The 487587-nt window shown below is 42.0% G+C and overlaps 3 protein-coding genes and 1 non-coding gene across 15 annotated transcripts; all 4 read left to right on the top strand.

The window, feature by feature from the left end:
• Nucleotides 1-10452: 10452 nt before the first annotated feature.
• On the top strand, nucleotides 10453-18644 carry rps13 (ribosomal protein S13). The gene is made up of 6 exons (XM_067993876.1): nucleotides 10453-10538; nucleotides 11202-11250; nucleotides 12425-12503; nucleotides 16569-16738; nucleotides 17819-17919; nucleotides 18551-18644. Exons 1-6 carry the CDS (start codon nucleotides 10516-10518, stop codon nucleotides 18582-18584), a joined length of 456 nt encoding a protein of 151 aa, XP_067849977.1. The 5' UTR covers nucleotides 10453-10515; the 3' UTR covers nucleotides 18585-18644.
• LOC137330627 (small nucleolar RNA SNORD14) lies at nucleotides 17587-17682 on the top strand. Its single transcript, XR_010965061.1, has one exon. It is a non-coding gene; the product is annotated as a small nucleolar RNA SNORD14 (small nucleolar RNA).
• A 4006-nt stretch (nucleotides 18645-22650) lies between the features above and the next one.
• On the top strand, nucleotides 22651-34455 carry ppp1r15b (protein phosphatase 1, regulatory subunit 15B). Its single transcript, XM_067993502.1, has 3 exons — nucleotides 22651-23446; nucleotides 27980-28872; nucleotides 31826-34455. Exons 1-3 carry the CDS (start codon nucleotides 23299-23301, stop codon nucleotides 32051-32053), a joined length of 1269 nt encoding a protein of 422 aa, XP_067849603.1. The 5' UTR covers nucleotides 22651-23298; the 3' UTR covers nucleotides 32054-34455.
• A 26241-nt stretch (nucleotides 34456-60696) lies between these two features.
• plekha7b (pleckstrin homology domain containing, family A member 7b) lies at nucleotides 60697-487316 on the top strand. Of its 12 annotated transcripts, XM_067993877.1 has the most exons (28): nucleotides 60697-60896; nucleotides 61029-61105; nucleotides 61282-61339; nucleotides 334982-335065; nucleotides 346859-346970; nucleotides 355100-355204; nucleotides 366886-366958; nucleotides 368460-368560; nucleotides 393282-393457; nucleotides 403286-403765; nucleotides 418589-419108; nucleotides 420427-420513; nucleotides 423837-423890; nucleotides 431612-431677; nucleotides 433427-433507; nucleotides 436367-436516; nucleotides 438297-438398; nucleotides 440478-440586; nucleotides 442721-442932; nucleotides 444535-444726; nucleotides 446482-446599; nucleotides 448159-448250; nucleotides 451352-451549; nucleotides 468435-468584; nucleotides 472529-472662; nucleotides 473321-473463; nucleotides 479759-479854; nucleotides 486377-487316. In XM_067993877.1, exons 1-27 carry the CDS (start codon nucleotides 60814-60816, stop codon nucleotides 479839-479841), a joined length of 3840 nt encoding a protein of 1279 aa, XP_067849978.1. In that variant the 5' UTR covers nucleotides 60697-60813; the 3' UTR covers nucleotides 479842-479854; nucleotides 486377-487316. The 12 variants fall into 12 exon arrangements, with proteins under 12 accessions (XP_067849978.1, XP_067849980.1, XP_067849981.1 ...); XM_067993879.1 differs by lacking the exon at nucleotides 423837-423890; XM_067993880.1 differs by lacking the exon at nucleotides 479759-479854 and having other exon boundaries at nucleotides 60698-60896.
• Nucleotides 487317-487587: the final 271 nt, after the last annotated feature.

The following is a 487587-nucleotide window of genomic DNA, read 5'->3' on the forward strand; positions in this document are numbered from 1 at the left end:
GGAGCAGCTGCTGCTGTTTTAAACTGAAGGCAGCTGAAACACCAGAAGAAATTGCCGGGTGCAGTGGCGCGCGCTTGTAATCCAAGCGTCAGGGAGGGTGAGGCTGCAGGATTGTTTGAGGTCAGGAGTTCTGGGCTGTGGTCGGTCTGTGTCGATCGGGTGTCCGTACTAAGATCAGCATCGACGTGGTGCTCCTGGGAGAATCTGGGGTCACCAGGTCTGATAAAGAGGGGTGAACCGGCCCAGGTCGGAAACGGAGCAGGTCAAATCCCCCGTGCTGCTCAGTGGTGGGATCGCACCTGTGAATAGATGCCACAGTGCAGCCTGACCAACAGAGTGGGACGCAGCCTTTTCCAATTCTTTGCTTGACACCAAACAAAAATACACCTCCACAAACATGCACTTTACCTTTTCTCTCCATCCCTCCACACTCATTCACCACACAAATCTTAATTGCTGCACTGCTTTTCCCTCCAACGTCCAATACCGCCGCCTCGACCAGCCACATGATTCAGTCTTTACAATAAAATCGAGAACGAAACTCCCAATTCTCACCAGGCAAATCTTCACATACTGACACACACACACTCTCCTCATCCTTGCTACTGCATTCAATGACACATTCCACATCGCCTCTCCTTTGAATCCTCCACATTCACCTCACCCTTACTGCTCCCTGCTGCTCACTGCAGCTACTGCACTTAAAAAATCTCTGCCTAAATCTATTATGCACGCCACAGCCACAAGAGAGCGCAAACTTTATGTTCTCCTCCTCCGCCCACACTTGACCCACATCGAAATTGCAGAACTTCGCTTCGCAACAACTCACGTTCAATCTGGCTCCATGCTCTTTTCATTCTTTCACTTCTGCCATTAGCTGTACTTCCAATCTAGCAACTCCCGTAGCTTTTGACTCCCTTATTCCCACTAAAAATACAACACAAAGAGACACAGTAAAAGTTTCATTTTAATTTCCAATTCATCTCCAGGCTGCATTGCAAGGTCCCCGCATCTCCATTTTTCAAATTCGTCACTATTTAGCCCATCCTCAAACAGGAGGCCAGGAGAGTTGATGGGGAGGAGGGGAAGTACGTGGTATCTCTGGATATATTAGTAATTTTATAGCTGGCCAAAAAATTGCATTTGCTCGAGTGCTGCTGATGCTCTCGCTGATTGCCACAAGAGAGGATGAGCTTGCGCAATAATTGTCACCAGGTGAGCAAATGAAGCACGGCATCATATTTGTAGTATTTACTGCAGTGGAGCAGCTGCTGCTGTTTTAAACTGAAGGCAGCTGAAACACCAGCAGGAATTACCGGGTGCAGTGGCACGCACTTGTAATCCAAGCGTCGGGGAGGCTGAGGCTGCAGGATTGTTTGAGGTCAGGAGTTCTGGGCTGTGGTCGGTCTGTGTCGATCGGGTGTCCGTATTAAGATCAGCATCGATATGGTGCTCCTGGGAGAATCTGGGGTCACCAGGTCTGATAAAGAGGGGTGAACCGGCCCAGGTCGGAAACGGAGCAGGTCAAATCCCCCATGCTGCTCAGTGGTGGGATCGCACTTGTGAATAGATGCAACAGTGCAGCCTGACCAACAGAGTGCGACACAGCCTTTTCCAATTCTTTGCTTGACGCCAAACAAAAATGCACCTCCACAAACATGCACTTTGCCTTTTCTCTCCATCCCTCCACACTCACTCACCACACAAATCTTAATTGCTGCACTGCTTTTCCCTCCAACGTCCAAGACCGCCGCCTCGACCACATGTGCAAAGTTTCAGTCTTTACAATAAAATCGAGAACGAACCTCCCACTTCTCACCAGGCAAATCTTCACATACTGACACGCACACTCTCCTCATCCTGACTACTGCATTCAATGACACATTCCACATCGCCTCTCCTTTGAATCCTCCACATTCACCTCACCCTTACTGCTCCCTGCTGCTCACTGCAGCCACTGATCTTACACAATCTCCACCTAAATCAATTATGCTCGCCACAGCCACAAATGAACAAAAATTCACGTCCCCATCCTCCTCCAATGCTTTTACAGCTACTAAATTGCACACATTTCTGTGATGCTGTGAATAAACAATGGCAGTGCCACACGGCTTAAGCAGTCCATTGCACATTTAGTAGGGCAACACTGTGTGGCCCATCGAGACCATTTGGGAATAGTTGATGTCTGGAAAAAAGTACCAATGATAAAGGAAATCGAGTCATTGCTGAGAGCCATTTTTCCAGTCTTCTGCAGATCTTCAGTTCAAAAAGGACAATTTGAGGAAATTGCAAATGTCACAGAATGTGAAGCTGTGTCCTTTCAATCGCTCAATGAAGTGAGGTGGCTATCGAAATGTTTTGCTGTTGGTGCTCTGATGCGCAATTACGATGCTCTTCTTCAATACTTTGAACATGAAAAAACAGAGAACAATGACCCAGTTGCCAAGTATTGCCTGAAGAAGCTCTCAGACTCTACTTACCGTATCACCATAGTGGCATTGAATGATATTCTGTTTGAGCTAGCAGAATTGTGCAAATGCTTACAGAAGAACTGTTTAACAACAATCGAAGCTGTACATTTAACGAGGGCCAAGATCCGCAGGATCAGAGGACAGTATCTCGCTGAGACAGTCTTCTGGTGCAACACAGTGAAAAATCTCATTGCATCATGTACAAGAGATGAACCATTCAAGGGAGACTCCATTCTGACATTCGTATCCCTGCTGTGTGATCATCTGGAAAAAAGGTTCCCAGAAAATGAACTCAATGAACGGTCCGCTTTCAACTTTGCTTCACTTGCTCCACAACAAATCAGCTATGAATTTGGCACTGAGAATGTTGAAAAGTTGGTTCACAAATACAGACAAATCCTGATCCTTGCTCAAGTAAGTCCTTCTGGGCAAAACATCATGGATGAGAAGGAGCTCATTGTGAGCCAATACAATGACTACAAGTACTTAATTGCAGCAAAGATTGAAACAAAGTCATTGAAAACATTTCAGGACACGGTGACTTTCACTCTAAAAAATGCAGAATGGTACAATTTTTGTGGTTTCTCAACTAGTGGATATATGTGCAAAGTTTCAAGCTTCAAGTGCTGATTGTGAGCGTGACTTCATCCTTAAGAATAATAGAAAACAAAAATCACAAAACGGTTTGAAAGAAAATCACCTTGATATGCTTATGCAGATCAAATTTCATCTGTCAAGTGGTGGAGAAGTAAAGAAGTAAACTTGGACAAAATATATAAACACTGAAAGGCAGGAAGAGACAGAAGAGAAAAACATCTGAACCAGAGACAGCCACCCTCTTCTCCATTATCTGGCCTTTCATCGACAGACTCTGGGTCTCAATCAGGATGTCCCCATTCCTCCGGTAACAGTGTTTACTTCTGAGATTTCTATAACCAGTTTTGTTTAATTAAAAATTCTTGACAGTTCGTCTTGTTACAATTATCCATTATTTTGTCCATTAGTTCTGTTTGTTATGTATCCTGAATAATGTTTTCTATAAAGATCTTCTATTCAAAGTTGTGATTTTTTATTTACGGTAGCGCACACACCCTTTATATCAGTGCACAAACCCAAATTCATTCCGCACATGGCCGATCAAAGTTCGAGGGAACATTGAATGGGACCTCTATTATTTCTTAACTCGAGCCAAATAGATTCTGTCCTTGACCCCTCCAAGGTATCCTCTCTCTCTCGCACTGCAATATTCTCCTTAATCTTAATCAAGACTGCCAACGCCCCCTCCTTTTTTACCTTCCCTGAAAATGGACGTGGGGATCGCAATACACAATTAACCCACATCCGTTCATAGCAATGCAGGAAGCACGTTACATTCGTGCTGCCTGCTGTTTTAAATGATTGCTGTGTGCTGCCAGAGCTCCCTGCGCTGTTGATTGGCTGCACGCGTCAGCAGGGGGCCCGATATCGCGATTGCCTCACACACTTAGCATTGTTGCAAGTCTTGCACCCACAACTCACAGTTCACACAGACTGGTAGCTATTGAACCAGGATCACCACATCACACAAACATCTTGCAGGACTCTCACTGACACACGTCCCTCTTCCTTGCAGGAAAAGCTGGCGCCTAACAGGAGGCAGCAAGTGGCAGTGACATCATGGAACATGAACCTGCTGTCCTCTCTCAGGATGACGGCATTGCTGCTCCCATCCCTGCCACTCTGCCAGTGCCCCTGTTGTTGCCTGTCAGCCAGCCAGCCCACTCCCTGTAGAGCATTGAAACTTTATCCAAATATAGGAAACCTCCAATAACACGTACAAATGCACCAGCAGACAGAAGAAATAATGCAACAATTAACTTGTAACTACTTTGTTATTCCTTTAAATAATGGGGGGTCCTTCATGCCATTTAAGTCGTGTTCAGCTGTGCGAAGTTAAGATAGTGCGTTGGATAGAGTGTGGAGTTCCAAAATGGCAGCATTACCTTAAAATCAGAGTTGCACACTGATTCGCATCGTCTTCTCCCTTCTCTGCATGATTTCGCCGGTCGTTGGGTCGAGTGAGCAAACCCCTTTACTAAGATCATGTCCTGCGCTCTTCCCGTTGGAAGTATGGACGCGTATCTTGGACCCCATTTTCGAGGCTTAGTTGTCTGCGTAGCGCCTAATGAACGGATGCAACAACTCTACCCAAAAATTTGCATTTGCTCAAGTTGTGTTGATGCTCTTGCTGTGTGTCACAAGACCATACAATGTGCCAGCTTGTGCAACAATTTTCACCAGATGAGCAAATGAAGAACAGCATCATATTTGCAGGCTTGCATAGTCTGTTACCTCCCTGGTGCCGGGATAATGGATATCACAGAACGGGTGCAGAACATTCTGCGGGGGGAAGGGGAACAGCCAGAAGTCGTGGTCCATGTTGGAACCAACGACATCGGAAGGAAAATGGTCATGGTAGTCAGACTTTCAGCAGCTATGGAGGAAGTTGAAGAGCAGACCCTCTAAAGTGGTAATCTGTGGATTACTCCCAGTGCCATGTGCTGGTGAGTATAGGAGCAGGAAGATAAGGCATGTTAATGCATTGCTGGAGAAGTGGTGCAGGAGGGAGGGCTTCAGATTCCTGGTGCATTCGGACCAGTTCTGGGCAGGAGGAATCTGTACAAATTGGATGGGTTGCACCTCAACACGGTTGGGATCAATGTCCTTGCCCGGAGGGTAACTAGTGCTGTGGGGGAGGGTTCAAATTAATTTAGCAGGGGGAGAGGCACCAGGACAAAGCAGTAGAGAGGAGAAACAAGGTGCACAGAGGACTGGGAGAGACAAACAGCATTAGACTAAAGATTAGTTCAGAAATAGGTGGGATCAGACAAGGCAGTGGGGGGTGGCGGGGATGCAACGCAGACTATGATGAGTTTGGAGCGCATGTGCACAAGTGCACGGTGCATGGTAAATAAGATTGGTGAGCTGCAGGCACAAATTGCAACATGGGATTATTATATAGTGGCAATAATGGAGACCTGGGTCAAATAAGGGGAGGATTGTGAAATTCCAAGCTGTAATGTATTCAGGAAAGATAGGGAAGGAAAGTAAGTGGGGGCAAGGCAGTATTGATCAAAGGTACTGTTACAGCACTGGAAAGGGATGATGTACTTGGGGTTCAAAGACAGAATCTATTTGGTTAGAATTATGAACATTGGAGGAGCTGTTACGCTGCTGGGTGTATGTTATAGGCCACCAAATAGCAGGAAGGAGATAAAAGTGCAAATCTGCAGGCAAATTTCAGAAAGATGCACAGACTATAGAATAGTGACAATGGGGGACTTCAATTATCCCAATACAGACTGGGACAGTAACTGTGTTAAGGGCAAAGAGGGGAAGGAATTCCTGAAATTTGTACAAGAGACCTTTCTTGATCGGTATGTTTCCAGCGCAACAAGGAAGGAAACAGTGCTGGATCTGGTTCTAGGGAATGAAATGGAGCAAGTGGAGCGTGTTTCAGTGGGGGAGCATTTGGAAAACAGTGATCACAATATCATTAGGTTTAGAGTAGTTATGGAAGAGAATAAGAAAAAAATCGAATGTCAAAATACTCAACTGGAGGAGGGCTAATTTCAGTGAGTTGAAAGGGGATCTGGCCCAGGTGGATTGGAATCAAAGATTGGCAGTTGAAACAATAAATGATCAATGGGAGACCTTCAAAGAGGATATAGTTCAGACACATTCCCATGAGGTGGAAAGGAAAGGCATCCAAAGGTCGAGCTCCCTGGATGACTAAAGATATAGAGATTAAAATGAAACAGTAAAAAAAGAGGCTTATGATAAATGTCAGGCTCATAATATAGTCGAGAACCAAGCTGAATACAAAAAGTACTGAAAAGGGAAATAAGTAGGGCAAAGAGAGTTTATGAGAATAGATTAGCAGGTAACAGAAAAGGGAACCCAAAAGTCTTTCATAAACATAAAGTAGTAAAAGAGTCGTCAAAGGAAGGGTAGGGTGAATTAGAAACCAAAAAGGAGATCTTCTTGAGTGGACAGAGGGCACGGCTGAGGTACTAAATGAGTGTTTTGCACCTGCCTTCACTGAAGAAGAGGATGCTGCCAATGTCACAGTAAAGGTGGAGGCAGTAGGGAAATTGTGTGGATAATAATACATAAAGAGGAGGGACTTAAAAGGCTGGCAGTGCTCAAAGTAGGAAAGTCACCCGGTCTGGATGGGATGCATCCTGGATTGCTGAGGGAAGTGAGGATGGAGAGATCAGAGGCACTGGCCACAATCTTCCAATCCTCTTTAGACATGGGGACGGTGCCAGAGAACTGGAGGATTTCAAATATTACACACCTGTTCAAAAAAGAGGAGAGCAATAAACCCAGCCAGCCGAACATCGGTGGTGGGGAAACTTTTAGAGACAATAATCTGAGACAAAATTAATTGTCACTTGGAAAAAAATGGGTTAATAAATGATACCCATCACGAATTTGTTTAAGGCAACTACCTATCCTATCCTCAAGGAGAAGGCCAGGACAAAAGATAGGGGCCAGGGGGAAACACATTGTGCCCATGGATTGTGCCTTGCCAAATTTACTTTGTAAGAATTGTGCATCAAAGTGAGAGATTTTAAGAAGGAATCACTCTGCTCTTTTTGCACTGGAATCCTTTTAATAAACGTGAAGCTGAACAACACTCACTGAAAGTTCCGCAGCCAACCGACATACAGCTTGCCATTCTAATAGGTGGCAGCCCTGCTGCGACAGCCACAAGAGAGCGCAAACCTCACAGCCTGATCCTCCAGAATAGACCCACAACTAAATTGATTACACTTCACTTCACATAACTTACCCTTGATCTGGCTCTCTGCTCCTTTCTTCGGTTTGCTTACATCATTGATTATAATACGTTGCTTCTCACGGGATCAAGCCCACAAATTGATGGACTCTTTATTATAGAAGTTACTATCTGTCATTCTGCCAAGCAGGTTCTAGTTTTTGGTCCTGTGGTGTTATAAACTGGATAGCCAGTTGGTGAAGTATAGAATACTAGAGCCTGGTCTTCAGTTGCTTCCAAGCCTTTAGTCACAGAGTTTCACATTTGCACCCACTTTACACCCTCGATCAGCTCTCTTATCAATGGATACAAGAGAGTTCCCAATTATTACGCACCACCTGAATACAATTAACATTAATTGCTATAAATCACATGGATACAATTAACATGTGGGAAGATGGCCCATGAAGGGAAAGATCCAGGCATCTTTAATCAGGTGGCCTTGGCACTGAGTGTCACCTCCAGCAATCCCTGGATGGTTACTCGGTGCAGTACAAAGTTCTGTGACCTCTTCAGGGTAGCCAAAGTAACATGAGGCAGTCACTGCTTGCTGGAGTGCACTACAATAGGCATGTTTCTCAGTTGCAGTCACCTTGCCCTTACTGTGTCAAATGGCATCTGTAAATTATCGCATGTACACTGGAGGTACTTCAGTAGTGGATGCTAGATTTCTACATCATCTGGTCTGTGTATGTATTTATGTATACATTTTACTTAGTGCAGCTGCACGAGTTTTTAATCCCAGGCATGGGACCCAGAGCTATTTACTTCACTTGAGTAGTGGTTATGGCCACTTACTTTACTGCTGCACTCTGCACCACCCCTACAATTGCACATTCCAGTATTTGTGGACAGTGAGATCCCTAGCAGTCAAACTCTGAACCTCCCAATCCTCCAAAATACAGATGTTGAGACCATCCAATGCTGTAAGTTCATGAGTCCCCCACAATCCTGCCAGACCGAGTTCCCCCCAGTGCTGCCTGTTGCTACGGCCCTCTTTCCAGTCCTGCCTTACTACTTGATCACTTTCCCTCTTAGTGGTGCCAAATCCCAAATCACCCCTTAGTTCCAGACCCCAGTAGCATGCTCACTACGATTACACCCCAGAACCTTCTCCTTACTGGTCCCACACCCTGGAACATTCTCTTCAGTAATCCCAGATCCCAAGGCCCTCTTTTGGCCGACCACTCTCTCGGCCACCCCGCCCCCTATATTGTCACACCTTGGAAATCTCCAGGAGTCCCAAACATTATATCCCACTATCCAGTGCAAGCAAACCCCACAACCCTTCCCAAATAATGTGAAAATCCAGTACCACCCACCAGTACTCCCAAATCCCAGGAATGCTATGAATTCCCAGCAACCCCCTTGTTAATAAACACAATGACCATTCTTATTGCTACCAAACCTTAACACCCGACCCGAGTCCTTCCACATCCTGCAACCATGCCTTTGGTGCTCTTAAATCCCATGATACAGTGGGTGCTGCAAAATCCCGACCCCTCAAAACCCGAAAGCCCCACCCAATGCTACCAAATTGCAGGACCACTGCCTCACTCCTCCTGATGACAGAGGTCCATCCATTGCTGCTAAACCCCATGAATTCCCTCCCCTAATTCTCCTAAATCTGAAGTACCTCTTACACTTTGCCACACTGTCTGACGAAGGGTCATCGACCTGAAACTTCAACTCTGTTTCTTTCCCCACAGATGCTGCTTGACTTGCTGAGTATTTCCAGCTTTTTCTGTTTTTACTACAGATTTTAATATAATTTTGTGGCAAGGGCAGGTTGGAAATTGAACTCTCTTGTGGTGATAGCAAGCAAAAAATTTAATAGGAACAAAATTCTAAGTACAATGTCAAGCAGTGGGCAGCAGTGAGCAGTGACAGTGCCCAAAAGGGCAAAACCAGTGTTCGTCTTTGGAAATGTTTTATTAGTATCACAGGTGATTGCATGGAAAGTGAACATTTAATTTGCAAGTACAGTGGTGAGAAATTAGGTAAGTGAAGCTAATTTAAGGCTGTGAAATGCATCAACCAGAGACTATGTCAACATTTAATAGGTGGTTAAAGGAAACAGGGATAAATGTGTATGGGAACAGAGAGGGCATTGGATGATAAATACCAATACGAAGTGAAATTAGCAATCTCTTCTGGCAATAGCAGGTATAAATGTACATAGGAGCAAAATTCAAAGTGCAATGTCAAGCAGTGGGCAGCAGGGAGCGGTCACAGTGCCCAAACGGACAGAAACAGTATTCGTCTTTGCAAATGAATTATTAGCATCGCATGGAGAGGCGAACATTTAATTTGCAAGTACTAGTACATGGAAAAGCGAACATTTAATTTGCAAGTTCCAGTCCATGGAAAAGCGAACATTTAATTTGCAAGTTCTAGTCCATGGAAAAGCGAACATTTAATTTGCAAGTTCTAGTCCATGGAAAAGCGAACATTTAATTTGCAAGTACTCGTACATGGAAAAGCGAACATTTAATTTGCAAGTTCTAGTCCATGGAAAAGCGAACATTTAATTTGCAAGTACTCGTACATGGAAAAGCGAACATTTAATTTGCAAGTACAGTAGTGGGAAATTAAACTAACTCTAAAGCTGTGAAATGCATCAACCAGAGATCATGTCAACATTTAATCGGCCGTTCGTTTTATAGCCTGTTTCAATGCAATGCAGTTCAATGCAAAACGCTGATTTTTCACTTCTATTCAGTGACTATTTCAATATAAAAAAGGCTGCGTCCCACTGTATTGGCCAGGCTGCGCTGCAGCGTCTATTCACAGGCACGATCCCACTCCAGATCAGCACGGGGGCTTTGACCTGCTCCGTTTCACCCCTACTTTATCACACCTGGTGATCCTCAGATTCCTCCGGGAGCACCATATCGATACTGAACTTAATGCGGATGCCTGATCGGCACAGAAACTCCCACGGCAGCCCAGAACCACCTGGACTCAAGCAGTCCTCGAAGACCTCAGCCTCCGGAGCAGCAGCGGCGGATCACAGGCGCGCGCCACCAGCGCCGGGCCGCCTTCAGCCCGCTGGAGCGAGTGAGCTCACAATCGCTCCCGCCCCAACGCACACGCACGTTGGAGGGCGGGGCTTCGGTTGACGGACGGCGCGCTGACGTTGCATCCGGCCGAGCGACCTGAAGTGGCGCAGGCGCAGTGGGGGTCGTTCCTTTTTTCCTTTCTGTCGTCGCCGCCGCCGCCATGGGTCGTATGCACGCTCCCGGGTAAGAGGAGAGGGAGGGCCGGGGATCGAGGATCGGGGATCGGCCCCCTCCCCGTGTAACCGAGCAGCGGGGTGGGTGGGGAGTGGATCTCAAAGTCTCCCCGCGCCTTGACTCGGCCGTTGCTGCGGTTTAAATCGGAGCGGTTGATGGCGGACGGTCGGGGGGAGGGGGGTGTGCTCCTGGGCCCCGCGCTGTCGCATCATCCAGAACCGGGCGAGCGCCGAGCCTGCACCCGGGGATTACCGGCACCGCCCTGAACACTAGGCCGAGCTTTACAGCCACGTTGGCGGCCTGGGGGCCCCTCGGGGCGGGCGGAGAGCCGCCGAGTCGAGTCGAGGCCTGTGCCGGTTATAACACGAGGCCCCGCGGCTCGGGGTGAAGGGGGGGGGGGGGAGGAGCTGCTGTCCCCTCCCCCCCCCCCCCCCCATTGTCTCTCAGCACGTGTTCCGCCGCCTGGCCGGAGCCGCACGGGCGGGAGCGGCGCTTCAGTCAGGAATATCGGGCGGCGACTCCGCTTTTGATGCCCGAGCTCCGTTACAGTTAAACAGGTTCTTTATAATTAATCGAGCGAAACACGGCGCTGGTCACTGACGGACAGGCTTCAGGCGCTGGCCACTGACGGACAGGCTTCAGGCGCTGATGGCGTTTAATTCTTTCTTACAGCAAGGGCTTGTCCCAGTCAGCGCTACCATACAGACGCAGTGTGCCCACAGTAAGTGAATCATCTTTCTTATTTAGTAAAACGGCATCTCTTCTCTCCCCCCCCCCACCAATCCCTGTGTGTTTTTGAAATCCTGGGTGTGGGAGACGTATGGAAATAGAGCTAGTTAAATATAGAAAGATCAGCAGTTCGATCAAAAAAAACCAGCTTGCATTTATATAGCGCCTGGTAGAGGAGAAAGCACATCCCCAGGTTCTTCAGGGAATTGCGTTCTGGCGAGAATGAACACTTGAGTCGAAGTAGGAGATACTAACGGTAACTGATAGCTCGGTCGTAGAGGGAGGTTTTGGGAGGGAGTTCCAGACCTTAGGGCCTAGATGGCTGAATACGTAGCGACTGATGGTGCGGTGAAGGGAGTGGGGCAGGCACAGGCGGTCATTGTTGGAGGAATGCAAAGAGTTGTGGGGTTCGCAAAGGTGATAGATGCAGATGAAAGTAGGAGGTCTTTGATGGAAAGGATATTGGGTTGGAATTGCAACTCTGTTTCAAATAGGATGCTGAGGTTGCTAACTATCTTGTTCGATCCAAGACAGCGGTTAGTGAGGGCATGGAATCTTGTGGGCTAAGGACAGTGGCTTGGGTCTTCCCAATGTTTAGCTGGTTGCAAAAGTAAGAGTGGATTCTTATGAGGGCAGTTCCACTGAGCTGCCCACCACAAGAGAGGTGTTCGAGGAGGGTGGTGTAGTCGACTTTCAGGCTGCAGAGGTCCAGGCGAATGAGGGGGGATAGTTTACCACAGTAACAGGATGTCATTTGTGACTGAGTAGGGCTGTTTCAGTACGATGACAGGGTGGAAGCTTGAGGGAAGCGAGGTTGGAGATGAGGCAATCGTTTGCAAGGTTAGAGGGTTCGATGGGTTTTTTGGGGTGATGGCAGTCCTTGAGGAGAGGGTACCAATTACAATGCCAGTCAGTGTCTGTGTGGATGGTTGTGAAGTGTCCTGGTAAAGGCTGTATGCCTGGAACATTGCCAAATCTGTTCTATGCCTGCTGACTGACAGTGCTCTTTTTTTCAAATGGGTTTGGCGTCGTTAAGCTCACAATTGTTGCACTTTGAGGTGATTTGTGTTTTCAGTGTTTTGTGCAAGTGAAATGTAAGATTAGCTTAAATAGGAGGGTTAGTAGCCTTTATTTCTACATTTGATATAACTTTTTTTCCCTCCTAGTGGCTCAAACTCACATCTGATGATGTAAAAGAACAGATTTACAAGCTGGCAAAGAAGGGCCTGACCCCTTCACAGATTGGTGAGTGCACAATTTTAGAAAGTTATTTAGAATTTACAACACGGGCCATTCTTTTCTCCTTGTTAAAGTATTAGATGGCTGCTGGATCCAAGCTTTTAAATACTAAATAATGATTACAGTGGGGCCCAATTACATGTAAAAACCAATGATTTTGATGTGGTTCCACATGGTTTTCTCCATCCCTTGCCTCCTCATCCTCCCTGATGTATGATTGTTCTTTCTTGATTTTCCTGCTCCCACCACCCCTTCCTAGTTTGTTCATTCTCACTGGAGCTCCTCTGTTTTCTGACCCTTTTTACTTCATGATATCTTGGAGTATGGGTGGGAGTAACAGCAGAAGCAACATGCTATAGACAGAGCTAAGCAATTCCACAACCAACATATCAGATCAAAGATCTGCAGTCATGCCACATCCAGTCGTGAATGGTGGTGGGCAATTAAACAACTAACAGGAGGAGGTGGCTCTGTAAACATCCCCGTTCTCAATGATGCCAGAGTCCAGCACGTGAGTGCAAAAGACAAGGCTGAAGCGTTTGCAACCATCTTCAGCCGGAAGTGTCGAGTGGATGATCCATCTCTGCCTCCTCCTGATATCCCCACCATCACAGAAGCCAGTCTTCAGTCAATTCGATTCACTCCATGTGATATCCAGAAACGGCTGAGTGCACTGGATACAGCAAAGGCTGTGAGCTCAGAACTAGCTGCGCCTCTAGCCAAGCTGTTCCAGTACAGCTCCAACACTGGCATCTACCCAACAATGTGGAAAATTGCCCAGGTATGTCCTGTCCACAAAAAGCAGGACAAATCCAATCCGGCCAATTACCACCCCATCAGCCCACTCTCAATCATCAGCAAAGTGATGGAAGGTGTCGTCAACAGTGCTATCAAGCGGCACTTACTCAACAATAACCTGCTCACCGATGCTCAGTTTGGGTTCTGCCAGGTCCACTTGGCTCCAGACCTCATTACAACCTTGGTCCAAACGTGGACAAAAGAGCTGAATTCCAGAGGTGAGGTGAGAGTGACTGCCCTTGACATCAAGGCAGCATTTGGCCGAGTGTGGCACCAAGGTGCCCTAGTAAAATTGAAGTCAATGGGAATCGGGGAATACTCTTCAGTGGCTGGAGTCATACCTAGCACAAAGGAAGATGGTCGTGGTTGTTGGAGGCCAATCATCTCAGCCCCAAGACATTGCTGCAGGAGTTCCTCGGGGCAGTGTCCTCGGCCCAACCATCTTCAGCTGCTTCATCAATGACCTTCCCTCCATCATAAGGTCAGAAATGGGGATGTTCGCTGATGATTGCAGTGTTCAGTTCCATTCGCAACCCCTCAGATAATGAAGCAGTCCGTGCCCATATGCAGCAAGACCTGGACAATATCCAGGCTTGGGCTGATAAGCGGTAAGTAACATTCGCGCTAGACAAGTGCCAGGAAATGACTATCTCCAACAAGAGTGTGTCTAACCACCTCCCCATGACATTCAACTGCATTACCATCGCCGAATCCCCCACCATCAACATCTTGGGGTCACCATTGACCAGAAACTTAACTGGACCAGCCACATAAATACTGTGGCTACAAGAGCAGGTCAGAGGCTGGGTATTCTGTGGCGAGTGACTCACCTGACTCCCCAAAGCCTTTCCACCATCTACAAGGCACAAGTCAGGAGTGTGATGGAATACTCTGCACTTGCCTGGATGAGTGCAGCTCCAACAACACTCAAGAAGCTCGACACCATCCAGGACAAAGCAGCCCGCTTGATTGGTACCTCACCCACCACCCTAAACATTCATTCCCTTGATCACCAGCGCACTGTGGCTGCAGTGTGTACCATCCACAGGATGCACTGCAGCAACTCGCCAAGGCTTCTTCGACATCACCTCCCAAACCCGTGATCTCTCCCACCTAGAAGGACAAGAGCAGGAGGCACATGGGAACAGCACCTGCACGTTCCCCCTCCAAGTCACACACCACCCCGACTTTGAAATATATCACCGTTCCTTCATCGGTGTTGGGTCAAAATCCTGGAACTCCCTTCCTAACAGCACTGTGGGAGAACCTTCACCACACGGACTGCAGCGGTTCAAGAAGGCGGCTCACCACCACCTTCTCGAGGGCAATTAGGGATGGGCAATAAATGCTGGCCTCGCCAGCGACGCCTACATCCCATGAACGAATTAAAAAAAAAAGTAATCTGGCTGAAGCTAATAAAACAGCATCTGGACTAGGAGATGGTGCTTTGGCTGTTTAAAGTTGCTGGACCTGGAGGACTGGTTAAGCCTCTGTTTTGGATGTTGGGCCAATAGATTTGCAGATAGTGCTGACAAACATGCATGTTTTTTTTTTAAAATGGTGTAATTCCCAGGCAGTAAGCTATTTCCAGGTTGAATTTATTTTGGGAGTGCATGTCAGTGCTGCTTGCTTTGTAGATTTAAATACATTTACGTTTGGGTTTCTCCTCCATGTCCAGAAGGCCATTGACTTGTGCTTAGCTGCGGTACCAAAAGCATAAGCACCCAAATGGCCAGCTGCTGCCATCAGGCTATTTGATTTGCCACAGTGAAACATGATGACATTCAAATAAGCATTTTCTGTTGGTGGATAGTTACATGCTTATGTGCTGTTATCTTTTCCAAAAAAAGCACCCTGAGAAGTGGGATTAGTAATAATGCTGTTGCCTGACTGGGAATTGAGCTTCAGACCTTCTTGTTCTGACTGCCTGTGGATCCAGTGCACTAAACCATTCAACTCCTAGCTACATACTGTGTCAATTCTGCCAAAATGGGTAATCTGCAAATTATGTTCATTTATTATTTGAAATAAGATATCCTTTTTTTTTTGTTTCGGTGGTACTCCCAATACTGCATGTCAGCCACCATCTCTGTTGAGGACTGGAACTGTCATATTTCCCCCTTTTTGTGCTCGCTGACCTACAATTGCTCCCGATCCGGAAACGCCTCGATTTTTAAAATTCTCATCCTTTTCAAATCCCTCCCTATCTTTGTCACCTCCTCCAGCCCTTCAAGATCTGTGCACTTCTCCAATTCTTGCCTCTTGCGCATCCCTGATTTTTAATCGCTCCACCGTTGGCGACCGTGCTTTCAGCTGCCTGGGCCTTAAGCTCTGCAATTCCCTCCCGAAACCTCTCCACCTCTACCTCAACACCTTTAAGACCCTTCTTAAAACCTACATCTTTGACCAAGCTTTTGGTCATCTGTCCTAATACCTCCTTATGTGGCTCAGTGTGAAATTTTGTTTGATAACGCTCCTCTGAAGTGCCTTGGGACATTTTACTACGTTGAAGGCACTATATAAATGCAAGTTGTTGGTTTTGCCAATTTTCTCAGCAAGTCCCTTGGAGGTCTTGATTCCTAGCTGGGCTGTTGGTTTCTCAGGTTTCCTCTGATGGCTAGCCTACTGTGTGAGCTTGTACTGTTGGCAGGGTGTTGAGTAGGCTGTTGAATCAGCTCATTGACCAATTGGCAGAGCCAGTATTTTTTTAATTTAACAAGCAGTTTTGCAGCTCGTCGCTTTTTAGGGAACTGCAAGTTGCATCACTTAAAACCTGATTTGAGATTTTAACTTATCGAAGTAGCATAGCAATCTTGAATTTTATATCCTAATCATATATATAAACGCTTTCTTAACCGCCCCCCCCCCCCCCATCTGGTTTCACTGCACATCATGGTACCCTTTCACATTATAAAACAAAGTAATGGGAACAGCGTTTTATTTGGCTGTGACCGAGTGGGATAATTATCATTCAGCTAAGTGATTGCTCACAGTGATTGTTTATCCAACCATTCGCGCAGCTTCCCGTGGAAAAGACTGTTCCACATGTTGGTTCAACCTTCCTTGGATGTCTGAGTGAGCATTTCAAAGTAACTGGTCAGGCTTTGGTGTTGGGAAACCAATGGTATAGTCTACATTTTAAAAATTGGTGTTGTAAAAGCACAATTTAGGAAAGATTGATTATTATGGTCTTTCAACTGAGATTGGTTGAGATTCGATACATTAAGGAAGAACTTTTTTAAAAAAAAACTTACACTTACGCCTGTCTTTCAGGTGTGATCCTAAGGGATTCCCATGGTGTTGCCCAGGTACGTTTTGTTACTGGGAACAAGATCCTCAGGATCCTGAAGTCCAAGGGTCTTGCTCCAGACCTACCAGAGGATTTGTACCACTTGATCAAGACTGCTGTGGCTGTCCGCAAACATTTGGAGAGGAACAGGAAGGTAACAGTTTGCATTAAATGTGTTTGACTTTTTTTTCTTGTATGAAGATACTGGTTGCATGGTATAGATCTGCTGGTGCCAGTAGTCCTTTGCCTGTGTTTGTTTTCTTGTCACAACATAACAGGAGCAGGAGTAGGCCGTCGGGCCCCTCGAGCCTGCTCTGCCATTCGATAAGATGATAGCTGATCTTCAACCTCAACTCCACTTTCCCTTCCGAGCCCCATATTCTTTGATTCCCTTAAAGTGGTATTTTTGAAGGAGTTGTCCAGGTGGCTTCCCTCCCTCAAACCATGGACAGTTAAAACCAATTGTAGCATCCTGCTGTTGCTCTTCTTGCTGAGGTCAACTGGCCTGGTGTATGTCATCAGTTGGAGCCTCTGTATAACTTCAGCTGAATGTGTATTTGCCCATTTAAAAACCGGTTTGACTAAAAAATTATTTTCTATTTTTGACATACAGTAGGGAAGTGTGACAGGCTGCTAAATTATGACCTGTTTTCAGGTGCATCTGTGAAGTTGTGCTAGTCTCCTGTTGCGGTGAGCAGCCACTTTATGCAATCATTTACTCTATAGTGCACATAATTTCAATGTTGGCAGTATATTACCTTTAGCATTATCACTGTACATAACAGTATGGAACTTGCCAGAATTTAAACTGAAGCATGGACGTGTATAGGAAGTCTCTGTTTGCCAAGCTCTGTTTGAGCCTGCTTGATAAGTTGAACTTTGTTGCCTCCCTGCTTCTCCATGACCAGTTCAATCATGCTTAAGTATCTTGAACACCCAGTTTTGGTGTTAACAGTTAGCTTTCATTTTCTTATTCAAAAGGTGATTTGCATATATTTTAGCTCACAATGATGAATGTTTTATCCACCATTCGCAGTTTCCTCCAGAAAGGGGTTTCTCCCTAATGTTTGGCAAATACTTCCTTGGATGTCTGAGTGAGCTATACAGTTATTCCTAACATCAGTACCTATGGTAACATAAAGCAACCAATAATAGATGGTTATGGGGTTGCTGGTTAAACAGGACATGTAAATAATTAAAATTTGGTCTGAACAGTGTGACCTCTGCATTGCAGGATAAAGATGCCAAGTTCCGATTGATTCTTATTGAGAGCCGAATCCACAGACTGGCTCGTTATTACAAGTCCAAGAGGGTACTTCCACCCAACTGGAAGTAGTGAGTATTTAATACGTACTGTATTACAATGGGATTTTACTGGACAAATTTGCTTTGAGTACTTTAAAATAGACCAGCTTGCAATGTAGATTGAAATTTGTGCTTGTGTGTGTTCAGCTCACAATGATTATGGTTTCATCCAACCATTCGCAGTTTCTTCCAGAAAGACGTTTTCTCTTTATGTTGGCATATCCTTCCTTGGATGTCTGAGTGAGCTAATGCAAGTTCAACAGCCATAAGAATAATTGAGCAAATGAATTAAAATTAGAGAATTTTAATAGTTCAATTCAGAATCAGTCCATTCCCTTCCAAAGGTTGGGTATCGGATATTAGGACTTTGGATAATTGGCAATCCTTTGTGCAAGTCTCGACAGTGACCATTAGTCCAATCCTCACCCCAGTTAATGTCCTTTCTTAATTGAAGACAGGGCTTCTGGCCTGGTTTTTTTTCATCTTTGCCCAACTCCTTGGAATGGGGGTGGCGGGGCTCCATGTGGTTAAATAGTCTGTCACTGTTTTCTCTCCAAGCTCCTATAAAGAATGAGGAGGGAGAGAACATTGCCTCCTTTGGTTGAGTTTTGTTAGTTTGCTTTTGATGCAGTGGGCTAATTCTGTTTTTTTTTCTTCACAGTGAATCCTCCACAGCTTCAGCACTTGTAGCCTAAGGAGTTTCTTCATTGGTTTATTAAATCTGGAAATAAAATGCTTACATCTTGTTAAACTAAGTCAGTCTTGTCTGATTTTTATGATTAATTGAGTGAAATTACAACATGAACATGTGGAATCACTTTGACAGAATTTATAAATAAACTTCTGGTTGCACTACAGATTTAGAAATTTGAAAGACTTTAGATTGGTATATTGTAGGTGATGATATACCTCATAGATCACAGATGCAGTTCAATACAGAAAAATGTGAAATGGTACAGCTTTGGGGAGGGGTCATGAAAGGAAGTATATCCCAAATAGTAAAAATGTATATCACTTTTTGATTTAGATGTGTCAATGAATAGAATTGTTGCTGCTTAAGGGAGAAGTCCAAAGTTTTCCCATTACTACTTGGGAATTTACCAGTGCTATCCAGTTATGCCCACTGTCGTCTTTCCCTCTGGCCCTGCGCATTTTTCCTATTATAGAGATGAGTTTTGATAAATTGTTCTTTATATGTGCACATGCTGAAGTCAATGCCAGCTGGTGCATGGTCCCCTTGTTTTGCAGTCCCCACCACTTATCCTGTCCCTGTTAACCCCAGACAGCTGCCCTTATTTAATGGGCAAATTACATTAGCCGGTTACCATCGGTGTCAATTACAACAGTGTTGCTTAAACCATTTTAGGCGGGCTGGCTATTTTGGGCAGTTACTTAGAGAGACCAAAGAAACTAGGGTTGTTTTCCTTAGAGCAGAGAAGGTTAAGGAGAGATTTAATAGAGGTGTTCAAAATTATGAGGGGTTCTGATGGAGTAAATAGGGAGAAACTGTTTCTACTGGCAGGAGAGTCAGTAACCAGAGGAAACAAACAGATTTAAGGTGATTGGCAGAAGAACCACAGGGGTATGGGGAAAGAGCAGGGGAGTGGGACTCATTGGATAGCTCTTTCAAAGAGCCAGCATAGGCACAATGGGTTGAATGGTCTGCTGTATGATTCTATGATTTATTGAACATAAATAACCCATTGGAGAGACAGTCTTCAAGACGTCACTTCCTGGCTGCTACTTTGGAGAATCAGCTCTGAGAAATAGGAGGTGAAGATCTTAACTCAAAAACCAGAGCTGACAGTACTTAAATAACGAGTTAAGTTTTAATTTCTGAAGCTGTCAAAATTCTTCTAATTGATCTAACCGGATACACTGGCCACTGTGTATTGTGGGCAAATCACATTTACATGAATGTGCCTGCTATAAATGGAGACTAAAGTTTTTTGAGTGCTTTCAGTGCATGGAAAGGGGTGAATGAATGCTGTTCATATTTCTTGGGATGGTGGGAGGATAGTCTCTCATCCAAGTGTACATAATTGTGGAGCACCAGGAAAGATGCTTATTCTGGCTCCTGAAGCTTTGTTTTATTTGAGTCATTGGTGCTTTCTGCAAACTGTGTTAAACTATTAACAAAAAGCAAAATACTGTGGATGTTGGAAATCTGAAATAAAGACAGAAAATGTTGGAAAATCCCACCAGGTCAGGTAGCATCTGAGGAGAGAAAAACAGATAATGTTTCAGGTCTATGACCTTACATCAGAAGTGGAAGTTGTTGGAGATAAACAGCTTTTCAGCAAGTACAAAGCCAGGAAAAGAATCAAATGGGGGAGGGCAGGAGTAATAGAATGATAAAAGTGATAATGCAAGGCAAAAGAACATATCAAAACAAATGTTGGGTCCAGAGGAGATATAAATTATAGCAGAGGGAAAAATTAAACTATACCTAAGAATTTTGAGAGGAGATTTGATAGAGGTATTCAAAAGCTGATGGGTCGAGACAGAGTGGATGGAGAGAAACTTCCCATTGACGGAAGGGTCAAGAACTCGAGGATCCAGAGCAGTCTGAGCCTGCGTGCAGCAAGACCTGGACAACATCCAGGCTTGGGCTCATAAGTGGCAAGTAACATTCGGGCCAGACAATGACCATCTCCAACAAGAGAGGGTCAAACCACCTGCCCTTGACAGTCAATAGCATTACCATCGCCGAATTCCCCCACCATCAACAACCTGGGGGTCACCATTGACCAGAAACTTAACTGGACCAGCCATACAAATACTGTGGCTGCAAGAGCAGGTCAGAGGCTGGGTATTCAGTGGCGAGTGACTCACCTGACTCCTCAGAGCCTTTCCACCATCTACAAGGCACAAGTCAGGAGTGTGATCGAATACTCTGCACTTGCCTGGATGAGTGCAGCTCCAACAACACTCAAGAAGCTCAACACGATCCAGGACAAAACAGCCCGCTTAATTGGCACCCCATCCACCACCCTAAACATTCACTGCCTTCACCACTGGTGCACAGTGGCTGCAGTATGTACCATCCACAGGATGCACTGCAGCAACTTGCCAAGGCTTCTTTGACATCACCTCCCAAACCCACGACCTCTACCACCTAGAAGGACAAGAGCAGCAGGCACGTGGGAACACCACTTGCACGTTCCCCTCCCAAGTCTCACCATCTCGATTTGGAAATATATCGCCGTTCCTTCATCGTCGCTTGGTCAAAATCTTGGAACTCCCTAACAGCGCTGCGGGAGAACCTTCACCATATGGACTGCAGCGGTTCAAGAAGGTGGCTCACCACCACCCTCTCAAGGGCAATTAGGGATGGGCAATAAATGCCAGCCTCGCCAGTGATGCCCACATCCCATGAACAAATAAAAAAACATAAATTTACAGTGATTGGCAAAAGAACCAAAGGCGACATGAGAAACCTTTTTACATCGCTCATGGTTATGATCTGCGATGCACTGCCTGAGGAGATGGTGGAGATTCAATCGTGGCTTTTAGAAGGGAATTGGATAAGTACTTCAAGGGGAAAAAAATTTGTAGTGCTGCAGGGAATGGGATTAACTGGATTGCTCTTGCAGAGAGCTGGCATGAACTTGACGGGCCAAATGGCCTCCTTCTGTGCTGTAACCATTCTATGATTCTACTGAGAATTAAAATCCTTTTGCACAAAGTGATTCAAACAAATATCTCTAATGCTGAATTGGTACAAGATATGAGTTCACTGACTGACTTGTTTAGGAATTATTTTTAATTGAAGCCAGCATTTGACAAGTTATGCTTTTGTAAAATGGAAATTTACATCGAAATTACAACAGGCTATTTGGCCCAACGAGTCTGTTGCTGGTTATCTTTCACATATGGAAATAGGTAGTTCAAAGATTTTTTTAATTGCATTTGGTTCAGGTGCAGTTACTTGAAACTCAAGTACCCTTTGAAATCTTTAATTTTCTCACCAGTAACACAATCTGTAATCATGTCTGAACCAATTGAGGCTCTAAATTTCTTTCTTTTCAGCTCATGTTCTTGTCCCCACTTTCATGGAAATGTTGACTTTTTGCAGGGGAAGAGTTCCATTGTATGTCAAACAAATAACCATTCTTAGCATTGAGTTTAGGCAGTGAATGTTCACAACCTGGTGTTGTAAGATTCCTTACATTTGTCCACCCCGGTCCATCACCGGCATCTCCACATCATTTTCAGAGAGGGGGAAGATTACACCCAAAAAGGTTCATGTGCTTACAATTATGTATGCCTCTCGCAGGGGTCATCGGCCACTGTCCGATTTTTTCCCTCCTTCCTATCTGTGGGATATTGATTGAGGCCAATTATGGTTCTCCTTTTTTGGCTGCTCAGCGAACTCAGCACATTTGAGGAATTGAAACTTACGTGACTTGATCAGCTACTCACTGGTTTAACCAGTTGAGCCCTGGGCGGGGGGGGGTAAGATTTCAACACCCCTTGAAATTTGTGCTTTTTTTTTCAAACCACTCCTTTCCAAAGAATGCGCCTTACATCACTTCATAGAACACAGAAACATCCGCTGTTCTTACGCAATTCAACCAGTGAAAATCCATTAGTTGGGCTTGTGCATCTAATGTTGCAGTGAATGGTAGCAAAGTTATTGATAGACTAGTAACACATAACCAGGGCGTGCACTTCCTGGTTTAAAGTTTTTGTCCGATAAGACTTTTTTTTCCCTTTTTGTTTGCTTTATTTGAATTGTTAAGTTAATGAAAGTAATGTTTATGTTTCAATCATGTTGTGCAATTCCAATTTGAAAAATAGATAGTTTGAAGTAGTTTTGAATGATCTGGCAAGCTCATAACCAAACACGGGGTGGGGGGAATCCTACCGAGGCGAACTTCAATCTCAGATTAAGTATTGTCTTCCACAACCGAATCTCCTCGCTGGTTGGACGTGTTGTAAGGTTATATTTTATGGCCGTTTCATCCTATGCAGCTCCTGGCAGGATGTTCGTGACTCATTTGGTGTGACTGGCCACGTTTGCGGGGGTGGGCCGGGGTTTCCTATCTGACGTTTTGGAAACCCCGCTCAGAGTGGGGGAACTGCAGCGTTGGAGTGACGGCTGGGGATCTCAGCTATTTCAACCTGCTAATTTAAGAGAAGAGGAACTGTCTGGTAATAGCAGCTTCGCCGCGCACGAGCAGCATTTTTTTTTTCGGTTTTGATAACCAGTCAGCGAGGACAGAATATATAATTGAGAAGTAACGAAAAGGCAGAGACCGGGATTAATGAGGATACATTTAATCGGCTGATTAAAATGCCTTTTTTGTGACTATTTGGTGTGAAAAGAGAGCGAGCTCCAGACTACTTTCCGTTGGTTTATCTTTTAACTGGTGGTCGGGCTGCTGCCCTCGGGTGTTGCCTGACATGGCTCTTGTAAAGCACGTTTACACTGAAGACTCGACCGCCTTCACGGCCAGCGTTACCGGCTCATTCTCCGCGCTGTGGCACCTCGGGGTTACTCTGATGGCACAGTTCAGGGACTTCCTTGGGCTGTTGATCAAGTTCCACACAGGTAAGTGGACACAGGGATGGGTCAGCGAGTGCGGCGTCCAAACATTAAAAGTGTGTGTCTACTGGGACTGGTCCTGGGTGGGAATGTAATGTCTTGTAATGTAACTCACTCTCTCTCTCTTTCTACTTTCCTAAAACACGTTTTACATTGTCGGGCTGGTGAACCTTTCTGTTCTATATGAACTGATACACGGAGTGTAAGTGCTTTCTGATTTGATGTCGGATTTGATATTCACCCACACTTGGCAAAAGGAGGGCAGCCCGGCCAGGTAAATCGTGCTCTCTCCTATGTCCATATTCGACTCCAGTGCCCGTCACTGATGCTCTCCAATGTGCCTTATTTTCTTTTGTATTTTTAATTTATTTGAATTTTGACTGCTCCTTTCTGTATTTCCGCCCCCCCCCCCCAAAACCGAGACAGTTGCCCGGACCGCTCACCTCCAGCAAGCCCCGAGCCGGCTGCTTCTTGCGTGAGTCCGGGTCCAGCATCCTGTCTGCTATCTATATGTGTGTTTCGTAAAAGATATATTACATTCTTGCAGTATGAGACTCTACATGCGGGCAGACACCTCACTAACAGGCTGGTGAATTGTGTGTATTGAATGCTACCTGTATTTGCAGCATTGTCACCAGCTGCTTTTGGGGATACCTATAACCATCAGTTGAAGTATTTTTTTTCCTGGCGCCTACATAGTTAGTTATGCAGAGAGCCACATTTAACATAAGAAATAGGAGCAGGAGCAGACCATACGGTCCATCGAGCCTGCTCCGCCATTCAATAAGATCATGGCTGATCTTCTACCTCAACTCTACTTTCCTGCCCATCCCCATATCCTTTGATTCTCCTCGAGTCAAAAAATCTACCCATTTCAGCCCTGTGTATACTCAATGACTGAGCATCCACAGCCCTCTGGGGTAGAGAATTCCAAAGATTCACAACCCTCTGAGTGAAGAAATTCCTCCTCATCTCAGTCCTAAATGGCTGACCCCATACCCTGAGACGGTGCTCCCTAGTTCTGGACACTCTCTAGCCAGGGGAAACAGCCTCTCACCCATCTGCCCTGTCAAGCCCTCTAAGAATGTTATATATTTCAATGAGATCACCCCTCATTCTTCTAAACTCCTCATAGGACAACCCTCTCATCCCAGGAATCAATCTAGTGAACCTTCATTCACCACTTCTAAGGCAAGGATATCCTTCCTTGAGTAAGGAGAACAAAACTGTACACAATATTCCACCAAAGCCCTGTATAATTGTAGCAAGACTTCCTTACTCTGGTACTCCAAAACTCTTGCTTGCTGTCCTTGCATGTTAACTTTCTTTGTTTTCTGTACAAGGACACCCAAATCTCACTGAACACCATTTTAAAAAATATTCTGTTTTTCAATTCTTCCTCCCAAAGTGAATAACCTCACATACCACCCACATTATACACTATCAGCCATCTTTTTGCCCACTCACTTAACCTGTCTATATCCCTTTGCAGACTGTGTCCTCCTCACAGCTTACTTTCCCATCTAGCATTGTATCGTCAGCAAACTTGGATACATTACACTTAGTCCCTTCATCTAAGTCATTCATATAGATTGTAAATAACTGAGCCCAAACACTGATCCTTGCAGCACCCCACTAGTTACAGTCTGTCACCGTGAAAATGTTCTGTTTATTCCTACTGTATGTTTTCTGTTTGTTAACCAATCCTCTATCCATGCTAATATATTACCCACAAGCCCTTGTGTAACAACCTTTTATGTGGTATCTTTATCGAATGCCTTTTTGAAAATCCAAAAATGCTACATCCACTGGTTCCCCTTTATCTACCCTGCTAGTTATATCTTCAAAAAAAACTCTAATAAATTTGTCAAACACAATTTCCCTTTCATAAAACCATGTTGACTCTGCCTAATCATACTATGATTTTCTAAGTGCCCTGTTGCCACTTTCTTAATAATGGATTCCAGCATTTTCCCGATGACTGATGCTAGGCTAACTGGCCTGTGGTTCCTGTTCTCTCTCTCCCTCCCTTCTTGAATAACAGTGTTACATTTCCTATCCATTGGGACTGTTCTAGAATCTAGGGAATTTTGGAAGATCACAACCAATGCATCCACTGTCTCTGCAGCCACCTCTTTTAGAATCCTAGGATGTCGGCCATCAGGTCCAGGGATTTGTTGGCTTTTGGTCCCATTAATTTCTCCAGTACTTTTACTTTAATATTAATTACTTTAAGTTCCTCACTCTCATTAGACCCTTGGTACCCCACTATTTCTGGTATGTTTTTTGTATCTTCTACTGTGAAGACAGATACAAAATATTTGTTTAATATCTCTGCCATTTCCTTATTCCCCATTACAATTTCTCCTGTCTCAGCCTTAATGGACCAATGTTTACTTTCACTACACTCTTCCTTTTACATACTTGTAGAAGCTCTTACAATCTGTTTTTATATTTCTTGCTAGTTAACTCTCATATATTCTACTTTCTCCCTCTTAACAATTTTTTGGTCATTCTTTGCTGGTTTCTAAAATTGTCTCAATCCTCAGGCTTACGATTCTTGGCAACATTATAAGCCTCTTCTTTTAATCTAATACTATCTTTAACTTCTTTAGTTAGCCATGGATGGATCAATTTTCCCGTGGGGTTTTTATTTCTCAATGGAATGTATATTCGTTGAGAATTAAGAAATATTTCTTTAAATTTCCATTACTGCCTTGGTAATGCTGGCAGCCACGTAGTTAATTTGCACGCAGAGACCTCCCGAGCCATCCAAAATGAAATTGCGAGTACCTAACTTCAAAAGTACTGCTCACGGTGCACTTGTTGCCGGTGCTGTGGAATTGGTCCCACAGAATAAACAAAACAGATTCTAGAGAACCGAGAACCCAGGCTAAACTTAACATAGATATCCTTATACCATTCCAGAGAGCAGTTGGATTTAGTGTGAACAAACATAAAAGTTGGTTTGTGCACAATTCAGTGGTCATTAAGTGCAATTCCACTCCCCCAATGGTGGTAATTGTGATTGTGTGGTACTATACCACGTAGACTATAAGGTCCCAAATTTGATCTCAATGTCTGCTGAGTTCACTACTGTCAGCGGGAGCAGCATTTGAGATGGGATACTGACCTCAAGCACTCCTGGGATAGGGAAAGGGTTGGGGGCTTGGAAATCAGCCAGGGTTCCTGGATAATATGCTTATGTGAACATTAGTCGAAGACAAAATTGGTCTTGATTGTAATGCCCTGAATGGTTGTGTATTCTGTGATCTATTTTGTCTCGGCATACATGTGAACAATGCTTGCATGGGCAAGCGATTGGAGGGCTGGCAGTGCCCATAGTACCATATTGTAGCATGAGTCATACCTTTTTAAGAGAGTGGTGGTGAGGAGAGGACTGCAGGCCAAGTGGTCTGGATTTATGTTACAAAGACATTATACACCAAGATATTTGGGCAATGTGGTTAACATTTCTGTACATCTCTTGTCTTAATAATGGCAGTATATATAGCAGCCATGTGATTTTGCAGAATCACCCCAGCACAAGTATAGCTGCATGACTGGCCCTTCCTTTCAGATAATGTATTATATCTGTGAGGTTTTTATTTTGTTCTCCATCATCCAATCGTGGAAGGTTAATGACCACCAATTGAAGTAAATAATTGAAGCTTTTACTGCTCGTTTCAAAGTAGTGACAGTGTTAAAATATAAAAATAGCCTTGACTGGCAACCTGCTAACTTTTTCAAAATAATTGAATTGCGATGGAGAGATTTAGATGTTATGTGTTTGAATGTTGCATAGTTGGTCTACAACCATTGTTTCTGTTGGTAGAGGTAGCACGTAATGGAACTATTCAAATCCAAAGGTCCCCGGATTTGATTCAGCATCAGCTGAAGGGATGTTATAATTTACCTTAACCCCCTTGTGCTGAGTGGGGGGGAGGAGGAAAGAAGTGACCGCACTGGAAAGTGCATTATTTTGGATGTTGGATAAGGTTTAAGTCAGGTGACACCAGGATTAGGCTTGGCCCATGGTTGGATAACCTGCTAATACTGACTGTCTGGGCTCACACATGTTCAGAATGGTAATTTAGTTGAAGCACAGGAGGAGGTACTGGAATGTATGGATGTGCACCACCACAAATTGATGACTTTAGGAAAGGAGAGTGAAAGTTGTGAGGGGTGGGTGGAAATTGCATGGTTATATGCTGCAACCACAATTGTACCAGGCATGTGGGGAGAATACCAGTAGTGCATCACACCAGCTGGTGCTATTTGCAAAGGCCATCTCCCTGGTGAAAAGAGATGGAATTTGTTTTCCTTTCTAATTTTTTCACCACCTTTCTTTTTGGAGAAGGGAGCAAAATATATGTAAAAATAACGATGGAGAGACCCATGTTTGTCTTGCTGTTCAGTGTCCCCATCCTAATCTTTACATTAATCAACACTTTTTAGTAATCAAAGTGTCTTATTTTTGATCAGCAGAAGGTATACCATCCTAGTCAAATTGATCACCTTGAATTTGATATTTTGCAGTTCTTCAGCTGTGCAGAACAATGCTTCTCAAGTTTACCGACAAGGCACCATCAAGTAGTGAGCAGGCTGATGAAGTTAAAATAAGTGACAAAGAATTCCTGATCTTCCCCTGGTTTGGAAGAGTGGGCAGTACTATTGATAACAGTGGTCTGCAGTGTGGGCCGACACAGCAAGCAAACCTAATTGATTTGCAGTGTAACTCGTCCAAATACAATTTAAACAGCAACAAAGGAACACTCGAGCCTCTGTTTACATCAAAAGATAATATTCGTCTAAGTCCTGAGGGGTACTGCAGTCAAGATTATCTGAGCAAGAAGTCCAACCAAGATCATTTGATGGATGACTGTACCTGTACTACTGATAGCGAATGTGTAGCTGTCAATCACTCAAGTAGTCATTGCACAATTCCAAAAAATTCAATATGTCCAACAGAATGGAACAACATGGTAACTACTAAGGAAGACTATGACTCTATTGATAGTGAAGAATGGGATGACTCAGATGAAGAATCTGACACTCTGTACAGCAGTGATGATTCATTTACTGATGAGGATGATCAGGAACAGAGAGAAATGCCCTGGAAATCTTTCTTGACTGCAGACCCTTACAATCCTCTGAACTTCACAGCTTATCTTACCAGCTCTTCCACAATAAGAAAAATGCCTGTGGATTTGAATGAACAGGGTTTGGGAGAACGTGAGAAAGGAAGAAACAACCTAGCCAAATTAAAATCATCAATCTCACAGAAACCAATATTACCACAGAGACATTTCAGACACTTCTGCAATCTCAGCGATGTAGGAAATGTCAAATATTATACGTGGAAGAAGCCCAAAAAATCCATAAAACTTGAAGGAGAGAATAAGGAAGTGGAGAAAGCAGCTGTTAAAAAGGTATGTCCATCATAGTAATCTCTTTCTTTCTCTTTCCCTCCCCCCTACCCCCCCCCCCCAAACCCGCTACTCACGTGTAACCGTTTGCACCTCCTGGATACACCTTTTGTTTCTATACTTATTATCACCTCATTTTGCCTTGTAACATCATCACCATTGTCATCTAATCACTCCTGCCTTCCACCCTAATCAGAATTCTGATAAAAGGTCATTGACCTGAAATGTTATGTCTGTCTCTCTCTCTCTCTGATGTTGCCTGACCTGCTGAGTGTTTGCCGAATTTTTTGTTTTTATTTCAGATTTCCAGTATCTGCAGTATTTTGCTTTTGTTTTACAATAAGCTCCATCAGTCTTGTTTTAATTATCTTTTTTTCTCCACACATCGTATTCTGAAGGCACTAACTTTTAATCGGCCACTCTTCATCTGTGAGCCGAGAGGATGGAGGAGGTATTAGAGGGAGCATTACACTGCAGCCTAATTCTATCCTCAATTTGAGTTCTAAACACTATGGAGTAGAGTTTCTGCTTTGGGTGCAATCGGTAAATTGTGCTTGAAATTGCACTGTTCAATGCATTTGTATAATCACAAAGCTAAAACCTTCCATGAACCAGCGCTTTCGGTTAGCGTAATAGAAGATAATTGTTTTTTTTCTTTGCATTAAAAATATTAATTGTATTTAAGAATGGTGCAGTTTTATTAATACAACTGAAAATGGGTTTATCACAAAAAATATGCATTTTTAATAGTGTCTATGCCCTCACCTGTGAGTAACCTGATTTTAAATAATTGAAAATGACTCTAAAACAAACTGTACTGAACCACTAGTTTCATTGGTGTACACTAGTCAGTTTCTTAGTGAGTTAATTATTTTTTAATATGTATAAACATTTAAAACGTGCCTACTAGCACCTGTACACCTAAGAAAATTAGCTTAATTTGAAGACCCTTCTTGAACGGGTGCAATCGGCGGAAACTTGCCATTCTCATTATTTCCATCGGGATTGGGGGGACAGTTTTGTGGGTGCAACTGGCTTCGGGTGCAATGATTTTTGAACCAGTGTTAAAGATCGGGGAAACTCAATTTATACTTGACATAACCTACACTTGATTTTCGTGACCTTTTGCGCTGGTTCGGGCAGATTGCACTGACAAAACCAGCAGATACTCTAGCCCCATGTTTACTGGATAATGATTAGCTAATTTGGCACAGACAAGAGATTTAACCTGGGACCTTCTTGGTCTGTTACGGTTCATTACTATACCTGAATGTATTTAATCACTAAGCCATGTTGCATATGAAAATACTGAAATCCTTTTGTATCTGTCTGTATCCCTTTTTCTGTCTAGTTTCTTCAATGTCACTTTTTTGTTTTTCTTCTCTTAAAGAAGTGTGTATATGGCACTCAAAAGAGATGGGGGGTTTCCACAATCTGACCAACAGATTAACAGCTCAGTGCTGTTGATGGCTGCTGCATTTGCCTCCATCTTCAGGGTCTGCTCTAACGGTGTATGAAGTGCTTTGAGACATTTCATCGTGGTGATAAATTGTTGCAATTTTATTACACTGATGTTCAGCTAATGTGACATTTGCTGTTTATTTATTTGGGCACAATAACCTGCCTTTCAGCTCTGCTGAAAATCAGGGACTTGTTTCTTTTTTTCTGGGCCAAAACAGTAACTCTCAAATCAAAACTAGAGATTCTGATTTTCAAAGCACAATATATTTTTCGTGGCATAAAATTTGCTTTTCCAAAGTTTTTGCAAATATTGTGGGAACGTACTATAAGTGGACTGAAGAGGAACTATTACTTTTAATTCCCCCCACCACCACCAATTCCACTGATATAGACAGGAATGTAATTTTTAAACTGCAAAACCTTTTATCTTCAGTTAATCTCAACTAAATATTTAGGAAGCCAAAAACTAAGCTGCTGCATTCTGAAATTGGATGTTGCTGATAGTGTATCATGATAGCAACACTATACAGTGCTGTTTTTTTCATATTTTCCCCCAACCCATGCTGGGGTACTGTTCCATCGGTACTGGCAGCCTTCCACTAAGTCATGTAAGGGCATAGTCGCAGGATAAGGGGTTGGCCATTTAAAACAGAGATGAGGAGGCTTGTGAATCTCTGGAATTATGTACTTCAGAGGGCTTTGGATGCTGAGTCATTGATTATGTTCAAGGCTGAGATAAATTTTTGGACTCTAGGGGAATCAAGGGATATGGGAATCGGGCAGGAAAATGGAATTGAGGTTGAAGATCAGCCATGATCTGATTGAATGGCGGAGCAGGCTCGAGGGACCGTATGGTCTACTCCTGTTCCTATTTCTTATGTTCTTGAGTGTTGCAGGTTATTCATCCACGGCTTAGCTAAGCTTGATCCTGTCCTTACTCGACATCCAGGAACAAGAAATTTCCAGCAGAATTTACTGGATCATGACCAGGAGCATGGACCCTGCTTTTTTTTTTTAACCTTCCCATCCTAGTGTTTTGTGTTGAGGCCAATTTATAGCATTGCACTGGAGCAACGTCTTTTTAATCTCCCCAGTTTCGCTTTCTGTGAATTACTACAATTAGGAAAAAAAATCCTGCTTTTTAGTGTCTTTTTACAGTGGCAATCTGGAACACTCTTTTACCCCCCCCCCCCCCCCCCCCACCAAAAAAAAAAGCTGCTGAGGCTAGGCCAATTGAAAATTTAAAAACTGAGGTTGATAGATTTTTGTTTGGCAAAGTATTAAGGGTTATGGAATTAAGATACAGATCAACCATGTTCTAACTGAATGGCCTACTCCTGTTCCGACATCGATTATAGCTGGACTACCGTTCTGCAAGTTCCACAATGGGCAGTACAATTGCCCAATAAGTCATCGAAGGGAGCTAGTTTGTGAAATTTACTTCATTTTTGGTTCTTAAATAATGTTTGTTTATTTTGATCATTTTCTTTTCCAGCTCCGATTTTCTCCCCTTGTTGAAGTTCACAAAATGATAACGTGGCCCTTTGCATCACGGGCAGCTCGCAGAGGTCAGTGGGTGCAGATGGCTCATGACCGGGCCAGATTTCTGCACAGGATTTGGGACACGGAGCAGCAAATTGGTTACTGCCTACAGAGAAATCACAGGAAGAAAATATGGGAAAAAATTCATGGGCAAACCAGAATTGAGGAATGTGTGCCCTAAATCATGCTTAGTCCAGAAAGCACTTCATGGATATACCACAAATCATAGTTAAGCAAATATACTTTGCTGGTTTGCAGTTTTGCACACGAGTGGCTAGGATAATTCAAAACAGTTTGAGAGATTTGCATAGATCTCTGTATTTCTAGGTGGTTTTTTTTTGTCATATAGACAGTGATATTAACTCTTTGTTGAGGGCCACATTCCTGAGCAGTCTTACTCAGGTCTTGGAAGGTATGTTTCTGCACCTGATTTCAAATGTGTCAGCTTGGGCAGATGCTTCACCGCAAGAAGTAGGTGGGGGAGGTAATGATCACTAGTTCTATAAAGTTACAAGTCTTGTAATTTAATAGAGCCATTTAATATGCTGTATGGAAGCGGGGACAGTTCCATCTCTGACAACATTGCCGTACTTTCTCTTGTTGAATAGCAAGGGGAAATCACAGTGAATCCTGGATCATCCGACAACTGTGAGCAGAGGCATACAAAGGAGAAGATCTGCCGAGCACCACAGGTGAAGGGGATATGGTATTCAAGTGGCTTTGGGCCACTCGTGATTAGCACTGATGTAGAGCAATTGGCATTCTGTCTAAATGGCTGCCTGTCTAATCTACTGAAGCTTTATGATCAAGCAGTTTATGCCATTGATATTGGTAAGTGATTCACAGTCATTGACAAAAAAAAAGCAGAATCAACAAACTTACTATTCTGTAAATGAGGCTAAAACAAATTGCCTGCGGAGGAACAAATCAAGTATCTGTGACACTTAATGAATCCTCACTGTTCCAGAAATACCAGCCTTGTGATGTGTTTACATTACAGCTGGTGCCAATGATAGTGTAACCATACAGTAAATGCGGTGATGCTGTTGCTGCCTCCTGAGGCACAGAGATCTGAATTAGAGGTTGTTTTCCCTTGTGCCTCGAGTTGTGGTAGTGTTGCAGCAGCAATTCAATCACTGCCTGTAGCAGCTGGCCTCTCCAGATACTTCCCGCTGGCCTGCCGGAGGTAGTGCTTGAATTACTGCTGTAACATTGCTGACTGAAGGCACTTGGTTCCACATGTGCAGGCCATCTATCGTTGGCCTCTACAGATCTTTCCCAGCCATTGAGGAAGTTCTAGCAATCAGAAAATTATGTCTTTCAAACTTCTGTATGCAGAAGCTTGTACAGTTGTTTCTGTTGCTGCATTGTAAATAAGGCAGATTCCACAGCACCAGGAGCTAAGGCTAGTGCAGAACTGCTTCTTGGTGAAATGGTTTTGTCACGCAAATGCAGCATTGGAATCTTCTGATTAGAATAATTCACGGAGCTTTTTTAATTCTTACTCAAATCTAAGCCAGAAAAAGCTTATTCTCAGCGGTACTGAAAGTGTAATAGTTACATTGCAAATGTGTAAATTGTAACAAAATATTGTATAGTGTTTTGCATAATTTAATGTTGAGAAAAACAAATGTTCATTTGCAACATTTTTGTATCAAATATGTTGGTTTATTTGCTGCTTTTGTTGCGATTAACAATTTTCATGTACATTTGCAAAGACATATTTTGAATATACTGTACTCAATGTAATGCACCACTTGGATTTTTTTAAAAATAAGGTTTGTGGGCCAGATGGTATGTTTTGCTCCGGGTACTGATGTTAACGAAAAAGTGGATGTGATTCAACTAAGGAATCAACTTCTTCTGTTGCTACCGCTAGTCTGTTTTTTTTTGTTTGCAACCTAGGATGATTGCAACAGAGTAAGAAAAAAAAATTGAGTGCTATTAACTGAAATCCCTGTTAAAGGCAAAGGTTATGGTTTTGGATTTTTCTGCTAGATATTTCTTTGGATTCAGAATCCCTGGTCACACCTGCAAGAAAACCTGCTGTCCCCTCCAACCTGGAGATAACATTAAACTGTGCTGTAAAACACGGTTCCTTTACCTTGTGTGTGTCTGTTTGCTACTGTAGATTCCTTGACTCACTCTGTCTTCTGGCCTCAGACAGACTGGTCTTTGTGTAATGCTGTCCAAAATATAGCTCTAAATTCCTTGACCCAAGACGTTAAAACGGGTTTCTTATCACATTCAGGTCGTCAGATATTCACAGGATTTACCCATACAAATATATGTTACTCATATACCACTCAGTACATTCCTCTCTCTCTGTTTTTTTTTTCTCTTTTTTTTCTCTGTTTTTTTTCCCTGTTTGTTTTTTTGTTGAATGTGTATTCGGGGGTTCTGCAGATGACACCTCTCTGTCTGAACACGGTGATTGCCTTGGCAACGGGCAGTTGCAGAGGCAGTCTGTAAACACCATGTATTATTCAATATGTATAAATGCGTAGGCTTCAAGGAGATCTTGAAACATTTACCTGAGGAAGGAGAAAATCTCCGAAAGCTTGTGAATTTAAAATAAAATTGCTGGACTATAACTTGGTGTTGTAAAATTGTTTACAATTGTCAACCCCAGTCCATCACCGGCATCTCCACATCATACATTCCTCCTGTTATGCAGTCTGCATTATGCAGCCCTCCTCCAATACATCCCTCTTACTAAGAGGTCTCTATTATTCATCCTCCAACTCATTCCTTGTAATAAGGAATTTCTATTGCTTATGTATAAACTCCTCCCCAGTATAGCCAGTGTAGTGCAGTGTTCACACTCTCCACCAATACATCTCCTGTATGGAAAGTCCAGAGGGGAAGTGAAAAAGGAAATAAGAGTGTCAAAGAGAGAGTATAAGAACCGACTGGCGGCCAATATAAAAGGGAATCCAAAAATCTTCAATAGGTATGTAAACAGGTCGGAAGGGAAGGAGTCGGGCTGATCAGGGACCAAAAAGGAGATCTACTCGTGCAGGTAGAGGGCATAGCTGAAGTACTAAATGAGTACTTTGCATCTGTCTTTACCAAGGAAGAAGATGCTACCAGAGCCTCAGTAAAGGAAAGTGTAGTTGAGAAACTGGATGGGTTAAAAACTGATAATGGCAATACTGGAAAGGCTAGCTGTACTTAAAGTAGATAAGTCACCCAGTCCAGATAGGATGCATCCTAGGTTGCTGAGGGAAGTCAGGGTGGAAATTGCAGAGATACTAGTAATCATCTTCCAAACGTCCTTAGATATTGGTGTAGTACCAGAGGACTTGAGAATTGCAAATGTTACAGTCTTCTTCAAAAAAGGGTGTAAGGATGAACCCAGCAACTACAGGCCAGTCAGTGGTGGTGGGGAAACTTTTAGAAACGATAATCTGGGACAGAATTAGCAGTCGCTTCAACAAGTGTGGATTGATTAGGGAAAGCCAGCACGGATTTGTTAAAAGGCAAATCGTGTTTAACTAACTTGATTGAGTTTTTTGATGAGGTAACAGAGAGGGTAGATGAGGGCAATACGGTTGATGTGTATATGGACTTTGAAAAGGCATTTGATGAAGTGCCATATAATAGGCTCGTCATCAAGATTGAAGCCCATGGAATAAAGGGGGAAGTAGCAGCATAGATACAAAATTGGCTAGGTAACAGGAAGCAGAGAGTCGTGGTGAACGGTTGTTTCTCGGACCAGAGGGACGTGTACAATGGTGTTCCCCAGGGGTCGGTACTAGGATCACTGCTTTTCTTGATATATGTTAATGACTTGGACTTGGGTGTACAGGGCACAATTTCAAAATTTGCAGATGACACAAAACTTGGAAGTGTAGTGAACAGTGAAGAGGCTAGTGAAAGACTTCAAGAGGATATAGACAAGCTGGTGGAATGGGCGGACACGTGACAGATGAAATTTAACGCAGAAAAATGCAAAGTGATACATTTTGGTAGAAAGAACGAGGAGAGGTAATATAAACGAGAGGGCACAATTCTAAAATGGAACAGAGAGATCTGGGGGTATGTGTGCACAAATTGTTGAAAGGTGGCAGGGCAGGTTGAGAAAGTGGTTAAAAAAGCATACGGGATCCTGGGCTTTATAAATAGAGGCATAGAGTACAAAAGCAAGGAAATTATGATGAACCTTTATAAAACACTGGTTCGACCACAACTGGAGTATTGTGTCCCGTTCTGGGCACCACACTTTAGGAAAATTGTAACGGCCTTAGAGAGGGTGCAGGAAAGATTTACAAGAATGATTCTAGGGCTGAAGGACTTTAGTTACGTGGATAGACTGGAGAAGCTGGGGTTGCTCTCCTTGGAACAGAGAAGATTTGCTAGAGGTATTTAAAATCAAGAAGGGTCTAGACAGAATAGATAGAGAGAAACTGTTCCCATTGGTGAAAGGGTTAAGAACCAATGGACATAGATTTAAAGTGATTGGCAAAAGAACCAAAGGTGACATGAGGAAAAACTTTTTTACGCAGCAAGTGGTTATGATCTGGAGTGCACTGCCCAGGGGTGGAGGCAGATTCAATCGTGGCTTTCAAAAGGGAACTGGATAAGTACTTGAAAGGAAAAAAATTGCAGGGCTACGGGGATAGGGCAGGGGAATGGGACTAGCTGGATTGCTCTTGCGTAGAACCGGCACAGATTCAATGGGCCGAATGGCCTCCTTCCGTGCTGTAACCTTTCTATGATTCTATGATATTAAAGGATCTCCATTACCTCAAGTACATCTAAACTGTTACTCGACAACCCAAATGCCAGCTTGATGGAGACCCTGGTTCATTGTTGTATTTACATAACATAAGGAATGTACTGAATGGTGTATGATTAGTAGGGTCCCCAATATAAGGGATATATTGAAGGATTTGAGTAACGGATGCCTTGTAACATGAGTGTGCGATTGATGGAACACCCCAAAACAGGAGATTTACTGAGAAAGGTGAGTGATGGAGCACCCCAATACAAGGGAGATGGTGCATGGAATAAGTAATAGATCCTGCAGTACAAAGGATTGTACTATTGGGGGCATGAGATGGTATACAAGGATATAGCTGCCTGGACAAGCAAGTTGAGCTGATCGGTCTGTTTTCTCATTGCTATCTTGTACTCACATGGGAGCAATACTGAATTATTAAACAGCTGATCGCTGCAGCTGACATCTGAACAAGAAGGATGCTTCTGCCCATTGTTTCCGTGGAAGTACTAGTTTGTTTTAACAATTCTGGCCCCATCCCAACCTGGAATATCAGGTTAACCCAGGGGTCTGGGCAACACTGAACAAAAAATGACTTGCCAGGCAGAATTTTAAAAAACGCTTTGGTGTTATATCTAAAGTAGAGAGGATACCTCTGCCCTGCCTCCTCCCTCGTAAAGAAATGTTCTCCATTGAAAAATTCTGAAGGACAAAATTAGTCTCCACTTGGAGAAGCAAGGATTAATCAGGGATAGTCAACATGGCTTTGTCAAGGGAAGATCATGTTTGACTAATTTGATTGAATTTTTTAAGGGGGTGACTAGGCGTGTGGATGAGGGTAACGCAGTGGATGTGGTATACATGGATTTCAGTAAGGCCTTCGATAAAGTCCCGCACAGGAGACTGGTCAAGAAGGTACGAGCCCATGGAATCCAGGGTGCCTTGGCACTTTGGATACAAAACTGGCTTAGTTGCAGAAGGCAGAGGGTGATGGTCGAAGGTTGTTTTTGTGACTGGAAGCCTGTGGCCAGTGGGGTACCACAGGGATCTGTGCTGGGGCCCTTGCTGTTTGTGGTCTACATTAACGACTTGGATATGAATGTAAAAGGTATGATCAGTAAGTTCGCTGATGATACAAAAATTGGTAGGGTGGTAAATAGCGAGGAGGATAGCCTCAGTCTGCAGGACGATATAGATGGGTTGGTCAGATGGGCGGAACAGTGGCAAATGGAATTTAACCCGGAAAAGTGCGAGGTGATGCACTTTGGAGGGACTAACAAGGCAAGGGACTACACAATGAATGGGAGGACCCTAGGCAAGACAGAGGGTCAGAGGGATCTTGGTGTGCAAGTTCACAGATCCCTGAAGGCGGCGGAACAGGTAGATAAGGTGGTAAAGAAGGCATATGGGATACTTGCCTTTATTAGCCGAGGCATAGAATATAAGAGCAAGGAGGTTATGATGGAGTTGTATAAAACACTGGTTAGGCCACAGCTGGAGTACTGTGTGCAGATCTGGTCGCCGCACTACAGGAAGGATGTGATCGCTTTGGAGAGGGTGCAGAGGAGATTCACCAGGATGTTACCAGGGCTGGAGCGCTTCAGCTATGAAGAGAGACTGGGAAGATTGGGTTTGTTTTCCTTGGAGCTGAGGGGGGACATGATTGAGGCGTGCAAAATTATGAGGGGCACAGATAGGATGGATACTCAGGAGCTTTTTCCCTTCGTTGAGGGTTCTATAACAAGGGGGCATAGATTCAAGGTAAAAGGCGGGAGGTTTAGAGGGGATTTGAGAAAGAACTTTTTCACCCAGAGGGTGGTTGGAGTCTGGAACTCACTGCCTGAGAGGGTTGTGGAGGCAGGAACCCTCACAACATTCAAGAAGCATTTGGATGAGCACTTGAAATGCCATAGCATACAAGGCTACGGACCAAATGCTGGAATATGGGATTAGATTAGACAGGGCTTGATGGCCGGCGCGGACACGATGGGCCAAAGGGCTTCTATCCGTGCTGTATAACTCTATGACTCTATTAGGGAAGATTTCAGTGTACTGTACAAAGGCAAATGAAGAAAATATAATAGCCTTTTAGTGAGCCACAAGGTGGTGCTGTAGTGCAGCATTAACGGTACATTCACAGGTTAGATTTTTACACAAGTGTTGGTGTGAAATTTCCTCTATTGTGAATTCTCGTCTGTGTAAGATAATAAAGGACGAGGAAGGCCATTCGACCTATCTTGATTCACCCACCCAGAGAGATCCTAATCCCCCCCATCACCACCAATTGTAGCATCCAATTGTTTCATAAATGATTCTAGGGGTTTTGCCTTTGGTACTCCGTTTGGAATATTGATTCCATATGTTGGTCACCCTGTGTATGAAGAATTTCCTGATATCTGTCCTAAAAATACTTTTCTCTAGTTTGAACCTGTGCCCCCTATTTCTACTCCCACTGAATATTATTTAATTTAAATAATATTCTGAGCTAATTTTTTCTCTACCCTTAACAATCTTAAAAACCTCGATCAAATCACCTCTCAGAAACTTACTTTCCAGGTTGGAAAGCCCAAGTTTCTCCAGTCTTTCCTCATAACTCAGACCCCTGTCGCTGGGGATTAGCTTTGTGGCTCTTCTCTGCATTGGCTTCAGCACTTAATGTCTTTCTTGTTTCTTGGCAATGGGAACTGAATGCAGTATTCATTATGCAGTCTGAACCGAGCATTATAAAGTCGATCATTACCTCTTCTGATTTATATTCTACTGTTTTGGCAATGTAGTTAAACATTGGACATGTTTAGCATTGAGACCACTCAGACTCCTAGACATCGTTCAGCTTCATGCCAAGCTATTTCAACACCACTCATGGCGGATGCATGTCATCTATTCTTTCTACCTATGTGTGGGACTTTATATTTGTTTGCATTGAATCTCATCTGCCTTTGTTCTGCCCACTTACACATTTTATTTCTTCCAACTCATTTTGTAATTGCTGAGCTGCCTCTTCCAATTCCACTGCCTGTCCTAGTTTGGTATCATCTGCAAATTTGACCACTTTGTACTGAGTTTCTGAATGCAGGTCATTTATGTAAATTAGCCGCAACCCACTCTGTACTCCTCCACCACCCCCCCCCTCCACCCTTTCTGACAAACTTCTCTAACAAGTACTCATTCTTTCCTACTCTTCAACCAGTTTCTTATCTGTTCCCAGGATTTACCCTGAATCCTCACAGTTTTGAGGTTAACTCATTGCCTTTTGGAACTTTGTCAAAAGCATTTTTGGAAGTCGAATCCCATTTTAAGGATGGTCAGGCATTATCTTCCCATCTGAATCCACATTGACTACTTTTACTAGATTATATTATTATAGAAGGCTGAAGGGTGATCTAATAGAGGTCTTTAAAATTATGAAGGGTTTGGGTAAGGTAGACGTAGAGAAGATGTTTCCACGTGTGGGGGAGACAAAAACTAGGGGCCATATATAAAAGATAGTCACCAATAAATCCAATAGGGAATTCAGGAGAAACTTCTTTCCCCAAAGAGTGGTACCACAAGGAGTATTTGAAGCGACTAGCATTGATGCATTTAAAGGGAGGCTGGATGAGCACATGAGGGAGAAAGGAATAGAAGAATATGCTAATAGGGTTAGATGAAGAGAGCTGGGAGGAGGCTCATGTGGAGCATAAATGCCAGCATAGACCAGTTGGGCCGAATGGCCCTTTTCTGTGCTGTAGACTCTATGTAATATGTAATTGTTATTTTATAGATGATCCTCAAGTTTACTCCATATTAAATATAATTCTGATTTTCCTCATATAGAATCGTAGAAGTTTACAACATGGAAACAGGCCCTTCGGCCCAACATGTCCATGTCGCCCAGTTTATACCACTAAGCTAGTCCCAATTGCCTGCACTTGGCCCATGTAACTGTCCAAATGCTTTTTAAAAGACAAAATTGTACCCGCCTCTACTACTGCCTCTGGCAGCTCGTTCCAGACACTCACCACCCTTTGAGTGAAAAAACTGCCCCTCTGGACCGTTTTGTATCTCTCCCCTCTCACCTTAAATCTATGTCCCCTCGTTATAGACTCCCCTACCTTTGGGAAAAGATTTTGACTATCTACCTTATCTATGCCCCTCATTATTTTATAGACTTCTATAAGATCACCCCTAAACCTCCTACTCTCCAGGGAAAAAAGCATATAATAAGCATATCTTACATGTTGAGTCATAGAGTAAAATTCTCAAGTCCAATTTGTCAACCAAAATATGTGATGAGCTTATTTAAAAGTAAAATGATAAAGGAAATGAAGCAAGTTACTGTAGGGAGATAAAATAAAGCACTGTTTCCAAGAAGGACGATGGAGACATAGAAATACGGCAGGGGGACTGTGATATACTCGATCACATTAACATCGAGCGGGAGGAGGTATTGGCGGTTTTAGCAGGCCTAAAAATGGATAAATCCCCAGGCCCGGACGAAATGTATCCCAGGCTACTGTGTGAGGCAAAGGAGGAGATTGCGGGGGCTCTGACACATATATTCAGAACTTCTCTGGCCACAGGGGATGTGCCAGAGGACTTTTTTTTTTTAAATTTGTTCACGGGATGTGGGCTTCGCTGGCAAGGCCGGCATTTATTGCCCATCCCAAATTGCCCTTGAGAAGGTGGTGGTGAGGAGCCTTCTTGAACCGCTGCAGTCCGTGTGGTGACGGTTCTCCCACAGTGCTGTTAGGAAGGAAGTTCCAGGATTTTGACCCAGCGACAAGGAAGGAACGGCGATATATTTCCAAGTAGGGATGGTGTGTGACTTGGAGGGGAACGTGCAGGTGGTGTTGTTCCCATGCGCCTGCTGCCCTTGTCCTTCTAGGTGGTAGAGGTCGCGGGTTTGGGAGGTGCTGTCGAAGAAGCCTTGGCGAGTTGCTGCAGTGCATCCTGTGGATGGTGCACACTGCAGCCACAGTGCGCCGGTGGTGAAGGGAGTGAATGTTTAGGGTGGTGGATGGGGTGCCAATCAATCGGGCTGCTTTATCTTGGATGGTGTCGAGCTTCTTGAGTGTTGTTGGAGCTGCACTCATCCAGGCAAGTGGAGAGTATTCCATCACACTCCTGACTTGTGCCTTGTAGATGGTGGAAAGGCTTTGGGGAGTCAGGAGGTGAGTCACGCGCCGCAGAATACCCAGCCTCTGACCTGCTCTCGTAGCCACAGTATTTATATGGCTGGTCCAGTTAAGTTTCTGGTCAATGGTGACCCCCAGGATGTTGATGGTGGGGGATTCGGCGATGGTAATGCCGTTGAATGTCAAGGGGAGGTGGTTAGACTCTCTCTTGTTGGAGATGGTCATTGCCTGGCACTTATCTGGCGCGAATGTTACTTGCCACTTATGAGCCCAAGCCTGGATGTTGTCCAGGTCTTGCTGCATGCGGGCTCGGACTGCTTCATTATCTGAGGGGTTGCGAATGGAACTGAACACTGTGCAGTCATCAGCGAACATCCCCATTTCTGACCTTATGATGGAGGGAAGGTCATTGATGAAGCAGCTGAAGATGGTTGGGCCTAGGACACTGCCCTGAGGAACTCCTGCAGCAATGCCCTGGGGCTGAGATGCTTGGCCTCCAACAACCACTACCATCTTCCTTTGTGCTAGGTATGACTCCAGCCACTGGAGAGTTTTCCCCCTGATTCCCATTGACTTCAATTTTACTAGGGCTCCTTGGTGCCACACTCGGTCAAATGCTGCCTTGATGTCAAGGGCAGTCACTCTCACCTCACCTCTGGAATTCAGCTCTTTTGTCCATGTTTGGACCAAGGCTGTAATGAGGTCTGGAGCCGAGTGGTCCTGGCGGAACCCAAACTGAGCATCAGTGAGCAGGTTATTGGTGAGTAAGTGCCGCTTGATAGCACTGTCGACGACACCTTCCATCACTTTGCTGATGATTGAGAGTAGACTGATGGGGCGGTAATTGGCCGGATTGGATTTGTCCTGCTTTTTGTGGACAGGACATACCTGGGCAATTTTCCACATTGTCGGGTGGATGCCAGTGTTGTAGCTGTACTGGAACAGCTTGGCTAGAGGCGCAGCTAGTTCTGGAGCACAAGTCTTCAGCACTACAGCTAGGATGTTGTCGGGGCCTATAGCCTTTGCTGTATCCAGTGCACTCAGCCGCTAATGTAATACCATTATTCAAGAAGGGGAGTAGGGAAAAACCGGGGAACTACAGGCCAGTGAGCCTAACATCAGTGGTAGGAAAATTATTGGAAAAAATTCTGAAGGACAAAATTAGTCTCCACTTGGAGAAGCAAGGATTAATCAGGGATAGTCAACATGGCTTTGTCAAGGGAAGATCATGTCTGACTAATTTGATTGAATTTTTTGAGGGGGTGACTCGGCGTGTGGATGAGAGTAACGCAGTGGATGTGGTATACATGGATTTCAGTAAGGCCTTCGATAAAGTCCCCCACAGGAGACTGGTCAAGAAGGTACGAGCCCATGGAATCCAGGGTGCCTTGGCACTTTGGATACAAAACTGGCTTAGTGGCAGAAGGCAGAGGGTGATGGTCGAAGGTTGTTTTTGTGACTGGAAGCCTGTGGCCAGTGGGGTACCACAGGGATCGGTGCTGGGTCCCTTGCTGTTTGTGGTCTACATTAATGACTTGGATATGAATGTAAAAGGTATGATCAGTAAGTTCGCTGATGATACAAAGATTGGTAGGGTGGTAAATAGCGAGGAGGATAGCCTCAGTCTGCAGGACGATATAGATGGGTTGGTCAGATGGGCGGAACAGTGGCAAATGGAATTTAACCCGGAAAAGTGCGAGGTGATGCACTTTGGAGGGACTAACAAGGCAAGGGACTACACAATGAATGGGAGGACCCTAGGCAAGACAGAGGGTCAGAGGGATCTTGGTGTGCAAGTTCACAGATCCCTGAAGGCGGCGGAACAGGTAGATAAGGTGGTAAAGAAGGCATATGGGATACTTGCCTTTATTAGCCGAGGCATAGAATATAAGAGCAAGGAGGTTATGATGGAGCTGTATAAAACACTGGTTAGGCCACAGCTGGAGTACTGTGTGCAGTTCTGGTCGCCGCACTACAGGAAGGATGTGATCGCTTTGGAGAGGGTGCAGAGGAGATTCACCAGGATGTTACCAGGGCTGGAGCGCTTCAGCTATGAAGAGAGACTGGGAAGATTGGGTTTGTTTTCCTTGGAGCAGAGGAGGCTGAGGGGGGACATGATTGAGGTGTACAAAATTATGAGGGGCACAGATAGGATGGATACTAAGGAGCTTTTTCCCTTCGTTGAGGGTTCTATAACAAGGGGACATAGATTCAAGGTAAAAGGCGGGAGGTTTAGAGGGGATTTTAGAAAGAACTTTTTCACCCAGAGGGTGGCTGGAGTCTGGAACTCACTGTCTGAAAGGGTTGTGGAGGCAGGAACCCTCACAACATTCAAGAAGCATTTGGATGAGCACTTGAAATGCCATAGCATACAAGGCTACGGACCAAATGCTGGAATATGGGATTAGAGTAGACAGGGCTGATGGCCGGCGCGGACACGATGGGCCGAAGGGCCTCTATCCGTGCTGTATAACTCTATGACTCTATGACTCTATGACTCACGATTTCATTAACCATTTATTAATTTTGAATCATTGTTTTATTTTATATAAATAGGAGGGAGAGAGGAGTTATTTTTCCTTCTCCTATTCAAATAAATCATATGTAATAAATAATAGTGCAAAATCAAGAAATCATTAATGAGCATTGACAATAGTGATAATGCTATAATTACATTACAGCCCATCTCCAGCACCACTGCTTCTGGTGGTTTCACCTGGCCACTGGGGGCAATATACCACTGATGGCAAACAAAATGACTGGCAGCAGTGCCGCTGGACAGTGCAGTCTCCATTTTGTTTGTGCCCTCCTTTACAGGCCAGGATTGTGTTTTTTTTACATTGTTTTCCTTTATGGACTGGTTCCCTAAACCGGTGAAGTTCTGTGGTCAAGAACTTTTCCAAATTTGCAGATTGTTTTCGACAGCTCACCAATTGCAGACAGAAGATTGTGTCTCCCCTCCGCCACAAATGCCTCCCCTCCCTCTTGAAGGCACTGACTCTTGCTGGGGCATCAGTTGCAGTGCAGCCCTCCCTCTACTTCACCCAAGTGACCATTCTTCACATATGAGCAACACAGTGAGTGTTGGCAGGTAACTTATTTGTGGGGGATATCACAGCCAATCTGATACTGTCCGTACACAATATCTGCACACGTGCATCCTTTCCAATAGGAGTCAATGGAGAGTAATCAGGAGTGGGAACCCTGCTTAATGCTTTCCCCTTCCTAGCAGAGCCTCCTACTTCACCCCCCTCCCTGTTGCTGCCCCAGATGCAACGTGTTAACTCTGTACACAATGGGTTAATCAAACGGGGAAATTTCCCGCTCTATATGGCTGAAACAGTACGTTTGCCCACTAGCCCATTGGGGAGAGCCACAAGTTCCTAATCGTGACTTTGAACGCCCTGTGCATTTGTCTCATTTTTGCTGCTGGTGCTCTGCATTCTGCCTCACAATACAGGCTGAACACTGCAGCTATAAATTGGAGGGGTTTGCAGAAATGTTGGAAAGTAAGTGTAGGAAGTTTCAAGGATACTGAGTAGAGCTGTTCAAATGCTACTGTGACATGGAGTTGGTAGCAGTGCCATTCCCTCTGCTTTAACAGGCTTTCTTACATTTAATATGTGGTAAGAGTAGAGCAGCACTCAAATGACAACCCACAACCTCTGCGTGCCAGTCTACGTTGTTGAATGGTATTGCAGTTCCTTGAAAAAAACTTACCCTTGGGAGGTAAGTAAGGCCTGACAGCACTTTTTGGAACCCATGGAGATGCCATCAAGTCTCTGGAGATCACCAACTTTGTAATAGAGGGTGCCTTTAATATAGCAGAACTAAGCCTCACCCATCAAGGGCAGCTATTTATGTAAAAGGATCTAGTCTTACGGCCCATTGAACTGGTATCAATTTTTAAAAATCACATAACAGCTGTAATTGGAAGCAGTTAATTAATTCTGCAGATTCCCATGTTGTTGAATCTGTTTGTTTAAAAAGAGCTGAGAGCTCAGCTCGCTGCTGACCCCCAGAATGGCTTACCAGATGCAAGTGCCAGTAGCAGCTATTTTTAAAAATTCGTTCATGGGATGTGGGCGTCGCTGGCAAGGTCGGCATTTATTGCCCATCCCTAATTGCCCTTGAGAAGGTGGTGGTGAGCCGCCTTCTTGAACCGCTGCAGTCCGTGTGGTGAAGGTTCTCCCACAGTGCTGTTAGGAAGGGAGTTCCAGGAATTTGACCCTGTCGCTGGCTGTGCTTTTGCCGTCGGTTGCCTTTGTTATATGAATGGGGTATCGTACTGTTTTAGAGTGCTGCTGCAGGAGGCAGCCTTCCACTATATGAGACAGTACACATGTCCAATGGCAGCCCTGTTATATAAACAAGGCAGTGTACATGTCATCCTGAGTCTCCTTTTGAGTTATGTGACAAATATTTGCCTTCAACATGTGCATGGACCTACAGATACAGCTTGCGTTACGCCAGCCACCTTGCTGTTCTAAGTCAGGTGAAATTTAACACTGAGAAGCATGAAGTGATATATTTTGGTAGGAAGAATGCGGAGAAGCAATATAAACTAAATGGTACAATTTTAAAGGGGGTACAGGAACAGAGAGACTTGGGAGTGTATGTACACAAATCTTTGACAGTGGCAGGATGCGTTGAGAAGGCTGTTAAAACAGCTTATGGGATCTTAGGTTTTATTAATAGAGGCATAGAGTACAAAACAAGGAAGTTATGCTAAACCTTTATAAAACACTGGTCAGGCTGCAGCTGCAGAATTGTGTCTAATTCTGGGCACCTCACTTTAGGAAGAATGTCAAGGCCTTAGAGAGGGCGCAGAAGAGATTTACTAGACTGGTACCAAGGATGAGGGACTTCAGTTACGTGGAGAGACTGGAGAAGCTGGGGTTGTTCTCCTTAGAGCAGAGAAGGTTGGGAGGAGATTTGATAGAGGTGTTCAAAATTATGAACGGTTTTGATAGAATAAGTAAGGGGAAACTGTTTCCAGTGGCAGAAGGGTCGGTAACCAGAGGACACAGATTTAAGGTGATTGGCAAAAGAACCAGAGGCGACATAAGGAAATATTTTTTTACACAGCGAGTTGTTAGGATCTGGAATGCACTGCCTGAAAGGGTGGTGGAAGCAGATTCAGTAGTAGCTTTCAAAAGGGAATTGGATAAATACTTGAAGGGAAAAAATTGACAGAGCAATGGGGAAAAGCAGGTGAGTGGGACTAATTGGAAAGCTTTTTCAAAGCGCCGGCACAGGCACGATGGGCCGAATGGTCTCCTCTGTGCTGTAACATGTACTATGATACTGTGATAAGTCCAAGTCCAGTGCACCATGACTGGGTTTACCCATCACTAATTTAATGCAGCTTTTTATATGAGGTGACTTTGGCAAAGGTGTATGGCGACCATGACGCTGATTCCCCCTCCAGGTTTCTCAGTGACAGGATGGTGTAGGCCAGAGCCCTCCCTCTCTGAAGCGACTCCCCCTTTTTGCAATAAATCTCCGTCACAGCTTAGTCCTGTATCTCACAGATAAGGTGGAAGAAGTCCTCTTATTGCATGCCTCGGAGTTCTGAACTGTTTGCACATATACCTTAACTCAGTGCTACCGACTCAGACTGCTTTCAAAATCATACCTGTATAAAAATGATTGTTGTATCATGACGGCAGCATTAAACATCCAGCTGTATACTAGGGAGAATGAGTGACCTAAAACAATATAGAAACATCGCAACATAATAAATGGATGAATATTACTCACTCTTATCGGCATATGTACCTTAGATTTTTTATTCCATGGGGTTCTGACTGGAAAGTGTCTGTATGGACATTGGGTAAGGCTTTGCTAAGATGCTTCCCATGGTTTAATAGCCTCATAACATTTACTATTTCGGTTCACACCTGCAGAATAGCCGTTTGAACAGGATTCTGGAGGGTGACTGTTGCCTATGGAGCCTGGGAGAGAAGGGGAAAATTTGGAGGGATTGGACAAAAAAAATGTATAAAATAGAAAAGACATTTATAATCTTACTTCAGTTTTAATAGATTCTAACCTGACTTGCTGGAATGCTACATTCTCAGAATGTGCTAGGATGTTTGAAACAGCAGATTATTGCCTCCCAGTAATCTCCCACAGAAGAAATAATGCAGCATTTGGTAAATTCTTCTTGTGTTTAATGCTGAGTCTGACAGAAGAGACCGTTTATTCAGTTGTTCCAATGAATTGTTCTGCATAAATCTGAATTACTTTCTCATTTCTTTTTCTTTTCTGAAAAAAAGAGCTCTTTGATTTAAATACTTGATGCTCAGTGGTGCAATGTGTTAGAACTGAGAGCTGCCTTGTACTAGGGAACGGCAGATGCAGTTTGCGGTGGCAATTCCCCATGTGGAGAGGTAGTGCGGTGGGGGAAGTTGTTGCACAACCATACCAGTGAGGTGGCACTGTTATTTCTGACAGAATACAGTGCTACCTGAAGAGACAGCTCACTCTCCCAGAAGCAGCAGATAATAGCGGCTACCACCAATAGTGCAGACTGCTGTTTTGGCTGTCCTTCGGCAGAGGTGCAGAGCAGTAATCAGAGAAAATCAGGCAGACAGAAATTAAAAGTCACTGTCTGTTGTCACTGGTGCTGTATACAAATGGGTCAGGTTCCACAGGGCCAGCAACCTCAGCGCATCATAGAATTGATGTGCTTCTATGATATGAAAAGGGCATAAACCTTTTCTACAGCACTGTCTTTGGGAGCAATGTAAAAAGTATAATATGGAGAGGGTGATATATGAAGCTTGTCTGTGAGTGAGGGAATCTTGAACGATGCCTGTTCGATGATAAAAGCCTGTAAATAGAAACGTCTGTAGCAAATCAATCTGCTCCATTCTTCCTGTGTTGTTCTGTTAACACAATGCATTACTCATTGATCTTCATTATGCCAATAATAACTCAACATGTTGGCACGTCTCCAGCTGATGGTTCACATTAGCTGATAAGAGAATTCTTTCCTTGTAATTTTTTTTCCTTCCTCCACTTTTCCCACCAATTTTTCCATTTTTCTGATGGCATTGACTCCTTGCTGAAGTAAAGTTCTGTGGAAGTCCTCTGGCATCCTTCCTAAGTAGTCAATTTTCCATTGTGAGCCTGGTCAGTATTCCACCATCTAGGACATCATAATCAGTAAGAGTCACTGAATAGCGATCAAGAGCAGGATCCCGGTCAATTTGTTTTTTCTCTCTCCCAAACCTAGGCTCCTGAGGCTAATTGCAGTACCCAACCACCACCCCAGCTGACATCGGCTGACTGAGCACAGACCAGGGATAAGAGCCTGGAGCTATTTGGTCTGTGTGTCTCAGTACCATACCACGTGGCGCAATTACCAACTGAGCCATCAGAGGGACTTCCACATTCTACTTTTTCACAACGAGTCAGAAAAAAAAAGCAGCCTGCTCTCAACCAATATAATGTAAAATTCCTAAACATTTCCTGAGTGAAAAAATTAAAATTTTTGGGATCTCCACTGAGCCTTTAATATACGAATCTTCTGGTTTATCTCTGAGAGTGAAAGGCCTGTTTGAAATTGTCCAGTTGTATTTAATTGCAGATGCCTTACCTGACACCATTGTTCTTTGCCCTTGTGTTATCAGTTGATCTCAGATCAGAAATTGTAGCAAGGAAAAGCAGAGAGGAACAGGAACCTGAATACAATTTGCCTTGGATTTCCCACTGAATACTGCATGTTACACCAGATCCCCACCTGTTCTAACGTCCACTGGATTTTCCGCCATCATATCTGGCAGATAGTGGAAGTGCCTGTACTCTTTATATTATACTCTTGGGAGTTTAGAAGAATGAGGGGTGATCTAATTGAAACATATAAGATTCCAAGAGGGCTTGACAGGGTAGAAGCTGAGAGGATGTTTCGCCTGGCTGGAGAGTCTAGAACGAGGGGACATAGTCTCAGGATAAGGGGTCGGACATTTAGGACTGAGATGAGGAGGAATTTCTTCACGCAGAGGGTAACGAATATTTGGAATTCTTTACCCCAGATGGCTGTGGATGCTCAGTCATTGAGTATATTCAAGACTGAGATCGATTGATTTTTGGACTCTAAGGGAATCCAGGGCAGGAAACTGGAGTTGAGGTTGAAGATCAGCCATGATTTGATTGAATGGCGGAGCAGGCTCGAGGGGCCGTATGGCCGACTCTTGCTCCTATTTCTTACGTTCTTATGCCTGCCCTAAAATTGTCGGCTGAGGTGATGATGACCTGGTGATATCATGCATCCCAATTTCCATCACTTCCTCCTCATTTGTGCTTAGTGGTATGTGCTGTAAGATAGTGTCCAGGGTTGCTAGCTTTAAGGGAAAAAGCTGAAGTAAATGTAAAGAGGCAAGGACAGGTAACTGAAAACTTTGCAGAATCTCTCTTTCTCCACCCATTTCTGAGTTTTATTTGGCCCAGCCAACTACTTTTCCACCTGCCTTTGTGTCATTTGTTGTGGAGCTGCTATTCCATTCTCCTCCCTCCCCCTTCAGACAGGCACAATGGGAGAAGCTCCTCTATTTTTGGTTCTTAGAGGAGGAGCAAAGGAGGGAGGCTGCATCACAGTTGTTCGACACTCACCCCTGCCAACTGGTATTCCCACAGCAAAGTAAATAGGCATGTGCATTTGACTGAGGAACAATGGGTCTGGAGACTTTGTTTTACAAAGGAGGCTATCGCAGAGTTATGCTGCAAGCAGATCTGCTGCCCGCCTCCATCGTATGCGCTGCTCTCCCACTGGCTGTTAAGGTTGTCACTACCCTTAACATTTATACCATGGGGTCATTCCAGGCTGCCGCAAGGGCATCTGTAGCAGAAGCCAAACATATGAAGCAAGTCATGGAAGCATTATTCTGCAGAGCTAGAAATTTTATCTCCATCCCCCTGGATAACATGACAGAGGCTGCAATTTTACTGAATGGCAGGTTTCCCCAAGATGCAAGGAGTCAAAAAAGGTACCCAAATGTCCATACAGATTCCCTTCATCAATGGCCAGATGTACATGAACAGGAAAGTCTACCAGACTCTCGATGTGCAGCTTGTTTGCGATCAGCAGCACTGCACCATGAAACAGAATGATCATTTCCCTGGCAGTTACAATATCATTTTAAGGAACCCCACAGTGCTGGTACTCTACCACAGAAAGTCAAGTCTCTGGATGGATCCTCAGTGATCAACACTATCCTTCATAACCATGGCTGATGACACCTGTGTGCTTTCCCCAGGACCCCAGCTGAGCAGCAATACAATGTGGCCACCAGAGTCTCAAAGAGCATACCATTGGCATGTTGAAGCTTGAGTAAATGCCTGCAGGAGAGGTGGAAATCAAAGGGAAGATTAGGAAATAAGGAAAAAAAAAGTGTGAATTTCTTGTGGAAAGACAAGATAAATAAATCTTTTTCTAGTGATCTATCAGCTGATCTCCTGTGGTGTTACTTAAGAGTGGTCCAGGGGCTGGAGTACTGTAGTGATGTTTAACTGTTAAAATGGAGTTGCCTTAAACTTGGCCTATTCGATTAAGACTACTACTCGGGTACTTCTTTTGGAGAAGCGGTCTAAACAAGCTAATTGCTGATGGAGGTTTCTGCAGAATGGCAGCTTCTTGTGGCAGAGAGGTCCAGTCAAAGAGGGGTGGAGGCAGCAGCAGTGAGAGAGAGGCAGCAGCAGTAGTGGAATGTGCAGTAGTAGGCAGCAGGGAGGGGGCAGGCTATATTGGGTCACAGGCCTGATATTAGTAGCTCTCAGATGGGTGGCACTGTGCAGCACCTATCTTGCCACTGCAGCTGGGGATACCGGAGCAACTTCGCATCCAAGTTTGAAGGGCTCAATTAGAGTTTAGTAAAATGAATAGGTAACTTTGATTGTGACATAAAGATGTGATAGACATGTGTGGAAATAGTGTGATTGACATAGCAATGACAGGAGGAAGTAATCAAATATTACTTGATGGGGAGTGCATGGATAGGCAAGACTTTTAATACATTATATTATAGCTAGATACGTACTTAATCACAAATATCGGCACTGAAATTACAAATCTGCAAAACTGCCAGCAGCCTCTTGGTCCAACAAAGGCCCTTAACAGGAATCAATTGTAGAAGCCTACATTAAATTTATCTTGTCAAGATTCACCCGCTTCAGTTAATCAACAAACTTCAGTTTCCCCAAGCTCCACATCGATAAAGTGTGCTGAAATAAAACCTATCTAAACATTCATGTTGATGCCTGGATACTTCATAGAATCATAGAACGTTACGGCACTGAAGGAGGCCATTCAGCCCATTGTGTCGGTGCCGGCTGAAAAAGAACTATCCAGCTTAATCCCACTTTCCAGAACTTTGTCCATACCCTGTAGGTTACGGCACTTCAAGTGTATATCCAAGTACTTTTTATATGAGTTGAGGGTTTCTGCCTCTACCACCCTTTCAGGCAGTGAGCTCCAGACCCCCACCACCCTCTGGGCGAAAAAAGTTCTCCCCAGCTCCCATCTAATCTTTCCACCAATTACTTTAAAACTATGCCCCCTGGTCACTGACCCCTCTGCTAAGGGAAATAGGTCCTCCCTATCCACTCTATCTAGTCCCGTCATAATTTTATATACCTCGAATAAACCTCCCCACAGCCTTCTTTGTTCCAAAGAAAACAACCCCAGCCTATCCAATCTTTTCTCATGGCTAAAATTCTCCATCCCTGGCAACATCCTTGTAAATCTCCTCTGTACCCTCTCTAGTGCAATCACATTTTTCCTGTAATGTGGTGACCAGAACTGTATGCAGTACTCAAGCTGTGGCTTAACCAATGTTTTATACAGTTCTAGCATAGCCTCCCTGCTGTTATATTCTATGCCTCGGCTAATAAAGAAAAGTATCCCGTATGCCTTTTTAACCACCTTATCTACCTGTCCTGCTACCTTCAGGGATCTGTGGACATGCACTCCAAGGTTCCTTTGTTCCTCTACACCTCTAAGTACCCTCCCATTTATTGTGTACTCCCTTGTCTTGTTTGCCCTCCCCAAATGCATTACCTCACACTTCTCTGGATTGAATTCCATTTGCCACTTTTCTGCCCACCTGACCAGTCCATTGATATCTTCCTGCAGTCTACAGCTTTCCTCCTCACTATCAACCACATGGCCAATTTTTGTATCATCTGCAAACTTCTTGATCAAGCTCCCCACATTCAAGTCTAAATCACTAATATACACCACAAAAAGGACCTAGTACTGAAGCTTGCGGGACCCCACTGGAAACAGCCATCCAGTCGCAAAAACACCCATCAACCATTACCCTTTGCTTCCTGCCACTGAGCCAATTTTAGATCCAACTAGCCACTTTCCCTTGGATCCCATAGGCTTTTACTTTTTTGACCAGTCTGCCATGTGGGACCTTGTCAAAAGCCTTGCTAAAATCCATGTGCACTACATCAAATGTACTACCCTCATCGACCCTCCTTAGTTACCTGTTAAAAAAATTCAAACAAGTTAGTCAAACATGACCTTCCCTTAACAAATCCATACTGACTGTCCTTGATTAACCCGTGCCTTTCTAAATGACGATTTATGCTGTTCCTCAGAATCGATTCCAATAATTTGCCCACCACCAAGGTTAGACTGATTAGCCTGTAATTACTCGGTCTATCCTTTTCTCCCTTTTTAAACAACGGTACAACGTTAGCAGTCCTCCAATCCTCCGGCACCACGCCTGGAGCCAGGGAGGATTGGAAAATGATGGTCAGAGCCATCCTCTCTTGCTTCTCTTATCAGCCTGGGATACATTTCATCCAGGCCTGGCAATTTATCTACTTTCAAAGATGCAAAACCCCTTAATACTTCCTCTCTCACTATGTTTATCCCATCCAATATTTCACACTCCTCCTCCTTAACTACAATATCTGCATCATCCCCCTCTTTTGTGAAGACAAACGCAAAGTATTCATTAAGAACCATATCTACATCTTCCGCTTCCACATATAGGTTACCTTTTTGGTCTCTAATAGGCCCTACTCTTTCCTTAGTTATCCCCTTGCTCTTTATGTATTTATAAAGCATCTTTGGGTTTTCCTTAATTTTACTTGCCAGTATTTTTTCATGCCCTCTCTTTGCTTTCCTAATTTCCTTTTTAATTTCACCCCTGCACTTTCTATACTCCTCTAGGCTTTCTGCAGTATTGAGCTCTTGGTGTCTGACATAAATTTCCCTTTTTTGCCTTATCTTACCTTGTAAGCTCCTTGTCATCCAGGGGGCTCTAGATTTGGCAGTCCCAATCTTTTTCTTTGTGGGAACATGTTTATTCTGAACCCCTTAATCTCCCCCTTGAATACCTCTCAGTGCTCTGACACTGATTTACCTTCAAGTAGCTGTTTCCAGTCCACTTTTGCTAAATCACTTCTCAGCTTAGTAAAATTGGCCTTTCCCCAAGTTAGAACTTTTACTCCGATTCTATCTTTGTCCTTTTCCATAACTATGCTAAATCTAATTGAATTATGATCACTACCAGCAAAATGCTCTCCTACTGATACCCCTTCCACCTGCCCAGCTTCATTCCCTAAAACTAAATCCAGAACTGTCTCCCCTCTTGTTGGGTTTGCTACGTACAGGCTAAAAAAAGTTCTCCTGAATGCAATTTAAGAATTGTGCGCCCTCTATACCTTTTGCACTGATTGTATTCCAGTTAATATTAGGGTAGCTAGTAAGGTAGCTTGTCTCATATGCTGTTCTATGAAGGATTCTCAATAGCCCGTTATTAAATTCAGCATAATGTAATTTTATGCAGGGAATGAAATACTTCAAACGCGAGTTCCAGTCCCATTTTCAGTTTCAGCAGACCATGAAACAAGCAGCAACAGAGGTCCCTGGGTATATATATTTAATGAAGGCAGGATGTATATACCATTGAAACTAATGTTACTGAATTTTACATCTAGTCTGAAATGACAGGTGAGCAGATGCTGGTAACAATCTTGGGAACAACAGCTTCACAATTGCTGTTCACTGTGCACTGCCAAGTGTAATGGTTATTTCAGAGTACAATGCACAGTATAGAAACAAGAGAACAGTTCTCGTGTTGCATTGTATAATTAGCATGTCCTAAAATTAACATTCTATTGCTACCTTGGTGGCTTAGTAAGCAAATGCATCTTCTGCGCAGTCCTGAGCTTTAAAGACCTGGATGGTTTTTTGACAATTTTGTTTGACAAATACCTTCGTTATTAAAGGGAGGCATTTACAACTGCAGATATGGATAGAATTGTACTCATATGTGTACTAAGAAAAGTCTTAGTGTTTGAAGAAGAGCTCCAATTAAACATAGTCTTCTGCTGAAACGATTTCTTGGTAAACACAGATTTGCATTTTCCTGTTTTATTTTTCTGATGGGTTTTTTGTTTTTAGTCATGCATTATATCCCCACTCATCTGCCACTAGTTTCCATGCTTTTATTGTTCAGGTGGGAGAGCAGAGTGGACTGCTACCTGTGTGGATTTTGAATGGCTGTCTCAAGAATAATGCATTGCTATATAAATGGAGTGAGCTCCACAGTATCAGCAGCCAAGGATGTTACAGATCCGTTCCGTAGCCCTTTGAATTACTAAAGCTCAGTTGGTTCCTTTAAACACATCTGTATTTAGAACAATATTTCAGTTTGACAATGACAAACTTCTATAGGAACAACAAATAACTTGGTTTTATTTAGCTTATCGTCATGAGATATGACAATTCTGTGTTGAAAGTAAATGCAAAAAGCACGTGGCACGTGGTGTTCCACAAATAATAGCGATGCCCATATCCCCAGAGTGAATTTAAAAAAAAATCTCTTGAGATAAGGTTGTGACATGTATCTCCTTGTTACCTACAGTAAATCAAGGAAAACTCCAAAAAAAACGATCTAACCCACCTTACATATTATATTATTCATCTCAGACTGGTTGAAATCCATGATCCCTGCAGATCATATGATATTCCACATATGATTCAGCAATCTCCATCTGTGCTTATCATAATAGTCCTCAGTCTTGCTCCTAACTAGATATTTATCCAACTCTTTCAAAAGCTGTTAACTAACACAACATTAACTTCTTTTCTGGGAGCATATTCCATATATCCACCACTCTTTGGGAGGAGAACTTTCTAATCTCAAGTCTTGGTTCAGACTTGCTAATTCTATACTCATCCTCAAGTTCTGTGCCGACAGTCCAAGTTAAAAAAACTTGTTGCGTCAATATTGTGCATTCCTCTCAAACATTTTATAGCCTGGATATGTCCCATCTCAATCTCCTTTTCTTTAATTAAATAAGTTTAGTTCTGTGAATTTCTCTACATAACTGAACTGCAATCCCCCAAATCATCTTTGTCGCTCTCTTTTGAACTGTTTCCAACGCACCCAGACCTTTTGAAGCTAAGGAGCTAAAATTGCACACAATATTGCTAATGTAGCATCACTAATGATCGCTGCGAGGTTAAAATAATTAATTTTGACTTGTACAAAGGAATTTGTAGTGAGCCTTGCCTGCTCGGGCTGCATATCCGGAATCTGGGAGCGCAGAGCCCACATTTTTTTCAACCTTTCATTTTAATCTCAAAATTATTGATTAGGCATTCTTAGCATAACTGAATACTTTCAGTGACTCATCAATAATCACAATTTGCTAATGGCCAACCATTCATCATATTTACATGTTTCATGTTTTCTGTTCCAAACTGTAGAACCTTGCTACAAATTTGGATTCAGTGATGTTGGCTGCTCCCTTAAGTAGTCTGAGCATCTTACTTTTATGGGTTTCCACGCACAGTCCCCTGTATTTGTATGTATGGTGGCATAATTCAGGGACATAACAATAGCTTCCTGTTGTGAATTGGACAGATACTCATGTCTTTTGCATGTGAAAATCTTCAATTTCTCCAAAGGCAGACCAAATTAAATTAGATACGGTGAAGCATTGTTTGAATCATGGTACAGCATGGCTTTTCTGGTGTAGACTACAATTTGTATGGACAGATGGGGCCCAATTTCTTTTTCAAAGAATAAGTAATGTTCGGTGGGAAAAGGGGCAGTTGGCCTTTGTAAGTTGTTGACATGCTTTGATGCCACCTTTATTAGATGCAATCCTATAATTTCTTATGTGTTGTAAAGACTTTATTTTTCCCCATATTCTTTTCTTACCCCATCTCTGCTCAAGGCACTAACCCATGCCGTGATATCATGCCATTGTGCCAACAGCCCTCTGCTACCTCACCCAAGTTACAGTTCTTCACTATCCAACAAAGACCAAGAGAATCTTTGTAAGTTAAAATAAATTCTTATCATTTTTTCCCTTCCTATCCTCAAGGCATTGACTCCTTGCTGATGTATGGTTCACAGGTACTTGCTGCCCTTTGATACCTCTTCCAAGTGGCCATTATTCATGCTTTTATAATAATTGTTGACAGGTTACTTGACCACACATTGGGTCGATTGCATGTACTATGAATGTAACAAAATGTTACATTGATGTCCTACAACAAAAGGACAATCACAATATTTATAAAAAGTAATCATTAACTACATTGATGGATGGTTGATGCTCCATTTCCTCCCCTCCCTTCCTTTTCTGACTATTTGCTGGGTACAGTTCCACAAACGCAAGCACTGGTTACCCTCTTGTACCTTGTCCCAGTTGTCATTATTCATGAATCTTAATAGTGAGCACCAGCAGGCCACTTGGCAATGTAAATGGGAGAACAGCATACCCGGCCTGATCCTGTCCTCAGCTGAAATTCACACAGACACACACTTTCCAGCATGGGTCATAATGGGCATCCAGGGGTCTTGGCTGAGATCAGCTAATTCTGCACTGACAGATGATTGAACTTGGGACCGTGCCGCTGTGTATGGCTCAGCTACTCACTGGATAAACTCACCAAACTGTGGGCCGCCATTGGTTAGTTTATATAAAATTTTCTGTGACCTCATGACAAGTGAATGAAGTTGTGTAACATTGTATTATATTGATTTTTTTTAACTGGCTCCAGGAAAAATACTTTTGTTTTCCTTTATTCCTTCTTTGTATTCATCTTTGTTTGTCCACAAATGCAAAAGCAATTCACAAAAGAAACACACTTGTCTTCTGAGTGTGTTGGTCCTGGAACATTATTATTACTTGTAAACAGTACAATGGAAACACCATCAATCATGACGTTTACAAGTGTAAGACATGTTGATGTGTGCTTACTAGATCCAGCTCTCAGCCAATCTGCTTAGCATTAGGGGAACAGGCCAGCCGCTGGGACTTAGCTTAAGTGACCATTCTTCATGTATGAGCTCAACCAGTTTGCAAATCTGCTCAGAAAAGTCATGGCCAGTTCTTATGGGCATATTTGTGTCACCAGGTTTGAATATCATGGCAACACTGTTTACTGGGGGGAAGGAGGGAGAGGTAGAGATGAACTATGAAGTACTGACTGGATAGAGGGATGTTTCATACAGCTGCAGGACAAGGAATATTCAACTATAACCTTTACTGTATTTAAATAGTCCAAGCTCCTGGTCAGTACTGCCTGATGTAATATCGAGCTATACAAATCCAGAAGGTCCCAGGTTTGATTCCAGATATGTGCTGAATTTGCTAATCTCAGGCAGGATGGCATCAATATCCCCATGTTAGGGAGGGGAAAGAAATTCAACCAGGACTCCCACTCCTGCTCATTATCCAATGACCCCAGTTGGAAAGTGTACCACATGAGGATAGGGTTGGCTGTGATCCTCTCATGGGAGAATGCTGCCAGCTCTCACTGCTGAGGCTCACACACTGAGGCTAAGTAGCAGAGGGCAGCCAGGCCCCAGCAAGAGTCAGCGCCTCCAGAGGAAAGGGGAAGAAAAAGATTGAAGCTCTCAAGTGATTTCTAAAATCATTACCTCATGATTATAAATATGTGGAAGCATTGAACAAGAAAATGCCATTCAGCCCATTCCCTCCATATACCATGCACAATATACCCAACTGAGGACTCTACTCCACTCACGTAATTTTCTGAAGGAAAGTTCAACAGAATTCCTCTCTGACCTCCAAAGGTAATTGAGCAAATGTGCATAACATTCACCATTCCTAACATCCCCGCTTTCAATCTTGACTTGCTGTCCTCCATAGATAGAATCATAGAAAGATTACAGCACGGGAGGAGGCCATTCGGCCCGTCGAGTCCACGCCAGCTCTATGCACGAGCAATCCAGCTAGTCCCACTCCCCCACCCTGCAAATAACAAATACCCTTCCCTTGTTTCCAGCATCACAGGAATCAATGCAAAGTATGAGTATGTCAGGTTAGATTTATTGATATAACCTTCAACTCTATTCCCATTAGTTTTGAAACCACCACTTTGTATCGTTTAATACCGTTTAAATTTTTGTCCCAATTGTGTTTGGTTTTGTCCCAAAAGTGGCGTCAGAGCAGGCACTGGCTCAGGGCAAGTAATTTTGTGATTTTGGAATAAAAGATCTTGAAAGCAGTGACAGTCCAGTTTCTGAGTGGTTCTTACCAATACCAAATCACTTGCCCTAATGTGCTGTACACTTTTGATATATGAAGATGTTGTAGCAGGCTCTACAGGGGGCTGGGACACTGCTCTGACCATTATTACACTGGGGGCTTGATTTTCTCATGAGATTTTTCCAGTTTTCCTTTTTCATTAGATTCGGGGGAATGGGACTAACTGGATTGCACTTACAAAGAGCCAGCACAGGCTCGACGGGCTGAATGGTCTTCTTCTTTGCTGTAACAATTCTATGATTCTATGATTAGCTACTTGATCTTCTGAAATTAAGAAAAGGCTTGCCTACTTCATTCCAGCTTCTTCAGATGAGCTCCCAGACCAGTGATTTCATGTTGCGAGGGCAGATAAATCTACCTCTTATTAGGTTTGTTCCTGTCCACCTTGTTGCCATCCTTGCTAAATAAATCTGTCCCTGGTATAGTTAGCAACTGGGTTGAGGGTGAGGGTCGATTACTCACAGTTGGGCTCTGAGATAGGGTTAAATTATACATGGACTCGGGAAAATTATTTTAGGTAGTGACTTTATTTTATTAAATTGGATAATTTAATTTTACTAGCTGGATTTGTCAGGATCTGTTATGGGAACCAATATATTTTGTGACACTGGCCCTGCTGCTGCTACTACAGTTTCTCTCTGCGTTATGCTGACTGTGCTGGCATCTCGCACACTTTCTGCTGGCCACAGTGCCGCTCCTCTTCATGAGCAAAGGGTGTGGGGGCAGGTTCATAAGTTTTGGGTGTGTCAACCACTGTAGGAGCTTGGTGAAAGGTGTAGGTAGGGGGTGTAGGGTTGCCAACTCATTCCTGGACGTTTCATCAAATGATCTCCCACCTCTAACTGCCTTGTCCAGTCAAATAGCCATTTCCTCCCATCTCCAATAATGTATAACTAATAACCAAAATTTTTAAAGAAAATAAATTAAAAAGAAATATTTTAATACCCCTATGATTTTTTCTCCTGGGTTGCTCGCAGCAGCGCCCAGGAGATTAAACCTCAATTCCTGGAGACTCCAGGACAATCCTGGAGGGTTGGCAACCCTGGGGTGGGTGCCCCTTCTGAACAAATGTCATTTAAAACAGTTTGGACATTGTACTACAAGCTCCTCGACAAATAACGTTCAGCTGGATAACAAGGGAATTCAATATCCATCCTGTTGATAAAGGAATTTTGTATGTAATCTGACTACAGAGCAATATTATTTATTGAATGCAAATTTATCCAGTAACAGGTATGCATTGCAATACTAAAGATTGCAGGACGGACGTATAACGAGTGACTGTTCCTTAGCTGCTTGTTAGCAGAACATTATCCCACCTCCTTATTTTCCCCCTGGCAGCTGACGAGTTAATCGGCGCTTGTTGCTCTTTTAAAGGGATTGATTTTTTTTTGCAGGGGGGTGGAATTGTTATTTTCCGTCGGCGGACACAAACCCGAGCTGTTCCTTTAACCCCGGCGCGTCCTTGATCGAGAGGGCTGGTTATCCGGGAGACCATTGAGAGACTGACTGAGTGAGTGGGTTTTTTTTTCCCGTGCCAGGATCATGGCGGCTGAATTGAGGCGGGAGACGCTACCTGCCCACTGGTCTTACGGGGTCTACAAGGATGGTCGGATATTTTTCATTGAGTACGTTTACCCAGAGCAACTTTCACACAGTCTTTGCCGCTTTCAAACGCTCAATGAAAAAAAAAATCTATTTTATTTTATTTTTTGTGTGTGTATCTCTCTCTCTTTCTTTCTTTGTTTTGTTTCCCGCAGCGATCAAACACGAACCACCACTTGGTTACATCCACGAACTGGCGAACCTGTCAACTCCGGCCATATGATCCGATCAGGTGGGGTCGAGCAAGACTTTTTACTAACTTTTTTAAAAAAAAGTTGCCAGTTCCTGTTTTATATGTTTTTTTTTTGCTACTGTTGCAATTGAGACTTTTTTGTTAGAAAAAACCCCACAAAGTTTCAACCAGGTTTTCTCTCCCTGTCTCCCACTCCTCCATCTCCTTATTTCCAGATCTACCTCGAGGATGGGAGGAAGGGTTCAGTGAAGAAGGAGCCAGCTACTTCATCAAGTGAGTTGCTTTCTGTTTTCTTGTGTTTGCAAACTTGTAGCATTCCGAGCAGGTGAATCAGACACAACATATTTAGTTACCAGATTCGCTTTGCCTCAGACCCACCTGTCTTGCTTCCAGCGGGTGTGCTGTTGGGTAAAACATTGCAGTTGTTTTTCTTTTTTTTAAAAAAAGAGGCCTTCATTTAATAGCTCAAGTGAAAGCACAAAGGTTAATCAGAAGGTGGAATTTACTACTGGTTGCGTTTACTATTGGGTGCTTTCTTGCTGGTGCAAATATTTAATGACTGCTGAGTCGATCATATGATCGTGGAATGTAAGCAACAGGTAGTCACGTGAAGTTTTACAACCTGTGAGATTGATAGTCGCAGTGTTTAAACTTGGGGCAGCATCTTCTCAAAACTGTGCACATTTTGTTTGTGGCGTTAGTATTTTTTTTATATACAGCACCAGAGAAAAAGGAAAGCATATAAATCAATTTATTATCCTTTCTGTTCCAATGCAAATCAGACTGACTGTGTTCCCCGGCTGGGTGAAACTGCAAATAATACAATGCACAACCCTTGTCTCTGGGTGTTTTGAATGGGGTTGGTATGGTGGGTAAAAGGGGAATTTATGAATTGTGTGGACTATTCGAGTAACCCATTAGTTATGCAGGAGATGTTAATCTTTGCTTTGTCGTTTTACAAAAAAAGAGTTGTAATGACAAAATATTTTTGCATTTTTTTCCACATTGCAATTTGAGAATTTGTATGGTTGCTATGGTGAATTATTCAGTGTCTAATTCCAATCTGAAATGCTTTCTTTCCACTCTGTTAAAAATAAATGGTGCTGATTTTTAAAATATATTATTCCTGGTATTCTATGTGAAGTGGCTTCTTGATTTTATATTTGTATGCGTGAAACCTGCTGTAATGTGTAGGAGTGTATTATGAGATGGTTTCACAGATGAGAGGAGTCTGATGGTATCATAACCTACTAGAGCATTTACAACTCTAATTTGAAGTACAAATGAGATTTTTGTCCTGCACCTCATGATTGCCTGTCCACTAGTTTTGCAATGTACAAAAAATTATAGTTGCCTGTTTTTAAAAAAAAATCATCTGGTGATTTATCTGACTATATGGATTCTTGTATTGTGTTCACGAATGTAAAATACAAGCCTTTTGTGATTGGTAGCTTTTTTTTGCTGCTCAGTAAACTACCAGGATATTAGTAGTGTTACTGTTTTCCTATTGATGCTGATTGGAGCCATGTGTTTATATGCCATAACTCACTGGATGTGTCTGTACCTTTCCTAAGATTTTGTGTAGCTCACCACATCCTGTTTTCAACTGCATGAATTAGCAAAAGGCTTAAATTTAGTAGTTGAGGCAATTGTTACTGACTGCAACCATTTAAAATGACCATTCTGTGAAATTCTTCAGTATTATTACATGGTTTAGTTAAGGTCAGAATGTTACTTTAAAATAAGGCTGAACAGTAGGACCATAGGTCATATGTGTAAACCAGTGAAAAGTGAACATAAATCAGATAACTAACCATCAGGAAGAATTACTTCATTTAAATGTCTGAAATGATCTGCGCAAGGCAGTAGAAACACCAACTTTAAAACTGTTCAAAACACAGTTGGATGGGTATTGGGTTAGAATTCTAGAAGGATATACTTCAGTGGGACAAATGCCCTTTTCTTGTCCTTGACTTTCCTTATGTTGTAAAACTTGTGGTTCGTTTAGTAGTCACAACTGATTCAAATGCAGACGTTGAAAGAATTGTTATAAAATTTTAAGTAATTTTTAAAGTGTGTTTTGTGGTTATTGTACTATCTGAATACAGAACCACTGAAATACAGTAAATCTAGTTGCTGTTTGAGCAGACAGCCAGCTTTGTCGCTGCTGTGTGTGGTGCCAACTAAAATAGTTTTTCTGCCTCTGGGTGACTCTCTCAGACTGGTTACAGGGGATTGTGGGTAGCATAAGCTGCCACTGGTCTTTGTTTTAAAATGACAAACATTGATTGGCAGTTAGAATCCTCCAAACCCTTGAAGCTTTTGGCTCAGGTTATGGATGTGCATGGTCAATCGATGGAGAGAGTAGGGCAGGTGAGGGCTGCTGGTGGAGCAAACTCAGTCTCTGCAGTTAGAGAAAGCATGGAACTGTGAGTGTACAAGGCCCTAGAGACATGGATAAGAAGATGACTGTCCTGTCTCTGTGCCTTAGGGCTAGGTACACTCAATCGCCTGTCCTGATTCTAACTGCGTCTGAGGGCTTGGTTCACCTGATCCTTCCACAGTGGCTCTGATAATCCATCCCCCGTCAACCTTCCCTGTCTCGCTCTCCATTAATCGGTGGTGCACATCCATGATCTGGGCCAAACGGCCACATCCCTGCCTCGTGGGATTGGAGAATTCCAGCTGCCAGTCAATATTTGTCATTTTTAAAATGGTAAATAATGTTGCCTCACGTTACCTACAATCACCCACCTGCCAGAAACCCCTCTACCCACAAGAGTCAGCCAGAGCCAGAAGATCTATTTTAGATGCCACATGATCAGTGTGAATGGGTGGGAGTGAAAAAGCTGGCCATTCACCCAAAAACTGGACAGTTTGCAATGTGCATTTTTGTGGACTTTAGTTTTTTCCCCCTATGATGCAACTGATCGAATATTGGGTACAGATGCAGCTCAATTCATGACCAGTTCATGTCCCACTGTAAATACTTTTCGTATGACATGTGAGGCAACTGTGTTTGTTTTCACAGGTACACAAATTGAATTGGAAAATGTGATTCCAAATCATTAATACAAATCCTGATCTCTAATATAATACGAAGAATTATAATCTGTTCACTTTTCTTGAAACAGTGGTCTTGGTCACACATTGCTTTTAAGCAAGACTGTTTATTTCAGTTGTTTGTTTTTTGAGTTGTCAGTTATTCAGAAGCTGTTGATCAGTTTTACAGGTTGGCATATACAAATATATCGTTAACTTTTTCATAAGCTAATTGTGATTAAATTCTGAAAGTTATCAAATCTTCATAATTATTTTACAATTTCTAAAAAAAACTTATTTGATTTCCTGTGTTTAATGAATTTGCAGAATGTAAGAGATTTAATTAAAAAAAATTGTGCTGAGACTAATCAGCAGGATTGACCAGGCTGAATTTTATTCAAACCTAAGTGAATTTACACTTGGCTGTGGATTTATTTTTTTAGGTAAGACCTCCTCATTCGATTCTTGCATAGCTTCCCTTGCGTTTTCATATTCTGTTGTATGATGGTGCTACAGTGCCCTGCAGTTACTGTATATTTTCCCCCTTTGATATAGTGTCCATTACGAATGCCATTCTTCGACAAGACATATTTTCTCCACAGCAGCCATTTTCACCAATGTACAGGTTCTGCACTCATACACTTGCTGTTACTGTTTGTCTTTGACCTTGTCTAACCCAGAACAAAATATGCAAGACACGTGAGTAAACACAATTTTTCCAGTGGAACATGTATTCATACCCTTCCCAATTATTTTCTTTCCAGAGGTCATTTTTGTTAATTTTGGATCAAAGTATGGGCACCAATTCCCAGGCCTTACCTGTGCAGCAGAGGTGTGTGTGTGTGTTTTCCTACCTCCCAAATTTCCTCTTTTCTCCTTCTTGATGGCGCTTGAGAATAATCATGTTAGCATCATGAAGACTTCAAGTGTGAGCTCCTCTTTCTATGCTCCATAGCTCGATATGCCAGAACGTCAGCATACTATCTCCCATGCCTCCTCGACCATATCTTGCAGAAATTCATTCCCCTTGCAAACCTTACATTTTTTCATTGTTCTATCTAAAACCAAGCAAATTTACCACAGCTCCTACCCAGATATTGGACAAAGATTCATTGTAGGTTCCTGTAGCTCTAATATATTGTGACCTCTCCGTAACTTGTTTTTTCAAATAGGAACCAAAATACAGTTTTGCAATGGTTTCAGCCTTCCTGGTAATGTAGTTTGCATTGGTAAGCTTTTGGTAAGAAGGTGAGCTCTGAGTAGCCCGAAATAATATAATATGGAAAAAAAGACAGCTAAACTTCAGTAGTTTTTCAACAGAGATTGTGTTGTAACAGAGTGCTCTTATAAATGTGTACTTCGTATAGATTTCAAAAACTTACCCGACCTTGGATTTCAAAACCTGTTTCTTGTTTAGTGTGTAATTCTTTCAATAAACCTAAAGCTTTGTACCACAAGTAGGATATTGTAAAATTATTTTTATGAAGCAGTTATAATCACCAGTGAACAAATCATTGCCAGATGTGTCAAGTTATCTCGCTGTTACCGTAAACCTGTGGGAAAGGTACATAGGCCTTTTCTGTCGCTTCATAAAAGTTTAATTGGGGATTTTAAGTTGAGAGAAGTGAAAACCAAGGATGTTTCCACACAGTAAATATATAGAAGATCGCTCCACAGGGGATCTATGTGCCTGATTTTCTTTCTTTTCCTCCTGCCTCCATGGAAAAAATGAGTAAGACAAAAACAAAATAATAACGCCAACAACTTGTATGTATCTAGCACCTCCAGTGGCTCAGAACTAAAGATAAAGGCCTAGAAATAAGCTGATGCTGTACCCATTTTATGCTTGTAAAACTGGCACAAAAGTGTCCAATATGGCGGGCGGTGCGTGCATTCTGAGCCAGAAGTGCATTGCCTGCTATATTAGTACAGGCATTAAAAGAGACATCCAAGGCCCTTGCTTGAAATGGGCATTAGTCCTTTGCATATGTAAATAAGGGACCTAATGCCTATTTGATGCCCCCTTTACCAAATTGGTTTGCCATGAATGTAGCTGGTGCTAGGGCCTTGCAGGGACAGCTGAAGGCTACACCAAAAAGATAATTTAAAAAAAAAAAAATTTGGGTGGGAAATTCTTCATTTGTATCTTTTAATTCTTCGCACAATTTATACTAAAATGCAGTGGGTGAAAAATCAGTTAAGAACGTGCAGCCAAATGAAGTAGGAAATTTGACTACCAAATGGTTCTACTTGCAACATCTAAACCGTAATGATTTATATGGTTGGTCTTGAGAGATTTAATTAGTAGCATGTGGGCTGCTAGCAATAAAAGGATTTAAAAGTTTTTTAATGTGGTTATGTTGCTTCATGTACTTCACTGATGGCTCAGTAGCTAAGTGCACCTCAGTCTAGTACTGAGACATGGAAAATCCCAGGTTCGATACTCTATCTCAACTGAGTGAGTAATCAGCACAACCTGCTCGTACAAACAAGTGAAGTAGTTTCGTTGGAAACTGGGTGACCTGCATGAACGGTCCGCAGCATTGCACAATTTTATATTGCCCCGTTATGATAGAAAAAATTTGTGTGTGTTATGAAGACTCACAAGGTACAATTGATATTTTGTAAGTTGGCTTGTAAGTGCTAAAGTCACAATGCCTTTAAAATAGGTTCTGTTTGTACAATTTTTTTTCCCCTCACTGCTCTTAGCTTCTAATTGTTCTCCCTTCCTTTCCTGGCATCAAGACATTGACTCCTTGATGAGGTACCTTGCCCGATTGGCTACTGTTGGTCTTGAAATTGAATATTGGCAGGCTTTTTGACCACTGGGGCATCACATCTGAGCTCTAGCCTGCCTTAACCATGCCTTCTCTCAGGCTCCTTTCAAGTAGGGGGTATCAAATTGTGATCTGAAGCAGGAACATTGGCTGTTTTTTTTTCATTTTGTAACCTAAGCATACTAAGTGCCCCTACTGCTGCCTCAGCTCAGCACTGACTAGGGATCAAATTTGTGCCATTCTTCAGTCCTAATTTGGTAGAGAATTGGATGAAGTTAATTGAATTATATAAGCACACAGGCTTCGTTCTTCACTATATTCCTGTGCAGTTTGGTTCAAGTGTAGCTGGAGACAGTGCAAGTGTGAATTGTGATTATTGTTATGAGGAGTGGGTGTCAAATATTTATACTTTGAACATTAACTGAAAATTAATTTTCAAAGGAAATATATTTCCAGTGCTAACCAATTCCCGAATATTATGATGTCATGAGCTTTAAAAAAAATTGAGAAGTTGTGTTCTTCTCTGGTAAAATCACTATCTGTTTTGGTTTACAATAATAGTCATTTGTATTACTGTCTTTCTGCTTAGTTATCTGGCTTTGGTTAAAAATATATATATTTTTTAAAAAACCTGAATCGCAAGTGTTGGCAACATTGAAAATCACACATGTGACTGGTGATGTAATCATGTCCTCTCCTGTATTTTAACTTGGTAAACTCTTTACCTTGGTGATAGCACCCCTTTAACTGTGAATGTGAACTGGTCAGAAGGAATGAGTCAGTGATGGCCTGAGTGTTGGGCTGACAGTGACATTATTTGACTTCAGTTATGATGTTGCATTGTATAACACATACAAGACTGTTTTCCATTTCAATGAAGTTAAAGTTAGTGTTTTTCAACATTGTATATTTTGTTAAAATCCAGGTTTCTGCCCAAGGATGCCACTTATGCTGCATTTTCCTTAATAGCCCTGGTGTTAGCTGCATCTTCCTCTTTGGCATCAGTGCTGCTGCTGCTTCTGAATGCCCTTTACACTCCACAAAAAAAAGGGCCACAGACCACTATATTTTCTGTTCACTGTTGGCTTTGCATTCACTACACCTGAACAAATCAACTTTTTTTTCCCACTTTCCCCAAACTTTGAAAATAAGTCACTATTAAGTGAAGTTGATTCCAAGTACCAGTAACCTTGGGCTACATAAAGAATGGGTTCTGTAATTAAAAAAAACACTAGAGGTTACCATAATGGTAGTATCATCAGTGCACATATATAATCCTAACATATTTCTAAACCCCCCTCTTTTCCTGAAGGTACTGACTCTTGCAGTGGGTTTGTTTTCAGAGGCATCAGCAGCCCTTCAGTATCACAACCCTTCAGTATCTCACCCCAGTAGCCATTCTTCACGCATGGGCCCAGATGGTAAAATTGGCAGGTTGTTCTACCATGGAGTATATCAGAGGCAAGCTGAATCCCGTACACTTTTGACATCCTTGATCGTTTTTCGGTAGGGCTCACTGGATATTAATCAGGAATGGGACTCCTGTTTGATTTCTCCTCCTCTTTTCTGCGCCCCCCCCCCCCCCCCACCTTCCAGCCTGTGGATGCCGTTCCGGCTGAGAAGATCAAACCTGGGACCTGCTGGTCCGTGTGGCTCAGTCTGAGGTACATTTGTTAATTTAAACCATCAGGGGACACCTATAATCCTAATTTCAATGAAATATTTCTGTAAATGTTTTAATTGGTGAATGGAATTCTGCAATGAAATAAACCTGATGGACAACATCCCACTCCATGCCTTCTGCTGCTCCCCTGGCAGGCTTTCCTGATCCACACAGACCTATATGTTTTTTTGAAGTTGAAGCATGTGTCTGCTGGACATGAGTAATTTATTGTCTATAATTACACAGTTCCCTAGATTTTGTAGTTGGTAATTCTTCATTTATGTGCTGAGCCTCCCGACTGCTGCTGTTGCAGAAGTTCACAAAAACTTGATCTCACTTTTCAAGTTTGAGATTGTTTGCAGTATGAGTTTCTTCTGGGTTTGTTTTGTTGGCAATAATATGCCTATGATTATACCTTTTTTAAGTATGAAATTGACGTAGAGTTTGTGTACAGAATTGATCAGTTCTGGCACTATTTCACGGGAACAATAAAGGCCTCTGTAGTTGTTGTCGAACATCACTTCTGATATTGGGCTCTGGTTGTATTATAAACACACACTTTAGCCATTGTTCCGAGATTCTTTGCAACTGAAGTAGAATTTTCTCGGCATTGCACTTGGGTTTTGGCAGTTTTGGAGCATTCCTGATGGCTCAGTGAGTCAAGGCACAGTCTGCTGTGTTATTGAGCTGTACAGATCAAGAAGGTCGCAGGTTCCATTGCCTGATCTGAGTTGCCTTATCTCTGCCTAGGAGGCAGTAGAAGCACGACAACCAGTCTCTTTGTTCCTAGACTAGATAGAAACAAATTCAGCCACAGTTCTCGTTCCTGATTGCTATCCAGTGATCTTTGCTGTTGGGTACATGTGTGCTGGCATGGAGCGAGGGTAAGATCTGTATCTACTCTACAGTCACAGTGTGCCAAGCTCACTGTCGAGGTTTGAAATATGGCTACTTGTGTGAGATACTCGGGGCTTTTAGTGTCTGCAGAATTGTATGCTGAAGGGATAAAATTTGAAAGGAAAAAGAAATTGTCTTTCAGTTATCTCAATTGCTTCTTAAGTCAAACATTTTTTTCCCTCTAATTTGTTTGGTTCTGCACAGTTGAAAATTCAACGTATTGGAGAAATAGTACCAAAAGCTTAACCCTATTGATGGGAGCTGTTGGGTCCTCCGTCCATGTGAGGATCTAATCTGTGCTGTACAGGCATGAATGGGCTCATGATACTTCCTTATGTGTCCCAGTTACATAAGCCAACCATCAGTTTGTCTGTAATCTCTAATGACTTCCTGGCATGAAGCAAGCCTCTGTGATATGCAGAATGAAAAGAGAAAATGTTTAAATTCAATACTTGCAGTGTTGCAGAAGAGCAACTTGATTGTGCTTTGTCACATCAGTATGAATGGAGCTGATCAACTTCTCTTCGAGAGTACACATTCTGAATGGAAAATGCAATACTGGAATCAGCACCTGAACTGTAGAAGTTTACAGCACAGGAGGCCATTCAGCCCATTGTGTCTATGTAGGCTCTTTACTGGAGCAATCCAGAACTAATCCCGCTGTCCTGTATCTTCCTCTGCTTGGAAATATTTATCCATTGCAATGGTCTCTGCTTCAATCACTCACTGTGACAATGATGTGGAGATGCCGGTGATGGACTGGGGTTGACAATTGTAAACAATTTTACAACACCAAGTTATAGTCCAGCAATTTTATTTTAAATTCACAAGCTTTCGGAGGCTACCTCCTTCCTCAGGTGAACGATGTGGAAAACGATGTGAAAACTCACTGTGACAAAGCAATCCATGCACCAATAAACCTCAAGAAATTTCTCCTGACCCAGGGCTCTGCTTTGATGCTCCCCAAGTTGAATAGCCTGCTAACAAATGTCAAGACTTGCACCTAAATAAAGCCTACTTAATTGAAGTACCTGAGGGCTGGTGGTCACCTTTACAACCGTATCCCAGCAAGGAGGCACCTCTCACTACACATTTCCACCTGTAGGTGTTGTTCTTGCCCACACATGCATGCTATCACAGTAGAAGCAGTGCCAAATACTTTGTACACTGATTAAACATTTAAAAACAAAAAGCACTAAACACTTTTTTGTTTCTGATGGACCTTTTTAGGAGGGCAGTCCTGAAGTGGAAACCGGTGCATGCATAAAATAGTGAACAGTACAGAAAAGCTAAATCTAGAACATATTACTGGTTTAAACTGGCCAAAAGCAAATTTAGGATTGACAGCTGGAAGTTCTTCAAACAAAGAGTGACTGAAATATGGAGTGAACTCCTTGGTAGAGTGGTGGAGACAAAAACTTGTCATTGAAGAGATGGTTGGCTGCAGTGATGGGGGAGTGGGAAACTGTGGTATTCTTTAAATGAATGAGTGAAGATGGGCTGAATGCTCTCCCTAATCTCTCTATCTGTAACCTCCAAGTGCTGCTATCCCCATTGTGCAGCTTGCTACTGGTGATCATGGAGCCCGCTGTTGCTACAGTGACGGGGGACAGGGATGCGCTTATTTCCCACACATCTGCTCTTAAGACTCAATGAGGCTATTGGGGGTGCAGAACCTGTCTCCTTTACATTAAAGTGTGGTGCAGTTGGGGCAGGAGTGCCTTGCTGATGCTGCAGGTAGCATGTTGTTGGTGTAAAAGTACTCTTTGTATTAAACCTCTTGGGATTCCATTAAACATAATTACAAAAAATCTTTGGAAACTGAGTTGCTGAAAGTTACATCTTTGTTTGAAAAGTGCAACCACTCAAGACAAAATATTCTGTTACCAGTTAATAAAGTGTTAGTTGAAAGGAAGACAAAAACCTAAAGCAACTTTCATTGCTGCTGGAGATCATAGAAACAATAAATATTTAGTGTGTTTCTGTGAGCTGTGTGCCACACGTCATTGAGGGGAAAAATCAATTAGGGCTCTTGCTCCTGATTGCTATCCAGCAGCCCCCCCTTCCCCTCAATCTGGAAATGCTGTGGGTGTTGGGTGCGAACAGGATATAGCTCTGCTGGGATGAAGAGCTGTGAAATGGCCTGCTGATACTCCTCAAGGCTTACCCGTGAAGAATAACTAGTTAGACGAGGTACTGGAAAGAGCCTGTTGCCCATGGAATAAAAAAACCCATCAAAGGGTCGATACCTTCAGGAGAAGGGAGAAATGGGGAGGGGGGAGAAAAGAGCAGGTAACTGGTGAACTAGGTTGTGTGTATTAATGTGCTATTGTTAGATTCAGATCAAGTGACTTTTTCTTTAAGAAGCTAATGGAACAGGAATCTGAATTTATACAGCATCTTTAACGTTGTAAAATATCCCAAGGTGCTTCATTTAAAAAAAATGGAGTGAGACTCTGTGGGATTGGTAACTGGTAGCATGTGGATCATTGCAATTGCCAAGAATGGCAGGGAGGCATGTTTTGGTGAACTATTTAAGGATTCTGGGAGAAAGCTGAGAAAGAATTCAACGTCACATAGTGGCCAATTACACACACCCAAAGCTCAGCTTTCTTCTGCTTTAGAATTCTTATCATTTCACAGGCAATTAGGGGCAGTCTGAGGAAGAAAGATGCATTATAGCAGAATGAAATTCAATCCAGTTTCTTTGTGAATATGTTTGCTACACTATGAACGGAATGTTAGAATGGATTAACATTTCAGTCATCTTGAGGATGAAGGGAGAAATGTCTTTCATGAAGAGCATTGCTTTCAGAGAAGTTAAACTTTCCAAACATGAATGGGATCAAAATATAATATGTAATATTTACACACTTATAATCTTTTTTTTTCCTTTGAAACATTTTCTATGTTCACTGTGATAAACCTTTATTGTAGCTTCTAACTGTTTTGAGTTTTTTTTTCTTAAAGACAACACTCACTAGTCTGTATAACTGGTTATTTTCACAGCACAAATTTTTTAAAAATTAGCTATTTGGTCCATGACAATATTACTGCAAAAATACTTGTTGGCGGTTGATCCTGCAATTTTAAATTTTTAGTGTGTTAGACTATAGGGTGTGTAATTCAAACCCCATCAGGTCTACCAGCCTGACATAAATTTTTGGGAAGATGCTCAAAGGGATTGTAAGAGGTGCCCTTTATGATCACTGGTAAAGGGAAGGGGCCATTAGAAATATACAATGTGGCTTCCGAAAAAATAGGTTGTGCCGAACAAATTTGATAGTTTTTTTGAGGACGTCACTAGGGTAGTGATTAAGGGTAATCAGATAGACATTGTTTACCTGGACTTTCAGAAAGCCTTTGATAAGGTAACTCACACTAGGTTACTTTACAAGATAGAATCTTGTGCTATCAGTAGAAATTTGACAAGCTGGATCAGTAACTGGTTCCAATCCCGCAGCCATAAAGTTGTAGTTAACGAAGTGGTTCAGCTTGGAGAAATGTTACTATTGGTGTTCCCAGGGATCGGTCCTAGGCCCACTACTGTTCAGCCTTTATTAATGACCTGGACAGTGGTATTGGGAGTGTGGTAAGTAAGTTTGACGATGATACCAAAATCTGTGCAAGGGTTAAGATGGTAGAGGAGTGTAAAAAAGATTTAGATGCACTAGAGGAGTGGGCCATACATTGGCAAACGGCATTTAATTTGGATAAATGTAGGGCCAACAGAAAAGGAAGGCTTATGACGAATGTAAGGTTCATAATACAGTAAGTAAATAGGAGATCTAGAAAAGGGAATAAGAAGGGCAGAGAGAGAGAGTATGAGAATAGATTAGCAGCTAACATAAAAGGGAACCCAAAAGTCTTTTATAAACATATAAATAGTAAAAGGGTGGGAGTGATTAGGGATAAAAAAGGAGATTTTGTTGAGGCAGAGGGCATGGCTGAGGTACTAAAGGAATACTTTGCATCCGTCTGCCATTTGTAGCAGTAAAGGAGGAGGTAGATAAAGAGGTGCTTAAAAGATTGGCAGTACTCAAAATGGAAAAGTCACCTGGTCCAGATAGGTTGAATCCTAGTTTACTGAGGGATGTAAGGGTGGAGGCTGTGGAGGCTGTGGCCACAATCTTCCTTGGATATGGGGATGATGCTAGAGGACTGGAGGATTGCACATGTTGCACCCCTGTTCAAAAAAGGGGAGGGGGATAAACCCGGCAATTACAGGCCAGTCAGCCTAACATCGGTGGTGGGGAAACTTTGAGATGATAATCCAGGACAAAATTAATCGGCACTTAGAAAACTATGGGCTAATAAATGAAAGTCAGCACTGATTTGTCAAAGGAAAATTATGTTTGACTAACTTTTGAAGTAACTTTGGAGAGGGTCGATGTGTATATGGACTTTTGAAAGGCGTTTTGATAAAGTACCACAAAATGGACTTGTTGGCAAAATTAAAGCCTATGGGATTAAAGGGACAGTGGCAGTGTGGATACAAAATTGGCTAAGGGATGGAAAGTATAGAGTAGTTGTGAACCGTTGTTTTTCAGACTGGAGGGAAGTGTACAGTGGTATTCCCTAGAGGTCATTATTAGGACCACTGCTTTTCTGATATAGTAATGACCTGGACTTGGGAATAGAGGGTATAATTTCAAAGTTTGCAGATGACACGAAACTTGGAAATGTAGTAAACAATGTGGAGGATAGTAACAGATTTCAGGAGGACGTAGACTGGTGAAATGGGCGGACAGGTGGCAGATGAAATTTAACGCTGTATTAGGGACGCAGATAAGTGTGAAGTGATGCAATTTGGTAGGAAGAACGAGGAGAGGCAATATAAAACACATGGTTCAATTTTAAAGAGGGTGCAGGAACAGAGACCTGGAGGTGCACATACACAAATCTTTGAAGGTGGTAGGACAAGTTGAGAAGGCTTTTTTTAAAAAAAAAAGCACTTGGGATTCTGGGCTTTATTAATACAGGCGTAGAGTACAAAAGCAAGGAAGTTATGCTAAAACTTTATAAAACACTGGTTAGGCCTCAGCTGGAGTATTTTGTTCGATTGTGGACGGCACACTTTAGGAAGGATGTGAAGGCCTTAGAGAGGGTGCAGAAAAGATTTACTGGAATGGTACCAGGAATGAGGGACTTCAGTTATGTGGAGAGATTGGAGAAGCTGGGGTTGTTCTCTTTTAAAGCAGGGACAGTTAAGAGGAGATTTGCTAGAGGTGTTCAAGATAACAAATGGTTTTGACAGAGTAAATAAGGAGGAACTGTGTCCAGTGGCAGAAGGGTCAGTAACCAGAGGACACAGATTTAAGGTGATCGGCAAAAGAGCCAGAGGCGATATGAAGGGGAAAAAAATTACAGGGCTGTTGGTTAAGAAAGCCAGGATGCTGGGACACTCAATGTATCTGTGTCCTGGCCCAGTTTCCAACCGATGCTGAAATTATGGTGGGAATACAGATCTGGTCACAGATTTTCTGGGCCTTTGAATTTTGACATGCTACTTGAACATTTTTTGAGCATTTACAAGAACTGAACAAATATATGTTGCTTAGTTTAAAGCAGAATTTATTTCCACTTTTCTTATTTGGGGAGGAAAAACCTGCAAGGAGATGTGTTGTGATATAAATAAAAGGGTCGTTAAGGCAATAGTTTTCAAAATTTTATGTATGAATGACCCCCTGAAATATTGGCCCTGCTCTAACTTCGAAAGCAAGTGTCAGCTATACAAAAGAAAAACTGTGCATCATTGAATTTTTTTTATTGGTATAAAAAACAACGGAAATAATATGCTAATAAGTCAAGATATACAAACAAGAACAGAAATCTGAAGAGCTGGGGAATGGGACTAATTGGATAGAGCGCTTTCGAAGAGCCGGCACAGGCACGATGGGCCGACTGGCCTCCTCTTTGATACTGACGATACGTATCACTTGCAAGAGACAATATTAAAAGAAGCTGAGCGACAAAAAGATCTTGGTGTTACTGTACACAGATCACTAAAGGTTCTTGTCCAATGTAGAGAAACTGTAGCTAAAGCTAACAAGGTATTGGGTTGTATTAACAGAACCCTTCAGTATAAATCAAAGGACACCATTTTGACACTTTACAGGTCGCTGGTCAGACTGCATCCAGAGTACTGTGCCCAGTTTTGGTCCTCAAACATGGTGGGGGATATGGCAGCTTTGGAAAATGTCCAGAGCAGAGCTACAAGAAGGATTCCTCACTTAAAGAACCTCTGCTACTCAGGCTCAAGATCCTTGAGCCTATTTACTTTGGACCAGCGGAGACTCAGAGCTGACCTGAAAGAAGTCAATAAAATAATTAAAGGGCTGGATCGTGTCCCTATTGATTAGATTGTTCTAGTTTAACAGGTTGGGGAGAGACAGGGGACACAAGTTTAAACTTATGGAAGCGTAGGAATAGACTGGATGTTAGGTGGTTCTTTTCCCAGAGAATTATGATCCTGTGGAATATATTGCTGGCTGGTGCGATGGTGCTGACTCTCTTTGTGCCTTCAAGGGGGAGCTGAACTGGTTCCTGACTGGGGCAGAGATTACACCATAGAGAAGAAACATTTCTTTATAGATAACACTTGATCCATGTGATCGCCTGGACTTGTTTTGATTGCCTGAGGAATTTTACACAGTATTTTTTTCCTTTAGTGGCCCTGGTTTTTTTTGTGTTTTGCTTCTCCCGGGAGATTACATGGCTGCCGGGGTGGTTGCGAGGGTGGGAGGTCAGGGGAGGGAAGAAGTGATTATCCATGATCGTCTGACCATCGTGGTGTGGGGCAGGCTTGATGGACCAGCTGGTCTTTTCGTGCCCATCAATTTTGTGTGTTGGTAATTGATTCTTGTGGTCCCCTCCTTGGTAGGGAATTAAATGTTATTTAAAGTATAGGCAATGTGTGCCTAATCGAGATTTTAACTAAAACCACGCTCAAAAGTTGCGCATTAACCCACAGTTCCTGCCGAAAATAACATGGCAAACAGGTAGTGCTTTTTAAAAATGGACTGCCATGACCAAGTAATGTTAAACAGTATTAATTGTATTTTCTTGTATTTTAGCTGATAACAATATTCAACTGCTACTGATGATTGGAATTTGAGTCAGTTTATTGTATTAAAGTATAGTGGTTCCAGTTGATCTCCTGTCTGTTCTTGTCTTGTGAGGAAGCGCATGTAAGATCTATGGCAGCTGGCATAGTAGCAAACTTCTATTGCTACACAATCTTGGTTCTCTGTGTGGCAGCTTGAGATGGGCAGCTTCAAGTAATTGCCCACTCGCATTGCACCAGAATTTCAGGATGTCTCTTAGTTAGTTTGTGCTATACTTTGAGCCACGGCAGATGATGCAGACTTTGGGGAGAATGTGAGAAGATCGTACTGCTTGGTCAAGTCCAGAACAAGAATGCAGTACCCTTGTTTGCTTCTTTGCAGGCTCTGATGCCTCTCCACTCTCTGTGCATGGACTTGTATCAGCTGCTGAAAATAGAGAGAAAGGGAAAACTCATTAAGAACATTGAATATAAAGAACAAGTCATCGAGCACTATAACATTATATAAACCAAAAGATGAGCAAGTGGAAAGTGAGACTTCATTTTTAAAACTGCAAGAAATTGTAAGCTTATTCATTCTCCTGAGTTTGTTTTCATAATAAAAGTATCAGATAAATTTAAACATTCTGCCTACCTGCAATGGAAGCAGCTTCATGTTTCGTCTTGGCGACTAAACCCTGTTTCTGTTTTGATGAATCAGTGAAATACTGGTAGCGTTTTTCGATGGCAACCAGCGTTTTCGGGCATAGGAATATTCTGTAGATTATGATCTTGCACAAAGCACTTTGCTATTTCAGCCTGATTTTTCGACCAAATCTGCCTGAATCTCTACACTACGTCAGAATGTTGTCTATGTTGATTCCGTAGAAATGTGGGCATAACACCTTTTTAATCGAAAAATTTATCGCTACCAAATCAGCCATAATATTACGGAATTTTTTTTAATTCTGAAGGATCACTTAGATTCTGAAAGCTTATTCTTAAACAGCAGATCTGTTTATAGGTTCTGCTGTTCTTTGTACCACATGACCTTTTTTTGCTGTCAGTGCCGTAACATTCTAAAACAGCACTTCTCATTGGTTGATACGATTCTGATTTACTTCACGTAATTTGATTGATTGGACGAACGGGTTGGCAACATTATGCATTTTATTAACCTAAAACTATTTCTTCCACTGAAAATTATTCAAAAATGTGTAAACCAGATCGTGGGATTGGTCGGAAGGGTAAATCTTACAATATTATCGTGGTTTTCAAGTTCTGCCATGGAGGGGACCACAAGACTAACAGCTACAATCGGACACTTGACTATCTAGTATGCAGGCAAGCTCGACTCTTGAGGTGTATTTCTCACAATTTAAAAAAAAATCTGCTGTATTTCTTATGATTAAAAAAAATCTAGGTTTCTTGCTGTAATCTCTAATGACACATTTTTTGGATGAAGCGTTAAACCAAGGCCATGTCCGCCTGTTCAGGTGGATGTAAGAGATCCCATAGCACTATTGGAAGAAGAGCAAGGCGTTGTCCTGGTGTCCAGGCCAACATATCCTCCACTAACACCACCAAAAACAAATTTCCTAATAATTTATCTTATTGCTTTTTGTGGGCTCATTGCTGTGCACAATTTGACCGCTGCATTTACCTACGTAACAGTGATTACACTTCACAGCCAAAAAATTGCTTTTGAAGTGCTTTGGCATGTCACGCCAAGTACTACACAAATGCAAGCTCAGTTTTTATTTTAGATGAGAATTTTGCTGGTTCTGCTGGATATAGGGATAGGGCACGGTCTAGTTTGGAGGAGGAGCGGGGTAGAAAACAAGCCTGGTTAGTCACTTGGAGCCATGTCCTTTGTCACTGAAAGCTGTTACAAATGGGGTTTCTCCAACCAGGCATTTCAGGGGAATCTAGATAAGTACATGAGAGAGAAAGGAATAGAAGAATATGCTGATAGAATTAGATGAAGTAAGGAGGGAGCAGTCTCTTGTGGGGCATAAATGTCTGCATAGACCAGTTGGGCCGAATGGCCTGTTTCTATGCTGTCGACTCAATGTAACATTCCTAACTGTGGGTAGGTAAGGTGTAAGCCGCAATCTCTTGGTTGTCTGTCTTATTTGCTCTTGATACCTGGCCACAACAGAAACTATTATTGCTGTATAAGTTTGTGTGCATTAACATTTCAATAACACACAGGACTGACCCATCAAATTTGACCTGATTACTTTCTCAGCAGATAGTAAGACCAAAACAATGGCGGCAGCTCCCCTGATGAAACTAGCGAGCGAGCTTTGTGTATTTTTTTCTCTGACAGCGAGACGACGAAAACAACTACTTGCATTTATGTAGCGCCATTTAACGTAGTAAAACATCCTAAGGTGCTTCATAACGTGTGGATTTTGGATGAGGACTGGAGCACTTATTGCAAAGGCTCACGCATGAATAATGGCCACTTGGGTGAGATTCTGGAGAGTGATAGCTGGTTCTGAAACCAGACACCAGTGAAGGATTAAACACCTCCTGGAGGGGAGAAGGTTTATGAAGAAAATTGTACAAAGAATAATTGAAGAATGTTGCTCTCCTGAAACGCTTTGAAACAGGATCAAAAACCCTATAAAAGATAGAATACCTCAAGTGTGAGCAATAAAGAATGGGTGAGCATGTACAGCACTGCTCATTTGCAATGCATGACATAATGGTCATGATGTGGAGATGCCGGTGATGGACTGGGGTTGACAATTGTGAACAATTTTACAACACCAAGTTATAGTCCAGCAATTTTATTTTAAATTCACAAGCTTTCGGAGGCTACCTCCTTCGTCAGGTAGCCTCCGAAAGCTTGTGAATTTAAAATAAAATTGCTGGACTATAACTTGGTGTTGTAAAATTGTTTACAATTGACATAATGGTAGTACACTATTATCCTATATCATCCTGTGCTCCTGTTGGAGTCGGATTTCAGATGGGCACAAAACTCTGGGTGATACTTTCATTGTGTGTGTGTTTTTCATGACCATCTGGTCTGGCAAGATATCAACAATGGATAAAATAGAATTAACTTCAGCTTTAACTCCCTCGAGACCTTTTTTGCTTTTAAATCCAATGTATTATTCTTATGTGAAACTGTATTCAAATACTCTTCAAATAAAAGTAGAAAGTAGCCTTTCCCTGCTTCTATGGGCAATTATTTTAAAAACTATAATTACAATGGTATTTTTTGATTTTTTTTTTTATTATTGCTTCTCCACATTACAATATCTTTACCTGATTCCAATAGCAGTGGAAAGAAAAACTATCCTCAACTTAATGGAAAGTTGAAGAGAGAGTCAGAAAAGAACAAATTTGCATTTATATAGGATAAAGTTAAAATAAAAACCTGAAAAACTGTAATGTCCTTAGGACATCCTATAGCACTTGAGAGCCAAAGAATTGTTTTTGAACTGTAGTCACTGTTGTTTAGATAAGTGGGGCCACTAATTTGCACACAGCAGGATCCCCAGCGGTGAGGTAATTGACCAGTTAATCTATTTTTGGTGGTAGCTGAGGGATAAATGTTGGTCCGGATAGCAGGTTCTCTCTCCTGCTCTCCGAATAGAGCCATGGAATCTTCTATGTTACCTGAACAGGCAGATTAACGTCTCATCTGAAAGATGGCACTTCCAACAATGCAGTATTCCCTCAGTGCTGCACTGGAGTGTCAGCCTAGATTATGTGCTCGGGTATCTGGAGTGGGATTTGAACCCACAACCATCTGACTTAAAAGTGAGAGCGCTCCCACTGAGCGAAGCAGACACATGTGTTTTAATAATACAGATCAGGAAGCCCTCGGGCTTGATTTCTGGTCCGTGCTGATTTGATTGATTTTAGCCAGGCGTTCCAGTTTGGAAAGGAGAAATTGCCCAGGATTTCTGCTCCTGCTGTACCACTGGCGGTATACATGTGAGCAATGTTGTAAATGCAAGTTGTTGAAGAATATCTTGCTGCCACTCAATGTTAAGCCTGGCACCTGAAGAATGGGCAAGTTCCTAGAGGTGGCCCGTGGAACTATACCTTGGCGAGGAAGTCAATACCTGCAGAAGAGAAGGGAGAAATTTGAAAAGAGGAACAAGAATGACTGAGAAGTCATGAAGATTTAGATGAGGAATTGCAAACGAGGAAAGAAAAAAGACAATCCACTTGGATTCTCAATAAAATGAAAGTTGGTTTGATACAATTTAACAAACCCTCTCTGAAATGAGGTAGGGACACTCGTGAAACTTTTTATATGCAGTTAAAATATACTAGCGAATAGTTATATTCATCACTAACTTTTGTGGAGGTGGAATTTGCACATTTCCATGGGAAATTTAAAATGTAGAAATATTCCTCCTCAGACACCCAATTGCATTTCTGCAATAATCAGAGTAAGATTATTTTTGCAGAACTCCTAAAGTTATTCTTACCACAATTATAAACAGTTCTACGTTTAAGGAAACCCAAAAAAATGATTTGGTCTTGTATCTGTGCATTAATCTGTCCCTGCCAGTGGGTATCAGTCCTCTGTGATGTGCACTGAAGGTTTCATGATTCTTGTGTAATTACTGCAAGCTTATTGAATGAAGCAGTTGATTATCAGAAAAAATACTTCACTTTATAAATGGAGGGTTGAAGCCTTTAACGGAGTGTTAGATGATGATCCAGTCTGTTGTTTCATATCTCTTGTACCATCTCAATTGGATTACAGCCTTGCAATTCACTTAGACTCCTTTTTTATATTGTCTGTGGTGTCACTTTGGCCCATTAAAACTGTGGTGCAGATTCATTGACAACAGGGATCTATGCACGTGCTTTAAAATTGTAAATGTGGCTTTAATGCGACTGTGCATGTGTGAATCTTGTGTGTGCAGCTTTACCATTTGGATCAGGACCATACCGAATGTTTGTGGAACAACTGTACAGGCCATCAATGGGGGAGACCCAAATTGGTGACCTGACATGAAATGCCACTACAACTGTTGATCAGAAGATATTGAGTGAAACTCCCATTCCAGAAATGTTTTCACTGTCTTCAAATGGTAAGCAAATTGAGTTGTCTATATTTTAATGTTTCATTAAATTGAGTTCTTAATGTATATTTGCATTTTATGCAGCTATTAAACATACACCCGTGTACAGTCATACACTTGTGTATTAAAACCCGTAGGTGAGTCGTTGAATTCTATGCAATGCCTGTTAAGCCTGTAGGTGGTGCTGTGACAAGTATTTACAGTAGAAGTCAGGTAACATTACAAACCAAAGTATCATCTGTTACTCCATACATGGATATTACAACTCCACAGTTTCAAGACTGGGTGGCGCTGCAGCAATTGATCCAATCTTTAACGAAAAGGCTGAGTATTACCCTGAATCTTAAGTGTCTCCTTAAAGAATAGTCGGTGTAGTATAGTATGCTGCATAATTATTGCTGTCTTGCGTACACGCATCATGCTATGTGAAGAGGAAAAAAAATCTGTAATCAGTGGATTCTTGAGTGCACCACCGACTGTATCCTGGCTGGATTGACCATGGGCCCGTCAACTGGACTCAAACCGTGGTGTTTTCTTGCAGTCCAGACGTTGTTTCCTGGTGGCATCCTGGGTGTGTTTTGTGCCTCCTCCACCTGCTGAGCATGTTTCCCAAGCCCCTCGAACATATTTTATTTCCTGCCCACCACCCAAGAGCATGTTTCTGCCCACCATCTCCCCCTGTCCTCCTTCGCTAACCTTTGTCTTGCCATTTCCTCCCCCCACAAGTTGTCATACATGTAGGTGTACGTTGACATATCTTTTATGAAGCCATTGCATGATTAATGGTACATCCATATTTAAATTTTCAAATATAAAATGTGTGTGATTGTAAACCTAAATATAAGAATATACCTTCCATATATTTACATAGTTTATGAAGTCATTGTGCATCTTGATTGCCTATGGGAGTACTGTTTCGCCACACAAGTTGGTTTGCAATGGAAGCCATGCAGGATAGAGGGCTGGTCCAGTTTGTTTGGGCCAGGATTCTGGAATTAGTTAGGGTTGGGGATGGAAGGGAGATGTCCCTGATTGTTAGTGGTCATTTTGGTTTGCGTTGGTTCCCCACATTGCCAGTTGTTGGATTGTTGTGCTGAGAATGTAGTTTGAGTTGGCCTCCAAGACCAGGCCCCGGATTGCCTAGTATTTTCCCACTTCTATGCCGAGACTAAACATCATTGGATCTGATGGGCAGATGCCCTGCAGGTGGTTCAGGTAAGTATTTGTTGTGGGCGTGGCTGCACTCTGCCATAGAGGGAGTGATGCACCATCTTGCAGCTACTGGTGATAGTCATGGCCTGCTCATTATTGCGGGCCCTTTCTCTACAGTGGGCAGGCCCAGCAAGCACCAAGAGCGCACGGTCAGTCATGTTCCTAGTGATCTCCTGGACAGCTGTCCAGAATGGCTAAATGCGGGGGCATGAACACCAGAATATGTGGAGGAGGGTACTCTTCTGGCTTCAGCCCTTCTAGCAATTATCTGTTACAGGGGTGCAATTTGGAACATGGGCTGCAGTACGCGCGATGTATGATTTTTCAATTGGCCTACCTGCATTTTGCTATAGGTGGTGTCTGCTCCTCTGGCACAGTGCAAATGCAAGCTTTTTATCTGAATGGCATGTACTTCTGCAAGGCTCAATTGGATGCATCTTTAAACATGAAGTTTAAATCAATATTCTTATTAATTTGCATATATCTCAAGTTGCGGACACTAAGACTTCTTGATAGGGTTAGATGAAGAAGGGTGGGATAACATAAGAACATAAGAAATAGGAGCAGGAGTAGGCCATACGACCCCTTGAGCCTGCTCCACCATTCAATAAGATCATGGCTGATCATCTACCTCAACTTCGCTTGCCCGCATATCCCTTCATTCCCTTAACAGTCCAAAAATCTATCAATCTCAGTCTGTGGATGCTTAGTTTTTGAATATACTCAACGACTGAGCATCCACAGCCCTCTGGGGTAGAGAATTCCAAAGATTCTACAACCCTCTGAGTGAAGAAATTCCTCCTCATCTCAGCCTTAAACGTTCGACCCCTAGTTCTAGACTCTCCAGCCAGGGGAAGCAACCTCTCAGTATCTACCCTGTCAAGCCCCCTTGGAATCTTGTATGTTTCAATGAGATCACCTCTCAATTTTCTAAACTCCAGAGAATATAGACCCATTCTTCTCGATCTCTCCTCATAGGACAACCCTTTCGTCCCAGGAATCAATTAGTGAACCTTTGTTGGACTGCCTCTAAGGCACGTATATCCTCCCTTAGGTAAGGAGACCAGAACTGAACACAGTACTCCAAGTGTAGTCTCACCAAAGCCCTGTACAATTGTAGCAAGACTTCCTTACTCTTGTAATCCAACCCCTTTGCAATAAAGGCCAACATATCATTTGCCTTCCTAAATACTTGCTGTACCTGCATGTTAACTTCCTGTGTTTCGTGGACAAGGACACCCAAATCTCTGAACACAAACATTTAATAATTTATCACCATTTTAAAAATATTCTGTTTTTCTATTCTCCCCTTCCAAAGTGAATAACCTTACCTTTCCCCACATTATACTCCATCTGCCACCTTCTTGCCACTCACTTAACTTGTCCCATTGCAGACTCTGTGTCCTCCTCACAGCTTACTTTCCCATCCAGATTTGTATCGTCAGCAAACCTGGATACATTACACTTGGTCCCTTCATTTAAGTCATTAATATAGATTGTAAATAGCTGAGGCCCAGGCACTGATCCTTGCAGCACCCCACTAGTTACAGCCTGCCAATCTGAGAATGACCCGTTTATCCCGACTCTCTTCTGTCCATTAACCAATCCTAGATCCATGCTAACATATTACCCCCAACCGTATGAGCCCTTGTGTAACAGCCTTTCGTGTGGCACCTTATCGAATGCCTTGTTAAAATCCAAATATACTACATCCACTGGTTCCCCTTTATCCACCCTGCTAGTTACATCCTCAAAAAAACTCTAATCGATTTGTGAAACATGATTTCCCTTTCATAAAACAATGTTGACTTTGACTAATCATATTATAATTTTGGAAGTGCCCCGTTTCCACATCCTTAATGGATTCCAGCATTTTCTTGACTACTGATGTCAGGCTAACTGGCCTGTAGTTCCCTGTTTTCTCTCTCCCTCTTGAATAGTGGTGTTACATTTGCTACCTTCCAATCCACTGGAACCGTTGTAGAATCTAGGGAGTCTTGGAAGATCACAACCAATGCATCCACGATCTCTGCAGCCACCTCTTTCAGAACCCTTGGATTCAGGCCATTAGGTTGAGGGGATTTGTTGACTATTGGTCCCATTTAATTTCTCCAGTACTTTTTCTTTACTAATATTAATGACTTTAAGTTCCTCACTCTCGTATTAGCCCTTTGTTCCCCACTATTTCTGGTATGTTTTTTGTGTCTTCTACTGTGAAGTCAGATGCAAAATACTTGTTTTAATGTCTGAGGCATTTCCTTATTCCCCATTATAATTTCTCCTGCCTCAGCCTCTAGGGGACCCATGTTTACTTTCATTACTCTCTTCCTTTTTACATACTTGTAGGAGCTCTTACAATCTATTTTCATATTTCTTGCTAATTTACTCTCCTCCCTCTTAATCAATTTTTTGGTCATCCTTTCCTGGTTTCTAAAGCTCTCCCAATCCTCAGACTTACTACTCTTATTGGCAACATTTATAAATCTCTTTTAATCTAATAATTTCCTTAACTTCTTTAGTTAGCCACGGATGGATCACTTTTCCTATGGGGTTTTTATTTCTCAATGGAATGCATATTCGTTGAGAATTATAAAATATTTCTTCAAATGTTTGCCATTGCTTATCTACCATCATATCTTGTAATCTAATTTCCCAATCAATTTTAGCCAACTCACCCCTGATACCTATGTAATTAGCTTTGTTTAACTTTAAGACTCTAGTTTTGGTCTTAAGTACATCACTCTCGAACTCAATATGAAACTCATCATATTATGATCACTCTGCCCCAGAGGATCCCTTACTATGAGATTACTAATTAACCCTGTCTCATTACACAAGACAAGATCCAAAATGGCCTGGTCCCTGATTGGTTCCACGACATATTGTTCTAGGATCTCTCTCAAATGCATTCCATGAACTCCTCCTCCAAACTACTTTTTCCAATTTGATTTGCCCAGTCTATATGAAGATGAAAGTCCCCCATGATTATTGCATTACCTTTGTTGCAAGCTCCCCTTATTTCTTGACTAATACTCTGTCCAACAGTATAACTACTGTTAGGGGGCCTATTAACTACTTCCCACCAGTGTTTTCTGCCCCTTGTTACTCCTAATCTCTACCCATACTGATTGTATTTCCTGATCTTCTGAGCCAAGATCTCTTCTCACCACTTTTTATGTCATCCTTTATTATCAGGGCTACCCCCGTGCGCCCCCCCCCCCCCCCCCCCCCCCCCCCAACCGTTTTTCATTTTGTCTGTCCTTTCAAAATGTCAAGTACCTTGGAATATTTAGTTCCCAACCTTGGTGATCTTACAGCCACATCTCATTCATGGCTACGAGATCCAACTCATTTATCTCTATTTGTGCCATTAATTCATCTATCTTGTTATGAATGCTTTGTGCATTGAGATAAAGCGCATTTAATTTTAACTCAGTACTATTTTTCCCTGATTTAACCTTAGTTAGTGATGCACTATTACCATTAAGCTCTGCTTATCTTTACCCAAATCGTTAGACTGCTCTACTGCCTTGACTTTTTTCTTTAGATTTAAAAATTTACCCTTACCTGAGCCCTTCCCACCCCCCCCCCCTTTTTAGTTTAAAGCCCTATCTACTACCCTAGTTATTTGATTCGCCAGGACACTGGTCCCAGCTCGGTTTAAGTGGAGCCTGTCCCAGTGGAACAGCTCCCTCTTTTCCTGGAACTGGTGCCATGAATTGAAACCCCTGTCTCCCACACCACTCTTCGAGCCACACATTTAACACTTCGATCTGTTTGACCTGATGCCAATTTGTGCGTGGCCCAGGTGGTAATCCAGAGATTATTACCTTTTTTGACGTTCTGCTTATTAACTTGGACCCTAACTCCTTGAACTCCCTCAGCAGAACCTCATTCCTAGTTCTACCTATGGCGTTGGTTCCTTCCCCTCATGCTCCAAGTTTTTTTCCAGCTGCGAGGAGATACCCCCAACCCTGGCGCTGGGCAGGCAACACAGCCTTTGGGACTCCTGGTCGTGGCTGCGGAGAACGGTATCTATCCCCCTGGCTATACTATCCCCTGCCACTACCAAATTCCTTTTTACTCCCCCATTTGAACGGCCTCCTATACCCCGGTGCCATGGTCAAGTTGCCCATCCTCCCTGCAGTCTTTGTTATCATCCACACAGGTAGCAAGTATCTCCTTACCTGTTGGACAAGGTCAAAGGCTGAGGTTCCTCTATTACTGCATCCTGGGTCCCCATACCTGCCAGTCTCGCAGTCACAGCCTGCTGTCCCTGACCACAGACCAAATCTAAACTACCACTAAACCTTAGGGGTCTGATTGCTTCTTGGGTCTAAGTGTCCGGATAACTCTTCCGCTTCCTGATGCATCGCAATGTCTGCAGCTCGGACTCCAGCTCAGCAACTCTGAGCCGAAGTTCCTCGAGTTGCAGACACTTACTGCAGATGTGGTTGCTTGGGATCTCGCTGGTCTCCACCAACTCCCACATGGTGCAGTTACGACACACCACCTGCACTGCCTTCCCGATCTGACCTTGTTTTATATATTTAATTAGTTACAGTTTTTATTCACCTAATATTTTTATTTTTACTAACTAATTAGTTTATCTAGTTTGTTAATTTAAAAAGTATTAATTATGGTTTCCCAGCTTTTAGTCTCAGCCACTGCCCTAGCTTACAGAACAAAAAAAAGCTGTAATACTCACCAACCAATCTACTATCTGCTGTCCTGTGGTGCTGCGCACGGCCGCCGCTTTTTAAATCTTCTCGGCCTCTTCCGCGGTGCTCCGTGCTGCTGATTCTGCTGCCACTACTTTTGAAATCTGGAAATAGTGCCATGGAATCTTTTACGTACTCCTGGGAGGGCAGAAGGAACCTCTGCGTTTAATGTTTCCTCCGAAAGACAGCACCTCCGATAGTGCAGCACTCCCTCAGTACTGCGCTGGAGTGTCAGCCTAGATTTTGTGCTTGATTCTCTGGAGTGGGACTATGAGCCCACACCCTTCTGATTTAAAGGCAGGAATGTTACCACTGAGCCATGGCTGACACCTAAAGGTGGAGGAGGCTCGTTTGGAGAATAAACACCAGCATGCACCTGTTGGGCTGAATGGCTTGTTTCTGTGCTGTCATCTTGGTATTCTGATTTGGATTTATCAGTGGGGTAACAGCCCTGAGAACTCTCTTTTCCAACATTCCAGGTCCACAATACTCAATCAGGAAAAGCCAGTGAGTTTAAAAAGAGATGGGAGCAGAAAGTTGTGAAGGAACATTGAGAGATTAAGTGAGTGGACAAAACTGTGGCAAATGGACTTCAACGTGGGGAAGTGCGAAGTCATCCACTTTGGACCTAAGAAAGATAGATCAGAGTATTTTCTAAATGATGAGAAGCTAGGAACTGTTGGTGGAGCGGAGAGATTTCGGGGTCCAGGTACAAAAATCACAAAACTTGTGGTCGGGTACAAAAAATAATCAAAAAGGCTAATGGAATGTTAGCCTTCATCTCAAGGGAGCTGGAATACAAACGGGTGGAAGTTATGCCACAGTTGTATAAAGCTCTGGTTAGTCTGCATCTGGAGTACTGTGTTCAGTTCTGGGCACTGCACATCAGGAAGGATATATTGGCCCTGAAGGGGATGCAGTGCAGATTCACCAGAATGATACTGGGGCTAAAAGGGTTAAATTATGAGGACAGGTTGCAGAGACTGGGCTTGTATTCCCTCAAGTATAGAAGATTAAAGGGTGATATAATTGAGGTGTTTAAGATTATTCAAAGATGTTATAGGGTAGATAGAGATAAACTATTTCCTCTGGTGTGGTAGTCCAGAACAAGCGGGCATAACTTTAAAATTAGAGCTAGGCTGTTTAGGGGTGATGTCAGGAAGCATTTCAAAGGATATTGGAAATCTGAAACTCTCTATCCCATAAAAGCTGTTGAGGCTAGGTGAATTGAAAATTACAAAGCTGAGATTGATACATTTTTGTTAGGCAATGGTATTAAGGGATTATGGAACCAAGGCAGGTAATTGAAGTTACGATACAGAACAGCCATGATCTAACTGAATGATGTTACAGGCTCGAGGGGCTGAATGGCCTACTCCTGTTCCTATGTTCATAAGTGCAAATAGAGCTAGGTGGGCCGGATTATCAGGGTTCAAGGCCTGATAATTTTTGTTGCAGTGACTTGTCACTTGGACTCGTCTGTTTTATTTGGTCATGTGTGCATTGTAGACCCATGGTGCTTATTGTAGAGTGCAGCGATAATAAGGTGCTTTTACGTTGCAATGGCAGTTGGCGAGAATGCTGTTAGACTGGTCTCCTGACACTGCTCTCCTTATTAACACTACTGTCAGGCACTGGACAGAAGAAGGCAAGTAAGACCCATGGGGAAATGGATCTCCATTGCCACTGGGACATGGAATGTCAGCAAGTTTATATTTGTAACTGCAGCCGATGGCAAGATAAATGCGTGTTTGAAGTTGGCTGCAGTTTGCAGATGTAAAACCACCCAGAGAACCTCTAGTCCCATCCATCTGATAGTGCTAGTAGTGGCAGCCCACATCCTGCATTACAGGTGACAATATGTAAGGGATGGAAAATGAGGTGAAAGCCTGTAACTATAAAATTTACTTGCCTTTGTAATTAATTTTTGCCAATTATTGGTTCCTTTTGGAAAATGTTAATTTCCACATTTTGTGCTCCTGAAGTGTTCTTGTGATAACATGAAATAGCCAATCAAGTATTGAAGTGAACAATTAACTTATAATATCTAATTGGTGATAATAGGTGAAGGCAGGGTGAATGGAGCTTTGTTTTAATGAATTTAATATGCACTTCAATGGATTAATTTCATCTTTAATTCACATGTTACCCAGTGTAGGTTCTTCAACATTAACACACTTTTTTGAAGATTTTGTCTGGCTTTTTCTGACATCTAAACTGGCTGTGGCCCTCCTCCAAGCAGTGTTTCCCATGGTAACTGACTGTGAGCTTAATGGCCTGTTTCTGTGCTGCAGACGAGATGTAACCTTCTACAAAGTGTCTCTGAGCAACAGAGGTGGCAGGCAATACGTACCAGTAGGCTTCGGAAGAAGTGGATTGAATCCATGTGATACACTTACCTTTCAGTGCTGTCTCAGTCAGACCCGCTCTTTAATGTAAATGTGGTGGTGCCACTGTCTTCAGAGGAGCCGAGGCCCATTGCAAGAGATGTTTTACATAGATCCCTCTGAAGGCACTAGCATTGGAGGAACATTGTAAAAGGCCACAATTTAAAAACAATGTGACTGGTTTTCCACTTGTTGGCAAATATGAACCTCGTCAAGCTGGAAATGAAGGTTGTGATTTATGCCTTTTTAAGTAACTGCATATGTGCAAAGTTTGTTCATTTGCTGCAGTATAAACGAGGTGGTTTCCTCAGCACCAAAGATTATTATCGAACTGTGTCAGGTTTAAGTGGTTCTGTCCTGTAATTACTGCATTAGTATTTTGCTTTTTGATCATTAGAAGAAAGAATATCCACATATATTCACATTTAAATTTTAAAAACTTTCGTCCCCCATCTCAAGTGCTTAAGTGACATTCCCAGACTGAGAGAATAAGCCAGTTACCTTAGTCCAGGTCTCTCCCTTTGCTCTCCCTGATATTGGCTGCTAGAACATGCAGAGAGCAGCAACACACCTCACCTTGTCCTCTCTCTGCCCACTTCTCTGTCAGAAAGGAGTTTGCTGCTCAGTGCTTTGATTGATTGTTCATTTAGAACTGTGAATTCTCCAAGTGGGAATTGCAAATTAGAGGTTGAGTTGTATGACACGGTGAATTTTAATCTGTGGTTCAGCCTGTTGGTGTACTTTTTTGTTGACTAGCAGTTTTTTGTGTTTTTTTTTTCAGCCCACCCACCCTGTGCTCCTCCTCACATTGGCACCATTCCTTGTAGTAGAGGACAAGCAGTCTGCTCTCTGCCACAGCTTTTGCTCCCTGTTGAGAGGTGTCGGAGAATAGCCCAAGGTGACTTCCACCCCCACCATCTCCCTCCAACCGCCCCCCCACAAACAAGAAGTGCTTTCACAAGAATAAGAATGATCCTGAGTAAATGGAGAGAGTAAAGTGCTTAGCTTAAAAGATTTCAGTGCATTTTTCTTGCCAATTTTCTTGGTACCTTCTTGCCAGAGGCATTAACTTAGGCTGGGGTAGTGTTCCATCAGTAGCAGTTACCTTCTGGTTCCTTGTCCAAGTGGCCATTCTTCATGAGCACAGACGTTGAATGGTGGGAGGCTATTCAACATTGGTGGCATCACCCAACATCCAAACACGCGTTACCCTGCTATTCAAGAAGGGAGGGAGAGAGAAAACAGGGAACTACAGGCCAGTTAGCCTGACATCAGTTGTTGGGGGGGAAAAAGCTGGAATCCATTATTAAGGAAGTGGTAACAGGGCACTTAGAAAATCATAATCTGATTAGGCAGAGTCAACGTGGTTTTATGAAAGGGAAAGTGGGTACGGTAGCATAGTGGTTATCTTACTGGACTAGTAATCCAGAGGCCCGGACTAATAATCCGGAGTCATGAGTTCAAATCCCGCCACGGCAGCTGGGGAATTTAATTAAATAAAATCTGGAATTAAAAATACTAGTATTGGTAATGGTGGCCATGAAACTACCGGATTATCATTAAAAACCCATCTGGTTCACTAATGTCCTTTTTAGGGAAGGAAACCTGCTGTCCTTGCCCTGTCTGGCCGATATGTGACTCCAGACCCACAGCAATGTGGTTAATTCTTAATTGCCCTCTGAAATGGCCGAGCAAGCCACTCAGTTGTACAATCTTGCTTAAAAAAAGTCATAATAAGAATAAAACCGGACGGACCACCCGGCATCGGACCACTAGGCACTGGACACGACCAAGGCAAACCAAGCCAGTCGACCCTGCAAATTCCTCCTCGCTAACATCTGTGCCAAAATTGGGAGAGCTGTCCCGCCGACTAGTCAAGCAACAGCCTGACCTAGCCATACTCACAGAATCATACCTTTTCAGCCAACGTCCCAGACTCTTCCATCACCATCCCTGGGTATGTCCTGTCCCATCTCTGCCTCCTCCCGATATCCCCACCATCACAGAAGCCAGTCTTCAGCCAATTCGATTCACTCCACGTGATATCAAGAAACGGCTGAGTGCACTGGATACAGCAAAGGCTATGGGCTCGGACAACATCCCGGCTGTAGTGCTGAAGACTTGTGCTCCAGAACTAGCTGCGCCTCTAGCCAAGATTTTCCAGTACAGCGACAACACTGGCATCTACCCAACCATGTGGAAAATTGCCCAGGTATGTCCTGTCCACAAAAAGCAGGACAAATCCAATCCGGCCAATTACCACCCCATCAATCTACTCTCAATCATCAGCAAAGTGATGGAAGGTGTCATCGACAGCGCTATCAAGCGGCACTTACTCACCAATAACCTGCTCACCGATGCTCAGCTTGGGTTCGGCCAGGACCACTCGGCTCCAGACCTCATTACAGCCTTGGTCCAAACATGGACAAAAGAGCTGAATTCCAGAGGTGAGGTGAGAGTGACCGCCCTTGACATCAAGGCAGCATTTGACCGAGTGTGGCACCAAGGAGCCCGAGTAAAATTGAAGTCAATGGGAATCAGGGGGAAAACTCTCCAGTGGCTGGAGTCATACCTAGCACAAAGGAAGATGGTATTGGTTGTTGGAGGCCAATCATCTCAGCCCCAGGACATTGCTGCAGGAGTTCCTCAGGGCAGTGTCCTAGGCCCAACCATCTTCAGCTGCTTCATCAATGACCTTCCCTCCATCATAAGGTCAGAAGTGGGGATGTTCGCTGATGATTGCACAGTGTTCAGTTCCATTCGCAACCCCTCAGATAATGAAGCAGTCCGTGTCTGCATGTAGCAAGACCTGGACAACATCCAGGCTTGGGCTGATGTCTGGCACAAATGTTACTTGCCAATAAAGTGCCAGGCAATGACCATCTCCAACAAGAGAGTGTCTAACCACCTCCCCTTGACATTCAACAGCATTACCATCACCGAATCCCCCACCATCAACATCCTGGGGGTCACCATTGACCAGAAACTTAACTGGACCAGCCATATAAATACTGTGGCTACGAGAGCAGGTCAGAGGCTGGGTATTCTGCGGCGAGTGACTCACCTCTTGACTCACCAAAGCCTTTCCACCATCTCCAAGGCACAAGTCAGGAGTGTGATGGAATCTCTCCACTTGCCTGGATGAGTGCAGCTCCAACAACACTCAAGAAGCTCGACACCATCCAGGACAAAGCAGCCCGCTTGATAGGCACCCCATCCACCACCCTAAACATTGACTCCCTTCACCACCGGCGCACAGTGGATGTAGTGTGTACCATCCACAGGATGCACTGCAGCAACTCGCCAAGGCTTCTTCGACAGCACCTCCCAAACCCGCGACCTCTACCACCTAGAAGGACAATGGCAGCAGGCATATGGGAACGACACCACCTGCATGTTCCCCTCCAAGTCACAGACCATCCCGACTTGGAAATATATCGCCGTTCTTTCATCGTCGCTGGGTCAAAATCCTGGAACTCCCTTCCTAACAACACTGTGGGAGAACCTTCACCACACGGACTGCAGTGGTTCAAGAAGGTAGGTCACCACCACCTTCTCAAGGGCAATTAGGGATGGGCATTAAATGCCGGCCTCGCCAGCGACGCCCACATCCCATGAACGAATATATAAAAAAAAATTATTAGTTTTTTTTGAGGATGTAGATAATGGGGAACCAGTGGATATCGCATATTTGGATTTTCAAAAGTCATTCGATAAGGTGCCACATAAAAGGTTGTTATACAAGGTAAGGGCTCATGGGGTTGGGGGTATTACATTAGCATGGATAGAGGATTGGTTAAAGGACAGAAAACAAAGAGTAGGGATAAACGGGTCATTCTCAGGTTGGCAGGCTGTAATTAGTGGGGTGCCACAAGGATTGGTGCTTGGGCCTCAGCTATTTGCAATCTATGTTAATGACTTAGATGAAGGGACCAAGTGTAATGTATCCAAGTTTGCTGATGATACAAAGCTAGGTAGGAAAGTAAGCTGTGAGGAGGACACAGAGTCTGCAAAGGGATTTAGACAGATTAAGGGAATGGGCAAAAAGGTGGCAGATGGATTATAATATGGGGAATTGTGAGGTTATTCACATTGGTAGGGTGAATAGAAAAACAGAGTATTTATTGAATGGTGAGAAACTATTAAATTTTGGTGTTCAGAGAGACTTGGGTGTCCTCATACAAGAAACACAAAAAGCTAGCATGCAGGTACAGCAGGCAATTAGCAAAGCAAATGGCATGTTGGCCTTTATTGCAAGGGGGTTGGAGTACACGAATAAGTCTTACTGCAGTTGTACAGGGCTTTAGTGAGACCTCACCTGGAGTATTGCATACAGTTTTGGTCTCCTTATCTAAGGAAGGATATACTTGGCTTGGAGGTGATACAATGAAGGTTCACTAGATTAATTCCTGGGATGAGCAGGTTGTCCTATGAGAGGTTGAGTAGAATGGGCCTATTCTCTGAAGTTTAGAAGAATGAGAGGTGATCTCATTGAAACGTATAAGATTATTAGGGGGCTTGACAGGGTGGATGCTAAGAGATTGTTTCCCCTGGCTGGAGTGTCCATAACTAGGGGGCATAGTCACAGGATCAGGGGCTAGCCATTCAAGACTGAGATGAGGAGGAATTTCTTCATTCAAGTTTGTGAATCTTTAGAATTCTCTACCCCAGAAGGCTGTGGATGCTGATTCATTGAATATACTGAAGCCTGAGATGGATAGACTTTTGGACTCTCGGGAAATTAAGGGATATGGGGATCGGGCAGGAAAGTGGAGTTGAGGTCGAAGATCAGCCATGATCTGTTTGAATGGCAGAGCAGGCTCGAGGGGCCGTATGGCCTCCTCCTGCTCCTATTCCTTATGTTCTCATGTTTGCACATTTTCCAGCAGATGTTGCTGGATACCAATGAGGAGTGTGAACACTGATTTAATTTTGCCCCCTCCCCAACCAGGGATGCTGAGCTCAATTTTAGCACCCAACTGTTGCTCTAGGTATTTTTTGCCACACTGGCAGTGACAAACATAAACAGGTGCTGTTAGTGGCACTGGATTTTCCCCCCCACCCCACCCCATCCTATCATTTCACCCCCCCCCCGCCCCCCAACTTACATCTGACCATTTTGTTTTGGCTTTGAGCAGGCTGAGCTCAGTTCACCTATACAGATCACCAATGCAAAGATCACTGCTGACATTTCTTCATCTATCAGAAACTCAACAGTGAAGAATGTGGTTTGAAAGTAACTGACTTGTGCTTGTGTGGTTTGGCATGTGTGCTGTTGCCTCAGTGTTATCACTGGCGCTCTGAATTCGGCCTTGTGCAAGCAGAAAAAATTCAGAGCAGTAGCAGCATAAACACTGCAGAGCTACTTCAATATAATCAAATGTAAGGAATCTTACAACACCGAATCTTACAACGACACCTTTGATTGGTGTGATGGTGTCCCAGACTAATATAAGATATGTGATTTGAGAACCTTTCACTCACTCACCTGATGAAGGAGATAATCTCCAAAAGCTTGTGATTTTAAAATAAAATTGTTGGACGATAAGGTGTTGTAAGATTCCTTACATTTGTCCACCCCAGTCCATCACCGGCATCTCCACATCATCAATATAATCAGTTGATGAAGCATCCAGGATTTCTATGGTAGAGGTTTTTCAAATGCCATTTCTTTCTCAATGGTTGAACCAGTCAGCTGTTGATCAGGTAGTATATATCTGGTTGCAAGGCCCAGGCCTGACAAAGACCCCGTTTAGGAGTAATGTTGTGCTCTGGAATACATGTTGTATTCTTACTACATCTCCTGTCAATTGAGGAAATGGAAAATATCAAACTCTTGAGCCAATTTGTACAACTAAAAATACTTAAATTTACAGAAGTCAAGCTGCTTTACACAAAATAGTATAAAGGACTTAACAATAGATCGGACACATGAGGTGAATTTACCCTTTTCAAGCTTCAGACATTCTCCAGGTAAAAATAAACAGTCTAGTGTCACCAATTCAACCTTTTTTCTTTCAGTTTCTTAAAATTAAGCAAGTTAGCCTTCTCTTGTCTCTTAGTAAACAACCTGCAATTTCAAGATGCACCTGTCAACGAGAGGCATTTCATGTGGAACATGTGAACCCTCCCCCAGTGCTCAGTTGAGTTCTTGCATCAGAATGGATGCTGTGCCACAACTGCCAAACACAGAAAGACCTGATGTTTTATATCATTAAGCCACTGAAGAAAGGGCTCTTAATCAATTATAATTTTAAAAATGAACATTAGCATAGGTTGTAATAATGTTAAATCATCAATGATGAAAAAGATGCCACAGAGTGCTAATGAGAAGATGAACCACATGGCCTGCAATCTTGGCTGTTTTCACAATTCTGTATCACCTGGCTACTTTCATGTATGCATGCCTGCCTTTATTGATGAGAAAATACAGCAAAGACATACTTATGTCTGATGTCAATCCAATAACATTCTTCTAAGCAAAATTGTGTACACCATCTTGTTGGCTGTAGTATAATCCAAAACTTTGCACTGTTCAGGACAAAATGTTTTCTTCAAAAGGACACAGCTGATTATATTGTGGTGGATGAGCCCCTTTGAAGCATGGACCAAAAATGATGACTACTTACTCTTGTATAGCACTTGGTCATCCTCTGGACGTTCCAATGTACCTCATAACCAATTAATTACTTTTGAAATGTAGTTACGATTACGCAGGCTACTTCTACATATTTCCAGGTGTTGAGAACTATTAAAAAAGGAGCTTTGTTGCCAATCAGTCACCTTTTGAGTGAACAATACATATTTCAGACCCATGTTTGCACTAAAGCTCACTGATTCCTGGAGATTTTAACTTGCTGTAGAATGCCTTGTACCTTATCTCTTCTATGCATGTACGGTGTTTGAGCACATAGGCAGAAGAAATAGCGTGCAAAGCATTGTGGAGCAAGTTTGTCAGTGCCTTAAACATATTCGGCCCAGCCTCTTCTCTTTGCTCCTACTTCGGATGCAATTAATATTGCATGTCCTCAGGCTCCCCATCCAGTCCCACTGCAGCCCACACTTGCCTCACTGCATCTGGCAGATTTTTTCACCCAGTAGCACCTCCTGTGAGCTCTGTCAAAAGGTGATTGGGATGACCCCCTGGGCAGTTTGTAGGTAGTTTGTTTGATATTTGGGGAGCACTGGTGGTTTGTTTTTTATATTTATTTATTGCGAAGCTATGGTTTTGATGACTTTTCCTGCTTTGAATTCTTGTTTCCCAGAATAATGAATGAATCAACGTCTGTGCTTTCTTTCTCTTAGTGCCTCCAGCGCAAAGTGAAATGAATTGGATTTGGATCAAGATAGTGCAGCCATTCCCGAAGCATTCAGCACTCTTTTGTCTGTCTTGGAACCAGTTTAGGAAAAAATAAGTCAAAATGAAAACAGGGGTATTTTAACAAGTCATGTTTTAGGAATTTTAGTGAGCCATCTTTTTAACCTCTTGTCCAAAAAGATTTATTTTGTGTTGTAATCTGACCAAAGTGAAGAGTTAAGGATAAGTTACAGAATTAATTTCCTTTTGCTTAATTATCTCATAACTTCGTTTCAGCATCGGTGGTAAACTAGTGTTCAAAATGTCATGTAGTACAATTGATATAGACAAGCTATTAATAAGAGGACACTGTGTCTAGAAGAATGTGCTTGAGAATATGCTGCGCAACTGCAGACTTAGAGAATTGTGATTTAAGTATCACCCTGAAAATTGTTAAAATGACGACAAAAGAAATTACTGCTGAGTAAGTCCACAATTTGAACTCCTAATTTTTTGATGAACACATACAGTAGAGCTGGAATTTACAAAGATCAGTACCAGAGCTGGAGAAACTATTTTTATAATTATTTACCAGCTTGTCAAATGGCAGCTTTCTTTTTTTCCAGGTTGTCTTAAATTAAATTTTCACTTGCCAAAAAACGCTGGCTACTTCAATCCCAAAAAGGAATAAAATATGTCTTTTTGTGTGAATGGATCATTGGTTAATACAGAAGAGCTGCTACAGGCTAGCCAGGATCGTAATCCTTAGCCCTACTATCCACATTGAAAATTGTAGACTTGGTGAGCAATACTCTGCATTTTGTAGAAGAAAAAGTAGTTTTTATTGTTATTAGTGATTGTATTGCCAACAATTCCAAGTGAAGCAGTTACTCTATTATACCTACACAAAATTCACTCATCCTGGCTGGTCCAAGAACAAAATTAACACATTAGCCCTGTATTTTCTGTGGCAAAGATCAAACATGGGGTGGAACTCGGTCTTAGTTCCATTGCCTAAAGTGTTCTTCGTGACATTAACAAGCACCACAGTATTGATGCATCTAGCTTTAATCAATTTCTGGTCCTTCTATATTTGCAATATTTATTTTGCCCAGCACAGCATAGGATGATAAAAACCACATGTGAAACAGTATTCTCACTTAAACGTTTAACTACAAAATCCCTGACTACACTTGAACTTTCTTTGCTTACTCTGGAAGGTATCGATTTTTACATCAGGAAATAGTTACTCAAAAAAAACAAAACACAGTCCAAGAACTCGCACACAATCACAATGAGGAACTGTTGCAATTGCCTAATGCAGTGTATAATCCATAACGCATGTCTTTATAAATATAAAATGAATAATCTAAGGGGAATATCACTTCAGAGATGGCTGTCATTTTATGTTGCATGCCAGCGATGCATTAATTGGTTTTTAACAGATATAAACTGTGATATATGATTGCAAAATAGTATAAATAAGTTGGATAGCAACTTTTTATCACTGATGGTGACTTCTTAATGAAGTTACATTGAAAATTGTTGATATAAAGTAAGAAAAGAATAAATTCACCAGTAATGGCAGTCAGCTTTATTCTAAAAAATTTTGAACAACCTTTAATTCAAAGAGGTAAAAGAGGGTTAACTGAGGTAATGGATTCGGCAGGGAAAAATGTGAGGTATTGTATATATTTTTACATGAATGATGGGCTGATTGAGCCCCTCAGTGTCTTTCTCATTGATATGGTGTGCTTTTCTTTTAAAGCTTGCCTTTGCAGGCTTTGATATCACTTCTACAAATAGTAAATTAGAATAGACTGCCTTTCTCCAGATCATATCAAATGAAGTGTTGCAACCACTGATAGCTGCAGTTTTGGTTACATTTCTGAAACAATAAACAAATGAAGCCTTTTTCTCTAATGTAACGTTTACAAACCACTGCAAGAGCCAAGTATTGAATTGTGTGTCAGTCTGACTTTGGAACATAAGACAAACAACCTGCCGTATTTAGTTTTTAGTCGCTTCAATGGTTTAGGTGATCTTGATCATTATCTTCTGACAGTGCAAATATCAAGAGTTGATTTCTACTCATAACAACTACTTTGTCTCTTAATGGTTTGCTACATTTTTAAATATTTAGAATAAATTATTATTGACTTCAAATGCTGAATCACTATAGGCTTAAAAAATGTTGTAAAATGCATTGAAGTGTCAAAAATCAAAATTTCCTGAGGCAGGCAGCATGTTCCCAGATTCCCTTTAGGAAACAGATTTTACACCAGAGTTTTTTTTTCAAAAATGTCTAAATCTGCAACAGAAAAACTTTAATATGTACTTCAGTTTGTTTTCCTCTCTAATACAACTGATGTGTAGCTGCAATTTAAGTCATGACAAGTTCATTATATTACACACTGCCATTGTAACTTTCTTTTCATATATTACGTGAGGCCATTGGGTTTCAGCTTTCATGGAAAAATATTCAGAAATCCAATGTAATAAAGAGGAATTTAACTTATTCAATGGTCTTCATCACAGGCGCTTTATTCAAGGCTGTTGTTCGGTTGCTTTTTGAGTTGTCAGATTTTTTTTGAGGTTGGGGGGGGAAAGGGAGGTGCTGTGAGAACTTTTTTTGAAGCTGTTCATCGCGTTTTTCCCATTTTATAGGTTGGCATGTTATGTAGGAGGGTCGTGGGGGTTTGAGCTCTGTTTTTCATGTCCAGTAACTTTTCACAGCAATCATCTGTCTTCACTGATAACTAGCTCACAGGGACTAATTACCGCCTATTGTTATCAATGTATTGGGTTGGTGTCAGTAGGACAGTGTTACTTACCCGCTGATTTTCCCCGTATATGCTTTATGCAGCAAAGAATTATTCAGAGCGACCTATTCTGTCGGGACAAAGAGTTGCTTGTGGATAATCTGTCTCATGTTCTGATGTTAAGACGTGTTTCTTTCATAGTTTGGTTCACGTAATTCCTTTAGACGACAGAGTTTGGATTGTTAGCTTGTGCGATTAATGATTCTAGGAAAAAAAAATGCCCAAGTAATTTTGCAAGTTTGTTTATCCATTTTTCAAATGTGTTTTAAGTAGTTTTTCTTTTAACTGTTCATTGATTCTGCTGGCGATTTTGTTCTCAACACAGCTCATGGTGCCAAGTTATGGGGAGGTGGGGTGGTGGAGGGGAAAGAGGCGAGAGGGAGGGAGTGGAAGTCTGGTAACTGCTGAACATACAGATGCAGAGACTTAACAGACCTCTCGGATTTTATACTTTTTTTTTAAAAGAGTAATTTAATTTGTCCCAATGGTAATATTTTGGAGAGACTTGTGTGGCTGTTGACCAGCGGTTTAAACGGAGTCCACTCAATGAAACAAAATGTAATTTGGTGTCACAATCACTGTGGTGATCAGTCATTTGAAATCTTGCTGATGGTTGGAGTCTGTTGTGCTTTGATTATAGTTCAAGTCTGGTCTGTGAACACCTTATCTCTGTAAATAAATAGGTCAACTAAGGGTACACACACAGTGCTGTCTAGAATGTTGAGTAGAGAAATGACAGAATGAGAACAAATTGATCTAACCTTGAACTTATCTACCTCCCGTGTTCAATTTTTTTTCCCCATGAATGTTAAAGGAACAACTCCAGGCTACAATAATCAATATACAGAAGATCAATTAATTTTTTTTCTACATTTACATTATAACTACTTTCAAATGTTGGTTTTCCTTTAAATTTAAAGGCCGATTCTATCAGGCAGTTTGCTTTGATGCAAAGTGGTTATGGCACCATACCTTCCCTGCAGCCGTCACAGGTGTGGATATTTTGAATTTGTGAAGATGGAAAATGACGAATTGAGTTAGAGATTGGAGAATGTATTTGGAGGAATGCTGTGGACAAGGAATTTTTGCCCTTTTATTTGTTTCTTTTGTCTGACTTGTACTAAGATATGGCTTACAGGAGCTGACAAGCCTCCAAGACATCACCGACCCAGCTGGCTACAGTGAATGTTGGCAAACTATTTTACCTAGTATTATGTGGGATCAGACTAAGAGATAATACGAGAAGGCCTAAGATAGGTTTAGAGTGCATGTGTGTAAACGCGTGGAACGTGGTAAATAAGCTTGGTGAGCTGCAGGCGCAAATAGCTACATAGGAATATGATTTAGCGGTGATAACGGTGATATGGCTCAAAAAAGGGCAGGATTGGGTACTAAATATCCCTGGATACAAGGTGTTCAGGGAAGGAGAAAAGAAGTGTGTGGGGTGGGGTGGTGGCAGTATTGATTAAGGAGAATATTGCAGTGCTGGAGAGAGAGGATGTCCTTGAGGGGTCAAGGACAGTATCTATTTGGTTAGAGTTAAGAAACAATAGAGGTGCCATTACACCATTGGGGGTATTCTATAGGCCAACTAGTGGGAAAGACATATTGGAGCAAATTTGCAGGGAAATTAGAGGTGCAAGAGCCATAGAGTGGTGATAATGGAGGACTTTTACTATCCCAGTTGAATATAGGATACAAGATAGTTGTAGTGTAAAGGGCCAAGAGGGGGAAGAATTTCTGAAGTGTTCATGAGAACTTTCTTGATCAGTATGTTTCCAGCTCATGAGGAAGGATGTAGTTCTGGGGAATGAAGTGAGTCAAGTGGAGCAAGTGTCAGTGGGGGAACATTTAGGGAATAGTGATCGTAGTATCATAAGGTGTAGATTAATTATGGGAAAAGGACAAGGAGCAATCTAGAGTAAAAATACTTAATTGAAGGAGGGCCCATTTCAGTGGGTTGAGAATGGATTTGGCCCGGGTAAATTGGATTCAAAGATTGACAGGTAAAATTGTAATGAAACAATGGGCAGCCTTTGAAGAGGAGATGGTTCGAGTACAGTCTAGGTACATTCCCACGAGGGGGACAGGTAGGGCAGCCAAAACCAGAGCTCCCTGAATGATGAAACAGATAGAGTAAGATGAAGCAGAAAAAGGAGGCGTATGACCAATGTCAGGTTGTTAATACAAGTGAGAACTAGGCTGAATATAGGAAGTACAGAGGAGAAGTGAAACCGGAAATAAGAGGGGCAAAGAGAGAGTATGAGAATAGACTGGCAGCTAACATAAAAGGGAATCAAAGTCTTCTATAGGCATATAAATAGTAAACGGGTAGTAAGAGGAGCGGCAGGGCCGATTAGGAACCAAAAAGGAGATCTACGCATGGAGGCAGAGGGCATGGCTGAGGTACTAAATGAGTACTTTGCATCTGTCTTTACCAAGGAAGAAGATGCTGCCAAAGCCACAGTAAATCAGGAGGTAGTTGATATAGTGGATGGGCTAAAAATTGATAGAGGAGGTATTAGAAAGGCTGGCTGTACTTGAAGTAGATAACTCACAGGGTCCAGATGGGATGCATCCTAGGTTGCTGAGGTAAGGAAGGATGGAAATTGCGGAGGTACTGGCCATAATCTTCCAATCCTCCTTGGATACGGGGGTGGTGCCAGAGGACTGGAGAATTGCAAATGCTACACCCTTGTTCAAAAAAGGGTGTAAGGATAAACCCAGCAACTACAGACCAGTCGGTTTAACTTTGGTGGTGGGGAAGGTTTTAGAATCGATAATCTGGGACAAAATTAACAGTCACTTGAACAAGTGTGGATTAATTAAGGAAAGCCAGCAAGGATTTGTTACAGGCAAATCGTGTTGAACTAACTTGAATTTTTTGATGCGGTAACAGAGGGTCAATGAGGGCAATGCAGTTGATGTGGTGTTTTTGGACTTTCAAAAGGAGTTTCATGAAGTGCCACGTAATAGGCTTGTCAGCAAAATTGAAGCCCATGGAATGAAAGGGGCAGTGGCAGCATGGATACAAAATTGGCTAAGTGACAGGAAGCAGAGAGTAGTGGTGAACAGTTGTTTTTCAGACTGGAGGAAGGTATACAGCGGTGTTCCCCAGGGGTCAGTACAGGGCACAATTTCAAAATTTGCAGATGAGACAAAACTTGGAAGTGTAGTGAACATTCAAGAGGACATAGACAGGCTGGTGGAATGGGTGGACACATGGCAGATGAAATTTAACCCAGAGAAGTGCGAAGTGATACATTTTGGCAGGAAGAACAATGAGAGGCAATATAAACTAAATGGCACAATTCTTAAGGGGGTGCAGGAACAGAGAGACCTGGGGGTAAATGTGCAAAAATCTTTGAAGGTGGCAGGACAGGTTGAGAAAGTGGTTTTTAAAAAAAAAAGCATACCAGATCCTGGGCTTTATAAATAGAGGTATAGAGTACAAAAGCAAGAAAGTTATGTTGAACCTTTATAAAACACTGGTTTGGCTACAATTGGAGCATTGTGACCAGTTCTGGGCACTGTATTTTAGGAAGGATGTGAAGGCCTTCGAGAGGGTGCAGAAGAGATTTACTGGACTGGTTCCAGGGATGAGGGACTTCAGTTATGTGGATAGACTGGAGAAGCTGGAGTTGTTCTCCTTGGAGCAGAGAAGGTTACGAGGCGATTTGATAGAAGTGTTCAAAATCATGAAGGGTTTAGATAAAGTAAATAAAGAGAAACTGTTCCCATTGACTGAAGGGTTGAGAACCAGAAGGGACAGATTTAAGGTGATTGGTTCTTTTGCCAAAGGTCACATGGGGGAACACTTTTTACGCAGCGAGTTGTTATGATCTGGAATGTGCTGCCTGAAAGGGTGGTGGAAGCAGATTCAATTGTGGCTTTCAGAAGGGAATTGGATAAATACTTGATGTGAAAACATTTGCAGGGCTACAGGGACAGAGAGGGGGAATGGGACTAACTCGATTCCTCTTACAAAGAGCCAGCACGGGCTCAATGGGCTGAAAGGCCTCCTTCTGTGCTGTAACCGTTCTGATTCTACCATGAGGGACATCACATTCAAGTCTGATTCTGCTCTTCACCCCTCCCCCTCCCCACCCCCCAACATCCACACACGCTCACTACTACGTTGCAAGTAGCAACAGCCAGAAACTCTGCCTGAAATTTACCCCCTCCTGAGCCCAAGGATGTAGCACCTTTATCACCTCACTGAGATCAGCCAGCTCAACAAAGACCAGAGATTGAACCTGGGAACTCCCTGGTCTCATGACTCAATACCAATGGAGTGGTTTTTAAAATAAATTTTAGGTTTAATATTTTTGGATACAATAAGGCATAGTTGTCTGCACCAGGTCCAACAATAACTGATGGAGTACTTAGTGTAAATGTTCTCTCACCTTGATTTTGTCTAACTTTCCAATCAGCTGTAAATTAAAATGGTAACAATGGATTTTAAATAGTCAGATTTGTTTACATGTCAGGAACTAATGTTGCAGGCAATGTAGCATTCTGGACTTTATCTCTGTCTTATCCTTGACTCCATTATAAAATGCAGTCTTTCTAGTTCAGGCGAACTGTGTGTAAAATGCTGGCCAAGTGGACACTGTTAATATTTATCCATTTTTGGAGTGTAAATACCATTTGTTTGCTGCTCCCTGTTGCATTTTGGGTTTTCTCCAATATCTTTACCATGTCCACAGTTCCCAGAAGCTAAACAAGTCTCTTCTGAACCAAAATCTGCATCTTTTATTCTCTGCTGGGTATGGGTTAGTGTAGCCCAGTTCTAACAATTGTGGTAAACTGTTTACCAGGGCATACATGGTATGCCATCTGCTCAAAAGGCAGATAAATACCACCCACTAGACCACAGTTTACAGGCTAAAATTGCTATTTAGATTTTTTTTTAAACCAGTAAATTTATATACAAAAGTCAAACATGCACTAATATAAAGTGGGTTGACTTTTAAAATAAAAAACAGCACCTGTAGTTTTTTCAGCTCCTTTTAGCGATTTCTTCAAAACATAGTCTTTGATGAACTATGTGAAATTATTTCCTGAGTTTCTATGGGCCCTGATATGCATAGCGGCACAGCAAGTGACAACCACGAGAGAATCCTTGGATTATAAAGGTTCTTATCAGCACAGCTTTTGAGAGTGGCATAACTTGTCAGTTTTTTGATTGGAATTATGCATCAAAACAAAAATTGTGTCTTACAAGTGATAATTACACCAATCCTAAATTACATTTTACAGTAGATTCTCAAATTATTTAGTCATCATGGAACACCAAGCCATCTGCTTCCAGTAGTTAATTCTCACCCAGGATAGTACCACAAAAATTATATTTCCATCTGTCCAGCTGTAAACAGCAACTCCTTTTAAAACTGTTACCCTAGTCCCAAAAATAATCCATTCATCAGCTAAATGCTTTCCATATTGAAATTTAGTAGAGAAAGAGTAATGTCCATTTTAAATCTCTCCATTTCAACAGAAAAAATGTATACATACTCCTGTTCATTGCATTTCCCTCTCCCTTTAAAAAGAACTGCATCAAGCATTTACCTCATATACTCTTTTTTTAAAAATAGCCCCACTTTCAATTTTTCCCCCTTCTCTCAAAGAAGCTGTTTTGTGTTGGAGTCTGGTTCCTGAGATGCTAGTAGTATTGCCCCAATTGACATTCTGGCCCAGATTTTGCAGAAAAAATAACGATGTCTGAACGACACACGTCTTTATTAATATGCAAGTCGGGCAGCAACTTGTGAGGAAGAGGCACACTGTGAATTGCGAATCACCTCAAATTGCTGGCTGATTTGTGTCTCTCCACCTTTATCTTCGTGAAAACAGCATCTCGCACTTTGCCTTCGTGAGTTTCGTGAAGTTGCTGTATTTGCACATTAATTATCCATTAAACTTGCCATGGAAAGTTTTCAAGTAATTAGCAGTGTAAGTACCCTTTTAATGATGTGATAATTGTTAATGACTACCAATCAACCACTTTTGCCCAGAAAGAGAACAATTAAGTGTCGCGTCTCATTCCTTCAGGTTGTGAATTGTTTTTCGAGATTTTAAAAATGTCAAATTTTACATTTTTTTCTTTTTCGTTAACTCTCTCTCTTAATCCAATCTGTCTTTCCCTCTCTTTATTTCTCTTTCTGTATTTGAATTGACATTGAATTTACCCACTCTAATTCACCCTCCTTCTCAGTCCTTTCTCTGCTTATTTCTCAATCCTTTGATGTCATTGGCTAAGGAGATACACTGTTTGGGTCTAATGAGAGGGAGGAATTTAAAGTAATTAAGTTTAATGAAGAAAAAGTACTGGAGAAATTAATGGACCTAAAAGCCAACAAATCCCCTGGACCTGATGGCCTACATTCTAGGGTTTTAAAAGTGGTGGCTGCAGAGATAGTGGATGCATTAATTGCGATCTTCCAAAATTCCCTCGATTCTAGAACGGTCCCCCATTGATTGGAAGGTAGCAAATGTAACCCTGCTATTTGAGAAGAGGGAGAGAGAAAATGGGCAACTGTAGGCCAGTTAGCCTGACATCAGTAGGAGAGAAAATGCTAGAATCTATTATTAAGGATGTAGTGACAAGGCACTTAGAAAATCATAATATGATTAGGCAGAGTCAACACGGTTTTATGAAAGGGAAATCGTGTTTGACAAATCTATTAGAGCTTTTTGAGGATGTAACTAGCAGGGTAGATAAAGGTAAACCAGTGGCTGAAGTATATTTGGACTTTCAAAAGGCATTCGATAAGGTGCTGCACAAGAGGTTATTACACAAAATAGGGGCTCATGGGATTGAGGGTAATATATCAGCATGGATTGAGGATTGTTTAGTGGACAGAAGACGGAAAGTAGGAATAAACTGGTCATTTTCAGGTTGGCAGGTTGTAACTAGTGGGCTGCTGCAAGGATTAGTGCTTGGGCCCCAGTTGTTTCCAATCTATATCAATGATTTAAATGAGGGGACCGAGTGTAATGTATCCAAGTTTGCTGATGATACAAAGCTAGGTGGGAAAGTAAGCTGTGACAATGATGCAAAGAGGTTGCAAAGGGATATAGACAGATTAAGTGAGTGGGCGAGAAGGTGGCAGATGGAGTATAATGTGGAGAAATGTGAAATTATCCACTTAGGTAGGAAGAATGGAAAAGCAGAATATTTTTTAAAAGATGAGACACTAAGAAATGTTAGTAGACAGAGGGATTTGGGTGGTCTTGTACATGAATCACAAAGTTAACATGCAGGTACAGCAAGCAATTAGGAAGGCAACTGGTCTGTTAGCCTTTATTGCGAGGGGGTTGGAGTATAAGAGTAAGGAGGTCTTGTTGCAATTATATAGAAACATAGAAACATAGAAAATAGGAGCAAGAGTAGGCCATTAGGCCCTTCGGGCCTGCTCCGCCATTCAAAATGATCATGGCTGATCATCTGACTCAATACCCTGTTCCTGCTTTTTCCCCATCTCCCTTGATCCCTTTATCCCTTTAGCATTAAGAAACATATCTATCTCCTTCTTGAATACATCTAATGACTTGGTCCACTGCCTTCTATGGTTGAGCATTCCACAGGTTCACCACCCTCTGAGTGAAGACATTTCTCCTCATCTTGGTTCTGAATGGCATACCCCGTATCCTGAGACTGTGACCACTGGTTCTGGACTCCCCAGCCATCGGGAACATCCTCCCTGCATCTAGTCTGTCTAGTCCTGTTAGAATTTTATATGTTTTGATGAGATTACCTCTCATTCTTCTAAACTCTAGTGAATATAGGCCTAGTTGACCCAATCTCTGCTCATATGTCAGACCTGCCATCCCAGGAATCAGTCTGGTAAACCTTCGTTGCACTCCCTCCATGGCAAGGACATCCTTCCTCAGATAAGGGGACCAAAACTGCACATAATACTCCAGATGTGGTCTCACCAAGGCCCTGTATAACTGCCGTAAGACATCCTTGCTCCTGTACTCAAATCCTCTTGCAACGAAGGCCAACATACCATTCGCCTTCCTAACTGCTTGCTGCACCTGAATGCTCGCTTTCAGCAACTGGTGCACAAGGACACCCAGGTCTCGTTGCAACTCCCCTTTTCCCAATTCAGATAATCTGTCTTTCTGTTTTTACGATCAAAGTGGATAACCTCACATCTATCCACTTTTTACTGCATCTGCCATGTTCTTGCCCACTCACCCAACTTGTCTAAATCACATTGGAGCCTCTTTGCATCCTCCTCACAGCTCACATTCCACCCCAGCTTTGTGTCATCTGCAAACTTGGAAAGGTTACATTTAGTTCCCTCATCCAAATCGTTGATATATATATTGTGAATAGCTGGGGCCCAAGCGCTGATCCCTGTGCTACCCCACTAGTCACTGCCTGCCACCCAGAAAAAGACCCATTTATTCCTACTGTCTGTCAACCAATCCATGCCAGTGTATTCCCCCACTCCCATGTGCTTTAATTTTGCACACTAATCTCTTATGTGGGACCTTATCAAAAGCCTTCTGAAAATCCAAATACACCACATCCACTAGTTCTCCCCTATCTATTCTACTAGTTACATTCTCAAAAAACTCCAGTAGATTTCTTAAGCATGATTTCCCTTTCACGTAACCATGCTGACTTTGTCCAATTCCGTTAATGCCTTCCAAGTGTTCTGTTATATCTTTTATAGCATTTTCCCCACTACTGATGTTAGGTTAACTGGTCTGTAATTCCCTGTTTTTCCTCTCCCTCTTTTTAAATAGTGGGGTTATATTTGCCACCCTCCAATCTGTAGGAACTGTTCCAGAGTCTACAGAATTTTGGAAGATGATCACCAATGCATCCACTATTTCCAGGGCCACTTCCTTTAGTACTCCGGGATGTAGATTATCAGGCCCTGGGGATCTGTCAGCCCCATTAATTTCCCTAGCACTTTTTTTTTTACTAATACTGGTTTCCTTCAGTTCCTCCCTCTCACTAGACCCTTGGTTCCCTAACATTTCCGGGAGGCTATTTGTGTCCTCTTCTGTGAAGACAGAACCAAAGTATGTGTTTAATTGTTTTGCCATTTCTTTGTTCCCCATTATAATTTCCCCCATTTCTGACTGTAAGGGACCTACATTTGTCTTCACTAATCTTTTTCTCTTGACATATTTATCGAAGCTTTTACAGTCAGTTTTTATGTTCCCTGCTAGTTTACTCTCATACTCTATTTTTCCCCTCTTAATCAATCTCTTTGTCCTCCTGGCTCTGGTGAGACCACACCTGGAGTAGTGTGTACAGTTTTGGTTCCCTTATCTAAAGAAGGATGCCTTCGAGGGGATGCAATGAGTAAAGAGTAGTTCAGAAATAGGAGGGATCAGACAGATGGGAAATGCAAGGCAGACTAACGTGGGTTTAAGAGTGCATGTGTGTAAATGCACGGAGCAATGGTAAAGAAGGTTGGTGAGCTGCAGGCACAAGTAGCTACATGGGATTATGATATAGTGGCATTAATGGTGCCCTGGCCCAAAAAAAGAGTATGAATGGGCACTTAATATTCCTGGCTACAATATATTCAGGAAAGATAGGGAAGGAAATAAAGGAGGGGGGTGGGTGACAGTATTGATCAAAGGTACTGTTGCAGCACTAGAAAGGGATGATGTAGTTGAGGGTTCAAAGAATCTATTTGGTTAGAATTATGAACATTGGAGGAGCTAATACTCTGCTGGGTATATATAATAGGCCACTTAATAGTGGGAAGGAGATAGAGGAGCAGATCTGCAGGTAAATTTCAGAAAGATGCAAGAACTATAGAGTCGTGATAATGGACTTCAATTATCCTAATATAGACTGGGAAAATAACAGTGTAAAGGGCAAAGAGGGGGAGGAATTTGTAAATCAGTATGTTTCCAACCCAATGAGGAAGGAAGCAGTGCTCGATCGAGTTCTGGGGAATGAAGTGGGGCAACTGGAGCATGTTTTAGTGGGAGATCATTTGGGAAACAGTGATCATAATATCATTAGGTTTAGAGTAATTATGGAAAAGGACAAGAAAAAATCAAATATCAAAATATTCAACTGGAGGAGGGCTAATTTCAGTGAGTTGAAAAGGGATCTGGCCTAAGTGGATTGAAATCAAAGATTGGCAGGTGAAAGAAGTAAATGATCAATGGGAGACCTTCAAAGAGGAGATAGTTCGGGTACAGACTAGACATTCCCAGGAGGGGGAGAGGAAGGGCATCCAATGATTGAGCTTCTTGGAGGACTAAAGATATAGAGATTAAAATGAAGCAGAAAAAGGAAACTTATGATAAATGTTGGGTTTGTAATTCAGTAGAGAACCAAGCTGAATACAAAAACTACAGGGGAGAACTGAAAAAGGAAATGAGGGGCAAAGAGAGCGTATGACAATAGATTAGCAGGTAACATAAAAGAGAACCCAAAAGTCTTTTATAAACATATAAATAGTAAAAGGATAGGGCCGATTGGGGACCAAAAAGGAGATCATCTTGTGGAGGCAGAAGGCATGGCTGAGGTACTAAATGACTGTTTTGTACCTGCCTTCACTAAAGAAGAGGATGCTGCCAATGTGACAGTAAAAGAGGAGGTAGTAGAGAAATTGGCTAGGATAAGAATAGATCAATAGGAGGCATTAAAAAGATGGGCAGTGCTCAAAATAGAAAAGTCACCCAGTCCAGATGGGATGCATCCTAGGTTGCTAAGGAAAGTAAGGGTGGAAATTGCAAAGGCTCTGGTCGCAATCTTCCAATCCTCACTAGATACGAGAGTGGTGCCAGAGGACGGGAGTATTGCAAATGTTACAACCCGGTTCAAAAAAGGGGAGAGGGTTAAACCCGGCAACTGCAGGCCAATCAGTCAATGGTGGGGAAACTTTTAGGAACAATAATCCGGGACAAAATCAATTGGTGCTTGGAAAAGTATGGGTTAATAAATGAAAGCCAGCATGGATTTTTTTAAAGGCAAATTGTATTTGACTAACTTGATTGAGTTCTTTGATGAAGTAACGGAGAGGGTTGATGATGGCAGTGCAGTTGATGTGTATATGGACTTTCAAAAGGCGTTTGATGAAGTACCACATGATCGACTTGTTGGCAAAACTGAAGCCCATAGGAGTGCAGCGGGCAAGAAGTGAGCAACTTGAGAGTTTGGTCAGTGTGGGAGTTTCATGGTTAATCTCTAAAAATCTACTGTTCATTGCTATTAACTTAAGTAAGATCAACGGTTTAAGTTTCTGTCAGGCTTAAGCAGAGACAAACAAGCAAGCTCTCCTACTGGAGAGCTGCTGTAGTTAGTTAATTGGTTAGTTAGATTAAACTGGTTCCTGAAACAATAGCAGCGCAGGGCTGACTCATCTGAGTCACAAACAGTAGAAATACAGGGGCCTGTGAGTGCAGCGGGCACAGAGTGAGCAACTTGAGAGTTCGGTGAAGTGGGGGAAGGAGGTGCTGCTTTGCCTTGCTTTTCCTAACTTTTTCTGCAGACCGGCGGCGGACTTGAGCAGCAGAAGACCGAGAACGGGGATAAAAGCAGCAACAGACCTGCAACAAGAGAAAACTGCAGTGTGACGTCACAGGTGAGACAGCTAAGTGATTGGTAGTGACTGTGGGCTAAGTTTTAAGTTAACACATAGCATATAACTAAATTTTAAAAATTAAACTTAATTTAATTAATCTAATAAATAATTTGATTAACACTTAATTAATTAAATAAACAAAAATAATGGAGAACAGGAGATGTGTTGCTGCTGCAAAATGTGGGAGCTTGTGGTCGCCCACATTTGCAGTAAGTGTCTGCGGCTCGAGGAAATTCAGCTCCGAGTTGAGGAGCTGGAGTCCAAGCTGCGGACATTGGGAGACATCAGGGAGGGAGAAAACTACCTGGGTCTTCAGCTCCAGGAGGCAGGCAGCCACACCCCTTAGATTAAATACTTCAGAATTGACGTGGTCAGGAGGGTGTGACTGCGGGTGAGGCAGGTACGGGGATCCAAGAGGTGGTACTGCAGGAGCCTCAGTCCCTGCGCTTGTCCAATAGATTTGAGGTTCTTGCAACCCTTGTGGACAATGCGGAGACTGTGAGGAGGGCAAACAAACCGAAAATGGCATCATGGTACAGGAAACTGTTCAAGTGGGGGGAGTAAAAAGGAAGGTGGTTGTAGTAGGCGACAGTATAGTTAGGGGATAGACACTATCCTCTGCAGCCAGGAGCATGAGTCTCGAAGGCCATGTTGCCTCCCCGGTGCCAGGTTTAAGGACATCTCCTCCAGGCTGGAGAAGAACTTGGAGTGGGAGGGGGAGGATCCAGTTGTTGTGGTCCACATAGGTACCAACGACATAGGTAGGACAACGAAAAAGATTCTGTTGAGAGAGTTTGAGCAGCTAGGGACTAAATTAAAAAGCAGAACCACAAAGGGTAATAATCTCGAGGTTATTACCTGAGCCACGAGCAAATTGGCAAAGGGTCAGTAGAATCAGAGAAATGAATGTGTGGCTGAGATTGGTGTGGGAGAAGTGGGTTTTGATTCGTGTGGCACTGGCAGCAGTACTGGGGAAAGAGAGCTGTTCCGCTGGAACGACTACACCTGAACCATGCTGGGACCAAATGTAATATTTCCAAGTTTGCTAACGACACAAAACTAGGTGGGATTGAGAGTTGTGAGGAGGATGCAAAGAGGCTTCAAGGTGACTTAGACAAGTTGAGTGAGTGGGCAAATACATGGCAGATGCAGTATAATGTGGATAAATGTGAAGTTATCCACTTCGAAAGGAAAAACAGAAAGGCAGAGTATTATTTATAGATTGGGGAATGTTGATGTACAAAGGGACCTGGGTGTCCTTGCACACCAATCACTGAAAGCAAACTGCAGGTGCAGCAAGCATTGACCTTCATTGCATGAGGATTTGAGTCCAGGAGCAAGGATGTCTTACTGCAGTTATACAGGACCTTGGTGAGACCACACCTGGCGTATTGTGTGCAGTTTTGGTCCCCTTACCTAAGAAAGGATATACATGCCATAGGAGTGCAGCGAAGGTTCACCAGATTGATTCCTGGGATGGCAGGACTGTCGTATGAGGAGAGATTGGGTCGACTTGGCCTGTATTCACTCGAGTTTAGAAGAACGAGAGGGGATCTCATTGAAACGTATAAAATTCTGATCGGGCTAGACAGACTGGATGTGGAGGGGATGTTTCCCCTGGCTGGGGGGTCCAGAACGAGGGGTCACAGTCTCAGGATACGGGATAGGACATTTTAGGACTGAGATGAGGAGAAATTTCTTCACTCAGAGGGTGATGAACCTGTGGAATTCTCCACCACAGAAGTCATTGAATAGATTTAAGAAGGAGCTAGATAGATTTCCAGACACAAAAGGCATCAAGGGGTAGGGGGAGAGAGCAGGAATATGGTATTGAGATATGATCATATTGAATGGCGGAGCAGGCTCGAAGGGCCGAATGGCCTACTCCTGCTCCTATTGTCTGTGTTTCTAAAGGGACAGTGGCAGTGTGGATATGAAATTGGCTAAGGGACAGAAAGCAGAGAGTAGTGGTGCATAGTTCTTTTTCAGACTGGAGAGAGAGATATACAGTGGTGTTCCCCAGGGGTCGGTATTAGGACCACTGCTCTTTTTGATTTCTATTAATGACCTGGACTTGGGTATACAGGACATAATTCCAAAGTTTGCAGATGACCTAAAACTTGTAATGTAGTAAACAATGAGGGTAGTAATAGATTTCAGGAGGATGCAGACAGATTGATGAAATGGGCTGACACATGGCAGATGAAATTTAATGCAGAGAAGTGTGAAACGATACATTTTGGTTGTAAGAATGAGGAGAGACAATATAAACTAAATGGTACAATTTTAAAGGGGTTGCAGGAGCAGAGACACCTGGGGGTGTACGTACACAAGTCTTTGAAGGTGGCAGGACAAGATGAAATGTCTGTTTAAAAAGGCATACAGGTTCATTTAGCTTTATTAATAGAGCCAGAGAGTACAAAAGCAAGGAAGTTATGCTAAACCTTTATGATGTGGAGATGCCGGTGATGGACTGGGGTTGACAATTGTAAACAATTTTACAACACCAAGTTATAGTCCAACAATTTTATTTTAAAATCCACAAGCTTTCGGAGGCTTCCTCCTTCCTCAGATGAATGTGGAAAACCTTTATGAAACATTAGTTAGGCCCCAACTGGAGTAATGTGTCCAATTCTGGGCACCACACTTTAGGAAGGATGTCAAGACCATAGAGGGCGCAGATGAGATTTACTAGAATGATACCAGGGATGAGGGACTTTATGTGGAGAGTGTAGAGAAACTGGGATTGTTCTCTTTAGAACAGAGAAGGTTAAGGGGTGATTTGATAGAGGTGTTCAAAATCATGAAGGGTTTTGATAAAGTGAATAAGGAGAAACTGTTTCCAGTGGCAGAAGGGTCGGTGACCATAGGACTCAGATTTAAGGTAATTGGCAGAAGAACCTGAGGCGACGTGAGGCAAAATAATTTACGCAGCGAGTTATGGTCTGGAATGCACTGCCTGAAAGGGTGGTGGAAACAGATTCAGTAGCAACTTTCAAAGGGAATTGGATGAATACTTGAAGGGGAAAAATTTTCACGACTATCGGGAAAGAGCAGGGGTGTTGGACTAATTGAATAGCTCTTCCAAAGAGCTGGCACAGGCACGATGGGCCGAATGGCCTCTTTTCATGTTGTCATTCTATGATTGTATAAATTGTATGTTCGGATGGGAGATGATTGTAATGCCATGTATCTGAAAATAATGTTGTACGCAGGGATCCGTGAGATGACTGGTACACCCTGTACCAAGTAACTGTGCTGCTATGCACAGGTGCCAAGGTACCAGGCACATCCCTACAGAAGGAAGATAAAATCATATGCTTTGGGTGTTTCCTCCAGGGTGCTCTTACACGCTGAGCCACTGGCTCAGAGCTGATTGTCAGAGGCCTAGCAGGTGGTTGCTTGCTATTTTTGTTGCAATAAGTTCATGGTTTGGGGAGGTCAAGGAGAGGGGAGTGATGGATGGACTTGTATCATCATTATAAAACAAAATGCAAGTAGCATGTCACTTTGAAACATGAATTCTCTGGCTGTTTTAAAAGAGACTGCAGGCTCAGTGGCTTGATCATGCATTGTATTGTGGCCTGATGTGGTGGTGTGTTGACAGTGATGGAAACTTGCCGGTGCCATTTAAGAAAACTAGTCTTTCTTTGCATGCCAATGCCATGACAACAGCTTGTCTCTTACTTGTGGCCCTGTGGGCGAGTCACTTAAGTTTGTGAACAATACTGGCCCTTGTTGAAATGCCACAGCTGCAGAATGACAGATTCCATTGTAATTAATTTAATCTGGAGCAAAGTTGCAAATTACTTTTCAGCAGTTCAGCACAACACTTAAGTCAAAAGAACTTAAAATCATCTCTCAGTTCTATTTAATATTCAGAATGCGTGAAACGCTCTGATTTACTTGTAGGTTTTCCTGGATAGATGACCTAAGATGGGCTGAATTTTACTACATTAAAATCTCTGTATAAATGCAAGTAGTTGTTTGTTGTTGAAGTATAGTCTTTCTCATCAATGTCTATCTGTGATCTTCTAACAGCTTGGAACTGATTTGCTAAGTTTATTTCTCAATAATAGCATCATTTAATTTCTCGTTTGAAAAATAGTTGTGATTAGAGAAGTAATGAAGAGAAAAATGTGATGCAATTCTGATACAAAGACAAAAAATGCTGGAAATCAATAGCATCTGAAAAGAAAAAAGACAGGTTAACATTTCAAAATATTGATCTGTCTTTTCTCCTTTAGACGCTGGTAGATTTGGTGTGTATTTCCAGCATTTCTATCGTCCAGAGAAGTTAGTTAAGTTTGATCCGAATTGACTCCTACAGAAATGAGTGGAATTTTATCACATCTCATAACTGATGGTGCTTAAGGCTGTTGAGGAGGCAGCAGATTTGATTCAATATAAATACATGGTCAGTAATGTGAAATTGAATTCCTTTCCACCTTGCCTCCTAAATTAAACTTCTAAATAGTTTTTCAGGTTTTTTTTCTCCCCTGGGATATAGTTTCACTGCCCATCCTCGACTTCTAGTAACTCGCTAGTGGTTATTCCTCCTGTGTAAGCCTAGACAATAAGCGTCAACAGACTAATCCGGTCATGCGGAACATTACAGCCGAGCCCAATCCTGCCCTGATCTAATGATCATGCGCACTTTTCAGCAGAAATCATTGGATAGCGAGCAGAAAGTTTGTAGCGTCCTGTTTTACTCCGAAACCCAGGGACACTGAACCCAATTGTTGTGCCCCACTGTTGTCCAGGCTGAAATAAGGCAGACCAGGGATCAAACTTTTGTCACACCACACAGTGTATTTATGCACTGAGCTATTGGGAGAGGAATTGCTTTTTTTAATGCACTTATTATAATAAGAACATAAGAACATAAGAAATTGGAGCAGGAGTAGGCCAATCGGCCCCTCGAGCCTGCTCCGCCATTCAATAAGATCATGGCTGATCTGATCCCAACCACAAATCTAAAGAACACAAGAAGTTGGAGCAGGACCCGGCCACATAGCCCCTGGGCCCTCTCCGCCACCCACAGGGCATTGACCGATCCGAACTCAGCTTCATGTCCAATTTCCTGCCCGCTCCCCATAACCCCTAATTCCCTTTACTTCTAGGAAACTGTCTATTTCTGTTTTAAATTTATCTAATGATGTAGCTTCCACAGCTTCCTGGGGCAGCAAATTCCACAGACCTACCACCCTCTGAGTGAAGAAGTTTCTCCTCGTCTCAGTTTTGAAAGAGCAGCCCCTTATTCTAAGATTATGCCCCCTAGTTCTAGTTTCACCCATCTTTGGGAACATCCTTACTGCATCCACCCGATCAAGACCCTTCACAATCTTATATGTTTCAATAAGATCGCCTCTCATTCTTCTGAACTCCAATGAGTAGAGTCCCAATCTACTCAACCTCTCCTCATATGTCCGCCCCCTCATCCCCGGGATTAACCGAGTGAACCTTCTTTGTACTGCCTCGAGAGCAAGTATGTCTTTTCTTAAGTATGGAGACCAAAACTGTATGCAGTATTCCAGGTGCGGTCTCACCAATACCTTATATAACTGCAGCAATACCTCCTTGTTTTTATATTCTATCCCCCGAGCAATAAAAGCCAACATTCCGTTGGCTTTCTTGATCACCTGCTGCACCTGCATACCAACTTTTTGATTTTCTTGCACTAGGACCCCCAGATCCCTTTTGTACTGCAGTACTTTCCAGTCTCTCGCCATTAAGAAAATAACTTGCTCTCTGATTTTTCCTGCCAAAGTGCATAACCTCACATTTTCCAATATTATATTGCATCTGCCAAATCTCCGCCCACTCACCCAGCCTGTCTATATCCCCTTGCAGGTTTTTTATGTCCTCCTCACTCTCCACTTTCCCTCCCATCTTTGTATCATCTGCAAATTTTGATATGTTGCACTCGGTCCCCTCCTCCAAATCGTTAATATAGATTGTAAAGAGTTGGGGACCCAGCACCGACCCCTGTGGAACACCACTGGTTACTGGTTGCCAGTCCGAAAATGAACCATTTATCCCAACTCTCTGCTTCCTGTTCGATAACCAATCCTCCACCCATGCCAGAATATTACCCCCAATCCCGTGATTTTTTATCTTAAGTAATAATCTTTTATGTGGCACCTTGTCGAATGCCTTCTGGAAGTCTAAATACACTACGTCCACTGGTTCCCCTTTATCCACCCTATACGTTATATCCTCGAAGAACTCAAGCAAATTTGTCAGACATGACTTCCCCTTCATAAAGCCATGCTGACTTTGTCCTATTAAATTATGCTTATCTAAATGTTCCGTTACTGTCTCCTTAATAATAGACTCCAAAATTTTACCCACCACAGATGTTAAGCTAACTGGCCTATAATTTCCAGCCTTCTGCCTACTACCCTTTTTAAATAACGGTGTTACATTAGCAGTTTTCCAATCTGCCGGGACCTCTCCTGAGTCCAGGGAATTTTGGAAAACTATCACCAAAGCATCCACAATCCCTACTGCCACTTCCCTCAAGACCCTAGGATGGAAGCCATCAGGTCCAGGGGATTTATCCGCCTTGAGTCCCATTATTTTACTGAGTACCATCTCCTGAGTGATTTTAATCGTATTTAGCTCCTCCCCCCCGAGAGTCCCCTGTTTGTCCAGTGTTGGGATATTCTTAGTGTCCTCTACTGTAAAGACTGAAACAAAATATTTGTTCAGCATTTTTGCCATCTCCATGTTTCCCACCATTAATTTCCCGGTCTCATCCTCTAAGGGACCTATGTTTGCCTTAGCCATCCTTTTTCTTTTTATATAACTATAGAAACTCTTGCTATCTGTTTTTATATTTTTTGCTAATTTCTTTTCATAATCTAACTTCCCTTTCTTAATCAATCCTTTAGTTACTTTTTGCTGTCTTTTGAAGAATTCCCAATCTTCTATCCTCCCACTAAGTTTGGCTACCTTATATGTCCTTGTTTTTAGTCGGATACTATCCTTGATTTCTTTACTTAGCCACGGATGGCTGTCATTTCTTTAACACCCTTTTTTCCTCAGTGGAATATATTTATTTTGAAAGTTGTAAAATAACTCCCTAAATGAACACCACTGCTCATGTACCGTCTTACCCTTTAATCTATTTTCCCAGTCCACTTTAATCAATTCCGCTCTCATACCATCATAGTCTCCTTTATTCAAGGTCAGTACGCTTGTTTGAGAATCAACCTTCTCACCCTCTAATTGGATATGGAATTCAACCATGTTGTGGTCGCTCGTTCCAAGGGGATCCTTAACTAGGACATTATTAATTAATCCTGACTCATTACACAGGACCAGGTCCAAGGTTGCCTGCCCCCTTGTAGGATCAGTTCCATACTGCTCAAGAAATCCATCCCTGATGCACTCAATGAACTCGTCCTCAAGGCTGCTCTGCCCAATTTGATTTGTCCAGTTAATATGATAATTAAAATCCCCCATAATTATGGCTGTTCCCTTATTACATGCCCCGACTATCTCCTGATTAATACTTCTTCCAGCAGAGTTGCAACTATTAGGAGGCCTATATACTACGCCCACTAATGTTTTTTTTCCCTTATTATTCCTTATCTCCACCCAAACTGTTTCATTATCTTGATGCTTTGTCCCAATATCATTTCTCTGTATTACAGTGATTCCTTCCTTTATTAACATAGCCACCCCACCTCCCCTTCCTTCCTGCCCTGTCCTTCCTGATTGTTAAATACCCTGGCATATTTAATTCCCAGTCGTTGTCACCCTGCAGCCATGTTTCTGTAATGGCCACAAGATCATACCCATACGTAGTTATTTGTGCCGTTAACTCGTCCATTTTATTACGAATGCTACGTGCATTCAGATAAAGAACTTTCAAATCTGTTTTGTGACGCTTAGTTCCTGCTTTTTCCTTTTTTAACACTTTACCTATTACTCCATACCTTCTGTCCCTTCCTGTTACGCTTTCCTCTCTCTCCCTGCTCAGGTTCCCAACCCCCTGCCACTTTAGTTTAAACCCTCCCCAACAGCACTAGCAAACACTCCTCCTGGGACAGCAGTCCCGGCCCTGCCCAGGTGCAGACCATCCGGTTTGTACTGGTCCCACCTCCCCCAGAACCGTTTCCAGTGTCCCAGGAATTTGAATCCCTCCCCCTTGCACCATTCCTCTAGCCACGTATTCATTTGAAATATCCTCCTATTTCTACTCTGACTAGCACGTGGCACTGGCAGCAATCCTGAGATTACTACCTTTGAGGTCCTATTTTTTAATTTACCTCCTAACTCCCTATATTCTGCTTTTAGGACCTCATCCCCTTTTTTACCTATATCGTTGGTGCCTATGTGCACCACGACAGCTGGCTGTTCGCCCTCCCCCTCCAAAATGTTCTGTAGCCGCTCCGAGACATCCTTGATCCTTGCACCAGGGAAGCAACACACCATCCTGGAGTCTCGGTTGCGGCCGCAGAAACGCCTGTCTATTCCCCTTACAATTGAGTCCCCTATCACTATAGCTCTGCCACTCTTTTTCCTCCCAGCCTGTGCAGCAGAGCTACCCGTGGTGCCAGGAAGTTGGCTGCTGCTGCCTTCCCCTGATAAGTCATCCCCCCCAACAGCATCCAAAGTGGCATATCTGTTTGAGAGGGGGATGGCCACAGGGGACCCCTGCACTACCTGCCTGCATCTCTTACTCTTCCTGGTGGTCACCCATTCACTTCCTGCCTGTATACCCTTTACCTGCGGTGTGACCAACTCGCTAAACGTGCTATCCACGAGTTTCTCTGCATCGCGAATGCTCCACAGTGAGTCCACCCGCAGCTCCAGCTCCGAGATACGATCGGTCAGTAGCTGCAGGTGGACACACTTCCCGCACACATGGTCGGCAGGGACCATGTGTGCGGGAAGTGTGTCCACCTGCATCTGGGAGTTGTAAGATTAATTGAGGCACTGCAGCTTGAAGTGCAGAGAAGGGAGACAGTGGTGCTAGCCTAGGTCTGAGTGGTGTTTCCCTGCAGAGATTTCTTACATTGTTAGCTCACGACTGGGAGAAGTTAAGTGTGATCGTTGACCCACTACGAACATTAATTCTGTATCCGGACTGCAGCACAACCCAAAGGCAAACTGCCTGTTCTTTATAACACTAATTTCTTTTCTTACTAATCAGCATGTTCTATTTTAATAAGCTTGTCGGAATGCTGCAGTTCCACTGCATTGGGTCTTGTTCCTGCTTTCATGAATATAGTTCAGAATTAACAGGCCTCAAGAGATACAAGATTCAAAAGAATTCCTTTTTTCGCTACCGAGTAATGGATATGTGGAACAGCTTTTATACTGTGTCAATTAACCTGATTGGAAGCAGGACTTGAAATCATTAGGATAAGCAGACCGAACTTATCATATGCTGTGTGAAATATGATGGTATCTAACTGTTCAGGCCGACAAGCAATCAAGGATGAATAATATTGGCCCAGATTTTGCTGTCAAAATAACAGCGAGGCTAATACTGCTCTCCGATATTTATGTGCAAAAGGTTCAGCAACTTCAGGCGAGGGGCAAATGTGCGGTTAAACTCAAATAACCAAAAGTTGCTGTCCAAGTTGTTACTTCGCCATTAGCTTCACAAAACCGGCATCTCACTGTCTGCCTCACTGTTGAAATGTATTAAATGATGTGAAGTTGCTGTATTTGCGCGGTAGACACAAACTAAACTCACCACAGAAAGTTAGGGCTGGTCCGAATTGACGCATGGAGCCTGTTTTGGATCCATTTAAGGTTTGTGCATATTTAATTAAGCCTAGATTGAGACAATGGGAGCTTTTCAGCTGTTGGAGATTCTAACTATGTGCTAATTGTTAATTACTGCCAATCATCATCCTGGCACTGAAAATTAACTATTACATGTGTGGAGTCTCATTCCTTCCATCGTGTTTTAATTGTTGGAGATTTTAAAAATGTATTTTTTTTTACTTTCGTCTCTTTTCTTTCCCTCTTAATCCAATCTTGCTTTCCCTCACTTCTTTTCTTTCTGTACCTGATTTGACATTGAATTCACCCACTCCAATTTTCACTTCCTTCTCTGTCTTTGCGCTGTTAATTTTGCAGTCATTCAGTCTGATTGGTTAAGGAGCTACACAGTTGCTTGCGCTGTTCACTCGGGTCCCAGATGCCCTGTTTCCCTCACTGCAACATTATCAGCTCACACTTTCAACAACTTGCCAAGCAAAAAAATTTAAAAACCTAAACCGACAAGGGCAAGCCTAACTAACAGCAGATAGAGATAGATGCCCTGTGACAGCAAAATCAGGGCCAATGTAAGCAAGGTTAGACAGGTATTCTGTAGTTTTCATTGATTTAATCTTTAGGGTGGAGAGAGAAACTCTGAACCTTTCTCAAAAGAGTCCAAGATGGAATGGTTAGAAAGCTAAGTTCTGATTTTATGCTTTCTTAATTACTTAAGTAAAGTCTGGCGGGATATCTCCTATAAGTGCTTTGGAATTTGGAACTGAATTAATGGACACAATTTTGTGGTCATCAAGTGCATTGGCACCACTGGTAAGAGAGATTTGTAACATCATAGTGTTGCAACATTTGTTTTCTTCAATGCTGATGTGCTGACACATGAGAATATTTAAATCTGCTTCTATCACACTGATCCTGCATTTATTACTCTGAAGAGCCATGGAGAAATGTCTTGTATAGAAAACTAGTTGCCCAAATGGCTGTTCCCTAGATATGACCATTTGAGGAAGTAAGAGAAACTAACGATGCTAATGTTTTTATTTACAGTTGGCTAGCTGAACTCTGAAACGGTGGCATTGCATTGCTGTGAAGCTGAGTATCGTTGGGTATATGCATTGCTAAAAAGTACACTGTCCCCTGTCTCTCTCAAGTTGGGACAGGGGGTCCCTGGGAGTTTGTCAATATGTGCAGGGGATTCCCTATACAGAAGATTTTGAAAACCATTAACTTAAACTATTCCAAAAATAGTTGAATGCTGTGATTGGGGGGGCGGGTGGGGGGACTATAAGTTTGTTCTTTCTCGATGAGCTAGGATGGCCCAAAGGTCATCTTCATCTTATTTTTCTTGTGAAAGGTATTAGAAACAACCAAGTGAAAATTTATTCTGCAGAGCAGTTTCAAGTTAACACTTAAACTGGCCTGGAACAATGTGAGAAATGTGATTGCCTCTAAGGTACTATGAAACACTTGCTTCAAGGGCAATTTGATCTTCACTCCTCTATTTTTGAAGATATTGGCTCTTTCTAAGTGCTAATTAATGACATATGTGAGAGCCCTTGCTGATGTGCAGACATGTCTGTTGAAAATTGAACTGAGATTGCTCAAACTTGTTTCATTAAGGATTCTAACAAATGTTTGGCAGAATGGAGACCTTCATTACTTGTGTCTAGATTGGATTCCAACCCTGGTGCTTGATTGTGTCAAACACGCACTGTGTATCGTTTTGTCCCTATTGGTTTAAAAGCAAAATGGTGAATAGGCCCCCCTTTCCTCTGTGCCAATCCCAGAAAATGACATTAAAAGCTTGCCCGTGTATCAGTATGTTGTATGCAAAGTTGGAAGTACGAGTAAACCAGAAGATTTTAAACTTTTCTATGTGGGAGACCCTCTGCAAATATTAACACACTCCCAGGGACCCCTGTCCAAATTCAGAAAGACCATATTAGCTGCCCAAAGGAACTGTGCTAACATTGCAACATTTTAAAAATAAAGCAACAAATACAGAAAGGGGAGAATACAGAATTCTTACCGCATGTCATGAGCACTGTTTTATGTCCAGCACCAGACGAACAGAAATCTGATGATCTTGAAGACTTTTTGGGATCCTCAGTTTGAAAATCTATGCTTTAAACGATTCTTTAAAAATGACCCCACCTGGCTACAGTGGCTGCCGACTATTTCTGTAACAAAGGTAAGTACAGATTAGGGAGCCATTCAGACCATCTACCTCCTTCTTCCATAGAAACCTCCAGTCCCCCTTCCAAAACATAGTCATGAATGCCTCCAGAGTTAGAAAGTTAGGGAAGAAAAACAGTACAGATTTTAGATACCACCTACATGTAATACCTCCCCTATATTCCAATAGAAGTGATCTGTAATATACTTGGGCACCCAGTACTGTGGAACATGCTTCATTTACACTGTGAAGCAGATTCCACTGCACCAATTGCAACAGATATTTGCCCAATATTGCAGGTCGGTAGTAATTTGAACATTGCAAATCACGCTTCAACTTCTGGCGATAGACTTACTCTGATGGTTGGAGAAGGTGCATGCACACCAGTGGGCAGAAAACTGGATTACTGGTATGGCATATGGCATATGGCTGTCTAGCCAGAAAAAAATGGCCAGTAGTGCTGGTGGGTGCAACTGTCTCTGGAGGAGCCCATGAAAACACTGTTGAGGTGCCTCTTTACACCTCGGCAGAGAGCGACGTCACCTTATTTATATTGCAGCACTGCTGCTGTATCCGGGGGTGGTGTCAATGGCGGCATTGGAAGTGCCCAAAATTAGTTTGAAAGGTAAATCTTGTTACAAGTTTCGGTATAAAAATCGAAGGTGAAGTGTTTGTACATAAGGAGGGAATTTCAGATTTTGTGATTTTGTTTTCTGTAAATATTTTTATTTCAACTATGTATTTGATTATCTGGGAACTGGTTCAAGGAGTTACTCAGTGTCAGGGAGCATTTATACTGCCCACAGTATAAATTACAAATGACTGACAAATAATTAACCCAAAATGCTTCAATGTTAATTTAGCCCCCTCATTGTCTGATTCAATTGGTTTCTCTCAAAAGGTTTATCTGATTGTGTCCTTGCAACTCTGTTTAAACTGAAATAATTTTCTTCCCTCCCTTTTTAAATATACAAGAAAAATAGAATGATCTATTGGAACTTGTTTCTTTTTTTCTTTTTTTTTATGGGCCCTGATAGTGAGACTTCTACTTTAAGGATTTTTGTCCACCAATTTCCTCATTTTCACTCCTGAAGGTTTTGACTCCTTGCTGGTGGTGTATTCCTATTTTAGTATCCTCTGCAAATCTGGACACCATTCATTTTACTTTTATGTTCAAATCAGAAGTGGTCCCAGAACAGAACCCTATGGGACACCATTACCCACTACTCTTGAGATACTGCCCTTAGCTCCTACTCTCAGTTTTCTTCTATCTAACCAGTTTGTAATCCGATTTTCTACCTGCCCTCTCGTTCAATATGCCTTAATCTTCTCCAATAAACTCTTATGTGGTACTTTGTCCAAGATTTTTGAAGATCCATGCGACACACATCCACTGCATTTTCCCCATTCACCAAATGTGTCACCACCTCATTGGACTCTGGGTTTCTCAAGCACAGTCTTTCTTTCTGAAATTTGTGTTGGCTTCTTTTAATTATTTTCTCTTCATCTGTGTATTTAGTACTTCATCCTTAATTGAAGATTGCAGAATTTTCCCTACCACAGATGTTAAACTAACTGGCCTGTCGTTACCTGCCGATCGCTCTGTCTCCCTTCTTAGAAAACGGGTATTACATTGGTCATTCTCCAGTTCTTTAGCAAACATCCACTGTCAGATAATGTCTTGGGCCTCTGTTATTTCTTCTATTTCCCTCAAGGTCCTTATATGGATCCCGTCAAGTCTTGACACTGGTGTTGTAAGATTCCTTACATTTGTCCACCCCAGTCCATCATCGGCATCTCCACATCATGGCTCCTTTATCTTAACTAACTTCTCTGATGCTTTTCTTTTATTTATTATAATGTATCTCATTTCACTTTTAACCAATTCAGGATTTATCCCTTTCCCCTCATATCCTTCTCTTTTGTAAACACTGAAGCAAAGGGCTTGTTAAGTATTCCAGCCAATTTCTGCTTATTTTATAACTCACTATCTCCTTCTCTTTAACAGTTCTCTTTATACTGCTATATTTGTAGAATACTTTTTAAAAAAAAAAAATATTTCTTGAGATTCTCTCCTCATAGTCCTTCCTGCTTTCCTTATCCCTCTCTCAACTGCTTTCCTTATTTTCTCGTATGCTCTTATTTTTTAAAAAGCATAGCTATTAGCCCCATATGCCTCCTTCTTCAATTTAAGTTTGTTTCTAATTGCTAGTTGTCCGTGACATTCTGAAACTTGAAGTAGTCTTTTTTTTAATAATGTGCATTCATTCTGCAACTTTGCAGTCTCCTTTTTCAAAATATCCCATTGTTGACCTCTCGTCCTGTGTGCCAATTTTTCTTTCCATCTCACCTCAGCTAGCTCACTCCTTATCTTTCTAAAATCTGGATGTAATATACAGGAAGCACTGCTTCTCCATCCAGTTCTTCTGGATCTAAACTGCATTCCCAAAAGCTTGTGTATTTTGTGGACTTAACCTCGTGCTGAATTTAACTTAATTGCAACATCTTGATATAAATCACCCAAAATTTCTCCTAGTCAAAAATCCCAAAATGTGACATCCACCAATAGCTGATTTTAGTGACCCTATGCTTGCCTCAGCTGAGATCAGTTAACTCAGCACAGACAAAGGATTGAACTGAAAACTCTCTTGTTTGTTTCTCACCCATTTGCACTTGGCTTCAGTGCTCTGAGATAGGGAAGAGAGGGGAAAAAAAAGGCAGGTCTGTTGCTCCTGACCATATCCAGTGGTCCCTAATTGTGAAATGTGTACACGTATGGATGTTAGGCAAGGGCAGGATTGGAAAAGAAAACTACCTGGGAGAAATCTTGACCATGGAAGACCAACAGGAATTAAGTTGAAGTGGGGTGCGGGCTGGAGTGGAAGGAAAGCAGTTCCCTTTTTTTAAAAAAAAACTTACTTTGTTTAGTAAAGGACTTTTTATATGCTTGAGCAAAATAGCTTCAAGAAACTCCCTCACAATAAAGTGCACTTTCCTGTGTATCGCTAAAGGCTAGCGCTCCCATCATGCCTTAAACTACAGCTCCTATATCACTATTACTTTTCACTGTCACCCTGTAAAACACACCAGCTGTATAAATGTATTGTTTCTAAAATAAACATAAGCTTTAGGCATTACATTATGGGAAAGACCATTGCCCAGCAGGGGGTTGAAGGCAGTAATTCAATCTCTGGCTTTAGATTCACTGTTTGTTTATGATCTTTTACAGACTGAAATGATTGTCTGCAGTTGATCACCTTACTGTCTTGAAGGTGGTTTGCTTCACTGCTGTGTTCTCAGGATTAAAATTGCCCCTTTGCCATTCAGTTATGTTGGGTAAACCTTTTTTTGTTTGGATTTGCCAAACATTTGACGAGGTTCTTGAATTTGAGTTGAATCTCATCAACTGCCATCTCTCTTTCCTCCAATAGATAAGGAAAACTTTCTATATTTAGTGTTTTTTCCCTTTTTTTTTCTCCCCATTCCTGAAGGCACTGACTCCGCTGGGTTACAGTATCACAAGTACCAGCAGTCCTCCAGAAAGCGTAGTGGGCCGTTTTACAATGTTAAAGGCACCATATAAATGCATCATGTTGTTGTATCTTGCCCAGTTGGCTCCTGCGTGAGTCTACACCGTGAGTAGCCACCAATTCAATTATGGGAGGGGAATCAGAACAGAGTCCCATCCTGCTCTCACTTTAATCACTGTCCAGTGAAATAAACATTAAGATTTGGATCTGATATTTTTCTTTCCTCAGCACTCTGTGGACAATTCTATACCCATTCCCATCATCTAGCTGAGCTCTGCTGGTTCAGCACAGCCCAGGATTGAATCTGATAGTATCCTGGTCTGTATGCTTCACAACCATGCCAAGTATTGCATGTGTCTCCTGAGCTGTTATCGGGTTAATGATGTTTTTAAAAAGCCATAACATAACTTTGCAAGAGCCGATGTAAAAATTTCTGAGAACAACTTGGGGTGTTTGTTTTCAAAAACAAGGATGTGAAAATCTTGTGATTTTCTGCACCTTGATGCATTGAGCTTGTTTGTATAATTCTAGAATTTATTCCTCTGCAGGCAGAGCTAATTTTCAGAATCAACAGGTTTTTTTACAATCTGCTTATTTTCTTGCAATGAAACAGGTCATCAGTGATAACTTGACTAATCTTTTAGAATACAAGAAAATAGTATCCTCATTCACAGCACTGTGCGTGCGCACATAATGTAATCCAACCACAATTAAAAGCCAGAGGGCGTCCTAATCTGTTATTATAAATGGTAAAAATAATTTAACGGTTGCTTTGTCAAGTGGAAGCCTTTTTAACCCTGACAAGATTTAAGGTAATTAGCAAAAGAACCAGAGGTGAGATGGGGAGAATTTTTTTACGCTGCGAGTTATGATCTGGAAAGCACTGCCTGAAAGGGTGGTGGAAGCAGATTCAATAATAACTTTCCAAAGGGAATTGGAACAATTTACAGGGTTATGGGGAAAGGGCAGGGGAATGGGACTTTTTGGACAGTTCTTTCAAAGAGCCGCCGCAGACACGATGGGCCAAATGGCCGCCTTCTGTGCTGTATTGTTCTGTCATACGGTAAGGTGGTACCTCCTATGGTGGTTTGTTGCTGGTTTTAAAAAAAATAAGAGCTGGAATGAGCTCTTTTATGTCAGGAGCACTGCTGAATTCCAAAAGCACTAATATTAAAGGATGGTAGGACATTTGGTAATCTCGCCTGCTCCACCATTTTGTTGTTTAAGGTGACTTTTTTTTAATCCCCATCCTTGCCCTTCCTCCACATCCTTTAATACCCCTAGTTCTCAGGTGAGTATCTCCGTCCCTTTTAAACCTCCCAGTTGAATTTGCACATGGCTGTGGGCAGTGCATTTCACCTTCTCGCAACATTTATGTGAAGAATTTATTAACTGGCTTAGTTATAATTTAGAATGAAGTCCCCTTCAAAATTCTTGTACCAGAAGGAATAATTGTTTCCAATTTACTCTATCTAGTCCCTTCATTATTTAAACAATTTGAACAGATCACTTCTTTACTTAATCTCCAGAAAATATAACCCAGTCTCTTATCGTACCTAAATCCCTTCGTCCCCAGTGTCATCCTAATGAATTGTCACTGGAACTTTCCATGGGGAGTGTATCCTTCCGAAGGGTATTTGGGGCAACTAAACTGAAGACAGTATTCCAAATGAGGTCTGACCAGATCAAAGGCAAAATACTGTGGATGTTGGAAATCTGAAATAAAAATAGAAAATTATAGAAATTCTCAGCAAGTCAGGCAGTATCTGTAGAGAAAGAAATAGAATTAATGTTTCAGGTCAATGACCTGTCTTCAGAACTGGAAGAAGTATAAGATTAAACAGTTTTTTAAGTAAGTACGGAGGAAGAGGAGGGGAGGCAAGAACAAAAGGGAAGGTCTCTGATAGGGTGGAGGACAGGAGTGATTAAATGACAAAAGGGATGATGGTGCAAGGCAAGGAAGGTGATAATTGGACAAGCAAAGAAATAAAAGATGGGTCTGGAGGAGCTGTAAATGGCAACACGAGAACCATTAACAAAACTTGCTGTCAGAAAAAATGTGAACCGTGGTTATGGTCTGAAGTTATTGAAATCATTGAGTCTGGAAGGTTACAAAGTACCTAAATGAAAGATGAGGTGCTGTTCCTCGAGCTTACTTTGAGCTTCATTGGAACAGTGAGAGAGACCCAGGAAACAGAAGTCAGAGTGGGAGTGGGATAGAGAATTAAAATGGCAAGCGACCGGCAGGTCAGGGTCACGCTTGTGGACTGAGCGAAGGTATTTAGCAAAGCGATCACCCAGTCTGCATTTGGCCTGCCCAGTGCAGAGGAGGTCGCATTGTGTGCAGCGGATACAGTATACTAAATTGAAAGAAATACAAGTAAATCGCTGTTTCACCTGGAGGGGAGTGTTTGGGGCCCTGGACAGTGGGAAGGGAGGAGGTGAAAGGACAGGCGTTGCATCTCCTGCGCTTGCACGGGAAGGTGCCGTGGGGAGGAGAGTGGGTGTTGGGGGTGACGGAAGAGTGGACCGGGGTGACGGAAGAGTGGACCAGGGTGCCGCAGAGGGAATGGTCCCTTCGGAATTCTGAGAGGGGAGGGGAAGATGTATTTGGTGGTGGGATCGCACTGGAGGTGGCGGAAATGGTGGAGGATGATATGTTGAACGTGAAGGCTGGTGGGGTGGAAGGTGAGGACAAGGGGGACCCTATCATGGTTCTGGGAGGGCTGATAAGAGCTCTTTGTAATTACAGCCGTACTTCCTTGCTTTTGTATACTGTGCCTTTTATGATTAAGCCCAACATCCCATTCGCCTTTGATTTTTTTTTGCACCTGCAAGCTAGCAGTTAATGATTTATTTCATTTATGCACTTGGACTCTTTGTTCATTCCCCTTCCCCCTGTGATTCCTTATTTAGATTGTATTTGCATTTCCATTCTTCTGTCCAATGTGTGTGACCTCACATCTTATGTTAAATGGTAAGGGCTATTGTTCCATGCACTTGCTTTATGGGCTATTGTTCCATGCACTTGCTTAATCTATTTTCTGGTCCCTTCACAATTAACTGTACTTTTGTAACAGTGTAATTGGCTCAATGTTCTCAAATCCAGGCCATTCATAAACAAAGTGAAAAGCTGGGGCCTGAGCACTGATCCCTGAGGGCGGGGGGAGAGGCATGACTTGGTGAATGTATCCTGTTACCGATATAAGGCACTTTTAAATTTTAATGTTAGTCAGAAATGGATCCTGAGAGCAATACTCAAACTGCCTTCATGCACCTCCTGTTTCTATATTACAAAGAACCATGTCCTTGTAGGCAATTGGAGGCTAATTGGTAAAATGGAGGATGAGAAGCGTGCTGCTAGATGTCATAATGGTGGTACACTTGAGAGTCTCCAATTTACCAATTAGCTTCCATTGGATCTACAGTTACAGTGATTGTGGTGAAGAGGCTATGACAGTGGTGGCCATTCATCATAGTGTGAGCCACTCTAATCCTCTGTGGCTGAAGGGTGGCTCTTTGGATCTTATGTTGAGGTATGCTTAAAAAAAAAAAATTCAGTCCCAGTGTGAGAGGTGCAAAATAACAAAGGATGCAATCAGTCACAGCAAATCAGGCACTCATGATTCCATTTTGACCCACCTAACCTGTATCGATATATTATTGATATATTAAAGATCTTCCATTGAGCACAAGCTTACTCTTCATTACACTTATTTCCTGTATCGCGATGTTGCCATGCCAGGTGGGTGTCATGCCTAGAATAGCTTTTAAACTGTAAGCTTTGTAGGTTTCTATACTGAAAATATGACACTGCTGCTGCTCCAAACTCCATCTCCCAGGTTTTTATCTTCTATTTAAGTTTTATTTTTTTCAACTCTCTTCAGGTAGGTTTTTTTTATTTTGAATTTATTTATGTAATTATAATTACCTGCCAATTTCCTCCCTTCCAGACCTACCCATCTTGAGGCAGCCCCATCCATGCCTTTGGCTGCTTGCTTGCGTGGTCCCACTACCACTCTGATCTAAACCATCCCGGTCCTATTTTCCTCCTGCTCAGGCCAAGGTTGCTTGCCCTGAGCTCATCACCGTTCCATTCCTTTCCTGCTCGGGCTAGGGTTACCGGCCCTCCCGGATTGTCCTGAAGTGTCCTGGAATTTAAGATTAATCTCCTGGACACTCCTGCGAGCAACTGGGAGAAAAATCATAGGGGCATTTCCTTCTCCCGTTTCACTTCGGCCAGACTCGCAATAAACAGCGGGGTTGCAATATGCGGTGGGTGCAATGCGACCCTGGTACATGTGCGCTCAAATCAATAAACCAACCCAATGAATAGAGTGGTTTCTTGACCGCAGAGAATTGTGTGTACTTAAGCCAAGATTCTTGATTGATTGCCGTGAGGATTGACATGGTGGGAGCGGGGCAGTTGGTGGTGAGAGATCATGTGATGAAACCTCTGGGAATACAGTCCAACCAGAGTTGGCAAACGTTGCTTGGGCCGAAGCCGACCACCTTCACTCTCCATCAGCTCACCCCACTCCTGGCCCTGCTTAAGTCCCACTCAGGCATAGGCCAACTTCACTTGGTCCCCTCCTGGTCTGATCTGAAGCTGGGAAACTAAGATTTTTTTTGTAGTGTTTAGTGCTAAGAAACCAGCTTTCTAATTGGATTCCTGTGGGGGAATGGAGTGTTGGGGAATGGAGTTGTCCATGAAAGCTGTGTGAGATCGGGGAGTATAAAGGGGAGTGGAGGTCGTAGGATAGGGTAAGGGGTAGAATAGGTTGGAGGAGGGAATAGGGTATGGGTGTGAGGGGCCTGAATCCTTTAGCCACCTGCCCTTGGGTGAGGCGGGCCAGAATGAGTGGTAAGGGGAAGGGGAGATATGAAGGTGGTTGTGGGGCGGGGGGACTATGATCAGTTAGTTCAAACGGGGCAGTGAGGCAATGGGGAAAAAAGGTGGTGTTAAGGGGAAAGGTTACTGGGAGATTGAAAGGGGAGGGAACATGATATGACTGAGGTATGGGGAAAGGGAACGGCTGACTGCTGCAGGCTGCATTTTCCCTCCACCTGCCACCGGAAAATGTGGCTTGTGGCCTTCGCCAGCTCCCTTCACCACCACCTCACTCAATGCTTGCAGAGTGCAGGAAAGGGGAGATACAAAGTGAAACAATACCACCAACAATATAGTGACAGGTAAAAGAGAAACCATATCCTGTGTTAAACATCATAGGAGATCCACTAGTATATTGAATTAATTGTCATATATTAACTCTACACTTCAGGGTGCTCAATGAGAATTAGTGCCATTGTCAGCTATTTTGCAACATGCTAACTGGTGAGCATAGAGGCCCTAAACTCTGATTTCACCTTTCTATAAGGTTTTTTTCGTCTATGATGAAGTATATTGCTTCTTATTACTCCCTGAAAGTTGATGTTGAATAAGGCAGTTTTAAATAGCAGGATCATTTGTGGGACCTCAATTATTGTATTAGAAATGTTTCAGTTCATAGAAACTGAGAGTTAGAGGATGTTCCGTTTATTCCTTGTATTTCAATGATAGTTGATGGAAGAGGAACTATTTTATCAAGCATCATGGAGAGCTGAAATTTCAAATTTTTAGCAGTTGAAACTAATTTTACTGCAAACAATTATCTATTCGGAAAACATCATAGATCATAGTTTTTCATCTTCCTAATGGTGATTCTGGAATGGTGCTGCCACAAATGAAACTAGTTTATTTGCTCCTATGCTTGTGGAATCATTTTTGGTTGCTCGAATTTTAGCTTGAATACACCATTAAATCCAGTGGGGAGCTGCTGTGCACACTTAAAGAATCAACCAGTCTGCAATGAGAGATGAAAGATGGAATGAAAAGGGCAGTGTGGAAAAGGTGGGGGAAGAAAGAATGATGGAGGAAATGAGAGAGACAGTGAGGAAGGAAGACAATATAATCGGGGAAAAGAGAGAATATAATCGGGGAGAGCAGGAACGAGTGAGACAGGGAGTGGTAACGAGTTGGGGAAAGGTAATGAGGTAAAGAATGACAGAATATAATCCAGATTTTAAGAAAATACTTAGAAGCAAAGCATGTTAAACGTCACCTTGATGGGCTTGGTTTGGAAATACCTTTCATGAAGTACTTCCCTTATTATCTCTACCACTGAGAGTGATGAGCAGCAAAGATGCGGGAAAAGCAGTGCTGTAATTTCAAGTTCCCCTCCAAGTCGCATACCATCCTGATTTGGGCATAAATTGCCATTCCTACATTGTCACTGGGTCAATATCTTTGAATTCCCAACCTAATACCATTATGGGAGCACCATCACCACAAGGACTGCAGTGGTTCAAGGAAAAAGCCAACCATCAACTTCTCGGGGCAACGAGGAATGGGTACTAAATGTGGCCGTGCCGTTGTTACCCAAATCCCGAGAACAGATTTAAAAAAAAAACTTGTTATAGTAATATAAGTATGCAATATTAAATTTGTGGCTCTTTTCTCTGCCTTCAATTTATTTTTAAGCTTTGAAAGGTTGCCCACTCTAGGAATTGACCAGCCCTAGGAATTGATGCCGGCATGGTTCTGTGCACTTCAGCTGAACGCACATTGCAAGACCTGCCATTAGGTCTGGAGGCTGCGCTGTCTACGCTGGGGTGTGTCATTGATAGAGAGAAGTGCTTGTCAGCAGTGAGCGGCATTCATGTAAGGTAAAAATCACCTATAGTTTGGTTGAGAAACTAGCAAGCCCACTGCAGGTTAATTTGTGGATGCTGTTGCATGTAAAGTTTAAAGTGAAACAGAATTGGTTTGTGATTTTACTTTTCCATCTGACTCTAAGAATGAATAACATGATGTTGTCAGCCATACTTCATTTAATCAGTGATGGTAAGAATGTGAAAGTTTTGTACTATGATCTATGAAGTATTCTATTTCCCACATTAGCCATTCTTACAATTTCTTTGACTGCAATTGCCTATAAGGGGCAATTTTGTGTGCGCCTGCCCAAACTCATTCAGTGTAACCTGTCATCAGGAGATTAAATGGATTGGGTGAAGTGTACAACAGAATGGATTGTACATCATGTGGAAGGAGTGGTCTTTTCTTCCAGACTTTCTTATATATTTAAAATACATTGCTCCTCCAATTTTCTCCCCTCAATTCCTGATGTGCTGTCAGATGTTTGTGAGGAAAAAGGATAAGGTGCTATATAAATAGGAATTGTTTGTGACTAAGAGCTGGAGCTTAGCTTATTTATATTCTCCTTCACAAGATACTTATATAGATGAGGAAGGCCATTTAGCCCATCTTAATTCACCCATCCAGAACAACTCTACATTCCACCATTGCTGCCTCTGGTTGTTTCTTAAATGAATCCAGGGTTTTTGCCTCCACTGCATTTCAAGTGCTGATCACTCTCTGCATGAATAAGAACCTCCTGATCTCAGTCCTAAGGTTACCTTTTACTAGTTTGAACCTGTGTCCCCTTGTCAGATTCCCATTGTTTAATTAAAAAGTTATTTTTACCCTTCGCCTTCCCACCCTGAGGAAATTGAGGCCCCACTACTATGCTGCCTGAGCACAGCAAACTTGGCACAAACCAGGCACTAAACCAGGGAGCTTCCTGGTATGTAGTTGTACAATCTCGCTACAAAAAGTCATAAAAAGAATAAAACCGGACGGACCAACTGGCAGAGGACCACTAGGCACCGGACACGACAAAGGCAAACCAAGTCCAGTCGACCTTGCAAAGTCCTCCTCACGAACATCTGGGGACTTGTGCCAAAATTGGGCGAGCAGTACCATAGACTAGTCAAGCAACAGCCTGACATAGCTATACTCACAGAATAATACCTTTTAGCCAACATCCCAGACTCTTCCATTACCACACCTGGGAATGTCCTGTCCCACCAGCAGGACAGACCCATCAGAGGTGGCGGTATTGTGATATGCAGTCAGGAGGAAGTGGCCCTCTGAGTCCTCAACATTGACTCCGGACCCCATGAAATCTCATGGCATCCGGTGAAACATGGGCAAGGAAACCTCCTGCTGATTACCACCTACCGCCCTCCCTCAGCTGATGAATCAGTCCTCCTCCATGTTGAGCACCACTTGGAGGAAGCACTGAGGGTAGCAAGGGCACAGAATGTACTCTGGGTGGGGGACAACAATGTCCATCATCAAGAGTGGCTCGGTAGCACCACTACCGACCGAACCGGCCGAGTCCTGAAGGACATAGCTGCCAGACTGGGCCTGTGGCAGGTGGTGAGCGAACCAACACGAGGGAAAAACTGACTTGACCTCATCCTCACCAATCTATCTGTTATAGATGCATCTGTCCATGACAGTATTGGTAGGAGTGACCACTGCACAGTCCTTGTGGAGACAAAGTGCCGTCTTCACACTGAGGACACCATCCAACGTGGTACTACCACCGTGTTAAATGGGATAGATGCAGACCAGAGCTAGCAGCTCAAAACTGGGTATCCATGAGGCACTGTGGGCCATCAGCAGCAGAATTGTATTCCAGCACAATCTGTAACCTCATGGCCCAGCACATTCCTCACTCTGCCATTACCAACAAGCCAGGGGATCAGCCCTGGTTCAATGAGGAGTGCAGAAGAGCATGCCAGGAGCAGCACCAGGTGTACCTAGAAATGAGTTGCCAACCTGGTGAAGCTACAACTCAGGACTACATGCATGCTAAACAGCGGAAGCAACATGCTATAGACAGAGCTAAGCGATTCCACAACCAACAGATCAGATCAAAGCTCTGCAGTCCTGCCACATTCCAGTCGTGCATGGTGGTGGACAATTAAACAACTAATGGGGGGAGGAGGAGGCTCTGTAAAATCCCCATCCTCAGTGATTGCACATGAGTGCAAAAGACAAGGCTGAAGCATTTGCAACCATCTTCAGCCTAAAGTGCCGAGTGGATGATCCATCTCTGCCTCCTCCCAATATCCCCACCATCACAGAAACCATTCTTCAGCCAATTTGATTCACTCCACGTGATATCAAGAAATGGCTGAGTGCACTGGAACTGGATCCAGCAAAGGCTATGGGCCCCGACAACATCCCGGCTGTAGTGCTGAAGAATTGTGCTCCAGAACTAGCTGCGCCTCTAGCCAAACTGTTCCAGTACAGCTACAACACTGGCATCTACCCAACGATGTGGAAAATTGCCCAGGTATGTCCTGTCCACAAAAAGCAGGACAAATCCAATCCGGCCAATTACCGCCCCATCAGTCTACTCTCAATCATCAGCAAAGTGATGGAAGGTGTCGTCGACAGTGCTATCAAGCGGCACTTACTCACCAATAACCTGCTCACCGATGCTCAGTTTGGGTTCCGCCAGGACCATTCTGCTCCAGACCTCATCACAGCCTTGGTCCAAACATGGACAAAAGAGCTAAATTCCAGAGGTGAGGTGAGAGTGACTGCCCTTGACATCAAGGCAGCATTTGACCGAATGTGGCACCAAGCAGCCCTACTGAAATTGAAGTCAATGGGAATCGGGGAAAACTGTCCAGTGGCTGGAGTCACACCTAGCACAAAGGAAGATGGTAGTGGTTGTTGGAGGCCAATCATCTCAGCCCCAGGACATTGCTGCAGGAGTTCCTCAGGGCAGTGTCCTAGGCCCAATCATCTTCAGCTGCTTCATCAATGACCTTCCCTCCATCGTAAGGTCAGAAATGGGGATGTTCGCTGATTATTGCAGTGTTCAATTCCATTCGCAACCCTCAGATAATGAAGCAGTCCGTGCCCGCATGCAGCAAGACCTGGACAACATCCAGGCTTGGGCTGATCAGTGGCAAGTAACATTTGTGCCAGGCACTGACAATCTCCAACCAGAGAGTGTCTAACCACCTCCCCTTGACATTCAACGGCATTACCATCGCCGAATCCCCCACCATCAACGTTCTGGGGGTCACCATTGATCAGAAACTTAATTGGACCAGCCATATAAATACTTTGACGACAAGAGCAGGTCAGAGGCTGGGTATTCTGTGGCAAGTGACTCACCTCCTGACTTCCCGAAGCCTTTCCACCATCTACAAGGCATAAGTCAGGAGCGTGATGGAATACTCTCCACTTGCCTGGATGAGTGCAGCTCCAACAACATTCCAGAAACTCGACACCATCCAGGACAAAGCAGCCCACTTGATTGGCCCATCCACCACTCGAAACATTCACTCCCTTCACCACCGGCACATAGTGGCTGCAGTGTGTACCATCCACAGGATGCACTGCAGCAACTCGCCAAGGCTTTTTCAACAGCACCTCTCAAGCCCGCGACCTCTACCACCGAGAAGGACAGGGGCAGCAGGAACATGGGAACAGTACCACCTGCACGTTCCCCTCCAAGTCACACACCATCCCGACTTGGAAATATTTCGCCGTTCCTTCATCGTCGCTGGGTCAAAATCCTGGAACTCCCTTCCTAACAGCTCTGTGGGAGAACCTTCACCACACGGACTGCAGCGGTTCAAGAAGGCGGCTCACCACGACCTTCTCAAGGGCAATTTGGGATGGGCAATATATGCTGGCCTTGCCAGCGACGCCCACATCCCATGAATGAATTTTTAAAAAAATGTACAGCTAAGTAACAAACCTGGCAGTGCATTTATCCATTGAATCTCCAGGAGAGCCCAATTTCAGTTTTGTAAGAACCATCACTTATTGTGCAGAACAAATGCTGTGAACGTCAGGCTTCCTGAATCTATGTTTCAAAGTGTCAAGTTCACTCACGTTTCCTGAAGTGTCACTTTCCACTTTCTGCAATGCTCTGCCCGCAGAGACATCTCTGTACAACTCAACAATATAGATGTGTTCATTATCTAACAAAACTCATCTCTTGTAACGTCCTGGAAATCCTGCTTTTCTGTACTGTGTATTTCAATCATTATCAGACACAGCTTGCAAACGTGTTTAGTAGAATAACTGAATGCTCCCAGCAAACATTGTTTTCTTGTAAATGTGAAAGTTAGAATATAATTTTTACATATATTTCATTGTTAAATATGCTAACTGTGGAAATACTGAATGCAGGTTTTATGGCCCTTGGTATTAACGGTAAAGTGATGGTATAATTGGGGGAGGGGGGGCTGCTCAAGGATTGAAAATGGAGCAGGAATAAAGGGATGTTCTTCAGATTGGAGAGATGCCGGTAGTGCCGTGCCCTGTGTTGGTAACTTTCTTGTTCTCCATATAGATAAATGATGTAGACATGGGCTTGGAAGGAACAATAGCAAAATTTGCTGATACCCAAGTAGAGGGTATGGCAAACTGCGAAACAATACAGAAAGACATAGACAGATTAGGGAGTGGACAGATATGCAGCAAATACAGTTCAAGAAAGGTAAATTATATGGTACATTTTGGGGAAAAAGAACCGTAGAATGTACATTTATACAAATTGGTGAAATTATCGATCAAGTGGAGGAACAGAAATCTCGAGGTGCCAGTATGCATGATTGCAGGTGCAGAAAAACTATAAAACCCAGATGCTCATTTCCTTTTTATGAAGAGGGAATTGAATGCAAAAGTGAAGAGGTGATGATGAATCTGTACAAGGCATTGGTTAGGGTATAGTTGAAGTACTGTGTGCAGTTTTGGCCACCCTATAATGGAAAGGATATTGGAGCCATGGGAAAGATGGAACTCAGATTTATGACACCAGGGATAAGGAGATAAAATTATCATGAGAGATTTGGAAAAACTAGGGCGATGTTCACTCTAGCAGTGAAGCTTAAGGGGAAATCTAATAGAAATATTGGAAATGATGAATGGGATTGAGAGAATAAATAGTGCAAGATTATTTCCACTGGTTGTTGAATTGGTAATGAAGAGGCAGAGAACTAGGTTTAGTACTGGAAACATGAAGGGGAAGGTTCGAAGATTTATTTGTGTATAGGATTTTAGAATATAGAATATAATTCTTTACAAGTCGCTATTGAAGATGATTGAATCACCATGTTTGAAAGAATTATAAACATTTGAAGAAAAATATTAATGGGAACAGTGTAAGTGTCGGAAAATGGGATGGGTGGATATCTCTGGTCTTAGCACTGGCATGGGCACGATGGGCTGAAATGTATACAATTTGTATAATTACATGGTCATAAACTGAGGTGCTTTTGTGTGTTGTTAGCATGCAGCTTAGCAATAGGCTTTTAGAATCATAGAATCATAGAATCATAGAAGTTACAACATGCAAACAGGCCCTTCGGCCCAACATGTCCATGTCGCCCAGTTTATACCACTAAGCTAGTCCCAATTGCCTGCACTTGGCCCAATAGAATCTGCAAAGTAATGATTATTCTTCCACTGTGAATGCACCATATATAGAGGATCGAGCCATTCTTTACCAGTTATATTGAATTAAACAATATCAGTTCATTAACTAATGGTTTTGCTATGTCTGTCAACATGTAAGCATCACATTGGGATTGTTTGAATTTCCTGCAGGTCAAGATAATGCAATGATTGTTAATTCATTAATTGGATAGAAGCTGTCATTCTGCTTAACGTAACATCTTCTAAAATGCTATCCTACAATAATGAATCCCTAATTGTTAAATAAAAGTATAATGTAGGGAGGCAATTGGATCAAATTTTGAATGTGTTGTGTAATACTTCTAACTTGCCCCAGTTTCTTCCCCCTCCTCGGCTGCTTGCTCAAGCTGAACCAGATTTTGCACTCATCCCAAATGCTGCTGAAACGTTTGTCCACACTTTCATTGCTTCCGTACTTGACTTTTCAATGCCCTCTTTGCCGCATTGTAAACTCCACCTTACACCAACTCCAACTTGTTCCATACTCAGCGGCTTCCATCTTGACCAGCTTGCTCAATGCCACTTCTCACTGAGCTCCCTGTCCCCCAGCAAATTCAAAATCCTTCTTGTCATTCTAAGTATCTATGACTTCAATCCCATCCTCTGCTACCTCCTCCAGTCCAATGCTGCTGAAACCCGCATCTATGCCTTTGTTACCTCTAGACTTGACTATGCCAATGCTCTCCTGGCTGGCCTCCCATCTTCCACCCTCCTATAAACTTGAGTTCATCCAAAACGCTGCTGTCCCACCAAGTGTCGTTTGTCCATCACGCTGTGCTCGTTGACCTACATTGGCTCCTGGACCAGCGACGCCTCAATTAAAAAAATTCTCATCCTTGTTTTCAAATCCCTCCATGCCCTCGCCCCTCCCTATCTCTGTAACCTCCTCCAGTCCTACAAAACTTCAGAGATTGAATTACATTGAATCTACAGCACAGAAACAGGCCATTCGGCCCAACTGGTGTTTATGCTCCACACGAACCTCCTCCCTCCTACTTCATCTAACCCTATTAGGGTACCCTTCTATTCCTTTCTCCCTCATGTGCCTATCCAGCTTCCCCTTAAATGCATCTATGCTATTTGTGTCAACTACTCCTTGTGGTAGCATGTTCCACATTCTTACGCTCTTTCGGTTTATTAGCGACTATTTTATATTTGTGACCTCTAGCTTTGGACTCCCCGACAAGTGGAAACATTTTCTCTATGTCTACTCTAACAAACCCTATCAGAATCTTGAAGAAAACATCAGGTCACCTCGGCCTTCTCTTTTCCAGAGAGAAGAGCCCCAGCCTGTTCAGCCTTCCCTGAAACATATATCCTCTCAGTGCTGGTATCATCCTTGTGAATCGTTTCTGTGCCCTCTCCAATGCCTCTATATCCTTTCTATAATATGGCAACCAGAACTGTGCACAATACTCCCAAGTGTGGTCTAACTAAGGTTCTATACAAGTTTAACATAACTTCTTTGCTTTTCAATTCTATCCCTCTAGAAATTAACCCTGGTGCTTGATTTGCCTTTTTTTGGCCTTTTTAACCTGCATCGCTACTTTGTGATTTGTGTATCTGTACCCCGAGATCCCTTTGCTCCTCTATCCCATTTGGAATCTTATTATCCAAGCAGTATGTGGCATCCTTATTCTTCCGAACAAAATATACCAGCTCACACTTATCTACATTGAAATTCACTTGCCAATTACATGCCCATTCTGTGAGTTTATTAATGTCCTCTTGCATTTTGACGCGTTCTTCCTTTGTATTAACAACACCCCCCAGTTTGGTGATGTCCGCAAAGAGGATCTGTGTGCTCTTGCGCGTCCCCGATTTTAATCGTTAGCGGCCGTGCCTTCAGCCTGAAGCTCTGGAATTCCCCCCCTAAACCTCTCTGCCTCTCTACCCCTCTCTCCTCCTTTAAGACGCTCCTTAAAACCTACCTCTTTGACCATCACCTGTCCTAATATCTCCTTATGCGGCTCAGTATCAAATTTTGTTTGATAATGCTCCTGTGAAGCACCTTGGGACGTTTTACTACGTTAAAGGCGCTATATAAATGCAAGTTGTTGTATGTCCTAGTTAGTGATCTTTAGCCCCCCTGTGAATTCATCCCACATCCTTTCAGCTATTTCAACACTACTCTGGAACTCTCCCTAATTTACTTCTCTCTCCTCCTTCAAAAGATCTTCTCCTGAATCTCTCTTTTCAATCATGCTTGCGGTCATCTCTCCTGAATATTGTACCATTGCTTCTTTTCTGTGAAGCGATTGGGGCTTTTTCGACATTAAGCGATATGAATGCAAATTGCTGCTACGTGTCCCTTTTGAGTGCGCTGCTTGGCTTGTGGCATATAGATCAAAAACAGAGAATGTTGGAAACATGCAGCGTATCAATTAGCATATGAGGAAAAAGTACTGAAAGACAAGAAAGCATTTTAATAGAATCCTTAAAAATAAAGGAAGAAAAACAAGGAAACATTAGGTACTGAAATCACAAGAGGGGAAGCTAACGAGTGAATGCCCTGCAAACTGCTTAAAATAAAATTAGGAGAGTGTTCGATTTTTTTTTAATGAGTGATCCTCTATGATATGCAATAGACAGATGTTAAAGAAATAATAAATGTGCAAAGGGCTAAGAGGGCGAGAGGTCCAACCTTGGATGAAGGAGAGAAAATGGTGGAAAAATTCAGGAGGGAGGGATAAAGCCTGCAAATGCAGGCATGGACTTAAAACTGAAATGCTGGAAAAGGAATAGCTACGGTGCGAAGTTCCTAAAGTCATTGTTCAAAACAGAGGGCTGTGGAGTGCCCAGAAAAAGAGAAGATACTGTGTCTTGAGCTTGCGTTATGCTTGACCATGTGTGCATAGAAGGGTAAATTGCCTGATTCCATACTCTCAACAGGCAATTGCCCTCAAAAGGCTGAAGCCCTGATTCTCAGACCCACACACATTCAGGCGCAGCTCCCTGCTGGGAGCATAGGAGTGAGAAATTTACTCTCCAGGACGGTATTATATCTTTTGGGACCTTTAAACCTTGCCCTAAATTGTTTGGGCTCTCAACTCTCCGAACCTTTCAAAATGTCTATCCTTGCCTTGAGATGTAGGTAAGATAATGTGCCCAGGTAAATGAGCTTGATACTTTTCGCTACTGGATTATAACATCCCTTTATCTTGTGTTTCCAGTTCAGTCTTTGAAAGTGGTTGTATAATCACACCAAACCTCATTTAACATACATAGCACATATATTGCACAAATAATAAGCAAAAAATCTCAGTGATGTATTTACTTCTTTGATTTAACTCCTTGGGTAGATAAAATTAATAAGAATGATAATTCTAAGAATTAAGCTAAGCCTTTCTAGATAATCTTTAAATAGACACAGTATTTCTCTCTTTCATGAAAATCAACATTTAATTTCTTTTCGATGTCTGCTGGCCACTTTTCGGAGTGTTTTAAATTGTCTGAGATTTTCCAATTTCCTCTTCCCATGTGATTTTTCCAATGGCCAAACTGCTCCTTTTGAACAGAACGTTGAGTTTTTTAGTTCTGTTCCATTATGGGCCGAACACTAGTTGCTCGGATTAATGTATTTCAGACCTTAGGATGCTTGTGATATAGATTGGATGCAATGCTGCAAGTATTCTCAGGTTTGCTGTTGCTGCTTATTAACAATGTTGGTTTCAATTGAGAACCAAATTCCTTGTCTCATGGATGTATGATCTGCAATACTTGAAGTAAACTATTAATAAATTACAATGAAAATGAATGATTTGACTTCGAGAAAACAATACAGCAGGTTTGCCCAGAAAAGCTCACTACAGCGCTGAAGCAAAAATCTGAATGATTTAAATCCAATGATTTTGCATTTGTAATTAACTGGAATCAGTGGTTATGCACTTTCCCTTTTTTGCCCTTAATGAGTGCTTCACCTCATTTGTTTTTGAGAGTTTTATTTCCTATCAAACTGTGCCCACTTTGAGAAACTAGCTCATTAATCTGTTCCATTTATATTGTTTTTTCAAGGGATAGCCACCCTGTGCACCTGTGTTCTTCAGTTCTCCAGTATCTCATAGCAGTGTGTACTGAGTGTTGCATAAAGATTGTTGGAACTTGGAATTAATGGTGGGATATAGCTATAAAAGCAATTGAATCCTCTGTTAATTGAGTAACTGAACGCAGGCACTTCATCTGCTGGATCCCTTAATTATAGACTTGACTCACTGAGCTTCTGGTTCCACTACATAAAATTCTATTCTGTATGTTTTAAATTTCACAATGTCCAGTAGCATTCCTGTGACATATTGCTAAAACTGGCTTGGCACTGACCTGTTTAAACTAACTGGAAATTTACTTCATTTTTTTCCCCCTCGTGTGATTTGAAATGTTGGGATTCTAAGCAAAAAGTCTAGAGTCCCAAAAAAATCTGGTGAGGTCAAATATTTGAATCGATTACTCACTGATTCATTTTAAGTGTGCCTGCTGTGAAAAACCTTTGTATGGGGTTGTCAGGTAAGTGTGAAGACCCTTGTTAGCATTGTTGAGCTGAAGGTACTGAGGATTTACACAAGATCCTGTGGAGTGGTATGTTTTGGGAAATGAAGCCAGTCATTTCAATGAATATAGACTTGTAAAATGAAGCTAGGCAGATGTTACTAAGTTTGTGTGATTTTATTATTTCTTATGCTATAAGGAGCAATTGGAATTATATTGAATTTCACTCAAAAAAAAATTCATATATTACAGATTTAAAAAATCTCAGTTTGCAAGTGGTCTTGTCTCACTCAAGTATTTATCAATTTGTCTTCCGTGAGACATGAGGGCGTACGTATGGAATCAGGTGTTTTGTTGTTGTGGCCCGCTGGTTGTACTGTCACGTGACTGGATATTAAGCGATAACGGTTGTTGGGAATGTGGGGTCCACTTACAGGAGAGAACAGTGATGCTGAATATCTAGTGCAGGTCCAAAATTTGTAATTTGTGTGCAAAACTGGACACCGGGTTCTAATTTAGGGCCGGCTAATGATTTGAACAGATTTAGCATGATCCCCCTGCTTTTGTATTCTGTGCCCCTATTTATAAAGCCTACAATCCCATCTGTTTATCTTCAATATGGTCATATTTGTCCTTTCACCTTTTTTATATATCTGAACCCCCAAGTCTTTCTGCTGTTCTGTCAGGAATGGAGACACACTTTTCCATGGGTCTCTCGATCTGCTATTGGGACTACCTCCTTTGTGGATCCGTTCGGTCTGTTTGAGACTGATGACTGACTTCAAATATAAAAACTGGAGATTGATTCAGGGAGGTCATTTTGGACCTGGACTGCACTGAGCCACAACATGAAAACCTATAATAGGCACTGTACCATATAGATCAGTTTGCATTGCAGTATAGGGGTGCTTGGGGAGAAAGTAGATTGGGTGTAGAGTGTGAAAGAATCGATTTCAGGAGCGGAGGATCCTTATGGCAGGGTCCAGAAAGAAAACTTGATGACTGGATCACTTAAGCTTGCTACTGGTCTGTCTTTCCTAACTTGCGATATTCCTAACTGGCTTTGGGCTGTGTAGATGTTAGCTTTCATTAACTACCTTGGATGCATGTAAAACGAAGCTTGCATTCATGTCACCCCAGAGTGGTCTGTTAATATCACATTCTGACTGCTATAATGGAATATTTTTTAATAGCAATAAATTTCCACAGGAATGACCTTTTTTATACAGATGACCTAAATCAAGATATAGTGCTGAGCTTACATTAAACTTGGAGTTTAAAAGCTTGTGGCTTGTTGGAGGGATCACTCTGGTGGGTAAGGAGTTCTGCAGTTACAGAACCTGAGGAAAGAATAAGTTAGAGTAGGAGACAGGGCAGTAAAATTTTTAATTTCAACTATGTGGGAATGCAGGAAGGAGGTAGAATGTGTACGATGGCATAATAGGAGTCCAGAAGGAACAAGAAAGGAAAGTTCATAGGAGCAATGACCATAGAAGTATTGATTTCAAAATCGAGACAAGGTTGCAACAGTTAGAGAGAACTCGTATAACACCCTCAATTGTAAGTCAACTGTAACAGTTCTTTGACACTTGGGTTGCTTTGCGAGTTCTTTTCTCTCATTTTTTCTGACTATTATCTCTCCTTTCCTCTCCTGAATGTGTTGATCCCTTACTCGTTTGATTCCACGAGCACCAGTCATTCTCTGCTTTGTGACCAAGTGGCCATTTTTCTTGAGTGAGATTTTATAGTATCAGCAGGCTATTTTAATGAATGCTCGGAGGATCATTTTCCAATCCTCACTAGATACAGAGGAGGTACTGGAAGACTGCAAACGTAGTACCATTGTTTAAAAAGGGTACGAGGGAAAGGCCGAATGATTATAGGCCGGTCAGTCTTACCTCGGTGGTGGGCAAACTATTAGAATCAATACTGAGAGATACGGTAGCATAGTGGTTATGTTACTGGACTAGTAATCCAGAGGCCTGGACTAATAATCCAAGTCGTGAGTTCAAATCCCACCACAGCAGATGGGGAATTTAAATTCAATTAATTAAACAAAATCTGGAATTAAAATACCAGTATCAGTAATGGTGGCCATGAAACTACCAGATTGTTGTAAAAACCCATCTGGTTCAATAATGTCCTTCAGGGAAGGAAACCTGCCGTCCTTACCCAGTCTGGCTTACATGTGACTCCAGACCCACAGCAATGTGGCTGATTCTTAATTGCCCTCTGAAATGGGCTAACAAGCCACACAGTTGTAAAATCTCGCTTAAAAAAAGTCACAATAAGAATAAAACCGGACGGACCACTAGGCACCGGACACGACAAAGGCAAACCAAGCCCAGTCGACTCTGCAAAGTCCTCCTCACTAACATTTGGGGACTTGTGCCAAAATTGGGAGAGCTGTCCCACAGACTAGTCAAGCAACAGCCTGACATAGCCATACTCACAGAATCATACCTTTCAGCCAACGTCCCAGACTCTTCCATCACCATCCCAGGGTATGTCCTGACCCACCGGCAGGACAGACCCACCAGAGGTGGCGGTACAGTGATATACAGTCAGGAGGGACTCTGGACCCCATGAAATCTCATGGCATCAGGTGAAACATGGGCAAGGAAACCTCCTGCTGATTACCACCTACTGCCCTCCCTCAGCTGATTAATCAGTCCTCCCCCATGTTGAACACCACTTGGAGGAAGCACTGAGGGTAGCAAGGGCACAGAATATACTCTGGGTGGGGGACTTGAATGTCCATCACCAAGAGTGGCTCGGTAGCGCCACTGCTGGCCGAGTCCTGAAGGATATAGCTGCCAGACTGTGCCTGCGCCAGGTGGTGAGTGAACCAACACGAGGGAAAAACTGACTTGACCTCATCCTCACCAATCTATCTCTCGCAGATGCATCTGTCCATGACAGTATTGGTAGGAGTGACCACCGCACAGTCCTCGTGGAGATGAAGTCCCATCTTCGCACTGAGGACACCATCCAACGTGTTGTGTGGCACTACCACCGTGCTAAATGGGATATATTCAGAACAGATCTAGCAGCTCAAAACTGGGCATCCATGAGGCACTGTGGGCCAGCAGCAGCAGAATTGTCTTCCAGCCCAATCTGTAACCTCATGGCCCGGCATATTCCTCACTCTACCATTACCAACAAGCTAGGGGATCAACCCTGGTTCAATGAGGAGTGTAGAAGAGCATGCCAGGAGCAGCACCAGGCGTACCGAAAAATGAGGTGCCAACCTGGTGAAGCTACGACTCAGGACTACATTCATGCTAAACAGCGGAAGCAACATGCTATAGACAGAGCTAAGCGATTCCACAACCAACGGATCAGATCAAAGCTCTGCAGTCCTGCCATACCCTGTCGTGAATGGTGGTGGACAATTAAACAACTAACGGGAGGAGGCTCTGTAAACATCCCCATCCTCAACGATGGCGAAGTCCAGCACGTGAGTGCAAAAGACAAGGCTGAAGCGTTAGCAACCATCTTCAGCCAGAAGTGCCGAGTGGATGATCCATCTCAGCCTCCTCCCGATATCCCCACCATCACAGAAGCCAGTCTTCAGCCAATTCGATTCACTCCACGTGATATCAAGAAAAGGCTGAGTGCACTGGATACAGCAAAGGATATGGGCCCCAACAACATCCTGGCTGTGGTGCTGAAGACTTGTGCTCCAGAACTAGCTGCGCCTCTAGCCAAACTGTTCCAGTACAGCTACAACACTGGCATCTACCCGACAATGTGGATAATTGCCCAGGTATGTCCTGTCCACAAAAAGCAGGACAAATCCAATCCGGCCAATTACCGCCCCATCAGTCTGCTCTCAATCATCAGCAAAGTGATGGAAGGTGTCGTCGACGGTGCTATCAAGTGGCACTTACTCACCAATAACCTGCTCACCGATGCTCAGTTTGGGTTCCGCCAGGTCCACTCTGCTCCAGACCTCATTACAGCCTTGGTCCAAACATGGACAAAAGAGCTGAATTCCAGAGATGAGGTGAGAGTGACTGCCCTTGACATCAAGGCAGCATTTGACCGAGTGTGGCACCAAGGAGCCCTCGTAAAATTGAAGTCAATGGGAATCAGGGGGAAAACTCTCCAGTGGTTGGAATCATACCTCGCACAAAGGAAGGTGGTAGTGGTTGTTGGAGGCCAATCATCTCAGCCCCAGGATATTGCTGCAGGAGTTCCTCAAGGCAGTGTCTTCGGCCCAACCATCTTCAGCTGCTTCATCAATGACCTTCCCTCCATCGTAAGGTCAGAAATGGGGATGTTCACTGATTGCACAGTGTTCAGTTCCATTCGCAACCCCTCGGATAATGAAGCAGTTCTGGACAACATCCAGGCTTGGGCTGATAAGTGGTAAGTAACATTCGCACCAGACAAGTGCCAGGCAATGACCATCTCCTACAAGAGTGAGTCTAACCACCTCCCCTTGACATTCAACGGCATTACCATCACCGAATCCCCCACCATCAACATCCTGGGGGTCACCATTGACCAGCCATATCAATACTGTGGCTACAAGAGCAGGCCAGAGGCTGGGTATTCTGCGGCGAGTGACTCACCACCTGACTCCCCGAAGCCTTTCCGCCATCTACAAGGCACAAGTCAGGAGTGTGATGGAATACTCTCCACTTGCCTGGATGAGTGCAGCTCCAACAACACTCAAGAAGCTCGACACCATCCAGGACAAAGCAACCCGCTTGATTGGCACCCCATCCACCACCCTAAACATTCACTCCCTTCACCACCGGCGCACTGTGGCTGCAGTGTGTACTATCCTCAGGATGCACTGCAACAACTCGCCAAGGCTTCTTCGACAGCACCTCCCAAACCCGCGACCTCTACTACCTAGAAGGACAAGAGCAGCAGGTACATGGGAACAACACCATCTGCACGTTCCCCTCCAAGTCACACACTATCCCGACTTGGAAATATATCGCCGTTTCTTCATCGTCGCTGGGTCAAAATCCTGGAACTCCCTTCCTGACAGCACTGTGGGAGAACCTTCACCACACTGAGTGCAGCGGCTCACCACCACCTTCTCAAGGGCAATTAGGGATGGGCAATAAATGCTGGCCTCGCCAGCGACGCCCACATCCCATGAACGAATTAAAAAAAAAAGTTTAAACTGTCACTTGGAAAGGCATGGTTTAATCCGGGATAGTCAGCATGGATTTGTTCAGGGAAGGTTATGCCTTACAAATCTGATTGAATTCTTTGAGGAAGTGACAAGGAGGATTGATGAGGGTAGTGCAGTGGATGTTGTCTACATGCATTTTAGATTTTAGTAAGGCATTTAACAAGGTCCCACATGGCAGACTGGTCAGAAAGGTAAAAGCTCATGGGATACAGGGAAGTGTGGTGAATTGGATCCAAAATTGGCTCAGTAACAGGAAACAAGGGGTAAAAGTCTATGTGTGTCTTTGCAAATGGAAATGTGTTTCCAGTGGTGTGCCACAGGGCTCAGTGTTGGGTCCCTTGCTGTTTGTGGTCTATATTAATGATTTGGACTTGAATGTCGGGGGCATGATTGGCAAATTTGCAGACGACACAAGAATTGGCCGTGTAGTTGATAGTGAAGAGGATAGCTGTAGACTCCAAAAAGATATCAGTGGGTTGGTGGAGTGGGTGGAAAAGTGGCAAATGGTGTTCAACCAGGAGAAGTGTGAGGTAATGCACTTTGGGAGGGCAAACGTGAAAGAGAATACGCAGTAAACAGGAATACATTGAGGGGTGGAGGAAGTGAGAGACCTTGAAGTGTATGTGCACAGGTCCCTGAAGGTGGCAGTACAGGTAGACAAAGTTGTGAAGAAGGCATACGGAATGCTCTCCGTTATTAGCCGAGGTATAGAATACAAAAGCAGGGATGTAATGATGGAACTGTATAAAATGCTGGTAAGGCCACAGCTGGAGTATTGTGCGCAGTGCTGATCTCCACATTACAGGAAGGACATAATTGCTCTGGAGAGAGTGCAGAGAAGATTTAAATGAATGTTGCCAGGGTTTGAAAATTGCAGCTACGAGGAGAGATTGGAAAGGCTGGGGTTGTTTTCCTTGGAGCAGAGGAGGCTGAGGGGAGAATTGATGGAGGTGTACAAAATTGAGGGGCCTCGATAGCGTAGATAGGAAGTACCTGTTTCCCCAGCAGAGAGTTCAAGAACTAGAGGACATAGATTTAAGCTGATTGGCGGAGGGATTAGAGGGGACACGAGGAAAAGCTGTTTTACCCAGAGGGTGGTGGGTGTATGGAATTCGCTGCCCGAATTGATGGTAGAGGCAGGGACCCTCAGCTCTTTTTAAAAAGTACCTGGACCTGCACCTAAAGTGCCGTAAGCTGCAGGGCTACGGACCAGGTGCTGGAAGGTGGGATTAGAATGGGCACCTGGTTGTTCTTAGAGCCGGCGCGGACGTGATGGGCCGAATGGCCCCCTTCTGTGCTGTATCTATGGTTCCATGGAGAGAGGCGGCACAGCTGAGACCAGTCCTGCCCTCGCTTACACACTTTCAGCAGGGTCCATCCGGATAGCGATCGGGAGGGGAACCTGGCGGAACCTGACCCAACCTTTACCCCCTTGGCTGAGAGTGGCTAACTCGATACAGATGGGGGATTGAACCTCGCTATTTTCTGGTCTGTGACGCTCAACTACTTGTGCAACAATTCACTGAACCATTGGGAAGCTCGTTTTAAGTGTTTCTGAAAATGACTCTGCCGAGGCTGTTTGAAATATATATGGGCAATCTGCCTGTATTCAGTTTCCTTCACAATGAAACGTGATGTAATATAAATTATTCAGTACAATGGGAAGTTCATGTTTAAATCACGATGCACATAAATTCTGTGCTTGAGGCTGATGTTTATCACACTGACACTATGGTTTAGAACATTACAGTGAAAATGATTGAAATGTATACTGATGGGATCCCTAGTGGTTTCAGGTGTTTTCTTAACGATTTAATTAAACATACCATTTGTACACATCCATACATTTTGCCTTTAATTACATGCAGTGACTTTATTCATGGACTCATAGTGCTGGTCTGCTGTATCTGTGAAATTAGTTTCCTGTTGTATTTAATGAAGGAACTATTTTGGCAAATTAGTTTTATAATGAGCTAATTATTTTTAAAATGAAGCGTAGTTGATTGAAATTTGAATAGAATCGACCCTTGGAAACTGGCACCATCCCAGATCCTTTCATTTTATCTGCCCGATTTTCTCCCTTCCTCAGCGAGAGCTGGGCCATTTAGGAGTGAAGTCAGGAACCACTTTTTCACACAAAGGGTAGTGGAAATCTGGAACTCTCTTCCCCCAAAAGGCTGTGGATGCTGGGTCAATTGAAATTTTCAAGACTGAGATCGATAGATTTTTGTTAGGTGAAGTTTTAAGGGATATGGAACAAAGGTGGGTAAATGGGGTTGAGGTGCAGATCAGCCGTCATCTAATAGAATGGTAGATCATGCTCGTGGGGCTGAATGGCCTACTTCTGTTCCTACAAGATGCTGATTCATGCTATGGTATGGTTCCACAAGTGCCTTCCAGCACCTTCTGATGTGTCTGCTCACCACTACTGTGAACCTAGATTGAGTGTCAGGGGAATTTTTCAACCACAGTTGAGCCTGACCTTATCCTCCCTCAATGGCCACACATACACAGTATTTCTAGCACAAGTCACTGGATAGCTGATCGATTTATTTTCTTCTTTCCTATCCTAATCCAGGGTTGTTGTGGCAAATTCTAGCATCACTATTGCTGGCTGAGATTAACTAACTCATCACAGACTGGGGATACAAAGCTGGGACCTTCTCACTTTAGCACTGGGTACTGCACCAGGCTTTCGGGGAAGCTCCCGATTTAAAAAAAAATGCTACATCTTGTTAATTTGATCTTAGCTAGTAGCACTGCACATCTGTGGTAAAATTATCTGAAAGCAATGATCATTCAAAACTCCAAGGGCTGCTTCACATTTGTGAAATGTCTTGGCTCACTTGGAGATGGTAACACAAGGATTTAAAATAGTTAAAGTGGTTGAATTTATGGGCAGACTTGTAAACTATTTATGGCTTGTAAGTGAAGATTATAATGTGAGAGAACAGTTGCAACGTGATCAAGAAAGGTTTCAAAATTGAGATAAACCAGTTATATCTGTAAGTATATTCAGTCTTGCCGTGATCATATTCAGAGTTGGTAAGGTTTGGGTGGTCGTTGTCCATTGGTTAGAAATGCCGACCTTTGCACAAAGCTGTTTTATCTTTTCGTTTTAACTTTGAACTCTGGCTTTGTAATGCCCGACACAGTAAGGGGAGAGTACAGTGAACTTGTGTGTTTACCTCAGTGAATGGGATATTGTTACCCAGACTTATGAATTATTGATGAAAGCAGTAGAAGTAAAATTCTCTCTGTTAATGATGCAGAAGGGAGCTAATGAAATGTTACTATTTACATTGAAAGAATGATTGATAAACTGACATTGGAATTGAGAGGCAAATATTACATGAACTTCATCACTTGGTAGCAGGTTTGTAGAAACATCATTACTTTAATCAGTTACACTGTTGAGGTTGCATTTTTTTTGTTGTAAAATATTTTCTGTGTTGTCTAGAAAGTAACTTTATCGGTCATTGTTACTAACTGTCTTACTGTCAGTAATCCTCATAACACGAAGTGTTGTAAAGTTGAACTTTGCGAGTAGCACTGTACATCTGTGGTAAAATTATCTGAAAGCAATGATCATTCAAAACTCCAAGGGCTTCTTTACATTTGTGAAATGTCTTGGCTCACTTGGAGATGCTAACACAAGGATTTAAAATGTAAAGTGGTTGAATTTATGAGACAGTGCTTGTGATTCCCCACCCATTGATTTCAAAGTGTTACTTTTGGTAGTTGAGTGGAGTGCGGCTCCATTTTATTTTGCAGACAGTGGAACAGAAGTACAGAGGTGCCATCATGAAAGAGGAGATTGGAGGAAGCATACCTCCTTGTGATTTAATCCTGTTCATAATGATAATGTGATGATTGGCTTCTAGCAGATTTCTTCTTGGCTGGCTGTGCAAATAGTGGGCATCAGTGGAGGATCAAACATTTCAGAATGGGCACCACTGAGCTACAGGTTGCCACTTAGCATTAATAATAAAATTACCGACTCCTTCATTTTTATTTGCACTTGTATTGATAAAATCTTTGTGAATTCATAAACTGCTATGTGTGTGAGGAACCATTCAATAGCAGAAATGGATGCAACGTAATAAATTGTTTCGAATTTAACCAAAAGTCAACAACTACATTTATAGAAAGGTTACAGCATGGAAGGAGGCCACTCGGCCCATTGAGTCCGTGCCAGCTCTGTGCAAGAGCAATCCAACTAGTCCCACTCGCCCACGCTGTCCCCATGGCCCTGCAAATTTTTTTCCTTTCAAGTACTTATCCAGTTCTCTTTTGAAGGCCATGATTGAATCTGCCTCCACTGCCCCCTCTGGCAGTGCATTCCAGATCCTAACCACTCACTATGTTTTTTTAAAAAAAAGTTTTTCCTCATGTTACCTTTTTGGTTCTTTTGCCAATCACCTTAAATCCATGTCCTCTGGTTCTTGACCCTACCACCAATGAGAACAGTTTCTCTCTATTCTGACCAGACCCTTCATGATTTTGAATACTTCCATCACTTGAAATAGCAGTAAATGTCATACATTATATTGGAGTTTCAAGATCTGGGACTTTGTTTGAGATTTCATACTCTTAACAGTTCCACGACATGCTCTGCTCTAGTTTGGAAGAGTAGTTTGGTCTTCTAATTTATGTTTTAGGTTTCCAGTGGGGTGGGGGAAAAAAAAAAAATCTTTTTTTTTCGTATTCTGTATCGATACTGATGCACTAAAGAAGCCTCATTCTGAGGCTGGACCATATCTGTTTTTCAACTCCAGCCTCCTTTTCTCCTTCCCACTTTTCCCCCTGCAACTCCTCCAAATGCGATTGAACATGCTTGAATTGCTGCCGTCCACAACCTATCTCCGGTGAACTAAGTGGGAACCAGTGAAACGTCCCTTCACCCAAATATAGCTCTGCTGGGTGAGGCAATGAGCAGGTCTGTGACCAGTATTGGTGTTAGGAGCTCAGTACTTAAACAGTTGAGCTCATGGACCAACTTTGTTCATTTGCTGGCCCCACGAAGATTGAATAGTGTTTCGAATCCTCCTGTCTACAATGTATAATAGTTGTCAAAGGAAAGCCATTTTGACTATATTTGCTTTTTATAACCTAGCACATTTAGAGAATTTATTGACATATTTTACTTCCTGGGATGTGAGAATCATTTATAATGTCTGTGTGTATCACATTGGCTCAGTTGATCACATACCTGCCTCTGAGTCAAATGATTGTGGGTTTGTGCCCTACACCAAGATTTCAGTTCACAATGCAAGCTGTGCTTTAGTGCAGTACTGACAGAATGCTACATTGCCAGGGATGCTGAGATGTTAAACCAGGGCTCCATCTGCTTGTTCTTCCAGTTCAGATGGATATTAAAGATCTTGTTGCATTATTGAAAGGCATTTTTACACTGATGCCAATTTAGTTCAGATCACCAGAAGAGTGGTGCTTGTCTGCTGGCTCCTTGCCTTTAGACTGCTAAAACCGGTGCAAAAACTGGCAGCATAATTGTGGACCCACAATTTCAAAGGCCTACCATTTTCCCATTGAGATAGGGGAGCTGTTTCTATTAATCTTTCTACTTGTCTGTCTTCACAAAAGAGGACGACGATGCAGACATTGTAGTTGAGGAGGCATGTGAAATATTGGATGGGATAAACATAGCGAGAGAGGAAATATTAAGGGGCTTCGCATCTTTGAAAGCAGATAAATTGCCAGGCCCAGATGAAATATATCCCAGGCTGTTAAGAGAAGCAAGGGAGGAAATAGTAGAGGCTCCAACCATCATTTTCCAAGCCTCCCTGCCGACAGGCATGGTACTGGAGGACTGCTAACGTTGTACCAGTGTTTAAGAAGGGAGAAAGGGATAGACCAAGTAATTACAGGCGAGTCAGCCTAACCTCGGAGGTGGGCAAATTATTGGAAACAATTCTGAGGGATAGTATTAATCATCATTTAGAAAGGCACAGATTAATCAAGGACAGTCAGCATGGATTTGTTAAGGGAAGGTTGTGTCTGACAAACTTGATTGAATTTTTTGAGGAGGCAACAAGGAGTCGATGAGGGTAAAGCGTTTGATGTAGCGTATGTGGATTTTAGCAAGGCTTTTGACAAGGCAGACTGGTCAAAAAAAGTACAAGCCCATGGGACCAAAGGGCAAGTGGCAAGTTGGATCCAAAATTGGCTCAGTGGCGGGAAGCAAAGGGTAAAGGTTGACGGGTGTTTTTGTGAATGGAAGGCTGATTCCAGTGGGATTCTGCAGGGCTTGGTACTGGGTTCTTTTGCAATTTGTGGTTTATATCAATGATATAGACTTAATCACGCCCCCTACATTTAAGAAATTTGCAGATGATACGAAAATTGGCCGTGTGGTTGATAGTGAGGATGAAAGCTGTAGTCTGCAGGAAGAGGTCAGGTGGGCAGAAAAGTGGCAAATGGAATTCAATCTGGAGGAGTGTGAGGTAATGCATTTGGGGAGGGAAAACAAGGCAAGAGAACACACAATAATTTGTAGGATACTGAGAAGTGTCGAGGAACAGAGGGATCTTGGAATGCATGTCCATAGATCCCTGAAGGTAGCAGGACAGGTAGATAAGATGGTTAAGAAGGCAGACGGGATACTTTCCTTTTATTAGCCGAGGCATGGAATATAAGAGCAGGGAGGTTGTGCTCGAACTGTATCAAACACTAGTTAGACCACGCTAGGGTACTGTGTACAGTTCTGGTGGTCACATTACAGGAAAGATGTAATTGCACTTGAGAGGGTACAGAGGAGATTTATGAGGATGTTGCCAGGACTGGAGAATTTTAGCTGTGAGGAAAAATTGGATAGGCTGTGGTTGATTTCTTTGAAACAGAGTAGACTGAGGGGAGATTCAATTGAGGTATATAAAATTATGAGGGGCCTAGATAGTGGATAGGCAGGACCTATTTTTCTTAGCAGAGAGGTCAGTAACCAGGGGCATAGATTTGAAGTGATTGGTAGAAGGGTTAGAGGGGAGTTGAGGAGAAATTTTTTCACCTAGAGGGTGGTGGGGATCTGGAACTCACTGTCTGAAAGGGTAGCGGAGGCAAAAACCTTCATTGCATTTAAAGGGTACTTGGATGTGCACTTGAGGTGCCATAACCTACAAGGCTATGGACCAAGAGCTGGAAAGTAGGATTAGGCTGGATAGCTCTTTTTCAGCCTGCACAGACTCGGACCGAATGGCCCCCTTCTGTGCCGTAAATTCCTATGATTCTAATGTAAATCGGGGAAGCTAGCATATGGATGCCTCTCTCCTGCACTAAAAAAAGATCAGGGAGTTCTCACTGTGTTCTGACCAACATTCCTCCCTGGAAAATTTTCGGAATGATTGCATTTTCTGCTCTTTTTAAATGTTCAGAAAATTGAACCTTTTCAGTCAATGGATTTCAAATTCCACAGTGCGATATGAATTGGTACGCATGGGCAGAACATTGACATGACACGTGGGAGATCCTGTGATTGAATGGTAGAACACTGCTGCATATGGGTCATGCTCTGCACTCTGCGATTGTGGGGAAGTACTGTGTGAAGGCTCAGCACTGCATGGGGAAAGGGGCTTAACCCAGTCTGAAAACAAAGACTTGCATTTAAATAGTGCCTTTCGTGACCTTGGGACACCCCAAAGCACTTTACAACCATTCAAGCACTTTTCGAAGTGTAGCTTCTGTTGTAATGTAGGAAATGCGGCAGCCAATAGACTCGCAGCAAGGTCCCACAAACAGCAATGTGATGACCACATAATCTGTTTTTAGTTTTTTTATTTATTCATGGGATGTGGGCGTCGCTGGCAAGGCCAGCATTTATTGCCCATCCCTAATTGCCTTTGAGAAGGTGGTGGTGAGCTGCCTTCTTGAACTGCAGCAGTCCGTGTGGTGAAGGTTCTCCCACAGTGCTATTAGGAAGGGAGTCCTAGGATTTTGAGCCAGTGACTATGAAGGAACGGCGATATATTTCCAAGTCAGGATGGCGTGTGACTTGGAGGGGAACGTGCAGGTGGTGTGTTCTGCCCTTGTCCTTCTAGGTGGTAGAGGTCACGGGTTTGGGAGGTGGTGTCGAAGAAGCCTTGGCGAGTTGCTGCAGTGCATCCTGCAGGTGGTATGCCGGTGGTGGAGGGAGTGAATGTTTAGGGTGGTGGATGGGGTGCCAATCAAGTGGACTGCTTTGTTCTGGATGGTGTCTAGCTTCTGGAGTGTTGTTGGAGCTGCACTCCTTCAGGCAAGTGGAGAATAATCCATCACACTCCTGACTTGTGCCTTGTTGATGGTGGAAGGGCTTTGGGGAGTCAGGAGGTGAGTCACTCGCTGTGGAATACCCAACCCCTGACCTGCTCTTGTAGCCACAGCATTAATGTGGCTGGTCCAGTTAAGTTTCTTGTCAATGGTGACCCTCAGGATGTTGATGGTGGGGGATTCAGCGATGGTAATGCCATTGAATGTCAAGGGGAGGTGGTTATCCTCTTGTTGGAGATGGTCATTGCTTGGCACTTGTCTAGCCCGAATTTTACTTGCCATTTATGACCCCAAGCCTGGATTTTGTCCAGGTCTTGCTGCATGTGGGCACAGACTGCTTCATTATCTGAGGGGTTGCGAATGGAACTGTACACTGTGCAATCATCAGCGAACATCCCCATTTCTGACCATATGATGGAGGGAAAGTCATTGATGAAGCAGCTGAAGATGATTGGGCCGAGGGCACTGCCCTGAGGAACTCCTGAAGCAATGTCCTGGGGCTGAGATGATTGGCCTCCAACAACCACTACCACCTTCCTTTGTGCGAGGTATGACTCCAGCCACTGGGGAGTTTCCCCCCTGATTCCCATTGACTTCAATTTTACTAGGGCTCCTTGATGCCACACTCGGTCAAATGCTGCCTTGATGTCAGGGCAATCACTCACCTCATCTCTTTTGTGCTTGTTTGGACCAAGGCTGTAATGAGGTCTGGAGCCGAGTGGTCTTGGTGGAACCCAAACTGAGCATTGGTGAGCAGGTTATTGGTGAGTAAGTGCCGCTTGATAGCACTGTCGACAACACCTTCCATCGCTTTGCTGATGATTGAGAGTAGACTGATGGGGCGGTAATTGGCCGGATTGGATTTGTCCTGCTTTTTGTGGACAGGACATACCTGGGCAATTTTCCACATTGTCGGGTGGATGCCAGTGTTGCAGCTGTACTGGAAAATCTTGGCTAGAGGCGCAGCTAGTTCTGGAGCACAAGTCTTCAGCACTACAGCTGGGATGTTTTTGGGGCCCATAGCCTTTGCTGTATCCAGTGCACTCAGCTGTTTCTTGATATCACGTGGAGTGAATCGAATTGGCTGAAGACTGGCTTCTGTGATGGTGGGGATCTCCGGAGGAGGCTGAGATGGATCATCCACTTCGCACTTCTGGCTGAAGATGGTTGTAAATGATTTAGTGATGTTGGTTGAGGGGTAAATATTGACCAGGACACCCAGGAAGAACTCCCCTGCTCTTCTTCGAAATAGTGCCATGGGATCTTTTACACCCACCCGAGAGGGCAGATGGGCCTCAGTTTAATGTCTCATCCAAAAAATGATACCTCCAACAGTGCAGCAATCCCTCAGAACTGCACTGCAGAGTCAGCCTAGATTTGTATGCTCAAGTCGCTGGAGTAGGACTTGATCCCACAGCCTTCTGATTTGGCTCATTGGTAGAAGTCTAGCCTCCCAAGACTGACACCATTTCTGTTATGTGCCGTCCAGTGGACTGTTAGCTGAATTATCAGAGAGCCAGGTAGGCTGCTCTCTTCCTTGGCTCAGAATAGTACAGGAAGCTTGCACTGGGGGAAAGGAGAAAACTAAATGCTATTCAGAAGAACGCTATTTGAATATAGATTTGCAGATCAAAACATTTCGGTGCAATCCTGGTAAAATACTGAAGCATTTGCTGACCAGGAAGGTCTGGGCTTTGAACTGTTTTCTGCTGAGGTGGCTGATCTCAGCTGGGGAAGTGCGAGCGAGTCTGTGGTTACGTCACCCTGGTTTAGGGAGGGGGCAATTTACTAGCGACTACGATGACAAAAGCAGCCTCCATATGAAAACAAATTTCTTTCCAAACTTAAATCCTGCACTGGAGAGTGCATGTGTATGAACATTGATGGAAGACATTAATGCACTCATGGAAAAATAGCCCACAGTCACTCACATATTAAGAGTGGTCACCAAAGCAAAACAGCCGATGGCTGCTATTGCTTGTAGAATTGTACTGCAGGACGAATCAGAAAATTGAGAAAAATACAAGTTGCGTCCTCATTTTTTTCTTTGAATTCACAAAAATAAATTGATGATAAGAGTATGTGGGTATACGATGACTGTGTTGTAAAGTATTGATGCTGATTATGTTTGGTGTGCTTAGTCCTGCAGTGGGTATAATTCCATTGTGCAGTCCTATCTGTTAATTAGAGGGGTGATGAATGGTGATTTGTAACCTCCTGGGGCACATGCAGGATACCTTTTTTGTCGAGGTTTTAATACAGCTGAGATGGTGCCATATACATTTATCTTGTGGAATTATGTGCATAATCTCATGCAAAAAAATTCTAATGTATGTACGCATCCTCTGCCTAACAATACATGACAATCATTGTCACCTTCAGTTTTCTAATGGAGTTGTCACTGAAGAGTTGCTTACACTCCAAATGTTCCCCTCCTTTCACATCAATTGTGGTTCCAGTACTTCTTCCAACTGGCTGTTCGCTGAGGTAGGTTTTAAGGAGGGTTTTAAAGAAGGAGAGAGTGGTGGAAAGGCAGAGGGAGGTTTAGGGAGGAAATGCCAGAGAAAAGGGCCTAGATGGCTGAAGGCACAGCTGCCATTTGTGGAGCAAAGAGAGTGGGTGATGCAGAAGAGGCCAGAGTTGGAGGAATGCAGTCTTGTCGGATTGGAGCAGGTTACAGAGGTAGGGAAGGACGAGGCCATGGAGGGATCATGAGGATGAGTATTTAAATTCAAGTAGTTGGTAGACTGTCAGCTTGCACAGGGGTAATCGGTGTGCGGGACTTGGTGTGGGTTAGGGTATGGGCAGAAGAGTTTTGGTTGAGCTGAGGTTTAGAGGGTGGAGGATGGGAGACCAGCCAGGAGAGCATTGGAACGGTTGGGTCTGGCATGGATGAGTGTTTCAGCAGCAGGTGGGCTGAGGCAGGGGTAGAGATGGGCAATTGTTAGAGGTGGAACTCGGTGGTCTCTGTGATGGTGAGGTTATGGGATCAGAAACTGTACTGAGTGAAGTGTTATAATTGGATAGCCATATGGTGAAGGATAGAATACTGGAGCCTGCTCTTTAGTTGTTTCCAAGCCTTTATTGGTTGACATTATACAGAGACATAAAGACACACCCAATTGATATCACCTGAATACAGTTAACATTCATTGGTATAAATCATACAATTAACATAAAGTAGTGCGCCAAGGTTGCGAGCAGTCCGTTTTGGCCTGAGACAGTAGCCAGTGAAGGGGATGGAATTGGTGGTGAGAGTACAGAGTTCGTGGCGGGGAATGAAGATGATGGCTTTGGTTTTCCCCATGTTCAATTGGAGGAAACTGCGGCTCATCCAGGACTGGATGTTGGATAAGGAGGTTGACAACGCAGAGGCAGTGGAGGGGTCGAGAGACGTGGTGTTGAGGTCGAGCTGGGTGTCATCAGCGTACATGTGGAATCTGATGCCATGTCTTTGGATGATGTCATTGAAGGGCTGCATGTAAATGAGGAAGAGGTGGGGGCTAAGGATAGATACTAGGGTGACTCCAGAAGTAATGGTGTGTGGGTGGGAAGAGAAGCCATTGCTGGAGATGTTCTGGCTTTAATTGGATAGATAAGAGTGACCCAAGCAACACGAGTCTCACTCAGCTGGACAACAGGAGATGCGTTGGAGGAGGATGGTGTGGTCGACCATGTCAAAGGCTGCAAAGAGATCCAGAAGGATGAGGAGGGATAGTGCATCATGGTCACAGTCAGAGAGGATGTCATTTGTGACTTGGAATAGAGTTGTTTTAGTGCTATGGCAGGGGTGGAAACCTGTTTTGAGAGTTTCAAACATGGAGTTGCAGAACTAATTATGAACAATACAAAAGAAAGGATTATTGAGTTTTCCTGCTGATTTAAAAACCATGTATTTTAATTGTATTTCAAATAAAAATATAGGTTTTTTTTTGTCACCCCATTTTGTTCTTCAATTTTTCTCTTTCTCACCATGTTCTGTCTTTTTTCTGCTTCCTCCCTCCCATAAAAACATCAGCTCCTCACTTGGTTACTATTCATCAAATGCCAGTTGCTCTTCTCCCCCCACCACCCCCTCTGAGTACCTCACTTGCGTCTATTGGCTATTCTTCATGTGTGTGCTGCAGTGAATGTTGCCAGATTATTCAAACATAGGTGGAGGCTATTTCATTATCACATCCTTGGTCAGTGTCCCTACATGTGCACTTACAGTAGTTGTCGCTGGATTACAACCAGGAGAGGGAACCCTGGAGGATTTTCCACTTCCTGGTCCAGAGATGATGTGCTGCCCCCAACCTGAGATCAGCTAGCCCCCCCCCCCCCCCCCCCCACAGATCATGGATTGAACCTGTGCTTTTGCTGGTCTGTATGTCTTAACTACTCACTGGATAAACTCACTGGGCATTTGCTGTAAGAAATACAACATATTCGTAGATGAAAGCATTGGTGGGTTGATGCGAGTGAGTGAATTCTAGATGATGGTTGACTGCATTATATTCGAATAATTTTCAATACTTTTGTGTTACTTTATTGTGTATATATGTAAGGGCACAAGCCTTGCTCTTTTCCCATTAGGTTGACAGGTACTGCAGATACCACACAATACATCCTACAGATGTTTTCCTTCAGTATGCTGTTTGCTTTCATTATATGTCAGCTGACAGATTGTCAGCAGGTGACTTCAGTCTCAGTGAAAGCTTAGTCAGATCTGACAAGAGGTGAAAGTTAATTAAAATCTAAGCCCTTCACTGGTCCCATCTGCTCGGTGAAAAGCTCTGAGTGCACCATTCACCTTTTGTCTCCGATGAAACTGTAAAACTGTGCTGTTACTTATTAAATATCTCACAGTCCAATTATAGCAGTCATCTGATGTGCTGCAAATTTGAAAAGGTTTAAGCCACGCTGATGTAATTTTATTTAAACTGCTGGTGAAGTGGTTTTTATTGAGAACGCCATCTTGTCCCAGATTATTCCTGTGTTCCTTCCGTTTCTGAAGTCTGCGACTTGTGCAGGTTACTGAAGAACAAAGGTGTTTGGAAATAATGTTATGGGAAGGGAAGGGTAATTATTTTTTCTAAAGTAGCTACTTCTCTATCCACAATAACATTTTCACAAAGTATATTGATTTGTGATCCTTCAAAACTATTACCATGCTGATCTCTAGTCATCAGAGGGACCAAGATGTTAACCTGAGGCTATGTTGTGAAGCGTGGACAATTGCCTATCTCCTTGCTTTTTCCGAAAGAATGAGGCATTGGTGCGAACCTATAAGGCAATCAACATCATCAAAGAGAGGAATTTTGATTCATGTGCCCATCTGACTACTCGAGACCAAGGCTAGTGAGAGCAATTTTTAAAAAAACTTACATTTTCTATCGCGCTTTACCAAGTCAAAATATGTAAGTGCTTCACACAATGAATTATTTTCGGCTGCAGTGACTGCTGTTTTGTCGGCAAATGTAAGAGTCAATCTGGGCCCACAGTGTCCCAAAAACTATATGAATGGCCACTTTTTTTTGGTGATGTAGTTTGAAGGAGGGATGTTGGCCAGGATACATGGATGCTCTTTTGAACAGTACCACAGGCACGATGGGCCAAATGGTCTCCTCCTGTGCTTTACCATGCTATGATACCCGAGATGGCAGATGGGACTTCAGTTTAATGCCTCATCTGAAGGACAGCACCTCCAACAGTGCAGCACTCCCTTAGTACAGCACACATAACAGTCACTGCACTACAAAAGTAATTCATTGATTGTAAAGGGCATGATAAATGTAAGTTCTTTTCTAAAATGTTGGCATGGGTGAAACCTTCATTATTGGACTCTCAAACTCATTTTGTTCCAGAGATGAGAGTGCTACCAACTGAGCCAAATTGATGGTGACCATATCCTACCTCTGCAAAAACAGTATTGATAGAAAAGGTTGCATAAATCCTTTCAGAATATAATTTGAAATGTTAGCAGAATAGTACCTGCAGATACTTGCACCGTAAAATCCTATATATACCAGATTTTGCAGCACTTGAGAATTTTCTGGAAAGCTTATCTTTCATTTTATTTGAGAATGAATTGTAAAATGTGAAACCTTTTGGCCATAAGTTGCTTTGACAAGGAAATAATTCTGGTTCTTTTCTAGATGCAATAGTGATGTGAGAGGCTTTGAGTATAAATTGTGAGGAAGTGCTTTTCTGTCTGTCTTAAGTTTTAGCCTATTTTCTAAGCTGTTGGATACAGTGCTTATTAAATTATGTTAGATTACCGCCAGAGAGCTTGTTCAGAGAGCTGCTTTCATGTCATGTTGACCAGATAGCTCCAAGCGCTCAGCTAATTTTAAGGACTCTTGTCTGCACTTTCAGACAATTCAGTGCAGATTTAGACTCCAGTGGCTAGACTTTCATAACCCACAATCGCACATTTCAGTGCAAATCCATTCTTACAGCCTCCTTCTTGGGGCACTGAGGCCAGTTGTAGCGATTTCGGCAACTTAGCACAGACTGGAAATCAATCCGGAGATCAATCTTTTCTGTAATAGATTTTTATGTTGGTCCTTTTAAGTCGGATTCCAAAAGCTGAGCATCCGTGACCTAACTCCTGTTGTTCATGCTTCTCAATCTGGTTTCTGTGGACTAGTGGCAGACCCAGATTTAACTGGCAACAGACCTGTAAATCCAATCAATTGAAACTGGAATTCATGGCATTGAGGGTGGGCACTTGGAATCTGACTGAAAAGAAGATTAATATACAAGCAACAGAAGGCCCACTATCATTACTATGCCACTAGCTACCCATTCAATTAGTTTTCAAAGTTAACTTGGTCCATCACAATCAACATTAGGCTTCTCAACCTGACCAATGCTCAGCCCCAAACTCATGCATTATTCACTACCAAAAGCAGAACATGGGTAACACTTTCCTGTACATTCAGATTCAGCAGGTCCTGACTGGAGGTGGTGTCAGTGCTCTGAATAACCAGCACTGTCTCTGCTTTTTTCCCCCACTGGCAGATCAGTTTGCATTGGTGGGCTCTTGGGCATCAATGTTTCTTTGTTTTGATGCCCCATTAGTCGATCACCACCTATTTCTGCCAGTGGGTTTTTCAGAGTTGAACACTTCTTATCCATTAATATAGCTCATCTGTGTCTCTACATGTGCTGGAAAGTGGGTTAATGTCAGGCATTGATGAGTCCACCCTACGAAACAATGTACTTTTGGACTGGGAATGACACTATATGGAAGATTTGTTAACCCTTTTTTAAAAAAAAAACCTGCCTGATTACTATCCTCGTGGCTCAGTGAATAAATACACTGCCTGGTGTGTTACCGAATCATAGAAAGGTTACAGCAGGGAAGGAGGCCATTCAGCCCGTAGTCCGTGCCGGCTCTGTGCATGAGCAATCCAGCTAGTCCTACGCCCCTGCCCTATCCCCGTAGCCCTGCAGTTTTTTTCCGTTCATGTACTTATCCACTTCCCTTTTGAAAGCCATGATTGAATCTGCCTCCACCACCCCCTATGGCAGTGCATTCCAGATCCCAACCACTCGCTGCGTTAAAAAAAAGTTTTTCCTCGTGTCACCTTTGCTAATCACCTTAAATCTATGTCCTCTGGCTCTTGACCCTACCACCAATGGGAATAGTTTTTCTCTATCTCCTCTGTCCAGACCCTTCATGATTTTAAATACCTCTATCAAATCTCCTTTCAACCTTCCCTGTTCCAAGGAGAACATCCCCAGCTTCTCCAGTCTATCCATGTAGCTAAAGTCCCTCATCCTTGGAATCATTCTAGTAAATCTTTTCTGCACCCTCTCTGAGGCCTTCACATCTTTCCTAAAGTGCGGTGCCCAGAACTGGACACAATACTCCAGTTGTGGTCGAACCAGTGTTTTATTAAGGTTCATCATGACTTCCCCGCTTTTGTACTCTATGCCTTTATTTATAAAGCCCAGGATCCCGTATGCTTTTTAACTGCTTTCTCAACCTGCCCTGCCACCTTCAACGATTTGTGCACATGGACTGAACTACACAAAAGAGCCGGGAGTCTCTGGTCCAATTCCTAGTTTGTGCTGAGTTAGCAAAACAGTGGACCTCAGCATCCCTGAGGGAGAGGAAGAATCATTCACGGTTCTCACAAGCAGGTGTTTAATTTCCTGTGAGCTATTTTCAGTGTTCTGCTTGACAAGTTCACATTAATTTCCCGCTGTTAAATTAACATGTTTGTTTGATTATTTTGAATTCTTTAATGACTGCTTTGAAATAATGCAGAAAGGAACATGTTTGTGAGGGGAAGGTTGACTTGAAAGGCTATAGTTTAAAAGAAAATCAAAATTTTGAAACTCTTCTGTAGCACTGATTATACCCCATATATAGGTCAACATAAAGGGCACTAGTGCTGATGCTTCAGCATTCTAAATATGTCACCAGTGCAGTGTGATTTATCAAATCGTGGCACCAGGAGTTCTTTTTCTGAACACTGCTGTGTTCACATTGTGATTTCAAGCCAGGTTCTGTCTCCAACCTTGTAAAGCATGTAGAAAAAAAAACTGTTTGTGTTCTTCAGAAGGTCTATTTTGCTTTAACGTCTGCAAATTTGTGCTGTTGCGATTAGAAATTCTTGACAGGTGCAAAAACACGAGCACGTTTTCTGGTGCTGGCACTGAAGTGATGGGTCTGGTGCACTGTGAGCCACGTGCTTGCAGAAATTGAGGATAGCTGACTATGCTGGATCTTCTGGGGACAGCCCTCATTTAGTGCATAAGGTGCACTCCCAGCCTGGATTGAGCTTGCCAACATGAGCTTGTAAAAGCGGATGTGGGAGGACGAGGTGGGGGTGGTGGTTGCGGCAGCGGTGGTAGCTAAGTAATAGTGTGGATCAACAGCCTTTTGAAGGAGCCCTTACAGGACTGCAAGCCAGAATTAAAGGGATGTCGCTGCTTAAAGAAGAGACAAAATTACTTTTTAGTCTTTCTATAGGCTATACTGGGCAAAAAAGTAATTGGCAATGGATGTGGAGGCAGGAAACTGAGTTTGTGGGCAAGTGATGAAGCGGTGCTGCATTCAATCATCTGAATGGGTGGCTAAGTGAAGATGCTGCTGCAGGAGGTGAGTGCGAGGAAGGGTTATCTTGTTTGGCTCTCCAGGGTACTGTCCCTGAGGACAGCAATACTGCTTGCCTGGCATGAGCTAGGGTCAACTACTTATATGCCATCCACAGGACCTGCGAACAAATGCAGAAGAGGTGAGGTGAGAGTGACTGCCCTTGACATCAAGGCAGCATTTGACTGAGTGTGGCACCAAGGAGCCCTAGTAAAATTGAAGTCAATGGGAATCAGGTGGAAAACTCTCCAGTGGCTGGAGTCATACTAAGCACAAAGGAAGATGATAGTGGTTGTTGGAGGCCAATCATCTCAGTCCCAGGACATTGCTGCAGGAGTTCCTCAAGGCAGTGACCTCGGCCCAACCATCTTCAGCTGCTTCATCAATGACCTTCCCTCCATCATAAGGTCAGAAATGGGGATGTTCGCTCATGATTGCACAGTGTTCAGTTCCATTCACAACCCCTCAGATAATGAAGCAGTCCGAGCCCGCATGCAGCAAGACCTGGACAACATCCAGGCTTGGGTTGATAAGTGGCAAGTAACATTCATGCCAGGCAATGACCATCTCCAACAAGAGAGTGTCAAACCACCTCCCCTTGACATTCAATGGCATTACAATCGCCGAATCCCCCACCATCAACATCCTGGGGGTCACCATTGACCAGAAACTTAACTGGACCAGCCATATAAACACTGTGGCTACAAGAGCAGGCCAGAGGCTGGGTATTCTGCGGCGAGTGACTCACCTCCTGACTCCCAAAAGCCTTTCTACCATCTACAAGGCACAATTCAGGAGTGTGATGGAATACTCTGCACTTGCCTGGATGAGTGCAGCTCCAACAACACTGAAGAAGCTCAACACCATCCAGGACAAAGCAACCCGCTTGATTGGCACCCCATCCACCACCCTAAACATTCACTCCCTTCACGATCGGTGCACAGTGGCTGCAGTGTGTACCATCCACAGGATACACTGCAGCAACTCGCCAAGGCTTCTTCGACAGCACCTCCCAAACCCACGACCTCTGCCACATAGAAGGACATGGGAACAACACCACTTGCATGTTCCCCTCCAAGTAACACACCATCCTGACTTGGAAACATATCGCCGTTCCTTCATCGTCACTGGGTCAAAATCCTGGAACTCCCCTCCTAACAGCACTGTGGGAGAACCTTCACCACACGGACTGCAGCGGTTCAAGAAGGCGGCTCACCACCACCACCTTCTCCAGGGCAATTAGGGATGGGCATTAAATGCCGGCCTCGCCAGCGACGCCCACATCCCATGAACGAATTTTTAAAAAAGCAAACAGTACCATTTATTGGGTAGGTTGGCCAAGTATGTATGTCACAAAAGTGTTGCTTCACTTTCACTGCTAGCCCATGCCAAGCCTTCAAACAAGCTTATAGCTCTTTCATGCAAACTCTGGAGTTTAGTGTTGAATGGAATAGAGAGGTCAGTTTGAAATTGCTTCATCTTGGTTTGCTGGAGACCCATGACAACTGCTAATCCATGTAATAAAAAAAAGCCTTTTCATCTATTATTTCATTGTGACGGTCAGGTGATGCTTTTCTATCCTAGCTCCCATATGGGGAATATCATGAGGTATGTGTGTGTAAGTGTGATAAATACATGCGTACTTATGTGTGTAATCATGAGAAAAGCAAACAATTACTCTGACTTCAGCTGAAATGAATGAGCTGGGTCAATGAAATCTTGTTGCATGCTTGTAATGAAGGTAAAAGATTTATTTTTAGCTGTGGTCTGGGGGCATTTTCTCTTTTTCCACCCGCTGCTCCTGATTTTTTTTTTCTCTCATTCTGTTCCCCTTATCCTCCCCTGCTCCCAAATGCTGCTAGATTCTATTCTCTCCCCTTGCCCCCACCTTCAGATGGTGGTCCTGGCATCTCCCCTCTTTTTGTTCACCCCTCACTTGGCTGCTGTGTCCCTCTTTTCCGCAAGCAGCACTGCTGAAGTATTACCTGCTGGCACTCCCACTCAGACTGTGTTGCACACTGTGGGCAGGAATTCCCAATCTCGTGACAACTGACACCTACAAGTGCATAGTGCTGGGCATGCATAGGACCGCCAGCAAGTAGCACCTCCGAATTGATGCTTGGGGAAGGTGCCTTGTCTACACTGATTTTTGTCTTGTGCCCCCAGAATATGGTCAGTCAAAGGTGGACAGTTTACAAGTATTTTGTTGCAAGATGGCCATGATCCTTATATGTGCTATGATATCATAGAATGGTTACAGCACAGAAAGAGGCCATTCGGCTCATCGAGCCCGTGCTAGCTCTTTGCAAGAGCAATCCAGTTAGTCCCATTCCCCCGATCTTTCTCCGACGCCCTGCAAATTTTTTCCCTTCAAGTATTTATCCAATTCCTATTTTGAAAGCCATGATTGAATCTGCTTCCACCACCCTTTCAGGCAGCATATTCCAGATCATAACTACTCGCTGTGTAAAAAAGTTTTTCCTTATGTCGCCTTTGGTTGTTTTTGCCAATCACCTTAAATCTGTGAGAACAGTTTCTCTTTGTTTACTTTATCTGAACCCTTCATAATTTTATCAAATCTCTTCTTAAACTTCTCTGTTCTAAGGAGAGCAACTCCAGCTTCTCCAGTCTACCAATGTAACTGAAGTCATCTATAAAGAAATACAAAATGCAGATTGCCTTGCAAGCATTTATAAATTTTTAACTGTCGTAAAAAATCCGTGATTGTGAGGGCTTTGTGATGCATTTGTGTTTTTACAAAAAAGTCGTAGAGCTATGTCGCAATGGAACATAATGTGTAGAAGTGGCATGACTGTCTTATCTGTGGAGCTGCTTGAAGTGTGTTCCAGGCAATGGAGAGTTGATTGCACCTGTTTGTGTTCACATGTCAATCAAAGATGACAGGACAAACGGTAATTCCACCTGTCCAGAGAAAGGAAAAGCTAGTGGAAGAAGCAGTTTTTGTCAATCAGTGTGATCGTAAGGCTTAAAACATAAGGCATGGAAAAGAAAGAAGGCCATTTGGCCCACACAGCCTTTTCCTTCCACAGTCCATGTGGAATACACCCAATAGTGGAACCTACCCAACTCATTTAATCTGCTGAGGAAACATTCCGTCAAGTTTCTCTTTCTTCCACCTTAAAGTAAAAACCAGAACATTCCAGAATATCTTTCTGATCTTGTATCTTATTCAGGTACCTGCAAGAATCATCACATTCCACATTACTATCATAGAATGATATAGCACAGAAGGAGGCCATTCAGCCCATTATGCCTGTGCTGGCTCTTTGAAAGAGCTATCCAGTTAGTCCTCTTTCCCCTGAGCCTTGCAAAATTTTCCACTTCAAGTATTTATCCAATTCCCTTTGGAAAGTTACTATTGAATCTGCTTCCACCACCCGTTCAGACAGTGCATTCCAGACCATTACAACTTGTTGCATAAGTTTTTTTTCCCCCTCATGTTGCCTCTACCTGTGCTTTTTATTCAATCCGATCACTAGCCAGATTTTCATTCAACTCTCCTCTTTTCAAAAGGTGTTAGTTGGCACAGTTTTAGCTGGGAATCTGTAGAAACTTGTTGTTATTATTATGTCTTTGTAAAAGTGCAGATGATGGCACATGCTCAGGTGGTTGCATTTGGAAATATCTTGTTCTGGGGACAGCGGAGACTCATATTTTCATGGGTCTTGTGAACTGTCCTATCTTGGACCTTCCCGTTTGTTCTTCCCTCCCTGCCCCCCCACCCCTTTTCTTGGATTTGCACTTGCCTTAAAAACTATTAACTCTTTAACATCTTCCAGTTCTGACGAAAGGTCATCGACCTGAAACGTTAACTCTGTTTCTTGACCCACAGATGCTGTCTGACTTGCTGAGTATTTTCCAGCATTTTCTGTTTTTATGTCCCTTTCTGTTTTTGTTTGACACTGGATTTGCCAAAATCCATTTTTCACAGCCATATTTCTTTCCAATATCTCTTCAAATGCCTGATTGAGATGACCTTTGTATGGTGTACAGTACTTCATACCTGACTCCAGCATTTTTAAATGAATGTACAGATTATCAAATCCATGAGCTGCCTCTTTTGCTATGTAGTAGCATATTTGTGTTCTTCAACTCCACCTGTTGTCCTTCTCTCCCTCCCTTTCTTCCTTCTGGTTAGCCCCATAAAGACTCTTCAGTTTGCCCGATCGCACCAATTCTGATGGAGGTCGTTACCCTATGTTTCTCTCTTAACTTGCTGACTGATCTGTTGTGCATTTCCAGTCTTTTAATTTCCCAATTCGGATCAGCTTATTTCTAACAGTAGTTCAGTAAGGTTTGTTTATTTAAAGAAAACCCTCAGAGTGAAACCAGCTTTAATTCTGGATCACCAAAAAATGCTGGTGAATACTGTAGGTTTGGTATGCTACATTCCTACTTCATTGCTTGATCAGTCTGCATCCTACACTAATTGGATCGTAACCCATTCTACTGCTTTGCTACTCAATTTATTTTAATAGTTCTCCAAAATCAAGCTTCAGTTTGGCTCCAAACAAATATATTCTATGATAATGTGACACTCAAAAGATTCACAGCTCTAACCTTACCTTGGACTTCAAATCTGAATCTACTGCTTCCCATTACAAGGCTGCCTTGGATTTCTGTCGTGCTGTGATTTTTGATTTTCCTTAGCAGGTGGAACCAAAATGTAGCTACTAAACGTTTCTTTCCCCCTCCAAAAAAAACTGAAACATCACTCTATTGTAAAAACCCAGGACTGCACCTATGACATTCTCATTGAAGTCGTTCATGTCTAGAATATTTTGTACCTATCGCCAACTTGTACGCTGAACTGTGAACTTTTCAGAACGCTTGATTTTCCTGCTTGATATTGAGTCCAGTTTCAAATCAAATTGTCAAATGCCACACATACAATGAATAAAGTGTAAGCACCTGAGGCATGTTTCGTTGAAAATAAGGCACATAGGCAGGAAGAATTTTATTATTCAGCTGTAGTGTGCTGGGTTTCTCGGTGCACAATAAGGATGTGGTCTCAGATTTGGGGCTGCCATTTGTAGGCCAATAAAAGAATGAAATATTCAATCAAGACAAAGGGTAGTAAATCTTATTGATTGATTTTAATAGGATGTGCTATAGTGATGTGGTATTGCTGCCGGTTGATAATGCCTTTTTGTCCCTAAATAAATGTGCATTCAGAAACGCACTTCTGAAGCCAACACTTCAGGACACCAAAAGGCTGTTTGTGTATGAATAAACATTCAGTTGCACAAAGCTAGTATTGAGTATTATTGTACCAGTGGGTGTTGCTCCAAGAATATGGAGTCATTTTTCTTTGAGTTGGAGTATGGCTTTTGTGGGTTCCGACATTGAATAAATAAGGCCAATAAAAAAAAAATTGGCTTAGTCCGAAGATGTACATCGTGCAAGATGGAACAGTCTTCCGAGAGACAGCAAAAAAGAAAAGGCAGAGTAGAATTTAGTAGAAAATACTATAGGAGGTACAGAATGGGATCTTACTGCAGCTGTCTACCAATAAGACGCTTGAGAAGAACCAAGACTGCCATCAGACGAGGCATTTTTGGTACAAACAAACGGCTGAAGAATTGTTTTACCTCAAAATATTTAAGGTAAGACATCAGACTATGTGAAGTATAATGTTGGGCGTGTAAAATTTTCAAATCATACCCATTTGAACCATGAAAATCAACCAGCAGTACATTTCTGGATCTTGTCCTTCCAAACTTGGGTTGTATCTAGATTGTTGTGAACTTAGGTGAAGCACTGGTGGAAGTAACCTGAGGTGATGAAATAAGAGTATCATACAAGAAACTCATTGGCACAACATTAAAGCATATTGGCTTCAATGTTTTTTTTGCCAATTGTGTATATGCTAAATAAGCACAGTGAAAACTGTTTTTAATTAAAAGTTAATTGCATAAGAAAACTATATTGTAGTGGGAAGCAGTAGATTCAGATTTGAAGTCTATGGTAAGGTCAGAGCTGTGAATCTTTTGAGTGTCATATTATCATTGAATATATTTGGAGCCAAACTGAAGCTTGATTTTGGAGAACTATTAAAATAAATTGAATAACAAAGCAGTAGACTGGGTTACAATCCAATTAGTGTTTGTCATCCTTGCACAGAAAGTTGTATGTTGGCTAATGTTCTATTAATTTTATTTTTGTGTATTGCACATTTGAGATTGATAACATGGTTTTATGTCTGAAATAAAGCTGATGTCCTTGAACTCCAGAATAAATGGTAAGGCTGGAACTGCCACTGTTCAAAACTGGGGAATAAAACCAAATTATTGGTATGTTACATTTTCATCACTTTTTTTGAAAAGTATATTATGTTGTGAAGAGATCTAAACCAAAGCCAATCAGTATAATGAATCAGCTGAAGGTTATTATGAATTACAACCATTAATCTCTTGCAAAATTTATTTCGAATAATTTGTGTAATATAAGTGAGTTCATCATCAAATTATCCCTAGTGAAATGGGTGGAGAAACTGAGCTGAAGACTGATACTGCGGCATTTGTTCAATTAATTCATTTTACTCAGTGTATCAGCCTCGGCACAACAATACAGTGGAATCCATTTGTATGCGATGCCTTGGATAGATTTTTAAAAAAAGTTGAATGTGTAACCTAAAAGACTACACCAACAGACGAAATTAACAAGCAGGAAAAGACCAATTAGTCCATCAAACCTGCCCCACACCACAATGGCCGGACCATCATGGCAAAACACTTCTTCCCTCCCTTGACTTCCCACCCTCGTACCCCCGCCCACCCCCGCAGTCGTGTAATCTCCCGGGAGAAGCAAAAAACAGACAAAACCCAGGGCCAAAAAGGAAAAAAATAGTGTGTAAAATTCCTGTCTGACCTCCTCAGGCAATCAAAACCATTCCAGAAGATGACATGGATCAAGTGTTATCTATAAAGACACTTACCTTCTATATGCTGCGATCTCTGCCCCAGTCAGGAACCAGTCCAGCTCTCTCTTGAAGGAATGCAGAGTCAGCACCCATAACACCAGCCGGCAATTTATTCCAGAGACACTCAATTCTCTGGGAAAGGAAGAACCGCCCAACATCCAGTCTATTCCAACTCTTCCATAGTTTAAACTTGTGTCCCCTGGTCCTCCCCAACCTGTTAAACTGGAATGATCTATCAATAGAGACGCTATCCAGCCTTTAATTATTTTATAGACCTCTTTCAGGTCACCTCTAAGTCTACGCTGCTCTGAAGTAAATAGACCAAGGTCCTTGAGCCTATCTGAGTAGCTGAGGTTCTTTAAGTGAGGAATCATTCTTGTAGCTCTCCTCTGAACCTTATTCCAAACCCATTATATCACCAACCATGTGGGGGGACCAAAACTGGGCACAGTACTCTGGATGCGGTCTGACCAGTGACCTGTATAGTGTCAAAATGGTGTCCTTTTGATTTATACTGTGTGATTCTATTAATACAACCCAATACCTTGTTAACTTTAACTACAGTTTCTCCACATTGGTCATGAACCTTTTAGTGATCTGTGCACAATAACACCAAGATCTCTTGGTCACTCAACCTCTTTCAGTATTGTTCCCTGCAAACAATACCGTATTCTGTGTTGGCCCTACCAACAGGCATAACATTACATTTATCCAAATTAAACGCTATTTGCCAATGTATGGCCCACTCCTCTAGCACATCTAAATCTTTTTGGATTTGATTGCACTCCTCTACCGTCTTAACCCTTGCACAGATTTTGGTGTCATCTGCAAACTTACTTACCACACTCCCAACACCACTGTCCAGGTCATTAATAAAGACTGAACAGTAGTGGGCCTAGGACCGATCCCTGGGGACACCAATAGTAACACGTCTCCAAGCTGAACCACTTTGTTAACTACAACTTTTTTGGCTGCGGGATTGGAGCCAGTTACTGATCCAGCTTGTCAAATTTCTACTGATAGCACAAGATTCTGTCTTGTAAAGTAACCTAGTGTGAGATACCTTATCAAAGGCTTTCTGAAAGTCCAGCTAGACAATGTCTACCTGATTACCCTCATCTACGACAGTCGTGACTTCCTTTTTAAAAAAAACTCTATCAAATTTGTGAGGCATGACCTATTTTTTCGGAAGTCGTATTCCGAATGGCCCCTTTCCTTTCCCAGTGATCAGAAAGGGCATCTCTTACGATTCCTTCTAACATCTTCCCGATAATTGATGACTGGCTGATTGGCCTATAGCTCCCTGGCTATGATTTAGTCCCCTTTTTTTTGAAAAAAGTAACTACATGAGCTAACTTCCAGTCTAAGGGAACTGTCTCTGACTCTATTGAACTATTGAAGATACAGGTAAGGGGCTTACATAGAAATATAGAAAATAGGAGCAAGAGTAGGCCCTTTGGGCCTGTTCCGCCATTCAAAATGATCATGGCTGATCGTCTGACTCATTACCCTGTTTCTGCTTTTTCCCTGTATCCCTTGATCCCTTTAGCATTAAGAAATATATCTATCTCCTTCTTGAATACATCTGATGACTTGGCCTCCACTGCCTTCGGTGGTAGAGAATTCCACAGGTTCACCACCCTCTGAGTGAAGAAATTTCTCCTCATCTCGGTTCTAAATGGCATACCCCATATCCTGAGACTGTGACCACTGGTTATGGATTCTCCATCCATTGGGAACATCCTCCCTGCATCTCGTCTGTCTCGTCCTGTTAGAATTTTATATGTTTCGATGTGATCACCTCTCATTCTTCTAAACTCTAGTGAATAGAGGCCTAGTCGACCTAATCTCTCCTCATACGTCAGTCCTGCCATCCCAGGAATCAATCAGATAAACCTTCGTTGCGCTCCCTCCATGGTAAGGACATCCTTCCTCAGATAAGGAGACCAAAACTGCACACAATACTCCACATGTGGTCTCACTAAGGCCCTGTATAACTGCAGTAAGACATCCCTGCTCCTGTACTCAAATCCTCTTGCAATGAAGGCCAACATACCATTCGCCTTCCTAACTGCTTGCTGCACCTGAATGCTCGCTTTCAATGACTGGTGTACAAGGACACCCAGGTCTCGTTGCACCTCCCCGTTTCCCAATCTATCACCATTCAGATAATCTGTTTTTCTGTTTTTACAACCAAAGTGGATAACCTCATGTTTATCCACGTTATACTGCATCTGCCATGTTCTTGCCCACTCACCCAACTTGTCTAAACCATATTGGAGCCTCTTTGCATCCTCCTCACAGCTCACATTCCACCCCAGCTTTGTGTCGTCTGCAAACTTGGAAATGTTACATTTAGTTCCCTCTTCCAAATCATTGATATATATTGTGAATAGCTGGGGCCCAAGCACTGATCCCTGCGGTACCCCACTAGTCACTGCCTGCCACCCGGAAAAAGACCTGTTTATTCCTACTCTCTGTTTCCTGTCTGTCAACCAATTCTCAATCCATGCCAGTATATTCCCCCCAATCCCATGTGCTTTAATTTTGCACACTAAGCTCTTATGTGGGACCTTATCAAAAGCCTTCTGAAAATCCAAATACACCATATCCACTGGTACTCCCCTATCTATTCTACTAGTTACATCCTCAAAAAACTCCAGTAGATTTGTTAAGCATGATTTCCCTTTCATAAACCCATGCTGACTTTGTCCAATCCCGTTAATGCCCTCCAAGTGTTCTGTAATCACATCTTTTTTAATAGACTCCAGCATTTTCCCCACTACTGATGTTAGGCTAACTGGTCTGTCATTCCCTGTTTTTTCTCCCTCTTTTTAAATAGTGGGGTTACATTTGCCACCCTCCGATCTGTAGGAACTGTTCCAGAGTCTATTGAATTTTGGAAAGTAATGACCAATGCATCCACTATTTCCAGGGCCACTTCCTTTAGTACTCCGGGATGTAGATTATCAGGCCCTGGGGATTTGTCAGTCTTTTGCCCTATTAATTTCCCTTGTACTTTTTTTACTAATACTGGTTTCCTTCAGTTTCTCCCTGTCACTAGACCCTTGGTTCCCTAACATTTCTGGGAGGTTATTTGTGTCCTCCTTTGTGAAGACAGAACCAAAGTATGTGTTTAATTGTTCTGCCATTTCTTTGTTCCCCATTATAATTTGCCCCATTTCTGACTAAGGGACCTAGATTTGTCTTCACCAATCTCTTTCTCTTGACATATTTATAGAAGCTTTTATAGTCAGTTTTTATGTTCCCTGCTAGTTTACTCTCATACTCTTAATCAATCTCTTTGTCCTCCTTTGCTGAATTCTGAACTGCTCCCAATCCTCAGGCTAGCTGCTTTTTCTGGCAATTTTATATGTCTTCCCCCTTGGATCTAATACTCCCCCTTGGATCTAATACTCCCCCTTGGATCTAATACTCCCCCTTGGATCTAATACTCCCCCTTGGATCTAATACTCCCCCTTGGATCTAATACTCCCCCTTGGATCTAATACTCCCCCTTGGATCTAATACTCCCCCTTGGATCTAATACTCCCCCTTGGATCTAATACTCCCCCTTGGATCTAATACTCCCCCTGCCCCATCTCTTTAATCAACCTTGGATGGATATTATCCGGACCTGGAACCATATTAATTTTAAGCTTTCCTAATCTATCCAAGATGACATTACTATCTATTTTAATAATAATGCTGTTCAATACTAAGCACCCCTCATCTGGAACATAAGCATCATCTACAGGAGTATAGACTTCAAAAGTCATTTAGCAACTCTGCCATAACCTGAGAATCAGTTTGAATCTGTCCTACAGTATCCTTCATTGGCCCTATACAGTCCTTTATGGTCTTCTGACTACGGACATAGGAAAAACCTTTTTTTTTAAAGCTATTACTGCCACAGTCACTCACCATCTTCTCGTTCAAGAATCCCTTAGCTAATTGTATCGCTGTTTCGGATCGGTCAATGCCCTGTGGGTGGCGGAGAGGGCCCAGGGGCTATGTGGCCGGGTCCTGCTCCGACTTCTTGTGTTCTTTAGATTTGTGGTTGGGATCAGATCAGCCATGATCTTATTGAATGGCGGAGCAGGCTCGAGGGGCCGATTGGCCTACTCCTGCTCCAATTTCTTATGTTCTTATGTTCTTATGTTCTGTCTTCCTTAATTGCTTGCAATGCTTTTCCCTGTTCTCCTGCGGGTTAATTGCCATGAGAGCGAAGAATGCCTTCTGTTTCATTCGAATTTGCCGCCGTACATTCCTCGTCAACCATAATGATTTTGTTTTGCCACCTGCCCTTTTAAGCACTGGGACATATATGGCTTCATTCTGTTTGAGTGGTTGCAATTAGAACCCATTTGTCCTTGGTACTTGCCTATCTAATAGGGTTGCCCAATCAACTTCTGCCAGTTCTTCAGCCATTTTTGTAAATTTAATCCCCTGGGTTAAACTCTCCAGTGGCTGGAGTCATACCTAGCACAAAGGAAGATGGTAGTGGTTGTTGGAGGCCAATCATCTCGGCCCCAGGACATTGCTGCAGGAGTTCCTCAGGGCAGTGTCCTAGGCCCAACCATCTTCAGCTGCTTCATCAATGACCTTCCCTCCATCATAAGGTCAGAAATGGGGATGTTCGCTGATGACTGCACAGTGTTGAGTTCCATTCGCAACCCCTCAAATAATGAAGCAGTCCGAGCCCGCATGCAGCAAGACCGAGACAACAGCCAGGCTTGGGCTCATAAGTGGCAAGTAACATTCGCGCCAGACAAGTGCCAGGCAATGACCATCTCCAACAAGAGAGTGTCTAACCACCTCCCCTTGACATTCAACGGCATTACCATCGCTGAATCCCCCACCATCAACATCCTGGGGGTAACCATTGACCAGAAACTTAACTGGACCAGCCATATAAATATTGTGGCTACGAGAGCATGTCAGAGGCTGGGTATTCTGCGGTGAGTGACTCACCTCCTCACTCCCCAAAGCCTTTCCACCATCTACAAGGCACAAATCAGGAGTGTGATGGAATACTCTCCACTTGCTTGGATGAGTGCAGCTCCAACAACACTCAAGAAGCTCGACACCATCCAAGATAAAGCAGCCCGCTTGAATGGCACCCCATCCACCACCCTAAACTTTCACTCCCTTCACTGGCGCACTGTGGCTGCAGTGTGTACCATCTACAGGATGCACTGCAGCAACTCGCCAAGGCTTCTTCGACAGCACCTCCCAAACCCGCGACCTCTACTACCTCGAAGGACAAGAGCAGCAGGCACATGAGAACAACACCATCTGCACGTTCCCCTCCAAGTCACACACCATCCCGACTTGGAAATATATCGCCGTTCCTTCATCGTCGCTGGGTCAAAATCCTGGAACTCCCTTCCTAACAGCACTGTGGGAGAACCGTCACCACACGGACTGCAGCGGTTCAAGAAGACGGCTCACCACCACCTTCTCAAGGGCAATTAGGGATGGGCAATAAATGCTGGCCTTGCCAGCGACGCCCACATCCCGTGAATGAATTAAAAAAAAGTATTAGAGTGGCTGCAGCCATCGATGGGCCAATAAGATTAAACCTAATTATATTATGATCAGAGCTGGCCAGGTGTTCCCCCACATGGAGGTTTGATACAGCACTAGGGTCACTGCTTAAAAACCAGACCTGGAATATGTTTATCCCTGGTTGCCTCACCTAACATGCTGTGTAAGGAAGCAATCATTTATGGTGTCTACAAAAGACTCAGCTACTTTCCCCACTACACTTGATGCTTCACCATCTAATACAAGGAAAATTTAAGTCTTCCATAATGCAAATTTGGCCCAGGCTAGAAGCGGTAGCAATTTGTGAACCAAGTTCCTCATCCGCTAGGAATGCCTGACCTGGAGATCTATAATAGGTGCCAATTATAAACACTACCATTAGTCACTATGTAAGGGGCAAATTTGGGACTTCAAGCTATTTGTGTACCTCCAGAACTTTTCCAGGAGCTTCTCGACCTTTCCTGTTCCAGCCCCATGTCCTTGTGTATTGTGCCCTCCATTGCATCAGTTGTGCTCGCTCCTTGGGCCATTTTGTCCCTTCTCACTATCTATGCCTTGCCATCTCCCTCCCTCCCCTCATCGTTCTTTATGGTTCTCCTCTTTAACTGTTTTTGCTCCGTCTAGACCCTTCTCCACTTCCTCCCCCGCCCACTTGCTGTCCACCCCCTGAGAGTGCTGTGGGATGCCTTTCTTTGCAATCAGAACTATGGAAACATAAGTTGTTGCTTGTATGGGGTTTGCTGTATGTGGATTGAACTGGTACATGAATGGAGGCTGCTGGCCAGTGTCGAGATCTATGATTGTGAACAATTTTACAACACCAAGTTATAGTCCAGCAATTTTATTTTAAATTCACAAGCTTTCGGAGGCTTCCTCCTTCCTCAGGTGAATGTTTCCACAACATTCACCTGAGGAAGGAGGAAGCCTCCGAAAGCTTGTGAATTGAAAATAAAATTGCTGGACTATAACTTGGTGTTGTAAAATTGTTTACAGTTGTCAACCCCAGTCCATCACCGGCATCTCCACATCATGGCTACCATCGAGATCTATGATCACTGTATCACTGTTATGTTCTGTGTTTTCCCTGGCTGGGAAAACAAAGGGCTACTTGAGCAGACAGGTTTTAAGCAAGGTACTGTGAAACACAGCCATTGATCTGGAGCTGGAGCCGAAAAATGCAGCTCAGTTTTTGTAGTTAGAAGCGTTCTGAAAGAAAGGTAATGCCGAGAAAACAAGTCAGCCTGTCCATGAAATAGACGGGGCATATGGTTTATTATTTTTTTCTCCAGATTTTTGAGAAATTTAGATTGAGCTAAATAAATAAAATCTGCTTTGCCTGTTACTCGGTATGTTCAGTTGCTGTCCGTGAAATAATGCAGCTTTACGATTTGTATCTGGCCTCGTCTCAGTTCACCTTTGAAAATAGGAGAGGCACATGTGCAGATATTTGTGAAAGATACAGTGTCAATTCAAATCACAATGGGGTGGAGCTATTGCATATTTGGTAGTATAGTCACATCCTATATGCAAGATATGCAGACTGCTTGTGGGAGTGACCAGCACTGTTGTATCCAAGAACATATCTGTGTGATATGTGTGAAACCCTGAAGCTTATAACATGCCCCTAGTGTCTGATTCCTGGGATGAGAGGGTTGTCCTATGAGGAGAGATTGAGTAGAATGGGCCTATACTCTGGAGTTTCGAAGAATGAGAGGTGATCTCATTGACACATGTAAGATTCTGAGAGGGCTTGATAGGGTTGATGCAGAGAGGCTGTTTCCGCTGGCTGGAGAGTCTAGAACTAGGGGGTGTAGTCTCAGGATAAGCGGTGGGTGTTTTAGGACTGGGATGAGGAGGAATTTCTTCTGAGGTTGGTGAATCTGTGCATGCTCAGTCGTTGAGTATATTGAAGGCTGAAATCAATAGATTTTTGGACTTTAGGGGTATCAAGGGATATGGGGATCGGGCAGGAAAGTGGAGTTGAGATCGAAGATCAGCCATGATCTTAGTGAGTGGCGGAGCAGACTCGAGGGGCCTACTCCTGCTCCTATTTCTTATGTTCTTATGGTAGGTACAAACTGAGAGAAAATTACACTAAGGTTTGGAAAAATGCTTCAAATAATTACTCCTGAGCAAAGGTACACCTGTTAATTGTCTGTCTTTGCTAATTGTCCCTTTTTTAACAATAAAGTCAATAAACCATCAGTGCTCATCGCACAACAACCATAGTACCATATCTCTAGGATGGCAATCTGTGCTAACTGGCATCAACTAATCAGTAATTCAAAGTAACAAGCTCACTTCAAAGTGGAAGAGCTTGGCTATATTAAATTGGAAAGGGCAATCAGGAGAAAAATTCCAATTACAGGGTTGGTGCATGTGATGGAAGCAGAGTTCCATTTGGCTTCAAACTTTAAAATCTCTATTGTATTATCTGAAACTTTAGGTGGACCAAAATACAGTGAACATAAAATGAATTTCTGTTTAATTTTGTTCTTAAGTGTTCCTTAGTCTGTAAGGGGGAAAATCTCATATCTGTCAGTAGATAGCTTTTAGTTTCAGGGGGAGGGGCTAGCTGGTTTTATGGAGGGAAGCCATCAGCTCACAGGTTAATTGTATCAGAACGTCCCTCGTGTTCAAAATATTAAATGCATGTGAAACATGCAGATACCTAATGGACACTCTGGGATTGTTCTCAGAATCATGTTGTTTGACCTGTAAGTCAGGTGTGAGAGGAAAACAAGACTTTTTAAGCCAAGGGGTGGTTGTTCACACTCCATCAAAATGGTAAAATTGATTCATAGCATGTTTACATACTTAGTGGATAAAGATTGCTATCATCTGGAGTATTCTGCAAAAAACCTAGCCAACAGTCTTGGGGTGTTAAGTTTTTTTTTGTCCATCTGCCTGTATCCACATTGTGGTATTGGAGATGCTTTATGGAGCTTAAGCACCCACGTAACATTTGTCAAAGACTCTGATAAAATATTCTGAAAAGGACACTTGAGTTTGGACTTAGTAATTTTGTGACATTTTAGAGCATTGTATTCCTTATTATTTGGTTGTTGATTACTGTATTCTTGTGCTTCTGTATAAATGTAATTCTTCGAAATAAATGTGATCGTCAGTTTTAGCCTGAGTGGTACGGTTTGACAGTGCAGTGATTTCTGCCTTTTCAGAGTAATTGAGAGCAGGTTGAGCACCCCACACAATCTTCAGTGAAAAAGAGTAATTGTTCGTCCTGTGGCATGTTATTTCCTTCATATCATAGATAAAGTTGCAAGTTTAGAAGATGAGGGTCTGCTGATTGAAAATGCTTTTTGTTATAAACACCAGTGAAGAGGGTTTATAGAGAGCCTGAAATGTAACCATGCAATTCAATTTATAAACACTAACTTATGCTTTTTGTTGCTGTTGATAAATATCACAAAATATATCTAACCACAAAGGTCCAAAATGTCAGAGTGTACACAATATTTTCAGATGTAAATGTTTAACACTGTAACCATCTAACAGTTCGAGTGGAAAAACCCATATTTTATTTTAAGTACACTTACATTCATTTCGAGCCTAATGGATAATTTTTTCCCACTTTAAAAGTATATAAATGTTGGTTTTATTTTGTTGATCTTAAGCTATTTCTCCTCTTTACCCCTGCCCCATCTATGTTGTGGTCTGTGACTCATATAGGGCACAGTTATACTTGCACAAACAACTCTGTGGTACTTCATTCAAGTGGTTAATCTTAATGCATGAGTTGAACGGTATGTATTGACTGGCTATTTAGCTGTGTTGGACATCACAACTGGACTGTTCATGCAAGCAAAGGTTTTCCGCAGGTATTGCTAGATCGTGATCAGGAGTGGAGATGCCTGGCTGATTTCTTTCTAAATCATCTGCCGAGCTCAGAGGCACTGAGGTCTGTTGTCAAATCCCCACTGTTGCTCTAGTTCAAATTTCTGATCTGTCAACAGACCAGGGGCGTTCCAGGTATGGTCTATATGGGTCTATTGGTTTACTTACCCACTGAGCTAGTGAGGTATACCTTTTTAATTTTTTTATGAAGATGAACAAGTAGGGAATGTGTTTAAAATTCGACGGAAGACAGTGACGATTATTGGATTTGAATGCCTGTGTTTGGTCAGCTTAAGCCATTATTCACATTCTGACTGAGTCTTTCTGTGGTTCATTGGTGTTGAAGCGGTGGAGCTGGTGAGTGTACTGTGTTAAGTGTGTTGATATTAAGCTGCTGTCAAGTTTGACACAGGTAAATTAAACAGCAGCAGGCATGGAAACCTTGTGCTTTGTTCAATACATGTGTGGTAACACAGTTAATGTGACACAATGCACTCAGTCAGTGTCATGTTGATGCAATTATACTGGAAACGGGAACATTTGAGTCTGTGCCTTATGCGTGAAATGCATTTGCAATGCTGATTATATGATGGAGTAATTTAAACTGCTATACACCACAACATTCTTTAAACAAACTGGACATTGTTCACCTTGTTCAAATTTCTCATCCGGTCTAAATGTTGCTCGAAAGAAAATGTTTGTTCTACAAATAAATTAGTGTATCATGTTACAAGATTTTGTGACCATTTCTCCCCAGAAAGGATTTAGAAAAAAAGTGACTTTTGAGTGTTGGGCCTGTAAAAAACCAAGTGGATTTGCACAGATTTACATAAAGACCACAGCACAGAAACAGGCCATTCGACCCAACCGGTCAGTACCGGCATTGATGCTCCACAAGTGCTTCCTCCCTCCCTACTTCGTCCAACCCTATCAGGATACCCATCTATTCCTTTCTCCCTCATGTGCATGTCTAGCTTCCCCTTAAATGTATCCATGCTATTTGCCTCGACTACTCCTTGTGGGAGCGTGTTCCACATTCTTATCACTCTGGGTAAAGGCGTTTCTCTGGAACATAGGAACAGGAGCAGACCATTTAGCCCCTCCAGCCTGTTCTGCCATTCAATGAGATTATGGCTGATCTGTGACCTGAATTCCCTATCTGATTTATTTGTGACTATTTCCTATTTATGAATCTCGTTTTGGACTCGCCCACAAGTGGAAACATTTTCTCTATGCGTACCCTATCATTATCTTAAAGAGCTCTGTCAGGTCACCCCTCAGCCCAGAGCCCCAGCCTGTTCAGCCTTTCCTGATATCCTCTCAGTTCTGGCATCATCCTTGTGAATCTTTTTTGCACCCACTCCAGTGCTTCTATATCCTTTCTATAATATGGAGACCAGAACTTTGCACAATACTCCCAAGTGTGGTCTAACCAGGGTTCTATACAAGTTTAACATGACTTTGCTTTTCAATATTATCCCTCTGGAAATGAGCCCTAGTGCTTGATTTGCCTTTTTTATGGTCTTATTAACCCGCGTCACTATTTTTAATGATTTGCGTATCTGCACACCGAGATCCCTTTGCTTCTCTATCCTATTTAGACTCTTGTTATCCAAGCAGTATGTGGCCTCCTTATACTTCATACCAAAATGCACAAGCTCACACTTACCTATATTGAAATTCATTTGCCAATTACACGCCCATTCTGCAAGTTTATTAATGTCTTCTTGCATTTTGATGCATTCTTCCTTTGTATTAACTACGCCCCTTCAATGTTAGTCATCCGCAACTTTTGAAATTGTACTTCCAATTCCCGATTTTAGAAAGGAAGGCATTTGCTGAATATGCATTAAAGCCAGACGTTGATACTATTACCCAGTCTAGCATCTGCAGTATTTTGCTTTTTGATTAACAAGCTCTTCCAATTAACCCCTGGGCAGAGGGAAGAGATCAGGAACCGAACCTCAGCTTCTTGTGGGGGCTGGAATGAGGTGAACAAAGCGACATTTGGCGAGTTGGACAGCAAAGGGTTGTGAGAAGGATTTAAAAAAAAAATGAAGTCTGTAGGAAAAGGAGGCTCTGCAATGGGATTCAGGAAATAATGCAGAACGGTTATTCTGTTTAAATTTACATAAGACGGCCCACTGAAGTGGGGTAGTATAGCGTATTTATTGTTATATTATGTGAAGGTAAGCTTTACCGATTATGAATTAACTCAATCTTACCATAACTGTTTCTCTCTGTTTACTTTGTTGTGAAATAAAGCAACTTAAAGATTTGCATTTCTCCTTACCTAGTGGTAACTTGGTAAGCCATTGGAGAGATTGAAGAAATAAACATACAAAAGATCCGGCCCAAATCATAAGGGGATGCCATTGTTACGTTCCTGAATAATGCTATTGTACAAGTAGATATAGGGCAGCGTGAGTCAACTCCCATAAAACTAACATACTGAAACCACTTTGCAGGAATGACTGATGCCACTGAACCCACGAATGTATCTGCAGCAGACCCGAATTTGTAAGTCAGTGACTAATGCAGGGATTTTCATGGGTGTGTCCTGCAATATGTCCAACGAGTTTGGGCTTACTTGCATATTGAAGTATTTATGGAGCTTTCCTGATAGCTCAGTTGGTAAATGCATTGTCTAGTTTTGAACTAAGTCACAGAGACCTGGAAGATCCCAGGTTTGATCCCTGGTCTATGGTAAATTGGCTGATCCCAACTGGATGGCAGGATTGGTCCCTGAATTGAACTTAGGGCATGGAGGAATCTGCTTGGGCTTCTGCATCTACTAAGTTACAGTGATATCCCCCCTCAATCCATATAATCAAATAACCTGCTGTATGTGAAGTAATGTTGTACAAGATCACAGCACAGAAGGAGGCCATTTGGCCCATTTTGTTGGTGGCAGCTCTTTACTAGAGCAATCCAAAGTTAATTCCACTGTCCTACAATCTCCCATTGCCCTTTTATCTTCCTCTGTTCCAAATAATTATCTCTTAAAAGATGTAATAATCACTGCCTCAACCACTCCCTGTGGCAAAGCTCCACATGCTCCAACACATATGGCCACTTCGGTGAGATACCAGAGAAAATATTTAGAGGGGAAGGAATTACCAGTTGGCTAGCGCAAGAACAAAGTTGTTAAAATGTTGTAAAGGCAGTCTCTTGTCCTGTCTCCCCCTCTTTCAAGAAACTGAATATATATGGGGATGGCAGGCATTGCTCCTCAATCATTTGATGCGAGAGGTTTGAGAGGATTTTTGTTTCACAGACTTTGAAGAGAGCTTTCGTTAATGGCAGCTTCAATGAACAGTTAAAGCTGGGTTTATGCAGAATACAAACAGAAACTAACCTCAAATGTGAGGACAAGATATTGGTCATTTACCAAGCAACATGATCTTGTAATCTAAACATTCAAGTCAATTTGAAACCTAAAGAATGAGATTTCGTCATATTTAATTCTTCCAAACCAGTTTAGGCATTACTGTGATTGGTAGCTTTCTTTTGCTGAAGTTGATAAAATAACATCAGAGGACTGAAGTCGAATGGATGTTTCAGTCGTGATTAAAAATGTTCTTTTTAGTTATTCAAGAAAGGGCACTGCTACTCTGGCTCTATTTTGTCTATAATTGAGAGTGGCAGTACTAGCCATGTTGTACCTGGCTGCATGAAACTTAACAAGTTGGTCAAAAAAAATCAGTATTGAATTCAGTGTCATTGAGATCAGAATGTTTAAAAAAAATTATCATTGGAAAAAGTCTGAATTTTGATCTTATACATGAGGTTCTTCAATTAATCACTCAAGTATATAATTAAGATATCCATTTAAACCAATAAAACTTTAATTAAATCCCAATTAGCACTCCATTGGAAAAAAAGGTTGCAGTGTGCTACTTAAAATTGATTTTTTTTTTCTGAGCTTCATCCAAAGTAATGAATGGAGAAAACTGCTGCATGGGACTGTTAGTTGCACAGAATGAATGCTTTACTACTAATGTGTTTGGACAAAACACAGCCAGTTTAGTGTGATGAGTGCTGTTAAAACATTTACTCTTTTTTTTGATAGAAAGCATTGAAAAAAAAATACAATTTGGCAATTGGGAATTTATAATCTGGTCTCTAGGTTAAGATATTCATGATGTTGCCATCCAAATCCCTTGATTGGATTTACAACCATCCAGGGGTCCAGCTGAAATTTTCACAGTGAATGATTCTTGGGATTTTTTTGACTCCCTTTTTTGTTTTACATTTGGACTCTGGTAATATTTTTTACCTCCTTCCTCACCAAATCCTACCTTTTTAAATAATACGTAAAATCCACACAGGAAGTTAGGCAGCAATCATGCAGCTATCATTTAAAAAGTAGATCGGGAAAATGGGCCAGGGATCATGCTCCTGATACCCAGTAATCCCTGTTGGAAAGCGTAATCTGTAGGTACTAGATAAGGACAGAATCGGGCTCAAATGTGATACCCCCTTGGGTCAAAAAGCCTGCCAATACTTCTGTCTAAACTCACGCATGAGGAATGCTACTCCAGCAGGAATCAACACGTTGAGAAGGGGAGAGTATTGTGGGGCACAGGGTTGGAGGGGGGCAAGATTTAATAGCTCAGCCTGAGTTCTATGAAATAATTTAACCGTAACGTTTTAAGATTGACTGTCTCTTTTTCCCCCTCATTGGTACATTGTATCAGTGCTCAATAAATTCAGTGAAAGGTTGAATTTTATATCTACAGTTCATCCACTTCTACTAATAAGGGTTTTCTATACAGTTACTAGTATCCGGCTGAGAGTTTGAGCAACATTCTCATGAAAAATGTTCTCTTGATTAGGTGTTCTCAGTGTATTAGAATTATTCAATTGTGCTGTCAGTTAACTGGAATCACATTGAGCTGTAATGACACCATCAACGACATGGCTTCTGGTTGTTCGTTAGCAGAATCTAGGTCAGGTGCATTCCTTGGCAAGGCTGCACAGGTTTCTCTGTGTTCACAATGCCGGCTGAAATGGATTTCAGATTTTAATTAATGTGTCCGAGGGATTTTCGATCTCTGGGCCTGGTCACGCTGTGTTGTGCTGCAGTTGGAATAACTGGAGAGTCTCATGGGACATGACATGAGCAGCTCCCACAGGTCACAATTTAAGAAATGTTCATTTCCTGAGGCTAGCTGCAGTGGTAATCATGAAGTATGTGAGTGACTGCCAGCACACAGTTCACCAGTAAGGATGTATTTGTTTGTTTACTACTGTAAGCCTCAGAAATCAAAATGATTTCCCCATCCCATATGGCTTAGTGGGTATGTGTACTGTATGATATGTCATTGAGCTAATAGACCAAGAAGGGTCCCAGGTTGGATCATTGGTTCTGTGCTGTGTCAGCTGGCCTCAGCCAGGGCAGTGGTTGGAGCATGACAATTGAGAGGGGTGGAAAACAGCTAGAATTCTTGCTGATCGCTATCCAGTGACTCTTGTATTGAATATTAGCTGAGGACAGGATCAGGTTTGGGCGTGACATCCCCCACAGTTGAATTGCTTGCCGACACCTATAATCTTGATTTGCATACGATGAATGCCTACCAGGGTGATGCAGTAGTAATCTGCCAACCCTGGTCAAACTGTACCCCAGTAAAACTCAACACCTCTGTGAAAGGAGGGATGAAAATGGCCAAAAAGAAGTTTGCTATTGCTGTAGAATTCCTGAGCTGCTGCAATGTATGGCTACTGCCACATCTTGTAAAATTTGATTAATACTGAGTGTATTCACTTGGACGCCTGCCACTCAGTGTTACCAGTTTCCTTGGGAAAGGTTAGCTATGGATTGATAGACCAATTAAGATGTCATGGTTTGAAAACTGGGATAACATGAATTCCACTCTTTTCTAATGGTGCAGTATAACACAGAACCTCTTTTTTTAAATTACTCCTTCCGGATTGAAAAACTCTGACACCTATATGTTGAAATGAATATGCATTATAGTTTTAAAAAAAAATCTCATTACTAATCGTTGTATTGGTTATGAAATGGCTGTGATGTGTGTGACCAAGTACAGAATGGAATACAAACATAAAAAGGTTAAAACTGAAAACTGTGGATTTTTTTTTTAAAACTTAGTTCAGTGGGATTCCTGGTCTGTGCTGATTTTAGTGAATCTCAGCTGGGACAGAGCTGAGATTGCAATGAATGGCCTCCGTGCCCCTGGGATTGAGAGGAGAAAAATCAGCCAAAGTTCCTGCTTCAGATCTCTCTCCGGTGATTCCTGCTGGGGGGTCTTATACAATTGAATACGCTGCAGACACTCATTGTCTGAGGTCACTCATGAGGAATGGCTGCTTGCATGAGGTCTTGGAGAGCTTCTGCCATTTCTGAAACTGCATCACAGCAGGGGTTGGTGTGCTTGCCGACATAAAGGTGACTACACTTAAATAGTAACCCATTGGTTGTGAAGTAATTTGGGATGTCCGGAGGTACAGATACGGTGCTATATAAACGCTAATTTTATTTTTTTTTCTTATTCCCTTCTTCCCTCCTTTTTCATAACAATGACAACACTCCAAAAAGTAATTCATTGGCTATAAAGAATTTAGGGATGTCCTGAGGATTTGAAAGGTGCTATATAAAGGCAAGTTCATTTTCTTTCAGGAATGGAGGGGAGAAAACTAGTCAAACACAAGATGAAACACATTCGCTGAGCAAAGCCAAAAGCTGCTTTTTCTTTTGCAAATTAAAGTGAAGCTTTGAGATCTGGAATGGTTAATTACAAATTGAATTTGAAAAATTGAATGTTTTGTTTCAAGCTGCCATGATTTCTTTATCCATTGCTAAAGATCAGTTGACATTGAGTCTGCAGGGAAACTGGTATGTCATGGGTTTGTAGTAGGCAGCGGTTCAGAATAATTAAAATTGATGTCCGAGACCAGCAGGATTTGATAAATTCTGCAAGTAAAATGGTCACTGTGCAAATGACCAGATGAAATCAACAGGAAGTAAGTTTTTTTTAATCAGGCTGATGAGGATTGTTTCAAAGTTAACTTTCGAGACACCCAATTGGCTGAGTATTGATACACTGCCTCTACTGATTGGACTCATTTTCTTAACAGTGCAAGTGGACATTGTGGTGTCACACCTCCTCACCGCAGCACTGAGTTATACTGCCTGCTGCAGTTTGTTCAAATAGGACAGTGCCAAGTTACACTGTCTGCTTGTAGTGCTCTCGTCTCTGCTCACAGGCCTCCTGAATTTTAGAGAAAGGTTGACTATTGCCATCAGCTCTTTTCTGGTGTTAAAAATATTTACTGGGAAATTACTGTAGTTGAATATCTCTCCTTGTTATGGTGTGACCTGAAAACCACTTTACTCCACTACAGGATATGCAGTATAACTGCCAAAAGGCATGATTCTGGAGTGGTTGTATTGGACTGTGATATTGAGAGAGTTGTATTTTCAGTTCTGATCTTTAAACTGTAGAAGTTACTGATTTTAATGAGTTGTGTCACTCGGTGTGTAAATCCAGCATGCCCTTGATTATTGTTGTACTAATAACTGGAAAATTGAAAACTTGGCTATTTCTGTTTTTCAGCAAGCAATTTGTACTGATTAACTGCTATTGGTGGCTCTCAAACATTGGTCTGTGCTGATATGCGCCATTTGTTTTGTTCTGTCGGTAAATAGAGGGAAGCCACTTCAAGTCTTACATTCAGACTACACACGCACACATCCTACTTTACTATTTATTTCATAAAGAAGTCCATGTGGTCTCATGTCCCTTTTCAGGATGTGAGTTTGCACCCACTGGTACACCAATTGCAAAATATTTTCCCTCTTCTGGCTGAAATATAAAATGCAATTTCTGTGGAAACATAGAGCTGCATTAGACGTTTTGTACACACCAGAGACTAATGTAAATCAGTTATGAAAGTCTTGGATTGTACAGAACTTCTGTACCAAAGAGAGTAATCCACACTGGTTCAGAGGTGCTGCTATTTCATTCTTGTCACAGTATGTGGCAAGCCATCAACATTATGTCCAGTAACACTCTATTGCAGGACAGCTGCTACCTGTACAACTGAAAATGTTGTATGTAACAGAAGAGATGTTGATCTGTATAAAGGTTACCCAGTCCATTCTGAGATTAGATCTTTTTCAAAAATATATATATATATATTTGCCAACTTTTTCTTTTTCCCCTATTCCTCAAGTCGGTGCTGACTGAGCTTGGTCTGATGCAACAGTCACTGGGCAGCCTCTGGTACCTTCATCTGTGACTCGAAGCAATGACTCTCAATAGGCTAGTTGATAATATCGACACATGAACTTTCTAGTTAATGGATAGCAATCAGGAGTGGGAAAGCTGGTTCCTCACCCTTCTCTCTTATACACGCGCACACATGTTTGTGTCCGTTTCCTGAGCGGCCAGCTGCGGTCCCTTTTAAGGTCACTCAGTGTCAGTATGCATGAGTGGAGTGTGCATGCTGCACGCTCTTTCTGTGTGTCCCTTTAAAATTGCATTCGGGGTCCTAACTACTCATTAGGCAGGTGCAGTAATCCTCTTTCAAAATGCAGTGGCTGGAATGTCAGTGTTCATGGAGCAGTCTGTCTACTGACCCAATTTTGATGCCCTTATCTCATTATTAATGCTGGTTTTGATGAGTTAAAATTGACCTCTCACACAGCCCCAGAAGTGCTGATGCCAATATTAGTGCTCGACTGTGGCCCCACCTAAGACCAACTAAGTTGGCTTGGACTGCAATTGAACCTGGCACCTTCTGTATGGTTCAGTTACATGCCTTTGTTAACTGAGTCGTTGGGGAAGCTTTGGAATTAGGGCCTTCAATGGTATGTAAAAGTTTTTATATTCTTGATCACTTTTATTCATGCAAGATACACCTGTTAATCCTCTTTGGCTTGTCAATATTTCCTTCTCTCATGTTAATTGTAAATCCCTGCCTTGTCAGTGAGCCACACTTTTTGTAGTAATTGGAAACACTCAAATTTACAGCAGATCTCAGGGGTGTTAATTATGTGCAGCAAGCATGCAACAACCAGCAGATGCAGACTGCCAAACTAGCTATATTCTTCTGTGTTCAACCGTTCACATAATATTTAGTGTAGTTTAAAAATTGTCTCTTGCAATGTAACACAGTCAAAATTTCTTGGAAGCAACGAAGCAGTCTTTTGGATCTAAATGCATGAAATCTTGTTGAATGTATCTGGCAATCTAAATAAGTTTTCGTCCGCCTTGCCCCACACCATTGTGTAACTTTTTCTTCCAGCTTTTATGGTCCTTTATGTGCAACTAAAGCTTCCTTTTGCCTTAAACTCTGAACTATTGTAAGGCCCAATCTGTAAATTGGACCTTCATGTAGGTTTTATGACCCTTAGCCTGTGTCTATTTGATTGTTTGGCTGGCCATTCTAAATGTTAAGGTGTAACTTTTATACCAGAATGACTAGAATACCAGCTCCGACTGTGGTGGTTCAGTGTCAATAATTTGTTTTGAGGGGCACTCTCACTGGAACACTGCAGCATGGAGCAATGTAATGAGTTCTTATTTGTGACTCCCACGTGGTGAGCTCCTAATTTCAATCGTGCCGCTAGGAGCAGTTGCCGAGGGCAGACCTATTGGAAGAGGAAGAAAAAAGACATGATGGTTCCATTCTAATAGAATAGAAATCTACTCTTTCACTTGCTCTGTGGACACTGGGATAATCTTGATTATCATGTCATCTTTTGCTGGAGAGCAAGAAAAGGCACTAACTCCTGGTTTGGTTAATGTTCCATGGCTAAGTAGACTTTGAATGGAGGCCCACAGGTATATGGAGCAGCAGGTTTGCTGAGGAACAGGAGAGGGAGAGGCAGTATGCAAATGGACCCGGGGCTGTGTTATTTGACAATGTTGACGCACCTTTTGACATCCTCCTTTAGAGAGGGCAGTGGAATACTTCATGTGTGCGTACAATTTCCTCTAGGTTGCAGAGCTGAGATTGTGAACGTACCATTCAGGTAATCATCAGAAGAATGAATCCAAGTTCATTTTCTCTGAGCAGTGTATTGTTCAGCATGGAATGTTAAACACCTCCCATTTCGAGGGCAAGAATGAAACTGAAGAGCAAGACCCATCCCCGACATTGGCCTATCTTACTGAATACAATAACAAGTTTAAATAGCGTCCTCTTCTCTAACAAAATCTTCATATGATCAGCCACCTTGCACAGTGCAGATCAGTAATAAATCAGCTAAGGGAAAGGCTTCTGGCCTCTCCCTCTCCCACACAGTGAAGAATGAAATGAAAAATTCACGTTTCATAAAGCATACCCTGATATTAATATCATGGTGCCATTCATTTAGGATGTAATTCTTGCTTTAGGCTGGAGTATTAAACAAAATTGATGTACAGATTGCCTCCTTCATTTTCAACTCTTCTCAATTTGTTTTTGATGCACCCTCCAATTCAACAAATCGTGAATAGTTCAGTCCTCTTGCATTTGTTGCATATTTAAGCTACCTTTTAAGGCTTTGACCATTAATTCATTCTGCTTCATAATAAAAGATAATAAATCATCATCTGAAAAGGATGGAGGGCACTTTGCAATTATTTTTCTCTTCACCTCTGCCAATTATCTCCGTTTTCTGGAAGGCACTGTTTGATGTTGAGGTATGGTTCCACAGGTGCCAGTGGCTGTCTGGCCCTTCTTCATTTGTTTCATCAAGCTTTTTGACGACATGAGCATCATACCAAGCTCCAGTCTAATTTCATTTGATATCCACACGTGCAATTTTCCATCAGGAGCCACTGGATATTAATCAGAATGGGTACCGTGGCTAGAGATTACCCCTTCCCTTACCTGGGACACTTAGCCACTGCTGCATTGTTCAATGCTACACTCATCCATAAAATATTGGAAGTTCAATATAACGAACATATCAAGGGATATATATTTTACTACAATGACATAGAAGACCATTGCTTATTTGCAATTCTTGGATCTATTTAAATTGAGACAATTAATATTTATGCAGAGCAATGTCTGACTTGACACTGCTGAAATATGGATGTATTTGTGCTGGTGCACTGTAAAAGAACAGAATCTGGCGTTTGGAGCACAGATTTAAAAAAGGTGCTTTTAGCATCGTACTCCATAGATGCCTGTTGCCATGCTGCTTTGTGCTGTTGTGGTAGTACTCAGAGGGCTTAGCAATTGCTGTTTGTGAGTGCTTTTATATAAACTGTTTCATAATGTTTACGTGAGTTTTTCTTTGCCCTTTCTCCGATGAGGCATCTATTGCTGGTCTGACAGGTATGACACACTCTGGGGTCAAAACTTTGAAGATCTTGGTCTATTAATTTTAATTTAAGAAGAGCCTTTTTGTGATTAGCTCTACATTGGCTGCCAAGAACAAAACGTGAATTGAATGCAGAAAGAGAGAGAATGCTGTGATACCTCACCATAAATCATAGTGCTTTCTTAGCAACTATGCTTCGGAGGGGTGAAAGAGCAGTCATTTCTTCAGTACACACTGCAATTGAACAAGTGAATCAGACGGATTATATTTAGCGCTGGTATGTAACTAATTCCCTGTTGTCCATCATTCATTTTTGGGAGGGGGTGGGGAAGACATGGGTGAGTGTGATGTGGGTTAGAGAATTTTACTTCATCCATGGCATTTGAGAGCTTGACAAGAGAGAGAGAATCTATGTACTTCACACTCTGTGTTGTAGTGTGCTAATTTAAAACCAGTATTACTTAGTGAAGCACTGAAAGTCACACAGATTCTTTGCTTTCATTCCTGTTTGCCATCTTCTAAAGAAATAGAAATCAGAATGAAATCAAACTGTAAATAACTTTTCGATTGGTTTACCACAGAGAGTTAACTGATGGAGCAGCCTATAGTTTTTAAACTTTTGACATGTGCTACCAAAAAAAAAGTTTTTCTTGCATTCTTTAATGCATCAGAGAGTCTCCACCAGCCTGTAATTTTTGTTACTTTGTGTTTTGTCAATCTTTGTTTTTAACTACAAAGTAGTTCATATGAATATACTTTAAATCAAATGTAGGGTAGAGTCATAGTTGAAATGTGCAATAGACATTTATATTTATGTTTTATGTAGGTCCCGGCAAAGCATGGGATCTTGTGTGGTTTTACCAATTCTCCTGCATTAAGTGTGAGAATTTCTCTTGCTTTCTTGTTACTGGAGTATGCTGAAGAGGAAAGCATTCTATTCTTTAAATTGTTGAGCATGGTAAGAAAAGAAGGAAGATGTTGCATTTATAAAGCACCTTACTAGTTACTGTTGTTATGTAGGCAATTGCATGCAGCAAGGTCCCACAAACAGCAAATGAGATGAATTACGCAGTTAATTTTTTTTTAGTGGTGTTGATTTAAGGGAAGGATGTTGGCCAGAATACCAGGAGAACTTTCTGCTCTTATTTGAAGAGTGCCCTGGAATTATTTACATCAGTCAGACAGGGCTTTGTTTTAACCTCTTGTCCAAAAAATGGCACCTCTGACAATGCTGCACTCCCTCAGTTCTGGACTGAAGTGTCAGTTTAGATAATTTAGAAACCACGTGTTGAAGTCACTCGGCAAGAAGGGACCTTGTGATACCATGTTCTGTTTCATTAAAAACTCAGTTTAATGCACTCTGAAAAGGAGCAAGAATCTCAAAATGATTTGATGGGATGCTCTTGGAAAATGGTTTCATGTACTGGTGAAAGTTGAGTGTGTATATTCCTTACTTTCATCTGCTGTTTTAAATTGATTCTGTGTGTATTTCTTGTAATAAACCATTCATAGGCTGAAATGTGTGCTCGGTCAGAATAGTGGTTTTCTGTCTAACAGAGAAATCAGGTGTGTATGGTGGGCAATCTGTCCCACATTCGGCATGACCCAACAGTAAAAAGATAGATTCTTAGCCCTTAGGCACACTACGCCCCATACCCCACACATACATACTCTGGGTTGTTTCAGTTCGTGTGCCTTTGGAAGCTGCTTTGTGTAGTGGACATGAATAGAGTGTTGGGAGACTGCTGAATTTACCATAGATTGGGCTTCAGCACAGGGAAGGGGAAAAACAATTCCATGAATCTCCCAGTTAGAAAGTCATTAGGTAAGTTCTCTGAGTAAATTAAATCTTGACTGGGAATGGCATGGTTGGATCTAAAAGGAAGTTGGGAAGAGGCGAAGGAGGACGTTTTTTTTTGTTTTTGAATTACTTTGTACTTTTTTGAAAATTTCTATATTTAACCAGAAACACTTTTTTCATTGCATTTAAGTTTAAATATATAATTTACATATTTTGATTCTTATTGGCGTGTATTCACATTTAATAGGTAATAGGCCTTTTATTTGCACAGAAGTTTTGTAATATGAATTTGGGAAGGATTGTCTGCAATTCAGTAGTAGGCAGCAGTGAAGATTTTTGAGTGGTGCTTTTTGGATATTTCAGTACAGTGAAGCAGTGGTAATGCAGGACTAATTAGTTGTGGTTGGATCAATGGAGTAGCTGAGATTCCAGACGTCAAAAGCTTGAAAAACTTCCAGTGGAGAAAACAAAACAGAATATTGTCAATTAATAGTTCTTTTCCTGCCAAATCCAGATTAGTCTGTGGCCTGGGTTCAGCTGACATGTGATTGTTACAACACCATGCCCAGTACAACTGGGTTTATTCCATGTAGTTGTGTCTGTCCACTTCCATCCTGGAGTGTGTGCTGCTGCTGCATTGCCAGTAGAACCCAATATATCGACAACAGTTCTTCGGACATTTTTCGTAACTGTGTTTGGTCCTTTTATCCCTCTAATCACGAAGTGGGTGATTCATGTTGGGGTTACAATTCTCTGGGCATCCTTATCTCTATGGCACTGTTACAATTGACAATTTTTAATGTGTGAATCTAGACAGTGAAATTCGTTTGTGAGGTTTGGAGCTCAGTCCATACCTGTCTCCCACCCTCTTTCTCTCTTCCCCCTCCACCACCACATGGGTGTGCACACATACACCCAGATACACACTTAGTTCCCAGCTTGGGTGATGAGATGCATTAGAAGCCGGAATCAGGCTGGTTTTAAATCTCCCCCTCCCCCCAGAGGACAATTGAAGCACCCAGACTGCAGAATTTAGCTGGTTCGTGAACTAGCAGAGTCTGAATTTGAGACCCCTCTAGTCTATATAGTTAAACAACAACTTTCTATATGTGTTATACTCACTATTAATGTAGAAAAACATCCCGAGGTGCTGCATCGAGGTGTGATTAAAAAAAAACAGATGCCAAGCTCAGTACAGCACCTTGTAATTAATTCACTGAGCTGGTGTGGGGGGTAGGGCAGGAAGAGGGGGACTGTGGAAATTCACATTTGTTGTTTTCCACACAATTCCATAGGAATAAAATCAAGTAATACAAAAAGAGCTATCAATTTCAATAAGATTGCATTATATTTAAACACCGCAAATAATGTGTGTAAACTATTCTAGCTTCAACCCAAATCCCTCCTAAACATCTATTGACCAGAATCTGCCATGCAAGCAGTCCAACATAGAGTTCACTCTGATCAACTATAGAATGGGCTCAAAATTGGAAGCCTTCTGGTCAACAAATTACCATATCAATAGGACCCCAAGACTTCTGTGGTATTCTCACTGGACTTTCCATATAGCACATTGATGCACATCTGGTATTTTCATATTTTATCTACTTGAACTGTTAAAACACCCCAGCAATAGAATAATAGATTTTGTCTTGCCAAACTTGGGTTGTGTGTGGAGAGGGCATTTGAGCTATGTGACACTCAGGTGATGTACTAGTAGTTACAGATCTGTCACTGTGGTGGTAGTCGTGGGAAGAATTTGAAGTGATGAATTACAAGAATAATATTGTACAACATTAACATTTATTGACTTAGCTGCAAATTTCCAATAGTATATTGGTACCAATTCATCAGCTAAAAATTGTTTTTAATGTATTGACACTAGTCATTAATATCAATGGTACGTCCATTAGCAATGGACCGCAATCTATAATTTACCATAACTACATCAGATAGTTATATTGCATAAATAATGCCTCAGCTGGTAACTTTTCTTTACCAATTCACTGTAATCAGATATATCATTTGACAAAATAATGTAAACCACTGAATATAGGCCAGTGATTGATTGATTGTTATAACGAGGTGGAGTTCATGCCATCAATAGACTGGTCTGCGAGGAAATAGCTCTCCAGTTACATTGCTTGCCATAAGGCTCGAAACTAAGTGACCCTCAAGGATCGGAGGCTCGGCTGTGATGTATCCCTAGTCAGTAACCTGTGGACATTCACTGTCTGTGAATAATATCATCCAGCATCAGTGGGTGCCCATCACCTGTGAAACTGTATCCTTCGATAAGGAGACAGCAACTTAGGGAGAGGAGGGGAAACTTTTTTTTAAAAAGTACTGGTCCTGACTAGTAGCACAATGCTTAATTACTCCTTGCAAAAATGTGTGATGTCAAACTATGCATCCGGCTTCTGCCAGTAATTCCCAGCTCAGGAAAGCTGGAAGCTAAGCTTCGATCGCATTCAAAATGTCTAAATTTGAGGCCTCACTGCAGCATAAAATGGGCCAGAAAGGAACTGGACATGCTCAGTATGTGTCGAATTGAGGCTTGGCTGAGACAGGTCAACATTAATGAGCATTTTCTCCAGCTGTGTGTATTTCAAATTGTACACAGGTCATATTGCCTGTGTCTCTATATTTTGGGACCCGATCTAAATAACAGGGATTTTTCTTGTATTGGAACAAAAGTTATTGGAAACAGGGTGACTGGATTTTTCTTAAAATCTCTCCAGTAGTTTGAGTGTTTACCGTGGTAAAAGCTGAAACTCTGAAGGGTGCCCAATGGCTCAGTGGATAAATGCACCACCAAGTATGATGCTAAGAAATGCAGACCAGAAAATCTCTGGTTTGATTCTCAGTCTGTGCAATGTTAGATGATCTCCAAAAGAGTGAGTGCTCATCAGGTAGGGGATGGAGGAGGGAGGGGAATTCAGCCAGGGGTCCTCTTCAGATCATTGTCCAATGACCTCTGCTGGAAAATGCACATGATTATTTGGCGAGGTTTAGATCTGACTGATCTAAAGTACAATTTAGCAGCCTGCCGAGACACTGTCTAGACTCCAGCTCGAAGAATGGGCTCTTAGTTGAGGCTCGTGAGGGCTTCTGGTATCGGGAACTAAATCCCAGCAATGCTCGGGAGAGGAGAAAATTGGCGGTGAGTGGGAGGAAGCCAAACAATAACGACACAAGCTCCCATCACCAGCTTTCCAGTCAGTCAAGCAATAAAGACTCTCTCTTTTTCAGACTTTTCCCGAATCCCTTTTTACTTTAAGGGAAAGTAATTGATCTCTTTCTGTCTCACCTTTTATAATATCCCATACATAAAGATGTATTTCATTCACCTTCTAAGGTATGGGTTTATGCCAGCAGGTCTCTGAAGTTGAGTGCCATGTCAATGTGGGCAGCTTGGTGATTCCCTGGATAGTGATAAATCCAAGTGCAAGCTTCCTAGATTGGTCTGACACCTCTTACAAGTCAGTCTGAGAACATGAGTGGCAGAATCCCATCTGTTTGGAGTTTGTGATTTGTGCGTGGAGGCCTGAATACTAAATGGTACGATACTAAATACCAGAAGAGTAAATCCATAGTAATGTGTTTGACATTAACTTGAAACTGAATCTATTTATTGGATTCTAAGTTTTTATTTTGCTTGTCTTGGGCTTCCAGCCTGCGTGTTGCTTGCATTTTCAACTGTTTTCAATGGATTTGAAAGTGTTCCATGTTTTGCTAGTTGTTTGGGACAGGCATTCCTTTGACGAGCCATTGATACGTTCTCAAGAAGTGTGTATATTCAAAAACCTCAGTGACCCTTTTGTTCAGTGGTGGTCTATCTTCATGCAGAATAGTCTTCCAGACAGAAACAAACAGCCATTGACACTATCCTCCATGTCCCCAGCTGTTGCCCAGTACTGTACACCAGAAACGAATTCTGCAGCATTCTGGTAAATGCAATGTTTTGGAGTTAGAAATCCTGTTGTTCGGAGGCATATTTTTTTTTATTATTCGTTCATGAGATGTGGGCATCGCTGGCGAGGCCGGCATTTATTGCCCATCCCTAATTGCCCTTGAGAAGGTGGTGGTGAGCCGCCTTCTTGAACCGCTGCAGTCCGTGTGGTGACGGTTCTCCCACAGTGCTGTTAGGAAGGGAGTTCCAGGATTTTGACCCAGCGACTATGAAGGAACGGCGATATATTTCTAAGTCGGAATGGTGAGAGACTTGGAGGGGAACGTGCAGGTGGTGTTGTTCCCATGTGCCTGCTGCTCTTGTCCTTCTAGGTGGTAGAGGTCGCGGGTTTGGGAGATGCTGTCGAAGAAGCCTTGGCGGGTTGCTGCAGTGCATCCTGTGGATGGTGCACACTGCAGCCACGGTGCGCCGGTGGTGAAGGCAGTGAATGTTTAGGGTGGTGGATGGGGTGCCAATCAAGCGGGCTGCTTTATCTTCGATGGTGTCGAGCTTCTAGAGTGTTGTTGGAACTGCACACATCCAAGCAAGTGGAGAGTATTCCATCACACTCCTGACTTGTGCCTTGTAGATGGTGGAAAGGCTTTGGGGAGTCAAGAGGTGAGTCACTCGCCGCAGAATACCCAGCCTCTGACGTGCTCTTGTAGCCACAGTATTTAGATGGCTGGTCCAGTTAAGTTTCTGGTCAACGGTGACCCCCAGGATGTTGATGGGGGATTCGGCGATGGTAATGCCGTTGAATGTCAATGGGAGGTGGTTAGACGCTCGCTTGTTGGAGATGGTCATTGCCTGGCACTTGTCTGGCGCGAATGTTACTTGCCACTTATGAGCCCAAGCCTGGATATTGTCCAGGTCTTGCTGCATGCAGGCTCGGACTGCTTCATTATCTGAGGGGTTGCGAATGGAATTGAACACTGTGCAATCATCAGCGAACATCCCCATTTCTGACCTTATGATGGAGGGAAGGTCATTGATGGAGCAGCTGAAGATGGTTGGGCCGAAGACACTGCCCTGAGGAACTCCTGCAGCAATGCTCTGGGGCTGAGATGATTGGCCTCCAACAACCACTAACATCTTCCTTTGTGCTCGGTATGACTCCAGCCACTGGAGAGTTTTCCCCCTGATTCCCATTGACTTCAATTTTACTAGGGCTCCTTGGTGCCATACCTCTGACACTGTTTATTGCTCTCCTAAACTCCATTTTTTTCCTCCTTCTGAAGGACTCCTGTTGTAGCATAGTTCCATATGTGCTGGTCAATCTTCATCACCTCACTGAAGTGAGCTTAGTCGGGTGACATCATCACCTGGTCCTTTCAACCAATGTTCTCACACTTTCAGTTTCTATTCAGGTGTCAATGGGATAGCAGCTAAGAGTGGGAAGCCTGATTGTATTTTTTGGTAAATTGGGAAAAATAGATTGGCTATAGCCATTGAGATAGGAACAGCTTGTAAGTATTGTTTGCTGTTATTTTTCAAGATTAACATTACATAGAATTTAAAGCAGAGAAACAGGCCAATGGCAGTATTTATGCTCCATGAGCCTCCTCCCACCTACTTCATCTAACCCTGTATGCATATCCTACTATTCCTTTCTCTCTCACGTACTTTTTATTGCTGATAATCATGAATAGTACAGCAGATTAATTTATATTTTATTTAACGCTTGGAGTGCTGTGGATGAGTTATCTTGTCCAGTGGTGGTATTTTAAAATGCCAGACGTTGATCTGAACACATCAATCTTTAGACTGAGAGGCCCAGAAATTCGATCGCATCCGAAAACGGGTGTGCAGGGGAAGGGGCGCAGGCTAGTTCACGTGGTCAGAGACCATGTGAAATTGGTTCTGTCAGCTCATTATCATTAATCAGGCATGCAACTGGCACTACATATTGGCAGCGTGTCTGGTTGGGGGGTGATGGCGGGAAATTAGGCTTGACTGACGCCACTGAAAGCCAGCCAGCACTTCTTAAAAGGGGAAGTGCACTCTGGCTGCAGACAGCAGGGAAACACTCTCAAAGGGTTAAAATGGCTGGAAGAGGTGCAGAGAGGGCACCCAGGTTCTTGGATGCAACTCATGAGGCCCTTCTCTAGGCTGTCAACAGGAGGAGGGAGATGCAACACTACCGCCGTCCGTGGGAAGAGATTGCAGAGGAGGTTAATGCCAGGAGCTTAGCTGAAGTGCAGAAAAAAATTCAGTGACTGCGCCAGAGTTGTCAAGGTAAGAATCTTACCTCTCTCCTAACACCTGTGGCCACAATACTCTCAATATCACCACCTCCCCTCCCCTCCCCTCCCCTCCACCTCTTCCCTTCTGGTTAGCTTTTCTGAAGATGCTGCATTACTTGATCTGACTCCAGCAAGCACCAGCTCAGAGAATGGCACCACACGTACTTTAGAAAGTAGGTTAGAGGAGAGGCCATCTTCCTGGTGAATCACCAAGCATGTATGCAGGAGCTAGGGCAGTGGGGATAAGATGCCACAGGTGCTACTCGCTGGAGGGTGAGATCACATCCGAGCTCTGCTGCAGAGGACTCCGATGCTAATTTTGAGGGCCCAGCCTACCCAAGAAGGCTAATGGGAAACTCCCAGCAAATGCTAGGCACACTGGGCAGTCTGCCAGCGAGCTTGCACGCAATGGCTCAGAGCATAGGGGAGTCCAGCTCCACCTTGTGTCTTTGAGCAGAGCATGGAGACCACCTTGTGGAACATGGAGCATGTGATCAGCTCCACGAATATGACTGCGGGCCGACCAGAATGGAGCCTCTGGTGGCAGCGCTGACCGCTCCCATGGCATCTCGCACCGTTACCATGCAAGGTTGGATGGCTGCCATCGTGGCTGTAAGGACCAGTGTTGATGGGGGCTTTCAGAGCGCCACATCTGTTCTTGTGCAGAGCCGTGGTAGCGCCGTGGCTGCATGGGGGCAGCTGCTGTGTTGATTGAAGATGACAGCATGCCTGCCACCCATTGCATCGGTGCCCTGCTCCGGTCCACGCTGAGATGCTGCAGTTTGCAGCCAGGCCCTCAAGGCCGAGAGCTGCTCGAGGTCACCCACCACAGCCTTCTGAGGCACAGCAGCATTTCACCTCCCAAGCTGTAGCCTCTTTGTCGGAGCACGAGACAGGTAAACGAGAACACAAGACAGTCACTATGGGGTTGCACAAGAGTGATTCTTAACTATTCCAGTTAAATATTATACAGGTACGGTAGGATAGTGGTTATGTTACTGGACTAATAATCCGGAGTTGAGAGTTCAAATCCAGCCGCGGCAGCTGGGGAATTTAAATTCAATTAATTAAATAAAATCTGGAATTAAAATACTAGTATCAGTAATGGTGGCCATGAAACTACCGGATTGTCGTAAAAACCCATCTGGTTCACTAATGTCCTTCAGGGAAGGAAACCTGCCGTCCTTACCTGGTCTGGTCTATATGTGACTCCAGACCCACAGCAATGTGGTTGATTCTGAATTGCCCTCTGAAATGGCCTAGCAAGCCACTCGGTTGTAAAATCTCGCTTTAAAAAAAAAAGTCATAATAAGAATAAAACCGGACGGACCACCCGGCATCGGACCACTAGGCACCGGACACGGCAAACCAAGCCCAGTCGACCCTGCAAAGTCCTCCTCACTAACATCTGGGGACTTGTGCCAAAATTGGGAGAGCTGTCCCACAGACCAGTCAAGCAACAGCCTGACATGGCCATACTCACAGAATCATACCTTTCAGCCAATGTCCCAGACTCTTCAATCACCATCCCAGGGTATGTCCTGTCCCACCGGCAGGACAGACCCACCAGAGGTGGCGGTACAGTGATATACAGTCAGGAGGGAGTGACCCTGGGAGTCCTCAACATTGATTCTGGACCCCATGAAATCTCATGGCATCAGGTCAAACATGGGCAAGGAAACTTCCTGCTGATGACCACCTGCCGTCCTCCCTCAGCTGATGAATGAGTCCTCCTCCATGTTGAACACCACTTGGAGGAAGCACTGAGGGTAGCAAGGGCACAGAATGTACTCTGGGTGGGGGACTTCAATGTCCATCACCAAGAGCGGCTTGGTAGCACCACTACTGATCGAGCTGGCCGAGTCCTGAAGGACATAGCTGCCAGACTGGTAGGAGTGACCACCGCACAGTCCTCGTGGAGACGAAATCCCGTCTTCGCACTGAGGATACCATCCAACGTGGTACTACCACCATGCTAAATGGAATAGATTCAGAACAGATCCAGCAGCTCAAAACTGGGCATCCATGAGGTGCTGTGGGCCATCAGCAGCAGCAGAATTGTATTCCACCACAATCTGTAACCTCATGGCCCGGCATATTCCTCACTCTACCATTAACAACAAGCCAGGGGATCAACCCTGGTTCAATGAGGAGTGTAGAAGAGCATGCCAGGGGCAGCAAAAGGGGTACCGAAAAATGAGGTGCCAATCTGGTGAAGCTACAACTCAGGACTACATGCATGCTAAACAGTGGAAGCAACATGCTATAGACAGAGCTAAGCAATTCCACAACCAACGGATCAGATCAAAGCTCTGCAGTCCTGCCACATCCAGTCATGAATGGTGGTGGACAATTTAACAACTAACTGGAGGAGGAGGCTCTGTAAACATCCCCATCCTCAACGATGGCGGAGTCCAGCACGTGAGTGCAAAAGACAAGGCTGAAGCGTTTGCAACCATCTTCAGCCAGAAGTGCCGAGTGGATGATCGATCTCTGCCTCCTCCCAATATCTCCACCATCACAGAAGCCAGTCTTCAGCCAATTCGATTCACTCCATGTGATATCAAGAAACAGCTGAGCACACTGGATACAGCAAAGGCTATGGGCCCCGACAACATCCCAGCTGTAGTGCTGAAGACTTGTGCTCCAGAACTAGCTGCGCCTCTAGCCAAGCTGTTCCAGTACAGCAACAACACTGGCATCTGCCTGACAATGTGGAAAATTGCCCAGGTGTGTCCTGTCCACAAAAAGCAGGACAAATCCAATCCGGCCAATTACTGCCCCATCAGTCTATTCCCAATCATCAGCAAAGTGATGGAAGGTGTCGTCGACAGTGCTATCAAGCGGCACTTACTCACCAATAACCTGCTCACCGATGCTCAGTTTGTGTTCCGCCAGGACCACTCTGCTCCAGACCTCATTATAGCCTTGGTCCAAACGTGGACAAAAGAGCTGAATTCCAGAGGTGAGGTGAGAGTGATAGCCCTTGACGTCAAGACAGCTTTTGACCGAGAGTGGCACCAAGGAGCCCTAGTAAAATTGAAGTCAATGGGAATCGGGGAAAACTCTCCAGTGGCTGGAGTCATACCTAGCACAAAGGAAGATGGTAGTGGTTGTTGGTGGCCAATCATCTCAGCCCCAGGGCATTGCTGCAGGAGTTCAAGGCAGTGTCTTCGGCCCAACCATCTTCAGCTGCTTCATCAATGACCTTCCCTCCATCATAAGGTCAGAAGTGGGGATGTTCGCTGATGATTGCAGTATTCAGTTCCATTCGCAACCCCTCAAATAATGAAGCAGTCCGAGCCCGCATGCAGCAAGACCTGGACAACATCCAGGGTTGGGCTGATAAATGGCAAGTAATATTCGCGCCAGGCAATGACCATCTCCAACAAGAGAGAGTCCAACCACCTCCCTTTGACATTCAACGGCATTACCAAGCCGAATCCCCCACCATCAACATCCTGGCGATCATCATTGATCAGAAACTTAACTGGACCAGCCGTATAAATACTGTGGCTACAAGAGCAGGTCAGAGGCTGGGTATTCTGTGGCGAGTGACTCCCCTCCTGACTCCCCAAACCCTTTCCTCCACCTACAAGGCACAATTCAGGAGTGTGATGGAATACTCTCCACTTGCCTGGATGAGTGCAGCTCCAACAACACTCAAGAAGCTCGACACCATCCAGGACAAAGCAGCCTGCTTGATTGGCACCCTATCCACCACCCTAAACATTCATTTGCCTTCACCACCGGTGCACAGTGGCTGCAGTGTGTACCATCCATCGGATGCACTGCAGCAACTCGCCAAGGCTTCTTCGACAGCACCTCCCAAACCCGCGACCTCTACCACCTAGAAGGACAAGAGCAGCAGGTACATGGGAACAACACCACCTGCACGTTCCCCTCCAAGTCACACACCATCCCGATTTGGAAATATATCGCCGTTTCTTCATAGTCGCTGGGTCAAAATCCTGGAACTCCCCTCCTAACAGCACCGTGGGAGAACCTTCACCACACGGACTGCAGCGGTTCAAGAATGCGGCTCACCACCACCTTCTCCAGGGCAATTAGGGATAGGCAATAAATGCCGGCCTCGCCAGCGACGCCCACATCCCATGAACAAATTTTAAAAAAAAAATGATACACAGGTGGAATTGAGATGTCTGATTTCATTTCTTCCAGATTTGGTGTTGGTGTTAATATTTGTAGTGAAGTGAGGGCAAGACCCAGAAGGATGAACTGAAGGAACAAAATCAGATGGTGGTCGTAAGGACAGTGGTGATAAGGATTGTGGGATTTTTAGTATATTGAGGATAGGAGTGATTGCTGTTGGATGAGTTGCTCTGAGGTCCAGCAGCTAGGGGCACTGGTGGTCGATGCTGCAACTGCTTTTTCCCACCTCTTCACAGCTGATCTCGCTCCTCCTCTACTTCCTGCTGACAGGTGGTGGTAAGAGCTGGTCCCTCACTATCACCCCCAAAGTTATACAGCACACCACCACAAATCTGGATACACAGTCTGGGCTGTCCTGCAAAGGTCCTCCTTAATGGTCCAGGTAGTGGTCGCATTGCTTAAGAATGCCTACGGTCTGCTCGATGTCATTTCTGGCGACAGCATAGCTCATGTTGTAGGCCAGCTCTGCCCGGGTTCCTAACTGGAAAACATCTCCATGCACTAAATATAAAATGACTCAGTTTGAAGTATAGTCACTGTTCTCTTGTTGGCAAATGTGGTCATCATTGTGTATACAGTAAGATCCCAGGAGCAGCAATGAGATGGTGTTAATATGGTGGTGCTGGTTGAGAGTAGAATGTTGGTCAGAACACCGGGAGAATTCCTTGCTGTTGTTCAGATAGTATGATGGGATCTTTGGTGTCCATCTGAACCAACAGAACAGAAAGATGGGGCCTTGATTTAACATCTCATCTGATCCAAGGTGAGGTAGCCAATTGGATACAAAATTGGCTTGACGACAGAAGACAGAGGGTGGTTGTAGAGGGTTGTTTTTCAAACTGGATGCCTGTGTCCAGCGGTGTGCCTCAGGGATCGGTGCTGGGTCCGCTGTTGTTTGTTATTTATATTAATGATTTGGATGAGAATTTAGGAGGCATGGTTAGTAAGTTTGCAGATGACACCAAGATTGGTGGCATTGTGGACAGTGAAGAAGGTTATCTGGGATTGCAACGGGATCTTGATCAATTGGGCCAGTGGGCCGATGAATGGCAGATGGAGTTTAATTTAGATAAATGTGAGGTGATGCATTTTGGTAGATCGAATCGGGCCAGGACCTACTCCATTAATGGTAGGGCGTTGGGGAGAGTTATAGAACAAAGAGATCTAGGAGTACAGGTTCATAGCTCCTTGAAAGTGGAGTCACAGGTGGATAGGGTGGTGAAGAAGGCATTCGGCATGCTTGCTTTCATTGGTCAGAACATTGAATGCAGGAGTTGGGATGTCTTGTTGAAGTTGTACAGGGCATTGGTGAGGCCACACTTGGAATACTGTGTACAGTTCTGGTCACCCTATTATAGAAAGGATATTATTAAACTAGAAAGAGTGCAGAAAAGATTTACTAGGATGCTACCGGGACTTGATGGTTTGACTTATAGGGAGAGGTTAGATAGACTGGGACTTTTTTCCCTGGAGAGTAGGAGGTTAAGGGGTGATCTTATAGAAGTCTATAAAATAATGAGGGGCATAGATAAGGTCGATAGTCAAAATCTTTTCCCAAAGGTAGGGGAGTCTATAACGAGGGGGCATAGATTTAAGGTGAGAGGGGAGAGATACAAAAGGGTCCAGAGGGGCAATTTTTTCACTCAAAGGGTGGTGAGTGTCTGGAACGAGCTGCCAGAGGCAGTAGTAGAGGCGGGTACAATTTTGTCTTTTAAAAAGCATTTGGACAGTTACATGGGTAAGATGGGTATAGAGGGATATGGGCCAAGTGCAGGCAATTGGGACTAGCTTAGTGGTATAAACTGGGCGACATGGACATGTTGGGCCGAAGGGCCTGTTTCCATGTTGTAACTTCTATGATTCTATAAGAACAATGCAGTCGTCCACTGGATTGCCAGCCAAAATTGTGGGCTCAAGTCCTGGGCTCGTATTCCCTGCATCTGCTGGCAGTTTAAGGGTTAAAGTAAAATTTGTATTTACTGATTAAATGTGTTGTGTTTTTCAAAAGGAAACGGAGTGTAATAATAGTAGACTCGGACTAGTACCCAAGTTGCCACCATTATTGTCCAACAAAGTATCCAGTCTGCTCTGCACATTGTAGCATGCAGCTCTTGTTATGTACTTAACAAGTCTGTATTTAGAGATCAACAATAGCTATTGCTACCAAGTACCAACTGGTAACCATGGCACAGTCAAGGCAAATGGGTGTGTGTGTGTGTCTATTTCATATCGATAGTACTATCTATTGTGCATAGTTGATTGGCTGTCTCAGTAAAGCTTTGTGTGTGTTTATCGATTAATTAAATGAAGATTTGCATATGAAAATTGTTTATAGGACAAAGTTCTTGGCATCTGTGTATCATGAAGCATGCTGATTGGCTCAAATTCCACATAAAAAAATACAACCACTCCAACCTGTACAGTGCACTTCACAATCTCAAAAAAAGCAATTCACTGAAAAAGGAACCATTAATATCTGCAGGAGATAGAGTAATAATAAACACCTGGACATGTAATAAATCTTGTATCCATTGTGGCCATCACACTTCAAAGCAGCACATTTGTAACTTGAGAGTATCACCCATGCAAAATGTGTGACGTGCATACTCCTGATTGTCTGATATATTCATAAAACAGCAACAAATCACAATAGAACAGTTTTTAAAAAGAAAAACTCTCCTGATCTTTACTCCCATGGTCTTCATCACAGTAAAGTCCATCTCTGACCACTTGTATCCCTTGCTACCCCCATCCCCATCCCCATCCCAATCCCAATCCCACTTCCTTCTGCATCGACTCTGGGAAAAACTCTGCTTGAAGTCAATGACAATTGCACTTTCAAGCTGCCAACTGCATAATCGTTGGCCTTTAATTTGCCACAACACTTCTGCAGCTGTCTATGTTGGTCAGCCACTCCCTCCTTTACCTTTGATGTTCTGATCCCCAGCAAAATGTTTACTCTCTTCTGCCTCCTCATCCACTACCATGCACCTCCTTCAGCACCTCTCCCCTCACCCCCTCCACACTCCCCTCCAATAACAAGTGTTCAGGGATTTCTTTATCATTAGGATTAAGACCATCCCTTCAGCTGTCTCCCTCTATTCCCCCTGGCCACCAAACCCCCCCCCCCACCCCCAGGCTTCCCCCACACTAGCTCTGATCCTGTATCTTCCTCCAGTTTCTCTCCTCTTGTGCCCTCTCCGAGCTTATCTTCTCCATGAGACCCACCTTCCGATCCTTTGACCTCATTCTTACTAAACTTCCCTTATTGGCCCTATGCTAGCTGACATTGTAAATGGTTCCCTATCCTGAGCTACAGTTCACCTACCTTTTTTAAAACCGCCGTCATCAACCCCCTGCTGAAAAAATACATCTTCGACCCTTCTGTCCTTGCAAAGTATTGCACCATCTCCAATGACTCTCTGCTCTCAAGTCCTGAAACGTATTGTCCTCCCTCAAATCTATGCCCATCTGTCCCACAACTCCACGTTTGAATCTCTACAATCAGGTTGTCACCCACACAATATTGAAATGACCCTAATCAAAATCATAAATGACATCCTCAGTGATTGTATACGTGGTGCATTTCCATCCTTGTCCTACTCAACCTCACTGCATCCTTTGACTTGTTCGATCACATTATCCTCCTCCAACACCTCTCCTCTGTCCAGCTCAGTGCGACTGTCCTCGCTGGGTACTCTTCAGCAATGACTTCTTTTCCTGCCGATGCACTGTTACCTCAGGAGTCCACCAAGGATACATCCTAAGCAACCCCCTCTTCGTTTATATGGTGCTCTTTGGCAACATCATCTGTGGACATAAGGTCAGCTTCCACTTGTATACTGGTAACACCCAGCTCTAACTTTCCACCATCTCTCTCAACCACGGCACTGCTTCTGTGCTGTCACACAGCTTGTCTGATATCCAGTCTGAATGAACCGCAATTTCCTCCAGTTAAACAATGGGAAGAATGAAGACGTCATTCCTGTCCTCACTAACTTACAATATTTCCGTCTCCCAACACTTCCAAAATAAAATCCTTATTTTTGTGTTGACATCCATTCATGCTTCACCCTTCCCTATCTCTGTTGCCGTCTCCAGCGTTACAACTTCCATAGAACTCTCCATTCCTCTGGCCTCTTGTGCACTCCATCCCACCATACCTTTAACTGTCTAAGCCCTGCATTCTGCAATTCCCTCCCTAAATCTTTCTGCCTCTCCTCTTTTCAGATCCTTCTTAAAGCCCATCTTTTTGACAAAGCTTTTGGTTACCCCTCCTAATAGCTTCTTCTTTGGCATGGTGTCCATTTTTTGTCTAATTATGTGTCTAAAGCACCTTGGGATATTTTACCACATTAAAGCCATTATATAAAGGCAAATTGTTGTTGATAACCTTTCCACTCCCCACAGAGAGGAGTTAGGGTTTCACAAGCAGCTGCAAATCTAGAGAGGAACTTCTTTGAGGAGCAGCAATTAGCCTCTAATTTATCTAAACATGTGCCTGATCAGAGCACTTTCCCACAGACAATTGAGCACTTTCTTTAAAGGGACAGGACAGGCCAGGTTAAGCACAGCTCATCTTTGTATGTGAACAGCACAACCATGCTTAGGAACCTGGACTACCCCTGAGCAGTGCCATAGGAGAGTAGTTAGTAATTTATATATTATTAAAGATCTTACAGACTTCCTGTCTACAAACTTTGTTTCCTGTAACACATTTTAAAATTTAGTGTAGAAATAGTCCATGTAAACATTTCTGATGGATTTGTGTGTGTAAACAATTTCTAATGGAAGAAATGTATGCAAACATGATGGTTTTGTTGTTGAATCAAATGAATCACTCAATGCTTTTTGGGGGGAAAAAAACTGCATTTTTTTGTTTAAAATCTTATTTTGGACTGAGGTTGAACAAAAATTACATATTTCACAATCGCATGATTACATTTACCCACTGAATTGTCTTTTGTATCTGAAGTTTAATTGAAGTTTTTACTTTAGGCCGCAGCCTCTCCCAGAAGCTTGAGCTTGGACTTGATATTTTTGCCCAGAGTGGTGACTTTTGTTTGAAGCCAGAACGTACAGTCTGAGCATATGCAGAACGGTTTCTGTAATATAAATGTTAAGTTAAACTGTGAAATAACTATAAGCACATTGCATAATATGAAGGCTGAATTGTGGCCTTTAACTCATTGTTAAATTGTCAGGACAAGCTGTTTCTGTTCTGTATCAGCCATGTCGTGGTGCCATATGCTAAGAAGCATGAAAACAACCTATTGAGATGTTCCAACAGAAGTTTGTTGAAGATTTTTAAAAAATAAGACATGTATATATTATATTGATTTTTATTATGAACTAACAGCAATCGAGACCAAATAAACCCAAGGTAATAATAGATGGACAGCAGTCAAGTAAAAAGCTGTAATTTAATCAAGCAGTCCTGATGGTCTCCACTACTAGAGTGAAGCCCGAGTGACCTATAAATGTCAGTTGGACCCTTGGATTGAATTACTGTTGCAAACTCTCTGCCAGCCATTTGTTACTCATTATAATAGTGTCTTAAATAAAAAGTGTTTACTTAGTTATATAGCAACCATGGTCAAATTGTTGTAACTAACATTAATAAATAGTAAGCAAAGAATATTGTAAGACTTGAAGGTCTATGGCAACCTGGAACTTACAATATCCTTTCAGTAGTTACTGGAAAATGAACAACATATATATAAAATATTTCTGTATTGTTTTCTGTTTGCAATAACCATGGGTAAAGGAAGGCAAACACAATTTATACAATTGTGTCCAAATTTATTTGCATTGCCAGTGACTGGTCCATCAATCTGACGGATTTAGAGCATCCCATTTGTTTTTTGAACTGTTTCAGGGAATAAGATGTAATTGAAAACAGTGATGTTTACTCGATTGGTATGTGGCTTGGTCTGTCAGATAGTGGGCCACGCGAGGAATGAATTAGCTGGTGTATATATGAACTTCACCTCAAAGGCAATAACATTTCTGAACAAAATTCAGCACCTTTTTTAAAAATGAATATTTTTAGTCATAGAAACCTAACCAGTCTCATCAGGTTTTACCATTATTGTGCATATTTTTGTAAGAAATCTTAACCTTATGTATTAGCTGCAAAATTTTCAGGAATGTTATATTTTATATTTAGTGCGATTCATCCGGTTCATTTGCGCAGAAGAAACTAAGTCCAGGGGAGATTTTTTTTTACTTTGAAGGCTTTGCTGGAGGCACATGACATCAGCTGCACAAAGTGCAGAAGGAAGTGTTTAGAATAAGGGAGGGGACGGGTAATGGATTGAATGCAGTGGACTCTAAACACAGCCCGGAGATACAGCCCAGTAAAAGTGAATATCCCGTTGAAGTGCCTTTGCTTTCATTTTTCAATCTAACAACAACTAAACCTCTGGCATTGTCTAAGGGAATGCAGAAAGCTGAAAGAAATCAAAAGAAATCCAATCTGGTTACAGAGTGAGTTGATTCATCATGCCTTGTGGTCTTCAGGTAGGGGCAGTAAACTTAAACCGTAGGCATGTCGCTGAAAACTATTAGCTTGTTGAACTATCGCTGTATAGTTTCAATTCACATTTTCACATCGTTCACCTGAGGAAGGAGGTAGCCTCCGAAAGCTTGTGAATTTAAAATAAAATTGCTGGACTATAACTTGGTGTTGTAAAATTGTTTACACTAGTTTCAATTCACCAGCTCAGTTCTTTTTAACTACTCTTTATTAACAGTCTCTGAGGAATTACAATTGCTAGTAAGTCATCTGTATTGATATACGTTTATTTACATTCATGCTCTGCTCTTGACTGAGGTGGTTGTTTTTCAACAAAAAGTGTAAATACTTTTAAAAGTCTTGCAACTATGTGATTTTTATCTTTTTGTTTCTTATTCAAGCTGTGAGTCACTGCAGCTGAATGTGACTTTGCTGATGTACCTTGCCATTGCTTTCCTTGCTGCCGGAGAGTTTTTTTGTTTTAGTAGCCTTGTGCATGTTACTGTAAAACGCCCTTTGACCAAGAAAGTACTCGAGACGTTTTTTAAATATTCAAGTTTGTCATCGATGCATTTCTTTCTTTTAAAAAGAAAAGTGAGTTGAATTGAATTTTTGCTATCATTTGTTATGTTTAGTTTTACAATGCAATGAGATGCATTCACTAATAAAAGTGATCTTGTCGGCCTGTTTATCTACCATGTATTGCCCATTTATTCATACTTGTGCTGGTCATGATCATCAGTAGTGTCCATCTGAAGAAATGAGACATGTAACTTATAGAATGTTTGTTACAAGTTTAGGATCTACTGTAGATACCTTGTTGGTTTCAGTAGTGTGAGCTAGTCATATAAGTGGATCCCCTGCCCTTTTGTGTGCCAGAGTTGACTCTCACTGCCCAAGATCTACTTATTCAACTGTGTAATTCCTGGGTGTGACAACAGTATCTCTTTGTGATGTGAAAGGCACAAATGTCCAGTTAAGATGTGACTTTGCATGCCTCTCCAATCTTTTCAAATGCGGACTGAGAAAACACCTGGTAAGAGGAAGCCTGATACAAAACAGTAAGTTGCTATATTTCATTGCAAGGGAACTTGCAGAGTAACAGTTATGATTGGACTCAATTAAATCAGTCCAACTTGTCTTTACGTAATAATTCAAGATAATTAACACACAATGCATAATTGTAAACAATTTTACAACACCAAGTTATAGTCCAGCAATTTTATTTTAAATTCACAAGCTTTCGGAGACTTCCTCCTTCCTCAGGTAAATGTTCAAGAGCTCCTTGAAGCCTACGCATTTATACATATAGAACAATATATGGTGTTTACAGAATGCCCCTGCAACTGCCCGTTGCCAAGGCAATCACCGTGTTCAGACAGAGAGGTGTCACCTGCAGAACCCCCGAATACACATTCAACAAAAAAACAAACAGGAAAAAAAACAGAGAGAGGCAGAAACATCCGGAAGGCAGAGAAAGCCAGCAAATGACCCATTATATTAAAAACAGATAACATTTGTTCGCTGGTGGGGTAACGTGTAGCGTGACATGAACCCAAGATCCCGGTTGAGGCCGTCCTCATGGGTGCGGAACTTGGCTATCAATTTCTGCTCGACGATTTTGCGTTGTCGTGTGTCTCGAAGGCCGCCTTGGAGTACGCTTACCCGAAGGTCGGTGGATGAATGTCCATGACTGCTGAAGTGTTCCCCGACTGGGAGGGAACCCTCCTGTTTGGCGATTGTTGCGCGGTGTCCATTCATCCGTTGTCGCAGCGTCTGCATGGTCTCGCCAATGTACCATGCTCTGGGGCATCCTTTCCTGCAACGTATGAGGTAGACAACGTTGGCCGAGTCACAGGAGTATGAACCATGCACCTGGTGGGTGGTGTCATCTCCTGTGATGGTGGTATCTGTGTCGATGATCTGGCATGTCTTGCAGAGGTTACCGCGGCAGGGTTGTGTGGTGTCGTGGACGCTGTTCTCTTGAAAGCTAGGTAATTTGCTGCGAACGATGGTCTGTTTGAGGTTGGGTGGCTGTTTAAAGGCGAGTAGTGGAGGTGTGGGGATGGCCATAGCGAGGTGTTTGTCCTCATTGATGACATGTTGAAGGCTGCGGAGAACATGGCGTAGTTTCTCCGCTCCGGGGAAGTACTGGACGACAAAGGGTACTCTGTTGGTTGCGTCCCGTGTTAGTCTCCTGAGGAGGTCTATGCGATTTTTTGCTGTGGCCCGTCGGAACTGTCGATCGATGAGTCGAGCGTCATATCCCGTTCTTACTAGGGCGTCTTTCAACGTCTGTAGGTGTCCATCGCGTTCCTCCTCGTCTGAGCAGACCCTGTGTATTCGCAGGGCCTGTCCATAGGGGATGGCCTCTTTGACGTGGTTAGGGTGGAAGCTGGAAAAGTGGAGCATCGTGAGGTTGTCCGTGGGCTTGCGGTAGAGTGAGGTGCTGAGGTGCCCGTCTTTGATGGAGATTCGTGTGTCCAAGAAAGAAACTGATTCTGAGGAGTAGTCCATGGTGAGCTTGATGGTGGGATGGAACTTGTTGATGTTATCGTGTAGTCTCTTTAGTGATTCCTTGCCGTGGGTCCATAGAAAGAAAATGTCGTCGATGTATCTGGTGTATAGTGTTGGTTGGAGGTCTTGTGCAGTGAAGAAGTCCTGCTCGAACTTGTGCATGAAAATGTTGGCGTATTGGGGTGCGAATTTGGTCCCCATGGCTGTTCCGTGTGTTTGGGTAAAGAACTGATTATCGAAGGTGAAGACATTGTGATCCAGGATGAAGCGGATGAGTTGTAGGATGGCTTCCGGAGATTGGCTGTTGTTGGTGTTGAGTATTGATGCTGTCGCAGCGATGCCGTCATCGTGGGGGATACTGGTGTATAGTGCCGAGACGTCCATCGTGGTGAGAAGTGTTCCTGGTTCAACTGGTCCGTGGGTACTGAGTTTTTGTAGGAAGTCTGTAGTGTCGCGACAGAAGCTGGGGGTTCCCTGTACGATGGGTTTCAGGATGCCCTCGATGTATCCAGAGAGGTTCTCACACAGGGTTCCGTTGCCTGATACGATGGGACGTCCGGGTGTGTTGGCTTTGTGTATCTTTGGGAGGCAGTAGAAGTCTCCCATGCGGGGATTACGTGGGATGAGAGTGCGTAGGATGCTTTGAAGGTCTGGATCGAAGGTCTTGATCAGTTTGTTGAGCTGGTGGGTGTGTTCTTTGGTCGGATCTGCGGGTAACCGTCTGTAGTGTTCCTGGTTGTCCAGTTGTCGGTATGCTTCTTTGCAATAGTCTGTTCTGTTCTGTATGACTATGGCTCCTCCTTTGTCCGCTGGTTTGATGACGATGTTGCGGTTGGTCTTGAGAGCGTTGATGGCGTTGCGTTGTGCTCGGGTGACATTCTGGACTGTCTTCTGAGTGCGGCTGATGAATCTGGCATTGACGCATTTCCTGACAGCTTGAGCATACATGTCCAGCTGAGGGCAGCGACCCTCCGGAGGAGTCCAGTTTGACTCTTTCCTCTTCGGTTGCTGTAATGCATAGTCAGTACATTGTCTTGCTTGACTTCCAGCTACAATTCTACATCCTAGCCTTCTGGTCCTGGTGAAAGCTTGCACTCGCAACTTTCTATTTTAAAAACCTCTCTGACAGCCTGTATCTCTTTTTTAAATTTGGCCCGTGTTTGCAACTTGAGAGGAAGGCAATCATTCCAGAGTGCCCAGGAGCATAGACCTCCCAATGCGATGGGTGCGATGTGTTTATGCATTACATAGATAGGCTAACTAATTCCTTTAATGTTCACATTGGGGGAAACCACATCAAAGCCTGATGAGCATTATTTCATTAGCATTTTAGCCACCTTTCATCACCTTTAAACTTGTATGAATATACTTTGCTTTAAAGCAATAACACTTAAATATAACTAAAACAGAAAACGCTGGAGATACTCAACAGGTCAGGAAGTACTCGTTGAGAAAACATGAGTCAGTTGACGTCTTGGGTATAATCTCTTCCTCAGTACTGAAAGATATTACAGATGAACAGCAATTAATAAGGAAAAGAACGAGAGAAAGGATGGGGTGGGGGAAGACATGCACATAATGACCATACACAGGAAAAGTGCTAAGGTGGGTATGAGGAAATGGTTAAAGGGCAGATGTGATATGTGCAGAAGACAAAACTCTCATTATGCCTCCTTATTGCTGAGTGTCTCCAGAGAATTCTGTTTTTGTTTCAGATTTCCAGCATACATTTTGGCCTTGATGTAACTTTTATTTTCCAAATTCTTTTTGTGCAAAAATGGTTACTACTGAAACATGACTGTTCATTTAGAAAGGTTTACTTTACATTTCTTGCAATAGATTGCATCCTCCTGAACTTTTGAAAGAAGTTTTAAAAATGCCCCTATTGACTTGGTGGGTAAATGCATTACCCAGTGTGAAACTTAGTTGTACGTTCCAGGAGAGTTTTCGGTTCCATCTTGATCTGTGCTGAGTTACTGGATGTTAGCTGTGACAGTGATAGGAGTGCAACAATTAATTTTAGGTTCCTGGTCCTCCGTTTCTATCCAGTGACTCTTGCTGGACTGTACTTGTTGACGAGGATAGATTGGGCTCCATTTTGCAGCTCCTCACTGATGAATAACTTGATGACACTCGCTGTCTAGGCTGAAGAACAGAATGGCCATTTGGGTAGGGTACTTGAGGTTGACCAGCATGAGTTGGCACCTTTTTTAGGAGAGGAGAAAATTAGGAGGACCAGTACGATTGAAAGATTACCTCAGAGTTAAAGTATATTTGATTATGAGGAGCCTAAAGCTTCATTTTTCTAGCATACCTGGATTTTGCCGTTAAGTCTGCTGAAATACTTATATTGCTACGTTTTCCTCTCCATAAATCCTTGTTCTCAGTTTTGGAGCTAAATTGCTGCAGTCTAAAAATAACTGCAGTTCACTGAGCTGTAAAGAATAGGAAGTTTGTCAGAAAAGAGAGATGCCCACAATCCTTATGGGAATCCCTGCCTGGAAGTGTCATTTATTTTGAAACAGTGAAGTTGGGTGGAGAGGAGGCAGTTTCTGAGGTGTTGCTATTAGATTTATCTTAAAATGGAATGACTGATATGCTGAAGTATCTTAAAGCATCTGAGTTCAGAATGAAAATGTAAGAGCCATTGACTTTGTGAAAAACTGTTTAGTAAACTTTTTTTTGTTTGGGGTTTGAAGAAGTGAACACGTGTCAGTTTTATGATGTTGACACCATGCACATTTGACACAGCGATGGATTTTTATCTTGTGTGTTGATAAACCAGCTAAGTGATAGAGTGCCTGGTGTGCTACCAAGCCATGCATACCAGGAAGGTACCAGGTGTGATTCCCAATCTATGCTATCACCTCATCTCAGCTTGTGGCAGGGATGCTGCAATTGATCTGAATGTCCCTCTGCTAAGGAGAGGATGAATCAGCTGGGGTTCCTGCTGGTTATCCAGTAACTGTTGCTGGAAAGTACTTGTCCAGTGAGGGTAAGATCAGGCTAAAAGGCAGCTGTGGAACCATATGCACAAATGCCTTCAGAGGAAGAGGGAAAAATTGGACAAGCATTTTTTTCCTGAGAACATGGCCCCTTTATCTTGCAGACTCTAAAAATATCAATGTATAATGACTTCACTCTGTAGCAGGTTTTATGTGTAATTGGGTTGTAGATACATGTCTCTTTGGTAATCCACCTAATCTATGCATGCAAATTTGGTGTAATTAGCATATTTCATTGTCCATGTGAGCAAAGCTAATATTTCTGTTTCATAATGTATATAATGTCTTTCAAGTTGTCGGTAAAAGTCATTTATATGCAACATTTGGGTGTAATTAGCATAATTCACTGAATTGATTATCCCAATGACAAAAGGAATACAGTATCCTCCAGGATTTGATGGGAGTCATGTTATTTGTTAATGAAAAAATGGAAATATTTTAACACTTGTCGAAGTGGAAGGTGAATGACCTGTTCTGTTTAGTTGTTTGTTCAAATTGTAACCATAGATTTTAAATTAAATCCATAAATCTACCACGTTTATATTGTCCTTTGTGTCCACTGCGCTGTAGGCATACGCCGAAGACTGCATTTCAATTTATGAAATGGTCTCCAGTGACTCTGTAGGAGAGTGGAGGTGAAGAACAACACAGATGATGGCTGGAGTTTTCTGCTTCTACACTTACCAGCCTATGATTCTCCACCCATTCATTTCAATTGTAAGGGCTGGAGGAGGCTGCCGAGGTAGGAAGGGGGTGAGGCCATGGAGGAATTTGAACTCGAGGATGAGAATTTCAAATCTGAGGCCTTTGTTTGATTCGGGGAAGCACTTTGCTGGCGCTTAGCCAAGATCAAGAATTCCCCCTGTGGAGAGTTTCGAAGTCCCAGAGTGTGCATTAGTGATGGTCAGTGGATTGTCATTTTAAGTGTAGGTATTGAAACAATAGAAGGACAGGAAATGAAGTTTGGAATGGATACAGTATGGCAGCAAAGACTTGCAGAAATCCCACATAATGGGTGGGAGAGTGAGAATAATTGTGCACAGCAAGTCTGCAAATGGATTGCAAGATGGATGCATAGGTCAGAAAAGGAATGTCTTGGGCATTTTGTTTTCATTTCTACTTTACTGAGAGGGTTATGTGGTATTTGTGAAATGGTCACAGTTATAACTAATATTTAAGCCTTGTGCTACAATTTTGGATATAATTAGTTGAAGTGCATTGGCTTGCAGAGTCGAACGTGGTTGAGTGACGTGATGCTTACATTCAGAATTGCTCATAGGATTTCTGAATCTCAACTTTGGATTCTGATTCTAGCACAAGTTGCGACATTACTAGTGTGCTTCAGGTTTGTCAAATTCCAAATTCCATATTTATATTGACATTTAATATGAAACTGGTTCAGGTAAGTATAACTTGATTCATTGAGTGGCAGCTGACTGGAATGGGTCCCGTTCCGGTCAAATTAGATTTTAAAATTACTCACTGGGGAGGGCAATAGGCTTAAGGACATCACATCACAGAGTGCAGGAGATTATTTCCTGACAGTCTTTGATGTCGCAGTGAAACCGTGGCCTGCTAAGGTACTCACGGAAACATCACAACCTGCTTTAAGATCCTAGCCAGTAGGTGCAGCGATAAGTGGAAATGGATTTCTGTTATTTGTTCAGTTTCTCTCCTCTGTAAAAGCACTGACTCTTGGGGGTCTGATTCTATGGCCACCAGCAACCTTTTGCTTTCTTGCTTAAGTGACCCTTCTTCACGTGTGAGCTTAAACAATGAATATTGGCCGAGTACTTATCCACAGTCCATGCATGTGCTGCCCAACAATTGACTTAAATAACCCTGCAACATTTGTTACATTGTTTAACTGCCCAGATGGACATTACACACCACTCCAAAGCTCTGTCAAAGGATAGATTTGAAAATTCATTTTTTTTCAATACTTTAATTACTGTCCTCTTTATAAACAGAAATTTGGCACGTTCAGTAAACATTGACAGAATTTACAGAGCAGAACGTCAAAAGCAGAAGAAATGTGTGGCAAAAAAGGGATAAATTGTTATTCACAATCCCAAGAACATGACATATACTAGTTTCCCACCTCTATTGCTGTTTGTTTCTCAGAAGAGGGCTAAGGCCTAGCATGAATCACCTCTTCAGAAGAGTGGAACAGACATGCTTGGGTTGACATAAACCAAGAAGATCCCTTTGGGATATATCAACTTTGGGATAGGTCAACTTTCATAATTAAATAGATAATCTTTTTCCCATTTGGGTCTCCTCACCCCATGTACCATCCATGGCCGACTAGACAACCTACCACCAGGCTTCTCCTAATATTCTAAAACAACCCACGTGGTGCATAAATGTGGGTTGAGCATGCATCTCTTCATTTTGTGTCCCTCCTTAACAATGCAACTTGAGATCAGGATCTCAGTGGGCGGAGAATGAGAATTTCAGACACAAATCACATTCCATCACTTCTTCCCCCTCCTCCTCCCTCCCACATTCATCCTAAACCTATGAGCTATGTTTCTACTTTGGTCTTTTTATCTGTGCTTTGTTATGATAGTCTCATTGCTGGCCTGTCTGGATATGTAAACTCTTTCACAATTAGTGCTATTCTTTTTATTCACTTACTCAACAGTTTCCAGAAAGGTGCTATTGGTGGTATAATTGCAGTTTGATGGTACTCTAGTGTGTTTTGCTGCAGGATTATAATCCTGGCATTTCCACTTTACAGCTGCAAGTTTGACAGTTATTTTTAAAGAAGTTAACCTTCGCATGACCTCCACCTTTAGCCCTATCCAGGTTCTTTGATCGATGGCTACGCTCACTGCTGCTTTATCAGGAACACTTTAGCTTTTCCTGGTGCTGGTTTCAATGGACATTAACCAGGCCCATGTATAAGGATTGTAAATCCTTTATAAGGAAAGTTGGGTTTTGTAGCTGTGCAGTTATCAGTAACCATCCCTCATGTCAAATAGAGGTTTGCCGTAAGGTAAGTTACAGCAGTGCTGAACATAAAGAAAATACAGGCTTTTCTTCCTTGTACAAGAAGATAAAATTACCCATATAAATCCAAGTTATCTACCATGAGTATTTTGAAGAGTGGATTATAACCTTGAGCATAAAGCTACTGCTTCCTTTCTTAAAGGGTTATTGTTGATCAGGAATCCCTGGCTTGCAAATCCGTGACAGGTTTATTAATAAAGCAATTTCCCTTTAAATAGAATACATTACTCGCCTAACTTTATAGAAGCTGATCACTACAGCATTATGTGACATATGGCAAATGTCCTGTGAACTATAATCGGAACTTAATTCTTTTCTGCCGAAACCCAAAAATAGTTATCAATTAACTTGGATGGTGTTTTGAAGCTGGAATCCAACACGTGTTCAGAGACTGTCCTGAGTCACAAGAGCAGAGCTTGAGCAGTAAAGTAACGTTGCCTGAATCCAGAGACTGTAGTTCTCCTCCTGCCCCCTAAATTCCACCTTGGCGTGCAACTGTCCCAAATGAAGTCTTGGAACACTTTCTTCTACCTCACCAAAGTAATATGAATGCATGTTTTGTTCCTTCTTTTCGTCCTGATTTGGTTATCCTTTGTGTTTTAAGGTGGTGACAGTAGTCCAGCGAGACTATGAAATCCCTTTGTCTGTTGTAACAAATTTCTTCTTTCCTATTTTACCCCTCATTCTCTCCTAAACATTTTGATTCATGCTAGTGTCAAATTGGCTCAGTGGTAGTCCTTCCACCCCAGAGCCAGAAAGTTGTGGATTCAAGTCCAACTGCAGGTTTGAGCACATAATGTAGGCTGCAACTTCAGTGCAGTTCTCAGGGAATGCTGCATTGTTGGAGGTATCCTCTTTCAGATGAGATGTTGAATTGTGCAACATGGGAACAGTAGAGTAGTAGGCTGTTCAGCCCCTCAAGCCTGTTCCGCCATTTAATTAGATCATGGCTGATCTGTACCTCAACTCCATATACCTGCCTTTGATCTATATCCGTTGATCCCTATACCTAATAATCTGTCGATCTCAGTCTTGAAAATTTCTTCTCTCGCTCTCGCTCGCCTCCTCGCCTCGTTTAATGTTTACGCTTTCTATCTTCCCCCACACTCACCTTCACTCCCTCACTGTTTCACTTTTCTTACCTGTTCCTCACTCCTTCCAATTTCTTCTTCCTCCTTCCACGTAGCCTTTTCGTGGACTTTTGGCCATAGTACTCCAGGCTCACAGGCTGCTCTTTGCTGGTGGGAAATTAGCTACTTGTTACTTTTTAAAGCATTCATAGAACTCAAAGAGCATATTGCTGCTGTGATATTTGGAAATTATGTACAGTCGTCACAGATTGTGTTGTATTTGAAGTATTTTTAAGAATGTTCTCCCCTTCCCTATTGAAGATGGTGATGAAGATGGTAACTCTCTAACATAGAGGTATAGTTCCATGGGTGGTGGCAACCCTTCAGTACCTTATTCAAGCGGCCTTTCTTTAGTGAGCCTAGACAATGAGGGGATAATTTTAACCCCTAAGAATGGGTGGGTGGGCAGGCAGTAAAAATGGTTGGTTTTTGGAGTGGGGCTGCATCCTGCCTCCACACGCCCACTTCCGGGTTTAACCCAGGCGCGTTTGGATGCGGACATCCGTAAGTCCCGTCCCCATTTAAAGCCGTCGGGCCAATACTTAAAGGGGCAATATGCCTCATTGCTATAGTTGAGGCACTTAATTTTTTTGTGTATTAAAAGTGTGAAACAAATTTAACCTTACCTGTTCGGGTTTCCTGTTGCTTCTGATTCACGTCAGGTGAAAGCAGGTGGGAAGGGCTGGATTTGTGAGGTGAGTACCTTTTTATTGCACTGCTTGTGGGCCTGGAGGCGCAGGAGTGTTTCATCCAGGCCCAACAAGCTCACCTGGTTTGATCGGACCCCTGTGATAGCCTCTTTTTCCCCCCCCCCGCCCCCAATGCTGGACCCACTGATTTTCTCCCAGGCCCACCCAATGTTGTCCACATCCCCCCCATCCCTCCGATTTCTTCCTCTGCCCACAATCCCCCTCTCGTGCTCTCTCTCCGATTTGCAGCTCCTTTCACTTGTGACAGGTAGCCAGCCTGTCAATCTGGCTGCCTGGTGCGTGGGAAACCCAGAGGCACAAATACTTAGCTTCAATTAAGTTGCAATCGCAGATTGCGACGCACTCATTTGGCTTCCGGGTTCCCCATGCGAATATCTGTGGATGCGTTGGGTTCCCATCTCCGAGCTAAAATGATGTTTGAGTGTCAGCAGGCTTTCCATCTGAAATAGGAGCTATATAAAATGTGTGATTAATCCCGTCCTCAACTAACATTCAATTATACATAATTCCCATCAGGGGCCATTGGATAGTGATGGGTAGTGGGACCCTGTGTTTCACCCTCTCCCGTCTCGGTTGCTGTGGCTAATGACTCCATTAAAATATTTTCTACTTATTAAGTACACTTTTTAACCCATACTTAGAATGTTTAAGTTGTTTTTGCAATTGGTACCTCAATGCAAAATGTCATTTTTAAAAACAAAACATGAGATGCACTTACAATTGGTTTCTTTGTTTTGTTTCTGTTCTCAAAACATCTGAGCTGCTGATGAACTTTGCCTTTAGCTATTGGCTTAGATGTGATTAAAGCTTATCTGGGGTATGTTGAGTGTTTGCATTTTTCTGCCTGTTGATTGGTTTTAGGTTTAGTTGCTAGTCAAAACAAGAAACTGATCTTTACAGAGAAGAATATAATCCCCTTTCCTTATTTCCACAGCAAGAATGTGAACTCATTACAATGAATATCATCCACAAGTATGCAGGACATCAGCAGCTGTGCAATATTACACACCAGTGATCAGTTGTGAAGTGGAAAATGTTAATTAATATAATTCCACTGAAATCTGATCCTTAATACTTTTTATCTTTTGATCTAATGGCCATTACAGAGACATGGGGGGTGATTTTAAACCCCAAGAACTGGCGGGTTGGGGGCGGGTGGGAGTTGAATATAGTTTTTTTGGGTCGCAACTGCAAAAATTTCAGACTTTGCATTCCCAGTGGGAAGCCTCTACTTTTATGCCCCGACATTAAACCCAGAAATAAAGCCGGGTTGCGGTCGCGACCCGAAAGACAACTATTTTCAACTCCCACCCGCCACCAACCCACCCATTTTTTTGGGTTTAAACTCACCCCCATGGTTGCAAAGTGACTGAGATCGGGAACTAAATATCCCAGGGTACGTGATGTTTAGAAAAGACAGGCAGAATGGAAAAGGCGGGGGTATGGCTCTAATAATCAAGGATGACTTAAGGACAGTGATGAGAAAGGATCTTGGTTCAGAAGATCAGACTGTTGTAGATCTTGTATTGTATAATGAGACAGGGTTAATTAGTGATCTCACAGTAAAGAATCCTCTGGGGAAGGGTGATCATAATATGATAGAATTTCACATTGAGTTCGAGAGTGATGGACTTAAGTCCGAAGCTAGGGTCTTAAACTTAATTAAAGCCAGTTACGTAGGTATGAGGGGCGAGTTTGTGAAGGTTGATTGGGAAATTAAATTAAAAGATATGACTGTTGAAAAACAATGGCAAACATTTAAAGAAATATTTCAATATTCTCAACAAATATACATTCCATTGAGAAATAAAAACTCCACGGGAAAAGTGATCCACCCATGGCTAATTAAGGAAGTTAAGGGTAGTATTAGATTAAAAGAAGAGGCCTATAATGTTGCCAAGAAGAGTAGTAAGTCTGAGGATTGGAAGAGTTTTAGAAACCAGCAAAGGACGACCAAAAAATTGATAGAGAAAATAGAACATGAAAGTAAACGAGCAAGAAATATAAAATGGATTCTACAAGTATTTAAAGAGGAAGAGAGTAGCAAAAGTAAACGTTGGTCCCCTGGAGGCTGAGACAGGAGAAATTATAATGGGGAATCAGGAAATGGCAGATGTGTTAAACAAATATTTTGTATCTGTCTTTACAAAAAGCATACGAGAAATAGTGAGGCACCAAGGGGCTAATGAGAGTGAGGAACTTAAAGTAATTATTATCGGTAGAGAAAAAGTACCAATGGGACTAAAAGCTGATAAATCTCTTGGACCTAATGGCCTATATCCAAGGGTTCTGAAAGAGGTGGCTGCAGAGATAGTGGATGCATTGTTTGTGATCTTCCAAAACTCCCTAGATTCTACAACGGTTCCAGTGGATTGGAAGGTAGCAAATGTGACTCGGCTATTCAAGAAAGGAGGGAGAGAGAAAATAGGAAACTACAGGCCAGTTAGCCTGACATCAGTTGTTGGGAAAATGCTGGAGTCCATTATTATGGAAATGGTAACAGAGCACTTACAAAATCATAATATGATTAGGCAGAGTCAACACGGTTTTATGAAAGGGAAATCGTGTTTGACAAATCTATTCGAGCTTTTTGAGGATGTAACCTGCATGGTAGATAAAGGGAAACCAGTGGATGTCGTATATTTGGATTTTCAAAAGGCATTTGATAAGGTGCCACATCAGAGGTTGTTATGCAAGATAAGGGCTCGTGGGATTGGGGGCAATGTATTGGTATGGATAGAGGATTGGTTAACATGCAAAAAACACTAGGGATAAACGGGTCATTTTCAGGTTGGCAGGCTGTAACTAGTGAGGTGCCACAAGGATTGGTGCTTGGGCCTCAGCTATTTACAATCTATATTAATGACTTAGATGAAGGGACTGAGTGTAATGTATCCAGGTTTGCTGACTATTCAAAACGAGGTGGGAAAGTAAGCTGTGAGGAGGACACAGAGTCTGCAAAGAGATATAGACAGGTTAAGTGAGTGGGCAAGAAGGTGGCAGATGGAGTATAATGTGGGAAAATGTAAGGTTATTCACTTCAGTAGGGAGAATAGAAAAACAGAATATTTTTAAAATGGTGATAAATTATTAAATGTTTGTGTCCTGGTACAAGAAACACAAAAGGTTAGTCGGCAGGTACAGCAGGCAATTAGCCAAGCAAATGGCATGTTGGCCTTTATTGCAAGAGGGTTGGAGTACAAAAGTAAGGAAGTCTTATTATTGTACAGGGCTTTGGTGAGACCTCACCTGGAGTACTGTGTACAGTTTTGGTCTCCTTATCTAAGGAAGGATATACTCGCCTTGCGGTGCAATGAAGGTCCACTAGACTAATTCCTGGGATGAGAGGGTTATCCTATGAAGAGAGGTTGAGTAGAATGGGCCTATACTCTCTAGTTTAGAAGAATGAGGGGTGATCTCATTGAAACATATAAGATTCTGAGAAGCCTTGACAAGGTAGATGCTGAGAGGTTGTTTCCCCTGGGCTGGAGAGTCTAGAACTAGGGGGCGTAGTCGCAGGATAAGGGGTCGGCCATTTAAGACCGAGATGAGGTGGAATTTCTTCACTCTGGAATTCTCTACCCGAAAGGGCTGTGGATGCTCAGCCATTGATTGTATTCAAGGCTGAGATGGATAGATTTTTGGACTCTAAGGGAATCGAGGGATATGGGGATTGAGCAGGAAAGTGGAATTGAGGTTGAAGATCAGCCATGATCTGATTGAATGGTGGATCAGGCTCGAGGGGCTTTATGGCCTAATCCTGCGCCTATTTCTTATATGCTTATGTTCAAACTGAAAGTGAGTGCAAATATTGGGACCAATGAAGTGAAGTGATACACTGGTGAATATTAAGGAGCTGTAGTTTTGCTTTGAGAAGCAGCTTGATATGTTCCATATTAAGATATCTATTGCGCAACAGTAGTGAAAAGGGGATTAGAGACCTATGTAGTGACTGTGCAGATTCAAGAACTGTCGTTTGCCATTGACTCCTATGTGTTGGGCCAGCTGGTCCACCCTTCCCGAAACACTGCTGAATCTTTTTTGATCTCGGCAGCACTGCTGCATGGAAGCCAGTTGCAGCTTCCTCATGGAGCGTGAGGAAGGGGAGCAACTGGGGGACATAGACCATGCCTTCCCAGCAGTTGGAATAGTGTAAAATTGACAGAGACCTGGAAGCTGTCGGACCACCAACTCAGTCATTTCACAGCCGAGCCAAGGATGATCAATTAGAAAATAGTGATTTTGAATCCCTCTGTCCTTCCAATCATCAGCTATAAGAAAAGAAAGAAATAACTTGCATTTATAGACTGCCTTTCATGACCTCAGGATGTCCCAAAGCGCAATACAGCCATTTAAATACTTTTGAAATGTTGTAATGTAGGAAACGTGCCAGGCAATTTGCGCACAACAAGGTCCCGTAAACAGCAATGTGATAATGGCCAGATCATTTTTTTTTTGGTGATGTTGGTTGAGAGATAAATGTTGGCCAGGACACCGGGAGAACTCCCCTTTCTTACTTCGAATAGTGCCATGGGATCTTTTCGATCCACCTGAGCGGGCAGACGGGGCCACGGTTTGTTATCTCATCCGAAAGACAGCACCTCCATCAGTGCAGCACTCCCTGAGTACTGCACTGGAGCATCAACCTGGATTTTGTGCTCAAATCCCTGGAGTGAGGCTTGAACTCACAACCTTCTGACTGAGTCTCTGACTATTATATGTCTGTATATGACTATTGCCATATATGTCTGATGGTTTAATAAATTTCAGTTATTTAAAAATCTTATTCTGTTCAAAGAATAATGTTAGTGTAGGTTTTTTTATTCGTTCATGGGATGTGGGCATCGCTGGCGAGGCCGGCATTTATTGCACATCTCTAATTGCCCTTGAGAAGGTGATGGTGAACCGCTGCAGTCCGTGTGGTGAAGGTTCTCCCACAGTGCTGTTAGGAAGGGAGTTCCAGGATTTTGACCCAGCGACGATGAAGGAACAGCGATATATTTTCAAGTCGGGATGGTGTGTGACTTGGAGGGGAATCATAGAATCATAGAAGTTTACAAAATGGAAACAGGCCCTTCGGCCCAACGTGTCCATGTCGCCCAGTTTATACCACTAAGCTAGTCCCAATTGCCTGCACTTGGCCCATATCCCTCTATACCCATCTTACCCATGTAACTGTCCAAATGCTTTTTAAAAGACAAAATTGTACCCGCCTCTACTACTGCCTCTGGCAGCTCGTTCCAGACACTCACCACCCTTTGAGTGAAAAAATTGCCCCTCTGGACCCTTTTGTATCTCTCCCCTCTCACCTTAAATCTATGCCCCCTCGTTATAGACTCCCCTACCTTTGGGAAAAGATTTTGACTATCTACCTTATCTATGCCCCTCATTATTTTATAGACTTCTATAAGATCACCCCTCAACCTCCTACTCTCCAGGGGAAAAAAGTCTGTCTATCCAACCTCTCCCTATAAGTCAAACCATTAAGTCCCGGTAGCATCCTAGTAAATCTTTTCTGCACTCTTTCTAGTTTAATAATATCCTTTCTATAATAGGGTGACCAGAACTGTACACAGTATTCCAAGTGTGGCCTTACTAATGTCTTGTACAACTTCAACAAGACATTCCAACTCGTGTATTCAATGTTCTGACCAATGAAACCAAGCATGCCGAATGCCTTCTTCACCACCCTATCCACCTGTGACTCCACTTTCAAGGAGCTATGAACCTGTACTCCTAGATCTCTTTGTTCTATAACTCTCCCCAACGCCCTACCATTAACGGAGTAGGTCCTGGCCCGATTCGATCTACCAAAATGCATCACCTCACATTTATCTAAATTAAACTCCATCTAACATTCGTCGGCCCATTGGCCCAATTTATCAAGATCCCGTTGCAATCCTAGATAACCACCTTCACTGTCCACAATGCCACCAATCTTGGTGTCATCTGCAAACTTACTAACCATGCCTCCTAAATTCTCATCCAAATCATTAATATAAATAACAAATAACAGCGGACCCAGCACCGATCCCTGAGGCACACCGCTGGTCACAGGCCTCCAGTTTGAAAAACAACCCTCCACAACCACCCTCTGTCTTCTGTCGTCAATCCAATTTTGTATCCAATTGGCTACCTCACCTTGGATCCTGTGAGATTTAACCTTATGTAACAACCTACCATGCGGTACCTTGTCAAAGGCTTTGCTAAAGTCCATGTAGACCACGTCTACTGCACAGCCCTCATCTATCATCTTGGTTACCCCTTCAAAAAACTCAATCAAATTTGTGAGACATGATTTTCCTCTCACAAAACCATGCTGACTGTTCCTAATCAGTCCCTGCCTCTTCAAATGCCTGTAGATCCTGTCTCTCAGAATACCCTCTAACAACTTACCCACTACAGATGTCGGGCTCACCGTTCTGTCGTTCCCAGGCTTTTCCCTGCCGCCCTTCTTAAACAAAGGCACAACATTTGCTATCCTCCAATCTTCAGGCACCTCACCTGTAGCTGTCGATGATTCAAATATCTCTGCTAGGGGACCCGCAATTTCCTCCCTAACCTCCCATAACGTCCTGGGATACATTTCATCAGGTCCCGGAGATTTATCTACCTTGATGCGCGTTAAGACTTCCAGCACCTCCCTCTCTGTAATATGTACACTCCTCAAGACATCACTATTTATTTCCCCAAGTTCCCTAACATCCATGCCTTTCTCAACCGTAAATACCGATGTGAAATATTCATTTAGGATCTCGCCCATCTCTTGTGGTTCCGCACATAGATGACCTTGTTGATCCTTAAGAGGCCCTACTCTCTCCATAGTTACTCTTTTGCCCTTTATGTATTTGTAGAAGCTCTTTGGATTCTCCTTTGCCTTATCTGCCAAAGCAATCTCATGTCCCCTTTTTGCCCTCCTGATTTCTCTCTTAACTCTACTCCGGCAATCTCTATACTCTTCAAGGGATCCACTTGATCCCAGCTGCCTATGCATGTCATATGCCTCCTTCTTCTTTTTGATTAGGGCCTCAATCTCCCGAGTCATCCAAGGTTCCCTACTTCTACCAGCCTTGCCCTTCACTTTATAAGGAATGTGCTTACCCTCAACCCTGGTTAACACACTTTTGAAAGCCTCCCACTTACCAGACGTCCCTTTGCCTGCCAACAGACTCTCCCAATCAACTTCTGAAAGTTCCTGTCTAATACCATCAAAATTGGCCTTTCCCCAATTTAGAATTTTAACATTTGGGCCAGACCTGTCATTCTCCATAGCTATCTTAAAACTAATGGAATTATGATCACTGGTCCCAAAGTGATCCCTCACTAACACTTCTGTCACCTGCCCTTATTTCCCAAGAGGAGGTCAAGTTTTGCCCCCTCTCTAGTCGGGCCATCCACATACTGAATGAGAAATTCCTCCTGAATACACTCAACAAATTTCTCTCCATCCAAGCCCCTAATGCTATGGCTGTCCCAGTCAATGTTGGGAAAGTTAAAGTCCCCTACTATTACCACCCTATTTTTCTTGCAGCTGTCTGTAATCTCCTTCCATATTTGCTCCTCAATTTCCCGTTGACTATTTGGGGGTCTGTAGTACAATCCTATCAAAGTGATCTCTCCCTTCTTATTTTTCAGTTCTACCCATATAGACACAGTGGGCGAACCCTCTGATATATCCCCTCTCACTACTGCCGTGATGTTCTCCCTAATCAAGAATGCAACTGCCCCTCCTCTCTTACCTCCTGCTCTATCTTTCCTATAGCATCTGTACCCTGGAACATTGAGCTGCCAGTCCTGCCCCTCCCTTTGCCATGTCGGTGGTGGTGCAGGTGGTGTTGTTCCCATGTGCCTGCTGCTCTCCTCTTTCTAGGTGGTAGAGGTTGTGGGTTTGGGAGGTGCTGTCGAAGAAGCCTTGGCAAATTGCTGCAGTGCATCCTGTGGATGGTACACACTGCACTGTGCTCCGGTGGTGAAGGGAGTGAATGTTTAGGGTGGTGGATAGGGTGCCAATCAAGCGGGCTGCTTTATCTTGGATGGTGTCGAGCTTCTTGAGTGTTGTTGGAGCTGCACTCATCCAGGCAAGTGGAGAGTATTCCATCACACTCCTGACTTGTGCCTTGTAGATGGTGGAAAGGCTTTGGGGAGTCAGGAGGTGAGTCACTCGTCACAGAATACCCAGCCTCAGACCTGCTTTTGTAGCCACAGTATTTATACGGCTGGTCCAGTTAAGTTTCTGGTCAATGGTGACCCCCAGGATGTTGATGGTGGGGGATTCGGCGATGGTAATACCGTTGAATATCAAGGTGAGGTGCTTCGACTCTCTCTTCTTGGAGATGGTCATTGCCTGGCACTTGTCTGGTGCGAGTTGTCCAGGTCTTGCTGCATGTGGGCTCAGACAGCTTCTTTATCTGAGGGGTTGCGTATGGAACTGTGCAATAACAGAGGAAAATTTCAGGTTACCTGGTTTCTATTGGTAATGCAAACAAACGCAGGGCACAGTGAGTATGTTACTGCTGTGTTTGCTGGAATAACACTGAAAAATGACGACCAGCTTTGGCTGCAATGGAATAATTCTGTGGCCTAAAGTATTTGTCCATCGTCATTGGAAGAAGCATGGCCATGTACTGATAAAATGGCCCTTTCTCAAAAGGTACTTTTATGAATTTTATGAACTAATTCGTGAATTGTATGAACTAAATTTCAATTTTCTTCTTGACCATGATTTTTTAAAGAATCTGCACCTTTTCTTCTGCTGGAATTAGAGCATGACCAAATCTCCTGTGGTGCAAAGCAGTTAACTATTTAAATGTATCGATAGGTTTAAATGGAAAACATTCGAAGATAGTTGGGGATTGAAGTATATTCCTGGCTATAAAGTTTGTGTCCCTGATGGTGAAACCTTCTAAACAATTTGTCTGGATCAGTCTGCTCCGTGGTCTTCAATTGATTTGTCTTATTTTGGAATTTTTAATATATTTTTCCACAGAAAGTAATTCTTTTTTCAAACGCTATCAAAGGTTGGATTTTTAAAGCAAAGGTAATACATAAATGTTTTTTCAAAAATGCACTTGAGATGATGGTCATTAAAATGCTAATGAGCTAAGCTTTGATGTTGTTTACCCATAGACTGTAAATGATAAGCAATTGATAAACATCTCACACATTGCGTTGAAGTCTCCGTTCACTTCTGGCTGTGAACTTGGTGATTTGTATTAAAAAGAAGAACCGATGCAGTTAGTTAGGTCCAGCAACAGCTGCATCATCAGTCAGGTTGTTAAAATAGAAAGCATCAAGGACAAGCTTTGGCCAGGCTCAAAAGTTTAGACTACAGGAGAGCATTAGCAGTTATTTTGTTTGTCAAGTAAGATGACCTACTGATGTGTGGAAGCACAGTGTATTCATTGTTTTGTGTTATTACCCACAAACAAGTTGTACTGATTGCGCTAAGTATGTTCATATGCTGTGAAATAAAGCAGCTTGACTATTTGTATCTTGCTTTGTTTCACTAACTGTTTTCTCTGTCCTCCTGCGAAGGGATTGAAGAAGTACATGTGTGAAAGATGCAAACATCAGCTCAGATCTCAAAAGGATAGTATTGTTTTACCAGAGTTATGCTCTTATACAGCTAGATTTTGTGCAGTATGGGCACACCCCAAAATGTAACACATTCAGACTGCTTATGGGAGTGATAGCACTGCTGTATCAGAAAGACTATCCAAGTCAAGACCATCAATTTGTAACTGTGTGTGTTTTTATTTAATTTATCCTGTGTGCAAACAACAATCAAATTAGTATTTGATTATGGGTTGTCTTCTTGAGACTTTAAAGCTCGAATGTTGCATCTGCCTGCAATTCTTTCCCTTCATTTCCTGAAGGTACTGATTTAGGCTGGAGTATGGTTCCTCTGATCTCTCAAACAAGCTGCCGTTCTTTATGCATCAGCTTAAAGTGAGAGTATTGGTAAAATATTTGACTCTGGGATTAGGGTTGCCAACTCTCCATGATTGCCTGGGATTCTCCTGGAATGGGGTATGGGTCTCCTAGGTGCTGCAGCAGCGGCACTCCTGCTTTGTGATGCCATCTTCTTCACCCCCTCTGCCAATGCCGCTGCAGAGAGTTGGTGTGCTGGGAACAGTTGGGAGTTTGGGAGAGAAGGAGTTTGGGGAATGTGGGTCGGGGCTTGTGGGGATAGGGGGTTCGGGAGATGGGCTGTCGAGGGGACAGAAGGAAAATTGGCATTGGGAGTTAGAAGTGGAGTGTGGGCGGAGGGGGAAGAGAGGGAGAGTGGGGATTGAGGTGAGCCTGGGACCCAGCATTTTTTGCACAGCCGGGAGCACTAGCAGCAACAATGTAGTGAGTGGAAGCGGCATCAGCAGCCAGTAAAGGGGCGAGTGAAACCTGAGGACTTTACTGTGGGTAAATAGTGAAAGATTGTTTCCGCTTGTGATGAATGGGGAATTGGGACAGAGTCTGAGGATTCTCACTGTTCCCTGTGAGAAATGTCCCAAACATCGAGCCTTTTGCCCTTCATGAGATCTCTCGGTTCGGTTCCGGTCCGTCTGTTCTGGCCGGTTTTGAGATGTGAAGTCCAAGTACAGATCGGCTCTGACCGAGGCTCCCAGTTCAGATTTATCACCTTCACACAGAATCAGAGTCCAAACCCGAGTCCGAGGAGGGAAAGGGAAAGCTATTGATCCGATTAAAAATGGCATCGACTGGGGAGCCTTCTGCGTCTTGTGCAGGGCAGGTGGATTTTGGCTGTAGTTTCAGGATGAATAGCAGTAATTTATTGGAGTATTACTACAATTACAATGAGGATTACTAATACTTAACTGCAATGGCCCCAAACTTTGTACGGTAAATGCAGTAACATTTGCAGATGTCACGTGACCAACACGTCATGCAATCAAACCTCCAGGAATACATCCAAACAGAGTTGACAACTCTATCTGAGCTTCATCACAACTGCGCCCCATCCTGCCGTTCACATGTGCGGCGTGCCTTCTAGCAGCGGTCACTGGATAGTGATGAAATGCTTTTTTTTCCCCCCTTACTTCCCGCCTCCCCTTCCTGGTCCAGGGGCAGTGACTGAGCCGAATTAAAAATTCTTGGGGCCCTGGACACCAAGAATATTCGGGGCCCCCACCCTGATCCACTAAATGTGTAGTAAAATGCATGAAGAAATAGGCCTATATAATGTTTATACACTACATTAATAATAAAACTAATCATATCACAATGTCCTGTGCATAAATGAAACTGTCTTCTGGTGGGCACCCCATATTTGGCTGATGCCCCAGGGCTTGGGCCCTGTCGGTCCGTGCGTTAATCCGACCCTGGAAATAAAACCAAATGGAGCATCCCTTCTGCTACCGATGTCGTGATCAGTTAACTCCACACCGATCAGGGATTGAGCCTACGACCTTGTCTGTATACTATTCACCAACTGAACCACATAAGCGAGGGAATGAAAGAAAGGGGTGTTAAAGACTAGTTAATATTTCCCAGCAAGCTGCCTCTACGTCAGCGACTGATAAAGCCCTCAGTTCAAGCGTGCAACTGGTTTGATACTGATCTGAAATTGACGGGATGTGCATCTTCAAACTATTATTTGTCTCTTGAGAATATCTCTATATTAATAAAATGCATTTCCAAAAATTTGGAAAGTAATTTCACCGATGAGGAGCTCATTTTCATTCATTTATATTGATTTCCTTTATAAAACTGACTTAATGTATGAAAATTTCTTATTAAACTTCCTAGTTTTTTTATTGGTGTATTGCTGTGTTCTGTTGAAGGTAATGGCATATGCCAGCACACTGACCATAACTAAAGTCAACAGAATTGATGTTACCATTAAAGTATTGATCTTGACCCTGATAATAAATGCTGGCAGAGCGTTTGTGAATTATAAAGTCTGCACAATATGATTTCTGGTGAATGATTGATTTAGACCTTGTGTTGGTGACACTGTATTCTTAACAAGTTAAACTGCTGTCATTGCTACATGCGCATTATTTCATCTTGTTCACATCAGTGCAATAGATCCTGTCTGTCAAATGTGTCAGCAAACCACATGCTCCCTAAAGTGTATCTTTGCAGGCAACAGCAGTGAACTTGAGCTGGCTGTCTGTTTGCTTCAGTGCTTTATTGTGTTTGATTCCTCACAAGTGTAGCTGGATTGTATTTCTAAGCAGTTGGGATCTTGTGTACACAGATTTCTAGACCAAAGTTAAAATTTACATTGTGAGGAACAGAAAGACTGTCCATGAAAGCTACCAGATTATTATAATAACCCAACTCGTTCATTCATGTCTGTCAGGAAAGGTAATCTACGATCCCTACATGGTCGGGCCTACACATGACTCTGGTACACCCTGTGTGGTTGATTCTTAATGTCCTGTGAAGCGGCCTAGCAAGCCACTCAGTTATACAAACAACTACTAATTGCGGGAGCACCATCATCACGAGGACTGCAGTAGTTCAAGAAGAAGGCCCTTTTCACCCCCTTAGGGTAACTAGGGATGGGCAATAAACATGGCCTAGTCATCGTCGCACATAGCCCCCAAAATAAATTTGAACAAAAGGATAATGTTTTGGCCATTGGTAATGAGTGGAGCTGTGTGAGCAGCATAAGATTGTACTGGATAAGCACTAGGATGTTACACTGCGCTCTGAGCAATAAGCACCAATTTGAGCTATGTCAGAATAAATTTATCGTGAGATGGGGATTTCCCCCTAAGCTCTAATTGGTAAGTACGTTGAGACCAAGAAGATGCCAGTTTCAGTCCTCTGTGTGTGACAATTTGCTTTGTGTCGGCCAAGGTAGCAGTTGAAGTCCATAATTGACCCCAGTATCCAGGGAGAACTAAAATCAGCCATGGTTCCTGCTGCTGCTAGAAAGTATGTATGTGTGGACTTTAAGGTGAGTCTTTGAGTTCAACAGTGCTGCTCCCAAGATCAAATAGCCTGATGATACTCAGCAAAAAAAATGGTTACTTGGGTGTGGTACTGAAGGGTAGTTGGCGACTGGAACAAAACCAAGCATGACAACATTGCCAGAAGCTACAGTTTCCTATAAAAGTGAGAGTCCTATCACATAAGCATCTCTGCAGAAAAGTGTACTTGCAAAGAATACAGTGCTGATGTGCATCTTTGCCACAGTTGCGATTAGGCTTTATCCCCAACTTGTACAGATTTTTCTAAAAGGTGGCCCATATGCAAGTTAATCCTATATTACTGAAGTTGAAGCAAAATAATTTCTTGCCACTTCAATGATAATACTTTGCCACCTTTAAATATATCGCTTCCTTTCTTGGTGTGCATCCCATTTCTAACAATGTTTTATTATTTTTGTCACCTTGAATCAGCTGCAAAAATAGGGATCCCATCATTTCTGGATGTTTAGGTTGCAGCTGACATCTGGAATTGGTTCTCTCGGTTCACTTAGATACTCTTGATGTGTCTCAAGGATATATTGTAGCATTAACACATTGGCCCTGAAAATTCACTGGGATTCTCCTGGTCTCCTGCCCTAATTTCAGTGGGGAGTTGGTGGGAACTGCAGATAATTGGCATAAATGGGCATTTATTCTTTTTCTCTGGGGGTTCTGCTGGTCTCCCATTGGAGAAGTCCTGCAGAATTTACAGGTGATTAACTTGGTGCTGCAATTATTAAGATGGGCACCTTGGTTAGAAGAGAGAAGTGTTTTGCTTTATATGCTATGAATACATTTTTATCTGTCTCAATTTCAGAACCAGTAAAATGAGACCATAATTATCAAAATGAAACATTGTACAGATTAGTCTTGCAGAAGCCAGAGGTGAGGCTTGGTCTCTTATTCTGGACGTGAACCTAGCTCTCTCATGACTAACTTGATATGCTTTGTGCAAGGGTCTTTCAACCTTGTTTGTTGTTTTATTTATTTTTATTATTGAGAAGCCCAGGTGAAGGGCCGCGGCCCAGTATTCTGACGCCACTGAGGTTAAAAAGAGATGAGATGAATGAATTGCTGTGTTTAGGACACTAAAGTCTTTTTTAATAATTGAGAAACTAAGGTAAAGGGGCAAGGTTCATAGCATAGAGTGAACAAGACTGAGGCATAGTACACATGCACTGTCTAACTAAATGCTACCAAAGTTTAAGCGTGAAGTTCAAATCGGATTTTTTTTAAGCGCCGATGATGCAGTTTTGTCATGATAATGAAAAGCCCTTTTTACGTTTGATGCTTATGTAGATTGGGTTGCTGGAGCATGACGTCCTTTCACTGGTTCCCTGTGATTACTCTCCTAAAACCAGCTCCATTATCCTGATAGTACTTTCTCTTGGTGAATTGCTCTGATACTATTCATGTTATCAGCAATCCAGTGATTATGGAGGTTCAAAAAAAACTACCATGCGAAAATAGATTTGAATTATTAAGATTATTTTCCAGCAGCAAAACTCCGCTAACCTGCCACTATTTAAAAATGGCCGAGGTGTGTAAATGAGTCACATGGTGATAATACAGAGCTGATACAGACCAGGAAGGCTCAGTGTTCAGTCCTGGTTTTGTGACTGCATTAGTTGATGTCTTAGTTGGCTACAACAATTGGTCTCCACATCCATGGGCTTGTGAAGGGGAACGTAAGACAGGATTCCAGGCTAAGCTTGTTTCAGTTGTGCGTTCATGCTGACCTGTGCCCTCTTCTCAAGGGAGTGAAATGGTGATTCAAATGATAGGTTCACTAATCTGAAGAGGTGGGGCCAGCTTGGGTCAGATGTGTGGCCAAGATTTAAAAAAAGAATTCGAAGTACCCATGGTGAACATTGAAGATACTGTATGGATCATTCTAAAAAAGCAATCATGTCACTCCCATCAAATCCCCATAGTTCATTTTCTTGCTGGGAAACGAACAAGCCACATTCAGCTTGACTTTGTGATGCTGGGTTCCCTTCTGTAGCACTGCTGTTTGGAATTACCTGGCATGGTCCAAATAGCTGTCTGCAGTACCATGAGAAAGGGGAAGCACTTCAAGAATGTAGCATTAAGTTCCAAACCACCTTCTCTGAAAAGCAGCAAGTAGTATTCAAATAACGTGACTGTCTTCCATTTATGCACTTCCCTTGCCTGATACTGCAGCCTACAAAGGACGTTTTCAACATTCCAGAAATAACGACTATTTCAGTGTAATGGAAAGTGTTTGTGGAATGCTAGTTGCTCATTATCTATGATTACTTGCACGTCCAAAATAGAGTTGGAATGCTTTGGCAAAGATTTGTTATGGATTTATTGTTGAGTAGCAAATCAAACATGAAGGAGAGGGGCTTTACAGATTGCAAGTTTTTGCATCCAAAGTCAATGCTACTATGGAAATGTTCCCTGGCTAACTTTGGTGTAAAATTTGATTTTTGATACCCCATGTTAAGTATGGAGCAAACAACATTTGGAAGAGGAGAAACCCTTCTGAACGGAAAGGAAATGGGATGGTCATTTAAGAACTTGCCAGAAAAATTTTAACACTTGTATTATGGAAGCACCTATAACCAGTTACTCTGGTTTTGTGTCAATAACTGATTTCTCACCTGATTATATTTATCAGAAATGGTGTGTGATCAAGAGGTAGTCTCACTTTACTTCACCTTCAGACTAGCTGGAGTATAACTACAACCAGCGTAAAGTGATGTTAAAAAGGTCCCAGACGATCTAACCAGCGAAGAATCAACAGTCTTGTTGGCTGTCTACTAATAAAAAATTCAGCTGTGTATGGATATGATGGATCAGGACTGACCATGTAGGCCAGGCCCCAGGACAAGTAGAAAGCAGCCTGTTTGTAGCTTCACTGACGTCGAGGTGGATCTCAATGCTGGCCTGGGACCAGTAAGGTGAAGATGGTTTGTATTTTGCAGCGGACGTGGTGACCAGAGATTTCAGAGCACCGGGGCATGGGGTGCGCAACACTGTCAGGCTGACCACAAAGACAGGTGAAGGACCATCGCTGTGGCAGTGGGACGTTTTTGTGAGGAAGGTTCTGCTGGGAGCCTGTGTCTTTGAGCCAGCAGACGACATCTGCCTGCAGGACACTCCCGAGGATTGGTTATTTTGACGTGATGTTCAAGAGGGTCAAAGGATGCCTGTAGATGCTCGAGGCTTTCAAGGAGAAGGAAGGAAGCACCGTTGTCACTTCTCACTGTGGGACCACTCTTCGTGCCCCCGCAGGAGAAGGAACGGATGCTAACAGTCCACATGTTCAACCCGTACGTGCCTGTCGTGGACGTGCTGATGTTCCTCAGGCGATAGGTGGATGGAGCCGAGACGAGCATAGACATTGTGGACATGCACAGGATCTGGACCAGCAGGAGGCACATCCAGGCGAAGCTGAGGGCAGACGCCAATGGAAACATCATCCACCGCCCATCGAGTTTTGCGATTGGGACGAGTCGAGGGTACGTGGTGTACCAGGGGCAGCCCAGAGTCAGGCAGGGCTATCCTCTCTCCGTGGTTGTCTTTGCATGTTGTATCGAGCCATTTGTCGCGCCCATCAGGAAGGACGCAGGTATCAGGGATGACGATCCCAGGCATTGGAGGCTCTCTGGTTAAGGCCTCCCTGTGCATGGGACGATGTCACCATTTTCTGCTCTGATCAGCAGTTGGTCTACACACTGATGGGCATCTGCGACTGTTTTGAGCTGGCCTCGGAGGGCAAAGTGAACCTAAATAAAAGTGATGTTCTTTGACAGGTGGGAGACCCCGATCCTTTGTCCCCTTCACCGTCAGGTCCGACTACCTGAAGGTGCTGGGGATCTGGTTTGAGGGGTGCCTGGTCTGCACAAAGAACTGGGAGGGCTGAGTTTCTACCTGTCCAACAGACTGAGAAAGCAGGGCCCGGCCACGCTGGCCGAGCAGGCATAGGACGTTCCTTCCAGCTGGACCGACCGACCCCCCCCCCCCCCCCCCCCCCCCCACCCAACCTGTCCCTGATGGAGAAGTTCCTGAGGAGGAACCCCTTCGACCACAAGGCCGTCAGACAGTGGTCGACACGGAACATTCTGGGAGTCCTGCAAGGAAAGGAGAGGGTAGATTCGATTGGGCTTTTCCCTGACTTGACTGTCGATGCCATTTGGCAGAACATCTCGTCGCTGGAACTGACCAACAGGCACCAGGATGTAGCCTGAATAGTGGTGAGAAAGGCCCTCCCAGTGCGATGGTTTCTACACGCACGGAATTTCCGCGCCACCGCGAGTTGCCCTCGAGGCTGCAATGGAGAGGAGACCGTCGTCCACTTCCTGATGGACTGCACCTTTGCGCAGAGGGTGTGGAGAGAGATGCATTGTTATCTGTCCCAGTTCATCCCCCAACAGCTTGGTAACACAGGACGCTGTGCTCTTCGAGCTGTTCCCCAAGATGCGCACCGAGAGATATCACCTGCGGCTGGAAGGCCATCAACTCTGTGAAGGAGACCCTTTGGTCTGCCCAAAACCTGCTGGTCTTCCAGCTGAAGGAGCTGCCCACGACTGAGTGTTGCTGACTGGCACACTCCAAGGGCCAGGAGTACGTGCTGAGGGACGCACGGAAGCGAGATGCGACCTATGCAAAGGCCCAATGGGGAAAGGCCAATTTATAAAGCCAACCCACCTTGTACAGAATTTATTAGAAAATATCTACAGTGTTTTAAAATTGTAAGAATGAGATCATAGTGTATACGATCTGTACTGTATTGCTTTGAATACTGTGCTGTATTTTGTGCCCTCTGTGTAAACCGTTTGTATCTTTAAATTTTATGAAATAAAGTATATTTTGAAATATAAGAAAAAATGGATATGATGGATCAGAGGGCCCATCTAGTTTCAATGCCCAAGTTGTTCTATTTTTTTTTTGTTTTGTATGAATTTATAGCTTGGCCTAGAACTGTTTGCAGTGGAAGCCATGGCTGCTGTGATTAAGAGCACCTTGAGAACCAGGAGGCAAAGTGCAGCACACATCTCTTCAGGGAGCATTGTATATTAATGATGTATTTAAATTAGCCCTTTCTAACTGCATTGTTAAAAATGAAACTGATTTCTGAATCATAATAGGCAAATATATAAGCTGTCTAGGAATTGAATCTAATCGACTTAAATCTCAATTTGTCGCGTCTGTCGATTGAAGTTGTTCACACTTGTCTTTGGTCTGCCACTGCAAAAAGTAGTTTGAAGTCGACCATTTCTGATTGGTTGATTGGGAAGAATGTTCCAAATTGGATAGCAAAGTGATGAAGGACAGAATACTCGAGCCTGGTCTTCAATTGTCTCCAAGCCTTTATTCACAGTGATCCCCCTTACACTTACTTACTTATTTACTTACACCCCCCCCCCCCCCCAGGATAAGCTCTCATATAAAAAGGATATGGGAGTCCCCAATTGACATCACCTGAATGCTATTAACACTAATTGATATAAATCACATGATACAATTAACAAGCTACCTTTTTTTAAAATCTTCCTTTATATTAGGGTGGTCATTAAAGCAGAATTTGATGTGTAATTAATAACAGTTTTTCTGTTTTGATGTGCAGCTTTACAGATTGTGGTTGGTGGGAATTTTATTAGGTTCATTTCTCATGCAAAGCTTTGTATCATGGAATCGTGTTCTGAAGTTACTGAGGAAAACATTTTAGAACTTATATTGTTTTGTAGCAGATGGTGTAAAGTAGTGTTTTGTTTATCTGCTGATTCATTTTCGCTTCTGGGTAATTTTCCTAAATAAACACACAGGACTTGTTTTTAAGCCTAAATTCTGTGACCTGGTGGCAAGTGGGTTTTCATTGGCTCTGAGAGATTTATTCTGCACAGTGGGTAGGCCATATTATTTCTGATAAGACCTAAATGATAAAAAGGTTCATTGTGCATAAGGTCGAATTTTGGGTCATAGGAACTAGGGAAGCTAACTTTTTCGCAAAGTACAAATAAAGAGTATTGTAAAAGAACCTGAATTGTAACTGTGGACACCCGAGTGGAGCTCTGCACATGTGTACAGGTACAAAGAGCTACATGCCTGAGCAGAGAGTGGTGTGGAGCTGACAGTCTAACTTTGTGCTATCAGCTCACATTATTTAAGGTGGACTCTGGTGCCAGATACCACAGCATGTTGGGATGCAGATTCATAACTGTTCGCAAGTTCCCAATTTCAGTTATGTTGTGGTGAGAATTGGGAATCTGAGGGTAGTTCACCAGTTCACACCCTTGTAAAACAGTATCTGGCTTGAACAGAATAGGTCTGATCTGAGTTGTTGGAGGAGTGTGTGGTATGAAGGAGAGCGGAGGAAAAAAGGTATATAAGCCTAAATCTCTTGAGTCTGCACCAGTGGTGAGGTACTTCGTCGAATGCCAGTGTGCGTCAGAAAATTGTAGGTGCAATGTCTTCAATTTTTTGTCCATTAATTTCAATGGGTTCGGAAAACCTACCCCTTAATGCAAATTTTTGTCTCTACTTTTCTACCTATTTTTCCGATAGCTACTAACTCATATTGGGCTGCCCTCCAGCACCTTGCAACAGCACCCGTTTTTCATGTGAGCCAAAATTGCAAGTACCAGCAGGCAGTTCAACTGGGGTGCATCACATCCGAGCAAGATCCAATAGCTATGCACTTTTCCAGCAAATTCACTGGGTAGTGATCAGGAGTGGGAGCTGTGGTGGATTTTTCTCTCTCCTTAGTCCAGGGACACAGGGCCTAAATAGTACCATTTCACCCTGGGTGAAATCAACTAACTCAGACCAAATCAGGGATTAAGCCTGGGATCTCCCTGGTCTGGAATTCTTGAGCATCACACTACATATTTTGTTTAAGTACAAAACATGATTAATAAACTACTGCAAATAACATGTGGGCTATCTGTTCATTATATGAAACCATGCAGCCAAACAGAGTTGAGCTATAGCTGGAGACTGTTCTGACCATGATTTTGAATGTAGATTTGATATCCATATTGTTGCATGTTGCATTTAAGTATCCTGCTTATTATATTCAGTTTCATCGACCTTGCTGGAATCTTCCATATGTAGCATTCAGTACAATCCAAGCTTCAGTCAACAGAAAATGGTTGAGTGAAGTGAATCAAAAGTTTATATTTGACCTTGTGCATCCACCTTTACCTTTGCCCTGCTGGGGTTAGATACATGTTCCAATGTACCACATGTTAAGTAACTTGATGCCAAATCCTAGGGGAATAAAAGATGGATGTTTCTAAACCGTACCTAATTTAGTGAGATACTGGTTTTAACCTTACCCCACTGAGTAAACCAGAGAATCATAGTTAACACGATAAATGCTGTGACCAGTGCTTTCGGGGTGAAACCAGAATGTTTTGGCTCTGTTCATCCCGAATAAAAATAGTTCACAACAATTTGTTGTAATGGTGCGTGTGTAGAATTTTTGGCCAACCTTGATGTAAGGTGTCCATCAAGATTTCAATAACGTGGAATATTGTGTGTGTGATATTTCCATACTCTTCACTCAAACTGATAAAACCACTGGTGCAGTTATCCATTTTGTCCTTCTAAGCTTGGGTTGTGTCTGAAGAGCATTTTGAGCTGTGTAATCACTAGGGTGCTTCTGGTCTGTCACTAGTGGTAGAAGCAGTTTGAGGTGATTAATAAACGAAGTATTCCATTGCCCACTTGTCAATGTGAATACCACTTTTGTACATGATGACGACAAACCTCCCCCCCCCCCCCCCACCCTGCCACCCCAAAAAAGGTGTTGTGTTCTGACCCAGTAGCTTGTTAAAAGGGACTGTGTGCAAAACCAAATATTGAGGGTCACTCAGATATGGTCGCCTTTGATCAGTGAATTTTGAAAAATCTCAGCTGGGCTGCTAAATTCAGTATTTGGTGGAGCATTGCGACCTTGGTTGGGTAGGGAGAGAGAATGGAAAGCTAAACAAGCCAAATCTACCCTTTAAAAGTGTGTCCCGAGTAAGATGGTTTAAAAAGTAACACTGATAGCAGTAGTGAAATCCCCAGCCCAGGCACCTCCCCACAGTCTGTTATAAATATACCCAGCTAGAGGAGTAAGGCTGGTAGCAATGGAGGATTTAATGGGATAAGCAAAATTGGGGTTAATTCTTGTTCTGTGGCAGTATATTTTGCTTGTAAGAAATGGGTCTTGCTATATTATTGTGTTTAAACACTTGTTTCTGCAGCATGGGTAATGGGAGTTTTTTTTAGCTTTAGTGATGCATATGTATTGATTAGTTCATGAACTATGATTATTTTCTTTTTCATGACTATGAATTGAATTTTTCACCAAGCTGGCAAGGTAGTAGATGGTAACAGAAAATTCTATTTGCTTGCAAACAAGACAGAAGGGAGTGAACTTGTTCAAAATAAATTGAAGAGGTCGGTTAGATACCTTTTTTTGAAAAAAAAAAGAATTTTGATAAAGCGGTAAATGTGTTTCTCAACACTTGAACTATTTCCTGCAGGTAACTGTAATATTCTTGCAGTGTCATTAAATTGTCTTCTTTTTCCCTCTCTTATTGATAGTCCTACTGTTGAACTATTTTGCCCCCTCGTTTTCTTACCTCTTTCTTGAAGGTGCTGACTACTGTTCAGGAATGGTTTTATGGGTGCTGGCAGCATCCTTCCAGTTCCTTGCCAAATTAACATTTTTCATGTGTGAGTCTAGACCGTGAGCATCAGCAGGCTCTTTGACTAATAGTTGGGTCCTCAGGGTTGGTGAAGGTCACAGCTGAGCCCAAGCCCGGTACTTCCTGTTGTCCACAGATGAGGGTTTTCTAGTGGGTGTCACTGGATGACATTCAGGAAAGGGTCGATCTAATCTCTTCTGGATCCCACTCCCCTCCGAGCTGTACCACCGCTAATTGTACCCTTCCCTGGGGTAACTAATCCAGCACATGTCAGCCTTAGTACCACAGAGGCATGTGGATGTATTTGATCTTGTGTACCTATTCCGAGCTTGGATTGTAGAATTTCTGGGCCTTGAATCCATTTGTGTTGTTGCCACAATTTGGTTTTCACACTAAATTCACATCTGTAATGGCATAAATTTGGAGAGAAAACCTAGCTGAATCTCATTCCAAATTGATCAGTTCTTTATTCCAACATTATCCCACTAATTTCTCCCATTACCAAGGTGTTGACTCCTGATCAGAAGACTGTTCCAGTGCATGGAACAAATAACTATTTTTCATGTGAAAATACTCTCCAAACAAATACTGCATAACAAGAATTTAGAAAAAGAATGTAATTCACAGTGATCTTTACAACTTTCATTAACTATTGATCACCCTAGTGCCTGTATTAAGTGATTTTTCTACCTATCCTAGTGCTCCAACAATGTGCTCTTCAAGTAGTTGCAGCTTGGGCGGTAGAAGGCTGCTGAGTCTTCAACGAGGGGTCTCGAGGCTAGTGGCTGGTGACCTTGAGAGTGTGGCGCCTTGGCTGTTGCTGGGGCAGTCTGGCCAGCTGACTTTGTGGCACCAGGACTGACACTGGATGAGGGCACAGCGGAGTAGAAGGTGTGCTGTTATCCTGAGAGGGGACAGCATGCACTTTTCCCATGGGGCCACTGTCACTCATATGTGTGGTGCCTCAGCACTGCCTCTGATCTGAGGAAGAACAGGCTATAGGAGTGTTTTGATATCTTGGAAGCCCTAATCCATGCTTTCCTTCAGGCTTAGTAAGCTGCAGGAAATGATGGAACCCGAGCTTGCTTGGCCTCAACATGTGCATCCTTGAGAGATGCCACCACTAGTGCCAGAAACTCCTGGATAGTGGATCCAACTGCAGTATGTGTAGAGGTGACTATATGCTCCATGGCAGACTACAGTGCCTCAACGACATGCGTGAGTGCGACTCACAATTTGGAAGTAGCCTCCTCCACATTGTCTACCATGTTGCACGGCCCTTCTGACAGGCACTTGACAATTCCTGGTATGCAGTTAATACTCATGTTTTTGAAAGCTGGTCTTTGTAAGCCATCATCTTTGCCCTCTAGAGTAGGACTAGAACATGAACTCGCCCTCCGGAGAGCTGTGCTTTGAGCAGTCCTCTCCTTCTGCCCTTGCTCCTGCATACTTGTGCTTGGTGCATTTTCCAGTACTGACCCCTCTGAGTCACTATCTAAGCTCACAGGGCTGCCAATTTCTGATGTGGTGCTTGCAAGGGCGAAAGTGAGTAATGGTGCATCTTCAGTTGTAGATTCTCCCTCTTGTCCCTCTACTGCCAATGAGCCCCGGACTTTGGCAGGACCTGGGAAGAGGGGATAGAGAAAATAGTGGTTAGCCTATGCAACACCAGAATGTGATGCAGATTCAGTGAGGGGGATAGTTAAGTGATGAGAAATGGATGGTTATAGGGACAAGCGCGCTGTGGCACACTTCCTCCTGCCTCGCTGTCTGCAATTACTCTGGCTAGCCCTCTGCTCAGGATATCCATTGCAGCCTCTTCAACGGATGTCAGCATTTGAAACAACGGAGTCCGTCCTCCGGTGCGGATCCTCTCCCTGGCATCGTGCGCAAGTTTGTCGTGCAAGAGGAATGGCCATGTGTTAGTGAGTGGTGTACTGAAGAGTTCGGAACATCTGTGTGTGAGGGTTGAATACTTTGGTGGTATGAACGAGCGTCAGGTATGTGCAAGAGAGGGCATTAATAGTGAGAGCACTGCCAGTGGTAGAGTTTGGAAGTGGCAGCCGGAGGTCAGCCACTTAAGGGTGTTGCAATGATTGAATGAGAAGCGGGAAGGTGAAGATTTTCTTTGATGCTATTAAAGTAATCTGTGCAAGGCAGAATGGAAGCTTTAGTTTAGCTGCCCAGGCCAGGTCATTGAACTTCTTTCTGCACTGTTTCCAGGTCCGAGAGGCTAAACTTCAGGCATTTACACGCTCAGTCACTTTGGACCGTCCTTACCTGGCAATGTGGTGAGGCACCCTTTATCATCCAATGGGAAGAGGATATTCTCACTCCTGCTAACCACCTCCACTGAAGCCTTCAGGGCATTATCACAGAATTTGGGCACGCTCCTAATCAACATTTTTTGCCATTTGACACAGCTCCACAATGAACACAGCACCTCTCCTTTTAAGAGGTGCATACCACCAGGAACTGCAGTTGGATCTGTCCAAAATTAACAGCTGGCTGTGGATTCTCAGTCACTGAGTATATTCAAGACTGAGATTAATAGATTTTTGGACACTAAGGGAATCAAGGGATATGGGGATTGGGTGGGAAAGTTGCGTTGAGGGCGAAGATCAGCCATCATCTTAATGAATGGTGGTGCAGGCTCGATGGACCTATGGCCTACTCCTGCTCCTATTATGTTCTTATGAAATCTCTCCGTGCGCCCCCACCCCCAGCCAACATGCGCGCTCTCCACTTATTAGCGCGATTCCAGCTGACAACTTGCCCATCAAAGTTATGAAGCACAAACCTGAAAATGGTTTGTGCCTTGCGTTGATGCCACCGGGTGAATGACATGAGTAACCCACATATTTTGTGCCTGCTTTGGGTGCAAGTTGAAAATCTCCAGTGTCTGTCTGCATTGTGAAGCTCCATCCAGTGGCCTGACTGAGAACTACTAACGCTTGCTGAATCTGGACAATTGAACTAACCACTATCTAGTTAGCAGTCAATTCGTTGTCAACTGTTAATTTCTGTTGTGGGAATACTGTGTTAAATAATTTAAAAATGTTTTTAATTATGTAGTGATATTGCAGTATTTTTTGAAAAGATCCTAAAATGAAATAACACCAATAGAGAACATATGTGCTCCAACTAGGTATGAATTTTAAATGAATATACCTGACTGAATAATCTGTTGTAACTTCATGTTCACTAGTTGTTTAAAATCAGATCCCATTGGGCTCCCTGATTGCTCAAATGTACTGGCTGGTGTGAAACTGAGCCACACGAACCAGCAAGTCCCAAGTTCAATTCTTGATATGTGCTGAGCTGGCTAATCTTGGCCAGTGCGAAAATAGATATGCTACAGTTGGCCGCAGTCCCCTAGTGCTAGGAAGGGAAAAAGAAACAATCAAGATTCCCTCTCGTGATCACTTCTGAGTGACTCCTGCTGGGATGTGTATGTTTGGACATGAGGTCAGACAACCAACTACTGAATATCTAGCCTAAGCTTTCTGCACTGCCTTCTTTGGGATGTATCTCATAAAATCATAGAAAGTTACGGCACAGAAAGAGACCATTAGATTCATCATGTCCTTGCTGGCTGACTGAGCTATCCAGCTTAATCCCACTTTCCAGCACTTGGTTCGTAGCCCTGTGGGTTATGGCACTTCAAGTGCACATACAAGTACTTTTTAAATGAGTTGAAGGTTTCTGCCGCTACCACCATTTCAGGCAGTTCCCTTTCAGGGAGTTCCAGACCCCTACCACCCTCTAGGTGAAAAACCTTCTCCTCCGCTCCCTTCAAATCCATCCACCAATTATTTTAAATCTATGCCCCCGGTCACTGACCCCTCTGCTAAGGGAAATAGTTCCCTCCTATTCACTCTATCTAGGCACCTCATAATTTTATCCACCATAATTAAATCACCCCTCAGCCTCCTGTTCCAAAGAGAACAACCCCAGCCTATCCAATCTTTCCTCATAGCTTAAAATTCTCCAGTCGTGGCAACATCCTCATAAATCTCCTCTGTACCCTCTCTAGTGCAATCACATCTTTCCTGTAATGTGGTGACCAGAACTGTACGCAGTACTCAAGCTGTGGCCTAACTCTACAGTTCTAGCAATAACCTCCCTGCTCTTATATTCTGTGCCTCGGCTAATAAAGGAAAGTATCCTGTATGCCTTTTTAACCATTTCATCTACCTGTCCTGCTCCCTTCAGGGATCTGTGGACATGCACTCCAAGGTCCCTCTGTTCCTCTACACCTTGCAATATCCTCCCATTTATTGTGTATTCCCTTGCCTTGTTTGCTCTCTCCAAATGCATTACCTCGCACATCTCCAGATTGAATTCCATTTGCCACTTTTCTGTCCACCTGACCAATCCATTGATATCTCCCTGCAGTCCACAGCTTTCTTCCTCACTATCAACCACATGGCCAATTTTTATATCGTCTGCAAACTTCTTAATCATGCCACTTACCTTTAGGTCTAAATCATTAATATATACCACAATAAGCAAGGGACCTAGTACTGAACCCTGTGGAACCCCACTGGAAACAGCCTTCCAGGCACCAAAACACCCATCGACCGTAACCCTTTGCTTCCTGCCAATGAGCCAATTTTGGATCCAATTTGCCACTTTCCCTTGGATCCCATGGGCTTTTACTTTTTTGACCAGTCTGCCATATGGGACGTTGTCAGAAGACCTTCCCATAACATATCCATGCTGACTGTCCTTGATTAATCTGTGCCTTTCTAAATGACTATTTATACTGTCCCTCAGAATTGTTTCCAGTAATTTGCCCACCACTGAGGTAAAGCTGACTGGCCTTTAATTACTTGGTCTATCCTTTGCTCCCTTTTTAAACAACAGTACAACATTAGCAGTCCTCCAGTCCTTCGGCACCACGCCTGCAGCCAGAGAGGATTTGAAAATGATGGTCAGAGCTTCTGCTATTTCCTCCCTTGCTTCTCAACAGCCTGGGATACATTTCATCCGGGCCTGGTGATTTATCTACTTTCAAAGATGCTAATCCCCTTAATACTTCCTCTCTCACTGTTTGTTTATCCCATTCAATATTTCACACTCCTCCTCCTTAACTAAATGTCTGCATCGTCCCCCTCTTTTGTGAAGACAGACGCAAAGTGTTCATTAAGAACCATACGCACATCTTCCGTCTCCACACATAGGTTACCTTTTTGGTCTCTAATAGGCCCCACTCTTCGTTATGCTCTTGCTCTTTGTGTATTTATAAAACATCTTTGAGTTTTCCTTGATTTTACTTGTCAGTATTTTTTCATGCCTTCTCTTTGCTTTCCTAATCTTTTTAATTTCACCCTTGCACTTTCTATACTCTTCTAGGCTTTCTGCAGTTTTGAGCTCTTGGTGTCTGACATAAGCTTCCCTTTTTTGCCTTACCTTGCCCTTTATCTGCAGGAGGATGGGAGTTCCACACACCATGGCGATGCCCCCCTGACCCCAGCCAAATTTCTGGCCTCAGCTCAGGGTCCTTCTCATGTTGGAGGCTGCCTGCTGGCCTCCAGGGAGTCCCATCAAAAAAAAAGGATGGGGTTTTGACATGGCAGATCTCTGTGGCCTGCCAGAGTGTTTTGTTATAGGCAGCTTCTCTTGGGTCTGTGCAAACTGTGCTCTGATCCCTTGAACGGGGGCACTGGCTACAAGTGGAATATTTTCTCACCCCCTTCCATGGACTATTAAACACTGGACATCTCAAAATAAAAGAGGCAGCCCTGAGTCCAGTGTTCAAACAGTACAAATGGCGAGAAACATGTCGACACCTTTCAAGCAGCAGGACAGGTCTGGAAAACCTTACCTTCAATCTTTCGGCTCATGCGTGAATAATGGCCTCTTAGGCAAGATACTGTAGGGCCTGTAGATCGTAATCCAGCAGGGAATTTTTAAGGAGAGAAGAAAGAGATAAAATTGACAAACTTAAAAAGTAAGGTGAGCAGAAAAGAAAGGAAGAGTCATCTCTTGGCTGTTGTCCCCCACTTGCTGGTAGAGGCACAGGTCAGTGTTGACGGAGGCTAGGTAGCAGTTTGTTGATCAGGTCAGCCACAATTGATGTCATGGCCTTAGAGAGAATGTTTTATTTTAAAAGAAAATCTTGAAAATATATTTTTTTCTCTTCCACCAATGTGGGTGAAATGAGCACTAATCAAAAGAAAACAGAACTACCTCTAGCGTGAACTAATTTGCAGACTTTGTTTAGTGATGCATCATAATTACATATTTTGTCTAATTAGTAGAAATATTATTATTGACACTCTAGCCGAAGTGACATTGTTTTCTATTCAGTTATGAGATGGAAGTAAGTGTGCGCAGCTTACAACAGAGCGATATAATGGAAAGACATATTATATTCTTCTTAACTTGTAAAAGGCTAGGGTTTTGGCAGTAAAAGGTGTACTATTCAGATAAGCCTAAGGGCTGCTTTCTTTATATGTGTTATACAGTTCAAACACCAGTTTGAGTGAAATATTAGCTTAATCTCAAAAAGCCATAGCAGTATTCAGTGACTTCAAACCGTAGAATTTTTGCATACTCCTTTCGGATTGTATGCATGTGTTGCATACCTTGCATTAAAGAAGATAAAAATAAAGCTTTCCTTTGAGGGAGCTGCTCCCATGACTAACAACATTTTTTTATTTATACCAGCCGTCTCCATCTTCATTAGCTGATGGAAGGGATTTGCAGTGTTCGCAGTACTTCATAGCAGGCACTGGCAGGCAGCCAGACAAGGCACTACTGCTGTTGTAAGGCAGTGGGTTTCTCCTTCAGCCCTCCATAGCACTGTCAATGCACGAGAAGAGCACATGAAAGATTTCTTCAGGACTCTGAGGAGTGCACCTTCTGTCCGTAGCAGAGAAGATGGGTCCTGACTCCTGACAGATTGTGTTGCCGTTAGGATTGTGTGACATTGGAAAACTGAATGCTATTTTATTTGCTTCGAGTGGCACCGAGACTGGGGCAGGATGTTGGGACGATTTGGATTTTCAAGTCTGCTACCTCAGGTGGCACATGCTTTCTATCAAGTACAAGACAGGTGTGTGTAAAGACTGTCCTGCTGAAGGTTTTCATTAATGACTGACTGGCATTTACTGTCAAGGTTAAATACAGTAAAGAGCAAATTATGTCTTGTGTAATTTGCACATGTCCTGGCTAGAATTTATTATCAATGGTCACATTGTGAAATTTAGTATGTTTTAACCCCTTCTGTGCAAGAAATTTAACTAGGCTGACGGGGCTAGATTTGTGGCTTGAAATATCTAATTAATGTGGTAGATGCAAGACAGAGTATCATCATTACGGGATCCAGGGCGTTTGAAGTCTCTCTTGCATGGATGCTGCATCCTTAACAAGTAATTTTAGCTATTACAGACTGACCTACACAGAGCTGTTTTCTAGATGGTGGCCACCATATTAAATATGTGCAATCACTCGTTGTTAAAGAAAATCCCATCTCTTCCTGTTTGATTATTATGCTTAAAGTGTTCCTTAGAATTATTTTGAAGTAAAATTGTTTGCAATAAGCAATGCTATACATGATTGAGCAGTGATCGTCTATACTGTACTTATTGTCAGATCTGTAAATTTCTGCAGACTGTTTGTCTGACACCCAGTCTTCAATGAACTGCAATTTTCTCCAGCTAAACATTAGGAAGACTGAAGCTATCATCTTCATCCCCTGGCACGATCTCTGTGCCCTCATTATCGATTCCATCCATCCCTCACCCTGGCCACTGTTCTCAGTCTGAACCAGACTGTTTGCAACCTCACCATCCTGTTTGACCCCGAGCTGAGCTTCCAACCCCATATACTCTCCATCACAGACAGCCTACTTCCATCTCAGTAATGTCGCCCGCCTCCGCCCCGACTGCAGTCAATCAATCAATAAACAACAACAACTTGCATTTATATAGTGCCTTCAACTTAATAAAAAACCCCAACGTGCTTCCCAGGAGCATTACCAAACAAAATTGGAGCATTGTAGGGCTGGAGGAGGTTACAGAGATAGGGAGGGGCGAGACCTTAGAGGGGTTTGAAAACCAGGATGAGAATTTTAAAATCGAGGCATTGTCGGACCGGGAGCCATTGTTGGTCAGCGAGCACAGGGATGATGGGTGAACAGGATTTGGCATGAGTTAGGATACGAACAACGTAGTTTTGGAAGAGCTCAAGTTTACAGAGGGTGCAAGGTGGGAGGCCGGCCAGGAGATGCCTTGCCACCTCCAGATTTGATTCAAAACAATGTTCTCATGGCTGACCTTCCATCCTCCATAAACTGCAGTTCATCTGAACCTCAGCAGCCCATAACCTATTCTGTACCAAATCCTGCTTACCATCAGCCTGGTCCTCACTGCTCAACATCAGCTCCTGTTCGCCAATGCCTCAACTTCAAAAATTTTCATCCTTGCGTTTAAATCACGCAGTGGTCTGATCCCTCCCATCTCAAACATTATCTATCACTACAACCGACCCCATCAAATTCTTAATTCTTCTGACTCCAGCCTCTCTTGCATTCCATCTCCCTTCACCCCACCATTGGCAGATGTGCTTTTAGCCACGTAGGCCTTTCGCTCTGGAACTCCTTCCCTAAAACCATCTGTCTCTTCACCTCCTTCTCTTCCTTTTAAGACCATCCTAAAACGCACATCTATGCCCAAACATTTTTTCACCCCTCCTAATATCTCCTGTTTTGGCTGGGCATCTGGCTTTCATTACATCTCTATGAAGATTCCTGAGGATATTTTGCTTTCTTAAAGATGCTATGTAAATGCAAGTTACATGTGTGGATGTCCACATACCCGTACCTTCGGCAGGGACCACTGGAGAATGATTGGGACTGGGATCCTGGCTGATTTTCCACTTCCTGCTTCAAAGCCACTGAGGTGTATGTATCATCTCAATTTCATTGTGGTTGACATCAACCAACTCAGCACAGAATAAGGATCAAAGATTGGGTCGTCTTTGATCTGTATGGAATCCTCTTCATTTAATTACTAGTTACTCTCAGATTTATATGGAAGGGGCTCGTCCCTCTTGTTGCTGCTCGTCGTCTGAATGGAACTGAAGTTTAGGCCAAAATGATGGCAATTGTTTGTTTAGTGCCCTGATCATTACATTTTAAATACTGTAGGATCATTTAAGTAGTGGAAGTTACATGGTGTATATTGGATTTGCTTTTATTGTTTGTGAAGAGTTCGGATGGTTAGTTGTTTTGGTGTAGTACGTAAAAAGTGCACACTATTGTGTGCTTGTTTTTGTGCAGGATGTTTTCCAGCTTTTGTTAACAGTTCCTTTGGTTGTGGCAGTGAAGTTAATAGAAATTCCTGGGAGGGGCGTGTTGTGATGAGCTGATACTATTTATGTCTGATGACCTATAAGGGAGTGCACCTTTGTGGGAGTAAGATTGCTTAAGTTAGTTTCATGTGAGAATCAATTGGTTTCAAAACAAAGAGGATTCGGAAGAGAGTGGTTTTAAAACTTTATCTCCGTGGCTGGGGATTGAGTATCTTCCCTGTGTCTTACAAAGAACTCCTGGTTTTTCGAGTCTGGAAGGTAAGTCTCCTTTTTCCCTTTCCGTGGGTAATTTTATAAAAAGTTCAGTGTCTGATTACTGAGTTTTTGATTAACCTAACTTTTTTGCTTTTGTTCTGTTAAAATGATGCCTTTGGAGAGCCTAGGTTTAAATTGCAGCTTTCACTATCACTTGTACTTGGCTACCCTTGCAGCAACTCACCAAGCTTACTTTGACAACATCTACCACCCCCATGACCTCCACAACTAAGGACAGGAATGTGGGAACACCATCACTTCCAAGTTACTTTTTCTTGTGCTTCAACTTAATGTGCATTTAGACTACAAGAGTGCAGATCTGCAGGTCTCCTGCACGCTAGTATAAACAAGCCTAAGTTACAAGAACTAACATCACTGTAGACACATGAAAATGTGGGCCTATAATTCTATCACTGGAGTAAAGTAAATCTGGGGAACTAGATCCACGTATTTGCTCTGAGGGTCTCTTTATTCGTGGCAGAGCTCAGCAAGAAAATGCAAAGCGGTTCATGAAGTGGAAAGCAATACATGAAGATTGTTCTTCCAAAACTATATCTGGAGTCCAATGCTATAGTGAATAAATAACAACATCTCTAATATGTACAAAATAAGGCTGGAAAAATGCGTCAAGGCCGACAATAGATTTACCTAGTTTTGGAGTTCTACAATTGCAGTGATTTTCTTAACATTTGTGTATTTTTTTTAAAAAACACTTCTTTAGGCTATTAGAATATCAAAAATATAAATCCAGGGTTAATTTTTTTGGCTTACTGCTGAAAATATCCAAAGTAGATTAAGTTACTTTATGAAATTTGGTTGTGTAAAGCTGCCTTTTTACATCTGTTGAATGGGTGTTAGTGCTTTGACTGGCTATCAGTGTATTATTAAAGCTCTGCTGCACTCACTCTGAGTGCTGTTGATGGAATTCTTATTGTGTCCTTCACTAGCCTCTGAAGAAAGATTCAGCCACCGCTGGTGTGACTGGCATACCCAGCTCAGGCTTTGTTGAAAACTGTTCTAGACCCTTTTTAAAGAAAACAGTTTACTTATTAGACTTAATTATTTGCAGCTCAGTGTGCAGGATGTAGCATTGAGCAAGTATCTGGGGTTTTAAACCGAATCAGTGATTTTATAATAGAAGCCTGCTTCAGATGATAAAATGTCTGATATATGTACGAACCTTTTCATTTAATATTGTGCAATTTGTTGCCTTTTCAATTTTAAAAAATCGTATGGGGCATAAACTAATAATCCCTCATCTGAGTTTGGCATTATGGCTCATTTCAGAGGCTAGTGAAGGACACAATAAATATTCCATCAACAAACACTCAAAGCCTACTGCAAGACCAGACAGCTGTTTCCTAGACTGGTCATAGGGTGGTACGCAATACACAGAAATTATCTGGGTGATTTGTCTGTCATCTGTCATCATGGTGTTGGGGGTAATATACTGGCATGGATAGGGGATTGACGATCTAACAGAAAACAAAGAGTCGGGATAAAAGGGTCATTTACAAAATGGCAATCTGTAACTAGTGGGGTGCCGCAGGGCTCGGTGCTGGGGCCTCAACTATTTACAATATATATCAATGACTTGGATGAAGGAACAGAGTGTCTTGTGGCCACATTTGCTGCTGATACAAAGATACGTGGAAAAGCAAGTTGCAATGAGGACACAAGGTGTCTGCAAAGGGATATTGACAAGTTAACGTATGGGCAAAAATTTGGCAGATGGAATATAATGTGGGAAAATGTGAAGCAATTCACTTTGGGAGGAAAAATAAAATAGCAAAATATTATTTGAATGGAGAAATACTACAAAATGCTGCGGTACAGAGGGATCTGGGTGTCCTCGTACATGAAACACAAAAAGTCAACATCCAGGTGCAGCAGGTAATCCGGAAGGCAAACGGAATATTGGCCTTTATTTCTAGGGGGATGGAGTATAAAAGCAGCGAAGTCATGCTACAACTGTACAGGGTGCTGGTGAGACCACACCTGGAGTACTGTGTACAGTTCTGGTCCCCTTATTTAAGGAAGGAATACTTGCATTGGAGGCAGTTCAGAGAAGGTTCACTAGGTTGATTCCTGATATGGAAAGGTTGTCTTATGAGGAAAGATTGAACAGATTGGGTCTATACTCATTGAATTTTGGAAGAATGAGAGGAGATCTTATTGAAACATACAAGATCCTGAGGGGACTTGATAGGGTCGATGCTGAGAGGATGTTACCCCTCATGGGGGAATCTAAAACTAGGGGGCATAGTCTCAGAATAAGGGGTCGCCCTTTTAAGATGGAAATGAGGAGGAATTTCTTCTCCCAGAGGGTCGTGAATCTTTGGAATTCTTTATCCCAAAAAGCTGTGGAGGCTGAATCATTGAATACATTCAAGGCTGAGTTCGACAAATTTTTGATCAGCAAGGGAGTCAAAGGATATGGGGAAGGAGCGGGAAAGTGGAGTTGAGGTAAAAATCAGATCAACCATGATCTCATTGAATGGCGGAGCAGGGCCGAATGGCCTACTCCTGCTCCTATCTCTTATGGTCTGCTCAGCTCTTCTCCATGATGGAACTATTGAGAATTGGGAGTTTATGGTATTAGTGGCAACCTGTCTTTTGCCATTTGTTGGCACACGGCTGCAGTTAGACTGAATCTTTGCATTAATACAAAATGGTTTTGGGTGTGCAATGTTGCAAAAATGCCAGCATAACTTGGCCAATTTCATTTTTTTAATGCTTTTCCATGTTGGCTTCTAATGGAGCTCCTCCTAATTAGTGCTGAATCCTAGATCGTTTAAGTGCAACCTTTGCTTAGTGATTGCATGCTAGCCTCTGAGTCAGAAGGTTATGGGTTCAGTCCCCACTTTAGAAACTTGAGCACATAACCTAGGCCTACAGTACTGACAGAGTGCTGCACTGTGGGAGGTGCCATCTTTCAGATGAGACTTAAAATGTCTGCCCTCACAGGTGGACATAAAAAATTGTAAACAATTTTACAACACCAAGTTACAGTCCAGCAATTTTATTTTAAATTCACAAGCTTTCGGAGGCTTCCTCCTTCGTCAGGTGAACGATGTGAAAACATCGTTCACCTGACGAAGGAGGAAGCCTCCGAAAGCTTGTGAATTTAAAATAAAATTGCTGGACTATAACTTGGTGTTGTAAAATTGTTTACAATTGTCAACCCCAGTCCATCACCGGCATCTCCACATCATGACATAAAAAATGGTAGGATTAGAAGAAATGGGGAGTACTTATAGTGTTCTGGCAAATATTTATCCCTCAACCAACATTACTAAAAACAGACTTGCTGGTCATTTATCTCATAACTGTGGGACCTTGCTGTGTGCAAATTTGCTGCCACATTTCCTATATTACAACACTGACTACACTTCAAAAGCACTATGAAGTGCTTTGGGACGTCCTGTGCACATGATATAAAGGCGCGATATAAATGTAAGTTTTTTAAAAATTTATTTTTATTTTTGTTTTAGAACACTTATGGGAATACTTATATACCTGTGGGTGTTCTTAACTGGGTACAAAGATAGCCTTCCTATGATAAAAAGTAGTTAATCCTTGGCCACAGCACTTCAAATTAGCACCAGAAGTGTAGAAGTCCCATAATAAAATAAGTATCAATGAAGAAGGTTATTTAGCCCTTTTTAGTTCTTCCACCCATTAACTCTAAGTTCCACCCCTCCCTCACACCATTACAGCATCAATTTTTTTTAGTAAAATAATTCCAGGCGTTTTGCCTCCATTACTCAGTCTGAAAGTCCATTCCATGTATTGATCACTGTGTGAAGAACTTGTTGACATCAGTCTTAAATTTGCCTCTTATGAGTTGAACTTGTGTTCCCTTGTGCCACAATTTAGTTTAAAGAGATATTCTGGTTGTGTCTTTTCCACACCTTTTTACTGTTTTGAATACCACAATAAGATCACTGTTCAGTCTGCACCTTTCAAGATTGGAAAGCCTGGGGTGGATCTCTGCTGCTTGAGCAAGATAGGTCAGCCAGTTTATATTTCAAGCAGAGTCTATGGCAGAAGAACTGTAAATTTGCCTTTGACTACATTCTAATAAAGTAAAATCACCAAAATTTGCAGATGGCCTTGAGATTCATCAGACTTTTGGCTCTGCCCCCAAACCCCTGTTCTTTCAAAATGATGGTGTTCCTGAACTTAGTCCATGGTCCGTTCTGTTCTTGCCAGATATTGCACCGTGTAGGCTTTATTTTTATGATTCAGATGTTGTTTCACAGATAGCCAGCTGCAGTTTTGGCCAGAAATTGGCTGTGTGAAATACTAACCATGAGAGGGAATAAGTGAAGTGACTGTTTAGTAGCAGAAGGCCTAATGACTTCAGAGAAAAAAAGCATTCCCTCCTCATTACAGTACAGTAGAATTAACAATGCTGTAATTGGGAACCATACAGAATGCTTCAGGTAGTGAGGCACAAGTTATCAAGAGGGTGTTACATGGTTTCTCCATTTGCAAGGATTTATGGTATGTAAGAAAGTATTAATGAGGGACTTAAACATTTTTTTTCCCCCTGCTGTTAATCTATGTGCTGTAATGTGAGTTCTTGGAATACTGGTACTGAAGTCTTTAGTCTCAATAAATCATTTAAAATGTCGTGACAATAGATTGATGAGATGCAGTGCACACACCTGCATCTGAAGTTGTTATTCATGTCATGGTTTCCAAGACTGCAATGAAGCACATAAATGTGTGAGATTCAAACCAGTTTTGATGTTAAAAATGAACATGTTATGAGTCATGTCAAATAGGCTCCTTTAATTAATGATGATTCTATCTGTTGTGGCAGTATGAGACAAATTATTGTAATCTGACGCAGGAAGTGCAAGAACTTTCTCTTGTAAATGGCCACAAAGGGTGTCACATTAGTGATCCAGCTAAGATTCCTAGATCAACGTGCAAGTTTGCGAGAGGATGGAGGTGAATGCTTGTTTTGTGCGGATCAAATGAATATATGTGGCCATGTTGCTGTAATTGCACTCTGAACGGTAAGGATGTAGTACTGGAATGCAAACTGCTATAATAAGATTATCATGCAGATCAGGGTGATGGTCAAAGTTGCATTTGTCTGGGAATCTGCTTTGTTTTATCTTGTGACAAATCAGCTGGTAGAAGTATGTGGCAGACCATGGTTTAAGCTGTCATTAGGACTGAGCTAAATGCTGTGCCCCAGCTTCACTAATTATTTGTCACCAGGTTATTCAGTTCAGTGCTGCAGTTTATTGAGTCAGGAATTTATAAATTGCCAGACATATTACAAATTAGCAGTTTAACTGCCTGTGTGGTCCTGAGCCATACAGATCAGGAAGGTTCCCAGTCTGAATCAATATCTTCAGGAGAGGGCAGGGGGAGACGAGAGAAGAAATCGAGAGAGAAATATTAAATATAAAGAAAACGAACATATGAAAAGCAGGTTAGTCATTTTTGTTTTGCCTCTGTTTGCGTCTTGCCACAAAAATGACACTTTTTCTATTTTTACTCTTTCCAATTGGCAGCACATCAAACTTATAAGTGAAATTGCTAACTGATGCTTTCGCATAACACTTGTGCTCCGACTGTAAAATATATGCAAGTAAACCTGCTGATCTAGATGAGGAATTTCAGATTCTCTATATCTAATGTAATGGGAGAAGAATTGAAATCAAGAAACAGCCACGTGACTGCTGGATCCTAAATTCACTGTTTATTTCTTCACTAAATTTTTGTTGCTCCCAGTCAGACAGTTTTAATAGCAAACAAAATGATTCATTATGACAGTTTTTCTATACTTTTTATTGTTGTTATAAGTCTCCCTAAGGCTTCCATGTCTTCTGATAAGACTCAAAGAGCTATCAACATGTTGCATTACATGTTTCCCTGTCTCATGTTTGGCACTACTTTTGCCAATCATTCACAGGAATATCAGAAGAGGTTCTTTTTAATAAATAGTATGATTAAAATTAATAATAATGGTACTGCAAATTGTAATTTTTTTCTGGGACGAAAACCTTGTCAGTAAAAATACTTCCTAAATATATGTGTCCTTTTATTGTTTGCCTTCATATTTATGTTAAAATTATGATCTTGGTAATTAAATGGATAATTGTAGGTTCTGAGGTATTACAGTGACTACCATTACTAGGTCTATTCGTAGACATACTTTGTTGCTCCCCCAGGAACCTGTCATAAAATTATTGATTATCTTGGATGGGAATTTAAATCCGATTAATTTCTGAATCCATAGTTGATTTGGATGTTGTTATTTTATGAAGTGGTTATCCATTATGAAATGGACCTGTTAAATCCGACAGCTGTGTTGGTTGTTTGTGTTGCATGCAACGCTATGAAAACTTCTGCTTCCTGATTGGTCATTTTCTGCAAAGTCCATATGTCCATTTCTGTATATTTTCAAACATCTTCCTATGGCCTATCGAAAGTTAACTTTAGCCAAAGTATTTGCAGTCAGACCCCTGCTTCACACATTGCATGCAGGTCAGAAGTGATGGGCTCATTATCATGTCTGCTTGTCCTGCAGAGAAGGCCCAGCTGCATTAGAGATGTGCTGGAGGAATCAATTTTTTTTACTCTGATGTCTCCTTCAGTTATGTTTGGGCTGCCTCCTCAGTGCTCCCAAGTTTGAAATGCCTATCTGCCCCAGCCTCAACATTGCATGCCCCCTTGCCCCAGGATGCATTTAGGTAGCCTCTTCAGTATTGGCTGCATCTAATTGGAGCTGAAGAAAACTTGCATTTATATAGTGCTTTTCACAACTGTACAATGTTCCAAAGTGTTTCACAGCCAATGAATTATTTTTGTGTATATTCTTATCATTCTCCTACCTATTAGTTTTGATTTATTTTAAACTGAGTTACTGGTGATGCTTTCACCAAGATTGTTTAATGTATTGGTACCAACATAGTATAGGAAAAGTCAAACTTATGCTGACACCATTGTAATGTGTTGTGTGATCCTCTTAATTCATCACTTCAAATTGTTCCCACAACAGCCACTACCAGTGACAGACCTGCAGCCACTAGTACTTCACCCTAGTGCCTATATAGTTCAAAGCGCATTCTCTCAACCAAGCCAAGCTTGAAAGGGCAAAATCTATAATTGAGCTGCTGGGTAATTTTTTTCCCCCCATAATTCAAATAGACGTAACACTCCAGGGCATCGTTAAAATCTTCATGCAGATTGGCTAATTAGAGTGAAAGTGCAGACTCAATATTGCATTTTTAATATATACGCCGTCTTTTCCTGGGTTACCATGGCTCTTTCACCAAAGTTATGATGGACGAGCAGGAGGAATCCTGTGGAAATTCAACTCCTTTTATGTATTTAGTTTCACCCTTTCTAGACTGTCTCGCTTCACACCGATGGAGACTTGCAACAGCAACTGAAGGTGCTTTTATGTTGCATGAGACCAGCGCTGGTGCTGCTGGGTTCCAGAATATGCTGTTCGTGTATTGGATTAACGTGCAGTTCTAAATAAGACATATTGGGTGCTTGCCTTAATACTGTAACTATTATTTTTTGCCTTCTGAAGTTTGTTTATGGCTTTGCTGTTGCTGTGAAGAGAAGTGTTGGAAGATGTTATAATCTGGTCCAACAAGATTCGGGATGTTAGTGGCAGAATTTGTTAGTGCTTTAATGAGTTGTAACTTAAACCAACTACATGGCAATGAATCACTCTCAGTAACTTTTCTTTATTTTTCTCTTTCCTCATGTACTGTCCTCTCGCCTGAGGGGTTGACTGCTTGCTGGGGTATGGTTTCATTACGGTAGTTGCCGCCTTGTACCTTGACCAAATGGTTATGTGTCAGCCTTGATGGCCATTGTTGGCAGGCTGTTTGACCATGGGGCATCACAGTTGGGCCTGAACCTATCCACTTCTGGTGTTTGGACAGGCACTTGCAGCATAGGCTATTGAATAGTGATCAGAATTGGGTGTTCTAGGCAATTATTTTCCTCTCCTAACTAAACTGGGGGTAAGTACATTTATAGCTATAGAAAAAATATTTGCTTTTTTTTCGCTCAATCTCATCCAAAGGTTGCTTCAATTGGGGGAAATTGTTACAAAGTCCAGTATTTAATGTTCATTTGGAGTATTGATTTAGAATATTTATTTAGCAACAGCGTTTGAATATATTTGAAAAACCTCTTATCTTCTGCTATTTTAAAAATCAACGGCGATCATTGGGGGTAAAATTGGACATGGGCGGGGATGCAAAACATCCGGATTGGCATTTGCCGACCGTTATACAACACACCCGGCCTTCAGTTCTGTTGAAGTGAATGAAACTCTCAGATGGACATTTAAATTAATTAATTAAAATTGAGAACATAATGGAAATTCCTATAGGAATCTGGTATCTTAATGACTGTTACATATGTACTGTGAATGCAAAAAAAAACCCCAGCAGACCTATAACGTGAGACTTTGTGGAGTGAATTTCATTGAGTTAGACATATTTGGAATCCCAGGTGAATTTGCAACAAAGATACATACAAAAAATTTGTCTAAGGCAAAGCAGTTTTTAGCCCTTTCATTCAAGACTGTACAGAGATGCCAATCATTTGTGGAATGAATTTGCTAAATAACTTTTGATTAATTTTTCTCTTTTCAAATAAAATTGTCAAAAATTTCTTATGAAACTGATCAGAATGTGAGAAACAGGATGATGTGCAGAGAGGTTATATTGAATACCATTTTTTTCTGGAGATTTTTATCTTGTGTCTTATTGTTTCCTGGCCTTGATATAAAAGCAAAGCAGTTGAGGTGCAATTGTTTCAGATTTGTATTAGATAGAGTTGTGCTGAAAACTTACCTCAGTTTTGCACTGCTCATATTGCACTATTAATGCAAAATAAGTCTGGGATTTGTTTTGGTGGTACTTAGTCAATTGTGAAGGAATTTTGAAATGAAGAGTAAACTGTTTGTTTATTTTGCATTAATAGTGCAATATGAGCAGCATTATCTGTGCTTGTAGTGTCACATCAGTTATAGTTTTGTGCATTTGTTGGCAATCTGATTGTGTGTTAACCAGCAAGACAATTCTGGGGTTAGACTTATTGGGGGTGAAATTGGACCTCGCTGCTCCAGTTTTCTGGGTGGAAAACAGATGCAAAGAGGTTTAATTTCGGGACCCAACCTCCAAATGACGTCAGAAATACTTGTGGTGCCACTGTGGTTCGGGCGATGTAGAGGCGTCCTTGGCGACTGCCTGAAACAAGTGTTAGGCCGCTTGACTTAGGCCCTTTATTAACATAACGTCTGTTTCAGCACCCAAACCAGCCATTGGTTTACACTGAACGCAGCAGGTATCAGGCTTGCTGCATTCAGGATTACCAGGTCTACAAGTGGCCTAACCAGCAGTCCTTAAAGAGACAGCTGGAGACTGCCACGAAAAAGGTAAGTTTAAAAAAAAATACTTCCCTGAATGTGGAGACAGGAGGAGCATGGTCCTGCCCCCGGCCTCTTCAGGAGTGTGCTGCTCCCAGATTTCACCCTGATTCAGGCAATGTTGGAAATGTACAGTAGGTGCAACAGCACCTAAAATTTTTTTCCCCCCCTGTGGTCGGCCAAACACCGCACACAAACGTCCCCCCTCCCCCCACCGCATGCACATACACGCACGCACAGATACCTCGCATGTATGCAGACAACGCACAGACACTGCGCACACAGTATGCACACCAAACACAGATACCATGCACACCACACATACCACGCACGCACAGGTGCCACACATGCACACATCACCATGCTTAAAAATCTCCAAATCAAACTACTGAGAAATCCACATAAGTAGAGTTTCTATTTGCCTGACGGAGTGCATACCCTCTCCTCGTAAGCAGGTTTGCAAGAGCTAGTATGCAACTTAATCATGGTGGACATGAAGACCTGCATATCTGGCCTCAGGTAATGCTCCTGGTTACCCATACCTATGCATTTGAACCGGTTTGAATGAAGGATCCATCCAAAATGTTAACCTTTCTCTTTCAGATGCTGACTGACCTGCTGTGAAATTACAGCATATTCTGTTTTTTAGCTTTTATTTCCAGCATTTATTTGCTTTTCATTTGATCTGCTTTTCCCTAATTTTTACATTGCTAAAGCATGTAATATTTCTATTTTATTTAGTTCTACATTCTATCTACTCACATGCTGCCTTGGCTATTGAAACTAATGCTTCCTGTAACACCTCGGCCAATTGGGCCAAGTCACTGTTTTGCTCTAATGATGGGAAAGTTTGTAGGTTGTAGAAGAAAAATTCTACACCTGTGGGAATGGGCGGAATTGACTATAATGCTGAACATTTAGATCAACATGGCATTTTGCGAGTTTGTGTGGAATGGGGCTCGAATAAAATTGAAGCAAAACCACTCCTTTTACAAGATTTCCCTGTGTTTCTGCTCAGAATTGGCTTAAATACACACTGGGGGTGATTTTAAACCCCAAGAACGGGTGGGTGGGAGTTGAAAATAGTTGTTGGGTTGCGACCGCAACCCCGTTTTATTTCTGGGTTTGACGTCAGCGTGTAAAATTACAGGCTTCCCACTGGGAATGCACAGTCCGAAAATTTTGTGGTTGCGACCCAAAAGAAACAACTATTTTCAACTCCCACCCGTCCACAACTCACCCGTCTTTGGGGTTTAAAATCACCCCCACCATCTCCAAATAGTTGTAACATCAGTAGCCAGAGGGAAAGAACATAGCTCCCACTGAGCACTGGTTTGCCTGGAGTACTGTGTACATTTCTGCTCACCATACTACAGTGGGAATGTTCTGGCTTTACAGAGGGTACAGAGTGGGGCAACTAAATGGATACCAGATATTCGGCAGCCGAGCTACCGTGAGAGAATAAAGATGCTGGGAATGTTTAAATTTGACAAAAGAAGGCTAAGGAGAGACCTTATCAAAGCTTTAGAGATTCTAAGGGGTGTAGATTCATAGTAAACATGTGAAATAGACTGCCCTGGGAGACCATGAAAACAAATTTGAGCAATCTTTTGGTGAAAGAAGCAATGGATTTGAAAGGAATCGTTTGAACTCTGGAACTGGCCTGATGGACTGTAATGGCCTTTTGCAGCCCTGTACATGTCTGTATTTCAGCAGCCATATTGTAACTTGCTGGTCCTCTACCTCTCAACCAGGTACCTACCAAATAAATTGCACCATTACCTCCAGGACGAGGCTTGCTTTGCTGCAATTGGAAATTTTAATTCATACTGTTACATCTGTTTAAGAAAATAATTCTAAATTAGATTCAACTTAAACGTTTCTTATTTTGCTATAGCTCTGGAAATGAATTTTGGTGCAGAACCTACGTTTGTCAATATATGTTGCTAATTCATTTAGTAAATATTGTTGTATAGAGCATTTGTAAAGTGTGCTAAAGATCTCTGGAGGCTAGTGAAAGGCACTGAACCTGATCAATGATGAGATGTTCTCGATTTTTGAAGTAGGTAAAAGTCTGTTAACCCAATGATTTGATTTTTGTTTTATTATGTGGGAGGAGGAACTGAAGAGCAGGGTCCAAAATTCTTGATTTTAAAATGATTTTCTTATGCCTATATTTTCTGTCCATTAACTATGAATGAGTCGCACACTAGCCACTGCGTTGATCGTAACTGTATATTACTTTGCAGTAAATTGAAGTAGCTTTGTTTATGCAATCTCCTTGATCAGATTGAATCCTAACATCCTAAATAAGCAATTTAAGAGACTTGTTTTTTTGGGTTTAGTACAACACAATCATTCTAAACTGATGTTGGAGCTGCAGTGCAAAATTAGCAGGATCTTTGTATCACAAATTACCTTGGTTAGCAGTTCTACTGCTAACAGTTTAATTGCTCCTTTAAGTCCCATTTGTACAATTGTAGAATACCCTTTCACATTGAAGAAGTGAGTTTTCTGCTGCAGATCAGAATTACATGTGTAAACACCCTAAGGAAATTAATGTAATACTGACTTGCAGCGAAGTCCACTCAACTTTCACTGGTGGGTTTGCCCGATGATGTGAAGCGGGAGTTTGGTTCATAAGTGCAACTAAATGTAGTTCATGTCAATTTGGCTCGGTGGTCACACTCGTGCCTCTGGATATGGGTTCAAGCCCCACTCCAGGATTCCAGCAAATAATCGAGACAGACACTTTGGGGCTGCATTGTTGGAGGTGGCAACATTCAGACGAGATGTTAAACTGAGGCCCTGTCTGCCTTTGCAGGTGAAGGTAAAAGATCCCGTGGCATTATTCAAAGAAGACAGGTAATTCTCCTGATGTCCTTGCCAACATTCCTCCCAGAACCAGCAGAATGAAAAACAGACGAACTGGTCATTCATTTTGTTCGCTGTTTGAAGCCAAAATGGCTGTTATTTGCCTGCATAATAATTGTTGCACTTCAAAGTAGTTAATTAAATGCAAAGTACTTGAGATATTTCTAAGAGACTTAATGAGGTGCTATGTAAATGCAAGTCTTTTATGAGTACTTTTGCGTCTCAGTAAGAATGACTTGTTTTATGTGATGGGAGTAAATCTAAATTTAAAAACTGGCTTCAGCCAGCTGCCTTTCTGTGATGGTTATCTGTGAAGATACCTTTGTCCCCTGACCATGTTGGTATGCAGTTGACCAATACACCAGGCTGACTGCACTTCATTTCACTCCCAACTGGAGAGCTCTCTTTGACCAAAGTAAATCTGTTACTCGTATCTCCCTGCAGTGATGGGGCAGACAAATTATATAATGTCCTCTTTCATTGGATGTCAAAGCCCAGAACTGAGATGGTGTGGACACCACCATTAATGCATTATTTACTGTAATGGATACCTGCTCTGATATTGTTTAAAGACGGTCCTCAAAGGATATTCCCCATGACATTCGACAGCATTACCATCGCCTAATCCCCCACCATCAATGTCCTGGGAATCACCATTGACCAGAAACTTAACTGGACCAGCCACATAAATACTGTGGCTACAAGAGCAGGTCAGAGGCTGGGTATTCTGCGGCATGTGCCTCACCTTCTGACTCCCCAAAGCCTTTCCACCATCTACAAGGCACAAGTCAGGAGTGTGATGGAATACTCTCCACTTGCCTGGATGAGTGCACCTCCAACAACACTCAAGAAGCTCGACACCATTCATGGCAAAGCAGCCCGCTTGATTGGCACCCCATCCACCACCCTAAACATTCACTCCCTTCACCACCAGCACACCATGGCTGCAGTGTGTACCATGTACAAGATGCACTGCAGTATTTCACCAAGACTTCTTCGACAGCATCCCCCAAACCCGTGACCTCTACCACCTAGAAAGACAAGGGTAGCAGGTGCACGGGAACACCACTACCTGCACATTCTCCTCCAAGTCACACATCCTGACTTGGATATATATTACCGTTCTGTCATCGTCGCTGGGTCAAAATCCTGGAACTCCCTATCTAACAGCACTGTGGGAGAACCTTCACCACACAGATTGCAGCGGTTCAAGAAGGCGGCTCACCACCACCTTCTCCAGGGCAATTAGGGATGGGCGATAAATGCTGCCCTTGCCAGTGACACCCACATCCCATGAATGAATTTTAAAAAAAATCTCCAAATCCTCTTGGTAGTCGAGTTTGTTATTTGCATTGTTGCTATTACAGACTCGATAATGAATCATCTTATGCACTTTACCTTCTGAGATGGGATTTCCAGGAATTGGTTTAGAAAATCTACAGGTATTTTGGACTGTCTTTTCGTGGTCTCATCTGTCAAACTAGTTGATATATATCACGTAAGTTTGATTCTTGTATGGTGTGAATATCAAGATACTGTTTTTAGCTGTAAATAAATCCAACCAAATAATTTAGCCTCCATGCAATGGTTTCGTGTCATGCTGCATTTTGAAATTGGTCCGTGAAGAAGACATTGTTTGTGATTGTATCATTTGATTAAAATATAAGAGAAAAACATTGTTCCAAGCATTGGATGCTCAGTTTGTACTACATTGTGTTCCAACTTAATCCCGTAGTTCCAATCTGTGTTTGTTGCTTGAGTTTGTGGTTTTTGTGTACTTTGTGATTGTGTGTTCAATTAAATTAATTCACTAGAGTGGTTTGAAATATTAAATGCATTTATACCCAAATTCTTAACATTTTACCATCAGTTCAAATGGGAGCTGCCTGCTTTTTTTCCAGATGGACTTTTTTTTAAATTGTTGTAGAGTGAGTTAACAACAGAAAAAAAAAATCTGTGGTTGTGCAGTGGGTGTGGGTGACAACGGCATAAAAGGTTAGGAAGAATAGGACTTTGTCTGAGGTTGCATTTTTCCCCTTTGGCCTGCCCACTTGGTGCTGAATTGAACGTAAAACATTTTGGTCAACAGTGTGCATCCCTCAGCACTGAAAGAAATGTCCAACCGTTGGGAATTTTGTTTTGTGCTAACATGACTTACTGTCAAATGTATTGGAATTTATCCATCACTTGTGGGAATGGATGAAAGTCTTTTGGTGAAAATACAGCCATCTGAGTCGGTGTACATTGCCCTGATATGGTTGGGAGTATGTGTCAGAGTTGTAATGTGCTCGGAAATTCAAATAAAGTATTACACTGAGCAAAGCTCAAGACAAGCATCATCTATACCCCACGAGCATGTTAGTTTTGGGCGCAACCCTGAAAATTTTCTCTTATTCTAATTGCTTACAGATCTTTTATGATTATATCAAAGTTTTTCTGTTTGCATTTTAACATTGTAGTTGATTACCTTCCAGTGTGATTTTTGTTACGTATAACAGTAGTCAATGTGAAAAAATTTTCATTAACTAAAATGTTAATTACTTCAGAATTAAAACTAAACATATGAAAACCTATTAATAATTGAAGCCACCTATGCTTTCCACAATTGCTACCAGTGTTTCCTTACTACTGCCGTTATACCTGTTGAGTCATGTGGGACAAGTTCTCATCCTTTGGAGGAGGAGGAGGAGGAGGAGGAATGTTCTACAAAATTGTAAGATTGGACCAGATTGATACAGGGTTAACTTGACCAGGAAGGCACTAGATTCAACCTTGGCCGGTGGTTAGCTGTGATAAGGGTACTACAGTTAGCATTGGCACTTGGGGTTGTTTGGAAAAATTCAGCCAGGCTTCCTGTTCCCGATTTACTGACTAGAAATCCCTGCTGGAGGTTGCACACATCAGGTTGTTGAGTAAAAATAGGATTGAGCTCATCTGTGATTTCCTTCTATGGTCAAATAGCCCGCTTGGCACTGATTATCAAAGCAAGAGTAGCCAGTTCTGGAAGATATTGAAGGTGGCCTGGTGTCCATGAACTGGACGCAGCAAAGAATCAACATGTTGAGGACAGCAGGGAAGAAAATTGCTATGAAAATATGGAGGGAACAAAGTTATATTTGATCTGAAGGCAAAAAGGTCAAATACCAGTGTCACAAGTTTTTAAAAAAAAAAGATATTAAGCAAGTTTGGAATGTAAAAGGGAGTACCTTTTGCACAAAAGTTAATGGAATTGTGAAAAGCATTGAAATGACTTAGGAATTAGATTCCTTTCTGGAGAGACGGATAGACAAAAGGATTGAAAGATATGATGAAAAGGCAGGTAGGAGAGGTTGAGGTCAATCAGAAGGAATGGACTGGGTGGGCCGAATTGCTTTCTCATGTTCCCAAAAATTCTTATGACATCAATTAGTTTGATTTGGCAGAAGCATCAATATATTTCAATCAGATATCTTCAGATGGCGTAGATTTTGTAAAATGGAGTTCTAGTCGTTCGTTTGTCTAGGGGATTATCCATAAGAGGACGTTACTGTTACCAGCTTCTTCCAACCGTTATGGTTTAGGGCTCGCACTTGTACCTCATTGGCAGTAAGGCCCAATCATATTCAGGAGCACTTTTTTCTGTTGTCATTCCATCTTATTCTGGGTCTGCCTTGTGGCTTCGTCCATGTGGGTGGTGGTTTGGTGGTGAATGCTCCGGCAGGGTCAGTCTCAGGGAGGCGCATGAGGTGTCCATACCAGAGGAGTTGGTAATCAACTAACTGGGATAGCAGTGGTTGATTGGCCAGTCTCATTTAAGATTCTGTCCTCCGGTTTAACCTTTAATAGTGTGCAAAGCCTTATAGATTCAAATCTATTGATTTGCCCATTAATTTCTTTGGTTCGTATCTAAGCTCTGGAATTCCCTCCCCAAATATTCACCTCTCCACCTCTCTCCTCCTTCAAGACGCTCCTTAAAACCTACTTTTTTGACCAAAGGTTTGGTCACATGGCCTAATGTCTTCTTTGGCTTGATGTAAATTTTTGTGTGATTACGCTCCTGTGAAGCGCCTTGGGATGTTGTACTATGTTAAAGGCGCTATATAAATGCAACTTGTTGTACCCACATTTCTAAGCCATTGCTAAATATGGATATTACTAATATGTTGTCGAACCGTACTTAAGATTGTGACTTATGTTCACTCTCCATATATGGGAGAGAGAGTTCATCGTGGAGCTCACAAGTGCAATGCGCTTATGGCAGTCAGGAAAACAGTCCCCATTGGAGAAAACCATGCTACCTAAGTAAATGAATCATGCCACTGATTCCACTGCCTTGGATGGATCGCCATCTATTATGAAGGTAGTTGGAATGATATTGTGTCCTAGCGAGTCCTTGGTCTTGTTCCAGCTGACCTGAAGACCAAGTCTAGATTCCTCTTGGTCAAAAATTCGTCGACCTTCTGTGACGATGTCCACAATTTCAGCCAAGGCCGCTATGTCATCGGCAAAGTCCAGATCTATCGACATGCAGTCATTGCCTCGGCTGATTCCACGTCCATTTATTTCTGTTGTTGATTTTGTGATGTAGTCAGCATCTGATCGGATCAAGGTTGGGGCGAGAACAGAGCCCTGACATGCTACAGTATTCAACTCGAGGCTTGGGATTTCTGTCACTACGGACCCACTGCTTATGTCGGCATCGAGCTCTCCGATTAATATAATTTTGGTAGAGATACCTAGAGATTGTAACAGGAACTGTAGGCACTATCTATTCAGTGAGGCAAAAGCCTTTTTTCAAATCAATGTAAGCAACAAAATATTAAATGAGACTGTATGCAATCTGACTAATGAAACCGCTGTCCCAGTTTGCATTGTTTGCCACCTGCCGCAGTGTAAATGTCTGTTCGTTTCTTTTTGAAGCCAGCCTGTTCGTTGTTTGCCATGTTTGCCTCTCAAAGGGTGCTTGATGTGAGCAAGTATCACGCAGGCGGATACTTTAGACAGCCTAACTACTATAGCTGTTTGGAAACATTCACAAGCATTCTTCATACTGTTGTGAATAAGGAAGGATCTTCCGGTTTCTGATACAATAAGTTAAATTTGAACTCTTAGTTGTTTTTCTGAATGTCCTGTTTGATGCAGAAGATTCTGTGCTGCCGAGAAATGTCTCATTCTGATTAATTTGAGGAAGCTGCAAACTGTTACATTTGTCACTTTGTACCACATTGGGGCCTACACTGTTTGAAGGGCAAGTAGGATAGACATTAAAGTCAGAGTATTCATTTGAGCCGAACAATAAATTCCGTTCAGAATTTTAACATTTGGAAGCAAAAAAATGAGCCTTTTATAAATGCAATGGGCGTTGTGACCTTTTCTTAATGTCATTTGCTGCAGGATTTCGTGTTACTTTGTGACAGTGTCCTTCAGTTTCAACAAAATCCTTTTCTTGCTTTCAACACTTTTCAAACGCTGTATCAACACAACATAACTATCATTTAACATTAGGAGAAAGACAACAATGCACTTCAACGCAGACAGTCTTTACAGAGCAGAGTTAAGTGCAGCAAAATGCAGCATTCTCTGTGTGTAATGCTTGGCTTTAGTTGTCCAGAGTTAACACTGCACTGCAGAAATCTTGAGAGTGCCTATGCAAAATTATTCGGAGCATTCATTCTGGGTACAAATGCTGTGCTGTCAGCTACCTGCGTCTTAATGAAAATGATTGTACTGTTATGCCTTGGTAAGGCTTCTTGCCTTGAATGTAAAATTCATTTGAAATTTAAAAAAAAAACTTTTGGAAGATTTGCCTGCACAGGACATAACTGTCAAAACCTTCAGGACCCAAAATGAAATGTGGAAGCTCTCGAATGCCCCCTTCATACAACGGGATCATGCAGGTTGGAAGCAACCCTGTACAATCAAGGATCGAGGCACATGGGCAGTATGTCTTGTTGCTGAATCCATCTCGCAATATAAATGGGGCATATTTAGCACGACAGAAGCAATTCTGCAGATGTTCTTCGTTCTTGTACTTAATATAGGGCTGACACTCGGCCAGTGTTTGGACAGAACAACACAGATTTTATAAGTAATGTCCAGAAATTTCTAAACTGTAAACTCGGCATCAAAAGTGTAGTTTTTCAAATGATTTCAGAATGTTATTCTGGGATTTGAGGTGGAGGTATTGTGACTTTATTAAAATGTAATGAAAAGCTTAAAAATCTTATGAGCAGCAAAGGAAAATCAGAACTTGAGGATAACCTGCTCTATCCCACTCTCTCCATCCTACCCTGGGGTTAGTTTTGGACTAGGCAAAAGATGACAATCCTAAGGTGGCAACCTTAACTTACTAGTTAAACCAAGAGACTAGTGGTAGAAAGAGGGCTGGTGCATCTTCTCACACTATTGTCTTTAAGAACCATATGAGATGTGTTAAATGAGGGTATTGTATGGAAGTTGTTTTATATGGCAAATTACTTAGGGAATCATAAACAGTGTATGGTATTTGTGAGTGTGGCTCTCAAAGATCTTTTGGACTTCATCTCCTGTACAGTCCACAGACCTCAAGTACATCAGTCTAGCGTGTATGTGCATTACTTTAAACTTTCAACTGTTCTGGGCTGATAAGTACTTAAATTGAGTTTCACTTGTAATGACTGATCTGCCTTTGCGAGTTTTGCAACCCCCAAGTACCTGTGTGGTTGTGTTCACTTCTGGGCAGTGGGGTTCAGTTGTATTGATTTTGATTAGTCTACTGTAACTTAGAGATTATTTCAGCATGGAAGGAATTTCATGACTCATGCATCTGTCATCTGCACAGGGTAAGGAATGTCACCCCTAGTTCAGATGTAGTAGCTACTAATTGAAGCATTTGGACAGCTTTTATTTCTCTCCTTGCCAGCTCACTTTGGAGATCTATCTGCCAGGTGAGACTTGATTTGTGCTACCACTATGAAGGGAAAAAAAAAACCCTACATTTTACAAATTGAAAATGTGCAAGATTACGCAAACTAAATTTATGTCCCTTAGGCAAACCCGAACCTACTTCTCTCCTGTCTTACACACTCGTGCACTTTTCAGCCGGAGTCACTGAGGAACAGTCAGGACAGGAAGTCCTGGTTGATTTTTTTTGTTCTTTTCCCTTCTTACCCAGGGGGCACTGAGGCAAATTCTAGCACCCAAACTGCTGCCCCAGCTGGAATTAGCTATCTTGGTACAAACTTTGGAATTGAACTTTGACCTTCTGATCTGTTTGGCATTATCTTTATCCCCTAGATCACTGGGAGATAAGAAATTCTTTGCAAAATCTTCTAATATTTAAAAAAAATATAATGCATAAATTATAATGGGAGACTCTAATTTCTCCCCCTCCCCCATTTTTGATCCCTCATCTCTGTTGAATTCCATTCTTCCAATGTATCATAGTAGGTACAGCACAGGAGGAGGCCATTCGGCCCATCGTGCCTGTTCCAGCTCTTGGACAGAATTATCCAATTAGTCCCATTCCCCTGCTCTTTCCCTGTAATCCTGTAATTTTTTTCCCTTCAAGTATTTATCTAATTCCCTTTTGAAAGTTACTATCGAATCTGCTTCCACCACCCTTTCAGGCGGTGCAACTCGCTGCGTTAAAAAAATTGTTTCCTCATGTCGCCTCTGGCTGTTTTGCCGATCACCTTAAATCTGTGTCCTCTGGTTACCGACCCTTCTGCCGCTGGAAACAGTTTCTCCTTATTTACTCCATCAAAACCCTTCATGATTTTGAACACTTCTATCAAATCTCCCCTTAACCTTCTCTGTTCTAAGGAGAACAACCCCAGCTTCTCCAGTCTCTCCACATAACTGAAGTCCCTCATCTCTGCTACCATTCTAGTAAATCTCTTCTGCACCCTCTGTAAGGTAGTGACATCCTCCCTAAAGTGTGGTGCCCAGAATTGAACACAATACTCCAGTTGAGGCCTAATCAGTGCTTTATAAAGGTTTAGCATAACTTCTTTGCTTTTGTATTATGTGGTTCTATTAATAAAGCCCAGGATCCTATATGTTTTTTTTAAACAGTCGTCTCAATTTATCCTGCCACCTTCAAAGATTTGGGTATGTCTCTGTCTTAATTAAGTATTTATAGAGGGGCACTGAAACTTGTCATGGATTAATTAGCTGCCCATTTTGAACCATGGATTATTCTGTTGAAAGTGATGGTCTAGATTAAGACCTGCAGTTGTGTACAGTAAATAACACAGTTGTTACAAGTACACAACTATGATTATGAATGTTAACCCCTGAGGTTCCCCAATGGCTCAGTGAGTTTATCCAATAAATAGTTGATTCATGTTGATCAGCTCATTCTGTGCTGTATCATTCTAAGATTCTATGAACAGTATTGGGCTTGACGGTGATGCCATACCACACGGTCAAATAGCTACCAATCTAACTATCAAAGCTTAAATGTGAATAATGGGCACTTGGGTGAGGTACCAGAGGTAGCTGGTGCCCCCATGGACCCTCGTAAGTAATCCAGTATTTTTAGGAGATGAGAGCATTCATATTTTTTGAGGGGCAAAAATGTTAACTCTGGGCTTCCCAGATTGCTCAGTGATTGCATTGCTCTCAATGGAACTCCGCTATATAGACCAAGAAAGCTTGATTCCTTATCTGTTCTAAGTGAGCTGGTCTCGGCTACGGTAAGATTTACAATACAGAAACTAACCTTATCGCCCCTGGGCCAAGATTTCTGGTCTAGGTAGTTATCAAGTTATTCCTGCTGGAAATTGGATGAGGTGAGGACAGAATCTGCTCAACAGTGATACTTTCCATGGCTAAGTATTTGGGCTTATACATGGGTGAGTTACTGGACAGTAATTGCTGTTCATGGAATTGTATCCCAGCATGAATCATTGTCTTCAGGAGAAGAGAGCAGAAAATTGGAGAGGGGAAGATAAATGTTAATTCGTAACATGATATTGTCAAACCTCAGTGATTTCTGCTGCTACCATTGATTTTTTTTTAAGGTAATTTTTTTTTAGTCCATAATGTGTGTATTTTTACTGAAGTAACATGAGGAAGGCTGGGTCATAAAAAGGTTATATTTTGTAAATATTAAACCACTTTTGTTCTTTTCTGTGGAGCTGTTGCCTTAATATTTCACTTACAATTTAATGGTGAATTCTAATTATTATTTGATTTTGCTGTTCAATATTGAGAAACTTACTTGGGTGGGACCTGATTGAGCCCCCAACTCTTCAATGAAACCTGTATTTTGTTAGTGTTCTTTGTCTCACACACTTGCTATTCTGACAGCACAATGCTAGTTACCTTTAATGGTAATCACTGATTAGTTTTGACTAATGTTATCCCAAATGCTATGGTATCTCAGGACGCCAAATGGTCATTGAGCTTCAGAATAAAAAAAATCTGTCCAGCACAAAACAAGATAATGACTCGCACAGTAGATTTGCCAGAACAGAATCGGATGGACATCATATATATGTAGTAGTGCATGTGTGTGTGTATTTACAGTGGGTGAAGAATTGGACAAGTTTTTCATTCCAATTAATATTGTTGAGCAGCAGAAATGCTGCATAAATTCCTCACTCTGTGCTTTCTATTAGATATGGCTTTGTAACTGGCTACAGTATAATTGCCATGGGGCAAGTATTTTATTTCACTTTTCTGTGCCTACTTGAGAAAAGACTGAAGGTGTTTTTGTATGGTGCACAACAGTACCGTAAAGGGTAGTCAGATAAACTTCCTTTACTGATACCTCATATTCCTGCTTAATTAATGATCGGAGTAGAACATGATTTCTTATTTTATGGAGCTGTTTTTTTAAAAAAAACTGTATCCCTTTTCTGCCTCCTCTCAAGCTGGTTGGATGGGACAATCAAGGCCACTGACCTCTCTGCTGCCTGAACCATTACGTGATCTACCAACAATGCATGTTTCTCTGGGATGTAATTGCTGATCCTGGAATTTTTTCTTTTGTCTTGGGCATAGAAGATTCTGCTGTTGCACAATGCACCATTTAGCAGCTTGCCTGAGATCTTCATTAATGAAACTGGGTGAATTTGAATGACGATCAGCATAAAATAACTCTTTAAATTTTTGGTACACAAGATTCTGCTCCAGGTGCAAAAACTGCAGATAATGGATTATTGTTTTGTGAACAGGTACCGTTGTTCTAATAGATCACAAGCAGAATAAATAACTGATGTCCTAGTGGGTGAAGGTACCACCCAATGTCTCGGGTTCAGCCCTGTGTCAGGAGTTCACCAGTTATAAGGCCCTGGGAAAGAGTGGCCCAGAATTTGCTCTGAATGGTGAATGAACGACGCCTGCTGCTCATCAGATTTAAACTTGCCCACAAACGATCCACAGGCTTTAGTGTGGGAACTTCCTCTAATGGTGAGCTGCAAAAAGTGAAGCGTCCTTTTCCGGACATCTGTGAGCTGTGAGAGGGGAAAGGATCTCTCTGTCCCCTTAACCTATCAGATTGAAGCATCCTTGACCAGCAGCGCAGAGTCTGTACCAGGAAGTGCAAACTACAACAGTCAATTCAATGTAAAATCAGTTAGAGAAAGTGAAATAAAGAGGGTAAGAAATATTGAATTAAAAGAGAGAAATAAAAAGTTTAAAACATTTTTAAAAAATCTCCAACAATAATAAAAATCAGAAGGAATGAGACTCCAAATTTTTAAAGATAATTTTTAATGCCAGACAGTTGGTTTGGTAGTCATTAAGACTTACCATGCCGTTAAAAGTTAGATTACACCTTAAAAAAAAAACCCCAACATACCTTTGTCTGTTCAGATTAGTTCGTTTCCACTTGGATAGGAGAGCAACTTTGCGCTGGTCCATTCATTTCACTGGTGAGCTGTCCTTCCCGTGCAGCTTTAAACGAGCAGCAAATCTCATGCAGAAACTTCCGGATTTACGTGTTTGACTGCGCATGCGCGCTCACCGGAAGTTGCTCTTCCATTTGCCCTTGAATAACAGCGCGTGCTATTTGGCTCTCCATTATTTTTGGAGCAAATTCCAGGCCAGTGTGTTAATTCATATGATTCTGCTTCCTGTTCATTTCAAAATGACCCAGTTTTCGCTCCAAAGTACTCCTGAGGCTGTTAGCCAGCTGAAACTTCTATACAGCAAAGTGACAGCATTGGCAGCTTCCAGGCTTTCTCACCAACGTGGATCGAATGCATGCAAACTGCATGATTTTGAAACATATTTCAGCCACACTTCAAGTAGATTGGGTCATGAAAGACTGCCCAGAAATGCCTAGATATGAATATGAAGTTTTCAGTAAGAGAAGAGACCTGCTCCATCCGGCATCCGTGTATGTTTATTCCATCGTTCCCCTGAACCCCACTGCCATCACCATTGTCTCCCGTTGATCCTACTTTTAGAAGCGCTCAAGTTTATTCCTCTAACTCCACCTGGGTGGGGGGGAAAAAAAATCAAGGGCTCTATTAATATCTCTCAAACCCTTATTACCCTTCACAGTAGATATGGCTCATGACAGACATAATCTACAGAGTCAATTTTCAAAAACAATTTGAAATCATAAATGTGCTTTGCAAACTCGGGAACAAAATTTAAGAAAGTCAAAGCCCAAATATACTTGCCAGTAATCTCATCAACTCTTGACTCACTGGAAGGCTGAGCAATAATAATAGTTATGATGACCAGTGTGGAAAATGTATTGCTCAAGATGTATGCTTAAGTCATGCAGTTTGATTATCTATGTCAAGCCTGGAGTTCCAATCTAATGGAATGTCACGCTCACTGCATTAAGAGTGCAATGATTCTATAACTGACCATAAAGCTTTGTATTCTCTGGTGTACAGGAGTTGGAGTTAAAATGATACATTTTACAACTGACTTACACAGTTAACTATTGCTGGGATATCAGTGTAAATGTCTCTATTGGTTTTATAAAGTAGGTTGAGCAGAATGATTCTACAAAATTTGCTAACCTTTATTGATTTGTTGGGCATTTGGATTTTATTGTGAAGGTTTTTTTTTGTACTGGATCGCCTTTTCATTTCTTTTAATTTGTTGCTAGCGCTGCTACACTTTTTTTTAAATGGTCAAGTTTAAGGGAAACATTTATTTCTTTTCTCTTCAATTTTGTACTGAACTCTCTTCCGCAAACAACAGTTGATGTTAGCTCAATTGTTAATTTTAAATCTGAGGTTGATAGATTTTTCTGAACCAAAGGTATTCAGGGATATGGGGCTAAGGCAGATGTTATGGAGTTAGGTCACAGATCAGCCGTGATCTCATTGACTGGCGGAACAGGCTCGAGGGGCTAAATGGCCTCCTGTTCCTATGTACCCCAAATTTCTCCTCAGATTTATTAAAAGTTCAATGCATACCTCGCAACCTGCTGTGTGTTGAAAGGATGACATTCAGCTTGGTGCTTTGGTGGGTGTGGGGTTTTCTGTTGAAGCAGCAAGTCAGCAGCTTTTGCTGGCTTAGAAATTTTGCATGCTGCGGTTGTTTTTCTCAGTGGCACTGTTTAATGTCAAGATGTCCCAATTAAAACAGGACAGTTGAGAGGAATGGTTTATCATGGATTGGGTGGTGCAGTGGAGCAGCACGTTGGTGCTTGTCTGTTGCAAAGTGATAGTATGTGAGATTGTCGCTCATTTTGCCATGTGGGATTTCCCGTGTCAACAATACCAGAAGATGGGAAGTACCCAGTGAAGTCCAATTCTTCCCCACCGAGGATGGAGAAAAAAAGTAATTGAACGGGTCATTCAAACAAAAATCAAGCAATTCAAGTGAAGGGCCAAGGCCTATTTTGCTTGTAAATTGAGGAATATTGATTAGGTGGTGCCAAGATGGGGTTTTAAAAGCTTCAAAATTGAAGGAGCATAGAATGACTAAAATAGATAAGGCACGTTCAAGGAGAGAATAAGTTAGAATAGGAGACTCTGCAATGAGTCTTGACATCAACATACTCTGATGTAGCTAGGAGGAAAAGCATGTTGGACAGTGCATTTGTAACTCAGAAGGAACAAGGCGAAAGTTCACAGGGGCACTGACCTGTGTATGTTGTATGAAATAGATGAGTAAGAAAGATTGAGAGCGAGTGGTAGAGGCTAGAGGTGAAAGAGTAAAAAGAAAAGGGATTACCCATTGAGAAACTTTTACCTATATCCGATAAAAAATAAGAGATGCTGGACTAGCTTCTCGAGATATGGGAATAGTATTTAAGCCTCAAAAACCCAAGCCTGTCCAAGACTTGATGGTTGTTGAGGGTAAAAGCAACATTTATCACTGAAGAGGAAACTGAGTTTCTTGGAGGCAGCGTTAGCAATGGAAGAGGTGTGGACGTTTCACTGAGCCCTGAGGAAATAGTGAGACCAGGAATGCCAATAGATGAAAACAAAGGGGAAACATCAAAGTTAAAAGGTGGTAACTGTTAATGAAACTTGAGAGACATGACACAATGGAAATCTTTGTTTTTATCATTCAAGGGCATGAAGGAGATCAGGATGCAGCAATTCATCCTGATCGCCTCCTTGTTGAGAAGACTGGATGAAGGGAGACCACTTGCTTTCGCCTTTGCATATTTTCCTGTATCTGTACATACCTTAGTCCCATTGCCATCAAAACTTTTCTCCATACCTTTATCACCCCGAGACTCAATTTCTCCATTGCCCCTTTTGCTGTCCTTCCAACTTCTAGCATTCCTAAACCCCAAACTGCTCCCAATTCTCCTCCCTGCATCCTGTCTTGCACTAAGTCCCATTCGCCCTTCACCTCTGTCCTTGATGGCCGACACTGTCTCCAAACACAACGAATTTAAAATCCTTCATCCTCATCTACAAATCGCTCCATAACTCATCCTGTACCACCACCTCCATTTTCTCTAGCCTCTTTTCCTCTTGCCTTGCCTCTTGCATCCTGTGCACCCCCTCTCCAACTTTAGCTGTCTTGGCCCTCCTTAAACCCCTTTTGGCTCTTTTCTGCCCTCCCTGCTTCTACAAATCTTCTCAAAACCCATCTTTTGACCAAACTTTTGATCACTTCTCCTAACTCTCCCACAAAGGCACGTTGTCTGTTCCTCTACAGTGCCGTGGGACTTTTTCTATGTCAAAGAAACTATATAAACACAATTATTGAGATTATGAGCACTCAGGACATGTGATCTGAAGGAAGTTGATGAATGTAGAGTGGAGTAATTGGCAGAAGAGTGGACAGGGTTAGACGATGAGCAGAATGGAGGAGACCTATGAAAAAGGAATGGAGCTGGGAGCATGCAAAGCTTTAGAGAACCCCTTATTTGATGGGAAAGGAATCAAACGATGAGCCAACTTGCTGTCAGTGATTTGAGGGGAAATTAGATAGTCATGAACATAGCTTTGATGGGAAAGCCTATTGTAGGAACTTTTGTGAAACTGCACAGTGCAAGATCTTGTCAAAGGCTTTGCAATGATTCACTAAAGTCTTCAAGACTATACCTGAGGTATGTAACAAAACAACAAGATGATCAATGGAAAGACCATGGTGAAAAACATGTTGGCAAAAATGGATTGCATCAAAACTTTCAGGGTAATAGATAATAAAGTTATGGTTGCTTCCATAGTTTTAGAAAATACTGATATTAGGATTAGGAAGTAATTTGAAGTCTAAGATTAGGATTACACAAGCAAATTTTGAAGGAAAGGAAAAAGCAATGTCAGAATAAGAGAGTTTGAAGACAGCATTGGAGGTACACATCTTGATCAGTTAAAGGAATAACATCAGAACCATAGTACTGAGCAACTGAGATTGTTCAAATTCCACCATGGAAAGTTGTAGAATTGAATTTAATAAATCTCGTAATTTATGGGCAAGTGCCAGAAAATTACCCTGAAAATTGCTGGATGTTGTTAAAAATCCAACTGTTTCACCAATGTCCTTCAGGAAAAGAAGCGGCCACCCCTATCTGAGTTGGCCTACGTGTGACTCTGGTCCACATTGTGGTTAACTCTTAATGCCCATCACAAGAAGGCTTACAACCAGGATGACTAGAGATGGGCATTAAATTGGGCCTTGCTAGCATCACTCACATCCTGAGAATAAATTGTAAATAAAAAGTATGCTGGTAGACCCAACAGAATTGGTGAGAATAAAACTTGATGGTTGAATAGAATGGAGCAAGGTTCTTTTCCAATCTCATTGAGATTAGAGTTGGAGGAGAAAAGTGAGCCAAAAAGATAATCATCCTGTTTAGGAGGGCTACTACCCAAACAATCAGGACTGATTTGGCATATCTCTTAGTGCTTGTTTCAAGGATGGTTTAGGCAGTGGCATTGAAAGAAGTTTCATACCTGTGCTGTGGACTATGAAATGGTATAGGGCACAGGGAGAGATGAGGCGAAGTTTTTAAAAAGATGAGAAAAGTGAAAAGATTTTTGTAGTGAATCAATCAATGTAGTGACAAAGATGAAGGTTTGTGTATCCATGTCCTCAGTCATAAGGTGAGGAAAGTTGTGTGTAGGAACCAAACAATGGGAGAACATTTTGTTGTTCTATCTATATAAACTTGCATGCACTGGGGTGGGAAATTGCAACTGAAGTGAGATCATTGTAAAGATATTTGTTTTATAATAGGATTGAGAATTTAAACATTTGTATCTCCTCAGTAAAAGGCAAGAAATGATGTGAAGGGTAGAAGTCAGTACAGAAACCAAGATCTTGACCTTCACTATAGAAACCTCACTTGAAAATATCTCATTTTGTATGTTTTTTTTCCCCTTTGTAGTGAGATCCTTCTTCCAATTATCTCCTCGTTTCTCTTTTCCTGAAGCACTAATACTTAATTGGCACAGTTCCATGGGTGGTGCCTTCCATGGGCACCTCGCCCAAGTCAACACACATCATGTGTGGTCCTAGATAGTGAGTGTTATTGGGCTATTTAATCATGGAGGATATTACAGCTGAGATAGATCTTGGATTCCTCCCCCGCTCTAATCTGGAGGACTTATAGCACCCCAATTGCTGTTCTGTTTGAGATCAGGTAATTTGACACTTAGCAAGGATTGAACCTGGGGCCTTCAGGTCTGTGGTGTATTTAGTCACTGTCAGCAGCAGAGCATAAAGTAAGTTTCCTTTAGTTTTTGTGTCACTGAACCTGTAGTTCTGTTCAAACTTAATAACACTGTAGATAACTTGAATTATAATATTTATGAAGACTTGTTTGACAGCACAGTTTAGTGGATTTAATTTTTAGCATGTGTTGTATAATGTGGAATATGGACATTATGCAGAGTAATCTCTTTAATTATTTAATATAATGGCCCATAAATTGCTCCGAGCGGTGAACGAATGGAGCTCGTCGCTCCATAGATCTATACTAACCCATTAATTGTCTGCCTTTACTGCGGGCACTTCCTGTAATAGGAAGCTGAGAAGAGCCCAGCAATAACTCCAGCGAAGCTAGGACCATTGGATGAAGCATGAGGAACGATCTCCCCCCTCGACCCATCAGATTGCAGCATCCTTGAACAGAGTCAAAACCTTGAAGTACAAGCTGCAACATGAAAACCAGGAAGTGAAAGTAACAACAATAAAATCATTTGTAAAAACAGTAAAAAGCAGCGAAAAAAGAGAGGGTAAGAAATAATCAAATTAAATAAAAGACAGAGGAAAAGGTTTATTAAAAATGTGTTAATCTTTTAATTTAAAAAAAATTTAATGACCAAAAACTCTTAAAATAAGGAATAATGAGATGCCACATTTTTAAAAATTAATTTTTAGTTGTTTGGCAGTCATTAAGACTTTTTGTGCTGTTTTTAAAAAAAAACTTAGTTTAGACCTGGTATATGTAAGCATACCTGTTTTGTGGCGATACCAGTTAGTTTCCAGCTGGGCAGAAGAGCAAGTTGGCACTGGTCTGTTGATTGCAGCCGGTGATATCCCTTTAGGGTGAAGTTGACAGATTGCTGGTGAACCAGGAAGAGCCAGTTCTGGATTCCTGCATTTGAATGCTGCTGAGCTTACCATTCTTTTTAAAGCAATTTCAGGCCCGATAATTGTATCCTCATATTTCAGATCAAGCAGTTAAAATGTTAAAACTACTCATCATTTTGAAAAGGCCAATTGGAAAAATTCATGAAAGGTAAAAGGGTGAGGGACCCTCTTGTCTTGTAACACCTAATTCAAACCATTGTGCAATAACATTCTATTTCAATTTTAAGATTATTCAAATAATACGATTTATTTAAACAGTTTTCAATGTCTCTCAGTTTATATTTTAATATTTGTTGTTTAAATTCAAGGAATAGTAATCCAAAATTTATATGACAAATTATATGCAAAAGAAATTTGTATTGAGACGGCAGAGTGCAACAGTTTCAAGTATCGTTGAAAACGTGCATTCTGCTACTTTTTCCTGTCAATCCTTGATTCACTAATTTGCCTCTCATTTGGATATTATTTAAGTGGAGCTGTCTTTAAGGACTGACGATCACAGTGACATTGGACTTTCTTGTTTGCTTGTGCATCATTCTGCTTTCATCATACGGAGTAATTGGCACATTTTGCACAAGGCATAAGCTTATTAAAAACTGATTTGTGCCGTATCTGATCAATGTCTTCCTTGGAGCATCGACAGAATATTGCAATGTCTGGAGAGCACTCATTAAAATTACCACTATTATTTGCCAGTTAAAATTTCATATGACTTTTGACCTCTTTCCAGTGGTGGTGTTGTGGGGGGATTGTTTGGATTACCACAGTCTGCAAAAAGGGATGTGGTGTGGTTTAGTCTTTTTTTCTTTTCTCATTGGTCTTTCTTTCAACAGAACTAGCAAATCTATGGCATTGCAAACAGTGAGTCATAGGTTATATGTTTCCAGCATGTACACTATTTGTCTTATAGTTGGGTGCAGGAGTCAGCAAAGTGCAGTTACAATGGCTACTTTTATGCAGTCACAGAAATAGTTTTATTTTCTATTTTTTCCCTGTAATAGATTAACCCATGCTAATTTGTGTTTGGTGGGGTGGGGGTGTAACCGATTTAATTACTGAAGTATAAACGGGGAGTTTTCAATAAAATTAGGGAAATGTTACCATTTTTTTTCTAAATGATAGTTGTGTTTATTATGGCTTTTGTAGTCTTAGAGCAATTCATGTTTATTCAGCTCAAATAATATTCTTCAGTACTTTCGTTTCAGATCTGAATAAGTCATGACAGTTGAAAATAAATTACTATATTTGCAGATGAATGTTGAAGGAACCCCAAAATACCTGCTGCATGGAGCCTCACAAACTGTAAATTCAGACCTGCCTGAGGGGAAATTCTGTATAAATACTCCATAATCCCCAAAGATAATCAAGTAAGACTTCAGAATATTTGTCTGTATTCCCATCTTCACCACTCAACCTTGACATGCTGCTTTGTACAGGCAATATTTAACCCCAGCAGTGAAGGAACAATTTTGTCCCTTGGCGTACTTGATCATATCGAGCCACACCTATCTTTACAACCACCAATCTTGTTGAGTGAGTTGATTGACTCAGCCTAATTTTGATCCATTATTCTTAGGTTGGAGTTGGGGGGCAGTTGAAAAAAGTTATTTTTATCCCTTGTTTGATACGAGCATTTCACATTTTAAACCTAGTTCTGTGTTCACATTTGTGGTCAAATCATCAATAAATATCTACAACACCTGTATCTCTCATTCGAATGGTCCAGATCATGTCTTCTCTCAATCTTCTCCAAAAACAAGTTCAGCTTGGTAACTCTGTTCCATCATTTCATGATGTATTGTTTTAGTAGATCAGCCCAGTAACCCAACCAATGACTAGTTTCAACATGGTTCGGAAGCCACTCAGTCTACATAGAAAGAAAATTCTCTTTGTTGTCTTTGAATCTTTGCCTCTTGTTTCAATCCATAGATATTGCAGTTGCAGGTTTGTTTTGATTGATGAGCACTCAAAGAATGATATTGACTAGTCTGTAATAGTGAAATATAGTTCATCTGCAAAAGGGATGCTTATCTGAAAGTTAAATTCACAGTCAATTCCTAAGCACTTTAAATATGAACTTCTGAAACAGCAAAGACAGCGTTGTCACTTTTAAACTATTGTCTAGAAATGGATGTAACTAATGACTGGATTTGGACAGGACTGCTTGTCATCAATAAATGTGATGTTTGAAGTACTTAGATATTGATTTCTGCTGCAGTGTTTATTGAAACATTGTCCATTAAGAGTGGTACTGATTATTTCAAAAACTTGTCCCAAAGATCAAATAGATCTTAATTTTGCATAGGTTTATCTATATGAGTGAATTATAAAGAATTGTGACTCCCAAATACAAGAACACCTTGTATTAAGACAAATCTTGTTCAAAGCAAGTCTTCAAATGCCGAATATGGAGATTAATTGAAACAAAATTGGATGTCCTCAGGAATGGGATCTTCATAGAAGTTTACACTGCTCTGTATTACTATCATCTGAAGCTTTGTCTTTTGATTTAATTCCATTCCTTTTTATATCTTTTTCAACTCTTCATCATCTCCATCTCGAACTCATTCTTTCTCAGGGCTTCAAGACTGGAAATCCTTACCTCTCCGTCTTTGTAAAAAGCAAGCCTGGCATTATCTAACTACTACTTTGTGAATTTTCTTGTCTGCTATCTTTCAGCTAGAAATTCTTCTATGCTTTACATTTACCTTACAGCAAACCTGTGTACCCAATATAACATTGCCCAGTAATATAGAGAGGACTTTCTCACTCGTAGTCCATCCAATCTTGATATGACAAACTGTAATTTTTTTTCAATAAAAGAAATTTATAATTATTTGAAATTCTGGCTGCCTTTTGCTGTGTGTATTTCATGGTAATTTGCTTTTTATGAAATTGTGACACTTTTGTGTCTGTTGTATTTGCAGTACTTTAGATATATGAAATACACAAGACTTTTTAAAATGTAAAATTTGTATTGGGAAAGATAATCCAATCCCTGATTATAAACATTCCACTTTTTCAAGTTTCAGAATATGCTTGTGCAGAGTTAGTTTTTGAAATCTCTTGAGGGATTTCATTCACATTCCATTGTCTAAAAATATTTCATCCATTGTAAGCCAGGCTCTGAAAATGAAATCCCAAGGTTAATTTGTAGCCATCTCACATTGCCTTCAACATTCTGTTGAGCGGTTGATGTGGAATAAAATCTGTGAACAGTACTGCCTTTGCCTGTCAACAAATGGAAGCAAGTATTACTGTAAGGAAGCAGCAGCTGAACTGAAGTTGGATTGGACAAACATAAGTTTTTGATAATCCATTTTTAAAAATTTTGTATTTTTTTAAATATCTTCTCGAAGGTTTTGACTGGGATATAGATCCATAGATAATGGATACCCCATACAAATAGCCATTTTTTTTGTGAGCCTGGGTTTTCTAATCAATATTATTTTAACACCATTGTTAACCCATTTATTTCCAAATAGATTCAAGTTGACACTAAAATGACACAATTAGAAAATATAGGCTAGAGTGTGTCAGGCTATTTTACTGTAAAGGGCATTGCAACAAAGTGAGATCCTGTCTCACTTTATGTCTACATGTATGTGCTTTCCAGTCAGGGCCACTAGAGAGTGATCAGCTAATGGGAATCTCATCTTTTTTTCTTTCCTCGCCCTTTTCCTTCCAGTCCATGGGCACTGAGACCAATTGCAGTGTCCCAACTGCTGCCGCTGTTGAGATCAGCTAACGCAGCACAGACGAGAGACTGAATCTGGGTCCTGCTCTTGTCTTCAAGGCTCAATACCATGCCATACATTTACAAAATAAGCCATCAGTGCAGCTTATTAGTTACCCATCTTATTAAATCGGGAACGTTTGCAATATTATTAAATTATGGTGAAACTGAAATAATGGGGGAGCTATGTGACTTTTTTAGTCTATATACAGATTGTATTATTTTGACATTTAGCATTGTGTAGCATTATCACAGCTTGTTGATATTAAAAAGTGACATATAAAAGGGAAAGAAGATGAAGCGCTACACTGCTTGCTTTCTGGAATGACTGTCAATTAAATATAAAATCATATGATGCAGTTAGCAATTGGGCATGAAAATATTTCTTTAATGATTCTGGATGTGGAATGTCCCACGCAGTTGTTGATCTGCCATGGTTTTACAGCTGAAGATTTTTTTTTGCAGTGTTAGTGTCTTGACACTGTTCTGCGTTTTTGAAAAGCAGACACCTATGGGATTTCTTGTGATGAAAAGTTGTAACGAAATGGGCTTAACCAAGTTACAGGCATCAGTGAAGAGCTGACAGCTCAGACGCCAGGAATGGCTTTGAAAAGGGGAGGGGGGAGTGATGGAACATTACCAGCTCTGTTTCAGAGGTGTGTAAAGCACAGAACACTAGTCAGTTTTGTGGTAGACCAAATCAATTTACTGTGCCAAATTGTTTCAGAAACCTGTTGATGCAATATTGTCAACAGTGCATTTAACAAAATTATGCAGGTCGAACGGTTTGGCTGTTAGACCAGTTGATTGCATTATAAATGCAATAGAAAGTGCAGCTGCCTATGGAAAAAGCAATTAAGAACACAAGTGTGAAACAAGAAAAGGAGATATTGGCTCATCAAGCCCCAGCCACCTCTTTCCACAGTCCATGTACGTGGATTTTTTTCACTGACTATAATTATTTAGTAGCCCAAGGGAAAGTTCTACATAATTTCTACTGGCCTCCAAAGTCATTGAGCAAGATTCTGGAATATTTATCCATTTGCACTTCTCCACTGGCTTGTAGCTTTCCACACATAGCATTTCCTTGTTTTTAGCCTTGGCTCAATGGTAGGACTCTTGCCTCTGAGTCAGAAGGTCGTGGGTTCAAGCCCCACTTCTGAGACTTGAGCACATAATGCAGGCTGACACTTCTGTGCAGTACTTGGGGAGCGTTGCACTGTTGGAGGTGCTGTCTTTTGAATGAGACGTTAAACTGGTGGACGTAAAGGATCACCTGGCACTATTCAGAGAAGAGCAGGGGAGTTCTCCATTTATCACTCAATCAACATCACTAAAACAGATTATCTGGTCAATTATCTCACTTCTGTTTGTGGGACCTTGATGTGCGCAAGCTGGCTGCCGCATTTCGCTACACTTCAAAGTGTCTCAAAAAGCGCTTTGAAACATCCTGAGATCATGAAAGCTGTTCTATAAATGTGTGATGTGGAGATGCCGGTGATGGACTGGGGTTGACAATTGTAAACAATTTTACAACACCAAGTTATAGTCCAGCAATTTTATTTTAAATTCACAAGCTTTCACAGTTCACCTGACGAAGGGGGAAGCCTCCGAAAGCTTGTGAATTTAAAATACAATTGCTGGACTATAACTTGGTGTTGTAAAATTGTTTACAACTATAAATGTGTGTCCTTGCATTTTTTTCTTTTCAGGAGTGCCGGTATCATTGTCTTTTATAGATTATTCAATGATTTCTCTTTATATGAATTCCTCTAACCTTCAGTCCCATTCTTAAGCAGACGCTTTTATTAAACGAGTTTACATAGCATCAGCTCCTTTTGATAAGATTCTGTGCACATAGCTAATAATCTGGGGCAGTGCGTAATTTCTTCTAATGTTGCTTGAGGCTTGTTAACTTTTTTTGTGCTCTCCAGTTCTACATTCTCGGTTTGAGTTAAAATTTCTGTTTACATGTAAATCATTAATGCAGTCAGAGTCTTAACCAGATAAACTCTGAAGAAAATAAATGACGTTAAGGAGGAGGCAGTTTTTTTCCCAGTACCTCGAGGGGACCTATGACATGATATGCGAGCACACTTGCCATTTTACTTCTGTTGTGCCACTGGTCCAGTTAACTACTATTTTGAATAAAAGTTTCTCCCTTTTAATGCAATTTAAATTCTAATTTATCTTGCAAGGTAATACCTGCCACCCGACAGGACTTTGATTTGATATATGGATTTGTTTTTCTTAAATACGTGAACCCAAAAAAAGCAAACTTGGCTCTGTGGTATTTCTGTTCCCCCATCCATTTTCTCACATACAATCATAAAATCATACAGTACAGAAGGAGGCCATTCGGCCCATCGTGCATGTCCTTGGAGCTGGCTGTTGCTGGTGTATGGTTCTACTAAGCACTGTTCATTACCTCATTCAAATTGCCAGTCATCATTTGTGAGCTTAAATAATGAGCGTCAGAATTTATTTTTATTTATTTTAATTTTTTTTTGACAGGGTTGGAGGGGCTTCACACCAAAATCTGGGCATGTCCTCAACGTGAACTTTCCAGCTGGGGGTCACCGAATAGTTATCAGGAACAGAACTAGTGGTAGATTTATTTCCCCTTCCCCAGCTCTGGGACACTAAGGTTAATTGTCATGACCCACCACCATTCTAGCTGAGTTTAGCTAATTCAGCAGACTGGAGATCAAAGCTGGAAATCTCCTGGTCCGTACGATGAAGTTTCACACTGGGCAGTGGATTTATCAACTGAGCCAACAGGATAGCTTTTTGATATGTGTACATGTATTGTAATTTTATTTCTGACAATATAGGCATTACACCAGATTTCCAGTGACATTTGGTTCACATGCAGGTATTGAAGCAAGCTTCCTTAATCAAAATGTACAAAAAAATTTAAGACATCTTTTGTGTTGTCATGATCGTGAGCAAGTGAGTTTACAATTGGTCTGAATGTGGAGATTTGATGGAATTTCGTGCAGATCGGGTTACTAGTAGTGTAGAATGATAATTGAACAAATGAGTACATTTCAGACTTGACTGGATGCAATTGTAGCACGAGCTACCTGAAATGGGCAGGAGTTCAACAGATTTGTTTGAACTGTATGAAATAAACCATAAGAGCCAATTTCTTGGCTAAATTCAATCAGCTTATTCGAAAGACAAAGTTAATAATGTGTTGTCAGTCAGAACAAAAAAAATAGTCCCTTGATGCTTTGATGTGAGGCAATCAAGCCATTATTACTATAACTATACCTTGTTCAAAGTTGCAAACAGGAGCTGAATGGCCAGAAGATATCTGCCAATTCAGCTTGTATTTGGGACTTCATAGAACTTGAGCTAATTGGAATTAAAGAGAGAAACTTTTTTTTAGTGGGTTTGACCAAGGAGGGTGTGGCAGTAGGGTGGTATAAACAATGTGGGGGGTCTGCAGTCAGCCTGATGGTGGTACAAGATTATAGCTGCCACCAGCTTGCTTGCCTTTGCATAATTGTCCCACCCATGCTTTAAACCGTTCACATATATATTGTGAAATTGCTTCTATGTGCAATAAATAGTAAATGTGATTTATTTGAAAAATGGGCACGTAGTTTACATTGGAAGCCTGGAACCTACCCAGGGAAGGCAATGGCTCTCTACGCTGTCCCCATAATTAGTAGCTTGAATAATAGCCACTTATTTGAGGTGCTGGTGGATGTTTTGGCATCAATGAATCTGTTGCCAAGCAAGGAGTCAAGACATTGAGGAAAGCAGAAGGAAAGGGAGGGATAATATTGATGTGAAAAAGAGTTTGTGGGGGGGTGGGGGTTTGGTGGTAAAGCTACGTCGCAATCTGTTGTTTGGCTGCAATTTCTGGTTTTCAGATGAGTGGCAAAAATGTTTGTAAAATGGAAATTTGAGCCTTCATTAAGTTGTTTTTTACACGAGTGTATTGTCACCAGTTTTTAAAAAGCTGGTTAAACAAACATTCAAGATTGCAGCGGAGGTCATTAAAAATGACAGAAAAGTTAGTACAAGGAACTTTGGGTTCCATGTGGACTTCTTATGTTCACCTGTTACTACCCCTCAAAACTATTGTAATTAAAGTAACTAAGTAATCCGTGGCTCTATTTGAACGACGTTTCCAGTAACGAGCAATTGCACATTCCTGAAGCTGAGCGTGCAGGTAACTAGAGCTACACCCTTTTGATTTTTAAAAAAAAAAGTCTTTTGAGAGTAGGCTGCTGGAGTTGACACATGAATAGTTGCTGGTGTACAGTGGCATATGATGGGCAGAGCTTCGTGCAGATGACATCACCTTTTGTTTTCATGTGTGAAGAGATAGAGTTTGCGACTGTATTGGAAAGGAATGAAAGAAAACTGTTGCTGATTCAAATCGAAATTCAATGTAGCTAATTTTGTAACAGGATAATAGATTGTGCATGTAAGCATAGCCACTGTCAAATCTGCAGTGTGAATAAAATAATACAGGAAATGCTGGAAATGCATTGTAAATTGATCATTATCTGAAAGAGAGAGAGGGATTTTGGGCATAACCTTTATGTATAACTTTAAACCAATCTTTCTCAGATCTGTGCATTTCTAAAATTTTCACTACGGTGTTACTGGGATGAGCAGTTATAGTTATGAAGGAGAGAGTTGATAAGTTAAGGCTTTTTTTCTATTGGAGCTGAGGTTAAGAGGTGACCTGACTAAGGTCTTCAAATTATAATGGGGTAGGAATTTTTATTGCCCATCCCTAATTGCCCTTGAGAAGGTGGTGGTGAGCCGCTGCCTTGAACCGCTGCAGTCCGTGTGGTGAAGGTTCTCCCACAGTGCTATTAGGAAGGGAGTTCCAGGATTTTGACCCAGCAACAATGAAGGAACGGCGATATATTTCCAAGTCGGGATGGTGTGTGACTTGGAGGGGAACGTGCAGGTGGTGGTGTTCCCATGTGCCTGCTGCCCTTGTCCTTCTAGGTGGTAGAGGTCGCGGGTTTGGGAGGTGCTGTCGAAGAAGCCTTGGCGAGTTGCTGCAGTGCATACTGTGGATGGTGCACACTGCAGCCACTGTGCGCCGGTGGTGAAGGGAGTGAATGTTTAGGGTGGTGGATGGGGTGCCAATCAAGCGGGCTGCTTTGTCCTGGATGGTGTCGAGCTTCTTGAGTGTTGTTGGAGTTGCACTCATCCAAGCAAGTGGAGAGTATTCCATCACACTCCTGACTTGTGCCTTGTTGATGGTGGAAAGGCTTTGGGGAGTCAGGAGGTGAGTCACCCGCCACAGAATACCCAGCCTCTGACCTGCTCTTGTAGCCACAGTATTTATATGGCTAGTCCAGTTACGTTTCTGGTCAATGGTGACCCCCAGGATGTTGATGTTGGGGGATTTGGCGATGGCAATGCCGTTGAATATCAAGGGGAGGTGGTTAGACTCTTGTTGGAGATGGTCATTGTCTGGCGCGAATGTTACTTGCTGCTCATCACCCCAAGCCTGGATGTTGCCCAGGTCTTGCTGCATGCGGGCATGGACTGCTTCATAATGTGAGGGGTTGCGAATGGAACTGAACATTGTGCAATCATCAGTGAACATCCCCATTTCTGACCTTATGATGGCGGGAAGGTCATTAATGAAGCAGCTGAAGATGGTTGGGCCTAGGACACTGCTGTGAGGAACTCCTGCAGCAATGCCTTGCCTTCAGCCAGCCCGGCCCCACACGCTTGAATTTTGTCCCCACCTCTTTGTGCAAGCTTTTCGTCACCCCTCCTAACATCTCCTCCTTTGGCTTGGCGTCCTTTTTTTTATTACATTAAGCACTTTGGGATGTTCTGTAAATGGTGTTTATATAAATGCAATTTTTTGTTGTATGCTTAATCTGGAAGCTTTATACTGAGACCAAAGTTTGGGGCCGGGTGGGGGCAGAATCAAAACTAGTAAGTGGACTGCATAATATTCTACAGAAATGCATGATCCTCATACACAAGCAATGCGGACCAACCTCCCTCCCCCAAATAAAGAAAGAAAGAACTTGCATTTATATAGCACTATCATGCTCTCAGGATATTCAAAAACACTTCACACCCCATGTAGCCTGGGTTTAACATCTCAGCTAAAAGATGGCATCATCAACAATGTAGCACTCCCATAGTACTGTACTTGAGTGTTGGCTGCATTATGTGCTTAAGTGCCTTGGGGGAATTGAACCCCTGTCCTTCTGACTCAGGCGAGTGTGCTACCAACTGAGACAAATTAACACTGGCACACACAAAACACTAAGAGAATAAAGAGATAGGGGGATAGGGTGGGAAAGTGGAGTTGAGGTGGAAAGTCAGCCATGATCTTATTGAATGGCAGAGCAGACTTGAGGGGCTGTATGGCCCACACCTCTTATGTAAAATTACAACCCCATACACAAAATTTCCAAGCCTCCCAATACAGGAAAAAATCCAAGCTCTCATCCTATCCTTCCCCTCTCTCCATTCTCATCATTCCACTTGCTACATCCTCCTTCCTCCTGTTCCATGCTTCTTCTTCCTGAAGCCTTAAAACCTTGAAATTTCAGCTTTTGAGGTTCTGTGGCCTGGAGTACTGGTAAAGGTTGATTCCCAATTAGTAAAAATCCAATGAGCAGCCTTTTTCAGTTTTCTAAGCCCAGGAACTTTAAAGATTTGAATTAGAAATGATCTTTGTGCATAAAGTAACAACAAATCGGCAGAGGCATCACAGGCTGGATCAAAGGAGCTCACAGGCTGCATTTGACCAGCAGGCCACAACTTAAACAATACCCATACTGCTTTTGAGCTGGGACATGAGAAGTGAAGTATATAGATTGGCTTGTGTTGCCATGTGATGTACATATTGCGGGGGTTGGTGATTGTGTCGTCATCGTTACTAAATTGTCATTAATTACAAGGACATTTGATGTCCATTTCTACATTGAGTACAATGTAATGCTTTTAAATGATGTATATATGGTGCATGTTTTTATATTGTACTTCAAGCAGTTCCACAGGGCAACTGTTCAAACAGTGCTGAATCAAAGCAAAAAGAGGAAATGTAAAAATTTTGTACTTTCCAAGCACTGCAGACATTCCAACAACGTCTGCAAAGTTTCCGTTGTCAACAGTAGAGAGGTTAGTCTTCTTATCTGTGCACATCTTTTCTATTTGGGGTAAACACTTTCTCATGCTTTTTGCATGATTTGGGCATCAGTAATTCACTGCTTGAATTATATTGTGAAATATCACTACAAAACACAAGACTTAAGATTCAATGCCAGTGATGCACAACCTCAGCATTGAGTTTGACCATGAGCTAACGTTTCTACCCTATGTGTAGTACTGCCTTCCACTTAGGGAACATTGCCTACTTACGACCATACTACACCCTCCTCTGCGACCAAAATCCTCATCCATGCCCTCACTATCTTGAGGATTGACTAATTTCTCAAATGTTCTTTTCATGGGCCCCCTGGGCTCCAGCTTTCATAAACTTCATTTAATCCAGTCGTCTGTGGCCAGCATCCTCTCCTGCACACCGTTCACTCCTGACCTCGTCCGGATCTGTTGTCTGTGACACTCCAAATCAATTTAAACATCCTCACCTTCAGATCCCTTCACCATCTTGTCCCATCTTATGCGAATAATCTCCAGCCATATGTCCTAACTTGCATTCTTCATTCCTCTGACTTCAGTTCACTGGTTGCCATCCTGTCCCTTTATTTCATCATTTGGAGGTCGATTGTTCAGCTAGTACACCCTATCCCAAAACTATTTTATGTTGCTACCACTCTCTTCGACTTCAAAAGTCTCCTTAAAACTTGTCTCAATGCCTTTAGTTTTTTCCTCTGTTCCCATACCCAACATCACCCCTGCCCCAAATTCCTTTACTTCCCACTGTTGTCAACCAGTCCTCCCTAGTAAAGCACTGATGCATTCTTCGATAGGTAGAGCACTATTTAAATGTATGGTGGTGCTGGTTCACATGCAAATGTATGTATTCAATCAGGTCCTGTCTTTTCTTTTCACTCTGGGTCTCTGGATATACATTTAAAATAAAGTTGTTTAAATAAGTGAAATGCTGACAAAAGAAATTCATCCTCCACTCAGGGGAGGAGGGTAAATGATGTACTAATTACCATGGTCAGGCCACACTTAATTTTGTAGCCAGTGATTACATTTATTGTTTGTATTATGCCTCAACACTAAAGATGCTGATTTAATGTACGTGCTATAATTTTAAACGTTTGATCACCATGTCATTATACATGAAAACATATATTGTGATTTTTTTTTAATGATTGCCTGATGGTTGAGTCTCCTTGTGCTATTATTGCAAGTAACTACCAATGTAAAATGTTTCAATTTCTGTAACAGGCAACACTGGGCCAGAAATTGCTTTGAGCGGCGAATGAACGGCGCTCACTGCTCCATAGATTTGGACTCACCCACAAACTTGCCACTGTGTTTACTGTGGGAACTTGCTCTAATGCGAACCTGAAAAGAGTCCAGCATTAACTCCAGCGAAACTAGGACCCATGCGAGCGACAAGAGGGTCTCTCGCGCTCTCTCTCCTCGACCAAACAGATTGCAGCATTATTGACAAGCCACAAAGAGTCAGTGCAATTGGAACAAGTCAAAACCAGGAAGTGAAAACTACAGCAGTAAAATCATTGTAACAGCAGTAAAATCATTGCAACAGCAGTAAAAGATAGCGAAATAGAGGGTAAGAAATATCAAAATAAAAGACACAGAAAAAGTTTTAAAAAAAATTTAAAATGTTCAATTTTTAAAAAAAATGGTGACCAACTATTAAAATTGCAATGAATGAGATTCCACGTTTTTAAAATTTATTTTTCATTGCCAGAGAGGTTGTTTGACAGTCATTTAGACTTGCCATGCTCTTAAAACTTAGTTTAGACCTGGCATATTTGAGCTTACCTGTTTTGTGGCAATATTAGTTAGTTTCCAGTTGGGCAGGAGGCCAAGTTGGCGCTGGTCCATTGATTGCAGCCGGCGATGTCCCTTTTAAGGTGAAGCTGTCAGATCACCAGTTGGGCTCACCGTTATTTTGAAAGCAATTTCCAGCCCTTGATTTTTCTGGCACGTTTATCAAGTGTTCATCTTTAAGCCACATTTCGTTCACTGTTTTGGTTTGAATACAAATGTTTAATAACATCGTCTTGAATGAAGGACCTGGTACAAGACAAGCAAATCACCAGTGGTTCTGTGACACTTATTCACATCTCAAGAGGACACAAGATTGTGCAGGCTGTCGTTCACTTCCACGATTGTGGCAGGTCCATCTGCGCCACAGTTCTGCTGTTGAACTTGGTGTCAAAACAGTGTTGGTACCCGCAGGAAGTAGAGCCCTGCTTGCATCTCCTTTGCGAAATGTCCATGCCTCATCAGCGGTAGTGAGACATGTCTTGCAGTTTTTGAACCTCTGCTCTATGCTAAAGATACTACTGTTGGGAAAAAGATTGAAGCACTTGTGGCATCTCATAATGCTAAATAAAGCAGCATCCTGTCTGTGCTTGAGCCAAGATGGTGTAGACCTCCGAATGTAATAGCAACATATTTCCTCTTATATTGCAAGTTAATGTTACTACTAAGATTAGTTATCAACTGTCTCTCTCTCAGTCCCAGCAAATTAATATTTGGCTTTCTTGTTCCATTTCTGCTGAAATGGAACAGAAAATTGACTTCATTCCACTTCTGAAAAGTAAAATAAAACTTTCCCCCTCCAGTTTTCTTCCTTCTATTTTGAAGACACTGATTCATGCTGGGGATGGTTTCACAGGTGGCAGGGGCTAGTTTCACAGGTGGCAGGTGCCAGCTACTTTGCTGTACCCTCACCCAAGTGGCTAATTCTTACGAGAGTGTCTGGATAGTGAGTGTTAGCATGGTGTTCACATATGATTTTGTCCTTGCCCAACATCCCCGCACAGGCACACACTTACAAATTATCAACAGGAAATCTGGCCGATTCCGTCCTGTCCCTAGTCTAGGAGTATTGAGGCTATGTACAATGGACTGGGGATTGAACCTGGTATCTTTCTAGTCTGTATGGCTGAGTTCCACAATACATTTGCCCACTGAGTTGTTAAGAGAATTCTTGACTATTCTCTTTGCCACACTTTTAGCTTGTGGCCCTACTTGGTTGGCCTTGTGCATTGGATAAATAGATTTGACCTGGTTTTTAAAAAAAAATCGACAGCTTGTTTCTTCCTATGAAAGAAAGACAGACTTACATTTATGTAGTGCCTTTCACAACCTCAGGGCATCCCAGAGAGCTTGACAGCCAATTAAATACTTTTGAAGTAGTGTCACTTTTGTAATGTAGGGAAATCTATGGCACAATTGCAGCATAATCATGGCAGACTGTACAGTATTGTATCTGGCCTGTGACTTGTAGGAAAAGTGGGTAAGGTAGTTGGCACTATTTCACAGGTGCCCTTTCTTTCTATCGGCAAATGCCTCTGCAATAGGATTGATAAAAGCTGAAGCAACGACTTGCTTCAGTTTGAACTTCCTGCGTGGGGGAGGGGGGACGGGGACAGTGGGGAGCTTAACAGTGAAAATCTCCAATACATCATCCCTCAGGACTTGTAATGTTGCTGCAGCAAGTGAACAGGAAATTTACAATGGGCTGGATTTTGCTGTAAAAATAACGGTGAGGCTAACAGCACTCACTGTTGTTCATGTGCAAATCGGACAACAGCGTCCGGTGACAGCACATACGCAGTTAAACACGAAAATCCGTAAGTGTTGTACCTGATATCCTGCTCCTCCAAAAGTTGTGCGAAAACATCATTGCGCCAGCTGGCTCCCCATTCAAATGTATTGAATGGCGTGATGTTCCTGTAGTGACGTCGCAGATACGGACTAAACTCGCCAACAAAAGTTAAGTCAAGTCATTTCAACAGCGTGGTAAGTCTTAATTACTGCCAAACAACCTCCCTGGCACTGAAAATTAACTTCTATAAGTGTAGTCTCAGTCCTTCAGATTTTAATTATTGTTGGACATTTTTTTTTAAAAAAAAGAAAAAAAAGCTTTTTTTCCTTACTTTTTCTTTCTGTCTCCTTTATCTCTGTCTCTTAATCTAAAAATTTTTTCCCCCTCTCGCCGAGTGTACCTGATTTAACACTGAATTCACTATTCTAACTTGCACTTCCTGGTTCAGACCCTGCACTGCTCATTAACTATGCTTCAATCTGATTGGCTAAGGAGATGCACAGCTGCTTACCCTGTTCACACAGGTCCCTAATGCCCTGTAGAGGGCAACATGCTTTTTGGATCTCTAATTTAAAGGAACTTGCTGTGCAAAAAGCTCATAGAAAGTCTACGAGCAAGTGCAAGTCTAACGAACTGCTGGTGCCGTTCGATTGCCGCTCGCAGCAAAATCCAGCCCATTATGTCTAGATCCAGTTTTTGTTGAATAAAGAGATTAAATATGCACCCTTATAACTGGGGTAGAGTTTCACTCTGTCACTCACACACACGTGTGTACACGTTATGCGTAAAAGCATCAGAATTGCTGTGCGCTCTTAGAATCTGGGTAAACTATTTTGAGTAAGGCAGTCTCCACCCCAGCGAACTAATTGCCATAGCTGTCTCAAATTCAAACAACTTTGCTGAATATTTAATGAGGCCAGTGTGCAGTATTTGGTGAAAGATCGAAAAGGGGTAATAGAATACTCTATTACAGATGTCAGATAGTATATAATGCATGTAATGAAATGGGTGGGAGGTTTCTTTATTTTATTGGCAGTACAAGAATATAACAGTAAAGTAATAAAGTAAAAACTAAAACAAAAAATAAAGTAAGAACTCTCTCCACAGATGCTGCCTGTCCTGCTGAATGTTTCCAGCATTTTTTGTTTTTATTTCGGATTTCCAGCATCTGTAGTATTTTGCTTTTGTAAACTACTGTCTCTCGAGTTACAAGGTCTTCTCCAACCCTTGCAGAGGAGGGCTCTAACAGTAATATTTTCAGAATGTCTTATTTACTGGTGTTTCTTGTATCATTTAAATTCTTTCTTTTCAAACATCCCATTTCAAACGGCCCTTCCAGCTTTTAGCTTTTAACTTTTGAGACCTCAACTTGACCAGCTCAATTTGAGGTAGTGAGCAGCGTATTACATGCATTGTTAATGGGCCATTTTAGCGATCCCTTTCTGTGCTACAGTTATGCTGTATTACTCCTATTCATAATATCCTTTTATGTTTCTATTCAAAATTCAATAGAACTTAAATCTTTAATGCACCAGCAGGGCGCAAATACTTAATGTAATGGTGTAGTTTGCTTTACATCACCTGCCTTCGCATCTGTCCATTTGTCCTTCCACAAACATCAGCCTCTCACTTGATGACTCAAAAATAAATATTTTTATTTATTAATATTTGCATTTAGATGGTGCCGTATCATATTGAAATGTCTCAAAGCACTTCACCCAATGAATTACTTTTGCAGTGCTGTGACTGACATTTAGGCAAATGTGGCAGCTATCCTGCAGCACCACATCCTCAAACAGCAGTGAGATAAATCGCTAGTTAGTCTATTTTTGATGCTATTGATTGAAGGAAGAATGTTGACCAGAGCATCAGGAGAATGCCGCCTCTTCAAATAGTATCATGGAATCTTTAACAGCAGTGGAACCACTGGAACAGACTGATGGGACCTAAATTTAATACCTTATCTGAAAGATGACATCTGCTTTGACCAGGTTTCTTCACGTGCTAATTAACTTCTCTAACCACACTCGGGCATACTTTTTTTAAAAAAAAGTCAGGAAATGACAATTGTGCAGCTGTCCATACGTGAAGGTACTGTCACATCTCAACAACTCAATTTCTCATTTTAGGATAGCCGATGGGCACGAGCACATGGTAGAATACACTCTGTACTCTTTGGAGAGTTAGTGAACTTCCAGTGTGCAGCTTCACGGGTAAGGGAGTAGGTCCCTCGCCTGCCACCCTCATTCTTCACCCCTGGTTTTAGTGTATTGTACTTTTTAAATAAGTTGGGGAAAGAATAAAATTCTTAACTCTATAATGGAGTCTTGCCCAGCTTAATAGCTTGATGACTTTGGAACCTTTTTCAAAAGCTGGTATGAGAAACCACCCAAGTACTTCATAAATTCAATTTTTTTTCAATCCTCATGTTATGTAGTTCTTTACTAATCTTTCTGTGTTCCAAGCTATTAGACTGAACTTTAATGTGATTGCACACAATCTGTGACTCATCCTATCTTTAGCAATACCGGGGTTACAGCATTGTAGGAGAAGCATGGGTACGGTATGTAACATCTCTAATCTGGGTTGATGGAGTGACTACAGTGAGCTATTTTAGCAGAGGCATTAATCAGTTCAACATAAATGTTATATTGCAGACAAAGGAATGTGTTTGTACACTAATATTGCAAATTGTAATTCCTAGGCTTCTGGAATTACAGTACCATTACACAGATTGAGAATTAAGATTCATTGAACATAATGATGCTGTACAGTTGTACAAATTATTGACTTTTGAATATTAAGTGGGGCTTTGGATGTTTGACGGTTTCATTAAGATATTGATGGAATGTTTATGTGCAGCAATATCTAAGCAAAGAAATCCAATCTGGCCCTGTGTGTGTAGTTAAAACGAAGCTTTTTTTCTGGTTCATGAAGGCAGGAGATTTTTTGTTCCGAGTGGATGATTAGAATATTTTGCAGGTCCATAAATCTCTTGTTGCTCTTGGAGTGGTTGCCTAGGTGCTAATTTACCATTAAAATGTTAAGTGGTTCTCTTTTTTTTTCATTTTTCATTTTTCAGCTTTACAGCTACATTGCCTCATTGTAAATGGTTTCTTGTACAGCCTACCTGTGGGAAAAATTGTTACTCCTCACACCATTCATTTTTAATCGATTAACCATTTGAAATGTCTGTCACGTAGCTTATGCACTTGCGATACTGATTGCTGCCTCTTGTCCGTGATAGAAACCACTGGGCGAAGAAGGGTGTTGAGCATCACAAAGTGTGTAGAAACACTTCAAAAATGTACAGTGAGGGAACATAATTCATCAGGTTGGCTTTAACTTCTACCTGTATATTTATGTCTATGTAATAATACAGGGCAGCTTCAAGACCTGGATCCAGCTGAATATTTGGATGTTTTCTCTCCTGTTCATCTAAATGCGCTGACTCTTACTAGTGTATGATTCCAGAGGTACTGGTAGCCTTTCAGTTCCTCACCCGTTCATCATTTGAGTGTTTCAGGATAGCAGGTTATTTGATCGTGGTGGGGCAACATAGCAAGGTCTAGTTCTGTTTTAACTTGACTTCTGTGCAAATTCGCTCTGGTTAGTTAGTACAGTGCAAATAGGGAATTGAACCTAAGACCTTCTTGGTCTATAGGATCTTGCACTGCACCAGGTGGTGGATTTACCCACTCAGCATCAGGAGGACCTTGGGATGAGTTTTTAAAGTGAACCCTTATGGTTAAGGACAGTTTGGAGTTCTCTCTTTTTTTGTACCTCTTATAAATAGCAGGACCTGGGAATCAATGCAGAGCTTGTTCCATGCATCTGTATGCTTGTGTCATGACACTGTTTTGCATAATGATGGATGGAACTGGCTCCAAGCAATTAGTGGAAAGAACGGGCAGCTCCTAATCCACTGGCAGATTGCAAGATCCACAAGAATCTGGGTTTCAGATGCCATTGAAACTGTGGACTCTGACTGATTTATATCTGAGTGTTGTCAATGGCATTCCCTCAAGGTAAAGGTGCCTTATGTGCAATCTGTGTCTCCCACATGCACATTGCTGCATGGCACTCGTGAAAAGAACACGCTTGTTGAACAGTAGTTGTGTAGCCTCGTAGCTTTCGCTGGTGTCTGGATTACTGAGATGTAATATAGTATAGCAATGCACTGTTGGGCAGCATAAAGCCCTTTTTAGGCAATAGCCAGTACAGATTCCTATGGCATTTGTCCTGTTAATCGGCTACAGTCGACTCCACATAAATGCACACTTGATCCAAGCCTGGAATTCCAATGTACCAAACCACTTTCCCTTTACTGCTGATGTACACAGCACGTAAATGGAAAATCATGTCCTGGCCACAACACGACTGGTTATCAGTTTATTTATGATACTGACCATGCTAAATGTAATTAGGGCAAGTGAGCCATCACTCAGAAACTGGCATTTTCACTGCCTCTGGGATGTTGATGCAAAATTGAGGTAGTCAGGCAGCAAATCACACTGCATATGGAGAAGTATAGAGATTCACGAGATTTGCCATGGGACGTATCCAGTTTATCACTATATGTTCTACTGACTGCAGTAGATCTTTGAAGCCTCTTCCCTTTTGTGAGAAATGTGTCTGTGAAGTGTTTTCTATTATTGTTTGCTGTCATTTAATATTTGGTCACGTGAGATGGAAATATTTACAAAAGGTTTCTCTTTTGCTGCAGTTTTATAAAGAACTTGAACCAAGCTTAACATTCGTTAGCAAACCGGTTTGTACATGAAACTGCCTGCCATAGTGGTAGCTCTTTTATTCGCCTGTATATTTGCATCATTAACTGTTACAATTCTGTATACAGTAAACCTCTGTAAGACTTGGTACAGTGTGAAACTTGTCTTATAAGAAGTCCCTTCTCAGTTTTCTCTCTTCTGAAGATGGTGACCCATATGGTATGCTTGGGTGGATGCTGACACCCCTTTTGGTTTCCAGCCCTATTCTTGTGTGAATCCAGACACTTCGGGGTACATTTTAACATACTCAGCAAGGGGGTCATTGCGTGCGTGGGAAACCCATAAAAATTTTTCGTGCTGTTTCTTGAGCGATCGCGATTTAATTGAAGGCCCTTAATGTGACTTCTGGGTTTTACGTCAGCAGGTTGTGCAGCAGGCTTACTGCACACCTGAATGACGGGCTGGGACCTGGATTATTTAAAGGGCCATTGTAACCATGGGATTTGGGGGAGAAAGCAGTGATTAAAGGAGATGGAGCAGCAGAGGAGGAGGCCAGCACTCTGGTTCAGTGACTCCTTTCTGGAGTTGCTGTTGGCCGGTGTGAGGAGCAGGAGGGAAACTTTGTACCGGGTGGACAGGAGGAAGCACCCTCCATCTGCCAGCAAGAAGGCCTGGCTCGAGGTGGCAGAGGAGGTGACCAGAGGACCATCGTCGCCCAGATGTGGATGTAGTGCAGGAAGCACTTCAATGATCTAACCAGGTCAGGAAAAGTGAGCACAGATACTGATTCACCTGCATTCTGTGGTGCACATTACTCCACCCCTCACACTCTGCCCTGTGAAGCAAACCCCATCACATCGCGCCTTACACCCACTTAAGGCTCAGTGTCAAGTTCCCGTCACTTTTTCTGTGTGCTTCTTCACCTCCCATTTGTGAACCCACCACTCCCACTCACACCCCAATCCTGATGCAATGTGATCAATCTGTCTGATAGTCACCCTCTGATGCATCTTTTATTGTTAACCTGACCTAGAGCAATGCATCCATCGGGTGATCCCGTCACCCTCACTCACTCACACGTCTGTACTTTCTCCCCTTGTGGGAGAAGAGAGTGCAAAATGTATGGGAGAGGCCGAGGACTGGAGAGGGGCCTCCACAAATAGTGGCCCTTACAGAGGCGGAGGAGGCGGCTTTGGATGACAGCCGAACAGTGGTATGCCTGGCTGTCGGGGATGCCGCGACTGGTACCCCACAAACGTCTGGTGACAGAACTTTAAAACCCTTCACATACAACATGAATTAATGTTACGAAATGAGTGACCTGTTGCACAACTCAGTATGCTCATTGCAACATTACTTCTGAGATGATTCTTAATATTGCTGTATGTTCTCTTCCAGGGCCTTCAAGTAGTGACGACGTGGACGAGGGCATTTCCTCAGAGGAGCTCCATGTCTCTGAGGGCATAGTCACATTTTAGCAAGCCATGCTAGACCTCGGTGGGTCCTATTAGAGAGGTGGTTGGGTTGTCACCTGGTGAGTCACCACACACAAGTGAGCACAAGCTGACACTGGTGGCAGGAGCAGCTGTGGAGAGTCCACATCGGTGGACGCACAATCCTCGCCTCTGCTCAGCTGGACACAGATGCTGAACCCCAGGGACCATCCTTGAAAAGGATAATGATAGAGGTACAGATGTACCTTTGCGACGCACAGGAAAACTTGCCACGTTCAGTCTCCGCATTAGCACAGAGGATGGAGGAGTCCACCTCCAGCATTAGTGGACTGGTGGCACAGGTAAGAGCAGGAATGTCTGCGATGGAGGGAATGCTAGCCTCTATTGCTCTTCATGCACGGCTCACAAATGAGTCCACTCAGGCCCTGGCAATGGCCATGCGGACTCTGGGTGAACAACATTCTACCGCCTTAAACAGGCAGACAGAAACATTAGCACTGGCCTTGCAAGGCATCACACGTGCTCTCCAAACTGTTGTCCGGCAGAGTGGCAGGAGTGATGTGGTCCTGGCCCAGGAGAGGGAAGACGGCGAAAGGGGACATAGAAGTGGGGACTCCACTCAAAGTGCCCCCACGTCTCACCCAGTGACCCCCCCCCAGCCCCTCAACCGGTACCCGCAATGCTGCCGCCTCTTCAGATGGCTGAGTCTGCCCCTACACAGGTGCAGGTGGAGGAGTCTTTGGCATGGCCCTCAAGGGCTCCAAAACCCAGTGGTCGTAGGCCAAAAGTATCTAATCAGTCAGGGCATGAATCTGAGCAACCTGCCACTACCTCTGCTGCAGCCACAGTGGGTGCACCCAGTAGAAGCGTTAGGAAGAGGAAGTCTAAGGTTTTGTAATCGACAAGGGTATGCACAAGGATGTCCGACAGATTTAAATGCACATTAAATCTTCTAGTAATCACCACCACTGCCACGTCTTGCCCATTCTTGAGTACCTTTTGTGAAAGCCCACTTTCATGTGCTGCATCATGAACGGTGAGACTTGATGCCACCCATTGGACATGTTTATAATGGGTGTATGTGAGGTTGTAGGACTGTTTTGTGCAACCTGGGGCGGGGGAGGGCATGGGGGCTGGTGGCGGTCGTGGCTGTTCCAGGTGCTCTGAGTACTTGACTCTCTAAGCTTTGCAGATCTCCCTATGAGAGTCTATCGAATTTGAGTGGCTCCCTGGCATCACGAGCAGCCAGGTGAGCTGCTACTCTGCCGATGGTTCACCCATCGTCGTCGTCCTCCTTGTCTTCAATGTCGGTAGCAGATGCGGCTGCTTCATGAGCACATGGGACCTCATCCACTAGTAACCCTCTCTCTTGAGCGATGTTGTGCAGAACACAACACACGACTATTATTCTACACACCCTCGCTGGTGCGTACTGAAGGCTCCCCCAAATTGATCCAGGCATCTGAAGCGCATCTTCAGCATTCCTATGGCTTGTTCAGTCTCAGACCTATTGATGTGATTGTCGTACTGCTGCTGTGTCTAGCTGGTGGGGTTTCTCACAGGTGTGATGAGCCACATCTGCAGGGGGTATCCCTTGTCTCCGAGGAGCCGGCTTTTAAGTCTGTCTTGTGTGTGGAAGAGGGGTGGGATCTTGGATTCGTGCAAAATGAAGGAATCATGGCAGCTGGCAGGGGATTTGCCACACACCTGCAGAAACCTCTTCTAGTGGTAGCAAACTAGCTGCGCATTGGTGGAGTGATATCCCTTTTGGTTGATGAACAGTCCTGGCTCATGTTCAGGTCTTCGGATTGCTACGTGTGTGTGCAATCAAGTGCATCCTGTACCCATGGGAAGCCAGCCAGAATGGAAACCCACTGCTCTCTTAGTCTAGCTGATGTCGTTGCAGGGGAAGTTGACGTAGTCGGATGGCCTGGCAAAAAAAGCCATCTGTGACCTGTCGTATACACTTACGTGCAGACAACTGAGTGATCCTGGTGATGTCACCGGTGGTGCCCTGGAAGGATCTGGAGGTGAAAAAAATTGAGTGCAGTGATGACTTTAGCTGTGACGGGAAATGTGTGGCCACCAGTCCCAGCCAGGAGCAGCTCTGCATGGAGGAGCCTGCAGATATCTGAGACCACCTGGCGACTCAATCTGGCCTTCATAGGCACTGCTACTCGGAGAGGTGCAGGAAGCTCAGCCTCTGGTTGTAGACCCTTTCACATGGACAGTGCCTTCTGCGACCACCGCCCCTCCGCTGGTCCCCTTTCTGCTCCTCTGCAGGTCCTTGTGGCGCATGTCTCTCTTGTGGAGCTGCAACTCCCAGAACTGCACACCATGCCTTCCGTGGATGGTGATGTGCCTCCTCAGATGTACTGCTGAATGAATCCATTGCGTTTCCCCCCCCCCCCCCCCACCTCATCCTGATGGTGTCAGTTTGAGGGGGTCCAAACTGTGGACACAAGAATTCTGAGTGTGAACAAAGAAATCTCAGTCTCAACACAGAGCTCCCAGCAAAAGGTTTGTCGGACACTGCCACGCTGTTAAAAACTCAGCTTTTCTTCAAAAGTGTCAATCACTGATTTAAAGGTCCAAATGGCTGATGGCTGCAACTTGCCTTTGTTCCATGGCATCTTTCAGAGGCCACGAGAGACACATTCAGGTAGAGTTAAAATCGTTTGTCTGCCTTAATACACTAAAATTTAATGCCCTTAACTACTTCAGTTACCTTAATTGCATCTTTAAATGTCATCCCACCAGCTTTAAGTGCCGGCGGGACTTCCGGGTTCCAGGAGCGTGCACACCCAGAGGCGTCTGGGTCAAATGCAGAAGTCGGTGGGTTGGAGCTGGGGTTCTGCTCCCCAGATTCTGAAAATTTCACTGCCCCCCGCTCCCAACCCACCCGTTCTTCGGGATTAAAATGTGCCCCTTAGTGTTGGCAGACCCTTTTAACCTTACGAGCATAATGCAGTCAAGGCAATTCCTATCCTCACCTTACATCCACAGACATGGTCTTTCTAGCAGCAATGATTAGTGGTGGAAACCAAACAGTGGACACTTTTCTCCCGTCACCAACCCAGGGACACTGAAGCCCGAGCCTCACCCTCCTTTTTTCTTTAAACTTTTTGATACAAAATTGGCATGTTTAGGTCAGAAAAGTGACCTATCAAAATAGGCAAAGTGAGTATAGTTTGTAGGTCAGATCAGTAACATGAGAGCTTTGTCTGCTTCCCAGAGAGTGATTCTACCTCAAGTCTCCAAAGGAGACCAGGGCAGCTTCTGCTATTTGCTTTGCATTCTACTGGGGATCTATTATCAGCTACTTTTGACATTTTCTTCAATGAAAGTTCATAGAATTATTATTGAAACATTTTTCATTTTTATTTTTGGCCAGGAAATCCATCCAGCTGTTAATAAACTTCAATTTAGATCTCTTGAGTTCACCAGTGCTACCCCTGGTCTCATATTACAAGAAGTGAGATATAGCTTTTGTTTCCTGCCCATTTTACAGAACATCTCAACTGCTGGAGGTTTTAGCCAAACCCACTTTGTGAAGGCATTTCAATACAGTTTTTCACCACCTTCCCTCCAAATCTCAAACTTTTTCTACCTTGAAAAATAAATGCCGCTGAGAGTTGTTTTTCTTTGTTCAAATAGGGGGAATGAAAGTATCAGCTCACATTTATAGATAACTGTGATGCATGAATACTCAAAAAGATGGCCTATCTTCTGATAATTGTAAACAATTTTACAACACCAAGTTATAGTCCAGCAATTTTATTTTAAATTCACAAGCTTTCGGAGGCTACCTCCTTCCTCAGGTGAACGATGCGGAAATGAAGTCCTCGAAATGAAGTCGCATTTATAATTCACAGAACAATGCTGGTGATAACAGACAGTTTTTTCAACTGCCCGTTGCCAAGGCAATCAGTGTGCAGACAGACAGGTGTTACCTGCCAGGTCTCAGAATATACAAATCACCAAAAAAAACAACAAACAAAAAAAAAAAAACAGAGATAGAGAGGTAGAAACATAGAAAAGACAGCAACTGACCCGTTATATTAAAAACAGATAACATTTGTTCGCTGGTGGGGTAACGTGTAGCGTGACATGAACCCAAGATCCCGGTTGAGGCCGTCCTCATGGGTGCGGAACTTGGCTATCAATTTCTGCTCGACGATTTTGCGTTGTCGTGTGTCTCGAAGGCCGCCTTGGAGTACGCTTACCCGAAGGTCGGTGGCTGAATGTCCTTGACTGCTGAAGTGTTCCCCGACTGGGAGGGAACCCTCCTGTTTGGCGATTGTTGCGCGGTGTCCGTTCATCCGTTGTCGCAGTGTCTGCATGGTCTCGCCAATGTACCATGCTCCGGGGCATCCTTTCCTGCAACGTATGAGGTAGACAACGTTGGCCGAGTCACAGGAGTATGAACCATGCACCTGGTGGGTGGTGTCCTCTCGTGTGATGGTGGTCTCTGCAAGACATGCCAGATCATCGACACAGATACCACCATCACACGAGAGGACACCACCCACCAGGTGCATGGTTCATACTCCTGTGACTCGGCCAACGTTGTCTACCTCATACGTTGCAGGAAAGGATGCCCCGGAGCATGGTACATTGGCGAGACCATGCAGACACTGCGACAACGGATGAACGGACACCGCGCAACAATCGCCAAACAGGAGGGTTCCCTCCCAGTCGGGGAACACTTCAGCAGTCAAGGACATTCAGCCACCGACCTTCGGGTAAGCGTACTCCAAGGCGGCCTTCGAGACACACGACAACGCAAAATCGTCGAGCAGAAATTGATAGCCAAGTTCCGCACCCATGAGGACGGCCTCAACCGGGATCTTGGGTTCATGTCACGCTACACGTTACCCCACCAGCGAACAAATGTTATCTGTTTTTAATATAACGGGTCAGTTGCTGTCTTTTCTATGTTTCTACCTCTCTATCTCTGTTTTTTTTTTTGTTTGTTGTTTTTTTTGGTGATTTGTATATTCTGAGACCTGGCAGGTAACACCTGTCTGTCTGCACACTGATTGCCTTGGCAACGGGCAGTTGAAAAAACTGTCTGTTATCACCAGCATTGTTCTGTGAATTATAAATGCGACTTCATTTCGAGGACTTCATTTCCGCATCGTTCACCTGAGGAAGGAGGTATCCTCCGAAAGCTTGTGAATTTAAAATAAAATTGCTGGACTATAACTTGGTGTTGTAAAATTGTTTACAATTGTCAACCCCAGTCCATCACCGGCATCTCCACATCATATCTTCTGATAGGCACATCTTTTGACCTGGAATGGATAAGGATGAGGTGTCATTAATCTGGCCGAGACAGGTCTCGGGGCTGCACTGATGAACCCACAGAGCAAAAATTGAAGTTTGAACAATATTGTTACATTTCATAGGATCATAGAATGATAGAGCACAGAAAGAGGCCCTTCGTGCCTGTGCTGGACTTTATAATGCATTTGTTTGCAGAAGATGCTGGAGACCTCGTGATTGGTGGCACTGTGCTCCTTGGGATTGGCAGTCGCTTCAGCAATAAAAATCCGAAATCATTTGTGAAGTGAGAACCAGAAATTGAATTAGAACTTTGCATTTCTACTTTTTAGTTTTTTTTTGTTTTGACACATTAAAAGGTTAAATTTGATGAAAGCAAACAAGTAAGAATTTCCAATTATGTTTCATGTGTTTCTGCCAGTTCAAGCACGGTTAATACTTAACTGTAGCCAAACAGTATGTGAAAGCTCTCTGGTAAGAAGCCTCTTTGTACAGGAATGAGAGTGGAGGACGAGTCAGTGATAATTAATGACCTTGATATAAAAGATTGTGAGCAGATAATGAGAATGTGGACAGAGGGGCTATGGTTAGGATGAGTTCATCATGCACAAGCAAGATAAAAATTCCTCTGTTCCTTGTCACAACGTTCAACATGTGAGGGAGGAAGCTCTATCTACGGCTTCAGTGCATTTTGGGCCAATAAGAGCCTGGCAATGGAGTACGGCTGTGTCATACAGCCAGCCGCAGACTAGATTTCAGCACTTCACTCGTGTGGCACACACTTGTCAGATATCGAACAGTATTGATGCAAGTGCGGTACTGATGACTCGTAATGACCAAAATATTTTTTCCAGGGCAGGACAAAATTGAAAACCGTAAGCGTACAAAAATGAGATTACTAACACGTGCTAATTAATAATTGATACTGGACTTTGGAAGGTACTCCAGTGAGATGGAATTGTTTGTTTGAAGGGAGATGTTACTGATGTGGAGGACTCTTTCTGCTTCTCTTCCTTTCTGTGGAAACCTTGTTACTTAGTCGGAAGTGTGTGAAACCTGATGAGGTTCCCAAGCACTGTCTCTTAATAAGCTTGGAGCATGCGATGGACCTTGACGTTTATATCGGCTGCTGTAAGTGAATCTGAAGTGAAAAGATATTCCTCAGGGAAGATACTCAACAGCGGATGCTGGTGTTTGTGATCCAGCTGTTGGTTCTCTTCAATAATGAGTGGGTCACATTGAAACACAGTGGGGTGCTATATCACATTGAACTGAATGTCAACTGTATTCTGTTGAGAACTGCAGATTTACTGATGTCATTTGTATGTGGTGTATATGTTTTGTGCTTGCAATAGTTAGTGAAAGAAGAGGTATGTTGCATTTTGTCTTAAATTAAAAGGAATGTCTTGTCACTACAATGTTCCATAGCTATATTGTTCTGTGATTATTTTTTTTTAAAGTCTTGTTTTAATATCCACAGTTGAGAGAATGGGAGACCAGCTGGATTATGGTTCCGTGGGTGTCAGGTGCTCTCTGGTACTTTGCCCAAGTAGCTGTTCTTCATACCTGTGTCGAAGAAGTGAGTGTGGTCAGACTATTGAACCAGGGAGGGGTAAATCACGGATGAGTCTGATCTTCTCCCTACCATATGTTCACACACACGAACATTCCACCGTCGCCACTGGATAGTAATCAGAAGCAGAGACGTTGTTTTATTTTTCCTCTTTCCCCTCCCTGCTCAGAGGGCTTAGGCCAATTGCAGTGTCCCTAACATTGGTCCAGCTAAGATCAACTAACTCAGCACAGACCAGGGCTCGCCTGGTTACATTCTTATCTATCCAGTTGAAGCCAGAGAATCACCTGCAATGGCTTCTCTTCCCACTCTCACACCATTACCTCTGGAGTCCCCCAAAGATCTATCCTTGGCCCCCTCCTATTTCTCATCTACATGCTGCCCCTCAGCGACATCATCCAAAAATATGACATCAGGTTCCACATGTACGCTGATGACACCCAGCTTTACCTCCCCACCACCCCGCTCAACCGCTTCACTGCCTCTGATTTGTCTTGGTAGACTGGATGAGGAAAAATATTCTCCAACTAAATATTGGGATGACTGAAGCTGTTGTCTTCCATCCCCATCTCAAAATCTGTTCCCTAGCCACAGACTCCATCCCTCTCCCTGACCACTATCTGAGGCTGAAACAGACTGTTCACACCCTTGGTGTCCTATTTGACCCTGAGATGAGCTTCCGACCATATTTCCGCTTCATCACCAAGACCGCCTCCTTCCACCTCCGTAGCATCGCTCGTCTATGCCCTTGCCTCAGCTCATCTGCTGCTAAAACCCTCATCCATGCCGTTGCAACCTCTAGACTTGACTATTCCAATGCTCTCCTGGCTGACCCCTCATCCTCCACCCTCCATAAACTTAAGCTAATTCAAAATTCTGCTGCCCGTATCATAACTCTCACCAAGGGCAATTAGGGATGGGCAATAAATGCTGGCCTTGCCAGCGATGCCCACATCCCATGAACAAATATAAAAAAAGAAGTCCTGTTCTCCCATCACCCCGTGTTCGCTGACCTACGTTGGCACTCGGTCCGGCAACGCCTTGATTTTAAAATTGTCATCCTTGTTTTCAAATCCCTCCATGCTCTCACTCCTCCCCATCTCTAACCTCCTCCAGCCCTATAATGCTTCGAGATCTCTGCACTCCTTCAATTTTGGTCTCTTGCGCATCCCTGATTTTCATTGCTCCGCCAGTGGCGGCTGTGCCTTGAGCTGCCTAGGCCCTGAGCTCTTGAATCCCTTCCCTAAACCTCTCTGCTTTTCTACCTCTCTCTTCTCCTTTAAAGACGCTCCTTAAAACCTACCTCTTTGACCAAACTTTTGGTCACCTGTCCTAATGTCCTTATGTGGCTCAGTGTCAAATTTTGTTGGATAACGCTCCTGTGAAACGCCTTGGAACGTTTTACTACGTTAAAGGAGTTCTATAAATGCAAGTTGTTGTTGTCAAAACAGGGATCTTGTTGGTCTCTAAGGTTCAGTTCTGTATTCTGCGGTGCACATTGTAACATCAAGCCACTTATTAACATTTCATGCTGTTCCAGTATAACAAGTGTGAACTATTTCCAGATTACATGGTTTTGCATTGGAGCATTTTTAGAATGGGAATTCCAGTATGGAATGAAGATCAAATTTTCTGAATCCAATGAAATAGGTTTCTGGTGTTTACACAATTAACCTTTGATTTCAAAGGAGTCCTTTTAGAACGAGTCGGAAGAATTCCTTTAATTCCTATAAACCTTTGGCTCCATTTACATGTTTTAATAGCATTGGACCTGTTCTTTTTGAAAAAATAACATCAGAAGTCAATAGTGTGTTAACAATGGTGAGTTTTGCACTAATTAATTTAATGATCTCAGTGTCACTTGGGACTGTGAGTACACTATGAATACAAATCCACAATCTGCCATTACTTCCAAGAACTATATCGCCAAAGTGTTCGGTTATTTACTTTTTTCACTTCCTCTGAAGGTGCTAGCTCCTTGTGGTATGGTTCCAATGTCCCTTACCACATGCCTTTATTTACGTGTCAGCCTTCAGAGTGATTGTTAGCAACCTATCTGATCACAGGAGGGCGGGCGGTGGATAGTCCATTCTGTCCTCACCTGAGATCCATACATGCACTTCCAACAGAGGACAGGAGTGAAACCATGGCGATTTTTTTTTCCCTCCCCGACCTCAGAGCGATGCTAATTGTATTCCTGCTGCTGCTGTGCTCAACTGAAAACAGCTAACTCAGCACAGAGCTTTAGCTGAAAGCTTTAATGGGGGGAAAAAAGGTTAGCACTACATTAAAATAACCTTGATGTGGAGATGCCGGTGATGGACTGGGGTGTACAAATGTAAGGAATCTTACAACACCAGGTTATAGTCCAACTGTTTTATTTGAAAATCACAAGCTTTCGGAGGCTTTCTCCTTCGTCAGGTGAGTGTCAGATTCCTTGAAAATTACCGCATATATAGTCACAGAACAATGCCTGGTGATTATATGTATGATTCAGTATCACACCAGGTCATCCATTTAACAATTAAGCCATTAGTTTTTTTTTATTAAACCTAGTCTTTCAGGCCACTAGTCTTGATGAATTTAGCAAGTTTACTTTGGAGCTCCTGCTGACTGTGTGATGCCCACTTGTCAGGAGCTGGCAGTGTGGGCATGGTATGGAACCAATGTAAACTCTGTGCCTCATGCTGACAAAAAAAGAAGTGTCCTCAGTACAGGTATCATTTCTAGCCAGTAGTTACAGATCAGATAGGAACAGGTGTTTAAAAAACACGTAAGGAGAGCTTTCTCAATAGTTCAGTGGGTAAATGGGCTGCTTGTGTCGTACGGAGTCTTACTGTGCTGTGTTGGCTAATCTCAAATAGGATTAATACAATTAAGTCAATACCCCAGACTAGGGAAGGGACAAGAATCGATTCTCGCTCGTTGCTATGTTACCCATACAGTAAAGTCCATGTGTCAACATTGGGTAAGGACAGGATTGGGCTCGAATGTTTTGTGTTCTCCACCCCCCTTCCCCCACCCAAGTTGATGCTCATTAGCTCAGCTCACACATGAAGACTGACCATTTGGACGAGGTATTAAAGGGCTGATGCCATCCATGTATTTATATCTGAGTAGAAATCTGTGACTTCAAGAGGGTGGAAAATTAGGCACAAAGGCCTTTTCAAGGAGCTTGATGTTACATGAGATGTCTGACTGGTAATCACTACTGACTATAAATTATTTACCCTAATCGAGGGATTCGGATGTTGCAAATTGTGAGATTTCAGGTAAAGTGTTTTTTTTTAATTGCTACTGAACCCAGTTACACTTGGTTATGTTGTCATACTATAGTATGTGTGGATTGAATTTTAATATAAATATTTTGGATAAATTAAGTTTAGGTGTTTTGTTGAATAATTTTCCATAGGAAGGTACTGCATTTCTTCCATTGTCACCCGTTCTAGATTGTAAATGAGGAAGAGCGCAGAGTTTGCAAAAATTGGTTGAGACTTTTTAGGTGAATAAATTAATAATTTAGTTAACCTGGCTTGTCTGATATTTACGCTCTACTCCGAGCTGCCTTTTCTGATTGCAGCCCACACTTTTCATTAGGAATGAAGCCCCCCGGAGGGAGATCACAAGGCAATAGTTATTTCATCTGTTACCTCCCTGGTGTGGAATCGAGACCAAGACTGATCATTGCAAGGTGCTGTTATGTTGTAAAAGGTGTAGCTGACAATAACTGCATTGCTTTCCTGCTATCAGTGGGACTTTAAATATAAAAGACTGACTTACACTGACTGAATTGACAGCAGCAGAATCCCACTTTGTTTTGGAAACTACCACCAGATTTTCAGGCTTCTTTGGCTGGTATATGGTACCAGCTGGAAAACTAAATGGGGGAGAGCATAGTCAGAAAGCTGGTATAGTGCCATTGTTCCAATACTGATGAATCAACGTAAAGATGCCTTCATACTTTCCTTTTATTCTGGTCTTGGCAATGTGACCTCAATTTCCTGTTCTTGCCTGCTTCAATTTATCATTTGCGTCTGGACCCTGCAGAACAACACTATGTTAGAGACTCTATTTGTAGAGGAGTGCAGACCTACAGTACCGACCCCCCACATTTAGCTTGCATGATAAGAGGCACTCGATCTGAAGGCTGATTCATAGCTCTAGAATTTTGAGTTGACAACACCGTCGACTCATAGACTTTGCTATTTTGTTTATTCAGCCCAATGTCAATGCCCCATAGCCAACTGAGTTATGAGCAGAGACAAGGAGATCCGCAGGAGCAAGTTTGCTGAGGGCTACAGGTGAAGGGGAGGAGGGTCACATTATGAATCGCACTGCACTGGCAGAGACTTGTAGGGGGAGTCATATGAGAACAAACTCAGCTAAACTGAAGTTGACAGAATTTACATATTAGCGTGGATCACATTTACCAACTATTAAACCAAGCACTTTTGGATTGCAGGGGTTAAGAAAAATGTAATTATGTTAAGGCATTCTATGGGAACATAAAAACAGAAGAGCCTGGCAGGGAGCTGAACACCAAGTATGTACAGTGAAAATAATTTTTATTTCACCCCCCACTCTTGTCAGTTGTTTACTTTTTTTAATCACCTTCCCCAAATGTATACATTCTACCACCTACCCCCTCCCCAGAAATAATTTAGACCATAATAACTTTTTATTTCAATTCAAAGAAAATGGTTTTAATTGAACATAAACAGAGATAACATAAACAACTACCTGGAAGATGAAAAATTACTTTGGCAAGCTGCCCTTTCTACCCCGTCTATTGTTCACACCCCTCCCCGACCCCACCCGCCCCCCAAAAAAACTGGTTTATATCCCTAATTGTAAGCCTCTAAGCACTTGGGCGAAATAGGGTTCAGGAACTTGAGATGTGATGCTCAATGATTTACAAGGAGGATGCTACATGCAGTTACAATATATCCAATGTTGTCACTGGGATTTCCATAAAGTATAATGATGGATGTGTGAAATTTTTGTGTGATGTCTGCTTAAACTGTATTGACATCAAGTAGTCTACTTGTAAATGTTAGCCATCAAAACTTGGCTGTGTCTGGAAAAAGCATTTTTAGCTATTTAAAACTCGGGTGAAGTACAGGTGGTGGCAACAAACTTGAGATAATGAATGTCTATCACACGACATTAAAGTAAGGTGCTTTGAGATCTATTTGTTCCTGAAGTATATTGATACCAAGGCATGAAATACAGTAAATTCGATGACACGCCTATTAATCCTTGAGCAGGTCACACCTTCCAAATTCTTTCTCTCACTCCCTTCCGGTGGCTGTGAAATATCTTTCCTTTTGGAACTAATTGTTTTTTTCTGAAGGCAACAGATGATGTAAGGATAAGGTTCCAAGAAGCTTCTATTGAATAAAACAATAAAGTCTGCCTTGAGGAACTCTGGTTGTGACTCACTGAGGACTCGGGTAATTGCTTCCCATCCCCCTATTTATAGAGGTGGGGCCTCACTGCAGGTTCAAATGAAAATAATTTGCAGTGGAGTGTGGGGAATTCCATACGCAGAATGAGTTATGTGAACATTCTGCATGTTGGCAGTCAAGTAAGTGTTTTTAACTTTTTTTTAGAAAAGCCTTATTTCACTTTAACCTGAACCACAGTTGTGATTTTAGAATGGTGTTCACCAGACCTGACCTTTGAACTGACACACATATGGGTTAACCGTCAGCTTGATTGGAGTATTTTTGCAGTCAGCTGTCAAATACATGAAGGTCAGCATTTGACAGCAAGCTTTTAACCCTTTGCTTATAACATTTCCTTTTCAGCTTCCAGTACAACATTGTTTTAGGGATGAATCTTGAAAAATTCTGTCATGTATCAGTAATGTACTAGAAGGAAGGCAATGTATATACTTTGGAAACCAGTTTGGTCAAGAGTATTTGCAAGCACTGAACAATGTTTTGATGGGGTATGCAGTCATGCTTTTTAAGGATTAATGGTTGTCCAATCGTCACGAGTGGAACTATTTTATTTGTCTTTGCCAGATTTACCACATTAATCGTATTACAGTTTGACACAAACCATATTTCATTGCTAAAACAAGAAGAGAATGGTTGAAACATTTCCGCAGGTCAGGCAGCAGCTGTGCAGAGAACAGATGAGTTAACATTTTGGGTGTTGACTTTTTGTCAAAATAAAGCTTTTCTGCTTTTTTTATTTTTCATTATTGTCTGGAGGAAAACCTTACTATGTTAACTCTTTCCTGTTCCCCAGATGGCTGATAATAGATGCTCTTTTCCTTTCGTAAACCTAGTTCTAGATGGAATGGGGTTGATCAAATGGTTCCTTGGGTTAGGTTGTGCACTATGTCAGACTGCCATTTCCTAGTACTGTCAGTTAATGGCAGTTCAGCACAATTAAAATGAATGTTTACCTAATCTAACCTATCTTTTCTAATCTATTTGCCTCCCAAAATTAAGTTTAAAACTTTTTTTTTACCCTGGTGTTCTTCCTTCTGACTCCCATTGACCACTACAGGGGCCAAAGCAGGATTAGAAACACTGAAAACTGCCTTTAATGGCGGCACTACACATGCTTTTAATAGGCATTCTTCACTGCTTTTGTGACTTTAAAATAAAATTGATCCTAAATCAATTTATGGAGCATTCAACTGAATGTAGAATCTTGTCTATCTACAAGGCGCAAGTTAGGAGAGTGATGGAATACTCTTCACTTGCTTGGATGAGTGCAGCTCCAACAACACTCAAGCAGCTCGACACCATCCAGGACAAAGCAGCCCACTTAATTAGCACCCCATCCACCACCTTAAACATTCACTCCCTCACACACTGCAGCCACGGTGCGCTGGTGGTGATCATCTACAAGATGCACTGCAGCAACTTGCCAAGACTTCTTCAACAGCACCTCCCAAACCGCAACCTTTACAAGAGCAGCAGGCACATGGGAACACCACCCCCTGCACATTCCCCTCCAAGTCACACACCCTGACTTGGAAATATATCGCCGTTCCTTCAACGTCACCGGGTCAAAATCCTGGAACTCCCTTCCAAACAGCACTGTGGGAGAACCTTCACCACACGGACTGCAGCGGTTCAAGAAGGCGGCTCACCACCACCTTCTCAAGGACAATTAGGGATGGTCAATAAATGCTGACCTTGCCAGCAACGCCTACATCCCATGAATGAATTTTAAAAAAAACTGTGGAATTACCTAATCTACTTTACCAGACATGGCAAATACAAGCTCGAACTTGACTTTTGATATTGTGTTTGGAAATCTCACAATAATTGTAAGCTGAATATTTGTTTTGCATTCTATTTTGCTTGTTGGTATTGGGTGTGAAATGGTTCATTTGTTGCGGACATGAGAAGCAAGTTAATATTAAAGTCATTCTTCTTACCAGAATATAATTTGCAGTTTGTATTGTATTATTGACTGACTGCTTATGGGCATGTTATTAGTAGTACATGCTATAAATGAGATTCCAACAAAATAATAGAAACTATAACAGTCCTGTATAAAATGAGTTTGGGCAGGTGCAACTCCTTTCTTGGTGGGTGTGGACCTGCAGCACAAAGCTGTTTTTAACGCAGCACTGAATTGGCAATCACGCTGAGAGAGTCCAGAGGATGGAAAGCATCATTCAGGTGCCGTAGAGGATGCTGTTCTGAAGTTGGGGCTGAGGCGCATTACTGGGTGGAGATGGAAGGAACTTTACTCTGCATTGAATTGTCATTTCTGACTGGTAATGCTTGATATTGACCACGTGTACTTGAAATGGAGAAGGGTAACATTACCTTTTTGATGAATGCAATATTCACATCAAAAATTGCTATGGCAAATCTCTTAATTAAGATTCAACATTTTACTGCAGTCATTAAGGTGGTTGGCAGTGTAACGGAATACTGCTCTACACCAGACTCTGGGTATGTGTATGTATTTTGGGGTGGGAGGGGTTGGAGTAGCTGTGTATGTGTGCAGCAGGAATTTATGCTGAGCCAATGATTTCTCCTGCCATGACACTTCTATAAATACTCATCCTGCACATTTTCGACACTCGGTGGAATATTTGGTACTTGCACAAAAATAAACATTGCAATTTAAGAGGGGATCTTTTACGTCTGTTGCAGAATTCTACTCCTATTACTAAGCAACTTCAATTGTTAGCAGTTCTGTGTTACTTCTCAGTTACCTTTGTGTCTAGTCCATTTGCTGAGTTTGCTTTCAGCCCTTTGTTAATAATAAAATCTTTGTGAAGATGGAAGTTGAAGTATCACTTGGAATAAATATTTATAGCTTTACAAAAGAATGCACATTGCAGCATAAATGCTGCATTTATAGTACAGTTTGTTCAGTGTGTCGTTTAAGAACGAACCAGGTATTGAACTATAACTACAGCTACTGAGGTATATCCTTCAGACAGAAAACCACTCTGACTGTACACACACTTATAGTTGAAGAATCTCCGTTAAGTGGTATTAATATTTTTGAAATCTGGGGTATGATTATGCCAGTGCACTAGCTGCCCTCCAGTAGTTTACCCAAATGGCTATTTTTCACTAGTGAGTCTAGTCAGTGAATGTCATCAGGCTATTGGACTGTTGGTGCAGGGTGATGGTGGTGGAGTGGGGGGGGGGATGGGGTGGCACTAGGGCCAACCCTATTCCTATTCTCATCCGACATCCCCAGTTTCCAGCAACAGTCGTCAGATAATGATGAGGACTGGTAAGCTGCCTGATTTTTCCTTTCCCTAGCCTGGGGTGCTGAAGCCAATTGCAGCATTACTGCCGTCTTAACTGAACTCAAGTAACGCATTGCATAAGATCGGATCTTGGACCATATGACTCCGTACCATGAGAGAGTGCACTGAGCCATTGGGAGCATTTTGATTCTGTCATCACAATTTGTTGTGCGTCTGCTTCCTTGACCACCTCTGAATATTGGTAGTTAATTTATCACAGAATAGGGATGAGGCATGAGCAACTGATTTATTCTCTCCTTGTTTTTCTGTATTTTCTTGTGGTGAATCAACCTGGGAGTACAATATATTGAGTTTTGTCCTGCAATCCACCAAATGATACAATTGTAGTCTTGTCTGTGTTTGTTGAAAACCCATTCTACTTTTCAGTACAGACAGCTATCTTTATCACTGATAAATGTGATATAGCTGTTGGAGCTATAGAGAATGTATTGTGCACTGAATCAATTATACAGACAGCACTCTGCTGTGAAGTGTAGAATTGGTAGACGCTGAGGTTGCAATTACAGAATTACTGGTTGAGTTAGGATTTAATAAGTCTAGGCCTCATACAGTATCTCTTTTTTCTATTCAGATAATGTTGTGAATTACTGTAGTGAAATGTAACCTTAATTATTAGCAGTTCTATTACTTGTCAGTTGCTTTTGTTGGGTCTGGCTCATTTGCTGAGTGAAGATGGAAATTGAAGTGTCACTCGGAATAAATATTTGTACCTGGTATTGTAGTGAAAACGATAGTAATAGGTTTGTAACATTAGGACAAATATCTTTTGAAAGCTGTATTTAGATATAACGTTCCCCTTTCTTTGCAAATTTTCTTTCCTCCTCCCCTGAAGATGCTGACTCTTGCTGGGATACGATTGCATGGTTGCTGGCAACTATAGCGTGACATAGCCATTCTTCGTATGTCTAGATAGGTTTGAAGAACAAAAGCTCTTCAGCCCTTTAGATTTCATTCTTCAAAACAACAATTCCATATCTTCCTCTTATGTCATGTAGCTGTTTCTTCCATGACTCCAGCATACTGACCTCCACTATCCTTGGCAATTTGTTCCAAATATTGAACAAATTCTCTGACATTTGTCGTCACTCTTCACATCCCTGAACTTGTCGTCTCTTGCCTTGCTGCCCTGCATATCTAAAAGTGTTTTTTTGAGTTTACTTTATCGATCGTGTTAAGTTAATTTTATACTTCTCATTTGAGGCTGAGGAAGTCTAGATTATTAACTCGTAGCTGAGTGGCAGGCTTTACGAAACATACTCCGTATATCCCCACTAAACAGCTGACCACCCAACTTTCTTTCCTGGCCCCCCTGTAAATGGCTCTGTCTTTTCAGGTGCTGTTCCTCTCCCTTTTGAAACTACGATCATCACCCACCTCCTCAAAAAAAAAACACCCCCTTCCCTTTCACACTATCGCAATATCTCCACCTTTTCCTTTCCTTTCCTCTCAAATCCTTGAATGTGTTATGGCCTCCCATATCCATACCCATTAACTCCCTGTTTGAATCTCTCTCATCAGGCTTCTGCTCCTGCCACAAAACCAAAACGATCCTAACCAAAGCAATGAGCGACATTTTGAGTGACTGATCATGGCGCGTTTTTCCTCCATGGCCTGCTTTACCTCTCTGCAGCCTTTGACCTGGTTGACCACACCATCCTCCTTCAATGCCCTCACCATCAGTAGGATAGCCCTCATTTGAATCCACTTTTTTTCTATCTGTTCAGAGCCAGATCATCTGCAGCAATGATTTCTCTTCCTGCCCCAACACCATTACCTTTGTAGCCCCTTAAAGATATATCTTTGACGATCTCGTCTTCATCTACATGCTGCCCCTAGGCAACTTCATCCGCAGACATGGGGTCAACTTCCACAGGTACACTGGCAACGCCCAACTTTACCTTTCCACCACCCCTGTCAACCTCACTCACCACCTCTCTCAATGCCGCCACTGTTCCTGTGTTGTCGTACTGCTTGTCTGACATCCAGCCTCAATTTCCTCCAGCTAAACTTTGGGGAAAACTGAAGTCATCACCTTTTGACCCCTGCCACAAATTCTGGACCCTCTCCACAGATTCTTTGAGACGTTTTTCTACATCAAAGGCACCATATAAATGCAAGTTGTTGTCGTTGAGGCTAGTCAACCCAGTCTTAGTATATGAGTGAGTGGAAGGCTGTTCGACCCATTCAAGTTCCATCTGAATGCAGCTCTCGTTTGAATTCCTGAGGCTGATGGATGACGTCAATTCAGAGATTACTTTGAAAGTGTGGATAATTGTTTCAAAATTGCCAGATGTCAATATTGCCATCTGCTCTCTAAGATGAATGAAAAACAGTCCTCAGGGGATGTGTTTGTTGTCGCAAATATTGGTTGGAAACATGTTATGTTGGTTCAACAGTACCAAATAATGGCAATTACACCCCATGTTCGTGGATTCCATGGTCTAATAACTCTTAGCATAAACTAAATTTCCCCTGACCTTGCTCCTCAATTTCTTATTGACTATTTGAAATTGATGACCCTTTGTTAGGGTAAATAGAGAGAGAGTCACTTTCAAAGCCCTTCATGATTTTAAAAATCTCTAATAAATCCCCTCTCTGCCTTCTCTGCTCCAGTGGAAATAGTCCTCGTGTATCAAGTTGCTCCTTATTGCTGTTGTTTAATATCTAACGTTGGCAGGCGATTTGATTCTGAGCAGTATCAAAGCTGAGTCCAGTCACATTCTCATTTGACATCTGCACGTGTGCACAGCCAGGGTCACTGGATAGTGAACAGATATCCGAACCCTTACTGATTTTCCTTGCCTTTTCCAAGGTCAGCAAGACCAATTGTAGTTGAGATCATTACAGAACAAGAATTGAATCTGATGCATACTGGACTTGTTTTTATTTTTCTTTTAATTAATTTCTCTTACTCTATCCTGTGCTGAAGACCTTGAGTTTTGTTAGGATATGTCTGCACAGGTTCCAAGCAGCCTCCAGTACCTCCCAGTTATTAATGTGTGAGCTGCAACAGTGAGCGTTGACAGCCTGATTGACTGAAGGGAAACATAGCCAAGCCAGACACACACACAAACATATACTTTTAGCAGGGGTCGCTAGATAGTTCGGAGCAGTAATTCTGGCTGATTTTACTCTCCCTTACCCAGGGTCAATGAAGCCAATATTAGTACCCTTACTGCTGCCCTGGCTGAAGGAAAATTCAGCACAGACTGGAGGTCAAATCTGACATCTTTCACTGAAAAAACCTGGTGAGCCACTGGGGGAGCTGCTAACTTTTTTTTAAACAGGAGTGTTATTGTCTCCAAAATAGCATTTCCACAGTGGGAAGTGTCTTTCCTCTCATAGGCAAATATTAAGTATTGGCACTGATTAATACTTGCTGGCTGAAATGATCCAGTTGTATTCATATAATCTGTCCATTAATAATTATTTCCCTCACAAGTCAATGTTGTTGGATGGTAATAAATGTATGTTCTTTTGATGCATATTCGTTATTAATGGCATGCAGCATTTTGTAAATTGTACACTTTTACTGGCACTAAATACTGCTAGTGGTTATCAGCTCTGTGTTACATTCCCATTTTTAAGTTATCAACAGTGTAGCACGGGTTGTTCAAATGGGCCTTTGAGTTGCTTTGCTGGCTGCTTTTCGATAGGGTGTAACTAGAGCCTCGATGGACTGTTAGTAATCAGATAGAGAGCGAACTACTTACCCTTTCTGTTCCTGTAAAAAAAAAGAGCTGGATCAATGCTGTCCTGCCATACAGTAAGAAAAATCCAAGCCAAAGCTACTTCATTTTGGTGCTCGTGTCCTTTGCTGTGGTGTAGATTCTTGATGTTAGTCAGTGCAGCTACAGTTTAACTTCTGATGCAGAATGAAGATAAGTCGTTGCAACTCAAGATGCTGAAATTCAGAGTGGACAGCAAGAAACAGTTTGAGCGAAGAACAATCTTAGCAGAAAGGTACTTGTATGATTTGCAAGTTGGTGTTGATTCAAGCTTTGAAAGGTACTGTGCTTGTTGTTCTGCAGCTGAACCTAAATCATGTTATGCAGCAGTTCTAGCTTTGCAGTGATTTAACTCTTACTGAATGCAGCAAAGAAATCATGACCATCATTGAATCTTTTACAGTATTCTATCTAAGGCTATATCTTTGCTATAGAATTACTGTTAGTAAATTTGGGTGGGGGTAGGAGAAAGAAATACCTATTCATTGAGTGATCACTTTAAGAATACATTGTCACTGTAATGTGTATGATGTGGAGATGCCGGTGATGGACAGGGGTGGACAAATGTAAGGAATCTTACAACACCAGGTTATAGTCCAACAGTTTTATTTGAAAATCACAAGCTTTCGGAGCTTACCTCCTTCGTCAGGTGTGTGAGTGAGAGGTTCTAAAATCGCATAGCATATATTAGGCTGGGAGACAATCATATCACAGCAATCAAAGGTGTCGTTGGTGTTCAGACAGGTTAGCCACGGAAAACATTATACCCTTGAATGATTACTTTCAAGAGAATGTTGTCAGAGTAATGTTGGATGATGCATCCAAGTAATGTACCCTCGGTCACTGAAAAGAGCCAACTTTGTAGGAATAGGTCTGGAGAAAATTGTCTCTCCTCCCCCTCATGTGGTTTTTTTAATTTTGCAATTTTCTTCTCCAACCCCTTAAGACATTGACGCAAACTGTGATGGAGTTCCATTAGGATTGACTGCCCTCTAGTATCTGACCCAAGTGACCATTTTTAATATGTGAGCTTAGTGAGTATTGAAAGGCTATTCGATTGTTGGGGGGGGGTGGGTGGAGGGGAGGAGTCACTGAGCCCGATACTGTGCTCACCTGTCATTGACGCGTTTGCACTTTGTAGGAGGAGTTGTTAGTGATGGGGAGCGCAAATCCCCTGGCTAAAGTTTTTTTTCTCCTTCTTAGCCTAAGTATAGGATACAAATTTTAAAATTAAGAAGTAAGTAGTAAGAAGGGCAAAGTCAGGTAGGAATTTTTCATCCAATGAATAATAGAATGGAAATTGCAACTCTCAAAGATAAAAGTGCAAGTGAGTTTGAAGATAAAATAGTTGAAAGGTTAAGTAGATATTTTCTAGATATATTCAATGGAGAGGATAATCGTAACTTGCTATTTCATTTTTGTAGTACACCCAATATCCTGGAGAATTTTGAAGTCAGAGTGGCAGAGGTTCTTGATAAAAGAACACGGGGCTAACAAATCCTTCGGGACCGATGGCATATTTCCTGGGGTGCTGAAGGAGACTAAGGAGAAAATCTATGGAATCCCTGATTCATGAAGAACTCACTAGGCACCAGTGATATTCCATTAGGCTAGAAGTAAGGAAATACAGTGCCTATATTGAAAAGGGGAAACAAATCTAACCAGGCAAATACAGGCTCATTTCCTAACAACAAACAGGCAAAATAATAGAAACTATTTGAGTAGGATGGAGCATCACCTGTATAGTAAAATTTTAATAAGAAACAGGCAGTGTGGATTTAACGGGGAAGATCCCATCGGAAAAAAACTCCCCAGGACATTTCTGTTAAAGTAGATATTGGATCTCTGTGTTGTGGTTTATTTGAACTTTCAGCAAGCTTTTGATTAAAAGTTGCACATTCAAGATTTAAAAGTAAAAGGATCAGAAATCCAGGGTACAATAGGGACTGGATGAGAATTTGGATACAAACTAGGAAGTGACAGAGTCGCCATGAGAAGTGTAATTTCAAATGTTTGGTGGGGGTAGGGGAGGGGAGAAAAGTATTGAGTGGAGTCTCCCGAGGGTCACTGCTTGGACCCAATGCAATGGGTATTGAAACCACATGTAAGCTTGTCAAGTTGCAGATGACATTAAAACGGAGAGAGTAGCAGTGACCGAGTTTGCGACCAAAGATTTACAGATGGATTTAGATTAGTTAGGTGCACGGGCAGGCAAATGACAAATTAATTTTAACACTTGGAGAAAGGTAAAATATTCCAATAATGGTTGAAAAAGTGCACATTGTAAGTGTGCAATGAATGAAATATTACGGAGTGTCAGAAAGAGTCTGGAGTAATTGTAGACTTATCACTTTCAGTATACAATGTGGCGAATCAATTAAATAACATTATAGAATATACAGCCAGACCTGTGCAATATAAGGCAGCACAGGTTATGGTAATGCTTTACAATGCACTGGCCAGACTACAATTGGAGTACAGTGCTCAGTTCCAATCACCATGTCACAAAAATGTATAGGCGTTGGAAAGGGTACAGAAAAAAGCAACAAGGCTGGTTCCAAGTCTTAAGGAGATGAGCTATGAAGAACAATTAGAGATGCTGAAGTTCTGAAAAGCATATAAAAGGGTTAAGATGGGACCGTGTCAAAATATATGAAATAATAAATGGCATTGTTTAAAGACTCTCTAAGAATATTACTTCAAAGTAAGCCAGGAAACTAGAACTGGAGGACATAAATTTAAATGAATGAAAAGCAGGTATTAGGGGGAAGTCCATTACTCAGACTGAAGTGTTTGAAATAATCTACCAGACAGGATAGTAGAGACAAAAACATTTGGGACATTCAAAATGCAATTAGATGGAAAATGGGAAATTTAGGGTAATGGATGGATGAGCTTTGGTCCAAATTACAGTTTCTCATCCTTGATCTTTTTTACATCCTTTTAAGTACCAGAAAAGATCACTGGAGTAAACAGAGTTTAAGATGCAATTAGATACATTTCTGGAGGTGGGATATGGAGAGAAGGTGGATCGGTAGGGTTGAGATCAAAAAGGGACAGGCTTGTTGGGCTTTATGGGTGTTTGCATGGCTCAATTTGGTAACACTTTGTCCAAGACAAAAAATCATCAGTGCAAGCCACACTCCAGGACTTCAGCACATAATCCAGGCTGACGCTTAATTGCAATTCTGAGGGAGTGCTGCATTGTTGGAAGTGTGATCTTTCGCATGAGACTTTTAAGCCAAAGTTTGTCTGTTCAGGTGGCTACAAAAGATCCCATCACATTTTGAATATGATCAGGGAGTTTTCCTGGTGTGATGACTGACTTTCCTCTCTTGATCAACACCACCAAAAATTGATCAACTGTTCATTCATCTCATTTACTGGGACCTTGCTGTGCACAAGGTGGTTGCCATGTTTGCCTAAATAAAAATAGTGCTCCTGCAAAAGTAATTCACTGCTGTGAATCACTTTGGGACATCTCAAGGATTGATGAGGCAGTCTGTAAGTGCAAATTTGTTCATTCTTTATTGATTTCCTATTCCTAAATGCTTTTCTGTTTTAACTCACTAAGGCATTAGCTGAACTACCCTCATATTTTTGTTTTTTCTCCGCAGCTGTGCCACTCCTGGTCAAACTGCATTAATGCAATCAGCAAGCAGCTCGCCCACATTTGTAGGGAGTGATTATTTGAAAATTAGTCATTGGTCCCTCACTGTCAGTTGCAGTGGTGTCTGTAATCTACTGCAGTGGGTAAACAGAAACTCAGCTGGTACCAAATTGACCACTGTGATTAACTAGGCAAAAACTTTGTTACCAATAATACTTGTTTGTGCTCTCTCAAAATATTGTGCCCTTGCACTAAAGTGATTTGAGAGAGGAAAAATGAGTAGCTTTGATCCCTTTGGTTGGAGCATTGTTGAGTATTTTTGTTAGAGTTGCTTTGCTTATTCATCATTCAAAGAGCAAGTGAAAAGAACAGTAAAACTCCAGACCCTAACATTTTAATTGATCTGTCATTTTCAATGTTTCCTCCATTTTTCCAGTGGGGAAAGTGCTTGACTGCAGTTGGTAACTGCCCAGAGTGTTGGGTTTGAAATCCAGAGCCCTGTCTGAGTGATTGCAGGCTCAGTCTATCACTCCATGGTGTCACAAGCTGGAACATTTTGTGTGTAGCCCTAGAGCAAGATATTGTTTGGGATTGTGGACCGTTACAAAAAATTAGTGCATAAAGTTAAAAAGATTACATTTGTGTAGCTGATCTTGAGACAGCCTTCATCTCTAAATTTTCCATTTGTAGAAATGTGGAAGCTGACAGAGTTTTAACAAGAAGTAAACGTTCTTTTTGCTGTGTTTTGATGACTTCCCACCAATTGATTCTGGTTTGTACAAGACTGTCATTGACAAAGAGGATGGTGTGCTGCAATCAGTAATAAGGTCACATTGGAGAAAGCACTGCTGGTTGACTTAAATTCCACTTGCAGAGTAAGCGGACTGGTCCTCTAATGGAGGGGAGATTTCCATCTCGCAAATGCAAAAGTAAATGGATAGGAATCAATGGTCTTGAGAGTGACATGTTGAAATGGCAAGAAGGTTGCAGGTTTGATTCCCGTTCTATGTACGAAACACATGGAAGTGGCAGCACATTAAATCTTTTTCTTGTGATTATTTACTTTGTGGTTGAATGCAAATTGCCACCAAAAACAGATTTCCTGGTCATTTATCTTGTGTTTTCTGAGATCTTGTATGAAGTATCAGCATAGATTATGTGCTCAAGTCTCCAGAGTGGGGCTTGAAGCCATGACCTTCTAACTTGGCGGTGAAAGTGCTATCATACTGACTCTTGGTTCAAGAATGAGAAAAGACCATTCATCCCAATGAAGCTCATACCTCTAATATTCTAGCTCTCTCAGCATAGAACCCATCCATCTAGCTGTGTTATAAGCATCCTAATGTTGGTGTCTCCATTAACCTGCCTGGAAGACCATCCCAAACTTATCACCCTTTTATGTGAAGAAGTTCTTTGCTTTAAATTTATGTTTCAGCATTTAATAGTTATGACCTGTGGTCCTTCAATTTTAAGTAATCTAATCCATTTAATATTTTATATACTTCAACAAGATCCCCTTTAACCATTGTCCAGGACTGACCTTTATTAACCTTTCCTCATAGCTCATGTTCCTCACACTTAGGATCATTTTGTTCTATCTTTTTTTTCAATACTTGCACATGCCTTTTGTAACCAGAACTGCACATGTTGCTCTGTGGGTCGTGGCCTTGCCTTACACTAGTCATTCTTTATTACCTTCCTGAATGAGATGTAATTCAACACTAATTTAGGGCCAAATTGTGGGCAGGTTTGGTCTGTGGGCCCATTATCACTAACTCATTTCTAATAAGACTCTTCCAGCCAACAGAGAGGAATCTTGTATCCCATTAGCTTGACCTGGATTTGAACACAATATACTAACCCATTGCACACTAAATTCCACAGTACAGTATCTTTTCACTGGTTCCAGATGTCTAACACACTTGGATTACTTTCTGCAGGATAGTATGTATTGTGTGAGTCATGAACACAACATGCTAGTTTTTTCTTTGACATTGTTGTCAATTTAAATAGTGACGTGATGATAACTTGTTAACCATGAAACACAAATCTTTTTGTGTTTAAATGGCCACAATAGCAATGTTGCAAGCTGAGTGCTTCTATGTAACTGCAGCACTCTAAAAAGGCAAAAACGTTTTTAAAAAAAAAACAATTCCCCTTCCAGTTTTCTCTCCTCTTCTTTCCTGAAGGTTCGGACTCATTTTGTAGCACATGGGCACCAGGAGTCCTCGAGTGCCTCATTTTGTCTGTCCTTCATGTGTGAGTATTGACACCCTATTTCACCACGAGGAATATTGTAGTTGAGGTGAACCTGGTCCTCTCCGTATTCAATTCAATTCAATTTCCAGCCACAGCTCATTTGACAATGATCAGGAATTGGTTTTTCTCCTTCCATAGCTCAAGGGCATCTGAGGGCAATTGACCAAGGATTGAATCTGAGACGATCTTGGTCTGTGTGTCATAGTTGTACTCTAGGTACAACTTGAGTCACTAGGGTAGTCCACCATAAACCCTCCAACAAATTTCTTTTCATACTGATTAACTTTTGCTTTGTGAACTGATATCTGCAGTGCACCTTTAGTCCAGACAATAGACACCTCGATGTTGTAGTGAAATTATACAGATCTATTCAAAAGCTAGGGGAAACATTTCTTCCGGTCACTGTGTTTGCTGAGCCTCATTGGCTTCCAGTCCACCAATGCCTAAATTTTAAAGTTGTCATCCTTGTGTTTAAATCCCTCCATAGCCTTGCCCCTCCCTACCTCTGTAACCTCCTCCAGCCCTATGACCCTCTGAGAATTCTGTGTTCCTCCAATTCTGGCCTCTTGTGCATCCCCCACTTTCTTTGCCCCACCATTGGTCACTGCGCCTTCAGCTGTCTTGGCTCTAAACTCTGGAATTCCCTCCCCAAATCTCGCTGCCTCTCCACCTCTCTCTCCTTAAGACACTGCTTAAAATCTACCTCTTTGACCAAGAGTTTGGTCATCTGTCCTAATGTCGTCTTCTGTGACTCTGTCAATTTTTGTCTGATATGTTAAAGGTGCTAAATAAATGCAAGTTGTCTTGAAACACGTTAGCCATCCTGCTGATAACGAAATGATATGTAACGTGAATCGGGGGAGGGAGTTTTGGAGCAACCTAAAGGAAGGAGGAATCAGTTTTTGTTGAATTGGCAGTAGGTGGAATCAAAATTCCTGATGTTTTTCCAGTCATCACTGATCCTTTTATTTTAAAAGTTTTTATCTGTTTACCAAGTGAACAGCAGTGGCAATAATCAACATCCTGTCATTTTATGCTGTGCAAGCTAAATTACTGTTGATGTCACCACTTTCAGACCTTTTTTGTATTTAAGACAGAAGAGTATGCGTCATTTTTGAAACAACTTCACAAGCAAACACCAAGGTGATGTTTTCCATGAGTTCTATACCATTGGACTGTGCATCTGCAAACAAACTGGAAAGTATTTGCCAAGCGTGTTTTTATGAAGACAGTGCCCCTCAGTATTACTAAGAATTTTTAGGATATACATTTTCTGTTTTTAAAAAAAAATACGATTCATCAGATGTCACTAACTCAGCGACCTTAAGTTAATGTCCTTAATACAACATCTGTTCAGGTGTTGTACAGCCATCTAAATATTATACCAGGCTAATTTGAATTATTGTTCAGTGTGACTTGTCTGTGGTCATGTGATTTGGGTAATGTGCAAGGAATAAAAAAGAACTGTCTGTGCTTGTGGTTTTCTGGTGGATACCCATTTTAATGTATGACCAGTGCTTAATTTCACAACTTTGGGATGCTTTGCACCAATGAACAATTTCTACATGACCATAAACCGCTACTGTCATTTGTACCTGTGCTTGTGCTGGTTACTTGTTATGAGCCTTTCGTTGCTTCTGCAAAAATTGGATTGCAAAATTAAGTTAATGGTGTGCTATTCTAAATACATACTTTGTGCTGTTACTCAGCTTATTTTAGTACTGCTATTGACATAATCAGAAAATTTACACTTGAACCTATGTGCTTTAATATGCTTGTGGTGTTATGCAATTCATCACCTTAAATTGCTCTCACCAACAGTGACAAGAGGTGCAACCACTATATTGTCACAGCTCAAAATTCTCTCTCCAAATGCATTCCAAGTTTGGAAGAACAAAGTCTACGATTGTACTGTTGTGTTTTTCACTGTTTGAGTCAACGTAGTTTGAAAATATCACGCCCACTATTATGTTTCACAAGATCCGACTAAAAACGCTGATTATTGCCAACGTATATGGGGAAGGGGGTGGTTATCTGCAACTTTTCAAAAAAAAAACATATTGCTTTGAGTTAGCAGTGTTTAAAGCCATATTGAATTGAAATGACAAAATGATGAGCTTGTGATTTACATGCATGCGCCTTTTAAAGTTAGCAGTCATATACCGATTTGTGTGACAGTTAACCCAAAAGTGTACTGACATGCTGATACCAAGCTCTTTGTTCAAGTATATGGTCAGTTTTAGTTCTATGATTTACTCACCTTTTTTCAAATGAATTGTTCCATAAAATCAAAATAACAGTTCATTTAAAGAAAATGACTCATACTTCCTTATTTTGTCCCTTGAATGTTTGGTGGCTCCTGTTAATTAATACTGCTACAGAGACGCGCTTGGACCTGTTGTCTCTGTGCCAGGAATTAAAGTTCTGGATGCAGAGTCTTTACTTACAGATTTTATTAGAGGGAATTACACTTGCAGACAAAACACACGATGATGCGAACGCTCTGGGAGGCCTTGTGCTACAGTTGCTGAGTTCAGTCACAGGTGATTAGCCAGCGGGCCTTCCCTAATTTTTGTTCAATGGTCTCGCTTTTTATCCTATAGCTAAAAGGTCATTACATCATAGTACTTCCATAACCTTTCCTCTTGGTTTCCATGAACTTACGTCAGCTCAGCATTCCAGAGAGTGGGTCTCAGAACAAAAGTTGTCCTTACATGTACAGAAAAGGTGAACATATAGTTGTCAAACAGATAGATGTATGTATTAGATGATTAGAACTACACATGATTATTTTATATGACAACAGTTGGTACAGCCTTGCAAAGAGCCTTGGTGATTTGAGCTGTTTTGTGACATTCTACTGCCTGTTTCGGCAGATTCTGCAAAAGCTGTCTTTTAACCATAAAATGGTGTCCCTGAGCATAAAATGGATTCTTCAATAAAACTTCTCCTGCTAGCGTTCCTAACCGCTCTCATCACTGGAGTTTGCCACCTGCGGCCCTATGCCTCCAGCAAAAATGACTTGCATACCCAGAGGCCCGAGAGCTACTTCAATGACAGTGTTGCTGGTCAGGCTTCCATCAGTGGTAACATTGGTATCACATTGGCATAAGCTTCAATCCTTTGTTTCAGTCGTATAGTCTAGGAACTGTGGGGGAAAATGTACATTTAACATGAAGTCAAATGGTTTAAAGACCTGAACATTCTGATTTTAGTAAGCAATCTATTCATTTTCAGAATAAGTAGTGTGGCATGTGTTTTAGAAACATTACCTCTTCGTGTTTTTATGATGGAGTGGTACAACAGTAGAAAAATGTTGAGTACTTCATAATGTAAATAGAATATTAATTGCATTACTGAGATATAAATGCTGGAATGTGATCTGACTATATAACCTCCCAATCCTGAAGGCAGAGGGGGATTGCACAGTTCTGACTTCATGGGTTGGGAGTAGTGTTCAGTGCTCCCTGCCTCATTTGAAAGTTGATGATTTGATTTTTTTTTTGTGATACAACTGCAGCATTTTGCTAAAACAGGGGCAGACTAGTGACATAGGACATTGGTGTTCTACTTGGTGTAAAATGTATGTTCAGTATCCTTTACTGGCAGTTCCCATCTCAGCCAGGCCATTTGAAGAAGTGCCAGGCGCAAACAAAAACATTACCACAGCAGGAGAGGCACTGTAGCCAAATTTGATGCATCTACCACTATTCTGGCTGACAGATAATTCAGCACAGACCAAGATTGAACCTGGGTCCCTCCTGGTCTGTGTAGCTCAGTTCCACGTTGGACAGTGCATTTATCGATTGAACAGTCAAGGCAGTTCTACCAGTTATTTTTATAGTGCTGTCAGTGTTTATAACAAATGAAAATAAGCCTGATCTGGTGTTTGTGTAAGATATTTTCTTCAGGTTTTGTGGCTGTGGTGTGTGATGTCACTTATATAGTGCCATAGCTGCACTCTTGCCTCTGTGTCTGAAGGTAGTGGGTTCGAGCCCCTTTCCAGGACTTGAGTACATAATTGAGGTTGAGACTTCAGTGCAGTACTGATAGAGTATGGCATTCTTGAAGGGCACTGTCTTTTGATTGAAATGTTAAACCAGATGTTAAATCAAGGTTGTGTCTTTCATGTGATCCCATGAAACTATTCAAAGAAGATCAGGCAGTTCTCCAAGTGTCCTGGCCAACATGTATCCATCAATCAATACCACCAAAAACAGATTAATTGGTTATTTATCTCACTGTGGATCTTTGTAGTGCACAAATAAGCTGTTACATTGGCCTGTGTAATAAGTTACTATGCTTCAAAACAATGTTTCATTGATTGTGTGGTTTGGGATGCTTGAGGGTGTGAAAGGCACAATATAAGTGTAATTTCTTCTTTCTTTATATGGATTAAATTAGCAATGTTATAATTGTAAGAGTAAAGAAATTTAATTTGAGGTGGATTACTGGGGAATGGTATGGCTTTATTATGTATTTGATGTAATAACCATTAGAGACTGGAAAGATTTCAGAGTGCAGATTAATTCTCTGGTGAAATTAATATGTGAGGTAAAGGAATTAACTAGAAAACTGACCAGCTCCCAATGGCTCAATTGATGAAAACTTTGCCCTCAATGGAATAGAACTACGCAGGCAAGGAAGGTCCCAGGTTAAATCCCCAGTCTGTCGTGACTTACCTGCTGAAGGGGCAGTAGTGTGTTACAATTAACATTAACAGTCCTGGGCTAGGGAGTGGAAAAATCAGCGAGAGAGTTCTGTGTGTGTGTGTGTGTGTGTGTGTGTGTGTGTGTGTGTGTGTGTGAGAGAGAGAAAGTGAAAACTAGATTGAGTTAGCTTGTTGACACCGTTTTACACTTGAAGAATGCCTCTTGGATGAGAGGGCTCTCAGGATCCTTGGGATTGTACCCCAGGATGAATCAGCACCTTCATAAGTGGAGAGGAGAAAATGTGAAAAGAGAAAAAGTTATATCGTGAATCGAGCATGATCAAACAAAATCTTCATTATTGAGTTTCTGAAGTATTCACATAAACCTTGGTTTTTATATAAAGGGAGTTTCTGCACCTGCAAGACAGACAGCAATATAAAAACAAAAAGAGAGGGGCAGGCTACAGTAAGTGTCAGATCTGCTGATTACAATGCCAGAGCAAGTTCTCAATCAACTCCTGGAGATGCCTTTTTGGTGCATCTGCTCACATATAATAGAACCGTATTAAACAGTCTGGACACCAAGAAATCAAGTGGCCTGACTTCTGGGAAATTAGGGTTTTTAAAGTTATTGATAAAATATTAATTGTATGTTGTCATTCTCTTAGCAACAATTAAATAATTGTTGGCTTTTTTCAGATCATTAGGAGCCTTGGCTCAATTTGAGTCATGCATAGTATTGTAACCAGCAGAGAATAATACATGATCTGAGAGCTGGCACCAATACAGTGCTGCAGGCTGTTGGCAGATTCAACACACCTGTGTTGAAAGTGTAGGAAAATATTGAAATATAAGACATATTTGTAAAATAAATGACTCCCTTATTCCCTTACCATCAATAGATCTAACCAGTGTTAGAATTATTTAATATGGGGGAGAAAATGCATCTTATACGAAGAATAATTGGCGCTGATTATCTTGTGTGTTTTATTGCAGTCATAATCAACGGACATCATCGTTCAGGCACCCAGTGACTGGGCAGATTTCCCCAGAAAATACCGAATACGTCCTGAAAGAGCAGTAAGTATTATGGAGCATTGGAGAGTGCGACAGCTACGACTTTGGAATGTTATTTTAATCATGCATTAAGTATCTTAACTGGATCTAGTTATCATGTAAATTAAATGCTATTAGTTTGTTTGTAATTACTTCCAATTAACAATGACCAGTTAACATGTATTTAAAGTTGTTAGTCTTTTGTTTTTGTTGAAGTTCTAATTTAAAAGGGTATGTCAGGGTGATCAAAGGAACCTCACAATAGTTAACAGTATTGTCCAAGGGCTCCACCGGTCAAGCCATATACACCAAGGTGATTCCAGGTATGATTCCTGATTGGCCTTGAATTTGCTGATCTCAGCTGGGTCAGCAGTAGGGTTCTGCAATTAGCCTCAATCCAATTGATCAGAGAGGAAAAAAAATCAAACTGAGCTTCACTCCTGACGCTATCTATGTATGGATGTAGCTTTTCGGTGAGGGCAGATTGGGCTATGATGCCCATAGAGCCATACTTCATTAAGGAGTTGATTCTTTAGGGGGAGGGAGAGAGTGAGAAATTTGGAGGTGGAAAATTGTGCATGTGACATTTTCATCCCAGTACATTGAATTGAATGGATTGTCAATCTTCTCAATGATGATGTGTTAAGAACCACTAGAGGCATTGGGCAGGATTTTAAAAGGAAAAAGCAGGTGGGGCAGTCAAAATCGCTGTTTTTGGGAGCGGGCAGACATCCCGGCTGGAATCCGCACATTTTTGAATGAGACTCGGGCAAATATGCGCACATCAGTCACCAGGAAATCCCACCCCCACTTAAATCTGGTGGGCTGATTACTAAAGGGGCAAATGTACCTTATTGAGGTACTTAAGGTAGTTTATTTTTTGTGTATTGGATGCTTAAAAGATTTTAACATTACCTGCGCAGCTTTCCCACGGCTTCCGATTCACGCCTGATGAAACAAGGCGGGAAGGGCCGGATCAAAGAAAAATAGACTAACTGGATTAAATAAAATTACATTTCCCATTGTAAAAAAAAAAGTAAATAAACATACCTTAAAAACGATGTTGCCCAAACCCCCCCCCGATCTCCGATGTCTCCACTCTGATATTTCCTCCGGATATCTCGGATTGGCTGCCAACAGGAGCTGACAATTGTAAACAATTTTACAACACCAAGTTATAGTCCAACAAATTTATTTTAAATTCCACAAGCTTTCGGAGGCTTCCTCCTTCGACAGGTGAACGGTGTGGAACGGTATTTCCATTCCGTTTACCTGAGGAAGGAGGAAGCCTCTGAAAGCTTGTGGAATTTAAAATAAATTTGTTGGACTATAACTTGGTGTTGTAAAATTGTTTACAATTGTCAACCCCAGTCCATCACCGGCATCTCCACAACAGGAGCTGCGCATCAGGCTGGCTGCCAGGCACAAAATCCAGAGGAGGCTTTGATTGGCTCATTAGCCTACTTCCCTTCTGCATTTCGCACCCGTAAAGCACCACCACAACCACCACCCCTCCTCCCGGACTCTTCCTGCTGGCATATTAAAATCCTGCCCACTTTCTGCAGGGATTACAATGGAAAGGTTATTTTTTTTTTCTCCAGCTGCTTTTTCCTTGTGTTCTTGGACTTCAGAGTGATAAATTAACCAGTGAAACTAAAGAAAGAACTTGCACTTAGATTGTGCCTTTCACGTTCTCAGGATGTTCCAAAGTGCTTCATAATTATAGTCAGCGAAATGCACTTCTCAGACTTTTTGAAATGCAGCCACTGCGGTTAGATGGGCAAATACAGCTGCGAATCTGTGCACAGCAAGATCCCACAAGCAGCAAATGAGATGAATGAGCAGTTGATCGTACTTTGGTGGTTGAGGGAGGAATGTTGGCCAGGCCACCGAGAGAACATCCTGCTCCCTTCACATAGTGCCTTTTCTGTCTACCTGAGCAGACGGATGAGTCTTGGTTTAATGTCTCAGGCAAAAGATGGGACCTCCGACATTGCTGCAGTCTTTGAGTGCTATACTGAATTGTCAGTCCAGATTATGTGCTGAAGTCCTGCAGCAGGAATTGAACACATAGCTTCCTGACTTGGGGGTGAGAGGACTACCAAACTGATACTTGGTTCAGTTGATAGCAAAACCAACTCAGTTGATAACTTAACCAGAGGTAGCTGCTTTAAGAACATGATGCAGGTATCTGTGCTTTGGAGGGAGGCAGAGGAAGAATGAGAGAGAGAAAGGTGGAGAGAGAAACTGGTGTCTTGATGGCAATTGTTTGTATTGGTTTCTTTATCACCTGACACAGGCTAAGTCGAGCAGCTATGTCTTTCAGGACTTGGCCAGTTGTCAGTGGTATGTTTTAGCCACTCTCGATGGTGGACATTGAAATCCAACCCAGAGTACAATCTAAATCCTTGGTTCCCTCAGTGCTTCCTCCAAGTGATGGTCAAAGTGGAGATGTACTTATTTGTCAGTTGAGGGGGAGGCGGTAGGTGGTGATTAGGAGAAGGTTTCCTTGTCTGAACTGAAGCCATGAGACTTTATGGGGTCCACAGTCAACGTTGAGGACTCCCATGGCCAAACCCACCTGACTGTAAAGCACTGTGCCCCACTGCTGGTGGAGCTGAAGCTATCCTGCCGGTGGGATAGGGAATTCTCAGGGATGTTGATGGAGGAGTCTAGGATGGTGCCTTTTATGATTCTGTGAATATGATTATATTGACTAATCAGTGGGACAGCTTTCTAAACTTGGGCATCAGTCACCAGATGTTAATGAGGAGAACTTTGTAGGTTCAACTGGGCTGGGATTAACTGAGTCTTGTCCAGATCTGATACCTGATGATAGGTCCTTCTCATATTTCTCTTATGTTGGTATTATGTACCCCTTCAGAAGGCATTAAAAGTCAACCACGTATTGTGGGATTGGAGTCACATGTAGCCCAGACTCAGGAGGGGTGGCAGATTCATTAGTGAAGCATTCGTAATAATCTGACCGCTTCAGTAGTCACTTTTTTTGGTGCCAGCTCACAAATGAGCAGATTTATTGAATTCAATTTGTCATGGTGAGATTTGAATTCACAGTTGGGGTTGCTAGTCCAGTACTATAACTACTTTAGTACCATATCTGATAGCATCATCTGTGTAATCCAGATCAACTATGAGGCTGACTTCCCTCTAAGGTACTCAAGTGACGAGTCAGTATAGGCCAAAATGCACTCTCTGCAATTGCTTAACCATTCTGCCTCATCCATCTCCCAGACAGGGTAAGAGGTGGCATGGCAGAAGAATGTCAGAAGGGAGTTCCAAAGGGCAGGAACTTAGTGACTGAAGGAGGAGCCACCGAGGGAACAACATAAAAGCAGGGAACAAGGAACATCCTTATGTACTAGGAAAGGTTTCTAAACTTTTAGGAGTAAAATGCTTTTTGCAGCGAACTGCCAGTAAAAACTTAAAAGCTACAAAAGATGCGGTGTGGAGAATTACACTGAAAACTCCCTGTACAACATTTCTAGTCTTATCTGCCCCTCTGGTGCTTGGCCCACGTAGGTTTTCTTTTATGTTTGAGTCTAGACGGTGAAGACCTGAAGGCTACTCTACCACAGGGCATCACAGCTGACCCTGAACGTGTTCTGACCTGATATTAGCAATTGTACTTTTTCCAGCAGGGGTCTGTGAGCAGCAGTGATGATTGGAACCCTTGCCGATTTCTCTCTCCCACACCCCCAGAGCGGCTGAAGCCAATCTTTGTCCCAACCACAGCTGTGGCTCAAATCAGCTCACTGATCAGACTGGGGATTGAACTCAGGCCCTTCCTGATCTGTACAGCTGAGTTGCACACTAGGCAATGGATTTGCCAACAACCACCACGGAGGCTGGAAGTTTGTTTGTTGTATGCAGAACTAAAGAAGCGATTTAAATCATTGTTGACCACCATTCCTGGGGATTGCAATAGGTTGAGCAATTTGTGTGTCTTGCCCATTGGTAGCCTAGTCCAGTTTTTCCAACTACCACCCCCAGCTATCAACTATCAACATCAAATGTATTCATTACAGTAATCTCTGGTTGTAAACTGTTGTTGTGCCATGTTTCCTGGTATTGCAACTACTGGCCTTTACAGTATTGCACAAGCCAAATCCGAAGCAATCCTACATTGTTTTCTCTCACCACTTAAAAATTTAGTTATAACAGGAACCTGCATTTAATTATAAATGAATTGCCCACAAGGCAATAATTAAGTGCTTGAGAGACATTTTCATTGTATATATACAGACATCTAGTAATCAGATTCTTTTTATTGGTTTAAAAAGAAAGCCATAGAATAAGCGAGTCCCACTTGAATTCATGTCTTATGTACTGTAGTGATAGTATTTGTGTTTTGATAGTTGTTAAACTGTCAATGCTCATTTTATATGAAAACTAAATTAGGATTATCCCTCTACCTATCACCTGCCTTCCGGACAAGGTTTGACTCCATCCACAAGGAATTTAGTAAGTTCATATATTTGTAGCAGCTAGACTATTCCTGATACTTAATCTCAGGTTGCAGAAGACTTTTTAAAACCAGTCTTTGTGCTTCTTTATTGTATTTCATAATTCTGTCTCACTTTATCTAGTGGAAGGTGGCTGATTAGCTGGAACAGTCAACATTTGCTAATGAATTGGGAGCTAACCAACAGATGTTACTTCCACCCCCCCCCTCCCAAATTTCTCTCATTTTCTTCCCTATTTTCCTAAAAGTGGTGACTCGTGCTTCTGCGGGCATCTGGAAATCTTTAATACTTTTACCTGGGGACTTCCTATGTGAGTCAAGACATGAGCATCAGCGGCTTATTTGACTACAAGCCAGAGGTGGGGGTGCGCAGCAACTGTGCCTGATCCTGTATTTGCTGTTTCTCCAATAGAGGTCAGTTGAAAGCAATCAGGAGCTTGAAGCCTGCATAGTTTGTTATCCATTATTAGCTCAGGGGACACTAACTTTAATTCTATTGCCTGTGTCCCCAACAACCTTCCCTCTTATTACCCCAGCTGAGATCAGCTAACTCAACCAGGGCTTTAACTCTGAACCTTTCGGCTCTTTACGGCATATTGAGCCACTGAGCCAGTTGGTTGTTTTCCTCTGCACCAGATTGTGTTACTATTTGAAAGTCTTCTTTGTTATTGTCAGTTGCTATTTCAAGACTTTTATTTCAACTTGTGTTTCACTGTGGCTCATGGCTGTTGTTAAATCAATAAAAGATAACACACAGAGCAGTATTGATATGTATCAGTACTCTCGATCAGCTATATCTGGTCTGCCTCTGTTTTGAGCACTCTTGCTGGTCAGAATTGACCATTTGAGTCTCTTCAGCTGACCAGAGTGTTGCACTTAGGTCTAAAACAGGTTGCTCATTTCAAAACAGGTGGTAAAATGGCTTAGTCAAGTGCAATTTTTTTCAATCTCTTGATGTATTTAAAAAAATATATACATATGTTATCTTCGGATTGTTTTTTTGTTTCATAAATTAAGCTCAAAGCTTCAAATTTTACAAACCTGAGCCTGGAAAAAAATCACCGTAATTTGTTGAATAATAAAAATATTTGCTAATATATGAATGGAAAAAAGCTTCTGCAGTCACATTCATGTTTTTATTTTGGCCTGTTGGCTCAATACACAACAGCAGAAAATTCAAAGCTGACAACTGCACCATTTATCTTTCATGATCAGTTTTGATCCTTGGTAACATTTTATAACCAGCATTTCTCAGAACTGTCTGACTTCATGTAGAAATCTGATGTTGCCATTTTCCTAGCATTGTTTGACATGTTGACCTGTACCCAGTGAAAATACGAATCTAGCAGAAAGTTTTGATATGTAGTGAAGCATGTCTAAGCAGGTTTTTACTGAGATAATTTAATATTTAAATGGGTTTCCAATTGACCTAAAAATTAATTGGCTTCAAGACATGTATGCTAGTGGTCCCAGTGAGCTTGACTTGGATCATCCTGAATATTGCTGTAATTTATTGGCATAAGTTTTTAAAATTAATTGCCAGTCATTTCATCTGCCCTTGGTTCGCCTGGAAACTGGCAATATTGTCATGTTGGGGAATTTTCCTGGGTAATGTATGTTCCTGAAACATACATTGTCTCAAAACTATGCAGCGATTGGCACTGGGGAAAACCACATTATAGCAGATGATATCTATTCTATCTGAATGTATAAACCCAACCCACAAGCATTTATCTGCTCAAAATTTAAATATTTTGAGATAATTGTGTCATCAAGTTACGCATTAAGTCCTAAAGCAGTTATTGTCCCATGCAGTGATTCCTGCTTCAAGTGTTTCTTCCATAGGACATAATGGTATTGAACTGCAAGTCAAGAGTTAAATGGTGACGGTGGTTGGAGGTTCTGGAGTTCTTGCTTGATTTACTTTTCAGGAGCAGGAAGCATTTATGCTGAATTTTGGATGAGGTGGAATGCATGATTGAATATATTAAACATGGTCTGTGTAAGGTATGGACTACATGAGCAGAATGGCTTTTACCTGTGCTATGCTTTGTGTTGTATGGATGTAGCTTCATTGGCAGATTGAATGGATAGGATGCTTGTGCACAAGGTTGTTATTACAGCTCTTTCCCACTGACCACTGGGAAGTGGGTTCAAATCCAATCCACATGGACGTGATGAAATTTTCTTCTCTGTTTTCTTTAAAGGTCTATGCGTACTGAATTTGGCCAGTTTCTCAGACCCACAGCACAGACTATATCCCTAATTTGGTCACTAACCGACAAGCTCACTCAGACAGGCACAAAGATGGCTGGTGCAGGAAATTGAAAATATCGCACCGTTGTACCCCCGGAGGCTAAGGTTAAGGGGTTGGTTAAATGCAGAGTAAAGCTCCCTCTACTTTTCCCAACAATGTTGAATCTGATCTGAGAATGCTTGATGCTGACAGTAGGTGCCTGAAATGGAGCAGGCTTCTATTTACCCACTGCCAACATCCCTTACCTTGAATACAAAATTCACCCAAATAAATTTGAAGGAAGCTAACTGTCTGTATTATTTCAGCTTGTCTTTTATTACAACACAATACTGATTTAATAATAGCCAGAGTAGAGGAGGACTGGAACTGACCACAGTACAGACAAGTCTGTCGTCCTGTCCTGTCCTCAATGAGACATTTGTATTATGGTGAAAATGCTTCATACAGAAACTCCAGGTTCCATTAGAACGATCTTATTCCCTGAACTGAAATCCAACCAAACAACATGGAGAAAAGCCAAGGAAAGTGGATGTACTTTATATATCTGACTTTATAAGGTGCAGGGATTCTATGAGTGCTTCTATTCCTGGTTTGTGATTAACCACAAACAATGGTTCTGCAAGTAAGAACCTGAACAGTGAAGAAAAACTTGGGACTACACTGTAACCAACCAAGTTTTCAACATGCCATTTTAGATTACCTTGAGTTTTTATGCCAACTCTTCTTTACTTCTTATCTGCTAAATTCCAGCCAGCCAACTCAATATTTAAGAATACTTGGTATGGGTGAGTGAAGAACAATAAGCAATGTTAACATAGACATGCAGTATGATAAAGAATTATTATTGTCCTGTGTGTCACCTCCTTGAGCAGTTTCTTTTTCAAAGTCAGAAAGGACAGAGAGGAGGGACAATTGGATATGGAATTGACTCATCTGAAAGAATGGAAGCTGAGCTTGTTCTTTGCCTCAAATCTTGTTCACTGAAATCCTGTCAGTTTGCATCCTTTAATCAATGATCCTCTTCCTTTCCTTTGCACTGGATATAAACAGTCTCCCTTTCTCTGACACCAGAAGTGGCCAGTTACTCTCTTCATTCCTCCAGTACTGTGTGACCATTCCAGAGTGTGTGGAGAAGTGAGGATTGCAGACTGATTTCCCACAGCAGTGGGGCATCTGATAAAGATCTAATCATAGTTGCTGCCAGCAGAAATGGTGTCTCTTTATTTTCCATATCTGGACAAGTAGTAATTTGTAAATTACTACTAAATTTGTAAATTACTACTAAATTTGTAAATTTGTAAAGTAATTTGTAAATTACTTCTAAAGCTTTCCGTAAACTTGTATAAACAAATAAAAATGACTGACAAAGTTGGGAGTAGGCACATTTATTTCTTTCCCTACTAATAATAAACTCCCAGAGGTTTAATTTCATCTGATAGCATCCTGGTTACTGGATTCACATAAAATTCCTTTGTGTGCTATTTTATCATATGCTTATTCTAAATTGGTTAGCACCTACTTTAAAATGATGCAGGAAGAAATTTTATGGGAACTTAAAAACTCTTTGTGAATTTCCTGACATCCATCCAAAATATATGCTTTACTAGTTTAAGCCCATGTTCCCTTGAACAACTCTTGCAATTTGACTTCAAACTAATGTTCTGGATTTACCCTTTACAACTCCTTAACTATCATTTATATTCTATAAGATCACATCTCAGATGCCCCCTTTCAGGCTGAAATTTCCAGGTTTTTCCAGTCTTTCCCCATAGTGCAGACCTTTGATACTTGGGATCAACTTTGTGCTTGTCTCTGCACTGCCTCTAGCATTTGAATGTTCCCCTCCCCCCATATCTTGGCAACCAGAACTATATGCAGTACTCAAGATGTAGTCTGACCAGGGTACTGTACAGGTTTGATCACAACTTTCTCGTGTATTCTTCTGTTTTGATTATGTATTCAATATTCTATTGGCTTTTGCTAGTAGGTTGTCAAATACTGAGGTGAATAACTTGTGACCGTCAAGTTCCTAATTCATTTTGATGTGAGGAATGAGGAGAGTGGAAGAGGTGACATTGGGCACCGATTGCACCTTGTACAAGTATCACAGTACAAAGTGGCACTGATAGTATTTGTGGAGATGCCTACAGCCTCATCCTCCCAGATTAAGGAGAACAGTATGCAGAAGACAGTATAAATGGAGAAAAAATACTATGGTTTCCCTCATGACTTAGTGATTAAAGGTACAAAGTGGTGTGTTGTGGTATTGTAGTGGGCCATAGCCACAGTGCCACACAGAAAGGTCAATGGTTCAATTCCTGACTCTGCTGACAGTTGAAGCAGTGGGAATTCTCCGATTTTCTCATTGTCTTTAGGTTAGGAAGAAAAAAATTGGTCAGAATTCCAGCTATGATACTCATATAGCCAAATAAAATACCAGTACTCGATGGTAAACGTATGAAGAATGGGCAGTTTGATGTGGTAATGAGGGCAGTTGATACCATGGAATTGTGTCCCAGCATAATTAACTGCTGTCAAATGAAGAGGGGAGAAAATTAGGGAAAAATATATTCTACCAACAAATTTGCCAAATTATGAAAACTAAAAGATTTTGGTGCTGGCAAAGTTTTAGACTGTATTGACCTTTTCTAAGTCTATATACCTTTGTGTTCCTATGTTATAATCGCAGCTTGTCAGGTGTTTTGACCTTGATATTTTGTCTGAGCCTGGGTCTCAAGAGAATAACTACATATCCTGCTCTCCTGCATTTATGCAGCAAAGTGAGCTACCAGTTCTCCCATTTGTTGTAAAGACAGCTCCAAACAAAAACATATTTTGCTTCATTAATTCAAGTGTTCGAGTAACAATGGGAGCCTGTTTTCACAACTACATTACATTACACAGTATAAGTTGTATAAACCAGGACAAGTACCTAAATGAAACACATGATTATGTGCATAGAAGCAGTGTGAACTTCTGAATATTGCACATGGTGAATGTTTTAAACTCTATGTGCAAAACTGATCTGATTCTGAGTTGGTCCAGTGTGCTTGCAACATGACACGCAATAATATTGTAATGTAAGCGTGCTAATATCCTGATCCAGCTCACTGCATTTGTAAGGGGTGCTCTGAGTACTTGTACAAGATATGGAGATCCAGGAAAAACTGGGTCTCTGTAATAACTGACTCCACACCAGCTGGTAGATTTACATTGGTAATGGGGTTGACTATGCAGGAATCTTGTCGGGAGTTGGTGACACCAGTACAAATGTGTCCATAATCTCAATAGGGCGTTCATTTAGACTTTCTCTGTGTGCTGTAGTTTTTTAATGCCCTTTGATAGCTGTTCAATTTGAACATTAAAAAGACTGATTAGATTTGCTACTGATAGATTTGATTGGGCTGGTAATTGGATTCTGTGGATTTAATGCCTGAATATGCTTCCATAAAGCACCTTGGAATATTTCTTCTATGTTATAAAGCATTGCTACATAAATGCAAGTTGTTGTTGTAACACTTATTTTTAGGAACTTCTGAGCTACCAATTCTCCCATTCCTAGTAAAGACAGCTCCAAACAAGCCATATTTTGCTTCATTAATTCAAGTGTTTGGCTACTTTACATTACACCATCTAAGTGGTATGTATCAGAACAAGTACCAATTCAGAACGGTTCAAATTAACTTTTTATCTGATTAGCCTTTACTTAACTTATCAGAAGTGATATGCCAAACTATTTTGAATAAAATGTTATTTTTAATTCTCTGTCTCCTCTCCAAGGTCACACCATGTTGCATACTATTCTCTTAACCCCATCCAAGAGCAGTATGGAAATGAACTCTTCCAGGGCCTCAGCAAGTATAAAATATTAATTGATGTAGATAATGTAAACCAAGATATTACTTCAAATTAATCCAGGAAAGAAGGACTAGAGGACATAATTTCATATCGGTTAGAAGAAAAATTAAAGTAGATATTAGGAAGAACTCTTAGAATGGTTTTGAGTATCCAGAGTGATAAATGTTTGGGATAAGCTATCAGGCATGGTATTGGAGACAAACATTTGGGATGTTCAAAATGCAGCTGGATACTAAAATAGGTGAGTTTGAGTAGTAGAGGGATAAACTTCAATGGGCTGAATGGCCTCTTCTTATCCTTGACTTTTTTCATGTTCTTGTATTCTCTGTGACAAGCTGGCAGCAGTCCACTCACTCCCTCACTGTGTTGGAAAGCGCCTGGCTTCACTCAGCACCTCCCAAAGATGATACAACAGAGAGGTCAGGGACTTGGCATTTGGAGAATCATAGACACGAACCTGCAAGGAAACATTTCAGACTTCCAACACCACTCTAGCTTCATAGATTAGTTAGCAGAAAGCTTACTAGGCTTCAAGATGTTTTTTTGCTTGCTTTTATGGCTTGGTTTTTATTGCTGCAAGGCCAGTTTGCTAACATAAGCCTTCTCACACAATTGTTGGTCAGTAGCAGTTAATGATGAATTCAAGATTGACTGTAGGCTTTGGACCAATTCCGATTTTAGTGGCTTCCATTTTTCTGGGTATGCAGAATCAAGACTGGCATTTAAAATAAGTCCAAAGGAGGTAAGTAATCCCAGAGTTTTGTGGTCTTGGAATAAAATGGAGTAGGAGACCGAGCTTTGATTTCAACATGGTGAGACTGCAGGGAGGGGAAAGAGTGTATGTGAACTTGGAGTGTAGGTGAAAATGAGAGGAAAATTCTGAGGTACGTCATGAAACAGATGGTTAATGCTGACTTTGCTGAAGTGTCTGAGCCGCTTGTGGGATGCTTTAATGCAAAATAAATGTCTTGTTTTTGCAGAAGGATCTGCTTTGTTACTCTGTTTTTTCTATCAGCTTCACGTGTTTAATATTTTATTCGGATGCAAAAGGTTTGATATTGTAAGTGGTGACCATATTTTCTGCACACATTCCACAAACTTGAGTCTGTGGAGTGCCATTTACTTCTGTTGATTTCAGCAGTACAGGCTCGTAAAAATATTTTGTTCAACGGCATGTAAAACTTGGAAGTAATTGAGTGTGATGTTTCTTACTTTTTAGACCAAATATCCACATGTCCAAGCAACAGACAGACCAAAGGCCGCAAAGTATGGTCAGTGAGACCTCCACAGCAGTAACTACATCCACGGTGGACACTGCTCCAGGTTCAAAGGTGAGGTTAAGAGCTGTTCTCTCCATATATTGTGATGTATAAACCGAATTGTAAGTCTACTCCCACTGTGATTTTCAGCAACCTTAATTATTTTGGGACTAAAATATGTAAATGAACAGTATTATAGTATCTGTCCAATAACCCCCGTTGGAAGTGCACATGTGCGTATGTTGGGCGACAACAGGATCAGCCGTGATCTTATTGAATGGTGGAGCAGGCGGAGTATGGTCTACTCCTGCTTCTATTTCTTATGTTTATGTTTTTATGTTACCTCGCTTGCTGCGATCAAACAAATTGCTGATAATCTTTGTCTAGGCCAGTGGTTTTCATTTTTTTCTGTGTGAGGGACCCACCTCAAGTGTTTATACACTAAATAACCCCATTTCCTAACTCCTGAAAGACATTATTAACTAACCAAAAAAAAACCAGTGGTACATTGCACAATATACATTTATTAGTGGATGTATGCAACAACAGCACTGATGTGCGAATAGTGAACAAAAGCAGGAAAATACAGAAGTGTGATAGACGGACAGAAATCTGGTCTTGTGGTTCCCCGCATAGATTTTCTATGGTTGGGGGAAGGCAGGTTGAAAATCTCGATTCTCGCACAGCAAGGTGTCGGTGCCTTTACGTGTTGGGGTGGGGGCGGGCTGGTGGAGAAAAGGAAAATAAAACATTTTTAAAAAGAAAAGGATACCTTTTAATCGGAGAACTTTTATAATGTTTTCCCAATAGTATTCTAATGACCAACATTTATTTCAGGGGTTAAGAAGGAATGCTTCTGTGTTAATCACCTCCCAAAATGTCTACTTTTCTGACTGAGATAGCCCACCAAATCAAAGGCTGCTTATTAGGCTTGGCTTAAGAAGTAAATAAGGCAGCATTGCTGCCTCTGAAATCATTAAAACCACCTAAGTGCTGTGGTTTGCAAAGCCAACTGCCATTTGCCTCACTGCAGGCAAGCTGAATGCTCAGACGGCCTATACAGTTCATCAGTGTGGTTTCCCACTTGCTGAGCCATATGGACCTTTCACAGATAATGGGAAAGATCCTCGGTCAGAAATGCAATTGTATGTAATCTGCGTTGCAATTTAAATGGGGTGTCTCATGATAATTAGAGGGTACAAATGACATAAAACTGCGCTCATATATTCTCTTCTTAAAAGAACTATAACTTGTGCTTGGTATTTCACAATAATACACATCATAGCCGTTTCCTCATTACCGTACTTGAATTCTCTATGAATTATGCTGTTTTTATCTTTGGTATTGACAGTTCAAAACATTGAGGAAAAGCAACTATCATTGAGATCTATCTGTATTCAGAAAATCTCAGCCTCTGTTTACTACGTTTATAGATTCTTTCCAACCAATCTCCCTATAGATGAGAGCAAAACCATGAAGAGTTGCACTCTGTGGTCTTCTGATTTTTCTCTATATTCTGAACATCATTACTGTAATCAGCAGGGAGATAGGTAACTGTGGGGCCTTTTTAAAGCATTGTAAATCTTAGTCTATAGTTTCTCTGTCACGAACGCATTCTCTCTATCACGCACGTGATCTCGTTCATTACTGACCTTCATTTTTCTGCCTGCCTGCGTGTCTGTATATCTTGTTCTTCCTCACCCCCTCTCCACCCTTTGTTATTCACTTCCTTTAGCCAGGGCCTGCAAACAGCAGACCTCTAGTACTTTTTTGGATTGCTAAAAATTCAGCAGGGTCCGATAAACCAAAACCTTTTGATGAGATTAATCTCACAATTTATCTTTACTTAAACATAGTATTTACATAGCCTTCGGAAGGGAGTGTAAACCTCAGGAACTAACTGTGCGCAATCGTTTCAGGGATTATTAATCAATAAATACTACCATGAATGAATAGACTATCTAGTGAGCTGTACCCACCAACTTGAAAAATGGGATAGTGCACTATTATGGCTTTTCAGTGCCCAAGGGGGGATCTTGATGGTAGTGATTGGAGGATATATGGGCATCTATTCCAACTGTTGATTCTTATCAGTACTCGGGGGGGCCCTGTTGGATGTCAACTTCAGCCTAGATACAGTCCTTTGGGACTGCACTACGAAGAGATGAAGGGCATTATGGTCGGTCTTCAATGACAGCCAAGTTCCAGTGCAGGTTAAGTTTCTGGCACATGAGGCATGTGTCCAAACAGTTTTTTTCATGATTCAGAACTCCTAGGCATGCAAGAAAAGGGCTTCCTCCAGCTCATGTATGAGATTCAGGACCAAGCTGGGAGGTGGATTTGTGGCGAAAGGGGAAGCAGCAGGGATGGAAGGCTTCAGGTCACTGAGTATCCTGAAAAGGAAGGCAGTCTCGTGATGGGCATGCCTCTTTGCCAAAGTCCCTCATGTGGCCCTAGACTAAATATTTGTCACTATCAGGTATGGTAGTATACAGATTATAGTACTTGATTTTCAACCCAGTAGTTGAGAGTTCAAATTCCACCATCGCAAGTTGTGAAATTGAATTCACTATATCTGGTGCTTTGTGGGCTAGCACCAGAAAAATGATTATGAAATCATTGTCAGTAACTGGTTCACTAATATCCTTCAGAGAAAGGAACCTGCCGACACCATGATTGTTTATCACATTATGTGGTTGACTTTTAATGCCCTCTGAAGTGGCCTAGAAAGCCACTCACTTGTACAAACAATTGCCAAGAAGGTGGGCAATAAATGGGGTCTTGTTGACATTGCCCATATCCTGAGAAAGAAAATGACTGTACTCCATAAGTGTAGCTTTATTGCTCAGGTGAATTGATAGTTCAATGCAGTAATTTAATTGTAGTGAATTATCACTTCAATGTCTATGACCTGAAGAAATATTCCAATAGAACAAATGGAATATTGTGCAATTAATGGTATAGTATTTTTTCACTGTTGGAAACTTGTTCTTTCCTTCATTGTCATTATTTATTTATTGTTTATTCAGAACTATTATATCTGCTGTCGTACTGTTATATACATTTTTTAGTCCTTAAAGCTCCTTTGCACAGTTTACAGTGCAGAGCTTTTTATGGATGGAAACTGGAATATGGAGATATATTTGTGAAAATAGCATTTGTATTGAAATCGTGCTGTACAATATTAACAGTGAAAGTCTTAACTATGTTATTTAGGGTGATAACCAGGTAAAAATAAATTGATTCAGTGCACTCAAAAATGGGGTGGAACCAAAATTGAGTGGTGGCTAGTCGCACTAACTCACTGCTGCATTGATGTTAGTTCTGATTTTCAGGCAGACCTGTATCCTGGCAGCCAAAGCTCCAACCTGAAACAGGCGGCAACCGCATGCATAAATGCAAATAGGGTCAAGTGACATCATTTAGATCCCAAAGTCATTTTTGTCTCTGCCTGCCTGATTACCACCAGTTCCTGCTCTTGCCCACCAATCTTGGGTGGTACAAGTCACGAGGTGACCATTTGGAGCGATAGTTAAAAAGATCCTCAGCTGCTGGCAGGTAACACTGGATGGAGCTTTTGGAGACTTTTTCCTGGCAGTCACTTGTGGGTTTTGCACCTTAACAGCTCTGAAATCTTGTGTCGTTTGTGCTGTGGGTTCTGCAGTCATGTTACCTGCTGCTCTGCAGTGTTGCTTCTTTCTGTTCCTGTTGCTAAATACACCTCCCCTTTAAGCTGTTGCTGCTGCAGGGCTTTGGCAAGTGGCCACAATGTCTGTCTGATTTCCTGCCTCTAAATCAGTGAACTGCCTATGGGGAGTAGGTTTCATGCTGGCAGTTCTCCGGCTGCATTATGTTGAGCGCTAACCATGATAATCAATCGGGTCCCATGCTAACTTCTCTAGGGGGCCACTGGGCATGCCCTGTTTACCAGGCACACACACAAATCACCCCGCAATAATACCTTTGTTAAACTGGCAGACAGAGGAATTTCAAATGAATGTGTTCACATGTTCATTACTAATATTCCACAATATGACTGAAGTAATTGCGTTCAGTGGTACTTGCAAGTATAGAATCATAGAAAGGTTACAGCACGGAAGGAGGCCATTCGGCCCATTGAGTGGGTGCCGGCTCTATGCAAGAGGAATCCAGCTAGTCCCATTCCTCTGCCCTATCCCCTTAGCCCTGCAAATTATTTCCTTTCAAATCCTTATCCGGTTCCCTTTTGAAGGCCATGATTGAATCTGCCTCCACCATCCCCTCGGCTAGTGCATTCCAGATCCTATCCCTCGCAGCAAAAAAGTTTTTCCTCATGTCACCTTTGGTTCTTTCGCCAATCAACTTAAATCTATGCTCTCTGGTTCTTGACCCTTCCGCCAATGGGAACAGTTTCTCTCTATCTACTCCGTCTAAATCTTTCATGAATTTGACTACCTCTATCAAATCTAATTAGGTGTAGCGGTGCAGCAAAAATACATCAATAAAGAGAGAGCGAACTTGTGTCTCACACATCCAAGAATCGTGTTATTCCATTTTCCTTGTATGAAAAGCTCGACACTGTCCATTGATGCAAAGCAGTTTAAGGATTAAAATGCATGTGATTCTTCTATCAGCTTTTTGTGTCACATAAGAAACATAAATAATGAGAACTGCCATCGAGGGGAGAAACCCATGCACCATCAATAGCATTGTCACTCGTATTTCAAAATATCAAAAATATGAAGACTGAAAAATAAAGCAGTCATTTTCTAACCTTTATTAACCTAGCCTCGCCCAAGAATAGTAGTCAGGGGTTTACAAGCCGTTGCCAATTTATTGAAATTTCCTTCAACAGTTAGCCTGTAATTGACTCTAGGATTTGCCTATTTAGATTACTTTCTCACAGGGAATATCTGAGCAGTGTAAAGTGGCAGACAAAGGTTAAACGCAACTCTATCTCAGCAGCGAGAGATCACAACTGTGCTACAGACCTTAGATGACCTGTTACCAACCCCGCGCGAGATCAGCTAATTTTTTTAAAATGTAGGATCAAGTTTGTCGTGCACCTGTAACTGGTGTTATTACAGCATTAATATTTAAAATATTTTTCCACATTTATGAATACATTGGCTAAAAATGGATGGTGTTGCTGTTTTCAAAGTTGAATTGAAATTGTAATGTAGGAAAGTGAAATTAAATTGTTCATGTTTTGTTCTTGAGCTACTTTCTAATTTATAGAAGTAAAACATGTACATTGTACTGTGAAAAGTGCTCTCCCCCCCCCACTATCAAACCAGGCATTGACTCACACTGGGATATAGTTCCCTGGTTGCTGGGTGCCCCCTCTCACCTCCCCTGAGTTTCTACCATCCTTTCCTGTAGATGCTGACTCTTGGCTGAGCTCATTCCCATCATCATTCAATGTTCATAGATGCAAACTGGTAGCAGGGGCCACTGGATAGTTGGAAACCAGACTGGTTTTTCCCCTTTGAGCTGAAGAGAAGACCATTGAGACCAACAGTAACAGTCCACCACCAACCAGACCGAGATCAGTTAACTTAGGGCAGACCAGGAGCCAAGCTTGGCATCTTTCTGGTTTGTGTACTCAGTACCACATCACAAGGTTCAGTTGTTAGGTGATGGGGAAGTGACCATTTTGTTTTTATATTTGAAGGATGATGTTTCGTAATCAAAATGCATTTCATATGTCTAGATGCAACTAGACAGATGTGGTTTATACAGTGCTAACATTTTGTAGTACATTGTACAGTGGCCACAAACTCAAAGATACAATTAATCCAATTTACCTCGAATCAATTCAGGAACAATGTCAAGAAAGGGGATTAAATCAAGAGACATAAACTTTCAGAGAGCATGGGAACAGGTTGAGTGCAAGAGGGACCAGTAATTCAGAAAGATGGGCCGCAAGGATGAAAAGATGTCAAGAAATGGACACAGCTGTGGAGTCGTGAGAGTAAGTTGGAGAGAAGAAGATGGGGTGAAAAAGATAGAGGTGGATTAGAAATAAATGATAGAAGAGGATTTGAGTACAGGAGCAAGGATGTCTTACTACAGTTATACAAGGCCTTGGGGAGATCAGACCTGGAGTATTGTGTGCCGTTTTGGTCTCCTTACATAAAAAGGATATACTTGCCATAGAGAGAGTGCAATGAAGGTTCACCAGACTGACTCCTGGGATGGCAGGACTGTCGTATGAGGAGAGATTGGGTCGACTAGGCCTATATTCACTAGAGTTTAGAAGAATGAGAGGGGATCTCTTTGAAACGTATAAAATTCTGGTAGGGCGAGACAGACTGGATGCAGGGAGAATGTTTCCCCTGGCTGGGGGGTCCAGAACGAGGGGTCACAGTCTCCGGATATGGGGTAGGACATGTACGACTGAGATGAGGAGAAATTTCTTCACTGAGGGTGGTGAACCTGTGGAATTCTTGACCACAGAAGGCTGTGGAGGCCAAGTCACTGAATATATTTAAGAAGGAGCTAGATAGATATCTAGATACAGAAGGCATCAAGGGGTATGGGGAGAGAGCGGGAATATGGTATTGAGATAGAGGATCAGCCATGATCATATTGAATGGTAGAGTAGGCTCGAAGGGCCGACTGGCCCACTCCTGCTCCTATTTTCTGTGTTTCGACACAATGTTATCTTTTATCCATGAGCAATGCCATGGAAGATCAATTTGTGTTTTTAAAATCTGTAAAAACTAATATCATGTTCATGTGGATTCAGCGATATCAGCTAGTATCCAGCCTGGTAAGATTTTATATTTGTTCTTTCCCAGAAATCCCCATATGGCTTCCAAAAATGCAATAAATATTTAAAAAGGGACCTACGCATTAAGTTGACTGTGCTGGAGTTGCAATTGCCTTGCATACTAAAATATTCTGCACAGTTTGAGGTAGTTAGGTTTGTATGAATTGTTTATTAGTTCCTTAACGGTGATATTGAAACAGCCCCAAGGATTAGCTCGAGCAGGCATATCCCATTTTACTCTTGGTTTTCAATTGGTGCAGTCACCTTCCACATAAAAGGTGGGATGGTATCTATTATTCCTGCTACACCAGGCTTGAAAGTAATTGAAATATGAAGCAGTTCCAAGTATAGAAAATATTAAGACAATTAATATTAAGAAGTTGTACAACATAAAATTCTTACTTGTTTGAGAACGGGGTGGTGCAGTGGCTTGGCACACTGGTTCAAATTCAGCCTGGAATGATGGAATGAAACTCCAGTTTGTTGATTCTACAGCCTTGAAATTTGGCTCTTCAGATATTTAGTGTATGAGCACTTAACACATCTGTATGAAATTCCATTGTTATCTGAACAGAGGCACTAACTTGTTTATCGTAAACGATATCGTGCCTCCGTTAAAATAGCAGACAGGAATTTCGTAGAAAAATGTGTTGAACATGCTTGTACGCTAATATTTGAAGAACCTGGTTTCAAGGAATAAGGGTCCTATGCAAAATGAGTTGGAGTGGTCTCAATCAGTTGTGAGTTGCTTTGGACCCACGGCACTAATTTAGCACTAGATTTGCAGTCTCCCTCAGAGGGACCATAAAGTGGCTGGTGTAAGAAATGGGAAATTTTATGCTGTGCAGGGAGTGCTCTTCTAAGGTTGCGATTGAGGAACATTGTTGGGGCACAGTAGACGGAGCTTTGCTCACTGGCTAGGCATGCTGAGGGTCCTGATGCTGACACAGGGCACCCAAAATGAGCATGCCTTCCAGGAGATCTTGCCAGTGATGGCCCCATCCCAAGAATGTATTTTTTTAAAAAAAAACAAACGTCACAGAACACTTGATTACGCTTGAGATTTTTTTCATGATATTGGTGCACGTTTGCAGATGTTACATCAGCTGGCTAGAAAATAACTGAAGTTTGTGGTTGTGTCACGCGTTGCCTTTAATCACTGAGCCATAAATATTACTTTGTGAATAAAGTAATTTAAAGTTACTATGCTTGGGATGGGTTGCGAGTTTTACTTTTTAAAAGCAACATTTTAGCTTTAATTTTATTTATTTAGTAATAGGTTTCTGTAGTATATTACCCATTTGTGGTAATCACAACGGGCCTCAACCTTTTTCTTAATCGAGGGTTGTGAATACAATGCTTAACATTTTAATTAAAAGATTGACCTACTAACCAAGAGAATTTTTTTTTCACTTAAATATTTATTTATATATTTATTTCTAATCAGGTTTCAAAACCAAGCGCCAAAGTCCATAACTTTGGAAAGAGGGAGCAGTCGATCAAGAGGAACCCAAATGCACCGGTAGTGGTGAGAGGATGGCTTTACAAACAGGTACAGCACCCTGCATTCTATCATTATGTTTGATTCTTCATCAACAAATGACACAGAATGCAAAGTGACAGACATAAACAGTGATGAAGTTAGTAAGAAAACCTAGATCCAATGTGTTGGAATTTTTTTCCCTTTCTCCTTTCACTGCAAAGAAACACATGTTTGAGTATCTGTGCAATGTACAGGCACAGACGTGTTTATAGTGGCCTGTTAGTGAATTTTAAAATTCAAAGTAATAGGTCTCAATGGGAAAGGAAACAAAGACGAGGAAATCTCTTACCAATATGAGTTTTTTAAACCACCCTTTTTTCAGAATGCCTTGGGGGAGGGAGTACTTCTCTTATGTACACCACCTTCTTTTAACTCCATCTTCTGAATCAAGCATATCAGGGTGGCTTCTTGGACGGGACTTGATAATGAGTAACCAGGTATTTAAGATATTCTGACTAACTAGGTTAACTATTTAAGATATATTGCAGCATTGTGCACTATGGCCACAGTAGTGAAGGGCATTTAGAGACCAGCATCTGTGCAGTAGGATGTTCATTGAGCTGGGATCAAGTCAAGTGCCTTGCCAAGTACTGAAGCTATTGCCTCTTTCTTCTTGTCTGCATCAGTAAAACGTTGAAGTTCACTTTTATTTATTGTGCTCCATGGTAAATTCATCAGAATCATTGAGTAAGCAGCTCGGATGAGAAGATTACTGTGCATGCCTTTGGACAGTTGAACAAAAGTTTTCATGGTTTTGCACTGGCTAGGATGGGTCCTTTGTTGGTGTCTGTTCTACTGGGATGATTTAAGATCGCGTTGTGCACCCTTTTTTTCTTGTAGGCTGAATTAGTATATAACATAGAGCCTTGGGGAACAAGTACAAAGTTTAAATCCATTAATTTGCACACTTCCAATTGCTAATACTAACATATCTTGGTGTTCTGACTAAGGACCATGGGTTGGATGCCCCTGGTCTAACTGGTAAAATCAAGTGACTGATGCTTATTCTTGGCTATGGTGAAAGCATTCAAGTTTTCATCAAGATATGATCAATCAGCAGGTGAGATTCCGTCTTTATTGAGTTGGCCTCTGCAAAGAAAAGTTAGCATAATGGCAGGAGCTTTGCACATACACATGGGCCTCGATTTTAAAAGTCAAAAAACGGGTGAGTTGGGGGTGGGAGGGCATTGAAAATTTCCACCATTTCAGACCCGCCTCCAGCCCGCCCGTTTCCGGTTTTCACGGGGGCGGGACGAGGGGCAGGCGGCCAACCCGCTCCCAGGAAGTGGGTCGGACCTTGAAAACTTTCAAGGAGGCTTCAGGCCTCCATTTTTAACTAATTCCCCATTTCAACCCCGGGGGGGCCGGGATTCCCAGGCCTTCTGTTTTAAGCCTTGTGAAAGGAGGCGAGAAGGCCAGAGACTGCAGGTAAGTGCCGAGAAAGGCACAGCTTGTGGGCCCGGAGGAGCTGGAGTGCTTCCCCCCACAGGCCCAACAAGACTACCTGCCCTGACCCCAGGCCCAGCCCCCGCCCCCGGATCCCATCCCCCCCGTGACCGACCCCTGATCCCATCCCCCAGGACTCGGGACCCCCGCCACCCCTGATCCATGCAAACAAAGACTTACCTGCAGCCGTCCTCTCCCTGGCTGGTCTCCCGTCCGACTGAAACTAGCCTGTCAATCAGCTGGTCAGTCGGCCGGGAAACTGACAAAAAAATAGACATCCTTATGTCAAAATCGTAAGGACGTCCGGGAAACCCGTACTAATGGGTTTCCCAACCTCAATTTAATCCCCCCGCCCCCTTCCCGGCTCCATTTGAAAATTGCGCTCATGGTATTCCTTTTAGTTCAAAAGGGAGTCAGTAGAGCACAATTAATTATAGTATGTGTCACATGCAAAAAGGTAAGGACCAAATCATGAGAATCATCAAGCCTGCTTCATTAGATACGGCACATCCACATACACAATTTACACACACTTTAACCATGCAATCTCCTGGGAGAGGCAAAAAGCCAGAGAAGAAAAATCCTGTGGCCAACTTAGTAAAATCTCTGGCAAATTCCTTTCCAACTCCCTAAGGCGGTCAAGCAAAACTCCAGGAGACTGCAATAGCACATTACTTTCTATTACTGGAAATGTCCTCTTCATTCAGGAATGTGCCAAATTCCCTTTAAAGAACACTTTAATTAATCCATATCCATCACATGATTAGGCCACACTACCTTGGTTAGACCACACTTGGTGCACAGTTCTGGTCTCCATATCATAAAAAGGATATAGAGGCACTGCAGAAGGCACAAAGAAAATTCACTAGAAAGATACCAGAACTGAGAGGATATGCTTATCAGGAAAGCCAGAACAGGCTGGGACCATTTTCTCTAGAAAACAGAAGGTTGAGGGGTGACCTCATCGAGGGCTTTAAAATTATGTTGGGGTTTGATAAGGTGGACAAGATAAGTCACCCAGTCCGTGTGGAATGCATCCCAGTTTGCTGAGGGAAGTAAGGATGGAAATTGCGGAGGTACTGGCCATAATCTTCCAAACATCCATGGATACGGGGGTGGTCCCAGAGGACTGGAGAATTGCAAATGTTACACCCTTGTTCAAAAAAGGGTGTAAGGGTGAACCCAGCTACTATAGGCCAGTCAGTTTAACCTCAGTGTTGGGGAAACTTTTAGAAACGATAATCTGGGACAGAATTAACAGTCACTTGGATGAGGGTGGATTCATTAGGGAAAGCCAGCACAGATTTGTTAAAGGCGCATTGTGTTTAACTAACCTGATAGTTTTTTGATGAGGTAACAGAGAGGGTCGATGAGGGCAAGGCAGTTGATGTGGTGTATATGGATTTTCAAAAGGTGTTTGATAAAGTGCCGCACGGTAGGCTTATCAAGATTGTGGCCCATGGAATAAAGGGGGCAGTAGCAACATGGATACAGAATTGGCTAAGGGGCAGGAAACAGAATAGTGGTGGATGGTTGTTTATCGGACTGGAGAGAGATGTACAGTGGTGTTCCCCAGGGGTCAGTGCTGAAACAACTGCTTTTCTTGATAGATATTAATGACTTGGACTTGGGTGTACAGGGCACAATTTCAAAACTTGCAGATAACACAAAACTTGGAAGGGTAGTAAACAGTGAGTAGGATAGTGATAGACTTCAAGAGGATATAGACAGGGTGGTGGCATGGGCGGACACGTGGCAGATGAAATTTCATGCAGAAAAATGCGAAGTGATACATTTCGGTAGAAAGAACGAGGAGAGGCAATATAAACTAGAGGGCACAACTCTAAAAGGGGTACAGGAACAGAGAGATCGGGGTGGGTATATGTGCACAAATCGTGGCAGGGCAGGTTGAGAAAGTGGTTTTAAAAAAGCTTATGGGATCCTGGGCTTTATAAATAGAGGCATAGAATGCAAAAATATGGAAGTCATGTTGAACCTTTATAAAACACTGGTTCGGCCACAACTGGAGTATTGTGTCCAGTTCTGGGCACCGCACATAAGGAAAGATGTGAAGACCTTAGAAAGGTTTCAGAAGAGATTTACTAGAATGATTCCAGGGATGAGGGGCTTTAGTTACGTAGTTAGACTGGATAGACTGGAGAAGCTGGGACTGTTCTCCTTGGAACAGAGACTGTTGCGTGGAGATTTGATAGATTCTCAATCATGAAGGGTCTCGACAGAGTAGGAGAGAAATTGTTCCCACTGGCGGAAGGGTCAAGGACCAGAGGACATAGATTTAAGGTGATTGGCAAAAGAACGAAAGGTGACATGAGGAAAAACTTTCTTACACAGCGAGTGGTTAGGATCTGGAATGCACTGCCCGAGGGGCTGGTGGAGGCAGATTCAATCATGGTCTTAGAAAGGGAACTGGATAAGTTCTTGAAAGGAAAATATTTGCAGGGCTGCGGGGGAGTGGAACTCGCTGGATTGCTCTTGCACAGAGCCGGCGCAGACTCGATGGGCCGAATGACCTCCTTCCGTACTGTAACCTTTCTATAATTCCACGCGTAGAGAAGATGTTTCCACTTGTGGGGGAGACCAAATCTAGGGGCCATAAATATAGGATAGTCACTAAGAAATTCAATGGGGAATTCAGGAGTACCACCTTTACCCAAAGAGTGGTAAGAATATGGAACTCGCTACCACAAGTAATAGTTGAGGTGAATAGCATAGATGTATTTAAGGGGAAACTAGATAAGCACATGAGAGAGGAAGGAATGGAAGGATATGTTGACAGGGTTAGATGAAGAGTGGTGGGAGGAGGTTCTTGTGGAGCATAAACGCTGGCCGAACGGCCTGTTTCTGTGCTGTAAAAGCTATATAATTCTATGTAATGTTTTGATAGTCTTGCAAAGCACGATAACTTTCAGTGGTGGGGCGGGGAGAGAGGGATGTGGGGTAGAAGGTGGGGGGTTGACTTTCTGGTATGTAACCTAACTTTGTAGATTTAATATGCATGATCTTTAGTTCTACCATCTTTATTCATCTCAAATAACCTATCCAACGGGACTGACTCTCATCCCGTATAATTTTAAAAGCCTCCATCATATACCCTGTAAGTCTGCATTCATCTAAAGTAATATCACTAATTCTTTGAGCCTATCCTGATATTCAAGAGTCCTAAGGCTAGGTGTGAATTTGGTATCACTCATCTGCGCTTTCTCCAGAGCCTCAATTTCCTTCGCTATGTGCAGGAAATTGAGGATTAAATATGCCCAAGTGTTTATAGCCTAAGTGTATTGCCCTGTGAATAATACTGGTTGATGCTTGAAATCATAGAATCATAGGAAGGTTACAGCATGGAAGGAGGCCATTCGGCCCATCGAGTCTGCGCCGGTTCTGTGCAAGAGCATTCCAGCTCGTCCCACTCCCCCGCCCTATCCCCGAAGCCCACCAAATTTTTTCCTTTCAATTACTTATCTTTTGAAGGCCAAGATTGAATCTGCCTCCACCACCCCCTCAGGCAGTGCATTCCAGATCCTTACCGCTCACTGCGTAAAAAAGAAAAGTTTTTCCTCGTGTCACCTTTGGTTCTTTCACCAATCACCTTAAATCTATGACCCTTCCGCCAAGACCCTTCATGATTTTCATACCTCCATCAAATCTTCTTGCAACCTTCTCTGTTCCAAGGAGAAGAACCCCAGCTTCACCAGCCTATCCATGTAACTAAAGCCCCTCATCCCTGGAATCATTCTAGTAAATCTCTTCTACAACCTTTCTAAGGCCTTCACATCTTTCCTAAAGTGCGGTGCCCAGAACTGGACACAATACTTCAGTTGTCGTCGAACCAGTGTTTTATAAAGGTTCGTCATGACTTCCATACTTTTGTACTCTATGCCTCTATTTATAAAGCCCAGGATCCCGTATGCTTTTTTAACTGCTTTCTCAACCTGCCCTGCCACCTTCAACGATTTGTGCACATATACTCCCTGATCTCTCTGTTCCTGTACCCCTTTTAGTTGTGCCCTCTAGTTTATATTGTCTCTCCTTGTTCTTCCTACCGAAATGTAATACTTCACAATTTTCTGCATTAAATATCACCTGCCACGTGTCCACCCATGCCACCAGCCTGTCTATATCATCTTGAAGTCTATCACTATCCTACTCACTGTTTACTACCCTTCCAAGTTTTGAAATTGTGCCCTGTACACCCAAGTCCAAGTCATTAATATCTATCAAGAAAAGCAGTTGTTTCAGCACTGACCCCTGGGGAACACCACTGTACACCTCCTTCCAGTCTTAAAAACAACTGTTCGCCACTACTCTGTTTTCTGTCACTTAGTCAATTCTGTATCCATGTTGCTACTGCCCCCTTTTTATTCCATGGGCCGCAATCTTGATGATAAGCCAACTGTGCGGCACTTTATCAAACACCTTTTGAAAATCCACGTACACCACATCAATTGCGTTGCCCTCATCTACCCTCTCTGTTACCTCATCAAAAAATTCTATCAGGTTAGTTAAACACGATTTGCATTTAACAAATCTGTGCTGGCTTTCCCTAATCAATTCACATTCATCCTAGTGACTGGTCATTCTGTCCCGGATTATCGTTTCTAAAAGTTTCCCCACCACTGAAGTTAAACTGACTGGCCTATAGTTGCTGGGTTTACCCTTACACCCTTTTTTGAACAAGGGTGCAACATTTGCAATTCTCCAGTCCTCTGGCACCACCCCTGTATCTACGGATGTTTGGAAGATTATGGCCAGTACCTCCGCAATTTCCACCCTTCCCTCCGTAACCTAGGATGCATCCCATCTGGAACAAGTGACTTATCTACTTTAAGTACAGCTAGCATTTCTAGTACCTCTCCTTTATCAATTTTTAGCCCATCCAGTATCTCAACTATATCTTCCTTTACTGAGACTCTGCAGCATCTTTTCCCTTGGTAAAGACAGATGCAAAATACTCATTTAGTACCTTGGCCATCCCCTCTGCCTCCATGAGTAGATCTCTTTTATGGTCCCCAATCAGCCCCACCCCTCCTCTTACGACCCGTTTACTGTTTACATGCCTGCACCCTAAAATTCTGTTTGCCTTCTCTATAGCTATCTTATGCACTGTTTGAGTTGTCAGCTATTATCCTCTGATCTCTCTCTTGATCCATAGCCTTTAACAGGTATGCTGCATAATATAAATATGGCTGGAGTTGCCCCACCCCAAAAGCATGATGCTGCACTTGCCCATGTTGAACGACATCTATCACACAAAGGCCCACTATCTAAATAAATGAGTATGCAATCTACTAATTCTGTATAAATTACTTTGTGCACATTTTCATATCTGATTCCGTTAATGCCTTCATCCAAATTGGTAATGGAAATTATGGACATGGTTGTCTCAATATGGAGCCATCTTGTGATTAGATCTCATTCCGATCTAATCTCATTAATGCCAGCCCTCTGTCTCTGAGATTTCAACGAATTACCTACCTAGCAGGAGATCTGGTCTACAATCCCATTTGACCTAAACTTTTCCAATAACCTTCTATGTGGCACTTTGTTACAGGCTTTTTGGAAATCTAGGGATGCAACATCAGTAGCATTACCATCATCTCATATTCTGGTTATTTTATCAAGTAGGTTTGTGAAGCTGTACCTCCACCTCCTGAAAACACGTTGGGTCAGGACGTCCCAGCCAGTGAAGTACTTTTTAAGTGTAGTTACTATTGTAACGTGGGGAAACACAGCAACCAATTTGTGCACAGCATGTTCCACAAACAACGACAAGAAAATCGACCAGATGATCTATTCATGGTGTCTGGTGAGCAATAATGTTGGCCAGACACCATGAGAACTCCCCAGCTCTTCCTTGAAAAGTGCCATGGGATCTTTTACATCTGAGATAACAGACGAGGACTCGACTTCATGGGATTATACAGCACAGCGGGAGACCGTTCAGCCCATTGTGTCTGTACCAGCTCTTTGAAAGAGCTATCCAATTAGTCCCACATATCTGCTGTTTCCTCATAGCCCTGTAAACTTTTCCTTTTCAAGTACATATCTAATTCCCCTTTGAAATTTACTATTGAATTTGCTTCCACCACCCTTTCATGCAGTGAATTTCAGATCACAACAACTCGCTGTGTGAAAAATGTTCTCCTCATCTGCCCTGTGGTTCTTTGGCCAATTATCTTAAATCTGAGTCCTCTGGTTACCGACCCTCCTGCCAGTGGAAACTGTTCATACTCTGAAAGACAGCACCTCCAACATTACTGCATTCCCTCAGTACTGCACTGAAGTGTCAGCCTAGATTCTGTGCTCAAGCCCCTGAAGTGGGGCTTGAACCCACAACCTTCTGACTCAAAGGCGAGAGTGCCAACACTGAGCCAAGTCTGAGTGATCATAAATCACATTCCTGCCTGTCAAGATAAGCAGTGTCTTGATCATGTAGTCTAGTGCATGAAAAGAACATGATTTGGCATCTGATCATTCTTTGCATGCTATTGCAAAGAAAGGGAAAGCATGTAATCTTGATGAGAGACAATAAGTGCAAAGTGGAAGGTTGGGCGTATTGGGTTATTTTGATAAATTTGGCATTTCAGGTTAATCTGTCCATTTTAAACACATTTTAGGTATTGCGAGATTGGCGGCCAACAGCATAAAAGGCCAAAAAAAAATTGGTATTAAAAATGTTCCCACTGACTGGCCGTAGTTCTTCGGATTATATTTGTTTGTGGGGAGAGGGGAAGAATCAATGGAATGGGTGGGGGAATGGTGTGATGGTGATAGTCTTATGGTGCTGATGTGTCTGTTGAATTACTGTCTGGTCTGGTGGAAAGTAGAGAAGCCTCATTTTGGTAAAACATTTTTCAGAGAAGAATGGGTGCTGAGACTTCAATCACCTGAGCTCATTGGATAAGTCTTTGGATAACTTATCATTGGTAAGTCTTTAACCAGTCAGTCAGATGCCACAGTGCAGTAGAGCTAAACCTGTCATTTCACAGAAGTGGGGTGGGGGTGGGGGGGAAGGAGAAAAGATCAACTCCACCCTCTGGTTCTCCACAATTTACCATGTTGCCCAGATCATCCTGTTTCTGCAGGAAATGTGGCAGTACTGGATTATGTTAAAAAGGAAAGACAGAACTCTCCCAATCGCTTTGCTGCTTAAGGCAATGAGCAGAAGAGGATCCTTGCTCTCCGCTGATTAACTGATTTTAGCCAGGGCAACATTAGGGGTGCTGCAGTTGGTAAATGTTACCCCGAGTTTGGGAGAGAGAAAATTGTCCAGAGTTGCTGCTCCTTATTTGCTCTTCATTAACTCTTGCTGGAAGTGTGTACGTATAAACATTGGACGAGGGCAGGATCAGGCTCAGCCGTGTTGTGTCCCCCTACCACAGACGAATAGTCTGCTAACATTCAGTGTTCCAGGTTGACATGGCACCAGCGGAACAAAACCTATGCAAGGAGTTAGGTGCCTTTGGGGCAGAAAGTGTATTAGAAAAAGGAGAAAGAAAAATGGAGGGGGGAAGTAGAAAAATCTGTGAAGAAAATTTGGAGTGTTGCAAGATTCATTTGGAACAGCGATGCACAAAATTGAATATGTGTGAAAGATACTGTGGGTCATTCAATTATCAGATGAAGATTATGGTTTATTTGTTGTGGGCTCCAGTCTGCTCAGAGATTGGAAACAAATGATATTACCCTGTAATAACCTGAGATTGTAAGAGTTTATAGAAACTTAACTGAACAATGGGAGCTGATTGGATATTTTTGCCCAAGGTTAGTATCTCTTCAACGGATTATTGCTACTACTCAAGACATTGCTGGGGGGAAGGAGATTTTTTTTTTAAATAAGAGGTTGAAACAGTGAATTTCAACATGCTCTGCTTAAATAAAAGGAATAGCATAACAAGTAATATTTAGTTCAGGTATTTCATTGTTCACTGTCAGAAGTAATTCAGTTACTAAGGAAGCAAGCAAATAAAAGCTTTAGCCACTTGAAGTTCCTATTAGCACTGATCCGTGCTAGTTTCAGGTTCCATTTCTCTTTGCCTAATAGCTGTGCTTTTTAGAAACATAATCTGAGGCCTGGATGTCACAGTTTGTTATTTAATGAAGATTAAATCTGTATTGATGATTGGAAGATGCTATTGAGACTCTAAGGTCACTATTATTCTTAAGCAGTAAAGATGAATTTAGGCAACTGCATGTCACTTGGTGTTGGACGATTGTTTGTTCACCCCTGAGACCTATAGGACTGCTATAATCACACTATTTGCTTTGCACCACCTATAGTATAACTGCAACTAGAAATCAGTGCAATGACTCTTTCCTCCATTCATCTTTGGTGAAACCAGTTTGGGTAGACTCCATGTGAGATGTCTTAGTGAACATAGGTCCATAGCACAAAACTTCTTTAAGTCAACACAAGTTGGTTCTAAATTGAGAGTTCCTCGAGGAAATCATGAGCATAAATATTTTAAGAAATTGAAAATGGCACAGTAAAGAAAGCTCATCCTTGATTCTGCTTCATGCATTACAAAGCCTGGGAGGGCTTATGTTCAATTATGTGATCGGCTGACAAAATGTATCCATTTGTGGAGATGAAGAGAAGATAGGGAGAAGAGTTTAATGCTCATAACAATCTTTCATACATATCAGTGGAATAGGAGGTGCACATATTGGGCCAAATCTTCCTGGAAAAATAAGTGCGTTAACAACTCCAGCGTTACTAATGCATAAATTGGCCAGCAAGTTCAGGGGACTAAGAGAGAGGCTGTGATTTGGGAATCTCGAGAATTTACTGGCCGATTTACACCGCTCCGATGTTTGCTTTGCACAAACGGCATCTCACCCTTAGCCTCCCCGTTATTTTTTAAGAACTTGCTGGATTTGCACATTAATTGCCATTAAACTTGTCACAGAAAGTTAAGGCTCATAATTAATAGTGTAGGTTCCCTTTTAACAATGTGATAATTGTTAATGCAATGCCAATCAATCGCTCCAGCGCAGAAAGGGAACAATTTAAACTGTTGCGTCTCATTCCTGCATGTGGTAAATTGTTGTTAGAGATTAAAAAAAAATTTTTTTTTTCTTTTCCTTTGTCTCTTTTTTTTCGCTCTCTGAATCCAATCTCCCTCTTTATTTCTCTTTCTGTACCTGGTTTGACTCTAATTCACCCTCCCTCTCCGTCATTCCCCTGCTTCTTTCTCAAACCTTAAATTTCATTGGTTAAGGAGATACACTATTGGTCCCATTGTTCACTAAGGCCCCAGATGCCCCGTTGCCCCCGTTATCAGCTGCACTTCCAGCAAGTTACGGCACAATTTTTTTTCAAGCTGATGGGTGCAGAAAAAAGTCTAAGTAACGGCGCACGCCGCGAGATGTTCCGCTGCAGCAAGGTTTGACCCATTATGTAATTATACAATGAGGCAAGCTATTCCTCCTGCCTGAATTGAAAATATCTGTAACTAAGCCATCTGCTCTCATGCGCTTTCTAACAGGATACCTTAGGGTGTCTATTATGTGTGCCCATTAAAACTGCAAAATGTAGCCAGAACTTGTAAGTGTCAATTTGATTTAGTATTCTTCATTTAGGCCAATTTCTGTACAGCGTACATGTTGCTCACGGGTCCTATGATTCTTTTAGTACTTGAAACAAATAAATGGTGTATTGAGCAAGATTGAGACTCCTGCCTCTTTCAGCAGCTTTGAAGCATTGATGTTCACATCGGGAAGGAAGGGACAATAGCTTGGATAGAAAAGAGTGTGTTATTTACCTGTTCAGATGTTATTTACTTTTTAACACTTGTGCAAAATGGATTTTGGTCACTTTGCTGTTTTCTTTGTGCTATATTTTAACATACTTGACTGGAACCATACCTGATCTCCCCTCTCTCTCTCTTCAGTTCTGTAAGGTCACCTGCCTTTTTACAGTTCTAGTGAAGGGTCACTACTTGAAGCATTAATCTGTCCATCATTTTTACAGATGCTAATAGATCTGCTGTGTATTTCTAGCATTTTACTTTTTTTATTTCAGATTTTTATCCTTATGACCTTAGGGTTACTGTTATTTTACGAGATTGACACAATCTGCACACTCAACTACATCTTATTGCATCTAATTTACAGCTGCTGTTATTATCTCAGTTACGTTGCAGTGCACGTGAGCTGTCAACACCTTTGTTGTCTTCATTAAAGCCACTCTGACTTGATGGATTATTGTGTGTTTATACTTGTAGGACAGTTCTGGAATGAGGCTGTGGAAACGCAGGTGGTTTGCACTCTCTGAGTATTGCTTGTTCTATTACAAAGGTTAGTACCCGTCTGACACTTCCTTGTTTTAAAATAATTTAATAGACAAGTTGGATAAACAGAAGCCATACATTGATTGTCACTATTGAATCTAGGTGTTACTTGATGCAATGCATGCCAGTTAAATCCCTGGCAGCGACAATATTGAAATGCAATGTTGATTTAGAATCTTTCATTTCCTATCCATTCTAGCTGTTTATAAGCATAGTTCCTCATCAGTTCTATAATAATTATTCAATTAATCAGTCTACGTGCACTCTCCTAGTGATTCGGAGGGAAATGCACCACCTTATGTGCTTAATAGATTGGAAGGAAAAAATAAGCTAGCGTTAATGATGCTGGCCACTATTCAGTGGCCCTCTATTGGAAAGTTAGAATATGTCTGTTGAAAACAGGCTCAGGTTTGGTTATGAAGCGTGCTCCCTTAGCACCTATGGTCAAATAGTCTGCAGACACTCGATGCCTAGGTTCACACAGGACCACTGGACTGAAATCCTGGAGGTCTGCTGGAGCATTTGGAGCTGTATCCTAAGGTGAGTCAGTCTGTTCAGGGGAGGAGGAGAGAGAAAATTGGAGAGGGGAGAGAAGAACAGGTTCTGCAAATGAATTCAGCAATCCATTTCATTTGAACATTGTTAATCTAGTTCCATCATTATCTTTGAATGCAGATTCTGTCTCTAATAAACAGACATTGCTTATCCAATGACATGAGTAGATTTTCTGTAATCTTTGCTATGCTTGTGTTTAATTCTTAAGAATGAATTGAAGTGTAGGTGAGATAATAATGCACTGACAATGTCAAATAATTGGAACACTTAATTAGAAAAGAAAGTTGATTGTTAATTTGATGTTGCTCATCTGCCAAATGTTTAATAGACAAATTAAATAAGCACATACATTCTAAGTTACGTTTGTGTTTTTGTCAGTGAAACTCTGTTTAACTGACTTTTTCAACACTACATGGTAGGTGTTTGAATATACCTTTCAAAACTTCTTTATATTTCAGTTTATGTATTATTTCTATAAATTGTTTAAAAAATTGGAAAATAAGTCTTTGGGTTCGGGAGAGGAAATCTACCAGAATTTCTCCTTCTGATTGATATCAGATAACAACTGTTGCAAAGTGTGGTTGTTGGATGACGACAGAATCAGGCTTGGTTTTGATGGCCTCCATTTTGAATAGCTTACCTACACTCACTGTCGAGAGTCAAGTTGGGGTGAGGTATAGGAGAGCTGCTGGACCCATAGAATCGTACCCCAGCATGAGTCGCTAACCATGATATGAGGAGCTAACTGGAGGGGAAAATGAAGAACAATCATTATTTCTGCCTTCGTTAAAATTTGTCTCGGTAAAAACAATAGTGTGCTGTCACATTCTGGTCGAGCTCTTGAACATTTTTCGTCCTGTAATTGTTTTGATAGATGAGTGCAATTAAGTCTGTAAGTATGTGAAGTAAATGAAAATATCTGTTAATATTTTAATTTGTTTTGTATTGCACAGACAGCAGAGAAGAGACTGTGTTGGGCAGCATTCCTTTGCCCAGTTATGTAATCTCACCGGTTGAACCTGAAGATCACATAAGTCGCAAATATGCTTTCAAGGTAGGATTCTGTGCAATAAATTGAGCACATATAGAGCTTAAAAAGCTCTTATTAGTCAAGTACTTTTGTAAAGGTATTGATCATAGCTTTGAAATGGTGTTTATAACCACAAAGGTAGATTTTAAAGATCTCATAGTTAATTTGTCATACAAAATAACTCTGGGCTCACTGGATGGCTTAGTTAAAGACACTGCCCATTGTGCTACTGAGCCATACAGACCAGTAGCTTGATGCCCAAGATGTGCCCCTAGTTATGAGGACATCCAGTGGCAATATTTAATAAGGTGACCCCCCTCGACTCCAAATACGCTGGAGGGGATAGAAATGGAGGTCACCTGGCACTTATGCCAGGACGTCAATTTTCGGTCCCTGGATCTTTGCGCACTGATACGCCAGTCAATAGAGTGAAGCTGAATCAGAACTGGCTGTGTGTTACTACCTTTTAATCACATTTTAAATTTACTAGCCATCTGTGTGCACACCAACAACAGAAGAATTCCATCATGAGTATGACCTCACACATCATCAGGTTGCACATGCACGCTGACGACATCCAGCTCTACCTCACCACCACCTCTCTCGACCCCTCCATTATCTCTCATTTGTCACACTGCTTGTCTGATATCCAGTACTGGATGAGCAAAAATTACTTCCAACTAAATATTGGGAAGACCGAAGCCATTGTCCTTGGACCCCGCCACAAACTCCGTTCCCCAGCCACCATCCCTCTCCCTGACCACTGTCTGAGGCTGAACCAGACCATTCGCAACCTTGGCATCCTATTTGACCCTGAGATGAGCTTCTGACCACACATCTGCTCCATCACCAAGTCCTCCTACTTCCACCTCCTTAATATCGCCCATCTCCTCCCCTGCCTCAGCTCATCTGCTGCTAAAACCCTCATCCATGCTTTGTTATCTCTAGACTTCACTATTCCAGTGTTCTCCTGGCCGGCCTTCCATCATCCACCCTCCATAAACTTGAGCTCATCCAAAACTCTGCTGCCCGGATCCTAACTTGCACCAAGTCCAGTTGACCCATCACCCTTGTGCTCGCTGACCTACGTTGGCTCCCGATCTGGCAACGCCTCGATTTTAAAAGTCTCATTCTTGTTTTCAAATCCCTCCATGGCCTCACCCCTCCCTACCTCTGTAACCTCCTCCAGCCCTAAAAACCTCCAAAATCGCTGCACTTCTCCAATTCTTGCCTCTTGTGTATTCCTGATTTTCATCACTCCACCATTGGTGGCTGTGCCTTCAGCTGCCTAGGCCCTAAGTTCTGGAATTCTCTCACTAAACCCCTCTGCCTCGCTACCTCTCTCCTCCTTTTAAAACCTACTTATTTGACCAAGGTTTTCCTGTCCGAATATCTCCTTATGTGATTCAGTATCAAATTTTGTTTGATAATGCTCCTGTGAAGCACCTTGGAATGTTTTACTACGTTGAAGGCACTATATAAATGCGAGTTGTTGTAGTTGTAGTAGTAGTAGTAGTAGTAGTATATTGCTCTCGTTGAGATTGACATAACAACCATTATCAAATACAACCTTCTACACTATTGGCATTACGTCATTGTCTCCAGGGTGTAAGATAGCTCTAAGTTGTGATTGGAAATAAGGAGGGCGTTGAAAATTATGGGAAAGCGTGAATTTGGGTAATGATCTTTCTGTTGCTGATGGTTAACCATTGGTTAACTGTTCGGTACCAATTGCCAACAGCTTTATTAACAGCTTTCCATTGTTTTGGCTGAAGTGAAAACTAAAATGAGGCTTGAAGCAGTACATTCTCCATTTCTCATCGGCTTGCTCACTGTAGCATGATTAGTCTGCTTTTAGCTTATAAACAATGACCTACTTGAAAGTGTACAGTTGTAATTACCTACAATCCCTTAACGTTGTGTTATATTGTTAGTTAGTTCTCTAATCGGCTTGTTACATTCATTGTGTGAATTGAGGTACGGAGTCCAAACTTTCAGAAGTGTTGAACAAATGTTTTAAATTAAATAATTAGTAGCACTAAAGTTCTTGCCAGTAATATTAAATAATCAAATGTCTTGAAGCAATACTGTCATCGGGTCATACCTGGATCTAACTTTCATATAATAGCTGGTGTATAAATATGCAGCAAACAGTTGGGTTTTTTTTGGCTGACCAACATAGGCTGCATTTCAAAATGACAATAATCACATCTACATTTGAGTCGTGCTAATAAATGTAAACTTGTCATAAAGCCTCACACCATTGTTACTCACTGTTTGACGAAACCCACAATTCCAAAAAGTGTCAAGATATACCATGAAGCGATGGATTCGGGCCATCATCTACAGTTCCCTACATAGTGAGCTCCTGCTGCTTCATTGCTGAGTGTAGGCCAGATACATCCCACAGGGATGGGAAATGATAGCTCAAGTTTTAATGGACCTATTGGTCCTTTGGTGGTGCCTTGTTTTCTCTCACTGGATAACAAGACCAAGAACATGGGAACAGGAGGAGGCCATTTAGCCCTTCGAGCCTGTTCCGCCATTCAATGAGATGATGGCTGATCTGTGACCTAACTCCATATACCTGCCGTAGCCCCATATCCTTCAATACCTTTTGGTTAACAAAAATCTATCGATCTCAAACTTAAAATTAACAATTGGGCGAGCATCAACTGCTGTTTGTGGAAGAGAATTCCAAACTTCTACCACCCTTAACCACTCCTGAATGACCTGGCACTAATTTTTAAGTATGTCCCCTAGTCCTAGACTCCCCAACCAGCGGAAATAGGGTGGATGGAGAGAAACTCAGTTCCCATTAATATCTTGAAAACTTCGATGACATCACCCCTTAATCTTCTAAATTCCAGGGACTACAATGCTAGTTTGTGTAATCTCTTCTCATCATTTAACCCTTGGAGTCCAGGTATCATTCTAGTAAATCTACTCTGCACTCCCTCCAAGGCCAGTATATCCATCCGAAGGCGTGGTGCCCAGAATTGAACTCAGTACTCCAGGTGTGGTCCAACCAGGACTTTGTATGGCTGTAGCATAACTTCTACCCCCTTGTTTCTAGTCCTCTAGGTATAAAGGCCAACGTTCCATTTGCCTTTTTGATTACTTTCTGCACCTGTCTATAACATTTTAATGATCTATGTACATGAACCCCTAAATTAGTCCCCTAAATTTGACCAGAAACTTAACTGGACCAGCCATATAAATACTGTGGCTACAAGAGCAGGCCAGAGGCTGGGTATTCTGTGACGAGTGACTCACCTCCTGACTCCCCAAAGCCTTTCCACTATCTACAAGGCACAAATCAGGAGTGTGATGGAATACTGTCCACATGCCTGGATGAGTGCAGCTCTAACAACACTCAAGAAGCTCGACACCATCCAGGACAAAGCAGCCTGCTTGATTGGCACCCCATCCACCACCCTAAACATTCGCTCCCTTCACCACCGGTGCACCGTGGCTGCAGTGTGTACTATCCACAGGATGCACTGCAGCAACTCGCCAAGGCTTCTTCGACAGCGCCTCCCAAACCTACGACCTCTACCACCTAGAAGGACAAGGGCAGCAGGCACATGGGAACAACACCACCTGCACATTCCCCTCCAAGTCACACACCATCCCGACTTGGAAATACATCGTCGTTCCTTCATTGTCACTGGGTCAAAATCCTGGAACTCTCTTCCTAACAGCACTGTGGGAGAACCTTCACCACACGGACTGCAGTGGTTCAAGAAGGCGGCTCACCACCACCTTTTCAAGGGCAATTAGGGATGGGTAATAAATGCTGGCCTTGCCAGCGACACCCACATCCCATGAACGAATTTTTAAAAAGTCTCTTTTGGACCTCCACTGTTTCGAACTTTTTTACATTTATAAAGTACTCTGATCTATCCTTTTTAGGCCCAAAGTGGATGACCTCACACTTGCCTACATAGAAATCCATCTGCCACAGTTTTGCCCATTGACTTAATTTATTAATATCGCTCTGTAATTTTATGCTTCCATCTATACTGCTTATAATGCTGCCTCTCTTCGTGTCATCAAACTTGGATGTGTGGCTCTCTACCCCGCCGTCTAAGTCGTTAATAACAACAGTGAATATTCAAGGCCCCAGCACAGATCCCTGTGGGACACCACTCGTCACATCCTGCCAATTTGAGTACCTGCCCATTATCCCTACTCTGTCTCCTGCCGCTCAACCAATTTCCAAACAATAATTTGCTCTCAATTCCGTGAGCTTCAACTTTAGCTCACATTCTCTTATGAGGGACTTTATCGAATGCCTTCTGGAAGCCCATATAAACAACATTCCTTGATATTCTCCTATCCACTACTCTAGTCACCTCTTCAAAAACTTCAATCAGCTTCGTCAGGCATGACCTACCCTTCACAAATCTATGCTGGCTCTCTGATCAGCTGAAACTTTTCAAGATGTTCAGTCCTCTATCCTTAATTATAGACTCTTGAAATTTCCTGACAACAGATGTTAGGCTAACTGGTCTATAATTCCCTGGTTTCCCCTCTCACCTTTCTTAAGGAGAGGAGTGACATGTCCGGCATGTAATCCTCTTCCTCTACTCTAAATACTGACGCAAAGTAATTATTTAACATGTCTGCCATTTCCTTAATTTCATCCACAATATCACTATTATTAGTTTTTAAGGGGCCCACATTACTCTTGACCAAGCTCTTTTTCCTAATACAATTGTAAAATAAATTTTGTGTTGGGGTTTGATATCCCTTGCAAGTTTCTTCCCATACTCCCTTTTTGTAGCTCTTACTGTCTGTTTTGTCACCCTTTGCCATTCTTTGTATCTCTCCCAGTCACCAGCATCTGTGCAGTATTTTGCATTTTTGTATAATTTTTCTCTTATGTTGCCCATTACCTCTTCTGTCACCCATAACTGCTTTTTTTGGCAAGTAGAGCTCTTGCCCCTTAGGCGTATAAACCGGTTCTGTATCACGTTAAATTCTTTATTGAACACGTCCCACTGATCTTCTGTCATTTTACCCTGTAACAGATTTGCCCAGTTTACTGTGGACAGTTTCTGTCTCATCCCGTTGATGCCGGCCTTACCTAAATTTAAAATCTTAGTAGCCGTTATGGGTTTCTCCCTTTCAAACACAAAGTTGAACTTGATCATATGATCGCTATTAGATAAATGTTCATGCACCATTTAGCTGTTAACTAAATCTGGCTCATTATTCATTATTGAATCTGATATGGCCTGCTCCCTTGTTGGTTCTGGGACATATTGTTGCAGAAAGCTGTCCTGAACGCTCAAGAAATTAGCTACCTTCCTGACATGAGCTCGTATTCTTATCCCAATCTATTTGAAAGTTAAAGTTCCCCATTAAAACCACTCTGCCTTTGCTGCATGCTTGTCTATTCTCTGCTTTTATACATTCTGCCATTTCACAGCTGCTACCAGGGGGCCAACACACAAATTCCACGACAGTCTTAAATTCTTTTCTATTTCTTAATTCTATCCATAAAGTCTCCACTGCCTGCTTACCTCTCATTATATCCTCTCATCATTGAAGTAATTTCATCCTTAATCACTAAGAAATGGTGACAGATTGGGAAAAGGGGAGGTGCAACGAGACCTGGGTGTCCTTGTACACCAGTCGCTGAAAGCGAATATTCAGGTGCGGCAAGCAGTTAGGAAGGCCTTCGTTGCAAGAGGATTTGAGTACAGGAGCAAGGATGTCTTACTGCAGTTATACAGGGCCTTGATGAGACCACATCTGGAGTATTTTGTGCAGTTTTGGTCTCTTTATCTGAGAAAAGATTTCCTTGCCATGGAGGGAGCGCAACGAAGGTTTACCAGACTGATTCCTGGGATGACGTATGAGGAGAGATTAGGTCGACTAGGCCTATATTCACGAGTTTAGAAGAATGAGAGGTGATCTCATCGAAACATATAAAATTCTAACAGGACTAGACAGACTAGATGCAGGGAGGATGTTCCCCCTGGCTGGGGAGTCCAGAACCAGGGGTCACAGTCTCAGGATACAGGGTAAGCCATTTAGAACCAAGATGAGGAGAAATTTCTTCAGAGGGTGGTGAACCTGTGGAATTCTCTACCACAGAAGGCAGTGGAGGCCAAGTCATTAAATGTGTTCAAGAAGGAGATAGATATATTTCTTAATGCTAAAGGGATCAAGGGATATGCGGAAAAAGCGGGAACAAGGTACTGAGTTAGACGATCAGCCATGATCATTTTGAATGGCGGAGCAGGGCCGAATGGCCTACTCCTGCTCCTATTTTCTATGTTTCTATGTTTACTCTTCTCCCTCTACCAGTTTCCCCATCCTTCCTGTAGACCTTATTATCTGGTATATTCAGTTCCCATTACTGACCATCTTGCAGCCATGTCTCAGTAGTGGCAACCATGTCGTACCCTCGAAGTTGAATTTGCGCCTGCAATTCATTCATTTGTTCCTTATACTCTGTGCGTTTTTATAAAGGACGTTTATTTGCGCCACACACCCGAACCTGTCCTTCTGCTCTAATGTTGTTTTTCTCACACATTTCTTATTTCTCTCTCCTGATTTAATTACTTTACATCTTTTAGTTTTCCCTTTACCTGAAGTGCCTAAAGCATAATTTCTGACTATTACTCTACTCTCTTCCATTTTGTTTATTATTTACACCATCCTCTCCACCTGAGGACCCCCCCCCCCCCCCATTTACTAGTTTAAAGTCCTTGTGACCACCCTATTTATCCTTCTCACTAGGACTCTGTCCCAGCCCAGTTCATGAGGAGCCCGTCCACACGGTACAGTTCCTTCCTGTCCCAGTACTGGTGCCAGTGTCCCATGAAATGGAACCCTTCTTTCCCACACCACTCCTTCAGCCACCTCCCTAATCTGCTTATCCCTATGTCAATTTGCATGTGGCTTGGGTAATAATCCAGAGATTAGAACCCTTGAGGGCCTGTCTTTTAATTTAGCCCCTAGCTCCTGGTACTCTCTGAACAGGACCTCTTGGCGCTTCCACTACATTTGCAAAGCTAAATCGAGAGGTACAAGCCTGAGAGTGAGAGTCTTTACACAATACAAGATAAATAGAGACGCATAATTACCTCTACCTCAGCAGACTGGGGGTGGTTACAGAAAGCAGATTCATACTTGACTCTGTCTGATGCTTAATATAAAGCAGTGATTAAATAAAAAACAGCTGTCGCAAAGTTATAAATTTATGCCTCGCTTAGATCCTATATTTTGTCATATATGCTGTTGAACAATGAACACTGGTAAGTTTTCTCTCCACATGACTTGGAAGACTCAGTCTGAAAGGAGCTTTGGGAATTCTGTTTGAAGCACTTTCTACAGTGAGCCTTCATCCACTTAAACAGAACTCGTCTGATCTTGCTGTTGAATGTTTTGAACGTTTTTGTGAGGACAGCAGATTATACCGACAGGTAAATGGCATTTCTTCAGACACATTGGGCCATAAATCACTCCTGAAATAACGGAGGAGCTCAATAGCGCACTCCGTTTTTAGTGGCGAATTGAAGGAGCAAGTTCCTGCGTTTGCACACTTTTTCAGCCGTGCGCCAAGTCACGCTGCACAGAGGCTGGGTTGATAGCGCACATTTTTTTTTAAAGAGTTCAAGTTCAAACAATTCAATGCCACAGAGCCTGCAGCAAGTATTTTCATGAATTTAATTCGCAGGAGCTGCGGTGAACGTTGCATCGCTGCTCTGCGCGGTTTCTGGGCCATGGTCAGCAAAAGACACAGCCAGATTTTCTGTTGGTTTAAAGTAACCAATATGGGTACTAAAATGCAGTGCAGCTATGTGAACCTGTGCATAGTGTTGGAACCTGGAGCATATGATAGACTGAAAGATCTTCTAAAATGCAGATATATGCTCTTTTTAATTTCAGATCAGCCTGGTGGTATACTAATACTAATGTACAGTTTCAAAGAACACATGATATGAATCTGTGACCATAACTTCTTCCCAAAGTGATTTCTTGATTTCACCCATACTGTAAAGGGAAGGCCACGGCCACAAACTTAGAAGCAGCAACTGGATTTGTAAAGGTTAGGTCTTACCTAACAAACCGAATTGAATTTTTTGAGGAAGCAACTGAAGTCTAGACAGGGGACTGTCCATGGATGCACTTTATATGGAATTCCAGAAGGCATTTGATAAGGTTTCACATAAGAGACTGTTAGCTAAAATTAAAGCTCATGGAATTGAAGGCAAATTATTGACCTGGTTAGGAGATTGGTTAGGTGGTACAAGACAGAGTCGGGATAATGGATATGTACTCGAATTGGAAGGAAGTGACAAGTGGTGTCCCTCAAGGATCTGTGCTGGGGCCTCATCTATTCACTATATTTATTAATGACTGAGATAACACAGTAGAGAGCCATTTATCTAAGTTTGCCAATGAAACAAAGATTGGTGGCATTGTAAGTAATGTAGACGGGGGCATAAAATTAGAAAGAAACAGTGATAGATTAAGTGAGTGGGCAAACCTGTGTGAGATCATCCATTTTGGACCAAAAAAAGGATAGATCTGAGTAATTTTTTTAAATGGTGAAAAGAGGAACAGTGGAGGTCCAAAGAGATTATGGGGTCCATGTACATAGATCACTAAAATGTAGTAGTCAGGTACAAAACACAATCAAGAAGGCTAATGGAATGTTAGCCTTTATAACTGGAGGGCTAGAATATAAAGGGTAGGAGGTTTTGCTACAACTATATAAAGCCCTGGTTATTGAAAGCCCTGGATTTTGAAAGGAATTGATCGGATAGAGAGAAACTTTTTCTGCTGGTGGGGGAGTCTAGGGCAAGGTGACATAACCTTAAAACCAGAGCCAGGCCATTCAGGAGAGAAGTTAGGAAACACTTCTTCATGCAAAGGCTCTTCCACAAACAGCAGTTGATGCTAGCTCAGTTGTTAATTTTAAATCTGAGATTGATAGATTTTTGTTAGCCCCATATCCCTTAATACTTTTGGTTAAGGCGGGTATATGGAGTAAGGTCACAAAGCAGCCATGATCACGTTGAATGGCAGAACAAGCTCAATGGACTAAATGGGCTACTCCTGTTACTATCTTCCTACATTCCTATTATCCACCATAATGGAGGGACACTCCCTGGAGAATCATTGAATTTGGTGGATAATATCCAGATTTTGTTCTTCAGTATGTAGTATACCCTAGGCACAGAAATGAAGAAAAGTACAATGCGAGTACCAGAAAAAACATTGGCCCAGAATTTCCTCAGAGCTGCTCCCGCTCTCTTGCCGTAACTTTGCCCTTCCCTATCTCTGTAACCTCATCCAGCCCGACAACCCTCAGATCTCTGTGCTCCTCCAATCTTTGCCTATTGTGAATCCCCGATTTTCATCGCTCCATCATTGGCGGCCGTGCCTTCAGCCGCTTAGGCCCTAAGCTGTGGCATTCCCTCCTTAAACCCCTCCACCTCTCTACCTCGCTCTCCTCCTTTTAAGACTCCCCTTAAAATCTACCTCATTGATCAAGCTTCTAATATCTCATGTGGCTTGGTGTCAAATTTTGTTTGTTAATCGCTCCTGGGAAACGCCTTGGGATGTTTTACTACGTTAAAGGCGCTATATACGGGTACGGTAGCATAGTGGTTATGTTATTGAACTAGTAACCCAGAGGCCTGGACTAATAATCTGGAGTCATGAGTTCAAATCCCGCCACAGCAGCTGCGGAATTTAAATTCAATTAATTAAATAAAATCTGGAATTAAAATACTAGTATCAGTAATGGTGGCCATGAAACTACCAGATTGTTGTAAAAACCCATCTGGTTCACTAATGTCCTCCAGGGAAGGAAACCTGCCGTCCTTACCCGGTCTGGCCTATATGTGACTCCAGACCCACAGCAATGTGGTTGATTCGTAATTGCCGTCTGAAATGGCCTAGCAAGCCACTCAGTTGTACAATCTTGCTTAAAAAAAGTCATAATAAGAATGAAACCGGACGGACCACAAGGCACCGGACACGGACAAAGGCAAACCAAGCCCAGTCGACCCTGCAAAGTCCTCCTCACCAACACTTGGGGACTTGTACCAAAATTGGGAGAGCTGTCCCACAGACTCGTCAAGCAACAACCTGACATAGCCATACTCACAGAATCATACCTTTCAGCCAATGTCCAAGACTCCTCCATCACCATCCCAGGGTATGTCCTGCCCCACCGGCAGGACAGACCACCAGAGGTGGCGGTACAGTGATATACAGTCAGGAGGGAGTATCCCTGGGAGTCCTCAACATTGACTCTGAACGCCATGAACACTCATGGCATCAAGTCAAACATGGGCAAGGAAACCTCCTGCTGATTACCACCTACCGCCCTCCCTCAGCTGATGAATCAGTCCTCCTCCACGTTGAGCACCACTTGGAGGAAGCACTGAGGGTAGCAAAGGCACAGAATGTACTCTGGATGGGGGACTTCAACGTCCATCACTAAGAGTGGCTTGGTAGCATCACTACTGACCAAGCTGGCCGAGTCCTGAAGGACATAGCTGCCAGACTGGGCCTGCCAGACTGTCCGTGACAGTATTGGTAGGAGTGACCACTGCACAGTCCTCGTGGAGACGAAGTCCTGTCTTCGCACTGAGGACACCATCGTGCTAAATGGGATAGATTCAGAACAGATCTAGCAGCTTAAAACTGGGCATCCATGACGCGCTGTGGGCCATCAGCAGTGGTAGAATTGTATTCCAGCACAATCTGTAACCTCATGGCCCGGCATATTCCTCTCTCTACCATTACGAACAAGCCTGTGGATCAACCCTGGTTCAATGAGGAGTGCAGAAGAGCATGCCAGGAGCAGCACCAGGCGTACCTAAAAATGAGGTGCCAACCTGGTGAAGCTACAACTCAGGGCTACATACATGCTAAACAGTGGAAGCAACATGCGATAGACAGAGCAGAGCGATTCCACAACCAACGGATCAGATCAATGCAGTCCTGCCACATCCAGTTGCGAATGGTGGTGGACAATTAAACAACTAACGGGAGGAGGAGGCTCTGTAAACGTCCCCATCCTCAATGATGGCGGAGTCCAGCACGTGAGTGCAAAAGACAAGGCTGAAGCGTTTGCAACCATCTTCAATCAGAAGTGCCGAGTGGATGATCCATCTCGGCCTCCTCCCGATATCCCCACCATCACAGAAGCCAGTCTTCAGCCAATTCGATTCACTCCACGTGATATCAAGAAATGGCTGAGTGCACTGGATACAGCAAAGGCTATGGGTCCCGACAACATCCCAGCTGTAGTGCTGAAGACTGGTGCTCCAGAACTAGCCACGCCTCTAGCCAAGCTGTTCCAGTACAGCTACAACACTGGCATCTACCCGACAATGTGGAAAATTGCCCAGATATGTCCTGTCCACAAAAAGCAGGACAAATCCAATCCGGCCAATTACTGCCCCATCAGTCTACTCTCAATCATCAGTAAAGTAATGGAAGGTGTCGTCGACAGTGCTATCAAGCGGCACTAACTCACCAATAACCTTCTCACCGATGCTCAGTTTGGGTTCCGCCAGGACCACTCGGCCCCAGACTTCATTACAGCCTTGGTGCAAACATGGAAAAAAGAGGTGAATTCCAGAGGTGAGGTGAGAGAGACTGCCCTTGACATCAAGGCAGCATTTGACAGAGTGTGGCACCAAGGAGCCCCAGTAAAATTGAAGTCAATGGGAATCGGGGGAAAACTCTCCAGTGGCTGGAGTCATACCTAGCACAAAGGAAGATGGTAGTGGTTGTTGGAGGCCAATCATCTCAGCCCCAGGACACTGCTGCAGGAGTTCCTCAGAGCAGTGTCCTAGGCCCATCCCTCTTCAGCTGCTTCATCAATGACCTTCCCTCCATCATATGGTCAGAAATGGGGATGTTCGCTGATGATTGCAGTGTTCAGTTCCATTCACAACCCCTCAGATAATGAAGCAGCCTGTGCCCGCATGCAGCAAGACCTGGACAACATCCAGGCTTGGGCTGATAAGTGGCAAGTAACGTTCATGCCAGACAAGTGCCAGGCAATGACTATCTCCAACAAGAGAGTGTCTCACCACCTCCCCTTGACATTCAACGGCATTACCATCGCCGAATCCCCCACCATCAACATCCTGGGGGTCACCATTGACCAGAAACTTAACTGGACCAGCCACATAAATACTGTGGCTCCAAGAGCAGGTCAGAGGCTGAGTATTGTGTGGCGAGTGACTCACCTCCTGACTCCCCAAAGCCTTTCCACCATCTACAAGGCACAAGTCAAGAGTGTGATGGAATATTCTCCACTTGCCTGGATGAGTGCAACTCCAACAACACTCAAGAAGCTTGACACCATCGAGGACAAAGCAGCCCGCTTGATTGGCACGCCATCCACCACCCTAAGCATTCACTCCCTTCACCACCAGCGCACTGTGGCTGCAGTGTGTACCATCCACAGGATGCACTGCAGCAACTCGTCAAGGCATCTTCAACAGCACCTCCTAAACCCACGACTTCTACCACCTAGAAGGACAAGAGCAGCAGGCACATGGGAACACCACCACCTGCACGTTCCCTTTCAAGTCAAACGCCATCCCGATTTGGAAATATATCGCCGTTCCTTCATCGTCGCTGGGTCAAAATCCTGGAACTCCCTTCCTAACAGCACTGTGGGAGAACCTTCACCACATGGACTGCAGTGGTTCAAGAAGGCAGCTCACCACCACCTTCTCGAGGGCAATTAGGGATGGGCAATAAATGCCAGCCTCGCCAGCGACGCCCACATCCCATGAACGAATAAAAAAAATAAATAAATGTAAGTTGTTGTTTTTGTGGTTGAAGTACGACAGTTTACAGCGGTGGAGCAGCTCCGAGAAATTTCCAGGCTATGATGTAGTTTTATTTCCCAAGAACAGATGAAATACATATTTTTTAAAAATAGATGTGCAATGAGGCAACATCTTATGCACGGTTTTGTTCTATGAGCTGGTGGTAGATAATCAGGATGGCCGATTGTGTGAGTACAAATAAAACGGGTCCAGTTGTACTTATACTTTGGATGGCAAACCCTACGGAAAATTGAACTTTCATTCTTGGTGTTTTTTTTCCCCCCCCCTCTCTCGGGCACTGATATGTTGATGGATCGTTGTGGTACGGTATATGTTTACTTGTGTGCCCCCAATCCATTCTTGGCCTCTGCATATACTACAGCCTTTAAGGCATAAGCATAAAATCTGTTACCCAGGTGTGCAGTGGAGGTTTTACCATGTATACCACTTTAAATTTTTGTTGACAAGTTTATCCTCACTTTGTCAGAGCAACGGTGGCATGCACTAATCAAATGGACCTCCGCCCCACTACAACCCTGACCTGTGTCTTGTCCCTTACCCTAAGCCCTCTTGCTGCTGCTGTTAAAGCTTTAGTTTTTGAACCTGGTTCCATACAGTGGACAGGAATTCTCGTGAGATCAGAAATGTAGCTGTATTGAATCACTTCAGCTTTTACAACTGTTGTTGTATGCTGACTCGTGTCTGATGGCTTGATGTTCGTGGATGGCTGGCTCTGGTTGGCTGGCCTTCCTGGAAGGCATGCCTCGGCTATTCAATAGATAAATTCACTGGGTCATGGAGGACATAATTTATGTGTTTTCGTTTGGTATCAGCCAACTCAGCACCGAGTAAGGGTTGCCTTTCCAATGAAAAGCAATCCCTGATCTGTGCTGAAATGGCTGATACCAGCCAGGGCGTCAGTGGGGGCACCACAAATAGCCTCAGAGGACAGATGAGGCTCAGTTGTGATACCCACCACAAACGAATAGTCTGCTAGTGGTTACTGTCAAGGTTCCCATATGAATAATGGCCACTTCGCTGAGGTAAGGGTCGCAGGTGACTCTGGAACCAAACCTCAGCAACAAGTCCAAGTCTGCAGGAGATGGGGTGGTTTATAAAACTGGTGGAGAAATTTGTTAGGAAAACTAAAAGAAGGTTTTTGTAATTTTTCCCTTGTTCCTTTCCCTTGATCTCCCAGGGCATGTGCTCTCTGTGGCAAAGATGACAAGTGGATTATCTCGTCTTCTACCACTGTCAGTGCTGCTTTTTAATTGATTGCTGGGGTGGGGAATGTTATTTCAGTACTTCTAATTTTTCTCTTTGTTAAGTACTTGTATTGTGGTTGACATCTCCCTATGATGGATTGGCTGCGATCTCCCTGTGAACATGAATGAGTACCCTACTACTTTGACAAAATGTGTTGAAGACCTAACATGCTGTACTATCAAACAGCCCACTATGTAACCAATTAAACATTTTATTTTTTATGTTGGAATCTATGACCGAGTGCATGATCACCTTTGATAGGTGATAGAATACTTCCTTGAAAGATACTTTTACAAAACTTATACGCCTTCTTTAAATTAGTTTTATTTTAACAGTAACAAATATCCCAGGTGTTACAATTGCATTGACATTAATGGTTACGGTGAGATATTTCTGGAGTTTGTCACTAATGAAGATGCTGTATAGTCATAACTTATTGAACTGAACAGTTAATGAATGTAGTCACAATCAACCCAGATAAGGCAGTCATAAATAGCTATGCAAAGTCAAGTTCACAAGATAAGTGAGCAAGGCCATCCAACTCGGCCATCCAGAAAAACCCAACAATCCCCAATCGCAGTTTGTAACTAGTAAGTGATTTCAAGGTTCTAGCCACCACTACCATACCCTTGAGTACATTGCAGCTGTTAATTGCTCTTTGTGTGAAGAACTTCCAGATATCAGTCCTAAATTTGGCTTTTCCCCCCACCTATGCTTTGGTGTCCTACTGTTATTATTTTACTTGTATTTTTTCAAAATCTCTTGGCATACCACTGAATTGTACTTGTAATGAAATAAAGCTCTCAACCCCTGTATTTTAAACAGTACATCGTTAACTACTAAACTGGAACTCGATATGCTGAGACCAAAATTGAGGGTTATTGTGCAAGAAAAAGATCAATGATCATCCTTACATCTTGTAGACTGCTGAGTAATGACTGGAGATATGGAGAGCTACATCATGCAAGATTTTGTGAATTGAAGTGGATTATTTCACAGCAATCATACATGAGATGTAGCTGTCAATACAAATTATATCTGTATATTTCCTCAATAGCAGTGCCTGTTTGTTATGTGCTCAAACCCACAAGCTATTCTTAACACTTCAATCCATTAATCGATAAAAGGGTTTACATGACGGCCTGCTTTTCAGGCTGCTGTTGGCAGGTACGGTGACTGTAACTCTTCTCATGTTGCATGTTAAACAATAAACTGCTGTGGCTTGTTATAGAACCACACACTTGAAGTGTACCTCAGTGTCCAATTCAATGATGAAATACCACAACGACCCATTTCTGTCTGGTTTAAAAAATGAGGTCTGGATGCAGTGAAATGGTACTGCAAATCTACATTATCCTCAGCCCATCTAGAATAAAAAGGACTACCTTTTCATTATAATGTGAATGCAACGCCTTTTTAAAAAAAAAAGTATATTGTCGATTCACAATGACATACTAGTTGGGGAACATCAAATGCTTAATAAACTGAGTGAGTCTCAGCCACAGCATTGTAAGTGCAGTCAGCAAGTACAGTATTCAACATGCACTGAATCTCAGCTACAATTTTGTTGCTTATTTATTCAATGTGCAATGTTATCAAATAGAAATGAAGTCTTGAGAAATCCCTGTTGTCTTCCATGTACACTTGGTTATATAAGACAAAATAAAACCTGAGTGTCTTGGCTTTCCTCAAACATTCACAGCATCATGCTAGATACTACTACAATTAATTATTTATTATTTCATTGTCCCTTCAATTTAACTGAACTCACGCTAATGAGTAAAATTGAAGGGGACAATGAAACAGTGAAATAATATTTAAGTAATTATAATGGTAGTTAGAGAAACTACAACTAAATCTTCTACCATGAATAACAAACTTAGTGACTATAACTCGTTAGAGCAGATAATACACTATAACAATGCTCAGTGCAGTGAGACTGCAGTTTATAAATTAATTATGTAGATTGTTCGCTGTAGAGGCAGTAGACTTCCTGCCATCAACCATTCCAACTGGGGAGTGTTTCTTTAAGAGATTATTTTAAATTGTATTATAATAATATAGTAATTATATATTTAACTTTTTTGTAGTAATTGAGCAACAACAATTTGCATTTATATAGAGCCTTTAACATCATAAAATGTCCCACGGTGCTTCACAGGAGCGTTATCAAACAAAATTTGACACCGAGCTACCAAAGGAGATATTAGATCAGGTGACCAAAAGCTTGGTCAAAGAGGCAGGTTTTAAAGAGCGTCTTAAAAGAGGAGAGAGAGGTGGAGAGGTTTATGGAGGGAATTTGGAAAGCTTGGGGCCTTCACAGCTGAAGCACGGCCACCAATGGTGGAACGATGAAAATCGGGGATGCGCAAGAGGCCAGAATTGGAGGAGCACGGAGATCTTCGAGGTTTGTAGGGCTGGAGGAGGTTACAAGAATATGGAGAGGCAAGCCCATGGAGGAATTTGAAAACAAGAATGAGAATTTTAAAATCGAGGCATTGCCGGACTGGGAGCCAACGTAGTTCACTGAGCACAGGGGTGATGGATGAACAGGACTAGCTGCGAGTTAGGATCCGGGCAGCAGAGTTTTAGATGAGCTAGAGTTTACAGAGAATGCAAGGTGGGAGGCTGGCTAGGAGAGCATTGGAATAGTCAAGCCAAGGAGTAACAAAGGCAAATGAGCTGAGGCAGGGGTAGAGATGGGAACAGGGTAGAGAGAGCTTTATCCTGCATCTAACTGCCATACTTGACTTGGTGTGTTTGATGCTGATACTGAAATATCCTTTCCCTGTGAGCATTAAAATTTAAAAAACAAGTTTTTAAAAAAAGTGAAAATTACAATAGGTGTATTAAAAACCCAAAGAGCAGCAAGCAACAGGAACAAGTAGAAGGACGATATATGGGATTATAACATATTAAGGATAATGTAATGGTTGGAGGCCAGGCATCTTGAAAAAACCCTGTAGACCAAAAGGTACCTGAGATCATTAATGCTTTGGTGATAAAACACAGTCTTGATCATGAGCTCAGCTGTCAGAGTGGGGTATGGTCAGAACAATCATATGGAGGAGCGACAGCTTCTTGGGCAACCAAATCAGGTATTTAGGGGTAAACCAAGAAGGCCAAAAAAAAAGTTTGCAAGTCAGCACAATCCTTTGGCTCTTGATAGTTTGTTGTTCACTGCTTCATGCCTGATTTTCATTGCAATGGATTTGTGTGCAACTGACTGATATAAATCAAAATTTATCACTCCAGCCTTCCTACTGAGTTAATGGGTTGTTACATTCAGTTTGCTACAAACTGGGTGAGTGGGATCTAGATGTTTGCACCAGTCTAATCATAGAATGATACAGCATAAAGGAGACCATTCGGCCCATCATGCCTGTGCCAGCTCTTTGAAAGAGCTATCCAATTAGTCCCACTCCCCTGCTCTTTCCCCATAGCTCTACAAATTTTCCCTTTTCAAGTATTTATCCAATTCCCTTTTGAAAGTTATTATTGAATCTGCTTCACCACTCTTTTTCAGGCAGTGCATTCCAGATCATCACAACTCGCTACATAATTTTTTTTTCCTCATGTCACCTCTGGTTCTTTTGCCAATTACCTTAAATCTGTGTCCTCTGGTTACCGACCCTTCTGCCACTGGGAACAGTTTCTCCTTATTTACTCTGTCAAATCCTTTCATGATTTTGAACTCCTCTATTAAATCTTCCCATAAGCTTCTCTGCACTAAGGAGAACAGTTCCAATTTCTCTGGTTTCTCCAAGTAACTGAAGTCTCTCTTCTCTGGTACCAGTCTAGTAAATCTGTTCTGCACTCTAAGGCCTTGACATCTTTCCTAAAGTGTGGTGCCCAGAATTGGCCGTAATACTCCAGCAGGAGCCTAACCAGATTTTTATAAAGGTTCAGCTTAATGCCAATCTCCAGCAATTTCCTGCCATATGGTGCATGCGTTGGACTGGTGGCTTACTGCTGTATGGTGCATTAACTGCACTGGGCAGAGGACACTATCAATTTTACAAAAGGGTCAAAAGTGGGATAATTAAAATTAAACTGAGTTTTTTTTTTACTAAAGCTGAAAATCTTTGATGGATTGTATTTGTTTTGAAGGACTTGGGTGCAGGAGATCAAGTATCCTGAAACAGTACATTCTAACTGAGATGGAGGTGACCTTTTTGAACTCAAGTTGGCATTCCATTACATTACGTATTCAGCAAATTACTCAGTTTGTTAAGGGAATGTTTTGGACCCTGCACATCGGATAAAGCAGATTTCATTGTTGATAACTGCCCATTGTGTCTGTAATGACAAAGACAATAATTATTTAGTTTCTCATCAGCAGTTCTTTTTTTTTAAAGGGAGGAAGAAAAAATGGTTTAATTTAGCAAATGTATATGCATTGCCCAAAACACGAGTTTGTGGCAATCGAGTAAAAACCACAAAGAATGAAATATGACAGTAGAACGTATTTATAGTTTGGAACTCATATTTGTTATTACTGCATTACATTGACGAGATTTTAGAATTCTAATCTGTAATTTGAATGAGTTATAAAAAATGTGCCTTGATCTATGTATAATTACTTAAATATAAGTTGTTTAATATTTTAAAATTGTAACAAGATCACAGACAGGAACAGCTCGAACACAATCTGCTGCTGACCTTGTTTGTAATTTCCTGAATGGCTGTCAGTTCATGTTAACAGTTTCCCCTGTGGAGATTAGCTGTAACTGTGTGTGATTACGGGACTAGCTCAGATTGTTGGACAGAGGCAATTGAATGTTGCTGCAGTCCTAGCTGTAGCAATGGGGTGAGGTGGCTGTCAGTGGTATGTGTTTAATAAGTCCACATTATGGTCCAGTTTACTAAATGATGTGCAGGAAGAAATTGTAGAAACAACCAATTAGAAAATGAAAGGACTGTATCCATTGTCGGTGAGAATACGAATATATTCTGCAGTATTTATGACATCGACATTTTGGTTTGGTTCAACTTGTACTGTCACAGTGAAGCCTTATCAAATATTTAACAGAAACAGTGACCGTCATTAGTGCAAGCAGTGGATGTCAGCAGAAGTTATGGAGCAGGTAAGTAAAGAAAAGGCTTGAGAATTCCTATGTAGTTTGAAATTATTCCTGAGGACAAAGTGATGCTTGTGTGCTGTGCATTGTGCTGCTTGCAATAGGTTTTTTAATTTAAAATAGCAACGCTATTTTTCTTCTAGCTACCAATAAGCCTTCAGTGTGAAAAGGATCATGATTTTTTTTAAATTTCCCTCAACTTTTTTGCCTCTTTAAAGGTGTTGACTCATGCTGGGGTACAGTTCAATCAGTGTCAGCAAACCTCCAGTATCTCACCCAGGTGCCCATTGTTCATATGTGAGCCTAAACAGTGAGTGTTGGAAGGCTATTTGATCATGGAGAACAACAACCAAGGCTGATCTTGTCCTCATCTAACATCTACGCACATGCACTTTTCTGTAGGGGCTCACCAGATTGCAATTGGAAGCCCTGGCTATTTTTTTTTCTCCTTCACTAGCCATAATGGCAGTATTTTGAAATGAGCTGCCATTTTGTTCAGTATTTATGTTTTTGACTTTTCATTGATCTACAACGTTCAAATCAAATAAATATTTTTTAAAACCTTTCTGCATCCCCGCCCCCGGCCATCCCATCATCTTTTGAGCTGCCTTCACTTCAGATAAAAAGTGTGGCAACTAAATGTAAGATTTCGAGAGTACGGAATTTATTTGTAGCAATTAATATAACTGGACTGGGATTTCAAGGAAACCAATGGATATAATCAGATTTGATATAGTTGTGGGTCAAGTTGGGATGAAAAAGTTTAATAGAATGAAAACCTTCTAAGGTCGATTTTAGTTATTTTTGTAAATAACTTTGTGTCATTTATTTTTAGTCTTAAAAATAAAACCAAGATACACAAGGGAGCCACTGAGGGATGTTGAGGTTCTATTCTTGTCGCCATGCTTTCAATGAATCTAATTTCTTCTGGGGCCCATTTTTCTGAAGCCTTTAGTCGAAGGTTGTTTACAAATCGGGCGAAAAGTAAACAAATGTTAGGCTGTCATTGGTGTTCTTGGCTCAGACTGTTAACAGTCGGGCATGCTCCCGATGCACTTCACGCTCACTGCAAAAGGCAGTTTCTGTAAACTGATTTTACTTTGTGTGTTCTGAATTGGAAGTAGTGAGACTCAGGGCTAACAATCTACCCTTTTACTGCTCAGTTATACTGGATTGCAGAGTGTATTTTCCTGACCTCTCCAGGCCCACTGTATTTTAGGAGAAACTTCTTTATCCAGATAGTGGTTAAAATGTGGAACTCCCTACCACAAGGATTAGTTGAGGCTAACAGCAACAATGCATTTAAGGGCAAGCTAGATAAACACAAGGCGGGAGCGAATAAAGAAGTAATACTGATAATGTTAGATGAAGAGGGGTGGGAGGAGGTTCATGTGGAGCATAAACACTGGCATAGACTAGTTGGGCCGAATGGCCGGTTTCTATGCTGTGTACATACTATGTAATTCTATGTATGTACCTGATCTTTCCAGTCGAAAAGCACCAGGCTGACAGGCCATATAGGTTAGGCCAGTACTAATCCACGATTATTTGATTTTCAGGAAGTGACCTCCCAAGATGATCTGTGGAAAGCTCTAAAAAGTGTTGTACTTAGACTTCCAAAGGCATTTGACAAAGTTCCACATGAAAGGCTATTAATCAAGTTCAGAGCTGTGGGGTTTCAGGGAAAAGAAATTGGCTGATGGTAGAAAACAATGGCCACTTGTTCGAAGAATCGTGTTCAGGCGGGGAGAAGTACTTAGTGTGGTGCCCCAGGGATCAGTCATGGTACAACTACTGTTTCTAATTTACATTAATGGCTTGGATTCAGAAATTCGATGTCACTTGATTAAATTTACAGATGATACCAAACTAGGAAGGACCGTGAAATTAGAGGTAACAGAACAAAAATTACAAAATGATTTGGACAAAATATATATGGGCAGAAAAATGGCAGATAAAAATTACTACATATAGAAAGGTGAAATGAAGTGTTGAAATAGCTAAAGATTATGCTGAAAGAAATCTAGAGTCTCCGGTGACTCAATGCTAAACATGTCCAACCAATGCAGAGCAACAAACGACAAAGCCAATTGAACTCCATAGCCAAAACAGTAAAATACAATTTAGAGGAAGTTGTGATCCAACTGTACAGTTCTGATCACCGAGAAACAGTGGAGCCATTCAAGCGCTGCAGGCAGTGTAGAAAAGAGTCACGAGGCTGGTGCTTAACTCAGCGCTCTGACATTATCAGGGAAGATTGTAGAAACCTGAGCTTCTCAACCTTCAAAAGAAACATCCAAGAGATGATATAGATGCATATGGTAGTTAATAGAATGGGAAAAAGTAAATCTGGAAAATTACTTCAAATTGGGTAAATAGGACAAGGGAACACAGGTTCAAATTGGTAAAAGGCAAATTTAGGACTGATATCAGGACAAAGAGTACTCAGTACATGAAATAGACTTCTTGATAGAGTAGTAGAGATGAAAACCCTGGAATCATTTCAGAACAAATTGGATGCATCAATGGGAGGACTTCAGGGTGTTTCTGGATGGATTAACGACAACAAAAATTTGATTTCGTATTTAGTAGCATCTTTAACTTAGAAAATGTCCCAAGGTGTTTCATAGAAGCTCAATTTAAAAAAAAAATGTACACCAAAGAAGCTAATGTTATGGAGTGACTAAAAGCTGGGTCAAAGAGGTGGGTTTTAAGGAGGCGAGGGAGGCAGAGAGGTGGAGAGATTTAGGGAAGAAATTCCAGAACAAGGGTCTTGATGGTGGAAGGCGCAGCAGCCAATGATAGGGCAAAGGAATGCTTTGGAGGCCAGAGTCAGAGGAATGCCGAGTTTTGGGGCTGTTGTCGGGCTGGAGGGGGTTACAGAGATAGAGAAGGGCAAGGCCAAGAAGGGATTAAAACAGATAACTGCTTTGCCTCTTGTGGTGGCAAACTTGGAAACATTATTGGAAGGATCAATCAAACCAGTTTTGTTTCCAGACAGGTTTTGTGTATTTGCCTCTCCAAACTGACATATTGCAAAGACAAAGAAATCCCTTCCAGAAAATAGTTAACAAGGTACAGTTTAATTAGTTACTATGCAGGACATGGATAAAAATTTGTATAAAAGGTATATAGATTTTATAATTTGGACCAAGATATTTCTATACACAGTTCTTCTATATAACCGGACTGAATGGGAATCGGTCCATCTTGGTCTATCCATATTCCACTCTCCTCATTGGTAACCTGATATTCTTTTAGATTCTTTTCCTGTTTATTTTTTTGTCTTATCCTCTGCTTTCAGCAAAATGAACTGGAAAGCATAGAAGCCTCTTAATAGAACGTGTGGTGACACGATTAGTGCTTTTATCTAATTGTCGCTTTTGAGGTTAAGAAACGAATTGGCAGAGGGTATACTACAACTGCCAACAATTTTCATACTAGCTTTCTGAAAGCAATAAATGATAGTCTAGGTGCTTAGGCAACCGTGGGTGATATTTACACCAGTTAATAAATGTCAGCTTCTCACATTTCTATTGTCTTTCTTTTCCTGCACTAGCTTTTTAAAAAAAAGTTGTTTGGAAATAAATATTCAAAAGGATACTGTATTAAAAATACTTAATAGGACTAAAAATATAAAAGTAACGAGATTCAGTTGGTACGCATCCCAAAATATTGAAGTTGGGGAAGAGAATTGTGGAGCTAATAACCATAATTTTCCAAAAATCTTTGGGAATGGGAATTGTACACAAGGGTGGCACACAAGAGATTATCAGCAAAGATGAGAGCATATGGAATCAGAGGTAACCTTAGGATATGGTTTGAAAATTGGTTGGGAGGTAGGAGCCACAGGTTAGGGATAAAGTGAAAAGTGAATGTATTCTGATTGGTGGAACGTGACCTGGTGTTCCCCGGGGATTTATACCGGGGCCTCAGCTTTTCATCATATATATCAATGACTTCGATGAAGAGAGAGTTGTACATCCAAGTTTGCAGATGACACCAAGTTAGGCGGAACAGTAAGTTGTGTAGATGGGAGCTGGAAGTTCCACAAGGGCATAGACAGATTAAATGATTGGGCAAAACAGTGGTAAATGGAGCTTTATGTGGGAACGTGTGAGGCCATCCAGGTTGGATCCAGGAAAGACAAATTGGATTATTTCTAAATGGCAAGAGACTAGAAACTATAGAGGAACAAAGAGATTTGGGTGTCCACTAAAAACTAGTCAAAAAGTAATCAAAAAGGCTAATGGAATGTTGGCCTTTATCTCAAGAGGGTTGGAATACAAATGGAAGGAAGTTGTGCTTAAATTGTACAGAGCCTTGGTCAGACCTCATTTGAAGTTCTGGGCAACAAACCTCAGGAAGGATATATTGTCCTTAGAGGAGGTACAGTGCAGATTTACCAAAATAATCCTGGGACATAATGGTTAAATTATGACGACAGGTTGCATAAACTTGGCTTGTACTCCCTTGAGTTTAGAAGGTTGTAGGGTGATCTAATTGAAGTCTTTAAAAGGATATGATAGAGTAGATACAGTGAAGCTATTTCCTCTATTGGGGAGGCTGCCAGCTCTGAGTTAATTCATGCTGGAGAAAATAGAACATTTTCCCTATCTAAAGAACAACTTCAAATGTATTTAAGGTCATCCCTACAAATATATATAGAATGCAATGCAGGCTTCAGTAAACATTAATCTGCTCTTTCCATAGATTTTCAGATATTGATGTTGAGTCTGTAACTCAGGTAACCTTTGCTGAAGAATATAATTGTAGGTTTCAGGAACTTTTAAATGTATTATGTATAAAGGGAAACACATAATTTTCTCACAGGAATTAAATGATGCTTTCATTTTGTGATTGAAGTGTTAAACTGAAAAGAACAGTAGAAATTTGTTTGTTGAAATGTAAGTGTTGGTGAACTTGCACAAGTACTTTTAACCTGTGGTATATCACACTTGCACTGAAGTATTGTTGCGTGTTAAATGTTCATTGTTCACTTTATGACTAGATTTGATTCGTCATTTTTTTGTTGCTTTTAATGTTGTATCTTCCTTTAATATGTCCCGTTCAGAATGGTGCTTCTGTTCTTAGAATTGGTTTGGAAATCTGAAGTATTTTGCACCAAGCAGTATATTTCATTCAGATCCCGTGTTTGATAAATGTAGGGTCACCTTGGAGTGTAATAATAGTATAAGTGCAGCCTGGTATGGATGTGATGTGGTCACAAGAATAATATATTCCTCAGTGATAGGTTCTTGTAAGTCCTTCCACCTCTAGCAACTGGATTTGGAATCCAGTCAAGATGGGTGGAAGGTCATGCTCCTCAGGCTGCTGGGGGCTCTAAATGAAGTGATTTTCACCAATGTTAACCTAGGAGGAGCAAAAATGTCCTATTTCCCAGCACTGATCGATCTCTCTCTCTCACTCTCTCACTCTCTCTCTAATGAGCTTAACAATGCACATAAAGAAATAAAACTTTTGTGGTACCACGCTTCCATTGTTGACAAGTTGGTTCGTGTCTTTATGGATGTCCATTGAAATCACTTTTTTTCTTTTTCCTTCCAGGCTACCCATACAGGCATGCGGACATACATTTATAGTAAGAACTCTATTATTGGCTCGCAGGCAGACCATACCGGCATGAGAACATACTATTTCAGTGCAGATACACAGGAGGATATGAATGGCTGGATCAGGGCTATGAACCAAGCAGCCCTTATGCAAGGATACACTTTAAAGAGGTCATTCTGAATTTTTATTAAACTCTTAAATACTACTAACTTGTATGTATTAACAACATAAAGCATCACTGCGTTGATTTTAGTCCCTGAGGACATTATGTATTCTAACCTTTGGATGTGACATTAAACCGAGACCCTGTTCGCCTGTTTTGGTGGTTCTGGTGGGTTTTGAAGATCCTAAGCCACTATTGAAAGAAGAGCAGGGAGTTCTGGTGGCTTGGCCAATATTATTCCCTCATCCAACATCACCAAAAACAGATTAATAGGTTACTAATCTCCATGCAGCTTGTGGGTATTTTCAGCCATATAATGGCTGGTATGTTGACTACATAACAGTCACTATGTTCCAAAAAGAGTGCAAAATGTTTTGACATGTTTTGGCATAATAAGGTGTTTCCAATGATCCCATTCTACTGTCTATGTCCACTTGAGAAGTGGCCATTTTGGCAAGGTACCAAAGGACACCTTACTCCAACATGGGGTACCAGCAGCAAAGCAGGGGAGAGAATGGTACATTAATTGTGTGTACACAATTAATTTTAAGTGTTCAGTAATACAGAAAAATTCTGATAAATTTACCAGGAAATGTTCTGCTTCAATTAGAATTCCCATTATTGGATTGAAAGGGAATGTTAAATTGGAATTCTGTGCTTGGACAGCTAATTTGCATTTACTCCTATCCCACTGTACTATAATAAGCACAAACCACTTTATTAGTGTACTTGTACTTTTTATAAAATGCCCTGTCATTTCCTGAAAATTGATGTGGTACTGTAGTAATCGTGCACTGAAGGAAGCTTGCCAATATTATTGGATTGAGCACTTGAATTGCCCTAATGGGATTAAGACCACAAACTAATTAACTATTTCAAAGAGGGGCTGGGCTCTGTTTTCCTTCCACCTGTGGGACATAGATTCAAGTGCAACCTAGACTGATTGAATCGAGAACCAAGTGTGGAAAATGAATTAATGCTGTTTGTTTGGTATCCTTCAGATGTATCTCCTCAGCTTGTGGTTAGGATGCAAGGGTAAGATTAGTTACATTCTTGATAATGCATATTTTCAGCTGCAAGCTTAATTTCAAAAAAAGCTGTAGAATTGAGAATGGCAGCTAAATGGTTCATAGGAAATTAATTCTGCCAGAATGATTTATATGTATGATGTGAATGTCACTTTGAGAATTTGTTAGGTGAAATGTATTGGACATAGTACTTGCATGATAAATTGATACTAGTTTTTAGGGCACACCATATAATGACTGCTGAAATTTAATTTAAAAATGTGGTAGTGTCTTCTGTTGTGAATTATTGTCCTGTGCAGAGATGTTTGACCATTGTTTTAATGCAGGTCGAAGTTTAAGCAATACTTGTCTGTATTATTTTCAGAAGGTTGATGCGCTTTAAAAATAATTTTTATAGGTAATTTATAGTCAGGTCAAGTAAAGAACGCTTTTCCCTTTAATTGTATGTTGCTCTCTGCTGCATAGTCCACATTCATAAATACATCAAGAAAAAATTAGGTACTTCAACTTAATGTCTTAATTGACTGCACATGTAATAAAAGGATTAGAAGTCTTTGGTGAAAGTGAGCTGATGAGGTGTGTGATTGTATGTATATAAAGCCTAAAAATTAAGCTGCCCTGATAGCTCGGTAAGTAGCTGAACCATGTAAAGCAGGCAGGTCCCAGGTTTGATCCCTGGGGTTTGTGCAGATCTCAGTAGGCGGTAGTGCTCGGGCTGCTACAGTTGGCTTCAGTGTTCCTGAGTTGGTGGTAAGGGGGTAAGGGGGTAAGAATCATCGAAGGTCTTTGATCATGATCATTACCCAACAACAGCTGCTTAACATCCATGGCTATCAGCTGAGAATAGGATTAGAATTGACTGTGATGCTTCTGCAGATGAATAGCCTACTGACACTGTCAGGGCTAATGCATGTAGATTGGTCACTTGGGTGAAATATAGGAAGGCACTCGAACAAGTATAGGGGAGAAAAAGGGAAAAAAATAAACATGGACATATTTTGAGAATGTTACAAGTCGAGATAAGGACATTGATGGAGATTTAAAACCTTTGTGTAAGAACAGAGAATATTCGGGTAGATTATTAAACACTGAATATTGTGGATTTAGTTTATTAATGGCATGTTAGCGTGTGAAGTGTTAATTTTTCAGGTCGGGCTGATCGCTGTGACAAGCTTGTTCTACAACCTTGTACTATCACTGCCTTCCTGTAAACAGTAGTGTTGCAAAAAAAGTGGGTGGAAGCTATGTTCATGTCTCTCAAATGAACAGTTCTGTATTTCTGTTAGGATGACAGTTGTATCATCTCTAGACCACTTAATTCATAAAACTGACAATGCTTTTTATCTGTGATAATTGAATAATACTGGCTACAATTGAGAGGACTCCTCGAATGTGAGAACCTCAAAATGTGTGCACAGTATTGACAAAGCTAAGACTCATTGTACCAATGGGGATCTGTGTGTCAGTCTCTCTCGTTCCAACCAGACTGTCATTCATCCAGTGGCATATATTTTGCCTTTCTGCTTGAGCTGGCTTCATTGCAGAATATGGGAAATTTAAGAATTTGTGAACAAAGTCAAAATGGCCAAGTTCAAAGTTTTCTGCATAAATAATGTTCATTACTTAGCTTAAACACAGTGCTGTTCGTAAACCAACGCCAAGTTTTGATACTGTACTTGCGTGTGTACATAAAACAGAAAATGCACTGCTTGGAAGTTGGTCTTGGCTTGCGCATAGAGTGGTCTCAGTCCTGTGCAAAAAGGGGAAATTGTGAATCCTGCATATGCACAGTTGTGTATAGATTGCATGGTGCTGATTTTGAAGTGACCGCTTCCATCGAGAGCCCACCCGATGGAAATGATAGCAGGCCTGAACCATGTTCGTGGTCGGGCCTCATTTGAATCCCATTGACGAGCTCCTAGTGCATTTGGAACAGCTCGCCGATCGGGCGGGGAAGGTGGGCCTACTCGTAGCTAAGCTGGGCCAAATAAGTAAGAGGGCGGGGCGGGGGCAATCCTAGAGGAAGGCCATGGAGGGTTAGGCATAGGGGTGGTCAAAATTATGAGCTAAGGGTAGCATTAATGCTCCTCCTAGAACCACAAAAATCATTTAAAACACTTTTTTTAAAAAAAAAGGTTTTTGGGATCAGCCTACAGCAGTCTCTTTGTGGACTGTTGATTAGGCCGTTTCATGTCCAGTACCACTGGGCGAAGCACGGCAGCACACACTCCGCCCATTGGGACTTCAAAATTGCATCAGGGTCCTATTGGCATTATAAGACACTGATTTACATGGGATAATGGAGCTTCCCCCTGTTTCCCACAGGAGTCTGGGCTGTCTATTTCAAAGACCCCACCAAAATGACAGTGGCCTGGATATCGGCGGAAACAGGGTAATAGGTTATGCAGCCCCATTTTTAGCGTGCTATCGCCCTATTCCTACCCGAAAACGGGGATGAATATCGCTTTCCAGTGCATGCTGTTGATGGGATATCACTGACTAAAGTTAAGGTTAAATCACAGGTATTGTATGTGGAATTTGGGTATTGCCATCTGCTGGAACATTCATTTAACGTCTTTTTTTACTGTTACTAGTGCCATAATGTTTAAGAAGGTTTTCAATATTTATGAAAGCTCAATAATATAAGTATGTTCCTGCCATTTTTCTCCCTCCTCTCCTGTCTGTCTTCACCTGGCATATGCCTGGAATTAACAGCTGAGCCTGACTGTGTCTTACCTGGCATCCACATTTAGGATAGAGGGAGTGGGAACCTGGTTGCTTCTGTGTTTCTGCTCTCTTTTTGCACCCCCACCCCCCCCCCCCCCCCCAAAAGAAAATCTGTGTTGCTTCGGCTATATTGTAGTTCTACCACTATTGTTTCAGCACAGACCAGGGTACCACATGGCTCCACACGACACCACGTAGTACATCTACTCTCTGAGCTATGATCAGGCAGGAGAGCAGACGTGATACCTAATGGATAAATATTTCTAAGTCTATAGTCTATTTCAGATAGTATCCCTGCAGAATTTACCGTTATACAAATTGGGAGGCTCCATGTTTTAACATCGTCACAATATTTGACACTCAAGGGCACTTCAATCAGAACATAAGAATTTGCGTCCAACTGGGGTAGAATGAACAAATTCAATTCCATCCCCGTGCACAACAAAAATTGCTATTAAGGCTTTAATCCCATAAAACCAAAAGATCAGCGGGAGGATTATTTCTCTCTTGTGTTTATAGTAAAATTGTAAACATGTATCGAAGGAATATGCTGACAATTTTGCTATAAAGAGCAGAGCACCAATATTCTCCTCCCCCCAAAATAAAACAGAGGGGACTTAGGAGAGAAATGTGCACATTTGCTTCTATTAACTTGGTATTGGAATTTTGTGGCACACAGAAAATGTCAGAGAACTGTTTTAACTTCTTTTTCTACCTGTCAATGGCACCAAGTCCTATAAGCAGTTGTATTATAAATTGAATATATCTTTATTGCTGGGTCATATTTAAATGAAGTATTTACAAAAAAATAGCTCCAATTAACTGTAGGCACTGAAACTTTCTTGCAGCAAAACACTCAACCTGCATCCTTTCCCACTCTCCAATCCCCTCTCCATCTTTTCTAAGCACCTATGGCTCCCCAAAAGTCATTGGTTAGACGGCAATCTTACATTAGGAAGGATGTGAAGACCATGGCGGGAGGTAACATAAGAGATTCACCAAGGTGATACGTGGGGTGAGAGGCTTTAGTTATGAGGACAGACCCAAGAAACTCGGGCTCTTTTTATTAGAACAAAGAAGGTTAAGAGAATTCTGATAAGGGCTGTTCAAATTTGTAAGGGTTTTTAATCAGATAAGAAGGGGAAAATCTATTTCCATTGGCCGTTGAGTGGATAACTGGAGGGCAGAAATTTAAAACCATCACTAAAAGAACAAAGGGTGTGATTAGCAGATTTTTTTTTTAAATGTTGGGATGTGGAATGCCCTGTCAAAAATTTGTGGAAGCAAAATCCATAATAGCTTTGAAAAAGATGTTAAATATCTGAAAAAGAAAAAATTAAAACGGTATTGGGAAAGGGCGAGGGAATGGGACTAAGTGGGCAGCTCAATCAGAGAGTAACGGGTCAAATGGCTTCTTTCTATGTTGTAAAATTCTATCTGAGGAGCACTGTGGAAGCGCAAGGTACTTTTTGAGCAGTGTTATTATTTTTCAAGCTTTGTGCTTTTTCGTTTACATAGAATTACATAGAATGCACAGCACAGAAAACGGTTTTTATTCTCCACCTGAGGTTCCTCCCTCCCGACTTCATCTAACCCTATCAGCATATCCTTCTATTCCTTTCTCCCTCATGTGTTTATCTAGCTTCCCCTTAAATGCATCTATGCTAATTGCCTCAACTACTCCATGTGGCAGCGAGTTCCACATTCTAAGCACTCTTTTAGGTTTCTCCTGAATTCCCTATTGGATTTATTAGCGATTATCTTATATTTATGGCCCCAAGTTCTGAGCTCCCCTGCAAGTGGAAACATCTTCTCTACGTCTGCCCAATCAAACCCTTTCATAATCTTAAAGACCTCTATCAGGTTACCCCTCAGTCTTTTTTCCAGAGAAAAGAGCCCCAGCCTGTTCAGCCTTTCCTGATAAGTATATCCTCTCAGTTCTGGTATTCTAGTAAATGTTTTTTGCACCTTCTCCAGTGCCTGTATGTCCTTTCTATAATATGGAGACCAGAACTGTTCACGGTATTCCAAGTGTGGTCTAACCAAGGTTCTATACACGTTTAACATAACTTCTTTGCTTTTCAATTCTATCCCTATAGAAATGAACCCCTGTGCTTGGTTTGCTTTTTTTTAATGGCCTTATTAACTTGTGTCGCTACTTTTAGTGATTTGTGTATTTGTATCCCCAGATCCCACTGCTCCTCCACCCCACTTAGATGCTTACTTTCCAAGCAGTATGTGTCCTCCTTATTCTTCCCACCAAAATGTAATACCACACTTATTTATATTGAAATTCATATGCCAATTAATGCCTTCCTGTATTTTGGCGCAGTCCACCTCGGTATTAACTATACCCCCCAATCTGGTTCTAGATTTTTTTTATTACATCTTTGAGTAAGGATTCCATTATCTTTCCTACCACCAAAATATTGAAATTGTACTTCCGATTCCCGAGTCCAAATCGTTTATGTAAATGGTGAACAACAGTGGTCCCAGCATCGATCCTCGTGGAACACCACTTCCCACCTTTTTGCCAATCTGAGTAACTACCTTTAATCCTTACTCTCTCTATTCTGTTTTGTAGCCAGCTCACTATCCATTCTGCTACTTGTCCCCTGACTCCACAATCTCTGGGCTTAGTCATAAGTCTACTATGTGGTACCCTATCGAAGGCCTTTTGAAAGTCCAAATATATTACATCTACTCCCTTATCCATATCTACCCTTTTCTGTTACTTCTTCAAAGTATTCAATAAGGTTGGTCAAACATGACCTTCCCTTTTGAAATCCGTGCTGACTATTCTTCATTATATTTTCGGTTTCTAGATGTTTTTTTATTACATCTTTGAGTAAGGATTCCATTATCTTTCCTACCACCAACGTAAAGCTGATTGGTTGATGGACCCAGTCCAGGGAACTATCTCCCTTTTTAAATGTAGGAATCACATTAGAACAGAAGAACATAAGAAATAGGAGCAGGAGTAGGCCAATCGGCCCCTCGAGCCTGCTCCGCCATTCAATAAGATCATGGCTGATCTGATCCTAACCTCAAATCTAAAGAACACAAGAAGTAGGAGCAGGACCCGGCCACTCAGCCCCTGGGCCCGCTCCTCCACCCACAGGGCCTTGACCGATCCGAACTCAGCTTCATGTCCAATTTCCTGCCCGCTCCCCATAACCCCTAATTCCCTTTACTTCTAGGAAACTGTCTATTTCTGTTTTAAATTTATTTAATGATGTAGCTTCCAGGGGCAGCAAATTCCACAGACCTACTGCCCTCTGAGTGAAGAAGTTTCTCCTCATCTCAGTTTTGAAAGAGCAGCCCCTTATTCTAAGATTATGCCCCCTAGTTCTAGTTTCACCCATTCTTGGGAACATCCTTACCGCATCCACCCGATCAAGCCCCTTCACAATCTTGTATGTTTCAATAAGATCGCCTCTCATTCTTCTGAACTCCAATGAGTAGAGTCCCAATCTACTCAACCTCTCCTCATATGTCCGCCCCCTCATCCCCGGGATTAACCGAGTGAACCTTCTTTGTACCGCCTCGAGAGCAAGTATGTCTTAAGTATGGACACCAAAACTGTATGCAGTATTCCAGGTGCGGTCTCACCAATACCTTATATAACTGCAGCAATACTTCCCTGTTTTTATATTCTATCCCCCGAGCAATAAAAGCCAACATTCCGTTGGCCTTCTTGATCACCTGCTGCACCTGCACGCTAACTTTTTGATTTTCTTGCACTAGGACCCCCAGATCCCTTTGTACTGCAGTACTTTCCAGTTTCTCGCCATTAAGATAATAACTTGCTCTCTGATTTTTCCTGCCAAAGTGCATAACCTCATATTTTCCAATATTGTATTGCATCTGCCAAATCTCTGCCCACTCACCCAGCCTGTCTATATCTCCTTGTAGGTTTTTTATGTCCTCCTCACTCTCTACTTTCCCTCAGTCCTCTGGCACGATTCCCTTTTCTAATGAATTTTTATACATATGTAATAGTGCTTCTGCTATCTCTTCCCCAACTTCATTTAATATGCGCAGATGCAATCCATCCGGACCAGGGGTTATATCCTCTTTAAGTTTCATTAGTTTATCAATTATCTCTCCCTAAATGTCTTTATATTTTTTTGATCTCTTCTAATGTCATGTCCACCTTGTTAGTCTCCCTGGTAAATACTGAGGCAAAGTAATTATTTAATATTTCTGCCATTTCACTGTCATTACCAGTGAATTGTTTTTTTAAACTTCTTTCCTAACCGTTTCATATTCCCTTTTGCCATCCTCTCCTTTGTTGTCTATGTACTTAGTGTATGCCTTTTTCTTCAATTTCGATTTTGCCCTTATTTCTTTATTCATCCATGGTGTATCGTTACTGGCCAGTTTGTTCTTGCTTTTTAGTGGAATGTACTTCTCCTGGACTCTCTTGATCACCATTTAAATGTTTCCCACTGTTGTTCTATTTCTTTGTTTATCGTACATTTTTCCAGTTTATTTTCCCTAGTTCCATTCTCATGCCCTGAAAATCAGCTTTTTAACAATTTATTGCTTTGGTCTTTTTCTTGCTTTTATCTTTCTCCATCTTAAACCTTATTATGTTGTGATCACTATTGCCTAGATGATCCCCTACACTTACTTCTCCACCAGTGTTCCCCGATGCTTACTTCTCCACAAGTAACTACAACCAGTGGATGTAGTATATTTGGATTTTCAAACGGCATTCGATATGGTGCCACCTAAAAAGTTGTTACACAAGGTAAGGGATCATGGGGTTGGGGGTAATATATTAGCATGGATGAAGGATTGCTTAAAGGACAGAAAACAGAGTAGGGATCAACAGGTCATTTTCAGGTTGACAGGCTGTAACTAGTGGGGTGCTGCAAGGATCGGTGCTTGGGCCTCAGCTATTTACAATCTATATTAATGACAGATGAAGGGACCGAGCGTAATGTATCCAAGTTTGCTGACGATACAAAACTAGGTGGGAAAGCAAGCTGTGAGGAGGACACAAAGGGATATAGACAGGTTAAGAGAGTGGGCAAGAAGGTGGCAGGTGGAGTATAATGTGGGGAAATGTGAGGGTTATTCACTTGGTAGGAAGAATAGAAAAACAGAATATTTTTTATCTGGTGAGAAACTATTAAATATTGGTGTTCAGAGACTTGGGTGTCCTCGGTACAAGAAGTTAGTATGCAGGTACAGCAGGCAATTAGGAAATCAAATGGCATGTTGGCCTTTATTGCAAGGGGTTTGGAGTACAAGAGTAAGGAAGTCTTACTACAGTTGTACAGGGCTTTAGTGAGACCTCACCTGGAGTATAGCGTACAGTTTTGTCGTCCTTATCTAAGGAAGGATATACTTGCCTTAGAGGCGGTACAACAAAGGTTCACTAGATTAATTCCTGGGTTGAGAGGGTTGTCCTCTGAAGAGAGGTTGAGGAGAATGAGCCTATACTCTCTGGAGTGTAGAAGAATGAGAGGTGATCTCGTTGAAACATATAAGATTATGAGGGGCTTGACAGGGTAGATGCTGAGAGGTTGTTTCCCCTGGCTGGAGAGTCCAGAACTAGGGGGTATAGTCGCAGGATAAGGGGTCAGCCATTCAAGACTGAGATGAGGTGGAATTTCTTCACTCAGAGGGTTGTGAATCTTTGGAATTCTGGCTGTGGATGTTGAGTCATTGAATATATTAAAGGCTGAGATAGATAGATTTTTGGACTCTAGAGGAATCAAGGGATATGGGGATCAGGCGGGAAAGTGGAGTTGAGGTCGAAGATGAGCCATGATCTGATTGGTGGAACAGGCTTGAGGTTGCTGTATGGCCTCGTCCTTCTTCTATTTCTTATGTTCTTATGATCTCTTATCTGCTCTGGTTCATTTCCCATTATTAGATCCAGCAGTGCTTCCTCTCTTGTTGGGCTTTTTACATACTGGGTAAGAAAAGAGCCCTGCCTGCATTTCAAAAACTCCATTCCCTGTATCCTTTTACCTACCTCTCCTTGCCAGTTTATTTGGGGATAGTTAAATTCTCCCATGATATTTTTGTGTATGTCTATTGAAAACATTTTCTTTCTGTTACAGAGAACCAGAAAAAGCAAATAGGCCTCGCCTTGCTCAGAGCAACCATATCAACTCGTACAAGGGCGTTACCAAGGCAGAAGTGCTTCAGAGCAGAGAACACACTGGGAAAATAGATGAAAAGTTTGGGTTTGAGAAAAGTGAAGAAATGAAGAAAGAGAGGGATGATGACGAGAGATATGGCTTCCAAAAGGATACGGTGGAGCTACTGGCCAGAAAAGGGAGTAAGAATAAGGTGCAAGCAAGAACAGAGAACGACAACATGTTTACAGAACACCATCCTTTGTCTCGGCCACAGCCCACACAGCGCAATGGCACACTTCAGCCTCCCACAACAAGTGCCACTCTGGTAGACCAGAATGGTGCCAATGTTTATCGGAGGGGGTTTGTGCCCCGAACTAGCACAGAGAAGAATGTGCAGCGGAAAAGTTCCATGGTACAAGTTGAACACTGGGTGAAATCACACACAGGAGACAACAAAAGGTCAGAATATATTTTTATTAATTTGTGGCCTACATTAATTGCTTAAGCATCGAACCATAACAGAAAAGGAAACCAGTTATAATCTGATACATTGAGCCAATTGCTTAGTTCACAAGTGCTTCTATTTAATAACCATTTTATCCCCATAAGCTTTAAAATTATTACTATTAAAAATAATTAAGACCCTCACTAAGAATGTTTACAGCTCAGCATACTGTAGTTTTCTGCAATGTATTCAGAAATGGTAGAAATTCTTCAGACAACTGCATTTTTACTGCTTTACAATCATGGGGACTGGTCGGCATTTTTCACAGAAAAACAGGTGGAATCACAGAATGTGATCCCCAAAACCCCAATAAAAATCCCATATGATTGAATTGGTCAAAATAATTCAATTTTTGCACAGTACTCTAGGATTTGATTATAAATAGCAGCGATGTGATATTATGGCAAATCCACTGGTTTTCCGTTTCCAATAAGGAATGGACAGACTTGCAGAATATGATTCCCTAAAACACAGGTCAAAATCCCATGTAATAAAAATGGAACCAGACTTATTTGGTCAAAGTCAACCAGTGACCCCCTTCGTGAAACACATAATGGTACTCGCTGTAAATCTCGAGGAGTTACAGTATGTGTAACTCTGTGACTTAAGAGATGAGCAGTGCCACTGATTTAGGGGGACAAGTAACTGCCCCTCCCAGTGTTAATATCTGAGATACTTGCCTTTAATTATTAGGGATGGGTTTGTCGTGCCATGAGTAGCCTGCTGGTCTAATTACGCGGATTCAAATTTCCTGTGCTTCAGGGAGTCCTGGCTGAATCTACTGGTTTAGCTGGCTGCAAACATACAAACAAGCATGCTGCTGGTGGCAAGTTCTGCCAGTAAGTTTGCCTTGATTACTTTTGACTTGCATGGGATGTGAACCTGAATGTTTTGCAGAAGTGGTGCCCATGGACTTAATAGAATCATAAAATCTTACAGCACAGAAGGACGCCATTCGGCCCACCATGTCTGTGCTGGCTCTTTAAAAGAGCTATCTAATTAGTCCCATTCTCCTGCCCTTTCCCCATAGCCCTGCAAACTTTTCCCCTTCAAGTATTTATCCAATTCCCTTTTGAAAGTTACTATTGAATCTGCTTTCCACTACCCTTTCAGGCAGTGCATTCCAGATCATCATAACTTGCTGAGTTTTAAAAAAAAATTCTCCTAATTTTGCCTCTGGTTCTTTTGCAAATTATCTTAAATCTGTGTGCTCTGGTTAACGACCCTCCTGCCAATGGAAACTGTTTCTCCTGTGGTGGGCAGGTGGGGGAGGGTGGCGGTGGGATGGGTAGAGGAGAATACCAACTTGGATTGGATGGGGGGTGGGGGTTAGTTGTGGGGGGGGGGGGCAGGAGAGAACCAGGGAGAGGAGTGTGCCAGCATAAACTGAGGGGAAGAGAAGAGGACAGTGGCATCATGAACTTGGGATGGCTAAAGGAGAATGCCAACATAAAGTAGGGGGTAGGGGGAGGAAAGAGTGCCAGCATGATCTTCAGGGAAGAATTTGTGAGTATGAACTTAGGGGGCAGGTAAGGGAGAAAGTCAGCATGAACTGGAGGAGGGAGAGGTCAGTGCATGAACTTGATGCAGGGGACAAGAGTGGAAGCATGAACTGGGCAGGTCAGGGAGAAAGTCAGCATGAGGCAAGTAGGGAGAGTGTGTCAATGTGCATGTAGCAAAGTTATATGTCTAAAGCTTACCTGATACATTCTATCATATGTGACAAATAGCAAGCCTATCCCAGCTTAATGCCTTTCAGTTGGAATTTCTATCCCCAACTTTGAGCTAATCTTTGGCCAGTTATCCTCTTGCATCAAAATTAGTTAAAATCAGTATGATATAAATATGCCAAATTGCTTGGTGAAATAATGATTGAACAGGTATTTTTATAAGCAATAAATTACAATAAGATTGATTTGCAATCATTACTTAACAGTCTAATGTAGTTACCTCTGTTTTATGCTGAACTCCATATATTATCAGGATTTCCTGCACAATTATTTCAAGTAACTGTGTTTTACATTCCCTGAGTGCAGCTAATGCCTCAGTCGGATGGTTTAATAATTCTCTTACCAGTCGTATCGTTTCATTTCTACACGGCAATGTTCAGAAAAGTCCGCCATAAAAATTTGCTGTGCTGTGACAGGTTTTAGGTATGCCTTCCTTTATTTAACTTTAATAACCTGTGGGTACTACGTGCCTAACGCTGTTGATACTTTTGATGCCCTTAGAGCATTATATGTACTTCTTCAGTATTCCTAAACAATGAGTTCAAGAAATATTTCCATTTTCATAGCTATATAGTATTTAATATAAATTGTGTGGCATTTTACTCTTGTGTTGCTGAAAGTACTCAGTAATTCTTTTGTCCCTGAGCTTAATTTCTTCAAGCAAAACAATCTGTCTTTTTACTAAAAATTGAGGCTCACATGAATTAAACTTATCTCCCACATAGGGACCATTTTTTTTGTTTTTGAGGGGGCAATTATTTTGCAGGCTAAGGTAACTTCTCTCTTGTTTTTTTCCTAGCTCTCAGAGAGTGCTTTGCCTCCACTCACAACTTTTCCTGAGGGTCCAACTAAGAATAGAAATTCAAACCCTTGTCCTGCCCCATAGTGCACCTTATTGCAGCACCAATGCATTGCACCTTGCAGCCTAATCTAGAAAACCTAAGTATCTTTCTGCACACTGCAATCACAATCTGAATGCTAAATTTGTGCTAATGACATGTACTCTTGTGCAGTGTACATCAAACACACCATAGGTATGTTTATTTTAAATAGCTCTTTTTATTCCGACATCTGTGCAGTTAAGGTATCTGATTCTGCCACCATCTTGCTACTTGAGAAGTAATGAAGTTTCTCTTGGTGTTCTGACCTCCTGTCAGGGTACAGCTGGTGATGGCTGCTGCAGATTTGAAACTCTCAGCTTTTACTGCATGGGTAAATTTTCCAGATATCCTCACTAATGGTGCTGGAGCAGAATGGACATGGGGTTGGAAAATTAGGCGATCAGTCTAGCCGGATACTTTCCATTCTGTGCCATGTGCAAACTTCTGGTCGGATTTTAAGGCGAGCCAAGGGAGCTCTAGCTGAAAAGAGGCGAGAGCTTTATTTATTATTGAAATGTTTTTTTCATGATTTTGACCTGTAGAAAACATGACGGGACAGTTTATTCTGAGCTGGTAGGAAATCTGCATCCAAAGGGTTTTGAGAGTAAATTCCTAAAACTGCATTTCAGATGTTTGGACAAATTATGGGGTGTCATAAACTCCAAGGTCATCATAGTCTGTTGCATGCTGCACAATTTTGCTGTCCAAAGAGACATAAAGTGGAGCAGATGTATAAGGAGGAGCTAAGGGTTGAACAAGATAAAGATAAGGAGCCAAAAAAATTCTAATTTCAGAGGCAGCAAGAGCTGTATGGCAGGCACTCACCCTTTACGAGCTGCAGCTGTGCACTATTTCCCACCTAACTAGTTCCAACCAGCAGGTCCAATTCAGGCTTGTAGCTTGTTATGAATAGCTGATGAAACCAATATTGAGAAATTCCGAAGATCGGCTGAATGCGCTGCATTGACATCCCACTGCTTTAGTGCTGGAAGCACAAAAATTGCCCTGTGATTCTCTGTAATGTCCTTGAAGTAGGCCATTAAAAGTGGCAACCTTAAGCACACATCAACCTATAACATCACAGAGAGGAACGAGGTACTGGAGGGTTCCCAGTGTCCATGGAACTATACCCCAGCAAGAGCCAACAACTTGAGGTGGAGGGAGAAATTAGCAAAAAATATGTCTTAAGGGAAAATGTTTTATGGATGGTAAAATTATTGGGAGAAAGACTTGCATTTATATAGCACCTTATCACTTCTCTTTGGAACACCTCTAAGTGCTTTGCTTATGATAATATACTCTGAAGTGCTATAATTGTTGTTCTGTCGATTATATATGGTAGCCATTTTGCACACTACAAGATTTCACCTGCAGTGATGAGATTGAATGGTCAGTTAATTTTTTTTTTGTGGTATTGTGGGAGAAATGTTGGTCAGGCCACTGGGAGAACTCTCTGTTCTTCAGATAATACAATGGGTTCTCTAACCTGAGCCCTGGAAAAGGCAGGTGGGACCTTTGTTTAGAGTCTCATCCGAAGGGTGGCATCTCTGACAGTGCAACACTCCTCCAGTACTGGACTAGAATATCATCCTAGATTGTGTGCTGCAATCCTGGAATGGACTGAGTCATAAATATTAATCATGTAGAATTTGGGTGTCAGTGCCCACATGGCTTCTATAACCTGAAGCATTGTCTGCAGCCAGTCAGCCCTGCTCACTACTTTTTAATCGTTCAGTAAGTATGGCTGTGAGTATTTTATGTTTGCATATTACTGCTGAGCTATGCATGGTAGTTTATTTAAATCCTCTTTTCCCCTGATGTGTCTGGCTTCTGGCAGCTTCATTGAAAATGTTTAATAGAATTCTAGGGCTGAGTGTTGGCTTGTTTTGTGCCTGTTTAATATTAAACACAGAGTTGTAACAGTCGCTCCAGTTGATTATTGATTGATTGTAGCTGTGCTGTAAAATGGTCCCGCAATGACAGAAAAGCTATCTGGACGCAGGCATTGCTTATTCAATGAAGCTACTGTTATTAAGTTTATCAGAAGTGATATGTTATGTTTGATCTTTTGAACTGTGGCTCTGTTGAACTAACAAGTATTCTATTATGGTTCTTGTTATTTCTAATTGCTTATTCATTGAATACAGAAGTATGTTAACTGGTATAAGGTTGGTTGGTTTACTTTCCTGTTGTATTGCCCAGAACACTTTTTCCTCCTCAAGTACACTTTTGTGATGTTCACATAGCACAAATTGACATTTTAATATACTTGTGTGGCCTGCAATTCTTTTATGCGTGTATCGAATGGGCTTCGGAAACAGTGAGTGTTTTATTGCACTGTATTGATTTTATAGAACTGTTCATTTTTATTGTTTAGGCAGTTTGAGTGCCACAAGAGTGCACGGCATTCAATTTTATCAGGATTGTTGCTGAGGGTGAAGGCGATGATTGTTCTGATTGAGGTTAAAAACAACCTCGTACTGGTAGCTCACTTGGTAAATGCACTGCCCGGGATGTTACTGAGCTGTTTAAACCTCCCTCCAAGTCACACACCATCCCGACTTGGAAATATATCGCCGTTCCTTCATTGTCGCTGGGTCAAAATCCTGGAACTCCCTTCCTAACAGCACTGTGGGAGAACCGTCACCACACGGACTGCAGCGGTTCAAGAAGGCGGCTCACCACCACCTTCTCGAGGGCAATTAGGGATGGGCAATAAATGCCAGCCTTGCCAGCGACGCCCACATCCCGTGAACGAATAAAAAAAAACCAGAACAGTCATAGGTTTAATTTCTGATCTGTTCTGAAGTAACTGATGTGAGCCGGTGTGCCAGTAGGAGCACTGCAATTGGCCTCACTGTCACTAGGCCAGTTGGGGTTCCCACTAATGAGTGCTATCAAGTGACCCTTGCTAGAGAAAAGTGGATGCCTGATAACAGTGGGAATGGGCTCTGCTGCAATGCCCTCCACAATCAAATAGGATGCCAACATCCACTTTATATGCTTGTACACAAAGTGGATATTGAGTTCAATGCAGGGGCACCAATTAAGCAAACTGCTCAGTCCTGGATAGTGTTGAGCTTGTTGCGGTCTAGGTAAGTGGTGAGTATTCCATCATACTTGAGCCTTGTAGATGGTGGAGAGGCATTGAGGAATCAGGAGGTGAGCCCCTTGTTGCAGAGTACCCAACCTCTGTCCTGCTCTTGTAGCCATGGTGTTGATATTCCCCGAGTCTAGTTAAGCTTCTGGTCAGTGGTGACCCCCAAGATGTTGATGGTGGGAGGCTCACCAGTCGTGATGCCATTGAAGTTCGAAGAGAGATGGCTCATGTTCAAGATGCTCATAGTCCAGCACTTATGTGGCATGTATGTTACCTGCCATTTGTCAGCCCAAGCCTGGATGTTATCTAGGTCCTTCTGTGGCTGCCTTGTGCTGCTTCATTATCAGAGGAATTATGAATGGAGCGAAACACTGTGGAATCATCAGTGAACACCCCACTTATGATCCGATGACAGAGGGAAACTCATTGATGAAGCAGCTGAAGATGTTTGGGCTGAGGACCTTTCCCTGAGGAACTCCTGCAGTGATGTCTTGGAGCTATGATGATTGGCCTTTGCCCATTTTCCTTGTGTCATTTTGGCTGATTCCAGCCATTCTGTTGCTGTACCTGAATGCTGCTTTGAGGTCAAGGGCAGCTACTTTCACCTCTCCTCTGGCATTCAGCTCTTGCATCCATATCTGGGTCAAGGTTGTAATGAGGTTAGAGCCAAGTGGTTCTGGCAGAACGTGAACTGAGTATCGGTGAGCAGGTTATTGGTGAGTAGGTGTTGATTGATGACTTCCTTTATCATTTTACTGTTGACTGGGAGGAGACTGGGCAGTAATGAATTGAGTTAGATTAATACAGTTTTTTGCCTCCAGCAATTAATTCACAACTGCTGAGTATGAAAGAAACAACATCTGTGTGTCAAGTTGTATAATGTCAGCACATTTAAAAATTTCTGCCCCAACATCAAAAGCTATGCATTTTTTTCAGGTAGTTGTTTTCCCACAGATTGAGTGTCTGTTTTCCATTTTTGTAGCTTGGTGGAATGCAACCTCCATCTTGATGGTAGCTGCTTAAGTTTAAACATAGAAATTCCCGTGTGACACTCAGTGCCTAGTTAGCTAATTTCAGCCAGCTAGAGGTAGGAGCAGAAACAACATAATTGGCCTCAGAATCCCCAAGTTTGGGAGGGAAAAGTTAGCAATGTCAGCTGAAAATGGGCATATACCGATGTTGAATGAGGACAGGATCTGGCTTGGCTACTATGTCTGTCACAGTCAAATAGCCTGCTGATACTCACTGTCAAGGCTCACTCCTGAACACTCGGGAGATCATAAGACCAATATGCTCCAGGAGCAGGAGTAGGCCATTCGGCCTCTCGAGCCTGCTCCACCATTTAATGAGATCATGGCTGATCCGATTTTTACCTCAACTCCACTTTCCCACCTTTTCCCCATATCCTTTGACTCCCTTGCTGATCAAAAATTTGTCTAACTCAGCCTTGAATGTAATCAATGACTCAGCCTCCACAGCTTTTTGGAGTAAAGAATTCCAAAGATTCACGACCCTCTGGGTGAAGAAATTCCTCCTCATTTCCGTCTTAAACGGGCGACCCCTTATTCTGAGACTATGCCCCCTTGTTTAGATTCCCCCATGAGGGGTAACATCCTCTAAGCATCTACCCTATCGAGTTCCCTCAGAATCTTGTACGTTTCAATAAGATTCCCTCTCATTTTTCTAAACTCCAATGAGTAGAGACCCAACCTGTTCAATCTTTCCTCATAAGACAACCCTTCCATACCTGGAATCAACCTAGTGAACCTTCTCTGAACTGCCTCCAATGCAAGTATGTCCTTCCTTAAATAAAGGCACCAGAATTGTACGCAGTACTCCAGGTGTGATCTCACCAGCATCCTGTACAGTTGTAGCATGACTTCCCTGCTTTTATACCCCATCCCCCTAGAAATAAAAGCCAATATTCTGTTTGCCTTCCAGATTACCTGCTGCACCTGTATGTTGACTTTTTGTGTTTCATGTACGAGGACACCCAAATCCCTCTGTACCGCAGCATTTTGTAATATTTCTCCATGCAAATAATATTTTGCTTTTTTATTTTTCCTCCCAAAGTGAATTACTTCACATTATATTCCATCTGCCAAATTTTTGCCCATTCACTTAACCTGTCAATATCCCTTTGCAGACACTTTGTGTCCTCATCGCAACTTGCTTTTCCACGTATCTTTGTATCATCAGCAAATATGGCCACAAGACACTTTGTTCCTTCATCCAAGTTATTGATATACATTGTAAATAGTTGAGGCCCCAGCACTGATCCCTGTGGCACCCCACTAGTTACAGATTGCCATTTTGAAAATGACCCTTTTATCCCTACTCTTTGTTTTCTGTTAGTTAGTCAATCCTCTATCCCCATGCCAGTATATTACCCCCAACACCATGAGCTCTTATCTTGTGCAGTAATCTTTTATGTGGCACCTTATCGAATGCCTTTTGGAAATCCAAATATACTGCATCCATTCGTTCCCCTTTATTCACCCTGCCCGTTACTTCCTCAAAGAACTCTAATAAATTTGTCAGACATGATTTCCCCTTCATAAAACTATGTTGACTCTCCTTGATTGGTGCTGAGAGGTACTGGATGGCATGTGCCACCAGTAGAACCATACCTATGGTCAATGCCTTCAGACGAAGAGGAGGGGGAAGAAACAGATGAGAAAATAAGATGGTTGATCTAGTACATTAACTGGCTGCACAGTGGAGTGGTGGGGAGTGGGGTCACTTAGCATCACAAACTGAGGAGCCTTTATCGATACTTTGTGAACTCTGAAATTGAGTTAGAAAAAAGCTGCATTCTTACACAATGTGACAACCAAAATATTTAGCATATTTGTGCCTCCCAATGGCTAAGATTCTCCTAATATAGATTGTGCAAACAATATCCTTAACATTTCCTTAAGCAAGTTGGGTGTTTGCGCTTTGTTTTTTGTGAGGAGAGGGAGGTCGTCTAATGGAATAGAATATAATTTTTTTTGAGGAGGGAAGTGTACGAATTGTTATACACATCACACATATGTGGTACATAAAATAAATATGTTCTTTATATCTATTTCTGTGTCCATCTGTATTTACTATATAATCAAGATAATTATAGATAAGGAAGGCCCGGCCCATTATGATTCATCCATCCAGAGATATCCTAATACCCTGCCAGCATTCCCTCTCTGCCTCCCCCTCCGCATCCCCCCCCCCCCCCAATATGAGAATACAATTATTTCTTAATAGACTACAGGGTCTTTACCTTCACTACTCTGTCTGGAAGTTTATTCCACATGTTCAACACGCTTTATGTGGAGAATTTTTTTTGTGTGTCTAAAAAGTACCCTTCTTAAACTTGTGACTGCTTGTTCTACTCAACCTTGGTCAAAGAGATGGGTTTTAAGGAGGGCCTTAAGGGAGCAGAGTGAGGAGGAGAAGTGGAGGGATTTATGGAGTAAATTCCAGAGTGTGGTGCCGAGGCAGCTGAAGGCACAGCTGCCAGTGGTGGGCGCAGGGAGAGGAGGATGCACAAGGGGCCAGAATCAGGGCAACAGAGAATTTGAGGGGATGGTAGGGCTGGAAAAGGTTAGAGAGATAGGAAAGAGTGAGGCCATGAGGAATTTAAACACAGAGTGAGAACTTCAAATTTGAGGTATTAGGACACTGGGAGTCAGCAAGGACAGGAGTGATGGGTGAGTCAGATTTGATGCAGGATAGGATATGGGCAGCAAAGTTTTAGATGAACTGAACTTTATGGAGCGTGGTGGGTGGAAGGCTGACCAGAAGAGCATTGGAGTAGTTAAGTCTGGAGGTGACAGAGACGTGGATCAGGATTTCAGCAGCAGATGGACTGAGGTACAGGTGGAGGCAGATGATATTTTGGAGGTGGAAGTAGGTGGTCTTTGTGATGGGGAGGCTATGGGATCAGAAGCTCAGCTCAGGGTTTATTCGAATGGCAAAGTTGTGAATAGTCGGGTTTAGCTTGAGACAGTGGCCAGGGAGGAGGATGGAATTGGTGGTCAGGATACAAAGTTTCTGGTGGAGACCAAAGATGATATCTTCAATTTTCTTTGTGTTTACCTGGAAGAATTTGCACTTGTCCAAGATTAGATGTCAGACAAGCAGATTGACAACACACGCATTGGAGGGGTTGAGAGAGGTGGTAGAGAGTTAGAACAGGGTGTCATCAATGTACATGTGGAAGCTGACGCCATGTTAGCAAATGATGTCACCGAGGCATAGGATGTTGATGAAGAAGAGAAGGGGGCCAAGGATAGGTCCTCGGGGGGGACTCCTGAAATAATGATGCAGAGGTGCAAAGAGAAGCCATTGCTGGAGATACTCTGGTTATGATTGGATAGGTAAGAGTGGAACCAAGCAAGTACAGTCCCATTAAGCTGGACAATGGAAGAGAGGCATTGGAGGAGAATGATGTGGTCAACTGTATCAAAGGCTGAAAACAAAACAAGGATGAATAACACACCATGGTCACATTTTAGACTTGGGTTAGTGCCATTTTGATGCTGTTGCAGGCTTAGATATGTGATTGGTGGGTTTTAAACAGGGAGTTACAGAAAAGATGGGCACAGATTTGAGAGGCAATGACATGTTTTGAAGAGGAAAGCGAGGTTGGAGATGAAGCGGTTATTTGCAAGGACAGAGGTGTAAAGGGATGTTTTTGATAATGGTTTTGAAAGGGAGGGCAGCAGTACCTGAGGACAGGGAACCATTTACAATGTCAGCTAGAATGGGGGCCAAGACGGGAAGTTGGGTGGTCAGCAATTTAAGTGGGAATGGGGTCAAGGGGGTAGGAGGTGGGTCTCATGGATGAGATAAGCTTGGAGCAGGCATGAGGGTAGACAGGAAAGAAATCAAAGAAAAGTGCGGGTTTAGAGCTAGGGCAGGGGGAGCCTGGGGAGAGGTTTGATCTGGTGGGAAAAGGGAAAGCGGGAAGCAGCAGAAGCTGCTATTTACATTTAAATAACTAAGAAATCAGAATGAAATAATTACAGAAATTTTGAATGGAAGAGAATATGTTTCTAATTCTCACCTATACGAGATCATGGAGAGCGATTCTGTACATTTAATATTTTCATCTGACTCTGATACTGGTGTTTGGAATTATAAGAATTCAGAAAGTTCTTTCCTAAATTGAGAAATCTGGGTGAAAGGCCCAAGACCCATCTTTCTGAACACCATCAAGGTTGTAAGAGTAGGAGAGAAATGGTAAATCAAAAAGTGGTAGTTAGCTGATGTCAAGCCTGTATTTGCCCCTCAATTTTCTTGCCTTTTGTCTCAAAGGCACTGATTTGTGTTGGGATACAGTCCCAACAATAACAGTGAATGTGGACGGACTGTTTGACTCAGCAAGGCATGATAGCCAACCCCCAATCCTATTCTCACTTGACATTCATGCGCATACATTTTCCAGTGGGTCGCTGGGTAGGAACCCGGGATGATTTTGTTTTTCCCCAGGGGTACCAATGCCAATTGTAGTACTCTCAATTGTTGCCTTGTGCAGACCAGAGATTGAAGCTGGGACCTTCTGGTCTTCAGTACCACATCTTGTGGTATATTTACCCAAGACATCAGGGAAGCTGACATCAAGGATGTGAAGACAAAAATTGATTTCTAGATTGACTAGATATATAGAAAGACATGTGTTTACATAGCAAATATTATGACTCTCAGAAATGTCTTAAAAGCACTGCACGTACAATTAATTATTTTGAAGTGTTGATAAGCAAGCATGTGTGGCAACTGTTTTCATACAAACATCAATGAGATTTTAAAAAATCAATTAACCGGGATGATGATGGTGCCAGAATACTAGTGGAAAGGATAAATAGGGCGGTGCATAAGGCTTTAAACTAGCAAGATGGGGGGAGGGATCTGATAGCAATAACAAAAGCTTAAAGATAAAAGAAGCAGCAGATGAGTGTAAAGGTCAGACCAGGGTAAGGAATAAAGGCAACACAAATGGTCAAGGAACAAATACAGTAATAGAACAGAAGTATAAAAGGACTTTTAAAAATAAAGTAAAAGGAACTGCTATTAAAGATGAATTAAATGGCCTGTACAGCAATGTACAGTGTCCAAAATAAAATGGGGGAATTGGAGGCAATAACCGTAGTGAGGAACCAGATGTAGTAGGGATAACTGAAACATGGCTACATAAAGAATACGATGGGCAACTGAATATTGCAGGCTATTACAAAAAAAAATCAGAAAGGATAGGGAAGGAAGATGGGATGGGGGGGGCGGTGGGGGTGGAGTAACTGTACTAATTAGAGGTAACATAATGGCAGTAGAAAAAAGGGACATAACTAACAGAAGGATAGAAACAGAATCCACATGGATTGAGATAAATGATAAGGGACCGATCACACTAATAGGGGTATACTACAGACCACCTAATAGTGGAAAGGAGGTGGAGGAAGAAATATGTCAGCAAATATGTGAAATGAGTAAAGGGCATAGAATAATAATCATGGGAGATTTTAACTAACCCCAAATAAACTGGCAAGAGGAGGTAGGTAAAGGGGGTACAGGGAATGGAGTTTTTACAATGTGTGCAGGAGTCTTTTTTTACCCAGTATGTAAAAAGCCCAACAAGAGAGGAAGCACTGCTGGATCTAGTAATGGGAAATGAACCGGAACAGGTAACAGAAGTAAGTGTAGGGGAAACATCTAGGCAATAGCAATCACAACATAATAAGGTTTAAGATAAAGATTGCGAGACATAAGCAAGACAAAGACCAAAGTAATAAATTGGGGGAAAAGCTGATTTTCAGGATGAGAATGGAACTAGGGAAAATAAACTGGAAAAATGTACTGATAAACAAAGAAATAGAACAGCTGTGGGAAACATTTAAAATGGTGATCGATAGCGTCCAGGAGAAACATATCCCACTAAAAAAACAGGAACAAACTAGCCAGTAATGATACACCATGGATGAATAAAGAAATAAGGGCCAAATTTAAATTGATTAAAAAATCATACACTAAGTACGTAGACAACAAAAGAGAGGATGACAAAAGGTAATACGAAAAGGTTAGGAAAGAAGTTTTTAAAAAAAACAATTAGGAAGGCAAAGAGAAACTACGAAATTAAATTATCAAGGAATATAATATGAAATAGTAAAGTATTCTACAGACACACAAATAACAAACGAAAAATCAGGAGAGGGATAGGGTCACTAAGGGATACACATATTAAACTCACAGGTAATAACAGTGAAATGGCAGAAATATTAAATTACTTTTGCCTCAGTATTTACCTGGGAGACTAACAAGGTGGGCATGACATTAGAAGAAGAGATCAAAAACATATAAGGACATTTAAGATAGAAGCTGGGGGAGGGGGAGGGCAATTGATAAAACCCCTGGTCTGGATGGATTGCATCCATGCATATTAAAAGAAGTTCGGGACGAGGTAGCAGAGGCACTATATATATATATTTATATGTGTATGTATGTGGACAGCTAATATGATTGCTATATTTAAAAAGGGAGATAGAATCATTCCAGGGAACTATAGACCAATTAGCATAACTTCGGTGGTAGGAAAGATAATGGAATCCTTACTCGAAGATGTAATAGAAAAACATCTAGAAACCGAAAATATAATAAAGAATAGTCAGCACAGATTTCAAAAGGGAAGGTCGTGCTTGACCAACCTTACTGAATTCTTTGAAGAAGTAACAGAAAGGGTAGACAAGGGTAATGCAGTTGATGGAATATATTTGGATTTTCGAAAGTCTTGCGATAAGGTACCGCATAGTAGACTCATGACTAAGGTCAAGGGACAAGTAGTCGAATGGATAGCAAGCTAGCTGCAAAACAGGAAACAGAGTAGGGGTTAAAGGTAGTTTCACAGACTGGCAAAAGTTAGGAAGTGGTGTTCCACAAGGATCGATGCTGGGACCACTGTTGTTCACAATTTACATAAACAATTTGGACTTGGGAATCGGAAGTACAATTTCAAAATTTGCAGATGATACCAAATTGGGGGGTATAGTTAATACTGAGGAGGACTGCGACAAAATATAGGAATACGTTAATAAACTCGCAGAATGGGTGTGTAATTGGCAAATGAATTTCTATATGGAGAAGTGCGAGGTATTACATTTTGGTAGGAAGAATAAGGGGGCCACATGCTGCTTGGATAATAAGAGTCTAAATGGGGTAGAGGAGCAGAGGGATCTGGGAGTGCAGATGCACAAATCACTAAAAGTAGCGACGCAGATTAATAAGGCCATTTTAAAAAAAGAAGCAGACCAAGCACCAGCGATCATTTCTAGAGAGATAGAATTGAAAAGCAGAGAAGTTATGTTAAACTTGTATAGAACCTTGGTTAGACCACCCTTGGAGTACTGTGAACAGTTCTGGTCTCCATATTATAAAAAGGATATAGAGACACTGGAGAAGGTGCAAAAAAGATTTACTAGGATGATACCAGAACTGAGAGGTTATACCCATCAGGAATGATTGAGCAGGCTGGGGCTCTTTTCTCTAGAAAAGAGAAGACTGACGTGTAACCTGATGGAGGTCTTTAAGATTATGGAAGAATTTGATAGGGTGGACATGGAGATGTTTCCACTTGCGGGAGAGACCAGAACTTGGGGCCATAAATATAAGATAGTCACTGATAAGTCCAATAGGGAATTCAGGAGAAACTTGCTTACCCAGAGCGTGGTTAGAGATGTGGAACTCACTACCACAAGGAGTAGTTGAGATTTGAGGTGACTAGCATAGATGCATTTAAGGGGAAGCTAGACAAACACATGAGGGAGAAAGGAATAGTAGGATATGCTGATAGGGTTATTTAAAGTAGGGAGGGAGGAGGCTCGTGTGGAGCATAAACACTGGCGTGGATCTGTTGGGGGCCAAATGGCCTGTTTCTGTGCTGTACATTCTATGTAATCCATTTCAGCATGTTGGTTGAGGGAGCAATTTGCTATATTTCTTATAAAATGGAAACTCCGTCTCTGCATATTTCAGACATTTTATGTTGCATTCATGACTTGCTATTTACTTGTCTCTCTTTTATTCTCTCTTTTTCAGCCTTCCATCCACCCAGACCCTTCCTCATCGGACACCAAGTCAACCTCAGCCTTACCCAGAGAGTTACCAAACTCTGCCAAAGAATATCGGGCAACCTTCAGAAAGCTCCCCTCCTGCAAATCGTAACCTACCAAGTGACTACAAGTACGCCCAGGACCGTGTTATCCACTTTAAAATGTCAAATGAAGATCGCAAGGCCACTAAAGAGGGCACTGTATGGCAGCTGTATGAGTGGCAGCAGAGGCAGCAGTTTAAGCATGGCAGCCCAACTGCTCCACTCTATCCCTCACAGGCCACAGATTTTGACTCTGGATTACCAAAATCTGCTTTAGACATTCCTCGCTCGATCTCTGTCCCTCCATCGCCCTCAGAGCTCCCCCCACCAGGACCTCCAAAAGCCCTGTCACCCAGAAGACCCCACACTCCTGCAGATAGGGTCACTGTCAAGCCCTTGGAAGAAAGGCCATTCGAGATCTTGTTAACAGGGTCTCCGAGAAGAGCCCGTGGCCCTTTGACAAAGGTAAAATCTGTGGTTAACACTGTTTAGAAACAGACTAGGCTTTTTCCTATATATGCAGCAATCAGTAAGGTGATGTGTGCAATCATATGAACCAGTCTTGATCCCCTAGTCTATGCTGAGTCAGCTGGTCTCAGGTTGGTGTGGAGGTCTCCCTGGGTAGGGAGGGAAAATCAGATGGGTTCTAGCTCCTGATCATTGAACCCTGGTTGAAAGTGCCATTGTGAGATAAAGCTGTAATTGGCTGTGATGTTCTTCCTTCCCTACATCCTGGGGTCTGATAACTATCAAAAGCTTGAGTGGCAGCTGATTTATTTTCCCCTGCTCTTGCTCAGTGGTGCTGTGGTCAGTTGTGGAACCCCTCTCGCCATCCCAGCTGAAATCTACTAACTCACCACAGATCAGGGACCTTCCCGGTCTGTATGTACTCGTGCATAAAAATGGGTATTTGAGGAAGGTACTGGAAGGCTGGCGGACCTATGGAGCCATACCGTGCATGAGTTGATGTCCTCGAGAGGAGATGAGAAGAGGAAAATAGCAACTTCAGGAATAATTTAAAGGAGCACAGCCTTTAAATATTGGGTGACTTCATCTTTAAACCATGAAAAGCTGGAGCATTTTTAATGAATCATTTTAGAAGGGTAACAGTTGTCAGTAATTCATGGATTCCAGTGTAAAATCAGCAGTGTCTTCCTGCCACCTTATTTGGTATTTTTAAAATAACTTCTGCCTTTTTGCAGGTAGTGAACAGTCAACAATATTGTGACAGTATTTACTAAGCAGCTCTTCGCTCCAGATACACTCTACAGTTTACTCATAGGGCAGAGGCATTGACTTTACTGGCAAGGAAAATCACAATGTGTACAGTGGACGCCTAATACCGCCCATTTTTATGCCATTGTCCAAAGTTAAAATTACCCCATATATTTTAACAATGTTCCATGCTTATATATTTTCAAAGTCCTGATTCACTGACTCATCGCTGTTCTAAGCATTCGGAAAATAGAAGTCCATCGTAGCTTTGAGGCCAGATGGCTCAGCACAGGTGACATGGAGACACTCCCCACTTCAGCTCTCAGTTCAGCAGGTTGGGAGAGGCTGCAGAATGTGGAACTGAAGCAAGTACTGTGCACTCATCACCAGTGTTTTGGTGTCTGAAGTTACAGGCCAGGATTTTCCACCTCTGCACTCACCAGGCTGATTCTACTGCCCATTCACTTTAATGGAGGGATAGTGAGCCCATCGTTGAACTAATTTTTCTATTAATGTGCAATGAAACCATGTAAACTTGTTACTTACAGTGTTCTGTATTTTCTGGCAGAGTTCAGCACATGTTGACAGGCGCTCTATGCCTCCCATGGGTTACATGACGCACACTGTCAGCGCCCCTAGCTTGCATGGAAAGACAGTAAGTTCAATTTATGAAGCTATGTCTATTTTTACAATTGTATTACAAAATTGGGGAGAGGGAATTTAAATAATTGACCTCTGTACTTTACATCACCATCATTGGACTGCTCCCTAGACAGTTATTATTGGTAGAAACAGTAATACCCTGCAGTTCTCGCTATGATGATGTGAAATTGCAAATTATATTTCCCAATTATAGCTTCCAGTCAGGTGTATATGGTTTCACACTAATCAAAACTAAAATTTAGAAAATTCACTTGCATTTTTATTATGCCGCAGGGAATTAGATATTCACACTCTATTCAGTAGAGCAATTGTGTTATTTTCAGTGAGAGGATAAATTGAGATGTGGAGGACTAGATGTTTCTGCTGATATTTGGTGATGTTCCTAACCATTAAAAAATGTCAGATATTTTGTACTGGCATCGAGGAGGTCGTTTAGGACATTTATTTCAGTGACTCAGAATTGAGCAGTATTAATCACAATTGATGCAAATGAGTTTAGGAATGTATTGGAGACCTTGGTAATGACTCAAACATGCTTTGTGTGTAGGACTCGTTAATTAGCCACTCTGCTCTTCACATAGACCTAAATAATTGCTCCATATGTAGTGCTCACATATGCTTTTGGAAATTGACTACTGCTTTATATGTAAACTCAAACAATCGTCACTGTGCTGTTGAGTACTTTATTCTCATTCTAAGATACTGAGCAAAGAATCAAACTTCACAATGGAAAATGTATGTTTACTCAACAGGCAAAACAAAACAAATCTCTTACTATATTTTGTAAATCTTTAATATAAAATTGATGTAATGCATTATGACAGAATTGCAATAATGTATGTGTGTGCATATGCACATGTATATAATTAATTATTTTCATGCAGCGTTCCCTGTTGCAACTAACTTACAGTAATTCCCTGATTTCAAAATACTTAGAAACCCAAGTTTGGATGAAGCTGCCCACATTTATTTTTCTGGTGCGTTGTTCGCAAAACATATTCTTGCTAAATGTCAGTCTGGTAGACTGTGAACCGACTACCTCGTGGGGTTTAAACCAGTCAATAGCTCCATTTGTGCATGGGATACATGATGTATTTGTTACCTGCTGTGTTCGATTTTGTTGATCCTCAAAAAACCTGTGGCCAGATCAGCCAAATTCATTTGGAATTTGAGACTGGGACTGTTGTCCAAAATTTTGAAGTACGCAGTCCTTAGTGAACATCTGAGAAGATTTGAAATTTATGTTTAGTTTATTGTTCAGACAGGATGAAATATTTCAAGATAAATTAACAATGCTTAATGCTTTATAACCTGTGTTGCTAAAAAGAAAAAGAAAGTCATGTACATCCCTTCAATGGGGATTTCAGCATTTTTTTTTCTTTAATATCTTTTAGGTATAAATTTTAGCAAAGCTAATTACTTAACATTATTAACTCTTCTGGTTAGGTCTTGATTTGCTGTACAAATAAAATAATCCTTCATCTGTGTTGAAGTGTGATTGTCATGTGCTCATAGATAGGTAGGTATAGGGTGCCTCAGGGGTTGAGTGAATCTTCTAATTGCTAATACCTCCCTTTATGACCAACTATATTACCTGCAGCCAGAAGAACTAACTTTACTTCTCATTCGATTACGGAGACATCAATCCAAGCTGGCTAATGTTCGAAATCATACACTCACCCAGTTGCAACTAAACAAGCTGAGCCAATCCAACCATCAGGTCAGCTGCTGATTGGCTCACATATGTCACCTGATGTGGTTGTTTGTCCCAGAATGCTTCCTGAGGTTATTTGTCTTCTGCTTTGTGTGGCTGTACATTAATTTTATTTTAAAATGTTCACGTTTACAAACCAAATCCAGCTTCTTCTAACATTTATTCCCATTGAACATCAAGTTATGTCATTGCCCAGATGCCATCAATAGTATGTTTTAACGTTTATAAATTGTATTCTGTAGTTCCCACAAAATTTGCATCCTTAGTACACCTTTTCTAATGTTGTTGCAACAGAGTATTTGATTGTAAACTGCTTCATTACTAAATTTAGTTTAAAACACAATCTAGAATTCCTCGATGGCTTAATTGGTGAGAGCAAGGGAAAAATTAGGCAGGTTTCTGACTTGTGATCACTAGTCATTGATTGCTGCTGCAAGTGAGGAAAGGATCACTCTCTGCCAGCACATACTGTTGAGGTTTATGCATGAAAAATGTCCAATTAGGTGAGGTACCAGAGGGCAGCTAGTGTGCATGGCACCTTGCCCCAATAGGAGTTAGTGTCTTCAGAGAGCAGGGAGAAAATTGGAGTGGTTCGAGTGGGTAGAAGCAAAGAAAATTCAGATATTTGCCCTGCCTTTTCTGTAACCTGTTATCCAACATAAAATTCTCATGTCTGGACGTGAACCCAAATTATCCTGCAAGTGGAGGTAAATGACTATTTATACTCTGTTAAGGCTGTTAAATTGGTAATTGTAAAATTTGCCCATGAAGTAATCTAATTTTGCGCACCAATAGTTAAAACTTTTTTCTGTGAATTTATAAAAATGTATTGTACCTATTTGTAAAATTGTAACTATTTTAAATGCATTTCATTCTGCCAGGATGTTAGCCAAAGAAATGTGTTCTCCAATCAAATCTTCTGATTTTTGCATTCAATAACTGTTTGATCATCGTTTATCTCTTTTTTTTACTTTCTGTGTGGCAATGACATTTTAAACCTATTTTGCTCAAATATTCTGGGTTTTTTTTTAAAGGCGATTTCTTTAACTAATAAGTTAAAATAATACAACATGGTTAAACAGTCTGAGCTCCCGCCCAACCATCCAGCACTCACCCTGTGCATGTTACTATATGAACCTTTCGACTGTTATTTTGTCATGGAAGAACAGGTCAGAAACAGATACACTAATTTTTTTACAACACACCATTTTGTTTGTTCTCAAACTCTTGCTACAGAGGCTGTTGAAAGTGTGCATAGCATTGATATATTTGTGTACAAGCCTGCTTGTGAATAGCTGAAACCCAGAACTTTGTACTTTCAACAACTTAAAAGCTTTCTTCTTTAAAGATACATTTGGATTAAATTCAGTGACTCATAATACTGTAAATATGAAAACACTGATTGTGGCCAAGAAACCCGTACACAAGAAGCTGTTCTGTTCAAAGTTCTGGAGGTGCATTACGCAGTAGATTTTATTTTTCCCCTTGAAATGGTGCAAGCCACCCTGTAAAGGAGGGAGGTGGGGGGAGAAATTTGTGTGACACTGATTAAAATGATTCATTTTTATTTAAATTGTTCATTCTCTCATCTGCAACGTCAGGCTGACGACACATACATGCAACTGAAGAAGAACCTGGAGTACCTAGATCTAAAGGTGGGACTCGGCAATTATTGCCTCCCTCCTCTTCTGTCTCTGTTTCTCTGCCTCCCTATGTCCATCCTTACATCATTCCTGTGGTTTCCTCTGTTCCTCTCACGCTCTCTGTTTGGTTTCTCCCTCTTGCTGCCATTCAGTGAGTTAGCTAAAGCTCATTTGTCCAAGAATGTGTAGCTATTCAGCAAATGTTATCAATTTACCTACTTTGTTTTAATACAGTTTCAGAGATGAGCAATATAATCCTTAACACTGTTAAGTAATACAGGACTTCCAGTAAATATTGTGCTTGAGGCTCAGCTTCTAGTAACGCAGCACATTTACGAACTGAAAACAAGTTCTGTTTGCCCACAATTGCCAACTGAATCACAGTCATGTCATGATGACTGTCAAGTGGATGATAGCAAATGGGGATTCAATTTGAGTAAAATGTACTAGAAGATGCTCATGGAAGCTGGTAATCGTAATTTAATTGCTGTAACCATATATGAAATAATCTTTCATCTTGTCACAAAGCTGCTAAATTCTGGCAACTCGTGCTGACTTTTGCATTTGTTCCCAAGTTAATGAGCTGACTTTCAGACTTAATTGAAGTCTCATTTGTTTAAACTAAGAGTGTACCATTTTAATGTTGTCAGTTTTTTTTACTGCAGCAGCTGTGTTGGGAAAAACTATGGGATTATGAGAGACTATGAATTCATATCAGTTCAGGACACCGAGCACAATCTCTGTGAAACTGCTAACTGATCTAGACAGGCCCATGTGATATTCAGTTTAAATAGTTTATATAGTAAATGCTACACCAAATGACATTTAAAAAAAATACTATATTCAATGAAAAAAAAGTGTTTTGTTTTTGTTCTTGGTATGTAAGTTTATTCAGTAAGTACCACTGATTTATTTACTTTTTGCTTTATAAGGCTGATATTCTGAGTGCACATTCCTGGTGTGGTTCCTTGCCCACTTGGAGCCCATATCAGGAAATCGGCAACAGCCGCTTAGACAGAAAATCATGGGGTTCATGCCCGGGATATCCTGATAATTGCTCCACGCAGATGGGGCTCTTCGTCGGGAGCATGCATTCAGAAAATTGCCTTGTGTCTTTAAAGCACCACAATTTGAACATCCAAAAGTTTTACCAAAAAATGGACATTAGTGTAGCTGAGGATATCCATGACTGCCTTGTTATTCATTGTTAAACAGATAATTATTCTGGTTGACTGGTTAATGCAAGATTTCACGAATGATTCGGAGGCTGCTATCTCCCATCACATGTATTTAGCTCTTTGCTGCTTACCTGTTGTTGTATCTCTGACTACACAGTTCCACTGTGGGTGGTATTGTGGTCTAATTGCCAGCAACTTTCAGTGCTGTCGCAACAACAATATAATTACAGACTTATTGCCTTCACTCAGACTGGGAATAAAAAGAGCATTTCTGTAGTATGTAGTAGATTGCTTATCTGAGTAAAGGATATCATGTTAGTGTGTAAGAAGTTTTCATGCTGCCTGTATACTTGCTTTTTAAAGATTTGTTGTGTGACTGAATCATATTAGAGACCTGCTGTGATGTAACAAATGGTTCTTAGCAATGATACTTTAGAACAGGGTTTGTCCTGGGCTGTGCTGAGTTAGCTGATCTCAACCAAAGTAACGGGATGGGGTGGGGGGGATGCTGCAATTAGCTGTAGTGTCTCCAGTTTAGTGCAGGGGAAATCAGCCATGGTACCTGCTGATTGCTATACAGTGACTCCTGCTGGATGTGTGTGCACGTGCGCACCAGATAGAATTGGGCGTGGCTAATCTATCTAGATCAAATAACTTACTGATCTCACTTGAAGCTCTTGGCCATTTGGCAAGATATTAGAGAATGACTATCACACATGAAACAGCACTCCATAAGGAATCTATGCCTTCAGGATTAGAACATCGCATTGGTACCGCATTGTAGACTCATGACTAAGGTCAGAGTATGTGGAGTCAGGGGACAGCTAGCAGAATGGATAGCAAGCTGGCTACAAAACAGAAAAGAGAGAAGGTTAAGGGTAGCTATTCAGACTGGCAAAAGTTGGGAAGTGGTGTTTCACAGGGTTCGGTGCTGGGACCACTTTTTCATAATTTACATCAACAATATGGCCTCTGGAATCGGAAGTACAGTTTCAAAATTTGTGAGCAACACCAAATTGGGGGTGTAGTTAATGCAAAGGAAAAATGCATAAAATGCAAGAAGACATTAATAAACTTCGAGTGGGTGTGTAATTGGCCATTGAATTTCAATATAGATAAGTGTAAGGTATTGCATTTTGGTAGAAAGAATAAGGGGGCCACATACTGCTTGGATAATAAGAGTCCAAATGGGATAGAGGAGCAGAGGGATCTGGGAGTACAGATACATAAATCACAAAGTAGCATGCAGATTAACAAGGCCATAGAAAAGGCAAACCAAGCACTGGGGTTCATTTCTAGAGGGATAGAATTGAAAAGCAGAGAAGTTGTGTTAAACTTGTATAGAACCTTGGTTAGACTGCACTTGGCGTACTGTGCACAGTGCTGGTCTCTATTATAAAAAGATATAGAGGCATTGGAGAACGTGTAAACAAGATTCACAAGGATGACACCAGAACTGAGAGGATATACTTTTCAGGAAAGGCTGAACAGGCTGGGACTCTTTTCTCTAGAAAAGAGAAGGCTGAGGGGTGACCTGATCGAGGTCTTTAAGGTAATGAAAGAGTTTAATAGGGTAGATGTAGAGAAAATATTTCCACTTGTGGAAGAGTCCAAAACTAGAGGTCATAAATATAAGATAGTCACTAATAAATCCAACAGAGAATTCAGGAGAAACATCTTCACTCAGAGAGTGATAAGAATGTGGAACGCGCTACCACAAGAAATAGTTGACGCAAATAACACAGATGCATTTAAGGGGAAGCTAGATAAGCACACGAGGGAGAAAGGAATAGTGGGGGAGGAGGCTCGATGGAGCATAAATGCCGACATCGACCAGTTGGGCCGAATGGCCTGTTCATGTGCTGTAGACTCAATTTTAATATAGAGGAAAAAATGGGAGATTTTTTAAAAAAACCGGACTGGTCCAGGGTGTTGCCTATCATCTAATTGCAGGAAGTGGAAGAGTAAGTTGATCTCTGACACAATTGAGTCTTGTTCCTGCTGAAATGTGCTTACTTGTGCTGTTTTCTTCTACTTGTACTTTGCTACAGTTTCAGTTTCTGGATATGCTGGTACTTGCTGTCAGTGCTTTTAGATACACTTTGATAAATTGTTCGGGGTTTCAACATCTCTTGTTCCTGTTCCGGTGCCAATTTTTGCGCTGTGCGTTCTCTAAATGTTGTGATGTCTTTAAATTATGGTTTTTTTGTGTAATATTGTGGGCACTGTCATTCTGATTTGTGTGGTTAATGCTTTTTATGAATACAAGATAGTTTCAGATTAAGCGTATGAATTGCTGAAAATTTTAAATAGATGACACTTCTATTTTAATGTTAGTTATCTGGGAAATGAAAATCTGTCTGTGAAAGTGAAATAACACTGAATACTTCTGGAAACATGGGGTGGGGGGAAACACTGAAGTAACAGTGCATTGACATGGAATTCCTTTCTCTGTTAATTTGATGATGTTAACCTGGTTAAAATAAACAAGTTATCTGTTAAATTAGTGGACCCACAGCATTTCATACAAATTAATGAAGCCCAAAATACGAAAAGTATTTTTCACATTCAGGCACATAATTGATCGTTTATGAAAATTATAATGCTGGTAAATTTAAAGTACTAAAAATATCTTACTTTTTAATGTGAGATTTCGATGCACCCTGCTGTCCTTGGTAGCCCTATGCACTGATTTCATGCATTTAACCTCAGTTCTTTGCATTGTCTAATCACAAACTGAGATAGGATTTATAGAACAAGGAGGCAAGTGCAATTTGATTGCACTCCATCAACATCCTGGGGGTCACCATTGACCAGGAACGTAACTGGACCAGCCACATAAATACTGTGGCTGCAAGAGCAGGTCAGAGGCTGGGTATTCTGTGGAGAGTGACTCACCTCCTGACTCCCCAAAGCCTTTCCACCATCTACAAGGCACAAGTCAGGAGTGTGATGGAATACTCTCCACTTGCCTGGATGAGTGCAGCTCCAACAACACTCAAGAAGCTCGACACCATCCAGGACAAAGCAGCCCGCTTGATTGGCACCCCATCCACCACCCTAAACATTCACTCCCTTCACCACCGGCGCACCGTGGCTGCAGTGTGTACCATCCACAGCATGCACTGCAGCAACTCGCCAAGGCTTCTTCGACAGCACCTCCCAAACCCGCGACCTCTACCACCTAGAAGGACAAGGGCAGCAGGCACATGGGAACAACACCACCTGCACATTCCCCTCCAAGTCACACACCATCCCGACTTGGAAATATGTTGCCGTTCCTTCATCATCGCTGGGTCAAAATCCTGGAACTCCCTTCCTAACAGCACTGTGGGAGAACATTCACCACACGGACTGCAGTGGTTCAAAAAGGCGGCTCACCACCACCTTCTCGAGGGCAATTAGGGATGGGCAATAAATGCTGGCCTCGCCAGCAACGCCCACATCCCATGAACGAATTTTAAAAAAAACCTTCAGCCATACAATGGAAGTAGATTCAGCATTTTCAACCTTGGAATGTTGAATTTGAATAAAAGTCCCATATCCTGTCATCAGAATTTAAGAAGTTCACTGCAATTTATCAATGAAACTTTTATTTTTAAATTGCCGTCATTCTTATATTATGTGTTTTTATTAAGCTAGTGAACAAAAAGGTTTTTTTTCTAGCATATGGTTCAGTTAAAAAGTTTAACTCTGGACACTGGGAATATGTTGTACCATTGTTTGGGCTTCTGTGTGATTTGAGCTCTTGAATATCAGTGATGCTATAGAAGATCCTGTAGGACCCAAAATGCTGTATTTGAGCTTTGCTCTCTGATTCAGACTGAGAATGGCTGCCTCATCAAGAGTGTCTGATTAAAAATTCTTATGATTCCACCTCCTCCTTCTGGTTGTGTATCATGGACTAGAGGTGCCTCCTGGTGGCAGATTCTGTTATAGCACTGCAGCAGTTTTGCACATGTCTGGCAATGATCCTAACAATAATAATCAGACTTGCCTTTATAGAACACCTTATCATGTCAAAATGTCTCAAAGTGCTTAGCACAAACATTTACTTTTGAAATGCATTGACTGCTGTTAATTAAGCAAATGAAACAGCCATTCTGCACCAGCAATGAGATGAAAGATTCATTTTATTGATGTATTTGGTTGAGGGAAGTCAAAGTAGATGGAAGCTTTAAGGAGAATTTAAAAGTATTACAAATATCAGCAGGATGTTGGTGGGATTGATTAGCATATGATTTGTTAGAGGACAGTTGATGAATATTGTGAGGACTGTTTAAGGAATGGTGTGATGAGTTCATCATATTTTGAAGTATTGAATGGGATTGTGACATTTTGCCTTTGTGACTTTGTTTGATTATGAGGAAGAAGCCCCCAGTAGTGTAATGAAATGTATTCCTCTTCTGTTTGGAACAGATGAAATCTAATGTACCTTTGATCAACATGGTTCACAGAATGGTAGCGAAAATCAAACCAAGGTTTCGACCCAGTCTCCAAGTAAGGCTGCTCGTTCCAGCTGAAACAAAAATACAAAAAGTCATGTGGCTATTCCATCAGCAGCTTGCTTTCCACCACGATTATATATTCAATGTTTAGAAATCAGTGTGTTCCCTTTCTCAATGATTTGGTCTGTTCTGTCATTTCTATAAAATGAAAATATTGGTTTTAAAGATTGATCTTCCATTGCAGGCTGCAAGGCTGGGTTTACTTTGTAATATTCAAGATCTTGTTAAACTAATTGTGTTCATACATATCATGTGTGAGCTTGAGTTTGTGTGTTTGGTTTCATTAAAGGGGCACAATATATGTTTTTTAAAAAAAACAAATGTTTGGCAAAAAAAATTCTGTTTGTTTCCACATAAATACCGCAACGATGTAAATTGTGTTGAAACGCAACATTGCATCTCTTGAGCATGATAGCAACCTGATGAAAATAATGTGCAGTTTACACACACACACACACACACACACACACACACACACACACACCCCCCGCCACATGATGAATACTTTTTTCTTGAAGACATTGCCCCTTTAAGGAAGGCAATTTAAGCAACATAAAGCATGCTTATCATGGCAAAATCCAGCATTTTATTGTGTACCATAACAACTTTCATTGTTTGTGTGATTAAAATTGCCTGCAATAGTTTATCACTAAGGTACAGTTAGTATAAAATTTGCAGTATATGTTGTAAGGAACCAAGAGGTATTATTCTTTATAGTCCATTTATGTTAGTCAAGTTGGATAGTTCAGGATGCCTCAGAAAGCTGTTTATAGTAGCTCAGAGTTGATTTGAGGTTGGTATTGGTGATTTGGTGCAACAATCTGATGACACTGTTAAACAGATCGTGACTGCACCATCTTGTTCAAACAAAATGAATGCTATCTGAGGATGAAAATTATAGACTAATTTCAGTACACTTTCAGGTCCAAAGTATACAGTACAATAATGCTCAGCTCTGCAAAATACTAGCTAATATACACGCCCTTCACTGTACTCATTCTTTTATTGTTTCAGATTCGGAGACTGGCTAATTTTGATAGTTCAGAACTTAAGGTATTCAATGTCGAGGAAAGATTATGGTTTCATGTTTACCATATATTTATCAACCTAAATTTTTATAGATCTTCATCGTTAAATGCATGTAATAGAATGGCCAATGTGTGAGAAATGCAAACCATCTTTTTTTTTCTCCATCACCCTCCCATTTTTCTCCCCTCCTGAAGGTCACATTGGGCTGTGATTCCACGGATAATAACGGACTGTTGGTTCAACATCCAAGTGGCCATTCTTCATATGATGAGCTTAAACAGGAACCTAGAAGTTACTGTAGGCAATAATGGCAGACAAACACTTAGCGGATTTATACGTCATTCCTCTATCCGCTATCTTAACAGGGGCGTTAACATGCTTACATCACCAATGGTTATCAATGCTAGTGATGCTGGTGCGAAATTCAATCCTGGTAGGGGTGGGGCACCATAGCTGAGCCTGGTCCTGTCCTCACCAGATGTCCACAAACATACACTTTCCAACAAGGGTCACTGGATAGTAAACAGGAGTGGGAACCCTGGTTGATTCTCCACCCCCATCCCCCACTTCCCCTGCTCAGGGAATAATTGTAGCAGCCCCACTGATGCCACAGCTGACCACCTTAACCTTCATCAGAATATTTAGTGGCTGGTATAGAAGGGTTGGAAGAATTGTTTGTTCATATCTCAGTTACTCTGCGAACTCTGGATTAAAGCTTTGTGTGTGGTTTATATGATCCTGAGGTTTTGCTGGCAGTACTCTTTTTGTTTTCTGCTGTCCCTTTATAATTCCTCACTTGGTCTCTGTCTGTACTTTACTTCTGTTCTTACTAGACCTGCTTAATAAACAAAGTTGAATATTCAGTCCTAGTTTTGTTGATATTGTAAAATGACTTTGTATAAGTATTAAAATACAATCTTTTTATTTGGAAAATAAAACAACCTAAAGTTAATTGGCTAATATTGTTGTAACTTTCCACTACCTGTTCTCATCCTGTCTTTTATCGTTTTTGCATTAGGTGACGGGACAAGAACCAATCAGGCGTATTGTGCAACCAGTTAAAATTGCAGAAAGCAATGCTGATGTAAGTCAAGTCTATTTTTTTTGTCTAATTTTCTCTTGAAGGCATCATATTGGTACATGATTCCATAGGCTGACCAGTACTTTGTCCTTTGTGATTTTAGACAGTGAGTACTGGCAAGCTGTTTGACTGTAGGGATTTCACAGGCTGATCCCATCTTCTCCAGAAGTCACTGGACAGTGAACTGGAGCAGGAACGCTGGCTGATTGACCTTTTTGTCTCTCCACCACCCAGGGATGATGACTGAGGTTACAGCTGAGATCAGCAGAGATGGGGAGATTGAACCTCGAACATCCCTGATCTGTGTGGCTTAATGTCGCACTCAACAGTACATTTATCAACTGGTGCATCAGGGAGCTCGAATCAAATGCAATTGTAGTTAAATTTGCCTTATTTCCCTTACATTATTCAGGCTAGGCTTAAATAGATTGAGCCTATACTCGGAACCTGTAGCTTGTATAATAGTGTATGTGAGATTGGCATACATGTGCTAAAACAAAACTGATAAAATGTAGTTACCATTGGATTTTACAAAGGTTATTAATAACAAAGTATTTTGCTGTCAAAACATTTTCTCCATTGACAAGTGCTGTATTGGTGCTCTTGTTAGCTGTGCTCACGAGCACCAGTTGTTGACTTTCCATCTGTGATTTGTCCACTCGCTGCATATGCAGTCTCAACTGAGTTATCGTTGGGAGACAGCAAGCATAGTTTGTGCTTTTCTAGCTTATAGGTAGGAAAAATTGTCATGCAGATATTAAACTATAAATGTTAAAGGTACTCTAATATCAGGAGCAACTTTATTGTGCCTAAAAAAAATCAATTTTAGTTAGAATATTTTAAAGATCCTAATTCTACTCGTGTGTCATCACTCTTTTCTCACTTCCTCCTATTTCCATTCTTTCTCAATTGCTCTTCTATTTTGTCAGTTTAACTTTTTTCTATCAAATTTTACATATCCTTTCCTAACCCCTTTTATTCACTTCTCAGCTTGATTTTTTTTTCTTCCTCTTGGCTTCCATAACCCTTTTGGTAAGTTTTAAAACAAAATGGGTTTTACTTAAGAAAGAAAAAGAGAGGAAGAAAGATGGAAAGAACTTGCATTTATACAGCTTGAAAAGGGTTATTTGATGGGCTGGTTTTTAAGTCAGCCAAAAGCCCAGATATTGAAGATGACAATGTAGATAGAAGAAGGGTCAATCTTTGATATACTTTGCATGCATCAAAATATGGAAAATGATGTTGAGTAAATATGCTCAGTGGTGGTCTCTGGAGCCCAGGGGTTCCTGGACTAGTAGCCTAATCTGTGTGGTGCTGGATTCAGTATGAATTTAGTGGCTTCTTTTTTTCTCATGAGGTTACTGATTTGACTGAAATAGTTTTTTAGGTTTTATTTGGTCATTTCGGGGATAGTGTCCTTACCTGCTGGTCAGCTGCAGCAACCCATGACGTGATGACCACCTTATTGCATCTCTTACAGCATCTTGTTGCCTGGGTAACTGGCACAGGTTTGTGGAATGGGGAGGGGAGAATGCTTAACTAAAGTGAGCTTAGCCCACGCTTGTGTGCAAAATGATGGTCATTGTCAGGTAGCTGCTGTTTTGGGAATCAATTTTAAATGCAGTTATATATTTTATTTTTCAGATTGGTGGTGATATAATCGCAGTGTTCACAATCCTGTCGCCAACAATTTCAAAACATTGTGTACACCTCCATTACTGTTGAATAAATATTCACTCTTTCTGCCTCTAGGCTAAACTGAGCAGACTTTGTGAACGGGACAAAAGTCTCCAAGACCTGGAAGCCAAAGTTCGGCAACTGAAAATAGATAAGGTATGCTGCAAGGAGAGGCAAAAAGACCAGCAAGAATACTGAAAGAATGAAATGAAACACACAATGCAGGAAATGCACAGCAGGGTGATCAAAATAGGTTACCGTTTCGGGTAGAACTCTTAGCAAAATTGTCACAGTCAGCAGCAATGGATCATATACTCTATAAGCCATGTTCATCAAGGAGTCATTTCAGACTAATGAAATTTAATGTTCGCAGTGCCAGATATACATCTTCAATGCAATTGTCAGGCCCATGGAACTGTTTTCAAAAAAGAAAACTGAATGTGCAGCCATTTTATTTGGCTTCCCTTTACTTACCTCTTTTACTGAAAGCAGTGATTCATACTAAGGTTCCTTTCAAGGGCACCAACAGCCCATCAGTACTTTACCCAAGTGGCTATTCTTTATTTATAAGCCTAGATAGTGCGGTCGACAGTTGTTTTGACTGTAAGGCGTTCCACAGCCAAGCTCGATCTTGTTCTTGCCCCCTATCCGTACGTGTGTACGTTCCAGCAGATTCAGTGGAGCAGGGGTGCTGAGGCCAATTACAGATCCAGCTCTGCTGCTCGAGCTGAGATCGGGTAACTCGGCTCACATTGGTGATAGAACCTACGACCTTCCTGGTCTGTGTACCTCTACCACGCTGCGTGATGCGTTTACCCAATGTACGACCAGGAAAGCAGCACGATTTATAAAGCAGAATGTGATCCAGTAGGAAGTGATAACGGAGATGGAGCAATGGTTCTAACAACTTCCTCTCCCTGTTGGAAAGATCTGCTGAAGGAGTCCGTTAGGGGATGAGCTAATCTTTCTTGAGATGGAGCTGACCAGGTTGAAAAGTTATATTTAGTCTGCTAAGCAGAACAGTGTGGCATGTTTTGGAGGGTTACTGAATTAAGATCAGATTTAATATAAGTGTTACCTGAAAGCCTTTTTGACAGGCCCACAGCCTCTCTCTCTTCTGCCATAGACATTCAAGCACTGGAGGCAATGCAGAGAAGGGTCACAAGGTCGATGGCAAGTGTCAGGGATCTAAGTTATGAGAAAGGATGCACATACAGAAACTATCCTGTGAACAGCTAAAGAAAGTGTTTGCTGTCTTGGCCACTGTAGAAACTGATGTTGAATGTGCATAGATGTCAGGCGAAGGCAGGACAGGGCTCTGCTCTGGAGTTTAAAAATAGACTGGTTTGTCCTGCTGGTTTTTGTTTACTTACCCACCTGCTACAAAGAGGATAGAGCAAAGTAAAAGTGCCACATGGGTAACTTGGACCAGCAGCTGAGGAAGGCTGATGCTGGAACCTTAACGGTGAATTGTGCTTTTAGTTAGAATGCAAGAATCGCAGCAAATGAAATCTGCCTCAGGAAAGGATTAGAAACATTCATATGAACCATAACTGTTTAGTCACAAAACCGTTTTGACTAAGCATGGACCAAGAATCGGTGCCTTTACCCAGTAAACTATCAGGGAATGAGCACAGACCTGGGACTGATGCCTTTACCCACTAAATCTGCAAAGTCTTGCTTTAGTATTTGTTGAGGTTGTTGATTCAGTGAAGTTTTGCAGCTGTGGGTTGACTGTTGGTTACTTCAATATTACACTAAGTGTAACAATTTTTGATCCATTTGATACAAGGCACTGGAGTAAGGGGAAAAGGTCCTCTGTTTATTGCCAAGACATGTCTCATCTAATCTCTGCCATGCTCAGGTAACCCAAACTCCTTCTGTGACCATTCACATGCACTGTTTGGCTGCCATTCTGGACCCGAGCCTGTTACCTCAATCTGCTTCCCCCCTCCTCTCCCCACCATCCCCGAATGCTTCTCTCCTGTCTCCTCCATTTCCTGTCACCCAGTCATGCATCTCTCGTTTCTCCCCTCTCGGGTACATTGTTGTCCCCCAACCCCCCACCAACATTCCAGGCTTGAATCCCCTTTGAATAAGTCCACAGCTACCCTATGTGCCACTCTCTGCATTTTCTGAAGGGCCTGTCGTAGCTCCTGTCATTTCATCCTTGCAAGCAGCAACCCCCACTATCCCCTTGGGCTCTGCCAGTGGATCAATTGCTCCATCTCCACATTTCCCTCCAAAATATCCGTTCACTGCTGAACAAGGTCCTTGACATCCACAACCTTGTTGAATGATTGCATTGATGTCCTGGATTGTCTTCCTTTGGTTTGGTGTCCATTTTTTGTTGAGTGTGCCATCTCTTAGCTTCCTGTATAATTGCCTGAGTAATTGCTCTTAATTGTGGTGCAGGTAAGAGGATTTTAGATCACAGTTTCCAAAGGAGAAGATTGCTTCTAATTGCATTATGAAGTTATTCTGGTTTCTAAAGCAACTCCAATTTACACTGACGTTGTACTGTAGCTACTAACATCAGGTTGGTAGCTACAATATTGCTCTGCAGTTGACAATACCTTGTTCATACTCTCTGGCTATGAATCTGATTCTACTTACACACTCTGCTGCTGGCTGATTTAAATGTATTGTGAGTTGAAGCAACAGTGTCCCCACAATCAAAAAAAAAAATTTAAATCAACTTTGCTTCATTTTATAAAATGTTCTGGAGGTCCGACTGAGCCCACAAGCGCCTTTCAAACTAGGCTTTATGCTGCACTGCAGTTATACTGCATGTGCTATCAAGCCTAAGTGATAAGACTACACCCTCCGGGGTCTTGTACTTCTTCCCTCCAGACTGCAGCCAGAACCTGACTCTAGACTTAGGTTGTCAGTTTTGTATCCTAAATGGAAACCTAGTTCACAGGGATATCAAAGATAACTGCACCCTTCGTTTCACCTGGGTATTACTGAGATGACAATGATTGCTGCAAGTTCTAATTTGTAATTTCTCTTCAGGACAAGCTTGAATCTGTGTTGGAGGTAACGCATAGGCAACTGGATCAATACAAAGGACAGTCAGCCCATACTGAGAAGATCGCATATCAGCAGCGGCTTCTGCAAGAGGACTTGGTTCAGATCAGAGCTGAGATTTCCAAAGTCTGCACAGTAAGTGCTTCCTGCATACTTCATGTCATGTCATTTAACCAGTTATGGTGGCTTATATTGTCAATTCTAAAACAACCTCTCAAAATATCAGATATTCTCAGTAAGCAGTTGACTGTAAAGGTGACAGTATGGCTTCAGTGTCTGACACACGAGTACACCGAAGCCAAACAGTGTGACACCTCCTCCACCAGGCTGTTTCATATCAGTTTCACTTTTCACTGACTGTAGTATAACTTCAGTCTGGTGTGAAGCCACATTTTACAGGTGCTCATGCAGCCCTTTGGATACCCCAGGAAATTTTAAAACTTTTGTACAGAGTCTCCCTAATATAATGAGAAAATGGATGCTTCCACCTGCTGACATGACCATATAAATTGGTGACAGAAAGAGCAGAGTTGCAGGTCAGACTGCAGTTTGTCCGCAGGGTTTAAAAAAAAGTCTACCCTTCATCACAGCCAGCAGATTTATAGCTGCAGCATTAGTAGGTACTTTTGAGTGATGTCAAGGTATTGTCAGTGCTATGGTAACGGGTGTTCTGAGTTGTTGCCATCATTGCACATCATCTTTAGGGGAAGTGATGCACTCCCTTTGAGGCCAAATGTTTGGAGTAATTTTGTTCAAATACTAATATTTGGTTATCAGAAGAATGTTACAGAATCTGAATGTTGAATTACAGTTTGTCATGGGTATCAATTCCTTCTGTTTGCTCCCCCAATCCTTTTTGACCATGAAATACTCACAGCCGATAGGATGTGCAGGAAGGCAGACAGGAAACCTTCTGCCAGGTCCCTGTCAACACAGCTCTGCCCTCACTACGAGGAGTACAACAGTGGCCCAACACTGAATCGAAATCACGGTGCTCTGCATTCAATTTTAATTTGTTATAAATTAACTATTTTATGGGTTAAATTACATTAAAAATGATTGACCAATAGTGTTAAGTAGCAGTGATTTCTCCGAGGTAAATGTACACAAAGAATTAACAAAGTTGTTGCTGAACAGGAAATCTCGAAAGATTTACGGTATGGATCAGCAAATTGTATAGGTGAAACTTTTTGCTTGTCTTTTGAATTAAAGTTTGCGTTCTTTCTGGGAAGTCAATGCAAGATTAGAGCTAGAAGAAGCTCCATGGTAGCAAATATATGGATCGGATCACAACGTCAAGCAATTGAAGCTGAGATGATGAGCACCTTTAAAAAGGAGCTGGATCTGAGCTATAAAGACCTGTGTTTATTCTCTGGTCCATGCGAAGATACTGGATTTCAGTCAGGCTAATGGTAGGAGCGTTTCTCTGAGTCATTGGGCTAGGGAGGAGAAGTTGGTTTCTGCTCCTGATTGTCTTCGGAAGTGCACATGTTGACATTAGATTGGGGCTGTGATACTCATTCCCCTCCACAGTGATGTGTTGGTTGGCATCATTAAGGACCGAGTGTTTGTTCTGGACATTTCTGAAAGGATTTAAGCACACCTTTTCTCAGATAATATTGGGGACGGTCGTGCAGATAGTGTCAGCAAACTGCAGAGGGAACTGGATTGATACAGGACAGAAAATCTATAGTTGAGATAATTTATGGTATTTTTCAAACTCTGGGACTGAACAAATGGATTATGGTTCTGCATATTTCTATGTTCGCAGTGCCTTGTGGGATGATAGGGCAATAAAACAGTGCAGGAAAGAGAGCAAAAGATGGACAGTTGTCCCTTTTCAATCCACCTGAGCTTTTATTTTCCATTGGCTACGCTGTGGAATTGAATAAACTCATGTGTTACTTCTCTGTAGGAGCTGGAGATTGCATGGAAGGAATATGAACAAACAGAAAATGATGTGAACCAGCTCAAGGAAGCAATCTTGGAACACATGAAAACAGTACCAAGCCCCCAGGTAAGCTCACTGTGTAGGAGTTATGTTTTGTTGAGATACTCAGCTGAGGGCTAAGTGCAGGACAGCACTATGTTTGAAAAAGGTAGGGCAAAGATTAAGTAAATGATGAGTAAATGCCAAGTTTTGTTTTTAAAAGCTTGTAGATTGTAGGTGGAAGTTAGGAATTCAATGGCTTTGAGATCATGGGAAAGAATGAGTTAGAGTACGAGAAAATAATGATGTATTTTCCAGTCTGGGCACAAAAGCTGCAGAATCTGAATGTAGCATGTGTAATGCTCGCTAACTTCTCATTGGGCCAAACTCCCCAGATTTTCCATTAGTGAGCCCGACTAGGGGAGTGAAGAGTAGAATTAGACCCCTTAAGAATAGAATATTTTGTTTCAAGAACAAATCAGGATTGGCCCCTTTACACAAGGCCCAAGGGAACATTCAGTGGGGCCATGGGGGGGGGGAGGGGCCTGGGCAACCCCTCCCCCACATAGAATGGCGGGCAGGTGCCATATTTCCAACTACATGGGACAGGCAAGCACTGGTGGTGCCCACAGTGGTGCGGGCACCTGCCAGCCCCGTTCAAATTCAAGGTCCTCTTGCTGACCTCTCAAACGCTGAAGAAATCAGGGCTGGAGGGCACTAGCGGGTGCGTTTTTAAAGTAACTGCGGATATTGTGCCATTGGAATTTCAAGGCCTATGTATTGTTAGGGGAAAGAGAAAAAAAATTGCAAACATATTAAAGAATATTTTAAATTTTAATAAAATGTCAGCAAAAATTAATCTTGAATCTGTCCTAAAAGTGTACTGTGAAACTGGAAAATTAATAAAAGACAAAAGAGCCTCAGACCCTTTAATAGCTATATGGGTCTGAGTTGCATGTGCCAGTTCTCAGCACCTGTTCTACTGCTGCGCCAAGAGCCTTAGTAACTCGAAAATATACTCGTGTATTTAGTCTTGATTAAGTTGTCTTCGAGAGCACTTCCGGTTTTAAAATTTGATCCGATAACTCAGTTATAATACAAGAAAACTTCCAATGGAAGTGGCTCTGTTGTGTAGCTCAGTTTTCATTGTCATCCAGTGTATATGGGGAAGCAGATTCAGCAACATTGGAGAGCTGTGCATGTGCACACTTATGGCAGTCTAACTGAGACCATTCCCAATCTGTAAGGAGTAGGTAAGTTCATTAGTGCAGTGTGAGATACTCCTTTAGAGGTTATGATGAAGGCATCGTGTTAGAGCAGAGTAGAAGCTGGTTTATTCTGAAATTTGACCTGTGTTGTAGCTGACCTTCAGGACCTTGATGTTAACATAGGGGACCTGAAATGGTACTACCTTGATGAGCACGAAGTTCACCAAAAAATATAAATTAGACAAAAACAGCCATGCAGAGTATGATGTTTGCTTCTTTGCTCTATGTTCTCACCCCAAAACTGAAGTTCATGTATTTTTTTAAAAATGTATTTATACTTCTTCCTTTTCTCCACCATTTCTCTTTCCCCACCCCGAAGGAGTTGACTTGTTGCTGGGTAAAATTCAATAAATGCTTGCCACCCTCCAGTATCCTGCCCATGCAACCATTATTCACGTGTTCACCTGCTCAACTAACATGGAGTAGGGCATTAAAGCCGAGCCTAATGCTGTCCAGCCAATATTCACACGTGTACTTTCCCAGCACGAGTTGTTGGATAGCAATCAGCTGTGTGATCGCTGGCTGATTTTTGCCTAAACCAAGATGGAATGAGGCCAATTGCAACATCCCTGCCAGTGCCCTGGCAGAGATCAGCTACCTCCTCACAGACAAGGGATCAAACCTGGGATTTGCTTGGTGTGTATGGCTCAACAACTCATTGCCTCAACCAACTGAGCGTCTTGGTTAATTGATCAAATTATTAACAAAGTTGACATTTTGATCCCACTTTCACTATCAATGGCTAAGTTGTGCAGCCACTTTAAATGGCAGTTAGTTACCTTGTACTGATAGAATTCCAGACCAAAGGTTATTCTCAGTCTCTGGTCCCTGTGCCTGAACCCAAGGGTTGCTCTGTGCTATGTATTTGTAAACTGATGACTTATTTTTCTGGATCCAGGATCAGGAACATATAAGAAAGGATCTGTGGAGAATCGAGGATGTTATGGGAGGCCTCAGTGTGAACAAGAACAACTATAGAATGATCATTGAATCCATACAGAATCCTGGTGAGTGAAAGTTTAGGAACTTGTTTGTGTGTGTTTTTCTTTACCATTGTGTAACAATAGCTTCCACCTGCCGCCTTTTGATGTTCACCTCCATGTTTTATTCATTTATTAAAATAAAATTGCAGAGAATCCTCTTATCCTGGCTCAGTTGGCAGCATTTTTGCGTCTGGGTCAGAAGATTGTAAATTCAAGCCTCCCTCCGGTACATGAGCCCAAGGTTGACACTCCAGTGCAGGACCAAACAAGTTCCCTTACAGTCGGCGGTTAAACGCATCCATGTGATCCCAGCTTCCTTACAGTCGGCAGTTAACCATCGCCCGTGTGATCCCAGCTTCCTTACAGTCGGCAGTTAACCATCGCCCGTGTGATCCCAGCTTCCTTACAGTCGGCAGTTAACCATCGCCCGTGTGATCCCAGCTTCCTTACAGTCGGCAGTTAACCATCGCCCGTGTGATCCCAGCTTCCTTACAGTCGGCAGTTAACCATCACCCGTGTGATCCCAGCTTCCTTACAGTCGGCAGTTAACCATCACCCATGCGATCGCAGGTCCCTTACTATCTTAGCTCAGACTCTTTGTACTGACAAAAGGGCTGTGCCCAAAACATTAACTTAGCTTTTCTTTTTCAGACTGTTGGCAAACTTGCTAATGTATTTCCAGCATTTTCAGTTTTTATTTCAGGTCTGCAGTATTTGAAGACATTTTTTTCTTTTTATCCATTTCTTACTATCTTGGCCTTTACATTGGACATTACTGGAAAAAAAACTTGTTTACAAGTCTCATCAGAAATTCTGCCACATTGAAGTTTTTTTTTAAAAAAAAGAGAAAATCCACCAGGAAGTAAACATGTTAAGTCACAAAACCTAAATATATAGGTCTGTTGACTTGGTGATCCTTACTATTATTCTGTAACCACTGGTTCTCCATTAGGATGTATGCAGACTCGTTTGTAACACAAGTTTTGATGCTTCAATATTACGGCATTTATAACACAATGAAATACTGAAATGTTAACATTGCAGAGTGCAACTCAAAAAGGCAGCAATTTTTACCTATGATCTTCAGCATTGCTGAAATCTGTCATTTAGTACAAAGTTTGGCAACATAATTGAGCCACCACCCATGATTGTGGCAAAATATAGCAGGACAGTTAAGGGTGAGGCACATTTTAAATAGAGACTTACTCTGTGAGTGTCAGCCAAAATCTGATGTGCCAAAATTGAAGCAAGTTCATCTGGATGGTAAATATTAGCTGAGCTAATTCAGTTTGGATTAATTTGAGTTGGAAATTGTTTTTGGGAATCATCTTGAGCATCCTTTGAAGGATACGCCATTAGCAATTTAACGTCTTTTACTTTGGGAGAGGGAGGAAATAAGACACCATTTTGTGTTAGCGATCTCTGGTCGGTCACTTGGAAGTTGGGGATATCATCTGACCCTGTGGTAATCTAGTGAGGGAAAAATAGAACATTTATCGCCAATCCATGGTATACAAGCCAAAAATGGCAGCCACTCTTGACTGTGTCTCTTACAAAACATTTTGCTGTATTAAAGAGCAATTTCATTTATGCTAAGGATAATTATTGTATTGCAGTGTTAAATTCAAAAGCTAGTTTTTGTAGAACCTGAATTTTATCCCCTTTAAAATTGAACCTAAAGTGGGAGATTTATTACTGCTAGTTATTGAGGGCAGCAACAGTGCATCTTTATCCAAGCTGGTTTTGACAGTAGTTGACTAACTCGTTTCCTCACCTGTCTATTTGAAAAAGTACAAGTTGTAGAGCAGTAGGTCATTGATTTGTGTCTGCATTCTCCACATGATAAGAGCCTCTGCTCTTGACCTTGACTTCATTCTGAGGTACTGAACAGAGAATGGTCACATTTCCAGATGGAAAGAGAATCAGCCAAGAGGGAGAGAAAGTCAGTGGACAAGTCACTCAGCTGCTCTTGTGTATTTCCAAGCCAAGTGACCAAAGTGTGAAAACTTAGTTTTTGGCTTGGGTGGCTAAAAGACATCAGAATTTTAGGGACCTATCCCAAGCACTAACATTGCTAAATAAAAGCAAAAGCTAGTCTTACTTTAATGTCGCTCCTTTCCTGATTCAGACTAAGAGTTTAATTATTTGTTCTTTGTAGAGAGAAAAACTGTGCATTCAGTGCCTTCCTCAACAGTGCCTTCTGTATTAAACATATACACAATGCAAGAGCGGAAAACTACTACTCAGCTGAGTCCCCCAGTCAGTCCGGTGCTGCCTTCCCCGGGGCCTGTGGAAACACGGCTTCAACCTCAGCAACAGCCACTGTTCAAACCTCAACCTCTGCCTCAGTTCAGACAACATCCAAAAGTGGTAAGTCTTTCCATAAGTTTGCCATGGCTGGAATATACTTTCTTTGGATATACAATAATTGAGATTTTTAATTAAAAACAGAAGGGGAAATTTTTCAACAGATGGGAATTGAGCGGGGAAGAGATGAGGAAATTTGGCAATCTGCAATCCTGTCAAGCCCCTGCAGGAATCCTGCCAATCATGATTTTTCTGGCTTAATGCCCATGTAGATTAATCTCTTCGATTTTGTTTGAGAGCTTCAAACAACATGAGAAGTTTTGGGAAGAGGAAAAGACCATTTAGTCCAATAAGTCTGTCTCTCTTTGGTTGATCTCAAATTCACCTTCCCATCATATCTCCCAATTCTTCCTTTCTCAAGGGATACATATAGTTGTTTCTTGAACCCATTTATTCCGTTTGTTTCAATTGCCTTTCATGGTTACTTGGGCTCAATTTTAAAACCGAGCTGGGAAGGGGGAGGAGGGGTCAAATTGAGGTCTGGAAACCCATTAGTACAGGTTTCCCGGACGTCCTTACGAATTTGACGTAAGGATGTCTTTTTTTTGTTGGTTTCCCGTCCGACTGACCAACCTGATTGACAGGCTGGTTTCAGATGGGCTGGAGGACATCTTCAAGTAAGTCTGCAGGTAGTCTTTGTTTGTATGGATGGGGGGGTGTGGGGGACATGGGTGGGCATAGGTTGACACGGGGGTTGTCAGTCATGGGGGTGGGGGGGGGCGGTGTCTGGATCGGGGGCCCGTGATCATTGAGGGGGAGGATCGGAGTGGGGAGGAGGATCAAGTTGGGGGTCGGGGGTCCGCGATCGAGGGTTGGGTGTCTGTGATCATTGGGGGGTCAGTGCAGGTAGGCTTGTTGGGCCTTGGGGAAGCACCCTTGCTCCTTCGGGCCCACAAGCTGTGCATTTATAGGCACCTACCTTTTAGTCTCGGGCCTTCTCGCCTCCTTTCACGAGGCGTAAAACAGAAGGCCCGGGAATCCCGGCCCCCCGGGGTTGAAATCGAGAAGTCCAGAAAAATGGAGGCCCGAAGCCTCCTTGAAAGGTTTTAAGGCCCGACCCGCCTCCTGGGAATGGGTTGGTCGGCCACCCCTATTTCCGCCCCGGTGAAAACCAGAAATGGGTGGGATGGGGACTGGTCTGAAATGGTGGTGATTTTCAGTGCCATCGCCCCCCCCCGCACCAATCCACCGGTTTTTAAGTGTTAAAATTGAGCCCCATATGTCTTTTACCCTTTGTATATAATTACTCTGCTTGTGTTCCCTATTTAATCTTGAATTTTAAATGATATTTCCCTAGTTTTTGAATTTTTCATCGGCATAAACAATTTGCCTCTATCAGTTTTAGTTGTATTCTTTATAGTTTTGAAAACTATTAAGTTATCTCTCAATCATTTTTCTAGCTGCCTAATCTTGCCTCATAAGATTCCTGAGACATGGTTTCATCTTGGTTGCTTTTATACTGATACCTCTCGAGGGCAATAATCTTCATATGATACAGTGATCAGTACTCCAACTGTGGCCGTACCAATGTCTGGTGCAGATTCTTCTTCATCTTAATAATGTTTCTTTATTAAACTTTTTAATCTTATTAAACATCTCATGTAGCTAGAGGATCAAGCCCCTCCTCGACCACCTCTCCCTCACATGTACAGTGCTGATGACCAGCCACCAGCTGTACCGCCTCTTCCAAAAGATGCTACAGTCATCAGGCACACGTCAGTCCGCGGACTCAAACGCCAATCAGATGAGAGGAAGAGAGACCGGGAGTACGGCCAGTATGTGAATGGCGATTACAAGGTGAGCAAATGAAGGATAACTTTCTATTGATATCAGGAAAATGGCCATTTGAATTATATGACTGTTTTTAGTGAAGACTAATTCAAGTTTTTTTCACATCAGTACAATCAATGCCCCCAGATAAATTTTTCTAGTATATAACATAATTTTTTCCCATGTTTAGTCATGAATGCAAATGCACCAAATCATTGTGTTAATTGTTTTTTGCAACTGCAAAGTACTTGTACAAGGCAGAATTTTCCAAATATAGTGCAGTACAGAATCAAATTCAACTTGTCAAAATAAAGTATAATTTTGCAGATCATATGGTAATCATGGAAGAGAAAGGCCATTTGGCCCATCTAAATTCATCCACCCTGAAAGACCCTACAGTCCTCCCATTACAGCATCTAATTTTTTCTTAAAAGATTCTACGCTTTTCATCTTCGCTGCTCTATCTGGAAGTCATTTCACATGTTGATAAATATTGGGAAGACCGAAGCCATTGTTTTTGGTCCCTGCCACAAAATCCGTTCCCTAGCCACCGACTCTGTCCCTCTTGTTGGCCACTATCTGAGGCTGAACCAGACCGTTCGCAACATTGGTGTCCTATTTGATCCTGAGATTAACCTCTGACCCCATATCTGCTCCACCAAAACCGCCTGTTTCCATCTCCGTAACATCGCCTGTCTCCGCCACTGCCTCAGCTCATCTGCTGAGACCCTCATCCATGCTTTTGTTACCTCGAGACTCGATTATTCCAATGCTCTCCTGGCTGGCCTCCCACCTCGCACTCTCCATAAACTTAAGCTCATCGAAAACTCTGCTACCAGTATCCTAACTGGCACCAAGTCCCATTCACCCCTCACCTCTCACCCCTGTGCTCGCTGACCTACATTGGCTCCCAGAAGGCAACGCATCAATTTTTAAAATTCTCATCCTTGTTTTCAAATCCCTCCATGGCTTCACCCCTCCCTATCCCTGTTACCTCCTCCAGCCCTATAACCTACTGAGATTGCTGCGCTCCTCCAATTCTGGCCTCTTGTGCATCGCTGATTTTCATTGCTGCACCATTGGTGGCCATGCCTTCAGCTGCCTAGGCCTTAAACTCTGGAAATCCCCCCCTAAACCTCTCCGCCTCTTTACTCCTCTCTCCTCTTTTAAGACCCTCCTTAAAACCTACCCCTTTGACCAAGCTTTTGATCACCTGTCGTAATATCTCTTTATGTGGCTCGGTGTCAAATTTTGTTTGATAACGCTCCTGTGAAACGCCTTGAGACGTTTTACTACATTAAAGGCGCTATATAAATGCAAGTTGTTGTTGATTACGCTTTGTGTGATGAAGAATTTCATGATATTAGTCCAACTTATCTTTTACTAGTTTGACTGTGAGAGTAGGACAAGGAGGCACAACTTAATTTAAAGTAATATCCCAGATTTATCTTTTCCATTCCTTTAAATAACATATATAAGATCAGCTCTCAGGTGCCTCCTTTCCAGGCTGAAATCCCAAGTTTCTCCACTCTTTCCTCACTAGTCAGATCTTTGACACTAGAGATCAGCTCAACGACCAGAACTGCACTCAATACTCAAGGTGTGGTTTGACCAGCCAATTTTACAGTTTGATCAGACGGCATTGTGAAAATAGGACTTATCAGTTGGATATCATCTGTGAACTGACTGTTGCTATTATTCATGAATAGTTTGTACTGAAAGTGGTTATGGGACAGTTCAGTGGATGGATACTTAAGTGTTATATTTATTACTTTATTCCAGGCAGAGCTACGTTCTTATATGAGTGAACCCGAACTCATATCAGTGGGAAGCGGGCTCAGCAGGACCACGGCTGGAGCCTTGGGCCTCGACAGTGGCTTACAGACACTACCTGGTAGAGGTAGGTTAAGACAAATAGCAGAGTGTTAGGGAGGTTTTTTGTTTCCTTTTATTGCCAGTATTTTTCCACTCCTGAAGGCTTTGATTTCTTGCGTGGGTGTGGTTCAATATGTGCCCTCCGTTGCCTAGCCCATTCTTCACTTGTGATCTTAATCAGTGAGTGTCAACAGCCTATTCCACAGTGAAAGGAATCACAGCCAAGCCAAATTCTGTCCGCAACAGATGCCCAGATACGAACACTTCCCCATCCTAACTAAGAGGATGGGCTGAAGCCAGTTATAGCACCCTGCTCCTGTTTGGCTGAGATCAGCTAACTCTGCACGGACTGGAGATCATAACTGGGAATGTCCTGGTTTCCGTTGCTCTGTAACCAGTTGAGCTATTGGGGAAGAGCTGTTTCAAAAGACATAAAAAGTAGTGGTAGTGAGGGTAGAGCACCAACAAGTGATACCTACCTGATATCAACTATGGTGGGGCTCACAGTAGAAACTAGGAGCTTCCCCAGCGGGAAAAAGGGAGGGTACAATCAGCCGATATCACGTTTATATTTCCTAGCACCTGGGTTCACCAGCATTGGCAGAAGTAGGTTATCAATTTGCCATCTCAACAATATCTGGCATGTCCCAGGAGACCAATGAAAAGAATTTCTCTGTGAAAAAATTCAGCAGGAGTCATGAGCAATCTCCGTCATGTAGCTTATGGTGAGTCAAAGTGTAATATCTGAAGTGTGGTGCCTAAAATGTGACAGGAGGTAAACGGGATGCTTTTGGGAAACGGGTGCTATATGCAAAACTTGTAATATATTACAGATTACAATTTAGATGTATGAATTTCTGATCTATTACAATGAAGGTTATTTCAACTGAAGTATGTTATTCTGCAGCCTTTGCATACTGTGCATATTGATGGTTCAATTGGGATTGGGAGCTCCCCATGCCTGGAATTGTGGAAATACACCCACATTCTTTTGAATAGAATTTTTTCTTGTTCCAAATTACTCCTCCAATTTCTGTGCCTCTCCTCTCCCAAATCTCTGGACTGTCTCATTAAGGTTTGGTTCCACAAGTAGAAGTTGCCCATGGTTACCTCGCCGAAATGGTCATTCACGTGTGAGCTTTGACACTAAAGGATACTGGGTGTCAGCAAGATATCCAACTGTTGAGGACACCACAACTGAGCCCAATCTTGTCTTCACTTGGTGTCCACACACCTGGGCATCCAGCAGGAATTATTGTATCAGGACTGGTGACCCCAGCAGTTTTCAGCTTGGCCTAACTTGGGCGTTGCTAATTGTAGTGCCCCTACCAGTAGCCCAGCTGAGATCAGCTAACTCACCAGAGACTATCATTGAACCTAGGTGTTTCTTGATTTGTATGGCTTGGAGATGGACTCTTTGCCTCTGAGCCATCAAATCCGCACGAAAGCCAAATTCTTAACACCGGTAGAATAATGCCCTGCACTCTTTTACAACTACTGCTTGGTATTTACTCTTTTCTCTTTCTTGTAAGGTGCAGAGAAAGTCCTTTTCAGACAAAGTAATTTCTGTTCTAATGTTTCCAGGGTTGTCGTCATCTAATTCAGGGCTGCAACAGTCGTCGACCATAGCGTCTTACGTCACACTTAGGCGGAAAAAAACTGAAACCAGCTCCAAGGTAAAACCATTTTTAAATCTATGTTTCTTATTTGACTCGCACTTGAAAACACTCATATACAGTAAGCTGATTTTCCTATAAATTGTGATGAAGAGCATGTGAACCTTTCATAGTCTTCACTTGAACTATGAAAAGCACTTAGCAGTACAATTATAGACTTTGTCCTCCCAAACTTGGGATGTGTCTGGAGAAAGCATTTTGAGTTGTTTAACACTAGGGTGAGATACTGTTGATTACAGAGAAATCTCAACTGGTGGTAGTGGTGGAAGCAATTTCAGGTGATGAATTAAGGGTATTACACAAGAAAAGTGTTGCACCACAATATTGGCTGAGGTACATTTTTTTTCCTGTAATTTATTGGGACTAATGCATTAAATATACCCACTGATGACACTGAAAACAGTTCTGAGAACATATCTTTATTCTATATTAAAGCAATGAGACCTCCTTATTTTCACAAGACATGTTTAAAAAAAAAAGTACCTGTGCATTGAGGAACTTATTTCAGATTGAAGACCTCCTCCTTAAATAGAATCAAATAGTTAAGTTTCTGTTTCCACTGCATTCTGTGTTGTGCCGTTCCACCTTACCACAAATGGAAGATAAAATCTGGGAAGACTGAAGCCAATGTAGTCAGCTGAATTCACTCAGCTGAACTCAATTCAAGGAATTTGGGGAAAAGAACTACATTCTATTCCTGTTTGGGTTCTTTTAAAGATTTCTAGGAATTAATTTCCCTTTCCCATTTACATTAATTAATAGAACCCATTATGATGTACAAAAAAAATAAATTCCTTCAAACTTCTTGATTTATTTTTGTCAGTATATTTGTTGAAAGAGAAAAAATAATGTACCTTGTTTATTTTTTCTGTTTTCCTCCCTGGGCCATATATCTCCTGCTTGCAAGACAGTGAATGTCCTGCTTCTTGACTTGGCTGCTAGGAAATGGCTAAAAACTGCTGAATATTTGGTTCAATTTTGCCTATCTGAGCTAAAGCATCTGGGGGGTAATTTTAACCTCCAAGAACGGATGGATTAGAGGCGGGTGGGAGGTTAAAATAACAGCTTTTTGGAGCGGGACCGCATCCCAGCTCAAACGCACCCCTTCTGGGTCTAACCCAGGCAGGTTTGGATGCGTGTGCACAACAGACACCAGGAAGTCCCGCCCCCACTTAAAGCTGGCGGGTCGATAATTAAAGGGGCAATGTACCTCATTGAAATACTTGAGGTACTTAATTCTTTGTATATTGGAAAACTAAAATTAATTTAACCTTACCTGTTCGGGTTTCCCATTGCTTCCATTCACGTCAGGTGAAAGCAGGCAGGAAGGGCAGGATCCATGAGGTGAGTGCCTTTATTGCAACGCTGGTGGGCCCGGAGGAGTAGGAGTGCTTCTTCCAGTAGCCCTGCAATTGGCCGGCCACGCCCACCCAACCCCCACCCCCCCCCCGTGATGGTGGATACCCTCCCAGATGGAGGCCCTTCACCGGACTTCCGATCTCTAACCCCTTCGAGTGACCTTCAATCTACAAGTCCCGGCATCAGACCCCTCGATATATCTCTCTTTCTCTCTTTCTCTTCCCCCTCCCCCTCCCCCCCGATCTCTCTCTCTCTCTCCTCCCCCCTCGATCTCTCGCTCTCTCCCCCCCGATATATCTATCTCTCTCTCTCTCTCGCTCTCCTCCCCCTCTCTCTCTCTCTCTCTCTCTCCTCCCCCCTCGATCTCTGCCCTCTTTTTTCCCCCCATCCCCCGATCCGTCGCTCTCTTTTATCCCCCCCGTCCCCCGATCCGTCGCTCTCTTCCCCCCCCTCCCCCAACCCCCATCCCTTGCTGCAGCCTGCTACCTTAGACCTTTCAACCAGGCTGGCTACCGGGTCCAAAGCCCAATTATAAAATTTGTTGACCGATTGTGACTCCCCCCTCCCCCCCCACCCCCAACTTTCCTTCCGGGTTTCGCACCCGAAAATCACCCCCCCACCCCACTCTGCTCCCTTCCCAGCTCGAGGTCAAAATCATGTCCCTGTCGCAGTATAACTGAGAACAGAGTGTGGTTCCATCCACTCCATGAATTTCATAATCCCAATGAGCTCCGCAACTATGCGACAATTTTCCATACTTACCTTCATAACCGGCAATAATATTCCGAAACAGATCTATTCCATTCCTCTTTAAAGGAGCTAATTAATTAATACTTTTGATGCTTGATTCTGTAGTTTTAGGGTGCAATTTTGTGCTATGTCCTCTATATGGTCACTGTTCACTAGATAGCCTGCTTGCAACCACATTATTCCATTTCTTTCAGTATTTTAAAGACCTGGAACAAGTTGTGTCCCTTTGCCATATAGTCCGATAAGAGCAAATGTAGTTGTGTCAGTCAGACTCGTCTATTAACTTTTATACCTTGAGTCCCAGAATCACCCTTTAGAAGCAGCCTCTTCTCAGAATAGTATACCTGGTACACCAATTGCATTGCTGCAGTGTAAGGGAGATGAATGAAATTCCAGAGAAAAATCCACCACCAACTCATTTTCGGGAATTTTTTTGCCATGTTTACAAGTCTGCAGCTCTCAACCTCTGATTAACAGGGAATTGGATGTTTAACAGCTACATTTTGCAGTTTGGTGAGATCTTTTAAGTGGACTGCTGATTTTGTGGTCTGTAAATCTTCTGAATATAAAGGCACTCCTGTGGTATTGAATGTCTAGATTCTGTGTCTTTCCATCCAACCTCCCTTGCCTTTCCCCAAAACCAGTTGTTCCAGCACTACAGCTTCTGGCCTTCTGTTTCTAGCTGCTATTCTTGGGTACTAAACTTGGGGTTTGCTTTACTATCTCTTGTAATCTCTGGTCAGAATGCTTGTTGCCAAAAGTCAGAGCAGTAAAACTCAGCAAGGGATTTCACATGCCTGTCTAAAATTAAGTGATTGGAGAAGAAATTTTGTGAGGAAAAACAAGTAACAAGTGGCTTAATCCATTAAAAAAATTCCACAGATTTTGAATAAAATAACGTGCAATGTAATGGCTAAAAATCTTGTTTGTGTAAATGATCTTTTGAAATAACTTCTCATCCCCCTTTCCCTTTGTTGTCGTCGTTGGTGCAGGAGAGGCCAAAGAGTGCCTTGGAGCGTCTCTATGGAGAACACCAAAGAGGTAGAATGAGTGCCGAGGAGCAATTGGAACGTATGAAGAGGCATCAGAAGGCTTTGGTCCGCGAGCGAAAGAGAACGCTGAGTCTTGGAGAACGACACTCAACTTCATCCCGAACTTCTTCCAGACCGTTCTCTGCTGATGTTGGTTCAGTACGTTAGTTCGTCCAAAAAATATACTAGCAAATAAGGAATGCGATATCTGAGAAAAATAGGATATGTATTTCTGCCAGAAGAAGAATCCATCTAAATAATGGGATTGATGAAATGAATATTCTGTTAGATATAATCTGAAATGATTATGAAAATTATTAACAACTATAGCATAATTAATAAGATGAGTAGCTGCTCATTGTTATCAGCTATATAGTGGGAAGATTATCTGGTGTAACTGCAGGTAAGTTGGTATGAGGACTGTGTGGTTTGAGCAGAGTTTGAGAGTTATTAGATGGTTTTGGATTTGGAATAATAGTCCACTGGAGAAAAGCTGTTATGTTAATAGAAAGTGCTTTCAGCATAACCCACGTAGTTAACCGTTCATGCGTCGAGCAGCTTGAGCCTTTCAGAACCTTCTGCAGCAGTTTTATGACTAGTACAATTCTTTTTTACTAAATGGGAAAATGAAATTATTTTTGAAAATCATTTCTAGACTTTGAAGATGCCAAATATTGCCATTTTGTACTTGTAAAAAAAAATCTATTTAAATTGAATTAGGAAACATATTGGTGCTTTGCTATTGTCGAGTATTATTGTCCAGAAAATTTCAATTAAAATGCTTTATTTGATTCTTCTTAGAATTTAAAAAAAAATACTTTAAACAATCCCAATTGTCAATGGCTGCAGGTGGAACAAATAGATCTGTAATAATTGATAGCCAGGTTCCTTGCCATTGATGAATTTGGATTTTCAAATGAAGTTGCTGATAAGGCTCAATGTTCTTGTACTGATTGCTAAAGGGCATTAAGCAACAGTGCTGCAGCCAGTACAATCAATGTGTTGCTTCCCTAGGAAAGAAATCTTCTAAGTGAATGGTGATCCCTCTCCGTCACTAACCATGTACAACTAAACGGCTCGTTGGCAGTTAACCTAGAGTACAGTATTAGATGCTGCAGTAGCACTACCAATTGTATTCTGCACTGTACCTTTTTGATTTTTTTCCCATGCAAACCCTCTATATCTGAATCAATGCACAAGTTACCCAACTGTTGGCAATCTGTCACCCATTTCTCATGCTTTCAATGTTAAGACCTTTACTTACTTGTCAGTAACACCTAACAGGATCCCTTGCCTATTGCGTATCACCAGGCCTCACTGTGTTTCCATATCGCTATGCAATGTGATGCTAGTATAGTAATGCAGCACTTATAACCCATTTCAGATCCTTACTCTGTCTACCCGTTTCCTTTTGGACCTAATGTTTCAAAATTAAGTCACTTTAACTTATCCTTAAGTCAAACAGCTAAATAGCAGTGATTTCTGTCACCAATTTACTACATTCCTGAATGTTCTAACATCCTCAAAAGGTAAGAAGGTCTGTAGTGTGTTGCCATGTTGATATTAAGTATCCACATAGTCTCTGCTTCAGTTGGCTTTTAATCTAGCAGAATTGTACTGGTTTAGCATAGCACGTTGATTATTTTGGATTAGTAGATGCTGCTGTTTTGTTACCTTTTGATCATTTTAGATTTAAAAAATATATATATATGAATTAATCATTTTCAATTATGTATTGAAATAGCAGCTTTAAATCATTTACATACATTTAGACATTGATTGCCTGTTTTAATGTACAAACTTCAGCAAGTGGTGATACTTGATACAAAATTAATGCCTATTTCCGGAAATAAACATGGTAGAATTTAACTTCTGAGAGGGGTCAAGGATGGGGGGAAAAATATTTTAATATATACATAAAACCGCTTAGAACTGAATTGTAAAACAAATAATTTCATTATCTGGAGTGTATTTTGCAGAAGTGCCCTTAACATGGTAAACCAATTGTCTGCACTTTTAACAGATGATTTTTCATGTACATTTTCTGGTTTACCAGCATTTGTGCTAAACTGAATTTTTATCATGTGTAAAATAACTGCCAGGATATCCAGAGCAAAACTGTATACTGTAAAATCCCATGTATAAGTTGTATCTTCATTACCAGGTTATTATGTCTAAATAGAAAGGTGTGACCTGTACACCAGTGCAAGTTCTTTTTTAAAAAATAAATACACAACTTTTAACCAAAACAGCCACCATTAAAATAGGATACAGTTTGTACACAGTTGTGATTTATAATCTGGATTTAATGGTAGCTAATAGCAAATGAAACAACATGGTTGTGAAATGTAGATGCCATTTATTTGTTATTTAACTATAAACTCACATGTCCAATGTAGTTTGCTATTATATGAAAAGCAAATAAATCTGATAATTAAGACATTAATCTGTGATGGATTTTCATTATCATTTTGACTAATCTTTTTCAATGTATTTTTAAGTACTGATGATTAATCCCATCACATTGAGGCCTGGTTCAAGATACAAACTGTTTGTTCATTTGTCAGTGTTTTCTTGCACACACACATACAAATGATCTCTTAGAATGAAAGTGTGTGTGAATATAATATTACTGGAGTTGAAAGGATCATCCCGTGATTTCATTCACCAGAAAGCTAAATAAGATGTATGAACATATTATTGGCTGTACTTTCAATACTTCTGAGTGTGTGGCAGACTGTGTGGCTTTGAAACAAAGTCGTGAAATTTCTCTGCTTTACTTTTTCTCTCTTTCCCAGACTTATGCCACATTTGGTGCTTGTGCATTATCAATTCAGGAACAAAGAGTGGTTGAACTATTTGCATCACATTAGCAAAATGGAATTGATGCCGACTATCTCAATGAATGCATAATTATGGCTTCAATTGTCAGCTTTTTTTGTGCCTTGACTGTGTTATACATCGTGTACCCTAAGAGGCTTGGTTTAATAACTATTTTCTTAATTTGGTGGTATTGTACATATTCTGTGTATGCAGTTTGATAGTTTTAGAATGGGGAGAGATGTGTTTGCTGTTGTCATTGAAGAACCTCACCAGTTTACAAGCATACATTACAGTTTGTCTCTTCAAAATAAGTCTCTGGGCTCTATGATTAGTAATGAAGGTTCTACTTAATTTTCAGGACTCCTCTGCATAATGTGACTTCACTATTTTGAAGTATATGTCAAAAGTATCTGCTGTCTTGCACCATTGCTGAATAGTTATGCTTCTCCCAGGTCTAGCTCTCTGCACTGCTGTTTTATACCATTACATCTCCCATAGGTTGTTCAAGTTATTTGGATTTCTAGTGCACTGCATTTTGTTGGTCCAAACTTAAACAGCCTTCTGCTTTTCTTCCACAGACAGACCAATTGAATATAGTGCCCCTGGCCAAGTTTGAAGGCTGATTTACTTTTCTCAATGGGCAACTTGATGTTTATCACATTGATATAAGCCAGAGGTTTTTTTTGATGATGGTGATAGAGTGTTGGTGGCTGTTTGAAACTTGGGTACTCTGATTCAATGCTGTCAAGCACAGAGTTTAAAATAAAAATGCATACCATAACTTGCCAGGTACACAAGTTATGACATACCAAATATTACGCCCCTCAGTGAAGCAGTGCAGATGAACATAGCCAATTCCCTGACTAACAGAGTAAACTATCGGCATCTAATTTTGAAGAAGCTGTGGGCAAGTATCTGTGGTAATTAATGTCACTCTCAAGTGTCATATTGAGGTGTTGGTGGAACAAAATATATAAGCTGTAAATGGTAAGCATTGCTGTAAACATTGATGCCAGAATTAGTCAGTTGGTGGTGATTTTCCACATGGTATTGACCATTGGGTATAAGCCACAATGTCCAGGTGAAGTTCCATGACTTGCCTATTGAAGTCCTCACTTATTCAATTCAGATCAAAGATTCACTGCACAAGTACCCCAGTGTACAGGATTTTAAAGTTGAACAGGGTAGAATAAATTAGAGATGTGTCTTTATCAAACTGTTCCAGCCACAGGAAGCCCTAGAACAAGTACACCGGAGGAGGATTTCCTATTGGACTGATGGGCAGCAGGTCTCAAGTCAGCAGCTAGGGTGCCTGGCTGGAGATAGCCATAACTGTGACTGTCCACTGCACCATCCGGAGAACCTGGCTGCAGTGCCATAATAAGTTTAAAGCCTCACTGTGCACCACGGTAGGAAACACTACCATAACTTTGTATTAATATTCTGTGTTAAGCATGCATAGCACCCAGTGTTATCTCCCCTTCATACACTCTTACAATACTTTGAATGCTTCCCATGATTACTCATTATGCAACGGTGTACCTTTACAGCAGCAACCTATCTGAGTGCTTCTTCTCTCACCTCCTTAATTTGTTTTTTCCCCTGATGGATCCTTCCATCTGCTATTGCTGTATGATGCATGTTTGAGTAATCAACAACAACAACTTGCATTTGTATAGCGCCTTTAACGTAGTAAAACGTCGCAAGGCACTTCACAGGAACATTATCAAACAAAATTTGACACCAAGCCGCATGAGATATTAGGATAGGTGACGAAAAGCTTGGTCAAAGAGGTAGGTTTTAAGGAGCGTCTTAAAGGAGGAGAGAGAGGTAGAGCGGCGGAGAGGTATAGGGAGGGAATTCCAGAGCTTAGGGCCTAGGCAGCTGAAGGCACAGCCTGCAGTGGTAGAGCAATTAAAATCGGGGATGCGGAAGAGGCAAGAATTGGAGGAGCGTGGAGGTCTTGGCAGGCTGTAGGAGGTTACAGAGGTAGGAAGGGGCAAGGTCTTGGAGGGATTTGAAAACGAGGATGAGAATTTTAAAATCGAGGCATTTCTGGACCAGGAGCCAATGTAGATCAGCGCCATCATATCCGGTACGGGTTGCACACTGACACGTGGGTATCCCTGTATGTCCCTTTGACATTTTCAATGTCTCATATCTTCTACTCTGCAGGAGAGTACAGAACATAACATAGGAAAGAGAATCTGCATGGAATTCCCACAAAGAGGCCCTCTTGCCCCTTTGAGGAGTGATCCTTGACAGAGAGGAAATTGAGGGAGTAGGGATTAGGAAAGTATGAGGCCTAGCCCCAGCTCAGGGTTTATACTAAACTTTTCATGCTTTTTTTTCTCATCCTGTTCACTCACTGGCATTAAAGCACAATTCCATGTTACCTATTTTGCTGAAAGCTACATCTGAAGTTTTCTTGTCAAGATGCTATTGTAACATATGCTCCTCTTTTTTTCTCTAGATGTGCTGCATGAAGCTGAATTGGGGCCTAGAGAATTCAAGAAAATCAGCACCTCGCAGCATACATTCTAATTCTGCAAAGCACTAACTCAAATACATCCACCGTGGGGGATTTCGAGAGTGATGTTCTGGGTGATACACAAAGCACAATTGAACGGGAACAGTTGGTAGCAGCAGAGGAAGAGCAGGAACCTGCTGTCCAGAGGTTCATCCTCAGCTGATCAAGACGTGAATCAGGACATCAGGGAATCTGCTTTTATAAAAAATATGATTCCTGAGCATCAATGATTGCTGCAATCATTGGAGACTATGCAAAGGAACCTTCAAGAAATGACAGCTAATGTGGAGGAGTTCACATTTCCACTTTGCTGATGCACAGAATTGAAATAATGCAGTCCATCATGGAATGCATGGCAAGTGCAGGGACATCCACAGCTTTTGTTGCAGAGGCCCTGAGGGTCTCTTCTAATGCTGAAGCCGGTGCCATTGATACTTTGGACTTCACTGTGCAGCAGGCTCTCTCCTCTACTTTGGATACGGTTGGGATTGTGTGGAGAGAGCTGTTGGTAGGAGCTTTTATAATCTAATTGCTGCCATCAGATAAGCTCTCTCAGGGATCAGTGAGCTTGGTGAGACAGTGCCTAGTAGCAGGGGCATGCAGAGAATGGGTATTAATGGTACACTCAGTTTGTCAACACATCAGAATTTCCTGTTGCCCTTTCTCTGATGGCTGCACATGTACCAGCAAGTTGCTCTTGCATTTGTGGAAGTGGCAGAACTGGTGAAAGCTCTGATAAAAGGTCATCGACCTGAAACATTAACTCTGTTTCTCTCTCCCCAGATGCTGCCTGAACTGCTGAGTGTTTCCAGCATTTTCTGTTTTTTTTAATTCAGATTTCCAACATCTGCAGTATTTTGCTTTTGTTTGCTCTGAGATTATACTGAGCCCACATGTAGTATTGGATAACATTTCAGTAGGTTATAGGAATGCTGTCTTTGGGAGTTTGTATGATGTAATATTAATGCATGCATATTTCTTGAGGGAATGGTGAAGATGTAAGGAAGAGTATTCATGCAATGGTTAGATGGGCTTCCTAGAAGAAACCCTCCTTAATGAGAACATGGTGGTTCACCAATTGCATTTTCAGCCTCCTCTATCTTGTCTAGGCCAATCCTTGCTGTTAATTGTCTTCCTCCTCTTGGTGCCCCATATTGATGCCTCGTTGGATGGTGAAACTGCTGCAGACTACGATCGTGTGAGAGAGTTGACCAGGTTATATTGCAGAATCCCCCTTATTTATCTAGGCTTCTATGTCTCAGCTTTAACATGCCTATATTGTGATCAGTTATGATGCTGGTCACATTGTACCAATGTTTGGGAGGCGTATGCGATTGCCATAGAGTGTCCTGATCCAGAGCTGCAGTGGGTAGCCTTCATCTCCTAGGAGGCAACCTTGAATGTTTGTTTCTGGGCCAAATAATGAGAGCATGGATTGCCTTAAAACAAAGGCATCAGGGCTGCTATCTGGGAAGTTGGCACTCATCTACATAATCCTATACAGATTGTCACAGACACAGTGCACATTGATGGCATGATGGCTCTTGTGCATTGTGAATTCAATTATTGTGTGCAAGATCATGTAGGGCCACAAGGGTGAAATCAGTGGCACGTTGAACTTTTGGGGAATCCTGCTATTTGAAAAAATGTAGTGCCCTCTTATTCCGTTGCCATTTGTCTATGGAGAATTTGATAACACTGCCAGCTCCATCAAAAACACATCAGTCAGCTGCTTGACGCATCTGTGCAGTGCAGATTGATTGATATTGCTGATGTCCCCTGTGGCAGCTTGGAATGCATCTGAGGCATAAAAGTTGAGTGTTGTGCTGACCTTGAAAGCCACTAGCTTGCCATGCCTGTCCTGCAGTTTGGCTGCAGATCGCATTACAGCATACAACTCAACTCTGTCATGGTCTTCCTGTTGAATCTTAACTTATAAATACACTTTTCCTCAGATAAGTCCAAGTAAGTTTGCTTTTGTCTTTATATGTGGTTTGCTTGCAAATGATTTTTGGGCACAGTCCTCCCATGATGCAATCTGACATGGTTGACATCCCTCCATTCCTTCTCCTCCTCTTCCTCTCAATAATGTAAGTACGGTGGGATTCCCATAGAGACACTGATGGTAGCTGTGAAATAAAAAAGGGTGTCCTAAAACCCATGCCACAAAGCTCCTGCAGCTACAGAGTTAGGTCAAAAAGGAGAAAAAAATTAGCAAAACAAGTAATTTTAAAATTGTAATGACTACACTAAATTTGCAGGCTGTCCCTTTTAAATAACTTATCTGGACTCTAGATCATATGGGTGAATTCTTGCCTAGTCACTTTACTCTGCATGAGTTGATATTCATTTGCCATTTTTCAGCCGAACTCCTCAATCAATCCAGATCCCACAACACCAGATCAGCCTGCTGTTAATTGTTTATAACCACCCAATCCCCACCTCATGTTTGGATGATTATTGGTAGGGGGAACAGTTTCTCAAGGGCCTATTATGAAGCTCTGTGGAATTAGGGGTGACTTCTATGGGGGTCGGGGCTAACAATGGGCCAGCAACATTGGGGCGGAGTGGGGCCTGAATCAATTCCCCTGCTCAGTGGGTGGGACCAAAAAGCTGCTGGGGCAGGGGGTTCAAGTGATTTTCAGTAAGAGTGGGGAGTGTGGGCCTTAGACGATTGTTGTTGTGCAAGGGAGTTGGGGGTGGGGGGGGGTGGGTGGGGGGAGAGAGAGAAGTGTCATTGTAGGCCAATACATGAAGTGTCCAAGATGCTGTGCGGTAGGGGGAGAGGGGAAGGTGTTGCTCAGTTAGAGTGGAATGGTTGCTTATATGGGGGAAGATGTCAGTAAGAAAGGGAACTGGACTTGCTGAAATGCCTCTTGGGAGGATGGGGATTTGAATGGCGAAAAGTTTGCTTGGGGGGGTGGAGAGGAGGGTGGCATTTGATTTGCCGCTCAATGTTGCAGGGATGGAGGGAGGTTGGCGAGGGAATGGTCCTGGCGAAGAGTAGCGGGGAGTCCTTGCTGCTTATCTGAGTGGGAGGGGGTGATTGTGCGCTCCAGCATCAAAATCAAGAAAGAATGCAATTGTTTGAGCAGGGCAGTAAGTAGCTGAGATGTAAGAGGGCTGGGCAGGGGGTACCTCAGAGGAGGCGCAGGGCACAGGGATCTGGCAGATGAGCAGAAATGCTGTGGTTCAGCAGTTTAACAGAGGTTGGGGGACAAACACAATGACCACAACATGGGGCAGCTGATTGGCCTTCTGACATCTCAGACAAGCTTCTGCAATGAAAGACCGATCGGGGTGGGCTTGAGGTAGGTTATCACAGTGGAGTGAGGTGGGAGGAAGCCTGGAGAGCTGTAAAGAGCCAAGAAACATTATTAAAGTTTTTAATTTATTTATTAACTTCAAAACTTATGTCTTCTTTACTTACCTATCGCAACATTGGCTGCTGGCTGAGATAAACTTGGGCTGTTGCAAAGCGACACTTAGTGGCCAGAATCTGCAACTGCATGCAGATTCAACCAGGTTTTTGGTGTTAACTCAATATATTATTTTGCAATTGCTGCTTTAGAAGCTAAAATTACGTTATATTTGACATTGAAAAATCTTATCACAGTGCCACCTACATGCATAACAGATACTACATGTAATTGTTGACACTTTTACAATGGGGTTTTCCCACTGAGATACCATATTATAGGACTTGTTGCCACCCACTGAGCTATTTTAATGTATATTATTCTGAGCCTGGAAGGACTTCTTTTTGCAGCTATGTTTTGTGGTGTGAAATCTTGGTATAGCCTTTACAAATACTGTAGCAAATGGTTTATTGATATATCACCACATCAGCCTGTCGTAAAGACAAGACTGGATTAGTGTCATGAAACTAAGATTGGTAGAACATGAAAGTACAAAAAAGTTTGAAACATAAAGGTCAACTTTCAAAACTGGTTCTTGTGCAAATATATTGAAGATTTCAGTTAAAACAGCAACAGACGTTTTAGTTGGTTAACAGTTAGTTAAGTCGGATATTCATCGTCTAGGGACAGGTTTAACAGAGTCTGGTTCTCAAACTTCTGAAGTAAATAGTAATTGAGTTGTGACTGTCTTATTCTAGCTCCAACTGGCCCTTGCTTGAGAAGTCTGGTTTAAATGTTTTGGGAAAAGGGCGTGCTCAGAGTTTATAGCTGAGGAGTTTTTATATTGAGAAACTTAAGTGAAGAGCCATAATACAGGACATCACGAAGGTTGAACAAAGTAAAAAGGATGAGGTGATTAGGTGATATTGAGCTTGGAATTTGATAGCCTGAAGATAGTAGGGGGAAGCAAACTCTGAGGGAGATTAAGAATGCCCCAGTTAAAATAGAAGACTTCAACATAGTAATGATGTAGAAACAAGTAAGAGTGTGTAGGATGATGCATTTGGAGGTTAGACAGAACATGAAAGAAGGCTTAGTGTTTAACACCGCCCATTACTTAGCAATATGTAGCATTGTTGGTAGATTGTGCATTCTGTGACATACTCAACTCTCCCAAAAAAAAACCACAAAAACTAAACCAGAAGAGAAGGATTTGCTTTTGAATCTTTCCATTTCTGAATGTAGTGCTAGTGATGATTAAATACTGATGCAAGTCCAAATTGCATGCCACTGCTGCAGATGCTGACAACAAAATTCCAGATAATTGCTGTGAATTAGAGAACCTTTTGTACAAAGATAGACTCGAGTAATCTGTATTGTGATCATTGTCACTACATGGAAGAAACAGACACACAGCCTACTTAGCCCTTAGATAACATTGTGCTTTTTGAACCATGCAAACTTTGCAGGATATGAAAAATGATTCTATAGGCCACCAAATGGTTGGAAGGAGATAGAGGGGCAAATTATAGAAAGATGCAAGAACTATAGAGTGGTGATAAAGGGGGTCTTCAATTATCCTAATATAGACTGGGATAGTAACAGTATAAAGGGCAAAGAGGGAGAGGAATTCCTGAAATGTGTACAAGAGAACTTCCTTGATCAGTGTTTCCAGCCCAACGAGGAAGGTAACAGTGCTGGATCTAGTTTTGGGGAATCGAGTGGAGCATGTTTCAGTGGGGGAGAATTTGGGGAACGGTGATCATAATATTATCAGGTTTTGAAAAGTTATGGAAAACGACAAGGAACAATCAAGCGTAAAAATACTTAACTATAGGTTGTTACATAAGGTTAAATCTCATGGGATCCAAGGTGAGGTAGCTAATTGGATACAAAATTGGCTTGACGACAGAAGACAGAGGGTGGTTGTAGAGGGTTGTTTTTCAAACTGGAGGCCTGTGTCCAGCGGTGTGCCTCAGGGATCGGTGCTGGGTCCGCTGTTATTTGTTATTTATATTAATGATTTGGATGAGAATTTAGGAGGCACGGTTAGTAAGTTTGCAGATGACACCAAGATTGGTGGCATTGTGGACAGTGAAGAAGGTTATCTGGGATTGCAACGGGATCTTGATCAATTGGGCCAGTGGGCCGACGAATGTCAGATGGAGTTTAATTTAGATAAATGTGAGGTGATGCATTTTGGTAGATCGAATCGGGCCAGGACCTACTCCGTTAATGGTAGGGCGTTGGGGAGAGTTATAGAACAAAGAGATCTAGGAGTACAGGTTCATAGCTCCTTGAAAGTGGAGTCACAGGTGGATAGGGTGGTGAAGAAGGCATTCGGCATGCTTGGTTTCATTGGTCAGAACATTGAATGCAGGAGTTGGGATGTCTTGTTGAAGTTGTACAGGGCATTGGTGAGGCCACACTTGGAATACTGTGTACAGTTCTGGTCACCCTATTATAGAAAGGATATTATTAAACTAGAAAGAGTGCAGAAAAGATTTACTAGGATGCTACCGGGACTTGATGGTTTGACTTATAGGGAGAGGTTAGACAGACTGGGACTTTTTTCACTGGAGAGTAGGAGGTTGAGGGGTGATCTTATAGAAGTCTATAAAATAATGAGGGGCATAGATAAGGTAGATAGTCAAAATCTTTTCCCAAAGGTGGGGGAGTCTATAACGAGGGGGCATAGATTTAAGGTGAGAGGGGAGAGATACAAAAGGGTCCAGAGGGGCAATTTTTTCACTCAAAGGGTGGTGAGTGTCTGGAACGAGCTGCCAGAGGCAGTAGTAGAGGCGGGTACAATTTTGTCTTTTAAAAAGCATTTGGACAGTTACATGGGTAAGATGGGTATAGAGGGATATGGGCCAAGTGCAGGAAATTGGGACTAGCTCAGTGGTATAAACTGGGCGACATGGACATGTTGGGCCGAAGGGCCTGTTTCCATGTTGTAACTTCTATGATTCTATGGGAGGGTTAATTTCAGTGAGTTGAAAAGGGATCTGGTCAAGGTGGATTAGAATCAAAGATTGGTAGGCAATTTAGTAATTGAACAATGGGAGGCCTTCAAAGAAGAGATGGTTTAGGTACAGACTGGACACATTCCCATGAGGTGGAAAGGAAGAGCATCCAAAGCTAGAGCTCCCTGGATGACTAACGGTATAGAGATTAAAATGAAACAGAGAAAGGAGACTTATGACAAACGTAAGGTTCATAATTCAGTAGAGAACCAAGCTGAATACAAAAAGTACAGAGGAGATCTAAAAAAGGGAATCAGAGTGAGCAAACAGAGAGTATGAGAATAAATTAGTGGCTTACATGAAAGGGAACCCAGAAATCATATATAAACATATAAATAGTAAACGGGTGGTCAGAGGAGAGGTGGGACCAATTAGCATGGGTGAGGTACTAAATGAGTACTTTGCATCTGTCTTCACGAGTAAAGAGGATGCTGCCAATGTTGCAGTAAAGGAGGAGATGTTAGCGGTTGTGGATAGGATAAAAATAGATAAGGTACTTAAAAGGTTGGCAGTACTCAAAGTAGAAAAGTCACCTGGTCCGGATGGGATGCATCTTACATTACTGAGGGAGGTAAGGGTGGAAATTGCAGAGGCTCTGACTACAATCCTCCTTAGATATGGGGGTGGTGCCAGAAGATTGAAGGATTGCAAATATTCAAAAAATGGGAGAGGGATAATCCTGGCAACTACAGGACAGTCAGCCTAACTTCAGTGGAGGGGAAACTTTTAGAGACAATAATCAGAGACAAAATTAATTGGCACTTGGAAAACTATGGGCTAATAAATGAAAGCCAGTATAGATTTGTTAAAGGCAAATCGTTTTTGCCTAACTTGATTGAGTTCTTTGAATTAACAGGGAGGGTTTGTACGGGTAGTGCAGTTGATGATGTGTATATGGACTTTCAAAAGGTGTTTGATGAAGTACCACATAATAGACATGATAGCAAAATTAAAGCACATGGGATTAAAGGGACAGTGGCAGTGTGGATATGAAATTGGCTAAGGGACAGAAAGCAGAGAGTAGAGGTGAACAATTGTTTTTCAGACTGGAGGGAAGTATATAGTGGTGTTCCCCAGGGGTCAGTATTAGGACCACTGCTCTTTCTGATATATATTAATGACCTGAACTTGGGTATACAGGGCATAATGTCAAAGTTTGCAGATGACACGAAATTCAGAAATGTAGTAAACAATGAGGAGGATAGTAACAGACATAAGGAGGGCATAGACAGACTGGTGAGATAGGCAGGCGCATGGCAGATGAAATTTAATGCAGAAAAGTGTGAAGTGATACATTTTGGTAAGAAGAATGAGGAGAGGCAATATAAATTAAATGGTACAATTTTAAAGGGGGTGCAGGAGCAGAGACCTGGGGTGTAAGTACACACATCTTTGAAGGTAGCAGGACAATTTGAGAAGCATGTGGGATCCTTGGCTTTATAAATAGAGGCATAGAGTACAAAAGCAAGGAAGTTATGCTAAACCTTTATAAAACACTGGTTAGGCCTCAGCTGGGCACCACACTTTAGGAAGGATGTCAAGGCCTTAGAGAGGGTACAGAACAGATTTACTAGAACGGTACCAGGAATGAGGGACTTCAGTTATGTGGAGAGACTGGAGAAGCTGGGGTTGTTCTCCTTAGAACGGAGAAGGTTAAGAGGAGATTTGATAGAGGTGTTCAAAATCATGAAGGGTTTTGATGGAGAAACTGTTTCCAGTGGCAGAAAGGTCTGTAACCAGAGGACACAGATTTAAGATGATTGCCAAAAGCACCAGAGGCGACATGAGGAAACAGTTTTTGGCGTAATGAGTTGTTGTGATCTGGAATGCACTATCTGAAAGGGTGGTGGAAGCAGATTCAATAATAACTTTCAAAGGGAATTGGATAAATACTTGCATTTATGTAGCACCTTTAACATAACGTCCCAAGACGCTTCACAGGAGCGTAATCAGACGAAATATTGGCACCGAGCCAATGGAGACGTTAGGACAGGTGACCAAAAGCTTGGACTTGAAGGTAGGTTTTAAGGAGGTAGAGAGACGGAAAGGTTTAGGGAGGGAGTTCCAGAGCTTAGGGTCTAGACAGTTGTTTATTTTTAGGATAAACTTAAAGTTTTCCTGAGGGGTAGCTTCTGGCTATTACTGAACTATTTTATGGATTTCTTTCACTGTTATAATCTGTGTAATATGATTTTATAAAACACACAGTTCTGCTTCTTGTACAAAGCACCGGCCTGATTTTGTAATTAGATACAATGGCTCTGATATTTGCTGGTCGGGGGCGGGGGGGGGATGGTGGTGGTGGTAGCGACCGGGAAATGCAGGTAACTCATTAAAATTTTTTGTTTCCGTTTCCCGACCGACAGCCAGCCAGATTGAGAGGCTGGCTGGCTGCCTTGTGGGAAGGCCTGCACTGGTAGGCCGCAGCCAGGGAGCAGAGAGGAAGGATGGAGGTCAGGAGAGATTGTGGAGATCGGAAAAGGTGGGGGTGGGGGTGGAGATCGGAAAGGGCCGGGGGTGGAGGGGAGGGAGGGGAGGAAGATCAAAAAGGGCTGGGGCGGGAGACCTGGCGAGGGGGTCAACAGATTTGCTGGGAGTTAAGCAGGTTTGCTTGGTAGCCGGGAGGAAGCACTCCTGCTCCTCCCGATCCACAAGCAATGCTGGAAAGACACTTACTTTCTGGATCCGGCTGTTCTCGCCTCCTTCCACAGGTGTTAAATCTAAAAGCCTGCTAAAATTTGAGGCATGCAGCCTCATTAAAATATTTAATTGAGGGACACATCTCTGGAGAGCAGGTTAGTTCCCCGCCCGCCTCTGTTAAAACCAGAAGTGGGCACATTGGGGTAAGGTTTCTCATTTTTGAAATTTTTATTTTATTCGTTCATGTGATGTGGGCGTCGCTGGCAAGACCAGCATTTATTGCCCATCCCTAATTACCCTTGAGAAGGTGGTGGTGAGCCGCCTTCTTGAACCGCTGCAGTCCGTGTGGTGAAGGTTCTCCCACAGTGCTGTTAGGAAGGGAGTTCCAGGATTTTGACCCAGCGACGATGAAGGAACGGCGATATATTTCCAAGTCGGGATGGTGTGTGACTTGGAAGGGAACGTGCAGGTGGTGTTGTTCCCATGTGCCTGCTGCTCTTGTCCTTCTAGGTGGTAGAGATCGCGGGTTTAACCTGGACCTCCTCCCTCCCATCTCCGACGTCGCCTGGACTCCCTCCATCTGATGTCTCTCCCAACAGCCGATGAGGCCTCTCTCTTTCTCTTCTCTTCCCCCCCACCCTCTTCTCCTCCTCTCCCCCCCCAACCCCCCCCCCCAAAGCCCCGGATATGTAGCTTCTCTCTGCCGACAGGCAACTGGGCACGAAACCTGGAAGAGGCATTGATTTTGCACCCAAAAATCTCCCCCCTCCCGCCGGCATGATGCCCATTATGTGGGTCTGACCTGGCTTTGTGGTGATGACCTTTGCAGGCTTGCTGATCCTATAATATCTTACAGTCCACGCAGTAACTAGCGTTGGAATAGTGAATGCAATTGAGAATTTTCCCTAATCTGTGTGCATCTCTTCATATTCCCTGCCTGGTCACAGTTATTGACCAGCTTTAAATCATTGCCCCATCCAAATCCATGTGGAGGATTTAACCGAAGAGAATTAGAGTTAGTTTGGGATGGGGGTGAATTAAAAGCAATGTTTCACAAAAAAACAAACGGAATTGCAGAATGTGATCCCAAAATAATAGTAAAAATCCTGAAATCCAACCTAATAGAAAGGAATGTAACTTATTCAGTTGCCTTGAAGCAGTGGCCTTGATTTATGGGCTTTTATCCAGGACAGTTTTTATTTGTTTATTGATTTTTAAGCTGTCAGGTTTTCTTAGGCTATGTCTTTTTTGAAACTGTTCGACATCTTTTCCAAGTTTTGTAGGTTGATATATATGTTGTCTAGCTTGCTTATGCTAAAGTTAGTTTTTTTTTTGAAGAAAGCACCATTTCAGTCCAAGCTCCACGATTGATTTCTCCAGAAAAATCCAGATTTATTTTATGCCCTTCATTTTACCAAAAACTTAAAATAGTCTGTGCGTTTTATTTTAATTTAGTTTGCAACATTGCCCCTAAAAACTCTTGGACAATTCCTTATTTTTTTTCTTCCTTCAATTTTTCTCTTGAATGTAGCGACTCATTTTAACTTACATCTTCAGAGGCGTTGGGCAGTTCACCCAAGTGAGCCTTCATGTGTGAGCTTGCACGGTGAGCGTTGACAGGCTATTTGACTGTGGAAAACATTATGATCTAATCCTGTCCTCACTAAACATTCACACACGTACACTTTACAGTGGTGGTCACTGGTTAGTCATTAGGATAGGGGCGCTGGTTGATTTTTTTTTCTCCTTTCTAGCCCAGGGTAGATGAGCCCGATCATTAGCAGCCCTGCCACTGCCCTAGCTCAGATCATCTAACTCGGCTCAGTCTGGCGGTTAATCTGAGGACATTCTATGATTCTTTTTCTACTTTGTTAATCCCACAATCCTATCCCTAATCATTGTAATAAAATCAGTTTAAAGATCTTTGTGATATGTGCACATCCAAAATGACTGCACTTCCTCTTGTGCCTGTTATTATTGATTTACACTATATATTTCAAAAGCGAAACTGATTCTGACATTTGACAATAATATAAGTAGTGATAAAGCTGAAGTCACTGGGAATTTTACTGTGACAGGATTCAAGGGGTTTGCTAAGTCCTATCAAGTATGTGCCAAAACTTTTGAAGGCAACCCTTTGCCGCCTTTATGTTCATAATAGTCTAGTGTAGAGATCAGTCAGCCATTTCAGTACCTTGCTCATTGTCCTTCAGTAAAGGTGTGCTGCAACTATGTTGAATTGCTAACTTGAATGCAGCCTTAGAACTGAATATGCCATCTCTGTAGTGTCTCAATGCTACAAGACCACTTGAAGAACAAAAAGTTGCCTTTGTAACAAAAAGCAATAAAGGGCTGTGGATGCTTAGTCGTTGAGTATATTCAAGACAGATTGATAGATTTTCGGACACTAAGGGAATCAAGGGATATGGGGATAGGGCAAGAAAGTGGAGTTGAGGTAGATGATCAGCCATTATCTTATTGAATGGCAGAGCAGGCTCAAGGGGCCATATGGCCTACTCCTGCTCCTATTTCTTATGTTCTTATGTTCTAATGCTGCTCCTTCAGACCAACACATGCATTTATACTCCAGGGATGTATCTTCTGGCTCTGCATAATGTTGCAGCAGTATCTTAACAGATTGAAAATATTTGTCTGTTCCCCTTTAGTGGAAACGTGAACAAGAGTTTGATTTACAGTTACTGGAAAAAGCAGTGAAAGGAGAGCACAATAGTCTTCAAGATGGGCTTATAATGTCAGTGCCAGTGGTGGAAGCTGATGTGGAACCACTAGATTACGATCTGGATCTCAGCAAAGAGGTAATGATATTACTGTGTGTGACACCCAATCATCTTTACTTTTCTTTGCAAGTAGAAGAACTTGCATTTATGTAGCATCTTTCACCACCTCAGGACATCCCAATGCATCTCACAACCAATGAAGTACTTTCGAAGTGTAGTCGCTGTTATAATGTCAGGAAATGCAGCAGCCACTTTGCACACAGCAGTGTCCCACAAACAGCAATGAGATAAGTGACCAGATAATCTGTTTTTAGTGATGTTGGTTGAAGGATAAATGTTGACAGGACACTGGGAGAAAATAATACCATGGGATCTATGGGGCCTTGGTTTAACATCTCATCTGAAAGACAGCACCACTGACAGTGCAGCATTCCTTCAGTACTGCATTGAAGCTCCACCCTAGATTATGTGCCATGTCTCTGTAGTGGAACTTGAAGCCACAACCTTCTGACTGAGCCATGGCTGACACCTAATGTAAATTCTTATAGAAATAGAATCATAGCAAAGTTACAGCACGGAAGGAGGCCATTCAGCCCATCGAGTCCGCGCTGGCTCTATGCAAGAGCAATCCAGCTAGTCCCATTCCCCCTTATACTAAATCAGAAGCTTTGTCCTGTTGATACATCAAGAATGATTAGCACTTACTGGGTTTAAATGCATGTTGGGATGATGTTTCCACCTGCCTTATAATGAATCCAGGACAAAAAGATGATAACCTTAAGAACACAAAAAGGTATGGAAAAGGTGGTACCATGATATGGACTTTTAGCTAACCCATTCAGTCTTCTGAAGGAGGCAAGCAACCACAGCTAAAACCTCCAAGAATATACAGCTGCATGGAATTTCTCCACAGCACCTTTAGATAATCAAGCAAAATTACTGTATATTAACCCAATTTTACAATGCCCCTTTGCAACTCCAAGCAGTGGATTCCACCAGAGATTCAACTGTAATCCCAGCAACACATTATGTTCCACTGATTATCTGGTTATTTATATCTTTAGATCTTATAATTTTAGACACTTGATCCTATTTTTTAGCAGATGTTCATCAAGCCTTTTTTTGAAGGCGTTAAACACATATACTGTTTACTGTTTTTAATGGGTCTGTTCCATTTATCCATTATCGTTTGGTAAGAGGGATTCTTCTGGCCTGTAGTCTCATTTGGCGCTTGATAATTTTGTACTGATGTCCTCTAGTTCTACAATCATCGTCTAAGTTAAATAACCTGCTTATGCCCCACCCCCTCCTATGCCTCGACTGGGAAATGTGGTGTGGTACAGAGCCGTAAAAACCCAGGAAGGTGCTATATTCAATCAGTGTGTGCTGAGTTAGCTGTTATCAACTGATGCAGTAGAGAAACAATAGAATTGGCCTGTGCCCTTTGGCTAGTAAGGAGAAAATCAGCTAGAAATTTTGTTGCTGATCACTCAAGGGACTGAGTGAAAGGCGCTGTATAAATGCAAATTTTTTTTTCTTTTACTGTCCATTTTTCTCCTTTTCTGTCATGAAGGTGGTGATTCATGAGGGGACAGTTCTTTGGGTGCCCATTTTCCAAATGGCTGTTCTTTGTGTGAGCTTGGACAATGAGTATTCGCAGGCTACCGAGCTGTGGAAGGCATTACAGCCGAGCCTACCTCCGTCCTCACCTGAAATGTGTTCACACGTACTTTCCAACAGCAGTCCTTGGGCTGTGGGAACCTAGGAACAGGAGTAGGCCATTCAGATCCTTGAGCCTGTTCCACCATTCAGTTAGATCATGGCTGATCTGTATCTCAACTCCATTTACCCGCCTTGGTTCTGTAATTCTTAATACCCTTGCTTGACAAAACTCTTACCAATTGCAATTTTGAAATTTTCAATTGACCTAGCCTCAGCAGCTTTTTGAGGGCGCGAGGTCCAGATTTCCAGTACCCTTTGTGTGAAGAAGTGCTTCCTGACATCACCCCTGAATGGCCTAGCTCTAATTTTAAAGTTATGCCCCCCTTGATCTGGACCCCCCCAGAGGAAATAGGGTAGGTAAAGAGAAACTATCAATTCCTTTAATCATCTTAAACACCTCAATTAGATTGCCTCTTAATCTTCTATACTCAAGGGAATACTAGCCTGATTGATTGATTGATTTTTATTTTTCCTCACCATCATCCAGGGAGACAGAGGTCAATAGTAGTGCCCGCATTGCCACATCAGCTGACTCATCGAAATTTAGGGATCAAAGATGGGACATTCCTGGTGTGTATGGCTCAGTACCACATCACATGTTGGATCTATCCATTGAACCACTGATACTCAACCATGCAATACATATATATAGCAAAAGTTTGATGATTAAGTTGATTGATTTAAATCAGCGTGTCCCTAACATAAGTCAGTAAACATCCTGTTTTCTATTGCGATGTAATTAAGTGGATGAGACAGTAAACACCTTGTGTGTTTGAATCAGGAGACTAAAGGCCTCTGTGTTTAATGAGCACATGGGAGTTGTTTAGTGCTGGGGGGGGGGGGTGGATACTGGGTCAACAAATGTTACAGCTTTTATGTTACATGAATGATTATGTATTTAAGAGAAAGCAAGAAGGCTGTTAATATTATATTTGAGAAAATTCAAAGTTGAAACCAACTGTTAACATAAAGAAAATAAATCTTGAAATCCTGTCAGACATTTAATAGTGTTTTTCAAATCAAATGACTGTAGCTGTGTCTATAATGTTATAAATATAATTCTTTCTTTGTGTTTTATTAAAATGTTCACTGTACCAGACAATTCAGTCAGTGTGTCCACAAGGTTGGCTGACTGCCATAGACCTCAAAGATGCATATTTTCACATTGCCATAAATATCCTGTCTCCTTATTGGATGCAATGAAGTATCATATTCTATCCAAGTTCCAGTACCAAAGGAAAGAGTTACAGATACAATCAGCTCCCTTTTGAACTGATGTTGGCACCAGAGTTCTTACCAAGTGCTTGTCTGTAATGGCAACTGTATTGCGGTTCAAATACCTACATGACTATCCATATCTCATCTCATCTGAGCTCTTTCAAAGGATGGAGTAACAACGGCAGACCCAATAGGCCCACTTATTAGGTAACAACCTGGGACCTCTGATAAAATGAAAGAAATATCAGAAGAGCCTGACTTTCATGGGCACTTGATTTCCGATATCTTTGGAACTATGTTCGTTCCAACTGTACCTCAGTGCACACTTGGGGGTCCCTAATTCTTGGCTGTTATCTCTGCTTGATTTACTGAAGGATTTAAGACTTTAGAGTACTCAACATAAATAGATTTGTTCCTCTCAGAGTGGGAATTCTTGTATACCTTTCCCTTCATTCCACCTCCAAAAAAAAAATCCTCATTCACAGAGGATTTGGAGATTAAACGAGATGAAAGTTGATCGGTGTCACCATCAGACATGTGACTTGTGTGATTCCTTTTATCTATTAGAGTGCTTGCAGATTTGTGGTTTGCATGAATGCAGAGTTTACACGATATGCTTGTATTTTTTTCTCATCACACCACTGTTTTACTGTACTATTTTGTACTTACCATGGCGAGGGATGTCAGTGCAGAGGAATGGAACAGTTTCCCAATTTGGGCACCCAGTGTCTGCGTCAAGCCATTTAAAATTGGTCTGGCCCAGTTAGCTGCAGAATAAAATGTGAGATATTCTACTTGAGCAATGTACCTCAATTCTAAGCTCAGAAGAACATCCATATTACACCAATGTGACATGTTCCACACTAGCCTTTCTGGGCCCATTGAGAACTGCATTGGAATTATCTAAATCAATTTCATGCAGGACCCTTACAACCAGCAGAAGATATGGAGACTTTTATTTCAAGCAACTGCTCTAAATTTGATCCCCAGTCCCAAAAGTAAAAGCCCAGTGTCCACCCCAAGTGTACCAGTCTATCCTCCGTCACGCTGTGTTAACATTTTGTTCCTTTATTTCTTTTCAGTTATCAAAGCCAGACATGGTTCTAATTCCAGAACGTTACATAGAGATGGAGCCCGAGGAGCCACTCACCTATGAGGAACGTGAGGCACGGAGACGCAAGGTGCAAAAAATCAAAAACATCCTTGCCAAGTTGAGGTACTCTATGTAATTGCATGTTTTTTATTGTATATGCTTACTTTAGACTCACAAAAGAATATATTCGTGAAAATAAGCTGTGTTGTAAGAGTCAAACTCAGTGATTTTTAATATTGGATCTCATTTTAAAATTATTAAATAGGATTAAAAGATCCTTCGTTTTTTATATATATATATATATTGTATATAATTTCCACAACATGCTCTCATAAGTTTTCCTCTCCCAATTCACAACTCATCACTGAATTTCAGATGACCTATTTTATTTTATAACTGTTTGGGGTAGCGCAGTGGGGGTGTATAGATCATGCTGAGGTCAAAGGAGCAAAATTTATCAGAGAATCAGGAACCCAGGTGCTTCAAGCATGCCACATTTACTGCTGTGATATCTTCCCCATCCAAGAGGACGGACAGACAGGACCTTTGTTTAATGTTTCATTCATAACATTACAGCAACATATTACACATTATTTGGCATAATCTCTCCCCAGGTGATTGCATTGATTTACATTAAGGATTTAGGGTAAAATGCATGATAGCTTTGTTCTACATGGCTGCTGTTAAAGAGGGGTCTGTCACATCTGTAACAACTCTGGATGTGGCGTACAGATGTTTTCCGGATCGCACAGGATTAAGGTGTGTTTTTGCTGTGCATCAGTTTTCAGAACGTGCAACCGGGAGTTAACTGCAACAAAGAGAACTCCCTGGATCTAGATTCACATCTGCAGGAACAGGAACGAATCATCACTATGTCATATGCATTAGCATCTGAGGCTTCCCAGCGCAGCAAAATGGTAGCAGGTAAATGCCATTTTTTTATGTCCACACAAAATACTTGCATTCAAGGAAAATTTTTTTTTTTTAAATGTAAAGTCTGCTTTCATAAGTCTTAACAATTGAGAAAGAAGATTTTGAGGTTAGGGTAAAGCTTTCTCATGCCTTGATGGAGGTGAAAATTAGAAGTTAAGCTTCACTGGGATGCTCTTGTATATCCACTGCTGGCTGATGGCACATTGAAATGGAGAGAACCAGGTTACCTGCCTATCTGTCAGGTGAGGAACAGTGCTTGCAGGTTATAGTGTCATATTAAAATCTATTCATTTCCTTTTGTCAGAATTGGCTTTTGAAATGGCAATTCAAAACTTCAAATACAGACAAAACATATATTAAATTGTAATGGATGTAGTATACATTTATATAAAATAATGCAGGGAAGTTAGTTACGTGTTGTAAGAGAGGCCTGAACGGACTCATTGCTAACAGTGCCCCTGTCTGCCCACGTAGGTGTGTGTGTGAGACTGACAATAGCAAAATATCTTGAATAGAATGTTAGAGCAATTCCTTAAGTGTTGATTTCTGTTTTTCTTCCAGTTTAAAATTATCTTTTTCTTCTTTCACACTTGCATGACGACAAGCTGGACAAGTGACTTGCTCGGCACTGCAAGGACACGATGTGCCGAATGACGGCCTCCCATGCCGTAACTTTCTATGATTCTATGCTCCCAGTGATCTGTTACAAGGAGGTACAAGAATGTTCCTCAATGAATTGGCCACTGAATTTTCCCTTTTCTATAGGGAAGCATCTAGTTGTTTTTTGGCACTCTTGAATGCCATGCTAAGATTGAGAGCTCATTGTTTGGAGAATTCAGTGCAAATCATTTCCAAAGCACTGTGGGTTGAATAGTGCAGCAGGTGTCCTGTCACCTCTAGAACTTGAGTTGGAGCCAACTCAGACTGATGAGATAAATGTCTCTTCACTGCTGGCTGTAAAAGTCTGACATGAAATGAGTTTGGGCAGTCTCAGTCCAGTTTCTAATGGACATTAGCCAAGTTCATACCAAGTTTAAACTGTCTGCCGATTTATAGCAATGCCTGGAGTTCCGTTGTGAAACTGTACTGTTCAGGTGCAAACAGATTTGCTCTGTGTTCATGACAGATCTCCAAACACTACCAATGTAGTCATCAGAGAGAAATTTGTTTTTTTCCGCCTCTCTCCTGAAGATGGTAACTCGTGCTGGGCGACAGTTCCACAGGTGCCCGCCGTCCTCCAATACCTCATCCAAGTGATCAATCTCCATGTGTGAGCGTACATAGTGATGGCAGGTTATTTGACATCAGAGTCAAGTCCGTTTCAGTCCTCATCCAAAGTCCATATACATGTACTTTCCAGCAAGGATCACTGGATAGCAATCAAACGTGGGAACCCGAGTTGACTGTTTCCATCACTGTCTAGCCCAGGTGCACTGCGGCTAATTACAGCACTCCTACTACTGTTCCAGCTGAAATCAGCTAATTTAACAGAGATCAAACCAAAGTGCCAGAGCAGATGATACATTTACCCATTAAGCCGTCAGGGGAACTAAAGGGAAGTTTTTATGAAAAAAAAATCATCGATCTCTGAAAAATCAGCAGTGTGAAAGGTTAACTGATTCTTTTATCGCTAACAACTAAGTAACACATTAACTCATTTTCATTCCCCCTTCAGTCCCTCTATACTAAAATTAACAGAATGATGTGTGAAATATGCAGTTACATGTTCATTGTTCTTGCAGTACAAAGTGCAAACAATTCAATTTGATTTCTGCACAATGATTTATCACAGTCAAATACTGTTCTAATCATCTCTAACTAAAGTCTTACTGTCAGTACTTTTGAAAAATGAAACAGCTGAAGGCTAAGTGGTTAGCAGTTGGTTAGTAATCTAGCCTTTTATTTTGGGTCCTGGCTTCAAATCCAGTACAGACAGATTGGATATATGTTCTCTCTCTGGCTGTTAAGAATCATGACCAAACTGAGTTTGATCAGCCTTAATCCAATTTTTCTTGTCGTTACGAATCACCAACACAAAACTGCTTACTATTCAGCACTATCTAGCACTAAATTTCCTATTTTGGGCAGAAAGGCCATAAGACTGGCAGAAAATGGAAATGTCAAACTGAAGCAGTAGAGGTTGGTCCACGTTGAAGTTAAGGTATATTGATGGGATAAAGCAGAAGGAGCTTTACTCTGTATTTTATCCATCCTATAGCTTCTTCGGAATGTGTAATGTTGAATTAGGCTACAAAGGTAGGAAAAATATTGCATAGAATTACATAGAAATTGCAACATGGAAGCAGGCCGTTCAGCCTAGCCAGTCTGTCTTGATGTTTTCTTCCACACAAGCAGTAGTCCTAATCCCATGTACCCTCTCAGTTCCTCTATCCCTTTATTCCCTTTTCCTTCAACCACCTGTCTAACCTATTCTAAATGTTGACATAGTCTCTGCTTTGATCATTAATTCTAATATTGCATTCTACAACCTCACAACAATCTGTATAAAAAGGTTTGTCCTGTTCTCTGCCCTAAATCTGTTACATTTAATCTTGTATCGATGTCCCATTTTAGACCCCCCTCTACCCCTGGAAACAGTTTATTTCTATCTACTGTGTCCCATAACTTCTTTCTTGCCTCAGCAGCTTTCCTATAGTGTGGCACCTGACTACTCCAACTGTGGTCTTACTATGATTTTATATTGATTCACCATTACATCTCAACTTTAATATTCTGTACCTCTTGCCATAAAACCCAGTGTACCAACAGCTTCTTTATGGCCTTATCCACATGAGGTGCTGCTTTTAATGTCTTGTGAACCTGAATTCCCCAAATGCTTCTACTCTTCCACATCTCCAGCTTTACCCCATTCAAAGTATAATTATTAGCTTTATTTTGTTTTTACCAAAATGTACCACTTCTCATTTACTGACATTGAATTCCATCTGCCACTTTTCTGCCTGTTCTAAAATCTTACCAGTATCCCTTTGCAGCTTCCTTTGGTCCTCAGAATTATTTACTATGCCTCTTCTTTTAGTATCATCTGTAAATTTGGATACCACTCTCTCAAGCCATGTATCAGTGATGTACACAGTGAACAGAAGTGGTCCCAGAACAGGACCTCATGGAACACCACTTCTAACTTCTAACCACGCTGACAAACTGCCCTTATTTCCTACTCTGTTTTACCCACCCCCTCCCCTTCTAACCAGTTTGATTGGCACCCCATCCACCACCCTAAACATTCGCTCCCTTCATCACCGGCGCGCTGTGGCTGCAGTGTGTACCATCCAGAGGATGCACTGCAGCAACTCGCCAAGGCTTCTTCGACAGCACCTCCCAAATCCGCGACCTCTACCACCTAGAAGGACAAGAGCAGCAGGCACATGGGAACAACACCACCTGTACGTTCCCCGCCAAGTCACACACCATCCTAACTTGGAAATATATCGCCGTTCCTTCATCGTCGCTGGGTCAAAATCCTGGAACTCCCTTCCTAACAGCACTATGGGAGAACCTTCACCACACGGACTGCAGCAGTTCAAGAAGGCGGCTCACCACCACCTTCTCTAGGGCAATTAGGGATGGGCAATAAATGCTGGCCTTGCCAGCAATGCCCACATCCCATGAACGAATAAAAAAAAAAGTTGTTAATACAATTTGCTACCCACCCCCTAATTTCATTACCTGTAAATCTTCTGCAATGATTTCCTGTGTGGTACTTTGTCAAAGGCTTTCTTAAAAAATCCATGTACACCACATCCACTGCATTTTGCCCATCCACCATATCTGTCACCCCCTATTAGTCAAGTTTGTCAAACACGATCCTCCTTTCTGAAATCTATATTGGCTACTTCTAATTATTTTTCCCTTCATCGAGATATTTAGTAATTGCATCTTTAATTCAAGATTTCAAACTTTTCCCTAGCACCTTAATTTGCCTAACAATTTTTAAAAATTCAACTGGACAATTGAAAATTGCAATTAAATTTGACATTTTTTCTTTCCAATTTCTGTTTTTTTTTAAAAAAGAAAAATATATATGTAAGTTGTGAGTTTTGGCCACATCTCCAGGAGAATTGGTTGCAGAGTTATCAAGAGAGAGATAAATTAATATGCACAGTTAAAATAACAGTCATGAAGCATCCTGTGTTGATGATGTTTAGCTCAGTTGATTTGTTCTCACACTTTTAGTCACATCAGCTCCTCTCAGTCAGCTCCATCTCTTCATCCCCCGGTTCCCCTCTGTAGTCACTGTCTGTTACTTTCCTACAAAGACAAACAAGTTCTGGGCATCTGAGAGGGCAGGAAAGGTTGCTATGCCTGGACCACTGCCAACGTACATTCTCGAGGAGGTACATGAGAAGTATTTGGTAAAGATCCAGCATTTCTCTCTCCCCTGCCCCCTCCCCCAGCAAACAGGATCCTAGCCTCTATTTGGCACTTCAGAGCAGCAGACAGGGATCAGTAACACAGCAAAGTCTAGGGTCAAATCTGTGCCCACCATTCCAAGTTGCCATGTGGGTGCTCCAATGCACTACAATAAAATGTATCCAATTACAGTTAGTTTAGCTGTTTAGTTTTAAAAGGAATTGAGATGATATTACTCTTCCCTTAAGTAACAGAAATATTCTTATTATTGCTGTCACTGAATTAAATTGAAGATGTTGATTTTAAACTCCAGAATTCTCCTTCCATTGCTGGCTTGGCTTATATGTTAGCACTCTCACCTCTGTCAGAACAGTGCTGCAGTATCAGAAGTGCTGTCGTTTTAAACCAAAGGCGTTTAACTGGTCCATAGATCAGGTGGAAGTGAAAGATCACATGGGACTATTCAAAGAAAAGCAAGGAGTTCTAGTGCCCAAGCCAACATTCTTCCCTCAACCAACATTACAGAATAACTGGTCACTTGCTGTTGGTGAGACTCTGCAGTATGCAAATTGGCTGTTCCATTTTCCTTTGTAACAACAGTGGCTGCATTTCCAAAGTAACTCATTGCTTATGAAGCGCTTTTGGATATCCATGTGATAATGTGCTATGTAAATGCAAGTTCATTCTTTCTTGCCAACAACCCAGTAGATTTTTATCTCTCATCTGTTCAGAATTCCCCAATAATTGGCGAAACAGGTATTTGGTAAGGTTCCCAATGTAGTCTCTACAAAGGAATGGGACCATTGCATCTTCAATGCAGTTATCCTGTTAATACTTTTAATTGTGGATTCATTTGCTTTAACAAAAACCATCTTTAACATTCTCTTTTGTGTAAGATCCACCCATCCATTTAATGCATGTATAATGTAAATACTGCCTGCACAGTTTTCCAGTAGTCAACTCCAGATGATTTCAGAATGAATCTGCAGTATTTACATTACAATTGTTGGTCCATTAGTGTTATGCTATTATGCATCAGTTATACAGGGAAACTTACAATCTGTCTCAGCACTGAGAGCCACTTCAGGGGATGAAGCAGAGCAAAGCTATCCATGAAAGAGCCCACCCATTGGGGCTCCATTGATAAAATCACTGTCCAGTGTGGGCCTGAGCCAATTTATTTAATTCTCAGCGTGCTGATCTGAGCTGGGGTGGTACTCAGTACCCCTGGACTAGGAAGGGGAAAAAAATCATCCACGAGTCCCCAATCTTGATTGTTTTCCATTAACCTGGATAGTGAGTGCGTGTACATGGATGTTAGGGGAGGGCAAGATCAGCTGTGATGCCACACACTGTCATCAAGGCTCACACATAAACAATGACTGTTTGGGTGAGGTACTAGAGAGTATCATTACCACAAGAAGAGTCAATACCTTTAAGAGACAAGGGAAAGGGAAAAAATGGCAAGAGAAAAACGATGATCCTGATCAGTGAGTTCTGCAGGAAACTGCATGTATGCATGGATTGGATGAGAACAGGGATAAGGCTTTGCTGCGATGCCCTTGTGGTTGAGCAGCCTGATGACTATTACTGTCTCCATATGAAGAATGTCCTCTTGGCCATGATACTGGAGGGTTACTAGTGCTTGTGGAACTGTATCCAATATGAGTCAGTACATTCAGAAAAACAGGGAGAAGTTCTAATGAAGGTTATAAACTACTCGAGCTTTATCTTGTTGTTTATATAATTTGATACCTTTGAATAGAATATTGCCTTGTGATCACTCCCAGGTATCTATTATCCTGTACATAAATGTTGAAGACAGCTGTGAGATTGTAGAGCTGTCATTGTCTTGTTGTTAACCCTTGTATTTAACAATTTGTGTCCTTGTCTTTCTGTATGTGATCCCTTCCAGCTCAACAGCAAGTCCATCCGTCTTCAGCACCTTCCCCTCCTCACTCCCCTCTTAGCAATGGATTCCACTACACATTTGTCTAAGCAAAGCTGCAAAGTAAGAACTAACAGCTTTTTAACCTAGTTTCTTCTGCTTTAACTGGTCTAATGTCTCAATTACAATCTTAGCTTTACACAGTACACAGATCCTGTAATTCCTTCATAAAATTATTTGATGTTTGAGTTACGCCAAAAAGAGAAATACAGAGCAGAATATCACATTATGGACAGTGTCATTATGGACTGATCCTTGTTTCCTGTTCAAGGAATACTCAGCAGTTAATGCTATGGTCAGCAATTACAAAAGTTGCTTTTTATGAATTGAATGTAAAATGGATGTTAGCTTGACCCTGGTTTTTATCTTCAAAAATATTCTGTAAAATCATTGTAAAATTTTGTCCCACTGTACTTATATAGGAGATAGCATTGCTCCATTGAGTTTTGGAGCTTAGGCAGAACAAGAGTGAAGTTCAGAGGAACAGTGACCATAGTAGTATCAGTAAAAGTGCAAAAGACAAGGCTGAAGCATTTGCAACCATCTTCAGCCAGAAGTGCTGAGTGGATGATCCATCACAGAAGATAGTCTTCACTCAATTCAATTCACTCCACGTGATATCAAGAAACAGCTGAGAGCATTGGATACAGCAAAGGCTATTGGCCCCGACAACATCCCGGTTATAGTGCTGAAGACTTGTGCTCCAGAACTAGCTGCGCCTCTAGCCAAGCTGTTCCAGTACAGCTACAACACTGGCATCCACCCGACAATGTGGAAAATTGCCCAGGTATGTCCTGTCCACAAAAAGCAGGACAAATCCAATCCGGACAATTACTGCCCCATCAGTCTACACTCAATCATCAGCAAGGTGTCGTCGACAGTGCTGTCAAGCGGCACTTACTCACCAATAACCTGCTCACCGATGCTCAGTTTGGGTTCCGCCAGGACCATTCGGGTCCAGACCTCATTACAGCCTTGGTCCAAACATGGACAAAAGAGCTGAATTCCAGAGGTGAGGTGAGAGTGACTGCCCTTGACATCAAGGCAGCATTTGACCGAGTGTGGCACCAAGGAGCTGTAGTAAAATTGAAGTCAGTGGGAATCGGGGAGAACTCTCCAGTGGCTGGAGTCATACCTAGCACAAAGGAAGATGGTAGTGGTTGTTGGAGGCCAATCATCTCAGCCCCAGGACATTGCTGCCAGAGTTCCTCAGGGCAGTGTCCTAGGTCCAACCATCTTCAGCTTCTTCATCAATGATCTTCCCTTCATCATAAGGTCAGAAATGGAGATGTTCGCTGATGATTGCACAGTGTTCAGTTCCATTCACAATCCCTCAGATAAGGAAGCCGCCCATGCCCGCATGCAGCAAGACCTGGACAATATCCAGGCTTGGGCTCATAAGTGGCAAGTAAAATTTGCACCAGACAAATGCCAGGCAATGACCATCTCCAACAAGAGAGAATCTAACCACCTCCCCTTGACATTCAACGGCATTATCATCGCTGAATCCCCCACCATCAAAATCCTGGGGGTTACCATTGTCCAGAAACTTAACAGGACCAGCCACATAAATGCTGTGGCTACAAAAGCAGGTCAGAGGCAAGCGCCTCACCTCCTGACTCCCCAAAGCCTTTCCACCATCTGCAAGGCACAAGTCAGGAGTGTGATGGAACACTGTCCACTTGCCTAGATGAGTGAAGCTCCAACAACACTCAAGAATCTCGACACCATCCAGGACAAAGCAGTCCACTTGATTGGCTCCCCATCCACCACCCTAAACATTCACTCCCTCCACCACCAGCGCACAGTGGCTGCAGTGTGTACCATCTACAGGATGCACTGCAGCAATTCGCCAAGGCTTCTTCGACAGCACCTCCCAAATCCGCGACCTCTACCACCTAGAAGGACAAGGGCAGCAGGCACATGGGAATAACACCACCTGCACATTCCCCTCCAAGTCACACACCAACCCGACTTGGAAATATATCGCCATTCCTTCATCGTCGCTGGGTCAGAATCCTGGAACTCCCTTCCTAACAGCACTGTGGGAGAATCTTCCACACGGACTGCAGTGGTTCAAGAAGGCGGCTCACCACCACCTTCTCGAGGGCAATTAGGGATGAGCAATAAATGCTGGCCTTGCCAGCAACACCCACATCCCATAAACAAATTTTTAAAAAAGAGATGACAGAGACTGAGAGAGAGAAACGTCAAACGCTGGAAATGAGAGACGAATTGCTTGTCAGACGGTAAGTTTTTTTTTTGTTCTGTCCAGGAACGTGCGAGAAGAGCCATCCCAGATATGGGAACAGTAAGTAAGTCTTGGGTGGACTTGGGCTTCATGGACAGTGAAGACTTGTTAATGGGTGAAAGTGCCACACGTTTAGATACAAACACTTGCTAACGAGTCAAAAGTCTTAGTGGTATGATAGCTCTAGATGGATTTTCGTGTGCTACCCAGAGGGCAGGTTTCAGCCAACTGCCAATTTGAAAATTTCAATGGTGCAGAAATTGAATTTAATCTGGATTATTGACTGTCTGTCTTGTCCTGCTATATCCAAGGTTCTTTTGCTTCTGGTCTGTGGCTCTCGCTAGCTCTGCACTAATTCAATTAACTTTAACCCTGGTTAACCTATATCATGGTAGAAGGCATAAGAACTGCTGCCATTTTTTATTGAATATGGTTCTTACTGGTAAACAATTCCTACTTGGTCTCTGTACCACAAAAATAAGAAAAAAATTCATTAAAATACAGGCTTCATTTTTCCTGTTTCCAGTTGCCACCTGACACTAAACCTACTGTGCTTCAACCCCCTCTAGCTTCTGCTTTGCACCTCTGCTCTGCTCCATTCCCCTCCCAACTGCTTTGCCTCCCTACGCCATCCTCCAGTACCCACTCGATTGCTCTTGTTCCATACCCTAAACTACATATGAGAAATGGCACAGTATATATTCTAGTCTTACTAAAGGATTTAATACCAGAGGTTAAAGAATTTGAAGTGTTACTAGGTACTCTGAAGTGAGCAGAATGCTGGCCAGCCTAGTAACAACAGGTGAGAGGACCTTTAATAAAGAAATGATTGTTTTGCATGTTATTTCCTTCCCCCTTTAATTCCCTCTGCAACTCAGACCAGTGTACACACAAGCAGGGAGACAGTCTACTCCCAAAGCTCTGCCAGGATTCTGTGACCGACCGCATGGGAATAGTGCAGGGTGACTTGTCCTCGAGGGTTCTCCCTCTCTTCCTGTGAAGGAGTGCTTTTTCAGATGGTAATTTAGACTCATTTTGTTGGGGGTGGGGGGAGAGATTTTTTTTTTTCTTAAGCATGGAGAGTGAGCCAACGTACAAATATGGCATCACTCATACCCAGTGTCAGCAACCCACAACAGATAAATACAATATCAAATGTGAAATACCGGTAAAATAATAGGATAAAAACAGTCAGATAAGTAGAGAAATGGCCATTTGCCCATTAAAGCTTATTCAACTAGTACATTAAATCTTCCATGACATCCACTTTTATTGTGAATAATACCCTTGTGTTTGTCTTTATCACTCTGATCCTTTGCTACTTTCTTGGCTTCTTTCAAGTAACAAACTGGGTTTAACTTATCTGTACCATTTAAGATTTTAGATACTTTGACGTTCCTGCCCCAACGTAATTGCTTCTTTCTTGACTGTTGGGCTTATTTAATCTTTACGCTTAGAATCAGTCTTGCTATTCTTCTGTGTAGCCTTTTTAATGTTGGTGTGTATTTTTTTGTGTGGTAGAATAACCAAAACTGAACATAATATGTTCAGTGTGGTCTCACTATTTAATGTTATTCCTGGACTTAAAAAAACAGGCAAGCAGGTCTGCATCGTCACTTATTTCAGAGGCAATGTCTCCATGAAAACTGTTTGGCAAACTTTTTTTGATTTGGAGACAGAACAGAGACAGAAGAGCCATATGTCATTTTTATAATGAGGTGTACGCTGATGACACAATGATGCATCTTGAATCAGATTCCACCATTGTGCTATAAGTTTGATAAACAAGCAAAGTAAATAGTTGCCAGATAATTTTGTTTTAATCATGAAGACGGTATCCCTCTAAGTACTCAGAAACCAAATTGAGTTCTTCAAAGCATCTGAGTATGCCTGATCACCACTGTGCAAAAGGAAGTCTAACCCAACCAGGTTACTGCTCTTTTAATGATACACAGGACGAAGGTCCATGGGATAATTTATGATTCAAAGTTAGTTTACTCAATACTTTTGTTACTATGTTTGTGTTTAAGATAAAGTTCAGTAACAGTGCGATCTGATGATTATTGAACAAAATAACAGGCAACAAATCTCTTTCTATATACTGTATAGTATTCTATTATATACACACACACACACACACACACACACACACACGAGTTAATTATTTCTCTTAATTGAAACTAGGTGGCTCGTACTGAGTTTTTAAAGTGTTCTAGGGTAAAGCTATTATTGTGAGATCTGGGTTCATGAAAAGGTCTCGTGGCAGCTATTGAAGGGATTTCAGATCATTGGGAGATCAGCCTAATAGCGAAGAGCATCAAGAAATGGTAACCAGATATTGCTTCATATTAAACATACATGTTTTACATAGGAAGAGGAGTAGGCCATTCAGCCCCTCGAGCCTGTTCCACCATTCAGTTAGATCACGGCTGATCTGTATCTTCACTCCATTTACCAGCCTCAGTTCCGTAACCCTTAATACCCTTACCTAACAAAAATCTATCAATCTCAGTTTTGAAATTTTCAATTCACCTAGCCTCAATAGTTTTTTGGGGGAGAGTTCCAGAATTTCCTTTGTGTGAAGAAGTGCTTTCTGACGTCACCCCTGAACGGCCTAGCTCTAATTTTAAGGTTATGCCCCCTTGTTCTGGACTCTCCCACCAGAGGAAATAGTTTCTTTCTATCTACCCTATCAAATTCTTTAATCATCTTAAACACCTCAATTAGATCACCTCTTAATCTTCTATACTCAAGGGAATACTAGCCTGATTGATTTTTGTTTTTCCTCGCCATCATTCAGGAGACAGAGGTCAATAGTAGTGCCCACATTGCCAGATCAGCTGACTCGTCGCAGTTTAAGGATTAAAGATGGGACATTCCTGGTGTGTGTGGTTCAGTACCACATCATATGTTGGACCTACCCATTGAACCACCAATACTCAACCATACAATGTGTATATGTAGCAAAAGTGTGACATTTAAGTTAACATAAGTCAGTAAACATCCTGCTTTCTATTGAGATGTTATTGAGTATTTTACATTGTCCTCAAGTTGATGAGGCAATAAACACCTTGTGTGCTGTTTGAATCAGGAGACTAAAGACCTCCATGTTTAATGAGTACATAGGGCCGATAAAGAGAAACCGCTCCTATCAAATCCTTTAATCATCTTAAACGCCTCAATTAGATCACTCCTTAATCTTCTATACTCAAGGGAATACATGTCTAATCTATGCCACCTGTCCTCATAATTTAACCCATTTAGTCCTGGTATCATTCTGGTGAATCTGTGCTGCACCTCCTTCAAGGCCAATATATCCTTCCTGAGGTGTGGTGCCCAGAACAGAATGCAGTACTCCAGCTCTGTAAAGCTGTAACATAACTTCCACCCCTTTGTATTCCAGCCCTCTTGAGATAAAGGCCAACATTCCATGAGCTATTTTAATTATTTTTTGTACCTGTCCATTAGCTTTTAGTGATTTCTGTAAGTAGACCTTTAAATCTCTCTGCTCATCCACAGTTCCTAGCTTCTCGCCATTTGGAAAATACTCTGATCTATCTTAGATTCAAAGTGGATGACCTCACACTTTCCCACATTAAACTCCATCTGCCACAGTTTTTCCCACTCACCTAATCTATCAATGTCTCTTTGCAACTTTCTGCTCCAATCTACACTATTTACTGTGCCACTTAACTTAGTGTCATCACTTACCTATCATTGCAGATCATAATCAGAGGGACTTTAGATTAATAAAAAACACATTGAAACCCATAAGAAAATCTGATGGAGAAGGTTGAATGGCCAGAAAAAAATGGCAAAGTTTGTTGCATTTTACAAAATATTTCTATTATGCTATAATACTTTTCTAAATGTTTAACTTATTACTCTTCTGTGTTAATATCAAAATCTCAAATTGTGATACTGTTATATAGGCCTGGCACATTGTTGTTCAGGAATGGAATGCATAGATCAGGATGGTCCTTGGATTGATTTCTGGTCTCTGCTGAATCAGCTCATTGAAGCCTGAAGAGATGTGACAACTGTCCACCACTACACTAGGCTAGGAAGTGCAAAAATGCAGGGATGGATAGATGTTTTGCTTGATTACCTTTGGGGATCAGAGAGTTATTTATGCAGAACTTTCTCTTAGATTAAGTGAGTCGGATCGAGATCTTGTACTTTGATCTGTGGAAGGAGAGAGCAAGGTTGATGGGCCGAACAATGTTTCCATTTCCCATGCTTTTTTAAAAAAATGAACTTATGACATGACATTGTTTTAAGTGAATGAAAAGGTGACACTCACTTAAGAATTCTTTCTGTTCTCCCCAAACTAGCCAAAGCCCTGGCTGAACACTAATAACAAGAAAGGAGAGAAGCATTGAACAATGAAAGAAAATTGCAAGAAACCTGCAACGCTGATCTGATGGAGAGCAACACTGTCTTGCAGTTAACCTGTACTAACCAGCCAGAAATTAAAGCAATCTCTTCAATTCACTTTTAGTACTAAAACAAAACAAAGACAATTTTTCTTTAGTAAGACAATGAAGCTTGATTGTAATGTCACTGAATTACTGGATGAGTATTTAAAAGGGAAGTTATTTTTCTAAAACCTAAAGCATACAGAAACCATCACGGTGAAAGTTTGGTGACTCACATATTGGAAACAAAAGTTTTTCTTAGCACAGCCGAAGTGTGTGCAGCAGGTTTAATTTTTTTTAAACATATATATGGTATTGCACTTTTTAAAAATATATATATATATACACATACCATGGAAGGTTGAGTTGCTGCATTTTAGAATCAGAATGTGTTGAAACAAATTTATACAAAACATGCAATTGTTCAGAGCAGTTTTGCAGTGTTTGTGAAATATGTGTTTAATTTTATTAGCCTGTTTTCAGCTGCAACATTATACTGTATTCTAATGGTGACTACAAATACTGCAAAAGAAAAAGGACCAATTCCCTGGTCCTTTCGTAATTTACATTAAAAAGCTGATCTATTTTTGAATCTGAAATTAAAATGTGATATTCCTACCTTTTTTGGATCAATTTTAAAATGAATTTATTTTGTCTGAATCGAGCACTGCCAGAATGAACTTTATTGCCAAAACCAAATGGATTCCATTGTCATTTCTGCATGGACACTTGCAAAGTGAAAAGCACAGCAAAAAGATTATTTTGAACGACATGAAGAGGGAGTATAGAAACGTTTTGAAATCTGCAGGAAAAAAAAGTTGCATACATGTAAATATTAAAAAAGATTCAACTACAAGATACTGTGTTTCATTTCATAAGGCTGAATGAATATATGCATAAATTTGACTTGGTGATAGTTCTGAGTCTGTTTTAATGAGGTAGGAGTTTAACTTGTGGCTCAGTAGCAAATGCACCACCTAGTGTGGTACTGAGCTATACAAAGCAGGAAACTCCCAGGCCTGTACTAAGTTCCCTGATCTCAGTGAGGCCAGTTGGCATTTTGGTTGCCTCGGTGCTCGGGGATAAAGAGATAGTTGAAAAAAATCAGACCTGTTTTGCCCATCCTG

This window comes from Heptranchias perlo, chromosome 12 (assembly GCF_035084215.1).
Source record: "Heptranchias perlo isolate sHepPer1 chromosome 12, sHepPer1.hap1, whole genome shotgun sequence".
Classification (NCBI taxonomy): Eukaryota; Metazoa; Chordata; class Chondrichthyes; order Hexanchiformes; family Hexanchidae; genus Heptranchias; species Heptranchias perlo.

Coding starts and splice junctions, on each gene's coding strand:
- rps13 (XM_067993876.1), top strand. CDS start 10,516: ATGGGTCGTATGCACGCTCCCGG. Junction 11,251..12,424: donor ACAGACGCAGTGTGCCCACA/GTAAGTGAATCA, acceptor TTTCCCTCCTAG/TGGCTCAAACTCACATCTGA. Junction 12,504..16,568: donor CCTGACCCCTTCACAGATTG/GTGAGTGCACAA, acceptor CCTGTCTTTCAG/GTGTGATCCTAAGGGATTCC.
- ppp1r15b (XM_067993502.1), top strand. CDS start 23,299: ATGGCTCTTGTAAAGCACGTTTACACTGAAGACTCGACCGCCTTCACG. Junction 23,447..27,979: donor GTTGATCAAGTTCCACACAG/GTAAGTGGACAC, acceptor GATATTTTGCAG/TTCTTCAGCTGTGCAGAACA. Junction 28,873..31,825: donor AGAAAGCAGCTGTTAAAAAG/GTATGTCCATCA, acceptor TTTCTTTTCCAG/CTCCGATTTTCTCCCCTTGT.
- plekha7b (XM_067993877.1), top strand. CDS start 60,814: ATGGCGGCTGAATTGAGGCGGGAGACGCTACCTGCCCACTGGTCTTAC. Junction 420,514..423,836: donor CTAGCTTGCATGGAAAGACA/GTAAGTTCAATT, acceptor CTGCAACGTCAG/GCTGACGACACATACATGCA. Junction 440,587..442,720: donor TGAATCCATACAGAATCCTG/GTGAGTGAAAGT, acceptor TGTTCTTTGTAG/AGAGAAAAACTGTGCATTCA.